This window comes from Melozone crissalis, unplaced genomic scaffold, assembly GCF_028551555.1.
Source record: "Melozone crissalis strain CALT ecotype California unplaced genomic scaffold, PUWL_Pcris_2 ptg000004l_1, whole genome shotgun sequence".
Lineage (NCBI taxonomy): Eukaryota > Metazoa > Chordata > Aves > Passeriformes > Passerellidae > Melozone > Melozone crissalis.
In genome coordinates this window covers 4,765,967-5,342,682 of record NW_026535782.1, presented here as the reverse complement: position 1 = coordinate 5,342,682, position 576,716 = coordinate 4,765,967, and the positions used below count along the sequence as shown (strand labels likewise).

Sequence of the window (576,716 nt, the reverse complement as noted above, 5' to 3'; positions counted from 1 at the left end):
TCAGTCAGGAGAAGAGATAGGCATCACCATCTTAGATTATGCAACACATAACAACAACAACAACAACAAAACAGGAAAGAGAAATCATTTCCCTAGGAAAGGCATCTTTTCATTGTTTAGTATGTACTACTGCATTTCCAGATTCATCTGGTAAATAATGATAATGAGTTCCCTGGACTACTTGTACTGACAAGAGTTTACCTGACAGGAGTTATTTACCTGACTACCTGACAAGAGTTGGGTTTTTTTAGTAGTAACTAATGTGGCATATAAATGAATAATTTCCATAGGATCATCCCAAAGAAAATCACAGTTTAACTGTAAATATCATAAAATTCTGGATGCAAAAATTTCTGTTCCTTAAAATGCAAAATGCCAATGCAGATGGTGAGAGAAGATCTGGAAGCACAGACACCTCTTTGTGTGCTCTTGTTCAGGAAGATGCAAACATATTTCTGGCCTGAGCCTGGAGCCAGCCCTGTGCTGTGCCAGCATGGCACTGACCCAGGGCAGGTGCAACGCTCATGGCAGGATGTGTGTGGGGCTGAGCCTTACCTGAACCGTAGCTCTGCAGCTTCTTCTTGGACACAGATCAGCCCGACCTCTATCTACATGGTAGAGTTGCTGAGGGGCAGACAAGGAGCAGAGACAGATTTCCTGACCTGTGATCCACATTCCAACTGATAAATTATACTTTCTCTTCTATGAGGACTTTGGTCATGCTGTGAAAAATAAAAAAAAAAAACAAACCTGGGTTTTATTGTATTGGTTATGGAGGGACAATTGCTTTAAACCAGGGGTATATTATTCTACTGCGAGGCAATAGAACATTGAGTATGGAAAAAATGTATTATCATTTAAATAATTCCAAGACACTTGGATTCAGACAGTGAGAAGAGTTTTGAGAAGAAAATCAAGTTAAAAATTATAGAAATTCCACATCAGAGCAGGTAAGGAGAGATATTATTTCTTATAGTGACAAACCTTGTGTGCAGAGGTTACCTCTCCATTTGACTGCCTGATGCAGCTGCAAACAGAGACCAGCACCTTCAGGCAAAAGCCCTTTGGGTGGAATGAAAAGCAGACCCCTTTCACCCAGTTTTCTGCTGGTTTAATAGGATTTTACCATGCTGTGAAAGGCCCACCTTCCCTATATTTTTAAATCATCACATACACGACTTCTATTTAAACAATCCTTTTCTTGAATATTTTTCATCAAAGTCTATTGAATGCCAGTGAGGCCTTCTTAAACCTCAGACAATGGAGTCTCAACTTCTCAGCAGTCTCAGAAACAAGCAGATTCATTCAGTAGCAGGTCTTTGCAGTGAAGAAAGACTGAACAGCATTTTTTCTTCTACAGACTGAAAAACCCAACAAATGTTATGTCTTAATATTCCAGTCTGGATTACAGGGAAATTTTCATATTTCATACTCTGGTCTACCAGCAAAAAAAGGGAAAGAAAAGGTCTAAAGAATTCTTCTTTGAAGATGACTGTCCCTTTCTGGCTGCTGATTGTGTGTGAACCAAAGCTCTGTATTAGACCCACTAAGAGCCATGCAAACCAAGGTGTGAGGACATATACTGGACTGACAATTCAGTAAAGTGAAAAAAAAATTGGGGAAATACTGAGTTTCTTGCATGTCCTTCAGTAGCAAATAAGGGTGAGGCTCAAAACATCAAATTCCAGAGTTTCTGGATCAGCAGCTGTAGGTTAAAATGCTATTGCATTGGTGCACAAATGAACTAGTCTGCTGCAGCTCCAGTCCCAGCTGGCTGTACAACTCTAATGCTGCTGGGATGAATTTTTTCAAGTCTGCATGTATCTCTTGAAGATTTCACCAGTCAACATGTCTTTCTGATATGAGGAAATCTGGAAATTCCCTTGCAGGTAGGACTGCAGTTACTTCCCTGGCAAAAAAATCTCCAGAATGCATTTATATAAAAAATAAGACAAGATCAAGACCCATAGAAATGTTCTAAATGTTTCATGGATAAACAGTAAATAACTAGTACCTCCTGGAATTGCAACAGCTTTGAATTACTAAATGTGCCCCAGCAGTGATCAAAAGCCTCCTCCACTGATAATGCTGAATGGGCTGCTCTTCTAGAGGCTTAGGAACAACAGACTACTGTGCATCCTTTGTTTTTAAAATTAAATTTGGAGAAACTTTATTAGGGTTTTTTCATATTTAGCTGAAAACAGACTGAAATAAAAGTGAGGTGATCTTTACTGATACAGGAATCAAAATATCAAGAGTTAAGAGAATGGAAAGGCTGAAGTAAATGCTAATTTATGCGCTCAGCCAAATTTTATTCATGGATAGTATAGAAATAAAAAGTGATAAAAAAGGTTTACAGGCAAAAAACATTCTGCTACCTTCCCTGCAACTAGTGGGGAATGTATCTTGCTTAAAGGTTGTTTGATATTTTCTGAAGGTTTCTTCAGATTTTTCAGACTTTTTAAAAATCTCAGTGTGTTGAGGCCCCTCCAGCAGTGTTTGATGATGTAATGATGCTGAAACACAAAGCTTGTGGCATGGATTCTGTAAATTCAAGTACAGAGACTGGATTAAGGAGGACCTAAAATAATCATTAAAATGTCCTTAGTATACTCATCTGTTTGAGTCTCTGTTCATGCTGTGTGTGATGCTAACAATATATTCAAAAGACCAGGTTACTGCTGATCTGTGGCTGTTGCAGAGATCAGAGAATTACACACTGCTGAGCATTGCAGGAATTTTTGTGAGGATTCTTTTTGCAAAGAATAGAGTGAAAAGTAGTCATGGTGTTAGTTACAGAGATGATCTGGATGAGATGGTCTCTGTAAAAAATTGCTGAAGATATACCTTATCCCTGTGGTGACAAGAGAGCATATCTGCTGTCTGGTTCACTTGCTTTTTTGGGCACTCAGAGAAAGCTTCCTGCAATTGCAGAGACACGTGGGTGAGGACAGTTTCATTTTGGCTAAGTTGCCATAGGGATTCTGCAGCTGGAGCTGCAGGAGAGCAGGTTGTCACTTGCCATTAGCTTTGTTTTTATCCTGGGGGCCAGTGTGCATCTCAGATACTGCCTGGTTAACTCCTCTGCTGCCAATGTGGGAAGAACAGCACTAAGTTCATGCCACTGCTGGAGCTCACCTGGTCATTTGTGTCTTTTCAAAGATTCAAAGCAAGAAATGTTAAAGCTGCAGTAAGCATTAGTCAGTCAGTACACTTGAAATTAGGAATCTCAGCCAGATCTATGGCTTCCATGGCCAGGACCCACCTTCATTTAAGGCCATGCAGTGCACTGGAATAACATGTTATCACAAAGAGACCAGGGGATGATTAAAGTACTGTACTTGCTGTTCACATTATGAAAAATGCTGGTATCTCTTTATATTATTATATTAATAACTGCCCACTCTTAAGGTAGACTTGAAAAATGTCTCTTCTGGCTATGCTCCAAGGTATGTATCCTCCTATGACTGGTGAGAAGTATGCCCACATAATCTGGGACACAGATTTACAAGCTGCTGAACGAAACAGCTGCTGAAATTAAATGACAATGATTGGGCTTGCCTTTTACTTTACTCAGTTTATTTTAATAGTGGCTGACACTCAGTGTTTTGTGTGTTTCTCCGAGACAGGGATGGATGTACTGGACATAACACAGATAACAAAAGCTGGGACTGAGGAATTGCCTGTGTCACAGAGAAATCCAAAAGAAGAAGGATGAAATTACAAGTATCTTGTCATCAAGCTAATGATTTGTTAATTACTCTACTTGGATGGACTGTGAGCAGTCCAAGTCTATGTGGACAAACTAGTAAACCCAAAGAATGGCAAGGGATTTGGCATGCAGTGCACTGTTCTGAATGATATAAACAACACAATTTTCAGAGATCCTTCTTGTAGTAATGCTTGTGAAACAGTCCCCTCTTCTTCTAAGCCATTGCAAAAGGAGATAAAGCAAATGTAGGGCAGGAGCCTTGAGCAGCCTCCAGCCTAAACACAGGAGATGGAGAATCCAGTGCAGGCTTTTGGCTGAATGGAAAGAGAGAAGCGGCACTGATATTAATTAATGTTTTTAGTCTCTTGCAGAGTACATACTGGAAACATGAAGAGGACAGCTATTTCTCTTTAAAGACAGTTTTAACACTTAATGGAAACAGTCACACAAGCTCTGGTGAATTCAATGATTCAGAAAGACAGTGTGAAGCAGCCCCTCTTTTTCTGCTCCAGAAGAGAGTGCCCCCCAACACACACCTCCCATTTCAATTCTAATGAAAACTTGAATTTGCAGGGTGCTAGGCAGGAGTCCAAACTTAAGGCTCCTATTTTTCCCATCAGTAAGGGGCTGTATAAGCTTCTTTCAGAACCTTTACCTTTGGAGGAATGGCTGATATTAGTTACAGCCTGAGAGTGATACAGGAGAAATATGAACATCAGTCTTTCTCATGCTACACATACTTCCTGCTGGTTTCCTTCACATGAGGTTTAGCAACCAATACAGTACATTAAAAAATCAGATGGTTCCCCTTAGGGCTATCATGTTCAGTAATTAAATCAAACACACACAAGAGTCACACAGGGAATTTGACAATGCATTTGAAACCACTGTGCTTCAAATACAGGCTATTGCACATCAGTTCAGGCTGATCACTTTTTTTTTTCCTGTAGAAGTTTGTTCCAGGCATCCTGTTGGCATTTAAGCATATGCTTTACATTAGGAATGTGGAGTTCTGCTACAGGAACACCAAGCAGATGAGGCAGCAGATAGGAACAGCCTCATGCTCCAAAGTCCTTGCCCTCGTGGAGGATTTCAGCCACTCTGTCCAACCTGTAGCTGTTGGACAGACAACATGGCAGGGCCTGTGCTCCTTTGCTAGCCTGTAACCAGCAACACCTGGGTGAAGCCCCAGGAAAAGGAGAAAGGAGCAAGCAGCTTTTATGGCCCCTGAACAGGCTAAGCAGCATTCAAAGCAGAGGCAGATTTTACCCTCTGCACCCAGCTGGATCTTGGGTCAGGAGCAGGGCTCTGGCCATCCCCAAGTAGTGTGGCATGTGGCCTCCCATCCTGTCTGGGTTTGTAGTGGAGACTACAGCACAAACCATGAAATACTGAACAGTTGCCAAGTGAGCTACTGAGAACCTGACTGCAATGTAAATGATACAATAAAAACATTGGGGAGGTTCTTTCCTCACCCCACATAAATGCAACTCAAGTGAAATATTATAGTTTTAAAAAGCAACTTGCAAATATCTTTCTGCTTCAATATAATGCTTCAGAAGTGAAATATAGCTTTGGGGTAACAGTGGGAGTTCCTGCTCCCAAACAAATTTAATACCAAAGCAATATATCTGAATTTTGTTTCACAGATACACTAGAAAGCCAAAGTGCTTTCTTGAATGAAAATCTAGTTATGTGATAAAATTCATCTTCGCTTAGGAGAACACTGTAACAAAACTGAGCAAAGTTTCCTCACATTTTCTGAGCTGGAGCTGTAGATACATGTTCCTTGTATTACTGGTTAGACAGAATGGCATCGCTATCCCGCACATCCTGGAAGTTATCAGTTGTTCTGAAGGACATAGTGTGTGCTCATTTCCAAAAGGCTTTTAATCTCTGAAGTTATTTAGGAAGACACAAAGCCCAAACCAACAGTCTCCACCACAGGAGAATGGGAAAAGGGTTACAGACATGAGGAAACTTTATTTTCCTGTTCTGTCACCAGTGGTTCTGCTGGCTCTGTATAATGTGTGCTGAAATGAAGCTTAGCTGGGGGTGATGCACAGGGATGTTAGGATGCTCTTTAAACCTGTTTTGAATAATGCCATTTCCATTCTCCACCAGCACATTCTTGGCAGCTTGTAGACACCGCCAAGCCCTGCACAGCACTGGAGTAGGGGTCAGTAGCAGGAGACTTATGCTTACCCTAAACATACAGACTCCCTCATTATTTCTGCCTGCTCCCCCAAGGTTTCCTCAATGCTTGTGGAGTTTCAGTACAGAACTACTAGTAAGAAATTGACTCCACCTGGATCAGCTGCTGGCTACAGATTTCACTCCTACCTTGTGATCCATATTAATGAATATTTTGGCTAGCAGCAGCAGGCACAAAGCAGAATATCTTTTTCTTTTTAACCTTCTTGTATCTTCTGGGAAAATGCAGCTATTTATAATCATGACACATGTTCCAAGTGGGCTTTCTTGCAGCATGTATTCATCCTCCATCAATAACTTTGCATGCAGAGTGTGGGATCATCCCTGCAATTTGTACCAAATTTCCTTACTTCTTGATTTATCTCTTATTGTCATGGATTGAAATGTATCCTTTTAAGCCAGTGCTGCTCATGCAGTGACTATGAAGGACTGAAGGCTCAGGACTCCCAGTGCAGTAGCCCAGGGTGCCAAGAATCTAAACAGATTCTACAGCACCAGTCTGGCTCCACACAATTCTCACAACATTCTCAGGAAGGGAGGCAGTGCCTGCCTTCTGGAGTGTTCTGTGAACATGTGACAACCCATCAGGACTTACAGGGGTCTGCAGCATTTCTGCCATGCCTGGATCCAAGGATTCACTGATGCCATTGGGTTTTACCTGCTGGGGCAGTCTTGGTAACAATGACAATTTTAAAATTAACAACTTTGACATACGAGTTTCTTCATCAGGCTAAGCTGGAGCAGAGGTCAGCATTCTCTTTTGAGCCAAACTGTATTTTAATCATAACTCCTCCAACATCATTACTTGATTAATAAATAATTGATGTGGCTGTTACACTGTTTTGCCTTTGATCTTTTCAGAATGGAACATAATTCAAGACATGCAGTGTCTTGAGACATGTAAACAAATATAACTGAGGTATCAGCGAATACATATTGACAGAAAGATGGGGCTTGGCAGAATCAGTAGTTTTGCAGAGAAAACACTTACTGTAGTCTGGAAGTTTGAAATCATCAGTTGAAATGTCCTCAAATGAAAGCTCTTTTTACTCATAGTTGAAAGAATTTTTCTTGATAGAGCATCAGCAGACACCTTTTTTCTTTTAAATCTTCTAATCTTCTCTACTGAAAACAGATTTAGCTCCTACCTCTATTCTAGCTCAGCAATAACTCTCTCTTTTTAAGTCAGTCCTCTTTTGAACAAAAGTAAAAAATCACAGCCTCTTTTTCTCACATCAGTCCTCTGAGTCATGCTGAGTTTAAAGGGTCTAATCCAGAGTTCTTAACCTGCCTGAATACTCTTTCCTGATTTCCTGTGGGCAACATCTCCATTCTCCTGGTCACATGTAACCCAAGCATCATTTTGCATCTCTTCACTCTGAAATGTCTCATTCAGAGCAGGACTTTTGCATATATAACCCATTACCACACACCATATCCTCACTCTTTCACAGACAATGTGGCCTGCATCTCTGGTCAGTTCATGGTGGCAACTAGCATCGTCCTTCCAATTAACACCATCTACAGTTAAAAAGGCTTCTATACATCTGAAACCCCAGCAGAACTCTCTCTTTCCTGCTCCTTCCTTAATATTGTCCTTTCTATGATATATACCAAGGAAAAGAAGAAACAAAGCAGTAATTAAGCTTCTGCTATACTGTAATTATGGTTTACTCTGGTGATCAACCTGATGTCTCTCCAGTGTATGTGTTCCCAATTCTTTGAACTTCAACCTCACAGATCAGAACAGAATATACAGCTCATAATTATGAAGCATGTGATCATCCCTTGGAATGAAATAATATTATGCAAAGATCTTAGGGTATGGTGGGAAAGAGTCTTAGTAGTTGGGCAAAGTCTGAGGAGTGCTGACAGAGTAAATCACCCACGCTTACAACTTACCCATTTTGACTCAGGTGAATGGGCCACCGTCACTTAACCCAAAAAGGGGACATATACTTGTCATTTATATATATTTGTCACCTATATGGGCCAATAAACAGCCTGTAGATTGTGAACTTCTTATACAAACAGACAAATTAAGGGGCCACCAATTGCTGGAACCACAGATGGGGATATCAAACAGAAGACTGAAGGTGGAATATGATGGTCAGTAAATGAAATACTGCATGTGGCTTCTATGCTGACTTTTAAACACTCAATTTTGACTACTAAAAGAATAACAGGCAAAAATGCTGTTTGTATGTCACAAGCTCAGGGCTTACCTGACTATGAGACTGTACTAGAAGTAAAGAGCTGAAAAACAATTTCCAAGTGTAGAAGTTGTCAAAGGCAGAACAGATTTTTCTACAGATAAAAGCTGAGTAAAGGTTGTGTAAGTTAAGTGCTAGAGTGCTTTGAGAAAAACTACAGTTGTTATAAATATTGACAAAGTAGCTGAAAGACATGAAGAAGAAAGAGGTTGGTCCTACATGGTCCCTTACTGCTACCCAAAGGGTACTGTAAGAAAAAATGCCTTATCTACCAACGTTTGTATTGCTTTTCTCTCCAAATAATGCATTACTTATTGTAGTTGAAAGAAACCACAACACACTGGTGATAAATGCAATGAAAGATCTACCACCTGAAACTACCTTTCTTTTCTTTGCTTATCACTTACCAAACAGGCACTTTTTAATTGATATATTGCATAGAAATGGGAGATTAATACATTATCACTGTGAGTCTTAGTGGTTAATTGCATTCATTTTACAAGTAAATTAATTCAGCTCAGTGCAAACAGCAAATAATTTTTTTTGCTGTCACTAGAACTAATCAATGATTAATTAGGATTATTAAAAATTGTTAGTGTGGAATTTTTTTCCAATGCAGTTATCTAAATGCCAAATTTATTTTGCTGAGAGTTTGGCATAAGACTGAGGCAGTTATATGGAAAATAAGCTGAAGGAAAAGTTCAAGCTGAGAAGTAGATAGGATTCCTTACTAGCCTTAGTAAGTAGTCTATCTGAACACAGTGAAATTTAAATGCTTTTTACTTTTCCAGATTAAAAATGTGATATTAAAGTTTAGTCCACAAATCTGATGATTCAGTTGCTGCGTTCTGCTGCAGACTCAATATTTTGTTGATTTTCTTTTTAAATATTAAATTAACTTTCAATTCTATATTGACAAAAAACTGTTGTGCTCTATCTTTCATAATGTATTGGAAGCTAGCAAAAAAAAAATCCCACAGAAATGATATTGCTGTGAGTATGAAATAACTTAATCACTTTCAAAATAATATCAACCCCACATGAAAGAAAAGCATTTCACAATGAATGTATCCACAGTTACATGTCCAATTTAAGGAAAGCAAAACCCTCCCAAAAGACTATGCTCCTTGAGAATGTGAATCTTGCATCACAGATGATGTAATGAGAGATTAAAAAATCACTTTAAAATTGCTAGGATGTCATGTCCCAGTGATGGGGACTCTGTAAAGCTGGAAGCCAAAGCTGTCAGGCTCTGTTCAGGGGACCCCAGCACATGAACAAAGATAAATGTAGTGTAAGTTACTTTTTGGACTATGGGAAGTTCAGTACAGATGAAAACAAGCTCAGTTTTATTTCAATTCACACTGGGATCTACAAACAAATGTCAGTTATGAAAATTCATTGAGTCCAAATTCACATGTCTAACTAATCCAGTCTATGTTCAGGCATTAAGGCAAGTAAATCAAGACTTTCCTGGTGGAACTAACCTGAGCTAGAAATGGCATCACTCTGGCATGACTTTCATAATCTAAATATATAATGATAAGTAACAGGTATTGGTTACATACCTACAATGACATTCACCTTCCTTGGCCTTCTGATTTATAAAGAATATAAAATATCAAACCTCAGCAGTTTTGTATTCAAAACTGATACACTCCTGATAAATATTCTCTGTGAGGAATAAGTATATTCCTGCAATCCTCTATGTACCTTCTTAGAAAAATAACCATAGTAGTTAATACCATGACTTAACTGAGGATGTCAGTGGTAGAACATAATTTTCCCAGAAAAATAATTTGGAAAACAAACATGCCTAGAATTAATGGAAATATAACTAAAAACTAAGACATCTCCAGTATGAATTGACTTTGCTTATTGGCAGCTTGAGGAAAGGTATTTATTTTCTCTCCTTCACCTTCAACAGATTGCTTCCCTTGAGGCCTAAATTCTAAGTAAACTGTTATGATACTGTGCAATAGATTTGTCTAAGCAACCAGCTGAAATTTAGCAGTAATTGCCTATGGTGATATTTTTGTCAGATCTCATTTGGAGATCTCAAACTCTAGATCGCTCATCATATATTTCTGTCTGCAACATCCTCTGCATTAGATACTATGGGAGTATTTAATCCATAGAATTACTGTTTTTCATATTAATGAGTTATAAATGAGAGCTTAATTACTCCTAATTCCTTGAAAATCCACTGTTGGTGATTATAATCACTAACGATTAGATTGTTAAACATTCATCATTGTCTATCTTTAGCAAACTTAATGAGGAATTATGGATCAAATCTCCGTTTCTGATTCTGCTGCCAAATGCTGGTGGAAGAGAACCCCTGCTGGCTGTGAGCAGTGCCAGGTCACCACTGGCATCACCCCTTGGCACTGACATGGGATGACTGGGAGTCAGCAGAAGATGTGCAGGGAATACTCTGTGCTCCTGCCATTCATAGAACTGTCTCCAGAGACTATTTCTCCTGGTGTAACTCAAAGCCCTTTCATCCAAATCTGCTTTTACAAAGCCTAACTACCCCTGAACTTTCTTGTTTCGTTATCAGGACAATGAGGAGATAAGTCACTTGAGAAATTTCATCCATTTTGAAGAAAAATCACCCCATATATATTTTAAATAATCTTTACTTGGGAATTTAAGTGGATGATTTGTGTAGAGGTAGATAATGACATGATCCTTTCCACTTGCTCTGTTGAAAGAGCTGTATCATCCAACAGGGCAGGAAATGTGGTGGCAGTCATTTCTTAAACTACCTCAATGGTGCTTTCAAGTGAACATCTTTCCACAGTAATAATTTCTTCCTGCTCTTTGTCAAAGTGCTTTTCTGCACCTTTGTCAGCTGCAATTGACTTTTTGGAATAGGAAGAGGCTGCTAAAAAATAATCTGGATGCAGTCTCAATAGCACCCTACACAATGGCACCTCTGGTAAAATGTATCTTGGAAAGAAAGGGAGAAATAAAAAAAAAATACTACACATGTTCTATACACATAGTTCCCTCTGTATAGCTTTACATAAATACAGAACCTAGATAAATATGTATGTGTTCTATACATGGTTGCATTTATATATATAGAAAGTCATATATAAAGAACATAATCCTGTAATTCACTTAAATACATAAGTTCAAGAAATGAGGAATCCCAGTGATTTGCACCAAATGAGTGAGTATTCTATATTTAAAGTTTGCTGCTGAACTGGAACTGTGGATCCAAAAACCTGAATGAAAATTAATCATTACCTGTAATGATAAGCTTCACAAAGAAAAAAGTGTTAATATAAAATACCAGACCACAAATACAGTAAGAAAGGTCTATCTCCTACTCTGTTTCATGCAAGTTTCAAGCCTCAGTTTACTGCTTGCTACATTTTATATTTGGTATCTAAGCAACTCATAATCAAAATAAGATAAAAAGACATGTGACAGCTTAGTATAAATCAAGAAATAATTTAAAGCTCTTCAGAAATGCATATTGAGTGACATCAGTGAAAACTGTGTTGATGAAAGATCTAAACTGAAATTCATTATGCTGCACATAACCACCTATACTTAGGCATGAAATCTACTAAGTTTTGGCCTCTTGAATGAAAATAAAAGTCACACTTACTAAATTTAAGCAGTTTTTCTGGGAAGTAGAGACTTTCTGTAGGAATATATGGACACTGATGTGCCCAAGTAAATGGCAGAATTGTTCAATGGTCTACTGTGATAGTTTTTAATTTGCAGATGTAAGAGTCCAGGATTCTGTGGTATTTACTTCAGGTAAGTCCTACAAAAACATAGCATTATAGTCCCACCATTTCAATCAATAACAATATTCTCAATGAATTTAAACTATTAAAGCTATGCAGAAATTAATTTTTGAGTTTTATCTCATAGTAATAATGGTGGCTGTCTGGATTAATAAGCAGAATTGTTACTGGGTATTTTGTTTGAACTGCAGACTAGAAGATAAACAAGACAGAAGTGGAGGTCCCACCTAGTTGATAAGCCGGCTTTTGGAAGTGAGGCCCTAATCACTGAAGTATCTTTTGGGTTGATTTCAACTGGACTGGTTCCCTCAACAATCTCTCTTTATAAACCACCCAAATCCTAGGATCAGAAAATGAGTGGAAGTGGGGACAAGCAGGGAGAGTGAGACTCTCCTCTGTGAGGTAAAATGGATTTATGTTCTTTTCAAGTGACCTTGGGAGGCACCCCAGCCTGAACCATTGATTCTCCAACAGAACCACTGAATTGAAAACTACATGTTTAAAAACTGACCTCTTGTTTTAGGATTCTTGCTCAACTCCAAACCAAATTTCAGATTTGGTCAGTAGTCATCCATAGAAGATACAAGTTCCAAACATCACTAAGAACTGCTTCCAAAGTATTTAATTTAATCTCCCACATAACTATACAAATGTGGACTCACTGAGACTTCTTTCAGTTATTATATTTGGGATTTTTTCTGAAACACGGTCCATCTGTATGCAGAGCAATCTGCCCCAAGAGATTCCATGGTTTCAAAAGCTAGAAAAAAAAGTATTTCACTCTGTTGGGAAGCATAGAACAGGCTAAGCACTTTAAAACATATCTATTGTTCCAAATAAAGATTTTATCACAAATCAAGAAGTGGACTGAACTAGTAATACAATGACTTTTGTTCACATATATGCAAATTCAGTAGCAGTAACAATAATTTCACCATATTATTGTGCTTTATCAAAACAGTGATAAATAGTAAGCCATTCAAAAAGAACAACCAAAACCCAAGACTTTACACAAATATGGTATAGATACATGGTACCTATACCATGGTATAGATATTATTATCTATATGTTAGAGATAACCATAAATCAGTTAGGGTTATTTTTCCTTCTCTTTATGTAATTCCATTCAGGTTGGTTTCAGTCTATAAATTTACAACATATATCTAAAGATCTGAACTACTGCTCAGGCCAAGCCAAGATGATTGTGCGTGTACATGCATATTTACAAAAAAACCTGACTGCTAAAAATAAGCCATGCTTGATTCACATGTCTTATTTACTTATTTAACATTGCACCCAACTCTGAGTACAGAAGTAGTTTATCACTTGAGTTTTCATAACCCAGCATGCAGCTGTCACATTTATCCCTCTAATACAGCATGCACTGCTTATACATAATAGAACTTCAGCTGTAATTTGAACCTATGGTTATGTATTTTCAGAGCATGACTGGAGCAGACGCTCCAGAGACCTGGCTTTAAGCAGTTTTGTGTAGGAATAGATGTAAGTTATGTGCACTTTATATGTGTAAGCCAGGCTACAGTCGTCCACAAAAATCAGATTTGTTACCTGGCATGCAACAAGCCAATAATTATACACTCAAGAGAGACATTGATTATTTATTTCTGAGTTGCACAAGCCTGGGCACTTGGTGATATTCCAGAGATCAAACACCCCAACTATCAAAAGTTTTTACTATTTATGCATTTTAACAAAATTAGTGTTCATTTCCTACAAGTTATAGAGTTCTGTTATTAATTAGTATTCATTAGCTAATAATTCTTTCGCTTCTCATGCTAATTAGTCTGCATGCTCAAACTTTCTCTTCTTTTGGATCTGGGGTTTCTTGGGTCCATGGTTACCATCTGCCCCTGCCGGAATTACTTTTTACCCAGCCAGGGGTGATTTAGCACAGTTGGCTTTTAAAGTTGTTTGCTTATCTCGGGTGTTCTGCCAACTGTCCTCGAGGCCCGTAAATGCTGCATCCTCTGTGTCCATTACAATCCTTCTTCCCAGCCTTGTTAACCTCCCCGAGGTCTGAGATCATTGGAACACGGCCAGCCTCGGACCTTAACACAGCAATTCTACCAAGTAACTTCTCTTTCTAACATCTGCTCACCACTCAGAGCTTGCTAGCCTTTCACGGATTGATTCTCCCTTCTTGTTGATTGGATTTCAAAGTATGCAAAGATCAAACATCATCCCTTCTTAAGAAAAGTTTACATGTTGCAACACCCTCAAGCCTGTCCCTGTGGGAGAAATGGCTCAGCCCTGGGGCTCCCGTAGCGGCAGAGTGCCCGGGCGCCTCTCCCACTGGGATAACCCTGGAGATCCTGTGGGACACCCGGCTGGGTGAGCGACAGAGTGCCCCGGCGGGATAACACAAGGCAATCCCGTGGGATACCCAGCTGGGTATAGGGCAGAGTGCCCCAGCGGCTCTCCCAGTGGGATAACACAGGATATCCTGTGAGACACCCAGAGCGGCAGAGTGCCCCGGTGGCTCTCCCAGAGCCTGTGGGATAACCGGCTGGGTGAGCAGCAGAGTGCCCCAGCGGCCCTCCCAGTTATCCCGTGGGATACCGGGCTGGGTAAGGGACAGAGAGCCCCACAGCCTCTCCCAGCGGGATAACACAGGATAACCCACGGGCTACCCGGCGGGGAAAGCGGCAGACTCCCTCACGGCCGCCCCGCCCAGGCGGACCCGCCGTTGTCACGGCGCATGCGCGCAGGTCGAGGAGGCGGGACAACGGCGCGCGCGCGGCGGCGGCGGCGGCGGGAGCGGGTGAGGAGCCGGGGCGGGAAGGAAGGAAGGACGGAGGGTAGTGAGGAATAGAAGGGGCAGACCGGCTTCTGCTCCGCTTTCTCGGTAGGAATCGGTGCGGGAGCGAAACCCGCCGCGGGCTGAGCTGCCCCCTACGCCAGGAGCACCCGCAGGCTCACTCACGCGTGGCTGAAGGAGCCCTTAAGGCGCGCTCCATGGAGGCCGGGGGTCGTCGTTCCCCCTCAGCCAAAGCACGCCCGTGCCGGCCAGGGGGCTTGTAGAGCCTGAGGGGACGGAGAACCGTGCTAATCTCTTAAATTCAGCTATTTTTTATGCTAGAGTGTGGAAAGCCTGCCAGCTGTAGGTATTTTGGAACCAGTGAGAAGTCCGAGTAAATAATGAGGTCCCGCCATGAAGTTTAACTTGTGCTCTGAGCAGCCTTACTCGGTCTCAGCTGAAAAGTGATTTTGGCACCTTCCTGGTCTGGCTGGACGCGCACGTACAACTTTCCCTGGACTGAAACATCCTGAATTCAAGCTTTGGCTGATACTTACCTTTTGTTATCATTGCCATTTAATCTAAATGAATTGTTTTGTGAATACGTTGCTCTAGGCATCCTTTCTCTTGTGAGCTCGTGAATGGGCTTGGAGATTAAGACACCTGCGTATAACCAGTAGAGATGCAGGTTTCCATCCTGAAATAAAAGCTGAAAATGGGCTGAGATGTGTGACATGTTCGGTGAAATTTGCCGTTTGCAGGGGTGTGAGAAGCAGATAGCCTGCAGCCAGCAGGCGATTTGTGCTTCCCCAGGGAAGTTTGCCTGGAAGTGGCCTGGGAAAGCTGAAGTGCTTTATGGCTTTAGATGCATTTGGGACACAGTCAAGCCCTGTTCTCATGTAGCCAGTGGAGCAAAAGGGCTGGTTTTTTTTTTTCCTTAAATTTACACAAGTTTTTCAGCCTTTTCTAGAACTTTTCCCCCCACTTTTTTTGTCCTTGCTTTTAGAAGCTCCTGTCATAATTTTTTTCTTTTTGTCCTTGAAATATCTAGCTAATTTTTAGGTAGCAACCTTAATCAAGCTATTTCGTTTTTTGTGTCTTCATTCCATTTTGAATAGATGCAGTGGAGAGATGCACAGGCCCATTCAAAGCTGATAAAATAGACCAAGGCTCATTGTGTGATTCTGTGTATAGGAAATAGTTTGCCTGATACATATGATTATGGTTTGGGGTTTTTTTGCCCCTGACAGCAGCATTACTTTGATTTCCAATACTTAATATGTGATTGATTTATAAATAAACTTATTTTTCAAGTTACTTCTTAGTTTCTTGATATCTAATTGTAGTCCTTGTTATGTGTGATGGGATTACTTTCAATACTTACTGAATTACTTATGTCATCAGAGATATCCTTTTTTTTTCTCATTAATTCCACTTATTTTTCTGTTGATTCTACAATCCCAGCTTTTACCTTAGAAGACACTGAAGGCAAAGTGCAAAAACAAAAGAAACAATATTTTCTCAAATCTATTTATGGAAATAGAGACCAGAGATTGGTCCCAAAGGAACTTTATTTTGAGGTATTTCCATAAAAACATTTATATTTACAAACCTCCTTGTACCCCAGTAGCTCTCCTGTTAGTGCAGTCCACTACTGCATTTTTCTTTCAGAATAGTTTTTTTCCCTTTACCTTGCTTACCCTTCTGCTAACCTAGTATTTTTTTCCTGTGCTGTTGTACTTATAACCAGCATAATGGATTTGTCTGTAAATACTTACGCTTAAAACAATTGGGAGTGCTTTGTTTATTACCTTTGTCTTGATAACATGAAGATAATCCTGTCAGTTGATATCTTTATTGCCTTAGTGAAATTTCCAAACTTTGTTTTTGATTGTCACGTGTTTGGCAAAGTCAGAATGCAGCTGTTGGGGTCATTTCAGTTCTCTCTGCACGTTGTCTGCACCACAACAGGTAAAGGTACCATCTTTTGGAAGTGCAGACAAAGAATATCTTTGATGTGTTTTTCTATATTGTGTCACTAAAATCCAGCCTTCCCAGTGTTACACAAACAAGACCTTTGCTTTTCCTTATCTAATCCTTGTCTAAAAGGTAGATTGGCATTACTGTTAGTTTTATGTAACTGGTCTGGACTCCTATTATTTTTAAGGAGTATTTCCAGTCTTTACTATCAATTGGATTTTCCTCACATGCCTGTGCCCCTTTCAAGAGTGGGTTGGCATTCCTGTTAGCAGCCAGAGATCTATTACTGTGTCATCCTTATCTTTCCTTCTGTCCTACCTCTTTCTGTTGTTTGTAAATCCTTGTTTATTGACTGTTCAGGGAGATGGTGGTCTGTGACTAATCTACTTTACTCATTTTTATTCTCTTGCTAGTTTTAAATGTATATAAAACCAGAATTGAATGTGTAATTCCTCAGTTAACTAAACTAGGATAATTCTTTCTTGTATTTATTTGTTCATATCCTGTATACGTTTCCAGTTTGAGTTGCTTTTTTGGGTTTTGTCTGGCGTAGAAATGTCTGTGTGATGCCTTACATAGTTAAGTCCAGTTTTACCAAAATCTTTTAAGTCTGTCATAGTCACACCTTTATCTTGAGCTAGAATGTCTGTTTAGATTTTCTGTCAGTTCCCATTCCTTTTCCTTTTATGCGTATGGAAGCAGATGATAATGGAAACTTTTTCTTTTCCAGATCACTTTATTTCTTGTCTCTGCACCTCAGAAGGGACGTGCATGTGTAGGTGCCCAACTGCAGGAACATCAGAATGCCCAATCTGGAGCACCCAGCGTACCCAGCAGCTGACCTGCTCCACTTGGAGGGTTTGGTGCCCTGCCGGGAGTCCCAGGTGTCCACATTGCTGTCCATATTTGGCGAGGTAGTGCCCTTGTGTTCTGTGTCTGACTACAGCAAAGGCCTTCTGCTGTCTCAGGGGGAGAACAGAAATTTAAGGGTGCTTTTGTGATGTCACTGTGAGCATGCTTTGGTTGCCTCTTTGTTGAAATTTTATTTTTTGTTACCGTCTTTAACATTAGTGTTGGAAGGTTGAAAGATGTGTTGCAGCTGGAAGGACCTAAACAAACTTAGAGCTATTTGTGTCTCTGTCTCTCTGAATTCTGATTTTGCCACAACTCTCCTCTGTCTTTGCCAGTTATTACCAGGCAGTGAGTCTCTTCCTCCTAGACCTAAAGTTCTGGGGTAATTTTTTTCAATGTCAATGTAGAAATTCTGTTTGGTTTTGACCTCTTAATCTAATCGAAATTAATTCTAAGTACACTAAATTGTTCTGATTCTTAGTAGTTTTGAGGCTGGTTGTAAGAGTTAGAAACCACTGGCTTGTTAAATGATTCTGTTACTGCTTCACAAAGCTGTGGTAAAAAGTAATGGGGATTTTTATCTGCAAGTTTATAAGCAGTTTGCTTGCAGAATGTCTGCTTGCATTCAATAACAAACTGGAAATTAGTATCTGTTTTCTGTCTTTAATTATGGATACTAATAATAGTAACATCAAATTACAGTATTCAAGTTTTATGTATGCTACAAGCATAGTGGCAACAACTCTTCTTAAAAATAGATCAATTCTTGATCAATGTGCAGATACTCAAACCTGCATGTCTTGCACAAGAGTGTTTCATCTTGCCTAAATTGACTATTATTTTTCATTAAAAGTGTCAGTTTTATTTTTGTATTCATTTTTAAGTCAATATACTTATATTCTTAGAAATTAAAACAAAAACTTGTGTTTTCATTTTCACCTGTGTGAAAACCTGTCAGATTTTCTCTTCAGAATGGAGAAAAATAATAATTCCATTATTTCCCTGCATCTTAAGAAAATGACATGAAATTAACAGCATCAGGACCATTAAATAAATAGATACATCAAATATTACCTTGTGAAAGAAGAGCAAGGTTTACCATCTCCTCCTTCACACCATTTAATTATTTTCTGTTTGGTCCTAATGAAAAGAGAGGCCATTTGACATGTTTGCAGAAGCTAGGGGAATGTATGGCTTGCAGTTTGTGCTTGCCAAGGTTTTGTTTCAGTTGACTAATTTGAATGAAAAGCCCACTGTGTGTGTGTGTTTTTGTTCTTTGTTGGAGCAGTTTCATTGGCAGTTATGTGATACTTGATTCTTGCAACTTACCCCCCAGCATTTCAGTAAAGATCTAACATAAAACTTGATCTTGCTGATTCTATAATAATTGCTGTATTTTGTATTTAATGACTCAATTTAGGAGATAACCTTTCAGGGGGAAAGTTCATTGTTAAATCTTTTATCTGTTGAATGAAAAGAAGAAGAATTGAAACAACAACAACTTTTTTTTTCTTTCCCCTTAGCGTCAGCAGTTTAGTTTTCCATCCATCTTTATCTATGGACACACATCTAGTGGAAAAACTTATGTGATGAAAACTCTTCTAACTACCTTACAGGTAAGAATGGTCACGAAGGATATTGAATTTACACTTTATAACCATGGTTCCTCAAAATAGCCTCTACTTTCTCAAAAGGGTTTGTTTCCTCAGCCATTTCTGCCTTCCTGATTCTTCTCCTCCACTTACTGTGTCATGAGTGCATCACTCTGCTCAGTAGGCCCACTTAGGATAAAATGAAACTGTGCATACTGAGACATAATATAAATTATAAGAACTTTTTTAAGGAAGTTTAGAAATGATAAGGAAGGAGGCAAATATTGTTCATCTTGTCACCATGACTTAGCCTGAAGTAGCTCCATTGAGTCCTTGTTTTAATTTTTTCCAAATATGTTTTAAAGTCATCCTAAGTTCAAGGGTGTCATTGCAGAAATTTCTGTCTAGATCTGTTAATATCTCTGTCTTTGTCAGATATGAAATTCAGGGATTTAAATCCAGTGACAGGTACTCATTTAATGCCAAAACCATTAATTTCTACTGGTGTGTTTCTATAGCTCTGATATTATCAGCTTGTCCAGAGTGAGCTTATCACTTTATCTACAGGTTTTATGCAGAAACCCCCTTGATTAACAGTTCTGCAGAGGGAGAGCAGTGGAAGGCAGGGGTTTATGATCCTCTTGCATGAGGTTGCCTACTGAGCTGACCTCTTGTAGCACACCCAAAGGTGTGGCCAGGCCCTGGGAAGTGCCGGTCTGAGCAGCTCTCTCTGCAGAACTTCTTGTGCCACGTGTGGCTGTCTCCTGTGTACTGTGGTGGTGTGAGTCACATCTGAGGCACCCAGCTTTCCTGCTGCTGTGGAGGTGCAGCACTTGGAATAGCTGCTTTTTGTTTTTTGGTGATGAAGCCCTTTCCTTTTAATGGTGCTCAAAATAATGGGAAAGCTTTTTATTACATGCTGTGTGAGTGGATTGCCAGCGTGTACCCACACTTCCCCACAGCTGCTGAATCATATTGTATTTTCAGTAGGAAGAATGGAATGAAGTTATAGACAACCACATTCCTGCATCCCAGTGACTAATGTTTTCCAGAGGTTTTAATGCTCAGTGTGAAAAAGAGCATCTGCCTTACCAGAGATTATGGAGTTCTGCAGATAATTTTCTAGCAACCCTATTTTTAAGACATAGCTTATTTTTTTTTGCCATAGGTAGGTTTGACCATAGGTAGGTTTGGCCATTGATATTTTATGGGTTATAGTGCCTTCTATTTAAAGACAAATGACTGTAGATTTTCAATTTTACTGAAGTTATGTGTATAATATATCTCATACTCTGTTTTCTTTACTCAGTGTTTGGTTGGAAAGATCTGGTTTTCTGAAAATGTTCTGCACAATCATGCTGATGACATGAGTTTGATACAGAAGCTTACACTTTATCATTTGTCTGCATTGAATCCAAAAACATTCACAGTAGTTCTGGGGAGTGTGCTGGGGAGCTTACTTCTTCTGAGATGTCTGTGTTTTCTAGACACTGTAATTCATAATAAACCATTTTATGATACTGTTATGTCTTACAGTTGTCCAAATTTCTTTGATCTAAATGCTGTTTGGTTTTCTTTTTGTGTATTGCTCACAATTTTTCAACATAGTTAAAGGATGCATTGTGCTTCAGTGTTTAAAAATAGTTAGAAGGTATGCTTCCATTTGAAGATTCATCAGCTCTCTCTTCAGTTTGTGATACATAATATTTTGACTAGGTACATAATTGATCTTTTTTAACAAGTTATTTTGGTACTTGCTTGCACTATATTCTGTTGGCAGGGCATGGTTTCTTTGGTTCTCTCATATAGAAGAGAAAACTCTTCCTGGAGTATTTACACTGAAAAAGCCAAACAGTTGTATAATTTTTCTTGTTCTCTTCAGCTTCCTCACGTGTTTGTGAACTGTGTGGAATACTTTACATCACGACTTCTGCTAGAAGAAATTCTCACCCAGCTGCAGAGCTGTCCATCTGGCACAGAGCAGACCTCTCCTGTGCGTTGTGACACTTTGAATGACTTTGTTCGTCTCTTTAAACAAGTTCTGGCCAGTCAGGAGCTTCAAGATCAAACATTATACATTGTAAGTCATCTCATTTTCATGTCCAGTCCCATTCTGCCAAGAGGGTGTGGGTGATGGCTATTGATAATTTGTATGTGCAATGTGTGTTTTATAGAGCAGTTTGCACTAAATTTCTCACTAGAGCTCTTTCAGAACCTGCTGACAGATTCTTTCTGTTGGCTTACAGGCTTTAGGTGAGGTTCTGTTCTCCTCCTGGTTTTAGATTTTTTCCTACACACAAACTGTATAGCATAACTGATAATGAACATAAATTATGCCACACATTTAAATTGGGGATGTAATAGTGTTACAAAGTCTTTAAATATAGAGAGCTTATATTTTTTTTTGTTATAGTAACTCATACTTATCTGTTTCCTTGTGAAAATAGCATCAGAAATGAGAAAGCAGAGGTGGAGAATAGGGCAGAAGGGAACATGGAGAATGCAAATGACAAGGCTTGGTGTGCTAGAATAGAACTTAAGGATAATAGTAAGGAATTAAAATGCATAACTTCCTCTGTAAAAATGCTTTTGAGATCTTACCTCTTCAGCTACACTTGTGGCCTTCAGAGACAGGACTTATAGTTTTAAAATTAAGATGGAAAAAAGGACTGCAGTGAAAAAGTTATTGATATGCTCAAGTGGAATGAATAGCAGATTGCATAAAATAATCAGAATTTAGGCTGCAGGAACAATTGAATCAGTGTAATACTAGAACACTAGAATTTGGTTTAGGTCTTCAGAGTTTTTTACTGTGATAATCTTAACTACATAAAGGATTCAAGATTTGCAGACTATAACAGCATTTACTGTGCTGAGAGATGAACATGGAAACAAATTTCAGTCATACAAGAAGTCTGATGGAAGGAGAGTATGAAAGCTGTAGCATTAGTGATGTGTAAATGTGTATATATAGTGTGAACCTGCAGAATATTCAGACTGAAATTTTAGGCCAGAAGTAGGAATTAAGGTTTTTTAAAAAGAGTTGAAATTGATTATTTAAGAAAACAAGAACACGGGTAAGATTGATTGCTGTAAGAAACACGCAGTGTGATTACCCAGGGTCGTTAAGCTGTCAGTGTGCCCATACTGCTTTGGGGTGCTTTTGCAGTCAAACAAGAAATTCATAATTATACTGAACATTCTTCATTCTGTCTCACAGGCTATAGTTAAATGTGTTTTATTCCCATTTAAAAATACTTTGCCCCTGAGTTAAATAACTTCATGTCATGTTCAGTGGAAACAGTACTATCTCATGGTTTCCTATAGGTCACAAGGTTAATAAATTTGTCATACTTCTTAGAAATGGAATGAAGAAAATAATGTACCAATGCTTAAAAGAGATAAAAAGTTATAAATAGAAGTAGTTCAGCTTACTGTCACAAAAGTGATACTGACATTCTTCAGCAATTCCATAAACACAAAATTTATCTCTCTAATAACATTCAGTGTATTTCACATATTTCAAAATACTTCTTGCAGTAAAGTCTTTCTTTCAGATTAGTATTTGGATTAAAAACTATTTTACATCAGTAAAGAATTCTTAATGTATTTTATGAAAATTGGCATCACACAGAAAATTAGAAAGTTCTTGAACAATGGTTGTAGAAAGTAAAGCATTAAAATAACTACAAAGCTTCAGTTGAATCATGAAAATAGTTGTTGCCTCAGAAGAGTTAAATATTAAATTAGTATTTCAGTTGCATTCTGCATGGGAACAGACAGGAATGGGAGAAATCAATTCGTGTTTATTAACCTATGTCATCTGGATTTATTTTAGAGTGGTTTAAATTGAGACTGATGGAAGACCAGCATGCTGGTAACATAAACTGGCAATGCTGACTTATTTCATTTCAGGAGTAAATAATGTAATATTTCAGCTCAATTAACTCAGAGTAACTCAAGATAAATGTTTACTTTCAAGCAAAGGATTCTAAATGTTTCTCTTAACCCAAGCATAGGTGCTGAATGCTTGTGATTACTCAAGAAAAATGAATTTATTCATTTTAACTACCTGAAAAATTGCAGTAGGTATAACTTGTTGCCATTCATAGATTTACAATATGCACTTTACAGAAGTATCAAGCTACTTTTTAAATGTAAGTGAGCAGCCAGTTTTAGAAAGTATAGGCTTTTTTAAAAAATTGTAGAGTGGCAAGTCTGTATGGACACCAAAGAATATCACGTAGATTTATAGACCTGGGGGAAGGCTGTTTGTGTGAACCACTGGACATTTTCCTGTAAGTAGGAACTGTAGTGTCCCATGTAACTAAAAAATATTTTATGCTTAGATCAAGACCTTAAAGCTTTGTGTTTGGTAGCTACAAGTCACTGGGCCCAATAAGCAGTGTTTTATTAGTAAAAATGCATAGCCACTCTTTGGTCTGTAGTGTAAAGCAGTCTTCATTCCTGAAGCCACTTATTACATGAACCAAATGCAGATCTCAATATAAAATCATATATTGTATTTTTTAATAAATTCACAAAGTGTGAGATATTGATGCAGAGATAGTTCTTTCAGATTTGTGTGGTGGGATTCTGAAGTAATATTTTCAGAAAATGCTTGGTTGTTCACATAAAGTTCTTTTCCTTATTGTGGGCAACAGAAATGATACATGTTGTAAGATTTTCATGGCAAGAAGATACGTAATAGGATAGAAAATATAGTTTTCTGCAGACCTATAGTTTATATCTCAAGAGCAATAATTCTAAAGAAGTAATGAGCTTCAGAATTTAGATTTATATTGCAAGTAGTAAATAAGCCACAAAAGAAATGTATTTATATTCTCTTTTTTCATTTCTGTCAAGATTTTAGGTGTGCTGGAAATACACATTTTTTTTGCCAAAGTGTAACCATGGATGTCTTCATGCTTCTGTTTTAATTCTTCAGACTCTAAAATTTTATTTGCATAAGATGTTTCTTGTTTAAGCTGTACATATGCTACATCTGTTACTGCTATGTGAGGTTTCATACAATAAATCCTGTAAATTCCTAGGCTGCAAATGATGGCAAGAAAAGTTTCTCTCAAAATTCAGAATACCAGCTTTTATTTGTTTCTGAAAAATCACAAAATGGTAGGAAAAGACAACTCTCCTGGTGTAAGCACATAGTTACAGTGCTACTGTACTACATGAAAATTTTAAACATGAGAAGAATTTTGGGAAAAAATGGAGGTTTCAGTGGTTGTTAAGGATATCCTTGACTTTGTTGTGATATTCCTAACTGGACTTAAATAGTAATTCTTCCTGCCATAAGGCATGAGAATGTTGCTTGTCTAGGGACTGTATGCTTTTTTTAGATGCAGAGCTGCTTGGGCTTCCTGGAAGCACATTTGAAGCAGTAATCTCTCCAATTCAGTTCCCAGCAGCTAAGAATTCATTTTAAGTTTATGTGAGAGTGGGAGTTGAGTTTGTCTATATAATATCATTGTTTTGTTAAAAGGTTCTGGATAGAGCAGAACAGCTGAGGGAAATGGAAGCAAACATCCTGCCAGCATTCCTCAGGCTTCAAGAGTTGGTGAGTGTTTGGAAAGAAATTATGGTATGTGTCTTGCCTGTTGAAAGTAACTGAACATGTGCCTGTACATCCAGGGTCACAGATCAAGATAAATGATTCTTTAGATGAGAAAAGTTGAAAAATTAAGCCCCACTCCCTCAAAACAGTGGTCAAAACTAGAAACCAAACTAGAATTTAAACATTGGGAGGTTTTTATTAGCCCCTTTGGTTTTTTTTTAAAGCTGTGGTTAATGGTATGTTATTTACAATGTTTGATGTATAGAATCTTTGAAGGCTTGTGTCAGATATATAGAGCTGTCTTTTCTAGGTTGTCTTTTTAAGAATGAGATTTTCAGGAGACTACCAGCTGTTTCATTTGCCTGGTGCTGCACAGCTCAGCAGCTGTGAATGTGCTTTGACTTGCTAGAGAGTTTTCTCACACTTCTCCTGGAATTGTGCCTCAGTAAGTTTCTGATTGGAGTAAACCACAGTGTGCTTTCCTTTCTTGCTTCTGAGGCATCAAAACTTTTGCCTTGAAATAAGCAAAAATGGTTCATTCCCTGAAAAGAAACTGAAGACAAAACCGTAAGATGCTGGTACTTTGAAATATCTGAACATGTAAATAGCTGAAATTATGCTTGTTATCTCAAGCTTTTGTGTGGTGCTCTTAATCTTCTGGTCACATTGATTTCTCTACTGAATGAAGACTGATTCACAGCTGTGTTCTTAATCCTGACAGCTGGTGCTTTTTCTGTCTCTTTTTGTCTGTTCTGCCCATGTTCTGGACTAGGCTGCTCTTGAAGCAGAAACAACCTGTTCTGCAGGGAAGGGAGGCAAACTTGGGTCTGTAATTGCTGTTCAGGGATCAAAACCCCATAGACTAAGATTTATATATGCCAGAGGAACACTCCCAGATTCAAAACTAACCTCCAGACAAGTCTGTTGTCTTCAATGCTGATATTCCAGTTGCTTAAATTCTGGATTCTGGACTGAGGCTTTCTAAAACAGTTGTGCAGCCAGTGTTGCAGAGCAATGTTGTAGGAGCAAATCTCTTGCATCTCTTCCTTTCCTGGAATGAAAGGAGACCAGGAACACCTGCAGTAGTAGTGAAGGATACAATGGGACTGGCAGGTCAGTGCTGAAGAATAGGTCACGGATGCTAGATTTCTCTGAGGACTGTGGTGACAAGTACTGAAGTTCTTCTTACTGGATGATCAGTCAGGGAGTGAGCTGAATGTATCTTAGCACTTCTGTCAGCTGAAACATTAGGAGTTCTGGGAGAGGAAACCAGCTGAAAGAAGTGCAGAAAGGTACTTGTTGAAAGTGAGGAAAATATTTATCTTCCATAAAAACGAAGAAGAAACAGTAAAGAATATGGGTGGGTGCCACTTCACCAAGAAGTGGAAAAGTAAGTAAAAAAGAAGATTTTCATTACATTTCAGGGAAGGGAATAGCATTTAAATGTCTTTCAAGTCATTCACAGCACTGTCAATTCAATCAGGTCCCTTCCTTTTGTTTTGTGGAGGTGCCTTAGTAGTTTTCAAATGTCTTTCTTGAAGAACCATATTTAAAAGCATCTTTTGTTAGGCAGAATTTTTAGTATGGTTGCAAAAACCTTGCAAAGAGGGAAAATGACACATCATCTTCACAGGTAGTTTTAGCTTCATATTAAGTAGCTAATATTTTGAAGAGTCACCAAAATAAAACAATATCATTTTTAATATGAAGCATTTTGTTACCTATTGATCAAAACATCCAATCTGAGGCAGGCATTTTGTCAATAAAAACTTAATTACAAAAATATATTACTAAGAACAACTCCATTGTTGTTAACCACTAAAACAGTTGGGAGAGTAAACAGGTAATATTACATTTTTGGTTTGGGATGTCTGTGTGTTTGTCTTTAAAGACCAGATTGCCTTTAAAATAAAGTACAAGATATCTTGGTTCCAGAGATATCTTGGTTTTTACTTTGTAACTTTTTCTGTTTGCTCTGAAGATCTGTGATTAATTACTAAAGTAAAATGTTCTCTTAATTTTGGAGTGGAATCTACTTGGTATTCTATCACCCCAGAAAGCTTACATGTCAGTGAAATGGCAGGGGTTGGAGAGAAATATGATATAATTATAAAGATTTGCAAATGTATGATCTGCTTGATTAGGCTAGCTGAAGCTTTAATGCAAATTACTAGTAGAGAAATAAACTGTAAATTTAATGATTTTGTGAAACAGAAAAGTCACAATAAGAAGTTTTTGATTGATGCTCTAACATGCACTGGATTTTTTGTTATTTCCCTGCCTGTCACTCTCTCATTTGGTTTTTCTTTCCCTGTGTAGACTGACAGAAATGTGACAGTCATTCTGCTCAGTGAAATAGTGTGGGAACTCTTCCGTCCAAACATTGGCTGCTTTGAGCCATTCACCATGTATTTTCCAGACTACAGCATAGGTAAACTCATTTTTTAATCTGCTTTTTGGGAATTATATGACACTTTTCCGAAGGACATTCAAAAGTTTTTCCAGCTTTATCAGTGCCTTTTACAGAACCCAGAATATGTAATAGCTACTGGAATGTACAAGTCTGTATTCACACAGCCTGTAAAGATCTTGTCTTTTTCCACTTTCCAGAACATCTCAAAGGGATGTTTTGATTCCATTACATATGATGGTTCTTCAAATCAGCGTAGGTTTTGGTGGATTTTGTTGGGTTTTTTTTTTAGTGATGTTTATTGTTTTTTTTTTTCCAGAAATGTGGTTGATTTATTAAGTTGGCTTGAAAACAGCAAAATTTATTTTTGTTTAAACAGGACATCTGCAGAAGATCTTGTCTCAGAATCATCCCCCAGAATATTCTGCAGATTTCTATGCTGCATATATCAATATTTTGCTTGGTGTCTTCTACATGGTCTGTAGGGACCTGAAGGAACTTCGGCATCTGGTGAGATGAGCTTCTTGAGAGTTGCTGTTTTGTTTTGTGATGTTTTTTCCAAATGAAAGTCTAGATTTATTGTTGAATATAGACAAAGGGAAAATTAGAGATTGTAGAATGGTTTGGGTGGGAAAGGACCTTAAAGGTCAAGTTCCAACTCCCCTGCCATGGGCAGGGACACCTTCTGCAGGTTGATCAAAGCCTCATCCAGCCTGGCCTTCAAAACTTCCAGGGCTGGGGCATCCACAGCTTCTCTGGCAGCCTGTTTCAGTGTCTCACCACCTTCATAGTAAAAAAGTCTTTCTTATATCTGGTGTAAATTTGCCCTCCTGAGAATGTGCTGGCTTAAAATGTAGCTGCCTTTAAAATCCATAACAAAGGTTGCAGTTGTTTTGTGGCTGTAAAGGGCTTCCAGTGTTGTGTAGTTTTCTGGTAATAAATTGAAAGTATTTGGAAAAAGGCGTTTTAACCACATAATGTAATAGTAAACAAACTTAACAGAAGAGAATCAAGTTACTTGATGGTGACATTTGTACAAGCTTATTAACAATTACCAACATTATGTTAATCCAATTATTTAATTACCTGTACAAGGAAATTTTACAAGTTTGATGTTATCAGTGAAGAAATCAGTGCTCCACAGATGATCTGAATGTTCTGCATGTGTTTCCCTCAGGAACATGCTGCTAAATTTCAGCTGAACTTATCTGTTCATATAAAACCATACAGGTTTTATATGTAAATGAGATTGCTGGAGACAGAAATGGAAACCAGGGTCACAGTTCTTGCAGACATGTACTTGAGGGCTCTGCTTATGAGAGTTTCATTAGGTTTAGATGCACTATTTGATTGTGCAACACTATGAAAATACTCATGTGATTGGACCCTAAATACTTGGTAGTTGGCAAGTCTCTTCCATAGAAGATAGTGACAGACACAACTGAATGCAGGCTTCTGACCTCCTTAGTGTCTAATACAGACTCTAAATGTGTGTGCTGTTATGTGTGATTATTAATAATACATTCTGGAATTTTATTAGATTTATATATGGAAGTTACACTTTGAGTTTTGTATATTAGCACAGAGATTTATGAAAGTGCAGTAGGACAAAAAGATAATCTTTTTCTGAAGGTTGGTATTTTACCAATCTGAGGATTGGTATTTTACAAAATTCTATGTGATATTGATTTAAACATTTTAGAAGAAAGTCTTGCTTATAGTGTTCTCAAAAATCTCTTAATCTTACTTTAGACAAAAGGAGTTAATTTGCATATGGAATATGCTAGCATGTTTTTAAAGAAATAATTTTTGAAAAAATAAATCATTTCTGCTTGTGTTAAAATGTGCTGAACTTCTCCTGGAATGGAAAGTTTTATCTGAAAATGAAGGGAGAAAGAAAAGTTCATTGTAACATTTTTATTGCATTTATAATGATAAATTATTATGTTAGTTAAAAAAAATGCAACCTCTGAGTATGATAAACAGATCTTGCTGAGCTCAAAGCCATGTAACCTGTGACAGATTACTTCTGTTTGTATTTTATAGTACAAAAATGTTGCCATTTGTGACAGTATAATGTTTGTAAGCAAGCGGCATAATTATTGACTTCAAAGGATTTGTTGGCTTTGCAAAGGAGATAATTACCCTGCTGGTCATATTCTGTAGCTGGATCAGATGGATTGTACTTTAATGTGTTCCATTTCTGCTTTCTGTAGGCAGCGCTCAATTTTGCCAAATACTGTGAGCCAGTGGTCAGAGGGGAAGGTAAGGCTGTGTCTTTAATGTGGGAGGTGTGTGAGAGAGCAGGTGCTGTTCTGTGGGTTTTGGTGAAGACTTTGCTCTGATCTTTGTGCTGTGGTGGCACAGTGGTGTCTCAGGTCACAGCAGCAGTGCTCACTCCACTTGTTCCCAGTCATTAGCACTTGCAGCAGAAGCAGTACCTGGTATTTGGTGGTGGTGTTTTAGGAAACAAAGGTGGAAATACCCTGAAAATTTTCCTGCTTCCTATTAGTCTTTCTCCTCACTCAACCATCATGACATCGTATTTGACAAAGTAATGGGATAAGTTATTTCTTTGTCAAGCTAAGAGAAGAAAGAAACCAAGAGGAGAGGTTTTGTCAAGCTGATAATCTTGAGATTATCTCAGAACAGTCACAGAGAAACAGCCTCGTGTGGCAGCATGTGCTTGCTGGATGGATGGTGACGGTGTCAGAGTCAGGCTGTTAGACTGTGTTGTGCCTGTGACTGTTCAGGTGTCAGGGATGAGTTTTAGTGTTGCATGAGTTAAAGGTTAACAGAGTTGATTCTGGCTTGCTGCAGCCAATGAACGCGACACCCGCAAACTGTGGAAGAACATTGAACCTCATCTGAAGAAGGCAATGCAGACTGTTTATCTCCGGGAAATATCCAGGTAATTTGGAGGGCATAGGCTTGTTTGCTTTGTTGGAGTTGCTGTTTTTAACTACCTTCCTCTCACTGTGTTTCATGGCTAATGTTTCTTTTTTGCTAGATGTAATCTTTTTTCTTTAATGTGCATTTCTTTCTTGCCATACACTGTTAGAAATAGCATATCTCAGGAGGAGATTTAAACAAAATGGTATTTGTAGAATATAAAAGATTCAATAGGTAAAGCAGTGGCAGCAGGTTTTGTTCTCCTTTACAGTGATGCTGGATCCATTTTCTGTAATGTATGAAACTACCAAGCATGGGAATCCATCACCAGAATATACAGGCACAGTTTAAAACACACTGCTGTGTGTTAGCTTTCCAGACACTCAGTGTACCAAGGATGTGTCTAAGCCTCAAAATTCTTGAGACATTACAGATTTTGAGTATCTGTGTTTCTTAGCTTTGTTTGATAGAGCCAGGTTTGTTTGCTGACTGTGCCTTCTGACCCCTTATTTTCTTCTCCAAGGGCAATTTTTTTCTTACATGGAATTGCCACTTTGGACAGCATTAAAATCTGGTTTCCTATTAATGGCTATTGTTCTTGATATTGTTTTAGATTCCTTGTTTATTTCGTAAGCTGCCAGATGGCTAGAAAAAAGGATGGTGGTATTTATTCACAGTGGTAATAACTGGCTTAGGTTTAATGTTCTCTCCACCCTTAAGATGAGTGATTCTGATGTTACACTATGTGAAGAGAGATCATCCAGTCTTGCTTGGTTTCTTTATCTTGGTAAAAACATACTGACTTTGTTCCTTTAAATGTCATTGAGGCTATAGAATATTCTGGTCACAACCTGAGTGTGTAGTAGAAGTCTTTGCTAAAATTCTAGAGATGTGATCATTCCTTCAAAAAGAGAATTGATTTTGCTTTTTTCAAGCCAGACTTCACTGTATGCACTGTAGCATGCAGCATTTTACTGTTTAGCTCAAATATTTATTTATAGTCAATATTGATCTTCATTACACAGTCTACTCGGGATCTTCCTGACTTTTTATATTGTGTAATTGCCTACTCTAATTAGGTTGTAATAAAAGATTATGGTACAAAATAGCTTGTGAATTGTTTCCAAATAAGTAATTTCCCTCTACAGTGTTCTTTGATTATAAATTTGAGCTTGACTTGATTTTTATTAGAGATTCTAGCTTTCTGTTTAACAGTTCTAGGATTTAAGTAAGTACTTGAGGAATTAAAATCACTATACGTGTTTTTCTGGCCACAGAACTGTGCTTACTCTGTTTTTTTTCTTGGACATGTAATTTATAGTGCTAGAACTTTGCTATCAGCTTTTGTGCTACCTGAACTGAAAGGAAAATTAACCTTTTTCCTGCCTGTAAAATAGACATTGGGTAAAACCTTAACTCACTGATGAGTTGTTTTGTCATTCATTGTAATTTAAATATTACCTGAGCTCCCATTACACTGCTTTTATAAGTTTTATGGCTTAGGGCTGATAAACTCTGTTCTTGAGGAACTTTAAAAAACAAGCCAAAATAGGTTTGTTGAAGGAGCTGTCTTTTTGTAATCCCCTTGTGGTGTACAAAATGATCCAAAATATGAAATTGCTAGCAATGTCATTCCTTTAAGGGAGTTTTAAAGTGAATTTTTTTGCTGTTGTTTAGGAAAACACCAAACTACTTGAGGGCATTTTTCAGTGACAGAATAATCCATCTTGATGACTTCCATTGACTTGAAAATTACATTATGAAGTAATTATAGTATTCTTCTCACAAATATAGACAGTTATTAAGCAGATTAAAAAGAATCAGAGCTATCAGTGTTTTTACTTTTTATGCAATTCTGCATTATTCTTGAAACTTGGAAAGCTTACTGCTGTGGATGTTTGCTTACTCATAGTAGTTGGATGGAAGGAAATAGGTATTTTAAAATTAGATCCCTTATGCCTTAATCTAACATTATTTTTTGCCTTTTTTTTAAATCAAATACGTAGTCTGCAGATTATTAACATTTACATGCGAGACAGTGAGACCATGTATTTTAAATTATTCTCTCACTAGCTGTATCCTAGCCAGTGTCACAAAATTAGAATATATCAAGCAAGTAGCTTTCTCTAAAAGACTGTCAAATACTGTTCAAATCTTTATGTATTTGCATTGTCTGTCTTTCAGCTCACAGTGGGAGCGTTTGCAGCAAGATGGGGGAGAGCCTGGGCAACTGAAAGGTATCAAACACAGTAACTGTGGAGGGGTGTGTGATGTGAAATGTGCTTTTTGCTTCCACTTGGTCATTGTCACCTGAGAACACGTTAATGAAACCACACAGACAAAGCTACCTGTTGGTATTCACTTACAATTCAGGGTGATTATTGTTCTTTGAGGTGTTCTACAAAGAAATGTTTCTTCCCTATCATATATATTGGGAGTAACCTTTCCTAATATCCTTTGCAGGTAAAAGCAGTCTTCTTTACATCAGTATTTTATATGTCAGAATGGGTGAGGAATGGCCTGAACCCTGTTGGTCAAACCTCTGTGTGCCAACTGGCAGAATTGTCTAAGTGGGGAGAAGAGAATGTTGTACCTGCTGTATTGCACTGAATTAGCACATTCCTAAACAAAACACCTGTCCTGGTCCAGATTTCTTGCAAATAGAAGTGTCAGAAATGCAAGTGTTCTTTCTGTATGTTCTTTCCTTGGACAAGTAGACCTTTGTTGGTTTTACACTTTAGGCAGGCTGGAAAGTCGAATCTTAATATATTTGTCAGCCTTCATTTACAATTTAGGAGGAATACTGAAACATTTTGCAGGTGATGTCAGTTGGTCATGGTCTTTTGACCAGTTTTTATATAGGGACCATTTTTTGTATTATTTGTCATGACAATTCCTTGAGATAAATGCAGTCATCAGACTGTTTGCTATGTTTGGTTTAGGATTGGTGAATTTTCAACATTTTTGACCAAAGGAGTTTGATTCAAAGTGTCCTTAATAAACTCTCTCCCAGATGATCATGAAATATTTTGCACCTGACAACCCCATAAAGGGAAACTTCATTTTAAATGCATTTTTATTAGTGTATGTAGTAGGCAAAAATTTCATATTGTTAAAACAGCATTTGATAGCAATATGCTTGAGAAGTTGTTCTAATTAATAAAATTCTAACTCTAATAAAGATGTAAATCATCAAATAGTTCAGTGTGTGCTGCAATATTGGCTGACCAGAAGAATGGAGAAAAAACAGATGTTTTTGTGTTAAACTAAGTTGTCTGTCTGCAAGAGTTTATTTGGTGTTGCATGTTATCAATAGCATGCAGTACAAGAGAATCTCTTAATTATGAGTGAAACTGAAACCGCTGTTCTTTTATGCTTATGTGAGAGGAAATGACTACTAGCAGTCATTTGGGATGCTTTTCCCTATGCTGTGGGCCCTGAATCATAACTTTTAACTTGTTTAATTCTTTAATCTTTATTTGCTGATATTTGTGGATTAAAGCATAAGGATACAGGTGCTTCACAGAACAAGAAACTGTTGAAGTAAAAAGTGTAAGCAGAGGGCACAAGAGAGACCCTTTAATGGTTTCTGTAATTAGCCAGCTGATGAAGGGTGGTTTGATGATCCTATTCTTATACATAAGCATGTGAAACAAGAGCAAGGGACTGTAAGGATAAAAATTACAAGGTAAAAGTACTTTGAGTTCCCCTCAAAAAGAGGGGAAGCAGATATTCACTAGACTGTAGTTTTTGTGGATTTTAATATCTGTGTTTAATCTTAGTAGGTATACATGGATACAAGGAGGCAGAGTCAACTGGTTGAAGTTTAAAATTTTTAAAACATTTTCAATAGGAAATGGAACAATTGCTAAAAATTATTTATCACAGATGAGCTATTTATCAGAAGTGCAGCACTGCTGCTTTCTTCACCGTGCCAGCCTTGTTCCTGGACAAGCTGTTTGATGGTCTAGAGGAGCCTAAAGGTTGCATCTTGAAAAAACTTACAGTTGTATATAAAGGTATCACTTCATCTGCCTTGTTTGTCAGGAGGATTCCCTTAAAAGAAAGTAGCCTGGAATTATTTATATATTTTTTTTTCCAGAAGGTTTATGAATCCCTGATGCTCCAAGTACAGTTGCTGAGAGTCTGAAAGGTTGCAGAATATTAGCTTTGTGCCATGCTCCTTGGCCCTTCCCTGAGTTTGCATCTGTTATAATGGGGCTGAGAAAGTCATACTTATTTAGTTATGGCACTAGAGCAGGAGAGAAGGAAAAGAAAATTAATGCAGGGAAGTTTAATTTGAAGTTTGTGGATGTTCAGGCTGGGTTTTGGTTGACTCATGAACTGTTTGTTTATTTTATAGGACTTTCTGCACATACCCATGTGGAACTGCCTTATTACTCCAAATTTCTTCTAATAGCTGCTTACCTTGCCTCCTACAATCCTGTTAGGACAGATAAGAGATTCTTTCTTAAGGTAACAAAATTCATGTCTTAGTGCTGTTAACTGGATTCCTGCATACTGAGTTTCATGGTTTAAAACTCTTCAGCTGTTTGTTTTGAGCTCTGTTTCTGTGTGCACTTCATTTGATTTGATGAGCAGCTTTACTGTAGAACATATACTGTGATTGGTGATGATCACTGAGTGATTTAAATGTCTTAATAAATCCAAATTTTTCGTGTCAAATTATGCATAAAGCTGTTACAGCATGAGCACTGTGCTTTGCTTTTCTGAGTTGATACAGCTTTGTTTTGACAAGATTTTAGTGGAGTGACCACAGTGTCCTTAGATACAAGTTACACTTAAATTTCCAGAGTGAGGTACAAACCAAAACTGCCTTGACCTTTAATGAGATAAAATGACTTAGAGCAGTGTTAGGTTTTTTATGGAGTTCTGAGTTTTTGGAACAGAAACATACAAGCAGTTGCTTTTCCAGGAGGTGTGGTTACATTAGCTGGTATGTGTTGTGTTAAAATGGAGGTAATGCATGTTTTAGGATGGATGTGTTAATTGTTACTACCAGCTCCTGGGCTAAAGATAATTTTCTGTTAGTTCTTGCCATGTAGATGTTGATGGATTTTTTCTTCTTTTTTTTCTTCCTTTTTTTCCTGTGAGCTAAGTTGTGGTCATACTGCAGACAGGTGCTGTGGTGCCGTGAGTTGTTTTTTTATGTCTCTTCCTGACCCAGGCTCTTCAAGCTCCTCAAGCCTGCCTCATTGCCTCATTTTGAGCTATTTGACAAAATGTAGGTGGGAAGACAGGTATCAGAAAAGTGATCAGGCAGTTGGGCCTTCTATGCATTGTACCAACTATTACAGTACATATTGATACATGCCTGTGTGTATAAATACATGGCATTTGTGATGGATAGGTGTAAGCAATTAAAGAAAATGAGGGCAGGACAAATTTGTAAAAAATATTACTCCCTCTTCAAAAAAAAAACCCTCATAGATACACATTTTGAGAAGTTACTGCAGTTTCTAGTGATGAAATGTTAGTATGTTTCCAGTTTAAACTCTGGTATGATCTTCCTGAAAGCTATAGGTGTGTCACCCTTCTGTTGAGTCCTTTCCAGAGTGAAGGGTTACTTGTAGTAAGTGTAGATAGGCAAATTTTCTTTATGGGCAAGCCTTGTTCTTTGCACTTGGCTGGAGCATTTTCTTTGTTAGAGATTTTTTTTGCTGAAGAAATGTTTCTACACAGAAACAGGAGAGCATGCAAGAGTCAAGTCTGTAGAACATGTACAAAAAAGTGCCACATCTTCCTTGTGTTCTCTGAACAACCTTTTCCACTTAGGCTTTTTCCTTTCTCCTTTGTAGTATCTCTGCATGAGTTTCCACTCTTACACGTGAACTGTATTAAAGTTTTGTACAATAAACATGAATTTCTAAGGTTTTTGAAGCAGGGGTCAGGAACGTATTTCTATCAGGTATTTTTTTCCAAAGAACTGGTGAAGCAAAAGTCACCATTTTCCTTCATGTGTTGCATATCAGTTAGCCCTTCATCAGGTCTAAAATTGAACTTCAGAAATAGCTGCATCTCAAAGCCCAACAAAACCAACACTTTTGAGGGGGTTTCAAGCTTAGTATTTGTATGACTGATGTGAACAGTGGAAGTAGAATATGATTTTTATCAGGTTTGTAATGAGATTCAGAATAGATGACAGAAAAGTATCTTCTGGAGTGATTTCACTAAGGACTAAAAGAAGCAAAAGGAATGCAAACAAAAGGATGGTCACTGAGTTGCTCATCTGCACTACTCTATAGATGCTAGGCTACACTACAGCTAAAATAAAGTCACAGTTTGGGGCAGCCTGGAGTGCTAACAGCCCAGCAGAGTAGGAAAGTGATAGTTGGCACCATTCCTTTGGTTATGTGAAAATTCAAGAGCTTTGCAGTAGATGGAGAGAAAAAAACAAAGCTGGTTTGGAACTCTTTAAAACAGGAAAGAATAGGAGTATGTATCTAGGAAGTTCTTATAGAAAACAGCATTAAAAGCTAATTGAAAATTAGCTCTGAATTACGTGGGGTTTTGTGCTTGAACAGAAACATGATACCATATTTAACATATGGAGATCCCAGCATAGCCTGTCAAATGCACGAATGCAGTTTGTTGTGCTCCATCCAAAGCATTCTGTGTAACCTCAGGCTTGATCACTTACCTCTCTAAAAGGTCATGGTTAGCACTGCAGTCAATTTTTCAAAGGCATGATTAAATGATTGCTTTGCTGTCTCTAATTGTGTTTGATATGTATTAGCTGAATTAGCTAATTTTTTAATCAGATAAATCATGTGAATTGAACCTAAGCCCTGTCTGCTGTTTAGCTCTGCAGAAGTCATTCAAGTAAAGCCACATCTACTAAGATAATTTTGATGTGGCTGAGTATTGATGGCCACAAATACTAAGTATAAGATTTTAAACATTTAAATGAAAAAATAATTCCTTTATTTGAGTTTTTTTCCCTGATTCATTGAGCATGCTTATAAGGTCTATTAATAAGGTATACTTCTCAGGGCTGTGGAAGAAGGAAGAACTCATCAGGTGATATTTTGAGAAATAGCACTTAACTATGTTTAACAATTATTGCTCCTCTTCAGTCATTTTACATCACTTACACCTCATCCTTCATGTCTCTTGGATTATTTTTTTTAATCCATCCATTCATTTATAACATTGTTTACAATACTTCTGCCCTTGTCTTGCCCTCACATTTTTAGTTGAGATCCAGGAGCACTTGGCTATTTTCTTTCAGTAGTCCTTCCTTTTTAAAGACAATTTTTAAAATGTGCAGCTTTAAATTACATTGCATTTCTTCAACACCCTTCCCTACCCCTCACCCTCCCCTATTCCTTCCTTTTGTCATTTAGCTCAAGAGCCTTGAACTACCTTTGTATTGTATTGATTAAATTCCTGGTTGTCATTCTGCCAACTTTTGTAGCATCCAAATTCTGAAATGAGGTCAATAAAAGGTGAAAATTTTGGTAGATTTATACATGGATACATTTTTAAAATCATGATAGTCATCATCTGTCTTTTTTTATTAGATGATTGAGGGTATGAGGAGGATGGTAGTGTGAAGTCATATTACAAACCAGTTTTTACTACCTCATCAGTTCCTGAGTAAATTAAAAAAAAAAAAAACTTATGCATTTCACCAAAAAATATTAGCATGTTGTGCTTTGGCTTTGCCCCACTTGGGACAGGGTGAAGCAAGAAGCTGGGCAAGTGTAATTTTAGGGCTTATAGTAAGAATGTTTGGTAGTGACATCAAAGGCAAATACTGGAAGTTTAGTAAAGAAGTAGATCTAGAGTAACATACTACTATTTGTAGTGTATACATTATTTATTAACTCTTTTAATTATCTTTGCTCTTGTCTGTTGTTTGCAGCATCATGGGAAAATTAGAAAGAACAACTTCATGAAGAAGCATGAGAAGGTATGTATTTTATCCTGCTAAGCTGAGCTTGGCAGCAAGTATTTTCTTTCCACTGTACTTGTGGGTCTGTATTACATTTTGTGTTATTGATTACTGTAGAAACATCAGAACTGCAGAAGTAACAATTTTTGGTGCACTTGTTTTGTATGCTACAAATTTCTGTGAGATACAGACATTTTATTAAAACTGTAACAAAATTTTCTCCTATAGCCATATTTTTGTGTGCAGCAAAGTGTGTTTAATAAAGCTAGTTAAAGGACATAATAAGTGGAGCTGCCAAGAATCAGCATTTCTCTCAAAAATATTTTTATATTCTTTAAAGAATTTTCATACAAAGATTTCTATAATGGGGGAAATTGAAATATAGGGATAAACAATTACAGATGTGGTGTTATAAATAGACTCATTTGCTTCAGTTGGTGTGACAGTTTATGTCAATAAACCTTTGCCCAGAGAAGCTTGTCTGAAGACTGATTTACAGATCAGATTCACCTAACTCTAGTGGGTGCCTGCATCTAAAACAGTTTATAGCCCATGCAGAGTCAGTCAATGCAGTCATTGGAGTGAGGGGTGTGATTTGGCTCTTACTGAAGCAGATTCTATGTTCAGGCAGATGAATTGCACCACAAATTGTATTGATTAGATTTCTACTGGCTATACTCGGAGCTGCAGAAACTGGTTTGGCTGTCTGTACCTGCTTGGCAGGAAGCTGACATTAGATGAAATAAATCCATCCTTAAAAGTTTAGGAATAGCAAGACTAAAAATCTGTTTTGTGATTCATAATTGTGTCAGTCCAGAGGCTGTGGGGTTTTTTTTACTAGAAAAAAAAAGAATCTTGTGAACTGGGGGAAGAAACTGACTTACTATTCTATTAATTGCCCTGTTGCTGATAAAAGCAGAATTTGCTTGGTTTCTTTGCATGGTTGGCCTGGAATGATGCTTTTCCAGTGGTAAGTGAGAGATCTTTCTGGTGAATCTATTTTTGGCCATGTGTTTCCATGATTTTTCACACTGCTTGCTTTGTTAGCCAAGAGGTAGCTTTGGGGACACCTCCTGGATTTGAAAACTTAAAACATGTGTTGGAAATAACATTTGATTTTGCTGAAGAAATGAGTGGTTGTGGCTTACTGATGGCTAATGCCACAGAGGTGCTGGTGGTATATTTGAGATGTTCTTTCCCAGAAGCATTTTGAAACAAACTTTCTGTTGAAAATCCTATTTAATCTTGGCTGCTCTGCTAGTAAGAATAAATCAATGTACTCTACAAAACAGGCAACTGGATGGCAAAGTAGAGAGAATTAAACACAAACTTAAAATGAAACAAGTATTTCCTTGTAAGAACTTTTGGAAGTGTGGGTCATGAATCTCTGTAGTCCTAACTGTACTGCCTGAGTTGGAATACTGCCCAGTTCTGCCTTATAAACAGTACATTTCCTTTTTGCAGAATTGGTTCTTTTGAAAATGCTTAGCATTGAACAATCAGGACTTGGTATTTCTTTGAATTGAAGTGAATGCAATGTTACTACATACAATAATCCATAATGCCTGAAATGGCCATCAGTGTCAGCTGAGGTGTGGGGTGTGCATGATGCACAAGAGCTCTGTGATGTGAGGCTGAGCAAATCTGCTGTGTTCTGATAGCACAGTTGCCTTGGGCTCAGGCATCTGAACTCTTTGTTTTAACCAGCTGAACCTGTGGGAGGTGTGTGCACTGTGAGTGTTACCCACACTCTTTGCCTTGCCTCTGGAATACTCTGACCAGTTTTGTTCTCCTTCTTTGGAAGAAATTTTTTAAGCTCCCTACCAACACAAGCCATTCTGTGATTCTTTGAATGCCATAAAAAAAACATAGCCTTTCCTCTTCATTCCTTAAACTGGTCAAGATCATTAAACAAAAGTAAGTGTATAAATCTGCTCACAGGAAATTTGGCATAAAATCCTCTGTTACAGCTCAAAAATGTTCCTTTTTATTTTGCAGTTTGAACACTTGCCACGTTAAATAGATCTTTCTATATCTTGATCAATAAATATGTATTCAGTGTTTTCCATAATGTGTAAGTAGGCTGTATGAAACACTACTGAATCATAGTGCCTCCCTAGAGGCCAAAGGAATAACATTATGTAATACTCCAGGGAATTAAGAAGTGCATTAAAAAGTGTTGTTTCTGTTGCAGACCAGCAATCACCTACTTGGGCCAAAGCCATTTCCCCTGGACAGATTGTTAGCAATATTATATAGTATTGTGGACAACAGAGTTGCTCCAACTGCAAATATATTTTCCCAGGTGAGTGTGTACTTACTTTTTAATTTTTTTTTTAGAGTCTGGAATTCACCAAATTTTCAATGTTTTTTGTAAGTCATAATTCTAATTAAATGAAATGAAAAAACAACCACAACAGGTGATTTTAATCTAAGGTTCAGAGTAATATTTATCTATATTAGTAGCTGTGAATCCAGTACTTTATCTGTCTAATGGTCTGAAATCTGCTAATAGATAACTTTTCCCTGGTGCTGGACTGTGGTCTGTACCGAGTTCCTTGGTTTTTCCCTGAAGTCTGTAAGCCTGTTTGCATTTCTGGTTAGGTGTTTAAATGTTCACTGTCCCATAGCCAAAATCAGTCACATTGTTGCACACATTGCTACAAAAATGTAGTGGTGAAGAAGCAGCAGAGGGAATAAGGTGCTTACAGGTGAACAGTGTTTGCTGTGGTACATGTACCTGCTGTTCTCCGTTTGGACAAAATATAAGTCTTGCAGAGAAGAGTGAGGATCCCGTTTCACTAGATGGCAGCATAGCTATAGAAGTGAGTGGAATTAAGTAAATCCAGTGGTTTCTCAAGACCTCTGGGTTTGTCAAGTGTATATTGACCAATTCTGTGTAAGTAAAGATGATTTTCTACTATCAATTTGATTCTTGGATATCATTTCCACCTTAGAAATTCTCAATTTCTTCCTTCTTTCCAGTTGTAATTTGCTTACTGAAATATTTCCTACCTTTCCCTGTTAGCTATCAAACTTAACCAAGTAATATTTCAGTTTATTTTATGCATTCATGTAAAATTCTTGGAACATAAGTGTTTATTTTTTAGGATGTTAGCTTTGTATTCTCTTATTTTTGGCTATCAAAAGCATTTTGATACACACTAAATGTGAATGTATTATATAACAGTATTTTACAGTATATTTTCTAAATTAGTGTAGCTGCATATTTTACAGTTATTCCAGGTAAGAGAACTAAAGTCAGTATTCCAATGTACAGTTAAGTAGTACTGAAGCCACAATTTGTACATGTTATAGTTCCACCTTAGGCTAAATTACAGAATTTACAAGTTCAATGAAATGCTTTGTTCTGATTTAGAGTTTGCACTAGATGGCAGTGTTATCAAAGAATAGTTGTAATTCTTTATTTTCTGAATATCTGGCGATTAAGCTATACTGATATTAAAAAATTGTATATAATCTTAACCATGTTAAGACAAAGAACTTGCAATAAAATATGTTTACACAATAACTCAATTTTATAAATTATTTAAGAGTATTTTTAGTTATAAAGCAATATTACATTAAATTTTAATTAAAAATATTGAAGTGTCCACTGCAAAGTAATAAAAATGCAACAGAATTTAAAATAGGTTTGGAAAGTAGTTTAAACTAGGCATAATATTTAATTGCTTTTCTTTCTTGAATAGTTAAAAACAATTTGTATTTCAGTGATCTTTGTCATTGGTTATTCTGTAAATATATTTTTCAAAGAAAATATTTAGGACCTGGCTTATCCTTATCAGTACTGATACATTTTACTGTTAAATAACACAATCTTAAATTTTTTGTTCGTATGATCAGCATGGAAATAATAATAAGATCATACAGAAGTTTAAAATGTTTATGTCAAATATTTGGCTTCTTAACTGACTCATGATTAATTTTATGTGCTCTTTAATTTATAAACTCAAAGGCTGTACATGAACCAAATGCATATTAATTCTCCCCATGTACTATCAGAAAACAGCATGCCTTAGCTTTAAAGTTGGTCAACAATCACAGTCAAGATTCAAGAAGGACTGGCAGCTGCTTTAAGATCTCTCACTTGCTGATTTCGTGCTATTTCTTATTGCTTCTTGTTTTTCTGTATAGTTTCTATTCACATGAAAATTTTGGTTATTAGCTTTTCAAAAGTGAAACTTCCGTGCTAATGAGCAGCAAAATTTCATTTTTCCTCTTAATGGTAGGTTTTATTGAAAATGTTTAGTTTTTCTAAATAGATTTTCAACCTAAAATTTGAATCTTAATCTTTTGCCTTTAAATATCATAGTCTTTAAAATGGTCTCATACCTTTTTTCAAATCAAGTCTTAGCATGTTTGTTTTGCAAGTGTGATCATTGCAACCAATACAAAACCAAACAACTTCTGCTGTAACTTCTTGCTGTAAGTAGGTTACAGGAGATAGAATTGGGCCCATTCATTTTTGGTCTTCCTCACTTATATAACAGTATTTTACAATATTTTGGTCTTCCTCACTAACTAGTACAAAAGAATAGCAGAGAGTGTTAAGGGAAGCAATTTTCCACTTCTGCAAATGATAATTTTTTAGTTGCTCCCTTAAAAGTTGTAATTTCTCTTGGATTTGTGCTCTTTTTAATCAAACTTTGCACACATCCAGTAAGGTTTTGTGAGACAAAGTTAATGGAAGGTTTGGAGGTTTTAATTATAGGATCTTCATTTCAGTACGTACATGAATTGTTTGTATTCGTTTAAGATGTTCCCAGTGTTCATTTTTATCCAGAAAATTCAGTTTTCTTTAGTATTTTGTCACAATACTATTTTTTTAGCACATTGTGTATTAGTTTAACAGGTTACTGAATGTAAGTTTATTTGCTTCAAGAAGATGGAGGTTAGAAAACTTGATTTCTGGAGGCATTTGAGAGGACAAGTTCTTAAAATGTTTGTCTTCAGACACAATTTTGTGTAATATTTAACAGATTGAAGATGATATTGCAGTCACCAATGGGCAGTACATTCTGTGCTGACAGAACTTGCACAGTGGATGGTTTCTGGCTGAGTATGGGGCTGAAGTGTTTTAAAAGGTAAAATACGGAGAAAATGGTGAAAGGATGAAAGTGCACTTTCACACAGTGCTGAAAGCTGTGTGACTCTGGGTGTGCAGTCTGCATCCTACAACAACAGAGGAGTCTTAGAGGTTCCTTGCTTGGTACAGCAGGAACAACCAGGAGTATTATTTCTGTCTCCATATGGGTCCAATGTGCAGAGTAGGAAATATTCATTGTGTCCAAGGGCAATTACAGCAGAATGGAGGGATACAAAGAAACTTTGTAAAGCTTGCTGAAAGTGCATTCTGCAAAGGTTCTGAGAATCTATTCAGTATTAGAGTAGTATTTCGTTTTAGGTTTCCCACAGAAAATAGACAGAAATACAACATAATGCTCTTCATAAAAACATGCCTTAGTATAGGACACAAATGAATTTATGCACAAAACATTGGGCAAGAATTATCAGCACCAATTTAATTTAAATGAGGTCATTTTACACTGAAGAGGGTAAGAGTTGTTCATATCACAATCAATGAGGAAGTAGATCTTGTTGTTATGGTTTACAAGCCAAAATTAACCAATGTTTTTTCCTCTACCAAAGTCATTCAGTAATTGCTTCTTCAAGTCAATTCAGTTCTCCTGGCCATTTTTCATTTTCGAGGCATTTTATCTTGCTTTTTCTTTCTTGTGAAATAGCTTTTCATAAAGAGGATTGATTAGATCTACTTGTAGTTTTGAGCTATGATGTTATCTAAGGTAAAATGGAACAAAGCCCTTTATCTTGCATACTTTTGCATATTTTATTTCTGGTAGTACATCCCTGAATATTTGGTAAAACACCTAAGATAACTTCACAGAGTATATCATAGCTGAAAATTACCAAATAGGTAACTAATCAGTAACTTCAGTTTTGTTTACATTTTCATTCTAATGCACTAAAGTTAGGTCATCCCAGGTTTGGTTTTAATGTTACTCTTTATATTTGGCAAATATTTTCAGATAGTTGTATAGTTAGGATTTACTTCTGACTCTAGTGCATTTGCAGTCAGAGATTTCTAGGAAGGGTGTTTATGAGTACATGGAGACACATCAGGTTTCTTACACATAGTCTGTATTTCATTTATGGGACATTTCTTATCTCTTTGATGCTGGATCTAAGAAAACCATTTGAATTTTCTTAAGAGCGTCACAGATTTATAGAACTAACTAGTTGTAAATGTGTAAGAATTTGGAATGAAGGGTAACAAACCTAAAATTTTTCAATCTGTTGTAAAGATAAATAGCATTGCAAATTGTTGTCTAAAGAGTAAGAACTTTTCATCTGAAGTTAAAATAAATGCAATAGTGTGCCTACTCAGTAAATTGAGTAGTGTGTTAAGTGGTTTGTGTGTTTCTCAAAGACCCCAATATGATCTGGGTCTATGAGAAACATACAAACCACTGATGTACATAACATAATTCCAGCTGGAGGGAGCCAGAGGAATATAGTTTTCTGTAATTAAGAGAGGAAAAAAAGTGCCCTTTCTTGGAATGTAAGAATTTGGAGATATTTGTTTTCTATTTTCTTGCTTTCTTGTCTGCCTTACATGAATAGAATAGGGAATAGCTAATATTCTTTATACAAACTGCAACAGTATGAGGCGATTTACCTGAAAAATTTCTTTGTCCTGTTGTGTTGGAAGCATGCTTTATGCCTTTCTTTTTCAGATGGTAATTTAATGTTTAAACTGCCCTTTATTTGTAAATTGACAGCCATGGTAAAATTTCAATTGCAAGATTGGAAAGATGCCTGATTTTGTTCTCTACTTACTTGATTTGCATTATGGCCTGCGGATGTCACAGCCTTTCTGGACACCATATATCCACATTCTGATTATAGTTCTAACTCTGTTACTGCATTATGTTAGGTTCCCTTGATGTAGCAATTTGATAAAGAGGAATTTGATTCTATGATTCTGTAGTTCTGTGATTCAATTCTGTCAGTATTGTCAACTTAACGGGGTTTTTTTTCAAATGGAAAGCACTCTTAATCGCTTCTGCAAGCTCTGATTGTATTAATGTTTAAAAATAAGAAGTTTTTCATTCCACATTTGACAACTCTTGACAGAATAAGAATTACTCATTTTTTGCTAGATCAGCTGTATTGTGTTCCAGCTTTCATTGCTGTTGGAGGGACTGCTCATAGCAACATTTTGCATCTGGTTTTAACACTATTATTTAAGACTAATAGAATACTCTCCATTTAAAAAGTGAGCAGGTGGGTGAATTTCTACAGAAAAAGGTCTGGTTTAAAATGTGTGTTGTTCTCCAGTGTTCCCTAAGAGGCCTTATTATGAAAAAGAACAAAGATAAGTGGAGCCATTTTTATTTTAGAGTATGCAAGAAATACAGAGCATATTCTTGTACTGTCAGTACAAGATGTTATATGTCAGTAAGTAGATTAATTTTTAATTTTTTAAAAATAAATGAAATGCTGGAAAAATGAAAGTTCCTGCTGATTCTATTAAACCACCTTCCTTTGCTTTCCTATTACTCTGAGATTCCACAAATGTTGTGCTTGTTCTATTTTTGCATGAATGGATAGAGGAATTGCTAAAATTTTACCTGAAATAATGGAGAAATTCATAGCAGACATTAGCTACCTCAGTGTGGGGGGTGACTTTGGAAGAATATATTTCTATCCTGTTCTCAAATGAACTTAACATTTATTATTTACTTAACAAAGTTCATAATGCAGGGAGATTTCTTGTTGTCTGGTTGAATGTTTAAAAAAAATCCTTTCTATCTATCTAATAGATAATATTGCAAATTGGTTCAAGACTAAATTGAAGCATATCACACATCTGATTGTGGAGAGTGCCTTTGCTTTATATATCCATTAGGTGCTGCTGAGATTTGGGAGACTTGAACAGTTGTGTACAAAAATATCTAAATGTTTGAATAATTATTTTATACATTGTTGAAAGGTGGAATCATTAAGTAGTGAATATTCAGAAGGAAGATGATTGTAGAAGTTACATTTCTCTTGGAGTTGACTGTGTATGTAGATTTTCTTGAATTTTGTTTTTGGAATATAAGCAAATATATTCTCATGTATTTCCCTATTTTTATCACTTCTTGAGTTCTAAAATTACAAGAGAGGATGTGATCAGCCTCTGCTTCTGTCCTATTGATTTAACCTGAAAATGACTGCATTTCACTGTCCTCTTGCTTCAGAGGAAGGTACATAAAATTGCACAGCTTAATCCATTCTGACCACAGGAGGTGTCATCTCTGGAGTGATCCTTCTATACTTCCATGCAGGGGGAAACATTTATTTTTACAAAAAAATGAACTGTATGGAAAAAGCTCTTAAAAGCTTATGTTTTAATTTTGTTTTTTTTTCATGAGAACTATTTAGAATTACTGTATTTCTCTCTATCTGGTCAGTCAGAAGATCTTTAGAGCTTTCCAGTGACAGGAATGAGCAAATATAAACTGTAGACTCTGGGCTTATCTCATTCTCATTACTGGTCTAAATAAACTTCCCCTCCTCTTTCAGAGTGCAGTGAAGATAACTAAGGCACATCTTGCCAGCACAAAATATCTGTTAGTCTTCTGTAACATCCTATGTCTCACACAGCATTCATATATAATCTGTATATCCCCACATGTTTATTGTCCAAGTGGGTTTGTAGTACAGCCTTTTGATCCTGTGACTTCATGGTTGCCCTTACCTAAAAGATTATTTTTGTATTGTTAGAACATCTTTTTTAGCAGTTGTCAGTTTGCAGCTGTGGTTGTTTTTTTTTTTTTAGACAATTTTATATTCTTACTGTTGTATTTGAACCTAACTGGTTTTGATCCTGTATCCTTTTATAGGTATATTATGCATCTGACAGACTTTGTTTTCCTGGATCTGCCTATTGGTTAGAAAGTGTAGTAATCTATTGATCTCATTGTACTGAATTGTATTGATCTCAGTACTCTGTTGATTTTCTGTAGGTTTGGGAAGATGGTGATAAGAGGTAATAAATAACTCCCATTTTCTCATTTTCTGTTATTGGTTACTGGACTAATCTGGCAGAAATTCATGATCTGAAATGGGAACTTAATGTGATGCACAGCATGGTGACATAGTTAGCACTTTAGCACTGACTATGGCAGCTTGAGAGAGCCTGCTGTTAAGCAAAAAGAAAGGAGAAAACATTACTTTTAACCAAATAGCTGACTCTATTTTTTTCCAACTCTGAGCATATCTGTGAAAAAAAATAAAAGTATTCTTACTTCAAGTAGTACTTTCTAATTAAAATTCTGAAGAGACTGATGTGCTTGATTCCTTCTAATTTTAATTGATGCAGAAAAGATATTTTAGAAAAGCTAATAGTGTTTTACCTATAATGTTGTTTTGATCTCATTCTCATTTTTGGAGGTATATTGATAATACAGCTTTATGATTTCTTAGGAAGCTTTCTTAATCAAATCCTATTCTGTTTTGTATGAGTTCTTTCTTTACAGTAATTTAAAGTAGAAAACTTACCTTATTTCTGTGAAGAGCTTATATGTTTCAAACCTTACTCTATGGCTTAAAAACAGTGTATTTAGGAAAACAAATCATTGTGAATTACTGGAAACTAGTTTTATGGAAGAAATTTTGGTTATGACAAGGGATAGACTATTGAGAGGGAATGAGGAGTGAGGACTTCAGATGAGATGAAGTTTTTCAGGAAGATAAAGTGAATTCCTAAATATCTTATCTAGAACAGTTTACTGATTTCTAAACTTCCTTGCTTTTTGATCTTAGTTTTTTTATTTGTGTAGCCTGTCCCTAAGCATTTGCTGACCAGGAAGTAGCTGTATTTAAGGCTTTGTGAAATTGATTTATGATAAATTTGTACTTTTTTGATTTACTTTAAATTTAGTGTATAAATGACTTTAATTTCAGTATATAATCTGTTCATAACTTTCACAAAGTATTCTTGTGGCCCTGTGAACATATTATATATTCCCTTGTGCCTTTCACATGTCTTAGATGGCATGGTATATAATATAGGGAATGTGTTGTATCAACCAACAGTTTCTTTAACTTCTGTTCTCTCTGCACATTATTTGTAAACAGTATTTGAAGCTTCCAATCTTAACTTATCTATGAAAATGTGTTAGTGTATCAAAGAAGTAAATATGAATACATGAAAGACAAAATAGAGTTTTCCTCCTTCCAAACTCTTTCCTTTCCATCTCTTTCTCTACACACTTACTTAGAAATTGGTTTCATGTACTTACTGGTAGGAACATCGTTTAATACTCCAGGAACAAATTTGTGCTGTGTTTACATCAAGCAGTTGCAGCTGAGGCTTGTTAGTGATTGCCTCCCCAATTAAAAAAAATTCTTCACTGTGGTACATGAACTCCTATTGTTTGGAGATAAATAATCAGCTCATCCCCTCTTTAGGGAAGAACAAAGAACATAATAGTACATCTGGTTCATGTGTTAAGACAGCAAAGATTAATTAAGCAAGTACTGCACAACCTCTCTTGATAACATATATATCTAAAAACAGCCTGTATATTATAAGTTTTTTAATCACTTTGCTTTAACCATTTAGTGTATGCAGAAAGTCTCTTTCAGAATCACCAGCTATTCATGGAAATAAGATAGGACACAATACTGAGATAAAGCAAATTAGAGCATTAAGATAGAATTCATTAGTTCTCTCTCAAATCTCTTGTTTTAAGCTTATATGCCTAGAAAGATATGATTAAATACTAAAAAGAACCTTTCAAGCCCCCAGGTGACATCATTAATACTCTTTTATAAATTCTATCTTTCTTAGAGGTGATTTGGCTGTTTTCTCTCACCATTTGGAGTATGACCTGTTTGGGACAAGGAACCATTTCCTTATTGAGCATTTGTGTAGAATCTAGTTATTTAAAATACAATTTCAAAACTAGGACTAGGTCTGGAGATTAAATAGTTACATTGCATGCCCTGTTTCTTCACATTCCTGGTGGCTGGAACTAAAGTCTCATTCCAGCTGAAAGGCTACTGAGGGCCAGTTTTACCTGCTGTACTTTTTGCTGTCATTGTCTTTCGGCCAAAACAGCTTTACCAGCTCCTTCACACAGTTCACATCAGTGAGTTGGAGGGATGCAGATATCTTGTCAAGATCTTCATTTGACAATCCTTTGCTTATTTAATATCTTTTACTTCACTGCACGTACAGTAATGGATGCAATTGCAATTTCAGTAGTGGCAAGAAAGATTGTTCAGAATCACTGGTTGAAGGGTTGGCTGTAATGTTGCATTCTTTTTATTGATGTGCTCCTTGGACTGCTTGTTATATAGTCCCATGTCCTCCTGCCCCTTCCTAATGCACTTTTACATCTCCCTACCTACACTTTGTTCTCCTTTGGTAATTACACCTCAGCTGTCACTTCAATACAAATTATTTTGCTGTATCACATGTGAAATTAAATTTGTAGAATTGTATCTGTACCGTTCTGTCTTTAGCTTCCATTTCCTAATGAGGTTGAAAAGTCCTGAGACTGTGCCCATGAACAATGTTAGAGCATAAGGTAGCAAAATGGTACATTAAAGAATATGTTGGATCACTTTGGTGAATGCTTGTACTGTTTCTGCCCTGCCAGCTGCAGTCAGTTCTAGCTACTGACTTTGTGCTTGACACCCCTCCTCCCCTAAAGACCCTTTGCTGCTGGCTGTGCTCATTTGATAGCAGATAGTGGGGCTTGCCACAGTATCTTGGACAAAAGAAGCAGCTGCATTGAAAGAGAGGATTTCAGAATATGAAGCTTATTCACAAAAGAATGCCTCTTGGTAGATGAGGAATAGTTAGGAATTTACATAATCTCTCTTCTCCATCTATGGAAATAAAAACTGGAAAATATTTGGGGGGAGCAATGTGGAAAATTGATAGCACGATGTAAGTAAATCTCATTTATGGAAGGTTTATATTCTTATTCTTATATTCTGCAAATATCATTCATTTAAAATATGGAGAGTGACAAAACAAGGTGAGACAAATCCTACAGTAGCTTAGACTTGGAAAAGCTGATATAATGATGATGACAATGATGATTATTATGGGTGAAAATGGTTCTGTGTATCTGAAGTTGCATAGGTGCTGCAAAAAGTTTGTCCTTACCACTGTATGATTTAATTTCTCAGGTTAGATGGAGGAGAGTGGATGATACTAGAAATAATGTGATTATTTTAGGCAAGATTGGGTCTACCTATGTATGTGTCTGAACAGTAAAAGTACATATGAGGTAGTCAGTGGGCTTTTCTAGTTAATGGAGAGAAACAGACATGCACCCTGATGCAGACATGAGCATCTAAACCCACTCTGTTAGTGAAAAGTTTTAAATCTGTACTAGGGTTCAGTGAACTGTGTCCTGTGCACTGACTCCTCCATCCTCTAGAAATGGAATCAAGACAGCCTCAGATGCAAGCATTTACATTATAGCTGTGTAAAGCTATTCTTTCCTGAAGGACTAAGAAGTGTTTTCTCAGTCATTATTCTGGGTTTCTTACAAAACAAATGGAAAAGCCACCATCAAATATCCCTGCTTGGATGTCATATTCCTTGTCAAAATGTTTGCAGGCTGGGGGCAGTGATTGATTTGTACACCTTCCCACTCATTCTTCCTGCAAATTAAGTTGGGCTGTCACTCTGCAGTGAGTACTTGGGCAGAGCCTGCCCAGGGCTGCATTGCACGGCTGGCAGGCTGGTGTTGGCCTTCTCATCCTTTTTTTGCTGGACTGCTTTTGACTTATTCCTAAGGACAAGGTGCTGAAACTCATCTCTTTCTGATAGAAACTTGTTTTGCAGAATTCTGTGGTGATGACCTGTCATTTTACGTTCTTGAACTTGCAGTCTGAACCCTACAGCTTTGAACTGTATTTCAGTTAGAGCAACTATAGACTAGCTCAGTGTCTTCTGGAAACTGCTCTGAAAGTGATATTTTTCAATGTGAGAATGCTGAATATGTCAGGAAGGGATCTTCTGTCTTTGTTTTGTGAAGTATGAAATGAAAAGAGGTTAGATATAACCTCTGCAAGTGCAAGTCATAGAAGATTTACCAAAAAAATGAAAGACTTAGAAGTTATTTAAATTTCAGGAAGTGCTTCAGAGGTAAAATTTAAAAATTGAGATTCCATACTGACATTCAGTGTGGATTTTTGGCACAGTTGAACTGAAACTAAAATTGAAATGTTTGAAGACAGATCTAGTTCATTTACAGATTTAACTTCATTCAGATGAACATTCATTACCTTGCTGTTACCCATGTAGGGAAAGGTGTTTAAAAAAAAGAAAACAAACATGAACAACAACTCAAAACCAAACCCCAGATAAACAGACAAAAATCTCCGTTTCAAAAATTATGTACTTTCAAACTATTTTTAGGTTATTCTCTTATTTTCTAATTGGTAGTTATTTATGAATGTGATTAAATTTATGTATGTTGCCATTTCTAACAGGACCTGAGTCTAGTCTCCATAGCAGTTCTCATAGAATATTGAGAGATATCTTTCTGTGTGCATGGTTTTACATACTTTTTTTTTCTGCTTGCTCACCTTCCATAAATGTTTCCTGAAATAGAATACAGATGAACTGTGGGAGCTTCATCATCCTATTGTGAACATTGTAAAACATTCCACTATGAGAAATAGAATATACAGGCAATATGTCTATGTCTTCTGAAACGTTTTGAATTCAGACTCTGGTTAGTAATCAGTTTGAAAAAACATAGGAGATGTGGTAGCTAGGATATTTTTTGAAAGGCATAGCTAGAGAATATGAAGATCCAGGTTTGTCTATTTTAATAATTGAAGAGTGCTGGATGTGTTGCTGACCATCTGTGACCTACATAGAATGAACTAGTGGGTGTTCCATGTTCTAGATATCTGTGCAAGAAATATGGAAGACAACGTCAGAAGAGAAAGTAATGAATTATATACAAAACCCACAAACCCTGGTGTAGTAGATACAGACAGTAAACAGATTGACTCAAGAGATTACCACACAGACATGAGAAGAAAACTGAAGATTGTTGTTATAAAATGATCTTTTTCAGCCTTTTTTATTTATTACTAGCATATGGCCTAGGAAGACTTTTTGCAACAGATATCTTCTAGTGTGGAATGGCCTCTAATGGATGTATGACACTGATGGTGTAGAGAAAAGCTTTTTAATAATTGGTGTGACTGTAGTGCTTGTGAAAGATGCTAGACTGACAGTCTAGAAGACTGGGAGCCTGAAGTAATCTGTTCTGATTCACTGAACAGGTACGGCAGAGGCATCAATGGCACAAAATCTCTGCATTGCTTTTTAATTGTAGCCTGAAATATCTACCTTTTGTTTTGAGCTGGCTGCCTCTTAGTTAATAGTGACAGAGAGTTGCTGTTCATCCTAGTACTTAGCTCTCACAAATGGGCTTTTGACGTAGAGAAGCTTTCTGTTTAGCTTAACAACTTCTGTCACAAATTGTGATGGGCTTCCAGTGGAGGTAGAAGGGGGAAGGATGGCTAGCAGGGAGCACATGGTGGCTGGAGCTGTTGCACAGGAGGCTGGACTGCTGGGCATCATGTCCTGAGCCTGCCTTTTCTCTTCCCTCCTAGACAAATCATTGACACCTCACTGGTTTTAACCTTGTAGTAGGCATTTTGTGGGACTAGCCTGTGGAATGCTGTTTGACCAGTTGATTTAACATGTTTTCCATGCAGTTGTGACCAGAACCAGAGCATCTCTTGATGACTGGGAGAAATGAAAAGGTACAGGTGGAGATTTGACATGGCAGAATCTCCATAGCAGTAAAGAAACCTGCTTTTATCCATGATTAGATAAACATTCAAACCAACATCTTCTTCTCCTCTCCCATTTCAAAAATAGCCCAAATTTTAATTCTACTCAGCATCTGGAATTCCCTAGAGTGAACCAGACTCCAGTGCAGTTTGTGGTCTCCATCTGGCTCAGGTGAAGCTTTTTTAACTTTACATTATGCTGGGGCACAGGGAATAGCTCGTTGTGTTAGAGTGATGAGGAAGAAAGATAGCAAATATGATAGGGAGTCATCAGTGTGACAGGAGATAAAAAGTAATGCTTGAAGTCCTCATGTCATTTTCTTGTGACTGAAAGTATTTATGCAGATACTAAAAAAGACAAATGTGAAGAAAAAAGGTTAATTAACTGTACTCCAAAACTCAAACGTATTTCAGACTGATTGCCCAAAATAGATGGTGCCTAAAACCTGGATAAAGACCCAAAAATGAGTAATGTAAACAATTTATTAGGCACTTATATTGTATTTTAATAGCAGAAATGCTTGTGCAGGTAATTTCATTTTTTTCCGTGATAGTTTGACATGAACAGAGAAGAAATTTGAGTCTGATGTTTTATTAAAACAAACAAACCAAACAGAAAAACCTACACACATCAGTGAAAAGTCAATATAAAGTGGTAAACGCAAGCTGGCATGCATAAGTGGATATGACCTGGAATAAAGCTGTTCAGAGAAAGGAAAATAATTGCAAAGCAGTAACACTTAAAAGAAGATGTAGGCATGAAGACTGGCAAAAATTAAAGGCTAGAAGGGAATGACTTGTGAAGAAAGATTAAAGGAAATGAACACATGTAATTATTACTTATAGCTATCTGTGTGCTTGGTGATGTTCAGATGAAGAGAGATGATCCCTACACTAATTTGGCTAAATAACTACCAGGGGATGATGAAAATGTCTGAAGGTATTTATAGTCTTCAAGTGCCAAGAAAGGATTCATTTAGAAGAGTTCAAAAAAGGTCTAAGTAGGAGTAATGAAATAAGATGAGCTTTTTTAGCTTTGAATACTTTAAAAAAAGCCTTCTTTTGGAGATGGTAAAGTGTGTGATAGTCTCCCCTGAAGTTTTAGTGCAATGCCCCACTGCTTGAGCTATTGCAAATGACAGTAGGCAAAGCATTCAGATATAAACTTAAAAGAAGGGGACAGAATTTTGCATTGGTGGGAGGAGAGTGAAGATGACTTAATAGATATTTTCTATCTTTAATTTTGATGGTCTCACATGGTATAAATTAACAAAATAAGACTCATGGTGTACTACTGAAACATAATTTATGTAAATTTGCTTTAGAATAGGCATTAACCTTGATCCTTACTTCAATTCTGCATTAAGCCTTGCCTTTGATACAATAATCTTAATTAAAACTGAATATTTTATGATTTAACTCCCTCTGCCTCATGAGCAGAACAATACTCTTATCTGTGTTACCTATAAAAGTGCAATCCATATAGACTATCTATTGCATCAGATGATAGGTTTGCTTAAGGTCATTTTCATATGAATAAAAGTACTGACAAAGAGCAGTTTAATTTGTTTAAAAATTATTAACTCTTATTTTACAACCAAATGTTAAAAAGCTAGTTAAATGATTTTTCATGCATGGTGAATTAGGAAATGTTGACCTAATAAATACTATATTCTTTTGGAGAAAAAAAAAAACCAACCTGCATGAATGAGGAGAAAAGTAAGTATTGGCAGATGTGATGTGTGACAAGTGTGTCATCATGTAACTGTCAATCACTGTCATCTTCATAATACTTTTAACTGGATTAGGTGAGGTAGTAAGAGAAAAGCTGTTCGTTTTGATGTTAAATCCTAATATGTTCTAAAAGGAACAGGCAGGAATTTGAAATGGGCATGAAATTTTGCCCTTTTTTTTAAGTTTTGGAGGGCTTTTCGTTGTTGATGTTGGGGGTTTTGTTGTTTGTTTTATGTTTGTTTTGTCATGCTGTTAGAACAAATGAAGGCTGTTCTGGATCAGTATTGGAACTTGCCCTCCTCTCACATGACCATGTGCACACATGCAAGACACATCCTTAATCTGGGGGTGCTTTGTAGTTGCAGTCACTGATGCAGGACAGACACCTTCAGGTTGCTCACTGCTTATAAATGGAGACATTCGTAAAATGACTTTTTCTAACTTAAAAAGATGTGCAGGTGTTGTTTTAATTATTTTGTAATAATCTGCTGTAGAAGTTCAAGGAGAGAGGATGTAATATCAAGTGACAACACTTAATAAATTATATATGTATGTGTGTGTATATATATATATATAAAACTGAGCCCTAAAATGTAGAAGGCAGGCAAACCTTTGAGAATCCATCTGTACTGAAAAAGGCCATCTTTTTCTGAAATTCTTTAATTCTTTGTTGAATTTAAGGTGTCAGACTAAATACTTTGGATAAAAAAGCAGCTGTGATAAATCTTGGTATCTGGACTACTTCTTTACTGAGTAGCTGATTTTAGTAATAATTTCATATGTGTCACTGGAATCTTTGATTATGTCAGATATTTAGTGGACCCAGTGTAAGTCATCAGTCTTTTTCTTCCTTGGTTAAATAATATTTGCCAGTCACTTTCATCAGCATTTGAGATATTTTTCTCTCATTGTTCTAGTTTTTTCTTGCCTCTAAGTATCAAGTTGCAGCTGTGGTACATTGGACATCCACAAACTTTACGTAAATACGGATACCTTTACTTCCCATTCAGAGCAAAAGAAACATAGCAGTGTGCATTTATTGTGAGCAATTGTCATATAAATGAATTGACAGTGTATTTTTGGGCACAGCAGCCTTCTCATCAGTTCATTAGCTTATTGGATTCAACACTTACAGAGAACCCACAGAACAAATTTGTGAAGTTGAATACATTTATTTGCTGAAGGATAAAAATAGAAAGTGAATAGTTGTTAATATAATTTTTACATTTCTAGTCATCCATTAGATCTTTACAGGAGAATGTAACACCTGATCACACTGAAAAAAATGAAACTCTTTGCTTTAGTAGCACCATTTCCCTGCTTTTTAGCCTATGGCATTCTCAAGTGCAGCTTTTAATGGCCACAAAGAACACAGGAGCTGTGGGTTCTGTGTGGGTCCCTGGCACCAAAGGATGTTGTGTGGCTGGTTCCAGGGAGCCCAAAGGGTTAAATGCAGTTAAGCTTTTCCTCAGCTTTCTGGGAACCTGGCAGTGGCTTTCTTTCAGTTGCTTTGTAACAGGAGGAACAATACCTGAATTCAGCCTTGGGTTGTGTTGGAGAGGGGGAAGGATTCAGGTTATAGTGTCAGAGGCAGCAGTTGCACTCGGGCAGCACCAGCAAGTGCTTCACCCTCTGGCTGAAAAAAGGGGAATGTTAACAAGGCAAGTCTCAGATAAGACCATATGTATGTAGGGTTTTGTTGTTATTTAATCCATTTCTCTCTGCTTGTGGTTTTCTTTTTAGCTAAATTAATCATGCTGTTTTGAATAGGCTGCATTCTGCCACTGGGAACTGTAACTCAGGCTCTGGCTGGTGATGAGCCAGCCTAAAAACAGGGGGACACAGTCTTTTTGTGGCTTGCACTCAGGCAGGAGTTCAAGAGTCTTGTCACTTGGAAGAAAATAAGCATTTAGAAACTGAAAGTTGAGCCTCAAGCCTAGATAATGATGATGAAAAATAACCTCTGCAAATTCTTATAGTAAGATATCATTCTGTTAGTAAACTGAATGGAAATTGTGTTTCTGAATTAATGTTTAACAGTTTATTTGTGAAGGAGGTGAACACATTTATGGCTGCTGACTGTATTTCAACCATGATTTCTTCAATGAGCTACTGTTATTAAAGAGCACCAAGATGGTTTGGTCAGAGGAGGCTGCATGGGGATTTCATGATTGTTTCGATTTTCTAATTTCTTTTGGAGAGGGATTTGGGTTACATTCCAAGAAACAAACAAACAAAAAATATCCTACCAAGAAACCAACCTGCCATAAGGATAAACATGTCAGTGTTTGGTTTCTGAGTTACACATTTCTCCACATCCAAACATTGTTTTTTCTGGAGCAGGAAGATGCAACAGTAGTAATTGAGGAGAGAGAGCCCTGTTAAAGCTGCCCCACCCGAGTGCTAATACGTTTGAAAGTGATGGTCCAGGCACAGGGTGTGGAGCATCTTAGGCTGAGAAGGGGGGAAGCAGGGGGAGCAGGAGGCTTGTAGAGGATAAGGGGATATAATGAGCCACAGCCAGGAGCTGCAGCTCTACTCCAAGGCAATGGGCACAAACTGAAACACAGCCGGAGCATCAGGAAGTGCTTCTTACTGTGAGGGTGACCTGAGTGCTGCCACAGGTTGCCCAGAATGGTGGTGAAATCTCCATCCTCAGAGATGCTCAAAAGCTGTCTGGGCATGGTTCTGGGCAGCCTGGTTGAGATGGCCCTGCTTGAGCAGGAGGTTGGACCAGATGGCCTCCAGAGATCCCTGCCACCTCAGCCATGCTGTGATTCTGGGTTGTGAGGGACATGGAAAAGCTGAGGTTGTAAGGGACATGAACAGAGGATGTTTGAGATTTTTGCACGGGGAAAGGCTTATGAAAGAAGTCTTTATCACAAACAAATTTCATATTTTAGTATATTAAAGATTAAAGATTTTATCACATATGTTTAATTAAGCTAAACAGTTTTACAATACTGAACTTTTGTACACTGAAATACACAGTTTTTTAATAAAACAAGATTCATGGAAGGCTCTGAGGAGGGCTTCTGGCCAGAGAGGGTCTTATGTCAGGTACTGTCTCAATTGATAATGTATATTTCTTTGTAACTTGCTATTGCTTTTGAGAACTTGAAACAAGTCCAGTCATAAGGCTTTCAGAACACACCATTACAGAAAAATGTTGCTTTAGCAAAGTTTAGCAGAAGCATTTAGCAATGTTTCTGTTTTTAAAAGCTTTAGTTTTTCATTAAGTAGTAACTTTTATCATGCATTTTAGGCAAAAATTGTGATTTCAGGATACAGTACTGCAATTATCATTATTCATTTGAAATACAACAAGCTTTAAATAAAACATTTCAACTAACATGTGTGAACTGACACTTCATGTACAGGAAGAATAATCAGCAGCATGATGGCTTATATTGGCAGAATTTGTCCTAATCATTAAGTGGCTTGTTTAATACTTTATATGTCCAGCTAATTCCAAAATTTGGTCACTTTTTCTTCTTTAACAAAAAACAAACAAAAAATTTCTCCACTGCATCTGTATGATTTGTACTCGAACTGGAAAAAGAAAGGTTTTCCATACAAAAACTACTGGCAAGTGCAAAATCTAAATTATTGTAAAAGGAGACATTATTTATATCACTTCTGCTGTTGTAAGACTCTTGGGATTTAACTGTTCAACTGCTGTATGGGAAACATACATCTCCAGTAGTATTTGGTTTAGGAACTGAAATCTTGGTATGATTGTTAAGGGCTTTAGGGGAAGGGAGAAGGCACCTAAGAGCAGCCTTCTTTATATGAAATTCTAGGTTTTACCAGTTCAATTACTGGAATTATATTTATATATTTTTATATATTAGGGTTTTTATGTTTGAGCTTCATAGGGAGGTATTAAATAGTAGAATAGGGGGGTGTGTGTGTGTGTGTTTATGAAGGACATGGCATTGAAGCCTATGTTTCAGAAAGAATTCTCTGCCAAGATAAGCTATTTTTGGATGATTTGGAGAGTTCCAGTTCCATGAAGAAGACAGCTTAGTGACTTAAGATTTTGCACAGCATGTATTGTGTGTGTGCATTAATGTGTATACACATAAATTGCTTCTAGTACCTGAAAATATCTTCTAAGAGATAGCCAAAATTAGCTGCACTCTTCATTGCTGAAATTGGTTGAGTGTAGTTTTGTTTCTACACTTAAACTCTCTAAGTTGTTTAGGATTGTAAATAAACAAAAAAAAAAAAAGTGAGGAAGGTGGTGACAACATCGTCTTTCTAAACAGCACTTCTAAGTCACTTCTTTAAAGTGATCTTTTAAAAATGTGAATTTTATGCATCCCAAACGCATCCTCCAACTGTGAACACTAGATTAAATTCATTCTTTAACATTTCATATGAGACAGGCAGATGCACTGCAAATGAAATAAAAAGATCAAAACTGGAGGTAAAATAAGAATAATTTATCCAACTAATATGTACATGTGATTAGTTTTATCTCATAGGCTGCAGGATAATACTGTTATTTTTGTAAAATAAGAGTTTTGTGGAAATCCTTGCCTGCTTTCCTAAGAATGTGATTTTCTTAACAGAATCCCATAAATGTTTGTTGATATTTTTAAGTATCTACATGGTATTTTATTTCTGAGAAAACTAAGTTTTGTATAATACATATTCACTCCTTGAAAAACCTCCCCCACTCCTTCTAAAATGTCAAAGCTGAGAACAGGGATTTAGCCATACAAGTTCTATTGAGATTAATTGGATTTGTATGGCTAAATCCATGCAGGTCTTAAGAAAATATTGCTGTCCCTTGTATATAAAATATAAATATATGTTTACAAATACAATATCACAAGAAATATTTAGACAGAGCAGTAAAATCAGGTTTAATTTATGTTTGGAGATGAATAAGGTTTGGTTTTCTATAAACTAAGGGTTCCTGTTTAAGTATACTGAGTGAATACTAAGCATGTGCTGTGCTTGCCTTAGGGCTTCATTTTTTTTAAATGCATGAAGCATTTACATAGGAGTCTTCTGTACTTCACTCAGGAGGGGGAAGAGCATTTCTGATTCATTAATCCCTTTTTCTTTTTCTAAGTAAGTGGGTCCTTCACATCATGCACTCAAGAGGTGTAAAATATACAAAGAAGTGGGAGGGACAGGCAAAATGATGCCTGGCTTGCTATAAGGTATAAATTTAAAATCTGTTTCTCTTTGCCAGAAGAAAAATAGCGAGGGGAAAAAAGGGCAGCACTAAATCTACTGCATGTGCTTGCATGATATGCAGGTTTGGGATAATTATTTTCTCTCTTGTTCAATAAAGTGAGTTGTTACCATGGTAACATTTATATTGCACAATTTCTCTGTTATAAAATAAATGAGAACAGTTTTAGAGTCAGAAAAGTCTTTGTATGGAACCTTTTTCTTTTCTGTATTTTTAAGTGCAGAATTGTGTCTTAAAATTTTCTTGAGATGACCAAGTTTTGGTGCACTTTCCAGATAAAATTAGTCAGCTTTTAACAGTATGTAGTGCTTCTGCAGGACAAGATGTGCAAGATCTGACAGTAAAATTGAACTCAGCCATCAGGCAGATGCAGACTGCCCAGCAGCTCAGAGGAATGGTCTGTGTGTCCTAATGCACTAACCAGCTCCTGGCAGTGACACCTTGCCTGTGCTGCTGTGTCACCTTGGACAAGATGTGCTGAGAACTTCATAAAAAGTGGGTTTGGGCCTTCAGTGGCAGAGGGGCAGGTGCCCAGAGTGAGTGTTTAGAACCAGAGCATACCGTGGATAATATTTTGGTCTCTGCTGCTTGTGCTTCTCTTACTGAGGAGTAGCAGACTGATAGCACCCCTTCCTGACCAGCTGCTTCTTTGATGGGGTGGGTTTTTAATGTTTACTGATTGCAACACAGATTCTGCAATGGACATTTTAAAATATCCTTGAGCACTACTCTGTCTCTGCTTTCTGAAGAGACTCCAGAGGATAACCATGGGAGCTACTTGCCCATTATGTAAAGCTTATGTGCAAGGCTTCCAAGAGGTGGGAAAATGTTTGGATAGAACAGTTGATTGGAATGACAGGTTGCTTTTCATCAGACCCTAATAGTGTCTTTGGCAATCATAACTGCTTCTCTTTGTTCAGTTTTGTTTTTCTCCCATATTTTCTCACTACAGCATTTTAGTATGAGGTGACTTTTTAATCTGTTGAGATCAAAAGACTTCATTGCTTGCTTGATTCTGTCCTGTTTTTTCACACCTTTCTGTTGATCTCTTGTATGGATTTTTCAGTTTGGTGATCAGTATACTATTTTTGAGGGATTAAGCCATTTTAAACTGATTTAATATTCAAAAAGTCAGATTTATAATTACTGAGTATTGTTGAAAAGTCTTGACACAATGATTATTCACAAAATAGAGTGGCTATCACAACTGTCAGCTCCAGAAAGAAATAATTTCGTTAGTCATGGGAACAACTGTTTCTTGACTACACTGTATTCCACTGAGACTTACATAGGATATCTTGTGGAGGTTCTTTTATGCTTTTCAAATCACAGATTCTTTAAACTTGGAAAAGACCTCCAAGCTCGTGAAGCCCAAGCTTTGACTGAACACACACTAAGTGCCATGTCCAGTCATTTCTTGAACACTTCCAGGGCTGGTGACTCAAACACCTCCCTGGCCAGCCTGTGCCAATGGCTGACCACCTTTTCAGTGAAGAAATTATTCTTGATGTCCAGCCTGAACCGCCCCCCTGGTGCAATGTGAGACCATTTGCTCTTGTCCTCTCCCTGGCTGCCTGGGAGAAGAAGTCAATCCCCACATGGCTTCACACTCCTTTCTGGCAGTTGTAGGGAGTGAAAATGTCCCCACTGAGACTGAGCAGCCAGGAAGGTGGCTGCACTCTCCTACACATCTGCCTACAGGGAATGCTGTACAAACTGCCCTGCCACATCCTGTCTGCCCTGTTTGCCCACACTTCTCACTGTGCTCCTGGTCACTTGTGCTCCCTAGAGCTCTTCAAATCTCCCTGAGGTGCTCTGGCATCACCCTTCCCATGCTAGCCTCCCTCACAAAAGCTGCCAGCTCCTGCTGGATCTCTCTGGTCTCTCTTGGGTTTCCCTGACTCTGGGAAGTCCCTGCTGAACTCCTTGTAGTGTTTTCTGCCCCAGAAATTGCTGTAGCCGCCAACCATGTAGGTGCTGTCACCACATACCTTCCCCACTCCACTCCTGAGTGATGTGGAAATTGCTTTGTGCAGCATGTCACTATTTTACACTCCACCCCATAAATGATTTGCAGTTATGTAGGAGCAGTATAGTCAATGTTTGCTAACTACACAAATTTTAACACATTGTGTATATAGCAAGATGTTTTCAGGACTCTTAGGAGTGGTTGTGTCTTTGAATGTTTCTGTCTATCTAAATAGACAGAATTATCCTTGATTGCTATAAAGGTAGAAGAAATATTAAGTGACTTCATACTGTTACTAAGAAATGTTTTCCTTTAGCAGTTATTCCCTTCCCACATATCCTTTGTCTAATCCATTGGCCAGCCTTGTTGATGGCTGTGGCAGCACACTGGTTCACTAGTTCATTGGTTGCCTTGGTTGGCTTTTTACCCAGCACATGTGCTTGCCAGACAGGAGTGTCAGAAACTGGGTTTTTTCCAGGTTAAAAAAGCTAAGTGCTACATGGCATAACTAGCAGAATTTCACAGTTGCATTAAAGGGTGACAGAAACTGCATAAAAAACTAGTGTTGTGTTGGAAGAACATGGTTTTTTGATTTACAGTTAATTGCTGACAGATGATGTTTCATGCTGACAGTTGATATTTCATGCTCTTCATCTGATAAAACCAAGTATAACTGAATAAGAGCTGGAAAACTGGTAGTTTTGACCACTTTGTATGTTATCTGTGCAAGGAATAAAAGGATATTTATATCTTTTGAAGTTGCATCCAACCTTTTTAATGGGTCATTGAACCTAGATTTTAAATATTTTATGACTTTTCAATTCATGGTTGGCTGAAAGCTTTGCTTTCTCTAGAAATGGATGTTATGAATTTATAGCCTCTATTGTAGCACATCTAAACTTACACATTTCTTTAATGAAAACAACACTTCTCACTGTAGATTACAACCATCACTATCTGCTGTTACAATAGGCCTTGTTTTATTTGTTTTCAAGCATCTGGAGGGCTTCTTGAGTGACAGTCTTCATCCTGGCCTTTCTCTTCCTTCTGGTGGGAACCAAATGCTTTAGATATACTGATTAAGAGTAGAAGATTCTCCATGAGGCCATTTCGTTTCCTGGCAAGCTCAGAGAGGGAGATCCATTTCCTACCAGCACAGAGTGACTTTCAGGAGTCCTCTCTTCCCTTGTGCTGCATGGTGACACTTGGCCAGCCTGGAACTGAAACTTCCATTCATCCTTGGTGCTTAGTCTGTTCTCCTTAAGGGTAACCAAAGGTACAGGAATATGTTAGGCTTAAATGTCCTGGTTTTGTTAGGGAGGTGTTACAAACAGAAGTGTTCCTCTCAGTTGCTGTTGTACAAGAACTTTGTAACTCTTGGTTCACTAGGCTCTGACATCCCTTACCAAATAAAATTCTAATTACTGGTTTTTATAAAAGTAAATCAGGTGTTTGGAGTTTTTTCTTTTCCTCTGTTGGATGGCATAAAACCTAATATGACTCACTGCCATATATTGCTGAGAGCTAGGCAGTTTTGTTATTTCTAATCTCTTGACATGCAGCCTTATAATAAATTTCTCCTCAATGTGTTGATGAGTGCATTAATGTTTCAAGTCAGCAATCTTCTTAGCTCCAGTTTGACAATACAAGAGTAGCATAAAATTGCATGTTTCAACAGGTCAGATCCCTAAGTGTGAACAATTTTATACCTAATTACTGAAGTCTCTGAAGTTAAGAACACTAGGACTCAGTATATCAGGAAATTTTTCTTCCTTACAATTTTATTACACATTTCCCTGAGCATCCTTTGCTGGTACTTTCAAGAGGCAGCAGATTGGGCCAGGGAGAATCTTTGTTTTGTACCAATATGCTGTACTTACACTCTTAAGCAATTGATACAAGTTGTTTCTATTTTTTTGTTTTTGTTACTATTTTTTCCTGTTACAGAACCACTAAAATTTGCAGTTAATCTAGTCACAGTGAATATAAATGTGAAGTTGATGGCAGTCTTCTGCAATGCATCTTGTGAGTAGTTGAGAAGCAGAGTGCTGCTGTGCAGTGTCTCTAAAGATCTGTTTTCACAATCTCAAGATTTAAAATCAGTGTATTTTTAAATTGTTATTTTTCAGAGCAAACTCCCATTTGGGACTACAATGTATTTTACCATTTTTCTGTTCTTGTGATTAAAATGCCTGAGATCTGTATTTCAGAAGTATTTGGGTCAAATATTCCTGGAGTGGTTATTTTAAATAAAGAATTCTTAATATCCTGTTTCTTTATATAATATTTGGATCAATACTCTTTAAACACTTAATTATCATAATAATCCAAAAATATACTGTAGTTAAGACACACTGAATATCTTTTTTTTCTTGCAGAAAGCAAGGTAATTTACTCAAGAGATACTCCCAAATGTCTGATTCTGAGCAATCTCTTTTAATTTCATTATTTCTGCTCTTGCCAAATACAAAAGACTGATTTCTATCCTCAGGACAGGTTTGAAATTCTAATTGCTTGAATCATTTTTTAATACAAAATTGTATTTACAAACACAACTTCTTCATATAGCAGTAAAAGGGTGGTAACTGTGTGCACAGTTCTATAATTTACTGAAGTAGCATTAAAAATTTAGACGCCTTCTGTAAATATATCAAGTCCTATCAGTATCACAGGGACTGGGTAGTATTTCTAACATTACTGCTTTCCTGGTCTTAATAGAATTTGACTGGCAATATCTAGAAATGTGGCCATTGTGGGGCAGATGCAATAAATGAAGGAGGAGGGCAGGCAAAATTTTCTACATTTGGGGAATTAAAATTGGATGGTCAGCGGCACCAAGATTTGCTTCTGGAAAACAGTCTTTATGTTGCTTTCCTTATCTTGTAAAAAAGCCTGCCTGGAACCTGAGACCTCTGATGCAAAAGTGAATGAAGGTATGGCAGAGGGATACTTCTGTTGGCTATTGCCTCTGCCTTGAAAAATAGCCAGCCTTGGTCTAATGTCCACTTTGTGAGGCTACCTGGCTTAAGTAATCAAATTAACTGTAAAAATCATTCCCCAAGTGCTCCTTTGACCATCTGTTACCATCTTTGGTTTCTTAGATTTTGGAAGTATGAACTAGAAAGGGGAGTGCTTTTGAATTAGCTGTCTCCAACTTTTGTCTGTAGTCCTTTTACTTAGCAGTTGTGTTTCCTGGTTGTTACGGAGTAAATTAGATGTACACATCTTCAACAGATTGCAGATGCATTCAGATCTTGGGTTTGAGTATCAAAATTAACTCCTGTCATCACTTCCAAGGATCTTAACAAAATTCGGAAAATATTTCCAAATAATCCTCAGGTACAGAAAATAATTTGGTCCTTTCAGAAATTACCACATTAAGCAAATTTCTAGCATGCTTTTCATGCCTTTGTGAAGTACTTTAATTGATCCTCAAAGTGATGGAACTGACTCAGAAATACTGATTTATCCATGTATCTCTCTGTAGAGTTTTTATATTTCTTTTTAAAGTTGATGAGCAGAGCAAGGCAAAGAGTGTTGTGAACTGCCTTTTATTTTCCTTCTTATTAGGCAAATTGATTAATGCTAAAGTAAATGTGCTGAGAGAAAAAAAAAGGAGCTTTTTCTTAATTTCTATATTGAATAAAAATAATGAAGAGAAAGCAAATTCATTAACACGTTGATAGATTCCTCTAATATTCGGTCCCAAATGAATAAATTATTGAACTGCTTTTAAAAAGTGATGTTACTGTAACAATGAGTGGGCAAGGCTAATCTGTGCAAATGCTTTTGAGGTATTGGGAAGGTTTTCAGGAGATGGCGGGGGAAGCTGGATTTTCATCAAGTGGGGTTTTTTGTTTTCACAAAGACTGCAAGGTTTGGGGAGAATACAGTACCTCATAGTGAGAGAGCCCTTGCAGAGGCCCAAGAGAAGGTTAAAGAGTGGTAGGATATAGAAGATGCAGATGATGTCCTTTATCTTTGATGAATGCATCACAGCAGGCACATCAAGTCAGACCCAAAATGGGCTTACCCACTGTTTTACTTCTTATTCTGTAAAACTGCCTGACTACTTCTAAGTAATATCAAATGAGCAGGGAAAATTTAAGACTAGAAAGCAGAGGATGAGCATAGTCTGTGTGTGTTACAACTTCTTATTACCTGGGGCTTAAAGGCCTGCCACAGAGGTGATATTTACATTCAGCAGCCCATGGTTTAATTTGCTTCCATGATTGTGCTCAGTGGCTTTCTAAACTCCTCAAAACTCTCTACCACTGTACTGACTTTGCAGAGGCAAAGTGTGTTACAGATTAACTACAATTTTGGATGAAGAATACTTCCTTCTGGATTTCTTGTTTACTTTTTTAAATTGCCTTTTTGGTTTGCTGGAATAATTCCTGGATCTTGATTCAGTGTCCCCATTTTAGAAAATCGATGGTATTTTTAGAAAAAATATTGTATGTTTTGTTTCTGTTTCTTTAAATAGCAGTTTTGGGAAGATAATATGTGAGGTGTAGAAATAATGGGAAAGTACAGAGAAGAGTTGAAAGGAAGCTGTACTGATGAGTCAAGATTTGCAGCTAGTCAGAGTCACTAAACAAACCCTAGAAGACAGACTGCTAATTGAAGAGAAAGTATTCATATAAAATATGAATAGAGCCAAGGGTAGGAAGTGTCTTCTCAAAATAGAAAAATACATTTGCTTCTCTTGAGATTGAAGGGAAAGCCACAAGGGAGGCCAGTTACATGAGAATGGTCTAGAGAGAAGGCAGCTTCTAGTGTGCAGAAAGGTGCTCTGTGGTCTGAAAGAAGAGAGTGGAGTGGTACAGAAAGAGGAGGAGGAAAGGAAAAAGGCAAAATATGTGTTTATCCCTTGATTAAGTGTATGAAATTGGCACTGTTTCTTGTCAAGCATCATTTTGTGTAAATGGGATACAAAAGGTAAGGCCAAGTAGAAATAAGGAGGAGGTGGTAAGCAGTGATTATACAGTGGAGAAAATATCATAAGAAAATGGTTCTAATGACCTATAGAATAAAAACCAGAAGAATTTTCTAGTAAAATTCAATGTTATATGCCTTGGGCTTAATAAACATTTCTGTTCTGAAGAGACACAAGAAAAGTTTTAGGTGGTGAGTATGATACAAACTGAGTTGGTTTAACAGCAAGAACTTCAAGGTCATGTACTTGAGGGTAAATAAACACTTCTTGTGGATTGTGTAAAGGAAGTTTTGGCTGTCTTAACAAATGACTGAATCGCTGATATGATGAAGCTTTGAAAAAGCAAATGGAGTCACTTGTTTAAATCTGTAAATCACCTAGATTTGCCTTGAGTGAAATGAAATCAAGGTCCTGGAGACTCAACACAAAATAATGAGGTAATACTTCTGTGACAGCAACATAAAGACCCAAATTAATCTGGGACAAAGAAAGACATCAAATGCAAACATTCATAAAAGAAACTGCAGAGCAGGCTGGGTCAGTGTGTTTGCCCCATCCCATCGTGCACAGCCACCTGTGTGTATCACCAAAGGGAGGGGCACAGGGCCCTGTCTGTGGAGCAGCACTTGGGCTGAGGCTGGGTCTGTTGTTGCCTCTGTTAATGTCAGAAACCTTTTGACTGTGTTCACAATGTAGTTTAAAAATAGCGTTGGATTGCTTTAAGCTGAGATAAAGGTAAAATACCTAGCTGAAGCATGTCATAATAAATTTTTAACTGCAAGCTTGAAGGCTCCAGGTAATCTTTAAGGGTGTCCCTCCTGTTGTATTTTTTTATGCATTAAAAGCCTCACACAAAATGTAATTCAGTATCAAAACTGATTGTTTTGTACAAGCATTCAGAAAAATGTTGATTTATTTTTAATAATAAAAATAATTTTTATCAAGTACTGTCTTAAATACATATAGTTGTAATGTTCTATGGTTATCTTTCTGTGCAAGTTTTTCAAACAATGCTGACATTTGAGCACACTCTGGCTATAATTTTCATTAAAATAATTTTGAGCAGGTTTTTTTATGCTCACATAATTTGTACTAGGGTCATTGAATTTAACTCCAGAAGAGTTTTGCACAGTCATTGTGACTGAAATGTGTTTTGTAAATGGTATTGGGTGTTCCAAGTGCCATGTGCCTAGCAGAGGGTTTTCCATGTGCCTGAATGTGACTGCTGGCAGGGGTAGGTTTTGATTAAGTGCACAGGCTTTGAGAGCTGTGGGATGATGGTGCTGCAAAGCATCATTCATGTGACTGTGAAAGAATGTAGTGCCTTTGTCTGACAGAGCTGAATACGGAAAGTTCTTCATTTCTTGACGTGTTTGACGTTCAGAATTTGTGTGTGACAGTAAGCCAGACTGAAGAGTTAGAATTAATTTTACATCTTGGGCAAGATAATTGAATATTATAAACTGTAGAGATGAAAAAAAACCACATAGATAATTTAGTATACTTCTGCCAGTATGAAATTGTTCCTCCTTTCGTTAATATTTTTCCAGTCCAGTTTAAAATGTGCACTTCATGAGATTTCAATCACATCTCTCAGGAAGCAGCTTCCCCTCCATCCAAACAGCATCATTTTCTTTTTAGTTTTATCCTATGGATTTGAGATATGTCCCACTGTTGGTCCAGACCCTTTCCTAGATAGTCTGTCATTGCTTACCCTAGCTAACCATGCGTTTCCCTGTGTCGTGGGTTCTAATTCTGCTCATGTTTTGCACCCCAGTGAATATTTTCTGGCTTCTTGTGGTGTCCTCGGAAGGAGCCCGGCCTTTCTCAGCAGACAGCCCTTCCTTCTGGAATCCTTCTCACTTCCACACAGGCATGTGCTCACAAAGCCAGTCTTTGTGTCTGCTTGGGGAATGATGCAAGGCCCATCTGTTAGTCCGGGCTGACAGGAAAAAAGCTGCCTTGAAGGATGACTTGTGGGTTGTTTGTTTTTTCCAGAGGTTTCAATGTCCATATTGGACCAGTGAATCTCCAGAAGCAATCTGAGTGGTCATTTCCTCCTGGGAACAATTATCTGCTGTGCTTTTATGATTATTCTCACCTTGGATCCAAGATTTCAGAAGCAGGTTTCTCACACAAATGCATTTCAAAGCAAGTTCCATCATCACTTATTTTAAACATACTGGTAAAACCCATTTCTCTACATCTTTCAGATCAGAAAGGGGTTTTTTTCAGATTCTCTTGTTATTCCTGTAGAAGATTTCATTTAATTGGTAATTTTTGCTAGTATTAAATCATCACCAATTTAAGTAATTTTACAAATAACTCTACAATTTTTCTTCCAACTATAATTTCTTTTGTTCTGAAGATTCTCAATAAATATTCTTTCTTATATCACCCACACAGTTTTTCTGGCTTGTTTCTGGTCTGTTCTTGCCAGATGTTTCTTCTCAAGCTTTTGTGATAATGAAATGGAGCCACTGTACCCACGATATTTAAAAAAAAAAACCTTAAAAAATATTTCAAAAGCAGTGGTGTATTTTTGGCTAAGTGCAATTAGTTTGGCACTGCATTCATATTTTTCCCATCTGTGTTTCAAACTTTTGATGTGTATTAATTTAAGAACATATTGCCTCCAAAGTTTTATAGTACCTGAACTTTTGAAGTAGTAATTGTTTTTCAGTGCTTAAGTTATAGGTGATACCTGGAACTGAAGTGCTGACAAGACATGAATATTGGTGAATTTTAAAATTATGCTACAAATACACTGTCTTAAACCCAGTTCATTCCACTGTATCCTGCTTTACCAGGTGCATGCCCTGGGTAGGCCCAGAGAGATTGCAATTTTATGCAAAATAGTTCAGCTTCAGAAGCAGACTGCAAGAGAGGTCTGGTGAAGGTTTAATACCATACATGGCTTTTTCTTTTTCTTCTTCCTTCCTTTGCTCCCACCCCAGTTATTTGTCAGACATTCAGCAGAGGTGCTCAAGTCTCTTGTGTCAGAAGGGATTTGGACCTTGTGTGTCCCGGAAGACTTCTGAACTATTTGGTGAGGACAGTCATCTTTTATTTATTTGGTCTAGATTCAGCACAGAATATTAGAGAAACTTAATAATTCCACTTCTACCACAATCCAGTCTTTTCTATCAATTTATTGCACAAAATAGGTGTCTTGTCCATTTCTGTGGCTGACAGCTACAGAACACTCCTGCTATATTGTATAAAGCAAGAAAAAATCAGAAGTCATTGCTTTTTGAGCTCCATTGCTGGTTTTGATTCTCCCTGAATCCCCTGAAAAAGCTGTGCAAGCAAAGCTCCAGGCTGCTGTCCCCTCAGCAGGCAGGCTTTTGTCCTTAGGAGATCTCTGCCTTTCTCCATGCACAGCCCAGGCGTCTGTAAATACTGCATGTTGAATTCTAATCTAAAGTCTAACAAGTTAGGCATTTTAGCTCCTAACATTTGGCTGTCTGTAGGATAGCTGGTCCCTACTCACCCTCCCTAGATATATGTTCTTTCCCTTTGCCTCTACTGAGCCTCTTTGGAGATAAAACTGTTTCTTGCCTGCATGAATTGAAAATGGCAGTTTTCTCTACAGCTGTCTTTTTTAAGTGGTCTCTGAGTCAGGACTTACTGTTTCTGCACTTGCTTCCCTGTGATGACATTTATTAAGTGTTGTGAAAGAAATAAGTAAAAGGTTGCAGTTTCCTAAGTAAGTTCTTTACTCTGATCATAAAGAGTAACACTACTCTTTATTTATCTTGTAATATTGTATATTAGCTTTATTTATCTTGTAATATTGTATATTGAGTCTTTGAGTTAATTTCTAAAGTCAAGAACATTAATGAAACTTAGTGTCCAGGTTGTTAGTTCAGATTTCTTGAGTCAGCCTTTAGTAAGGAGTTTTGCATTCCTGACCTCGTGTTACTCGCAGAGCATTTGGTGCTAGTTAGAAAAGAAAATATAGAATTTGTTGAAGTATTGCTGGAGCATTTGTAATACAGCAGCAAGGTCACTTTTACATCTCACATAAAACTGAGATGGATCTCCAGACTGTGCAGACTTTTTCTCTGGTCATAAGGACCTTCCAGGGACCCTCCTGCTGTTCCTTCGCTGGTGATTTCTGAATGTGAGACCAGCTGCAAGTGCCGTGCAGAAGTGATTTGCCAGTATTGATGCACGTGGGTGCAACTGTTACAGCAAATTCCTGCAAAATGAATATGGATTTTGTTGAATGGAGAATGGAGAAAAATGTACTCTCATGAGTATTTTAAGAGTATAAAACCTAACAAGTTTGAGGTTTATCCCAATCCAGTGATACATGCAAAGTAATTAATGCTCTAGAATCTGAGCCATTTGCCATATACTGAATTCAATTTTCTTTAATTTTGTCAATGCTGAAATTTGATAAACCATGTAATTCATGGATCTGAATTAAGTAAATGGAATTTGTCTTTGTGACTATGTTTAGACCAGCATTCCTTAAACAAACTCCAAAGACTTTTCAGAATTTTGGCATCCAAACTACTGTTGTCTCATGCCATATGAAAGAAAGTTAAGTGCAGGCTGTTAAAAAATTACTTCATTCTTGAGTACCATATTTTTTTCTATTCTCTATAGGTAGGTATCATTTTTTTCTATTATATTATTCCTGCCTCCTACAAGCACTGTCACAAATTTGAAAACCAAGTGTACTTCCAGCAAAAGAGCAGGGTTATTACTGAGTTAGGAGTATTTTTTTTATTGTTACAACTTGCTGAGGCTTTTTATAGCATTGTGCTTCCTTGAACATTTGAACTGACACTTTCTTTCCTGAAATACATTATTCTTGAGGAATTCCTTACTGTCCTATTATCATTACTCAGAAGTAGGTCATGGTTGGCTGGGTTTTTAAAAATGAAAACTGTAGCCAAGATAGCATTTTGTCACAGAATATAACCTCATTGCCCTGAATTGTCTGTGGTATCTATTGCAAAGGCCAAGGAAAAACCCAAACCTTCTTTTGGAAAAAGCTTCTTTTCTGCTTTTACTTCTTTCTTTCCATGGTATCTGGGAGGAGATGGGGAGACAATGGAATCACTACAGTGTCTCTTCCTAACTGAGTCAGAATGGGATGGCTGTTTCCAGTGGTGACACCCCATGACTTCACTTTAGTGGTGCCACAGCCATCACTGGAGGAACAAAGTGAAAAAGTATGCTGGTACATTGCTATTTTGGTAAAATAATCAGTGGCTCTGTCAAGACACTGTATGTGTGTTTGTAGGCAAATTTCTCTCAACTCAGGCCCTGCTCTTTTTAACATACAATCTTCCAGCCTTTTCTTTCCAACCTTCAAATTCCTTTTTATCTGGAGTAGAGTGAAACATCCATCTGTTCAAAATGTGATATGATCTGGCACAGGAATACCCAACATTGAGTGGAAAAGTTCAAAAGGAGGTCTTCAGGGATAAAGCAAAGAAAATCCTAGTCCTTCCTGATTGTCAGGCAGAGATTTGGAAAATGCTCAGCTCATGCCTATTATTCCTGTTCCTCTGTTCAAAACTCCAGGATAACTTTTGATATGAAGGATGGAGGGTTTAGTCTTTGTCTATCACTGCTGGTGCTGAAATGTAATGGCAAGATGTATGTAGATTCCTGGGTTTTCTAGCTGCAGAGCTATGTGGAAGTGAACAATGAGCAAGTGAAAGTGACTTTCCAGAGAAAAATGGAAATTATGCCAAATGGAAAAAAAACCAAAAACAAACACAACAATAAATTGGCCACTGCTATTCATGTTAACAGAAATGACTAACCTTACTTGTGTCTCTTGTCCATAGATCACCTCTCTTGTGACCCTGCAGCTGTTATCCATGGTTGGCCAGAATGACCAGCTCGATGGACCACGATACAAGTGCACTGTGTCTCTGGACTTCATCAGAGCTATTGCCCGGTGAGCCTGCTAAGAGTTCTTTTACTGTTGCATGTGCTGACTTGAAAGAGACTTCAAACCAGGTATTTGCTCAGTCTATAGCTCTTTGCAGAACAGAATAGAAAACCTCAGGATGTTTTCTAAGAATGACTGAATAAGTCATGTTATTTATGAGAAATGTTGTACCCAAGGTAAGTATAGTCCATTCCTGTTTTGAAAATGATTTATGTTACAGTGACACTATGTGTTACAGTAACATACTGTCTTTGTGCTTAGTAAAGGTCAGGGACTTCATGTGAAAATACTGCTCTGAAATGTCAGTCCATTTCATCACCAAAAAGCACATTATGGTATTTGAATCTGAAATTATATTTGGTTCTTAACAGTGTTGTGCATATGATATAAAAACTACATAGGTTATAGGAATTCTTGCACATAGACTCTCTTGTGTGATCTGTTATTGATACAAGCTAATTCAGTTAGTGGATGTAAGGACATCATCATCTTTGTTTATCCAGACCCTTCAGTTGTGAAGTCTGAGAAGAGTCTGATATCCATCAGGAGAGATGGCAATAATTTGCAGACAGAAATACATGCAATACAAAGGCAGCAATCAGGCCTATGTCTCCTATTTTATCTGTTGCTGCCACCTTATTAACAAGTCTTGGATAAACAGTCTATAATCAGAACAGAGCCCAGAAATGACATGTGTCAAAAGGGAGCAATGTTCTCACAGCCAGCTCTTCTCTCTAATGTGGAACTAAGGAGGAACCTGAGGTGTTGGGTGTATTCCATAACCTCAGTGCACATGTTACTCTCCTGAGCTATTAAATGCCCAGGTGCCTTGTCAGTAAATGCAACACATACACTTATTTCAGTTTTCAGTTGGACAGGCTGCAGAATGAAACTTTGTCTGGCTCAGGTCTGGCTGGACCACAGTGCCAGGACCTCCACAGCTTTGCAATGTCAGTTTGCTATTCCCAGCAGTAAAGCCACTTGGTGAGTGATGCCCTGAAAAAGCTCCCCCTGGAACCAAGCACAGCAGACCATCTGCTCAGCAGCATGGATCACTGTGTGTTCAGTTCTACATTGGGATTTATCCTTGAATTGGGATACTTTGACAGCCCTTTCCTTGCAACTTTGACATCCTCAGAAGTTTCAACGATTATGTTAAAGTTGCTGGAAGGTAGAGACAGCCAGAAAACCAAAACTTGTGCCATGCAGCTCATCCTTACTGGAGAAAGTGCTTGTCAGAGACACTCACTTCAAACCTCAGTGCATGGTAGTGTTTTAGCTTGCTTTCCTTTAGGTCTGATATATGTGTATGTGTTTATATGTATGTATATAAACTGACTTTTCCTACGTGTTATGAGAAAGAAAGCAGTTCTTTTTTTCTCCAAAAGTAGCTTGCAGGTCTTTATTTGCTGCCTAGATAGGGCTATTTAAATTAGATAGATAGATAGATAGATAGATAGATAGATAGATAGATAGATAGATTGATTTTAAAGTTGGCCTGTTCTGATTTTCTCCTGTTTCTCCCTTTTTTAAAATCTTGTTTTTTCCTTTGTTACAGTGTATTGTAATTTTCATTACGATAAACTTCTCAGACCACAGTATTTATTAAATCTTAGAGGATGATCTGTAAGAAGACAAGGTTTCATGAACTCATTAGAAATGAGCTTCTGTCCTCCCTGGGTGAGGCTACTAGCTATAGGATGAAGGCCTGATCTTCTGTGCTTTAAGAAATTTCATTTTCTATCTGTGCAATAGTTTTGATTGTATTTGTCACAGAGAAGGAACTACTTTGAAATCTCAGCCAAAATACATATCAAGTAAACAGCCCATACAGCCCATCTTCTGATTCTTCTTTCTCCGTTATTGCAATAGTACTAAAATAAATTTATTAGTCACTAAAATCTTCAGATTTTAGTTACCATCTCAGCCTTTTTACTTCAGCATATTTCCTAATGGATGGCTGAGGTGTGCCATCCATTGATGGAAAGAAAGGGACAGAAAGAAAGAATGGGACAGAAAAGGATGCTCCCTCCCCACCCCCATTCAAGCTGTTCCAATTGTCATTTCATTTTCTGTGTTTTTTAAGCAAAAGTGAAGTTTGCACTAAAAAAAAAAAACCAAACAGAAAACCAAAAAAATCCACCTGTTTTTGGAAAAGAGGAAAACACTTGTGTCTCTTCCTGGTGGCTTTGAACATGGTAACTGCTGAAGTGCACAATCTCTTATTTACCATGGAACCTCACATCTGGCTTATTCTGTGGCATATACTCAGTCTTTGTGGAAACATCTCTGTGCTTTACCACATAGTAGTTAAACATTTAGCTGAAGGCAGAGTTAGATGTTTCTTTGTTAGAAATAATTTCTCTTTTAAGAATTTCAAACCTAAGTTCATAAATTTTCTGTAGCTGAAGTAGGGCTCTCGTAGTGTTTATTGAAATAATGGATCTTTTCAGAGAGTCTGTAATAAACCCAGTTGTTATGACAGGACAATTCTGTTTAATTTAGTTGATAAGGTCAGCATTTGTTGGTGTGTATGATCTTGTTTCTGTGGAAAGCCTTATAATTAAAGCACTTGTTTTTGTGTGACACAATGTCGTGTAAGTCTAACAGTGGCAGTTAATGCCTTTAAATTTGTCACTTGCTCCAGTGACAATGTTGTGTAAGTCTAACAGTGGCAGTTAATGTCTTTAAATTTGTCACTGACTCCAACAGACTATTTCCTGTTACGTATCTTGGAGATTTCTAAACTTTTTCTCTGTCCAAAATGATGTCTTATAAAAACTTTTTGAAAAGTGGGTTACAGGCTGATGCATGAACAGAGACTGTTAAATGATTGTAATCCGACAAATAAGAATTCAGCTAGCTAATCTCACTGAGTATTGTTAGCAGCTATTTTTGCATCATTGAATACTTTTTTTAAAAAACCCTTTTAATTTTATACTTGTCATTTTATGCAGTAATTTGCATTATTTATTCAAACAGTAAACCCTAAAGTCTGAGTGTTAGATTGTATAGAATAATGAGTTTAGAGACAAAAAAAATAATTATATGTTTTATTCTACTGCTGTTTCATTTTGCCTACCATTAAAGTACAAAAGTGTACATTAAAATCTTCTATCCCATTGATTGGCATTCTTGGATTTTTCAAATTTAGCTATGAACATGGGTCAACTACTGTCAAGACTGAAAGAACACAGGCTCCAAATGAGTACAGATGAAGGAGTACATGCTAAAACAGGTGGTTTAGGAGATGAACAAAACATTCAATAGGATAAAAGGTTGTTGCTTTGCATCACCAACTGGAACATCAAGTTTGCCATACGAAAATATGATCTTATTAATATATTTTTTTGTTTCATTATTGAAATTAGAGTCTTCTTTTCTTTACTAGGAAGTTGCTAGATTTCTTTTCTAGAATTTTACAAAGTTGAAATAATCAGAAGAGGGGTATTGTAAATAATGAGAGAAATTAAGAAATCATTAATCTTCGCTTATATTTCTTTTGGGGAGTTGCTTGATTTTGATTGTGCAGAATGTCCTGCATGTGCTGTCTCCAAACAGGTTAAAGTCTTAGCACTGTTAAGATGATTGCTCTAATATACTGTGTTTTTGTTTATAGGACCGTGAACTTCGACATAATAAAGTACTTGTACGATTTCTTGTGAAAACAAGCTTCACAGCCATATGGACACTGTGACAATGACTAAGGCAAGCTGTGTTCATCTCTCTACTTAGCTGGCCAAAAAGAAGAGTATTTTGGCTCTTTTGGATTTGTCCAAACAGGTGCTGGCCCAGCATGGAACCTGATGAAAATACTCTGATTGGTCTGGGTGGATCTGAGCAGAGGACTGTTTACCAGGGACCCTGGAGTATTTGGAAGCAATGTGTTAATTATAAACAGCAGGGTTTGAGCACAATCTGTTCTAGTCTTAATGATGTTATCTTAACACTGAAATTGCCTGAAACCCATTTACTTAGGACTGCATTTTGCTCTATGAACTCTCCCCAGTGCTTTGAACATGGCAGCAGCCGTTGTTTGTATGCCCAGTCTTTTCACTTCCTCTCCACAGGAATCTTTGCAATTGCCTGCCAAAGCAGCTTTTCCTGAGGCCACCATTTTAGGAGAGTGGAGTAGCAAAGTATAATAAACATAAGAACATATTTAAAAATCAAGCTGGTACAAATTCTTCTTTCTCTTCAGCAGTATGTAGGCAGACTGTTACCCTGTCATATGGAGATCACGATGGTAGGAAACTCCCAGTTAGTCACCATATTGTCTTAATCAGACCATTCATAAATGTTGGCAATGAATGTATTTTTATGAAGCTCTGTTTTAAAAAAATAATTGATTTTTAAACTTCTATCCCTATGTCAAACTTGAAATGTTTTATTTTTGCTTCAAAATTCTGTAGTCCTTTCATGCTCATCCAGTTACAGGAAGTGTTAATTATAGTGCCATGTGGAATGAACCTACTTTTAACAGACACACCACATAATGGCTTTTGTAACAGCCTCTGTCCTGTAGAGGAGGATGGGTCAGCTGCCTTTTCATCAGGAAGGGAGGAATTCAACAGGTGACAGTCTTTCTGCAGCAATTCCCCAAAAGTGGTGGTAAATAGCTAAAGTTTTATATTACAATACATGATGGAATACACTACAATTGCAGCTTACTCGTAGAAGGTACACAATTTATGGAGTATGAAAATTCCCTAGTCCAGTTGGAGGTAATTGTCTTCATGAATCTGAAGATTTCAGTAGCCCTCTTGAAAATTCCAGATCCCACAGCCTGTTACTCTGATGTTTTACTTTGAGCGAGTAAAACTCACAGAGGTGAGTGCTCACCTTTGACAGTTTGACATGACCATGCCAGGTTCTAATTTGAACATTATGGGCTTTTTTCAGGGAAAAATCATCAGTTTTCCCCCCTTGCTTCTGTATTAGAAATGGTCAAATACTCTGAACATATATGTAGTCTTTATTGTTTCTTTTTTTGTTCTTTCTTTCTTAGTTTTTGTTTTCTTTTTTGTTGTTTTCTTTTTTTCCCCAATTGTGGATGCGTAGCCATGCTTCTGGATTGAGACCCAAGTGACAAAAGCATCCTTCTGGCCAAGCTCTGGCTTCCTCCCCCAGGGGAGTGTGAAAGGGCAGCAATGACTCATCTCCGTGATCTGTTTCCCTTCCTACCGCTGAGCTGGATCCAACCCTGCACCTGTCCATGAGGTGGCAACATTTGTCACACTTACTGAAGTGCTTGGATGGGAATACATAGCCTGTTTCAAAAATGTTTACTGCCTGCTTTTGTTTTTGTTTATAAAAATGTCCATAACGTGAACTTTGGGCTTTACAGTGCCTTTCTATCTTAGAGCTAGTGCTGGGCTGAGTTTGGCTTCTGTGGATCTCCTGTATGACTGCCTAGGGCTGCAGTTTGTAGTGGAAAGAAGTTTTGAGGTATTCATTTGTCAGCTAGTCCATATAAAACAGTAGCAATAGATCATAGGAATTTGTTTACGATCTGGATTAGAATTTGATATATGAAACATGATGGGACAGATACTGATTTGTTAAGTGCTACAAAACTTGAGTCACAAAATTTCATTTTCAGTAATCCCAGTCATTCCCACCAAATAGACCAGACCCTCAAAACTCTTCAGCTCCAAATTTGAAGCACAAATTAGAACTAAAATAAAGGTCTTAGAAATTAAGCAGTGAGAAAACTTGGTGCTGCTGATATTTTTTTCAGTCTAATTTCTGCTATATTAGTCTTATGGGTATTGGTGATTATTTCCAGTGTAAATCCAAAGGATAAGGATACTAATTTTTGTGGAATGTAGTTAATTTGACTGAAATGAGGTTAACTAGAGAAGGAGTAGTAACTGAGAATTCATTAGACAGAACAACTCTCCTTACATTGAAGGCACTTTTTTGACCTTTGTGAAAGACTCCTATCAGTGAAATAAAATTTAAAGCTGAATCAGCAGAGTATGAGAATGAACAAGGTGACTGAAGTGCAAATGATTGATGTAGGCTATAACTAGGCTGATGATGAATAGTAGGATTTATTCTGACAAACTAGAAATATTTCTATATAGCCATGTCAATGAGTTTATAAATTACTGCTGAGTTTCTTACTAGATACCTTAGCAATATTCTGTTCTGAGACCCCATTTTCATGCATGAGGCCTCTTTTTGCCTCCTCTGGGCCAGGATTCCACCTCTTCTACAGGTGGTTTTGATTGAGAACTGTGCAAACAATGTAGAGCAAGATAGGTTCTGAAGGTTTTCTGATTAGTTAGACTTAGTGCTGCAGTATGTATTTTAAAATAGCAAATTATTTTTGTAATTCCTGAGTCACAAAGCATTGGAATACTGAAAAAAATTACAGACTTACAGTGCTTTTCTCCAGTGGCTGATCCAGATATTAACAGGAGGTGGGACTTGTCCTTACAAGGATAAAGTAATGGAAAAAGAAATGCAGCTGTTATCAGTTGTGAAGAGATTAGCACCCTTGAATAGCTCTGGCTTCATCAACAGCTGCATTTTCATGCACATAACATGGAGATTTTATTTGTTAAGAAGGCTTGCAAGGCTGCATCAACATGTAATGAGTTGATTCATTTTCTTTGGACAGTGATTTGCCTTACTTGGGTTATTCCAGAACCTGCTGTTTCTACTGTAACGATTCCTGTAGCCATTGACTCTTTTGGGGTGAGATAAAGAAATACATTGTTTATTTCAGTACCTTCTGAGTTCTGATGCTTCTGTACACCATGTAAAACCATATTCATTCTTGCCATTGGTGAAATTTTTCCAGTATCCACTAAATACCATTTTGACAAGGCCCATCAGGCACTGTGTTTTCTTCTGATAACTGGAACATCCAGCAATGTCAGGAGAATGGTGTGAAGGACAGGATTTCCAGCAAGAAGACAGGAGATATTACATGTCTGTGACCTGTGGGAAAAATGTACCCAGTTAAGTATCTCAGGATTAGGGTGTTCCCTCTGCACTTGTACTGGCAGAGATAGCAGGGAACAGTGAGAAATGGCAGGAAAGAGTGAGAAATGGCAGGTTCTTGAGGACTGCCTGGAGGTTGGTGTACTGTGTGTTCTGCTCAGTCCAGAAAGTTGAGGAACAGAAGATGTACTCCATCCAGAAGTAAATCCTACCAGAGGTGAATAACTTCTCCAGTTTTCTCAATGACAGAATGGCATAACTTACAAAAGAGCTTCATCATTGCTGGTAAATATGCATTGGGATAAAGATACAGCTTGATTAGCAAGTCTAATCATAGACAATACAAAATTTTTATGTGTTTGTAGATATTGGAATAGCTCCACTAGAAAATTGAATGGGAGATTAATAGCAAAACCGTGTGCTTTTTATCTCAGCCTCATTGTGAGATCTTAAGCTGTGAACAGGCTGATTCAAATGAACTGTACAATACTCAGATAAGGGTAACTTTTTGATTTTTTATTTTTGTTCATGTTTATTAAAAACATTTAAAGAAAAAATCTGAAAACAATACAGGAACTGTTTGTGTATGCCAGCAGAGTTGAAACTGCAGAAGTATAATCCTTATAATGACCATATTCATGTTTTCATGAAAACTTATGTCTTTAAAAAGCCACAGCTCAATGGCAGATGCAAAACAAAAACCAGAAAAATACCATACTGCTTGTTATTGGACATGAGCAGTATATCAGCCATGTATTTGAATAACCAAGTATCCACTCAGGTGTCTGATATCAAGGAGCTCAGAAGGATGATATGAAAGTAGGACCAACACTGGGCAGTCAAGCAGCCCCTGGATGGAGGTGTTTCCATGCTGTTGAACAAGTGAATGTCTGACTGTAAGCAGGGAGTCTTGGAGTGGGAACATGATGTCCAAAGTACCACCAGTAGACTTAATATTTGAAATGTTGTAGTGTGTTGTACTTAGTTCTTAGAGCCCCTTCTCCTCTGCCAGTGACCAATACTCCATTTTTCCAAAGCAGGAGAAATATCCCTAACTCTTCTTTCATTTGCTAAGAAATCATTTCCACTGGTTTGTTGCAGTTGCCAAAAAGGATTTGCTGTACAGCTCTTCCAAGGGAGTTGCCACCAACAGGCCGCGAAGTACTAAAAGAAAATACCCTCCTGTTTGGGTAGGCAGCTGGGCTCTTTTTCCAGGAGGGAAACAGGCTGGGCTTTCCTCTGAGATGAACTTGCCTTTTTGACAGCTTTGATGTTCTGAAGTATCCAGAACTCTACCAGACTTTTGTATTCCTCTCTGTTTCTTCCTGTACCCTCCCGCTGCAATTCTGTGATTTTGCAATGGTTCTTACAGAGATCTGCACCAGAAGCACAGCGAGCTCCTGGGCTTGACATCCCACAGGGAATGCTGCTGTGGGCTGTCTCTCCCCCTGTGGTGCAAGTGTGCATTGTTCAACTAACCTGTTGTCACGTGCTGCCTTCTGTCCTGCCAACACCTGTCTGGGTATTTGGAGAGGATTTGGATTTGGCTTCAGCAAGGTCCTTTTCCAAAACCTAGTGCACTATGTTGAACCATTAATGCTGTACTGGTGCTCATGTTTCATATTTGTTCAATTTTGATTAAATACTGATGAAAAGCCCATGTCAGTCTCAGACTGATGGATTAAATGTGATTTTTCTTAAGCAGCACAGCAAAGGTGCAGCTTTGCCTAAATTCATTCAGCACATATGTTCCATTTTCCTGGCACATAGATTTTTCTACTGAACGGGATTTCTAATATGCAAATAGTTTCTTTTCTGTATTCAATTTTTGTTCAGGGGAATATGTGCTGCACATTATTTCATGTACCTTCTTCAAATAGTTGAGTTCAGAGGCATATAAGAGGGATGGGAGGGCTGGGAAATTGAGCCTTGCTAGCAGGCTTTTCTGGAGCCTATTCATTGGAACTTCAGCAGCTGAGCACTTCTTGTGCTCACATAGGTAATGAGGGTTTTCACATAGGCACCTCCTAAATCCCAAGTCAGAGAATAGTTGTGAAGAGAGAATAGCCAAGAGTGGCATAAGTAACCTCTCATTAAAACAGCCTTGCCAGATGAGGGAGCATGTTTCTACAAAATCCAGCAAAAGAAGAGTGTACCTGAGAGATGCTGATGGAGAACAAAGTTGTTTACCACTCTGTTGGCAAAAGCCTTGATTATATTCTCACTGTTTGCATAATTTCCCCTTTTTTTACTGTATTTATGATGGTGCTGTTTCTCCCTCTACCCTTTTTCCATCAGTACAATCCTAGCTGTGTTTTTTTCTTTCTCTGCCACTGCATCCAGTGCACTGAGAGTTCCCACCTGGGCCAGCAGTTTGTGTGGGGAAGTGAGTGCCCTGCTCTGTGCCACCCTGGATGCCAGCCCTGGTGTTGCCATCCTAGAGCAACTCAACATCTCAGGCTTGGGATGGCAACAGCAGAGAGTGGTTGTTTTGTCTTGCAGGGTAGAGGAACTTCAGCAACATCCCTGAAAAAGAAAGACGTGATTGGAATAAGTAAAGACATCTACAAGGGAGGCAAATTATGTTACTCGTGTGCAATTACAGCAGTTCCTGAATTCCAGCTGCATGGCTGAATGAATACCCCTCCCATTTCCTCACATTTACATTTTTATGCTGTTTTTGATTATTTCTTAAGGATGCAAATCATTAGGAAACAGCAAATAACTGGGAGTTCTGCTCAAACTTTCTGAGAACAGTGTCATGTTGAGATTTGGGGATTTCAGAGAAAATGAGAAGAACAACCAAAGACAAGTACACAATTTCTCCACCGATGTAAACAAACCTGTAGCTCCTGCCTCCCAGGGAGGGGAGCTTCTTCTCTGTCAGCACAGGCTCTTTCACTTGACTGAGCCTGGGGCTGGGGCATGTGCAGGAACCTTAAGTAACTTCTTCAGTGCTGCTCTTCACTTCAAGCAAGATAGAACATGTCTGGAGCTATCAGTAAAGAGATGTGTTCATGTATCCTGAGTGGGTTGCTTTTCAATGGCTTAGAATCCTTTACAAAAATCTTATCTAATGTCAGGAGTGTGGGAGGGGTCTCTTTGGCTGATTATAGGAAAAGCAAATATGATGGTTGTTCAAATAGTCACAGTTACTTTCTGCAAAGTAATTTATCCTCAGCAATGCCTCTGTTCACCATCCCCTGAAGAGACTGAAGCTGATCCCTCTGATCCATTTGGGATGTATTTGCAGAAATAAATAATCTCATTCCTAAAATATGGGGAAGCAGGGGATTAGACTGAAAATTCAAGCTGCTCTATATGGGCTAGCCCTCATACTACAGGATTCAGAAGTCCTGATTTCAGAATGCTACATAAATATGTGTCTGGTTTATATTTTCTTCAGATGGTACAGCTTCATGAATTTTTGGTGTTGAAGGCAATTAGATGTGTGACCAGGGGCAGCTGTTTTCCATCGGTAGCTAAAGAATAGCTCATCCATCAGGAGAGACAGTACTGCTTTGCATGTTCACAGCTGAAGAGATAGAGATAGTGGAGGAGTTCAGGTGGTGCTGCTGTTTCCTTCTCAATCTCCCTTCCTGGGGAGGTGAGGATGGTGAAAGAGCACAGTAAGATCATGAATATCAAATGATACTCTCAGTAAGACATGGATCACCACAGGTTTCTGATGATCCAGGGTCTGTGACTATGGGCTGCCTTTAGAGCAGTTGGATTCTCTTAGGAGGTGTCATCTTTGATGCTCCTCAAACTACTGAACCGGTCAGAGGAGAGAGAGAGAGGGGACACCTTTTCCTGCCTTAGTGCCAAGCTGCTGCTGTTGGGCTTTTCAACTGAGAAGGATGCAAAGTTTGGGGCACCTGGGAACATGTGTTTGGACCCAGAGGTCTAGAATGGTTACATGGATCACTGTGGAACAGATCTCCTCATTCAGCTTGTTGAAATCACAGAAGAGAACCAGTCTCAACAGGGATTGGGCTAATCCTTTTTCCTGTTTGTGTCAAACAGTCCTTGCTCATTAAAAACTGGAATTTCTTTTTGCTTGAAACAAGTAAGTCGGCATGGGCTGCTTACCCAGTTCCAACTCTGACTGCTGAGAAAGTCATTATTTATTTTTAGCAGGTTAAGAAACATCATTTATGCTAACCCTTTTTTCTTTTGAATTCTTTTCTACAGATGCCTTCCAGAAATCTTTGGATGTTTGACATGTTACTATAGATATATAGTAAAATTTTGACAGCTTTCCTATTGCTCAAAACCTGAGGTTCCCTACAGAGACCTTTTCTTCACTGTGGCCTTTTTGCCAAGTTGTCAGAGCATTAATTAAACTAGAAGAATAAGGCATTGCATGTAATTTCCTATACTGGATGCCTTCATGTCAGGGACATATCTCCATGGTAAGAACCTGTATATAAACAAAAAATAAGCCTGGCAATGCTACAAAAGCTCATACAGGCTTTTAAATGAGAAACATGGCAAAAGAAAATACAGAGTTTAAAGCAAAGTATTTCTTGGGAAAATGAAGACTGCTGAATACTGCAGTCATTAAGAACAAATGTGATAATTTTCTTTGGCTGTTTGGTGTATTCCTATGCTACTTTTAATCTCCATATTTTAGGTATTTTTTGGCTCAAATCTAAAAAGTTTTCTTACTCTAAACCACCCCTCATTTATTATAGGTAGCCTTACTGTTCCTTAGTGGGATTATGGATTCTCTGTACAAGCACATAAAATAATGTATACTAAAACTTTATTCCTTATAAACTGCTAATAATTTGCATACTTTTCATTTTGCTTCATGGATCAAAATGTCTTCATATACTATACAGCACATCTCAATTTGATATGCATTTACTCTGCTGTTTAGAAGTCAAAAATACAGCCCACATGTTGATGTTTTTCCTGCAATAAAATGAATAGATGCTCAGACTATAATTGCAATCCACTCTTTGCTAAACCTGGAGGCAGAGCCAGAGCACTACAGAAAAAGGAGTATTTTTCATTTTTTTCCTTACATTTTCAGAGTTGTGTGTTTTTGTGACTCTTCAGAAAATAAATTTGATCATTTGCTGCCTAACTGAAAGAAAAAAATATTTTCAAGAACTGAAAGGAGAAAATTGTGCTTTAGGAATTACAAAATGAAGGGGATAAAACTGTCTGGAGGGTAAAACTGCTGTGGGTACACAGGGTCTTCCCTTTCTTCTTGCCGTGTTCAGAGCAGTTCCTGGGGGGTTGCATACAAAGACTCTCCCTGAAGGGGAGCCCTGCAGCTGTTTGTACCTGGCTGTGCCCCTGAGAATTGGGGCCAGCAGAGGGACATCCATCACTTACAGGCCTGGTTCTGGTTCTGGGCCTGGCCGGGAGCACAGGAGTGAAACCTTCTGTGCCACTGAAAAGGGACTTGGAGAGCACTGGTAGTGTCTTGTCAGCCAGACACAAGAGCACTGGCAGGCTCTCAACATGTTATTTGAAACATTTTCAGGCTTGCAAAGTCCTTGTTCTTGTGAGGAAGCTCAGCTCCATGCATGTGTTTCTGGGCTGGAGCTGTGTGGCTGCTCCATGCCAGCCTTCACTCCTCCTCCAGGAGCTCCATGTCCAAGGTGGGCAGTGTAGCCAGAGGTCTCCAGGTGTCTCTGGGGTGACTGTATTGTTGACAGGTAGGTGGAGTGGCTGTGCTGCCAGGAGCTGCCTGTAGCACCATATGTAGTATGTTCCTCTTGGTGTCTTTGTAGAATCACAGACTGTGCTGAGTTGGAAGGGGCCCATCAGGATCCTTGAGGCCAACTTCTTGCACAGCCCTGCACAGTCACACCCTGTGCCTGAGAGCATTGTCCAAACACTTCTTGAAATCTGTCAGGCTTGGAGCTGTGACCACTGCCCTGGGGAGCCTGTTCAGTGCCCAGCCACCCTCTTTGGTGAAAAACTTTTTCCTGTTAACCAGCCTAAACCTCCCCCAACACAACTTCAGGCCATTCCTGTGAGTCCTGTCACTGTCGCCACAGAGCAGAGATCAGGGTCTGTCCCTCCTGCTCCCCTCGTGAGGGAGCTGTAACTGCAGTGAGGTCTCCCCTCAGTCTCCTCCAGGCTGAACAGACCCAGTGACCTCAGCCACTCCTCACAGAGCTTGCCCTTCTTGCTGCCTGTCCCTGGTGTTCTGGGTGGGTGTGCAGCAGCACAATGTGGGTGCCAGTCTCTGAGCTACTCTTCAGCAGAGCAGTTTCACTATTTGCTGCTCTCATCCTGCACAAACCCTTCCCAGTAAATCCTGTAAGACACCTGGCTGGCTGTTGGCTGGGGAGTCCATGCCCAGGTATTTTACATCTCAAGCAGCCTATGAAGCTGTACTGGGAGCCCAACAGCGACTCAAGCACACCCTGAGGGTTTGGGGCCAGCCCTTCAGGGGTGGGTGAGAGGTCTCCTCCTTCAGCTTGAAGTGACACCCCTTCAGACACTCTGGGGTAGTCAGGAGCTCAATTTAGTGCTGGGCACCCCAGGCACAAGCAGAGAGAGTTAAAGTTCTACAGTGCTGGGCCATTCTCACCACCTCCTCTGAAGTGTGAGAGTAAGAGCATGAGCCTCCTGTGTAGAAGAAGCAGATTTTCAGCACAGCTTCTGCCACGGGATAAGTTTCCCTGTGCCTGTCCTCAGAGCTGTGTCTGCCAGCAGGATTCACAGGGCCTTGTGTTCCTCTACACAGGGCCTGGCCACTACGAGGCTCCGTGTCCTCCCTGGCTCCTGCCCTGCCATCCCCTCTGCTAAAGCATCCCCAACATGACTCAAGCACTTGGATTCCTTCTCTTCAAAAAACAGTCTTTAAAAATTATTCTTTAAATTTTCTGGTAAATAGAGTTAATGCCCTAAGAGAGGAACACTTTAGGTTGCTTAGCTGAGAGTATCTTTTATTCATGAGCTGCATACACTATACATTCACCCCCTCACTCAAGTCTCAAGCATTATTTCAGGCAGAAGAAAGCACATCTTTAGCATTGTAGGCTTTTGAACAATCTGAAAATGTGTAATGAAGTGGCAACACATCTCAGAGGCAATAATGTGCTGAAACATTATAAGCCTGTATAGTTAGTGGGCATTTTAAAGCCCTAATTTGTAACAAACAGAACTTTGTTATTAAATACTTTTTTGTACACAGAACTTTTCTCCTTCTCCCTATGTGTATTGAGTGAATCCTAAATGATAAACTGCATCAGTGCTTTTTCTCATAAACTGCTTGGTTTTTAACTTACAAGGTCCTTAACATAATTTTCTCTAGTACATCCAGTAATTCCCTTTCTTTTCTGAGTGTCCCAAAGTAAGGCATACAAGAGTTCAGAAATCTAGTGCAAACTTATAGCCTGCTGTTTCCCCTCTCAGAATTATTTTTTAAAACACAGGTGAAATATAAAGCCTGGGGAGTGCAAAGGTTGGTCTCTTCATTAATTTAACACTTGTCTTTATGGGAAAATAAAGCACAGATGAAAAGTCTGTAGGAAGACCTGCTGGTTCAGTCCAGGGTTTGGCTACTAAGCGTATTTGGTTATCAGAAGGATTAGTTCATTGTTGCTGAAATTTTAGCTTTGATCTCTCATTATAAGTTTTTTAAATTCTGAGGATTAATTGCGTTTGAGGGGAAGATCCAAAGAATTTTTCTGACTCCAGTGGGTTTTGAAGGAGGCCACCTGAGGTAAATGATAGAAAAGCCCACCTCTGCATCTTGATCCCTGGAAATGGAATTGACCTTTTCACAGCTCAATTACGGATCAGTTTGTATAAATATATCTTAATGTTTGACCCCAATCTCCTTTGTGTGCCCTGGTGCAGTTGGCCTGTGAATACTGTGGTCTCCTGTCAGCAAAAGGAGACAAGATATTTGCTCAGATGTTCAGAGTCAACAGCCCAGCAGAGATGGCCCCAGCTGAGGCTCTAACTCGGGCAGGTTGAAAAGCTTGGACCAGCTGTGGGGAGCTGAGCAAAGCTTTCTGCTTGTCCCCTTTGGTACTCAGCTGCCAGTAGTCCAAGTTTTGCATTAGCAGTACTTCATACCTCTATGGAATTTGAAGGTGGCGTTTCTCTTCCAGCTGTAGTTTCTTCGTCATAGATAAGGCAGCCTCCTGTGCCCAACATGCAGTTTTTACTCCTGCTCGGGGAGGAACACAAGGGCTCAAATGAGATCTGTGCTACAAATACGCAGTGCCTGGGGCAATCCCGCTCGTGTTCAGCACCCCTGATCCTCATGGGCTGTGTGAGGCTGGAGAGCAAAGCCCCAGCTGAGCATCTCTGAGTCTTCCCCGTTACCCACAGGAAAAGGGCTCAGTCCCACAAACTCAGAGAGCTGTCTCCCCTTGTCAGTGGGTCTGGTCCTGACTCCCCTCAGCCCTCAGCCCTGTGCCCTGTACTCCTGTTTGCTTTGTGCCTGTTCTGGAGCTGATCTCACTCCACTGAGACCCTAAAACCAACTCAGCCAAAAACTGGAAAGCTTTCTGCCATGTCTCAGAGATGGATGAGAAGGAACAGGGAAGGATGTGCTTTGGTAGCCACAAGCCAATAGGATCAGCTCAGCTGCCCCAAAATCAAACCTTAAATATGTACATCCCCTCCTGTTTCCCTCTACATGGATGATCCTTGCCCTTGGCCAGTGGCTATAGATAGAGATTCTGGAGTTCAGAAATACTATTTAGAATTAATTATCCCCTTAGTCTTCCAAACGGAGGACTGTGTACTCATGTTTGGAGTATCTTCTTGAGGAGTTGTGGACAAGCTTATGCTGCCCACATGCTGTATATACGAGACTACTAAACAGACAACACTAAGGCTCTTAAACCCGCCCTTTTCATGAGCTTCAAATTCATTGGCAACATTTATTTTAAATCACACTCTAATCTTTCAGAGAACAGAGCTTCTGCTTAAGATGCTGCTCCAAGGAGAACCAGCCACCATACAAGGTGTCCTCTTGATCTATAGCTGCAGCAGCCTAAATTTCATATAACATGATAATATCCTATAAAGTCTCAGAGCTCTACACTGAGTCCTGCACAGATAACTGGTTGAGCAGTACACACAGACAGGATGTGATAATAATGTCTTCAGCATGAAATGATGCTATTTGGGATGCCATCCTTCTTGGATGTGGGAGCCATAATCCTATTATCAGTCATCAACAATAAACGACCCCATTGTAGATATCCATTTGCTGGAGGTGATAAAGAAGCAGCCTAGCCAGCATGCTGAGGTTTCACCTGCTATTTCCTTGCAGATTTTCTCTGCAGATTTCTGCCCATCTGCAGATTTATTTTTTTTAATCACTGTGAGTAAGAGGACATTTACTTCACTGGTGATTATTTCAAGCCACCGGTTGTATTTCAGCATTGATTTGGGGAATTCTGTTCCAGGCTTTGGAGCTGTGTCCCACAGCATTCTCCTGTGAGAGACTCTCCAGGTGCAGAAAGCAGGATGGTTTGTGGATATGTTAATGTCTGCACCTACGGGGATGGGTAACAAAGAATAGCAGTGAAATCTGCCATAAATTGCCTGAGAGATCTCAGGAAAGGTGTACAGGTAACAGCCAAGTGACAGTGCCAAGCAAACAGATGAGTTTTCATCATCTTCATGCCTAGCCCATCCTTTCCAGCTATGGCATACTTTTTGATTACACTATGTTATTTTACAACTAGTATGAAATATTTAGGGCTTTACATTTACATAGTCATAAGACACCATTTTGCAGTACATCTTAGAATTCGAATACAGGAGCTGTATAATTACATCCTTCCACAAAATTTTATTAGTGGAGAAAATATAATTTTATTCCAGCACATTGTTGGAAATTATTTCTATAATGAAATCATAGGAAAAATTTCTTTAGTTAAGTAGAAGTGTAAATGAACGAATTAGGTTATCCCTCTTAGACTTTATGTGCTGGGGTTGCAGCTGTGCTCAGACTGGCTATTTGCCTTCCTGTGCTTCAAGCAGCCCAGTGCAGCAAGGCACACTGGGAGGGAAGATGTGTCAGTGCTGCTGCTCACTGTGCTGCTCATCAGGGGCAGATTTATGCACACCCAGTTGCTTTGGTCCTTTCTTAGCAATAAGGAGCTGCTGCCAGGATACAGCTGTTCATTGCCCTCTCAGCATTTCTTGGCCATCTGCAGGACTCATAACTGTCCACAGTCCAGGGCACAAGGAAGCACTTCACAGGCACAGCCTCACTGTGTGACTGAGAAGGTTATAATTTCAAAAGTTCTGTACCTTCTTACTGATTTCTCATGGTCAACTCCTCGCAGCACTGCCTCCTTCATCACAGCATAGCCAACAAACTCCAACTCTCTCCTCACCGAGCTAACCCGCTCTTTTGTAGCACTCATGTCCTTATTGGACACAGCTGTGGCCTGTTAAGGGCAGGCCTCTTCCTAATCTTTGGTGATAGTACAGCTGCAGCTCCTCAGGTGTGAGATTGCCCTCTGAACTATTCTCTTACATTCTATCCCTCCACAATTCACTTTTCTCCTGGGGATGTTGCTACACTGCAAGCACGAGCTTTCCCTGTGACAGGCTGGTGCAGGGGGCTCCCTTCCCATCCACACCTCTGATGCTGGGTGCTTTTAACCCATTTGCAGTAAGAGATTCACCTGAACTCACCCAAATTTACTTCTCCTCTAGTTTCTTTCTTCCCTAACTGCTTATTTTCCCCCAAATTTCCCTACCTTCACATATGTACAGATACAAACCTCCAGCCCCTAATCTGGTCACAGAGGATGCTTTTGGGTCAGTGCCTAAGACACGTGCTAGTGCCCATCCCACAGGTTTCCACCTCTTTCACTGGGCACTTGCTCATGCAGGAAGGGATGTGGCAAAGGAAAGTGGACAGTGTTTGTCCTGCATGAAGCTGACCTTGGAGAAGACCACAGAGGGAAGAGGCTTAGACAATCTTCCCATGACTAAAGGGAGAGATGGAAAAAGAATTTCGAATAGAGAGAGAGGTCCTGCTGCATTTCTACACTGCACATTTTTAGCTTTTTACACATCCACTCTTTCCCTGGCCACAGTCACATTTATTGCTAATCAGTGGCACAGATGTCAGTGAATTGCTTTCTCATTTGAAAGATGAACATTTCACACTCCCCTTGGCTGGGAATCAGCTCCTTGCACAGCACCCCATGCCAGCACCTTTGCTACAGGCTAGTTTACTTTGCTAAGCCTTGCACTGGACACTTTACATGTTGACACAATGAATTCCTATACAGAATGGCTTTTCAAAATGACATTTCTGTAAAATCAACTGTTACCCATCGTTTAAAAACACACACGGGATCAAAGTTCTGTTTATCCCAGGTTTAATAATTACCTTAGCAATGCAAAGCTGAGCCCAGTGGCACAATAAAACTTCCTGTCCACTTTGACATCTTGTGTGTTGATGTTGACTCGTGACTTAGTCACTGTTTACAAATATTGGCCTGGGAGGTCCTTATGGATCAAAATAAATTATATTATCAGGAAAGTGAAAATGGACAGACCCTACAAAACTGGCCTTAATCTGATGAAAATACCCTTTAAATTCACGAGGTGGTGGAGCTAAGCATCTTCCCCAGGATTTTGCTCCCCTGTGATCTATCAAGGGACAGATTTACATTTATTGGAGCCTAAGGATTCATTATGGTAGAGTTTTTAAATGCAACCTACAGAGCACTAACAAGAGGTGAAACCAGGGTCACTCTTTAACTCATGGATCAATAAATCTTTTCCATCCTTGAACTGTAATGTCAAATGCCATTGCCTAAAAATTCCTCAACCAACACACCAATCTATATCCATTACAGCTATATTTTCATTTTAGGGTACAAAGAGTGTGCACATCATCTCAGCTACACTTCCCAGCTGTTTGTGCAAGTTATTTTACTTGCAGGCTAAAGCATATTCTATTTTCAACATCTATAAATAAATAAATATGTTCTGATTCATATTAAACATCCATAAGTTTCACATTGACAAGGCAGTAATTATTCTCCAACTCTTCCATTTCTTAATAAGAATAAAACCTTTGCCTAAACTCCATATTCACAGTGGCAACACAACGTTAACATCTTTGTAGTTCAGATAAGCGAGATCTTCTTTAAGAAATTCAGGGGGAAAATATGCAACCTGACAGAACAGCATGAAGCTTCCACATGAGAATCCTGGGAGAAAGTGTCTACATATTTCAGAGTAAAATCAAAGGAAGCCATTAAAAAAGAGCACATTGTCTAAAATGTGTTGAAATGAGACATGTATTTATTCTCTCCCTGAGGTAAAAACCTGTACAACTTTGGGTTAACAATCCATAAATTATCAAGTCATTTCTCACTTGTGGAATAAATAGCATCCAAGAGTGTCTGCATCCACACATCAGCTGAAGCTGGAGAAAGCTGAATTTACAAAACATTGAATCGGGAGGTATGTGAGACTCAGTAAACAGCACAAAATCGAGTGACTACAACAAGGAATATTACAGCTAATCATCAAGTTTTCAGCTTTTCAAGAGTTTCTGGGGTGCTCAGGACCTCTCTGCAGAGCTTGACAGAAGAGCAGGCAAAACCAGGGAGGCAGGTAGGTGTAGAGGATGGAGGGGCCAAACTGGCAAGACCCAGCCTGGGCAGCAGCTCTTGGTTCAGCCATGTGTAGTGATGGTATTTTGGGGCCACTGATGAGGTTGGGATGGTCACAGGTGGTTGATGTTATTTGAATTCCTGGCTGAGCTGTGCCTTTCCCTCCCAGAGCCCAGCCCCATCCTGCTGGCTGTCCCATGTGGATGTATTTCTGATTCAGAAAAGATCAGCAGAGCTGGAGCTCTGCCAGCTCCACTCAGCGGTGAGGAGGGTGCCCACCTTCTGCAGAGTCCCAGGCTTAGAAGCCTTGATGGTAAAAGCACAAACCCAAGTGTTTCAGCACAGGGTGTCCAGGAGCCTCAGCCCACGTCCCTTCCAGGCCCTGCCCTCTCTGGGTGCATTGCTGGAGCAGAGATTCCTGTTTTGGAATGAGTGCCCTATCTGCCAGCCTGCAGAGCACAGAGGAGAGGGTTTGTGACCACCACGGTGCTGCAGTCCACATTCAAATGGCAGGTCACAGCACCTCACAGGAGGTGTCTGGCTGCTGCAGAAGCCTGGCCCAGTACACAGTGCCCTGGAGCAGGACTGAGATGCTGCCAGGATAGACCCTGCACCTGGGAGTGCTCTGACAGCACAGCTGCAGCATCACATGTGGACCAGCCCTGAATTTCAGAGCATGTCAGCAGTTACCTTCTGCCTTCTGATGAATCAACTCCTGGTCTCATTACATATTTTTAAGGGCAGGTATCCAGAGGCTGGATCACACAGTGTAGGTCCTGGTGGTGAAGAAGTGCCCATGTTGGCAGGCTCTGGAGGAATCACAAGACATTTGCCTGTGGAGGACTAAACCGGACCTCATCCTGCAGCACTCAGAGGGTGAGTGCTGGGCCTCTGAGGAGACATGGACTGGGCCAAGAGCATCAGTGCTAGAGATAAACACGAGTAAACACAGGCAAACAAATTACAGAGGGGAACAAGAAACCGACAAAGATGAATGTGGCAAATGAAATGTAAGAAAGTGTGTTAATGTGGGTCAGACAAAGACTTAAAAAATCTTGTACTCAGGATATTAAAATTGCACTCCCTGTTGTGTACCTGCCTGCACCTCTCTCCTAAACATTATTTCTGCTACATTTGCCTTGAATTAAGAAAGAGGTTTTTCATCTTCGAAGCAGTCAGACCTGCAATTACACCGACCCAAGTTTTGCATGAGGTAATATTTTTTCCTGCCTTAAACACAATTTGTACTCAAAATGAACTTGTTAAATAGTCTGTCATCTTGCATTTCCTTCTGTAAAGAGCAGACAACACCTGAATAGTTAATGAACTGCTGTGCAGTTTAATAAGAGTGGGAAAAATACTATTTCAAACAAAGAACAAAGTCATCCCCTCCAGTTTATCCCACTGCCTCCAGCTTCCTGCAATGGTCACTGGGTTGCACATGATGTCCTTTGAGCATGTCCCGAGCCAACAGGCCTGAGCCCCAAGGGTGCACACACATTCTGGGAGCTGATGCTCCCCATCACCTTGCTTCGCAAGCAGCTGTTTAGGCCAAGGTGAGGTGAAAATGCCAAGGCAGTGTGCCCCAAGTCATGGACCAGCAACCCCAGCTCTGTTCAGGCAGTGCAGTCCCAGTGTTTCAGCCTACAAAGAGGCATAAAAAGGCTGGATGCCTTATTCACCCAGTATGTAATTTACTGTGACATGTTCATACCAGTATACAAGAGCATTGATGTGCCTCCAGTCGTAGTGCTGAACCCAGAAATGTTGCTCAGAGGAGTCATAACCTGCAGTAGGAAAGAGCTCTGGAGCTGCACACTGGAGTGCATGTTGCAGGGCTCTGCCAAATGTGATATTACCAAAATAGCTTTTGTTCCAATACATTGGGCACATAGAAGGGAAAATATTACCTATTGTCTGGGTTGTAAGTTCCCCTTTGTATAAAATATGAATAACATTTCTTAAGTGCGTTTGCGAAATGCTTTGTCCCTGGGCACAGAATCTATACACAGCCACAGCATTGCCCTTATTTATGGCTTTCCTTAAGCACTGGGAGTTATGAAGATGTACTTTCACTTTGATCCTTCACAGACCCGGTAGCCTGCAGGAAGAATACAATTCATCAATGGTTTTGTTATGTGTGTCACTGTAACGGAGGGCAGGAATGAGATCCAGCATTCCTCTGCCACCTGGGAGCATCTGCTACCCAGCAGCACGGAGGTGGATGGGCAACATCCTCATAGCAGGTGAACTGCGTGAAAACACAAAGAAATAAAGTGGTGATTGTGGCTGGGAAGTGGCCGTTAAGGAAATTTAATTCAGCTGACTGTGATGAGTAAAGAGGCCATCAATAGTTCCCGCTATTGGCCACTGAGTTATTGGATACGTGATTTCCACAATCTAACTCCCTCAGCACATTGCTATATTAAATCTTTTGTTGCTTTTGTTGTTTTATCCCTAAAGAATATGAGAGAGGTGAATTGCTGACTTTCCACAGCTTGCTTTGGCTGCAAATGGAGCTTCAGCTCCTCAGGGCTTTGGCTCATGGGCAGTGAAGCAAACAGCGACGGCAGGTGAAGATGGAGCTGTCTCCCACCTGCCTGCCAGAGGTTAGTGCTGCTCTAATGGTGTCAGCAGCAGAAAATATCTGCCCAAGTCAGCTCAAGCTGGGGCACAAGGGTGGAGCAGCAGAGATGTAGGTGCTGAATCAGCTCTGTTTTGGAGAACAGAGGGATGTCAGCAGCAGCGCAGGGGCGGGGCAGGGCAGGGGCCACAGCAGGACTTGTTTAAGCAGCTATGCCAAAGCCCACAAGCATGTTTTGCACTTTTTTCCCCAGGATTATGTTCTGTTGGCCAATAATCTTCAAAAGAGACAGAAACCCAATATTGTAACCTCGCTGTTACCCACATTAAAGGTCATAACAATCTGAACCTCATGTTAATTTTATTAGCGATTGGGCTGGGCTTTAGTAAGCACAAAATAATACTAACTCAAACAAATGCATGTTGCTTACAACTCACTATTATATTCAAAAGAAATAAAATTGCAAAAACTGAATGAAAAATAGTACAAGGAGTACCAGGAGTAAACTGCAATCCCTCTGATTCTGTCTGTGCATTTTTGGTGTGGGGAGAAGAAAATATAATAGACAATAGGGTGCTGTGGGACAGAATAACACAGCCAGGCTGGGTCCCCATGACTCATACCCAGAAGATCTTTCCTCAGGAGTGGGAGTCATTATGATCCACAACAAACTATTGTAACCTGCTAAATGTCTCAAGTGTCTCTGAAGCCACATTAACTTCCCGCAGCGATGATTTTTCTAAATACGTGACATCGTGCTTTGTTCTGCTCCCTGCCAAACACATTTAAAGGCACTACCTTGACTCCCCTTTGAGAGGTCTGTCTGCAGCACTCATTTCTCTTTGTCTCTCCCTCATCCCCCTCCCCAGTGCTGGGTGATGCTCTCTTCACTTCCAGGAGAAATGACAGCAGCATTCTGCTTCTTGGAACAATGTTCTGGTTTATCTCCAGGAGTCAACAGTAGGTGGTTTACTTTCTGCCATTTCTGTCTCTTTTTTGTTACTTTGCTAGGCCATTTGCCAAAGGGAAAAAAACCCTCGAATACTATGCTTTGCATTTTTACATCTTCTTCCATTCAAGGCTTCTCGAGTATTTAACAAGCACCCTTTAATTCTGAGCTGGCTGCTGGCAGGTGGATGCAGCCGCTCTGGCTTCACCAAGGCAATGCTTCCCTGGGTGGGACATGGGTGCTCAGCTGCAGGAGAGCTGCAGATGTGCAGCCATAACAGGGTCAAGGCATGGGCAGCTGCAGGCTGAGATGAGTTTTTCCCCTCCTCCTGCAAACCAGAGCTGTGCTCATTTCACACTTGGACACCGTGGTGGTGGTGGTAGCTGTGCAGTAAAATCCTGCTGGGAGTCTCCAGGTGAGATGGCCACTGGTCTCTCAGTGAGGAGGGTGGCAGAGTGGACAGGCAGATCTGGTCACAGAGCAGAGACCGCCAGCAGCTCTGGGACAGGGCTGCTTCTGCAGCTGCACCTGCAGCAGGGTGGGAGTGACACCCATGCCTGGAAACACAGGATTTCCAGATCTGCGGTGAGGAATTAAGTCTGTGTGCACAGCTAGTAAAGATAACTCCTTTCCGCTTATCTCACTGGAAGAGGGAGCAAGAGAAAGGCCAAGAAATTGGCCAGATAGTGTTGCCAGGAGCAGTGCTCTGAGCCCCCCGTGACAGCTGATAAAGGCTGTTGTGGCCATGAAGCAGCAGAGACAATGCTGTGCCCCCAGCCCTGCCTGAGAGCAAGAGGGGAGGATATGCGAGTTAGCAAGTCTCCCCTGGTCACTTTGGAGACATCACCTGCCTCCTTCTTAGGGACACAAGCTGGTGTCATGTGCTCTTGTGTCACATGTCCTTTTAGAAAGAATTTTGGAGACAAAATAGTCCACACTCCTGAGAATTCTTCCAAGTTACACGAGTGTCTCAGAGGGAAGGTCGTGGCACAGCAGCCACCTTGACAGCTCAGTTGCATGGACCAGGGGCAGGACAGGGATGTAGGGAATAGAGGCACTCAGGCTGACCATGGATTTTATTGAAGAATGAGCGGCTATGACTGGCAGAAGTTCATATGTGATGTATGAAGTTGAGCAATGGGGCTGCACTGAAGTTACCGAGGTCCTCTGTGAGGGGCTGGGACATCCTGGGGGACTTCAGATGAACTTTGAGAAAACAGAATAAATATCAAGATAAGCAGGGATCTATGGGTACACCCTAGGATTTGTTCCAACCCCATAGACACCCATCAGAAATCTTCAAACATGTTATAAGTCAACACACAAGGACCCAGCAGTGTATTTTAAGACACCACTTTCACAGGTTCATCCCCTCCCCTAAGGGGCAGCTCTCCAAGAACCTGATCAGTTTCATGAGCATTGTGTGTCTTCACACTGTTGTGCCTGTGTTGTACATGGAATAGAGGGACCCACCTCTGCTGGGGATGCTGCTCTCTGAGAAGTGCTTCTTGAGGGGTTACCAAGGTGTGGGAGAGTGAGCAGGGAGCTCACTGGACTTAGAGAGCTTGAGCTGCTCAGCTTATCAAAGAGACAGATAAGAGGAGACCTCTTATCTGAGAGAGCAATAGAGTTTTTGGCCCTGATCTGGAGCTGAGTGTCCCTGGCAGAGCCCTGTGATCCCCCTCCCCATGCGCTGGAAGGATGTCAGGAGCACCCTTGCCCTCCAGAGTTGTGGAAGCAGACTCCAACACACACCAGTTCATATCAGTGTAGTAAAGGGAGCTGGTAGCACTGCCCCCGGTATCTAACCAGGCACACCCTGAGCCTGCTGCCTGTCCTGGGCCCGCTGATACAGCCCCACGGTGAAACTGGAGGAACAGATTTCCCCAGGAGAAGCTCAGGGCAGGGATGGGAGCCTGGCAGTTTTCTCACAATGGCTGGATCACTCCTTGGGAGTATAACCACGGTTCCTCTTGGGGATAAAAGTGCTATGGCCTCTTTTATACTTTACAAGGTACAATATATTTTCATCGACAATCACTCTGAGCAGATTCTCAGTGACCTTCTTAAAGGGAGCTGGGAGGTATATTTGACTCATAAGTGATGAAATTTAAACTTCTTGTGGAGGATTTGGAATAATGAAGAATATCTGCTTATTCCATAATATTCTGTCTTATCTTAATACTTCGCTTTGCTGCTAATAAGAATTAAGATTATTTTAAATTAACCTATGAATCTGATTTTCCATCCAGTCTTACTTTGGTTGAAAAAGTCATCTTGTTCTCAAAACTGAAGTGGAAGTTCCATTCCCAACTTTCTTACTGCATTCACATCATCACTGTATGTTGGCCCTGTGTTCTAATTTTGTGATGTATTTCCTGGATAGTACTTGCTCTGAAAAACAGCTAATTTTACAGCTTGCAAGCAGATAAAATTAAATAAAAGCAGTCTGACTGTGCAGTTCTGGGGGTGCAAGGCTCTGATGAGATATTTTCAATCAAATAATTTGTGCTGGGAAAAAGAAAGGAGTTACCCAGTGTTTGTTTTCTGCTCCCATGTTTTCCCATGGCATCATCCATTTCACACTACCCATTCCACAACACCCATGTGTGTTATCCACAGGCTTGGGCCCACTCCTGGGTGGCTCCAAGGGCTCCTGGAGCTCACGCAGAGGTGGGTGCACAGTGTCACCTCCACTGGACAGGCTGGCTGCTCATGACACCCGAGTGCTCCTTGAACGGGGCAAGGAAACTGCTGAGCACCAGGGGAGCACACACTCACACTCTCACACACATATTCGCAGTCACACACACACTCACACACTCTCACACACACTGACAGTCTCAGACACACACTGTCACACACACACACACACACACACACACACACACACACACATACACTCACACACACTCAAAGGCACTCACTCTCACACAGTTGTACTCACACACATATTCACACACACACCCACACTCACACACACACTCATCTACACACACTCGCACACACCCACATTCATACACACAGTCTGACACACTCACACACGTGTTCACACAGTCTCACACTCACACACACACTCACATACTCTCACACATACTCACACACTCATACTCATTCACACACACACTTACACAGACACACAGTCACACACACACTCACACTCACACACACTCACACACACACTCACACAGTCACACAGTCACACACACTCACACACACTCACACACACTCTCACACACTCACTCAGTCACACAGTCACACAGTCACACACACTCACACACACTCACACACACTCACACACACTCTCACACACTCACTCACTCAGTCACACACGCTCACCCACACATTCACACACTCACACTCACACTCACACTCGGTCCCTGTGCCCCCGTTGTTCCGAGCACAGCCCCATCCCTCACCCCGTGTTCCCGTCCCGGCGCTCCGCAGCCGCGGCTCCGCTGTGGGGAGCGCGTTCGTGCCGGGAGCCGGAGCCGGGCTCCCACTCCCACCTCACAACATCCTCTTTCAATACAAAAAAAAGAAAAAAAAAGGAAAAAAGGACGTTTAGTTCAGTGCACAACGTGCAGCCACTCAGTCGCTGAGGGCGGCAGCGCATTAACCCCTGTGTCGGGGCTGCAGAGCAAACCTGGGAATGCCGTGGCCCTGTGACCGGCTCTCACATAAGTTACCAGAGAGCGCTGACATCCGTCCGTCTGTCCGTCCGTCTGTCCGTCTGTCCGTCTGTCCGTCCGTCCGTCCGTCTGTCCGTCTGCCCGTCCGTCTGTCCGTCTGTCCGTCTGTCCCGCCCTGCGCCGCCCGGGAGCTCCATCCTCCCGCACGGCCCCGCTCATCCCCACTCGAGGGTTGCCACATTCCTGGGGGTTTAAACAGCTCCGATGCAGCCACCATGCAGCTTCTGCCCGAACTGCATCAAACAAAACATACCCTGCAAAATGGTCCCACAGTCTGCAGCTGTGTGCCTTAGGTAAAAGTGCTGAATCCTGTGTCTCCACACTCAGGTCCGCTGACGTGCACTCACACAAACTGCGTGTTTTAAATACATTTTAAATACAGATAGGATAAACTTGCAGTAAAATGCATTTCCAGCTCTCTGCAAGTTTAGAGATTGCTGAATGAAAGAGAAGGGATACCTTTTCTGAGGCTCTTGAAGTTTAGTGATCATTAAATAAAGCAAAAGGAATATCTTTTATGGACTTCCACATCCCACTTTTCCTCACAGAGTAAACTGTTCAAACTGTCCTGGCCTGTTAGCCCTGTGTACCTTGGGTCCCCGGGGTTACTGAAGTTAGAATAGCAAAGGGGAGAGATAAATTAGGCTGTAAAATGGACTAAGAGTTTCCTTTGTGGCCACTGACATTTTAAAAATTCTTCAGATAAAGGCTACCCACGATAAATATTTGCAAGTTAATGAAAGCCTTGGAAACTTCAGCATGCAGATGCAACATGGTTAAATACCCAGCATTTCTTCATGGACAGCCAGACCAGCCAGTGGACAGGAATAGTGGTTGTGGGAGATACCTCTTTATGTAAGATGTGTGTATTTAATGTACACTCAAAATCAGATTTGCAAAACAAAGCCAAACGTTAGAATTGTAAATAACCAGCCCCAAGTTGAATTCCCCTAAATATACTTAGGATGCTCCTCACCCAGTGTTAATAGAGCACAGCAGCACCATGGAACAGAAACAGGCAAAAGTATATTCTTGTGCCTGTATTGCATCCAAAACAGTACATTAAGGGAAGCATAATTCAAATTAGGAAAATATAAAAGCAAGAACCATAATGAATGTTGTGTATTTGTCTTCAGCAATTTTTATTTTTATTCATAATAGATAATGAGATTAATTTTAAGCTCTGAGTCCCACCCACTACCTACTTTTCTAATCATGAGCAGAGAGTTAAATCTCTAGATTTACATCTCTAAAGAAATTCCATAAAATATATAAGATATTGAACAAAAAACTTTCTACTCTTTGAAAGTATTCACCCTTAAATGCTATTATTAAGCCAGACAATAGGAAGTTTTAAATACTTGTTCCCCAGTATGGAGTTATTTTTAAATCCTGTATTCTTTTTAATGGCTACAAGATCAATAATAAATGTAAGGGTTTAGGCTCACCTATTTGATAGCATCAATAGTGTTTTTAAAGCAATGCCTTTCTGAAAAAGAAAAGCCTTTTAATATTCTCTTTTATATTCATACCTCAATAAAGTTAATAAGCAATATAGAAATACAAGTTTAAACCCATTTGAATGAAATGCACTAAAAGAGAGAGAGAGAGAAATGTCTAAAGTTAAATTCTCTATTTCCAGATGAAATCATGAGATGTGAGTTTACAGATGGTGCATATTGCAGCAGCCCACTGGAAAATGGAGCAGCCAAACAGCTGCTATTGTTCCTACCCCAGAAAAAATGAAGATCTCGTAATAACATAGGCATGGAAGTTGCCTATAATTTCACATTTAGGCCTTTGTTTAGAAATGGCTTGGGCTCTGCTTAAGAGCAAAGTTCATGAAACTGGCAAGGCAAGACTGCTTTATTATCTGACTGTGACAAGTCCTGTGCACAAAAAAGGGATTCATCCCCAAGGCTTATTTGGCATGGCCAAGGCAACTCCAGAGTGCCAGGCCTCTCTGTAAATCCCTGCAGAAAGAGGAGAAGAAAACAAGGAGGCTGCATGAACTGAAGACATTGTTTTGGATGAAAAAGCGAGATCAGTTAGCTATTAATTACTTTTAACTTCCCTGTCCAGCATTCACAGGTCAGAGGTTCCCACTTTGCTGAAGCCAAACTTTACTTACACTGAAGCTTCAACTTCACTGATAGACACAAGAGAGAGGGTCCATCTTACTTTGGCATGGTCAGACCCATCCTCCCCATTTCTTTCCTTGTCTGGGATTATGAATAAACCCCACACACCCAGGGATGACTGAGGGAGGGTTTCCAGCCTGCAGGAGATGTGCATGGATGGATTGAGAGCCCACCTGCTGCATGGGCAGGAGAGGTCCCTCTCAGCAATTTGTGTGCACATCTGAGTGTCAAGACATACCAAGACAACACTGAGTGCTTGTATGGATGAATAGAAAATAAGTACTTGGGGGAAAAATCTGGCTCTGGGAAGTCCAATTTATAGTGTGAGAAAACCAAAACTGCCTCAGCTTGCTGTCCTGCTTTCAGATGTTACATGCTGTACCACAATGGATAAATGATACATGCAGTTTGGTGCTCCATGTCTCTTTCTCATTTGCAGCTGATTATGTAGGAATGCTAGGCAGTTTCTTTAATTTTTGTCACAGAAAGCTGCTGAAAGCAGGGGACAAGATTTGCATCAGGACTCTCCACATGGTGACAGTGACAAAAGTGATTTTCTACATTCTTCTATCAAAGCCTTAGCCTTGACCCAAGGAGCTTGGACAAAGCCCCTTATTGCTCCATGTTACTTAACAGCTCCCCAACCTGCCCATGTCCTTTCAGAATTATCTGCTGTGGCCATGTTAATAGAGCAGCCACTTGCCTGCTAATGTTTCTCAATTCTGCTTTTGGGGTGTGAGCTCGCTCCCTGAATGAAGTGAGCAGCTCTGCTGCCTGAATAATCACTTCCTTAAATTAATATGGACTGCAGCCACGTCCATCTGTGCTGTGATTTCCCACCACCACCCATGCTTGAAAGAGGCCTGTACCTCCTAAGTAATTATTTACATTCCACCTATTGCATTCTCCATTGCAGACAACAGTCTTTACTCAGTTCTCATCTCAATTTATTCCTCGTTGTTTTCTGTGTTTAAAAACACACTTCATGGGGGGTGAAAGCTCATGGTAACCTCCATCCTGCATGTATTAGGTGGGCCCTGCCTTTAACAAGGAATAGTTGTAACTTACACAAAGATCTTGGATCAGACAAGAGAGAAAATAAAGATAATTAGGATTTTTACAAGATTTTATTCCTATTCCAGGAGGGTTGGTCTTGGACCCTCTTAAATACTTGTTTTGATGTTATTAATTGTAATATCTTAGCCTTGCTGTCAATGGGAGAGGCATGAAAAATTCTGGCCAAAGTGGTTTCATAAACCCCTTGCCTTCAAAAATCAGGTGCTGTATTTACTCAGAGCAGTGAGGGGCTGTGAAGCAAAGCAATGAGCCCCCTGGGACAGGGCTGGCCCTGTGAGAGCGTGGGGACAGCCTGATGGAGGCTCCCCCCATGCCCAGCCCTGCTGAGGCTGCTCAGGGCAGGGGCTGAGCAGGTGTGCTGGTGCTCCAGGATGCAGGAAAATCTTTCACATCAATAAGGATTTGGGGTGATTTATGGGTAAATCATGCTTGTATCAGTCAGATTGCGCTGGAGCTGGGGCTAGGAATGAATGTTCCTTTAGGGAAAGACTGGCAGAGTATGGAAGCTCCTTTTTCTTCCTTCCCCCAATGCACAGGGCTTGGTCACAGCTTTGGCTCCCTGCAAATGTCTCAGCAAATGTCTCCCTGCTTTTGTAGGGACATGGTAAAGTCATGGGGTCTGTGGGTTCTGCAGTATCCTGGTTTTTGATAAAGGCTGGTACTAACATCACTCTCCTAAGCAAAGATGAGCCTGAAATGTGTGAGAGAGTTTTGGGAAGCACTTTTTCATCTATATGTGTAGAGTCAGAGAAGGCAGGTGTCTTGCCTGAACTGAAGGTCTGTTACATAATTTCTGGAGGGTGCAGGAAATGGGGTTTGAGGTCCCAGACAGCCCCTTTGAATATCCCTGTGTCCTTGAATATTAGTGCTCTGGGGTGGCTGCTGGATTCCCCACCAACAGAGCATGACTTTGGGGCTTCCCCATTCTGCCCAGTGAAGAAGAGGTCAGGGATCTTGTGAAAGTGTAAGAAACAAAGGAGAAAGGAGAGAGGAAGCCATAACATAAAGAAATGGAGGATGGAGGTTACCAAGAAGAGGCACAAGTGGAGTTGTTACATTTTCACCTTTTTTACTGACTGTCCCCCTTGATAAGTGACACACACCTCCTAGAAGAAAGAGATGTGCTGGCTGCACTAACAGTCCTGGCTGCTCTGGATACTAAGCAGCCGGCAACAAAGAAAATTGTGTAAAATTCACCAGCACGGACCCTATACAAATCCCAGTGACCTCAGGGAGTGCTAATCTGAGCCCCAAAATCTGTTGGCAGGTTAGCTGTCCCATGGTCCCAAGGTTATTTAGGGAATTAGCTCTTGAAAACACGAATGAAAAGGCTTTGCTGGAAACGGGTACAGTAGCATCCTGTTAGAGGAGGATGGCATCCCCTCCTGCCACAGCAGTGGGACCCCATCACCCCCTTTCCCTATCCCTTCTTTATTTTACAAGACAGGCCACAGGCTCCTCCACAATGCCAATTTCCATGGCTGTGGGCAGAGCAGGCACGAGTCAGGGTGTGTTTGCTCAGCTGAAGCCCCTCTGGCATGGCCTGGCCTCGCTGGCAAGCCCTTGCTGGAGGCAAGCAGGAGTGCACAAGGGAGAACACATCCTGTTGGCAGTGGATTCACCAGAGAGCCCACACAGCTTTTGCCTGCATGAGATTTTGGCATGAGGAAATGATATTATTAGTCTGTCACTTTTACAAGCGTTGAAATAAATGGAGGAGGCACAGATGTTAAAAAATATCCACCAAAGCAAACAAATACCCAAAGTTGAAAAACAAATAAACCACCCAAAAAGGAAGCCTCAGAGCCAAACTGACTCCTCACCAGCTGCTGTCAGGCCCAGCTTCCACAGCAGAGGCCAGGGACACCCCAAGCCAGTGGTGGGACAGGAGTTCCATCCCCTGCATGTGCACCACTGGTGACTTTTGTCCTTCCAGCAAAGGCAGCACATTTCTCCATCCAAGCTGAGGGGGGACATCCTCAGGGACATCCTCAGGGGCATCCTCAGGAGCATCCTCTGGGCCATCACCTCACTCCATCCCTAGTGAGGCACACCCCAGCAAGACAGGAACCACGGCAAAGTTCTGCTGCTGGTGCTGAACTGAGGCTCAGTGCAGAGCCAGCAGAGGAGGCAGGCTGGGCAGATGGCAAGGATGTCCCCTGCCCACGGGGTGTCCATCAGCTGGCTGGGAGGGAAGCAGCCTGCATGGACGTGGGGCAGCTGCTGGTGCCATCCCTGTGGATTGTGTCTCCGTGGAGGGAACCTTTCCCTCTGGCACTGAAACCAGTCCAGGAGGGAGCCCCTGCCCCGTGCCAGTTTTGCACTTCAGCAATGCTGGCAGGTAGGCTCTCCTTTCCAATTTCAGCATGTCACTGCCGCTCACCCCGGCTGGCTCTGGCCTTGGGGCAGGATCCAGCAGCAGCATGGTGGATGCTCTAAACCCTTGTGGATTTGCTCCCATCTCCTGATGGCCTCTGTCAGTCCTGCTTTGTTAAAAATGTATGGTTTTATGAATCATTCGACTTGCCAGTGTATGTTCAGTTTCTCATTTCCCCTCTGGTCTCCACTGGATTTGCCCTTCTTGCTGGGATAAAGGGCCTGGGCACACACTCTCAGGGACCTGCACTCCCCAGGACTCACACACTGGCCCCCTCCAGAGCTGCCCGACCCTCCTCTGGGGATGCATGTCCATGTGCATCACTTTGAAATGGCAGTGGAGAAGGTTTCAGTAAAAATCTCACTTTCCCCCAACAGTGGGTGCAGATACAGCAGAGGCTGTGGCTGGGACGTGGACAGGGGCAGCAGGGCAGGAATTGGAGCTGAGGCAAAGGGACAGGGACTGGGGCAGAAGAATAAGGGTAAAAAGATAGGAGATGGGGCAGGTGTACAGGGGCAGAGACAGAGGAACAAGGACATGGACAGGTCTAAAGGACAGGGGACAGAGCAGAGGGACAAAAGGATGGATAAAGGGACAGAAGAAGAGACATTTGTGTTGAGGCTGAGAGACAGGGACAAGGAAACGAGGAGGAAGCAGGATCAGGGGCTCAGGTGTCAGGGTTGGGAGTAAGGGCTGGGACAGGGGCAGGGGCAGAGGCAGAGACCGAGGCAAGGGCAGGATCAGAGCCAGGAGCAGAAGTCGGGTCGTGGACGGAAGGGCAGGGACAGGGCAGGGGCAGGGCAGGGGCAGGGACCCGCGGCAGACAAAGGGCGGGCAGCAGAGCCCGGCTCGCAGCCCCGTGCCCGCGGCGGCAGCACCGCACACCGGCGCGCAGAGCGAGGAGCAGGAGGAGCGGGCGGCGGCGACGGCGGAGGAGGAGGAGGAGGAGGAGGGGAGGGACCTTCCCCTCCCTCCCGCCCCGGCACCGGGGGAAATAAATTATTCCCAGCCCTCGCGCTCCCAGCTCCGTGCCCCGCACCCGGCAGCGGCAGGCGGGGACGGCGCAGCCTTGTTGGGGCGCGCAGGGGCCGCCCCTGCCCTGGCCGAGCTCCGCTCCGCGCAGCGCCGCGCCGGGGGGCAGCGCCCGCCCCGTCCGCCCCGTCCCGCCCCGTCCCGCGCGGTGCGGAGCGGAGCGGCGCCGGCCCCGCCGTGCCCTGGATGCCCCAGCGGCGCCGGCGGCAGCAGCATGGAGCGGCGGCGGGGCGTCCCCGGGGGCTGGCCCTGCCTGCTGGCCGCCCTGGGTGCCCTGCTGGCGGCGGGCCGGGCGGCTGCGCCCCGCGCCCGCTTCTCGCCCTTCTTCTTCCTCTGCACCCACCACGGCGAGCTCGAGGGCGACGGCGAGCAGGGCGAGGTGCTGATCGCCCTGCACATCGCGGGCAACCCCTCCGCCTACGTGCCTGGCCAGGAGTACCACGGTAGGTGGTGTTGCCCGCCGCGCTCGGCGCTGCTCGTCCCGGGCGGTCCCGGGGCGTCCCGCGGGGAGGAGGGCGGTGGGGGAGAGCGGGAGCCCTGGGCGGGTTCGTGTGCCGTGCCCAGGGCAGCCCCGGTGCGGAGCGCCCCTTCCGTCCGTGCGGGGCCGCGCTCACCTGCCCCGCGCTCCGGCACCGCCGCCCGCGCCCCGTCCCGGCCCCGGCGCGGCTCCCGCCAGGCGCAGCCGGAGCAGAGGAAACCCCGAGTCCCCGCTCCTCCGCCGGGCCTGGGCCGCGTCCAGAGCCTCGCAAGTTGCTGGCGGTCTGTGCCTTTCCCACTTTCGGAGGCATTCGGAGCGCCGAGCGCATCCCGCTCTCCCGGGGCGCCGCGCGGTGCCGCAGCTGGCGCTGCCACCGGGTCCCCGCCGTGTGTCACCGCGGTGTGCGCAGTCCGCCCGCCTGTTGCTCCCTTGCAGGGGCCGGGGGCGACAGCCGGGGGTCAGGCACTCACAGGTAGCTTGGAGATGGAAGGTCGTGCCCAGAATTAATAAAAACCCCCTGCTTTTCCTAAGCGGCCAGGCGGAGGAGAGTGAACAAGACAGAAAAGGCGGAGTTGTGCACGAAGTAGTGTCTCTGTTTGGGGGCTGTACGGGCAGAGGGGCACAGCCCCGGGCTGAGTGGGGCCTCGCAGGTGGGTACATTGCTGTGGGAAGCTGCTCCCGGCTGCAGAGTGCCCCTGGAAACCAGCACCGTGCGGCGCAAAATCTCCACTCCTCTGTGTGGAAAACTTCCATGGTGGAAACATCTTTTAATTCATAACGGTGGGAGACTGCTTAAGGCTACATTCGCTAATCCTTCTCTCTTTGTGTCTGTTTGGAGTTTGCAATGCTACAGAATAGTAACAACTAATTCTGCAGCAGGCAATTGGAGTTCAGAGAAAACGACAATAAAGGTTTATTTCAAACACATTGCTCAAAAGCAGATACTGTGTGACAGTCCCTGGCTAAAGATGGAATTAAACTTCTGACTTTGATATGTTCCAGCTCAAAATTTAAGTTTCAGGTAAAATATTGAATAGTTGAGTTATGTGAAAATTCTAATTGAAATTGTTACTGTAAAGACATAAACCCCAAACACATCAAATACTCATTTTCACACAGTATAAGGCATCCTGACGTTTTTGTCTATGTGTAAGCTTTAACAGTACAGTTTTGCCAGATTCATAGGAAACTTTTGATTTTGAAATACTACTGACCTTTCTGAAAATCCACCAGACTCCACCAGATAATTTTTTTCCTTAGAACCTTAGATCTTACTGCCCATAATACACACTCGGGTTAGGTAAATTGCATTCAACCTGCTGAACCACAGATGTGCAGAGGGAAAAAAGAAGGTGGGATTTCCATTTTGCACTATTTTAAATGCTGGGTTTTTGAAATTGTATTTCAACCACATAAATGACCGAATCACCCCTTTTCTCTCTGCTGCCTTTTCCCCCCAAGCCTTCAGCCCGTGTTTGAGCCTTTGCTGGTTCAGGGATAGGGGACTGTGGCGGGCAGGGCTGTCCGGCTGTCCTGCATGGTGAGGAGCAGGACAGAGCTCGTTTCTTCGGGATGCTCTTCTGCATCTCACCCTTTGACAAGGGATTTCGAATTTTGAAGCGCCAGCTTGTGGAGCAGCGCCCCAGCTGCGCGCCAGACCTTTCAGGTGGCCTAGGGTGGCTTTCCCGTCGCTGTTTTGCGTCTGACCGAGCAAAATGCGGCATCTTTAAATCCACATCTGCACCCCGCGGGATTTCTCCCGGTCCGCTCTCAGGTTTTGCGGAGCTGCTGCCTCTGCCCCGCCCGGCCCGCCCGGGGAGCATCTCCGGGGCTCCAGCCGCGCTCCCGGGCTCAAGGAGCGGCTGCGGGGCTCCTGCAGCGGCTCCGGGGCTCCAGTACAGCTCCGGGGCTCCAGCACAGCTCCGGGGCTCAAGGAGCGGCTCCGGGGCTCCTGCAGCGGCTCCGGGGCTCCAGCAGAGCTCCGGGGCTCCAGCAGAGCTCCGGGGGCGATGCCGGGAGCCCCGGAGCTCTGCTGGAGCCCCTGAGCTCTGCTGGAGCCCCGGAGCTCTGCTGGAGCTCGAGAGCAGCTGCTGGAGCCCCTGAGCTCTGCTGGAGCTCGAGAGCAGCTGCTGGAGCCCCTGAGCTCTGCTGGAGCCGCTGCTGGAGCCCCTGAGCTCTGCTGGAGCCGCTGCTGGAGCCCCGGAGCCGCTGCTGGAGCCCCGGCAGAGCCGCGCTCCCGGTGCGCGCTCCCGTTCTCAGCCGCGCTGCCGGCGCTGCCCCGGTACCCGCGGGGTGATGCCCCGAGCTCTGCGATGTTCGCGGGGTGCAGCCCAAACATTCCGGGTGTCTTTAAAGCCACCGTGCTCAGCAAGTGTGAAGAAATCGGCCGCGTTCAAAGCATGAACACAGAGGGAAATCCGCAAGGCGAACTTGCAAAACTAACTTGTGTGCACAGTGCAGGGTGCGAGCCTGACTCCTAATTTATGTCAAACTTGCAATGGTGATTTCTTTTCAAATCCGTGCATTGATAAAAACCTACCCATGCCAAACCATATCAAGAGCACTGTCTATTTACTATGCACAGTGCAGCAGACATATTCTTGAGCTAAGCACACCTAATTGCTTAGATATTTTGAAATATGTGAGTATTTTAAAACATTACAATTATCTATGTTAAATATAGCACAGGAAAAATCAATCCCAGAGTATACAATCTGAAGAAATAATTTGAAGCAACTTGGAATCTTAAACAATACAGTTTAATGATGCTGAAAATGCCAATCTATACTGGTTGAGAATTTATCATTTAAAAATAAGACTTTAAAGGTGGTCTTGCTGGGACACAGAGCAAGGTTTTTGATATGCTGCACAGAAGCACGGGACAAAGGGAGACTTACATATGTACAGTGAAATCTCACCTGCTCAGAGAGTATTAAAATGCTCTGAATCTTTGCAAGTTCCAGTGAGGCCCTGCTTCAGTGCCCCTTCATTCTGCAGGAACAGGTGCCAGCAGCATCCAAGAACACCAAGTTCAAAGAGGAGGGAATTGGATGAAACCATATGCCAAGGGCTGGATGAGAAAAATTTCTGATTAAAAAAATCAGCCACCGACTTTCTGCTAATTTGTTTGGACATTTCCTTGGGCACTCAGAGGGGGAGTCAGAGCACTGTGCAGCCAGGGGAGCTGTGGCAGGGGCTCTCGGCCCTGTGCCCACCTGTCCCTCTGCTGCCCAGCGCCACGGGAGAGGAGCAGCATGTGCTGCACGAGTCACTTGCCTGGGCAGCACAAGAGCTTCTGCAAAAGGCTTCTCTGGCACCCCAAATCTGCCATTTTATTTCCCTGTGCCTCTGAATTTCATAAGTAAAACAAAGGCAATAATATTCCCTAGTTTGCATAGTTAAATTGGATACATTAGGATTTAGCACTTCTCCCCAAATATTTAAAATTACTCAGATTTGGCCCTATTCCTGCAAACAGTATTTAATCACTGACTGAATAGGACCAGACCCACGCTGCATATAAATACACTCTTTTATATAAGAGGACTGACTTGATACATCAGCAAACAATTTTATTACTTTTGGCAGACTTTTATTCCTTGATTTAGCTTATTTCAAATGTAATTAAGTCCTTGAGCTGGCAAGGCACTTATGGGCTTGCTCAAATGCAAACTGACAAAGTGTGCACTGGTTTAATGTAGGCACCTGCTCAGCTTCCTCTCAGCCAAGGGGTGGCTGCGTGTTCAGGGAGCAGCATCAGGGCTCGCCTGGCTTGCTTGCAGCTTTCCTGGTAGATAGGGATGATCCTCTTTTGGTTTTTTCCTCTATAATATGCAGAATAGAATATAATTTCTTTAAAAAAAATCAAGCCAATACCAGTACAATTTGAAAATTTTTATACAACTCTGTTTGGATTTATTTGCAATCTGCAGTTGGTTTTTTAAATCTATGTCAATGTACCTTTAGTGCTGAGAGCATGTACCATGATTTACAGGCAGATAAGTACATTGGAACTGTATAAAGAAATAAGGATAAACTTGACTGAACATTGAGTCTTTACTGACCTTAATCACAGAAAGCTCAAAATGAACAGTCAGATTTGTAGTGTTTAGAAAATACAAACGGATTATCTTTATACTGTATTTGTTCTTATCCCTTAAGACTTTTTTTGCTGTCACTGCAAACAGTTCCTTTTTCCCAAGGTTTCAAATTTAGATATTTTAAGAAAAACTTTGAACTGTTTTCCCATGATTGATGCTAAAACTCATCATTCTGCCCTTAAAATAGTTTTCTTTAATGGGACTTGAGTTTCTATTTCACTCTCCATTGTTCCTTTTTTTTCAAGAACGGATTAACCTTCAGTCCCTAAATGTTATCAGTTTCCATCTATGACTGCTACTATTCTTAGATATACTGTATATTGTCTAGAATGGTTGCTGTGATAGATTGTAAAAAACAGTTTTCAACTATTTTAAGTGGTATTTGTACACTCTTTCAGCACTGATAAAAAGTTGTTTAAAGTCTGTCCAATTCCACCTTTGTTACTAACCACTGCATTTTAGAAATACAGATTGTGACTTAGTACCTAATTTCATTAGGATCACTTACATTTCTGATGGACATTTTCATTGTAAATTCTTGTTGTTCAGATCATTATTGAATAAAAACATGTTTGAGTTTGACATGAAGGAAGGGAAGGAAAAGAAAGACCGGAATGTATGTAGTGATGCTGCTTGAGGTATAATCAGGGTTGTAACTGAGTGGCAGAAACTCAGGCATGGATACTTTCTGTACCAGTTATGCTGAAGTGTAGGAAGCTTTTAGTGAGTCAGTAGAAGTGAATAATGCACAGGAAGTGAAGTTAATGCCGTGGTAAGAGAAGAGCAAATTTGTGTCTCTGTTTTCCAGCATCAGCCCAAGAACCAGGTCAGCTTCTTGAGTCTTTTGCAGGCTATTCCCTCAAAACCTTTCATCTCATCCACTTACACCCTCCTCTGATCTCTGGAAGAATGGAGACTTCCATCAGTGTCTGTTTAAAATTAAAGTGTGGAAAAATTTTTGCTCATGACAGTCCAGTTATCTCCAGGGATTATTTTAGAAATCTTCTCTTAGGGACCCTTTCATTAAAAACCTGTGTCTGGCAATAGGTAGCAATGGAGAGGGAGTTATTAGCAATGGGGAAGACCCTTGATCTTCCAGTCTCTCCTTTCCTCTAAGGAGGAATAGCAATATCCCTAGCAATATCTTGCAGCTGCATGAGGGTTTCATAGCATGTAAAAATTTCACCTTGGGTCAGCATTTGCTAAAAATGCCTTCACCCAGCAGAGCCTCCAGAGCACACCCTGACTCTGCTCTGCTGTATTTAGGGTTTTCTTGCATAAAGTGAGCTTTGCAAAGTGAAGACTGATTATGAGTACTGTGGACTGTTTGAATATCTCAGATCTGAGCCTTACTTAGGATGCTGTTGAGGCAATATGAGTTTCTAGGTCTTGATGTTGACAAGCGCATTGTCTATATTTCTAAATCTCTTGTCTGGCCCCAAGGTTCATGTGGTGTGGGTTTGCAAATTTTAAAGAGTTGTGATTTTAGGACCTCATGACCAGAAACTGATGAACAGTGCCAACCTTAAAAGAGAAAGGTAGACAAGTTTGCAGTTGACAGCCTCTTACAGACTGTGTTTTGCTAGGGAAGATGTTAAATTTCAACGGTTTTGGCTGTCATCACTAATTTGTGGGCATCATAAGCACCAGCAGATGGCCCAGCCAAAGATGAAGTCAGGCAGGGATTGATGAAAGGAGGTAGAAGGTCCACAAAGGCCTAAATGAGCCTTTCTTGCAAATTTGCAGAGGAGATGTAATCTCCAGTTAAATCCTTTCTCCCCTCATCAGGGGGCTGCTCCCCCCTGCAAAGGAGCCTTGATTGCCCCAAATAACAGAAATCAAAGCCAGCATGGCGTGCTGGCCTGACCCACATTTGTGAGGTGACATCTGACTGTGGGACAGACAGGACATTGTTGGTATTGTGGGTCTGTGTGGGGCAGACTGGGCTGGGCTGGGCTGGGGACGTGAAAAAATGATCTCTGCTTCAGCAAATTCACTGTCCTCAGCCTGGGGCTGCTGGGGGAGCTGGCATCTGTGAGTGAACCTTTCTTATGGCATTCACCCAGCACTGGTTTAAAGGAATTAAAGAAACCTTTAAATGGCTAAAGGGTGCAAAAATATTGTTTCAGTGAGAGTGTTGCACATATTTGCTGATTTTTGTGTCCAGAGATATTTTCTAATATGTATAATTTATCTGTAGAATTCATTGTCAAAATCTGTCCATGTAAACTGCTTTTAAGCAGAAATTTCTAGCAGGTATTTGTCTTATAAATAATTAATATTTGTAATTGTGTATAAATAGGTGTATATATATAAATGTGTATATATATATATATATATATATATATGTGTTGTGTATAATAATATAATTATATATATGTATATAATATTGTGTATATATAACATATACACAATATTATAGTGTATATATATAAAAAGAGATATACTTTCAAGACCAAAGGCGACCAGTTGCATCACCACACCTATTATCAGATTGAAAATCATACTTCAACCAGTCAATGTGCAAATACTGTAGTATTGCACCATCATGAAAAGCTATAGAATTTCAAAAGTGGTCTCCAAAATCCAGATCAAGGTAATAATAGGGAAAATGAGACATGACACCAACAAACCAAAATGATTTATAAGTCGGTACTTGGGCATGGTGGTGTGTAGGACATTTCTCCATTTCCCACACTGATTATTCCACCAAAAATTTGTTTGTTCTTTAGGTAGAACAGGGCAAGACTGTCAGGCCGGCGTCATGTCCAATTTTCCTTATTATTGCTTTGATCTGGATTTTGGAGACCACTTCTTTTGAAATTCTATAGCTTTTTATGATGGTGCAATACTACAGTATTTGCATATTGACTAGTTGAAGTATGATTTCAATCTGATAATAGCTGTGGTGATGCAGCTGGGATGGATTCAGAGGCAACCTCTATTTGCATTGTGTGTCTCATGCCCCACAGCTGTGGTTTAGATTTGCCATGAGTGTTTGCTGCATGGAGAGGGAAGGAAATGGCACTGTCTTACCTCTGAGAATAAGCAACCTTTCATAGCAGCCCTTGTTATGAGAATTTCAATGGTCTCTGATGAAAGGTTCAGTCTTTCTAACATGCTTCCTTTCTTTGTCTTAACATTTCCTGCCTTTTCATTGGGCATGAAAGGTGCACAGAGTGCAATGTGTCTGGAATGTTTGTGTAATTCCCACCTTTTTTTCCCCCACCAGCTGGGACTCACCTCTGGGATAAACATAGGACAAACCCTGTAAGTGCAATCTTTGACATCTGTCAGAGCTCACTAGCAGGCTCCATGGGGAAAGACTTTCCTAGGCTGTCAGGATGATGCCTTTTTGTTAGGCTGGTAGTCTTCCTCCATTCCTCCTTCCCTTAGGTCAGTCCTGGAAACTGGAAGCCATGGCATGTGTCACTCAATTGCTGCTGGGCTCTGCCAGTGGACAGTGGCACCAAGGAGACAGAGATCTGTCAGGTCCATGCCCATGGGACCTTCTCCAGGTCCCTTCAGTGCTCAGATGTGTTCCACAGCTTCACATTTTACTCTTTTCCTAAAAGGAGAAGGGTCAAGGAAGTGGGTTTTTTGGAAGAATTTGTTTTGTTTTAATGTATCTCTCACTAAACCTTTGCCTTAAATAAGACCATGCTGGAGGTGTGTATACCCTCATGGAGAGGAGTACTGGGGTTTGTGGGCGCATTAGGGTTTGTACCTGTTTATTCTAGCCCAGGATCAGGCATTGCTCCGTCCTTCTGCATCTGGAGAGGTCCTGGCTGGGGCTGGAGATGGCACCCAGTGCCAGGCACAGAGCCACAGGCTCCTGGCCACTGTCTCCTGCAGCCATCTGGAGTGGCTGCTGCCTCTGTGGCACCAGTATTTCCTGGGCAGCTGGGCTCAGCTCAGCTCCAGGCTGAGGCACTGTGGGCTTGGTCTGTGTCTCACCAAGCTCACCTGCGTCACTCTGGGCTCCCTGCACTGTGGTTGTTGGCTCCTCATCCTCACCCTGCCGCTGTCAGCACAGCTTTCTCTTTGGGCATGCTGTGTGCTGATGTGGTTTCTGCTGGTTGAGATGTCCCCAAGGCTCCTCTCTGTCCACCTGAGGGGGATCCTTGGTCTTCCCAGGGAATCAGGACACCACTGACTGCTACCTTGTAGTGTTTGCTCATGACCTATTGTGAACAATGTCTTTTATGTGAGCATCTCAGTCCAGAAAGCAGGATGTGTCCTGGGGGACTGGGCATGAGTGACTGTGAAAGTTGCTGGGGAGCAGGAAGGGATTTCAGGCACTTTCCCAAAGGCTTTTATACCAAAGTGAAGATTGTTGCAGTCTTTATAACATCCCTCTTGCCATATTTTTCCATCCTGGGAACAAAACAGAAGTGGCTGTTCCCTGCTCCTCTCTAGCACTTTGATGTTAATGTTGGTTGTGAGAGTTTCACAAGCATCTCCTTGGGAAGGGAAATCAATGGCACTTTTCCAGACTGTGTCTATTGAAGTTCAACCTGCAGGAGCCCTGAGTGACAGCAGACAAGGAATCCATCTCCCTTCAGGTCCAAGCTTTACCTTACACTACTCTGTCTTACATCCTGCCTCTCCTCACTTTCTTTCAAACTTCTGCACTGACCTTCTGAAAATTTTGTGTGCTGTGTAAGTGCTTCAGCGCATGCCCAAGGTCTGTCCCAGTTTCCCATGTTCTGGGGTGACAAACATCCCAGTGTGTGTCCAGCCCTGCAGTGGGACCAGCAGTCTCCATAAAGCCTCTGAGGGGATGCCTTGCTCCTCTGCCAGGAGGGAGGTGATGTGCCTGCCTGTCCCCAGCTCCTTGCTGAAGGTGCCATCAGGGGAGCATCAGATGGATGATGGCCCTGCATGCCTTCACCCCCATCACCTCCTCCCCTCCTCCTTTCTGCCTGCTCAGAGGGAGCAGCTCCAAGGCTGAGTATTTGACTGAGATGCCCAGAGTAAAAATGGATTTAGCTTTGCTAGATGAGAAGCTTTATTAGTAAGATCAGCCTTCTGGGTGTTGGGGTTGTCTGGGTGTTGGACACATTTGTGAGGCCAGGTGTAAAACTACTGCTGTGTCTGTCCTGGAGCAGAAGCCTTGGGGTGTGCAGCCATGCAGGGTGGTTGCTGGTTTCTCTCTTTGCTTTTGCAAGGTACAGCAGAGGGGGACCTGGAGTGCCCTTGGTCTTCTGCAGCAGAAGAGCATTTTAATAGTCAGAGATGGGGCTGAAGCTGTCTGTGTGTTTCCCAGAATGGCTTCTACTCACACCTATGGGTTTGTGACTGCCCACATATGGGTTTGTGACTGCCTGTGAGCACAGGAGACAGGACTGTGCTCACTGGCCTGAGGAACTGAGCTATAACCCAGACGGGTGAAATGCTAAGAGCTCTTGCACCGTGCTTAGCAAAATTCTGATTGCCTCAGATTAGACAGTTATTTATTCCTCCCCATGTCTGCTTGAAGGGTAGATTGTAAATAAACAGGTATGACCCAAGAGCGCTGAGGCTGGAAAAGGGTCTGCCTGCCAGCCCTGGCTCCAGCTGTGTCTGTGTCTCCTACTGTCTCCTACTGTCCCCTTCACCATTCCTTGCTGCCATGGATGGCTGGGTGCTGGCACCCATCCCATGTCCCCTTCCAGAGCCTGGCTGCCATGTGGCTGTACACTGAGTGGTCCAGCTGGTGAAAAGCACACAGAATAAGGGACCTCACTGTTTTTCTCTTTCTATCTCTCCTGTGTAATTTTCAAGAGTGCAGTTAGATAATCAAAAGTTGGCAAAGAAAAAAAACTCTATGCAGGGAAATCCATCAAGCAAGCTCCCTTGCATACACAGGCAGCATGAAGCAAATGCTGCTTTCCCCTCCTCATCCTGCTGCATCCCATCTGCAGGCAGCTCCTGCCCCATCTTGAATTGGAAGGGATTTTCATATTGGTTATCCACAAGTGGCATATTTAAGTTGCTCCTTGGGAATGTATGGGGGAATAGTGAAAGCTGACTGTCTGTCTGTGTGCATGTGATGGTGAAGAGGAGGGAAGGAATGGGAAAAGAGAAAGGACACAGCACTCTCTGCCCAGAAAGCTTGAAATCCGAGAATATATTTTTCTCTATGGCTGAGAGGTAGTTTGTGGTCATATCATTCCACAGTTCTGGTAGAAGATTCATAAATGAGATAGCCAGGATGCAGAAAATCAGCTTTCCTGGGCAGGAGGCCTGTGTTCTGGCAGAGAAATACTTAATGGAAGAGCTGTGTGTTCCTGTGTGGATCCTGCATGGGGGAGCTCTTCCTGTGCTAGAAATGTAAGTGATGGGAGGGTGATGAGCCTTTTTAACATCTGAAAACAACAGCGTGACCCTCTGTGGCCTCTCTTCACGTCAGGCCTTGGGATGTGAGAAGTCATTCATCACATCACGGGGCTTGGCAAGGTCTCTGCCTTTGCCTTCCACTGTTCCCACTGCTCTCAGGACAATACAATGCAAAGGAAAGAACGAGAAATATAGATAATATTTATCTTTCTGGCTAAACAAGCTGTGGTTTCCAGCACACAATAACCTTCCAGTGTTCCTATCTCACAGGGGAAATGCATTGCTAGAAAAAAACAACGCTCCTTCCAGAATTAGACACATTCATCTGGACATTGGATGAAATTATTATTATAGCAAGAACTGCAGAGAGAAACAAAACAGCCAAACTGGCAAAGGCAAAGATCCTGGTTTAACAAACTGTTGTCCAGCCTTGCAGTGCAGCAATTTGTGGAGATGCCAGGTGTCAAAATCAAATAATCAGTATTTAAAAGTGCTTAAAAAATTAGTTCCTAGATGTTTGGAAAAAAGAATCCCTGGCTGAAGTTCAGTGTTAAACATTTTTTTACAGCAATTCTTCTGACTCTGGCCCAAAACAAGTGTAGTCTTCAGAACCTCATTCAGATGATTACAAAGATCAAAAACTTCTGGCAAATATTTTCATGCTTTCTAAGTATTATAGTTCATCTACTGGTGGCTGATACCCTGTCACATAGTTTTTCAAATTGATACTCCTCCTGCATGAGGAATTCCAAGCACAAACAGGCTGGGTGGAGAATGCATTGGGAGCAGCCCTGAGGAGGAGGACTTGGGGGTGCTGGTGGGTGAGAAGCTGGATGTGAGCTGGCCATGAGTTCTCACAGCCCAGAAAGCCAAACATGCCCCGGGCTGCATCCAAAGCAGCGTGGTCAGCAGGGAGAGGGAGGGGATTCTGCCCCTCTGCTCACCCTCACAAGATCCCACCTGGAGTTCTGTATCCACATCTGGGGTTCACAACACAGGAAGGACTTGGACCTGTTGCAGTGAGGGCAGAGAGGTCCATGGAGATGATCAGGGGGTTGGAGCACCTCTCCTGGGAAGACAGGCTGAGAAAAAGGGGATTGTTCAGCCCAGGCTCTGAGGAGACCTTAGAGCACCTTTCTGGTGACCAAAGGTGCCCAACGAGAGCTGGAGAGGGATTTTTACAAGGGCATGTGGGGCCAGAGAAGGTGGAATGGCTTCAAACTGAAAGAGTGCAGGTTTAGATTAGAAGTAATTAGAAGGTTTAGATTAAGTAATTCTTTGCTGTGAAGGTGGTGAAACACCGGAAAAGGTTGCCCATGGAAGTTGTGGATGTCCCATCCCTAGAAGCATTCAAGGCTGGGTTGGATGGGGCTTTGAGCAGTCTGGTCTAGTGGAACATGCCCATGGCAGGGGGATTGAAACCAGATGATATGTAAGGTCCCTTCCAAGCAAAACTATTCTATGATTCTCTGAATTTATTTAGTTGGAACTTCCGTGTTCATAGGGAATTAATTCGTCATCTGACTTTTGTCAAAGACAAAAATTGATAATGTACTGGAATAGGATTTGGTAAAAGTTTTAATGGAAAATGGGGAGAAGTTAAATATTTGAAATACATTACTGTTATTTTCAAATCATAGTTCTTATTTTTGTTTTGGGAAAGTATCTTAATTGTGAAACTGACTGAAAAAAAAGAAGTTACATGCATAATCAGAAAATGGAATGAGACTTTTCTGCTTGAACAAAAGTCTTTATCTAATTTTTTTGGGTTCATTGAAGATTTCCATATTGACCTAACTGATATTTTAATTTATTTTTTTGTGCCAGATCCCACAGTATTTCTTTTATGGTGGCCCAAGCTGATCTCTTTTCCATTCTTTTTCTTTTCATTTTGATCACTGAACCAAAAATCAAACAGTTCTACTTCTGACAAGTTGACCATTTAATTTCCGGCCACTGCACTGATCTGATTCAGACCACTTTACTTGTGTTTGTTCCCAAAATAAATTGCACAATCATAATTCACTCTTTAAGGTAGAGAAGGGCAGCTGGTAACAATACTAACATTTCCAAGGTAACAAAATCATGCTTTCTGTAATGGTGCCTGTGGTTGCTGTGTGGCTACTAATGTGTAAGCTGACCACATTTTCCTTTACATCGAGTCCTCTTTCAGTTTTCTTTTTCAGCAGAAATATTTTCTGAGTTGCAGTATTTGGTAAAAAAGGCTCAGAGAAGATCTCTCACTTGCTTTCTTCTGCAGCAGTGTAATGTCTTACAGTTAAAGGGTACTTCTGCTTCTGATCTTGAAAACCTGTTACAGGGCATCTGCAGAATTGTGGCTCATTGAACTAGACAAAGAGACATTCATGTCTTTAAAATGATCTCTTTTCTTCACACAATAATATTTACAGGTTGTCCACCTCAAACAGAAATGCACGGCTGAGAGCAGATGTAGAAAATGCATTTGAGAGACGCAGGTTTATTTCCTTCAGGGAAGTGATCCCTGTGTTCTTTATTGCCTGCTTTTCCTTCAACATGTAGTTAATGCAGTTGTGAAGCACAAAGGAGTTTCAGCAGAGCCGTGATGTTTGCAGAATTTGCCTCAACCAGCAGAGATGACAGGTGTGGGTTTGGCTGGAGCTGGCAGCACCGGTCCCTCCCCAGCCTCAGCCTGGATCACTCTGTGGACCTTTCCACTCAAAGGGATGTAAGTTTTGTTTCCTCAAGTGGTAGCAGATGTTAGAGAGCCTTTATGCTACTCATCACTGACAGAGCACCAGTGCTGTGGCATCTGGCTGTTTTCTTTGTACAAATGGTGTTTTTAAACTCTAAACTGTCTTTGAGCAGTGCTAGTGGTGCATTACACGCTGACTACTCTTCTTCTGGGAGCTGGCCCAAAACCCCAATGAACAACTCCCCACCAAGTGCCTTTTGCCCAATTAGTGAGATTACAGTAGAGAGCAAATCCTCCTTCTAATTGCAATATTTTCCATTTGAGAAAGCACATTGTAAAATTAATAACATTACAATATTTCTTTCAATTGCATTTCACTAAGTGCTAAGAAACACTAGTGAGTGACTTGCACTGTAACTAGTGACCTTGCATTCCAGACTTACAAAGCCTGCACTTTTTGCAGTTACTAAGTATTTTCTTCATAAAAACAGTAAGAAACAATAAACCTTTTTGTCCTAATTAATGTATTTTATCTAGAGCATGTAGATTTTTCATGAGGTGCAGAACTCATACAGCTGCTAGTAAGCACAGTACCTCAAATCTTCAGAATGGTCAAATTGTTGACAAACCAAAATTGCTTGTTCTGTCTTGGAGTGTGCCAGCTTTTAGCACTTCAGGGAGGTGAGGACTGTCATCACCATGGAAGCGGATCAGTGCCAGCAAAGCCCACAGCTCCTTGATGCATTGGTGATATAAGTGATGCATCATGAAATCTTTGGACAGGGGGACAAGATTTAACCCTGCTCTCTTCTTGAAAATTTTTCTAATTTACTCCTTGTGGAGAACATCTGGATGGCAGTTTCCATCCCTCTTGGGGCAGTGCTGCACTGGGGCAAGGCTGACTGTGGCATTCAGGTGCAGGCAGGTGAGGCAGAAGAGATGACCACATGTGAGGGAGCAGCCAGATTTTCAGTTTACCCAATTTTCCCCCCTCTTCTCTCCTTTTTAACAGTGCTGGGCTCATTGCTCAGAGATTTAGCATCCACAGCTTCCATGAAGTGACTTCTCCCCACATTGCTGGGCAGATATGTCAGTGGGAACAGCACAGATATGTCAGTGGGAAAAGCATTCCCTGGTCAGATGATCTGGAAGAGGTTCCAGCTGCATGCCAGTTCAGTTCTCATGCCTTCTGCTGAATTTAACATGTGTTTGTTATGGTTAGCATGCAGAGTGGTTGTAATTTGTTTGAATTAGAGGGGAATCATCCTCTTTGTGCTTTTTTTACATGAAGAACACTATGCTCTGGTATAAAGAGAGATTGATGCCTTTGTAATTAGCTAGGCCAGAACTTGATAGACCTTTTAATTTTGGGTTTTACTTATGAGTATCTTATATAGATATTTACCTTTAAGACAAATTGAGAATCAGTGATAATAACACGTTGCATTTTCTCCATTAGTTTTGATTAATTTGGAAATTTTTAGGTATAATTATATAATAGATTTCTTTTAATTATACACATAAGAGCATGTTCCATGATATTCTTTGTTAATGCCTGTCTGTTTAACTCTTTTCTGAGCTTTTTTGTTGCAGGCAATCAGGCTGCTGCTAGGATGAATAGTTACATCTTGGGTGGCTAAACATTTAATGTGCTCTTCAGAATCAGAGGAGGTGCCACAAGGAAATATATGTGAGAGACCTGAATAAGTATTTCGGGGAGCTGGGTCTATAGCAGCTATTTATTATGTTTAATGTATGCATCATGGCAGCCTAATGCAATGCCTGTCATGTGCCAAAAGATAGCTCTGCTGTCTGGGGTTTTATAATCCCCCTGTAATATCTCCCAGAAAGACCACATTTCAGTGGCTTAGATCTGGCTCAGGTTTTGTGTTGGTGGGGGCACTTTTTATGTGCTACAAAGCTGGTAGCATATTGGGCAGGAATTAGGAATTACTAGGAAATCTTCCTGCTCTAATGAAAGAACAGAAAAAAAACCCCAAAAAACAACCCCCCCCCCAAAAAAACAACAAAAAAACCAAATTTAAAAAAAAAAAGGCAAAAAAACCCAACCCCAAACCAAAAAAACCCCAAAAACTCCCAACGTGTCCCGTTTAAATGCGAACTTCCTTAAATTTGTACCTAGGGGCTTAGGCTCATTTTTGCTTTCCAAGAACACAAAACTTTAGAAGGATGCAAATATAGTTGAAGTTTTTGTGAACTATTCACTGTAGGAATACCTTTTGTTGAATTTGTAACCTGTGTTACTTAAAAAGCTACAAACTGGAACATTTTCCTATGAGAAATAGAAGCAGAAAGAAACATTTCTCGAACTTAAAGCAGGATTTTTACATATTAACTATAAATATATTGCAACTGAATGCTTTTAAATTAAATAAAGCCTCTTGCTGTCTCTGCAGAAATGAATTGGGCAAAGGGATTTATCCAGGGTATTTCAGTCAGATGAATGGAGAGATATGTCCATCACCACTAACATGATGGTTATTCTTTCTAAATATAAACTGATAATATTCTATATTAAAGGCTTGATTATACCGTTAAGAAGATTAGTACATTTAAACAGAAAATAAGGGCTTATGTGCCCTAAATGTGAAACTAAAAGGAGAGGGTTTTATATATGGCACTATCACAATATTCAGTACTTTTGAACAAGGTGTTTGCCCCTTGGAAATACCTGTAAGGAATAATCACTGCCTCTGGGAATAGATGGGATGCCTTAAGTCTAATCTCTTTCAAAGTGGTAATTTGAATATATGCAGGTATTAATCTTGGCCTGTTTGTGGGTATTTATTGGAGTAAGCATAATGAAAGCATGTGATCCACAAGGTTAGTTTTCTGTCTCATCTCTTTTCTGTAAGTGTTTGGGATATCTTTTAATTGCAGAAACTGTGGCATAGCTATAAAAAATGTGTGTCAGAAGGGAAAAAGGATTGATGATGCCTCTGTGATATTTCTCTGAATCAGATCTATGAATTTAAAATATTTAACACATATTAAAGATTTCAGTGTCTTTTAATATTGTGCTTGACTTACATGGCACTGTCTCTAAGGACATTGTATCTGAATCTTCTGACGGTATTGAATTTATGACATTGAATTTAAGACTTTTGTGCTCATGTCATGAAACTTGTTAGGTAGTGTTTAACATGTCTTCTTTTTAATTTTTATGTTTTTTAAATTCTTGTTCTTTATAATGTAGTAGTTCTTCTCAGTGAAAGATTTATAGTGATGATGGGGCAAGGCTTGTAGTTATCTCCTGATAGATAGCACTCCTTGATTTCTTTTTATACTTCTCTCAAATTAGATATTCTGCACCTTAATCACAACATCATCTTGGTTACTTTATCTTTTAAGACTAAAAGCCCTGAAATTATAAATTAGCTTAGAAATATCATCAGATCCTCTGCCTGGGGGCTTGTCTTTGTTTCTGACTCAAGCACTGCTCCACGGTCAAGTCCTGTCCAGAGACAAAAGCTGCTGGATTGAACCCGGTGGGGGCTGCAGTTTGAATGGGCTGCTCTGTCTGGAGGCAGAGCTGGAGCTGCTGTTCTCCACATCCCTGTTTCCCTGGCACTGGACACAGCCCCTGGCTGTAGAGGGCTGCCAGGGAACGTGCAGGCACCCAAGGTGCTGTGTGGGTCAAGGTTAAATGCTTGCACTTCAGAGGGCAAATCATGGAGTTATGGACTGCCAGGTACTGTTGGCCTCTAGGTCTGTGGTTTTCCCCCCTGTTTGTTGCTCAGGTCCCCATGGAGCAGTGCCAGCCCCCCTGAGCCCCTCTGGCTGCTGGCAGCACATCCCCTGCCCAGCGCTGGCAGAGTTTGCACTGGAAGGGGATGTCAGGTCTGGCCTGGGCTGAGATCCTTGGAATTTTCTGCCCTATTTCCCCATGAGAGGACCAGTGCCAAGGGGAAGGGCTGCCTGGCCCCTCCTGTCTTTTGGGATGAGCTGGGGACACAGCTTTGCCCGTCATTTTTGAGGCTGGGGGTGAGCACAGAACCTGGCCCTTCCTGGGGCTGTATATGCTTCTTGCACTGCCCTTTGGAACTCTTCAAATCCATATCCTCTGAAATACTAAAATCCCCATAACTTCCATAGCTCTTACATGCCTGCAAGAGCTGCCATCCTTTAAACACCTAAACTTCCCTTTACTCCCAGTGGTTGTTAGTACCATTGCATAGTAATGTCCCAAATATCCAAATGTCCCTGTATGCCTCTGTTGATTTGGTGCTGTTACTGTTGACATAACAAGACACTGTAGACCAATATGCTAAATAAATATTCTTTACACTGCTGTGGTGTGGTTGCCTTTTCTGCATGCTTCTGCTTGCAAATCAACATATTTTTCCCTGAAGAAAATTTATGGGCACACTCCTAGGGTACTGTCAGGACACTGTCTGTCCTCCTCCCTTTGGAATATATTGGTTAACACTGGTTAGTCAAATGTAACAAGGATATAGGTCTCAAAGATGCGAAAGACATGAAAACTTGATGGCAATTGGTAGCCAGCAGAGCAAAAGGACCCAGGGTCATGCCATCACTAAAACTGAAGGCAGTCAGGTGAGCTCAGCGATTTATTAGCCCTAGGAAAACACAGAGAGAGAGGTGGGGGCCCTGCAGATGCCCCAGGCACAGAAACTGTTTAGTAAGACTCTGCTGTACCCTACAGACACTGGGGAATGCCACCATGGGGCACTGATCCCCACTGAGAACAGTTTTCATTTTGCTGCTGAAAACAAAAACCACTCTGTAGCCACAGGGTGCTGGGCACCAGGGCTGTCCTGGGGCTGGCTCCACCATGGCCTGGAGACCCTGTGGCCCTGTCCTGGGAGAGCAGAGGGTGGCACTGATGGGGACAGAGGCCTCTCCCCTGGGTGGGCATGGGTGGGGGCACCCAGGGTAGCAGGGTGTGGAGGGATAGAATGTAAGAAAATAGTGCAGAAGGCAGTCTCACCCCTGAGGAGCTGCAGCTGTACTGATCACCAAAGATTAGGAGCAGGCCTGCCCTTAACAGGCCACAGCTCTGTCCAATAAGAAGAAGAGTGCTACAAAAGAGTGGCTTAGCGGGGTGAGGAGACAGCTGGAGTCTGTTGGTTGTGCTGTGAAGAAGAAGGTGTCAGTGCTGTGAGATGTCCATGAGAAATTGCTGAGAAGGTATGGAACTTTTGCAATGTGATGACAACAGCAGGGGTGCCTCAGCTCCTTCTGTGGCACTTGGGAGCAGTAGTGGGATTTGGGTTTTTAGTCATACACAGAAGATAATTTGCTGTCCTGGATGCATAACCAGTTCTTCTGGTGGTCAGCAGAGGTCAGGGGCTTTTAAGCCAAAGGTTGAGCTAGTCCCTGAGGTTTTTTCCATCTCCTGAAAAGATGGAGCTTTCTGTAAAGGGCAACTGCAAAGAAAGAGCATAGGGATCCCTGTGGGAATAAATCCTCAGAAGAAACAGGAGGAAGGCAATAATCCAGAGCCTTTGAAGACCTGCAGTGGTGTGAGCTGGGTGGAAGGTGGCTCAGGGCACTTGTTTGTCCCCTCGCCTGAAGCTTGCCTTGGGGCAAACCCTTTCTGAGGCACCAGCCCTGGCAGAGACCAGTTCAGGGCCAGAGTGAGAACCTCAGCCATAAACAGCCTTCTTTGTTACCCTCAATGAGATTTTTTTTGTCATTAGGAAAGCTCTTCCCATGAGATCTTAACTTTTGTGCTGTGCACTATGCAAGTGTGTTTAAATATTAGATGATTTATTTCTGTATTTTCACTTGTCCTCCATGGGAATGACAAGGATTTTAATGTAGTACAGAAAATCCTTTGAGATCTTCAAATTAGAAGAGCTCTAATGGAAAAGAGTCCTTTTTTTTTAAGCATAAAATGATGTGTTTGTGATTATAATTGATGATATCCTCATGAATCCCATGAGTTAAATAAAGTGAATCAGGTAAACAAAGTATTTTGTCTTGCTCAAATGCATGGTTGCAAAAACATGAATAAAACACATCTGTAACATAATTAATTTGAATGTGTTTCACCAAAAAGAAACATTTTTATGGAAATGGCAATATTTTAATTTTGTGCATCATCATGGGATCACTTTAAATTTAATTTCATTTAGTTTAATTTAATTTCTGTATGATATTTGAATTTGGGTCATGTTCTGTGGAAATGAGATCATTATTCCACTGGGTGAAATGTTACCAAAATGGTCCTGGTGAGTGGAGAACTTGGCCTTGAATTCCTTCTAATGCAATCATAACAGAATATTTTTAGGTAAAAGCAGGGATGCCAGAGAAACATGCCAGCTTAGGTAATATTTAATACTTGAAGTCCAATGCTGATCAAGACACCACTTTCCAATTTCCCTTCCTGCAATCTGCCTGCCCTCTACCAAGCACTGGTGTGTGATTAATTGACTGACACCAAGTCTGTTATTTACATTGCAGATATATTGTAAGTAGACTCCAGGTGAAGCTCCCAGCATGCTGCATATTTACTGCCATATGTTCAGGAGGTTGTGAACAGAAAAAAGTAAGTCTAAAGCCAGAGGAGGTATTAGAGGACACAATAGAAAAGCTAATTATAAAAGCCTTCAAAAGCAGTCCCTGCTTCACCATTTGATGTCCCAATATGTAATTACAGAGAACTAGGAAATAAGGGAAGATAAAAAAGGGAAGATATAAAAACCAGGGCATGCTAGTTTGTGAGAGAAGAGGAAAACAGAGCTCCCCATGCATTTCTCCTTTAGCTGTGGGAAATGAGGGAGGGTTGTGAAAGGGAGATGGAGGGGCAGGTGCCCATGGACAGGGGAGGTGTGAGCTCAGGGGGAGTGGGCAAACTTTGTCAGTGCTGCTTTTGGGTATAAACTGGTGCTCCACCCTCCTGAGGGGGCTTTGTACCAGGTGGGATGGCCAGACAGGGAGTGCTGGGCTGGCAGCTGCATCATACCTATTGGCAAGCAGTAATTTGTTCCCTTTAAGCAAGGACAGCATGGGAGGAAATCACCCCACAGGATGCTGCCCCTGTTTAAAGCCCATTATGGGCTGCCTGTGCAAGTAGAAAATCTCAGTCTGCATCTGTTACTGTGTCCCCTACTAATGTATGTATTTTCCTTGCTATTTACATCACTTCTCTGTTAGGCTTCCACTATGAGGGTCATAGGGTGTCTCCTATTGTTTCACAGAGTGGCTGGTAAGGGTTATAAATTTTGATAAAATGGAAGAAAAATGTGTGTCTGAATCCTAGCTTTGAATCTCCATGTATATAGTAGTATATCAGTATTTCTTAGGAAAACAGAGGTGCTGCCCTGCATTTCTGTGAGCCACACATGTAGTGGGAGCTGGGGGTCAGGACACTTTTGGGCACATGAAGCAGTTTCTGGCTGGCTGGTGCAGGAAGGTGCAGGCAATATGGGGGGCTGGAAATGACAGCTCTAATTTTGCTCTGGGGCTTGAGGGAGAATGTCTTCAGTGAGGCCTCAAAGGGCCTCCCCAGCACATAGCTCAATTATTTGGATGGTAAGCTGATTAGAGGATTTGAAAGCAATCATCCAAAAATGGTTGATGCCAGCCTCCAACTGACACATTGACTTACTCTCCGGTGAGGGCAGAGGGGAGACACATTTCAAATAGTGATTTTTAGAAGGGTTTCAAACACCTTCAGAAGGAGTGTTGTAGTGAGCAGGGACAGCAGGCGGCAAGTGGCTCTCTAACTTTCCTTTGTGCCTCTTCTGGTTGGCACTGGAGGTTTGTGTGATGCCAAGTGGTGCCCGTGTGTTGCACCAGCTCCCCAAGGTTCCATCCTGGTATCCCAGCTGGGCTCTGGGGCCACAGGGCTCCCCAGAGCTGCATTCCTGTAGGGGGATAGAATATAAGAAAATAAAGATAGTGTAGAAAGCAATCTCACCCCTAAGGAGTTGCAGCTGGGCCAATTATCAAAGATTAGGAGCAAGCCTGACTTTAACAGGCCACAGCTGTAAGCAATGAAAAGAAGATGCTATAAAAGAGTGGGGTGGCTGGTTGAGAAGGGAACTGGGGTCATTTGGCTGCTTTGTGAAGAAGGGTCAGTGCTCTGAGGAGCTGTCCATGAGAAAACACCAAGAAGGTATGGAACTTTTGTGATATAGGGGACAGCAGTGTGGAACCCCTGCAATAAGATGATCACACATCCTGGCATCCAAGCTGGGCTGTGGGGCACAGGGGTCCCCAAAGCTGCCTCTTCTTGGAAGGCAGGAAAAGCGTTTGCTCAGGAAGAGAAAATGGGAAAAGAAAACTGTGTTGGCTCAATAAGAGGACAAGGTGCCAAGAAGATTAGATGCTTAAAGTATCAACTCTTTGTTCTCCTTTAAAAAAAAACCCAAAATTTTCTAAGTAAAAATTTCCAAATTCCCTCTTTGCAAAATTTCCGTTTCTTAGCAGATTTGCAACCTGGCTTTACCACAATGATTTACACAAGTAAGCCTGCAGATTTGATGGGAGCAGTAAGGTTTACACATGAACAGAAATCCAGAGAACGTGAACCATAAAAATTATGGGTTTTTTTAATAGTATTTCACTATGAATCATTGTTGGATGATTCCATGTATATTTTTCCATGGTCTGTGGGCAATTTAGTGTTTAAGACATATTTTCTTACTTTTACAATTGTGTTCTGAATTGCAAATTTGCATTGGTAAAATCTTGTTTTAAATATATCCCAAATTGTTTAGATGAATGTATGCATTATTATATTTGTTGCACGTTAAATTTCAAAAGGCATTTTACAACTGTTGAGTAAAAATGAGCTAGAAAAAGCCCATGAAATGTGAAAGGTGACAAAGAGACCAGCCCAGTCATGGAAGTGATTGGTTGGGGACAGAAAGCTCTCTTGCTCAGTGCTTGCACAGTGCTGAGCACTGCTGTCTTTAGTTATCCTTTTCTGCTTTAACCTTGCTCAAAGCTGTGGTTCAGTTTCCTCCTCTGTTCCTACAGGGACTGCTCTGAGTTCCCAAGATGTCAGGGTTGATGTGGAGTGCCTCAGATTCTAAATACCTATTGCATGTGCTGATGAGGTATTCAAGGGTTTCCAGCACATGTGAATGCAGAAGAATTTAATGAGAATCCTGGTGCTCAAATCTTTGCAAAATTCAGATTTTAGATATTTCTATACGAATGCTCAAAGACTTAGAGCCTTGGAGTGACCAAACAGGGAGGGGAATGAAGAGGTACCATTCTCAGGTACCGATTTTTCAGAGGATTTAGAGAAGCAGTAGTTTCCAGGTGTTTAGCTGAAATCAGCTGGTGAGATCAACAGTTAGTGAGAGACATGTTGGGGAAACACATTTGTGATTCTGTAATGCTGTTTTCCATATGGAAATGAGACTTACCCAAATGTTCCTTGCTGGACTGCTTTCTCTTAAATGAGAGAAAGCAGAAAATGAGTGAAAAAAACCTCATGTTCAGATTTAAAAGGAAGCTACAAAAGCAGGTACGTAGAATTGCAGGTTTCAAAGTGAGTCTGTTCTGATGGAACACACAGAAAGCAAAGGTGGGACAAGGAAAGTGGAAGATTTGTGTTATCTACAAATTACCTTGAAGCCAACAATACAGAAAAAGTGAGATTAAAGAAAATTTCTGTCCAAAAGTGTGACAGTTTTACTTGTGTATCTCATTGGGGGACACTGACATAATTTGTTTATATTTTAAAGTATTTTGTTGCCTGGTGAGATTAAATGGAAGAGCAAGGTCACCCCAATCAAATTGCCATGAAAATTTGAGGGTGCAGATAGAAAATCTACCTTCCTCATCCTTCACCATGATGACTAATAAAAAGAAATAATAATATTTTACTCAGCTGCCAAATGGGCCTGGGCAAGTGGCTGAGTAGAGTTTTACAGGCCCAGGTGAGGAGTACTGAGGAGGAGCAGCTTTTTCATGTAAGAAGCAAGATTACAACCGCTGAGGCAGGAGGAGAGAGAGGATGAGAACTTGACCACATATAATGGCTGTATATATTTAAATGTGTTCACTGAGATTCCTGGGTGCCTGTAGTGGCATGGATATATCTAGTAATAAAAATGTGGTTGTGATAGTTTTCCTTCATAGAATAGTGTCTGAGCTACCTGGTGTATTAAAATCTGTTGAGGCTGTTTTTAGGGCACTTTTTTCACATCTTGTAAAAACCATTTTTTAAACACTTGTACCAAAGTGCAGATAATTCCCCAACCACTTGAAACACTCTTTCAGTATGAAACTTTGGCAAGGCAGTTTGGTTTAAGCACTAACTTGCCTGATTTTGAAAGACATTTCATCCTTGCAAGTAGTTATACCAGTAAACCAGTTAACTGCAGGTGGTTACATTTGCTAATCAGATGGCTAATTATTATACATTGGTAAAAGACAGCTGCAATTGCTACAGACGATTGTTAGGAGTTTTTTAGCAAAACAATGAACTGCAGCACCTGCCTTCCCAATATATGTTACAATTTTCCTAATGGTATTATTTCCTAGACCCACCATGGCACAGAAGGATCTACACGGTGCTCTAGCTGAAACTTGAAGACATTTTCATTTCAAATGCGTTGTTACATTTGCTTATAACTTTCCAACAACCTCACCTTTTAGATTAATGTTTATTAAAAGTTTGCTTTCATTAAAATGGTGCACAAATGTTTGGCAGATGTATGTATTGCTTAATAGCTGGCCAATTTGAAAAAGAAAGGAAAAAACCCAAAAAATCAGGTTTCAGAACAGTACCTTAAACTTGTGTGGTTCTGTGTATGTGTAACTCAGAGACTGCCTGCTGGGACCTACAGGCTTCCTCCACTTTATGATGAGATCTGTGGCAAGTTTGAAGGAATTTGTTTTGCAAGCAAGAGACTTAGTTATGCATAAATCATTGGAATAGCTTAGGTCTGTCTCTGCTGTGCTATGTATTTTGTATTAATGTCAATATTTGTCTTTTGTATATATATAAGTCCCATTAGTCACTTTCCATTCTCATTTAATTTCTGCCAGCCCCTGCCTTAAGATATCCCCTAGATACAGCAATCTGGCCAGGGAAGACTGCTCATTTCACCCCTCACACAAAAAGCAACATCCACCAGTGTAAATTGGTGAGGATTAGTGTATTTGATAAAGCTGTGCTTTCATTGCCACCTGGATCTGCTTCTGCTGGCTGCCTACCGTGCTTCAGGTCAGTTTGGGAAGAGCACAATGAACCTGCTGTAACATCTATAGTGCTTACCCATGATAAAAGGTAATAAGTCTTTAAAATATCTCTGTTTAGCTCTCTGCATTGCACAGAAAGCAGATTCTCCAAACTTCTCTACAGCTCCACACCATGTGGTGTGATCCATTGCAGTATAATTTCTTATTTATAATTCTTGGTTTGGGGAGGGAATCCTAATGCTTGCAAAGAAGAATTTGCTGCTCCTTGCTTAAATGTAAAATCACTGAGCAGAGACTCTCCTTTGTCCTTTCAGCTTTTCCACACTTACATCACATACATCTCACGTTTGACCTTTACAACCACAGCTCCCATCTTTACTTTCATTATTATCTTTATTATCTGTAGCTTTTTAGAAACAGTTTGCAAATGGATGGACTGCTGTCTCAAATGCACTGAAATTTTAGCAGCCAAGATTCCCCTGAGATCTGGGGCCTCTGGAGGGGTGAGAGTGACTCTTTGTCCTTTCTTGCTGCCTTTGTATTCCTGCACAGGGGGGCATGAGAGCACCACTGGCAGTGGCCGGGACCTCGAGAAGCTACATCTCAATGCACCTAATTTTTAATATATTACAATGTTGTTGTCTTATAAGGGTTTGGTGGGGGTTTTTCCATTCTTAAATCTGAAGAAGGCAGCCGATTGTGTAATTCCTTAATTGTCTGAATTGCTTTCTCAAATTTCCATCACTTTCCATCAAAATCTGTTTTCTTACATTTCAATGGGACAAGTTATCTCCCCAGCCTTGTCAGCAACATACACAGGCAATTGCAGGTTCACCTCTTTGCTTTTTCCTACATCTGCTGAAAAATTAGTGATGTCCAAACCGGTATCCACTACCCTTTCATTTGTAGTCCATGTTACATACTGGAACACTTACTTTCTCTGGTATTGTTCTGCAAGTCCAGTTCACTTGTGTTGTTCTATAGTAATTTGGGCTTTGTTTTTTTTTTCGGTAGTTCTTTAATCTCTTTCCCAATGTGATTGCTAATTTGTTCAGGCCTGTGTTAGAGTTTCTCTTTCTTAGCACATTTCAAATTAGTCCAAATTTTCCCTTCTCCTATTTCTGGGAGAAACTTAGTCTGTGCAGTCAGGTCAGGGTGGTTAATTAATTCTGACCCAGAAAATCCCCCAGGTCTGCCATAGCTGTCTCAGTAAGAACCCCATCTATTTGCAAGGGACTCTCTGACATTTTTGGCAAAATTCAAAAGTTTCTAGAAATTATACTATGCCAGCTTTTGTTCATCATTTTGGTTTGGTTTTAAATGCTTTCTGAACTCTTGGTCGAGGGTCACTTGCATGTCTTGTGACTTGTCTATTACTTGTACCTTTTTGATTCAATGGTTGCAATGCCTGTCCATTGATGGTAGATCCAACTGAGATTTCTCAGGATTGTATGAATCACTTGCAGTAAGAGAAGAAATTGGTAACTCCCAGTTTTTTCTTTATCTCCTCCTTATTCTGAAGAAGTCTTGTTTCCTTAAATGTACTGGGACATGAGATGATCTCTAAGTGATTTTCTTGAGCAACATGAGTCTTTTTGTCCATCACAGGGCCTTCAGATCAGCTGAGTGAGGGTTTTGATCTCACAGATGTGACATTGTGTCCTTACAGTTTCTTTCATGCCTTTTCTCTTAACTTCCCCATATCTTCCTCTGTTTTTTATAGAAACACGACCCTTCACAAAGAAATTACCTGCAATAGTTTCATGAGTCTGTTTGCTCTTGGACAATGATGTTCAGCACTGGGAATGCAGGGCCCACTTTTGGTTTAACAGGTTATGTAAAGGACTCTGGCTGCTGCTTATGAGCATCTCACTAGGGTACAGAATTACTGCCAGTTCTTGAGTTTACTTCCAGTGATTTTGTGAAGTCAGCCAAGGATGATCTCTGGGGCAGGGCTTTGGGCATGTGGAAGTTTTGGTTGTTTGAGGCCTCTGGGAATGAGTGTGGGTTAGCAGGACCACAGAGTGGTGCAAGGACTGAACTGGGGCATCTCTGCTCCTTTTGCTATGTGTGAGCATTTGTGGCAGATTTGGTTACTAAAAAGGTAATGGTGTTAAAGGATGGGGCTTATGTTTCCTCAAAAATAAATGGAGAATAAAGATTTGAGACCTTGTCCTGATTTTTGTGTTGTTGTTGTTTGGGGGGAGGTGTGCCAATCACATGTCTTCTGAACAGAGAGAGGCATAGTTCTACCAGGGTTCTCTTGGGAAGCTGTGAGAAAGCTCAGAGAAAGAATTAAAACAATTATTACCTCAATCTCTGCACCTGGCAGGCAATCTCTGTCAAAGATGTTTACATTATGTCAAAGGAGTTGTCCCTTCTTGACCAATAGGTGAGAAAAGATCCCTAAAGGCCAATCAAGTCTTGGGTCCACCATTGCTTCTATAACAACAGTGCACTTCTAATAATAAAGTGCTTTTTCATGCCTTCTGATGACAGAGTCTCTGTATCACCTTTGTCTGGCCCTGATACCCCTTCAGTGATAGGGAGGTTTTGTTGAATTTGTTGTTTTTAAAAATAACTCACACGAGAGCCAGGCTGTGTCTTGGCTAACAACCTACATATACTGATTTTTATGTTCAATTATAATTGCTATGGTTCTCTTTGAAATTGCCCTGCTATAAACTTAATACCACTGGTAAATTCAGTTTTGTCGTCTGCAATGATAATTCAGGCAAAATCATGCAGAATGAGAGCAATTTATTGAATTTAGACTGAATGACAAGGGGCAAAGAGATGGACAGGAGTTCAGGTGTTGCAGGGTCTGAACTCCAGACTGTCAGAGAGATATGGAAATGAGCACATGTTCATAACAGAGGCTTTATGCCATTTTTTGTTGTCTTACAATTTCCATCAAACCGCAACAGTTTTGTAGTTTGTTGTTGTGCTTTATCTAGGAATTTTCAAAGTATTTTTTACTGAATTTAGAGGTGATAAAGCACGGAATCTCAGAAATATGTTTACAATCAAAGCAAGCTTTTTAATATGTGACTCGCTGTCTTCTAAAGAAGGTCTTCATGTTCTCATTTTCAACTTTAATATGCTTTTAAACATTATGTTTTAAAACTACTCATACATTAGTATACAGTTCTTGTATTTAAATTTACCATCTTTGGCAGGGCCAAAAATATTTGAGTGCTTGTTTTTTAGAGTAAAGGAATTTGTGGGCAGCTAAATATCTCTATCTATATATATTTTTTGCTTGCCACAGCTGGTGTTTTGGAGAAGATTTACTTTGCTAACACACTAACATTAATATTCTGCAATGTCTAAAATGCCTTTAGCATGCCATTTACACTCATCTGAGAGATTTCAGGAAAGTATGATATTATAAGCCTTCATGAGTAATCCATCATGCCTAGGAGACTTAATCAGATTGGACATGTACTTACCCCTGGCTTAATAATTGTTACTTGTGTTATTACTGCCCTTATTTCTGTTTCATCTGTGGTAAAAATGTTCAGAATTTCAGCTGTAGTTCAACACATTATAATCGTGGTTCTCCACTAAATGCAGCACAGCACAAAACCTACAGCCACAATTCAGATTTTATGTGCAGTAAAATGTCTTGCTATCCCTTACAAAGGACTATAAAAAGTTTAATATTTCTTCAGGACTGTTGAGGTAGCAGCATTAAATATTAAAACATTTAAATGTGCGGAACTGATTAATTCAGAATATATCAGAGCTGCTCATAAATGTTTAATATCTGTATTTTGCCTGATTGGATATAATTTAAGCTATGTGCTTCTTCCTGCATTCTAGGACCAGGTACTCATCTTTTATTTCTAGGATAATGGTTTAAACATCATTCCTTTTATTACAGGTTAATATTAATGCCTCAACCTTTGGCTGTTATTGTTCATTCTTTTATAGAACCTACTTCAAAATTAATCACCCAAAGTCTGAGAGCAGCTGTTAAAGTTCTTTTTAAGTGTACCTTTCAAAAAAAAATATGGTTCAGTTAAAATTTGTACAACTTCTGTAGGATGAAAGCTGAAATTTTGTCTTTGTAATATTTATGCATTTCCTTAGAAAAGCAGAAATATCTGGGGGGAGTATTGGGACTGTGAAGTGCTGGATCTAGTCTGAGGTTAAACTTGGACCAGGTTGTAGCTGTATTGGTTCACAATGAACAAATTACACTAAACAGCTGAAGAATGAGTGTCAGTATTTGGGGGCAGAAGGGCTGGTCCTGACTGGCATATTGGCAGTGGCTGCTGAACCACAAATTGATCAAAACACCCAATGCAGTGGTGAGACAGCCTCGTGTGTTTACTGGTGGCGTATGAAGCATAGAGATCTGTATGGAAGCATATAGATCTGTTTGAGACTTCGCTCCAAGCCTGGTCTTATGCCCAAATGCGAATGTCATTTATCTTCATTAATTTACAACACTAGTGCTGTTAAAATTCTCAACAAACAAATCAGCAAATCCTATACAGACGAATTCTTTTTGTTCCCCAAAAGCTACTCACTGCAACAGCACTCTTGACTGGGAGTGTTTCCTGCCCTAGAATTGGTACGATGAGGAGGAAGGGATGGACCTCATCTTTCAGCTGCTCATTCTGCTGTGACACTGCAAGGCCCCACTGGGCTGGAAGGGAAACAAAAACTCTGTAGGAGCTCCTGTCCCAGAGTGGATATGGTTTTGCAGCACTCCCCAGGAAGCACGCTTAGCATACAGCGTTAGCAGAGCTCCGCACTAGTTCATTTCCTTGCCGAACATGCTTTAAATTATCTTCACTGCATTTAGTGCTTTATCCTCATCCCTCTGAAGTTAATGGCTGAAGCACCATTGCTTGTAATGAGGCCCAGCTGCCTGAGAATGCCTTGAATATAATAAAAGGACTGCCAAGCAATTTGCTGTTGTCCAAGGTAGAAATCTTGCTTTGATGCAGTGCTTTTCCCTTTTGAAAAGTGCTTCTCCACAGTATGAAGCAGAATTCTGGTTCCTGCAAAAAGCAAACTTGATGTTTAACAGAGAAGAGGATGAGCTCAACAATGGTACAGGTTAACACCCTGTTGTGCATCCAAAAATATCTATTCCAAGAGGGTTTTCTTGACTTAAATGGCTTGGTTTTTTTGCTGTCTGACTTTCTGAGGTAGGTGGATGTAATATATCTCTGTAGCATGGATTTCTCCTTGTCCTTGGAGACCTGTGGGAATGTAAAGGAGAGGTAGCACACTCTGCGTCATTGCAAAGATGTGGGACATGGAAGTTGTCCCTGAGTGAGAAACTGGAAGTCTAAAACTAGCATAAATTATATAATATCTATAATGTGACCTTTTTTCTGAGGGATTATTGAGGTAGATCTCATTTTGATCTCTGAGACAAGTCCTGCAGCTCAGAGAGGCTGCCCAATGATAACTTGGTTTCTTTTTGACTTTGTTCTTCAAGACTTGAGGAACTGCCAAGTTCTCCCTGTTTTTGACAGGATAATATAAACAGAAAAATGAATACATTGCCCAAACTACTTTTGTATGTGAGCTCACAGGAAAACTGTGTTTAGTCATGTTTATTTTAGGTTAGCAATAAGGAAAAATATGTCAGATGTGAAAGAGGAAAAAATAAGTTATAAGAAGGCATTTCAATACATTCAAGTAGAGGCAAAGTGCCCCTTTGCTCTCTAGGAAATGGAATAAGACCAGTTCAGCAGGAATGATTTATAATAGAAAATACAGCTTTTGCAGAATGAAAACCTTACTTGGAAAATGACTACCATTTTTCTTGACTTTTTTTAAATTTGGAAAAAAGATTTGGAAAAGGGGGGTTTGACTCAATTAAATGGGGGGTTTTGTACTTTTGCTGTCATGTTCATTGAATTGAATATAAAATTCACATTTTTCTTTGTCACCTCAAGATTAAATTGTATTTTTCTTGGTATGTAGTATCACAAATTCTGTGATTAGGATCTTACTGCTTTTTACTCTATTGGAAGGTTGGATGTGTTAACTAGATAGTAAAAGCTGGAGCATAGTGAACTGCCTCCCTGAGGTGGAGGGACCACCTGGCACAAAGTGTTTGGAAAGGACATTAAAATCTTGATTTAGACTAAAATAGGTTTTGGGGTTTTTTTCAGTTCAGTTTAACAAAATGAACTGAAATATTCAATTTCAAACTGAAATGACACTGGAGGAGATCAAAGTATTTGGTTTTCATTGAAAATGGCACAATAAAAGTACTGTATCATTTATGAGTTTGTAAGCCTCCTAAAAGCTGATCATAATTCCCTCTTTTCATATTCAAAGTAAAAATAAATGTTCAAATACTATTGGCACTGCACTATTTCTATTATTTATTGAGGAGGCTTATTTAGCAAAATTGCAAATTCAAAGTTTCTTAGGTTTTTAGGTGGGAGAATTCATTTGCCTCTGAACTGAGGTGGTGAAAAGTGTACAGAGTGGATTTCTAAAACACTCTTTGTGTGGATTTTTAAATGTATTTCACTCCATGCTTGCTGACTGCTGCCTATTCTGTGTTTTGAAAGTTCAGTGTACAGTGTATTCCAGCTGATGCACAGACCCCACTCAGATCCAGATCCATCTTTCTGTACTCTGCTTATCTGATTCTTCCTACTCATTCTGAGTGTGCAAAACTGAGGGGGTTAGACAGATGTCAGAGTCATTCTTTGAATCAACTGTGGGATTTAAATACAGAAGTGGAAGACATTATTGAATGTGGTTCAAAAGACAAAATTGAATGTATTTATGAATACATGACTCCACAGAAGCATGCTACTTATATTTATTTATGCCTAATTTCTTCATAGCTAGATCTGTATGAAGTGGCATGACTACTTGTATTTATGTCTGGCCATTTCTCTGTGCTTTAATTACTGAATTAGAGGGAGACATTGAGGGTGAACCAGAGACTTCTGCCATTTTTTTTCTCAGAATGTTTGACTTCTTGGAGAGTCTAACTTCAAACAGCTGCAGTAAAACAAATGTAGAGTCTTCTATGCAGAAAGTTTCTCTTATTTTCTCTTATTCAAGCATTGCAGGTTAACAGTGATGTTACTTGTTGAGCCAGGAGCTGGAATAGAATGTTAGATGTTCCTCTTCCATATTTAGGCACATGTTTCTTTTCACAGGTTGGTCAGAATTTTTTTTGCAAGTGTAGACACCTGCTGATGCAAATACCTGAAGTATTTTCTCCTCCTGGTTATTCTGTGGGAAAGGATGTTGAGGTTTATGCCCAGCACAACATACTGGTGTCACTTCTGCCTTGACCTTAGTAACTCCTGAGAGGAATCTGATAGAAGTGTCTGTCCAATTTGGGACTGGAACAGGGGGCTGAAAGAAGAACTTCACCATTTAGGTAAGGTGTTGACCAGCTGGTACAGTTGCACTAATGGCCTATGTTATTGTAGGTGCCTGCTGTTACTGGGGGTTTATTTGGTGACAATATTCATTCACTGATGTAAAGACATGCCACAGAACAGGAGACAGAAGGACCAACAGAGCTCTATGGATTTAACTGTGTTCCCAGTGATATATTTTGCCTTGTCCAGTCAGTGGTGTTTGGATTAGGTAGACTTGATTAACTTTGCCACTTGTTTTCTTAATTTGGTTTATTGGGGGTTTTTCCAGGGGGGCTAGTTTCTAGTTTAGTCTCTTTGTTTCACTCTTAAAATTTGCATTGGAAAACTGATGAAGAAATGCTAGGAAGATAAAAAACCTCTTCACTGGTTTTTTTTTTTTTTGATTCCAGGTAGAGATCTGCTACTTATCATGCTTCTTGCTGAGGACACCAATACAAGCTATTCTGGAAATTAGTTTAGTTCTTCCTACTGCTGCTGATCTCTTGCCTAGGAGAGAGTGGCTGTGCTATTTGCACAGCTTAGCTTGCCAGGTGACTGACTTTCCCACAGAGTAACTGTGCTTTTTGAGCCTTTATAAATATACTTACCATTTTAGCCCTTTCCCCCTGCTATAATAATATGCAGAACCTCACCTATTCTGGAGGTAATTCTTAGTAATTGTCTCCTGTGGGACGTGAAGACCTCTGTGACACAGCAGTGCACGAGCCAGGGAGCTGCAGGCTCACAGCAAGCCAAGGCAGGCGACTGTGGGATTTATTTTCCAGAGAGCCAAGTGCCTCTTTTTGTTCTAACAAGATATGAGTCATAGCAGGGACATGGCTGTGAATACTTATAGCTTTCACTGGGAAGTGCAGAGCAGAAGGAATTGCAGTATGGAAAGAGGACATGAAGTGATTTGTTAAAAATCCCTTATTTGCTGGGGGATTTGTACTGGTGTTATCTGGGATAGTTAGGCACACCAGGGACAAGAACCATGCTTTTCCTCTATTTATTTATTTAAGAACAGAAAGTGGCCACTTGGGAATTTGCTGCATTTATAAAGTATTTAACAAGCAACTAACCGATAATGACAAGTTCAATACAAGTCACTGTGCTGCAGTTGTATGTTTGTGTGTGTGCATGGTTTGGCTGGTTGCCAAATCAGAATGTTGGACTCGGACTTTCTTGTGAACATTTAGGGGTGGTAAAGTATCTGTTACCTGTCCAGAAACAGGAGTCTGGAAGGAACCTGTTTTTATGTTCAGATCCAACCCTTAGCCCAAGCAAAATAGAGAGAAAAATTCACTTTGAGGATTTTCCCCCAGAGTCCTGTCAAATATTTCATAATCACAACCTGCCACTGGGCTAGTGTTCCAGCCCTCTCCTTTCTTGTTCAGTAGCTGACCATTATAACAAACCCAACACAAAGAGACAACAGCTCTTGCTAAAGTCATGTACCAGGAGCCATTCCCTTCCTGAGGGAGCTGCCAGGCACTTGGGATGCTCAGCCTTGACAAATCACACTGCGAGGAATTACACTGTAAAGAATAAGCATATGTATTGTCTGACTGTCCCCATCTCTGCCTCTGACCCATTTAGCCACATAACCATAAAGATGAAACAAACAGATGCCACTGAGTTTTAATATTGATCTTGCTTTAGGAATTTTATTTCTTAAGCACGTCATTTTCATTCGACTCAATTTTCATTAGGTGTTTATGTATGTCAGAGGACTAGTGAATGTTTTTCTTATTTTTTCAGATTCTTTTCCATGTTGTTCTGATTTGAACCATTAGAAACCTGTATTTTTTATTGATTTGAACTTGCAGTATGTATGGTCAAAGGATTGCATTAACATTTATTACAGCCCTGCCATTCATATGCCGAATTCAGTATCACAGAATCACTAGCTTGGAAGAGACTTTTAAAATCATAAAGTCCAACCCAGCCCCAACACTTAACCATGGTGTGCCATGGAGTGTCACATCCAGTCTCTTTTTAAAGACATCCAGGGATGGTGACTCCACCACCTCCTTGGATAGACCATTCCAGAACTTTATCCCTTTTTCTGTAAAAAGCATTTGCCTAATATCCAGCCTATATTTCCCTTGGCACAGCTTAAGACTGTGTCCTCTGGTTCTGTCAGTGCTGCCTGGAGAAAGAGACCAACCCCACCTGACTGCAACAACCTTTCAGGAAGTTGTAGAGAGTGATAAGGTCACCTCTGAGTCTCCTTTTCTCCAGGCTAAACACCCCCAGCTCCCTCAGTCGTTCCTCACAGGGTTTGTGTTCCCAGCCCCTCTCCAGCCTCGTTGCCTCCTCTGCACGTGCTCCAGCATCTCAACATCCTTCCCAAACTGAGGGGCCAGAGCTGGACGCAGCACTCAGGGTGTGGCCTCACCAGTGCTGAGTACAGGGCAAGAATGACCTCCCTGCTCCTGCTGGCCACACTGCTCCTGATACAGGCCAGGATGCCCTTGGCCTTCTTGGCCAGCAGGGCACACTGCTGGCTCATGTCCAGCCAGCTGTCACCAGTGCCCCCAGGTCCCTTTCTGCCTGGGCACTGTCCAGCCACACCCTGCCCAGCCTATAATGCTGCAAGGGGTTATTGTGGCCAAAATGCAGCACTTGGACTTATTAAACTTCATCCTGTTAGACTCAGCCCATCCATCCAACGATTCCAGGTCTCTCTGCAGAGCCCACCTACTTTCCAACAGATCAACACACGCTCACAGTTTAGTGTCTGCAGATTTACTAATGGAAGACTCGATCCCCTCATCCATGCCATCAATAAAAATATTGAACAGAGCTGGCCCCAGCACAGAGCCCTGAGGGACATCCCTGGTGGCTGGCCCCAGCTGGATGCGGCACCATTCACCACCACTCTCTGGCCCGGCCATCCAGCCAGTTCTCAATGCAGCAACGAGTGCTCCTATCCAAGCCGTGGGCTGCCAGTGCAAATACTGCTTTATATTTAATATAAACCCATATATTTAACCCAATTTAATATTTTTCCCATATAAATCCTCATTTGATCCATTCTTTAACTTAAAATGTCAATCTCTAGGCTATTTAGTATTATTGTTCCAGTTTATAGATGGAGGTTCTGTAGCTTTTTTTAATAGCATTCTGCACCAACTAAATGAGGGACTGTACTTAGGCAGAATTATTTTGTTGCATGAATCATACATACAAAATTAAATCATATTTTTGAACTCGTATCTGTTCCCATAATAATTCCCATAATAATAAGTATGATGTATTTTGGGCCTCTTCCTTCTGTTCATGGTTCTCATCAACTTTCAGGGCATTTAAGTCTTCACTTTTCCACCCTAATTTTCTTTATTTTCTCCCTTCTAATTAGGACACTTGTGCACTCCTACCCCCTTGCTCCCCAGAGTCTACAGCCAACTCTCCTAGAGCCTGACTTGGTGAAATCTTTGGGTCTGGACAGGCTGCAACTCACTCTGCTGGCTGTGCTGGGTACATCTGTTGTGCAGAAGGGACTCTGAGATGAGCAGTTTGGGTGAGGAGGATGATTTTCTGCACACTCACACCCAGGCAGATGAATCCCAAGTCTGGTATTAAAAAAATACCTGTGTGTCCCTTGGACAGCTGCTATATTGCTTGCCCAACATATTTAGACTGCAAAGCACCAGGTTATTTAAGGTCTCTTATTTCTGCAGCCCATTAAGCAATCTTGTTAAGCTCTGGTTTAATGAAGACAAGCACAAATATATTAAAGATAAATGGAGTCAGAAACTCTATAGCTCACTCTTGTTCATGAGTTAACTATAAGACAGTGCCAGCTTTCATTTGAATTATATCACACAAGGAATCCACTCTGAGGAGGGAGGACTGTGGCTGATAAGGAAGTGTCATTGTCATGTCTTGATGCCTGAACTTAAAAGTGGTGAACATCATAATGGGAACTTATTAGGAAGGTAACAGCATCATATATTATGCTGCTCAAAGTAGTAAAATTTAAGGCTGGATTACTGAAAAATAAAGGTGGTAGTCAGGAACAGAGGCAAAAATAATGCAGACTTTTGGAACAGGGAATTGGAAGTGAGTTTCAAAACATATCATCTTGATGCTAAGCATGAGTAAAGAAAAAAAATCAACACATTGAGCCTTAGGAATTATGAGGGAAGGAGTGAAGACTGAAACAACTTTTACCACTGGGTGTGCATTACAACATCATACCCAGATTTCTGTGTCATGGATGCATCTGGTTGCCTCTGCTTCCAAAAATATAGTAGAACTATATTCTTTAAAACTAGCTGATGATGATAGAGAGAACATCTTCCTGTGTAATAGGAAGCTAAAGTAAGTTTCCTTAATTTTAGAAAAAGGATAGTTGAGAGGGTTGTGAAAGTTTTCTATAAATGTTGAGTTCTGTTGATAAAGCAAACGCTTCACTGAAAATACAATAATTCAGAGAAAAGAGAACTTAAAAATAAGGAAAAGCATTTTCATGCGTTATATAAATAAATTGTAGAGCTCCTTGTCACTGAAGCTGTAAAAGCATAAACTGACTGTGGGTTCATTCAATCCCCTTCCCGTGGTCATTGATAAGGGTATTAAAAAGGAGTGGTCCCAATGCTGGGCCAGGGGAGCACCACTTGCACTGGCCACCACTCTTTGGGCTCAGCCACCCAGTGTTTCAGCCAGTGAACAGTGCAGCTTTCCAAGCCATGGGCAGCCAGATGCTTCCAGCATCTCTTGAACTCCTGCATTTCATGATATTTGCTCATCACAATTCATGTGTCTGTAAGAGGATTTGTGCTACTTTAGCCCGAGGTAAACACGGTCAAGAATCTGGTTTTAGAGGGTGTGCTTCCTTAGCTAGAGTTAAACAAAAGATCTTGCAAATGTTTAGATATTACTGAGCTATAATAAATTCCTAGTGGATAATTCCTAGTGGATAATTACTCTCTTTTCAAGCCAGCCTTCATTTTCTCCTTTAATGCTATTGTTAATTGTGTATTGAGAGGTTGTTTGCGTTTTGAGGACAGCAGAATAAAAGGATTTACCAAATTCTTCTGAAAATCTGCACTGTGCAGAAATATTCAAACCTTCTAAATAATTTATTGAGAGCAGAGCCAACAATATGAAATTTTCATGTATGGGTATCAAACAGGCAACCTCACATAAACTTGAAAGGCATGAAAAATAAGGTTAGACTTCAAAACGGGGGGTCAATATTCTCAGACTTAGAGTGATAAAAAAGTAATCACAATAACGTTTAATCTGTTTTTAAGAAAAATTTGATGTTGATGCTTTTCATAGAAGCATGACAGCATTTGTCTTCAAAACTTAATAAAGGAGAATGGTGATTGCTGAATAAAGACACAAAACAGTTCCAACATACACCAGTAACCAGGATTGTTTCGTGCCCTATGTAGCTGGTGAGGTCTGGGAATGATCATCAGCTCTTCCATCTTCTCCTGGGACTTTGGATAAGAGAAATAATAACTACCACTGACAAAGGAGGTTTCACAATCATTTGAGTCTAACCATCATGTGCATGCTGTTAAAGCACATTTTATTGGCTTTTATGTCATGTTAGGTAACTCTCACGTTTACAGTATTTGTTGCCTGGAGGTGCATTTCAATAAATGATATGATTGGTTTGTGTTTTTTAAGCTAAGGCTATAAATAACTGTCCTCTCCAATCATTACAGGAAATGGCATTTTGATGATTATTCTTGCTTTGGCTATGGCACACAATTCAGTGGTTAAATTTTTAGAGACATAGCTGAGGTACATTTCAGTGAAACACATTTTGTTTGATATGCAGGTTATTGTGTTTACTGCTTAAACTCCATTAATACTATTCAGGCCTCTGTGAATTATCCAGTGGAATAATAGGCATTTCTGATACCCTTTGGAGTGTTTTGGTACTGCAAGGGCTTGCTAAGTTGCTAAGCACTAGTGATATGTTTGGCATAACACAAGAAAGAATATAAAGATAGTCATTGTCTCTGATGTCCCTGGGTGAGCTCTGGGTTCTGGGATGCTTAATTCCTGCTCAGTTCCCTCTGATGTGGGCAATAGTTGGACATTTTAATAGAAATTGGATAATTAAGTTACTCTGTGTGAATGGCTCTTGGTGGGAATAATCTCAGTTTAGCCATCTTCAGGGTTGACATCTACAGCTGAGCTTTACAGTCTGGGCTCCCTTTATAGTCAGTGAAGAGAATCAGACATTTCTGGAGTGTGATTCATCTGGTCTGTTTTAAACATCAACATTAGGGTGAGATTTACAGCCTAAATGGGGTGACATAAATAGATGTGATGTTCTCTGGAGATTTATATAGCAGTAGCACAAATTCACTGGGCCACTGACTGAAACCTCCATCTCTCCTTCCAAGAAGGCTGCTCCAAAAAAGAGAGGATGTGCCTCTCCCTATGCCAGCTGATACTCCCTTTTTCCCACATAAAATGCAATGCCTGCAGCTAAGGGGCAGTGGTTAGGCAACACAGGCACTGGAGTTTAAAATATTTTAAACCAACATTTTGTTGGGAAATTCAGATTTGAATCCTCTTACCCAGGTGAGAGCCTTGATTGCCCATCTGTTGGTTATAAGCAGGCAGCCAGTCTTACATCTCCTCTGTCAGGTCTCTGGGCTGTGCCAACACGTTTGGTGATGCCAGCTGGAATAAAGCACCTCTCTGCTCAATGTGGCCAAGTTTCTGGTGGCTTTGAATATGGTCAGAAATGTATTTAAGTTTGGGATTTTGATAGATAGGAAGTCTGTTCGCAGGTTTAACCATGGAACTCTTCACTTTTAGTGAGATGGCAGCTCTGAAGCATCTTGGACCATGTAAACAAACGTGACCAATTCCTTATAGTTTAGGAATACAAGAATGAACACTTTTTATATTGCTACTGATGTCATTGTCACTGTCTTGTTATGAACTTTCAAAAATATAAGTAATGTCTCTGCAAATAGTGCTTTCACAAGGCTGATAGGCTACTCTTTGCATCAATGACAAATGATGTCTCTAGATATCATGTTACAGACAGCTTGCCACACATCTGCAATCTATTTTCAGTTCTCTGTTGCTCATTACCAATTTAGGAAAGGATTTGAAAAGCTATAAAGACACAGAGATTTGATGGAGCATGGGGCAGAAGAACTGAAACTATACTGTAACACAAAGCAAGGCCAAATCAGATTTTTGAACTGTCTAGCACAAAGCTCAAAACTTGTGGATTTTTCTCCCCTCCGTTTGAGGGTATTTGCTAACTGGAATAACTGGTGAGGGCATCACAGATTAGAGATGGTGCTGTTCTGTGCAAGAACTTCAAGGTCACTGATGTTTTATTGTGAATTAAGTGCTTTGGTTGTGGGCTTCAAAAAACCCACAATACACCTAAGTGAGAACGCTTGCAGTTGTAAGACTGCACGTCTGTTTACTTAACCATGCTGAAATGCCTTTTCTCTGCTTTCTTCCACCTACTTGGGGAAAATCAAAACAAGTATGAGTAAGAATCCTGTGGGCTTTCCGCTTTTGTTGCTGAATGATGTGTAGACCTGTGATTCATACTGTTCTTGCATGTCTGTCTGGTGCTCATATTTGAAATAACTGTATAATTATGAATTTCTCGATTTTGTTTTCTTTTGAAAGCAAAGTACGTCTGCGAGCCATAAAAATTAGTTTGATGTCAACATGCAATTCACTAGTCTTTTAAAAATTTCTTTTTCAGTAATAAGGCTCTGAGTTCAATTCAGTATATACACTTTCTGGATTCTTGTAGTGATATATTCTCCACTATTCTCTTACAAGTACACTTTTCAGCACACTCTTTGGAAAGCATACCTGTAAAACTCTACCTGAGTATTTATAGATTTATAATCAGTGTGGTGTCTTAACAGTTGCCTTTAAATAAGGCAGCAGGGTTTATTCTCCTCTTACTAGCAATTTAAGTTGTAGCTGGCATTTCAGGAGCAGTCTGGTATTTTAAGGATTTGGACTTGGTATTATCTGTGTCTGGATGGGTCACCTGTGTTTAGCATTGCATGAGGGTGGCAGAAAGGTTCCGTTGCCTAAAAAAGACAACAAACTTGGGAAGGGACAAAGAACATCTTCCCGATGTTGAGGAGACTGAGGGGAGACATAGCAGCCTACAATTTCCTCTCGAGGGGCAACAGAGGGACAGACCCTGATCTCTTCCCTGTGGTGACCAGGGACAGGACCTAAGGGAGTGGCCTGAAGTTGTGCTGGGGAGGTTTAGGTTCAATATTAGAAAAAGATTCTTCCCCCAGAGGGTGGCTGGGCTCTGAACAGACTCCCCAGGGCACTGGTCACAGCACCAGCCTGACACAGCTCAAGAAGCACTTGGACAATGCTCTTGGGGAGTGGTGTGACTCTTGGAATGGTGCTGTGCAGAGCCAGGAGCTGGAATTTGATGATCCTGATGGGTCCCTTTCAATTCAGCATACCCTGTGAATGTAGTGTGGCATTTTCAGTCTTCGCTGTAGTGATGTTGGTCTCCATTCCTTTGCAGGATGCTGCACCACAGTGAAGGGACAGAGCCCTCTCTGAACAGGGCCATTGCATACCTGACTCGTAGATTTTGTTAGGAGTGAAGCAAAAAAAACCCCCAAAAGCTTCACTTTAGTATAAATAATTTATTTCCTAAGAGGATGGTTTGCAGCCATGACTCAGGTGTGTGATGATGCAATATTACAGTGTTATAGGGAACTGGCTTTGACCTTGAGAAGAGCCTTAAAAAGTGTCTGTCATTGCTTTGATGCAAGAAAGCTTCATTTCAGGAAGTCCACTGTCTGTGGTGATTCCATTTCACATACCAGAATTATTTTCTGTTTTGTCTGTGGTATGCAGAGGTGCAGTTTTACACTGTGGCTATGCCTTGACTCACTTAAGATGTGTGTGGGCATCAAAGATCTTTGCCTTTATAAATTCCTTATTGTACTCTGTGATTGTCATCAACAGCAGCTGCAAATTCTGTGGAATTTCTGTATCTTTTAGCCCTGTTAGTGGCATTCAGCTGGTGCTGAAGAGCAGCCAAAATAGGTAAGACCTGTCAGTGGCAGCTGTCTCCTGAAATCATCCCCTTCCTCCACCTGGCGCCTTTTCTACTTTTACAGTTTAGATGCATTGGCTGTATTTTGAGTCTTTTGAATATCAGTCAAAATACAGCCTTTTTGGAGAGTAGATCAGTCCCTTGAGAGAATTTAAGACAAATTTTATGCAATTACTTACATGGATTAATAGATTTCTATAATCGTATGCAGTATGTGTGGCATACAGCACCAGAAAACTGAAAATTATGTTTATAAGAACAGAATTAATTTCTTAAAATTATTTGACTATAACTACAGTTTAAACTCCACTTGTTCTTTCCTGTTATGCTGCTACCTCCACCTGTGGTATAATTTCAGCAGCATCTTTGCCAGCCTCCTCCTTCCTGACCCTCTTCCTCCTCGAGACATGTCAGCTCCTGGCACTGCCAGAGGCTCTGCTGTCCCATGTCCCACGGGAAGCACCAGGGCTCTCACAGAATCTTGTCATGCAAAATGAAAGGCTGCTCCAGCAAAGGCTGCTGCATCCCCTCTCTTCCCAAGGAAACAGCACCAAAGCTTCCCAGGGATGGTGGCCTGGCCAGCCTGGGTGCCTGCCCAGCCAGCCTTGCTGGCACCAAGCACAGCAGCAGGGATGGGCTGGGTGTGCAGGAGCTGCAGGCAGCAACTCCCCATGATTTTTGGTGGAAAACTGAGCTGAGGGCCTCATGATTCTGAGAAACACATTTTGTGACTGCAGTCCTTGTACAGAAACAGAGGTAGGGCAAAACAGCACCAGAGGATACTTCCATGGTATTTTCCAGCCCCAGTATTTCTTTTTCATGGAGCCACTTCCTAGACTTTTGCAAAATAAACTGGAGTTATTCACTAATCCATGCATTCCTATCCATGTGTTTTGTGGACAGGAATGTTTCATATCCATCATGCAAACACTGTTCACTTGATTTAGGAGGTGGACTAAGAGTAGACAGTGAACATCTTTCCTGGCTGTTGACCAGCACATGAGGCTGACCCACACTTTCCTGCTGGGTTTTACACCTGGTCTCTCTTCCCAGTTATTGTGTAAGTCCCTCATACTGAACTTTTCCATGATTTCCAGGCTGCAGGTGCAGAGCCCACCTGCTTTTCATCACCTTCTCTTGGCTACTTTCTCCCCCCACCCCATCGCTCCCCATTTTTTCTCAAAAAATTTCTCTATTCCCTGTTCTGGTTCCAGTCACCACCTCTTCCATCCTAGTCCACTTTTGCCCTCAGGTCTACTTTTCTGTCTCCTAAGTTTAAGATATTGGTGATGGTATTGGTCAAACTTTTGGAACAACTTTGTGACATTTTGCACATTTCTCAACGTTTTGAGAAGTGGGATTTTGATGAATTGAGTTTTCTCACAGAAGGCTTAGACTTTTGATAAAGATCACTCTCTTTCTCCTTTCTCTCCAGCCAGCAGATATGACTGCCTACTTTAAAACACTGAGTGAGAAACTTTCCACATCAAAACATCATCAAAAATTATATCTTCACAAAGCACTTCTGCTCCAACAAAGCAGTATGGCTGGACTGAAATATTTTTCATGGGACTTTTTTCAGTGAGCTTTTGTTAGTCAGAGAGTGCTCTAAGAGTACTAAGTGAGGACAGAGTTTGAAGAAATATTTAGATACTAAAAATGAAAATGTCTCTGTTGAGCATATGTGAACTCTGATTTTTTTTAAATGTATATATATAAAATATAATTTGTCCAAACTTGGAGAAACACTGTCATACTTGAGAGCAGAAGAGTTGATGGAAGCAAAGGACAGTGGAATTTTTCATCCATGACAACATGTTCTCCTCTAACCTCACCTCAGAAATGAAATATTTTGACTGAACTTCAAGTAGCCCAAGGGGATAAATACTGGCAAATATCTCAGGAACTGAAAATAGAAGGAAGTGTTGAGCAACTCTTCAAGTAGTTAGCACCTTTGCCTCTAAAATTTGCAGTGTGATATTGTTTGATCAGTATGTTCCAAAATGCGTTTTTTGGGAAGATGTTCTCAGTCCCTCCTGCTGGACCATTTCAAAACAGTTGAGGGCTTCCTGCCTTCTCTCTGAGGGGTGCAGGGTCCAGCACACCCCTGCCCAGCCACCCACCCATCCCTCCTCGCTGCTTCACCCACCAAATTCTCCTCCCAAAGAAGGGTCTTGTGGGGGATGGAGCAGTGCCTCCTTGGGCTTGTAGATGGGACCTGCTGCTGCTGTCCTGTCCCTTGTGTGCCATGGGGCAGCACTGGGGCAGTGCCAGAGCCCCCCTTGCCTGCCCAGCCCTACCAGCTCTGTGTCCTTCCAGATGTTTCCCAAAGTCTCAGTGGGTCATGGCATTGGTCCTTGCTTCTCTAGTGCCAGATATTTGACATCAACTGCACATGGCATGAGCCAGTGTAACAGGCACAAACAAAGCCTGGTGGAGGGAAATCCTTGTTCTTTTGGAAGAGGAATTTAGGACCCCACAGTAACAAGCCCTAGCCCCTATATAAAATCACAGTCCTATTGCTGGGCTGTGCATTAGCACAGCTTTCCTGTTCTTGGTCATTATCACTTGGCATACTGTGTGTTTTCTTTTATTTTAGGGGAATTTGATGTGTTTCAACAGTGGGCAGGAAAAAAAAATCATCACTGAGAATGTCGTGATTAATTTTTTTCTCTTGAAGAACTATGGAATTATTCTGAAATGTATGACACGTGTGTAATAACAGCCTAGTGCTCTGTTTTTAAAAAATGTGCTAGAGGCCTTGTGCAGTTTCCCAGAGGCTTAATGAGGGAGCCATACTGTGTTGGAAATTTTTCAACAATAAAAATTGACCTATTACATGCTTATGTAAAATGAGGGTTGACAATCACACAAATATGTCCAAAGTCAAATACAGGCATTGTGAAATATCACTTCTTTCCCACAGAGAAACTGGTCACCTGTTCACAGTAGGCTTTTGCATTATATCCTATCCAGTAAAGAATAAGATGCTTCCCTACAGGGAAACAAAATGGCAGCAAAGTACTGGCCCAGTGCCCTTCTATCAGTGCTTTTCACTGACTCTTTTGCCAAGTCTTCAAAAATAACACATAGGCATACTTTTCAACATATGTTTTGCCTCTCTGTAGGTTTAAAGGCATAAAGGGAAGAAAAGGTCATGTGTTTATTCACCACTTCATCATCAAATGCAGAAAAAAATCATTGTTTGCTTGTTTGATTTTATTTTACTCTCTCTAATACGTCTTTTATTTTTAAAGAATCTAGTCTTTCTTTTGCTGTTCTTTTAACATGTATCAGAAGTAGCCTGTTCTTTAAAAATGAACATATGGCTCTGAACCTGCATCTGAATTCAGGGAAGTGTCTATAGCAAAACACTGAAATTTGGAGTCATGGGAGCAGAAAAGTTGGATTCAGGGTTTATTCAGTGTAGTATTGAATAATCAAAGAAAAGAAGATAAATACAAAGAGTTGAAGAATAAATTAAACATGGTAAATACTGCTCCTCTGCTCAAAGTAAATTAGGCTACTGACAACATTTTTATGTTTTTTAAAATACTAAACACTAATTTTAAGCCACCTGTGTATAACAGAGGAAACACTGACTTTTAGGATTTAAGAAACCCATCAGTTTCTCTGTTGAATCTGTATCACCAATGAATGTCCTAGCAGTCACCTTGGAGTACCTTGCTTCAGTTTCCTGGCCAGTCACTGGCTTATGATGTACCCAGCCAAAAAAGGAAATACAAGGAGGTAGAATGTGATTTAGGAGTGATCAGAGTTCATCAGCAGTCCCTGACAAGCACTGATCTCTCCAAGTTAAGGGAATAAAAAGGATTGAGGTATGAAGCAGAATGAGTGTGGTAACTGAGGTCTGGAAGCATCTTCAGTGTAAGAGGCTATAAGTCATAAGACTCTTCTTCAGCAGAGAGAGCTTTTTGTTGTTTTATTGATCTTCATATGGTTGGTGACTGCTCAGCCCTCTGATTTGGCAAGGTCTCTCTGCATTTGAAGGAGTCAACAGCTCCTCCCTGGTTTTGTATTGTCTCTGCACTCGCTCAGTATCCCTTCAGTCCTGTGCCCAAATCATTTATGAAGATATGGAAGGGCACAGGGCCTGGAGAGCACGGGATGGAACCCTGTGGAACCCCACCAGTGACAGGTCCCCATTCTGATGTCACCCATTCACTGTAACCCTTTGTGCCCAACCTGTGAGCCACTGATATGTTTATCCAGCCGTGTGCTGGACGTTCTGTGCAGAAGGATCCTGTGAGAGACAGTGTCAAAAGCTTTGCTGAAATCCAAAAAGGGCACATCAACTGGCTTCCCTGGTGTGCTTACCTTGTCAAACACACCAAAGTAAAAATATGAAAATTAGTGTGTACAAGAATTGAATAAATATTGCAATAATTGTCAATTCTAATAAAGAATGTATAGATTCCAATATTATTTGTATTTTTCATTTGGATATTTTCTGCTATTACTTAAGAATCTCTTAAAAATGCCTTCCTGAGCTGTTTAAATACACACAATCTGTAATGTTTCAGATGCCCATATAACTTAAATGTATAGTACTATAATAAGCATGATAACTGTAACTTGGGACTCTATTTAGATTCAGAAAGAACAGTACCGTAATCCTGGTTATTTCATTGTTTTTACTACAGTTTAATGTCTGGACAATTGCTTACAAGCCATATATTCCAGTGTGTTATTTTCCAACTCATTGTGCATTTCATGAATACCATAGTTTATCCTCCTGGCAAAGGCAACTTCCCAAGCACCAACTGAAAGTTAAAGTAGCAAAAATATTGGGGAAATTCAGATGGATTCACTGGACTGCTGCTCCCACATGGTGGGATCTCATTCAAGAGCAAGAGCCTGCTCACAGAAAATGTATAGGAACTTAACCAGAATATTTACACTTATTTTATTCCTCTCATTTCAGTGACTATTTCAACAAGTACCTTCTTTGATGGCTTACTGGTAACTGGGCTCTACACATCCACCAGTGTTCAGGCTTCCCAGAGTGTTGGTGGTTCCAGTGCTTTTGGATTTGGTAAGTCCAGTGCAATTTACCTTCTGCAACCCAGGGTAATGAGCACTTGCTTGTACAGAGGACATCAGTAGCAAGACAATTCCTGGAACAGGTTAATTTAGACTGAGTAATCAATAATACATGGAAGTCAGTGGGAGTCAATGAGATAAAACAGTGGCAGCTTTTAGGCAGCTTTTATTGCTTCTTGTACCATCTTCACCTTTGCTCAGCCCTGGTATTAGTATGCTGAATAATATAAATTTTAAGAAAGAAAAGCCTCAGCAGATAAATTGTTTAAAGCAGCCATTTCTAAATTGTGTGACATTTTGTGTAAACTAAAGAATTTAGCCCAAAGCCCCTAAGTATTTCTTGGTCTAAAAACCTTTTCCTTTAAGCTTATGTCAACCTACTTTTCCATTCAGTTAATAGCATCTTCCTTAAAACCAGAATGCTGGTCAAGATATCTCATACAACCAATTATTTACCATGTCCAAAAAGCAGAATTGTAGTAAAAGGCTTTGCAAAATTATCATGTATTTCAGGTTCTGCTGTAGCCCTCAGCAGTAGCAGCTGTGCTAAGGACTAATATTTTTTAAATAATCATTTCTAAATTTGTGCAAGTAATTGACAGCTATACCTTCTGCAGTTTATTATTTGGTAGCATTTTTATATCCTTACAAATAATAGTCGGAATTGCATTCCTCGAATTGGAGGAACTCAGTGGCCCTATTAAGCACTCTGTGGTGAAGGTACAAAAAAAGGTACCAGTCATATGGGACACAACTTCACTTGCAGCAGCATGTTTAAATGTTTTAATTTTAATGTTAATTTGTCTGCTTGGGCCAGAATTCAGTACTTTCTTCATAATAACCTCTCATGGTACTTACTTTTGTTATAAAGTGTGTAGAGCATGAGTGGTCTGGGCATTTGAGTGTCATCCAGCAGGCATACATTTGCTTGTGAATTAAAGAATGCAATGTAAATAGCACATTATTTAAAACTGCACTGAGGGATAATTTGGGAAGGGCTTTGTTCTGTGGATAACACCAGAGTTCAACCTCAGACATTCTGCTCAGCTTTTCAAAGGGAAGAACATGGCTGGCACAAGTATTTCATGCCTTGTTCAAAAGGCACTGAAAGATTCTCTTTTCTAGAAGAATTTGTACTGCTCTTTCTCCTTTCCCACTGTACTGTTTACAGAATGAATAGAATCTGATGGAGTGAGCAAGACAGAAAGAACTTACCAATGTGAAATTTCTGGGATGGTCAAGTCACTGGCAAGATGTTACCTTGCTGTGAATTAAGTGTTTGTGTCATTGGGAGATCATGGCAAACTCACTGGGCAAAGTACACAGGTCATGTTTAATTACAACTAAGTATTTGAGAATAACAATTAAGCAAAATTTTAAGAATCTAAATGCACCTCTGTGCATTTTCAAAGAATCTCTGTATTCTTCCTTAAATTTGTATCTTCATTTGTAGAATAAGGCTATTGCAGATGATGTTTCATTGAGACAGATGTTAAAGTAACATGTGATGTATTGACAGAAAAAACAACGTGGCCTTCTTTAACTTGCCAAAGGTCATTCTCTAGCTCCTGATGTGTTACTTTAACCATTCTGTCACTGTAAGATAACCAACAATTAAACTGGTGACATGTGTGCTCTGTATGCAAAAGAAACTCCAAGCCTAGAAGCTGGAAAAATGCAAAAGCCAAAGTGATGCAAAAACAGTCATGCAGAGTTGGAGTTACTTCATTTTGCTCATCAATACAAATTCTCAAATATCATTCCTGGGGAGATCTGATGCTCTGTCTTGAGCACACCTCCATCTATGTTAGAGAAAAATTGCTGCCCTCTCTGAATTTCATATTTTAAATTTAGTTTTCTGTGGGTAAACTGCAGGGTCAGTTGTGTTACAGTGTTAGTTAAAATTATTTTAAATAAAAGTCTTAATTTTCTAATTTTATTTGCTGTTTTCTAAGCTTGTATGTATATTGGAAAAAGAAAAAAAAATCTGAATATTTCATAACAGATGATACTCTTGTGCAGTGTCTTTGAAGACACAGTAAAAAATCAACAGTGAAGGAAAAATGGCCATGGCTTTCAAATGCAATTTTATGTGAATCCTTAATCTGTGATGTACTGATGGCTCCCAGGACTCTGAGCTACATCAGCTTTTCCTATCTCGACTTTGCAGTGAGAGATGAGAAAGCTGGACTCTTCCAAAAGGTGTTTGGCATGTAAATGATATGCTTTTAAAAATTATTTGGTAGTTTTAAAAAGTGACAATATTTTAAAATTTACCATTTTCAGTAGAAAAATAGAGCAGTCTCCACAGTATGTAATATGTTGTTTAGTAAAATAGTGGGTGAGAGTGACAATGTTTGGCTTTCTGAAGAAAACACAAAGCAGTTTCTCTAGAAACCCCAGATCCATCTGTTGTGTCATCATTTTCAATCAGCAAGGAGCAGTTTCTCCTTTGAGGCAAGTGATTGTGATATTCAGGTTTAGCTTGCTGGAAATTATTTTTTTTTTAATGTTGAGGACTAGTCAGGTTCAGAGACCTCAATTCAAAGATTCATGTGGTTTATCACAGATTAGATGGGGGAGGAGAGGCAAATCTGGGCCTTTAAAACCTGAAGATAGTAATATTCTGAAATTGGGTTGATAGTGGTTGCTTATGGTACAGGGAAGAATATTTTTTCTTCTTCGCAATATTACCATTGAAATGGTCTTGTCTGTCTCACACAGGAGGTCACACTGGATTATCATAATCTTCCAGACTGCCAAACAATTTGAAGCCTCCTTAACACACATGTATTGTCTCTTCTGTGCTATGAGCCACTGTGTTGTGACTACAATTATCTTTTACCAGTTTAGGAAGTTACTTGATGGAGACACAATCATTAAGATAATTCAAGTGTCATTACATTATATCTGGTGATTGCTATATGTCAGTTATAACAGTTAACCACGTAAAGGAGCTTAGAAAAAAAAAGATAAAATATTTTAATTCTTAAGGTTATGGTTTTTTCCTTCTTCAGTACATATTGTATAGGAAAATATGTGGTTTCTGGTTTCCACAGACATGAAGCTTGTTGAAATTTTTATTTGGGAAACCTTCAAACGATTTCTTGGGGAGAAATGTGTGAGTTTTTGGGTATAAAAATTATTAGTAGTTTTCTCCCAGGTGAACCATTTTCTGCGTTCAGATTAAGGTAAAACTAAAATTGTAAAGCTAGAATTAGAACTTGGACCAAACACAAATGTGTTGAAACGTCCCTAAACCAGGCTGGGGAAGTCCTTAAGGCAGAGAAATTATCTTTAAAAGCAGCTTTTCAGAAGAGGGTTTCTTTTTTCAATAGACCCTCTGATACAGCAGATACTCTCAGCTGCATCTCTTCAGTGTCATTTCCACTCTCCCTTCCTGATCAGCGTGGTGTGCACATGGAAATGTTCCCACATCTTTCAGCATTGATGGCTGACGGGCAATCCCACTCTTTGTCTCCTCCTTTCACGTGCCACACTGGTAGCCCTCAGTTTGTTCACACCCTGTCTGTCTCTGGAGACACGTTTTGGACTTCTGTGGGATCTCTTTATCCATCAGTGCTTTTTGTTTCTTCTGCTTTTGTCCCTGAGGATTCTTGTTGGTGTTTGGCTGTTTCTTGACTGCTTGGGTCATCTGGCTGTGCTCTGGGGTTTATCAGCCCACCAAGACTAATCTCCCATGCCATCATTTAGGGGCTCTTACTGCTTGGATTCGTCCAAATATAAAAGAGGAAAGTGAGAGACAGAAGCACTAAAAAAATTAGAAAGCTACAAATGTGGTGGTGGGTCTGATGGGAATGATTGCTTTCAAATGAGAGTGAGGATAAATGTTTTGGAACTGGGCAAAGCATCCTTAAAAGGAGAACCCCAGAAGCAGCCCTGGTACATGTGCAGTGGTGAGAGCACTGGGCATGGAAGGAAGATGTCACGATGGCAAAATGTTCTCTGGGCTGTGCCACGTGTGACATGGAAACACAAGAGGTCTCAACTGTGTTTCCAGGGGAAGCCTATGGCACAAGAGGGACTCCTCTCTTCTTGATGAACTGGGAATTGATTATCTAAAGGGTGGTGATGGACTGAGAGTTGGTGATCTGAGGGGTGGAAAACTGGATTGAGAATCCAAGGTTTTGTCTCACTGTGATGTATTGGAAATTTGGTGGGAGGAGGAGGAATGTTTTGGAAAGTTTTCATTCTGTGCGTTTCTTTTACATATTGTAAGTTAATCAAGTTTTTTTCCTTTATTCCTAAATTGGAGCCTGCTTTGCCCTGTTCCTGGTCACATCTCACAGCAGACACTAAGGAGAATATATTTTCATGGGGGCACTGGCATTGCACCAGTGTCAAACCATGACAGTGGGTGATAGGGGAACCCCTCTGCAGCTTGGCAGAAGCACCAAAACGCCCCGTGGCTCCTGCAAAGCCGTGTGCTCTGGAAAGCAGGAGCAGGGAGCAGGGTATCACTGCTACAATTACAGGAGCAGATTACAGGCTAATCCCTCGGCAGAGATAAGGAGCGCCGGGAGCTGAGGACCCGAATCTGTCTCATTACACAGGATGATCCTGGTGACAGCCTGGCTGAGCAGCCAGATGTGCTGGGCTGTGCACATCAAAGCGTGCCTTTGACCTGCCACTCACACTGCATCTTCATCCATTCCTACTCTTCCCAAGGCTTTCTGGCTCCCTGGTAGCTTTTCACTTGATGAATACATGACAAATTATATTTAAGTTTGGTGTAATTAGTTTCTTACAAACTGCAGTGGGAAACATGAGCCTTCCTAGTTAAGCCACCCGAACCCTTGATTTTATGCAAAATCATAATGACTACACTGATGTTTACCTTTTAGTAAATGTGGAATTAACAAGTAATTTCCTGATAACATTTACGAATGCATTAACCTTCCAATCTAAATTGCAAAGGTACTCTTGGAAGTCTGTAGGCTCTATTGAGGTTGAGATAGTGGACTCCAAGCTCTGATTACACTGGAAAGTGTTGCCATAGGCCTAATTGGATAACAGAACATTTTTGTTTATATTCTGTGTAGGTTTAAACAACTTGTAATTTGCAATCTTTTAAAACAGATAACTCCTCCTACTGTGAGGTCATAAACTCCTCATTAAATTTTGGTTTTGTTTAACTGTGTGGGCTACTTTATAAGAAACTAGCAGGGTGATTTTACCTGGAAACCTTTTTATGCCTGAAATTGCATCGTCTAGAAAACAAAAAACAGAAGGTGAAAGATGATGTTGCAGTCTTTTCTCTTTTGCAACTCTTTGTTCCTATACCATGAAGGTGATCATACATATTTTAAGTAATATATTGACTCTCTGGGATTCAAAAGAATGAATAGTTACAAATAATCTTTGAAATATGGTGAATAATACATTTCCTAGAGGAAATCCTGGAAAGAGCAATCGCCAGATATAATGTAATAATGACACTGAAATTATCTTATACTCTTTGCTTTTTACTATTCTATTGCCTTTCGACAGGATTAAAGCAGCCCTCACATAATCCTTCACTGAGTATTTTGTTTACATATGTGACTGCCAAGCAAAACCCCCTCTCAGTTTATAGAGGAAGGGTCATTTTGATCTGGTTCTGTATGGGTTGGGAAGTGGGGAAGATGAAAAGAGTGGTTTCCAGGTCCTGTATTGTATTTTCTGGGACCCCTGATGAAGGGAGGAAATGATGAATCTGACTCCATGTTCTTAGAAGGCCAATTTATTATTTTATGATCTATATTATATTAAAGAATGGTATACTAAGCTGTATCAAAGAATAGAGAAAAGATACAGACACAAGGCTAGAAAGATACTAATGAACTCGTGACTCCCTCTTCAGAGTCCCACACATCTTGGCCATGACTGGCCATTAACTCAAAACAATTCACAGCAGAAACCAAGGAAACAATCACATGTTAGTAAACAATCTCCAACCACATTCCAAAGCAGCAAAACACAGGAGAAGCAAATGACATAATTATTGTTTTCATTTTTCTCTGAGGCTTCTCATCTTCCCAGGGGAAAAATCCTGGGCAAAGAGATTTTTCGGGAAATATGACGGTGACACCGTATGCCTTTTGGCTCTAGCAGCCTTAGGGCAGGGCTGCTGTGGGTGATGCTGCCTGGTGCAGGTTTCACCTCCAGAGGATGAAGCAAAGAGGGTGCCTGGGTGGCTGAGGGACACCCCCAGTGTCATCTCCAAGGAGGTACCACAGACAGTGCACCCCAACTCTGTCAGCACATGGGTCTGGACCATGCACTGGAGGCATCCAAGGCTCCTCCTGATCCTGAATGGGATTTGTGGTTTTGAGCTGTCAGAGGCTTGGTTTTGGCATCAGTTTAAACACTGATGCTTCTGGGACAATGTTTTGCTTTCAGATTTTGACATATAGGAAGGAAAGGGAAGGAAAGGAAAATATCCCCCACTAACATTGTGAGATGGAAAAAGGCCAACTGTTGCATTTTCTTGTTAGGTGAGCCTATAAAATCAATCCCCCCTGCTCAGTCTGTCTCTCTGTGCTTGCTCACCACTCTAAAAAGTAAGGAATAGTTGATAAATGACAGCTCGTAAAAAAAGTTTTCAGTTAGGTATATGCTACTGATCTTGAAGTGCAGTTTTTTACTGAAATTGCTGCAGATCCCTGGTTTATTTTGTGACAAGCCAAATGGGCTCCAGGACCCTCCCTTCACACCAGAGATATTTGCCAGAAACCAAACAGATGGTAAACTAGGAAGAAATGACCCTCGGCATTCTCATTAGAACAGTTGGGGAAATTTTAATAGGCCCCCATTTGCCTTGTGCTGTATCTAATACCCTTTGAACTGCCACTTTTTTTTCCTTTTTTTTTTTTCTTTGTTACAAGTCAACTACAGCCATATATATTTTAATAGGGATTATCAAATACAATTTACCCAGAAGATGTAACAGCCCTCCGCTGCTAATTAGCAAAGTTTAAATAGTCACTGAGTTCTGGAATAATTGGAAAGAAACAGTGATTTTTCTGCCAATGTATAATTACCAATTAACAGGAAGATAAAGTATCTGTATAGCAGTCATATCTTGAGGAATTTGTTAACAGTCAATTAAGTAGTCAGTTGATGCCAAACTGACATTGGTCAAGAAAATTTACGTTTGAGTTTTAAAATACTTCCACCTACAAATGGTATGTAAGAAAACTATAATGATGATAAAATTTTGAAAGTCTCTGTGTCATGATGTTTAATTACTACTTAATTGTCTTCATGGCCAAAAGTTGACCATTTCTGCAAGTGATTGACTGTCATATGTGCCTTGTGGACAGGGTTTTAGCTTTATTAATACAACATATATTCATTATCATGGCATAGGCAGTAATTACCCATGCTTTCCTGGCAAGGAACTGCTGAAGTATTTTAACTGCTGAGGAAGAAAATTCCCCATGCATAGTTGGATAAGCAATGCCCCAAAGGTTGGAGGAAAAAGCTAACTGGAGAGGGAGCCTACACAGAAAATACTTAAGTTGGCCTTGTTTGAGTCTAGTTTCACCCAGTCCAGTCACCTGAACACCTTAATTCTTTCTGCAGCTACTCTTGGACGTGTCAGGTTTGTCTAACTCCAGCCATGGTAGCAGCAGCGGCTACCATGGACATCAAAATCCAATTGGACATCAAAATCCAATTTTGCCTAATCTATTGAGAAGTTCTGAGTTAGTCCACAATTTATTTCAAATATCTTTGTAGCATTGTGAAAATGACATTAAAATACTTCAAGCTTTTAACATTTTAAATATACCTGCAGCTCCTACTAGCATTTCTGTGGTGAAGGCTGAAAAGGAGAATGAACCTCCTTAGAGGTTGGCACATGTAACATTGCTTGCATTTGTGAGCTCTGAATGGTGATGCAGGTGAGTGTTTGATTCTACAGGCAACACTTAAGGCTTTGCAGATGAGATTGGGGTGATGACTGCACTGGAGACACTGAGGAGCATTTTCCGTGTGCCAGTGCTTACAAAGAGACCCCTGGAGTTTTTAAACTAGAAATGCCTTTAGAAATACTTTTACACAGCCAAAACTAGAATGCTAATTGAAGTGTTGGGGCCAATTTTGGTCCAATTTAGCAAGTACATTTATTCAGTAGTGATGTTTTTTTCAAGTCTTATATAAATCCTTTTTTTTTTTCCCTGAGTGACCAAAAAATGGTATGGGGAAAAGCTAGAGAATAATTGAATTTTAATGTGAATATTTCAGTTGCATCTTAATTTTTTATAAAATGCATGTAGTAAAAAAACTGGTGTAAAAGTTTTTGATCTGATCAGTGGTTTTGCTATACTTCACACTTCTGAGAATATTCCTGATTCCAATAAGGTAAAGATTTAATTCAAAATATATTAAGACATTAAATATTCATTGTGACAGGTTGGTGATTTTTATTTATACCAATATTTATTGAAAGTAATTTGAAACAATTTTTGAACGGTGCAAATTGCAGGTTCTTTTAATAATAGAAAATAATACATAAATAGGTCACACCCCCTGTCTATGAAGACATATGTATTTATTCCTCACTCTCCTTTTCTTATCCTGATTTCGAGTTCCATGTTCAACCAGTGCTCTTTACTGTCACAAACAGTAACTCTTCGTAACAGTTCTGTTGACAAACATATTCCAAATTTTCATTTTTTGTAAAAAAATTGATGGAAAAGGATCTGGGAGTGCTAGTCCACAATCAGCTGACCATGATCAGTGTGTGCCCAGGTGGCCAAGAAGGCCAAAGGCACCTGGGTTTTACAAACAGCAGTGTGGCCACAGCACCAGGGCAGGGATTGTCCCCCTGTGCTCGGCACTGGTGAGGCCACAGCTCAATCCTGTGCTCAGTTTGGGCCCCTCAGTACAAGAAGGACATTGAGGGGCTGGAGAGAGTCCAGAGAAGGGAACAGAGCTGGGGAAGGGTCTGAGCACAAGTCTCATGGGGAGCAGCTGGGGGTGTTCAGCCTGGAGAAAAGAAGGCTCAGGACTGTGACCTTATCACTCCCTACAGCTGCCTGACGGAGGCTGTGGCCAGGTCAGAGTCAGTCTCTTCTCCCAGGCAACAACTAACAGGAAAAGCAGAAATGTCTTCAGGTTGCACCAGGGGATGTTTAGACTGGGTATTAGGAAATTTTTTTTTCACCTAATAGGTGGTTAAGCATTGAAAAAGTCTCCCCAAGGAAGTGATGGAGTTACTATTCCTGGAAGTGTTTAAGAATTATTAGATGTGTCACTTTGTAGGCATGTTTTAGTGGGCATGTTAGTATTTGGTTAAAAGTTGGACTTGATTTTAGAGGTGTTTTCTAACCTTAATGATTTTATGATTCTAAATCTTGCCTTAAAATCCATCTTCTCTGCTTTTTAATGAGTAAATCACTCTTGTTTGCTATTGATTAGAGAAATGTCAATGTATGACAAATTCTTTTTTGTTACTGTTTTATTTTCTTAGCAATAACATTTGGCCTATTGTTCACCAGCTAGACTGTGTTCTCAAAAGCAAGGACTTTCTTCTTTATTTTTCTGTACAGACATGCTGGCGCAATACAGCCCAATCTTTACTGCTCATGACTGTTATTATAATACAGATAATAGTGCAGAAAAGTCAAGGAGAAATTAATTAAGCCTTCATTGACTGCAATAACAGTAAAAAAATACTTTTTTCTCCAAAAGATGTTGTCATTGTGCTTTGAGAGCTACATTCAGCAGGATTGACAGGCTGGAGTTGCATGGTAACTTGTAGTAACAGAGGGATATCTTTAATAAAGTAGGCGGAAAAGGCCATCATCTAGAAATTTAGGGCCATCTTAAAACTGCATTCTGTGTGTGTGTATGCCACAAGAATAGATCAAGCGATTGTTCCTATGGCTGCATGAACTTCACAGTGCCAGTGTGCCTGCCTGCATTGCTTCTTGTCCAGAGCCTGGCTCAGTGATGCCTCATTGTCATCTGTTGTGCTGTGACAGTCAGAGCCCCTTCTCCTGACTTCCTGGCTGTGCCAGGCCTATTTTCCTTGCATCTTGTGTTTGTCACAAAATGCAAGGATCTGATAGCATATTCAAGCAAAACTTACTGAGCTCTTGGACTTCATCAATTAAGACTCATTGAAGCCTCTTGCAAATGTGAAACGGTAATGGAAATTGTTTTTGTCACAATTTTGAAGACAAGTTTGTAAACTAATTTCTGGCATATTATGACAAACAAATGTCATCAGACTGCTTCCCCTTTATCTGCCAATTTGCCACATTTTGAAGTGGAGTTGATTATATGTGGTGAAAAATCAGGCTTAGAGGAAAATGGAGCCCTCTGTTAAATCCTGATCATCACCTGTCCTACCAGCTGAATTCACTGTTTGCTTGTCTCTTGTAAGTGTTGTGACTGATAATCATTTGTGTGTTTTCAGAGATGGTTCACAAGAAAAATCTGCTCCAAATCTGCTAAAAGGAATATCCCAATTTTCAAGACTATGCCAGTGCAAGGTGATTGCTGTTTGTAGGGAGTGAATGGTAGGGTTGCATTTATTGGGTGCTAAAAGACGTGAACTAGAGAAGGAGGTTCCCAGGTTCCTGCTGGCAGTGGGAGCAGGGCCAGCTCCTGTTGGGGCACAGGAGGGAAGGGCAGAGTCCCCCCGTGCTGCTCCTGCTCAGCCATCACCAGCTCTGCTGGCAGCTGGAGAGGAGGGACTCTGCCTTTGCATGGGCAAGGTCATTCTCACAGCTGGTGCCACAGCTAAAAGGGGTATTTGCTGACTACCGAGCTTAGAAAATTCAGGGTTGTTTTGATGCGAAATTTGTGAAGTATCTAAAACGCACTTGCTTGTAAGTGAACATCACCTCACAGGAGCCTGTCAGTCCAGCCTTTCTTGCTATAAAATCCACAGGAAGAAAAAGTGCAGATCTTCAAATGAAATCCTTGCTCTTTGGAGTAGGATTGTTCTGCCATTCTGCTCTGCTGGATTTTATCACTGAATGAAGTCCGTAATTCCAGGGTGGTGATGTCAGTCTGGGCGTGGCTTTGCACCTTACTTAAAGGTTTCAAAAGAGAGGGAGAAAAAAAGATTTTTATAAGTTTCTTTAACAAAATATGTGTATAATACTTTAATAGTTCATCTGCTGCTTGAGCTTCGTTATTTTTGGTGACATATTAGACATAGTGTCATTTGAACACTGACTTTTGCTTCTGAAAAGAAAGAAAATGTGTCTTTTAGGTCAAAATGATGACTTCAAGATATTGAAAGCCTTAAGCAAGGATTTATTTAAATTTATTAAATGAGTCAAGCTACTGTACTTCTTGCCTCATTTCAACCTTTAAGAAAAATAATGCAATTTATTAAAATAGATGCTGTTTGGAACCAAAGAAGTTGCATCTTCATAAGGCTTAGCTTAAGCTGTTAGAGTGCTTGAAGGAAAACAACCTTTAGAAGAAATCCAGTAGATACATAAATAGTCAGTGTAGGAAAGTAAAGATACTTTGCAGCTGTATGAGAAGGTTGGGGGTTTTTTTCAGTTAACATCAAGTTAAATAGCTGAATGTTGAATACCTTGTAGTGTTTTGGGAAGATGTGATGTTGTTCAAAGCACTTTCACAGAGCTCTGGCTTGTTTAAATAAAACTATTTAAATAATTACTTGACAGGGCTATTTTGGCAGCATCACAGCAAGTGATGAAACATTTTACATAGCAGTTCATTAATAAAGTCAGTATTTTTCTTCTCTATCACTCTGACATTTGCTATATGTCTGTTTCTGGATAAACTAGTGACACAAATATTTTGTGACACTGGACTCATACTCCAGTCATATGCCATCATAGTCACCTTGACAGTCTCTGACATGCTGGAAGGATGATGTAGTTATTAGAAGGCTGAATCAATAAATGCTGACAGCATCAGCTCTTAAGATGAAGAATATGAACATTTAAAAAGTCTAGATTAAAAAAAAACTTTAAGAACTGTTTCATCCTGCAAGTTTTAATTTTTAGAAGGATTAAGTTTAAATTTTTAATTTTGATATGAATAGTGAATCTCCTGAAATATACCATCTGCTTGCTCAGCACATGTATACATTAAGTTTATAATTTTCTCCCTGTAAGTGTAATTTTCCTATTTTTAGATACCATAATGAAGGTCTTGGTAGAGATTTCTTCTTGTTATCTACTGATTTAAATTTATCACTGAACATGTAATAATTAATATCACAGGCAGTAGTGACCACCCAGTAGTCATAATTCACTCCAACAGGCAGCTTTGTGATAACCTTTGCTTAAGGAGGGCAAAGATGTAATGAACTCTTTTAAAAACCTTCAGTCATAATCTGCCAAGAGCTCAACCAAATAAACTGGAATGTGCTTTAGCAACAATTTTCCCTGAGACTATCAAAGAGGTGTATTCTAGCTTCTGATGAAAGTTTGGGTAAAGATTGAGCATGAGTATGGAATTCAGATTTGCCCTGAAGAATTTATCACATATATGTGATAATCTAAAGGACTCTTTCTTAGCATGGGACAAATAAATGTTTATTTTTTCTCTCAGTTTAAATATGCTGAGCAGGATATGTAAAATTCAGTAACATTCTCTATCCTGGAAACATTTATGAGGAGTTTAGTTACTGATTTTTTTTTTGTTTTGTTTTTAAAACCAGGAAAGTTTAGGGTTTTTTTCTGTGCTTTACTCCTAGTTGTATCTCCTCAGCCTGTTTCTGAGCATCCTTCCATTAGGGACTTCATTTTTGCTGTGTGTAGCTTGGGGACCTTGGCTGTCTGGCTCAGGCACTCACATACAGCCCTGCCTTCAGGTGCCCTGCTTTCCAAGGATGATTGAAATGCAAAGTATTTCAGGAGATGCAATTTTCTGATGCTCACTGCAGTTCATCCAGAGGAGTTTTGAAAGACATCTGTCACATTCAGTTATTGCAGGGTGTTATGGTGAGCACTTTACACAAAAAAACCCCTCTAGATTCAAGGAATTCACGGGGATGGGACAGATTGGCTCATGGAGACTGAAGTACTTTGTAAACTAGAATATTTCATTATGTAGGATTTTGATTTAATAGCATATGAAGCATTTTAAATTTAATTGATTGGGATGTTCCCTAGAAATCTAGCTTTTAAGGTCTAAGCTTTCATAAGAGATATATAAAGTTTGTTAGAAGTCTGCAATAGTCCATGAGAAAAAAGCCATCTACTTCAAGTATCTTATGAGACTATTAAAAGTTTAATACAAAGAAGTTGTTGGCATGGTATCTCTGGCCCAAAGCAGAGGCCATCCATCTGGTAAATCTATGATTATAAAATCATTGTAGAATGGCATGGTTTGGAAGGGATCCTAAAGATCCAACTGCTCTTCCCATGGGCACGGACAACTTCCACTAGACCTAATTGCTCAAAGCCCCAGGCAACCTGGCCATGGCCATTTCCACGGGCTGGGAATCCTGTCCTAGTGTCTTGCCACTTTTAACAGTAAAGAATTCCTTCCTAATGTCTAAACTAAACCAACTCTAAGTTTGAAGCCATTCACCTTTGTCTTGTCACTACATGCTTTTGTAAATATTTTCTCTCCATCCTCCATGTAAGCTCCCTTCAGGTATTGGAAGGCCTCCATCAGAACTCCCTGGAGCCTTCTCTTCTCCAGGCTGAACAGCACCAATTCTCTCAGCAGGGCTTCATAGGAGCAGTGCTCCAACCCTCTGACCTTTATTTATGTGTCTCCTGGGGACTTGCTCCAACAGGTTGATGTCCATCCTGTGCTGAAAGCCCCCAGGCTGGCTGCAGCACCACAGGTGGGGTCTCAGCAGAGCAGAGGGACAGAATGCCCTCCCTGCCCTGCTGCCCACACTGCTGGGGTGGCAGCCCAGGACGTGTTTGCCTTTCTGGGCTGCAAGTGCACATTGCTGTCATGTCCAGATTTCTCCCTTCCACCCCCACAAGTGCTTCTTGGCAGGGCTGCTCTCCATCTGTTCATCCCCCAGCCTGCACTGACACAGGAGGCTGATTAATTACTTTAGTTAATATCCAAAGCATAAACTCACAAATCGCTCAGAAGGAACGGACCTCGGTGCTTGCCCTTTAAGTGAAATTCTAATAAAACTGGATAAGAGCCCTTCCTGCCCCTTCCCCACAGATGGGTAAGGTCAGCCTGCAAGTGGGTAATTTTCTTTGGCTGGTGGCACATGGAGATTTGGGGTGGACACGTGTCCCATGCCACGGTGTGAGGGGAGCCAAGACTCGTCACTCATGCGCAGGCACGTCCGCATTGTCTGCCTGGGGCTGAGTCCCACCCTGGCCCTGCTCCTTCTGAGACTCAGGGCATTGTCTGGCTTTGCTAACAAACAGCTTCACTTCAGCTTTGGGAATAGCTAAAGTGCAGTATCCTTTAAACACAGCTTTGAAATTACATGGAGCTACTTCTATTTTTATGTAGTAAGTGAGTTGATTTAAGTGAAATCATATTTAATGTCACCCTGTTGGCACAGGGTGAGAAAAAAGAGGAAAGGTTACTGTTAACACGATCTGGTTTTATGCTGGCTGCGGAATTTGTGCTGCTGCAAACCCTCTGAAGTACTTTCTAAAAAGCTGGTGTAGGAGCGTCTCGCCAGGACAAGTGGCTTTTCATGCATTGTTTTATTGACTCACATTTGATGGGTTCTCATGTGTATTTAAAGGCTGAATTCCAGTCTCTAGGGAATGACTCAGAAAGCATTTAATTTTGAACTGAATTCATTTGCAATTTCCAACAGAGGCATCTGCTGACCATTTATGAGAGGGTCTTGGTTCTTCAGCACTACCAGTTGTAATCTTGTGGCACTCTTTATTTTGAGTCTCCTGGGCTTATGCTAGGTTTTTTATTATAAATGAAATATAAATATCTTCAAAAGCAATGCCAATAATTCTCAAGATTTCCCCCAAATATGAAAAGATGTTTACAACTCACTCAAGTAGTGCTCACTTTCTTGAATCATAGTCTAATAAAATGTAGTAGAGGTCCTGTTTTGTGTTTATTTTCATTGTCTTTTTTAATTGAAGAAATATTCCTCCTTGTTTTATTAAGAAAGGAAAATACATCATATTCCTACTACTTTATTTGTAGAAGTACAAGTACTTGCACCAGAGGAAAAAAACATGAACTCAGGAGCATTTAAAAATGGGATATAGTCAAGTGGATATTTTCAGTGGAAATAATTGCAGATATGCTTTTCTGGGTTACATAAACCACATAAACAAGAAATGTTGCTCATGTGAATAATAATAATTATTCTTATTAATATATTGAATTATATTATTGTTATTAAATTAAAACTGAATTCATTCAACTTAGTAATAATTCTAAACATGAGGAAACTTGCACTTTAAATCCCCATCCATCTTATTTGCAGTTTGTTTCTTGAGGTGTTTGGTTGGTTTTTTTTTTAAATGCAGTCATACAGATTTCAGAATAACAAAGTAAGAAGTTGTCAATCTAATTAGAGCAGGCATTCAAGAAGCAGTAGGAAGATATTAGTAGTTTAAAAATTATTCTAATAGAAGCGGAAATAGCTTAGAGTCTTCATAAGATTTTCTATTTCTATGCCCTGAAGACAAATAATAAATCTGAAGGGTTTCAGGAAACCAGTGCAATGAAATGACCTTTTATTATAAACAGAAGGAGTTTGGAAAACAATATATGACCACAGCACAGCTAGATTGCTATTAAAGCACTGTTTCATCACTCCACATGCAACAAGAAGGGTACTTTAAGCAGGAGTTATTTAAACAAGGCAGACAACATTAAACTGAACCACTGTTAGTCAATGCTAACCTGATTGTGGCTGAAGCAATGCTTCCTACTCACATAAAGTACAAGAGAAACAGTGAAAATCCTTTTTTATCCAGGCAATTCTTATTTTTGTCAGCATGATCTAAATACTGCCTTTTTGTATATGAACCTTGGTACATGTCTGCTTAACTATGGCATTTTCAGTGTAATTTGAGCTTTGCTTTGGGAAAAATAAACAAGTGATTAGTTTTTAAAAGTAGATTTCTGACATTAACAGAAAACCTGGAAACAGGGCTGCTTGTAGGTAGATATAACTTTCTGGTTTTTAAGAGGAGGCAAGTTATTAAGGTAACCTCAGGGCTTGGTCACAATTTAAGCATGATATTGGTTTCAGCAGACCCTGCATTTTGGGGTGGTTTGGCCATTTTGGCACATGAATCCTGTGGTGCCAGGGAGCCATCCCCAGGAGGGAACCTTTCACTTTGGCTCTGGGCCCTGGAGCTGCAGGAGCTGTGACAATTCTGCTGTAGCTTTAATGTGTGTGGATTTAAGCTCCATCTTAAAGCTGGTTATAGTCATTTATCTCCTAAATTCCTATTGCAAAATTGTTTCAATGCTTCATTTGCCTAGTAATTAAAAAGGATCTAAATTAGAGTAAATTTATTCAAGTCCAGTTTCAACCCTTTGTTCTTATACCATGGTTGTCTTTTGGCTTAAACAGCTCCTTTGCAGCCCTGTGATATTTAGTGATAGCAGTCATCCTCTTTCTAAACAAGCTCTTTCTGCCTCCTTTTGTGACATATTTTACATTCTTCTCATCATCCTAGCAGTCCTTCTCTGCAGCTGCTCCAGCCTAAGTTAATCTTTTTTGAACACAAGCGTTCATAATTGCACACAATAATTGAAGTGATGTCTTAGCAGTACTTTACCAGCCCCGTACTAATACTTCCCCCGTCGTTACTAGAAATAATTGAGCTGATGAATTCTAGGGCAGTGTTTGTCTTTTTTCACACTGGTAGCTTATTTTCAAACAGTGGTTGACTAATGTGAACAGAGCTTTCTCCTCCTCAGTAATTTCTAGCTTATAGCTGAACGTATTCTTGTTATTATCTAAAGTGCATGACCTTACATGTTCTACAAGAAGTAAAGAATCCACTTTGTGTACTTCTTTTCCCATTCATTAATCATACTCTGTTTAAAAATATGCCTAATTTCTAATTTTAATGTTTCTCCTTTGAACTTCCAGGAGCTGTTTCTTGCTGTGTCTTTGGCAGTGTATCTAAAAGTCCTTTATTAGGGGGTATTTTCTTTATGTTAGGGTAACTTATCCACTGAAATCAAATCACTTTTAAAATTTGATAAATAATTTATAACCTATAGACATTGAACACTGACTTTTTGGTGTAAGGAAAAATTTTTATATCTAAGCAGAAGGAATAAGACAGATTAGCTTTTTTTCCCAGACTTTGGCAATCTTCAGCTTCCTTCTAAAATTGGGAACCCCAGCAATTTGTGTTCTTGTAGCCCCAGTTCATAGAATCATAGAATGGTTTGGATTGGAAGAAACCTTAAAGATCAGCTGGTTCCAAACCCCTGCCTTGGGCAGGGAGACCTTCCACCAGACCAGGTTGTTCAAAATCCATCCATGGCCTTGAACTCTTTAAAGGGATGGGGCAGCCACAGCTTCTCTGGACAAGCCCTTTTAGTGCCTCATCACCTCAGAGCAAAGAATTTCTTCCTAATATCTAATCAAAACCTACTCTCTTTCTGTTTGATGCCATTCCCCCTTGTCCCACCACTACATGCCCTTGTGAAAAAATTCCTCTCCATCTCTCTGTAGGCCCCTGTGAGGTTTTGGAGGGCCACTATAAAGTCTCCCTGGAGCCTCTTCTCCAGGCTGAACAATCCTAATTGTGTTTCATGCCTCTAATTAATCATTTTTGTGGCACTCCTCTGGACTCTCTCCAGCAGGTCCATGTTGTTCTTTTGTTGTGAGCCCAGATGTGGGTGCAGCTCTGCAGGTGGGGTCTCACCAGAGCGGAGCAGAGGGGCAGGATCCCCTCCCTTGCCCTGCTGCCCACATTCCTGTTGGTGCAGCCCAGGATACATTTGGCATTCTGGGCTGCCTGTGCACATTGCTGGGTCATGCTCAGCCTCTCATCCAGCAGCACCCCCAAGTCTTTCTGCCCAGGGCTGCTCTCAGTCCACTCTCTGCCCAGCCTGTGTTTGTGCTTGGAATTGTTCCAATGCAGGTGCAGGATCTTGCACTTGATCTTGTTGAACATCATGAGCAACTGCATCCTCCAGTTTCCTTAGGACCCCTGGATGCATTTCATCAGGTCCCACAGACTTGTGCACTTTCAGGTTCCCTAGAGGGTCTCTCACCTGACTTTCTCCAGCAGCAGGTGGATATTTGTTCTGCCAGTCCCTGCCTTTGCCTTCTGCACTTGGGTTGTGCGGCTGGAGCACTTGCTGGTGAGGACCAAGGCTGTGGCAGCAGTCCTGTAACCATCTCTTGGTTCACCAGAGGGACAGAGTGTGTCAGGTTGGCACAGGGTGCCTCTATCTCTCAGAGCAGAGTTGCCTGCTGGTGTCACCTGCCACCTTTTCTTACTGCTCTGGTTGTTGCACAGGGAGCAGAAGGGGCTGCCCTGCTCAGTTCCAGCATCAGTCCTGATGTGATGGGTCCTTCCTCTTCAGTACTGCAGGGCAGGGAGGTTGTTCTGCATGGGAACCCCAGCCTTAGGTGAAATCTCTTCCTCCTGCAGGTCCTTGCTCTTGCAAGTTTCCTTGTTCCTACAGGACTGGGGAAGGAGGTGGATGTGAGATTGTTTTGCTGTTTTTAAGGTTGGCTTGGTTTACCAAATAATCCGTTTACCATGTTCCATGTGCCTGACTGAAAATTTCTTCCCACCTGGCCAATGCTTATATCATAAAAAGCTGTCACACTTGGTGATTTCAGATCTTCCAGATTTCTGATGAAAATCCTGACTAACATTTCATGACAATAGTAATGAAAGTGCTATTTAGTGATGATTTATAAGGGACAGCTGGCCTAAGGGATTCAAATGCTTAATGCCATGAATTTTGTTATTGTTTGGGGCCACTTTTGAGTATAGGGATATTGTATTTTTAATTGAAGTGCCTCAGGAAAGACTAAAAATTGAATTTTGGAACGAAATGAATCAAAGTTAAACATTAAAATAAAAGTTTCAGAATATTCTGGACACAAAAGTATTATTTCAGTGAAAACAGATTCTATTATTTTCAACTCTGCTAATTAACAATGGAGAAGAATACTTATTGTGTGAAAGTCCATCAGTTAAACAAGAATTCACTTGATTAATACATGCAGAATAATACATGTTAGTCAAATACTGTTTTCCTCTGAGATCCCATTAAAAACTTAATGAAAGTTTAATTACAACATAGGCCAGTTATGTTTAGATGACACTGGAAACAACAAGCCCTTCAAATAATGGGGATGACACAAAGAGAATCAACAATTGTCATGAGCCAAACTGGAATTCTGCAGATTTCAGCCAAATGGCTGAACAACACAGGGAAAGGTGCTCTTTTGGTGATGGCATGTTGTCATGAAATTACATTTTTCATTCTTTGTGGGTAATTTTATTTCCAGAAGTCACCTGAGGATTTGAAAGATTTGTACATAAGTTTTGGATTTTATGAGAAAATTGATGACAGAAAAACTCTGACCAATACATGCTGCATTTTGTGAACACTGAAGGTTTGCCTTGGAATTAGCTGTTTGATATTTACTTATCTCCCCTTTTCCTCAAGAAAGAAGATGGAGATAGCTCTGTTCTGCAGCCCTGTCATGGGGACTGTCATTTGAGAGCTGCTTGAGGACAGGGACATTTGGGGTCTGAGGACAGTGTGGAAGCAGAGTAGACAGAATGGGATGGTGGAGAGGTTGAGGGGAGGATGTTTGCTGGAGCAATGGGAGTGAGGGAGAAGTAAGCATGAGACCAGAGCAATTACCTGTTCAAATGAAGCTATTTAAATCAATGTGTGAAAAATTAACCCAAGAACTCAGATGCTAAGTTTGGTTTGAGTTTTTACAAAGTGCATAAAAAGTTTGTAAGTCAGCCTTCAACTCACAGACAACACTTTTGGAATGTACTGCAATGTGTGGCATAGCTGCATTTTTTAATTGAATGTAACACAATCCATTGGTGGCCCTTCAGAAAGGAGTGAAGAATAGGATGTTCTTTCTTTGAGTGGTTATAAGGGAGAGCTGCATGACCATGCACATCAGAGCTCAGTGAAGATCCATGGGAAAAGCATAAGCCTCAAAGCAAAAGTACTGCTATTCCTGCTTAGACCATCTGACCAAAGAAAGGCTTTCCTTCAGGAAATATCCTCTGGACAGAAGGCTCAGAAGTTCTAAAATAAGATTTTTCTATGGTATATTGGATTTTAAGAGGTATTTTATGCACAGAAAATAAGTACTGATGGAACAACAGGAGCTCCAGGAAGGAAGCTGTGATCAAACTGGTATATTCTCCAGCAGAGATCCAATTCTAACAGGATAAAGATATCAGATACTGTAGTAGCTGATTCATTTTTCCTGTAAGAAGACCTCTACTGGTGTGGAGCACACTTCTATCTACAGCCATACTTGTACAGATGTAGTCATTTACCTGTTAGTTTCTTGTCCAAATGCTCTGCCACATTTCAGGCTCAGCTTTGAATATAGCCATACATTCATTTTTTATTAATAAAATATCACATTGAAATGATCCCTTCAGCGGCAAAGATTTGTCTTAAAGGTTATTTTCAAATTTTCTGTACTAATATAGCATCTTTTTGTTACCTTCACTATTTCAAAGCACACCAGAGAGCACCAAAACCAACCTGCCTCACCCACTACTATTCAGAGATCTATCATGGCCTCTCTTCAATTCAGCCTTTCTGTTATTAATGTTCTTCTCCATTTTCCAGCAAATCTTCTCTTTTTTCCCACTTTGAAAGTAAATTAAATTTACTGAGATAGCTATCCCTAATGGCATGTTTCTCCTGAAGTAATCCACATATTACATGTCATTGAAAATTGCACAGAGTGAGTAGAATTAGGTATAAAAAGATTTAAAATTCTGATTGCTACATCTGCAGTGAATATTGGGAATTTGTTTCAGCTCACAGCTGTTATCTCCATCAAGAGTCCTTTCTTTGCTAGTACAATAAAAGCTGCCTGCTAGCAAGAAAAAGATTTCTTTCCTTCATTTTTTTGGAAATAGTTGTATTGGAGGGCTGACCATGGGGATCACAATCTTTTTGTTGCATACATTACATTTTTGCTCTCTGTAATCCTTATTATCGAGGAATTCTTGAAAACTGAATGGGACATATGTTATAGGTAGTTTCTGTGGAGCCCATCCCAAGCACCCATCTCTCCATGTTGTTTATAACAGGACTGCAACCATTTGCTGTGTGAGGACTGCCTCATTATGCATTTAAAGTTCAAGTGGTCTGGACCCTTCCCGTGGGAGTTATCAGGGGCTCAAGAGTTTACTCAGTTTTTATATAAGTTTTACAATTTAATATGTTCCTATCAGTAGCTGATGTAAACTAAAATTAGCTGAAAGCTAATTTGGAGCTGCTCACAGGAGTGTAATTATTCAGAAAAGTGACTTCAGCATAACCAAACTTAACTATTTTAAGATAGGTAGTTCAAGTGGTAAAAGTTGTTGATATGAGTAGGGCAGATCTCTGCTTATGTCATGAAGTTTTTGCGTGTGATAAAATGCTTTATTTCCTTAATGTGGTATTTTAAAGGATCTCTTACATGTATCATTTAAGAATGAACAAGGCAAAAAGAAGCATTCAAAAGCTGGAAGGTCATACTGCATGATTTTGGTCTTTCCATCATCTCTAAGTCTCTATGGCCATCAAATTGAAGCTTAGATGTCATTTCCAAAGAGCTGTCTGTGCTTTGTACCACACTGCATCCACCTGTGTAAGGAATACTAAAACTGTAATTGTCACCCCAGAAAAATAATGCACCCTCCTGCACAGTACTGGCAGCCCTGGAGCTTTTAACATATTGCCAGGACAACCTTGAGCTCCAGTTGGGCAGTGCTCGTTTTCAAAACACTTAAATGAAAAATAGGTGTTATTTCAAAGTGAAGTACAGATTTGTTGCAATAAATTGCAAAATAAAGACCAGGCAGTGTTAGAAGTGTGGAGTACATAAATTTATTACAGCCACAATTAGTGATCACAAATATTCTACTATGAATATTTTTTGGGGGAGCAGGACACAGACATTCCCCAATCCTCCATGTCTTTGTGAACTTGTAGCCACCCAGCCTCCCTCTGGAATGGCTCTGTCACCCTTTGGATTCACTTGTATGACATGGCTTCAATCTATCCAAAAAGCAGTTTAAGCAATGCAATATCCTTCCTCAAGGATGATTTGGACACTGCACTAAAAAATGCTCTGTTAGTCAGCTTTAGGATGCCACATTCTTCCAGATCAAACTCTTTGGCATATTTAGGCCATAGTTGTAGATCAATTGGAAACTCCCTAATCTATGCAAATTTGGTAAGCATTTATTTACCAGAAATACCCTTTTGTATACTATTTTATCAATGAGCAACAAGATCCAGCAGCACTCTCTCCATTCATAAATCAATAGATGCCATCCAAGAAAATCAGTGCCAGGTTAGAGAACATGGACATGTGGAGAAGGACTGATATCAGTGAGAGCTGATGTTGCAGTGTGCAACAGCAAAGTCACAATTGCAAAGTGGCTGGAAGTCTCAGAAGAAAGCACCTCAATTAGCATGCGTGGCAGGGCTGAGATTAATGTAATTTAGGAAACCTTCTCATTTCCGAACTGCTAATCTGCCTTGAACAAGAAAAAATATATTTGAGACCTTGAGATGTAAAGTTAAATTTCTCCCTGAGTGAAACACACGCTTTTTTTGTTGCAAAACAATAATGAAGGGGAGAACTTCCCAGCAGACCTGCAGCTCTTCAAGGTATTTTTCTTGTTAAGGGCAGATTAGCACGTCAAAAAGCAGAGCCATGTTTTATCTTTACATTTTTAGCCTTCTATTTATACATTAATGGGACTGCAGCTCTCTAGTGTAAGTCCCTTGGGTGTTACTTTGACTTAGCATATTCTTTAAACCCTTTTTAAATCCACAGTAAAATCTTGGAACATTTATCCTACTAGAGCCACAGTGGGGGGCATCAGCTGGGAGAGGCGAGCTTTCAGCTGTGTTCATTCATGGAACTGAGGCAAGCAAGGTTTCAGATTAAATTCAAGCATCTAGCTGATGCAGTAGGAGCACCTGGGATGCTCTGCTCACACTCACATCCCACATCTGGAGTCCAAATGTATTTTTCCATTTCCATCCCAAATTCTAAAATGCAGCTCTGACCTTCTTACACATGATCTTTAGTTTGGTGGTGTCCTCATATTTACACAGGATGGGATAAAGTTTTCTTTTTTTTAGCAAAACCATGAGTTGATTTGTAGGTCATGTGGTAGAGGGCTCTGCACCCTGTTTCTGTAGCACCCTTAATTTTAATGCATGTTGTTACGTTGGCTGCTATCACATGAACCTTGATTAGGCTTCAGAGGTGAATATTTTATTCTGTTTTAATTTTGTTTTCCATGAGCGCATAGGACACCAAGCACAGCAAGGGCTGCAGATCTATCAGGGGTGTGGAGCAGTCAGTGCCATTCTGGGGACACTGCCCTGCCTCTGGGCCAGCCCAATGCCAGCCCAATGCAGCACCCCCAGGAATACATTTTAGGATCCTTTATTGAGCATGAAATGACTGCAGGAGATCAGCATTGACCCTTTAGTCATAAAGTGCTCTTCTGAGGACACAGACTCCAGTAACTGCAGATTTTTTTCCTGCACTATTTTTTCCCCAGGAGTTTTGGTTAACATTGACTGATAGTTTATAAGGGGGTTACTGTTCTTGGTAGATTGCTTTTATTTTCCTGTTTTATATCTGATCTGGAAGTGCTTTTGCATGTTGAGGATTGATGATGTTTTGTCTAGAAGTAAGTTTCAGGCAAAGGAATGAAATGCAGTCTTTGCCTTTCAGGCAAAGGAATGAAATGCTTTCTTTCTCTGCATTCTTGTGATTCTTGACTGACTCTATGTGTTGTCAGATAGAAACAAAACTGCAGTATTACAATTTTTGTCTATGGTATACCTGTCTAAATATATACCACATGGCAAGGGACAATACATTAGACTTTTTTTTCATGGGTGATTTTTTGTCACTAGAGTAAAAACAAATAAATAATCCAAATAATTCACTCCCAAATAAGTAATGTGGGAGTGAATTAGTAAAATAATTTACTCTCCTTCTGAGCTTGCTGGCAGTGATTATTTTTGCTTCTTTTGGTGTGTAAATATTTGTATTTATATTTTGTTTCCTTAAATATTTTGCTGCTGTTCATGTTCATTAGCTTGCAATATATTTTTTGAGTTTTCTTATGGGTGCCATTCTGCCTTCAGTGGACAGAAATTCAGCCTGCTGACTATGCTGCCCTTCCCTTTAATACTCTCAACATTGTGGTCCACTCTGACCATAGGGGAGAGGCATTATGAAAATGCAAAGAATTGGATCATTGCACTATTTAGGATAAACCAGGAGGCAAAATAAATTACTGCACATTTTACAAGTGACAGGGAACAATTTTTAGACTTTTTGTTTTGTCCTGTAAATTGCAAAAAGAAATGTTAAATATGCATAGAGAATTAAAGCAAATTTGTGTGTGTTTGTAGAAAAGGAATTTTTCATTTTCTTTTTTAAATTTTTTTTCCAAAAGTACCATGAAAGTCTGCAAATCACAGTTCATATTTCTGTTCTGATGATGAAAAAAAGCATGAGCAATGTGTATGAGGGAAACAGTTTGATTTTCACACTCCAGCTTTGCTGAGTACCTAAATGTCAAAACTTCTGCCTTTACTGCCCCTGTCTCTGGTGGGATCTGAGATGACCCTGTTGGGGTCAGCCAGGTGCTGGTGAGGGATGAGGGCTCAGCCAGGCTGTCCCTTTGGGCTGCCACATCCTGCTGCTGGTACCCAGCACACAGAGCACACACTCGCCCTCCCAGGAATGCTTCAGCCCAGACCTAATGCCTTATAAAAGCTATCATAGATTTGGGGCCTCAGAGGAGGAAAATCAGTCAGGTTTTTTCCTGATACATCCAAATATCTGTGGACCATACAGGTGGTGTACAGGACTCTGCTTTCTTCCACACTGGTTTGATCTGGACAGAGATACTGGTGGGTTTCAGCCAGCAGCACTGAATTTCAGCATGATTTCAAAAAAGAACTCCTGGAGATTGACAATTTTATTTGAAATTCCTCCATTCAATCCATAATACCATTTTTCTAGCCCCACCTCTCCCTTACCTCTCCCACCAATCTGGTCAGTGATTCCTCTGCTCTCTTCACCCCTTTGCAGAGGCCGAGAATGGCCATGGTGCCCATTATGCAACTTTACTCTTCTGGATTTTGTATTTATGAATTCTAAGGAATTTGTGGCAAACCAGCACTAATGTGTCATGGGTTTCAGCTGCTGAAAAAGGCAAACATCCTGACTCCTGATCACAGCGTTACACACACTGTAGGGACAAATGGCACATGTGTTAGTGGTTGGCCATGTATAAATATATGAAGATAAAATCACAATCTGTCATTACCTCAGCTGGCTTTTCCCTCACATATGCATCTCTCCTGCCTGCATGCCATCTTTCCAGAGCAGAGAGGCTTTTGTGAGGCTCACATATCCCCAAAAGTCTCCCAGAGACTGTGGGACTGGCTGTGTCACAGGTCACTTCAGTGTCCCAGCAAGGGCCCCTGGGGCTGCAGGCAGCCTTACATAGGTCACCCTAGTGTAGGTATTGCTGAGGATGCTGTAAGCCCAGCTGTGGCAAGGAGGATCATGAGACCTGTAGCACCTCCAGAACTGCTCCAATGAATGGAAAGTGCCCCTTGTCTCCAGCTCTGTGGAGATGTTGCAGTTGGTACTGGTGAGGAACAAACCTGTCTTCTGTACACATTATAGTTTTACCCCAGACTCCAACTGCATTGAGCCACTCACTCAATTTCCAACTCTCTCCACTTCCTGGGATGGGGAAGAGAATCAGAAAAAGGTAAAACTCATGGGTTGAGATCAGAGCAGTTTAATAATTGAAATAAAGTAAAATGTAATATTAATAAAAATGAAAAAGCGAGAGAGGGATAAAACTCAAGGGGAAAACCAAATAGTGCCAATACAATTGCTCACCACCTGCTGACCAATGTTCCTCCCATCCCTGAGCAGAAATTGGCAACTTCTGGCCAAGTCCTCCTGTTTATAGACTGGGCATGGCACCCTGTGGCATGGAATATCCCTTTGTCATCTGGGTCAGCTGTCCTGGCCATGCTCCTCCTGGTTTCTGGTGCACCTGCTCATGGCACAGCACGAGACACTTGGCTTGACACTTGACACTGAAAGTCCTTGACTTAGGGGTCAGCACTACTGAGCAACAAGTGAAAAATCAGCTTGTTATCAATGTTATTCTCATGTTTAATCCAAACCACAACACTAGGAAGAAAACCAGCTCTATCCCAGCTAACCCAGACAACACAATATGATTTCAAGTTGACTTTCAGATCATCCGAGATAAGGAAATGGGGGATAAAACAGGATAGCTTCCATAACAACATCACTCCAAAACAGGAGGAGACGTCTGCAGATGATAAATACTCCATCTGGAAAGATTTATATGGAAGTCCCTCTGGTTTCATTATGTAGTTATCCTTATTGATTGGTTTGACTGACTTAATTTGCCTTGGAGGAAACTATCAATTTGAAACCATCAGAGCTCACCAGCACTGTTGATAACAGAGGTATAAAGAGTAATTAGGACAGTGCAAGTGCAACCAGGATAGGAGGTGCTGAGTGGCTCCTGGGGTGACTGAGGCAGTGACAGCAATGAGGGCAAACACAAAACACGGTTGCAGGCGAAGGATCAAAACAGAGGAAATGCCTTACAAGGCAGACTGCTGCCAGAAACCATTAACTTAATTTGGAATAAATTAAAGAGAGATTTAGGCTTTTGTAGGTAAAGCCATTATTCTAATTAGTCATGCTAGGCTATAGAAGAGCAAACAAGATACCAAGAAGCGTTACCAGCAACCACATAGACAAGAGAGGATGCTGTCACTGCAAACCACTCAGACCAGCTCAGCTGAGTCTAGGATGAAGACTATCTATTATTTTATTTAAAAAACCCAACTTGGTGCTTTCTAAGTGCATTATAGATCCAATCAGGATGTCTGTGTTTATAGATGAGTGCTGGGCAGTTACATTTTTAGTGACTGTGTGGTGAATTTCTCGTTATTGCTCAGCAATGTTTCGTTTGATGTCCCTTGCTCTGGTCAGCAGGGAGGTTTGGTTGGGTCATGGCTCTGTTTAAATGAGTGGGTCAGGATGGTGTTGCCATTTAAGGCTGCTGGTTCACAGTTTCACCTCTACTGAAGCAAATTCAGGGCAATTCCAGGGGCTCCAGTGCTGCTTGGGTGAATTGTTGCTGCTGTAAGGAGAAGGATGTGGTTACTGCTGGCTCTGACAATGAGGCTGGTGGGAGCAGATGTCTGGTGTGATAACAAGGTGTCCCTTTGTCACATTTGTCACTGGTATAAGCTCTATCAAGCAGAGTGTCTCATGTTTGGCTCACAAGACTAAGATTTATGTTTGCAAATTGGAAAGATTCAGAACAAAGCTATATTTTTTGGAAGTTGCATGAGAGCTGCTCATGTGGATGAGGCACCAGTCAGTAACAATTTAAAATAAAAGTGGATGCAAACCAGGGACAGTTGCTTTCCTTCAACAGAATAAACTGGAATTTGGTGCTAAATAAACTAGATTTTGGTGCTAAAATAGAAACTGTGAAAAGTACAGAATGAAGGTATCAGCCTAACAGGTCTATAAAGAAATATATATAAGTTGCTTATTATAAAACATGCTGGGACTATTAGGAAAACATTTAAAATAGATTTTGGCTCAAGCTTTTGGAAATAGATTTTTTTCTTCTTCTATATTTCAGCAACACAGTAATTTATTAGCATTTTCTATTTATATTACTGCTGGTCCCTGTTTACTGTTACTAAATCTACTTGCCTTGGAGCACTTAGTGCTGTGCTGCTCTCTATGGAGCACTTAGATCTCAGCAGTAAATTGTCTTCTCATCCTTCTGACAATGGCCTGAAACCACCAAAAGGCTGCAGACCAGGGCCTCACCAACCCATTCCCTTGAGTCATGCAGCCAAATCACACATTACACAAGGGACTCACTCAGTGAGGGGATATTCTTCACAATTCCACATTTCCACAATTCTCACCATTCTCCACAATTTCCATATGTGTGGATCCTGTTAGGTTTAATGAGACCAGTACTCATAAATCCCTGAGATTAAATTATAACCCTAAGTGGGTTCTAACAGAAAGTGCTCAAGAGTTTTGATTAACAATCCCATTAAAGAACATTAAAAGTGAGATTAAGCAAAATATATAGTCTCCCTTTCACAGCAAATGTTCAAAAATCTGTTCATTAGTGGTTCATTCCTGCAAACCTCTGTTTCTAGCGAAGGGCTTGGTTCAGGAAATATTCACAAATGTGGATATAAAGGAATTCTCCTGTAAGCACCTAAAAGCCCTAAACTGAACTGTTTCCCTGAATCCCAGTTTGTGAATGTAATTCAAATGTGAACTTGTAATAAATTATTATTTTTAGAACTATAAAGAAAATATATTTACATTTCATGTATGGGGGAAAAAAGGTTATAAAACCCATTATTATTATCTGAAGTGTGAGTCACATCAGCACTGTGGTACCCTCTGAAGAATCAGGTTGCTGTATTCAGGCTCTGGTTTTCTCCTGACCACAGAAGGAATTATGGATTTTAGAGGCAGACTTTATTAAGCTGTTTTACACATATCTGGTTTTTTCCTGGTGTTCTGATTAACATGTGGATGGTATTTTCCCCCCAGCACTGCAGATAGTGAAAAGATTTATTATTTAATAGTGAAGCAGTAGCAATAATAATAATAATGAAACAAACACCTGACTTCAAGAAAGATAAAAATAACATATTGCTAGGTGGGAGAATGTATCTGTTGGTTGCTGGTCTTTTCTTTCTTCATACTCTTTAATAATTTATCAAACCATCCTGACCCTTAATTGATCACAAGGCTACCAAGTGCTTTAGCAGTCTGATACACTCTGTCAAATGAGATGTGTTTTTTCCTGTGAAGCAGAATGAAATCTCCCCCAGAAATCAATTGGCAACAGCAAATTTCAGCAGGGTGGGTGCAGTTCACTTAGGGCCACATTCTGCACTTTTACTCCAGCTGAAAGGAACTTGCATGTGCAATTTAGAAACCTTTAGCTGGCTACTTGCTTGGGTAAAAACTGCATGAGCTCACAACTGTACATTTGTGTTCATCCTTTAGAAATTATAGTTATCAGCTCCAGATATTTCTTTACCCCCAATGGTCCTTTTTAACATGGATTATTGATGTTTTCCTTAAACATTTTGGTGGGACTTTTTTTAAAGACAAAACCCACCAAAAAACAGAGAGCAATTTGATTTTCTTCCTATCACTAGTTCTAAAATTTTAAGACTACATTGCAGGGTTCTGAGAGGGGTTCATAACTGTTTAAGGATGTTGTTCAAATATTCTTCCAATAACTGAAACTATGGCATTATTTCACTCTTTGTAGCATTCAGTGAAAACATAAATTTCAGTTTTACATATATTTACAGGTGAGTCTCAAAAAGGTCCTTTAAAACATCTGAAGATACACAGGACAAAGGGAGGTTCCTACCTCTGAAAGTGTGGTCTGAAAGCTGCAGCTTGAGCAGCTGTAAATAGCACTTCATGTCTATGTACATTGAGATTTTATCCTAAATTGTTCCTTAAGGTCTCCACTTGGCTTTCTGTGAGTTCAGGTCTTGGCAGCCACCAGTGCAGCTGCGCTGGGGCCTCTGCTGCACCTCAGATAATGTGGATAACATGGATAACATCAGACAACATGGCTTCCCCTGAACTTGCAGAGGACCTTGGTTCTGCAGAGGAGCCCTGTTCTACAGGGGTTTTACTGAGGAACCAGGCTCCTTGTTAACAGCCACAGAATTGTCGCTTGTCCCAGCACTCCTGCATCTCAGCGGTGTGCTCTTCCATGTGACAGGAGAGTGGGGGCACCCCTGCATATTTGATCCTCAATTTCTTAGAGAGGATGTGATTCTGGAAAGTGGAGACTGTGGGCATAAGCTCCCTGCCAAAGTGATTACTTTAATTGAAAATATTAAAAAAAGGCTACAATCATCTTTCCATTTTGAAAAAATCCCCCTCAGAACAAGTCCCTGGTGCTGCATGGGGAAAACAAGTAGCAAGCCCTGGTTTGGCCACTTGTGCATGAGATTCAGCACAGGAGGTGTTTTCAGGCACAGTCACTTTTTCATAATTTTTGCTTTTTTACACCAGACAGAACTGTGCTTACCTTGTGGGTTTGTGGATCATCCTTTGAGATGCCAGAGCCTGGATGGAGAACAGAGCCCTCAGCTCTGCTTCCCAAGGGAAGAGATGGTTCCTAGGGCTAGGTACTTTATTTTTGCATAACGCAAAATGTAATTTGAAAATGTCAGTTTCTGACTCAAATTTTATATCTCCTAATCAGGAATTATTGCTTTCTCAAAGATGCCAGAGTTATTTTGTTACTTGGAGCTTTTTTTTCTTGGAATTTCATCAATATTTTATGTATGGCATTTTGCTCTCACTTACACATATCTGTGAAAATGGAAGCATGAAGCAGATAATCAGTTTAGAAGCAGCAAATCCAAAATGTGGTGATTCATTTTACACCTGCATTTAACATTCACTCTCTTGTTTAATATCATACTCAAATAATGTAGTAAATAGGAAATGGTATCTAGCTGCCATCTGGTTCATCACTGGAAATTCTGTTTCTTTTATAAGATTAAAGTTGAGCCTTAGCTATAAGGAAGGGTTTACCAAGGACCTTGACATGCACATGAGCTCCTTGTATGAAATTCTGGTTTAGAAAACTGTTTTCTAAGGAGGATATGTCATGTTGTAATACAGAATATTATGTAGTCACATAACGCAGGGTGAAAGTCAGAGCTGTTGCAGATCCATGTTTCTCAGACTTGCAAAGCGGAGAAAGATGTGACTCTTTCCTGCATTTATCTGTACCATTAGATGCTTCCCAAGCTCTATCACTAGAAAAGTGATAGAAAAGGTCTTTCAGGGGCCCACACGGGAGAATGGCTGCTGTAATCTATGGTTCTCCGTTTTGGAGAAGCTGCACAACTAGGTGAAAGTAATAATGAGTTCAGGGTCAGCACCTGAATCTGGGCATTTGTGGACCACCATTTTCCCATCTCACACACCTTTGTTTGTGCCATCTTATAAAAGAAACAAAATATTTCCCTGCATTAGCTGTTACAGCCCTACTAGGGGCTCTGATTATCAATTAAATAATTTTAAACATTTAAAGACTGAAGTTATGTATTTATCACTGGACTTTACCTAAGCTTTTCCTTCCAATATTTTTCTCTATCCCTGCATTTCTTGTATTAATTTTATCCCTTGAAATCTACCTCTTCAAATAGAAGTTCTTTGATTGACTATAGATAGTGTATTGAATAGAGCTAAACACATTTTGTTTGAAGTTTACACAATAAAAACAGCTGCTGAGTTCCCTCTTGAGAAGGACTGAGAATGTCTCATTTCTGTCCTGGCAGTGCTGTTGACAGGTACAAAGCTTGTCTGGGATTTGAGTGGTTGTAATGGTTATTCTGATCATACTGAGACTGCTAACGCCTCAGAAATTTTAGGGGATGGAGAATCTAGAAAGAAGTCTGCAGCCGGTCATTATGAGAGTGCACACTGTAAAAACCAAGGCAAAAGGAGTTCAGAGAGATGCTGACAGCCTCTTTGCATGCAGCATGTTTTGGAGCTGTGGATGGGTACCTCTCACAAAACTCTGAGCATTTCAGTACTCATTAAGTCACATGGAAACACTTGATTTTTTTGCTAAAGTATTTCTAGAGTTTTATACAGGATGATCTTAAAATTTCACCTAAAGATTATTAGTTTTGTGAGACTTGTGAGACTTTGTGAGACTAGACTTGAATGTATGTAGTGGCACTGGTCACCAGGGTGTGAGAGAGATACCTACACACAATATTGACCTGAGCCACTCTGAAGCTGTCAGAGGTACATACAGGATCCAGTTTTGTTCTTAGAGCTGCTGTATAATCAGGCTTGTCTCATAATCATTTAAACTTTTTGTAGCAGAATGTGTTTTCACTTTTGTACTTTGATTTGCTATGGGGCAAACACACAGTCTGAGAAGCAGCTTACCAGTTTGGAGAGGGGCTGGAGGAGAAGGGTGGAGTTGCCTTCCATAATAAGGAACTACAAAAAGACTGGAAACAAAAGGGTGGAATAATATTATTTGCCCTTAATTTAGCAAGTTCTTAGTACCAATTCAATTTTCAATTGTTTTTTGCATTTTTAATCATTTTTATGTTCAACCTTCAATGGGAAACCTTGGAATTTAAGCATCAAAAAGTTTTTTTAATATTGCTGTCCTTCACTGAAGTTTCATTATTTAATTGTTGTTAAATGTTCTAAAGGTTCTGAACTCCTAAATGGAGTTGATGTGTTCAGTAAAGGTCCAGGAGATGGGGAGAGTTGTTTTTATTGTAATAATCTAACAATCAATTATTAATAAAATATAAAGATAACATGGTGATAGAATTATAAGATTGGGATTTGAATGATTGCTGTACTATTCATTGACTTTTTTCCTGAAAAAAATATTGAATTACTTGGTTTTTTTCCTTGTTTAGAATTTATTCTAGTAACTGCAAAATTGTTCTTTTTTTAAACTGTAAATCAAAGGAAAAAGAAATTCTCCACAGATGTTGTATGTGTTTGATGTATTAGGCACATTTTTGCAGTACACTGCCTGAAACCTAGGGAATTCATTAACTCACAAGTTGCTGCCAAGGAGGGAAGCAGTCACATTCCCCAAGCTGCTCTGGCTGTCCCCTGGCTGGGGGATGTGTTAGGGCAGGCTTTGTCCTCCCTTGCATTTGGCTGGCTCTGGAGAAAGGGGAATTTCTTCAAACTGCAGGGCTGTTCCTGCTTCTCCCCTGACAGCATCTGTTATTTAATTACCCTGATAGTCTGAGCCTGGCTGTTTCCCACTGCACAGCCAGGGATGGTGAGAGATGAGAGCTGCAGCAGCCCCCAGACTCAGCCCACAGTGCTGGAGCCACTGGCTTTAGCACAGCTTCAGGGAGAGGGACAGGCTTTGGGAGCAAATCAGAGTTACCACCTGGCACCCTGGGTGAAGCAGAGCAGTTGCCCAAATAGCATTTGCTCTGTGAGGGACCTCTCTGGGCATAGTTTTGGGCATATCTGTCCCAGCAGAGCCCTGCTGCAGGACTCCAGCAGTGAGAGCAGGGCAGTGAGCCTGGGCACCAGGCAAGAGGGATTCCTTGAGGATGTTACTGCCACCCCTCTCAATTAGCCAAGAATGGCAAATAAAACAATACAGCATGGCAAGAAGTGGCCAGACCTCATCTGCATCTAGTCTCTTGCAATAAAGAAGAGTCAGTAAAATACCATCTCTCTGGATTTCCCTACTACTGATCTCCAGAAAAGAGGCTCCATTCAGGGGAGCTTGAGCCTTCTCTGTGACTACCCTGACACAATGAGCTGCAGCTTCATTTGGGGATTTGAGCTGTGACTGTGTGAATGACAGAAAATCTCATGTGGATTTTCAGTGGGGAACTGAAAAACCCTGAATGAGGAGGTTGTGGTTGTTTGCAAAAGACACAGGCATCACTACCATCACCTGCTGCCTGCTGTCACTCCTGGGATGGATCACTTAAATTCACTGTGGCTCATTTCTCCCGCCCAAAAACTGAAGCTGGTGTAGAATTTCATAGCCCTGAGGATAAATAACATCCATAACCTTGAGCTATAGTCTGTCATACTCACCAGTACCTGACCAGGATTTCAGACATTGCCTTTTGTCTGTAAAATGTGAAATGTTTTGCTTGTGAGACAGCCCCCACTCCATGCAAAGTGCTGCTGGCATCCAGTCCCTGGGGGTACCCAGTGGAGCAGTGTGCTTGCATTAGGAAGGATTTATCCCCTCCTTGATGTAAAACTCTCACTTGCAAACTCCTTCCACATCTGGATCTGTGGGGGCTTACAAAAAATTGCTACATTCACATTACAGGAGAATTCCCAAAAAAACAGTAATAAAGGATTCTGATACTCAGAGATTGTAGGCACACAGTTTGTGGTGATTGGGGTGGGGATGTGGCTGAGCTCCATCCCCAGTGGGCACAGCTGTGAGCAGCAGGTGAGCAGCACTGACAGCAATGAGCCATGGAGTGCCCAGGGGCACTGAGCAACCACCCAGGGGAACAGAGGGCACGCAGGGGCAGTGCATCAACATGAGACAATAAAAGGTTGGGCTAAAGAGCAAGGAGGGCAGATGCTTGAAGTGATGATAGAAGGACAGTCTTCTGAAGTGATGTTGCTCTGTATGGGCAGACACCTGAAGCATTCTGAAATGGTATGGTGTTACTCTGTATGGGTTGAAGCTTTCTGAAATTGTATGGTGATGCTCTGAGTACTGTGCCTGTCTCAGCTGTGGCATGTGCTGTGGTGTACACTACGACAAGACACGGGCTTTATTTCTCTATTATTGTTTGAATTGCAACAAGCAAATTTGAGAAATACCAGCCACTATAAACTTTGAGATGCAATCACCAAATAGCTGACAGTGACCTTTTTGAGCACAGTAGTGCCTGCTCCCATTGCCTTTTCCTTTTGATCCTGTTATTAGCAATGTTTCAGCCCATGTCACTGTTTTCTGAAATGAAGGTTCAATATTTGAAGTAACTTGGAACAAGGCATTCTTTCTGATAATTGTGTTTAAAAGAATAGTTTTATCATTTACTCTTTCATATAGTAGCAGTGATCCATTCTGGTAATATTGTCTTCCTTTAAGCCGAAGGGTGTCAAACAAGCAACAAAGTTTGTACTACTTTGTAAGAAACTACAAAGGGGGTCCAAGGGGAGAAAAATTGCTGTCAGACATTTTTTTTACATTAAAAATACAGTTATTTTGTTTAATGTTGAACTACACTGAATTCCAGAGGGAGGGATTAATAGATGACATAGGGAGGGATTAATAGATGACATTTGCATTCATTCATGCATTAAAAGCACACATGAGAAAGAAATAAAAGAAAAATCAAAAGAACATGTACTGGTAGAACTGTGGAAGGTTGTTGCTTTTACTTCAGATCAGAAGAGCTTGTGATTCCTGGGTTCATCTGGTTTTCCCAAATAGATATATTTTAGAGCTTCATTTTTCTGACTAAAATAGAACTTTTTTTTTTTTTTCTTCAGATGTTATTTTCTTTTAGATATGTAATGAGTGTAAATGAGGTAATGGAATAACTGATTTACAGCGTCTGTGATCGAGCTCCTTCCAAAATGCAAATACTTCCTCTGGCATTGGCCTCATGAAGACTAATAGCAGAAAATATTTGGAGCCTTGCAGTGAATGCAAAGCCTTGGCTCAGGCAAAGGCCAACTCCAGCATTTTCATTGGCATTAATTCTAATTATTTGATGGCACGCCCCTGGGGTTTTTTCCTTCCGTGTTGCCATGATGAAACACATGGCAGACGCATTTCTCAGTCTGTTAGCACCTTGCAACGAGCCATTAACACTTGTTACTGTTTCCTTCCTCTGTCTCTTTCTCCCAGGAATTATGTCTGACCACCAGTTCGGAAACCAGTTCATGTGCAGCGTGGTTGCATCCCATGTGAGCCATCTCCCAACCACCAACCTCAGCTTTGTTTGGATCGCTCCGCCTGCAGGGACGGGCTGTGTCAACTTCATGTACGTATGGGCACAGAGCCATGGGCAGACACTCACTCTGGAGATAATGGAACCACCCAGCCTGCTCACACTGACTGAGTAAAACAGTCAGAGTACACTGACAGGTGCAGACTGTAATTTGAAGTGAGAATATTGAGTTCTTTCTGGCTGAAGCGTTTCTGTGCATATTGGGACTTCTTATTTTCAAAGCATGAGGAAGTCTCGCATTTAAAAGAAATTAATTCTTCTAATTAATCATATCATTGATCCTTTAAGTATATGGCCCATTTGCAGTGACACAGTCTTGTGATTATTGCATTTAATATGAGTTAGAACATCACACAAATATATTATTCATATTGTAAGAATCAATACAAAATGCAAGTATTTGAGTGTAGCTATACTCAAGTATTTACTGTTCCTAATTTTAAACACTCTGAACTTCCAATGAATCAAGAATGACCAAGAGGGTTTTTTTGGTAATTTGTTTTATAGACATAAGTTATCATTTAATGTTTTAGCACCAAATAAAGTTCTAACAAAATAGCTTATCTTCAATCATTAGTGTATATATTACTAACTTTTACCTTCAAGTAATTTCTAATTATTTTTCCCAGAATTTTATAGAACAGATTTGAGAGAGAAAATACACTGAGAATGCTGTCAAAAGTAGAAAGTGTTTCGAGTTTGACATTTTCAAGAAAAAAAGGCAGACAGTTAGTTCCCTAATTCAATAAGTGAATAATTGCATAATTTCAGAGACATATTTCTGTGTTTTCTGTTGTCAAAACAAGTTTTCTGAGTATTATTCCCTTTCAATCTATTCTGGGAAGCAGCAGGTAAGTGCCCCATATAATCAAATTTTTTGACTTTTGTAAAAAATAACAACGAACAGCTGACTTTGACTACATAAGTTGCTGATGGTGAGCACAGTACCTGTGGATTGATTTGCCTGTGAATTTGATATTTCCCCTTACCCACATAATGCACTTTTTTGCCTATACTGTCAGGATACATTATTTATTAGCTGTGATGACAATGTCAAGACATTTTTATTTCTGGCTCTCTCTTCTTCTAAACATGTAACAGTAAATTGGGAAATAATAGTTTTGATGGTTGATAGCTAAATTGTGAGAGTGTATTTATTGAATATACAACAGTTGTATATACCTTGAGGAAATCTGTCAGCTGTGGGGTTTATACAACCTTTAACTTCTTTCTAAAAATGATTTCTTTTTTTGATAAAGAAGCAGCTAAAGTTTGTTTGAGCTGCCTGTACATCTTCTCTGTTTCACTCTTGCTTACTCCCTTTTTTTCTTGAATTATTTTGTTTTCCTGCTATTCAAGAAATATTTGTTGAAGTTTTGGTCCCAACTTGCAGAGTGACTGTGAATGTATTTTTTATGAAATATGACCCTCCATTGTGAGTTTTGAGGTCAATTTCTAACCAGTCATTCATTTTCCTGTGGGTGACTTTTTCCATGGTTTTGTATTGGGTTTTTTGTTCATGTTTGCCATTGTTGAAGAAGACCTGACAAATAACTCTGCAGAAATACAAATTCTATTATGAATGCTGACTCTCATTTAAGTGAAATTAAAGGAATATTTTTCTAAGGCAGTGAATGCTTGTCTATCTTGAAATCCATGGAAGGTTCAGCCCTGGCTTCAGTGGTAACAGAGTTAGATCAGCACTGAACAGTTTTGGAAATCAAACCTGTAATTTCCTGTTTAAGTCATAATTCTCCTCTTTGCCATTAGCACCCCTTGAACAAAGGTGGTGTTCCCACTGTGTTAGGGAAGTCCTTAGCCATGCATAGCAGAAATCTGAATTTATTGTTGGCTGGGTAGTTTGCAGCATGGATGTAAACCTAAATCTGGCAGGGCTGAGAGGTCTGATCCTGCAAGGTCCCTGGGTCAGTCTTGGTGGCTTTTCTGAACGTCTCCCATGAGGCAAAATGATGCTACGTGGGTGATACTGTTTTGTCTTTGAGGAGGAGCAAAATGATGCATTATAACAGTTTGCTTTCCCTTAGCACAAATTCAGACCAGAGTGGAAAGGCTCAGCTTCTCTGGAGTTGGTGTTTACTCCAGGATCACACTTGTCTGCAGGAATACTGGGTAAACATGATCATCAGTTGAAGGAAATGTAGAGAGGGGAAATATGTTTTACCTCTAATCCGCCTCCTCAATTTTTCTTCAGCTGCCCACACTTTCTTGCCTCAGCTGGTGTTTCTCCTGCTTACTAAATCACACATTGCAGTAAACAAAGCTATTTTTGGGGTACAGTGTTAGTCTGCCTACCTTACCCAGTTCCCTGAATACAAGAGTTCCAGAGGACTCTATCTTATTTGTCTCCTTTTGTGCCTTTATAGCAAATAATAAGTTTTCTTAACACTTTCAATTGAATATAAAGTTTAAATTTAATATAGATTACATTTAATATATAAATTTAATTAATTTTTGTTTAACTTAGTATAAATTGGAAGTGCTTAGAAGAGACACATGAATTTATAGACTCTGACTATAGTTCAGTATAGGTAAGAGCTTCCTATACTGTGTGTTGCCAATTTGTCTGTGATTCAGATCAGCTCATTAGTCTTTGACCTCTCGGGAGATGGATAATAAGGTTATTAATTAGCATTGGCTTTGACATGCGATTTTTGAGTGTTGATTCCTCTCCCTGGACAATTCTCAGGAGGAGCTGAACAAAGGTCACCATGCAAATCTCTCACAGGCCAGGCAGTCTTGGCTGTAGATGCACAGATAGCTTTTATTAACTGCACACACAGTTCTGGCTTCCACCGAAGCAGTGGAATTCTGTGGATGTGACACAAAGCCACAACCCTGTAGCCATCATGGCCAAAATTCCCTTTCACTTCATCTGGGCTTTTTGGTGTGCTCTTCTAGAGCTCAGTCCTGAAAGACAGGAGCCCTAAGACACGAGATTTGTGCAGTGATGCTGCCAGCCTGTTCTTCCTTTTAGCTCTTGTATCCATTGGCAAGCAAACAAACGTGATAAAGGGATTGAGATATTAAGATACTAAATTTCATAAAAATTGGTGTCCTGGCAGACCATTTATACCTGTAAATTGGGGAATTCCCAACAACAACTCCCTGCTACAATGTGATTTGTTTATAAACTGCCAGAAATATTCCTGCTGTCAGTGTGTCAGTTCCCAGTTCCCAGCCCTTGCATTTCCCAATCATGGTGCAGGAGGATGGCTCCTGGCCACACTCAGGTTATTGACACAGCCAGTGAGGGATACACAAGAGTATTGCTCTGCTGTAGGGAGGGATGTAGGGCACAGCTCTGTAAGGAAAATGGTATTATTTCTCTGTGTGTGAGATGCAGGGGCACAGCAATTGGGGTTCACAACAGCTTGCTAGCACAGCACTCAGTTTCTTTCCAACCCCACTGGAATATTTCTAATCTCTGCAGTTTGATGTAGCCCAGTTATTCCCATTGCACACAGTGCTGTGCCACTGCTAAATGTAATGTTAGCTGATGGAGATTTGCATCTTTCCTTGGCTCAGTGTTTCACTCAATAAGCCTTCTCCCCAATTTCACCAGGAAAAGGGGTAGTGTAGAGAGCCCTGTGCTCCATGGGGAAAGGTGGCTGGATCCAACCTGTTTCTGTGCAAAATGAGGCAATAGCCATTTTTTTACACTAGTTGTGTGCAAGTTTATTTTAACTCTGTTAGGTTTTTTCCTTGTTATTTCACCTTATTATGGCTATTGAATGAATATTAAAAATACCTTTCTATGAAATACACTTCTAAGAGAAACACAGACTGTTGTTGGTGTTCCTGTAGTACATCTTAGTGTGACCCTTGAGTGTGTTTTCACCATAGATACTGCCAGCTGAGTTGAGGAAATGAAAGCTAAAATGTATCATTTATTACAGAATAGTTTTCTTAGCAATAACTTAGGGCTATGTTAAACAGGTATTGAGCACAGGGCCTCCCAAACAAATTGCCAGGATCTGTAAATGCTCTTTGCCACCACAAAATAGTAGGTCCTCCTTTAAGCTAACAAGTAATTTCTCTGATTGTGTGCAAATTTGTAAAACATTATCTTCATAATCCTTCAGCTAGGTTTGGTGGTTTGTAATTTCTGCTCTAAGCTCACACTAACCTAGTTAAAGCTCAGCCTGACAGCAGGGATAATAATGGCTGTTAAGCAGGGTGGCATGCTGGGCAGCATCTTAGGATGTTAAGCCTGTTGTTTTATAGATGGCTTAACTTACTAGTTTGCAAAAGTGATAAAGCTGACCTAAATAGCAAAAGCATATTTTGTTTTGGCCACCAGCAGGGTTTATTGCAGAAGTTCCAGCTATTGTATTAAATAGAATTGCAGGCTGTAGAATGTACCTAGAAGAATAAGTGTTTTTCTTGTGTAACCATTTGTGTTAGTCACTGAACAGGTGTTTAATAATTATGATTGTGTCTATATATCCACTATAGCTTCTATTAATGGAAGACTGGACTTCTGTAAAGATATCTGCTCAAGTCTGTAGGCAGAGTCTAATAAGCTAGTAAGTGTTAAAATCACATATTTTGTGACACTTTACACAGCCTATGGTGCAAATGGCTCAATAGGAATGGGAATAGCTGTGGTGGTCCCTCTCTGTGAGCACAGAGGCAGGAGAGCAGTGGTGGCTGAGGCAGGGCCCTGGCACATCACTTCTGTTGACGCAGGAGAAACTGATTCTCAGCACAGCTCCTGGAAAAAGTCTGGGGCTGAATGCTGAGGCAGACAGCTGAACTGTTGGAAGACATTTTCAAGAAAGGAGATGTGTTTTTCACTAAGAATATGCCTCTTCCCATAATCACTTAAAGTTACAACTCCTTTCTGGGAAGTTTGAAGCACCCTGTTCCAGAACTGGTCTTTTCATGCCCATGTGTTTAAGCCTGTTTCAAGAACTGGCAATGGTGTTAATTATGAACTCAAAATACCATGCTGTACAAACACTACAGAGCATGAAGTCTGTGATTGAGAGACTTGGTTACCTATTTAAAGCATTTATAGAAAACCTATGATAATAATTATAGAAATATTGAATAAACAGCCAAGAAGATTACATGCTTTACTATATTAGTTCTCTAGCCAGGGTGGGAAAGATCTCTATTATCTGAAGGAACCACATTCCCCTGGTGAACCACTTAGCTAAACTGCCATTTAAGACACTGTTTACTGTGGTTTTTTCAATTGTTTTAAAGAAGTACAAAGGATAATCTTAAAGATTAAGTACCCAATTATGTTTGTACACAATGATAATACACGCAAATAATAACATAAAGTAAACAGAAAACAGCATCTATCAGAAGTGAGGTCCTTTAAGATCCTTGTATTTATGTATCATCAACTCTCAATTATATGGTCGTGCATGATTTTCTCCCTCACATTCTTATGATGCCACAGAATTGTACACTGAAATACACTGTTGTTCACAGCATTCTAGTTGCTGCTATATTTGAAATCTCTGCACTCAGTTGAGGATTGCACCATAACACATATGAAAACCTTAATGTACAGATAGCCTTGACTTTGGGGTTTTGTAAAGAAGCAGCTCCCTGCTTCAGTGAGTGCTGTATTTCTCTTCCTACTCTTTACTGCAACAAAAGGGTGAAGGAGGATATTTCATAGCACTCTTTGTGATATTGTTGTGGACTCTGAGTCAGGGATTGCATGGGCAGCATCAAATAAGAACCAGTTGCTGCTTACAGTCAGTTCCAACATTTAGCCCAGTGTTGCAGTTATTTTTATTTTTCCATACTGCTTATAACTTATGCCTTGTAGAAAAAAAATCATCAATAATTGTTCCTTGCTGGTGTGTCAGTCTAGTGGAACTATGAAGAAAAATTACTCTCTTGCTTGGTTTTCCACTTCCCTGGGTAGAGGCATTGTTGTGCCGTCAATCAACATTATGTGTAATATTCTGAAAATCACGAGCCAATATTTGATTCCTATCTTGGCTCTGCTCTCATGTCCCATTTTGATGTGGTGCCCAGATTACCTCCTTCATCTTCTGTGTTTGTTAATTTCCAGGGAAATGCAAGCTCTGTGCATGGAACCATTGTGGCTCCTCTATGACCCCAAACAGCAAAGGCTCATCCAACTATGTGGAATTAGATTTAACTTGTCTGTTAGCTCTGTCTCAGTTTTATCATTTTTGTGTAAAGCAGACTGAGGTGACTAATGAGAAATTGTGGGTGTTTTCAGAAACTTTTTTTAACAGAAGATAGTAACACAAAGGGTACTGTGTAGGTGAGTTCTCAAAAATGTTCAGAGCAAAGCAAGAAAATCATGAGAGAGGGTGAAAGCTGGTTGCACCTAATTTTCCACTCCCGAAAAGGGGTTTTCAGATGTTTCAACTGGGTATGGGATATGTGCGTATCTCCAGGGAGGTGTTTATATGGGCTGTGTGTCTGTAATTCCCCTGAGGGTTAATGGAAATGCAATCTGGTTCCATAGACATCCAGGCCTGACATCCAGCTCTACATCTAGGGAGAGGTACCTGCAGGAATACAAGGTCCCTAGTAGCTTCCTGAGGATGTTTCAAATTATTTTACTACTTCTAGGCAGCAGAATTAAGATCTAGATCTCCACTGACAAAAATGGATCTCTAGCTACATAGCTTGCTTGTGGACCTTTACAAAGGCATGCATTTTAAGATTTTTTAAATGTGAATTGGAATCCCACCCAGACTCAGCTGCCTAAACATAAGCATCCTGTACCAAGTCATAAAAATGAATTTGCATCCCCACCACCCTCAGCAGTAACTAACTTTGTGTCAAGAACTTTCCAATGAGTGGGCTGCTCAACAGTTGAAATTTGCTGAAGGGTATGAATAAAAATGGCAACTGTGTAAAGTTCATAAAATCTTGCAATTTTTTTCCTTTTTCCCTGTAGGTCAAATCTGTTGTCTATTATCTCAGATGACTGATATTCCTACTAAAAGCCCAATTTAATGAGAGGACTACTCTATTTTTAAGCTTATCTCTAAGTGTGCAGACAACTGGCCATTTGTGATTTTAGACTCCTCACAATGTGCTGTAGGTATAAGAAAAGCAGAACCAACAAAGCCAGAAAAAATGGTTATGTGAGCATGTATTTAAAGTAAAAGCAGATGAAAATTCTATTGGTGTTAGTTGAACTTAAATCCAAAGATGTATAAGAAGCATAAAATGCTACTTCTGTCAATGTTGTGTAATGGCAGAGTAGAAACTGCAATGTTATGCTGTATTAGGATGATTTCTTTTCTTTGTGTGATGCAAATTTATTATATCACATACTTGTATGATAGCAGAAGGAAGCTCAGTATAGCCTTTGGCTTCTCTGTAAAGATCTTGTTGTGGCTTCATATAGGACTCTGGCACCTCCTGCATGAAATGAAATTAAATTTAGTTATTTTCTACTAGTATTAGCTGAATAATAAAATAGTCATGGTGAGAATTGCTTCCCTTACAAATGTTCATTTAGCCATTCTAGAAGGAGAGATTAGATTTTACTTTCTTCCTTTTCTGCACAACATTCACATTATTTTTGTGCACGAGGCCATCAATGCACAATCACTGAATCAGTTATGAGTAACTGTGTTTAAGATTCTCTCTTGAATTTTGATAAAAATATCTCTGAAATTGAACCTCAGGGTGATTTTTCAGAATGCATTTTAGTTCATCAACAGCATAAACCTTTGTTTCATTCAAAGCATTGCTTTATCTTCCACTTTTCTCAAAATGGCTTAATTTTGTAAGCATGACTGGAGTACAGAACATATTGCACACACTCCAAACACTGTTTCCACTAATAGATTTTCCTCTGTATCACAGCAGTTGAATGAAATATCTCTTGCCTAATAATAATTCACCAATAACAAACCTTTCAAAATTACATCCTAGAAGAAATATGCCATATAAAATAGCCACTGACCAGTTTGGGGGAGTTCTTTTGGAAATGTTAGCTATAGAAAGAGTGAACACTAACCATACCTGGAACTACTGTCTACAGGTAGACATGCAGTGCATAAAACATGAGTGCAGGCAAAGGCAGAGGACAATTGTAAAAGATGTGTTAGGAGGATGAATTTCAGTCCTGCAGACGAGCCTGTACAACTAAATTCCATGTCTGCATGGAAGTCCCTGGTACCTCTGGAATGTCTCCTGGTGGGCTGTTGGAGCCTGATCATTTCAATGCCATCTCTGAAGCAGATAAAATGTCCAGTGCATGAATGGAGTCAAGTGCATTGTCTTGGTTTTGGGGAGTCCTTGACTTCTTGCAAGGGAACTATTGCCAAATGACTTGGTGAAGAGCTTGATCCTACAGGGGGCTGAACACTGCCCTTGGTCCAGCAGAGCAATCAGGTGTGTTCATGCTGTCATCAAAGGCACAGGCAACACCTTCCCATTCTTTTAAAATTCATGCCTTCACAATATTTTTTTAAATTTTTCTTCGTTTGTGTACACAGGTAAGGGCATATAAGGATGTTCTGACCATAATTTCAGTTCTTACAAATTAACTTTTCTCACCTTGTTTGTTTGGAGGATCTTTAATAGAGTGATCTACAAAATATTATGTAGACACACAGTAATATTCAGCAAGGAAGAAATTCTCCCTTTGTCTGTATAACAATGTTCTCCTCATGCTGAATTTTAGCAAGAGTTTAAAAACAAGGAAGAAAGAACACCTAAGCTTGAAGACAACAAAAACATTTGATCAGCTTTTGCTGCCCTCCTGCTGGAAAAACTTGATTTTGAGTATTCAGAATGACTGTGATCTGTACAACAGAGTTATCTGTTGTACAGCAGAGTTACCAGCTAAAAGACTTGAAGATGCTACACCAATTCAAATGATACATTTTTATTTAAAAGCATATTATTGAAGTATTTCCCATACTGTTTTGTGGCTCTTGTTGGTGATTAATGGCTATTTTCATTACCTTGGCACTGTAACATTATGTTTTAAGGTTGATGGTGTTGTTTTCTTTATTGTTTTGGAGTGGCTTGAATCTTTTTAGTTATTACTAGAAGTGTAACAAATACATTTTCTCTTATAACCTTCCAAATATCCCTCTTAGATCAACATAAGCTGTTTAGCTCAAGTAGTAATGTACATTTGCTTGAGCCATTTTCTGTGAAAAATGCATTTTTGAAGTCTTAAAGAATAAGAAGCTCTCCAGCAATCTCTGTGATTTCCCACCCAAATAGGGAAGAGTTTAAAATAACAATTTTAAAGAAATGAATAATGGAAGAAAGTAATTCTTTCTTTATTTTCAGTACTTCAGTAGTCCGAGGTCAAATTTTGCCCACATTGAACACATTGCTGCAGTCAGGAACTGAAAACATGTTCCTCAAATTCAGCCAGCTCCTATCACCATCAGTGTTTATGCAAAGCATTATAACTGATAGGAACAAATTACTTTGCAGAACCTACTTACACATTCAAAGAGCAATGTCCTAAACATCCTAAAATGCAAATAATAAATAGTAGAAACACTCCCAATCAGTATCACAGACAGTTTGGCAATGCAGTGAAGATGTCAGGGCCATAATTTGAACGATGGCTTTAACACACAAATGGAGAGAGAATATGTATGGTAAGTTAAGCTGCATAAAGCCTTTCTTCTAAATCCAGATGTAGGCATTAACTCGCATATTTGAGATGGCATGCTTATTTGCTAAGTGCAAAGATGGCTAGAAAAAGGCTTTCCTGACTGATGATAAAAGCTGGAGTACTCTTTAATTTTGGTTACTGCCAAGCTTATTTCAACAACCACAATAGTTATTTGGCTTCATACCAAAAGTGGCAATACAGTACTTACATGTCTTTGGATCAAAATTAGATGAAAAATTGCTGTTTCTCATCTCCAAAGCTATTTGCCACACATTTTATGGGCCTCAAGATGCCTTTTGTAATATGTGATAACAGAGCCAACTGAAGCATCTGCCTGGGAAGAGATTACTTTAATTATGGACTCAATGTCCTATTTTCTGCAAGTGTTCCCCAGAGAATTTCTTACTGCTGGATGAGAGGTGTTATGATGCACATTAAAACCTACAAGTCAAACAAAAGAGGTTGTAAAAGTGAGACAAGGACACCCATAGAGACCCCAGTCTTGTATTCAGTGCCTAAAAAAATAACCCTGAATTCTGTGATGATAACTTTTTCATTAATCTAATACCTGTTAAAATAAATTTCCAAAATGTATGTACGTAAAAAAAGAGTGATAGAAAAGCTTATCATTTTTTTCCTTATCCTATTATGTTTTGTAAAATTGATTGATATGTAGAAGTCTTTAAAATGTTCATATTTTCCTTTTCATTTTTCCAGTACAGTAGTTACTAATGATGTAATGTGAAAAATGCAGCAAGGAGATTTCTTGTTAGCTTCTATTTTTATTGCACGCGAAGTTTCTTGTCATTAAGGATTCGTTTGCCTTCTGCTGTAGTATCATTGATCACAATTAACTCATTTGATATTAAAGTGGATGTGCTGTATGCTCCTATAGAAATTCTGGGTAAATCACCATTGATTTAGCACAGCTTAATGGATACTTAAAATATTTGTCATTCTCTCCTCATCAATTAGAAGAATGCCTAGAAATCTTCATTAGCAGCTGCTGCAATGATGAGCTGAAAGTTTTTCTTTACACAAAATACGATGGAAGAGCTGTAAAGATGGCTTGAAGATGCTGTGACAGCATGTGAAGTGCTGGGAAACTTCCTTAGAATTTGGAAAATTTCCAACATTTAAAGGGAAAATGACATCTCTAGAAGATACTGAACTTTAAAAACAAAGCAACAATAACAACAAACCAAATACGCCAAAAACTATTTGAAGTTTTTTTAAAACAAAGGGCTGTATCTTCCTCTTTGATTTTGTACAATTATTAGAAAGGTTTATTCTCATAAAACATTAGAGTGAAAGCAATGCTCATCCTTTATAAATATTATCAACTAATGTTAGGGATTTTGCAGTTTGCTAATTTTATAGTAACTATGTCTTCAGTGAAGTAGAACCAAGTCTGAAAAGAATGCTAAATGGTCAGTACTTCTCTGGTCTGGGGGAAAGTAGTATGGGGGTTTCATAGCACAGCAAATGAAAACAATTAGCTACCCCTGCAGCATCCAGCCCCACGAGGAGCTTGCCAGGTAGTGGTCATCACATATCTCTTCTTCATGTTTTCCAACACCATTTCAGGTGCTTGGGGAATGCTTGCTCCAAGCTTGGTCTCTGCTGCTGTATAGGCTGAGTTTGTAAACCCAGTCACAGCACGATGTGCTGGGGGCTCAGAGATACCTGACCCTCATCTGCAGGGTTGAATTTGGGTTTGGATGTGGTGGCATCTGTTCTGTCTGGGCTGTGGGTATGCTCATGATGTAAGCTTTAGGAAGTGGATGGAAAAAGCTGAAATACTGTAGGTGGCTTTGCCTGGAGCCATTCTGGGTTAGGAGGAGAGGGAGCTCAGCTGTCTGCTGTGTACAATATGGTAGGACTCAGAGATACATGGTCTCTGGCCCCATGGAAGGATTAAGGATTAAATATTAGATCCCTTTTCTATTTTCTAGGCTGTAGTTGTTGAGGGGTTATTTTCTGACTTCATCTGGCTGTAAGAAGCTACACAGTGCCAGGGTTAAATGGAAGGTTTTAGCTTGTACATAAATGGGAAAAGCCCTGTTCTGTGAGAGGAGATCCTTGGACCAGCCTTGGACCAAGTTGGGAACTGAGTCAATATCAGCTGTTTCCAGGCTCAGTGCTTTGCCTTTTGGTTTATTACTGACAGGACGGAGAAAAGGGTCATGAATATACATGGCTTAATGAAGTGACTGAGGCTACTTTTCCTTGATTCAGGACACACAGACATGTGGGATCATGGCTGGTCAGTTACTGGTGTCCCTTCTGAGATTTTGGGAGAGACCCTCTCTCCCTTCATCAGCTATGAAAACTACATGTGCCTGAATCCCTGTGACTGGGAAACATCCAGTGAGGCACCCATGTACATCCAGAGCTGGGCTTTCTCAGCTGCTGTCCCAGGCTCACATGCCCTGCATACCTTGGGGCACTGGAATCATGCTGAAAGTCATGTAAAATTTCAACTGTGATTTCTGCAAGGGCACACATTTCAGCTGTGATGTTTTACCTTGCCAGAAGCCATGAAATCTGTTCAGATATTTTCCTGCTTGCCAGGGAGAGCTGACCTTTCCTTCGGGTGAGGTGTCCAGCTTTTGAGCTACTGTTCTTGGAGCTGGCACTGTTTTGTGGGTCTCCAGTGTTCCTAGCCAGAACTTTTTAAATAGTATGGGCAATTAGGTCATCATTCTAATTATTTATGTGCAAATTGTTGTTTTTTTTTGTTTCAAAAAACATTCCAAAAGGCTGGAGCTCTGCTGTTACTTAACATGATGAAATGTCATTTCTTAAGAATGGTGTGTCTCCCAGCATCTTTGAGCACTGGGTTTCTTATTCTGTGGAGCTTTTAAATTCTTATAGACCTTTTTTTTCTGATTGTTCTCAGCATCCAGCATCAAGAGTCCCAGAGTCAGGCCAGTGAAGGGTTGGAAAAGACAACTCTCTGTTTGAGCTGTTCCTTTTACTGTCAGCTGATGTCTGTAGCCCACATCTCTCTCCTGTTTAACGTGGCTGTGACTGTAGCTGCTGGCAGGTCTGTGCTCATCTGGGTTGGAGGCAACAACTGCTCTGTGGTGGCTCCAGACTCTTCCACAGAAGGGATCTGCCTCTTGGATTCCATGGGAAGAGGAGCACATCCAACTCTCCTCTCTCTTTCAAAGCCACGTGAGGTGCCCCTTGCCTGGAAACCACTAGTTTATATCACTGTGAGCCATTGTCCATGCTGATGGATGAGGAATGTCAGCTTTACTTCTCATGGGGGAAGAGCAAACAGATCTGGAATCCATGATACTCTCCTTGTTCTGAAGTACACCAAGGATACATCAGATTTCATCTAGCCTCTGCAAGGATTTCAGTGTCTTTTATTTGGGAATATGAAATGTGGTCTCACAAATATTTGTCCTTGTTGGCATTTTCTCTGACATAACAGTTTATCTTTTTCTTTTGTTTTTGCAACCCCTCTCCAATATTGCACAGAACATCCATTGCAAGTGTTTTCTTCTCCTTATGAGGTTCATTCTTAGCTCTCCTGTGACAGCCACATACCCATTAATAGTGAAAAATTCATAATCCTGGCAGAGCACTATGGTCTCCATGAGTCACCATTCAGAAAACTGAAAATTATTTAATGTTAAATTTCTAAAAATCATTTAATTCCTCATGTATTAGTGCACTTGTTTGTGCCTTTAAAGACAACCATTGTGACACTGAAATCACATCTAAATCTAACTTTGCATTGCCATATGGCACAACCTGTAGACACTAAGACTCTGGGAATTCATGTATTAGGTTGCCAGACTGATGTGGTGGATAAGTAGATTGTCATAAAAGTAATTAGTTTCAGTGTATGTAGATTGCACTTGGCCTTTTTTGTTGTTAAGCTTTTAAGGATTGATCTTTTAATGCTTTGCTTTGATACAAAAACAAAGCATCTCACAGGAGGACAACTTGCAGTTAAAAATTTTTACTACATGTCTACTGAATGAAATAAAAATAAAATAGATCTCACTCTTGCTAGTGTTTAGGATATGTCAGGAATATTTACTTGTATTTGTAAGGATATTTCTGCTGTTGATTTTTAACCCACCAGGATCTAATTAATAGCTAGGTTTGCTGGTTGTGACTATGTTCAGAGCTCTGGAATACTTTTGGCTAGAAGCCCTGTGGACTAGGAGAAGGAATAAAAAACAAATTTAAAAAATCTGAGATTGACTGATGATGTGCAATGTGATATGGATGACTATTGGATGCCTATTACGGTGGTCAGTAAAGGCAGTCATGTTGCAGTAGTTTAATTTGGTAATGGTAATTATTTTGCATCAGCAATTCACCACTCTTGATGCTGATCCATCTCACAGGTAGTCAGGCTGGATTTCAAGGCTGGGTTTCTGCCTCACTTTTGTCAACAGGGATTTTCAGTTGCAGAATGTGACTTGGGATGTGAATTCCCAGCTGGAGCTGCCAGGGAGTGCCAAAGCCAGGGCAGAGCAGTTATTGGTCCCTGTGACCCGAGAGCCCTGGATCTCCAGAGGCTGCAGCACACCTGGGGGCTCTCAGCTGCCTGGAGCTCCGTGTGTGAGGCTGGAAGGTTCAGCAGCACTGAACACCCAGTGACAGAGAGAAAGGGAGGGATACAAACCTCAGCCAAAACAGAGATATTAGCCAAGTTTATTAAGTTTTCATGAATTTAATTAGATTTCCAGACAGTAACAACATTATGGAGTAAGTGAAGCTCAGTGTTCACAAGTGCTGGAAGCTTTGCAGTGCTCTGTTCAGCAATGCTTTAATAGTGTCTTTAAATTTGCAAGCTATGTTTGAAAAATTAAAAAATAGAATTTTAATAAACCCTCTTTCTCTTCCCCCCCCCCCCCCCCCTTTAAATTGGCAAAATCAAGTCATTGGGTCTCATTCAGTCTGTGAAAGTGTGAGTACAGAATACATTTCATGGTTGATTTATGAGCTCCTTGAAAATATGGTTTATAATGAAATTCCGACAGGCCCTTAACAAAATTAACATAACAAATAGCAATGTAATAATACCTTTCATGTCTGTGCATTCCTGCAGATTCACTGTCAGTGAGCACTTGCCAAACACCAGAGCATTTCCAGCCAGGGCTGGGCAGCACATGCAGACAATGCACCCCCAGAAATTGACTGCCTGCTGTATGGATGTGGAGTTATGGATTCAGAGAGTCTGCATGGGCAAAGTTAAATCAGCAGTGATTCTAGCAAAATAATATCAAATTAAGAATAGCTGTCTTCAGCTACAGAGTTATTACTGTTATTGCTAGTTGCTTAGTTATTACTAAGGCAAAATGTGAGAAGTGTAACTTTTACTTCTGGCAGTACTTAATTTCAGGGTTTTGTGAGAATTAGGAAATACAGCTAGCAGACCAGTAATGGCTTGGGCTGTCATTGTCCATATAGAAAGTCTGTGTTTATACTTTAGAACTTTATTTTGATGAATTTTACATTTGAGCCTGGTCTCTACGGATTGGCATCCTGATGCTTTGCCTGTGTCTAGCATTTGCAATATATGAGTTTCTGCCAGCCTGTGTCTAATGTAGCAATATATGAGTTTCTCCTAATGTGCTTCTTTGAAACATTTTTTTTAATAGGTTTTTTTAAACCTGGGCCAGCGCTGGATAACTGGGTCAGAGTCAGTGTATTTTTATGTAGAAAAGTCTGGGCTGTGGGCATCTCAAATTTTATGTCCATAACACAAGTGGTTTGCCCCTTGGAATTTCGAGGGCATTATACTGACCTCAATCTGCTCACACAATCACTGAAACAATTTAAAGAGCAAAAGTACTATGCAGCTGTTAGTATGCAAAGGGAAATACAAAGCAAGAGAAAGACAGTGAGCAGCATAATCTTTGGTCTCCCAGCAACTGATGCACAGTTATGGATAGATGAAGCTAAATTTTAGCATTGAGGTTCACATATGCAGAGTATAATTACATTTGTATTCTAAAAATGTCGTTAAAGCAATGTTAGACTCAGTGGTTTCTTTTCAAAGGAAAAGTTAAAATGGGAGATATAATTCCAGATGAGATAGTTAGAAAGAACTGTTTACTGTGTTTCTCATTGGCATATTATTTTGGGAAATACAGAAATGGCTGGGGACACAAAAATGCAGTCTGGGAAACAGAAAGGAGCAGAGAGCTTTTGGTGAGACAGCAAAGCTCATAGGGGTGCAGGTTAAGCCAGGCCTGGGAAGACTTCGTGCAGAAAGTCAGCACCTTGCCTACAGAAATTTGGGAAAAGTAAAATCCCTTGAGAGACAGCTTTGTTATTCATATAGAGCTGTTTTGTTTAGTTTTAGTGACATGTCTGTGCCTGTGGCAATCCTCAAATTTCCACTATCAAAATGTCAGGTTAGGAGGTGACTCAGTACTGGAGATTACTGTTTTATGGGGAGAGGAGCAGAGATTGAGGAGACAAAAGTTTGGGGAAACCCAAACCAAGGCTTGACATTGTCATAATAATTCAAGCAGTTTTATTTCTTTTACTTAAACACTGTTGGGTAACTAAGGTAAAAAGGGATCATGAAAAGGTTTTATCTTCATTTATATGAAACGGGGACAGTATCCATCTCCTGCACTCAGCCTTCAGCTTTCTCACTGTCATTTTTCATATGAGAATTTGCCCTTTTTGTTAATAGATTAATGGAGGAATAAAACAGCCACCCTAAGTTCAGTAGCATAGAAATTGTCAGCCTGCTTTTTCCCCTGCTTTTTGACTTAGCCAGGCTAAGTATCCTGAAAGATTTGGGCTTCAGTCAGCATGGTGAGTGCATGGTCCATTAATCAGATTCCTTAGGTTTACAGTCTTACTCTTTCTAGCACAATTACTTTTTTCTCATTGTGTCCCTTGTACCCCTTAGCAGATCCAACAAGGAGGGAGAGAGATGATTCCCAGGGAATCAAACTGCTTCTTTTATGGCCGTTACATTCATGGCATTGCTCATGACAAGAGGGTCGTAATCCAGCTCTACAGTTGTTACCTCATGAATTGTAGACCATAGGAATTTGGGTCTCTAAAGGATTCAAAAGCTTTTAACCAGTAAATATAATTGGAGGTTGCTTTACCATTTCTTAGATACAGACAAAAAGATACTCAGCTCATGCTGAGTAATTGCAGAAAAGCCAACACTTGAAATATAATTTCCTCAAATGCTACAAAGTAGACCATAAGAAATAAATTATCTGGTTTCTCTGCCAAAGACTCTCAACCATAACAACTCTTAACAGTCATCAGCATCAGATGATGTGTAAATCAATAATTCATTGCTCTCCAATTTCAATTTTCTCAAGGAAGATGTTTCCTAATCTCATTTAGACCAGATTATGCTGTTTTAAGTACCATGCAGAGGATGGTGTTGGGTGGGTAGTGTGAGTTTTGGTTACACACAGGACATGAGAGCTTCCCCTGTGATATGGAGCTGATAACTCACTGTGCAAAGACTCCCAGGTCCTGGGGCTTCATATTCAGCTGAGGAGCTGCAGCAGCACCAGGATTTGTTGGGAGAGGTGTCTGTGTGGTCAGGAACTTGAGAATCACACCAATGAAATGCAGGTGCTGAAGTGGTTTGAGACATTGGTGTCTTGAACTACCTTGAGGGTGACTGAACTGCTGTGTTGTTTTTGCAATCTGTGTCTTGTTTTAAAGAAAGGACGTCTAATACAAACCCACTCAATTTGAAGTCAGATATGTATGTAGTGATTTGATAAAATTCCTTGGTCAGAAGTTTCACATTTTTATTAGAAATGGCAGGTATTTATAATTTGCTGCACAAGTAGTTTTCATGTTTTAGCATAATTTAGAGTGAATTAATGGCTTGTTATTTATTGCCTAATGCTCTGTAGGAGTGATTTATAAAGCCACACTCTGCACTGCTTGTTACTTTGTATTCTCTGCATTAGGTGTATCATCAATATCATTAAATGAATTCACAGTGACATTGCTCTGGAACTATGGGTTTTGATACAAGGGTAACAGAACATAAATCAAGAATTATGTTTAATTCATAAGAGGCACCAACCTCTCATTTAAGTGTAGGCTGGGCTAGATGGTGTCAAAAATATGCTTTACAATACCTCTTCTGATTGCATTTCAGACCCTCTCTATACACCCTTATGCTCTCCATGAGAATAATAGATAGCAATACAGTGCAGTTTGTCAAGTGAATAGCATTTCTGGCTTTATATATTTGGGTGCAAATGCTATCATTATTTTTACCACAAGCCAAAAAGGAATATATTTACATGTATATACTTAAAACTATTGTTAAGGGAATCTATAAATTTAAAGACAAATCTTGCCTATTCTCTGCAATAAATACAATTGTTAACGATGTAAATTACACTTTAAAAATCCAATATTTTGTAGTAGTTCTAACTGTTCTGTTATTTTTACTCCTAAGCAGAAATATAAATAAACTTTTATTTTAGTCTTTCTTTTTTAACTCTTTTCTCTTGAATTAGTACATTAAAATCCAGAGCATTGAAAAACCTGTCAGAATATTTAACTAGTATCTGGTTACTTTTTTACAAATTTTATGAAAATAATTATTTTCTCTTTGGCTTTTGTAAAAAATTACTCTTAAGAAGCCTAAATTTAGGATTGGCACTGACTTGAAAATGCACTTTCACCTCACTATTACTCCAAGTGCATATGAACTCTTGACAGTATCATTCATATATAATGGCAAATTTTAAGCAAGAAGCTTAGGATGCAATTTATTGGAAGTGTTAATTATGCAGGAGCCAGGGCTGTCATTTGCTAGAAGTTTTCTCATCACTTTGCTGCAGGAAGCAGGATATGTTCTCTTTGACACTTCTTGGAGTTAACAAAATAGTCAGCATGCATTTGAAATGGCTGGAAGGAATTACATTCATGGGAGAATACTAATGTTTACACATAAATCAAAACTAGAAAAATGTTTTAGGAAAATTAAGAAATTCATTTTTTCAGTATTGTAAATATTTGTTCTCAGTGGGAACAAAGGACAGTAGAACAAATAGCATATCTCTGGAGAAGGAGAGAAATCAGACTACAGGGCCTTTTGGTCCCAGCTTTCATGCCATATCCTGTGTGCACTTTCTTTAATATTTTCTAGCATTTGTTAGAACAAGAGAAAAAAATCAATTTAAATATATGATGAAGTTTTTTACACAAAGCTGGAAGAGATTGTTGGGATTTTTTTTAATTTTCACTTAAAATTAAGTTGGAATAGGACACTTGTAATGGATAATTTTATTCAGTTTGTAAACAAAACTTAGATATTGTTCCATAAAAAAAGGCATCTATATGTGAAAATTAGAAATTCTCATTAGTGTTTTACCCAAATCTTCCAAAAATGTTTCATCCTGCCAGCTGACATCAAGCAGCCCTCCTGCCCATTGTTGTGCTGGGTGATGTTAATGTGAGTTAGGGGAAGGTGTGTGGGCCCTGAGGGATCCCTTGGTCTCAGGGGGTTGTGGCCCAGAGATTTCCAGGTCTTCCACCTCTCCCAGCTCTGCTGGCAGCCATGCCCAAGCTGCAGCAGGGTAGTTTGGAACACCTTCTGCTCAGCTGTGCAAAGGAAATGGAGATCTGGTTGGTTATGGCATCCTTAGGCTGGGCAAAAGGGGCTCAGCCCAGAGCTGTCATGTCCCCACTTAATGTCAATAATGTGCTCCAGAGCACAGAGCTCGTTCAGGATCAGAGGTTAATGGTGCAAGAATTAACTGCAAGCTCACTTCATTTACCTGTACTTCTGAAATAACAGTGAGTGAGGTGATTTTTCTTCATTATGTTGTGTGTTCTTTGCTTAGGAGGGTGCTGGTCTAAAATGAGTGACTGCTGTACATGGTGACACAGTACAGACCCATTTCCTGGGCAGCTGTCCAGTTTCCAGTCACTAATATTAAAATCTTCTGTCACCAGCATTAAAATGTGCCTGTGTCAGTTAAAAACAGAGAGACAAAACATGCAGGGAAATTCAATTTAATGTAGCATAGGATGTATTTATGGAGGGGAAATGCTGCTTGTCCATCCCTCTTTCTCCTTGCATTAATTATTTCTGAACTTGTAGGTCCATTCCAATGAAAGCTGACAATAACTTAGGTGTCTTTAATAATGTTATCTTGGATGCCTGAATATAGAGGACCATAGTGGGTAGGATTATTGTATACAAATGAAGAATTTGAGGAAGCTCAGGCTTGGCAAGAAGCCCCAGCTGAGTGTGTGTCTTAGCAAACTCCTCCTCAGCTGGGAGGGGATGGAGTTGGGAGACCAAGAGAAAGATGGTACCAGTGTTGCTGCAAGTGATGAGCTTTCTGGGGCTTAGAAATCACTTCTCCTTCCCGCAGGTGTGGAATGACTGTGCACACACTCCTGCTGCATGGAGGGACACAGGGAAATACACAAAGTTAAACCAGTACCAAATAAACTCATACTTGTCATGAAGCAGCATCAGCCAACATACCTGACACCAGGAATGCAGACACGGATTCCTGAGTTCAGGAATGCAAGGATTTAAACAGGATACTTTTAAAGTATGTCCCCAGAAATTAAAATGGCTTTATAAAATTTATTTTGATACAAGTTTTGGAAGTGTTAATTGGTAAAAAATGTTTTTTCAAACCATGCATACTATTTTAGAGACTATTAAGAAATGTAGGTGTGGTTCATTTAAATCCCATTCAATAGGACAAATCTTAGCATTTGAAAAGCAAAGATTTTCTGAAATTTAATGTATTTTGTTGCGCATAATGAAGCAGATGAAATAGCCTGGAAACAAAAAAAAGCAGTTTCATTCTTGCTTCCTAAAACCAACAGGGCAAAGTTCTTTACTGTGTTCCTATAATAAACTCCTCAAAAGACCACGTGTCAGCATGAGAAGTATTGAATAACAATTTTCCACACTACTGACATCTGCAAAAAAGGAAGGTATTTCCCTGCAGCAAGACAACATGTAAATTTTTGTGGTAAGCACAGATCAAAAGATTTGTGAATGGAACCTCAGAAAATACTCCTGTTTTGGTTTACTAAAAGTATCTAAAATATTTATAATGTTTCCTGTAGCTCTTAGTTGAGGAATCATTAACTCAATAATGCAGTCAGAACAATGGTGAAATGGAATACATATTGAAAGATAGAAGTAAATAGACCATTTGAAATTCTTAAGCTAAAAGGTACATGTTCACATGTCTCCCCTGGGTATTATTAATACGTAAACCCAAGTCTTTAGTTTAAATGCAAGAGATTGGCCTCAGGTCAATAAAATTTTAAAAATGTATAATTTTTTTTAAAAGGGAAGCAATATTATGTGTCGCAGACATTTTTCACAGAAATCCTTTCTTTCAGATTTCTGCATCTTCTGGGAAGCAGAGGCCCCAGAGGAGAATGTAAACAATCGTTATCAGCTGCTGTGAAATGCAATAGGATGCACCTGTGATTGGTTCATGTTCCCATGTTTATAATTAAGAGCCAATCACAGGAGCAAGCTGGGGACAGAGTCCCTCGACACAGAATTTTGATATAGATTCTTTTCTATTCTTAGCTTAGCTTAGCAGCTCTGCAACTTCTCTCTTTATTCCTATTAGTATAGTAATAATGTATTATATAGCATATATCAATAAATTCAGCCTTCTGATCAAGAAACAAGATTCTTGTCTTTCTCTCACCCCAGCGATCACCTCAGGACACTGTAATAATTATGCAAGGAATCCAAAGTTACTGTGATCTCTTTGATTGAGGGATCCTCAGAGATGGATGTACCTGGAAGCTAAAAGTCACTAGCTGTATTTTAAAATATTTTATTTGTTATTTGCAATATACTGTTTTTAACAGTCTTTGTGTGGAAATAACATAGAGTTATCCTTGCCAGTGGATGAAGTCTGCCTGTTGTCTTAGCATGTGCCAAACAAGCGGTACAGCATAATTAGTGCTGCTATTTTTACAGCATTGTTTTGGATGCTGTTCTCAAATATGTCTTATTTTCTCCTGATTTTATAATTGAATCTCTGTCATCCACACACCTTTACCAGCAAACAGTTGTTCCATCCCTCTGAGGGGTCTTGCTTCAATTCTTTTGACTCACTGCCACATCCATCCCATTCACAGCAACAAAGTGCCTTCTAGCTTATGTTGTATTGTGTTTCCATTGTAATTTTTCAAGGTTTCAGCCATTCTCTGTGCAGATGTGGGAATTATTTTTCCCTGAGATCAGCAGATTCCTGATGATCATTCAAAACAGGAAATTGCTAATTGCACTTGTAGCACCTTTATGTAACTTTTCATGAAATCTAGTGTCTGTTACGAATCCATCCTTAGTCTGGTCAGTTTTACTTGGACTGCACTGGGAAGATTTATGTCACATATGGGATGTCACTGCTTCCCATTCCAGGGGACTCTGTCTGAAGCCAATACTTTGGATAATTTTGACTAAGAGAATTCTCAGAAAACCAAGGTTTTATAAAACCTGTTCAATTTATCACTTGTGAATTTATCTCAGGCAGCTCATGGGAAGTGTCCCTTCCATAAGGATGGAGAGAAGTGGACTAAATGCAACAGTCAACCTAGTACCCAAAGTTGAAAAGGAGAGATTTGCAAGAGCAAACCCATATTTTTTTGGTTTTGTTTATTTGATGCAGTATTTTCACAAAATCTCAAAAACTGTATCACTCTGAATACCCCATTAGAATATCAGTTGTGAGAAGAGATCCTCTTTTATCGTTAAGTGTTAGCTTGAGTTTGATGTTCTATTAATCAACCATAAACTTCTTAGCTACACAAATTACAGATGAATTTCTCTAATTTCCAGCACCACTCTGTTGTGTACAGCAGCAGATGTGCACGTCTCCAATGAATGGCTTCATCTGTAGTACTTGGAATTTGGGATTCCAGACAGGGGAATTTGAGCTCCCAAGCAATATTTCATGTAAAAAGCAATCATTATTTGTGTGTATTTGAAAAGTTCACCTTCCTGGAAACTTTACTGAATTGAATTCCCAGTGTATTAATTTTGATAGGAAACTGTCATTAGCAAATAAATGAAGAGTTGAAGTCTGGTTGTGTTTCACCCAGTATGGCCATTTCTTTGTTCACCAGGGGCAGAGGGAATCCAGTGTTGGTGCTAAAGAGTCTCAGAGCATCAACAGGATATTTCCCTACAAAGATCCATTCTAGTGCCAGAGTCTTCTGAAAACAAATTTGTGCTCAGGAAAAATTAGTCAGTAATAAAAAGCAAGAGCAACCATCTATCCTGGAGGTACTTACATTGTTCCTTAGATTCTCTGTTACTCTGGTTTCTTTCGAGGCCAGGGTTATAAATCTCTTCATTATTACTTTACCCTAAGAGAAAGGTTTTAGACTTCAATGTCTTTTTTAATAATGGGTTTAAAGAATTATTATCCACAGCGTATCTAAAGGAGATATTATAGCAGTGTAGTTTAGCAGGTAATTTGTTTCTGAGTAAGACAAATCATGGATTGTTTCCTAGTGAGAAACATGGTTTCAAACCTATTATTTTGGAACAGTATATTATATGGGAGGCTGCTGTCCAAATAAGTTGTAAGTCCAGTGTATTAATGCCTGTGTCAAGTGACTGACCAATTGAAGGTGAAGCTCAGATGTTGTCAAACGCAATTTTTGATAATCCTATTATTACTTTATTATGCAAAAGCATTCACAAATACCAGAACTGGGAGCCTTGATGTGCTGTTTGGCAATGTGGTAGAACGTATAGCAAAGCTGTTTGTGTTTTATTGTGTTTTATAGTGTAGTTGACCCTGCGTTGGCCAGGGGGTTGGTCTGGACACCTCCCAAGGTCCCTTCCAGACTGGATTTTCTTGTGATCCTCTCTGGGGCGTGACAGTGAGGGGCAGGCCATGGTTTCCTGGATAGATAAAGAAAAAAACTGCAAATAACCCAAAAGCAGCTGAATGAAACCATTCTGGAGGTGGCAGCAGGGGCAGAGGGTGGGTCCTGGGCCCAGCTGTGGCTCACAGAGCTCCCACCTGCAGCACCAAGGGGTGCTGAGCTATTGCAATACCCTGCAAGGGGAGCTCAGGGGCTCTGCTCAGCCCAAGGAGCTGCTAAAAGTTGCTGGTTTGGAAAGCAGGCCTGGAGGACAGGACTTGTTGTGGAAGGACACAGAGAACAGATTAAATTTGAAATTCGATCTCTCTGGTTGGGGTGGGAAAGGCTGGATGTGATTTAGGCATCCATGTGTCTGATTGTCTCTTAATCCCAACCCTAAACCAGCCCTCTCATGGGCATCTCTGAAAAAAGTCTGTGCTGAGGAAAGGCCAAACTATACTGTGAGCAGCAGGATCCATGAATCCAAGTTTCCTTTGTCTTTGGACTGTAAACCCCAATAGCACCCATACCACAGCACTTCCAGGGCCTCACACTACACCTCAGTCTTGCCTTCAACACCTCTAGGGTCCCCAAATAACCTCCTACCCTCCTCTAGCACAGCCAGCTCCTGCCAGGGCTCCCCACCATGGTCTCTCCAGTTTATGCCGTGTACATGATGCCATTCCACCTGCTCCTTTTGTCTGGAGTTCTGTGATACTTCACAGTTTTGTTTTTTTTTGGTTTTTTTTTTTTGTTTTTTTTTTTTTTTTTGGTGGCTGATGGAATTAATTATTGTCCTAAGGCAATATTTCACCTGCCTATTTCTATTTGTAAGCTGGTATGGTCTTTAGGGATTTGTACTTTCTTCCAACTCATAAATCTGAATGAAAATTAAAAACCATGCCGGAGAAATAACTGTCCTTTGTATGATTAGTGACCCTGCTTTTTTTTTTTTTTCAGAGGTTCACCACATTCACAGCAAGAATAACAATTCTTCACTAACAGCTGTATTAAGTTCTCTCTTAGTTTGATTTTGATCTGTCTGTGAAAGACTTGTGTTCATGTTTCATTTGTTTTTCAGTCCTCTGAAAACATTTAGATTGGTGAGAAGGCTGCAAAGAAACATTAGACAAGGAGTGCAATATTTCAGAGTTTGGTGAAGCTTTAGGAAGGGAAACCTGCCCCATGTGCTGTGGGGTGCAGTCTGTGGAAATTTTGATTTTTACTGTATTATTTTTCTAGCATTAGGCTAAAGAGGCAGGTTTTATCCTTCCCTTGTGAGCTGACTCACAGACTGTGGATGCACCAGTTACATATCTGTAATTAATGCTGAAATTAGTTGTTTTTAAGAAAGGGAATTAATTTGGCTATTGAAGATTTCTTTGTGAGGGTTGTAAAGCAAATACAGGGGATAAGGTTCCAGATTTTTATGTAGTCCAGCACACCCACAGCTAGTGGGAATGTCCTTTGGGAGCATGGGCAGCTAATCAGGATAGAGCAGACTGGGGAAATGTTAACTAGGAAATGGATAGTGAGTGCAGATGGCATGAGAGCAGTGAAATGAAAAGGTGGCATTAATATCATTCTTTTCCCCATTATTTAGGATCTTTTAAAACTAATGTTGTTTTCATCCCAGAATCTCATATGCTATTTCATATTTTTCTTTTTAATTTTAAATGTTTTTAAGTTTTCTCTGTGTTAGCTGAGTGTGCTATTTATTACAAGCTTTCATTTAAAAATGTACCACATCAGAAAACCCCAAAGCATCAAGTACCTCTAAACTCCTGGTTTTCTGGGACCATGTAAAACCTTTGGCACTCTGAGATATCCCCCAAGATTAGGGAGAATCAATATCAATATTCATGCAAAGTGTCCAACATAATGAACTGGTTAATTCTTCTGTTCTGTGAAAATCAGTTCTCAAGTGATGTTTAATCTGATTAGATGCAAAGCTTGCTTTCATTTCTTTGCTTTTGCCAGATATACAGAACATTAGAATGATGGTTCTGCAGTTAAATATAGACTGGAAGGGATCTCAGGGTCCCTTTTAGTCCAAAATCCTGCTCTAAGGAGGGCCAGACCAGGTTGCTCAGGACTTTAATCCAGTCTGGTTTTAAGATACAACCGTGATGGAGAGGAACTGCACAAGTTCCTTTGGTGGCTGCTGCCGAGTCCCCCCAAAATCACCTCTTCTGCAGGCTCAATGAGCCCTGCTCCCTCAGCTTCTCCTCACAGGGGGTGTGCTCCAGCCCAGCCCATCCCTGTGCTCCAGCCCAGATCATCCCTGTGCTCCAGCCCAGCCCATCCCTGTGCTCCAGTCCAGATCATCCCTGTGCTCCAGCCCAGCCCATCCCTGTGCTCCAGCCCAGCCCATCCTTGTGCTCCAGCCCAGCCCATCCCTGTGCTCCAGCCCAGATCATCCCTGTGCTCCAGCCCAGCCCATCCCTGTGCTCCAGCCCAGCCCATCCTTGTGCTCCAGCCCAGATCATCCCTGTGCTCCAGCCCAGCCCATCCTTGTGCTCCAGCCCAGCCCATCCTTGTGCTCCAGCCCAGCCCATCCCTGTGCTCCAGCCCAGATCATCCCTGTGCTCCAGCCCAGCCCATCCCTGTGCTCCAGCCCAGCCCATCCTTGTGCTCCAGCCCAGCCCATCCCTGTGCTCCAGCCCAGCCCATCCCTGTGCTCCAGCCCAGCCCATCCCTGTGCTCCAGCCCAGCCCACCCTTGTGCTCCAGCCCAGATCATCCCTGTGCTCCAGCCCAGATCATCCTTGTGCTCCAGCCCAGATCATCCCTGTGCTCCAGCCCAGCCCATCCCTGTGCTCCAGCCCAGCCCATCCTTCTGCTCCAGCCCAGCCCATCCCTGTGCTCCAGCCCAGCCCATCCCTGTGCTCCAGCCCAGCCCACCCTTGTGCTCCAGCCCAGATCATCCCTGTGCTCCAGCCCAGCCCATCCCTGTGCTCCAGCCCAGCCCACCCTTGTGCTCCAGCCCAGATCATCCCTGTGCTCCAGCCCAGATCATCCCTGTGCTCCAGCCCAGATCATCCTTGTGCTCCAGCCCAGATCATCCCTGTGCTCCAGCCCAGCCCATCCCTGTGCTCCAGCCCAGATCATCCTTCTGCTCCAGCCCAGCCCATCCCTGTGCTCCAGCCCAGATCATCCTTGTGCTCCAGCCCAGATCATCCCTGTGCTCCAGCCCAGATCATCTCTGTGCTCCAGCCCAGCCCATCCCTGTGCTCCAGCCCAGCCCACCCTTGTGCTCCAGCCCAGATCATCCCTGTGCTCCAGCCCAGATCATCCCTGTGCTCCAGCCCAGATCATCCTTGTGCTCCAGCCCAGATCATCCCTGTGCTCCAGCCCAGCCCATCCTTGTGCTCCAGCCCAGATCATCCCTGTGCTCCAGCCCAGCCCATCCCTGTGCTCCAGCCCAGATCATCCTTCTGCTCCAGCCCAGCCCATCCCTGTGCTCCAGCCCAGATCATCCTTGTGCTCCAGCCCAGATCATCCCTGTGCTCCAGCCCAGATCATCCCTGTGCTCCAGCCCAGCCCACCCTTGTGCTCCAGCCCAGATCATCCCTGTGCTCCAGCCCAGCCCATCCCTGTGCTCCAGCCCAGATCATCCCTGTGCTCCAGCCCAGCCCACCCTTGTGCTCCAGCCCAGATCATCCCTGTGCTCCAGCCCAGATCATCCCTGTGCTCCAGCCCAGCCCATCCTTGTGCTCCAGCCCAGATCATCCCTGTGCTCCAGCCCAGCCCATCCTTGTGCTCCAGCCCAGCCCACCCTTGTGCTCCATCCTTGTGCACAAGGATGTCTAAAAGGTCTAAAACCATCTCCGTGTTCATTTAGGTATTTCAAGAATTTTAAAATCCACAGTAACTGCAACATTTCTTCTTTTCATACCGGAAAAGACAAATGTTGTTCTTCTTCAAGGATAATTTAGGTGATTGAATAATATCTTCATTGAATATAGGCTTCAAAAGACTACATAAGCAAAATTTAGGAAAAGTAGTATCTTTCATACAAAAAAATGCAGTATATTCATTAGCTTTGGGTTAAATATAGATTTCAAATAGTTAAAAATATTCAATGCATTAAAAATCCAAAATTCATCCAACTGATGTTTCACTAAATTATAAAGTAAAATAGATTGTAAAGCCTAAAAAAAGGACAGAGTCTTCTCCCAAAGACTGGAAAAGGTAGAAAACAGGGACCTAGTTGCTGGCACTGTGTCAGTAGAGAGACAATGGATGCTTGTTCTATTATTTATATGAGCTCTCTGCTTGGCAGATGCCACTGCAATAACCCTTTATTTCAAGTATAGAAAAAATAGAATTTGCTTTCCTTTATAATCACACAATGCAAAGTACTAATGAAAATGTTGGATTTCCTGTAGCTGGGAAGAAAGTATTGTCCTAATCTGCTTTCAGTTAGCAAGAACCTCTAAACATTCCAGTCCCATAAAACAAGACAGAATTTTTAAAAACCCCACATCTTTTTATTCTCTGAAATTGAAGAGAAAGGACAATGAAAGTGTTTTATATACAATTTAAAACGGTAAGTCTAACTTTTTCACCTCTTTTCTAAGGTGTATACATTGTTATGTTGTCTCCATCTTTTGTACATGCACCTTGCAACCAAACAAAAGTTTGGTGTTCTTTAGGACAACAAAAAAGGGTTCTTAAAAATTGTAATGTGTAGGGGCTGGAGGTGCCTGTGCGCCCCTCTGTTTCCAGTGTTGTAGTCTTACATTCATCTTCCAAAATAACTATAATTATTTTTAATTATAATTATAAAATCTAGAATAGAATCACAGAATGGCCTGCCTGTTCCAGTGCCTCACCACTCTCACAGTAAAGATTCTTTTTCCTAATATCTGTTTTGAACCTGCCCTCTTTTCAGTGTGAAGTCACTCCCCCTTCTCCTATCACCACATCCCTTGCAAGAAGTCCTTCTCCATCTTTCCCTTCCCAGTATCTACTGGAACAAAATTTCTGTAGGCCCTCCTCATTTATTTTCTATTTGAGAATTTGTTATTCAAATCTTGTTAAAAGAAAGTTCTTAAATCATTATTAAATCAGTCTTTAGTCAACGTTTGCGTCCTTTTCCCACATGTGCAGTCCCCAGAGATAAACTCAGTGACAAAAGACAAAGCCTGGTGGCCCTTGTTCCTCTTGCATTTATCCTATGTGAAGGCTCACCCATGAAGTAAGTTATTAATTGTAATTTGTTATTTACATAATTTATTCATGTGAACCACAAACTTCAGCAGACAGTTGCCCCAAATGAAATTTTTGTTCTTGGCCCGCTAGCACACACTCTGGCTTTTGCTGACCATTTTAGTCCTTTCCCCAGAAGAATTTTCACCTCTGACTGAGGTTTTTAGAGCAAGTGTGCCAATTCCAATCTCCTGAACAAATTTCTACATAAGTAATTGCATCTTACTTGCCAAATTTCCCTGACAATTTCAGCTGAATATGGTCAGGACAGATGACTTCCTCTATAACATATCAGTGAGGGAACCATTGGGGACAGAGAGAGAAAAGCAGAGTCAAAATGTGTATTTCAGAACACAGAGATCTCATTTCTGCTGCTTTAATTAGACTGAACTTGCATGTCAAGTGGAAACTGAAATAACAGCTTGGAGGCATTTAACCAGTGGATGGAAGCCTCCCACCCAAGTGCCTTTGCATCAGCAGCCACCAGGGCTGTGTGCATTTTCCCTGCTGGCCCCAGCGCCATCTCCCAGTCAGGCTTGACATTCAGTCTGGCTGCTCTTGAAGAAATTGTCACTGAAGCTTCCAGCCCTGTAGGAAACACAATCCAAAATGCACCCCAGCCTGACCTCACCTCATAGCACACAGAAAATGGTCAATAAACCACCTTGGCAGGGCACTGGAAGAAAGTGGTTCACACTCCCAGCATGAAAGGCTGTGCACAACACAGCCCCATGTTCTTGAAGGCCTCTTCTCCATCATGCTTTTAAGTTATTTTATTCAGAGATCCCTTAATTAGGCAGTATTGGAGGAGAATGTATTTTTTAAAGATCGTGGGTTAAACAAGACAACCCTACAGAGATGATCATGCAAATTTCACAATGCATTAAAAATCAATCCATTTATTTGCATAAGCAGGGCAGCTATCCACCTCTGGGCATGTGGCTGTGTGTCCTTTGCACAGGTGGGGCTGGCAGAGCAGGGCAGCAGAGGCAGCACATGAGGGTCAGTCTCATGTAGGCTCCTGCCTGTGCTCTCCTGAGCCAAAACACTCTCTCCAAAATGCAAGAGCATGTTAGCAATCCATGTAAAAAGGCCAGTGTGAATTATGAGATATTTCAACACAAAATGCCAACAACAATCATTGGCTGTGCATTATTATTATTTTCTGCTCCAGCCCAGGCTCATTACTTTCCTAGCATCCCCTGTGTCCCCCACAGTGGTGGGGAAGCAACAAAGTCTGTGTGGCTTCAGACCTGATTTCAAGGGGCATCACTGTGGGGCTGGGGAAGACCAATCTCAGCTTCCTACAGTCACTCTCTGATTTTTCTGGAGCCAGGGTTGTGGGTGTCACCCTGAATTTCCTCAAGCAGAAGCAGCCACTAACCATTAGTAGGTGACACAAGGTTAAACTCTGCTAGTGCGGGTAAGAAATAACCTCCTTTTCTTTGATCCTGCAGAAAACCCTCTTTGGTCCACCATGAGATGAGGTGTTTTACTGTAGGGAACCTCGGGCTTTTTGAAACTCCCTCTCACATGAATTTGTCCCAGTGCCTTCCCTCACCAGGGAAAGGTGCAGATCTGTGTAAGGGCAGAACAAGCACCAAGCATCCTTATTGGCATCTGATTTTAACTCAAATAGTTGTGGTTTAGGGAGGAAAATTCTTTTAAAAGCTGCTGTAATTGATGTATGGGGTTAGCAATGCCTTGAGCTGCCAGTGAACTTTGGCACCTGATGTAGTCTTTTTGTGTTGAGAACTCTATTCCTCTGTAAGCAGTTCATCCCCTCTTGCACAGCCCCAGGCACACAAATAGATCTAGGCTAATGGAAGAGTGAGGTTAATACAAAGAGGAACCTTATTACCTCTAAGTTGTTTTTCTTTCAAAACTCTCACTTACCACGTCAGGATGTTCCTCTTCTGGGAACAGGATGGGATGTCTCCCATTTTTCTTGTAATTCTCATCCCTTTGGAAAGATTAATTCCTACTTGAAATTTTCTCTGGGGACATATGGAACATGCATCTTGCCTTTTGGCTGACTGACACATTAGGTCTGATTAGTCACTTGCCCTGTAGCTGGGAATAAATAGTAGACAATGTCAGAGTGGAACTATAGACTGGTGTGGAGTAACACCAAATAGTAGTTAGGAAGTGCCCTTCCTCTAAGCAATATTTAACTACAGTTAAGACAGCACAGAAACTTTTCAAAAAAGCATAACATTCAGTTACATAACTGCATATATATATATATATATATATAATAGTTACATATATATGTCACAAAAGCAAAACCCGAGTTAAGAGTTGAACAATTTTCTTTAGTAGAGTCTCTTTCAAGCATTGCCAGTATTATTTTTGTAATAATTATTATAAATATTATGTAGTCTTCATATGAGTGTGAATATAGGAATTGAAATGAGTTTGGATATGTTACATGTCTTTATAAGAAAAGAATCCAAATTCATGATCCTGTTCTGATTATGTTACCTGTCAGGTAAGAACATCACCAACAAAGAAAGTTCAATACAGAAAAAGTATATTTTGAACTTCTTTCTAGAAATAGCTCAGTTCCTGCATAATTATGCTGCATTATTTTCATTTGCTCCATTAATAAAGCACAAATCCAGAGAAAAAGGACCAGATAATACTGGTGAAGTGGCAGTAGCAGCACCCTCAGCAAGTCTCCATGGCACGACAAACGTTCCAGGAGCTCAGGCTGCAGCAAGCAGTGCCCCTCCTGCCCTGCTCCCCTGGCCCCAGGGTGCAGATCTCTCCTGCTATGGAACAGCAGCACTTGGCTCCTGGTCTGCATTGTCAAGCAAGGGATGACAGGCACAGAAAGATGCTGATCATTCAGCTGGGTGCTGGCTCTCTGCCCAATCCCCTTTTTCTCACACGCACGCAGAGATCCAGTCAACAGTGCAGGGTTTGGTATTATTGGTATTACTTGGTGTTTGTGTGCATTCAGACACATGCTTGAGCTCTCCTCTGCATGAGGTCTGTGTTCCAAGGGTTTGCTCTTCTCTGCCTCATAAAGGAATGCTCTGGTTGCCATCATTGTTGTGTACATCCTGAATTGTTTCCTGGGCTGTTGCATAAACAGCATCTCTGAAGTCCTGGTACACTGCTAACAAAAGTTTTCTTTCCCACTGTCTGCAAAGAGTCCTCTCTTCCACCCTGACAGCTTGGGGGATAGAACTGTTGTACAAAATACTTCTGTGCCTTAGGTGTGCCTTTTTCTTGCATGTTAAGCTAGGGAAGCTCAATGCATAAAATTTCCACACTGAAACACATCTGAAAAACCTGTCTCTTGTTGCTGCATTGGTCACAAAGCTGGCTGTGGGATGCCCTGCCATTTCAGCTACCTGAGGAAGACACCATATCTGGTCCTTCTAAAGAAATCTGGGCACATGTTTGATTTTGGAGACTGTTTGGTCCAATTCTGACTTGCATGACTGAGTACACCTATGTGGTAAATTGCAGAAATGCATGTAGTGATCATATATTTTCATTCATATTCATCACAACAGAGCTTAAATAAATTATTTAATTCATAGTTTTAAATGAGGCTTAATGCCTCAGCTCTCTTGCCTTTATGGGCTGGAGCAGTGTATTTGTTTTTATTTTACTCTGTACTTAGCATGGTCACTGGTCTTATCAGCAGATATAGAAATGCTAATGTAGAACTATAGCATGAAGTTCTGCTGTATTTTATGAAAGTACTGAAAATCCTAAAAGAGTTGCAATAGGGGACATGGTAGGGAGTGCAGCCAAAACCTCACGCTGGTGATGTGATCCTGGGACTGTGGCCAAAATACTGGCACTGCCAGGTGAGGCAAGGCTCCAGCTTTACATCTGCCTCTGAAAGTCCAAGGTGGAAAAAACCAGCACAGCTCTCCTTCCTCAGGCAGAGGAAGAGTGTCTAAAAGCCCTAGGAGCATCAGGTCAGCACAGTTTGCATTTCAGGACACACATATTGGTGTAAACAGAGCTTTCCTACACGTACAGAAAGCAAAGTAGATCCCAGAGAAGCTTTCTTTTACTCCTATTTGTATTCTGACAGTTCGAAGATGAGTTCACCCCGGGTATCCACTCTACCTGAAAAATTTAGTATTAGATATGTTAATTTTATTCATCCTTTTCAGGGTAACTGGCCTAGTAGCCAAGTAAAATAGAATGTATTTTGATTTTCATTTTCACACCATTCCTTTCTGATCTTTTCTGACATTTCATAAGCCAGCTAGGCATGATCCATTAGAGAGGGCACACTGCTGGCTGAGAAACTGCACTCATAAAGGAGCTTTCTACATCTTACTGTTCAACCATTTCAATACCTTCACATGGATCTGTACTGAGCCCATTAATACTAGTTAGAGAAAGGTTAAAGAACATGTATGAAGAGTGTATATGAGTTTAGACAGATATTGGAGGAACTTTGGCTAAGAGAAATCAGACTTCAGATACAATGCTTGCAAATACTGAAGGTTTTGAAATGTCTGAGATAAAACTGATGTTGTGAAGTATTGTACTTGGAAAAGAGGGGTTAAATGAGCAACTGGAAAGAAACTAAAACAATTGCTCCTAACATGAGAGCTCTGTAAGAGAAAAACAAATCACATTGCATTATATTTCTACCTGATCATGAGGAAGCAATGACAAGTTTTGTGGTACATTACATGTCTTCTAGCTGTGGGTCACTAATGGGAATTAATTATTCTTTAGACAAAACTTTTGAGGCCTCAAATATAGAAACTCTATGTGCAGCTACAGATACATGTCAAAGACATTCTTCATTACATGCCAGTGATTTTTATTACCAACCAAACAATTTTGGTTTAGGAATTTTCTTTTGCTATGCACAAAACAATCACTGCAAATTATTCTATAAATTTAGAAGACTGCAAAAAAGTAGAACACAGAAAGAAAGCAGAATGGGACTTCTGGTTTGATTAGTCATGCATAAAGATATACATATACATGTATAAATAAGTTTATATTATTTATTGTTGTCTTTTTTGTGTTCACAGGGCTACAGCTACTCATAGGGGCCAAGTTATATTCAAGGATGCCTTAGCACAACAGCTGTGTGAACAGGGAGGTAAGAGTCACCATAATTCTAAAAATATCTGGCAAATGTGGTTTTCCATTGTACCTGCATGTCAGCGTTACTCTTCATGAAAGCTATTCTGTAGAAAACCTTGAATCAGGATCATATTTACATTCCTGAAACTGAGTTTCTTTGGCTTCATACTTCCCATTGTCTATCCAGGAATCCCACTTTTCCTCTCTGCTAAGTGTTGGGGAATATGCGAAACTTTAAGTAGCATTATGCACATGCCTGAAATCAGCCTGTAATAGCTAACATTTCTTTTCTGTCAGAACCACGAGCTGAGTTTTAACCCTCACTGTATTAACTTTAAGCAATATGGCTGCAGCAAAAGCTTTGTTTACTATCCACCTCACACATGTACATGTAAAAAATATGCCTTCCCTTTTTGTTAAAGTAGGCCATTGAATTTTTGCCTGTCACATCCAACATTTGATCATTTTTATAGCTAAGCAAAATGTTTGACTTACACAAACTTTCAAAATCTAATTGTTTTCACAGCTTACCCTTTCAATGAATAACCTAAAAAGTAAATGTCCTGTTGTCATCTGTTGTCTACAAACAGTACTTTGCTTTGAACCTGCTTCTTTAAGTGAGAAGTAGAGATGGTGTCCATCATTTTTGGTACAGGACAGAAAGGAATTTCCATTTATATCAGCAAAATTCCAGTGATATTTCCATGTGAAAAGAAACAATGAAACATGGGCCAAATTATTTAAAATAAAGATTTTAAAATGGGAAATGTGTTGTGATATTAACCCACAAGAGAAAATCCCATAAAACCCATCTCTTGGGGGCATTGGAACTATAAGGTTGGGGTTTTTTCCTATGACTGGAAATATGGTTTTTGCAATAAAAAGCTGTTGAATATAATTTCAGGAGCATAACCTGGGTTATTCATATAAGGTATCAATGGTAGCTCTGTGATAATGAGGGAAAAATATTTCAACTTTCAACTTCAAGTTTTCACTTTTGTTGTAGCTCAATGGAAGTAAAAGAGGGATTCAGAGAGGTGAAAAAATATCATGAAGTTCATTGTACTTTGGAGGAAACAGAAATATGTAACACAGTGCTGGCAATGAGAAGGGAGTGTCATGGTGATCTGGATGGAAAGTGATTGGGCCAGCCATGTGTTTTGCTGTGGGGAAGGAAGAACATTTGGAGAAATTAAGATGAAGTTAATTAACAGGAGGTTGTGCACCTGTAATGGGAGTGTAGAAGTGCAGTGTTTCAGTGACTGGTGTGTGGGGACCCGGAACAGAAGTGTTGGCAGGATCATCATTTGGATGTACTGAGGAGGATGGGGAGGGTATCTCACACAGGCTGCTTGCTGGATGGATGTGGGTCAGGAGTGGAAAAGTGGATATGCAATCAGCATAAAGTGACAAAAAACAGAAGAGAAACAGATTAAATTCTCCAAGGCATAACTGCAGAGTGAGCAACCCACAACCCAAGGCAGTCTGGGGCAGCCAGAACAGGTAAGGAAGGGAGAGGGCAGTGGGAGTCATGTTGATGGCAGTGACCAAGAGCTGGCAGTGACCAGGATGGTGACAGCTGTGCAAAAGCAAGCTGAATGGAAATACATGACTGTCGGTGTCAGAACTGGCAACATGGTCCAGGAGAATATGGCCAAAGCAACAGGATTTCTCCCTGCTAAAAGAAAATACCTTGGTAAGCAGAGACAAGCTGGTAGATATTCATCTATACAGACCTGACAATCCTTCTTCAGACATTCTGTTCACTGAGATTTTAGTGGGAGAGCTGACAAAAGAAATTTTTATTCTTTCACCCTTCTCTGCTTTACAGTTCTGCAGTTTTGGAGCATAACCTAACCTCAGATCAACATTTTAGCAGCACTTATGTTGGTTAGAACAGTAAGTCCTTATGTTACTGTTTGCTGTCCCTGAGTTCACAGGAGCTCTGCAGAACAAGGAGAAAATAGAATTGTGGTATTGGTTGTATTCAGAGTATAAAGGATGCTGAGATGTCCCAGTGGCTGCTCAGCTGTGAAAATCCCTTTGCTGCCTCCTCCTCCTCCCATCCATAGCCATGTCCTGCCCCAGCTCCCTGGAAGGGCCTTCAGCTTCCCTGCCTTGCCACAGTCTCCACACCCTTATAACATTTTTGTTTCCCATGGTTTTCCCAGCAATTCCCTTTTCTCCGTACACAGTCACTCCAGAGACATCCCTGCAGTGTGTGCTGTCACTGCAGTGCCTCTGCAGCCCCTGGGTTTGGCTTAGCCAGGATCACCCAGAGGTGCTGCTCTGTGAGCATGGGCAGCGTGTGACAGCTGTAGCAGTGATCAGAGTTCCCTGCAGCACTGATGTGCAAGATCCTCAGTTTTTCTCTTGGCTCTTCTCCCACATTTTTATCCTCACCATGGCTTCTCCCCCTTGGTTTCCCAGCTCAGACAGTTTCCTTCACTTGGATATTCAACCACTGCATTGCCCATTACCCTTGCTCCCACCCCTTCCAGGCTCTCCTCTGCCTTTTTGTTCTTATTTCTTGAGCACAGTGTGCATTGCATTAATCTCTAACCACTGCATACTATTATCATCCTTATACTATTAGAATTAATTTTCCTATTCAAAGAAAAGAGGCTTTCTTTGAAGTAGACCTTACTTCATTTATTCAATTTTCATCAACACCACTCGTGTAAACAAAGGATTCTTTCAGGAAGAATTAGTGAATTTATTTAGATGCAAATATCATATTAATATATATGCAAAACAGCAAAGTAGATTGACATAAATGAGGTTTTATAGTCTGTTTCTAGCTCTAAACATTACTATACTCAAATCATGCCCAGAATGATGTGACATATTAAATAAAGAAAAATAAAACCACAGGGCAACTTCATAGATTTATTACAGGACATGTTCTTAATAAGCATGTACTAGAGGTGGTATCAGACTTCCTAATGTTTAGTAAAAAGGATATACAGGAAGATGTGAAAGTAGCAAGGAATCTCAAAAATTATGTTTACTGTGGTTGTCCACCCTCAGATGTACATTAATAAATCCTGATAGAGTTAATGGAACTTGTGCAGTAAAAGGAAAGTGATTTTTTGTATTTTGAAGAGAATTAGAGGATGATAAAGGGTGGTGTTAAGGGATGGCAATGCCATATGTATAATGTAAATGTAGTAAGAAATGATGCTATAGGGCAAGACACCAAAGAAAGTAAAATAATTGCTTAAAAACTCTATGTTCAGAATATAATACATATTTTAGGAAGCTAGGGAGAGCTGATGTTTGAGAGCTGATGTAAGCTTTAAATTTTATGAGAATTAGACTGAAGAAAGGAGACATAAAAATTATCATAGAAAAAGTTCATCTAGAATAAACAGGAAAACCCCAACAGAAATAAAAACTATATAAAAGAATCTGGAAAGGGTAGCTGTCTTGTCAATGCTTTTAAGGATAAATAAGGATCATAATGAGTGGTGATATTCTTGCCAGTAAAAATATGTTTAATAAACCATATATTTAACTCATTGTAATAGTTAAATAAATAGAAAATAAGGTAAGCTTAGTATTGTGCATGTTGATTCATATTTATTTCTGAGAATATCCTGAGAATTGGCCCAGGATTGACTCTCTTTTATTTGAGAACTTTTGCCTGAATGTTTGTGCAAGACCCTTTAGGTGCATTTTGTACCTTGTAAAATTTAGGAACACTTTGGAAAAAAAATGCATATCAGATTTCAGGATCTCAGGTTTGTATTTCACAATGTCTCAGAGCAATATTTGACAGAGCAGAGGAGTGGAGAGTAGAGCTGGTGTGAACCTCCTCAGTTCATGTTTTAGCAAGAATAACCCAGCCCTTGGGCACCTCACTGACTCTCCCTGGGGATGCTCAGCCTCCATCATTCAATAGCAACTTGGTTTACCAGTAGAGAAAAAGTATTGGAGGGAGTCTAAATAAAAGCATTTATTTCTCTTTTTATCTTCATCTGGCTGCTAATGACAAGGAGATTAGAGTTCATAATCTGCAAACAGAAGACACCTCTCTGCACACCTCATTTGTCATGAACTGATGAGCAACAGCTGATGGCCCCTGACTGTAGAACTCTGAAGAGTGTTTGTCTGGGAGCATGCCGGCATTTGTGTCACTGTATTTCACTTGCCCTTCATATTAAAAAACCCACAAAGTTCAGGGTTCTGAGAAAAAAAAAATATTTTTAGTGGGTTTTAAGAATATTTTCTTATGCTGGATTTTCTATCTATACCTATACATAGTCTTGACCCCAGAACTCTATGGAATTTGACTGTCAATAGAACAGATGGATGTTTCTGTGTTTAATTTCCTTATGCTTGCTCTTTTTAAATCTGAATGGGGACTAATGTTACTTAACAGTTGACTATTACCATGTTTAATGATTTTGTTTCTTATTTTTTCACTGACAACAAGGCCACCAACAAATAATTTCTTTCCTCCTCACATTCCAGTTTCTAGAAGATGACATTCCCTTCTCACTTGTTTAATATTTCCCTTCCTTCCAGTTTAACCAAAAAGGGGCATATTTAAATTGGCTTAACCTTTCAGCAGCCTTATTTCATCCACAGAAAAATTTAACCTTTTACTCCAAAACATTCCTCCACTCTGCCTCATCCCAGTGACACAGAGCCCCACAATGTCCCCATTGACTTTTGAATTCCCCATTAGCTTCCTCAAGATTCTCATGCTTTCCGTTTGGCTGTGGCCTTTCTCTCTCTGAATTTGTATTGCATCTTTTCTTCTCTGCTTTTCCTTGCCAAAGGGACTGTCTTGTAAGACAAGGCAAGCACTCTACATTTCCTCACATTTTCTCATATTGTATTTGCTGATATCTCTTAGATTGTGACCTCAGTTGAGCTCTGCTTCCATTCTTTGCTCAGAACAATTCATCTCTTGTAAAGCTCTGTATATACCCACGGTGCTGGTTGAAAATCAAATAATAAATTCATTTACTTTACTTTTTAAAAAGGTACAACATTCTCATTCAAGCTAAGATGCATTTTGGAGCCACACAAATACTGGGTTTAAATTTAAAACCATCCAACTATGTGCCTAAGGAGCATCTTACAAAGTGAATAATGGTTTAAAATATGAAGTGAGATGGTCTTTCTTTTTCCCTCTCAGTCTGAAGTATTGTATAATTCCTTTTAAATTATAAATTTATATCTTTGCACTCTATAGCTACTCTGCACTGTAGTATTCCTTTTATCTTTGTCATATTGTACAAAAAACTTCATTTGACTTGAGCCACACTGTATGGCTTATGTAAAAATCCATGTTATTTTAAAGAAAATAGTTCTATACATTGATTAGAAAGGTAGATCTGAAAATATTTGAAAACAACTACTATTTTTACAACTAATGTTTAAGAAACTATTATTAGTGTTGTGTTGTGTTTTCAATTTCTATTATTCGTGGGCCTTAAATACAACACTTGAAGATCATCCCAGTGCTGTTTTGCAATTAAATATAAAATGAAATACAGAAATTATTTATAGAGAGAATAAAGTCTATTTTTATCACTCATTGAATGGTACCCTCACAGTCTTTTGTCATATTCAGCTCAGGAATTTGAATTACAATCAGAACCTGAGGCAAAAATACTTGGGCTTCTTAGATCCTGTAAAGATACAGGAAACCTCTCCCCAGCATAAAGTCTATACTTGTAACAACAACCTTTTTGTCTAACATGAGATGTTTGCTTAGTTCCACCTCTAATTTTTAAATGATTGATCAGTAGCATTAGTATGGACCTGGACCATTTCCTTCCTTTCATTCTGTTGGTGAGCAGTTTTGGTGTGCAACATGCTATGCATATGGTGGAAGAGCCATTTCAGGAAAAAATCTCAGATCCCAAGTCTGTATTTTTGAATCACATAAACAGCCAGTTTTATTAAATAATGATGAAGTCAAAAGAGTTTTCAAATGTAAAGATGCCAAGTTTGTGCTATACCTGTGCCTTTTTGCTGAATGCTGGAGTTTTGCATCATTTCATTCATGACTCTGTGTATCCTTGGCTGGAGCCCTTTCCACAGAGAGCCTCTTTCAAAAAGCCATGCCAAACAGCCTGGGGTGAATGATAACACAGCCCTTTCTTCTCATTTGGAGGTCTGAACTGCTCTCCTTGGAGAAGGTGGTCTCTTTCATCTGAGTTACTTTCAAAGGCCAATGAAATTTGCTTGGGCAATTGGTGATGTGTCCTGACCATGCTCCTCATAGGTGAGACTGGCAGGATGGCTCTCAGCCACCCCCGTGCTCACTGCAGATCACCCCTCAGTACTGCCCTGGAACTAAGACTGAGAAGGGAACATCAGGGATAGTGATTTTACTTTATACCTAGTCTCTTGGAACAGGAGTATTACAGGAGTATTACAAATCCCATGCCATAATGTGCTTCTTTTCCTGCAGGCAAAATACAGAACAGTTTGTGTTGCTCAATCTGGGAAATAATTCAGTTAGTCCAGTTTGATCCATTTATTTGTGCAAATAATTTTTAAAAGCTTTCTGGTGAAATCTACACATTCCCATGGAGAAACACAATACCTGGGGTTCCAAGGGAAAAATGCAGTTTTCACTGTAAGATTCAGCAGTGCAGTCCAGCACTATTCTGGAGACTGTGCCAAGCTTAACTTGCAATAGTTGTATTTCTCCAGATTTTGTACCAGCATGATGAGAGGTCTTGGACATTGCTAGACTCATTATTGGCATTTCTGCTAGGGAAGACAAAGCAGCATGGGTGACTTTCTTGTATAAAAATGGAGCAAGTTAGCCATGAAAAGGAAAAAATATTTCAGATTTCTGAACAGCAACAGACTCTTAAGAAGTTGTTTTCTCTCAGCTGCAGTAAAGTTTTCTGTGGAGGTTTTCAGTTTTTGTGTATATATAAATGCATACATACATACCTATATATGCCTATGTATATATGTGTGTGTATGTATACATACATATGAATATATGTACATAAGGTTAGGGGAGAGATATCTACACACAAAAATGTCTATATTTATATGGTTGGTGGATGGTGTAAAACATGTCACTCCTCTAATTGGTAAGTCTGTTCAATGGAAGTTTTCTGTGTAAGGTAAATCCAGATTGCTTTTCTGGTCTGCAGATACCTCATTTGTTGACTGTTCAGTCTTCTCCATCACCCACTTCTCCATGAAGTGTTGCAGTTTCATTAGAGAATGGCATGGCTCCTTGCAAATCCAGTATTTAAGGACTAAGCAGGAAGAGAAAAACAAAATTCATGAGATTTGTATTGGACTTTCTATTCAGATAACTATGTGTGAGAGCTGTACACAGATTGCTGCATTCATTTTTATGTTTATTTTGAATCTATTTTTAACTTGTCAGATGTTATGACAGAAATTGCAGTAATTCAGTATTTTTTTGCAAATATGCTGAAGAAATCAGGAGTACTGTTAAAATTTAGGTCAGCACCCAACAAAAAAACCACAGAATCATCAAATGAATCCTGGCTTCAAAAATTCTCTTTTTTTTTGGTGGTTTTATTTTACCAAAGTCCAAAAGACAGCTGGAAATGCAGATCCATGGCTGAGGTACTGATGGACAATTAGGTAGCTGCTTCCCAGGAGCTTGGGTATATGCACCCCTTGGCCTTCATGCAAGAGATGTAACCTACTTTGGATTTAAGATCCAGCAAGGCTGTGGGTGTGGTAGCTGCCATGGAGTATCCTACACACTGTGTATCCAGCTTCTAGACCTCCCCACATACTTTTATGTAGCTGTGCCCTTTCAGATGCGGCCTGGTTCCATTTGTGTGGTGCTACACCATGACTCCTGTTGCAAAGTGTTGGTAGAAGGTCACTCAGCAAAGTTGTGCCATTTCACATACCCCCCATGCAGTGTCTTTACAACATTCTGGTGTTTCTTGGGAGGCAGAGACCTACTGGGGAATTGCCTGCAAAAACATGCTTTGATATAAGTGTTTCATATTGTGATTTGCAGAGTTTATCTGTTACTTATTGCCCTAGGAATATTTGGATTACTTCTCCCAATTATATGCCCAGTAAAATGTTGTTCAGTGTAGTATAAAAGATCAAAAATGGCAATTTTTACCTCTCCTAGACTATTTCTGTTGTTAAGCCTAATTTCCACTTTGTCAGCCCTTAAGCTATTAAATCTTAATCCAAATTATTTTTAACAATATCTCATCATTCTAGACTTTAATTGATCTTTTTTACTATACTGTAAAACCAACACCGACTTTCATTTGTTTCAATGCTTATTTTAATTAAGAGAACAATTATTTTTGTTTTCCTGTTATATTTTTTGTAACTTTTGGGGTCTGTCATATTTTTCACAATTAAACTACTGGGATAGCTGATTTAGGAGAGAATATACTGTACAATTTGTTTTAAGCTGAATTGATATTTAATGCTGCAGTTGAGCCCTGTTGATAGAAGATATTCATGCACTGTGTGTCTTTGTTTTCCACAGCCCCGACAGAAGCTCCCTTACATCCTCACCTAGGTAGGTGATTTGTCATTCTTACTACTTAAACTCAGAATCATTGACTTTATTACATTAAAAAATCTGTAAAGTCACATTAAACTAGGTTTGGGGAATTCAAATAAGAATGAGATTCATATAAAATGGAATTAATTATATCTAATTCTGATTAGTTGTTTCTTCATTGTGATTTTTATTGCTCTTTATTGTCTTTGACTCCTTGCAGTGTGAGTGTATCGTGCTGCAGATACACCTTTTGGTCCTGGTTATGTATTAGAGTCCTAGTTATGTATTAAAGTCCTAGTTATGTATTAGAGAGTTATGTGTTTGCAAGAGAGTCAGGACTGGAGCACCCCTGCTATGAAGACAGGCTGGAAGAGTTGGGATTGTTCTGCCTGGAGAAGGGAAGGCTTCAGTGAGACATTAGAGCACCCTTAAAGGGGCTGCAAGAAAGCTGGAGAGGAGTTTTTTCAAGTGCTTGTTGTAATACAACAAAGGGGAATAAAGGACTTTAATTTTAAAGAGGTTAGCTATCAGGTTGGTTAGACACTGGAAGAGGTTTCCAGAGAAGCTGTGGATGCTCCATCCCTGGAAGTGTTCAAGGCCAGGTTGGATGTGATTTTGAGCACTCTGGCATAGTGGGAGGTGTCCCTGCCCATGCCAGAGGTGTTGGGATTAGATGATCTTTAAGGTCCCTTTCAACCCAAACCATTCTCTGATTCTGTGCCCCATAACCTTCAGTGTGGGATAGCACCTCACACCAGGGCAGGGTTGCTCTGAGGAAGGTTTTGTGCCAGTGCACCTCCCAGGTGGACCCTGGAGCAAGGCACTGCTGCTGCCTGCATCCACCAACCCTTGTGCTGCAATTGGATTTTTCCAGGACAGATTCTGGCATTCTTCCTCAGGTTAAATAGCAGACCACAGTTACTTCGTTCATTTTGTGGAAGTATTTTTAGAGAAGGATCTGTCTAACACAATCACAGGTGCCAAAGTGTGGGGATTTTAAGTGAGTTTATTGGTCATCATACATAAATGAGACAGTAAATCTAGGTGTAATATTGGAGTCCAAAGTTTGCAGAACAGCAGTAAGAAATATTTGCATAACATAGCTCACAGTTTATGTTCCTTAGATGAGTTGACCTTTACTGCCAGATCTGCTGATAGCAGCAGAGAAATTCCAATGAGCTCATGGATTTTTGCTTATGAGTTGTCAAAATGTATCCCCTGACTGCAAGATCTGTAATTCACTCATTAGGACTTCTCATCCATTCTTGTGCCCATGTTTGCAGAATCTTGATTTGGAAGGATTTTTTTCTAAGTATTCAGAAAACCAACAATTCAGAACAAAACTTCTTAAAAGATTTAGTGTATACTTGATGACTCCATCTTTCCATAGCCAGCACACTTTGATGATGAGGGCACTTATTCATTTTTTGTGGTACTATGATCCATAGTAAGGAAAAAGCTATGTAACTAAGAAAACCTGGCTTTTATAAATAGCTTAACCTGAAAAACAGATTTTTAGAAATATAAAATGTATTTTACCATGACTTTCTTTAGGTAAGACAACACTTAGAAAGCATGGGATGATTGCACTGGATTTTTTCCCTGTACTGCTTTGTTTTCTTTGCAGCTGAAATGCACAGTGACAGCATTATCCTGCGAGATGACTTTGACTCTTACCATCAGCAAGAATTGAATCCTACCATGTGGTGAGTTTCTGCACTCCTTTAGAAGTATTTGAGCAAATGAAAACATTTATGAATGAATGAAATGAAGTATAAACTAAAGTGTGGGTTTGCTTCATTAGGACCTAAATATTTTGGTTAATTAATTAATTCATTAATGAGTGACTGAGAAATTCTAAGCACATTGAAGTGGGTGACAAATTCTTGTTGATTTCAAATTTTTAAATAATCCAAAAATAGAAGGACTAGAGCTGAGCTCAGTGAATATTTGTGAATGAAGATTTTATGTTTCCTGAAAACACAGATTTTCATCAAAAAGGAGAAGAATTTCAATAATTAAACTTTGTTGTTTCATTTTTTATTTTAATTTCATGTTGCACATGCTTTTGGTGAAGCTAACTATAGCAATAATTCCTTCCAAACTGAAATGAAGTGTTTCCAAATGGTTTAAAAAAATCATAAGATAACCCCCCCCGAAAACCCCAACTGGAATTAAATACCTCTGTCTAACATTCATGTGATGAAAATGTTTGAGGTTGAATTTCTTTTTCCTTTTTTTTTTTTTTTTTTTTTTTTGTGGAAGACACACTTTTTCAGGATTTTTGTATTGTATTGTATTTGTATTGTATTAGAAGGAAAACACTTCTCTGTTCTATACAGCAGCTTTGAATTGCTAGGGTTTGGGGGGTTTTGGGATCCCTGACTTTGGTCATTCACATTATCACAATCTGTGCCTGAAACAGCCAGCACAAGATGTTATCATTCTTTAACCAGTGGAAGCTATGGGAGAATCTCAACCTTCCCATGCATAACAAGGCAGGTACAGCTTGGGGCAGGTCAGGCAGCAGCTTTATGAACTGTGAGCACAATGAGAGAGCTCTCAGACACCGTCTCTCCCTCTGCTCCCCCATTCTCACTCAGCCAAGGGACTGCAGAGCCCCAGCCCCTGCACTGGTTCAGAAAACAAGGAAGAGTTGAGGAAAAAACAATCATTTCACTGTTAATAAAGTCAAATATCAATCCCTCGGAGGGATGGGCTCCTTAAGTCACTGCCATAGTCCTGAATTGCCCATCAGTAAATAACAGGACAATATGGAACAATAACTGTTGGAGGAGCCTACAGGAGCAATCCCCCAGTGCTCCCTCAGCTCCAAAGATGGGAGCTGGAAACAGTGGCAGACTGTTGGCTTTTAGTCAAAAGGAGTGTTCTTTTAGCAAAGATGACTCTTAAACAGACTTCTGAATCTTAAATATTAATAATTTTACCACCACAGTGATCATAGACAACCATTTAATATTATATTTGTGTACAATGTCCCAGAAGAGGAAGTTTTAAATCTCTCTTACTACAAAACTAATTCTGTTCTTCATACTGAGTGTACAAACAGTATAAAATACCCAGATAAACACATCTCTTGGTCTTCATATGAAGTTATGAAGGTTGGAGCTTCCTTTTTTAATATAAGATTTTTTTCTGAGTTTTCTGTTTCTTTCAATCCTATTTCATAAATATAATTAATTTATTGTTTTAATTCATACAAGACATAGAAATATATTACTGGGTTAGTTTATCTTGTTCAAATAAATCCTTGATGAGAATTTTAGCGCTTACCTGCATTTGTTAGTTAATACATTCATTCTGTGACATTTGACTTCATTTTCCTTTTTATTAAGGACTGTCACAATTTTCCATCTGTGCAGATCTTTCATAGATTTACCATCCTATGTAAAAATGCTGTAGTTTAGAGAATTTTGCAGATATTTTTATTTTGTACATGCTCATTTTAACAGGTTTAAATGTGTGCCTACAATTTTTGCTCCTCTTTTTCCTTTTGTATCAGCTCTTTAAATGTTTTTTCTGGACTAGAGGCATTAAGGACATGTGATACTATAACAAAAAAACCCCGTCTTTCTTTATGGTATGGACAGATCAAGGACTCTTAATGGGTTGTAGAATAGCTGCCAAGGTAGATAGCTTTAGCAGCAGTGTGTTAAATGGACTTGAGTGGAAAGAAATGAGGAGAGGCATTATTTCCCTGCAGATGCCTCATAATTCACACAGGACTTGTCTGTTGGGAGCCTCCATAATTTATTTATCCATTGCTCTCAACTTTAAATTCATCCTTGCTTATAGAAGTCTCAACAGAAAAATATCAGATTAAAAGAGCCCCCAGTCTTCTGCTCCTTTTGTTCCCAGGATGTGGATTTGGTCTCCCTGGAATTAACTTCACCACCTTGCTTGGTGAGTCAGTGCAGAGAGGTGGGTGCTAGGAGAGAGTCCAAAAACTCACCACAATCCTGAGGCAGATTTTCCTGTAATAGCACAAAGCCAGCATTTTCAGCAATGCTAAACAGTGGAGCAGAAATAAAAGAAAACCATAGTGATGTATCATGAGCTTTTCAGCACAAAGAATTTCTGCAGTAGCTCTGCCTCCAGTGAAGGCCCACTTAGCAGCAGAAAGCTCATTCTCATTTGATTGTCTAGTGGGAGTAAAATCAGGGATTATTAACAGTTGTTGCCATCCACACTAAAATTGCGGGTTTTTTCCCCTGGCAGCTGCTAAAATCCCATCTTTTCCACAAGCAATTGCAGTGAGTGCTGGAGCAGCATTTCCAGCTCTGCTCAGGCTGCTCTGTGTGGAGCAGCTGCCTCGTGTGCCCCACAGGGCCGTGCCATGGGGCCACTTACACCCAGCCACTCCAATTGTTTCTGAAGCCATTATTTGTGTACAGATGAAAAGAGAACTGCTTGTATTTTCCTCCAATCTTTCCTTCCCAAATCCTACATAACACTGGCTTGGAAGTGATTAATTGTCGCAGACATTTTTTCATAGAAATCCTTTCTTTCAGATTTGTCCATCTTCTGGGAAGCTGAGGCCCCAGAAAGAGAATGTAAACAATGATTATCAGCTGCTGTGAAATGCAATAGTATGCACCTGTGATTGGTTCATGTTCCATGTGTACAATTAAGGGCCAATCACAGGGCAAGCTCTCTGGAATACAGTGACAGAGAACTCTCTTGTTTTTGGATTCTTTTCTATGCTATTCTTAGCTTAGCAGCCTCTGCAACTTCTCTCCTTATTCTTTTTAGTATAGTTATAATGTATAATATATCATATATCAATAAATCCAGCCTTCTGATCATCAACTAAGATTCTCATCCTTCTCTCACCCCAGCGACCTCATCAGGTCACTGTAATAATTAATATTTTTCCACTCCTCCTGCTTCCCCTTTTGGCATGTGCAGCTCTGGCAGAGATGTACCATCCAAGTGCACCAGACAAGCAGTTTCATGTCCCCTCTATGTGTCCAATTTTATGAGTCCCAGCAGAGCCTGTGTGTCTCCATTGCTGGGAGAGCCCTCACATCAAATAACTATTTTGCACAAGGGCACTGTATGATTTTGAGAGTGACTGCCTGCTCTTTCAAATGCATTGTAAGACACATCCTACCCAGCAGCCATCTGTTTCTTTGGAGGCTCAGAAACAGGGAAGGAGTGGATGCAAATGTTTTTGGAGCTGCAGAAGGAAGAGAAAGGAAAGAAAAGTCACAGCACCACAGTTCCTTACCTAAAACAAAAATTTGATGACTGAAAGAAAACAGGAGGAATTGCTAAAGTGGGAAAGGGACAGGGAGAGAGGAGGCAACAGGAGAGGACACATCCTTGTGTGAACATAGATGAAACACAGAACAAAGAAGGAGGATTTCTCTGCTGAGAATGCAGGAATGGGAGCATTTTGTCATTTTTTGGGGAAACCACCCAGTATGAGAATCTTCTTATGTGGTACGTCCAACTAATGTTTATAATCTTTTCTTGCAGTGTCCAGTCATGTCAGAATAGGGTCATTCCCAAAGTCCCCAACCCATAGGCAAAAGCCTGCTTACCTAAGCAAAGATTTCCCATTTCTTGGGTTTTATTGGCCACCAACCTTACAAAGAGCTCTTGTCTTGTGAAAAATATGTTTCACACAATCATAAGTGTCCAATGTCTTATGTATCTGGCATGTACCAGCTGTGGAAGTTAAGGTGGGTAAGATGTTCTCACGTCATCATAAATGCAGCACCAATGTCCATGCTCAGCCACTGCTGACTTGTTGAACTAACCAGAAGTATTTAGTACATTTGTCAATTAGAAAATTGGAATAATACAAGGGATTCATGTCCATGAGACTTTCTGAAAACTGACAGGACACTGTTAAATCAGAAAGCTCAGGAATGAAGGAATTGACTGATTTCTTCAGTAGGGAAAGGGAATCTGCACCAGTACCACTTGCCAGGGAATGCCTGGATGAGTAGAGGTTCAGTATGTGTAGTATGAAGAAGACTGTCTAGGTCATTGAGCATCTATTCCTGTGACCATCTTGCCTCCATGTAACCTCATACACTGCAGTGGAGAGCATAAAAAAGGTGCTAGATAAGAACTAAACCAGGCTAAACGAGAACAAATATTTTTTAAATTCTGTTTAATCCTATGATAAATAATCTAATGTTAAGAAATGCATAAATTAGTAAAGAATAAATGTTGGCATTAATGCATGTTTCCTGTATAAAACAGTTTTAATAGTAGGACTGGAGAAAGCAGGGAATTCAGTACATTTAAAGGAGAAAGAGACAGTACAGAAGTGTTTTGTTGGCTAAACTCTCCTTCCCAATTTGATGTCATGTTTCATCTCAAAGCCTATCAGCACACCAAGCAGCAGTCATTTACAGAAGGCACACTTGTCAAAGATGACATGAAGAATAGTTGAGCATGTAAAATCAATCAATAAGAAACAGAGATTCTCTTGGTCATCACTTCTTCATGGCATATGAGAAATGTACAGGTACAGTGATATTTCCAGTGGCAAAGAGGTTGAGGAAAGCTTTGTGACAGGAGAGAGAGGTCCTAAAGTGGTTTCCAAATTGCACTAAAACTGTGGGATTAAACTTCAGAAAGATTTATGTTTAAAAATCTCTTGGCAGTTTGAGATGTTTATCTTCTTTATGGTTCCGACATCACAAAATACATCAGTCAATATAATATCCACATACTCAGGTATTGTAGAGGGAAAAGAAATGACAAATAGGGGTGAGGAAACAGCAGATGTTTCCCCCTCAGCAAAGTGAAGAACAATAGCAGAGAGAAGTGGGACTGTCTAAGGCAGGGATGAGAGAGATGGCAGGTCTGTGGAGAAGTCATCTCGATAAATGCGACACATGTCAGCAGCGGCAGCGAGGACCAACTGTGAAGAGAAAGCTGAAGTGATTTTAATGTGCTAAGATTTTAGACCAGGAAGGTGAGAAAGATAATGTAGAAAGCTGCACCCAGCCAGGGCAATTAATACTCTCTTCTGTTTGTATAAATAGAAAAGAAATTAACCTTCCTGTCTGCACCAGGAGAGGAGCAAATTGGATCGTTTCTAAACACGTAGTACTATGACGATGATCTGAGGAGCAGCAGATCAATTATCTTGCTCTTCATGCATTCTTGTCAAGCTAATGAGCAGTTTATTGTCAAAGGTAATGCACTTCAAAGATAGCACAAAGATTTGAATCAGGATTACCAACAGCCATCCAATCTTGTATGAGAGGAGTCATCCTAGAAAAGACAACCGATGATGAAACTGCTGTATTAGCAGGACAGTGTTGCTGGATTTCCAGACAATATTTCATAGACTCCATTACAGAAGTAAAACAGATTAATAACTTTTTATCTGTTGAAATATGAGAATTAGAGAATTAAAATATCCCTTGGATTATGTAGCCTGACCTTTCAGGAAGGACTAACTGGTCCCTACAAAGTATTCAGGGCAAAGTTTTCCTGCCATATCTGTCTCTTTGCATGTATCAGGAGTCCAGGTAGATGCTCCACTATAAAATTCAAAAATGTAGGGGCATACAATGAAAATAATTTTTTTAACAGCCAGAATCCTACAGAATCCCAGAAATTTTTCTAGTTCCTGTCCCTCTGCTCTTCAGTTTTTGAAACTTCGGGATCAAGTGAAATTCAGATAGCAACAGAACATGTTCCCTGTGAACTCTGCTTCTATGCTTTCTCTAAAAGTACCACTTTATTCACTCATATGCTCTCTTCTTGCCTTTTATTGAGAAATAAAATTATTTGCTGACTGTGACTTCTGTAAGTCAATATTAATTCACTGATGCTGATTTGAACTATACTACTTTATTAGAACATTTTATTTTGCTGCTTAAATTCAAAATCCTGAATGCTATCAGTGTGACTTGCTGAATTACTTCACTGGCATGCTCATAGAGGGAAAACAACTCAAACATTTTTATGTCTGATGTTTTTTCTGGAGTGTTTCCCTGGAGGTTTCATGTTGAAGTTGAGCTTTGGATGCCCAAAGGCAATGTTGGCCAGCACCTTTGCAGGCAGCTTGTTGGGGACCAGGAGTATATCCAAAGTTTTTTTTGAAAATGTGAACCTCATGCCAAGATCTGATACTCTAATTCTGGAAGGTGGAGGAGGCAGCCCTTTCCCTACATTCTGAGTCAGGCTGCCCACAAAGTCCTTCAGATTAAATTAACATTTATCAGGACAGGTGTAATTATTTATCTCTGCAGCACTTACAAGCCTCTCTGAGATTTTCTTCATAGTTTTTCCCCTAAAAGGTGAGCAGAGAGGCAACTCTGTTACTAGGAACATGGAATATGACAAATACAAATAGAAGTAACAGCAAATGCCATGTTACACTGCAGCCTCAAGCCTGGCCTTTGGGGAAATAACCCTGCCAGCAGGAGGGGGGATGATCCCAGCCACTTGTCCTCAGCTGTTCTCTACGGTAACTCCATGATGGTGGATTTACTTATGGTAAATCAAATGTTCACAAGAATTTTGTAAGAAGAGTAGCTTCAGGGTATATGATAAATGTAAGATTTCAACTTGTTTTCCCATGGTGAGATGCTTTGCATTCAATGTGCAGGGACACCCCACTTTAGAAGAGGGGCAGTCTGCAGAGAGGCAGCACTGAATCACCAGGGCCTTTCACACGAGGCAGCTCTGTGATGGTGTTCACAGGGGACCCAGGATGAGGGAAGAGATGAGGATCTGACTCCATGTTTCAGAAGGCTTGATTTATTATTTTATAATATATATTATATCAAAACTATATTAAAAGAATAGAAGAAAGGATTTCCTCAGAAGGCTGGCTAAGAATAGAAAAAGAAAGAATGAATAACAAAGGCTTGTGTCTCGGACAGAAAGTCCAAGCCTGCTGACTGGGATTGGCCATTAATTAGAAACAACCACATGAGACCAATCACAGATGCACCTGTTGCATTCCACAGCAGCAGATAATCATTGTTTACATTTTGTTCCTGAGGCCTTTCAGCTTCTCAGGAGGAAAAATCCTAAGGAAAGCATTTTTCATAAAAGATGTCTGTGACACAGCTCCAGTGGATCATATTCACAGCTGCCCTACCTTTGTGTTCAGCACCACGATAACAAACAGCCCAATCTGAGCACCAAGACACAGCAGCCTGATTTTAAAGTTTACACAGTCTCAAACAGCCAGTCTCTGCTTTCCCTTCTGACCACGGTGTGCTCTCCCTGCAGGTCTGAGTGCAGTAACTGCGAGGTTGGGGGGCACTGTGGAGTGATAATGCACGGCAACGCCGCCACCTTCTGCGACCCATACGGCCCCAGAGAGCTGGTAAGTGAAGGCTGCCCCTCTGCCAGGGCTGGGGCAGGCTGGGGAGCTGTGCCAGCTGCAGGGATGTTGGTATTTGAATCAGGATTGCCAACAGCCAGAATGTTTGGGATTTAGCAGAGATGCTCTTGAGCAAGGTGATCGGTCCATACAGGTACACCCAGAAACATCCCAGTGTTTTAAACAATAGATGCTAACCAAAGGTTATTGCAATAGTTGCAATATTATGTTATTGCAATAGTTGCAATAACCTTTGTCCCTTTGCACGGGACAGTCTCTTGATCCAGCAAGTATCCAAGTCATTTAAAGTTTCTCTGAAATACTGAAAAGTCAAGGATGTAGAACTGTGTTTTCAAACTGGTATAATTCTCTTTTTATATCCAACAATTAAATAGAGACAGGGTTCATTTTTCTTTTATTATTTTATTAGTCTTGTCCCGTTTTTTCTTGTCCCTGTTGACAAATGTTAATTTGGTTGTAAAACACCACTTGTGAACAATGCATCCTACAGACTTAAATGCAGCCTGGAGCAAGCACCTGCCAGTCTCAGGGAAGTGTATGTAACAGATTGAGTCATGATGAATGGGACAGAATTCATTTTGTTGGGGGTAGTTTGGTCATAAAATTGCTGTAAGAAACAAGTGCAATTTGCATTAACTTGAGGTCATCTGGGTGTGGAAAATGAATTGCAATACATAAAGCAATGGCCACATGCTGATGCTGAGCAGCTAGCTGCAATGATGTACATATAAGGGGAGCTTTGGAAAGAACTGAAAAATTAAAAGGCCAGATCAAAGCCCATGTAATGCAGAATTAGTTTTCATGTTTTCAACAGTCTTCTGAATGGAGAGAGAGGCTGATTAGAGCTATTTGAAGAGCAAACATGGAAGAGGGCCATAAAACAGAAGTGGTTTTGGCCAGGCATCTTCCCTTCATTTCAGACACTGACAATTCTTTTCACAGGGTTAACTGGGAACAGAATGACACAAATGCAATGTAGATATTGCTGATGTGGTGCATAAAAGTCATTAACACATATAAAACTAATTTAGAGATTGTACAGATAAAAAAGGATTTCCCTTGCAGCCAGCTCCAGCCAGGGAATCCTGTCAGGGATGTTAAATGGCCTCTCTGCTACTTTGCATCCTGTTTAAATGTGCTGTGCTAACTGCCTTGAGAATGCCTGCATTGGTTTATGTCCTATGCAAAAGGGAAGTCACACCACTGGGGTATTTTTCCCACTTTTTACATTCATTTTTAGCTGTAGTGCTGAGTATAGGTAACACTACTTGGAAAAATCTATTTATGACATTTAACAAACCCAGGGTTCCAGCTCTGAGGGTTTTGAACTGTCATTCATTAGCTGTCTTCTCTCTGCTATATACAATTAAGACTACCCTTAGTAATCAGGAATTGGCTTCAAAATCCAGTCTTGGACTGCATTTGTCATATTGGTGTGTGGTAAAGTAGCACTACCACGGCATCAGGAATTTGGAAAACATTTGTTATGCTACCAAAGTGGTGTGATTAAATAATGATCTGAAAGAAATCATCATGCTTATAAACAGTTACCAGACTAAAAATGAAGTATTTCTAAATATTATGGCAGTGCTGCAGAAAAAATCAAACCCTTGTGCAGGAGCATGCTAATGGCTTAACACCATGGATGAGCACAGGAGTGCTCAGGCCAGAGGTGTGATCTAGTTCTGTTTTTGAGTATGGACATACATTTAAATGCCTACTGTCTTAGAGCCAACCTGTTTCTCATTTGTAGTTGTTTTGGCAATTTCACAACATACCTCTTTCTGCCACAAATTTTAATACCTGTTTCATTTCTCCATGACTTTTATAAATCCTATTCTGACCCTGCTTGAAACAGATCATGAAATCTCTGCTCCTGCTAATGGCTCCTGGTACTTGAATTACTGCTTTAAAATACTTAGTCAAGAAAAGTTGAATTTGCAAAATATTTTCCATCAGCAGCTCTAACAGCTGCAGATTTGCTACCTTGACCTCCTTCTTTCCTCCTGACTTCCAACAGCCACCTGTTACTGCAGGCAGAGGGGTTTTAATACCAACTGTCTCTCTCTGTGGGTGAGAATTTACTGCTGGCAAAATCCTGAAAGGTGTATAGCATCAGAGATGCTGCAAGCAAAGGAAAATATCTGCTAAAGGCTCCCTACCATACTCTCTGCAGTGTCTGAACTAAGCAGTCCCATGCAGAATTTTGCAAAAACGTTTAGTAAGTCTAGTGCTTTTTCCCAAAGCATTGCTGAAATGATTCACAGCACAGTCTAAATCTGCATGAATGTTTCTTCTGTGATAACTGATATGTTTAATTTCTTGGTGATATGAGCTACTGAACCTCAATAAAGGTTTTGTTTTCAAACTATAACTTGCACAACATAATTAATTGAATGAAAGCTAATATAATAGGTGCTCTTAACTCAAATCAGAAAGTAATTTATCATTTGGCAGGGGGTGATACCTAATACTGAATCAATCCTGGCAGAATGACTTAAATGGGAATGTAACTTTATTTTTAAAGTGAACGCATGTAAATGCAGCTTTCCTATTCTTGCTTAAAAATTAAAATTATCTGTTAAAACATGTAATTTTTTATCAGCTAATCTTCAATGCATTTCAGTGAACATGCCATTCCTTTATATTTATAAGAAACTCTTTTCTGTATGTAATGTGTATGTAGAAAAGAAACAAATCACACCAAAACCTCACACCAACTCATGCAGATCTCCATCCATTATTTTCAAAGGCATCATTTAATGAATAGCTCAACTAGGTTGAGCTGGCACTGGAAGAACTCCAGTCCCTTTTGTTCTTGGATGCCTTGCTTGTTAAGTGGCAGTATTGTTAAATTCAACTTTCAAAATAAATTGAAGACAATTAGGTGTCCTTCACAACACACTAGGGCTTTTTATTTTATAGCATTTTCAGGAGAACCATTCTAATTTGAACTACTGAAATATGGAGGCATTCAAAGAAGGGGGAAAGAGAGGCCTCAGAGGAGGGTGGTTTGCTGAGTACAGGGTGAGCTGCTGGTGTTTCTCTTTCTTTTTTCTCCATCTCACTTGATGTCAGCAGTGGGCAGATTCTGCTACAACACTGTACATACCATGTAGTATCACCAAGTGTTTTTGTTTCCTTTGGTGTGGAATACTTAAGTTCCATTGTTTCCTGTTAATAGTTCATTATTTTAGGGTTAATAAATGATATTTTTAGTATTTATTTATGATCATTTTTAGTCCTTGCTCTGTGCTGGGAAAAGCGAGAACTGTTCCATATATATAGATTTACACTAAGCTGACTACAAACCACAGAGTTCATCCTTTCAATCTTCTAAAGAGAGATCAAGCGACCCTGCTGAACATAAATGTGATTATTTTTTTTAATTTTTTTTGGTAGAAATTATTATGGTGAAAAAAATTCTGGCTTTGACATATGATGACCTTTCAATAACCAAAATGACATATCGAAAATATCCACGATCACTCAGTCTAAAAGGGTTGGTGATTAACAGTCCTATGCACTGGAGATGTGGGTGTCTAGAGATTTTCCATGCTTTAAAGATAAACAAGTGATGAATGTCTTGTTTTGCTCATCTAACAAAAACATTTGCTTCTCTTCCCATAGACCACCACTGGCCTTAACACAACTACTGCATCCGTGCTTCAATTTTCCCTTGGTAAGTTTAGATTACCCTTTCACCCAAGAAAGTGCAAAAAGTCCTTTCTGCAAAGGAAAATGGCCCTAAAGTTCAGGGTTACCTTTGTGGTTGATGTTAGACTCAACACAAGGGATTTAAAAAATCTTTTAAAAACTGCAGTGTATTTATTCATCTCCTGACATGGAGCTACTGTTTTAAATTTTGGAAATTAAAAGCTTCAGTGGATACTCTGATGAGCCATGTTTGAGTTCTGCTTTTTTCTCCTGTTTTATAGCTTGATGATGTTTAGCATTATAATTTCTTGCTCTTTCGCTGAAGTGTGATTATTGTTTCTAAAAAAAAAAAAAAAAAAGAAAAAAAGAAGGGTTTTGTTAATTAACTCCCCAATATATTCCAAGTTACACCAAGGTAGTGCTGTTTTTAACATATTTCTACAAAGAGAATAGGTAGGGCAGATGAAGACTAAATGCTATTAAGTCCATATTATCAACAGCATGGTTGCATGCTGTATTACTTAGGATACTGTGAGTTATTGCACATTTCACTGTGCATTTGTGGCTATAAATTATGATGGAGGCTGTGGTTGAGGGCAACTTTGGAACACATCTAATTTGTTAACTCATTTCTCAGTGTTGAAAATATGAAGGAAAAATATTCTAGTGATATAAATGGTTCAGTAAAAAAGCAAGCAGGAAATGTAGCCTGTTTTCTCTGTAGACCCCTGGATATGTGTTTCCAAATCATATTCCTATTTTTAAAAAAGTAATTCTCCAAACCTATCTCAGGAGATGTGTGATTAAACTCTGGAAATCTCAGTTGAAAATAAGAACAATCATGTAGCTTGGAAAACAGCTTGGTTTTTTAATGGATTGGAAATAAAAATCCTAGAAGGCTCAGAAATACATCATTTAAATTTGTTTTTTACCTGAAGTTGTTCATTTGGGTATTGGAAGCCATCAGTACCTACTTCTGACTGCAGTGTTAATATATCTAAGGACTGGTATCTATCCTTTATTTTGAATTACTGTTTTTAAAAAAACAGAAAAAAATATCTCCAATCCTCAACTGAATCAGTGCATAAATATTGGGTACCTGAGATGAAAACCAGCCTGCTGCTGCCCTGCAGTTTCATTCAGACAGTGGAAGGGCAGCAGCTCACTTGATCCTCTGGGATGTGTTGCTCACTGACAGAAGCACAAGGAGATGTGACTTCTATAAAGCTGCAAGATTGCAATGATGGAGGAATGTCACTTTTCATGAAAATTGCAAAAATCTATTTTGGATTATTCTAGCAGAGACCCAAGGTGGTTAACAGCAGGGCAAGGGGAATGGGCTGGCAGGTGTGTGTTTGCTGTCACAGCCCAGTGCCTGGTGCCTGCTGCAGGTGAGCTGCAGAGCAGTGCAGGCTCCCAGAATGTTCAAAACGAGATTTGATATTTCACTAGGAGCATTTGTGCCTGTCAGATGGGAAAGATCAAATAAAAAAGGGGTAAGAAAAGGCTGAGCAGGAAATACTCTGTATGACAGGATTTTCATGACTATACCTTAAGAATGCCTGAGTCCATACCAGTAGGAACCAGTAAAATCCTCAGTATGATGGAGCAGAGAGGAGTGGATGCACATCCGAGTAAACCAAATTTCAGCCTCCAGTTGAAAATGTATCATGTTTCCCCATGTGCCTGTGATGAGTTTGAAATACAATGCAGATTGGTTTTGTAACTGATAGAAGCCAGCAGGAGCCAGGGGACTGCTGCTGAGCTCAGCAATACTTGGCTTTAGAATCCAGTTTCCAGCTTATTCCCCAATGTCCGATTTAATCATAACCCTATTTAGGGATTGATCCAAGGGAATTGCTTTTTATTTTAAAGAATGTTTACCACTTTCTATCAGCCATGGAATAGCTTAAGCTGTAGTCTTTTGGGGGTGTCTTTATGTTAAATTTGTCACATAGCTTTAGCTTTAATAAAGAGTGCACATTTTAATTTCTCTTGCCACTAATTATCAGATGGAATTTTGTCTTTGCAGTTATATAGGCAGTAGAGAACTAGGAAATGAAGCTAAAAATTCTGAAGCTAAATTCTGGTTTCACCATGAATTCCAGATCCTTTTAAACTCTGTGGTCAGGGAGGGTAACAGACTGGTGAATTTTTCATTAGTTGATATTCTGTGTGGTTTCCTTCATGCATCATGTATTTGGTAGTTTTGCTCTTTAAAGGCCAAGGCAGTTGGAAAGGTGCACTTAATAAGAAAGCTTAATTAGAATGAAAAGGTAATTAGGAAGGCATTTGCAGCACACAGGACAACATTAATGTGCATTTTCTTTTCTGAATGAGAGGAACTTGTCTGTCATGCAGCATCCACTCAGAGCTGGTCCAGGGCTGGGGTGATGTTTACACTCATGCACTCTGTGCCCAAGTGTGCAGAAAATTTTGATTACTGCAACTGTCTTAATCACCTATCACTATATTTCTCCAAGACCCAGCACTGACACATCTAGCAGTTTCCTTAATGTTCAGTGGGATTGTTAATTGAGATATTTAAAGCAATGCCTTTGGGCTCTCTCAGGCCAGAACATCTGATTCAACAGCTTGGGAATTGCAGGATATTGCACAAAAGCCTCTGGACTCAGCTGCCACACAACATTAGTAGCTGAAATATTCTCTATCTCCAAATCTGAGCCTTTCCCCCTCAGCTGCATCCCTGGGCTTCCCCAGGGCTGAATGTGCTCTGTCATTCACATAGGCCACTGTGGTGGAAGGTGATTCTTTGTGCTGAGAGACAGCAACTGAGCTAAATACAGGCAGAAAGAGACACCAAATCCCATGGGGAGAAGAAGAAAGGCTTTCAGGAAGCAATGGCAAGGTGTGAGGTGTGCAGGTTGTTGTGCTGTGTTGTTCCTTGGGTGTTCTCCCCAGCAGGTGCTCTGGAGGCAGAGTGGGCTCTGCATGGACATTTCAGCATGGGCAGGTGCTTCCCATCCCTCCCTCCTCTGCAGCCGGAGATGCTGTGATGAGCATCAACACCCAGCCTGGCCTCCAGGGAGGTGCTCCTTGGAGCCATGTGTGAAATAATGTGAAAATTGTTAATGGAAAATAATGTCTTGAAAAACTTGGTTCCATGGCTCTCTCCTTATGTCTTAGTATTACAAGATCATTTCTGGCTGTTTAGCAGTATTTGAAAATGAGAATAACTTGGTAGGGAAACCTCCCACTTTTCAGCTTTGCTATGAAAATTCCTTCACATCCCTCTGAAAACAGGATGACTTTGTCAGTATCATTTACTGGGTAAATACTTAATGTTTATAAAGCACAGTCCTACCTTAAAATTGCTTTCCCTTCAACTTTCATGTCATTGTCACAGAGATCCTCTGTCATTACTAGAGCAAATTAGCAACTCTTCTTCCCCCCTAATTTTCAAAAAGAAATCTAACCTTCCTATTATTTTACATTAAACCAAAATTGGTTTCTGGGGGAAAGCATTTTTTATCTTCTGAGAAGGAATACACCTTCAAATATAAGAAACTTTTGGCAGTTCAGCTCTGTGTCTCGAGGATCAAGCCATTAGTCTTGCAAACAAAGAAATAGACACAGGTTCAAAAGCTTTTTGCTTTATTTGGAGATAAAGCTTGGATTTGGCCTCTCCCTTCCAAAATATTATTACAACACACTTTTGCAAAAGTTGGGTTCCCTAATCTGTCAGGATTTACTTTGAATCAACCATTAATCCTTATTTTCAGTACCCTTCAAAGCTACCTTTTTATGGCAAATAGGTCACCTGCAGGATTTAAAAGCTGTTTGCAATCATAAACCATCTTTCCCTAATTGATTATGAGTGATCTGAGTTATGGTCACTTCATATGTGTAATATTGGTGTATATGCTTATCTTGACAAATGGAACCTCTTACAAGACTCTCAATATGATGCAAAATACTTTTCCTGCAAAAAAGAAAATAATAAAACCCGTCCCTACACTTTTGGTGGACCCTGAGAATACCACAGAGCTGGCAAGGAAGGGTTTCTCTCTGAGATCATTATTTGGCATTAACAGGAGGACTTGGAGATGCATGGGCACAGGTGATCTCCAGTGCCTGAAGGCTGCCAGGCTTTGGCACTGGAAATTCTTTAGGCATTTTCACTGCATGGATCATATGCTTAATGCCTTAGCTATTGCTAAAGAAAAGACTTGACATGAATAAAATCTAGCACATCAACCTTCAGCAAAAACAGTTTTCAGTGAGGTTTTAGCATCAGGCTTTAATCTGTGAGAGTGCTTTGTGGTTTTGCCAGATGGACTCTGTTTGTCCTCTCAGGAAAATCCCAGTAGATATTATCGAAGATGGGTCACTCGTGGTGATTTGCTCACTGGTCTGGAACCACAAGTATTTGGATCTTACTTGTAGATTAAGAATGGCCATTTTTTCCCTGTGCTTGTGGGATAGAATAGAATAGGACCATTTCAGTTGGAAGGGACTGACAATGAGCAGCCACTCAACTATTTCAGGGCTGACCAAGAGTTACAGTTTGTTGTTAGCTTTAACATCATCCAGTCACTTCTCTGACATCTATTGCGCCTTCCATTGTTCCAAATTATTTGACCAAATTAATTGTTGCTTAAGCATTTGACAAGTATTCCATAAAGGTTTCCACATGTATTAAATTAATCTATTACAATCACCAACAATACCTGCCAGAAATTTATCAATGTCCCTTAATAGCTTTCTAATGGAACCCTATAGTAAGGGCAAATGTGTATGTCTATTGGTTTTAATATGGTTAACATATTATTTAGAAATATTACTATTGGTATTCAACTATTCAGGACTTTTTAGTAATTCAGGGTGCAAAGATGTTGCTAGGGGTGATTTTCATTCTATAGTACCCACTTTTCCCCCATTTTCTATCTTCCTCCAAAGGAAATAAAATGCCAAACTCTCTGCTTTTACGTACATAAATATTTCATTGGCAATCTTGCAGTATAATCACTTAAACCAGTAACAGAAGTAATAATTTCCCCAATCTTGTTCAACACACTTTCTACTCTTGCAACTTTATTTTCTGGTTGAGTAATCACCCCTGTCTTCACTTCAAATTTCCTGAGCTTTTAAAACCCATCAGACCATCAGTTGTACTTAACTGCAGAGTAATTGTATTACCTGTGGTGCCTTTACATTTATACTGTCGTGTTTTTTAAGTGGTGAGGTGGATGTGCAATACACATTTCTATGTGGCTTAGTTTATTTACAGTCTGTTTTTAATGCTGCTGATTTCACAGTCCTCTGTGACTGTAATTCAGAAAACTATTTAAAATCTGCTATTGATTGCTTATAATTAGTTTATGAGTAAGGGTCACTGATTTGGATGCAGATCTTTGACATAATGATTCCTAAAGGATTTCCATGTCATGTGCTGCTTCACCCTAAGACATCAGGTTAGTGAATCATTAGCAGCAGACTTTATTTCTCTCCCTGAATTACCAAGGTCACAAGGATCTATGTGAAAACTGTTTTACTCAGAAAAATCCATGGCCTAATGGTCTTGGTGATGGTTGTTGAAGACAAAGCATGGATAGTGTTCATCACCTTTACAATGTGAAATGCAATTTTTTCAGGCTTATTTATTCCATTTATCATTTGTAGCAGCAATTTGCCTTTGTTACCAGTGTAGTCTTGCAGAATTAAACTATACAATTTATTTTATTATGTAGATAATGGAAACACTATTTTACCTTGATGTGTGCTCAATCTACAGATTATCATTATTACTGTTATTATTATTATATCACCAGCATCATCATTAGAATTGTTGAATATGCCCTTTGGATTAGTCCTTACCTGATAGGATTCTGTGCTTCAGAACTCACATTTACTTCTCTATTAACCTCAGCAAATAGAAGATCATGATGAGCAAAAAATAATCATGCAAAAATAGTGCAGCTGATTCACTGAGCTCCATGTCTTTCTGTGGAGCAAACAGCAGTTTCTCACTGCTAGGGCTGTCCCCTAGAGCAGCATCTGGAGGACTCTGCAGAGATCTGCATGGGGTGATGATCCCTTCTGCTTCCCACCAGAAATACCCCAATTCCACTTTGGCTCAGCCATGAGGACAATGATGATTACATTTGGCCTCATGTGACAGTCTGGAGACATTTATCATTTATGTTCTTATCATGTTTTAATTCAGATCTGGTGGCAGCTGCTATATTGACAGTAGTGTTTTTATGGTGTTTATCCTCTGCTTGAATTCAGACCCCTCAACAGAACATTTCCAAACATGTTTTGCTATGTAGGTCTCAGCTTTGGCTGAAAGGAACCACTGCTTATCATTTTCTCTTAATTTCCATTTCTGTTTAGTCAGTTTTATAATTAGCAGAAGCTATTGGATGACTGACAAATGCCATAACAGCATTTTGTGGGACAGCCTCAGTATAACTGGATAGAGATTTCCTTCAGATTTGCTAGGAAAATTCACTCACACATCTCTAGAGAAATACCGCAGTGAAAAATAAATCCCTTCTGAATTTAGCATGGAGGAGCACTAGATTGTGTAAATTCATCACTCTTGTTAGCTGAACACCAAAAAACCTCATAGAGCAAGCTGTGGTCCCAAATGTTTCAGGTATGTTGAGCCACCTTCCTTGCTTCAGTCACCTGCATGGAGGATTTCCCTCAGTCACACAAATTTCTTTCTCCAGTGCCTTCCAGGTTTCCTGTGCAGACATGGCACATCCACAGCTGTGTTCATAGTGGTACCAGCAGGGAGGGGCAGTTCTGCTGGCCACAGATTCATTGTTACTGGAGTTAGATTCTGTCCCTTCTGAGCAACAAGAGCACAGCATTAAAAATATTTGAACCCCCAGGTTGTTTTGTCCTAATTTCTTTCCTATACATGTTGGAAAAGCTTGAGAATTTAATATAGCATAACTCAATACCGAAATTGGTGTCATTCACCATTCTGCATTTCTTCCGCTTGCTTCATTTCCCATTCTCTCCCAATAAAACAATGTGGCTATTTTTTTGAGGGTTTTTTTTTGTTTTGTTTTGTTTTGTTTTTTGCTTGGCTACCCAAATTGCCATTTGCTAATGTCTGACATGAAACCTACTAATTTCCCTTTTCTGGTGGAAAAGTTGTTTGTACTGAATGCATAGGTTATACATTACATCTGATGTGAAAGAATAAGACAGGTAAGTAATATCATCAAGTACTCCTCACATAGCAGGTGGAAATGTTCGGTGGTGTTTATTTATTTCACTGAGTTTTACAAGAGGGGCTGCCTAGGTAATATCTAGATTGAAACCAGGGTTTAAAGTTGATGCTGTATTTGAAAGACATTTTAATGGCCTTGGGGCAAAATGATTTGTGTTGTTTTGGCTAGCCGAAGGTTACAATGAAATATTGTCTTTATTACTTCTGTACCAGGGTTTCTCAGCCACTGTTGGGAATTAAAATGTGAGTGTTAAAGATTTACTACCTGGAGGAAAGCAGGAAAGATGAAGAGCATCAGGATTCAGATCCAGGGCAGGTGGCTGTGCCACCATCTTGCAGCCAAACGTGGGCCATTATGGAATTGGTCACTGCAGATAATAAATGCTGGATTACAGACAGACTCATCTTAATCCTGCTTATATTATTGTACACAGATAACACTGTTGTATGATTAAAAAGGTCCATTTTTTAATTAAACAACAAAGCATCTGTAGTTCCCAGGGTGGGGGGGGACTGAGAAGCCCCCAGCTCAGCAAAACAGCCCTGGCTGTTCCTCCAGTGGGTGAGGGACTGAAAAATAAAAGCAGACAAAAATAGAAAAGCCCACCAGGAATTGTGAAAAACAGTTTTTGCCAAGCTAATTATTTTCCACCTGCATAGGTAAAGGCAGGCATTTAAAGGCATTTAAAGGCAGGCAATCTGTTTACCAGTTTTCAGAAAAGAGAGACACCTCAGTGCAGAGCTGTCTTGAGAAAAATTATTTCACAGATTTTCTTGGTGCCAGAGAATTTCCCTAAAGCAGCCAAGGAAAGGACTTTCATATCTGTATATTTAAGACAGCTCCTTTTACATTGGTTCTTGGGACCAGTGTGTTTTCCACTGCCTCTAGACTGGACTGGCTGTAGGGATCTAAATAAAACTTCATGTATTTTCCTGCAGTATTTTAATACCTTTACCAACACCTTATGGTGCTCATTTGCTTGATTATTGACCTTCATAGCTGGCTGTTAAACACAGTTACACAAAGCATCTCTTTCTATTTAGTGATATGTGTAAGTGTGCTACTGAGCTACTTTCACATATTATCATTTATATTTTGCCCAGCTCCATTGAGAGGTCACCCTCTTTTAAGGGATCTCCACATAATGCGACATTAACTCTTTAATGGCAATAATGCTGAATGGTAGAATGTGGGTACCCCAGTAGAAAATGCTCCCTGAACACGGGGGTTACTATTTTGTCAGATATCCAAGAGCAACTGCAAGTGTTTTGGGAGCATTAATGATGCTGCTGTTTCAGTAGCTGCAGTTCCTGGGTGTCCATTTCAGCCAGGTCTGAGCAAGTTTGCTCACTTTGCCTTCAGCAAGGTGTTTTGTTATGTGATGTTGGTGCACTTAAAAGCATGATTAAACTTAGCATCGTGTAATTATTTCTTTGGCAACAGGCTTATTACCCAAGCACATACCTGCTGGCTGTATCTCAGAAAGAGACACTATAAATAGCTTTACATCAGAATAAATTGGACACTGGCATGAGGGAAATACAGCTTTCTGTTTGGCTTATTTTTCTCTCAATGTTCTCAGCACAAAAACCAATATGAATTGTGATCTGAGCTTGTTCATTAAAAGAGAACAAATTTGTGTGAGTGCAGGAAGCACATCAGATCTCTGAATATAAATAGACTAGGAGGAAGTTGAACCAGATAAGTATTTCCTCAGACTTCTCATCTACAGGAAATTAGCTGCATTAATTCATGAAAAGCACATTTGCTGTTATTGGGAATCCTGGCAGGAGGTGGATGGGAAGGGACCTGTGGGTGATCACCTGCTCCATGCTCCCACCAGGATCACACCTGGGCAAGGACTGCCTGCTCAGAGGCCCATCCTCCTCGGGTTTAGCCTCGGATTACCTTTTAGGACTTCATTTAGGAAGTTATTCTGGTTGATTTTCTCAAGTGTATTTACTAATTATTCTTCTCCTCATCTTTTTACAATTTTACAGTGGTGGCTTTTAGCCTGCTCGTCAATCCTTTAGTTTTATTTAGATGTAAATAACTACCCAGCATTTCTGAAATTGAACAACAGCCTAAATCTGCTAGTGGAACAAAAATTAGCTGCTCTCAGAAACCTGCAGAAAATATATAGCTGAGACTTTATATTACCAAAGTCGTTATTCTCACTAACACTAAAGTAGATGTGATTTTTATGAAAGGCAAGCACCATTGGCATTTGTTTCCTAGTGCCAGATATTTGTTTCAAATTGTTTATCAGAACACATACAAAACTACAGACAGTCAAAATCCTTTTCCCACAGGGGAAAGAAAAGCAGCCAGCTATAAAATTATTTGTTTCCATGAACAGATAGACAATGATTACAAAATACAATGCAGTTCTTACAGTTTTTAATTTGAATATTTTTTACACTCAAAATACCTCTTTGTATTCTGAATTCACTCTACAAATAAGGAAAAGCTGTTTAAAAAGTCTAAAGATCTAAAATGTCATCGTTAAAAATCGTGTTCATAACTAAATTCAAAGTTGTGACTTCAAAGAAAAAGAAAAGTGCTCTTGTGACCTTCTCTTGAGAAAATTTTCAGAAACAGAATGGAATGAACAGTGCATTGCATATTTTTGTATCAGTGCATCTTGTATATCCAGCACTAAATATTCTGTATTTTAAAATGGTATAAACCATCTTCTTCTTGATCAAAAACACACACCTAAAATTATCAGAACCCATGGACCATTCATTATACCTAACTGTATGGTTGATTACTTTGAAAAAAACTATTAGCAAGCCAGCCAGATCTGACCACTAGTCATTTATATTATCCAGTTTGGCTTAATTCAAGTGATATCACAAATTATAATCCTTAGCAAACACTAATCATTATTCATCCCGTTAACAAAATTAATAAATGTAATCTTGTAGCATTAGATAGAAGGAATTCTTCCCAGTGCCCTTTTGTTTTTCAGGAGTCTGAATGCAGTTGAACCCTTCTGAATTTGAACCCTTCTGCACAATTTTTTTATGAATCTTTCCTTTGCAGTCCCCATTAGACTGATTCTCCTCAAAGCCAGCATTGGATATCTCATCTGCTTATCCACGGAAGCACTCACAGGAGCTATCAAGGAGTTGTCAAGAGGCAAAGGACATCACACTCTATAAGGAGTAAAATATTGCTTCCCTTGCAGATGGCACCCAGTTTTATCTCAGCAAAACACCAGCTCTGATCAATGTTGTTAAGAAATCCTAGAAACCAACAGCTGCATGAGTTGGGTTTCTGTAAATCTGACACAGTTGGAGGCAAAGCCGTAGTGAGAATTAATTTTGCCTGCCATTGTCAGCCTGGATACAAATAACTGAATATCTGGATACAAACAGCTGATATGTGGTGCCTTCATAACATCTCTCCTGAAATACTGCACTCTCAGAACTGCTACCTACATGGCATTTAAAAAATAAGGTAGTTAAAATATTAACCAGTACTTTAGATGGCCAAAATCACCTTAAGAAGACCTATAGTTAAAAAATACAAAAATCCCATGACTGTTTCAGTTGGATATGCTGAGAGTGGTCAGTGCTTGTCAGGTCCTGGCTATGGGTTACCTGTCCTGTGAAACAAGAAGCAAAACAATTGAGAAACATCTTTTTGTTTCACTGTTCTATTCTTTCCTGTTTAGCTAAGCAGAAATAACAAAGCAGTTGTCAGGATATGTTTAGCAATCCCATACTCTGACAGTCAAAACCCTCTCCTATTAGCATCAGTGCCTGGACTGAACTTTAAGAAAATTTTGTTTTATTGAAATTTGGCTTGGGAAAAAATCCAAACATGTGAAGCAGCAGCCAAATAAATTAGTTCAAAATATTTCTGTGTATGGAAATGGCTGGGTTTTATAACGGAAGCTGCTCATAGTTTTTGATAACAGACAAAATTGCTGTTTGAGCTTCAAATGTATCATTTAAAATTAAATCCATGAAGGTTGTCTCTACTCTAGCTTTTCTCTGAAAGTTTTGGAAGTCTGTGAACATCAGATTAAAGTCTATCAAAAGGAGTAAAATAACTCCAAAGGAAGAAAACACTTTGTTCCTGAAACACAAGGACAATCTTGCCTTGTATATATGTGAAGAAAAAATTTGACGATTTATTGGAGGATTGTTTGGGGTGCCCCCTGTTCCCAATAGGTAATTACACATGCAAGTCCTTAACATTGAAAGTATAATCCTAACTCTTAGCCAGATTTATCTTGCAATAACCTCACCAAGGCATCAATCTTGCTGTGACATACTCATCTTAAGGAATAAACAGCATTTTTTCTCTAATGCAGTAGCTTACTAACACAGACTTGTTTACTGTAATCATCGTGCAGGTTTTGCTACTCATTTTCAGGGCTAATTCAAATCCTGGGCTTTCCTGATTGAAAGTAAACCAAACCTAATCTCCTTCAAAAGGTTTTATGTACAACTTTTCCTTCAGAGGACAGGAAGGTGTGAATATTTATGGCATGATATCCTGCTCCTGTTTCTGTGCTCAGAGCTGACAAACTGTTTATCGCCATCTCTGGGAGCTGTGAGAAGGACACCTCCCTCCTGAGCTGAATTGGCCCCAATTCTTGTGATGTTATTACTTGAGTCCTGATCATATTTTTGTTCAGAAAGTCAGAATACAGCTTTGCTGGTCGAGGTAGAGGCAAGCATCCAAAAATCAGATTTCTATTTTAAATAATCCTAGTTTAGGATTACTGAAACAACAGTGATATGGACTAACAGCCATAGCACTAAGTAATAGTAATATTGAAAATTATATTGAAAATTATATTGAAAAGCAGGACTCACAAGACCATCTCAGTAAACCCTGTCCTGTAGTGCAATTGCATGTTCACCCTCCTCCCTTTTCTTGGGGAGAAATTCCTAATGTAAACTAGGATGTGTATCAGTTTTGTAAAAGATTCTAGTACCAGATCAATAATTTTTAATTTTTTGTCAGTTTGAGTTTTGCAGAATTAGATAGGTGCATGAAAAATAATCTCAATGTCTTATTATTTTGAGTCAAGAACATACAAAAAGAGGCTTTAAACACTGATAAAAACACATTTGTCTTCACAGCCAGTAATTGCTGCTTGAGGACTTTCCCAAACTATCTTTAATCTTAATACAATCCACCTTGATGGTTAAAATAATAATAAACCCAGCATTTGTCTCTCTTTTTTTTATTGTCTCCACCACTCTTTTTCCAGTATCAAAAGTGAAATACCTACCTTCCAAAGCCATTTCTGAGTGACCCCATTTCTTTTAAGCAACAGCTTTGGTCCTCATTGCATAGTTGAAGGTGCTCAGATGTAGCTGACAACATTTTTCATGTTGATTGTGCAGCAAATCTGGCCCTTTCCCATTTTTAAGCAGCACATTTCAACTTCACTTTGTTAAGAGCACTGTACCAAAAGTTGATTGTAATACTAACTGGAATGGCACATGTTATAAAGTCTATATTGCTGCTTATTTTTACTGTTTATGTTATTTTAATTTCTGCTGACATAAAACTCAGTATGTTGCTGTTTTACCTCTCAGCCTCTGACTGGCCAAAGACATCAATCTGGCTGTAGTTCCCTGATTTTTGAACTGGATTCCTCTAAAATAAAATGAACAAATGTGATTAAGGGTTGGAACTCCTAAATTCCACAGAAGTAGGAAGTGGCAGCAGATGTTGCTCAGTAAAGTAGACCATCCCAGCAGATGGGCAAATATGAAACGCAAAGGCTTTTCCTGACATCATTTGGTTTTAATATGATAGAAATAAAATGCCTTGTCAGTAAAATATAACCAGACAGTTGCTTTGTAGTCATTTTGGATACATGGCTGGTAATTCAAAGTCCTGCTGCCTTTGCAATATTAATTATTCTGTGCCTCTTTACAGCAAGAATACGTGTCAGACCAGCTGAACACGCCACATGCAGCTGTAGTGGCTCGGAAGTATCTGTTACTCTATTTTCAATTTAACATTAGTGAAAGACACAGGAAAACAACTTGGATAATTCCCAGGAATCTAGTTGATGTATCAGAGAAAATTTTAGACACAGGACTTCACCCCATGTTTTGGAATAGTTTTTCCCCTGTAGAGGTTTGTGATGTGTGTCTCAGAGTAGAAAAGCAGTTCTGTAGGGCTGAGAGCTGTGAATGTGAACTGCCTCAGGGGAGTTGGGGCTGCAAGCTTTGTGCTTAATGACATATGTTCCCATTAAAATGTGTAAGTTGTTCTCTTGTACAAGTGGTTAACACCTTTTTAATCAGGCCATTTATTTCTTTTACAAAAATAAGCACCCCGGGTTGGAAAATGATACTATTTTACTGTCAGCAGCGTGTATATACATTTATACATATATTAAAATATGTATTTACACAACTTTCAGTGTGATTGAATGAATCTGAGACACACATTAGCATAACATACTACTTGTGGCACATATAATATGTATTTGTAGTGTGAGCAAAGCTGTGGTACTCACTCAGTAGTATCCTAATGGCATCAGAGATGCTGTTTAATTGAGAGCTGCTTCTCTTAAACATGGCAAGTACATGATGTCTGCTGCTTTCAATCTCACCTGCTTATGACATTGTGTCTTTGGAGCAAAGGCTAGGATGTGTCTGTTTCACTGAGCATCACATTTTCTGAGATGGATGAATTATCTGGTGTCTGAGGAAAAATAGCATTTTTAGTGTGTTTAATTACAGCCCAGGTTGTTTATCTTGTTTTCTGGGATGAACTTCTCAATCTTGTTTTCATCTTATTTTGACTGCCCCATGTATTAACTGTTAAGCTCATCTTTTGTGACAACACCCAGAAGGCACACTTTTATAAATCAAAAGAAAATATATTACCCTACCTTGCAGGGGCGCCATAAGGCTTAATTAGTTCATTTTTGTAAAGTGTTCTGAGATTCCCAGATCAGCATCAAGTGTTTGTTATTAATTATAGGATCTAGGGAGTATATTGGATGATTTCTTAATTTAATTTCCTTCAGGCAACCTTAAAAAAACTAATTTTGTAATATCTTTGTTCTTTTAAATTCCTAAATCACATTTGCTCTGGGCTCAAGCAATTCTGTATATATTTTCCTCTCACTGTATTTTTATTTCTAGACTTTATTTATACAGTAATATGAAAAACAGTCTTTTACTATTTTCCCTGTGAATTCTGCTATGTGGATTATTCTCGATTAAGAAGGTTTTGTTTAAACATTAGCTGGTGGGTTTTTTCCTGCAGTTGGGGGTGTTAAGTAATTTACTTGGCTTCCCCTGGGAAATTTGCAGAGATTACATGGCACTGCTGTGATTTATCATTTCTACTTTATTTCTGACTCATAAAGCATGCATTATTTTGTGTTTACTTTCAGCAACAGATCACAGGAAATTTCATCATCAATCAAAGCACTTTAAAACGGGCAGAAGTGATAAGGTGACAAAGGCACAGTCAGCAACTGTGGTTATTGGAGAATCATTTCTGCTTCATTGTGTGCTAACACTCCTCATTTCATTGCTTCCCCAGGATCGGGCTCGTGTCGCTTCAGTTACTCAGATCCCAGCATCACGGTGTCCTACAGCAAGAACAGCTCTGCAGATTGGACTCAGCTGGAGAAAATTAGGTTTGTTACAGCTCTTTAATAATTTTCATGTTTTCCAGCTGAGCAGGTGGTGTTTAAACCTGGCTCTTTCAAAACTTGTTTTATTTGTTAACTTTTCAGTTCTCCTTGTTCATACAAAAGATGAGGGGAGAAATTCCTGGCTAATTGCAGAACTGCCACCAGGTTTGGTAAATCACAAATTCATCCATTGACTACGTGGGAAGTGAGGAAGAGAATCATTTCACACTTAAAATCCAACTCCAATAACCAGCAGGATCAAGTGCCTGAAAAAACAAAACTTTGATGACTTTTTGCATTTTAGCACCATTTTTAATATCAGCAAGGGACATATTTTATAATATTTCAAGTTTCTACTTTGGTAGATTAAAATGTTCAATAAAAACATTTTATAGTTTGATATGAACATTTGGCTCTTAACACTCTTGTGATAACAAGATTATGACAAATAGTGCCTTGCTTTTAAACCAACTGGCATATATGAAAATGCAAAGGATTACGAATGGAAAATTTAAATCTTTTTATCACAATATGCACACCTTTAAAGAGAGCCAGTGTCAAAGATGGATTTTTCTAAGACAGCATATTTTATTAAGTAATAGTAGGAAAGGCATTTTGTGCAACAGCATAAAAACATAATTATGCTACTGGGGAAGAAAAAGCTGTTATTTATATATAATGTACTCATAGCATCTCAGTGTGCCTTCCTGCATCCCTTCAGTGTCACTGCTGTACAAGTGACTTGCTTGAGCCTGTTTTCAGTCCTTTGAGGCAAATTGCAGAGCAAAAGGGTCCTTAATTTCTGATGAAGAAGCAAAACTCTAGCTGGAAGGTTGTGTATTTCAATTTCACTATCTCATCCTCCCAACTCCTTGTAGGAGTGGAACTGCAATTTCATTGAAAAAAATCCATAAATTTTAGTAAAACAAGTGGTGCTAATTCTTATCTCAGAAAAATATAAAGCAAGAGTCATTCACTGGAGGCACTGGAGTTGCCTCAGAGTAACCACACAACACATTCAATTTTTCTCACATTGATGCAAAATTACACACCTAGTCCATAACATCAGCTCAGTTGCTCTCATAGCTCTGCAAGCCAGCAAACTTGAGAGTTGTGAGGATGCAAACAGAAACCCTTGAGACCAAAGTTTTTTTTTTTTGAAGTTAATGTGCATGCAGTTTGACCTCCCTTTCCTCAACTTTGTTCCCGGAGCCAGCAGTAGAAAATAGGTCAATAGAGCAATGTCGTGCGAAGGGGAGAGGATGAATTATGGAAGGATGCTCGTTGCTCCTGCGCTCCCTGTGAATTGCAGTGTTATTTGAATGTGCCTCAGCAGATTTCACATGCAGCTCCAGGGAACACTGGGAGAACTGGGAGGAGATGGTGCAGGAGAATGAAGGGGAGGTGTTGTATTTTGTGGGTGGGATGTCAGCTCTGGGCTCCTGGGAGGGAGGGCAGAGATCCCTGGGGAGGGCAGTGCTGTGTGTGGGCTCTGGGAGCAAGGACAGCACCTCAGAGCAGCGCTGCACTGCAGGGTGACAGACACGATGTTCAGCAAGGGCAGGGAGATCTGTGAGGGCACAGTCTGGGTGTGAATATGGGACAAATACAGTTGCATTTCAGCATTTTGCTTTGCTTTCAAAAGAGGAGTTCCTCTATTTTCTGCTACAAAAGGAAGCTATTGGTATCCTTTTTCCCTGAAAGCTTGGGATTGTCTCTGACAAACTATTCACCCTTGAAAACATCACTGCCAAGGCAAATAGAACATTGACTAGCTGACATCTTGCAAACCTCATGTTTGTAACTCCTTGCAGCCTGAGGTTTGAATAGAGCTGATTCACGTGCTGGGTGGTTGTTGAGGTTTAACCCCACCCAGCAGCCAAGACCCACACAGATTCTCTCTCACTCCCCTACCAGCAGGACTGGAAAGAGAACTGGAGTGCTAAGAAACAGAATTCATGGATTGAGATAGAGACACTTTAATAGGGAAAGCAAAAGATGTGCAGACAAGCAAAGCAAAGCAAGGAATCAGTTCACTGCTTCCCATGGGCAGGCAGGAGTTCAGCCACCTCCAGGAGAGCAGGGCCCCATCACATGTGATGGTGACCTGGGGGACAAACAACATCACTCAAAACATTCCCCCTCCCTCCTTCTTTCCCCACTTTATACACTGAGCATGGTGTCACATGGTCTGGAATATCCCTGTGGCCAGTTGAGGTCACCTCCCCCAGCCTCTCATCATCCCCAACTTCTTCTGGGTGAACCTCAATCCTTTCACTGCTCTCTGAAGAGCTCAAGGCCTTAATCATTGCCCAATAGTAATGCTCCAGGTCTGACTCTCCACCCCTCATTCTGTATTTTCAGCAACAAGACAGAGGACAAATGGATCGTTTCTTCTGTATTGTTCTTGAAGCAGAACATGGAAAGAAGGACAACCTGGCCCTCCCCATGCACAGAATTATCCTGACAGCAAGGGTGTGGGTTTGGAAGGATGTGTTTGTCAGAGAAAATTCCTAGCTTTTCTCTCCAGCCATTCTGCTCCATGCAAATCTTAAGAGACTGAGACATCAGAAGTCATCAGATTCTTTTGATGAAGCAAAAAATCAAATTTTGTGAGACCAGTTTTTCTAATGAACTTCCTTAACATTTCCTTTTGGCCATACCTGGAAAATATCTGACAATACCCAGTCACCATCTGCAACCAGCACTGAGCATGGATGTGGTCCTGCTCTATCCTATCCTCCTGCTATCCCAACACCTGCACTGATCTGTGGTTTATTGCCATAGCTTGCACTCTCTCTGAAGCCAGGCTGCCTGTTTGGGCTGGATGTGTCCTGCCTGGCACAGTGGGACTCTGCCTCAGGGCAGGTATTTTCTGATCTCCACAGAAGCTTTATTAGCATACCAGGGATGTTAGCACAAGCATGTCACACCTAGAAAATGTGTTAATTGAGGGAAAAGTGTTCCTGACTATGGCTTAAAATTGGTCTAATTTCCTATCCTTGTTTTTCAGTGCCCCTTCCAACATCAGCACAATCATCCACATCTTGTACCTTCCTGAAGATGCTAAAGGGGAGAACGTCCATTTTCAGTGGAAACAGGATTATGTTCTTGCTGGTGATGTGTATGAAGCCTGTTGGGCATTGGACAACGTCCTGATCATAAATGCTGCTCACAGAAAAGTTGTGTTAGAAGATAATCTGGATCCTGTGGATACAGGCAACTGGCTTTTCTTTCCTGGGGCCACAGTTAAGGTTAGTCTGATTTTCCATGGCTTAATGTTATTATTACTCTTGTAAGTAGAAGACAGTAACACGTAACCAAACTGTGATCATAAGAGTGTTCAGGCAACTCCATCTGCTTCTAGCACTGGGCTTCTTTTAGCTTTGTTTTTACCTTTTCTCTATCCCATTGGGGCTCTCCAAAACAATGCAACTTTTCTGCCATAACCAAAACCAAATGGCATTTATACTATCATGTCAAAGATCATGTAACAGAAAATGGGAAACAGCTTCCTTTCAGCAAAACAGTGCAGTATTTTTGAAACAAATTCAATTTTTTCTGTTAGATATTTTAAATACCTGCTTTTTAACTTGGTCTTGTTCAGCTACAACTACTCACTTCACAAATCATCCCTAAAAATGTAAGGCTTCCCCCATTTTCTATCTGTGAATATCCCATCTCCATTGCAGCACAAATTCAGGTGGTGGCTGCTCCTTAAGATTCTCTTTTTTAGTATGATCCTGTTTTGCTATGTGAGATACAGCAAGACCAAGATCCAAGATCCATTCTACCTTGAAAAAAACTCTAAGGAGCCCAACAAGATCCCTGTGCACAGAGTACCTTCATATGCAGATTTGTTCAATATTTGTATAACAGTTGGATCCTTGCTGTCGTTGTTTCAAAGCAGACAGAAGTTCAACAGCTGATGACTTTCTGGTTTCATCCTATTTTCATTCACAAAAGCAGTTTTGATGTCAGGGTTCATTTATGATGCTGTTAATGGTTTTGGCAATTGCACAGGAAACAGATGTTGAATACTGAGGGCAGTAAGAGTTTGGTTTTGGCCTCGTCCTTTTCCCACAGAACCTGATACAAATGGCTTCAAATTAACAGTTTAAGACATAAATATTCCCACTAATCTACTAATCATAGTGCCGTCTTATTAACTCTTTTTTTTACTTCAGCAGGGTCATTTAAACTACATTGGCAAAGTTTTTACACAAGGTTTTAGAATCAAATAACATCCAATCGCATAGTATTTAATGAATATTATGTGATTGGTTAACACTTGTTGTTTTGCCAGTCTTATCTCTGGATTTTGAAATCCAGCCCACATATGTGAAGGTGTGAAAGAAAAGCAAGGGTTAATGTACGACGGGCACTGTTACTTTTCTCAGTTGTCCAAGCCTAAACACTGCTTGCTCTTTCTGAAACATGTGTGAACAATCTCTAAATTTCAACAAATAACTCCTTTTTTTTTTTTGTTACTGTTTATATGATTTGTTGTTGTTGTTGTTGGTTGTGGAGGTTATTTTGGGGTTTGTTTAGTTAAACCCAGCTAGTTTGTGCCAATACACAGCTAGGCATTTATGAAAGACAAAGGACCTAAACCTGGAGATCACTGAGAGTTTCTAGGCAGAAATCCCATCAAGGTCAAGCCTTTTGTGTGACATGAGTGAGGTTTCACCAACCTGACATTCCTCCAAGTTCATCTTCTCTTTCAGGTACAAGTGAAATGTGCAAATGCCTGTTTCCAGCTGACCTCTGACTCTGTGTAGCCACTTACACCAGGCTGAGGCTATGTGTGTGTAGGCACCCTGGATTAAGGCTATGTTTGAGGCAGGCCTTTAATTCTTCATGGGACCCTGCAGTGTGTCTGTATTGTCACCAGAGCACTCCTTCACTCTTTTCATTTTTAGCTCTTGCTGCAGTCTTCCTCAGATTTTCAGGAACAATCTTGCCAAATATAATTTGAACAGATTTTGCAATGTGAATTTCATGTTATGTCAAATGTAAGACTATAAATTGGGTCAAGATTTACATCAGATCAGCATAAAACCTGTCGTAGCATTCTAACACCAAGAACAAATTTTTTGACTTTTTTTTTTTGCTTTTCATATTTGGAATATTATATAAGTTTTACAAAATCTTTCATTGTTTTCTTTAAAACACCTCTAATCTCAGTTCATCACAAACATAATATTTTATATAAGTAGAAAGGTAAGAATCTTTGTAGATTGTGCTAATGACATTAAGTATGGCATAGAGGAAGGCTATAGGAGATTTCTCTGTCATAGCCAAAGTCACTGGCATACAGAATAATATTTGAGAAACCCTAACACTGTTGCAGGGGTAGCTTCCATCACAGTTAATTCTAGTTCCCTTTTTCCTACAAGTCTTTTTGCTTCCCAGACAACAGGAACCTGCTAAATAGTCCTGATCTTTGTTCACAAAGTCTGTACAGCAATTTAAATTTTTTCTATACATTTTTACTGAGGGATCAGCAAAGTGTGGTCTCATAGCTGCCTGCAGCTTCCCCAAGGAAGCAGAGGGGCAGGCACAAATCTCCTCTCTGGTGGCCAGGGATAAGGTCTGAGGGAATGACAAGAAGCAGTGTCAGGGGAGATGTAGGCTGGCTCTGAGGAGAAGGTTCTTCCCCCAGAGGGTGTTTGGGCTCTGAAGAGGCTCCCCAGGGCAGTGGTCACAGCACCAGCCTGACAGAGCTCAAGTGCTTGAACTATACTCTCAGGCATGTGGTGAAATCCTTGGGATGTCCTGGGCAGGCCAAGAGTCGGACTCTGATAATCTCAGTGAGCACCATACAACTCAGGATATTCTGTGATTCTATGAATTTTCATTGCTGCCTCCTGCCACCTTTTCTAACTCTCACCTATATGCCTAAAGTCCCCACACTCACTGTCAAAATGCTGAACTTCATTCCAGTCTCACAAGACCTTTTCTCTGATACCCAAGCCTGTTTGTGCCATACAAGTTTCAATTCGTGTCCTCCCATTCTCTCTCAGTTGATATTTTGGAAAAACTAGCCTTAAAAATATTTCTTGAGGATCTAACATGTAAGATAAGGCCATTAGACCCTCTCTGTCCTTGACAGCACATGACCCAGCAGAGTGTGCGTCCACAGGCAGATGCTCTCCTCCTGGAGAAGCGGTGTCATCCTTGCTGCCTGCTGAGTCCCTGGCTCATCTCTGAGGGTACATCCCTTGAAGATAACACCATTGGAGTGGACAGTGAGAGTATTACTGAGAAATTTGCAGCAATGTGTTCACTCACTCCAGTCTGGTGGGTTTGGATGCTGTGTTCTCAATAAACACTGTGGGAACTTTGCTGTGCCCAGCTTGGGAAGCAGTTTCTCCTCCTCTCCCAGTCTGCCTGAGCTTGGCCCAGGGATTTCCTTGAATTTCCTGCTGCCCTCAGGAGCAGTTGCTGCTCCTTTGGAAGCACATGGCTGGTTGCAGACACAGCTGGACCTGGCTACTGAGACAGGATGCAAGCTGAGAGATAATCCATTGAGCTTGTGTGTCTTGGTTCCAAAGAAGACAGCAAAAGGCAAGAGAGAGGCTGTTAGCAAGGCCAAGCAACCCTTAGGAGATTAATTGGATCCACTGGACGTGTTTATCTGTGTCGGGCTCTGTGGAAGGGTGTTGAACAGGATAAATTCCTGACTGGGCTTCAAGATTTCCAGTGACAGCCCTGAGCATGAGCATGGCCTCACAACTGAGCACAGTCAGGATGATGCTCTGGTGGTTGAGATTGCTGAAATGAGTGGAAGAATGCTGTACTTCTGTCAATAATGCTCCTTGGAGCTCTACTCCTGTGTAACAGAAAACAAATTTCAGCTTTCATTGGGCACCTCATAGATATTGCATATTTGACCAGAAATTGCTGAGCTTTGAGGTACAACATTTGGAAATTCTCTTGTTTTCTCTGATTGTTCTAGTTCAAAATTGGTCCTTCAAACTCTAAAACTAATTTTGAGAAGGGAGACCACCTCAGTAGCCTTAGAGTTTTTGTTTCTGCAGTGTTTAATTGCACAACAATAACATTGAGACCAAACCACCTGTCTCTGGAATGTTTCCACATTGGGAAAAAGCAGTATGGATCATTACAGACATCAGAGGAACAATGTATTTGGTCATGGTGTGTTAAGCCAGTGACACTTCATCTTTGAGAAGAGTCAAATTACTGAATTGCTGACTCTCAGTATTTGCAGCCACTCTTCCTTTGGGGGCTGGAGGTTTCCATCCAGCTGGACAGCTTGGTTTGTTTGGTCTGCAGGGTTTGGGGGCTGCACCTGAGGCTGATTGTTGGTGCTGAGCTCTGTGTGTGCAGCCTGGCTTGGGACGGGGCAATGGGGGCAGGTGTGTGCCAGCCTCACTGAGCAGGTTGGGTTTAGCACTAGGGAATGGTAACCAATCTGTGTTATTTACTACTGTGGGCATGACAAATAAACCCTGAAAATATTCCAATCCCAGTGTCCTGATTCAGTAGGCCCTTTAAATAACAGGTCATCACCATTCAGCTCATTTTCATTTCCCAGATATGCATGCCAGTGCAGCAGAAGGGAAACTTGCATAAGAAAAGAGTCACTCACACTCAGAAAAATATGCTGAAAATACGTGTAAAACACTGTGACCTTTTACCACGCCCTGAGCAGAGCAGGGCTGTGCACATCCCTGACCTGCAAGTCCTTCCTGAACCTGCATTGTTGTGTACTGCTGAGCAGAGAAGACATGCACACAGCCCTGGGAATTTGGCAAAAAGAAAGGCTGATTTAGCTATTTGATCCTCCCTCATTCCAGAGTAGATTTACAAATGTCTGAATACTCTGTTAATTAATGGAATGGCTTTGGATAGTCTTCTTCTTAAACAAACATCCTGATCCATATATATATCTTTTGGGTTTGTTTGTGCTAAAATAAACAAGATTTTTTTTTCCTTTCCTTTTCCTTTTAAATTCTTGCTTTAAAAAGTGTTCAGGTATCCATTTTCTGAATCAGTTTGAATGGATTTGTTTGAACGAGGAGAGATGATATTCCATATATGCCAGTTTGAAAATGTCAGATTGAAATTGCTATGACCTTATATTGGTCAAAATTACAAAGAGATAGATTCTTCTGACAAGATTCCTTTGTTTTTTGAATGAGATATATCAAGGCAGCATTTGTTCTGTGGGCCAAACCCAGCCTTCTAGCCAGCTGCTTTGCCTCGCAGGAGCCCTTATCCACCACATCTTCCTGGGAAGAGATGGGCAGACTTCCTGCTGCACCTCATCTGAGACACGTTCCTGCTTCTCTGTGGGTGGGAGGAGGAGTGTGAGAGGGGAGGACAGTTGAAGAAAGCAGTGCAGGGTGCACAAAACCTGTCTACCAGCTGCCTTTAGATTGTGGCCATTCTGAGCTGTGCCCATGAGGAGGCATTTGTGTCCCAGCCCATGGATGGAATTGCTCTTGCCTTTTTTTAATTCCCTAATAAACAGACTTGTAATCAAAATAAGAATACTTAGATACAATGCCTAGGAGTTCATTAGAGCTGGCAGGTGGTTGGCTGTAGTGCTGTGAGTCATTTGGGCAGCTGAGAGTTGATGTTGGGCAGCAATGCTGAACCCACACCTTTCTCCATGCCAGTTCCCCGTGGCTTAGAAGTGTTGGGAGGGATGGCAGGGAGCCAGCATCAGCTCTGAGCTGGTGTCCAAGCACAGGGGGTCTTCCTGCCTCCTTGAAGGAAAGAATTTGATCTTCACAGGTCACTGTGAGATGCACGTCAATAAAAATAACAAGAATTGACCCATTAGATGCCAAAGAGTAGAAACCACTTTGCTTGATTCTTTCTCACTCTGATTTTACAGTGGTCTAAATGCACACCATTGCTTTCAGAAGAGCAGATAATGCTCAGGGCAGAGTGCTCCAAACATCAGTAGTTCCCAGGGCATGGAGGAATAGCTCAGATCATGCCAGTTAAATGACTCATTAACGAAACCAGTCATTGCCGGAGCAATTGGTGTTGTACAAACATCATGAAATGTCCTAGAAAACCAAGAACCACACAAATCATATGAATCACTCATAAACAGGCAAAGTGTTTGGAGCATTAGCCTTTGAATAACAATCTATAATCGGAAATGATGAGTGCAAACACACTTTATGAAATGTTTCTTGCTGCATCACAGGACGAGTTTCATCCCATTGTTTTGGAAAAGGAAGGTGCACTATAACCCTCTGTGCTCCTGGCCTGCTTGTGCAGCCAAGGTTTTTGTTCCATAGCCTACATTAAATGATGTAAAAATGTAGTACATGGGAAAGACTAAAGCTATGGTTTTCTCATGGGAATGTATTCTAATCACATTGTGTTCTTTACTTTGGTCAAAGAAGGAATTTCAGGCCAGGAGCATAAGCAGCAAAATTCACAGAATTTAGAATTTGAAGTTGTCCCTAAATTCTGTAACTGCGTCTTTGCTGACTGACACATTGCATACAAAGTGTGATTTTATCAGGACTTAATCTAGCCTTGTACCTGCTATCGTGTCAAAATTTTAAAATTTCTAAAACCTGCATGACTCATTTCCAGAAAGACACAATATCTAATTTACAGCTCCATTGACAATGCTGCTTCAATTAATTTTCTTCATCTTTCTTCTTGTTCCTCTGCTTCTCATATCTCATCTGTTTGCATTGCCTAGATTTTAATTAAAAAACCTCTCCTCTCTAAGGAGCAATCTGAAGTGGCAAAAATAATCACTTAAAATATTGCAGTCATTAAAAAATTGGCTGCGGTCAACGCCGCGCATTTTCAATTTGCCGACAAACGATATTTTCGTTTCTTTTTAAAGTGCATTTTGTATTTGAACAGCATACGCCAGCCAGCCTGGCTATCAGAGATGCTCCTCCAGCTGGGTGGGCTGCGTGACAACTCCTTAATGGGGGAAATTGATGGCCCTCTGCTTGTGTAGAGGTGAAGGCATACTGGGCAGATTTCTTTCCATCTGCCGTCAGCCCTTTGCAAGCTGGCACTGCCCAAATGCCCAACACATTCATTCCAATGCAAGAAATGTCGCCAAAAAATAAATTGTGAGGCTACAGCTGTCTGAAAGAATCATCAGGGCCATTAGGCCCAGGGGAGATAATATGAAGAAGAGCATTGGTGTTCGTCACTGATAAAAAGCTAATTAAATGATGGTAAAGATGACTGTGAATGCTTTAAAGGCATAGAGGTGAACAACATTTTCATGGGAGCACAGGAATGAACCTCGGAAGATGATATGCAAGACCTCAGCCAAAAATCTGTTGCACTGAGGAATTTCACACTAGTGTTTCCTGTTGATGCTTTGCCGAATGGCACAGTTGTATCATTTAGTTGCCCTCTGTTCCACTCTCCAAGTAAAGAAATTCCATACTGTAAAGCCAAGAGGTATTTATTGATTCACAAGTTTGACTTGAACAACAGGGACAGAAGCTGGCTAGGAAGAACTTCAGTGCTTCTGTTTACATTCCTAATATTTGTCTTTTGAGTTTCTAAAAATCTTCAGGCCTGTGTGCTTAGCTGCAGCTGTGGCCGAGGCTGATCTGGTTGAGGCTTGTGCTGTTCCCATTTCAGGGTGGACTGGAGATCTCCAGATCCTCCTGGCCAAGAGGTCACACTGAGGGTAGCTGATGTCTCCTTACGTGGTGCTTGCATGCAAGTCTTTAGAGAAATGGAGATTGTTCAGACTTGTTACATGATGTAGGATCCCAGATCTCACCTCAGGCCCTTATTTTCTTATGAAACCTTAAAGAGATTCAGTTGTAAAGGGCCTACTTCACCAAATCTGACTTTCCTGCTTTTGCTGACCGATGGTTTTGAGCAGTCGTAATTTAAACAATTCTGCATCTCATGTGATCAAGAGGCTTTCCTAAAAGAGCATAAAATCTAAGAAGTGTCTAAGCACCTAAAGCCATGCATTGGTCTCTCTCCCATTAACTAATGTCTTCATAATGTGTTGTAGAAATCTCATATGAATTAGTAAAACTTGCAGGGTCTTGTAGACAATTTGGCTAAGAACTGTACTGATAAACTGGAAATATTCACAGACAACAGCAATTTTAGAGTGAAAATGTATTTTTTGTAGTTGTGATACCAATGTAGCATCAAAGATTCCTTATCAAGGAATGTACCACTGCTGCCTCTCCAGCCACAAAGCCAAAAGATAGCCTGTGTCCCAGGACATTGCCATCCATTTATAAAATAGGGAATAAGCTGGGGATGGGAATCAGTGGGAGTAAAAGGAAATGCTGCAGGAGGGGAGAATGCTCATCCTGGTCATCAGTGCACTCTTCAGAGTAATCATTGATAAGGCTTGCTGAAGAGAGCACTAAGCAAATGTCTGAAGGAAATCATGTGGGCATTTAACAAGAGCAGTGGGGAGAATGGGCAAGGGCCTGCAAGTTTGGTTGTCTCACCAGCACATGTAGTGACAATCATTGATAGCCAAGGAAAAGAAAAGATGGGACATATGGGAAATGGTGGAGGCAGGTGAGGATGAGCCATGCAGGGCCTTGAAAATGGGGAAAAACCAGTGATTCCATAACTATCCAGTAGAAAAACTTCAGAAGCACAGCAAATTCAGAGTGAAGATTAGATTGAAAGTAAATTCAAGAATGCTGAGATTCAGGAATACATCCAGCCAATTTTCATTTTGCCCTATTCTTGCAGAGCAATAGCTTAACAATTACAGCTAGTGAATAAGGTAGTGCCAGACTAAATTAAAATATTTGTTGGTTTTTTGGGTTTTGTTCTCTTGGGATCACCACAGTCCCTGAACAGAACCTGGCTTCTTTCCATTTGGCAACAGGCAGGGCTTGTTTATTTAGGAATACAGCAGTTTACTTATGTCAGTCCCATTCCAGTTGCAAACAATGGGCAACAGCAACTGTTGTGAAGAGGCTTCATTCAAGTGCCTGTGTCTTATGTTCTATTATGTAGGTGATCTGGGAGTAAACTTTGTTAAATTCTGTTTATCAGATTTGTCAAAGAACTTATTCTCTAAGTTAACTTTTCTTTACAAATTAGTTGAATGTTTCAGTGTTGCATAGCAAGTTAACTTCCTCTTATTTTATAGATTATTTAAATGTAAATTAAAATTAAACAGAGAACAAATTTAATCTGGAATTCATAAAAGAGCAATTACATAATCCAGAGGATCTCCAGTTTAGGGAGAGCTTAATCCAGATAGTTTAAAAACTCATTATGTGTACATTCTACATTTTTACCTTTTGGGAATAACAAAATAAATACTTGTGAAATTCAGTTCTTAATACTGGAAGTATGTAGCCTTCCACCACAAGTGTAAAGCCTTTAATTTGGGAAAGAGATAACACAATATGTAAATTGTACTTAAGGGGTTTTTTTCTAAAGACTTGAATTCAAATGTTGGGTTGAACCCAAGAGAAAATGAGTCTGATGGTTTCAATTCTGTCTTTAATCTGTTCAAGCACTCTGCAAACCCACAAAATAATCCAACATATTCAGCAGCCTCCTGGATGCTGAACAAGACTGACAAGGTAGCTGGGGCAATGCTGGTGAAGGACCATCTCCTGCAGAGCTTCCTTTGCTCCTGGAAAATTTAGCTGAGTGCTCTTTGACATTTTTCTTCCCTCAGCAGCCCATCAGGTAAAAAAAAAAGAGCAGTAAAAGCAGTGACAGATAGTGACTGCTTGGGAAGATAAAAGAAAAAACCTGAGGGTGATGGTTATACAGGCAGGTGGGAGAGAATGAGACCATGAGTGGAGGAGCCCCCTGGCCCTTGCTTGGCCAGCTCAGCTCATGGAGCTCATCCCCATCTGCTTCCCCCAGGGGCGGGTGTGCCCCAGGTCCTGCATGGTGGCACTGGGACAAAACCATACAAGAAAATGGTGGCACTCCCTCAGAACTTCTGTAAAATCCACACCTGTGTTTAGAGCATGTTTTTCCTTCTCACTCTTTTTTAAGGTCATGAGCTCCTATTACATATTTCACAGGTATTTAGAATAACAGGGGAGTTAAACCCCAGACTGAACTTCTCTTCTGTGTAGCTGTTTCACAGGAGCCAAGGCTGACAGGAGCAGATTGTGATTTGAGCCATACGTTGTGTGGTTCGTTAACACATAAAATATGCATAAAATACATATTCATAGATACTATGGAGCATTTCTGTATAAGTGCAGAAATATAGCTTTATAGAACTAATTAAATAAATTATGATTTTGAGCTTTCCTAAAGTGTTCATTATACACCACTATATAATTATTTATACCCCCTTGCCAAACTGCCCATTTATTTATCTTGACAGCCTAAATGAAAACTCCATTCAATAAATATTCTGCTAGACAGCAGAAGGATGTACAAATATTAAAAGATAATTAGGTTGTATGTGATTTGTGTTTATTTTAATAGATGGTTTTAATCAGGCAAGAGATTACTAATTACATACCCACTATCAAATGCGTACTTACATATAACTTAGCACCTGAGATATAAGTTGCTCTTATAGAAGATATTCCAATGCTTGTATGTAATTCTAATATCTGCCTCAGTAAGATCTATTTAGCTGTTTGTTTCCCGAGATGAAGATTTATGTATAAATTTGAATAAAGTTTTAGCCTGAATATTAATTTTTAGTGTATTTATTTGACTGCCTGCAGATAATGAGAGTTTTGTGGCAGATTGATTGACAGATAAAGGATACTTGATTTGTCTTCAGCAAATGAAGAAATCTGTAAATCAAGAATCACAACAAAGAAATTATTCTTAAAATTCTGATGTTAGCAATACTGATGAGTGTGAAGGTTAAAATCAGTAAACAAAAGCAATTTCTCAGTCCATTATAAATAACTGCATAGTACAACTGCTGTTTTTCAAAGAGAAGACATAAAACTGTCTCATTAATTTCTGCTAGTTATAATATATTTGATGTGTAAATTATTCTGCCTTTTCAGTGGCATATATGGTGTACTGTGTGTATGCTGCATTAACAGACCAAGGAGAAAGGAGACTTGTGACAAAATCTATTTAATATCTGTGATAAGTTATCAACACTTCAGGATCTTTCTATTGCTTTGACCTTTCTTTGGGAAAAAAACACTTTAACAGCAATTAGTTTATTTTAGCAGTTGAAACAGTCTTTAGGTTTTTACAATGTGTTATATTTTTATGTGATATTTATTCTGTGTTAATAAACATAGAGCTGTTGTCATTCAAGTACAGAATAGGAACTCTCTGTACAAAAATCAGACTTCAAGTACTCACAGTTCTTTTCTAACAATGTGTAGACACCTCCAGAAATATAAAAATTATGTTCCTTTATATAAATTAATTGCAGAGGTATTGAGAACCATACTTGAAAATCATCAATAAAAGAATTTCAATTATGTGACTTTATTGATAAAGTGTTATAGAATATGACAAAATGTGTTATTTTGTACTTTGCTCATAAAAACCCATAGACTAAGATGTAGTGAGCAGTTTTCATTTCTTGCCCCACCTTTTTCTTTGTTAAAAATCTAATTATTCCCTTATGTGACACTCCCATGACCTTTTTAAGTGCAGAAGATGTGATTGTCATATTTTCCCTTGGCGCATTATGAAGGGGTTCAGAGAAAAGAGGGCACTGCACAGACAATACTGAAAAGGTCAATGCAATTTGGCATTATTGTATCTCTTTTTTAAATACTGAGATGTTGTAGGAATGCAGAATTATTCTAATTAATAGTTTCTTAATTCAGCTTCCTGTCTTAAGGAGCAAGATCTCACCTACACACATACACATACATACATATGCATGAATAAAAGAAGTCTTTGAGAGAATTATTCATTTTGTCAGTACTTTTTGTAATATGAAGAATTCAAAAAACTGCAAAGTGCTCTGTTTGCATTAAGACAAGGTAGATCTTTTTTAGAAAATTCTAGTACCTGTTTCTGCCTCACAGATGTGGCAGACTGCTTTTTTATCTGACACACAAGAAAATAAAAAAAGTAGGATGGAAGAAAAAATAAAATTTATGCTGTGACCCTCTTGTGCCCCTCAGAGGCAGCTCCTTCCAGGCCAACACTCCTGGGGAGTTCTGGTGGTCGTGGCATGTTGGAGGAGACACAATGCACCATTTGATGTTGCTGAGGCAGTGTGTGCAGAAATGCAGTAGGAAAAGCAGACACTGGGTTTGGGAGCAGCCTCAGGACCCCTGGGATTGCTCTATCACAAGAGCTTGTGGCCTCCAGAGCTATTTGTTATGCAATAGCATTTGCTAAATACAGCAAATACAGCCTTTTCAGCCATACACTTGGGGCCCAAAGTTTACTGTATGGCAATGCATAGCAATTTTACACACAAATACCTCTTTTGGCAAAAATTCAAACCCAGAGATCTGACATGTTTCACAGCACAAAACTCTTACGCCTACAAAATCTCTGTAGCAATATTTGAAATACTACTGAAGTTATTTGCAGACAGAGTTGTGTGTGGGCCAGACGTAAGGAAGATGCTTTAAAATAAAAATAAACACCCAGAGATGTGGTACATGACTTCTCAATGCAAACACAGTTTTACCATGGTCTGTAGTGGGTTTGTAGGGAAGCAGGTACAAGATTAGGATGCAATAATTGTTGGGGCAGGACAAGATCCAAGATAACCATCTGTTTTTTATTTAGTTTCAGGCATCAGTGTGTCCTTAGATAAGTACAGCTCACGCTGAGCTCTGACAATGTGTGAACACTGCACAAACCCAGCCTAACCTCAGCTCCCCTGTGCTCCTTGTGCCCACAGCACAGCTGCCAGTCCGACGGGAATTCCATCTACTTCCACGGCACCGAGGGCAGCGAGTTCAACTTCGCCACCACCCGCGACGTGGACCTCTCCATGGAGGATGCCCAGGAGCAGTGGGCAGAGGAGTTTGAGAGCCAGCCCAAAGGGTGAGTGTCCCCAGCCAGAGCAGGGCCCTGCACAGCCCAGCAGCAGCACTCCAGGGAGGAGGAAACGGGATAAACAGGGAATTGCTTCTTACCTTTGCTGTGTAGTCAGTGATGAGGATAAATAGCAATACTGTTAATAGCACATGGTTGCAGATTTTAGGAAGAAACAAGTCCAAGAAGTCCAGGAGGATAAGTTTGTCTCTGGACCATCCTGTCATCACTGTTTTTAATGAAAAAATGGCGTTTGTGAGTAATGTAACCATTCCAATGAAACACATGATGGTGATCTGTTTTGTTAATTCACACCAGAGTGTTGTTAGCAAGCTCATGTCCATGTGATATCAAATTCCTTGAGAAATTCATCTCCTCTGGATCACTGGTGTGAGCCTCACTTTACTGAGAGAGAGCTCCTGCTTGTACAAATGCCTGTAGGTGCTGGAGGAGGAAGAGGAGGAGAAGGTGGAGGCAGGAAAGCTGAAGCAGCAGTCTGTTCTCATCTGGCATCACCAAAAGCACAGCCATACCTGCTGGGCAAGAGCTCAGGGTCTGGCTGATAATTTACTATTTCTATTTTGAATATATACTTTGTGATTCAGAGGGTCCCTATAAAGCCACATCCAGCAGGAACTGCTGCAAGGATGCAGAAAATAAACAAAAATGTGTAGGACAGCAATATTACTGCTTTTACCAAAACATGAGTGAACTTTAAAAAATATGTCCTGGTATAAAGAAGTTTCATTTTATATACCTCATTGTATAAATTCTGACAAAAAGAAAATAGCCTCAGTAGTGTCTTGATTCTTTTCTATTAAAAAAAAAAAAAAAAACCATTAGTGGCTGTTACCCCAGGGCAGTGAGAAACATACACTGCTAATTTATGGGTCTCCACTGAATGTTGATTTTAACCTACAAAGTACTTCAGATCATTAGCAACTGATTCAAATTCTGCCTATGCTGTGCTGGTGGAAAGCACCTTTTAAAAAATACATGCTAATATGTCCTGTGGACACATACATATATTTGGGGTTTACAGAAAAAATATTCACTGTGGACTCTGTCCCAGTTCAAATAATCAGCCAATGGCAGCAGGTGCTGCTTCAGACAAAGAGAAGAAAATGAGTTCATGTGTGTTGTGTTCTATGTGACCATGTGGGACACCTTTGAGATGTGCTCTCCATCCTTTTTCCATCCTGAAAAAACCAGGATGGGAGTGCTGTCTGTGGATATCTGCCCTGTTGGTAGAGCTTCTCTACACAAGTGGGTGCTTAGTTAAGTTGGGCAACTTGCAGCCCAGGTTAGCAAATGTACAGTTCCTTCTGGATTGGGCAAATGTCACTTTTCCTGTCACAGGGTGCCTGGTTCCAGCTGCAGGTGACAAGGGAGGGTGCAGCCCTCCTTTGATTCTGTCATTCTGTGTCCCAGCAACCAGGTCCTAATCTGCCCCCACTCTGCCAGCCCAAGGCCTCATAACCTTTTTCCTATTTTTTCTTTGGAAATTTTACTCTATATTAGAAACTTCCTTCTTTCTATTGTTCTATAAGAATGGAGATTTAAATTGCATGCTGCCATAAATAAACACCAAACTTGGGTGATTACATCCTAATCATATAAAATTGCCACCACTACTGTTCCTCTTTTCAACATTTCTCTGGAATTTGTTTTGGGAGCTGTACCTAAATGCAAATACATTTGAGTGCGTTTCCTTAATCACTTCTTAGAGAAATATGCTATTAAATGCTATTTAAACTATGTATGAAATACAGAACACTGTATACCTGAGAGAGAGCTTGCAGGAGGTTCTCAGGCACTGCTTTGTCACATCAGCTGGAGCCTGCCAGCTCTCAAGGGGAAGGCAAAAGCATCCCTCATAAGGGAGAGCAAAAGGAAGCTCAGGTGTAGGGGTCACCACCACTTTCCTCTGCACCAAATGCTCTTGGAGATGAGGGCAGAGGGAATCATCACTGTTTTTAATAAGCAGCTGGTTGGTATTTTTTGCATGTTCCACCTAAAGTGGGAGGCTATGTGGGTAGGGCTTGCTGTTGTAAGTACCACACATATTTCCACTGTCGTTCTGCTTCTCTTTACTTTTGTGAATTAGAGCCTGATCCTAAAAGTGAGCAGATCCCCACATCAGGCTGCCTAGCAGGCCCACTCTTGCTTTGGACCTCCATGTTCAGCTGGTCTAGTTTTGGTCCATAAATCACATGTTTTATAAATAAGAATTCCAAGAGTCATGTGAAGGATAAATTAGTTCAAATATAAATGTTAAATCATGCCATCACCGAGGATCCTTCTCCATTTTCTTTACTGGCAGTGTCTTGATGTACTCCTGTTCAAGTGCTTTAAAAAAAAAATGCAGAATTCTCTAGTTTTCCTTTCTGATGCTGCCTAAAAGGAAACATCCCTAGAAACATCCATGATCTGCATCATTCATGACCCCGAGCTGTTTTGTGGGTCACTACAGAGTGTTTTAATTGAGCTAAATAGAGCATACAAAAGATCAATGGAGCATTGTGAGATTTTTTTTGTGTAAGTTGAGGTAGGCACAACTGTTTAATTCTGTACTGCCTTCAGCCCGGGAGACCCATTTTCAAAATTGTGTTTTTATATTGCACATTATATTGCACATTTGCTTTAAAAAAATCTGCACAATAGAATTAGGGTTAGATTAAACTGTGCTTCCATTAAAATATTTCTATTTATATCATAAAGCTTTTCAGTGATGTTAAGCTCACTAATTCCTGTGTAAATGACTGACAGGTTTAAAGCAGGATTTCCAAACAGGTATGTCACCAGTCTGTCACAGCTTAGGTCCATGGGGAAACTGGCAGCTTTTAAGAGGATCCCAGAAATGCATTTTGAAATCATTGGAATGGTTAAACTAATAAATACACTGTTTAGTTCTTTAATGGCAGTTTTTGAAATTGTGATATGGCACATACCTGCTAGAGATTGTCTCTGGTGGAATGAGACAGGAAAAGACTTTGCCTCCCACAAAGGTTTCTGAACTTCCATGTTTTCTCATTCCTCCTGAATCATGCTGGATAGTTAAATGTTTGGATTATCAGGATTTAGTGATTCTAAATAATTTCATTGTTTCATCAGCCTTATAATTCTTAAATACTTAATTATGAATTAAGACTTCAACATGAATAATAATAATATATCAGACCAAAATAATGCACAAGATTTCAACACTTTCTAGTATTTCAAAACATTTTGATGGAGTTTTGAAGTAACCATCACTTTCATGATGAAAATGTATTTTCAATGTAAAATACTTAATTGGAAAATTCTGCAACAGCCCTTTTAATTATCACTGAATAAAAATAAGATAAAATGCTGCACAGAAAAACTGAGAAAGATCATATCATCACATATTAGAAACACAGCAGTCTTTATTCATACTCTGTTCATGTGTTAGTTAAAAACTGTTACCCTAAATGCTCAAAAAGATGAAAAGAGAGCATTTTCAGTTATTACCTACATATTTAATATTTGTATAGCAGATATGGTGGACATGTGCCTTTTCAAGTTTCATTGATCTCTAAATCTTTTATTATGCAAAATTAATCAGAATGCATTTATTTTTTAAACATTTCAGCACCAGAAAAAAAAATAATGAAGATGGTAGAACAATACAACACTACATAGTTGGTAGCAGCATTCACTAAAAGCCTCATTTTTTTATTAATTCATGCATTTCTACCAAATTCTTTTAAATATTGACATTAACTTTGCATTAGTTGAGTCAACTGAGTTTAAAAGCTAATGTTGAATATGAAAGTAATGGTATAGGGATGACATTTGAAACACTGCGGGATTTTCCCTCTATAAGAGTAGAATAAGCTAATTTCATGAATACCAGTGAACCCCTATGGCATGTTTTGTATGAGTTTATCAGTGGTGTGCTGCTGCACCTTCTCCACCTACTGTTGGCCTCTGCAGGTGGGACATCTTTGGAGCTGTCATTGGTACTGAGTGTGGAACCCTGGAATCTGGCTCAGCTATGGTATTTCTCAGAGATGGAGAAAGAAAAATATGTACTCCATACATGGACACCACAGGTTACGGGAACTTGAGATTTTATTTCAGTATGGGTGAGTATGAATTCCTGATGTAGTACAAGATGTGAAGCCTGTGAGATTTGCATTATGCAGTGCTGCACAGCTGAACAATTCTCATGTGGAGAAGCATCTTCTTGTCTTGTATACACTAATTTCACTCAGTGCCCCTTAATCCATACTAAGAGATGGTCATATCTTTGTCATCTTTAGAGGTTTTACAGGTTCCTCTCATATCCTCCTGTGGTCAGTTCCATGCAGACCCTGGTGCTAATCCATCAGAGGCCAGAGAGTTGCACACGAGGATAAGATGGGAGTAGCGTAGAGGTGGGGCAACCTTCCCTGATGAACCCATGGAATAGTTTCACCTCAAAAGCTCTTACTCCATTCTTAAAGTCCTAAATCTGTTAAAATGTTGTCCCAGGGTGAGATTCACACAGAGAGTGCTGTGGTCTGGGAGGAGATGTGTTCTACATGTGGCACCCCTCATGAAAAGCACTGCTGTGGTGTTAGCATCCTCTGTGGACCTTCCTTACTGTGGCAAAATTCAACATTAGCCATTTCCCAGGGCTCAGGAAGCAGCCAGGAGCCAGGCTGTCCTGTCACTTCTCTCTGCTGGTGCTGTCACTGCACAAGTTTGATGTTGCAGCAGAGCAGAATCCCCATGAACATGGTAGTTCATGCTCACAGTATTTTTCCAGAGCTTTTATTTTGCACATAAAGGAAGTTCCATGAGGTTATTCTCTCAACACCATGTTTAGAGAAAGTGAGGATTTTTGCTTAAAAGAGAATAATAGAATAATAAAGGAGGAAGCAGAGAATAAACCTGTGACCTTCACAAGCAACCTTCTGTATCAACAAGAAAAAAACACACTTTAATGAGGGGAAGACCTCATGTTGTTTTCCTAAATTGTTGCACATCTCCTCTGTGTTACATGAATTATGGATAAAGCACAGGAAAATGAGGATGCTTTTTCTCATTTCTTCCAAGCATTACAACACCTGCAAGAGAAACAGGAAAGAAATTTTGTCAACCTTCTGAACTTAGGGGAGAAGTTGTCAGCAGATGCAGACACAGAGGACAGCAGAATATTGTTTGAAAAATGTATTCTCTGTGTATTTTTAAATTAAATAAATAATTGTTTGAGCATTCAGGCAAGGAGAATATTTGAAAAGACAAATGGATGTTCTTTATTACAATGTAAAACACATTAGAGGTGCACATGTTATCCAGTTCTCTGAACTGCTTCTCCCAGTTTATTTACGAGAACTGGATGGCTGTAGCAAAAAAACAAAAACAAAAAAGCAGAGAAAGTGTTCCAATATGTGCAATCTTTCTACTCTGCAGTCTTTTCAAAGAAACTTCCTCATTCTGTTTTTATTTCTATTTTAGGATTTTATTTTTTTTAATACCTGCAGTAACCATACTATACAGGGGAATAATTAATTAATAATTCCTGTTTCAAATACAGAAACTTTGTTTTAAAATCTTCTTTTCCACAATACTAAAGTTGTGTGATGATGTTCATCTTGTAACTATAATGCAGAAAGTCATGCTCATATTTGCCAATACCTCTGCTCTTTCACAGAAGCTTAGTGAATATTTTGGGTTCTACTGATAGGAAGATATTTCAAATGCTGCCCTGTTCCAGTTGGGCAAGCACACCACACATGCTTTGTGGGGTACAATAGATTCCAGCCAGCCAGCCATCCCTTTTAGGATGTGGTGTAGACAGTAGAAGGAGCAGCACAAATAAGGTACACAGCAGTCTTTCTCACTTCCTACTTAGAAGAAGTTCTCAGCTGCCAAACTATCAGCTGAGAAGTGTTTAAGATGCTGTTATGTACCTACCTACATGTGTGACTGCATGAAGTGTGAGCAGTAAATAGCAGTTTACTGATGAGAACTCAACAGCAGAGCATTTCTATGTAAATAGGATTTAAAGCCCACAGATAGAAGTATTGCTTGAGGCACAGCATTTTCTATTTAAATTGTTTTGATAAGCTGATTAAAAGAGGTTCTTGAGGTTTTCATATTCGTCAGCCCCCTTGATCTCTGCCACGGTGCATCTGATCAAACAGTTCCTATACACTGTGTCCTTAGGGATGGTGTTCTTTTGTTTCAGATCCCAAGTTAAATAGCATCTGACTGTAATTATTTTCATAATTAAGGCTGCATATATGATTCCACTTTCCAATAACAAGGGCTTCAATTAATGTTTTTCTCACTCAAATATGTGTTGTGCAGGGGGAACTTGTGATTCTGGAGAATCCCATGAAAATGATGTCATACTGTATGCCAAGATTGAAGGCAGGAGGGAGCACATACCTCTTGATACCCTGACCTACGCTGCTTACAAGGTAAATTGTCTTAAACAAAGCAGGTGGTTGGGAATGGACAGATCATTCCCTTTTCAAGCCATCACAGGAATATTGTGTGGTGAATTCCACAGGGACACTCAAACGTGGCCTTCCCAAACACATAAATCATGTGCAGACCTGGGAGCAGTCAGGCACCTTTGCAGCACAGCTCTGCAGCTCCTGGTGGTCACCCCAGCCCCATGCAGGATTTGTAGGGTTGGCTGGAGCTGGGAAAACAGGCAGGAAAGCAATGGGCATAAATGGTTAGTTATTAGCTGAAAACTTCAGTGATAACATCTCCTGACAAATGATTACTCCTGTTTCCACTCAAGCTCGTTCTAGGCACAGTGTGATGCTGAGGAGCAGGGTCCTTAGAGGGTCATTCCTGGTGGGATCAGGGGCTGGGAGAGGGTCTGCAGTGAGAGGGCACAGACTCAGCCATGGGAGGCAGCTGCTGGCAGGGTGCACAGGCAGCATCTCCTCTGCCCAAAGTGCAGCTGCCTCCCAGCCACATCCACCACCCCCAGCAGGACAGTAAGGACCTTGAACTTGTATTCAGGATCCTTCCTGTCTAGGGCAAAGAAGCACTTAGACCATGTCTACCCTGAATTATCTGAGGTCTCCTTATTCTACTACTGTAAAACAGGCAGAATTTGGTATTTCATACAAGGGCACATAGATGAGCTAGATATTGAAATGCAGTGTGCTTACATAGTCTGAGGGAAGTTTGATGGTAAAGATGCTGCTGATTTCAAGCACAGATCTGTGTGAATTTTGTCTGTAACTTTAGCACTTAGAAACCAAATGTTTACAATAGTGTTTGGCCTGAGTTTGGTTGAGTCATTTGCATTGTTTCATTGTGCATGGCTTCCCTCCTCGCCTACTTCTGTGTGAAAGACAGGGCAGAACTTTTGTAAAACTAAGGAAGCTGTAATTGTAAAATAATAAAATATTAATTAGGGAACTTGGGGAGAGATAGGATCTGAAATTACATGGAATTCATTGTGGAGGTTTTTTAAAACAAGCAGTTTTAAAGCTGACATCCTCTTTTGACATAATAAAGTTCTAATTACATTGCTTTAGGACAAAGGCTAAGCTTTGTGAGGCAGAGCTTTCATTTATTTCAGCAGCATAACATCCTCCCCAGTTATTCCTGTGAACTCCTGCTGCTCCCCCATTCTCACGTATCCAGAGCAGACATCCACCACCCTGCCTCAGCTTCTGTGAGCTGTGGGGCTCCAGGACAAACATCACCTTCCCCTCCCAGCTGAAAATGACAGCATAAACTTGCCCCTCTCAGAACACAGAAGGTGCAAACTTTTCTTCTGTGCCTTTATAACCAAACCATGCCATCCCTCTGAGGTGATAAGCATCACTGGTACCCAGGTCACTAATAAATACCTATCCACATAGGTATTATGTAAAAGGTTTTATTTGGGATTGTGTGTGGAAAAAAAGTGGCTAAAAAAGGTGGCAAAATGAATCAAGGAGAGAGAACAGCACTTTTGGTTCAGCACAATTAGAGTTGTTTTTTTATTTTAAATGGTACGTTGTGACCTTTTTAACTTATTTAAGCCTTTTTAAATTTCTTTTGAAGGTGCCATCTTTGGTTTCTGTTGTCATTAGCCCAGACCTGCAGACTCCAGCAACCAAATTTTGCCTGAAGCAAAAGAGCCACCAAGGCCACAACAGGAATGTCTGGGCTGTGGATTACTTCCACGTCCTCCCAGTGCTCCCTTCCTCAGTGACTCACATGATCCAGTTCTCCATCAATTTGGGATGTGGAACTTACCAACCTGGTAACAGGTAAAACTGGAGAGATCATTCTTTTGGGCATCAGCATTCTAGTATATTTTGATCTATAAAATCTATATAAGGATTTGTAAATCTTTTTTCAGAAGAAGGGATCCCATTGATAAAGACAAATATAAGCTGCTCAAAAGCTAATGTTTCTCCTGATCTTTACAGGCCCAGATTTATGTGTCTCATGTGCAATAAAGAGTCATTTGATAGCTTTCCAGGTCAAAACTTGCTTTTCTTAGCCCATTATTCTGAAATACACTCATGATTTCAGATTGACTTTTGCTTCAGTTTATAATGGGTATGAGATTTACTTCTTAATACTGTGTAAGGAGGAAAACATTAAAGGCAGCAGCAGAAACCTGCCCTGCTGGCCTCTCTGAGATTACTGATGCCACAAGCATATCTAATTCTAGTAAGACTGGTGATAAATGACCCTCATCTAAATGACCATCAGTGTGAGGAGCTCACTGTCTGTTGGCTGATCACAGAACACTTTTTCTGGCTTTACTTCTTTTGGACATTCAGTGTGAATTTTTCCATGAGGAAAGGGAGAGAAGGGAGTCATTTTAGGCTCCATGTTTTATAGAACCATAGAAATGTTGGTTTGAAGGGACCTATACAGGTCCCTTTATCTGGTGACACCTGCTGCTGCAGGATGGATGGTCACTGGGCAGGTCAGACATGGCTCTGCCCATCCATGACTTGAAAAATCATCATGGATGGACACTGTGCTTCCTCACCTGCTCAAGTGAAAAAGTGTTTCCTAATGCACACTACAAAACTATGAAACCATGTCTTTATATTATTGTCCTTTGTAATGTTCCTGACACTACTGAGGAGAGTTTGACTCTGGTTTCCTTGTGAGTGCCCTCTGCACCACCACAGGATGCTACAGCTCACCTTGCTCCTCAGCCCATCCCAGCTTGCTGCTCAAAGCCATCTTGCCCATCCTTTACTCTGCTCTCAAAATTCTTAATATGCTTCTTCAAATGGAGAACACAAAACCAAACTGCCCACTGTTCCTCCTCCATTATATGCATATGAGAATATTTATATTGATATTTTATGAGGATTAAGTTACTTTATATTTCGTAGAGTTGAGAGTTTAAAGTAAGAGACTATGAGAGCTTTTATCTGTGTCCCATGGCATCTACTTCCAGCTGGAAAGAGCTGCATTAACACTGACAGTTCTTGTAGCCATGCAGGGTAGCAGAATTCAAGGGGAAGTAGAAATCAAGGCATTGCACTTAAGATAGGAAGAGAAGGCAGCAGCATTTTCCTACATGAAAAGTGAGAACTTTGCCTATAAACACTCCTGGGCAGTAAACATGTTATATAAAGTCTCTGCCTCAATCTGTTTTCTGATGGAGATTAGTATATATTTTGAAAGATCAATATTCTTCCTTCTTTTACTGAACTAGAAGTGAGCTTCTCCATAACCAAAGAAGCATTAGGTCACCATTTTTCCTATTTGTATTTCCCAAATACTGCAGCATTTCACATCTCCCAGTCTGCAGCATTATTAATAATGCTTTCATTACTGCAAATGTGAGAGACTCGTGCTGGATATAAGCAGTAAATATGACCCTCTAAGGTATCTCTACATCTAAACCTGAAATAAATTAGTCAAAACCTCCATAAACTGTTTTAATAGACACAATATCACAGTGATGGTACATTTAAATAAAGTAATATTGTCAGCAAATTATCATAAAAATAAAAATTCAGAATCCAATAATTTAATATTGAGGAGATAAATTATGACTTCTATAATGTTCCATTACTTAAAATAAAACAGAATATTATGAGCTAATCATATGGAGGAAATTACAAGAATAATTCAGTAAAATACTAAATCTGTAGTAAGTCAAGCAATTTCTCTATTAGTTTTTCAAGGTCATTAGAGTGTAGGGCATCTAAGGATTTCCTTATAGGTTGTAAACAATTTGGGGTTTTTTTAACTCAGGAAAGAGACAGCCATGCATGAGCAGCTAGTGGTCTTTTGCCACCTTTTGCTGATGTCATAGTTAGCAGCTGGCAGTTATAGGTGTCCTGTACTCACACAATGCTGTTTAGCTCTGATTAACCCAAGGTTTCTCCTCATATCTGAAGCTATTTCAATATGAAATATTAAATACAAAAGTAATGCAGTTCTTCTAAAAGCAGCAGCATACAAACACTGGCTAGATGGTGGCCCAACCAGAACTCTGTGTTCAGGCAATCCTCAGTCTAAAAACCTTTGAGGTTTTAAACATTTGTGCTGGTGTTCACAGGGGTCCCAGGATGTGAGAAGAGAGGAGGATCTGACTCCATGTTTCAGAAAGCTAATTTATTATTTTATTATATATATTCTATTAAAACTATACTAAAACTATACTAAAAGAATAGAAGAAAGAATTTCATCAGAAAGCTTGCAAGGAAAGAAATTGAAATGGAATGATAATAAAATCCTGTGTCTGACCGAGAGTCCGAGACAGCTGGACTGTGATTGGCCATTAATTAGAAATAATCAACATGGACCAATCACAGATGCACCTGTTGCATTCCACAGCAGCAGATAATCATTGTTTACATTTTGTTCCTGAGGCCTCTCAGCTTCTCAGGAGAAAATATCCTAAGGAAAGGATTTTTCATAAAACATATCTGTGACAAACACTCATGAAACTTTGTCTCATGTTTGCATTGGCAGGAATTTTTGTATTCAAATTCTGCTTAAAATTCTTTCTTGTTTCCTCATCAGTTATGAGAAATAGCAGATTTGGTGATTTCTCCCTGTTGGTACTTCTACATTGAGATCTATGCCAGGTACCCTCATGGTGTCTTTCTCCTTTCTCTCCTTCCACATGTTACCAGTGTCAGCTTGGAGTTCTCAACCAACCACGGGCGCTCGTGGTCGCTGCTGCACATGGAGTGTTTGCCTGAGATTTGTGCAGGGCCCCACCTGCCCCACAGCACCATCTATGCCTCTGAAAACTACAGCGGGTGAGAGAGCTCTCTGAAAATGCAAAATGCACAGCACTACAGATAGGAGCTGGAGGGGGCAGGAGAAAGCAGCAAAGCACACAGCTCTGGGTCATCATTCCTTTTTACTACCTGGGGACAGCAAGGAAGGAGTGTTCTGAGCTCCCTGGCTACCCAGTCATGAAAGCTGAAGTGTATGGGGCTGCTTCTGTGGAATAATAATCATTTTTGATGCTAAAGAGAAATTACAAAAAAACCCACTTGTGGACAGCATATTGATAAGAAGAAAAAGGAAACTTTTACCTTGTCAAAGCCACAAAAGTTTTCTTCTTGTTCAGAAAAAACACTACTGAAAGCTGTGTTTACATCCTCAGACACATTTACTCATGTGGAATCCCAGTACTGGGTTTCAGTGAAGCACATTCTCCATACTTCTTCAATGCAGATGGTTATTAGTGTCACTTTCTTGTATCAGTCCTTCTCAGCATTAAGTCTCTTCTCCACTGTTCTCACTGAAAAATGAGCTGTGGCATTTTTCTGCATAGCACAAAATCCCTTGGTGTCCCAACTTCCACAACACTTACAAAAAGAAAGTTGAAGCATTGCTATGATCTGATGGCACACAGCCCCTAGTCCCATACAATTTTCATAGGAGCCATTACTCCTGGTGTGTGCAGAAGTGCAGCCTCTGTGGATGATAGAGAATGATGGCCCAGACTGCAGCATGCCAAACTCTCTGCACCACTCCTCACCCTCTGAGGGTTTTCACCAAACAGAGTTCAGTCTTAGGAGATATTCATGGGGATGGGGAAGCTGCTGCAGCAAAGGAGCTTATGGTCTTTGCCATAAGCTGTGTGTATTCCTACAGGGGGAAAATGGCTGGGTTTTACAAGACAATAACTAGTATTCATGTACTGTATAATATATGGACTTCTTATTTTTAATTTGTATTTTCCAAAGCTGCTGTAAATTTATGCTTCATTTGAGCAGATTTTAAAATTAAGCTTCTTACAAAGCTTCCAGAATACATAAACATATCTGCAAAATATACTGTTGCATAATAACTGTCAGTGTAAAATGTCTGTGTTATATGTATTTCAGGTGGAACAGAATAACCATTCCCCTTCCCAACGCTGCTCTCACCAGTGACACCAGGATTCGGTGGAGACAAACAGGACCAATCCTTGGAAATATGTGGGCAATCGATAACAGTCAGTATTCTTACCCCTGATCGTGACACAGCAGAAAAGTAAATTTTGTATGCTGCTCCAAGTAAACATATTTTCCACCATCACAAGTCAATGAATTTACAGTTTGTTAAATTCCTGTTCTGCTTAGTTGCATTAGGTAACAGGTGCATTGTGAAACTAGAGAGAGACTCTGCCATTACAAAAGACAATAATCTAATTTTTTTTTTCTGTTTAATTGAATGCTTTCCAGGAAAAAATATTAGTGACAGGATTTAATATAGCATTTCCTAAGTCTACTTAGTCCTAATTACATAAATAGGTTTCACACTGGCTGTTGAGGACATGGACTGCAGCAGCCAAAGCAACAGGAGCAGCATCTGGGCCTTATTTTGCTTCTGGACATAGAAGACAAGCAACGCTGCTAACAAAATACTAAAATAACCTTACATTGTTTACCATATCTTCAGGGGAAAGTGCCATCTGTTTCAGAGAACTGTTCTTCCCTTTGAAAATTATTTTTCACTTATACCTTTTTTTTAAATGGATTTGAAGAACTGGGAGAAGTTTATGTTGATAAATATTTAAATTACTTATTACAGAGGAAAACCAGGACCAGAATTATCAAGGAATACTTTAAAGGGCAGTAAAAAGTATTTAGGAACACAGGATTAAATGTATGAAATGCAGAAATAAGTATGATTGAAAGGGTTAACAAAGAGTAAGTGAAAATTTTTTAGTTTGCTTGTTAGCCTTAAGTGATTTGGAAGTAAATAAGCTACATTCAGAATTTGTTTGGTTAGATGCGTGAAATACATAATTTAGAGATTTATACTGATGTACAATAGCTTGTGAAATTTTGCAGTGATTCCCAGTAAGGCTTGATATGGTGCCTAGGAATGGTAAATATTTACATTTTGCAGAATTCTTAAAATATATTGAGGCCTAGTATTGACAAGAAAATCTTGAAGCTGCTAAGGTAATATCATTAAGGAAATTTTGTCACTACAAGTAATGAACATTGTTATCTTAATCATAGCTGGAAGTAGCATCATCTTGACATTCTGGGTATAGTATTAATGCTTCTCTTTAGGGATGTTATATACATCAAAAAGTAAAATTAAGGGGAAAGATGGGTATTTAAAATGAAAAGATTTCTACGTGTATCTGAAAAGATGAGTTGCTATCTTAAAAAATGCTGACTCTAAGTGTTGGAGACACTCATGAGAGGTTCACAGAAACCACAGCAAGGTGAAATCAATCCAAAGATACAAATTCCTTACAACAGAACAAAACAAGATTTTGAAAATCATTTGACAATTCATTTATCTGCACAACCTTTGCTTATAAAACAAAATACAGCTCCATGAAAGGATGCTGCATGCTCCTGTGTGCACAATCTCAAGAAAAGGTTTACCAACCATCTGCCTAGAAGGTGCTTGCTGTGAATTTGAGGTGCAGAACCATGACACAGGAATCGAGTCTTAAAGACAAATTTCTGAGGTTTTGAATGCTTCCTTTATTAAATACTAAAGTTTTACACTGTATTGTAGGAAAAAACTCGTAACTATTGGCAATCCACCGAAATTCTTGAAGAGAGGAAGATTTTCAAAGATTCATCACTCTGACTTTTAGCTTCACGACTGTTTCCTATGCGAATCAAGTTTTAAATGAAATCTGGAAGCTGGCCATCTTTCAGAAACTCTGGAAAAATGCCAATTTCTGTAAAGTTTTTTTTATTTTGAATGACACCATTACATCTTTAACCCTTCTACTTTTACCACCCCCTCAAAAAGACCTCAAAAGACACAAAAATCAAACAGACAGAACATAATTTTTTGCACCCTGAGAAGTGAGAAAACCTAGAAATCACATGAAATCTGATGAGGACTTAGTTATAGGGGGTAGCTAAGAGGGATTTAGAGTGTGTGTGCTAGGGAGAGCTGACGGCCTGCAGTGATGGGCAACATTATAAAACTAGGAAAAGGAAGAAATACTGCTTCTTATAGATTATTTTCAAATTAGTGGCTGTTTCTTCCAAATGTTTTAATACAAGTGGGTAACTCCAATTCTTCAACAGAAAAGATGCCACTATTCATGGTTAAGGCCTTTTAGCATTTTGCCCACAAGTTATAACTTTTCTTTCTTATAGTGCAAGAGATTATACTGAGATTTTCTCATCTTTCCATCTTCCATATTTTTCACAAATATTAACACTGTCAATGAGGAGTCATTGGAGGAAGATGAAGCAAAAGAGTAAAAAAAATCTGGTGTATTTTTGATCACTGAGGATGTGGAATTTTGTTCCATTTAAAAGAATCAGTGAAAGAGTATGAAAATTAATAGTTACTTAAGACATATCAGGGCAGGTTCTTATACCCCTAAATCCAGTCAAGTATGTAGATTTCAATGAAAGAAGCCATGACATGTTTTTTAAATCTACAAGACTGCTACTGGAACGTACCAATATATAGATTGGATTATATCTCCAAACTAAGATGAAAGGAATGCCAATGACAAATTTTTAAAAAGGTCAATGCCTACCAAATTATCTGATCTCATTCACAGACAGTAATTAAAACAGTACTAGTGGCCACAGTACTGTCTTTAGCCACAGATGGACATGACACATTAAATAATAAATTATCCCTGACTATCCTTGACACAGCCAAATTATTTATATCCTTTCATAGACCTTTTCCAGGTAGTGGGATTAAAATAAATACAATAATTGTATGATCAGGTCTGTACACTTTCTTGTATTCATCATATTCTCTTTACCACATAGCATAACCTCCCATTTAATTGATTTCTCTCTCTGCAGTTTATATTGGTCCATCCTGCCTGAAATTCTGCTCAGGGCGAGGACAGTGTACCAGAAATGGCTGCAAGTAAGTGTTATATTCAGCACTCATGTTCAATTTCTGTCACTGAGTTCACTTGGTAGTGTGAAAGTTGAAGTGATTTTCATTTCAGTCCTTGCTCTTTTAGATGACTAAATATAAAACTAGCACAACCCTCAGAATTCATAAAGCTCACTGGAAAGCTAAAGATCAATCTTTCCAAACAGCAGCATGTTTAATATTTTTTTTATTATTTTCTTCAGGTATAGTGTCTAACTTCCAGTTCATCTTAAAATGTGCTACAGAGCACACCGAAATGTCATATATACTGGTTATAGAGATGATTTGTGACTTTATCACTTTTGTATTAAATGTTGGGAAAGAATTACAATTTTAATAATTCTAATATCCCATAACCTAACCTACCTCAAGGACAGAAGATCAGCGCTTCACTTTCTTCTGATAGTCTGGCTTGTTAAAAGGATTCCACTCTAAAAAATAAAAAGGCACTTACTCAAAACCAGCAAGCACATCCTTAATGTTGGTGTAACTACATTTAGGTATTAACTAGAGTATGACCCACAGGCCATTCTCTTTTTTAACTTGTGGTATTTTTGGGGTCTCCCATCATGGGGAGGAAAGATGAATCTGACTCCATGTTCTTAAAAGGATATGATATGATATATGATATGATATGATATGATAGTATAATGCTATACTAAAACTATACTAAAGAATAGAGAAAGGATACTTACAGAAGGCTTAACAAGATACTAATGAAAACTTTTGACTCTCCAGAGTCCCAACACAGCCTGCCCGTGATTGGTCATTACATCAAAACAATTCACATATCGGATAAACAATCTCCAACCACATTCCAATGCAGCAAAACACAGGAGAAGCAAATGAGATAATATTGTTTTCCTTTTTCTCTCAGGCTTCTCAGCTTCCCAGGAGAGAAATCCTGGGCAAAGAGGATTTTTCAGAAAATATGACAGTGACGATAACTTAATTTCTAGTAACCACATCTAGTGTGCTACAGATAAAAGCAAATTTGTCATTTTACATATGAACAACTGTAATTATGTCAGCAGGGGTTTTGTTCCAAAAATAATAATAAATTTATTTTAATAATTTTATTTTTATTAAAAATATTAATTAAAAATATGTATGTACTGTGTTATGTGTAGATTCATGGGGTGTTCATAAATACATATTTTTTAAATTCGAAAAGTAAACACTAGCTAACAGAAATCATTTGCTGTGCTCTTTACCTAAGTAAAGTTCAAAGAGGTTCTTGGGCCTCAGACTTGAGAGGGAGCTGGTGGGTTTGCTCAGCCCATGAACAGCTGCAGCCACGCTGTTTGCTGACAAGCAGCCACACCAAGATGGGTCACCAGTCGTGCTCTCCCCTTCCTCCCCGCAGGTGTGACCCCGGTTTCTCGGGGCCGGCATGCGAGACGGCGTCGCAGACCTTCCCCATGTTCATCTCCGAGAGCTTCTCCAGCTCCCGCCTCTCCTCCTACCACAGCTTCTACTCCATCCGCGGGGCCGAGGTCAGCTTCGGCTGTGGGGTGCTGGCCAGCGGCAAGGCCCTGGTCTTCAACAAGGACGGCAGGCGCCAGCTCATCACCTCCTTCCTGGACAGCTCCCAGTCCAGGTGAGAGGGAAGGAGGAGCAAAGAAATGGGGGAGCTCCTCCCTCTCCAGCTTGTCTGTTATTAAACCAGTTTTTGTTTTAAAAAACTCCTAGGTCCATGTTTTAATGGTGATTTCATAGCCTTGCCTTTTTTCGCTCCTGCTTTGTAAACAACAGAGCCCAAAACAGACTGGAGGGAAGTTATTGTACAGCTCGGATGGAAAATATGAAATGTTAATATCAAACCTGAGTGTCAAAGCCAAGTGCTAATTAATTATTTATAAGATTGTGTTTATTTGACAGCTTGTGGCAGCTGATTAGATCCATTCACTATCTCTCCCTCCCCTTCAGTGCCTAATAAATAATTAAATGCAGTAATGATTGGCATTTTTTTAACTATATGCACCACAATGCATTGCTTGACAATAAAAACAAATCACAAGTACAAAACCCCATAACCGATATTTATGAAAATTTGCCTAGATTGAGAAGATCTGAAAACAACCTGGTTAGGGGAAAAACAAAACCAAACCAAACCCAAATAAACCACAAAATAAAACAAAAAAAAAAACCAACAAAAAAGAAAAACCACTGTGGAAAGGATACCCAGCAAACATTTGTGTGGTTCTGATGCAGGTTCCTGCAGTTCACACTGCGCCTGGGCAGCAAGTCAGTGCTGAGCACCTGCAAAGCGCCCGACCAGCCCGGGGAAGGAGTGCTGCTGCACTACTCCTACGACAACGGCATCACCTGGAAACTGCTGGAGCACTACTCTTACCTCAACTACCACGAGCCAAGGTACGTGCACACACATCACCAAGAGTTATTTGCATGCAGTTATGCTGACTCTGGTGGTCACTGCAATGTGGAGACTGAGTAGGTGGTGCAAGAGGGAATGAAGAGGCTTTATTGCCCACTGAAGTTACCACCTTCCTTTAAAATGTTGCAGCTGTTCTAGGCACTTCTCTCTATAAAAATGAACACATCCATTTAATGGCTTTCAAGTCTAAGGTGATACAACAGAACAAGCTGAGGCAGTACAGGAGGAGGGAGAGGAATGTACTTGTGGGAAATAGGGGCATGACTCTTCCCCTGGAAGCAGCGACTTGTAAGGAAAAATTAACATAAATTATTTGTAGCTTTGAAGCCATAGATACCCTTACTACACCAGCCTCTGGGATTAGGAGTTTGCAGGCAGCACAGGACAGCTGGGACAGAATCTGATTGTGAGGATCTCTGCAGGATTGTGAGGATCTCTGAGGTTGGCAGGAAAACTCACCTGCTCCCACTCTCAAGGCAATTGCATGTCTGTGCCTCTGCCCTGGGCTGGGCTTGGTGCCCTGGGAGAACCTGCTGCTGACTGTGCCTGGGACTTGCACAAATAAAAAAGAAGTTGAATAAAGAGCTCATTTCATCTAGCAATGCCTATGTTTGGTGTCAGATTGGAGAGGAATACATCTCTTGTATTTAGAGAAGGTGTTCCTTACTGATACCTTTGGTGACACCATCCACCAAATTTAGTAGAGCAATACAAAATCAGGAGTCTCCATGAAGTACCAAAATCCTGGAATAGTCTGGTCTGGATCTATGCAAACCCTCTCAAACCTGGCAGCAGCCACCTTCATGGGGTGCTGCAGCAGAGCCAATAAAAGCCAGTTTAATCTCCAGTTAAAGGAGATGCTTTGCAAAGAGCCCAGAAGAGGCAGAACTGGCATTGGCATCACTGGACTCATTCCAGCACGTCCATTTCCTGCCCACGGGTAGCTTTGACCTGGGTATTGCCCTGTGTCTTCTTCTCTACTGAGTTCAAGGAAAACATCTTAGTCAGCCCCAGGGGTGGGACTGGAAATAGCCTGCAAGTCACTTTAGCTACACATAACTTTCATTATTTATATTTATTGAGCTCAGATGAGTGCTTTTTTAAAAACAAAACAAAAAAAATAGATTTCCACATCTTGTTAATAGCTCAGTACAAAATTGCAATATTCAAAGTGTGATTAAGAATGTTATAATTGAAAAAAAATCCCTCATAACATTTAAATTATTTCCTGGGAGCTATAAGAAATACTTTAAAATGTGAGAGGAGGACTGTATTTTGTAGCAATACATTGTAGACTTCAATTTCTGAAGTTCTAAATGTTTCCAAAGGAAAGATGCTACAGACTGAAAGACTTAAAAATCTTCTTCAAAGTTTAGTTTGCCTACCTTTGTTATAGTCACACATATATTTTATATGACCCTGCTTCTTAATCTTAGATTCAAAACTACATCTGTAGGAATTATATTTCCCTAAAGGTTTTTAATATATAGCACTATGAAATTTTTATAACAAAAAGCAAAAAACATATTCTGGTGACTGATTTTAATCAAGTTTAAGATGTAAATGTAATAAATTACACAGATGCCAGAGATTTATTTTTCTTTTTAAGGTTAGGTATGAAACACAATTTCTGTTGTTCTGACAAGGTACAGAGCAAAGAACATTATACACAAGCTAGAGAGATTTTGCCATGGGAGGTGGGTGAATGGATGGATGGATGGATGGATGGATGGATGGATGGATGGATGGATGGAAGGAAAGATAGATAGATAGATAGATAGATAGATAGATAGATAGATAGATAGATAGATAGATGATAGATAGATAGATAGATAGATAGATAGATAGATAGATAATTCAGTCCACTCTGGGTAGATAAAAAAATGACATAGATACGAACCTGAAGCTAATGCTGGCAATAATTATGAACACAGCTTCACCTTTTCATATTATGTTGTCTGAAAATATCAGCATTTTCAGTAATATAGATGGACTGCTGCAAAGTTTGGCAATCAGTCTGTATCCACGAATTTAATTAATCTTCAGTCATACAAAAAATAATTACACATTTAATGTTCTCCTGAAAAGGTGCATTTAATCTGCTAACATTTGACAGCTGCATTTTTCTTCTGGGCAGAACAGCGGTGGCTTTTCAATATTAGGTATGCGCATAGCTTGAAAGAATGAGATCAGAGCAAAGGTCTCCCAGCTGGTTTTTAACAAATTTAATGGTGGCTGGTAATGTAAGTAGGAACACTTTTCTTCTCTGCAGCAGAAAAGTCATTAGCAGGAATCCCCCTCCCTCTCCATCTATCTCCAACAAATCAAAGCCAGACAGGAGAAGTTGTTACAACTGGAGGTGTAGTCAGGTTCTGCATGCTAAGATATGTGCCATACGTGGTGGTTTACACCTACATTTTTAAATTGTGTTAGCTTAATCCCCTGGGATGGGGAATTTATTTTAACATGTGTTAAATATTTCAGCATCTGATATGTGTATCAGTGGTGCATGTCATGATTTAGGATTTTCTGTATATTACTGTCTGTGAGAATTAGTGTCCACGTGGGCAAGTTTATGAGAGTTAAGAGTGAAAGGGAAGATACAGGCATCAGAGGCAGCCACCAGCAGAGAATATGCCCTGGATTATGTCAGAGCATTAGCTCACACAAGTGCCAGGTGCTTCACATTGCCCACTGGATACAGTGCTCTCCTTACCAGGGTGCCAGCTTTCCTCAGGATAACACCCCTGAATCATGGCAGAAAAAAAATATGGTTCTTTTTAGCATCAGTAGCAATTTCTTGTCATTTGTGCCTTTAAAAAATTAACCCAAAAGGTTATAAAGTTGCTTCTTATGAGGGAATCCTTAGTAGAAAAGAAGCCAGGGTCTGAAGTTGTTCAAACATGTTTATTTGAGTGTAAAGGAAATGTATCCACCGTACATAAAGTGTGTACTGTGCTGGTCTCATGCCACAGAGTCATGGCCATGTCACCTCTGGCTGTCCCTCTGCACTTCTCTCTCCAGTCGATGGATGGCAAAAAGCAGCTCCTAGAAAAGCCAGGCAGGACTTTCTGAGTGCTTCCCACCTGTTTAGCCCAGCTATTTGGTATTTTCTGGTTAATGGATTAATGTATTCTTCTTTAAAATGAATGTGGCACTAAGCAACAGTATTATAAATCTACTCCCTACAAGGATGGTGTAGCAAGTCATTTTTAAGAGTGTGGTTTTTGCACTAAGATTGCCACAGGCACAAGACTCTTTCATATGCAGAGAACAAAACATTATAACAGGCAGCTCAGAAAGACTTGAGTATGAAAAGAGTTTGGTGCTGAAGTATAAAAAAGATGCTTTTATTTACCTGATATTTCATTTTATCCATATTTCCTCTAACAGAGAAAGAAAAATCACAGCTACATGATGAGCTGGCTGAAAACCCTTTAGCCAGCAAGTAATTGTACCCCAATGGAGACAAATGTCCCTGTTGCCAGTCTGTCTCACAGCTGATGTGGCTGTGTGGGGTACCATGGTCTCAGTGATTTATGGGGCTTTCAAGAAGGTGTCATTGCTGTGGCAATTAATGTATACTCCCTCCTGCAGTGTATGAAAATTGCTCCTGGAAATCAGATAATACTCTTAATTTTCTTTGCAGTTTTTCATTTCTAGGTGTGTTGACACAGCTGCCATGACAAATCAGGTGACCTTGCATACCAGAAGCACCTGGGACTCACCTCCAGTTGCATCTCTATGCAGCTACAGAAAAGGAGTATCTGCCCAAAAGGACTACCCATAATCACACTGTCTGACAAGATGAACCTTTTCCACTTGACTGTGGCAATTTACAGGGGTGGATTCTTCTAGGACAAGAGCACCAATAGAATGATATCAATGCTATGTGGGGAATGCAGATGTTTACAAGATGCAGATCTTCAGGATAAAACCCACTGCGTCTGACAAAGGGGAATTGGAATCCTTAAATCCTTGTCAGCTCATCATTCCTTTGCTAATTTACACCTTTAAATTTACTGAGAGGTCCTCAATGGAAGCAAAAATTACAGATTTGGTAGAAACTCTTTCTGGTGGCTTTTGGACATGCCTGGGTTTCAGTAAATGAACTGATTACCAAGAGAACTAACAATTCCCCTGTTCCTGTCGCTGGTAGCAGCTATACCAGCTGATGCTATGGTATTTGTGGGTTAAATTTACTCCATGACTTTTAGGGTCAGTAAGGAAAAGTTACCAAAAATACATCCCCATGGAATTATTACAAACCAGGAAAAACTGGCAATAACGACTTTGTTTTGTTTTCCAGAATAATTTCAGTGGAGCTGCCTGAAGATGCAAGGCAGGTTGGCATTCAGTTCAGGTGGTGGCAGCCATATCACTCTTCTCAAGGCGAAGACGTGTGGGCAATCGATGAAATCATCATGACCTCTGTGCTTTTCAACAGCATCAGCCTGGACTTCACCAACCTGGTTGAAGTCACACAGTCTCTGGGCTTCTACCTGGGGAATGTTCAGCCCTACTGTGGCCATGACTGGACTCTCTGGTGAGAAACATGTATTCTTTCCTGTTCTGCTTTTGTTTTCCTTGTCTATTCATCCTGCTAAGGATCAAGTGACTGCTGAAAATGCATTTTTCTGGCAGCTTTTCAGAGTAATAATGTGTCTTATCCTTGAATTGTGGACAAAATACAGTCACTAATCTCATTGCAATTAGCAGTAAGTTTTTCACTTCATTGCACAGATTTATGTTTGGTGGGAACATTGAATGTGGCATTCTTTTTCCATGAAGTATTTAAAGAATACACTAATAGAAAAAAATTCAGAAATGTTTAATAATCTTCACTTCAAATCCAGGCAGGTTAATATGGATATGCAGGTAATGAAATAATAGGTTAAGTAAAGACTGAATATTTTGTAAGTGATGTTCAGATCTATGTACATAGCCATTCTATTGTAATCCAGAAAGCAAAAGGCAGCAGAATATAGGCATTATCCATTTGTAGTTGCTTTCTCTGGTATTACATACACTTAGACTTCTGCACTGTGATCAGCATTATGACATATTGCAATTAGGTCTCAAATATGCTGTGTATTTAGAAACAAAAGCAAGAAAACATCAAGCCCTCAAAGGAAATAGAGGCAAGAGAAGCAAAAGAAGGGAAGAGCAAAATAAAAAAAAATTGTTAGGATTGCATAAAAATATGCTTTTTAAACTAAAACATTGACATGCTTCACAAAAAAAAATCTGGAGCATTTGAATGTAACATTTGGAATTAATACAAGGGAAGCTCAATTTAATCTGTGTGTTTTGATTAAAACCAAATAACAGTTTTGTGCTAGTCTCATCAACCTATAAACCCAGTATAGTTTTAATTGGCATAGATATATTTCTTTGGAGAAAGTACAATCACAGTAATTATAGAAAACCTGAAGAAAATAAAATAATTTTAGCATCCCCATGGACACTCAGAGAAACACTGTTGGAATTTTATTAACAAGTATCTCTGAGCAATCTGATTTGACTTTCTGATCATCTGTCAGACTAAAAGGAGTTGGCTTAGCAGTAGGAACAACACCAAATGTGTCCTAGCACTGATAATGAGGCAGTAGAAGCACCATTAACCACTTTAATAAGGACAAGGAAGGTACTCGCTGCTCATTAAAATGAAACAACATGTTAGGGCTCAAACTGTTTGCATCTTCCTTATCAAAGAGTTGGAATGAAAGCCTTTTAATGACATTGTTTTCCCTCTGTACTTTTAAGACCAGTTTATCATGGGAAGGAGGGCAGATAAGATAGCAGAGGTTCCTCTCTTTTCCTCCCACGACTTTAAATCAGAATCAAAATAATAAACACTAAGAAAAATTCTCCATCCCATATGGAGAAGGACTGGGTTTGTACTGCTCAGTCATAGTAGAAACATTGAAGTTTCCATGCATCAAATATAGAATCAAAACCTTCCTCACTGTTTGTGTCTAAGTATTTTTCATTATCACTGGAAAACATGAACTCTATCCTTCACTGACCTTGCTCCTCTCATGGGAAATTTTTAAACTTACACAAAGTCTGTACAAATGGTTGCTAGTTAAATTAATTATTGTTGGGTTTTCCCAGCTGTGAGTCCATTTGGTTCTCATTTTCTAACTCATGAGTTTCTAACTCACGAGCAGATCTTGCAGTAGCACTGACACCATCCTCCTGAGAACAGTCTGACAACAGCTTTTTCATTAGAACAACTATGGGAAATACACTATCAATCATTTTACAGGGTGGCATCCCCAGGCCCATTTTCACAGAATTGCTTTTAATTGTCTATTAGGTCTCCATTTCTGCCTTAGAACCTGTAAACATGAAACATTTATCCTTAACATTGGAAAAAACTGAGGAGGGAGATTTTTAAAATTTTTATTAAGAGGTAGGCTGTTCTTTTCCATACATGGCTTCATTTTAAAATAGAAGTTTGTTGATAAACATATGTTTTGATCAAAGGTGATTCTTGAGTATTTTCATGGTCTATATCTGAACAGTCATTTTATTTGATAGCCGCCATCACCATTTGGTTTCAGAATGGATCCTTAACTTTATTACATCATGTGTATTGGTTGTAGTGAAAGGACTCTGGAACACTTTAAAATGAAGTGCTTGATGATGTACATTAATTCATCCCTTCTCCAAAATGCTCATATTCAGGCAAAATTTTGAACCAAATGTCTCTGGAGTATTATAGGCTATATACAGCGACTGGCTGCAATTCATTTAAATATTGATAAGGAGATATATATATATATATATATATATATATATATAAATCCCTTTATTTTTATATATATATGTATATATATGTATTCATCTGGATACAAATAAAATAGCTTTATTTAAATATATATATGTATTCATCTGGACACAAATGAAATAGCTTTATATAAATAAATTGTCTCCAGTCAGATGACAGCATTATGATTTAGCTCAGTGTAGCAAACAATAGAGTGTCCCACTGCCCCTGGAGAAGCCTAGAAGAAGACTGTAAAGCTGTCTTGTCATGAGCTATGTTTATGGAGCAATATCATACAGTGGTCTTACATCAGCTTGGTAGTTTGTCTTAAATGTTTTGTTGTTTAGAGTAATTGTTACTCTGTGACATGCAGAAAGTTTCTTTCAGGTAATTGACTTAATTCTATTAATAATGTTAATACATTTAGGAATTATTTAGCAAAGCAGGTGTGATGCAGAAAGGCCAAACATCCCTGCTTTTGATGGGAGCAAAGCTGCGTCTGGTGCGAGCGCTGGGCCTCCGTGTCAATATTTTCAGTCAACGCAGATTTACAAAACAAGCTGCATCCATGTGGCTTTTCAGCATTCCTAAAAGTCCCAGCCTTGAAAAGATGGTAACTCTGGGGATCTCAGAGCAGTTTGGAGCAATGCAGGTTGGCTGACATTGGCTGTGATACCATTCCCAGAAGTACCAATTAGCTGGCAGTGCTTGGAGGGAGAGTGATTGTTCTGAGGGCACCTATGGGTATTGTTCCTGTGCCTCTGCAGGTCTAATTACACACGTGCCAGAAACCCACTCACAGCAACAAATTTATACAAAAATGAGGCCTCTGCATTCTCGTTTCTGAAGATTTTTTAGTTAATTATTATGACGCTGGGGACATGACTTCATCTTTTACAAATTCTGGAAAGGTATTCCAGCTGTGTGGCTGCCAGAACAAAGAAAACATTTGGTATTCCAGCAAAAGAACATACCCCTAACCACAACATGAGAGATCTGGAGAGCAAAGAAGGGACAAGGTAGAGCCCACAACTTTAATGCTACTTGTGTTCAGCTGGAGGCAAAATGTGGATGATAAAGGACTTTGTGTACCTGTAATGTGATTTCCTTCCCTCAAAAGAGCTTCTTATAGAGCACCACATATTGTCTGCATCTCAATACTATCTTCCTTTTCCACATTTCTTTAATATGCATTTTAAAGAGCTGATTTGACTTTTTAACTTACTTAATATACTTACTTAATCTATTGTGTACAATATCCAGTGACTAAGCTATTAAATTAAAATGAATACTAAATTTAAAATATTTTAATCATTACCTGAATGCCACCAGAAAGAATATATTAGAGTTTAAGACTTCTTTTTTTCTCATTTTATTTAGTAGCATTGAATAAAAGGAATTTTTGTGAAGACAAGAGCAAAATGTTACATTTAATTCTTTGCCCTTTTTTTTTTTTCACTAGAAGTCCTTTACTTGTCTTCTGTTACTTTGGTAAGACAACTTCTGGGCAGATGTTTCATCAAATAATTGTTGAGTTTCAACTCCTTTATTCTGTTCAGATAAGCTTCAGGTAGCTGTGATGTGCTGCTATGCCCGGGTTTTTGTGTGCAGTGCCAAATCCTCTTCCAAAGCAGTGCTACACATAACTGTCAGCAGATTACACTGCACATGTTTGGCTGACACCTGAAGAGCCTGGTTGTATTGGCACAGATTTCCCAACACAGCCTGTGTCAGATCAAATGAGCTTTAGCTTTTAAATTTGAGGATTTTTGTCATTTTACAAAATACAAGATAAAATTTAGAAGAAAAGGAGATTCAGGCATTAACCAGACAAGCTCTTCTGAGGTGCATTCAGATCTAACCATGAAGCCACAAACCACAGGGAGATGTACTGCTGATGAGTGCACATTATATCCTCTTCTTAACTTAAAATTATCATTCCTATTGAGAAGAAAAACACTAACACCAACTGAAAGGGCAAACAGTTCAGATACAGTTTTCCAAGATAACTTCCTGCCTTCCAGTCCAGCTGTCGATGGCTGTGCCCTTGTGCCCTGGCAGTGAAGGGAGTGCCCATCCACAGTCACTCTGGGCTGCTGAGTGACAAGACAAAGTGAAAATTTTCATATAATATCATGACCTGGACCATCTTTAGGAAATCAAGTCGCAGAAGTAAGGCCAGAGAGTAGAAAGCAGACAGGATCTTAACTTATGCCAAGTAACAGAAATTTGATAATGACAAAACTAATGTCAGCTTTCAGTAATTTCTCCTAAAGCTTTAAGCTAGGATGCTGACATGTATGGCATAAGTGCTCTCTCTGGAAAGGACTCTGTAGGAAACAATGTAGGTCAGTGAATTAATTCAAAAGAGTCCTAAGTGACACTGACTTGTATTCCTTGTCCTCACACTCACTTTGCCATGACCTTGAATTTTACAGGAGTAGAAGCTAATATGTTTTTCTGTATTGTATTTAAAGATTATGACTTCTTATGTAAGATAATAAACTGTAGCTTACTCAATCATAAGAGCAACCTTGAACTAGATTATTCTCTTCATCACCCCTGTACTGAATGTAGCTTTTTTCTTTTCCATGATGATTTGCAGTGATTTTCTTTAAAAAGAGCCAATCCCTTTTCTAAATTGTTTGCATTTAAGAATAGTCTTAGCAAATATTGAAGCTGAAAGGACTACAGTATTTCTGAAGACACTAAGTAAACATCTCAAACTAAGCAGAGGGAGGCAATTTTCATTCTATGTGAACTTTCATTAAATACTCTTGTTTTGATGGCTAGTGAGCAAGATTCAATGTTTAAGTTGTTATTACTTCCTTCTTATGCTTCTGTTGTATTTGAGGTTTTGAATTTGGTTGTTTCCTTTTTCTTTTGAGTAGTGCATAGAAGAAAAACCTGCATTTGAAGTGAAATATCTTGGAATTTCAGACTATAAACTTTATTACTATATATATGATAACTGGGTACCTTGCGAAATATATGTGTAGCATTACTATTGTTCTCCAATCCACTGGAAAATATAACTCTTACATCAGTGCACTCTATGGAAAAGAAGCTGAGAATAGAAGAATAATTCTGAAAAACAGTCAAGTGAATGAATTGCACAAGTCAGTGAATGAATTGCATATAGGAAAATCAATGAAGTTAACAGTGTAGATAATAAGAGTATTTTAAATTAGATTCAGAATATCTTAACTGTCCAGTATTAGAATGAAATTACAGTTCTGACTGTGGCATGACCTTAGGCAATGGACACCCAGGGGAATGAACTTTCTTTATGTTGTTTTTTCCTTATGTTGCCCTTTGCCAGATCCTAACTTGATCCTTAATACAAAAAGCATAAAACAGGATAATTCAGTGTTTCACATTCTGGCATACATCAAGACCTTCCTGGTAATTTGCAGAAGTACCAGCAGAAAGATTCTTCTGTGGTCTCATCCCACATGCCAGTCTACAGAATAAAGAAGCACAACTGTATTTAACCCAGAGCCATAATGTTCTTTTTTGAATGATTTTGGGGATCCATCCTAATTGTTTCCTTGCATCTCTCAGTTTTACAGGAGATTCAAAGCTGGCCTCTAGCATGCGCTACGTGGAGACCCAGTCCATGCAGATTGGAGCTTCCTATATGATACAGTTCAACCTGGTGATGGGCTGTGGTCAGGCCTTCACCCCTCACATGGACAACCAGGTGAAACTGGAGTACTCCACCAACCATGGCCTCACGTGGCATCTTGTTCAGGAGGTGAGGCTGGCAGCGAGGACGTTTGTCTTCCATAAACTCTGCTTTATACAGAGATAGTCTGAAATACACTTTTGGCATTGAACAAAGAAAGATGTTTTCCTTTTTCACCTTTCAGTAAATAAATTCTCTGTTGTGATCTGTCAAAATTACTAATAGAGGTATTTAGACTGTTCCTCATAACATTTGGAAGAAAGGTGTCTGAAAGCCTGAAACAAAATAGTGACAGGAATGGACAAAGGCTGAGAAAAAAATTGGGCCACAGTTAGAGCTACAGGGTAATGGCTGAGATCTTTCCTGTGCTATTGCTTTGTTTTTCTAAGCAAAATGCATCTACTGTTTCCTGGAATTTAAATGGATAGACATTCTTTCTGCCCTTGTGCACAGCCATTTGGTAAATGGAAGCACATTACTTCAGGGGATTGTAATGCAGAGCTTTCATCTCCCAGCCCTGGTTCAGGCTCAGTCCAGGCTGGAGTGACCGACCCTGTTCCCCCACTCTGCTGCAAGTGCAAACAGCAGCCCTGGCTGCTCTTCCCCCGGGTGCCTCCGTGCTGCCTCAGCACAAATGTGAGCAGCACGGAGTTCATGCTCTGGTTTTCCCTCTCAGATGAAAAGCTGGACTTTCCCCGGACTCGGGGTGAACTGACCAAGGTCCTTTGGCTGCCTCTGAGCAGGTTCAGAGGGTGTCAGGGAACTTGTCCTGCTGCCTTTCCACTGCCTGCTCTGCAGGCTCACCACAGGATTTGTATGCAAAGTTCCACACCTTCCGTGAGCAATTAAAGCTTTGCCTGGTTACCCTTGCCATGCTGTGTTTTGCCACATTTACTTTGGTGGGCATAATTAAGAAACCTCAATAAGTGAATTTTTAAACTTTGAAAATCCAAATAATGATTTCGTATCTTAAACAGAATCCAGACAAAAGCTATAAATCATATCTTTCAAACCCTGTTCATGTCTTGTATACCTAGCAAGCATCATCATCTTGGTGTCCAAGAATAGTTCCTAGCAGTGGGTGTTTGGGGTTTGTGCTTGGCATCCATGGAAGATAAGTTAGCTTCAGATTTTAGTGCTCCTTTCCTTGCTCAGTAGAGCAGAAATCAGGGAGAACATGCAGCCAAATCATTTTTCTCACACCACCCATGTTGCTGTGATAAAAGAGTATTTGTAGTATATTTCAAGGACATAACCTGGCAAATAAACAAAACACTAATTAATTAAAATGTTTGAAAATTTTGTTTGCTTTGTGATCACTGATCTTTATTAGATCCAGTTTTCTATTATCTTTTAGGGGAGATGAATCATGGAAAAATGTTTGAAAATTGCTGGAAAGGAAACTACGCCTTTAGAAAATCTACTAAAACAAAAAAAAAAAAACAGAATAAGGTCTCAGATCTTCATTTAATACTCTAAGATGTTTGAGCAATAAATTTATCTGTAAAATAATATATTCTGCCCTTCTTCATATTTAATACATAACTATTACTGTATAATTTAACTATATAAATATTCTTAATTGCCATAACTTCTGTAGAGCGTCACTGCTTTATTATTAGTTTTAGAACAGTCAGACTAGGCTACTTGCATGAGCAGGTGTCTGTTCTCTTGCCTTCATTGGGGTGAGCACAGCAGTGACCAGTGAAATACTCTTGGGCACCTAGGGATGGTCAGGAGAAGGGGCAGAAGGGACTCTGAACTGGTAGCTAGGAGAGGATCATGTAGGTTGGTAGTAACTTCCAAGCACTTTATTCATACCTCATATGTCAATTTTTTGTTCTGGCAAAGAGAAAATAAATTAATGGAATATTGCAAAAAATGAAATAACATTGGAAGGGCAATGCTATATATAATGTACTTCATTTATATTTAATATTAAAAAGATGCGATCATTAAAATGATCATATTTTCTGAATTTGAAAAAATAGAATTTGGGAAACAGACCTCAACAGGAATCTGAGTTAAATGCAGAAATAGTCCTGGAAGCAGGAGGGAACAATTTACAGCACTTGCTGCAGGTGTCAAAGCTGCAGAGCTTGGGATGGGCCCAAGGACACAACTTCAGCAGGCTGTGGCTGGGCCCTCTGGTGTGTGTCTGTCTGCTCCTACTGCTGCTGCCCACTGCAGATGGAGGGTGTGGGGCCAGTCAGCATGCCCAGGAAAAGCCTCACAATAGGTCTCTAAAATGACCTTTATGATAGTCTGGAGGTCACTTTCATAGTGATCTTGTATCCTCACTTCATAGTCCATGGTGGATGCTGGGGTGAAGATAGTAAAAACCAGAGAGATAGACATTCCTCATGGAGGAAAGCAAAACATTGCCAGTCATGAATGCTAAACTCTTTAAATAGATTCATATGGCTTTCTTCCATCCTCAATTGTACTACTGGTTTTCTGAGAAATTTCTCCACTTCATGCCAGGATTTTTCTCTTTTGTGTCTTTCACTCCAACATCTGGACCCAGACAAGCTCCTGGTTCTGTGACTGTTTGACCCTTGTTTCTGTTCCCAATTATTCCTCAACATTAAATCTAGTTTTGAAATGTTTTATTTTAAGGAATGCCTTCCCAGTATGCCAAGCTGTCAGGAGTTTACATCAGCAAGTATTTACCACTCCAGTGAATTCACTCAGTGGAGGAGAATCACTGTTCTTTTACCACAGAAGACTTGGTAAGCATTTATTTCCTATCTTTAAACACTTTTTTTTGTGGGGAAGAAGGGCAGGGGGATGTTGTGCAGACAATTTGTCACATCAATTGCTGTGAAAAATATCAAGTCATCTGCAGGTCATACTCAAGCCAATAGGTAGAGTCCCAGGGCTGACCCAGTCTCAGGTATTTCCCATAAAATACATTCCTTACATAATTAGAGAATAAAAGTTGGTGAAGTCAACAGAAACTATTGTTTAGGATTGTTTTTAATACATACTCTGACTCTCCTAATAAAGTTCAGACTTTTCAAAAATAGTGGCACTTGTCTATAAATGCCCTATTGGAGGAAGGCTTTATTTGGATTGTTAATTTTTATTTTATACATTCCTTATTGTTTACATCTTCAGACCAAAGCCCTGTATAAACAATAACTAATGATTCATTTCTGGGAATTTTTTAACTCTTGTTTCTTTTTATAGCATGTCTTAAAAAATAACATTCTCTCATGCAAAAAAAAGAGAAACAAAAATTATCAGAAAGCCTATTCATCTTGTTGTAATCAAACTTGATTTGCCTCCCCTAAAATTTTTTAATCACTAAATTGTCTCTTTCATTGTTTATTTTTAAATCTTTATTGTACCATACAAATAAAAATGTTGTCATAAATCCCAAAAATCTTCAGGGCATCCTTCATTTGAGAATTTAATTATTGCAATTAGAGTTACATTTTGATTACGTTTGACCTGAATCCATCATAGCAATTGCAATGAGAGCTTGCTCAGATTAAGTCATCATTGTATTTCCCCATCCTTCATCATTATTTTTTTTGCACTCTGCATGGCCTCAGCACAGCCTGTTTCCATCAATCACACCACGATACCTTCTTTCAACACACTGGACCTTTCTGCTGTACAGCCAATATTCAGAATTTCCTATTTCTAGGCAAAACATCAAAGGCAAATATTGCATCCTTAGAACATATCATATCAGATAATACCAAATGGTGCAAGTAAGTCTACAAATAACTGCTTTGTAGTTAGATTATAATATACTGAATCTTACATGTCATTTTGTGCCACCATACACAAAATCTGTGGGTCACATATGCACTCAGGAGTTTAAAAAGCATCTACAATTTTTTGGGTTACACTCCAAAGTAGGCTGTTATTCCTAATTTATAAAACATATAATGTACTCAAAGTAATTATGCCCTGTGTATTTGATAATGTTACTGATGTTGTAGCCCTCTTTTTCTTTAGGATCTACTAATTTTTCTCAGCATATGAGGTGACAGAAGCATATAACTCTATTTTAATTTAGGAGACTGTGGGGAGAAGTTATGATGAAGTAATAGCCGGCTTCCTGTTCTATGCTGTGCACAAATCATAAATATTTTACACTCTGTCTTGTATCTGAAGGGATCCCCGTCTGTTAGCAGAGTTTTGTTTATAATTAAGGTACAAATTACCACTGAAAATTTCTTTGTTCTTCATAGAAGCCATTTTCTGAGTTGTGCTGTGCTGTGGTGTTATCAGGGTGAAGAGGAAGGGTGGCTGCCTGTTCCCCATCAAATGCAATCCAGCACACCACACATCTCTTTCTAACATTCCTTTCCAGTGGCAAAAGCAGGTTAAAGGCTAAACACCTCCTTTGGGTTGAGATTGAGAGGGGATTTTTTACAGCTTTTTAGAGCAGGCTTGTGAGCAGAGAGCAAGTTTCTGCCTTTCCAAAACCTGGGCATTATTGGTGACAATTTGATGAGCAGCTCTCCTCTGCCAGCCCAGCCACATAGAGAGCATTGTTCCAGGTGGCTGGTGGTGCAGGGCTCCTCTTTGGGGTGCCCTCCCTCCTCCTCCTATCCCTTCCCCACCTGCAACCACCCCACAGAGGCAAAACCTTAGTGATGGAAGAACAGTGCAGAGGCAGAGCCAGGTGTTCTGCCTTCCCAAAGCTGGGGTGAGGGGGAGACATCTCTGGACCTTTCGTCTGTTTTACCCACACGAGGCAAAGGCTGCCACACACCCAGCCTGCCCTGTGCTTACTGCACAGGGAAACCAAGCACCCAAAGGAGGTCTCAGGAATGTCTCATTAGCCTTGTGCTGGCCCTTGCTGGCCTCAGCATGCCCTCACACCCCTGCACAGTGATTGCTGGAGCTTTTACCCCTGGATGCACAGCTCCCAGCTGAGGGTTTGCACCTTGGGCGTGTGGGAAGCGTCAGGCTGTGGCACTGTGCTCATGCAGCTGGAAAATTGTTCAGAACAGCACCTATTTCTCTTGTAAACTTTCTGGGTGTGCTGGTATTTCTGCAGATCTGTAGATGTTCTGCATCCAGCAAGCATGAGCTTACAAGGTCCCCATGTTATGTGAGATTTTGGGTTAGGAAACCTGCTGCAAGAATGAGACTTGAATTGAAGAAATTAAATGCAAGCACCTGCTTGCTGAAATTGTATTGTACTTGAACTGAACATTTCTAACACTGATGAAAATTAATTTCAGTTTTATGCAAGGTATTTACATATGAACAGGCTTTAATGAGATACAAGCAGCTGTCAGTTGCTGACTTCATAAACAAATCAACACCTAATGACTGAATGAGACCTTCAGGATAATTGGGTAAATGTAATTATGGTAACTCAGAAGGTAGCAAATATAATTTTACCAGCCACAAATTTGCATTAAATCATTAAGGCTTTTAATATCAGGAGAGAAGGCAGTGATTTTATTTTAACTCACGTATCAGAAAAATTTTATAACAGAGCATCATTTCACTGGCAGTACTTCTGGGACATGATTTCCTTGTGCTTATGTAAAATGTCACACAACAAAAATGACTTTTATTTGACATCAACCTGAGTTAGATATAATGTCATTAGAGAGCCAGATTGCTTTTTAGTAGCATTAAAAACAAATGGAGAAACTATGAGGAACTAGGGAAGTTTATTTGGCTTGTAAGAAATGCTTTCATAGCTCCTCAGTGCAGCATCTCCCATTTCAATAGATGTCCAAACAGTGACTGCCCAGAAAAGCAGTGTTTTATCACTGAGGATGCAGCTGACGCTCATCTCCTTATTCTCTTTTCTTAATTAACATGGCTTTTTTAAATGGTTGATTACCATTTTTAACAGCATAATCCTCTTTAGCTGTTGTTACCTTGAGATGCAGAGCAGCCTTGGAAAGCTCTCAAAAGCAGCGAGCAAGACGGGTTTTTCAGCAGCATTGCTTCTGCAATTGTCACTTCAGCCTAACATGCATTATCCCTGCCCAGGGAGGACTCTGAATCCATAGAGCTGTCCCTGCCCACAGCCCTGGGACAGCGGCATTGCTTCCCACAGGAGCCCTGGCAGAGGCTGGGTGGGAAGGGGAGGGCGCCCCTTGTCCTTTGCAGTTTGGGGCAGTGGGATTCCCATGGTGGCAAAGCTGTCCCCAGGGGAGAGCTGTCTGTCTGCAGGTAAAAAAAACTCCTCCCTGCTGGCATGCGGCTGCCTGGGGACTGTCCCCAGCCCCCAGCTGCTGCACATGCCTCCATTTGGGCAACATGTTCATCTCCAGGTGGTAATGAACCTGTCCCTTCTTCCCCTCCCCTCAAATGAGAGAATCACTTCATTGGGCTGGGGCAGCCTCTGAGTAACGAGTGGAGCTGAGTGCACCCTTAGCTTGATGTGCAGCCAACATCTGGAACCCGAGGAGGCAGATGGAGCTCTGCACCTGGCAGGGTGGCAGCAGGAATGGGACAGTGAGACTCTCCCGGGAAACATTTTGGTCAGGTGAAACAGATATGATCCCCAGCAAAGGGCAGGAGCAGCTCTGTGCACACCCAGCCCTGGGAACAGCCCCATGGCAGAGCTGCACAGGGTTCTTCTCAGCTGGGGCTCCGGGTGCTGTGCTCCCCTGGGCACAGAGGTGTCCTCTGTCACTGCACAGGGCTGGGCTCTCCCCACTGAGGGTGTAGGTCAGGAGTGAGCCTTGAGCCCAGAGCCAGCCCTGATGCACTGCACAGCCCTGATGCACCTGAACCAGTCCTGATGCACCTGAACCAGCCCATATGTACCTGCACAGCCCTGATGCACCTGAACCAGCCCTGATGTACCTGAACCAGCCCTGATGCACTGCACAGCCCTGATGCACCTGAACCAGCCCTGATGTACCTGCACAGCCCTGATGCACCTGAACCAGCTCTGATGCACCTGAACCAGCCCTGATCCATCTGCACAGCCCTGATCCATCTGCACAGCCCTGATGCACCTGAACCAGCCCTGATGTACCTGAACCAGCCATGATGCACTGCACAGCCCTGATGCACCTGAACCAGCCCATATGTACCTGCACAGCCCTGATGCACCTGAACCAGCCCTGATGTACCTGAACCAGCCCTGATGCACTGCACAGCCCTGATGCACCTGAACCAGCCCTGATGTACCTGCACAGCCCTGATACACCTGAGCCAGCCCTGATGCACTGCACAGCCCTGATGCACCTGAACCAGCCCTGAGGCACTGCACAGCCCTGATGCACCTGCACAGCTCTGATGCACCTGAACCAGCCCTCATGCACCTGCACAGCTCTGATGCACCTGCACATTTGCCCTTCCAGGCCATGTGCACCTGGCAGCAGCCAGCGAGCAGCCAAGGCAATGCCATCAACGCCACACCAAGCTCATTTTAGGGGGCACCACCACTTGTTGGGCACCACGAGACTTCCATGGCACAGTGAAATAGCCTCTGCATCACTGTAAATCTCCCCTGGTTTGCTGTAACACCCCAGGGCTGCAGGGTGTCACACTCCAACTCCACCCATACACCCTCCTTGATGAAAAACAGGGATGCCCAAACACAGTGCTCTCCCTCCTGCTACTCGGGAAAATAAGATGACATAGTTTTACTGTGCTGGGAGTTCACAGGGGATGTGTTTGCCTGCTCGAACACCATTCTTTGGTTTCAGTATTGTCATTTTCCTCAGCACACATTAGAGTTAACACCAGTCATTACAGCTCCTTCCAGAGCCTACAGCCTCTGTCAGGGCTCTCTGTGGTGCCATTGATGCGAACATGAACCTCACACCAAAGTGATGTGCTGACTTCAGAGCACTCCAGAAATAAACAGTAAATAATTGCAGTCAATATTGACTGCCCATTGTGCCTTCACAAGCTTGGGAAGTCCTTTGTGTGCTGATTACTGGGATTGCACACTTTTAATGGATAATTCATAGCTCTTGTAATGTAACCCATCAATACATTACATCCTGAGGGAGTATTTAATCAGCAGATTTGCCCCTGCAGATTAACTCTGAGTGCTGTAAAAATGCTTACAGTATTTGCAATATCAAACAGACACTTAAAACAGGCAACAAGGGTCATTTCAATTAAAAATCAAGCCCTTGGGCAGCTTCACATGTTTTTAAAAGAAATTTGTAACTGGTACTTTAAAAATTTATCCATACATGTAGCAGTCTTCTCATATGTGCCAGAGTGGCTAATTGCTCTGCCACTCTGTCCTCTTCAGCTGCACAGGCCTGCTCCCTTCATTTCTTCACTTCCATACGTGTGAGCAGGTGGCTCAGCCACCTTTACAGTATTCATTTTAATAAGTCTTATTCTACATAAATTATTGGGGGTGGGGAAAGGCCTTTGTATCTCCAAGCAGAGTAACAGCATTTTATCCTGTGCCATCGTAAAGTAACCATATGGCTCAGAAACAAGCTAGAAAAGCTTCTAATAGGAGCTGCCTGCTTCTCATCCTCAGCACCCCCAACCAGCCATTGGCCAGACACAGGCATATCCCATTTAAAACTGGATTTTTAGTTCTCTTCAGTCAGCCTTGCTTTCCCTGTCCTACCCCTCCACACCAACGCAATCCAGCCTCAGTGCCCACATTGCCACCACCACCCCTTTTTACCCAGACCTGTTATGCAGCCAGCACAGCCCCTTTTGCTCCATCATGATGAACAATTTCCCATCTTTGTTTCACTTCACATGCAAGGTATTTTTCTTAATCTCATTCTGACACAAGCATGGAGTGTAGAATCTTTGTATCCCCTATTTGGGAGTGGCCACCAGCCAGTGTCTGTAACCTGTTGGATGTGCACAGTTTGGCAGGGCAGCTTGAGAAGGCTTGATGATGACAGAGATTGCTTTTCTCATGATTCACTTTCTTCTCCAGCCTTGGTTTTTGAGGGTGGTGGGTGTCAGGCTGGGTTTGGCTAGCAGCCGTCACTCCCATGGAAAATGTCAATGTTGAATTGGACAGTCTCCTAAAGGGCCAACACTGAGCATTTTTAATGGGTAATATTAGCTAACTTCACTATTGTAAAGAAAAAAAAGCTGTTGAAGATAAAACTATTTAGAATGGAGAAGCTAGAGCAAGATTTTGTGCTTGAAGAATATTACAAATATCCAGAGATTAGTTAGGCAAGGAATTTAATTTGATGATCCCCCACCACAAACCTTGGATGTTACAGATTTTGGGTTGTTGGCCAAGAGCAAGCTATTTACAGTGTAGGAAAAAATAGATGCAATGAAACAGGATCTTTGTCAAAAAGTTGTGCTGTCAATGTCAGCAGTGAGATGTGAGCAAAATCTGGTTTAGAACCATCCTGACCAAAAAAAAAAAAAATTATACCCAAAAAAAAGTCAACTGTTGTTGAATGGAAATAGTTGGTATTCACTTACATTCAAAAACTTTAATAATTGTTTAAATAATAAATATCAGGACGGTTTATGACCTGTTAACTGTGACCAAAAATATAAAAAATGAAGTCATGCCCTAGATACACCTTTCCAATTTTGCAACCATAGCACAATAAAAATCCAGTAATATTCATAGCTAGGCTTACCTTAAAATAATTCTCAAAATCCCTACAATGTGCTCTTCCTCAGAAATGTCATCAGTCATGGAAAGTTCATTATATAGCCCTGTGCAGTGAGTGGTATCATCTAGAAAGTTAATTTGCAAGAATCTGTCCTTGATTGTGCCAGCCTTTGCACCCCAGGCTGGGATTGGGATACTATGGGGTACTAACTTCATTTTTTTTGTTTACATTTACCTCTTTTCCTGCCATTTTGTAAAGCATCAAACACTGATGCATTGTTATTGATTTTAAGGTCCAGTGCCACACGTTTCCGCTGGAGCCAGTGCTACTACACAGCCCAGGATGAGTGGGCCCTGGACAACATCTACATTGGCCAGCAGTGCCCCAGCATGTGCAGTGGGCATGGCTGGTGTGACCACGGGGTTTGCAGGTATGAGGCATTTGTCAGACCCTCCTAGCAATGCTCTCCTGATACTTCAGGCACCCTACTGTTTTCCATACTTTACTTTTCTTGGCTGTTGTTATTTTTGTGTTAAAAATTAAAAAACAAAAGCACTCTGGGTTTGACAATTTAAGCAGCATTAGCAGTAGTTGCTCCCCACCAGCCTGTCCAAGGAGCTGTACCCTTGGCAGATCCAAGCACTGGAAGAGCTTTCACCTGCTCCAGGTGTCCTGGTGGGCACTCCAGCCCTTTTCACAGGAGCCCCAGCTCAGGGCCAGAGCTGCTTTGCTGAGTCAGAAGGATGCCAGGGACCAGCTGAGCTCTGCTTGGCAGCCACTGTCAGAATGGGTGCTACACCAAGGACAGACTGCTACTCCCTGACAGCCTCAAACTTTCTGGAGACCACAGGGGTTTGGGTTTTTTTTATAAAAAAATCTTCCAATTTTCCATTTTCCAGTTATTCTCATTTGTTTCCACAACACAAAACCAAAATACAATTCCAGAATGATTTTTTTTATTCAATTATGGCTGTCCACATCAAATTTTATAAAGTCAGTGCACTACCTTAACTAATTGCCAGTATCTAATAAAGTCCTTAAAACTTGTTATGTTTACACTTCCCTCCAGGTGTGATTCAGGGTTTCAGGGTACTGAATGTCAGCCTGAAAATCCCCTTTCTTCAACCATCATGTCTGATTTTGAGAACCCAGACACCCTGAAGACGGAGTGGCAGGAAATTATTGGGGGAGAGGTCGTCAAGCCCGAGGAGGGCTGTGGGGTCATCTCATCTGGCTCCTCACTCTACTTCAACAAGGTAGGGCTGGGGCACTGATAAAGGCACGCACTGCAGGTTTCTGTGGAGCATCATGTGGCTGTGAGGCAAAGAAATGGGAGGTGGCAGAAAGAAGCCGCACGTGATATCAGACATATGTTAAACAGCCCAGCTGTGCTCTGCAGGTAAAAAACAAAGCAATCAAAAGACATAGGGAAAGACACATGCACTGTGTAGCCAAGAAATAGCAGCTGTAATGAAAGGTAGTAAATTGCCAGTGTGCTGGGAAGTGTGTATATTCACAATGTCTTATTTGGACATTTTCTTTTTTTAAGATTCAGTTTGCAGGATCCAGCAGCTCCCATTTGTTTCTTCTGTACTGTCCTGGCTAAGAGATGGGGAAAGGTTGGCTTTCCAGGACATAAGCAGCTTAATTTGAGGTCACCGGAACAAAACTATTGAAAAAACCCATTTTTTCAGGCTTTTAGAAAATGTTTAACCTGAAGGAGAATATTCTTTTGTATAACTTGGATACTTTGCAGACAAAAAAATAATAGAACAGGAAGGAGATATGGGGAATTCTGCTAATTAGTAGCAATTATAGCTAAAATAAAAAGAGATCTTTATGACCAAATGTAAGATTATGCATTGTAATCACTGATTTATTTTTGTATTGCTGCTCCTCAGGTCTATTACTAAGGTTTGTTTTGTTCTTAATTGAAAGGAAGAGTGTAAATGCAGCTATGTGCTTCTCCTTTAAAGGTTTGATCAAACTGCCACTGCTGTCATGAGAGCCAGATTAATCCCAGTAGAATAACCCAATATGCAATGCTGTGCAATTGTGTGTTGTTTACCTCATTACAAAAATCTAACCCATGAAATAATTTTCAGCACTCCTACATAGTCTCACATCCAGCTCCCCTGGAAATAGAGCTCTGCACTGAAAATTTCGTAATAGCCCAATCAGTATAACTAGCTAATTGTGATAATTGGATTTTTATACATAATTGTCTTCCCTGTTAGATGTTTTTCCTTCTGGCTTGGTTCCTTATGCCAAGTTTCTCAAAAGTAGTTTGCTAAATTAGAATTAACCTGCTATGATCTTTCTTCTGATTCCTGCTAAGGAGGAGTGAAAAACTCATTTAGAAATTCTTGGCTTCTTTCTATTGATCTCTAAGGGTTATGTTATCACTCATTTCTTGAGTAGTAGCAGTCTGTGTGCTGTCAACAGAAGGTGGTTTATTTAATTTCTGTTTAGATCTTTCTCAAACTGTCTAGGGGCCATACTGGTGCATAATAAAAAATTATTTTTATAGTTGCCAAACATTCTGTATTGTTTTGGGGAGCTCATATTCACATTTCTTTTCATTTGCTCAAACAGCCACTTTTTATTTGAATGTCTAATGTTTGCTGCCATAATCAATTACTGCTGCCAGAATTAATGTTGGCTTTGTTCTGACAACCCTCTAGCTTTTGTTTTACAACTCATTTCAATCAGTTGTAGGTGCGTTCACAATTCAGAGCTCTTTCAATTAGCAATTCCCTGAGGCTTTATGTCACTCATGCCCCCTCTCAGTTTACCTGGGTCTGTGATTACCCCTTCGGCAGGCACACCTGCTGTGGGGTGTAGATGTGGAAAACTCACCTGGAACAGTTTTAGGGCCAGAGCTTGGCCCACTGCAGGTCAGGACACACAGCCCATGGGAAAGCAAGGGTGTTTGCATCCTTAGTACCCGTTACTGGCTTCATTTGATGGTGACAGTTTCAAATTCCAGTGTCTCCAATGAAGCTGTGGAAGCAAACCACCCAGAGGTTATCAGTGTCACCTTGGCCAGCATTAGCCACCTGGGGCTGCACCCAGGAACTCAGGGCTGCATCCAATGATGAGTTCTTCTCACTCTCATGGCACCATCCAGGAGGGAATTGCAGTCTTAGCTGGGAATAAACAATGAAATAAACCAAATCAAGAACAATTCCAGACTAAATTGGTATAGTTGTATCCTGTATGAGCTTTTTGAGAGTCAAAGGATTCTTCACAGGTTTTGCTGCCTTGTCATCAGTGGTACAAGCCAACAAAACTTCAGACCCAATGAATTCAGCTTCCAGCAGTCAGTCCCACAGTGCAAGGTGCCCTATTTGGTGTGGTCCACAAATGAGATCAGCATCCAGGCTGTTACACCAGCCAAGCAAAGACAGAGAAAGAAAGCAGTAAACTTTTATCTCTGCTGGGTTTACCCTCAGCTGTGTAGAACAAAGAAAGAGATGTGAATGGAACAGGATTTAAATTCATCTGTCACCTTATTAAAAACCACAGATGATATTTTAAATCTCAGCTCCTAAATCTTGTTACATGTGTCCAGCTAGATGATGTCACTTGCTTATCTCAAGTTTATTTGGAAACTTGTCATAAGGATCCCAAATGTACAAGTGACATTACTTAAAACACAGGCATCATAACTTAACCTTGGTTTTCCTTTTTAAATCTTTTTATGCTTGGAGATGGACAGAAACACACTTTTTTAAGGGAATTGTAAAGAATAGGCAGGATGACAGTTCTGGTCCTTTTTGGGGGATGGTGCCAGGTTGAAGCTGCTTTAATAAATGCAGAAATACAATCCCTGCATCATTTCTCCATCTGTACACAAATGGCTTTGCCCTACCTCTAAAGCTGTGGCAGCCTGATGCTGTGCTGGGGCTGTTCAGATGCAGGGCATGCAGGTCACCTCTCTGGGGACACTGCTCTCATCCTGTGTCCTGCCTTCTCACAGCCAGCTTCATATCCCATGCCAGCCTCTTGTAGGTTTGGTGATGTGGAAGTCCACAAATTCAGCCTCAAGCCCCAGGGCACAAAGGGAAGAGGATTATGGGATAATTTCAGTTACAATAAAAGGCTCTTAAACCTTAAAGCTTTTTTTCTATGAACATGCTCTGTCTTCTGAACACACACAGAGTGACCACATTGACCTCTTAAGTTCAAAAGCGTACTTGGAAAAGCTGTTCACTCAGTTTTACAAGGCTCCCTGTTTCTCTTAGCTGTGCTTAGGTAAACTTGAAACTAAATCCACAGGTTTTAGTTGAGACACTCCTGATTTACAACACTTATTAGGAAAAGAATATCGTTTTGTGTAGGAACAAATTTTATTCAGCTAAAGCATGAAGAGAAAATGCCAATCCCTGGTTCTTGCGTAGAAGATGGACCTTGAGGAAGGTATTAGAGGAGCCAATTTCAGGTGCTTGGGTAACCTTGTACAGTGCAAGATTTGACCAGGGAAAAAGGACTAGAGAAAAGGACTTTTTACTGCTCCATGCATTATCAATAGAAAGCTGAAGACTTAAAAATTTAGCCTGGGTTGATTCAGGACATCCAGCACCTGCTCTTTGTCCTCTGAAGTCACATGGGACCATGAGATTAAATTCTTGTGTGGAAATTGTGTTGTGAATTTTCATTGTGTATTGAAATCGAATAATAAAGTTCTTGTGGGATCAAATCAGGGTGACATAAAGGATGGCCAAGCAGAATAATTGAAAGACAGAAAAAGCCAAGTTGATACAGAAATCAATGTCCTCCATGTTGTGTAATTTTGTGTGCAATATTCATCTGTAATGGACTTTAAATATGCCTATTCATCGTGAAGGTGCCATAATTAAAATTATTATTGTCCCTCTCTTCCTTGTATTGTAGGCTGGAAAAAGACAGTTGGTAAGCTGGGATTTGGACACAACATGGGTGGATTTTGTACAGTTTTACATCCAGATTGGAGGAGAAACTTCTTCATGCAATAAACCCGACAGCAGAGAAGAAGGTGTGCTGCTGCAGTACAGCAATAACGGCGGCATCAATTGGCAGCTACTAGCAGAAATGTATTTCTCTGACTTCAGCAAACCCAGGTATAAATTTGATCTAAATTAAGTAATCCACATCTGCATCAGCTTTTAAAAATATATATTTCTCAACTTATGAAAACATGAATCATAATTCAAATTTATAATGCTTAGAAGTCATCATTACTTTTTCTGACTGGCACAGTAAACTCCTGTCACTGGGAATGAAAAACGTAATGAAAGTAGGCCCTACAATCTTAAGTAAAATATAAAATTTCCTATCACCTTCTATGACTAAACATGACTAAAATGCTAATATCTGCAAAACATTAGCAAGCAAATACAGAACTTGCTTAAAAGAGGTGCAGAAATCTTCCATTTCCTCTGACTCTGATTTCAGACCTAATGAACATGTAATAATGTCATAGGAAGCAAAACTCCTTTAAATAAATATTTAGGGAGGAAAAGAAATCATGTTCAGCCAGTCAAACTTGGTGTCAGATACCTTGTCAGTGAAAATTTAAATTGTATTTGTCTACATGGGTGTTAACATGATTTCTATTACCTGTAGACCATGTTTTTCAGCATACAAAAGATCTGTATAGGAGGCCTGAAATATTTTACCCAAAGAAAACTGCTACATAATCTATTCCATTGTAACAGAAGGATGCCTTTGTCTACAAATAGGACCAATCAGCAGAAGAGAATGAGAAATTAATTTTGGTAGCATATATCACTATTACTTCCTGGCATCAGAACATGGATCAGCTGAACAGTTTAATTCAAAGCTAGAGAGCTCAAATCAGTTCCTTATTGTGTTTGGCAATATAGTAATAGAGAAGAAAAAACATACATTGTCTTTAAGAGTTTACAAGAAGAACAAAGAAGGCTAGTTGATATGCAGTGCATAAATAGGGATCTAGATATATGGGAAAATAGAATAACAGCATCACAGAATCCTTAAAGTTGGAAAAGGTCTCCAAGATCATGAAATCCTGCCTTTGACCCAACATCACCATATCAACTAAATTACAGCACTAAGTGCCATATCCAGGGTTTTTTTGGACAATTTCAGGGATGGTGACTCCTCCAGCTCCCTGGGCAGCCCAAGGAACCCCAGTGCCTGACTACCTTTTAGTGGAGAAACTCTGCCTGTTGTCCTACCCCAACCGATGTAGCCACATTTCTCTTCACAGAGAAAAGCAAGGCACAATTGTTCCCAAGAATATTTCTGAGATTCACATTCTCTGAACCACAGAGGAAGGAAAAACAACTCTTATCATTTGCTGTGCCTGTGTTTGTGCAAAAGTATTGTGCAATATGGAGATTGTTTACCCAAAGTGATGGTGTTTTGTTTCCTTGGCCTATCAGGATCAAGTATGTGTGTATGTGTGTGTGTGTGTGTTTGTTGGGACTGTCGGCTCACAGTTATGAGATTCAGTGTAGTGTGTGCAGAGTGAGTGCTTGGCACATTCAGTTTAGATGTAATGTAATATAGTATAATAAAGTAATTAATTAGCCTTCTGATATCAATGGAGTCCTCACCATCATTCTCTGCAAAGTCAATAAACTTCCTCTGGCAGAGTTTGAGGCAATGCACTCATATCCCTGGTTGCCTGGGGGAAGAGGCTGATTCCCCCATCTTACTACACCCTCCTTTCAGGCAGTTGTAGGGAGCAATGAGGACTCTGCTGAGCAACCTTTCCTCCAGACTAAGCAACCCAAACTTCCTCAGCTGCACCTCATATGAGTTACTCTCTTAGACCCTTCCCCAGCTTTGCTGCCCTTCTCTGGACACACAAATTACTGAGGACTTTTACAGATAAGATAGATGCTTTCCTGTGTCTTTTCCCTGTTTAGTGATACACTTCTCTACAAACTGTGCTCTCTGAGGTTCGGCTCTGTTTGTGTTCCTCAGGTTTGTGTATCTGGAGCTGCCAGCTGCAGCCAAGACCCCCTGCACCAGGTTTCGCTGGTGGCAGCCAGTGTTCTCAGGGGAAGGGTACGACCAGTGGGCCATCGACGACATCATCATCCTGTCAGAGAAGCAGAAGCACATCATCCCTGTCGTCAATCCCACCTTGCCACAGGTAATAAGCAAGAGCCAGCTGTGGGCATCCCCAGGAAACAGGAATTATCCTGTTAGGAGACTTATTTGAATATAGCTTTCTTTGAAAATACTGGGTTTATTTAAAGAGACAGCTGCAGTGCTTGCAGCTGCGTCTCTGTGTGGGAATAACCTGGGTCTTTGCAAAAATCATCAGGCTTCTAAGCTTTGTGTCAGAGGATGTAATGATGTATGTCTGCAAAAAGTCAAGACTAAAGTTTTGGCAATAAAAATTGCAAAATTTGAAAGTTCATCATTTTGGGAATTATTCTGAAGTCACAGCACGAGGGGATAATACCTCTGGCTTTTATTTTCATTTCTAACAGAACTTTTATGAAAAGCCAGCATTTGATTACCCTATGAACCAGATGAGTGTATGGTTGATGCTGGCCAACGAAGGGATGACCAAAAATGAAAGTTTCTGCTCTGCCACCCCCTCTGCCATGCTGTTCGGTAAATCGGATGGAGACCGGTTTGCAGTGACTCGAGATTTAACCCTGAAGCCTGGATATGTCCTGCAGTTCAAGGTATTCCTTAAACATAAATCTGTGCAAGAATATCAGTAAAACTGCCCTTAGCCAATATTTGCAAGGTGCCACTGGGGCCACAGCTCAAACAAAGGTGATAAAATAGACAATTGTGTAAAAAGACGTGAAAAGCACAAGTATGAACCCATACAGAATAAAATGCCATCCTGCTTTCTAGAATAGCCAAAACCTTGGTGCTTGAAATCATTTTTGCTCCTCTGGAGAAGTTTTAAAGGTTTTTGTTCTTCAGCACATTTCAGAAGTGGCTTGAAGTACATGTCATTATATTCAAGTCAGTACTAGGAAATGCTACTGCACTGTCAAGCCCAAAAGGATTTACCCTGTCTGGGGCTCTGTGAGTACAAAAGCTCCAATGTGGTTTGGGTTCATTTTTTGTATCTTAAACTATTTAAGGACTTACAAGCTGCTCTGTACTCCAGTGTGTGTTTTTCATATAATTTACTTTTATTGTGTCAATGAATATAGGCTCCAATTAGCATTTTCTTCTTTAAAGAGCTTACAAAAATTTCAGTGGTCTGACAATACATCAGAATATGGGCTCCAAAGAAAGTGTATTTGCTTTGACAAGCTCTTGTTTCTGAACCCTAATCAAAATTTTATTGAGTTTATAATGAAATCCCATTGGTGAATTCTGGAAGTTGGTTGCAATGCAATTTTAATGAGCTCCCCACAAATACATGGTCCTTACATAATTGGTGGATACAGACACTGAATAATTTACAAGTGGAATTATTAAAAAGATCAGATGTTTACAGGCAGCTTTTCAAATATAATTCCCACAGTTCTATAAATAGGAAAGTTCATTAGAAATACTGGGATTTGTAAAATAATCTAATTTCAACTAAAATATATGCTAATAAGATGCTATACAAACTGAGGGATTTCAGTACAATTTTCTTGTGAGTATTGCATGTAGTTTTATATTTTAAACTGTTTAAAACCTAAGGATATCTCAATACATAAATACCATTTAGGCAGGAAAAGGGTTATGCTATTTGCCTCTTCATCACCTTCCTGTACTTCAGTGACTAAGTGTCCATTCTCTAGGTTTGATGATCAACAGCAATTAAGAAATTGTCTGGGTTTAAAAAAAGCAACAATACTTAAAATGTTTTGTACACCTTCCATCACTGAAGCACTTGACAATGTAACATAATTGTACAAAACATGAGAATGTGTCACAGAACAGTGAGTTCTTCTTTATAAAGTCTATTATTTAAGGACTGAATTTATACTTTTTTGGAAAGATTTTCAGCCTGCACATAAATGTGTTAGTCCTATTTGCATGCTTTCATGAGTGTGTGAAATTTCCATTTTAAATATCAGACTGGAATAATTTTGCATTGATAAGCTCAAAGACAGTAATTTGTTAGAATTATTTCATTTTACATGAATGATTTTGTTTTACATTTTGCCTTCTACAACTCAAGTAGAATTTCTGCAATAAACTAAGGAAAACTAATATTTTTCTGATAGCTTGAAGAATGAAACTGAAACTTCAAATCAGCAGTTGATTTTGGTCTTGGCTGCATTCTCATTTCACATTTTAATACACATTTTTTCTTCTTAATCCAAATGTTACTCTGTTTTGGGGGCCCAAGCTGCAGTGCCAGCTCCCAGACATCATTCCTGCAAGGCAGTGACACGGCTGTGGTTAGGGCTAACCTGGGAGTCAGGCTGATCCTCTGGGCACAGTGTGCTGCACATGGGATGCATCCCAGAGGATACAGCTCTTTCCACTCCTGGGCACGCAGGTGCCTGCACAGAGTTTGCTGTTTGGGGCTTGCTATGCACAGGGACCCTTGGAAAGTTCTTTGCACCTCTTTGTGTGCTGAACTCAGCAACCTTAATGAAGGAAGGTGGGAATTTTAACCAAGAAATGTCATTTTTCGATGTAGGAAGCAGACTCCAAGCAGTCTGCCAGCAGGGTTCAGAGCCAGTACTCAGAGCATTAAACCTCCCAGCACAAAAGGTCAAAGGTGGTTTGCAGCCAATAAATACTAATAGCAGTGCAGTTTCTTCTTCTCTGTTAGGCAAATTAATCCACAAACACCAGAGGTTTATGTCCAAAACGGAGAGAGAGGAGTCCCTTTACTTTATTCCAATAAAGGGAGAGGCCATGGGGCATTCCCCTGGGATCTCTCAAATTTTTGGAAGATGCAGCCTCCCTTTTTATCCCAATTTCCCAGCTGCATTTCCCTCTCTCTTTCCCCATTGGCTGAGGTACTTGAGAGGTACAGACTCCCCAAAACACCTGATCCCAAAGATTTCCCTCTAGTGTTTAACCTTCCCTTTTAATTTTTAATTCTTATCTAATTTAGGTGTTCTTCTTCCCCATTATTTCTTTCATCTTTCAATGTCTAATTTCATTTATCACCAAACCTAAAGTTGATTTGTAAAACCAAATATCTTTTTTCCATTCATCAATCAGTGGAATCCTACCCATTGTTTCTTTTATCTCCCAGTGCTAGCTTTATCCACCAGCAGACCCATAGCTTGTTTGTAAAGACAAACCTGCTATTTCCCTCATCTCTGGCTCTCTGCTTCTTTGCAGCTGAACATTGGCTGCACCAGCCAGTACAGCAGCTCTGCCCCCGTGCTGCTGCAGTACTCACACGACGCTGGGCTCTTCTGGTCGCTGGTGAAGGAGGGCTGCTACCCCGCGTCCCCCGGCACCAAGGGCTGCGAGGGCAGCTCCCGGGAGCTCAGCGAGCCCTCCGTGTACCACACCGGCGACTTTGAGGACTGGACAAGAGTCACCATTGTTATCCCCAGGTCGCTCGCAGCCAGGTACGGTGCGTTGTGAACCAGCGATGCCAGTGGGACACGGGGATTCGCTGATTTAGCTGCTTCTGGAATGGTACATCCAAGTAGCAAAGCTGTGTTGTGTTGCACTACAGAGTTTGTTTAGTTGTTGTTTTGCATTGGGTTATTAGAGAATACCCCCTAGTGGTCTATTCCTTGGTCAGTCCCTCCCCTTGCCCCTCCCTACTGGTATCCCATTGGCCATGCTCCTCCTCCTCCACCCCCCATTCCCCAGGTATAAAACTCTCCTGCCATGACCCATCAGGCCTCTTCCCACACGGGTTTTTCCATCTGCTGGTTCTCAATTAACAGAGGGCGTTTGTCCCCACGTGGAGAAGAGCACTTCTTGTTTTTTGCTTTGGTCTGTGTAAGATCACACCCTCCTGTGTGGGCTGAGGGTCCATAGCCAGCTGGGTTGGACCCAAGCAGCCCAGACCTGGTCTTACAGGTGCTCCCAGAGCTCAGCGAGCCCTCTGTGTACCACAGAGGAGACTTTGAGTTACTCTTGTTATCCCCAGGTTGCTCACAGCCAGGTACGGTGCATTGTAAACCAGTGATGCCAGTGGGACACGGGGATTCGCTGATTTAGCTGTTTCCAGAATGGTACATTAGGGAAAAGTTGCAAAGCTGTGAATAAAAGCAGTGTTAAAATGTGGCAGAGCTGGGAGAAATATACCATGCTGCCCCAAGCAGTGTGAATTTTCCATTTTAAAGGTGTCAGATTGGTCTGTAATAGATAATTAAATTAAAAAGCAGCAAGAAACCCAGCACTTTTTAATTTGACACCAATCCTTTCATTGTCTTTATCCATGTCAGCTAGGTCAAAGGCACCAGCAAGAGAGTAGTAAGTCACATGAATTAAATAAGCCATTTGAACAGGATTAATTTTAGTTACCACTAGGCAAAGAAACCTTAGCAAGGTATTTGAGCTGATGCATAACGTGCTGTGTCACTGAAGGCAGCCAGAACAGCCAGAGGCAAAGGAGGGAAGAATGGTGGTTGTGCACATCTGCAAGCACAACCTCAGCCCCAGATTAATACAAGCGAGAAAACATCAGATGGTGGAAGACACAAGCCTTGAAATCAGGAGGGTTTTCTGGTTCTTCACCCAAATCTTATCTGGATTTGGGTGAAGTTCTTCACTCCCCTTACTCTGTCTTACTCCATCAGTAAAATACCCCGATCTGATTTGTTGGATGCACCAAGCACTGCCAGCACAACCACCCCACCAGGCCCTTGGCCATGTCCCCCTGCCTCTCACCCTCCCAGCAGCTTCTCTAGTGCTGCCTCTGGGTTTCTGACCCATCCTTCTCCCTCATCCTCAATCCCATTTCAGTGTGTGGCATATTTTGTAGCAGGGGAGCTGGTGCCTCTGCTGCAAGGACTTGAAATAGCAGGACTTGTACCAAAACAAGTTTGTCTTTTCTTCAGTAATTAGCCAATAAAAGCAGGTGCCAAGTTGCACAGATCTGACACCAGCTGATTTGATTTACCCAAAACAAGCAGGGCAGAATCAATAGCAGCAATCTGTTTGGCATTATGTGCAGTAATGTGATCAGGAATAGGGAGCTCATGCTAATACATTGAAAATGTAAGTATTGTGACTGCAATGAGTGTCTTGGCATGTTGAGACCTGAGTTTGTTGTGGGCCACTTAGGAAATCATGGTTCATGGGTTAACCAGAGAGCATCCCATTTCATTATTTGCTACCAAGCATGAGCATGATCTACCAAATCCCAGTGCTCAGCAAAAAAAGAAAAAGCAATAAGTTTATTATTTTTTAGGCAGAGCAGCAAGGAGTATATTAGTTAACCCATTATATTGGCAAAGAGATTTTAAATCCATTCCTCTCTCTGGAGCACATGTAACATGATCAGTATCATAAAAGTTAAAGACTGGAAATTAATTACCAAAATATTTTTTCTTCAACAAACTTCCTATGCAGTGAGTCAGATTTGTGGGCAGAGTAGGATGTTCTGATGAAGTTTTTTAAGGAAGCCCTCCCACTGAGTCATGAGGTCAAGAAAGAATCCCACTGCTTTCTTAACTCCTTCTCAGAGGGGAGCCTGGGTGCAGCTGGATCCAATCTTAGCCCTGGACTTTGTCAGTGGTTTATGTCTAAAGGGTTATACAGGTGTAAATTAACCTTTACACAAGGTTGTCCTTCAGGATTAAGGATGGCAAACTAGATATATTTATATAAACATGTTTATTTATGATTTATTATGGTAACAATTAGACAAGAAGATCTTAATCAGAATTATTTACTACACAGTATTAGAGCCATAACAACTATTATAATATAGTGCTCTATGAAGCAACATTGAAGCAACTGTATCAAAGCAATTGTATTAAAGCTAGCAAAAATTATTATTTAGTAGAGACAGATGTTACTCACCCATACAATGACTGTGGGCAAATTTTTTGCTCAGTCTCAAAGATTGACCTTTAGTTATTGTATCCCCACTCAATGGAGGAATCTGCAGCCACTCCAAGAAGGGATATGTCAGAAAACCCTGCCATTAAAATTTGGGACTAGATTTTTAGAGTATGAACTGATGGACTGTCAATCATATGTCTCTGGGCCAGCTGTGTCAGCTCAGCAGCCTTAGAAAAGTTCTTAGTGATATTGTTTGTTCCTTCATCCGTGTTTTACCAGGTCTACTGCATCTCCATCTCACTGTCAGGATGTTTAACTTTGAGATTGATGAGTCAGACTTGTTACTTCTGTTTAGAGAGTGACTTTTTTTCTTGTATCCAAATAACGTAAATGTTTTTTACTCAAAAGTGCACAATCCTATCATAAACTCTGCATTGCTGCTATCATGGAGCTCCTTTCAAAAATACTCTAAGAAATTAAGTTCAGGGATTTTGGTATGTAATTAGCACTTCAGGCTGGACTGATTAGTAAAAAGCATCTTCAAAGTCACGTTAATCATTCACTGTTGTTGATAAAACCATGTATTTGTTCTTTGCTTCTCACTGATGGATATGGGCCAGAGAAACACAGGGAGTCAAAATGCAGCCAAAAAGTCTGAAAGAAATATCCTTAAGCAATGTTGCACAAATGCAGCATGACAGAAATCCAAGCATCCTATTTGCAAATGGCTGTTTTGGGAAAAGGTCCTTTTAATCTCATGGAAGGAGCAGTAGCTATTGAAGCCAGGAGCAGCAATAGGAGCGAGGGTGGGTGGGATGGTCGGGACAGATGAGGTGAGAGATCTCTGAAGCCAGGTTGTGGAATTTTAGTGCAGGGCCCTGCTTGGAGCAGGGCTCCAAGAGGAGCTCCAAAGAGTTTGAAAGAGAGAGAGAAAGTGAGAGAGAGCAAGAGGAAAAGAGAGAGGATGAAAGAGTAAAAGAGGATGAAGTTCTCGTTACAATACTATAAATCTTCTTCTGTGCTGAATATTCTTATTTTCACTAGCTAATTTAGTACAAGATACAAATCCTATAGCATTTACATACAGCCTATAAGAATCATTGCATTACTATACTATGTTACGATATTGTGTTTTAACCCCTAAAAACTACTCTTTGGGCCCCTTCTGCTAAGCTACTAGGGTCTGCTCTGACACTTGGACCTGTCTGCAAACAGAGGGTATTGACTAATCAAAAGGAGATGACTTTCAGCCAGCCGTACCGTTGTTTTCCAGTTGTTCTGTAACTGAAATGAAGTTCAGGGATTTTGATATGTAATTAGCACTTCAGGTTGGACAGAGTAGTAAAAAGCATCTTCAGAGTCACGTTAATCATTCACTGTTGTTGATAAAACCATGTATTTGTTCTTTGCTTCTCACTGATGGGTATGGGCCAGAGAAAGGCTTAGTATCTCAAATCTTGCTTTCATTTCAATCTCACTTATAGTTTCCATATTCTCAAAATCTCTCGCCAGGCAATCATACTCATAAGGCTTTCCCATTTCATCTTCCCCAGCATAGCAGTGCTGTTGTTTTTTTCTCTGCAGCAAGACGCGATTCCGCTGGATCCAGGAGAGCAGCTCCCACAAGAGCGTGCCTCCCTTCGGCCTGGATGGCGTCTACATCTCGGAGCCCTGCCCCAGCTACTGCAGCGGCCACGGCGACTGCGTCTCGGGGGTCTGCTTCTGCGACCTGGGCTACACAGGTAGCGCAGCCCTCCTCAGGGGCATTGCAGCCAGCACTGGCTGAGTTCAACCTGTGAACTGACAGCTTGCTTTTCCTCTCCGATATCCGGAAAAATATACGATGACATATATTGCATGGGCTGCCAAGAGGAATCTTTCTTGTTTTGTTAAATTAAATTCGGCACAGGCAAAGCAGAGCAGCTGAAGGCAACGGACACCGTTGATGTTTCTGGCAAGCACAATCTTTGAATATCACCATCTGTATGAATGGGAAGGGACTAGCAATAAAAGAGAAAACAAAATAAAATATTATAAACTGAAAAGTCTGCTTAAAAGCCTTTGGATCATCTTCAAAAGAATTGTTGCCATTTTTGAGTCCCCTGGCCATCAGATGGCATGGGACCAGGAGGGAACATATGTTCTGACAGGCCCTTCTGTGGAAAATTCTGCTCACTTGTGGTTTCAGGGGCTTTCATGCTGAAATAGGGAAAAAAACCCAAAATGCAAACCCTGTGAAAAAAAAAAGATTGACACAACCGGTTGCACGCTGCAGTCTTTACAACCCTCAACCAACAAAGCAATAAGCTAACATCTTTTGCTCGATTTTTTTAAAATTAATAGAAGGATAATATTTTTCTGTTTGCAAAAAATGCCTTATCAACATAAAGCTTGGCTGTTTTTTACCTAGTGAAATAAGCCATCTTAGACTTTAGAGGAATAGGGCTTATTCTTCCTACAGAAATTTGTAAAGTGGGTTTAAAAAGGTACAATCCAGTCATCAGGGTATTTTCTTAGAAAAGCCTGGTGCTTTGTCACACATAGATGCAACAGAACCATGTGCCAGTGCACTGTATCTGACCCTTACTCTGTCCAACACAGTTTCACCAAAGCATCTCCTTTTTTTTTTTCCTTTTTTCTTAAAGCATCACATGGAACCTGTGTGTCTAATGTGCCTAATCACAGTGAGATGTTCGACAGGTTTGAGAGGAAGCTGAGCCCTCTCTGGTACAAGATAACAGGAGGTCAGGTTGGGACAGGCTGTGGTGTGCTCAGTGATGGAAAATCTCTGTACTTCAATGGACCTGGCAAAAGGGAGGCGAGGACTGTTCCCCTGGACACCACAAATATCAGGTCAGTGCTGCTTCTCAAAATTACCTGTGTATTCATGTTCTCTGTTCTGCCCTGTTGAAAGTGTGGCTATGAGAAGGTGGAAATGTTGGTTTTTTTTTATGGTAGTCATAACCTGTACAAGAACTCTGAAAGATAGAAAAAAATACTTTTTTGTTCATTCTGGTGCACTACTTCCTTTTTTTGAAAGATAATACTTAGGTTAGAGACAGTGGAATAGCAGCATAAAATAAAACATTAACTCACTATCTTTCTGAGAAGATAGTTTGCGTTGTATCCTAAGGCAGAAGACAGGATCCTGAGAATGCGCAAAAGCTAAGACTCTGCCCATAGCTGGGGAGAAAAGCTCCTTTTCCTCTGACTGTGTTGAATTGCAGGCATGAGGATGGCATAGCAAGGAGCTGTTGTTAGTTTGCCAGATGTTGTGAATTACTCCACTTGTCAGAAGTGCAAAGGAATGGAATGTGAATTGTTTCTGCGTAGCCAAGAGGCTAACAAGCCTTCACCTCTTTCCCTGCTGCCACTGAATCCTGCTACATTGGTAGCAATTATCCTCTTCTCTCAAATTGCCTAGCTGATTAATGTAATTAGGATGAACAAAGGGCTGTTAATTCTAACCACTATTTAGCTTGGAGTTTGCTGCAGCTTTGTCCACTCTCATGAGAGATTAGGCACCTGAAACCTTGAGCACTCTACAATTTTGGCAGTTAGCTTAATAAAAAACATTTCTCCTGACAAATACTGCTCTGAGAGTAATAATGCCATGATTTGCTCCATAATTGAATTTGTGGGATCACTCAGCACAGACTGGCCAGAGGTTACTGTGATCGCTCCAGCTCAGGCAAGCAGGGCTCTGTGGTGTGGGGGCTGCTGGCTTGGGGAAGTCCTCAGCTGCTCCCTGGTACTGCACAGCACTGCACCAGCCACCTTCCTTCTGTCCCCTGCATGTCTGACAAATGCATGTCATAGTTATGTAATTATGTAAATTAGTTACTAATTAAACTAATTAATTGTTTGACAAATATGCTTTGTACAAGTACATGTTTGCCCTGGAACTCTGGGAAGATGTGAGCACTTCTATTCCACTGTCTTCAAATCCTGTTATTCATCCTGGGAAGCAATATAATGGAAGTAGTCTAGACTACTTCCTCAAGAAGTCTGTATTCAAAACTCAAAAATAGAGTTATTCCTTCTTTCATGAAGAAATCTTTTGTAATGCCAAGTATTCCCTTTAGTTTTACAATTACTTTTAAACCACTTTTTATGCCAAATATTCATATTTATAGCTTTCCATTTTTGCAAAGTTTGAACCATTTTAAAAGCCAAAAGACATTTTAAAATTCTGAGCAATGCTCTTCCTTGATGTTTTTAATATACCACTGGTTGTGTTTTGCACAAGAATATGGTTATTTTGTGTCTTAAATCTGTCCCAAAAACATAAATGGCCAGAGAAACACTTGGTAAGAGCAACTACAATCTCTCTTCTGACCATGTACTCACAGTGTGAGCTGCTCTCCTGCTGGAACTGATTGTTATGTCAAAATAAATCAGCATTTTATTTTTTTGTAAGCATCACAGTGAGCAGCTTAACTCCCTTGAACAATTCAAGCTGGAAGCCACATCCCTGGGCTGTTTGCTAGACAGAACATAGTGGTCATCTCATACACAAATGGGACTAACATGGATTTTTTGCCTTCTTCATTGTGTGCTCAGAGGTAGTAGCCACCTGATGCTGCTTGACCAGAACATGAACTTTTTAGGCTACAGCAATTACCCCAGGCTGCTTTTGTGTTCAGAGGAGAGAATAGCTGCTTCAAATGAGCAACACAACTCATCCTAAAAGAGCAGCTAGCAGAAGCCAGTGCTTTGTCTTCTGCAAACACCTATTTATTTCTTTCTTTCATTAACTGTAAGACAGCCTGAGTTTGGTCGTGTATAACTCAGACATTCAGCCACAGACCCCTTGTTCTGAACAGATGCATCCCACTTAAATGTATGAGGCCGCCTGTAACATTAACTCTGTCTTTTTTTCTAGTACATGAAGTTTGTGAGAGTGTGAAGGGTTAACTGAAAGGCCCATACACTAAAAAGAAAATAATTCCTCAGCCTAGAATTTTTTTTTCATTATTGGAGCTAAAATTAATGTCACTTGAAAGGGGAGATTAAAGGGAAGTACTTTTCCCATTTTGGTATTACTTTTTGCATTCAGTAATGCCTTGCATAGAATTCAGTTATCTTATTAGGGATCATCTTAGCCCCTGCATAGTTATCTTTTATTTTTGCAAGGGTTTTTTGATTGGGGGTTTTGGTGACTGAGTAAACAGCAGGAAAACATGCCTTGAAAGACATACTGTTAGATATGTGGATTGAGGGTTGTGAATAGGAAGGCTGAAACTCCTGCAGTAGATTTTTAAGCTGCTTATTTTTAAGGTTAATAGTGTTTTCCCAGACCATTTAAGATCTTGTTTTGTTAAATCATGCATGGAAGAGCCTGATAGAAAATTGACAAATATTACAGGACACTAAATTTTTATTTTCATTCTGCATTCCTGATCTACCTATCTATGCATGTTCCATATCATCAGTTACAGCTTTTTGAATGTGAAGTGTAAATTTTATGTAAGGAATACATTGACTTTTTTTTCCTTTTTTTTCTTTTTTTTTAAGTACAAAGGCCCTTTTCCCTTTCACCCTTCTCTCCCCAGCACAGCATGGTCCATGGGGTTGAGATTTGCCTGCCTGAGGTGTGGGATGCTGCTCAGGGGAGCAGCCCAACAGGGTGCTGCCGCACCCAGGTGTCACACTAAAAGCATTTCAAACTAAAGCTTGTGCCTGGGAACCAATGACCATAAAAAACTACTCAAATTTTAGTATATACAATAAGTGGTCTTGTAATCTTAGCTTTGTTTGTCCTATTGCCTCCTTATTCCTTCATATGATTGACTACACCATTTTTTCCCCAGATATTGGGAGAATGTCACATAGCACTAAGAGAGCTGTAAGTGTCAAAGTTCATTTCACCCAGACAAATTTTTTTGCCCTACACTTCAGAAACCCTCTGGAGTCTCTCCATTCCTTCCCTTTTGCATGTCCCAACACACTAAGGGCACAATTTCACAATTTCACTGCAGTATTCCCACCCTTCTGACTGACAGTGTGATACATAGACGCATTTTGGTTGCTGATGAGCTGCTGCCTCCCATTTTGATGTCCTGTCCCTTATGACACCCTTAACTATCTGTTCAGTGGGAGTATTTTGCACACAGTTCCTACCTGGCATCTAGATAAAAACCATGGAATATACAAATATTTTTTCCAAGTGGTGACATCTGGCTTGTTAGCTGACTTGGCTCCCATCTGCTTTACAGCCTCCGTTGCTAATGATTGTGCAACCATCCCAGGGAGCTGTTCTGGGTCAGACACTTGGAGATCAGATGGGCTGATTCACCCTTCTGCAGAAAGGGTTTTTTGCTCCTTGGTTTTGCTTTGTAACGATCTTCACATTTGGCAAGAATAAAAGAATTTTTCACAGGACTGTAAATCTCTTCACCTCTGATGCTTCTGTCTAGAGTTTTACTGCCTGAATACTGTCTCTGACAACAGAGCTGCAGCAAAAAATAGAATTTACCTGGCTAAATGGAGTGGTACTGTGAGCCTGACTGTCTAGAGCTGTCTGTGGCGTTATCTTAGCAATGAGATTGATGAGGATATTCTGCCTTGTCCTAGACCCTATGGGTATACAAAACATCTCAGACAATAGACACAGATTTTGGTAACAGAACTGGAATGCAGCTGGATTTAGAATCTGGATTTAGAGGAGGATTATGATATTGTGTATGTAACAGTGGATGAGGGAAACTGGAGTCCTGTCTGCATTTTACTGGCTCTGGCTGTAGTGATGTAGCTTGTCTGTGATTTTACCATAATTACTGCAAATTAGAACAAAATCCTCTAAAGCAAAAAGAGTTATTCTTGCAGAGAATTATTTGCATGGCAAAAATGCACTTCAAAATTTATGTTTTAAATAAAGACTTTATCTATGTCAATAGAATTAACGAGGCCTGATTTTCTATCATCCTAATTTAAAAATTGGCCAGGAAGCAAGGAGGAGAATGCCATTGCCAACTTTCAGCATGCAATATCCCATCGTGGGGTTGAGTCCAGTTTCTCTGCTCTGCTCAGGTGCTGTTTTTGGTGTGCAATGGAAACAACCTGTGAAGAATGTGTAGATTAGGGGGTGATGGCATTCTGAGTCATCTCAATGCTCTTTACCTCAGTTATGACCTAGAATGCCTGAGACATGCAATGAAATCTGGGGAGTGAGCAGCAGGACATTAATTGAAATTAATTGTTGTTTATATATAGCATAATAGTGTGTATCTAGGAGAAAATGTAAACTACTCTAAAACCACAGAGTCATAACAATAAACACAATCTCAGCAGGGATACCATGGCATTACTGCAGACTGGGGGGAAAAAAAAACAACCTAACAATATTTTGGAGCACAAGGATGGAATAGTACTTTATTCAAATATTGCTAAACAGGGATGCTCCAGACTAATCCAGAGTTCTGTCAGTAAAACCAGCAATCCTGTCTCAAGGAGTTTTGTGGCATTAGAGGGGTTGCTGAAAGTAGCTTTGGGAAAAATTGAAGACATGGAAATGTGTTCATGCAGAGACTCAGATGCAGTAGTTGCCATGGTTTACAGTAGAAAGGAATAAGAGAAGGTAGGGAAGTGACAAAAACACAGGGCAGGTTGCGAGAAAGCAGCCCAGGAACATTTTTCTTCACCACTTCATGATGTGAGAACAAGAGAATATTCCATGAAATCATTATGTATAGGTTCAAAATCAAAGGGTTTGCTTCAAAAATGCTCAGTGAACTCACTACACTGAAAACTATTTACATCAAGAATTTAAGGATATAAAAAGGATTGCTGATTAAGGAGGATATAATAATTTTATTACAACCTAATGCTGTATTTTAAATCTTCCCCTAATTTCTGGTTACAATAGGCCAAGGTAAGATCTGATGTAAGGAACAGCTTTGCCTGCTATGGAGATTTTGCAACTTTTGTGGGAGATGGAACTGCTAACTTCTCACACTCACTCTGAAACACATTTATTAGGCACAAGATTAATAAACCACATCACTTTCTTCTGTCTTTCAGTATTTACCATGCCCATGTTTGGCTTCTCTGGGAATATTGCTTTATCAATAAGCCTGGAATAGGGACCTAACTGAAAATGCCATTAGCTAAGAGGTGCAAATTATCCTGACTGATCTTGTGCTATCAGAAGATGATTACATTTCTTTTTTATCCTGTGTTTTTTTAAAAGGCTAGTTCAATTTTATGTACAACTTGGAAGCAAGAGTGTTGGTAACTCCTGCAACAGACCAAGAGCCAGGAATGAAGGTAAAGCCCATTTTCTTTATTATAAGCCTTTTACATTTTGCATCTTCTGCAGTGTTTTTGCATTTACAAAATCAAGAAGATTTTTTTTTCATATAAATCAATTGCCTCCTCAGTTTTCATAAATGTTGAAGAAAGTTATTTACTTTTGATGGACTTTTCTAGTTATAATTAGTTACACCAAACCTACTGGTGATCCATCTGTAGGAGTGACTGTGGGAGCTGTGATGGTCTAAGAAAGACAACATTTACAAAGCAAGCTGTAATAGCTTGTATTAAACTACTTTATAGTGTTGGAAAACAGGTGAATTTACAAGTCCATAGGACTTTTCATAAGGTCTGAAATAAAAAGAATGAAATTCAAGTTCAGGATAAAGTGGGCACACTCCATTTCTGACCTGAAGTAGAATTGTGTACCTGAGAACTTGTTCATCTTCTCAACTACACCAGTGGGTCTAATAAAAAATTGCCTTCCAAAACAAACTTATGCATGTTTTACCCAAAACACAAGATGATAAAGTTGCAGCTGAAAATTTATTTAGTCTGAATAAATTCATTTCTCCCAGATGTCTCCTCTCTTATTTGATCCACATGCTTAAAATTACGGTGGTGAAGGACTGATACTTGTGTTTGGGAAGGATCAGCATTCTGGGAGCAGATTCCCATGTAAAGTGGTCTAGTTGCATGAAGTCAGACCACTGGCATGAGAGATGAGAAAATTTAATTTTCCTCTCAGTATAAAGTATTTAACATCAGTGGATTGTTTCCTGATAATTGGCATTTACATTGACTCACTCCCTGATGAAAGCTGTCATTTTGCAGCACAGATTACACCAAGGGTTTGATTGTTCACTCATTTGCATCAAATGAGACACCAAATAAGATACTAAAAAAAAAATCCGTTGTCTTGGAGCATGCATCAATATAAGAGTTTTAAGAGAAGAAATATACACAGATGCTTCTTTCTTGTATTACCCCTTTTGATGAGCTCTGCTGGGCTTCTGTTGTGTCCTAGTATGTGCCATACTGTATGCATGATACAAAGACTATCTTAAATTTTCTAAATATTGTGATAATTAATTTCCAAGGATGCTGTGAGCTTGCATACATAGCAGGAGGATTGTAATCCCAGCTATCAGAATTATAACTTAATCTTTCACACAAAGTGCAAGGACACCCAACATGAAATAAATACTATGCTTAAGAAAATCACATTATTCCTATCATTTCTGTGGTACGATCATTCATTTCCCTGAGGGTGTAAAAGATTTGATCCTTCGAATTTGGTGAAAACAGCCATGATGGCATGTGGCAGCTGGTGACCCAGGTCACCTTTGTGTTGGGACCCAGGACATTTCTCTGGCTGCCCTGGGTGATTCAAAACCCTGGCAGAGGGTTCAGAGACCTTGACGTGGAGTCAGAAATACCTGTGCCTTCGATTTTAGACCATGGAAACAATTACCAACTTTGTGTGAAGAGTTACAAGCCACAAGAGTTTGAGTAGAATGATAGTCAATTTGTCACAAGGTGAAAAAGTAGAATTTTGGGGTTTTAGAATGGGGATTCAAGAGGCAAGCTGGAGGAATCTGGGTGTGTCCTGTCCTTCTTCTCCTTCTTCTTCTCCTCCATCTTCTGCTGGGATGGTGACACTTTTTGATTGGTTTAGAATAAAGACAGACTGTCTGACATAGGTGATAGGTATTGGAAAAATAATTGTAAATAAAGTACACATAGTTCTTAGTATAAAAAGTTAACACCACCCCAAGGACAGTCACTGTGCCATAACCCAACCTGCTGGACAGAGAAAGAATGTAACAGATAAGAGAAAACAAACAACCTTGAAAAACAGAACTGATGAATCTCGACTTATTCTGTTGCAGGGCTGGGAAAAAAAAGCCTTTCTAATACCTCAGGGGTCATCTCAGCCAGAGAAACCAGAGGCCTTTGCAGTAGAACTTTGTGCACAAAATCTCCTGGGCCAGGAGCTGGACAAAGAGTGGGGCACACGTCACATGCCTGGGTGTTGAGTGGGAGTTGGCAGCTCCAGAGCACAGGGTGAGCTGCTCCCTCCCTCTTTGCTGTGCACAGTCTCACTCACTGCTCTTGCTCATTTTAAATGCAGGACTGGTTGTTCAGTACACCAATGACAATGGCATCACCTGGAGCTTGCTGCGGGAGCTGGACTTCATGTCGTACCTGGAGCCCCAGGTGGTCTCCATCGACCTACCCCGGGAGGCCAAGACCCCTGCCACCGCCTTCCGCTGGTGGCAGCCACAGCATGGTAAGCAGGGACAGCCCAAAAACTCATTGAGCAGCTCTACACATCCCACATGTCAGGGCTGCTCAGTATAAACATGTGGAGAAACCTCAGCTCGTGAAAAACACAGTGTTTTGAGTAGTTGGATGTCGTAAGAGCATATTTGGGCTTTCCTGAGTCTCACTATGGCCATGATTTTCTTTTGTAGCACCAAACTGATAAGTGGGCTTAAGAGTAAAATTGTTTAAGAGCTAAGTTTAAACCAAAGATGCTGAGATGGCAGGAGGGAGGAGTGTTACAGGGCTTGCAAGGGTTTTTCAGGGTGAACAGAGAGACGAGAATCTTGACCTCATGTTCAGAAGGCTTGATTTATTATTTTATTATATATATTACATTATTACTATGCTAAAAGAAATAGAAGGAAAAATTCTCAGAATGCTAGCTAAGCTAAGAATAGAAAAGGAATGAATAATAAAGGAGCTCTCTCTGATTCTGTCCCAGAGAGAGCTCGGTCTTTGATTGGCCCTTAATTGTACACATCCAACATGGGCCAATCACAGGTGCACCTGTTGCATTTCACAGCAGCAGATAACCATTGTTTACATTCTTTTTCTGGGGCCTCAGCTTCCCAGAAGGAAAAATCCTAAAGAAAGGATTTTTATGAAAAGATGTCTGTGACAGAGGAGGAGGAAAAAAAATTACATTTTAAAAAAGCCTAAATAAGACCAAAGTTTTTATCTGAGTGTAGAGTGACCTGGAATGCCAAATGGCTTACACTGTCTCATTTTTTCCTCTGTTTTGGAAGAGTGGGCATAACTTGGCCTTGAATCTGCCCACCTACTGGCTCCCATCTCACTATTTTAATATCTCCACACTACAGAACAGGACCCCCTCCTCTCACCATTTCTGGTGTTCCAGAGCCCAGCTCCCCTGCCCCTGCAAAACCTCTCAGCCACTTCCCAAATCCTCACCTGAAGGTTAAACCCTGGTCCTGACAGATTCCTACAGCCAGCCTGAGAGCTCCCACCTCACATGGGGACACATTACCACTACTAAAAGAATCCAGATTAAGTCTGACCTTTGCACAAGGCAGCAGCCCCTGGATCTGCAGGAAATATAAGGCAATATTCAGAAATATAGCAAAGTACATTTCAATAGCAATTCCTTGGGGAGCAAAGCACATAGCTTACATTCAGGTAATTATGGTGTGCAGCTTCTCAGACATCATTTATCATTTTGATGGCTGATTTTATTCATACACTTTCTTGTATGTGCTGGACTTAATTGTCCTTACTAGGTAAGAGAATAGACAAGACAAGAGGGATATGATTTAGTTAAGAAGACAGTTCCTTTGCTAAGCAATTACTGGTGCACCACGGAGCATCACTCTGTGATGATCATTTGCATTGGTGAGTGGTGCAATGTCCAGCCTGTTGCTCCCTATATTTGCCTTGGTGGCACCTGGATGACATCTGTCCCTGCTGAGGGTCGTCACTCTTAAGACCACTGATATCAGCCCTGTGGCTCCCAGTATAAACAAGGTTTTATGACTGGAAGCTGAAATATCACCTTCCACACTGGCACCTACACCAGACAACCACTTCTGGTCAGACATGTTAGTTCCTTCATGGACTATCCTCTGTCTGCCATTCCTCTGTGCAGAGTGGCCCTGTCAGCCATGACCCACGTTCCTCTTGGTGGCAAGGCAAGAGTCCTGGAACATTGCTGCAAGCTCACAATTTATTGTAAAGGCTTTCCTTGCTGTCCTGTGAGGGCAGCAGATGTGCAGTAAGATGTTCTTTTCAGCATGCCAGTAGAGAGGTAAATTGAAATGAAGGCCAAAGAAATGGGCTGGAGACGATCAAAGTGAAATGCCTGTAGGCTGGAGAGCATGAGGAGAGAGATTTCCAGGAAGGAGAACAGCCCTTCTCTAAATATTATCTATATGCAGAGCCTTCAGCATTTTTCTTCATGTTCTATTTGCTTTCATACAAAAGCTATTTTGGGAAATAGACAGAGGCCTTTCCAGTTTAGCTGTGGAGAATAGCAGGAAGGTTGTGACCCATAAAATTAAAATCCCCAATCTAGGGGCTCAGGGACCAAACAGAGGGAGAGCATATGATGGCAAAGGCACTGAAGCTAAAGAAATGAAGAGGGAAATACCTGTGTTTTTCTGTAATAGAAACATGCTCTAGTGTCCAGGTGCATCCTTGAGCAATGTTTTAGTCTTGTTTAACAGCACTCAGTCTGTGTGATTGAGCACTGCTCACTGAGTGAACACAGCATATGGGCATTAAAAACAACTTGCAGGGACTCCACTAACCTGTCTCCTCTGGTTTTTGTAGGGAAGCATTCAGCTCAGTGGGCTCTGGATGATGTGCTCATAGGGATGAATGACAGCTCTCAGACCGGCTTCCAGGATAAATTTGATGGAACTGTGGATATACAAGCAAGCTGGTACAGAATACAAGGAGGTCAAGTAGACATTGACTGCCTGTCTATGGATACAGCTCTGATGTTCAGTGAAAACATTGGTATGTGTCATCAAACATGACTACATTTTGTATGAGTCTATTTTATAAATTACATAAAGATTGAGTTTTACAAGATGGGAGGTATAGACAAATCCAGGTATTTAGAAATCTGTAGGGAAAAGAAGGCTGGAAAAAGGTGAAGATAGAGGTAATAAATTTGAATGACAGTATTGAAAGCATATGCTGAAGGTACACTTTGTTGTTATTGTTGTATCTGTTGCTGTTATTATATTGTTGTTATTTTTGTATTTGTTGTTATTGTTGTATTTGTTGTTATTGTCATATTTGTTGTTATTGTTGTATTTGTTGTTATTGTTGTATTTGTGGTTTTTCTCTCTTTGCTCAGGAAAACCTCGTTATGCTGAGACTTGGGACTTCCACGTGTCAGCCTCCACATTCTTGCAGTTTGAGCTGAGCATGGGTTGCAGCAAGCCCTACAGCAATTCCCACAGTGTCCACCTGCAGTATTCCCTAAACAATGGGAGGGACTGGCACCTGGTGACAGAGGAGTGTGTCCCCCCAACCATCGGCTGTCAGCAGTACACCGAGAGCTCCATCTACACTTCAGAGAGATTCCAAAACTGGAAGAGAGTTACTGTCTACCTCCCACCCTCCACCAAGTGAGCTCTGCTCTTCTGGCTATTTAGCATGACAAAGATTTTGCTGATCTAATTAGAACAAACATCCTCCAGCTTGGGAATGTTCTGCATGTCTTTTAAATTTTTAAATGTGTATTGTCACGCCACCAGAATTTTACATTTCACTTCAAAATATTTCATCAGCTATAATGTGAAGTGTAGGGACTTAAGGAAGTTACAATGTTGATGACTGAATTCTTAAGTCTTCCCTATAATTTCTGACAGCAAGAACAAGAATGCTAAACCAGCTTTTCTAACATTTATGCAATAAGAAGCAAGAATAAATCCCCTGATCCATCCTTTCCTACATTAGTGTTTTCTGTTATCGCACATTAAGTTGTCACCCAACATTCAGGCACATCAGTCACAGCACTGAGCAAGTCAGAACATGTCACTGGATGTGCCACCTTCACCCTTTTGACCAGGAGGAGAGTTCTGCCAAGCTCCTCAGGATATCACAGGGCTGTAAATGGATGTGGCAGATGTGCTGGCATCCATCTCTCTAAATAAAACCATGCTCTAGTTTAGGAACAGCAGGTAATGATGACACTGCTTACCATTGTTCTGAGTAGTTGTGTAATTCTTCAGAGCATATTCTGTACACATTACCTCTGTACATTTCATCACCCAGAAAATACAGTCGTAAAAATGGGCACACAGCAAATGAACTGGGCATGGAGTTCACATCTTGGTTTCCAATTCTACAGCTCACTCCAGAGGGCCATGCATCATCTTACAAAGAATGTTTTTTCTCCAAAACACTTTCCTCATAACAAGGCAGTCAGCAGTGACAGCATTGTGTATGCATGTACATATTTGTACATAAATATTCATACATTCTTATATATGCATATATATATGAACATATATAACCATTGTTTTTCTCTTTACACAACACTTAGTATAAATGAACTTTTATAACTTCTTACTTTACTGATGCATTTTACTGTTTCCATTCTGCTAGCAACACATAGAGCTGTCAAATGCTAATGGAACTGCTAATTTCTGCTCAACCACTTTGTTGATCAGCAAGTGTCTCAGCAATGTTCTTTCTTGATCATCACTTTGGGCACCTTTCTTTAGAATATGCTGGAATTTTGCCTGAAAGACTAACCTGAGAAATTTAAACTTCCAGTGTCCACTAGAATATTAATCTTTCAAAATAAGTGGGCCATGCTTATTAATCTGCTTTTCTTCAGAAGTCTGTGGGATTTTCTTTAGTGGATCTTTGTGGATCAGAATTTTGAATCCTGAGATAGATTTCCTTTGTTTTTAACAGCTCTCCCAGAACACGGTTCAGATGGATTCAGTACAACTACGCCTCTGGAGTAGATTCTTGGGCCATTGATAATGTGGTCCTGGCTACAGGATGCCCCTGGATGTGCTCAGGGCACGGCATCTGTGACTCAGGCCATTGCATGTGAGTAGGAAACTGCTTAAGCTGCTTCATAGAGAGGATGTGTTTTATCCAGGCCAGATGGATAATACCTTTTCTTCCCAATGTGTTGCTAGGTGTGACAGAGGGTTTGGAGGTCCTTACTGTGTCCCTGTCCTTCCTCTGCCATCTGTCCTGAAGGATGATTTCAATGGTAACTTGCATCCAGACCTTTGGCCTGAAGTCTACGGTGCTGAGAGGGGAAACCTGAACGGTGACACCATCAAGTCTGGAACAGCTCTCATTTTTAAAGGGGTCAGAGATTACTCACATTTTAAAAAAAATTTATGAAAACCAGTAGAGTCAAAAACAGAAAGTAAATTTTCTCTTGTTAGCCCCATGTGTTGATTTTGAAGTCTTTTGGCTAGAATTTAACATTTTGATTTTGCTTGTCTTTTCCTACCCTAAACATGTGCCATGTTTTCCACAGTTGTTTTTTTATGAACAAATGGGTTTCATCTCTTCGTTGTTTATTATTTTGTTTGTGGTATAAACTCTTCATTGACCACCAGAGGAAAAGAATGAAATTCTACACTGAGATTCTTGAGGTGAACCATTTGGAAATATGGCACACAATACGATTGTCTTCAAGTTTCCTGATTGGCTCTTTAGTATTTTGAATAATACAAATTAGTCAGGGTGTAGTCTGTGTCATCAATGTTTATGTAGTTTGCCTGTATTTTACTCAATTTTACCATTTTGATGTCTTCTAGTTCTTTAAAGACTTATTTTTGTTGACTGCAGATTTCAAAAGGCCAGGAAATATATTTTCTGAATTTTTCTGTTCTTAACAAAATGAATAATAGACTTTTGTTCACAAGCACACAAATTATCAGCTCACACAAGCCTTCATTTGACACTGTGAACTCAGGTGCCACCAAAAAAGAGAAGTTAAATAATGTTTGGTGTACAAATTAATTCTTTGAAGTATTTATTTGCAAAAGCTTGACTCCAGTTCAACCTCTTTAGATTATTTAAATCCCAAATCACAAAATGTGAGTTTTCTAAAATTTGCATTGCTTGTTCCTTTAGATTGTTCCCCTGGGGGAATGGGTTTGAGAAAGAGGGAAGCTCTGAGAGTTGGTTTTTACCAGATCTCTGCAGAACAGGGACTGGCTCTGGCCCCAGGATCCACACAGCAGTGAGCTCATCAGTCGAGCTGGACAGGGACTCTGGATCCCTCTGAGGTTTCCTGTGTGCTCCCTTTCCTTACAGGTTGCCCCAGAAGAGGATATTTGTACAAAATATGTTTTGAGATATAGAAAATAACTCCTAGAGAGGACTGTCCCTGCCTGGAAATTAGGGTGCCTGGCAACTGTACAGTTTGCACAACAAACGAGTGCAGTAGCTTGGACTCAATGTCAGAGTCAGTGCTGGCAGATCCAGGGGTTCAGAGCATGAACTGACTGAGCTGTAACTGTGCCTGTACCTGCCCATGTAGTTGTGCCTCTGTCAGATCTTGGCTCACTTTGCCAAGGCTGTCACTGTCCCCATTTTCTGCCTGGGAAAAGGAGTGGAACAGAGAACTTCCCCTCTTGCTGCTGCCAGCAGGCAGAAGCAGACAACAGCCCAGCACAATAAGCTGCAGAACACACTCAGTAATGAGAACTTACATTGCATATTCTGCATTTGCAGGAAGGACTGAGAATGCTTGTGTCAAGAGATCTAGACTGCACTAATACAGTGTACATCCAGTTTTCATTCAAATTTATTGCCAAAGGTAAGATCCTCATTGATTTACTATCACTTCTCTAGCTTTGTTCCTACATAGTAGCAACACAGAAAAGGATACAGATTGATATTTTCCACTTTAGTGTATGGTAGGGATCAACAGTTTATGGTGGATTACATGGGAGCTTGTTTGAAATTCTGCATCACCCCTACCTTGCTCCCAGCCTACATGGCTGGCTGTGTAGTTCCTAAGAAAAAAGTGAACTGTAGTATCACCAAAAATAGCACAGCTAGTAAAGTCTTAGGCAGAAAAGAAACAAAGGAGCTCAAGGTTTTGTAGAGATTTTCCATTATATTGGGAAAAAATTATTTGTCCAATTTTTTTATGTAATAAAATTGTGCCTACAGTAAATTACTTAAGGGACTAATAGTAAACTACAGTGGTTTTCATTTTCTAGTTTCAGTACACTGCATTAAAATCTCTTACCATTTGACTGCCTAGCAGGTAGCTTAGAGATAACTGAAACTCCATAATTCTATTTAATTGATATGAAGAATAGTCAGACTTTGCAAGAGAAGTTTTACACATTGTTGTAAATAACCAGTGACAGTTCCTCCAGTACAAGGACTTTTAAGCCAATTATTCAGTCTTACCCTGCTCCAAGGCCCTGTCATCCTTGGCTTTAAAAAATAATTATATCCAAGTCTGGAGTGACATGATGGAGAACCACTAAACTGCTTGAAGGTTTGAGCCACTCCCATGCAATTTCAGAACTTTTCCCCAAATTTGCTGATAGAATTGGCACTTCCAGGCTGAACTCTGAATGCTGAAAAACTCCTCTCACTCTGGTGTAAGGAAGATGTCCATAGTTTCTGTGGTAAGCTCAGTGCTCTGGGACTGGACCCTAATTGATTCAACATTTACCAACAGCTTGAAAATAGTTTGGAACCCCCTCTTTCTTCCTAAATAAGTATATTAGCCAAATCTGTGTATGGATGAGTGAAAATATAGCTCTTTGTGAATTATTATTGATTTTCTTTAATGGGCATTTAATAATACATATTGGGCTATTTATTACTGGGCTTAGTACTTTATCAAAAACATAACATCCCCCAAAATGATAACATGCCAAATATTTCATGTTTATAAGCAAAGTCTTTGTGAAGACTTCTTTTACAAAATTATGCTCTGGTAATATTTCTTCATATGATCCTTGAAAAAAATATTTAAAAATAAAGTGAGTAAAAATATTGCTCTGAAGGCAGGAGTAGCCAAAGGCTCAAGCCTGGATTTTGACACTTGACCCAGAAGTAAGACCAAGAAACCCCAGGAGAAATTGCTCCTTATTGAATCTGTATTACTTGTTAGCCCTACTGCTGGGTCCAGGACTCAGTCCCAGCAAGCTCCCTCATGTTGAATACAAGTTGATATAGCTGGGCATATCTCTCAGGTGTGAGTGTTAAAAGCAGTGTGTTGTTTACTGTTAATTGCCACAGATAAGCTGAAATCAGCTCCTGGCTGCAAACAGCTCCTCCCTGCTCTGCTCCACAGCAGTTGAATACTTAGCACTGGAGCAGAGGGGAGCAGGAGCATCTGCACCAGGCACTTTGGTTTCAGCAAATGTGGCTCATTTAACATGAGAAACATGGGAAAAGCTTGCACAGCAACACACAGTGAGTCAGGGATGAAGAAGCTGTCCCTCAGTCCTTTCCTTCTGCTGGTTCCTGACTGAGTTTTTGGGGACATGCCATCACTGTGCCACATCAAGAAGGGAGCAGAGAGTGTAAATTTGTCTGAGTGAGACCTCAGTTCAGAGATGCCATCCCTTGGACACTGGTATTCCTGGACAGCAAGTTAGGCACAGGCCAAGTACAGGCCGGGGGCTGAGCTTTGTATGGCAACCAGCATCAAAAATGAGTGCTGGGCTCTAATTAGCATGTGTTAATAACTAGGGATGAAAAGAGCTTTTGTTTTTTACTCTTTAAAGCTCTAAGTAAAAAAAAATAGGAGGAGCTGGTAGTTAGAAAATGCAAATTTTACTGTCAGTTCTGCTGACTTTTAGGCCTAGTTTAAAACACAGAATATTGCTTTGTTGTTGTTAAAATATGCTAATAAATATCCTCAGTGCTCTCCATCAATCATGTTATTTCTGGGCATGAATATCCAGGTCCCAGTGTCTGCAGTGAGAGCCATAGGCTCATAAATTTATGAGAATAGGGACTGAGTCTTTATCCTGGATGCTACAGATGGTGATGATAATGTCTTGTAGCTGGACAAAACAAGCAAATAAATACTGTATTACTGGAATATGTTTGTAGTAGGAAGAGCTGGTATGTTCTAATCTCAAAAAATGTAATGCTGAGATAGCTTCTTATGTAAGTAATTAACTATGATCGTTTGTATCATGAACAGTAGTGTAAATTTAGGCCCTATTTCATTTGCATTTTGCAGACAAACAAGCAAAAGAAAGCACAGAAAGTCATATGTGTACAATCTGTATATAACATCTCAATAGCTTAAGGTGTTGTTAAAGTAAGCCCATACTTTGTAGTGGGTGTCAGAGCACCATAATTTCATTTATACTTCCTTGAACTTACTGGATTTCAATGAACATAAATCCATGTCCTTTCTGCTCCAGGCACCCCTGAGAGGTCTCATTCCATCCTGCTGCAATATTCTGTCAATGGTGGCATCACCTGGCACCTGATAGATGAGTTTTACTTCACCCAGACTACAGACGTGCTCTTCATCAACGTCCCTCTGCCCTACGCAGCCCAGAGCAACGCAACGCGCTTCAGGCTCTGGCAGCCCTACAACAATGGTGAGCAAAAGACACACCCTGGGAGGCCAGGTCCATGCTGGCGCTGCTCAGCATCTCTAAGAGAGTGCATTTTCTTGAACTGAACAATTAGAGAGACTCTTAAATCATGGGGGGTTTGTGTTTGAACTCCTGCAATTAGAATTACTGCAGGATTATGTTTGCAGGAGTTCTTAAAAAGCAGTTGAATGCTTTAAAGTGAAGTACCTTCACCTGATGTTCCTGCGCTGTGTGCAGAAAAGCATCAGCTTTGGCCCTGGAGGGAGTGGGAGATCAAGAAACACCAATAAAGTTAACTTCACTCAGGTTCTTCTCATTATTTTTAATGGGCATGATTCTCACTCACACTGAGGCCCCATTAGGATGCTCCAATTATACAAAAGTGTCCCAAGTGTAAGTGGGAACTGGGCCTACCTTTCTCAGAATTAACTAGGCATTAAAAACCCATTTAGAAAGAGTATGTAGTGAGCAGTTAATCTTTTGATTAAATTGTAAAGGACTGGAAAACCACAAGAGGAACACAGTTCCTTCCTCCTGATTGCAGGAGATGTGCCAGCTGAAGGAAGCTCTTCTCTGCTCTCAGTTACTCTGAGCACAGTTCCAAGCAGAAACTGACATTAATAACTCTAAAGAATCCCAGCAATCATTTAGACATGTTGATTCAGCAACAGTTTATTCCATGTAGGCAAATTCCTAGCACACCCCTAATGAAAAAAACCCAAATTCAAATCTGGTCCTGACAATCCCATTTCAGCTCGTTCTTCTGACGTGTCCTGCCTAAAACAATTATCTAAACTTTTCTCTGATGAACTCAAACACTTTTAGATAAATGAAAAAATGCTACACAGAAGATCTGTCAATTTAATCCTTCCTCTTCAGTCTGAGAATACCAATTTTCTGACGTATATGAATACATAATCCATTGGAGAGAAGGAGTTTCAGAGTTTCCTTCCCTATGAAAGAACTCTTCCCAGGCAGACACAAGCTGCTGAATGCAACGATGTAGAATGAAATTGCACTTTCAGCCTGCTTTGACTGTGTAGCAACTACTCATTTAGATGATTCTTAATTGAAGAAGACAATGACAGAATTTCAAAGTAAATATGATTTAAATAGATTATAATTATTCAACATCCATTGCTTTTCACTCTTTGTTTTGCTGTGCCTTCTATAAATTTTAGGGAATAAAAGTTAATCCCATAAGTTCAAGCTGGAAAACAGTATTGAAACTATTTTCATGGAAAGTGAAAATAGTGATCCCACACTTTTAGCACCCACCTCTTCACATAATCCATAAATACTGGCTGCTGTCCTGCTCTCTAATAATATTAGTGTTAGGTCTCAATAGGAATATTTCCATTCTCTTTGTAGGCAAAAAAGAAGAAATCTGGATTATTGATGACTTCATTATTGATGGAAATAACCTGAAGAATCCCATTATCCTTTTGGATACCTTTGACTTCGGCCCTAAAGAGGACAACTGGTTTTTCTATCCTGGTGGAAACATTGGGCTTTATTGCCCATATTCATCTAAAAGAGCTCCGTAAGATTCCCTTAGCAATACAATAGAAAGAAGTGACTTTGTAAAGTGAGTCTAAAGCACTTCTCTCCTTGATTTTCAGGGAAGAAGATTCAGCTATGGTGTTTGTTTCAAATGAAGTTGGAGAGCACTCCATTACCACAAGGGACCTGAGTGTCAATGAAAATACTATCATCCAATTTGAGGTACTTGTCCTCAGAAAGTTATTTTGCCTTTTGCTTCATGTTCTTCTATATTCTGCCCTGGTGAATTTGCCCAGCTGTTCTGATTGCCGAATAGAGAAACCTGTCCAATTTCCCCTCTAATTGATTTGACATTACCCTCCCTCATGTGTATGTATCACGATGCTTTTAATGCACAGATAAGGGAAATTTCTGCCTCAAAGTCTTCTACTTTCTTGCCTAAATTACTACTTTGTCCATGCCTATATACTTGCACTGATAGCAATAAAGTCCATGTGCTGTGCATTGGAGAGTCACAACTGCAGGCAGGAGGACGAGCAAAATATGGTGAGAGTCCAAATTGCCACTTCACAGCCTGCTCCAGGTAAGAGTGCAGCACTTCCACAAGCTCACCAGTGCAGAGCTACAGCTTCATCTGTGATAGTAAAAAATAATTTTTCCTGCCTTGCTGGCTTAACTGCACTATTGTACTTTCTCAAAGACAAGCTTCTGCTTTCCTTTTCCTTCTGCCCACATCATAGCTGGTCTAGATGAAGCTGGGTTTTTGGCTATTGTGGCCTGAAGTCATCCTATTTTCTTTTTTAAAGAAAGTTCATTAATAAGGCGCATATTTTTGTGCTTCATTCTCTCAGTGGAAACAGGTACCCCAGTGACAACACAGAGTCTAAACTAAACTGTGTTTCTGACTTATCCTAGAATCTAAACTGTGCATTGCCTGGGGCAGCTATTGATGGGAGTAACCAGTTAGTATTTATTAGTTTAGAGAGGTCATTATATTGTCATTAAGAAACTGGAAAATAATCTGGCACGTAAATTGCCATGTCACAGTTACCAGGCTGCTTTTAACAACTATGTGGCATGTTGTTGCATTAATATGAGCTACATAATAATCAGCAAATGATAGGAGTTTATAAAAATTACTGAAATGATACTAAGGGCTTTCCAAGAAAATTAGGTTTAGCTGTGTACTCATGCACTCTTCAATCTGTCATGCAACTAATTCATAAATTATTGAAGGCAAACCATTTCCTCTTTTAAAATATAGATTACAGCCTGTAGAACAAAAATGTTTGAGGTGACTTCAAGATATTCATAAGCCTTGATAGCATTCACTCATAAAATCTACATGTTTACTTCCATATGTGATAAGAACATCATTTTCAGCTCATGTTTTTGAGAACATTAGTGTAAATGAAGGAGTTATGCATAATGCAGTAGTTTCTCTCTGTGTCTCAAGAGTCAAAACCTATATTGGGTCAAGCATCTCTCTAAGCTTCCAGATGAGTAGACAACCCTTCTAGTCAAATGAAGGTTTATGGGACTCATGTGCACTGAAGAGTGATGAAGGAAATTCGATGTAGGATACGCTTTCAACATTCATGCACAGTTCTAAGCACTACTGTGTTTTAGAAACAAATAGATTTTCTTAACAGAATAGAATGCTACAAAGACACTTTTTTTTTGCTAAAAAGATATAAAAATATTAAAATGTTACATAGTTTTAATGCAGGCTTTGTAATCAGTACATCTTATTTTATATGACAGTCATTCTGTAAAGAACTAATTTGTCTTCTTTTACAAAAGCAATCTGAAATGATAAGAAGATCTAAATATCAGTGTAACAGGAAAACTAACTTGCACTGTCTCAGATTCTGTATTAAACAGTCTGTATTTTTTCAGTAGTAGAACTGGTTTTCATGTTCTGCCTTTTCTACTGTTCTTTTATATGAGGAATCTTGTGAGCATACCCTGAGAGGTCTGACACTGCCAAACTAAGACATTGCATCTAAATGCAGTCCAGCTATGATGCTCTAGGGCTTTGCCATTATACATGAACAAATAGGTAGTGAGCATGAAAGCTGAATATATTGAGGTGATAAGCTTTGGGGTTTTTATTTTTTTATATGTAACATAAAAGAGGATCATAGTGTAGCTCAGCAATTAACAGCTCAACATTAAAAAAAAGTTAATGTTTCACTTTTTGTTTGAATATTTCTTCATTTAATAATGCACATTTTCTTGATGCTGTGATTACTTCAGCACCTGCCAGAGGACTGCAAGAGCTGGTGCATTTACTCCAGCAATGTTAGCAGCTATCCTTTTTAACTTTGGTTTTCTCTAGGTAGAAGTTATTGGGGAATTCTTATCACATTCATTTTATCATAACCCATGGTGTGATATACTCGTGGACAGGACAGCAATGTGCAAGAGTTCCTGTCCATGTGCATGTCCTGAGTGCACCATCCCTGTTGTTAAATGGGTTCCCAAATCACCATCTTCCTGAACTAAACAAACACCATACCCAATGGGGGAGGTTGAAGAATGACTGGGAGTGCCACGGTCTGCCCTGTGTCACCTTCTGTGTTTGGCCACCAGATCAATATTGGCTGCACCACTGACAGCTCCTCTGCTGACCCAGTGAAGCTGGAGTTCTCACGGGACCTGGGGGCCACCTGGCACCTGCTGCTGCCCCTGTGCTACAGCAGCAGCAGCCACCTCAGCTCCCTCTGCTCCACCGAGCATCACCCCAGCAGCACTTACTACGCAGGCACCACCCAGGGCTGGAGGAGGGAGGTGATTCACTTTGGAAAGCTGCACCTCTGTGGGTAAGTGTCCAGCTCCTGTTCCTGCCCAGCTGCTCGCTGCTTTGCTTTTATTTCTGTTTTTCACCCAGCACAAGGGTGGTGCATAAGAACTGCAGCACTAGAGCAGAAAAAATGACCAATTTTTCTCAGCTTTTTGCCCTGAATGTTAGCTAGTGTTCAGGTGATTCCCCAAATCATCTTGTGCCTAATGTTGATGTAGAATAATCACAGGCAACTTCCTATTACCTATATATTTAATTAGTGATAATTTAATAGAAGGGAGTTGCTTGTTGAAATAAACACAAAACTGACTGTTCTTAGCATGCTCTGAGTGTTCTTTGCAGAACTGCATCAGCCATTTCAATTCACTGATGATATTCTTGCATTAAATTTGAGCTTCATAAGAAAAATGCAGTAAAATATGAGCTAGTATAAGCTTGATTCCACTTCAGCATGAAGAAATGGTCTGATCTAAATAATGTCTCAGTCAATCAGGCTGGATGATAACACAGCATAGAAAAACAATATGTGCTAGCAGGCACAGTAATATGTAACTTTTCAAAGTAAAAACACTACTGTTTACTTTTTCAGGAATAACTGTCATCCAGCATCAACTCACTTTATGTAAAAGCTCACACCATTAATGATTAAACTGTAGCACGTATGAATGAAAATGAGCTATGCAACTATGAGACTTCATGAGTCTGTGCACCTATGAGACTGAGTATTTATGAAACTACTGCAGTCAATGGGTCCTCCACTAAATAAATGACTCCATATGTGCTCTGAAAGTATGAAAAGACCTATATAAGGAATAAGAATCACATTTTGAAAGACTGATTGTTTAATAATTTAAGGAAATGTTTAAATTTTAAACCTGAGTTTTCTGGTTTATGACAGTTAACATTTCAAGCATGCAATAGGTAACCATCTCTTTCAGCAACTCACTTGTACTTCCTGGTTTTGTGCAAAAGAATTATTTTGCCCTTTAGCCAACCATCAATGCATCCCTCCAAATAAAAATTTTGACTGTGCAGACTCCTAACTCATTTAAACCTTCCAGGATTTTGATTTAGTCCCCTGTTCCTGAGTATTTCTATCCTGTTTTCCTACCTTCCTTCCTTCCTATTCCTTCCCCAACACACCAGGCCAGGAGTCCATGGCTGACAGCCAGCCAAGCCCAGCAGTGCAGAGTAATTTACATTCTGTGCATTAAATCACGGGGCCAGAGGGCTGAAGGGGGATTTCTCCACCAGAATCTACTGGAATAACAAGAAAAAAATCCAAACCTTTCTCATTGTGTAATTCTAAAAAAACCCCCCAGCCTTTCCGTCCCCCAAGTGCCGAGTGGTTATATTTTAACTGAGGATGAAGACATTTTAAGTTATTTACACTACATAGGTAATTTTAGAAATGAATATATGTTCTCAGCAGACAGCTGTCAGTAATAATTAGTATTCCAGTTATGTCCTCAAGGAAAGGTCCAGGGCCTGTTGAGCCAGAGAAGAAATCCCAAATAAGCAGTGGTTCACTCTCTGCTCCAGACACAAGTCATGGTTCGCCCTTGCCAGGAGGGCCCCTGAAAGGAGGAGCTGGCTTGTCTCAGGGAAAAAAATCCAACCTGTGGGACAGAGGTCTGCTCTCAAGAGGAGCTTACAGCACCTCTAGCCTCACACTTGTGTCCCTCCCCTTAGGGCACACTAAAGTCAATGATTTTGACTTCCAGCAGAACTCTGGTTCTTGGGCATCTTTCTTGTGACACTTAGTAATGTCCCCACCCATCAATTATTGGTTGTTACCTAAATCCCTTCACAAAAATTTCTTTCTAGCAAATCAAGGAAAAAAATTTGTCAGCTACAATTACCTATGGAATTGATTTGCCTGCTGAATTTAGATGTCTTTAACAAGACACATTAAACACGCAAGGCAATTAAGTGCTTCTCCCTTCTCAATCTTCTGATTTCCTTCCTCCCTTAAAACGTTTTCTCAACTGGGAATAAAATTAGTCTCTCAAGTATTTTCCTCATCTCAATTTGTTTTCCCTTCTTCCCCAGTTGGTTCCTTTTTATATGCAGCATTGATGCAAGTAGCACTTAGGAGATGAATTAAAAATGACAGGACAGCACCCAAAGGAGAACATAGTTTAAATTAACAACTTGCAATATCAGCCTGGTTTAAGATTAAGCTGCCCGAAAGCAAGCTGAATACCTGGTGACATGACAGATCATGTTTTCTTTCTGGGTAATTGAGGGTGAGATCCTCCCACTCCACCCTACAGGTGGTCTCCCTGGGGGCACAGTAGAAGCATGAATTAGAATCTCACTCTCCAGGAGAGGGTGAAAGTGGCTGGGTCTGACCCACACACTGTACACCAAAGCAGAAGGGAATCCACCAGACCATGGCCATTCATCTTCCCCATGAATGATGGAGTTAAGAGTAGGTGGGTTTTAAATTTTGGAAATCATGCCTGTCATTCAGTTTTGAGATTACAGCTAATGAATAGTGTTATTTTTATTTCTGTCAGTACTTGGGTTGAACGTCAGCATAAAGACGCATGAGGTACTGAAGGAATTAGATCTAGCAGTCAGTTTCTAGAATTAACCTATTTATCAAGCCAGTTCTGACAGAAAGAATAATATATATGTGCGTATAATGGTACATGTATGGAATACAAAAAAAAAAGATGGAACTATAATTTAAAATAAGTACACTTTATGCCATTTTCAGACTGGCGAGGTTCAGGTGGTACCAAGGGTTTTATCCTGCTGGGTCCCAGCCTGTGACCTGGGCCATTGACAACGTGTACATTGGTCCCCAGTGTGAGGAGATGTGCAACGGGCACGGCAGCTGCGTCAACGGCACCCGGTGCATCTGCGACCCCGGCTACTCGGGGCCCACCTGCAAAATCAGCACCAGGAACGCTGACTTCCTCAAGGATGACTTCGAAGGTATCTCTCTTGGGAGGGGGCATCTGAATGCTGCCTGTCCATCTCAGTGCAACCCAGGGTTCAAGGGGTTAAACAGCAAAGCCTTGCTCACCCCTTCGTGCTTCTGGTTAGAATTTGTGCCATGGGGGTATTCCCATGAACCAGGTAGTGCAGATGCCATTTGCAAGTGTGGTTTGTGAATGCCTGATGATGTAATTTGGATTACAAAATCTTCATTGAAACAGAACTTCCTGAAACTTTACATGTAGAAAATAATCTTGGAAATAAATAATGTTTTGATGGTAGTTTTGATGGTAGCACAGACAGAGCATTTGCAAGTGAGGCAGACAGCAGAGGGCTTTAAGGTCGTGTCATTTTTCACCACAAGGGAAATCTGACCCCCTGTACTACAGCAATCATGGTTTCAGAGCAGACCAAGTGTCTCAGTAGTGGGAGCCACTGCTCAGCAGCCACAGCAGACCCCAAGAGAGGGAAGGCAGAGGGGAGCTCCAAGCCTCACGCATGCCTGGGTGCACACAGCTTCCCTGCACACAACTCTGGAACCCCTCTGAGGCTTCCCCCGCTAGCAAGCACGGCAAGAGGAGCATGTTTTCATAAAGCAGCACCTGTGAACCAAACTCATCCCTTCACAGCTGTTCATTTTCAATTTTTCCAGCCCTTGCTTGCATGCTACCACTTCGAACCCAAAGTTTCTTTATAGACCCAAGTACGTTGTTGTTACCTTAAGATAAATGATGAAAGGTTGAAAACCTTGTGAATAACTGGAAACAAAGGTCCCAGATCTCACAGTTCTGGGTTTATTTTGTTTATTTTGCTTTGGTTTGTGTCAGCTTTCTAGAATACATGGCATTGGAAACACTGAATATTTCTCAGTCAGCGTGGGATTTTTAATTTATGTCTCTTCCTCTGGAAGTAGCACTCTTGCAGCAGGAGCGCTTCAGAGTAAATCATAAATATGTATTCACTGTGTATTCAGGTCAGCTGGAGTCGGATAGATTCCTCCTTGTGAGTGGTGGAAAGCCATCAAGGAAATGTGGTATCATGTCTGGAGGAAACAACCTTTTCTTTAATGAGGAAGGTTTACGTATGCTGATGACTCGAGACCTAGATTTGTCACAAGCCAGGTAACACCTTTCAAAAGTTCTTTCAGGATTTCATTGAGGAAATGCCATACTGAAGAATGATACATATGTGATATTTCTCTAGCAAAAGCAAGCTAACATATTCTGTGGTCCTCATACTAGCAAATGCTCCATTTTCACCACTGCCACCATGATAAATTCAATTGAAATTGAACTTTAATTGAATTAACCATTTAAATGTTGCTTTTTTTTTTTCCTTAAATAGGAAGTCTGGAAACTGATGCCACACTTTCAGTAGTTCATGCAAGCTTTTGTTTCCTAAATCCATAACATGATAAATGCTCTGCTTTTCTTACAGTCTGCTGTATTATGAGCCATTGCTGAAACAGGAGTATCTGCTGAAAGTATAATTCTTACATTTGTCGTCTCATAATTCTTTCATTTCTGAAGCTTGTTTTTTTTCTTATTGTGCACATTTGTTTCCAATAATTCACTGAGAAATTCCCATCAAGCTGTCACCAGCTATTGAAAGCCAAATATTTTAGTGCATTTACAGTTTACGGTGTATCTTTACAGCCTGCAAGGAGACATGTGATGAGTGAGACATGCTAAGCAAGCCACATTAAAAAAAAATTACACTAATATGAATTAAACTCCATCCCAATTGTGAGCATGCTAATAAATAGGCATTGTTTTCTATTTGTTCTGTATTTTAGCTGATATTCTTGTATTATTGCTTTGGAGAGACTGCATTTTCTCCAAGACTTTTTTTCACTGATCTCTTATAAACACCCTACTCCTTTCTTATGTTCTGTGGGAAACATTTTAACAGGCATTTTATCTACTTTTTACCTGTCAGCATTGGTATTGAAGATTTAAATAATGGTTTCATTGTAAAGACTCGTGGTCAGTAGAAAGGCCTAATATCTAACCATTGTAGTTTTTAGATCAGCACTTAGCAAAACCTCATTGATGTGTAATATTAAGGACCCTTGTAATTTGTAAGATTCCTCACAGCAAACTTTTTTCAGAGTTTGATAAAAACACACCCCAGTACTCAGCACTGATTCCTAGATGATTCTGAAATTAGAAGATTGTTTAACAAAGGATACTAAAAGTCTTGTAAGTTGCTTCATAATTTAACTAAATTTTGTTTTCCTTATTGCTCATGTTCAAAGAACCTTAATTTATTTATCTCTTTTCCATGATGGTCTGTAGCTGGATTTGCAAATATTGACCTCAAGGTGTTATATGGAGATAAATTACTTGTCTTAGGAAAACAAAGCTGAACACTCAATTTCTTGTATATATAGTTATGAAAAATAACAGTTATCAAGCAATAACTGTATGTTCTCTTCTGAACAGCAAGGCACACTGCAGTGGTATTGCTGGGAGCTGCTCCTTTGCCACCTAAAGTAATTATAGTGGGATTTTCTACATTTTACAGACTGATTTTCTCAACCACCTGCAAAGCACAACAGATCTGTCTTTGACATAGATGTGCCATGTTCTGCACAGGATTTGGGGAGAGGTTTCAATTTATGCCAGGAGTGATGAGAAGAACTATTTTTTTAAGGGTGCTGGACTCAGTAGTCACATTAAAATTCCCCTTTCCTTATGAGATCCCCTGAAGAGCACAGACAAGCAGCTGTGTCTGTCAGTGCTGCAAGGCACACTCAGCACCTGGGCATTGAAATCAAGTGGACTCTGCAATCCACTGCCATCACATCTGTGCCTTAAAGAATTTAATCCAGGAACAGTGTATCACCATCATGGTGATAGTGGTAGCTGAAACTGCACCGCATTAGTAAGAAGAGAATATTTTAGGTATCACAGCTGATCAATTCCCTTTCAATTCTGAATTACTAGAAGAACATCCTCACATTTGAGTGTTACTAGATTTACAGAAAACACTTTGCTTTTCCGTTTCAAAATATGCAGAGCCTTTGCAAAATATCTTTGGGATAAGAAGAGAGATATTTAAAATTATTTTTTATATGCTAGACATTGTTACCTATATTTTGGTGGGTTATTACTACATTAGTAAAATCTGAGATGTAAGAACAGCAATGCAAAGAAATCAGATGCCACAGAGACAAAGTCACCCGGGTTTATTTCCTTTGAATTATGTGGCCAATGTTGGAGTAAATCTGAGAAGGCAGAAAGACTTGCCAGCAGTGAAGCAAATCCATTACATTTGATATGTTGATCCATGAGGGTACCCAGTGCTCCTTTACAGCACAAGCAATATGTTATGTCTGGGACATGGAGGTGGATATAATCTATAGCAAAAGCAGCTCTATCTAGTAGCAAGAGAAACTGTGAGTCGCAGTGAGGACTAGAATTAATTGACTTGCAAGTCTGGCATTTTATTGGAGCTTTGTCTGCCCAGCATCTCTGCAGCCTCCACTCCCAGCAGATCTACCTGCAGAGCAAACCAGAACGAGATTTTTGATATAAAACTTCTTTTGCGCCATTTTATTTAACCGTGAGCCAGGCAGCACTAATGCAATAATAATTAGTACAGATAAAACACTCCAAAGCTGTGCAAAAGCTGTGCAAACATGAATTAATACTTGTAATATCCCTGCAAGTCCAGTAAGTAAATATCATTACAGCATGGCTCCCCCCACTCCAAGAGCACAGTGGAGCTATTTGTGAGCCTCAGCTGACGGGAGGGATTTCGCAGTTTGATACAAGTCCATTGTGCAGCTTTGGAGAAGCCAATTAACTGGGGGATGAAAGCACTGCTGTCCCTGGGTGGCTGGGGCTGGCTTCAGGGAAGCACATTTAAACGCTGTAATTTAGACAAATTTCCCAGGCTGACAAAATGGACAAAATGATCCCTGAAAGTGAAATGTGCTTTGTTCTCCTGTCCAGATTTTCTCTGGTTTATGCCAATGGAAAACTGGGATGCTTATTTTGAATTTAAGCATTTCAGCAAATTCGTAGCAAATTATGATCTACTTAGAGCACAGTTGCTTTCCTGCCACTAAAATCTGTACTCATGGGATACAGGGATAAAAATTTCACCCAGGATTATGTTTCTGATACTTGCAACACCATCTGCTGTGCAGACAAAAGCTGAAAACATAAATGACCAGCTTTGTTCAGCCTCTTAGGGCTGGCAAACTACCACACAGGCAAAATGAATTTTTGTCATACCACCTGTCTGTCTAGTTATATTCTAGAAGCTTTGGAAAGGAAATCATAAGATCTCCTAAAGATGGCTCTTAAATAGAGCTAGAAAACACAGGGCTAGTCAGTAGACAAACTCCAAGGCTCTCTGGTCCGCTGTGTAGGATGTTGTTTGAAAATAGATCTTTCTGGTAAGTGGCAAGATTTTTCCTGTTAGGTTTGTGCAGTTCTTCATGAGACTGGGATGTGGCAAGGGGGTGCCTGACCCCAGGAGCCAGCCTGTGCTGCTGCAGTACTCACTCAACGGGGGCCTCACGTGGAGCCTTCTCCAGGAGTTCCTCTTCAGCAACTCCAGCAACGTGGGACGCTACATTGCCCTGGAGGTTCCCCTGAAGGCTCGCTCCAGCTCCACCCGGCTTCGCTGGTGGCAGCCCTCCGAGAATGGGCATTTCTACAGCCCCTGGGTCATCGACCAGGTGAGCAATCCCTGTGGGTGTTGCTTCTTTTAACACAGTCTTAGACTGGATTCAGTCCTAATGTTTCCCTTTTTCTGGCATGTATCATTTCACTGGAGCAAGCAAAAATGCTTAGTAGAAAGATATTTAGAGCACAATTGCTGTTTGATGAACTCATGGTTTTAATGCACCATTTTCATGGACCACTGATTCCCCCATGAATTTCCTAGAATTTTAATTCTAGGAAAGTATTTTACATGTGTGTAGGGCCTCGGGTTCACATTGCAGGAGGCCTTACAACACAAAACGCAAGTCTGATTTCAAACTTCAAAAACCTTCATTTAAAATGTATCCAAATGTGTAATTGGCTTGGTATTATGTAATAGAAAAAGCCTGTAGAAAAATATCAATCTTGTGAATATCAATATCAATTTTATGAAAATAAAGTTTAATATTTGGGATTTTCTGCTATAGAGATTAATATATTACTTTGTATGATTTAGTATAAATCACAAATTATTTATCTCTAAAATTATTATGCTCTAAGTAGTGTCATTGGGTTGTCCAAGTACAATTTGCTTTAATATTTATTACTTTTTTTTAAGAAGTAAGTTCAGATTGTTAAGAGAAGCCTAACCAGCCATTTAAATGTTGTGGTTACAAAATTTTACTTCCCATCCCTATGTTTAGAAGTTAAAAACACTCATTTTTTTAAATATCTTCATTGAATGTAGTTATATTTGTTCAGAACAATCAGAAACTGAATTCAGAATAACAAATGAAAAATAATTGTACCTTGCTTGCTGTTGAAGAGTAAAACGATTATGTTTTAGTCAGTGACAAAATAGAGGCTATTTCCCCACTTCTATCAGCAGACACAATCTGATAGCAGTGCACCAGATAACAGAAGAGCAGAACAGTCACTGGGAAAGTGCAATAATTTTGTTTCTACTAACACTTTTTTTGCGAGCAGTTTTACTTCACTGAGATTGGAGCTCACCTCCCTGAATTTTACATTTGTACAGCTGAGCCAGTCTCTTTCCTTTACAGGAAAGAGATACTCCCCTTTCTCAAGGCCTAAATGCTCTACTCAGTGATGTTGTCAGTTTTGGACGAGCAGAATAAATACGCATAGTCTGGTACAGCTCTTCCTCCCTCAGGTTGCTACATCACTTGTATGCTTGCGAAGACTCCTAGACATTTCTCCTTTTCAAGAAAAGTTTCTTTCCTAATGTTTCAGATTCTTATAGGAGGAAACATCTCTGGCAACACAGTACTGGAAGATGATTTCACCACCCTGGACAGCAGGAAGTGGCTGCTGCACCCCGGCGGTACGAAGATGCCGGTGTGCGGCTCCGCGGGCGACGCGCTGGTGTTCATCGAGAAAGCCAGCACCCGCTACGTCGTCACCACCGACATCGTGGTCAATGAAGACTCTTTCTTGCAAATCGATTTTGCAGCTTCCTGCTCTGTCACAGATTCCTGTTATGGTAATGGCTTCTTAGTAATCCCTGCCATTCCTCTGCCTCTACTGCAGGGAAAGTTCACTTATTTTCTGGTTGCATTATTCATCGTAACAAGAAGTGAGAAACAAAAGAAAGCTGCATGTTTCTGTTAGAAATGGTAACATCAGCTTTTTTATTCCAGGCATCTGAAGCCTAAGATAAACTGAAGTAAATCATTCCCTGTGAGCATCTAAGTTGCAGTTCAATCAATCTCAGAAAAAGACTAACAGCTGCCTTACTCAAAAAATCCATTTAGTAGATAATGTCCACTGCTTGGGGTGGTGCTGTAATAATAAGCAGCTGGGTGTTCCAGCATATGTTTCTTGCTATGTGATTTTGCATTTTCAGTGTAGTCTCAGTTCTGATCTCACTTGTACCTATATATCTAAGAAATCATTTTTACCAGCACACGTCTGACACTTGCTAAAGCAGCATCAACTGCAAAAATTCATATTGTCCATATGAAATATGTGTAGACCTATATATTTCCATGTACAAATGTGTGCACACATACCATGCACGTGTGTATACATCTGTTTATGTATACATAATGATGCAATTTTTAATTACCGAGCTTCCTCTTTTCAAATGGTGTCTATTGAGTGCACACAGCTTTTATATGTGTATATACACATATATACATATATATATAAATGAATAAAAACATGTTCTCTACTCATCATATCAAATATATATCACATGGAAATTAAAAATTATGTGAATTTCAAGGCACATGAGAAATAGGTTTTTCTTAAAAACATGCTTTTTTAACGCTTGTTTTACACATCCTCTTAGAGTAGGGTTTCAAGGTATAGATGTTTTTAATGAGGACAAGGATACAATACAGTGCATCATGTGATATGTGTTAGTGAATGTGGGTTGCTGAATTTTCCTCTACAATTCTGTATAAAAATGGAAAAAGATTTTACATGAAGACCCAGATTTAGCTTCTCTGATTTTGCTAATCTGAAGCTGCTTACATGCTTCAAAATTTTTCTTTCTTTTGTTATTAAGAATACTGCAGTATCCTGAGATGATCTCAGCTAAGTTTAGATGCATTTTGGTGACTGAGCCATATACTGGCAAAGAAACAGATCCTTATTTTGTTGGGGGGGCTTTGTTTATTTTTTTGTCTATAACCCTTATCTTAACTTCGTATTAAATTAGGCAGGACACTACCTTATCATGCTTCCAGTCATGATGAGAAAAGCATTTCTTTTGGTGAGGGAAATTTAACACTAAAAACTCACTTACTCTTGTTTGTATCTACTTGTCCTTGCATTTCTATAGCACTGTCCTTTGTGCTGAAACATCAAGTAGGACTGATTGGGTGATTAAGGGTCATTCCCTGTGCATGAGGGTAGAAGAAATGGGTCTGTTAGTAATCAAAAGAAGATCACAGATTTATCACCCCTATCACTGCAATCACGCTCCATGTTTTATGCAGCCAGCTCAGCCAGAGTACCTGGCAGCTGGAACATTTACTTCAAGTACCAGCTCTGCACCTATTATTATTTACATTTTCATGGCTGCATGAAAGTTTGACTTGAAGTATTTAGTGAGCTTGACTAACCTTTAATTTTTGTAATAAAAGCTTATAAGCCGTAAACATCAAAACAGTGAAATTTCTGATTTTCACTGAGAAATGAATACATTAGTTTAATGTGGCTAGACTGTGTTTGAATGGAAACGAGCTCACTGACTAACAAACTCAAATTAAAATTGTGCTGAATAATTAAATGAGCTGGTCTGCAGGAAGGGTGGAAGGCTGACTAAGCCATCTTGTGACCCAGACAAAAGTTTGAATTTGAGTGTTGCTCTGCTTTACACAGCAATCACATCCAGCTGAATCTCACTCTTCAAGCCCAAAAAACAAAGTTTGGTGGTCATGGTGCTGCCATACCATTTTTTTGCATGCTGCAGCTACAGACATTGTCTTGACTTAATCCTGGCAACTTTATGTGGGCTCTCTCTTTTCATCTGTGGTGCCTTGAGTTAGGTGGCAGATGTGGAGATGTGTTGCAGACCCCAGCTGAGTTATACCTGCTCAGCAACATGTAACACACCCTCCTGCACTGCCATCAAGGGAGGTAGCTTTGTGCTTCTGACACAAGGGTTTGAAAAGTTCTGGGTGGTTATTTTGTCAGTTCAGACTTGTGATACTGTCTGGGGCTTGCACATTATTATAGGCCTATGGATATAAGTCTCTAAATCAAATAACTAACGACCTCTCCACCCTTAGCTATTGAATTGGAATATTCAGTGGACCTTGGGCTGACCTGGCACCCAATTTTGAAAGACTGTCTTCCCACTAATGTGGAATGCAACAAGTACCATCTCCAGAGGATTCTCATTTCAGACACTTTCAACAAGTGGACCCGGGTTACTTTGCCTCTGCCTCCCTATACCAGGTAACTCCCTCTGGATTTCTGCAGAATAAATCTAAAGACATAACTAGGTATTTATAATGTCATAATGCATTATGGAGTTTAAGTAATTGTAACATGCCCTTTTTGTTTGGTCCATGTAAATAGCAACAAATAAGTATTAGAAGCTCTATCCTATAGAAATTGCAAACACAGGTGGCAAGGGCAGCAGGCTCTCAGTGACTCCACAGCTTTGCTCCTCCTGCTGAGCCTTGACTCCTCACATAGACTTAGGCTGAGCTAACTGCTGGCTCAGAAGTATCAAAGCACAGGTAGAGCCTTGAGATTGTTGTCATGAAAGATGCCATCAAAGGCACATACAGGTTTGGAAACAGAGACCTTTTTATTTTAGCAATTGTACTGAAAATGCCTATACAGTTGCCACATGTTTTGACTTTAGTAATGAAAAATTCTGTGTTCTGTTACTAATCATTTGGGGCATCTGGACTCTTCCCTATCTTCTGTGCAGTTACATCAAGTAATAGCACTTTTTTAGGACTCCTTCCCAGCATTAATTTTCTGTGCTTCCTCTTTGGTGCAGCTTTGCTACATGTCATCTGTAAAAATCCATTACCCTGTCAGTTCTTTTATAAAGACTGTAAATTTGTGTTCAGAGTAGCCTTTCTGGGGTTGAATGGGAAAAATCAGGGCTAGGATTGATGTTCTAAACCAATTGAATTTGGACCTGAAAGGAAGCTACCACCTGAGATAAACTCAAGTTTATAAATAACTGTGATTTTAAGACTGAAGAGTTTCTTGAGCAGTATATGTCACAAGAAGTCTGATGCCCTACTGAGGCAAAAATTGTACTTCTGTTCAATCCCATAATTGTATTTTTTGGCTCAAGTAATACAATTTTCCAAAGTTATTAAGACAGGCATTCCATGAGAGAGGTTATTACAACCTTATCTCACAAGCAAGAGAGATGTTGAGCTTTAGGATAAGAGCAGTGTCGCTAGTAGGCCTTTTAGTCTAGATGCAATATAATTTTTATGCTGCTTTATTATTTCAAGCTCTGTAATAGCAGGTGAGTGTCTCCAGTTGTTTATGCCTGTATGTTTTAGGCACATGCAGGCTGTGTCATCAGTAGCTTGGCTGGTGCTCACCGCCCATGTCTGTGCAGCCTCTTAGGGCTCCTGTACTCCAGAGTGCTACCGCACCTCTGGCCTCAAAATGCAATGGACACTCACTTTTAACTTGGAGCTGACTTTAAAATGTAAATACAAATACAAAGCTTCCCACAGGAGCATCAGCTCCATGAATTGTTAGTGATGTGCCCAGCCAAAGCATGCAGTGTAAGACAGAGGTGCTTGTCTTTATTCTGAAAGGACTTCCTCACAATTTTTATGCTTATTTTTAAAATGCTGCTTGGTGAACAGCTGAGATGAGCACAGAGCAGTAGGTTTCTCTTTGGATAAACAAGTTATTTATTCAGCTCATGCAACATTTTCATAAAGAAATAATTCATGGGAGAATAATGACCTTATCATATGACATCCTTTTTTACACTGAATAGTTTTTGGGGGTTTTTTGGGTGGGGTTTTTTTTCTGGTGGGGTTTTTTGGTTTTTTGTGTGTGTGTTTATAATAATTTTGATTTCTCTTTGAGATTCAAAAGAAAACAGACTATGAAAAGTTCAATGCTGCCATCTAGTGCTGTACCACAAAACAGGGATTAGGTTGAATTCATAGTTCCAGAAATTCATCTACTCATGGCCCTTGACTCACAGTCTACAGCCCCATGAGCTGAATAACTATTTGGTGTCCCTGGTTGTTTTGGAAAGATTTTCATCATCTTTCTTGGGAGCTGAGACACTTAATTCACATATAGGGAGTTAAGCCCATTTTAATCAACAAAATGAATATAACTTACTGAGTAGAGCCAGGATCACGCTGCAGATAATTTCTTGACATTTTCAGCCAAGCCCTGGGTGGAGAGGAGGGAAGAAACTGCAGAGCCAGGGTCATGCTGCAAGCCCTGCATGGGCCTTCTCACCTGTCCCCAAACCCACTTCCTAGAACTGCTCTTAACCTAAGTGTGGTTGGGAAAATTCCTAGAGAAAAGGTCAGGTAAATTTGTTGCCTTGGACTTATTTACTGGCTCAGGATGAAACTTGGAGGCTTTGGATTATTCTGGCTTGATCCAGCTCCTAGCTATCCCTCAGGTTTGGATCTGTGCTGGGACATGGTTATGACTGGCCTGAGCTTCCAACTGGGAGCACCACCTTCTTCCTACCTCCCCCCCACTGCACCTTTGGCCTGCTTGCTTTGCTCTCACCAGTGATCCACTTCCTACCTCCCACACTCTCAGCTGATACCAAGCACCCATGCTTTGTTCTGTTCTCAAAATCTGGGCACCCTCTTCTTGGAGGGATGTTGTCATTGTCAGAAACCAGCCCTGGGTATCCAACAAATCTCCCAAGAGCAGGCTAACCTCAAGACTAACATTTCCTTTCAATCAAAATAAAGATTACCTCAGCTAGAAAATACAGAATTCTGGTTTTCTTTCTTTCCCAAGGTCTCAAGCTACTCGTTTCCGCTGGCACCAGCCTGCTCCCTTTGACAAGCAGCAAACGTGGGCAATCGATAACGTCTACATCGGGGACGGCTGCATAGACATGTGCAGTGGCCATGGGAAATGCACACAAGACAACTGTGTGTGAGTGCCCTGTGTTCCCTGTCCTGACCAAGGCTGTAGCATTTCAATCTCCCTCTGCAAATCTGATGAATTTTCAGGAAAAACTGTGATATAATTCTACAAAGGAAGGTGGATTTTGCTGTTAAAACTGAGCAGGGTACTGTGTCCGCTTGGGAATGGAAATAACAAGTGGAAAGGGAACTGCAGGGGTTGGCCCTGCCAGAGCTCTGACTGTCCATGCTCCATGGCCAAAGCAGACAGTCCTTTCCTCAGTGGCAGTGCATCACCTCTGCCCTTGCCTCAGCTGCATCAATTCCCCTCCCACCAGGTAGGGAGAGGGTACCCCTGGAATTTTCATAGCCCTCTAGGGACATACAGTCCTGGAGCAAGTGGATAGGAAAAAAACCATTCCTCCACATAAAAGTCACTTCATGTGAGTAGATGCACAATGACCTATCCTCTGCTTAGACTAAGGAAGTCCTTTATCCTCCATCTGTTGATTTTCCATATTGGTTTTATGGATGCTGCCAACTTTGTCCCTGAGCTTTTTGGAGTGGGTAATTCAATGGAGCTAATTACAATGATAATTAAACCAAAATAATGGTGTCTGTTTTATCACTTATATCAGCACAAGTTAGAAAGAGAATCACTTCTTCTTTTATATTGTTAATGTAAATTCAACCAATGCTCTCATTTCACATTTAAAAAAAAAGACACAAGCCCAAGCATACACCATAACATCTCTATTAATACAAATTAGCATTGGTTCTGAGCTTAATTTACTCCATTTGAGATGATTAGATATAACTGCAGAACAATTAAGGATTGACTCCTATTCCCAAGGGATTTCACACCATGTCCCTGTGCTCTTAACCTGGTGCAGATTGAAGAGAACCTGGGCTGGAGGTGGGACATATCCACTAAGCAGGACGTAAGGCCAAATTTTGCTTTTTGACTGGTGTTATCTTGATGGTCTGTTGACTCTGCTCCATGGTAGGGTTTGCCAGGAGAGGCAGACTGGCTTGATCCTCAAACTGTTTGCATAACAATCCACACAGAGTCCTGCAGAGCTAGCAAACAAAAACCCCCAGATTTGCCTGTCTTGGCAACAGAGAAATACCTTCCAGAAGGATGTATTGGTTTTTTTCCAGCCACAAATGGCAGCAGAAATGGGAGAATGGTTGTATAATTGCACTGTGACTGTATTTCTTAGAAATATATTTCACTGCAGAATAGACATATTATTGTGTTCTCCTCTATCCTGACAACACTGAGGTACCAAGACACAATATCCCTGGTGAAATCTCATTGTAGCAGAACACAGTTCCAAGCTGTTATCCAGTCTTTGACACATTATAAAAATGTTTTTCAGAGAAAAAAAAAAAAAAAAGGAGAACTATATAAAGATAAGAAAGCATCCATATACTAAAATTTTACAGAGACTTGAACCTTAACATTAGCAGGACATTTTTAGGCTTGGCACATTCTCTTGGTTTGTTTATCCAAGCACAATGTATTTCACTGCTTTTACTATGTTTGGGAATGGATCCTGTAATAGAACCTTGAATTATACACAATACCAAGCCTTCAAAAAAGTCATTTTTATTTCATATTAGCTACAAAACGCCAGATGTTTGAAACCCCCACACACCAGTTGTGCACGAGTAAATGATGCCCCTCTGCAGAATGAGATGGTACCTTAATAACATGCAGAGCCTTTGCCAGCTGATCTGTGCATTTGTTTTTCTCTTTGCAGCTGTGATGAGCACTGGGGTGGGCTGTACTGCGACGAGCCAGAGACCCCCCTTCCCACACAGCTGAAGGACAACTTCAACCGCTCCCCCTCGGCCCAGAACTGGCTGACCGTGAACGGGGGCAAGCTCAGCACCGTCTGCGGGGCTGTGGCCTCGGGGATGGCGCTGCACTTCAGCGGGGTGCGTGTCCAGCTCGCTGCATTTCACACTATAAGTGGGACTGATCTTAAAAGTTAAATAGCAAAGCATTTAAAAAATAACAGCATGACATATCAGGCATATAAAATATTTTTAAAAATTAAATCCTTAGCCTGGATGAAGGTCAAAGTCAAACAGGTCCTACAGACTAGGGTCAGCCAGAAACACTCCAGGAAAGCTGACACCATGCTGCTTGATATGCTGCAGCCAGGAGATTGAGATATAGTGTCTGTGGGTCCTGTAGAGCGGCCTTTGAAAGTGGAGCTGGTAGGTTAAAGAACAGTATAAATATGTAGACTTTGAATTTTCCTCTTAAGACTCTCCTCATAGCACTTTAAACTTGCTGTCATTATATTGCAAAGGTTTCATATTGTTGTCTCCAAGAGTTTCAAACCTCCTTGATGTTTCTCATAGGCAGCTCCTCCAAGCACTGATTCTTTTTCTCACAGCAGCCAACTGACTCCAATTCCCCTCAACCAACCAACCCACTATTTTATAACCCTCTTCTTCTTCTTGGCTACATCTGTGGCCTGTTAAAGTCCGGTCTGCTCCTAATCTTTAATAATTAGCCCAGCCGCAACTCTTTAGGGGGTAAGATTACTTTCTATACTGCCTTTACTTATATTCTATCCCCCTACAAAAACTTTCAGACCAGAGTTTGGTGTGGCTTCTAATCAGACCGCAGAGGTAAATTAATAACAAGCTATTTGTACTTGTGTGACTTGCACATGGTCCACGACAATACAGAGCCACAGAAACACAGAATGGGCTGGGTTGGAAGGGGCCATGGTGGGTAATCTGGTCCAGCCTCCCTGCCCAAGCAGGGCCACCCTTAAGCACATTGCATCCATGTGTAGCCTCATCTTTCAAATGCCCCACAGGTGGAGTTTTCAGAGTCAGCTCACAGTAAAATTTCCTAGGTTAGCTACATATGTAGGTGTATAACCCTGACTGCTGCTGAACTGTAGTTTGCTAACGTATAACCTCAGGATTATAAAAATGATGATTTAGTATTTTAGAAACACATACAATTTACGTCTGTAGATCTCTTCTGTCAAATTTATAAGTTCAAACTGACAAAAGTTTTCTTAAATAAACTAAAAAAAAATTACATTTCCACTTCATTACAGTAGGAATAAGTAGACACCCACTAACAGACTAAGCAATGTGAAATATATAAGGTATTGTGGAAAACACACATACTAAAGCTGCTTTACCATTTGATGGTTTGCGTAAGTTGAGTCATTAGGACATGATCAGTGATTCATTAATTCTGCATGGAAAACTTCATGATTTACAGCAGAGGTGTGGATTTCTGCAACTTTTGTATTCAGAAGAAAGGTGAATACCTGAATGTTGTAAAACTGAAGGTACAAGTAGCAACATACACAACAGAAATTTTAAGAATGAAACATGACTGACATTATGTCTTCAGGGAAAACATATATATACATATTGTTCTGTTGTAGCTTTAACTTTGAAATAATTAATAAAATTTTGTACAACCTTAAAATTTTTGCAGCATGAATCCACATTAATAGTGACTGCATAATCTAACACTTTTTATGAACATAAGTTTTGCCAGACAACACCAGCCAACATATTTTTTCTTTGCTTTTAAGGGCTGCAGCCGTATGTTAGTTACAGTGGATTTGAACCTCACCAGTGCAGAATTCATCCAGTTTTATTTCATGTATGGATGTCTGATAACTCCAAATAACCGCAACCAAGGAGTGCTGCTGGAGTATTCTGTGAATGGTGGAATCACCTGGAGCCTCTTAATGGAAATTTTCTATGATCAATTCAGCAAGCCTGGGTTTGTAGATACCTTATTTCTGCCTGTGTAGATTTCTCTGCTAAAGTCAGGTGGTCTTGAATGTTTCACCAGAACCTGTGAATATATTAGTGCTGTGGTTTGGTGTCAGGTTGGGATGTATGAGTTCAACTTGTACAGTCCTAGAGGTGTTTATTAATGGCCTTGGTGCATGTATTGAGAGCATCAGCATTTGTGCAGCTGCTAGGCCAGAAATACAAGAATACCTAGGAGCCTGTAGATTTGCAAGTGGTTGCAGGAAGAGAAATTAACAGCTGTAGTGATGTCCATCCTGTTCTTAAAGCTGCTAACATTTGCAATCTATTTCTTTATTGGCAAGATCAAAAATCACTCATTGATATAAGTTAGTTTCAAAATGGTGTGGCTAGGAGAAACTGCATTTCTGTAGTTATCCATCAAAAGGATGGATACACTCAAGCCCTACTTTCAGACGTTTGTGAAATTCAAATCATGCATATATGTGAGCTGACCATTTTCTCACTGACCAATTTAAAAGATTCACAGAAAATGGGGATGTGACAGACCCATTATTTGTTACTTTATTCAAGTACATCAAGAATAACTAGCACTTTAATTGGACATGAGATTTCAGTGTACTATTTTCTACTGTTGCAACAGAACAGATAAAACTGTACTGGAACATTGCTATCTGCTGAATGGCTCCAGCAATCTTTATTTCACTTGCACAGTCTCCTTCCTAACACTTCCCTGAATAAGAGCCTTATGGCCAAACCCTGCTGGTCCAGACGATCACATTCAGTCCCATAAGGACACCTGGAGCAAGTGAGGTTGTTCAAACCATGCCGCAGTTGGGTGCTGACCCTTTCCACCTCTCTCTGAGCCCCTGACATTGAGAGTGATCAGAAAGATTTTTGTTTCAGAAATATCTCCTAAAGGAATATAGGTTAGACTGGTCTTTTTCTTCTTTCCCAAATTCCACGTATTCCAGGAAACATCAGGAGTGGACTTGGTCAAAGCACCCAGCACAGAGCATAGCAAAGTGTCCTCCTCCCACAGCTTTCCTACAACTAATCCCCAGCTTTTATTCCAGCTTTGTGAACATCCTCCTTCCCTACGATGCCAAAACCATCGGGACCCGCTTCCGCTGGTGGCAGCCCAAGCACGACGGGCTGGACCAGAACGACTGGGCCATCGACAACGTGCTGATCTCGGGCTCGGCCGACCAGCGCACGGTGATGCTGGACACCTTCAGCAGCGCCCCGCTGCCGCAGCACGAGCGCGCCCCGGCCGACGCGGGGCCTGCCGGCAGCACCGCCTTCGACGTGGCCCTGCAGGACAAAACCACTGGTAAAACTCCAACCTGTGTCCCTGCTAGGGAGCAAGGAGCCAGTGCAGTGATGCGCAGGTTTGGCTGAGCCTCTGACTCTGTGTCACTGTGATGGCGACTGTTGAGCAGATTTCCCGGCTGTGGCTAAAATGAGGCCTAGCAGGGGTAGTGTAGGAGTTTGGGAGCAGTGGGAAGTTGTTGGATTTCTAAGGTGTTTGTGGCGGAGGCCAGTCATGCTATGCAGAGGATAAGTCTGATGTCCACAGTGCGGTTGTAAAGTACGGCTCGAGGGGCAGCAGTATTGGCTTCTGCCCGTCCACGTCATCAGCTGATTGGTAGGAAGGATGTGATTCCGACTCCTTCTCAGCCAATGAATAAGACAATTCCGTTGCTGTAGAGGCCCTGGCTTTTGATTTTTGCTTGCAAAAAGCAAAATGAAAATATGTAATGGAGGTTTTTTACTGCATGAATTTATTTAGAAGGCTTCCTTTCTATTTCCTTCCTATTTCCTTTATTTTAAAAGGAAAAAAGAGTAATTTAAAAGTGACAGGTAATTCTAAGCAACTTTCTTATCATGAGTGTCTGTTCCCTATTTACTAACTTTTTAAAATTTTCTTTAAGGAATTTAAGTTACATTTTACAACTAAATGTTGTTGTTATAGTGTAAGAGGTCTATTGTCATTACATTGCAAGGGTTCCATATTGCTAGAGTTTCGTACCTCCTTGATGTTTCTTGTAGGCAGCTCCTCCAAGCACTAACTCTTCCTTGTCCTCACAGTAGCCAACTGACTCCAGTTCTTCCCTCAGCCAACCAATCCATTCTTTTATAACACTCTTCTTATTGGCTACAGGTGTGGCCTGTTAAAATCAGGCCTGCTCCTAATCTTTAATAATTAACCCAGCTGCAACTCTTTAGGGGGTAAGATTACATTCTATACTACCTTTATTTGCCTATATTCTATTCCCCTACAACTAAATTTTGTAGAAGATGCATTTTTGTATGTTTATAAGGCTTAACAGCTACCAGTCTGTTAAGCACTTTGTGCAGACATGTAGGCAACACCCATTAAAAGGCTCTCCCAAAATGTTCAGTGCAATAGAAGTTCATATTTTAAGTAAGTCTCAGATCCTTACTTCTTTAATATTAAAAAATAATGCTGTAATGCTTGTCTAAGTGAGCAAGCTCATTAGTAAGCTTTCAACAAGTAAGCTGTAAGCTTACTTACTTACTTACTCAAGTAAAGAGTGCTTTCAGCAATAAATGTGATAGATGTAATACATATTTACATGGGAACAACGGGGTACCGACATTCTCAGGAGCAATATAAATAACTCTCATGTAGGCTGAAAAATAAAGCTGTGAATCACCTTTTGTGGTTAACACTACTCCCTGTTTAATTTATATTGTCACTGTATATTACTGACCTTGCCATTTATTTTCAAGTGAATGAACACTGGTTATTCCACGATGATTGCTCAATTGAGAGATTTTGTGATTCTCCTGACGGTGTCATGATCTGTGGGAGCCACGATGGCAGAGAGGTCTATGCAGTCACCCACGACCTGACTCCTACAGAAGGCTGGATTATGCAGTTCAAGGTAAAATCTGTCTGCAGTAAACTTATTCAAAACCACATTTTGTTCCAGGTCTAAGTAGATCTTTCAGGAGGAAGGATGCTGTATAGGCATACACAGGAGCAATTCCCTGCTGGGAAAAATGTTGTTATTAGGCCATCCTCATTTTTCTCACTTACTCTGTGTTGGTTTATACCACAGGCTTTTCTCAGAGGTGGCACATTCTTCTCTTCCAGCACTGCAGTTCTATGGACATTGTGTAATAAGGATATTGCACATCTACAAGGTGCCTATTTTGTTACACCTGCTGGTGAGGGAAAAGCAGTTCCACAGTAGTTCACTCTGCTCCTGGGTTGTCATGCACTCATATCAAACCTGCACCCAAACTGGCCGTCATACACCCATTTACCTAAACTAAGGAAATAACCGAGAAATATATGGAAATTTCAAGAACCCTTTGCACATCCATCCATAAACGTGGTCTCCCTAATCTGTGGCCTTCCCTGAAATATTCAAATCTCATGTTGTGTGGGAGGAGATATTAACTTTATTTGTTTTATGGCACTGGGGTCTAAGGCATGAGTGTCAACATCTGGAAATCCAGAAATGTGAACTATCTAGAAAAAAACAAAATGCACAATATGGTGTCTGTTCTCAGTCTTGAGAATATCAAAGAGATCTGCAGGTGACTGGTACCATACAGGCACTGTCGCTGCCATCATTTCAAGCAAAATTCTGCAGTCTGTTTTCAGGTTCAAACACATTTTTAAACTCCCCACCACAATTAATTCTTAATTACTGATGATCTCTTCTTTATTAGGTTTCTGTTGGATGTAAACCCTCAGAAAAACTTGCACAAAATCAGGTCCATGTGCAGTACTCCACTGACTTTGGTGTTAGCTGGAGTTACTTAGTACCTCAGTGCTTACCAGCTGATCCAAAATGTTCTGGGAGTGTCTCACAGCCATCTGTCTTCTTTCCCACAAAAGGATGGAAAAGAGTAACTTACACACTGCCTGAAAGCCTTCTGGGCAAGTAAGTATGAATTTGTTACTCATTTTGTCTTGGATTGAGTACCATCCTGGAAACACAACAGGACATCTGCCTATTCATTTTCTTTCTAGGAAATTGCAAATAGCAGTGTTCATGTTCATTACATTAGGGATACCTAAAAAAATCCATTTCAATAGGTACTTCCACTACTTGTGGAAGCTCAGAAGATAGTACAGTCATGATTATGTTGTGTTTAATCACCTTTTTTCAATTGAGCAAAGTTGGTTTATGCCTTTGTCTGGTTCTCTTCATTCCTTTATGTCTAGTCCCGTGAGGTTTCGGTTCTACCAGAAATACTCAGATATGCAATGGGCCATTGATAATTTCTATCTGGGGCCTGGCTGTTTGGAAAACTGTAGAGGTCATGGAGACTGCCTGAATGAGCAATGCATCTGTGATCCTGGGTATTCAGGTCCAAACTGCTACCTGACCCAGACACTGAAGGTAATTTTATTGCATGTTTTTTTAAAAGAAATAATTTTGGCATATGTTTGACTGGGAAGGAGAGAGAGGAGAGATTGATCTCACTGGAAATTTAGCTTTGATTCCTGTCAGCCTGAAGACAGTCAAATGAATTTTCAGCCCTTCCATCAGTTTTTTAACAAAACTATTACTGCATTATTCAATAATGGGTTTGTTGCTTTGAAAATAACAATTAGCCTGAAAAAGCTGTGATAAAGTTCATTGTTCATCTTTTAATCATCATTATAGGATGAAAATCACCCTTGCATATGTGGTTGTATTTGAACAAAATAGATTGTCTTTACTGTGAGGGAGCTTACTGAAGAAGGGAATAAAGGAAAATGACAGAAAATTAGAAAATTAATTTACATGGCTGTTTGGCTCTTACTCATGTTACCCAATAACAATCAAGTGGACTCTAGTTAGACATTGCTAATTTAAAAGTTAAAAATAACTAACTAACTTGTCAGTTGTCATGTAATTTGAATTATTATAACCTTCTGGTTTTCCTCTGAAATACTAATTACATGAACAAATATCATTGTCTGTTTGCAATTTTTAATTAGTAAGGTATCCATCATATTAAGGACACTTGGGATAAAATGGTAGCAATTTTAGGGAAGTTTTACTGATAACTCCTTAATGCCAGGGTCTCTGGTTTTGCTGAGGAAAGATATAGAGTATTTTTCCTCCCATGCATACAAGAGTCCCCTACTGTTCCCCTGTGCCATCAGAACCTTGCCACACAAACCCAACATGTTCATTCATTTGTACGTACCAGTTTTAATTTGCTGCATTACCTCCTGAGTATGTTAAAATCCAGCCCTAATGTATTTTCACATTTAGCCAATTCAGTTCAAGTGGCTAAATATTCAGCCAGAATTGATTATGCTCAGTCACCCTGAGAAAAAATTTAGTGTTCTTGAGCCCTTCAAACATGTTTAGGTCAGTTCCAGCTGTGGTTGTTAAAAAGACTTAAAATCTTACTTACCTGTGCTTCATGTTAAATTCCTTACTTACAGACCTTCCTGAAAGAGCGTTTTGACAATGAGGAAATTAAACCAGATTTGTGGATGTCCTTAGAAGGTGGAAATACCTGTACTGAGTGTGGAATTCTGGCAGAAGACACAACCCTGTACTTTGGAGGTGCAACTGTGAGGCAGGCTGTCACTCAGGATCTGGACCTGCGGGGGGCAAAGTAGGTCATGGTTCTGTGTCATTGTCACAGGGAGCTGTGTCATACCCTGGCAAAGCAGCCGGCAGCACGGCTGGTAGCTCAAGGAATTCCTGGGCCACCCCATGAGCAGCACCACCTGAGGCAGGCACTTGTAGCAGCCACAGGGCCTCCCTGGTGGTCAGTTGCTCTTGGGATATCTGCTGGTCACAGTGACCCCGAGATAAGTTAGAAAGTCTCTTTTCCCAGCCTGGAGGTTGAAGAAGGCGTCAGAGCTCTTCAGTTCTCAGTCTCAAGGTCATTTATTTTATCTTATCTTTAAAATTCTTTCTCCTGTCCTGCCTGAGGTCTGCTCAGCAGGACAGTCAGAGGCACTCTGCCTGCCCCCGGGGTGGTGTTATCTTTTTATACTCAAAACTATGTGTACAATACTTACAATTACTTACCAATACCTATCACCTATGTTAGACAGTGAGCCTCTACTCTAAATCAACCTAAAAGTGCCAACATCACAGCAGAAGATGGAGGCCAAGGAGAAGAAGGAGAAAGGCTGGACACACCCAGATTCCTCCATCTTGTCCCCTGAACCCCCATTCTAAAAATCCCAAAATTCTATTTTTCACCCTGTGATGAATTCACTATCATTCTACTTAAACTGTCATGGCTTGCAGATCTTCATATAAGGTTGGTCATTTGCTCCGTGGGTCATAATCAAAACCACAAGTGTCTTGGGCTCTGTGCCAGGGTTTCTGAGCCCTCTGGCAGGGGTCTTTGCAATTCAGGACAGCCAGAGGGATGTCCTGAATTCCAACGAGTTGCCTAAGATAAGAAATGCCTAGACATGATGACTGGACCTGAGAAGCCCCTCTTCTGCCTTCAGACTCTTGTTATCTCTCTGTAAAACAATAAGTCACTTTCACCTCCACCCTTACTATTAGAATGTTATCCAAAACCCCTATACCCTACATAAACCCCCATTTCTGTGCTGTTCAGCAGAAGAGCTGTCACTGTCACCCTTTGTAGAAGCTGCCAATAAAGACACCTCTGTGGAACCTCATACAGCCTTCTCCTCTCTCTCCTGTGTCTGCCAAGGCACTTAGCAAGCAAAGAGCTGAAATCACTAAGAGCTGAATTCACCAAAGAGCTGATCTCACTTGAGAGGCTGAGCTGCTTGCTAGGATTGCCTGTGGCTGGGAGCCTGCCTGAGGGACCTGGACAGGTGGACTTAGCAAGACTTTGCTATCCAGACACCTGTAGTCAGAGAGACCCTGAGAACCCTCACCATAACAAAATAGACTCTGAGATTATGATTCCCAGGGTGCTGGGGCTATGATTCTTAAGGTGCTGACGCTTTCAAATGAGTCATAGAGATCAAGGCTCACCCCAGCACAGTGGAAAGGGTCTGACAAGTCCAGGTGAAGCAGCAGATCCCTTTGTCCAGAAATTTCCTGGAATCAGCAACTTCTGTCCTGCAAAGAGGCACCAGTCCTGGAGGCATCACTCCTGGAGGCACCAGCTGTGTCTCTCACTGAGTTCAGAGCAGTTCTGCTGGTTGTTCTCTCCTGGGTGCCCATACAAGATCCATTCCATTTCTATGCTGTTGGAAAGGATGACTTATCCAGAGAGCAATGGAACTCTCTCAGTTTAGACAGGCTAAGGACATGACATAGACAACTTCATTTCTCTTGATCATACTGCTTTAATGAAGCCAAACACTCTGACTTCTTAAATTTTGCAATTTGCTGAATTACAGGAAGGAAGGGGCCTCAGGGAGTCTCTAGTCCAACCTCATGCTCAAGGCCAGGTAACATGGAATTCAGGGCAGTTTGCCCAGGACTTTGTCCCCTTGGATCTTTAAAAACCTGCAAGAACAGAGATCCTACTGTCTGTCTGTACTGGAACACTTTTACTAATGTTCAGTTACTCTCAGAGTGATTATTTTTTTTTTTTCCCTGTTAAATCCATTTGGAACTTCCTATTTTTTCAGTGTATGACCTCTGGCTCTGAACTCTGGTTCCAACCTAGCCTCCGTTTATCAACTTTTTTATGTCCTTCATTGATACAAGGGCACCTTAACACATGGTGAGCTCCCATTCCACCAGGAATCTCAGGGAACTCTAAGCAAAGCAGCTCCTATCTAGTCTGTCCCTGGCTGGTACATTTGCAATGGGTTACTCCCAGGGGCAGTTCTTAGTTGAATTCCATGAGGTTCCCATGAAAATTTTTCCATGAAAACCTTTGCAGTACTTGTGTATCAGTGTGATTTGCTTAAAAATGTTGGCATTTGGAGCAATTTCAGCATGTCTGTTAACAGAAAGCAATCTCTGTTCATGCAAGTCTAACAGATGTGGTCATATACATTTACTCTTAGGTTTCTACAGTACTGGGGGAGAATTGGGAGTGAAAATAACATGACAACATGCCACAGACCAACTTGCAGAAAGGAAGGAGTGCTGCTAGACTACTCCATTGATGGAGGCAAGTACATACTGTATTTACAGCTCAGCTTCAGTCTGGTTCTGTATCTACCCACCATGAATACCTGACAAGTTGTCAGAGATCCAAAATAAAAAGCTAATTCTTAATTGCAAAGCTATTTTGGTCCATGTAAAGATTTTTTCCCATCTAAAAGTTCCATCTATTGCTCAGAAGTTTTCCATAATCTTCCTGCCTTATTTCAGTAATCAGTGGCTTCCACCCAAGCTGATTATTCCTTTTTACAATTGCAAGATTACTCTTGGAGTGAGTAACACTTGCCAACTATCCTTAGAAGTTAAGCTCTATCAGAAGACCACAGCTATTACTTTTTATTTCCTATTATCTTTAATCCTTTAGAAAATTCTACCATATGTTTGGTTTTATCACTAAAGCTGCATCTTTTCATTCTAGGGATATCCTGGACTTTGCTCCACGAGATGGATTACCAAAAGTACATCTCAGTGAGGCACGACTACATCCTGCTCCCCGAGCGCGCCCTGACCAACACGACGCGCCTGCGCTGGTGGCAGCCCTTCACCCTCAGCAGCGGCATCGTGGTGCCCGGCCCCGAGCGGGCCCAGTGGGCTCTGGACAACATCCTCATTGGGGGAGCTGAGATCAACCCCAGCCAGCTGGTGGACACCTTTGATGATGGTAAAATAGGCTGCCGCAGCTCGTCTGTGGTCTGGCGTTATCTATTCTTGTCTTACCTGAGCCCTGTGAGCTTGCAAGCAGATTTTATTTTATTTTAACTCTGCACATTTTTCACTTTGTAGACTAATGCTGTTTATATGCTATTCTTCATGCTATTCATAGAAGTGTGTAAATATATATATATATATGTGTATGTGTACATATATATGTGTGTGTGTGTGTGTGTGTGTATGCACACAATATGTATATTCTGATGTATATGTGTGCACATGTCTGCACACATAAAAAAATTTCTTTCATTCCAACTAATTTCATTTAAATTTCTGGTATTATGCTCTTATCTCATCATATTTTTTTTTAAAAGTACTGTTATTTAAATGCTATAATTACCTCTCTGGCGATGAATGTCTTTATTATGTCTCTCTCTTTGTAGCTTACTGTGTGTCATTACAGATAGCATAAATGCAGTGTCCATATCACTAAAGTACTCTGTCAAGTGATTCTGTGGATTCATTTCTAAGCCTTGATGTTTACCAAGACAATGTAGTAATTTTATTTAACTCATCTTAATAGAAGGCACCTCTCATGAAGAAAATTGGAGCTTTTACCCTAATGCAGTCAGAACTGCAGGGTTCTGTGGAAATCCATCATTCCATCTCTACTGGCCAAATAAGAAAAAGGATAAAACACACAACATCCTGTCCTCCAGGGAGCTCATTATACAGCCAGGATACATGATGCAGTTTAAAGTAAGAAATGTTCTCTCTCTCCAAAGTAAAGAACACAATGAAAATTCATCTAATGTGTCTCCAGAAATTATTGTTCTTCCAACTAGGATGCTCAATTGGATGAATAATTAATAGTGACTTTTTACTAGAAATTAAAGGAAAATATGAAGTGTAGGTAATGAGAACCAGAAGGGCTGCATGAATGTAAAATGTCAAAATATTCTGACTGTCTGTAAGCTGTTGGGGTTAGTCAGAGGAATTAGAAGTCTAATACCTTTTTCCTGAAATGATTGGATCATCAGATACAGTAGGAATTATTTTCTAAGGTGAGAATAGATGCCATGCAGAATAAGTTATTTTCCCCTAATTTGTGAAGGAACAGAAAAAGTAAGGGAGAAGGCTGGAGAAGAGCATCATATGGAAAATGGAAGTGTGTTCAAGTAGAGGTGCTCCTTCTACTTCCTTATGTCATGGCAAATTACCTAAACCATCAGAGAAACATTTCTGAGTACTTTAATTTGATTTAAGGTAGAATTCCACCCAGGGCCAAAGGCAACAAGTAGTTGTTTTCCAGAAATGTTCTTGGCCATTCCCCAAGTACCCTGTCTTAAACTAGGAACTAACATGAAAGTAGGGTTATCAAAATACTAATCCATTTTCTTATTATGGTTTTTTTCTTGCTCTTCTGTTTAACAAGATAGTTACAGAATTTACCATCTTCCACTGCTCAATATTTTCACCTTTTCTCAATGTCACTGCCTATTTCATATTTACTGTCTAATATAATCCCTAAAGCACTGCTTCCCCACTCAGCATGCCAAAAAAATTATATATGAGAGGAATCTCTGAAGTTTTTTACTACTGAATGTCAAGACTGCCTCCAAGATGCTTATTTTACCCAGCCTATCATCTTTTTCCTCTATTTTAAGACCAAAATTAGGATAACCCATCAGCATTTAATAGTTTATATTACTAAACTCTTACTGCAGAGTTTTTCTTTCCTGACCTTCTCCCCATTTTTCTTCACTGCTCACAGCAAAGATTTTATTTCTAAACTAAGAACTCAGCTGTAGCATGGCTTCTGTTTGGTTTTGAAATTTAGCAATGTAATGTACACTGGGTAGTGTAATCTTTCCACTGTAATATGGAACAAATATGTCTATTGTTTTAAATATTCAGAATAATTCTGTTTCTAAATTGGACTGATTTAAAGTTTATATCCACATGTTTATCATTATTAATTTTAAATTTCATAGATGCTTCACTTTTGGAAATGCCAAGGAACTACCATATATTTTGTTTCAGAAGAAATGTTTGTTTAGATATTTAATTTGGACTTTAGAAACGAAATGTTAGGATTCTGTTAGGAAATAACAGTAGCAAGGAAGTAAAATTCTTTAAGTAAAAACAGTATCTGAAGTACTGTGTCTTTTGTTTTCCATCCACTTTTGATGGATTTTACCCAAGTTGACAATCCCTCATACACCTAATAAAGAAACAAAAAAGGAGAACATAACTTGATTATATATCACTTTAAATGCCTACCTGACTTGTTATAGCAGCTGATTTTATTTGTCCTATAGATCGTGGTTGGCTGTGAGGCAAATTCTTGTGGGGACCTCCACTCAGTGATGCTGGAGTATACAAAGGATGCCAGGTAAATGACAGCAGAATACACAGACCTGAAAAAAAAATAGTATGACATTAAAAATGTAGAGAGCTTCTATTTATTAAAGCTTTGCTTTGCTATTCATGTTGTTACATGAATTATTGTAATATGCTTCGCTATTCATGTTGTAACAGAATCTGAACAAAGCCCATGTGCAAGCACTGGGATTTGTCTACATAACTCCCATAAATTCTCTTTATATTTTATCCCAGATGTTGACAGGTTCATGGTGTTGAGCTTGTAGTTACAATCATGTTCCTGTTAAAAATGTGCTCCCAGGAAAACACATTTGCAGGAAATTATTTAGTAGGATACAGGACCAAGCTGTCATGAATTGGGAGTTACTGAACTCCAAATTGGTCTTTAACTAGCTAACAATAGCACTGCCTCATGAGCTGTAGAATAGCAGCATGTTACAATTTGTGAAAATGAAGGTATATTCTGTGCTCAAAAACCTGTGGGTGAAAATGTAGCAAATTCTATTGGGACCCTTATGAACACTGTAAGAAAGAGACTAAGGAGCTGCCTCCTAAATAAATCCTGTCAGGCAGCCCAGAGCAGCTGTATGTACCACACTGCTGGGAGTACCACCACCAAGGGCTCCACAACACTCAGACATCCCCCTGGCTGCACCTGTGCTTTGACCTCTCACCTCTTGTTTATTTGTGGCTCCAGAGCATGGAAACTATTGCTGACAATCTCTTGTTTCTTTAGTAAGACAGGCAATGTCATGACCCTTAGAAAGAATCTGTTTTCCTTTCATTATTTTTTCAGTTGTTCTAAAACATTTTTCTCTTTTTTGTTTTTGCTTCCTACAGGACAGACTCATGGCAACTTGTCCAGACACACTGCCTTCCTTCCTCATCTAATAGCATTGGCTGCTCCCCATTTCAATTCCATGAAGCTACCATCTATAACTCTGTTAACAGCTCCATGTGGAGAAGAATAACTATCCAGCTGCCTGACCATGTCTCATCCAGGTAGGTTCACCAAAGGTCAGCTCACTGTGGACCTATAAAACAACAGCTGCCTTGCTGGCATGGCTTACTAGGAACAATTGGTGAATTAAAAATTATTCCTTATTGTGGATTTAGATTTGATACTTTAGTAATTGTGGCATTCACATTCTCTGAAAAATCCCTTTGCCCAGGATTTTTCTCCTGGGAAGCTGAGGAGCTTCAGAGAAAAGGAAAACAATTCTTATCTCATTTGCTTCTCCTGTGTTGTTCTCATGTGGAATGTGTTTGGAGATTGTTTACCCACAGGTGATTGTTTCATTGGATTCTGGTGTGAGTTGTTCTGACTCTTTGGCAAATCAGGGCCAAACTGTGTTGAGACTCTGGAAAGAGTCACAAGTTTTCATTATTCTCTTTTTAGCATTAAGTATCCTTTCTGTATTCTTTGGTATAGTTTAGTAAAGTATTCTTTAACATAATATAGTATTATAAAGTAATAAATTAGCCTTCTGAGAACATGGAGTCAGATTCATCATTCCTTCCTACCACAAAGGTCCCTGCAAATACAATAATTAATGTTCTTCAAGAAGATTTTTGTTAATAGAAGTCACTACTGCCAATGATGTAGCAGGATGGGTCTTTCCAGTTATTGAAGTCACAGCCCCCTCATGTGACATTTTTGGTTACATTTGCTGCTGGTGTATTAGAACATCACTGTACAGATGTGTTTAATTGCTATGCATCCTAACACAGTGTTTGGATGTTGATATTTGCAGTGCAACCCAGTTCAGGTGGATTCAGAAGGGAGAAGAGCTGGAGAAGCAGAGCTGGGCAATCGATCACGTGTACATTGGGGAAGCGTGCCCAAAGCTCTGCAGTGGCCACGGGTACTGCACGACTGGAGCCATCTGCATCTGTGATGAAGGATTCCAAGGTTCCATTTCTTCATTTCTCTCTGTACATCCACTACAGTCTAGTCTAGCTCAAAATTAAACAAAAAGACTAAGTGAGGTATCATGTCCAAATTCGTCACTGGAATGTCTGAGTAACAAATCCAAAATTAATAATTTGTCAGGGCTCCAAATTACAGCTTTTCCCCCTCCTTACTCTTTCTACATTGAGCCAGCAGTCTCTCCCACCTGGCATTGTATGGAAAGTCCACCCATCCCTCATTGAAGGCAGAACATGGCTGCTCGATTACCCAGAATTGGCTTCCACCCCACATTCCTTCCAAGGGTGCATCCCAGAGGATGTGCAAATGGGATCCAGATGTTGGTGACTGGCATCTGTAAGGGACTCTGTGCCCCATCAGGACAGAGTGTTCTGCTCTAAGCCCTCAGTGCAGCTAAGCACATGCCTAATGGTACCTGAGTGCCCTTGGTAAGCTCTAAGTGCTTTATGGGAGTGGAGCCAGTGTTTAATGTCTTCCAGGAGAGCCTCATAACTGTATAAGATCAGATCCCTTCTGAGTTTTTAGACATTTTTGCCTTCAACCCACAATTTGAGGTTTCTTCTATTGGCATCAGTGCAAAACAGGAGAAACTGTATTGCAGTTATTGAAGTTATACTGCTGTAAAAATTAGACTCACAGCCTCAATTTTGTAAAAATGACTGCTGTATATCAATGTGCACATTGTTAATGAATCTGCTGAAATATATTCAGGCTGTCCTCACACTGAATATTGAGTCACAACCTTGAAAAGAATTACAATGACCTGTAACTCAATTTTCTCCATTCTTTCTATTTTTTGCATGTTTTACAACTTCATTGTGTCATTTTTAGGTGATGACTGCTCTGTTTTTAGCCATGATCTGCCAAGTTATATTAAAGATAATTTTGAGTCTGAAAGAGTCACTGAAATAAACTGGGAAACCATTCAGGGGGGAGTGATAGGGAATGGATGTGGACAGCTGGCACCCTATGCCCATGGAGATTCACTCTACTTTAACGGATGTCAAGTAAGACAAGCTGTGACCAAGCCTCTGGATCTCACCCGAGCAAGGTAATAGTTGAGCCTAAACAGCTCTTCTAACAATTCATGACAAAGGAAACTCTTCACATGTATGTGCAGCCATGTGGCCAGTACAGATGAGGATGGACTGACCTGGCTGTGCCATGCAGTTGGATGTGGCTGGCAGAAAACATTGGGGTTGGCAAAATGCTTTGTGATTTTGATTTGGGAGATGGAGAGTGAGGATGTCAGATGAAAAGGTCAGATGTTTTCATCATGCCAAACAGAGCACTGTCTATGTAAGCCAACACTGACAATGAAGCTGTTGGCACAGACTGGACACCAGACTGCCTGGACCAGGGCCTGATCTGATAAGACAAATCCCATGTTTGTATGTGCCTCCACAATGGTTATGACTAAAGATGTTATTTAGTAATTACAGGGTCATTTTCTCATTTCAGTTGTCAAATAGAATTATATTCACCTGGCAATGAACGGGAGTAGGTTTTTCATCTATTGAGCCTCTTTGGCCATGGAAAAACAAATGTAAACAGCCTGTGCTGGCTTTTAGCAGAGTGACAGCTTTCAGGACTGGTTTATCTTGTCCAAAGCAAGATTAGAAACAGGATGAATTGGCCAATGGGCCAGATATAATCAGGCTCTTCTCTTCTTACTTGAACACCTGGGTAGAATATTATATACATATATATTTAGGCACTTTCTTATATTCAACCTTTATTTGTCCTTTTTAAACTTCTCATGCACTCATTTACATGTTTGCATTTTTATCCATCTCAGTTTTGTGCAGATATATTGCAAAATTGGATCTTGCCTTCAACAATATATTATACATAGTAAACTATTATTTTGAAAGGGGAGCTGTGTTTTAAAGATGTAAGAACAGTTTATTTTGCATGTTAAAGTAATGATTCTTTAAAATACTACAAGTTTGGATAAGGTAACTACAGTAAACCTAAAAATGCTATTGTTCCCATTTGAATAATCTTGCATATTGAAAATACTTTTTCTCTCTGTGTTTTACAGCAAAATCATGTTTGTTTTGCAAATTGGAAGTATTTCACAAACAGACAGTTGCAATACCAATCTGAGTGATCCTAACACTGTAGATAAGGCAGTGCTCCTCCAATACAGTGTAAATAATGGAATTACATGGCAAGTAATTGCACAGCATCAGCCAAAGGACTTTATACAAGCCCAAAGAGTGTCTTATAACGTTCCCTTGTGAGTACCCAGTCACATTTCATTACCTCTAAGTGCACATTTCTGCTAAAACGTAACCTATCTTTGCATCACAGTTGAAGAAAATAGGTTGATGAGAGGGTAAACAAAGAAGACTTAAGAGGAAGGTTGATTAAGAAATTCCAGGCTAGTGTTTATCAATGCACTTAAAAGAAAAACAGAAAGAATACTTGTTTTGAAGATAATGGGAAAAAATTCTCCCTACCTGTGTGTATTTTTAAATATTAGTGTGTTTTATATGTACAGTATGTTGATGTTCAGTGACATAGAAATAATTTGACTTTTCTCTCAGCTCTTGTTGGGGGATAGATGGGGAAATGCAGAGCACCAATAGTCTGGAGCTCTGACAGGCTCTGTGTTTGTGTGACAGGGAGGCGCGAATGAAAGGAGTCTTACTGCGCTGGTGGCAGCCCCGTCACAACGGAACAGGTCACGATCAGTGGGCTTTGGACCACGTAGAAGTCGTCCTGTGAGTATCAGCCTCACCTCATCCCACCCCACCTCAGAAAGCACTGAACTTTCTCCAGCATGACATGAGTATTAAGCTCATTAAGAACCATTGTGGCCCAGGGTAATCCTTTCTCAAAGGGAAACCTTTAAAATCCTATCTTTCCTGATGCTCTGCCCTGACTGCAACAGTCAGTAGTTAAGATGGACACAAAGTAAGTGTCACAGCAGGGGGGTGTGTGGAAAAAATCATGGAAAAATGCAGGAGGGAAAGTGGGGCTTTATCACCTCCAAGTATTGCTGTGGTCCTGTAATGCAGCAATGACTATTAAAAAATTATTGTGCTGGGACATAAGAAAGGATATCCTGTTCAACACTGTGCTGCCATTTAAGGCTGATCTATATCCTTTCAAAGATAAAAAAGATTCTTCTGTATTGTTCATTGCACAAAGTAATGTTGTTGTGCCTCTTAAAAATCTGTGTTAGCAACTAATGCCTTATTCATTTCCTTTTTTTAGTAAGAAGGATACTGTTCAGAAACAGGGTTCACTATATCAGGTTCCTATGGTCCGAGCTCTATATTCATCCCCTTGTCAAGATTTTACCAAGTCTGCACCCTCCTGATTCTCCCATTCTTGAGATGGGTTTCGCTGGCAGCTAACCCGTTTTTCCTGTGCTGCACCACGAAGAGATGACCTGCTTTTTCTCTAACAATTTAGTTCCAGTAGAAGTGAAGTGCTAGTGGCTTCCCGGGCAGGAACTCATCGCTGGCAATGGTTGGCAAAGAGAGGCGAGCCCGCTCCATAGATAGGTTCAAACATTCTTTTTATTGAACATTTTAAAAACAAGCAATGGAGAAATTAGGCTTAGATAACCTCCAGACTGTGTAATTATAGCTATGAGGTTTCTGAATTAGCAGAGGCACTGCAAGTAATGTTTTTCAACAGTAGAAAAGTGAATTGTCTGATTGCTAGTTAGTCCTGTTCTCCTTTCCACCAAGAAGCACCAGCTTGCATGGCACTCATATCAACCCCAAACCAAACTGGTCCCAACACTGAGTAACTGTACACCCTCCACTGCTTTTACACACCTTGCTGGGCTCTGCTTCCATAACATTAAGCTTAAAACTGGAAGAACAGAGGAGAGAGATTGATATAATTCCTGGTTTAGTCAATCAATGGCTGTATGATGCTGCATCAGGAAAGATATGGAAGAGTATGAGCCTGCAGGAAGGTCACCATGTTTAGGAAACCATTGAAAGGGGAACTGGTCATTCTGAAATATTCACGAGTCTTTCTACCTTGCAATTAAAAATAAAATTAATGGAAAAAGCATGAAAGAGAAAAATAAATATAATGTTACCCATCAATCCAAGCACTGAATGAGTGGCCATAAGTAGGAATAAAATAGATCTTTAAAAAGTTATTCTGAGGCTGAAATGAGGAGAACTTCTCTGACAATGAGATCTGCCAGGCTGTAGACTAAACACACAAGTTGAGTGGTAACAACAAGTCATGTGAGATATGTTATACTGGAATGGCCATAGCAAGTAACCATATCTTGCCAAGAGAAGGAACCAGGTGGGCACACAGGCCTCCTCCATTTTATTATTTTAGTCCTGTTAAAGAGCTTTAAGAGCTTCTGAAAATTGCCCTAAATATCAGGCTAGAAGCAGAGGGTTTCCGCCCTGTTCAAGTGAGATCTGGTACAATCCACAGAGAAAGACAGACCAAACTGCACTGATTTCTCCCTTACCAAGTCCTGTGAAACACAATGCCATGGCATCTTATTTCCCAAAGGCCAGATGTAGAGTTCCAATCCCTGCTAACTACAACACATGAGACATGCTGCTCTGAGGAGGGCAGAATTCCATGCCATGGTGCATCTGATTCCTATACTGGCATGTGCTCAGACCTGACAGCTGCATTTAACTCCTCTGATTTGCTTGAGTTCTATCTGCACATTGTAATTCATCAAAATAATCTTTAGGTGTCCTCAAATTTATTTGCAAGTAAGCTGCAACTTCCTTATCAAGAAATACTCTCACCTGGGTTTTTCTGTAGCTCTGCTATTTCACTTGGTCACCTCACACTGATCACTTTACCCCCAGCACTTCAGTTTCTTCACCTGTTAAATGATGAAGACACTCAGTCACCTCCATAAAGTGCCTCAGGGTATCAGCAGGGAGCCTGGATCTGTTGGTACTTACCCTAGATGATCCTGCACACACCAGGGCTACCAGGAATCACACTGTGAGTACTAGGGATAGGACTTGGCTTCCATTCTTAATATTCCTTCATTTTCCAAGGAAGGGGACAGAAGCACTGCCTGCTTCTGGGAAGAACAAGCCCCCTTTCCCAGGCACCTCTCCAGCAAGAGGGGAGGAGGCAGAGTCCTCTGGGTGCTCTCCCTTCCCACAAGAGCTCTGTGGGCAATAGCCACCCCAGGGCTGTAGAGAGGCACAGCCTGACCTCGAGCCATTCACCAGGGTTTGCCTCTTCCCATTAATTCTATAGGGAGTCATTGGGGAGTCAGCAGGCTTATTCATCCCAAAGCTGGGATACTTTAGAAAACACCTGTGCCTCCTAAATTGGAAGTAATTTCTGTTGGAACTCTGGCCAAAATTGGAAGTAATTTCTGTTGGAACTCTGGCCTGGTCTCAGAAGGCCATGGACATCTCTAGACAAGAACCCATTTATGGCCCACATCCAACACAGTCTGTATTCAGTCCTCTTACAACCCTGGATGAGACCCCATACACCTCTCCAGAACCATCAAAATTATCCTCACTGGCTCTGGTTTCAGTCCTAGACTCTCAAGTTTGTGATCTGTGTACCCACATTGATGCAACAGGCAAGCCTCAGCCTGTGAGGTGTTGGAGCAAGGAGCCAACCTACACTAGGTTTGGGACATAAATAAATTCCTGCCTTTCCACACATCTCTTCTTGTGTTTTCTTCCTTATCCTGTGGGGTGATAGAGGTCTGATTTTCCCAGCCTGTGTGTTGGCCTGGCTGCCTGCACCCCCAGGTGCACACCCAGGTGCTGTGCCAGCCTTTCCTCAGCCCCCAGGCAAGTGAGCCATGCTCTCCTTGAGCAGGTTCCAGGTGCACACCCAGGTGCTGTGCCAGCCTTTCCTCAGCCCCCAGGCAAGTGAGCCATGCTCTCCTTGAGCAGGTTCCAGGTGCACACCCAGGTGCTGTGCCAGCCTTTCCTCAGCCCTCAGGCAAGTGAGCCATGCTCTCCTTGAGCAGGCTAAGGGCTGCAGGGAAAGCACCTCCAGCAGGCAGAGCTGATCTGTAGGAAGGCAAAGAAAGTAAGGATTTTCTTGATTTTCTTTCCCATCCAAAACAGGGGATGTCTCTGCTCCTCCCTAGAGTGCTCACGCCAGGGGCATGTCTGTGAATATCTGCTTCCATGGCCCAACTCTTCTCAGCAATCCAAAGGCTTGCAGTCAGTTCTGTCCCTAGCTGCCAAGTCATAGTGCAGATACTGCTACAGCTGAAGCACAGCCAGGATCATGACACTGTTCAGTTCAACCAGTTTCTGACTCAAGGGCCACCATCCTCTTACCAGCAAACATGCCTTCAGGATGCCATTTCTTTGATTCCTTTTTGCCCCCCAAAAAATTGCTGTGGGGTAAAAGATCAACCTGCAGATTATACATGGATGCAAAATACCTGGCAATGATAAAAAAGGCCAAAGATGGATGCTTTTGTATCTTACTTAAAATCATTCCACTTATGAATGAACTCTTTGAATCACTCAATAAAAAGCAATATTTTTAAGATTGTGATGCAGCTGCAAATGGTGCTTAAATTGAGCACCTCTTTTAAACAGGTGAAACCAAATACCTGTGTTGACAATGTTATACATTAAATTGAACTTTCCAATTTAACAACAGTCAGTGTCTGTCCTGTTGTGGGGAGAGGAGGCAAGTTGTTAAGTTGTCCAGTCCCTTTTATAATCCAGTGCTGATTATTCCTCATTAGTGCAGCGATTTTTCTCTCCATTTGTAAAGAAAGCTTTGGGCCCAACTCTCATGTGTTCCATGTGGCTCTTCTTAGGATAAAAAAGTATTTTATCCCAGGCTTAAGAAGGAGTGTTTTTCTGTGTCCCTGTACTTCTGCCCTAAGAAGAGCCCATGTCCAATCCTGCATTTCATTTGCACATTGTTTTTCTCTGGAAGCACAGCTCTCAGCCTGACCCCTGCACACACACCTCACACCTCCTTGCATGTGCATCACACAACTGCCATTTCTTTGTGTATAGGGCAGGCCCTTAGGGACATCTCATTAACTTAATTAAATGGCATAGGTACTGAGAAATAAAGGATAGTTATAAGATGAACACTAAGGGTCTGATATTGTTTTCTTTACCCCAAAACTTGTAATGTGATCCAAAGGAATATAAGTTCTGCAAGGAATGCAAGAAATGTTATCCCCTCCTACTATTTTATGGTTAACTGATAGATAACAGAATGAATCCCTTCATAGCCATCACTTCATGCTCTTCATTGTTGAGATATTCTCACATTTTTGGCACAAATGATTTAGTGAGAAGTTAAGTTGCATTTGGTGCAAAGAATGTTTATCTGTATTTTGGAATAATTAAATACAAATTGCATATTCTAGATTTAACAAGAAGTGCTCATGTGGAAAAGCATTTTCATCAGCTTCCTTTTTTTAGTAAAAAGCAAAGATTTGAAAAATGCATTTAAATTAAGTATTAACAAATTTATGATGAACATGAGTAGTTCAAACATTAGGTGACTATCTGAATATTCACAACATTTATGCCAAATTTAAAATGATGCGGTTTGTGCTTCTATTACATTTCTATTATGTTTCTAAAAAGTGCATGCTGAATTTTATAGAAAATAAAAATCTAAACATTGATTTGAAAGCTGAGGAAATAATTTGTTCAATTTTTATTTTCAAAAGAGACGAAAAGTCCTATATTGCCTCTAAACCTCATCAGGGTTTTATGACTAATCACAGTGCTGCATGCATTGAAAGGCATTTTCTAACTTGTGTTGTATTTCATTGTTTGCTGTCATTGGTTTTACACTAGAATAAGGTAAGTACTTTCCCTGAATCAGTATTAAATGTATGTTTCTGTTACAGCTACAGCTCTTTCACAAAGTTTTGTCAATGATGGGTTGGTGGAAAATCATTTATACTCTGAGATGTGCCACATAGCTCTTGAGGGCCCTGATCCTGCACTGCTTCCTCAGGGAGCATTGGGGAAGTTAAATTTAGCAGAAATTGCTCAGTAGACTGTGCCAGTGGGAATAATGTGCAGTGGGAATTTCACCAAGGCTGCAATGGGACTTCTCCACCTGCTTCAGACAGGGTACAGTGAGATCTACCAATGGAGGGCCCCCAGAGCACTGTATGGGCAGCCAAGGGGCAATTCCCACTTTTTTCTGTAATAAATGACCACAGAGATGCAGCCACAGTCAGGCAGTGTATGCCAGTCAATCTGCCATGGCCACACCTGCCCCTTGGACACAGAACCAGAGTCCCCAGGCAGTGCTTACATTCCATGTAACCCAGCTGCTTTGTGCTGCTGCAGATAATGGATACCACTAGCCAGGATAGCTACTGAGCTCAGGGTTCAAGTGTTGTCTCCACCAAAGCCAAAGAATATTTGCCATTGATATGAGCCCTCAGTCAGAGCATGTGACTTTTTCCATTACAGTACCTGCCTAACAAAGCATTTGTAATTCAGCATCAAAATTTACTCCAAACCTAGTCTTAAGGGACATACTTCTGCTGTGTTCTAAGGCTTTTTTCATGTTTAATTTTGTTATTCAAATGTTTTTGTTTCTATTTTGTTCCTGTTTTGTGCCCCATCAATTAAAAACACACAAATAAGGAAAGACATGAGTATTTACTGGGGTTATGTACTGCATATTTTTCACTCAGTTTGGCTTTGTGCCATTTTCATAAACTTTAAATTGCAGCCTTGTAGTTCAAATTGTGCTTTAGGAAACATGCAATAAACATAATGCTCTACTAAACACTAAGAGACTTTAGTCCAGAGAGACTCCTTCTCATAAATTGCTTTATTGTAGGTATTTTTTTGAACACAACCCAGATAGTTTTGTTTTTGCTTTTCTGCATTGGCTGCATATTGCTTTCATCCAACTAGCACAACTCTAGGTACTTCCTTGGAACATTTTTAGGGTTTCCTACCTAAAATCAAGCAGTATTATCTTTTGGTTATTTTTCAGTAGTGCACTCAAAACTGTCCAACAGTTTATACAGCAATCACTCCTGCTAATTGTTTTGGGGTTTTTTTGCTTTGTGCTCGATTGGTAATACACAGATAATTACTTTGGATCTGAACTTCTCTGACTGACTGATGGTTCAGTGAATGCACAGAAAAGACAGAAAGCTCAGCAGGTGCTGACCAGTGCATTACACACTCACAAAGCTGTCTTCAAGTTGCCACTGATTGTGAAAACCACACCTACTCTGATTTTGTGGTGCAATATGATACAATACTGTAATGCATAGGGTATACATATTTACCCATAGAAAGAGTGAAAATCACAGTATTTCTACAGCAGGCATCAAGGTTCTTCTGTGGCATCCAACCAGTAGTTGGATAGTCTGTCTCATGTCAGTGAGGATAACTTTGAACTACATTAATGCAAGTTAAAAAAAAAAACACACTGAGTTCCTGAGAATTTAGACTTCTCTTATTTTTCACACATTGCACTGCTATGGTGCTCAGTGTAAGACATGAATATATGCTTCTTTCTAACACCTTGATCATCGAACACAATTAATATTAATAAAAAATAAGTAGATCCCTTCTACATTACTAGGTAAGCATTTCTTTGTTCCTTTTTTTCAATTCTTTCTTTTCCTTTTTTTCTTTGTTCATTGTTTTAAACATCTTCATCATCCCTTTAAGGTCAGATACAAAATGGTTGGTTATTTGAAGTGAAATAGAGGCCAGGTGCACATAGCAGTGTCCAAAACCAGTCCTGAACATCTCTGCTGAACTTTTGCTGGACATAGGCAGACCAAAGACAAGACAGAAAAGGCTCCTGGGCCAAGGACTGCAGCACAGCACGTACCCCATCTGTCCAAGTCTTGTCCAAGCTGAGGATAGCAAAACCAAGCTCATTCCTAAATTTAACCAGGTCCAGAAATGCGATTTTTTCAGCCAAACACTTTGGCAGGCTCTGTTTGGTCCCATGTACCCAGAGCAAAGAGCAAAGCTGCTCAGAGTTGGGCTGTGCCTTCTCCCAGGCCCATCTGGTGTGCTTTGGCTGCAGAGCAGCCTTCTCCCAGCAGACAGGGGCTCTATCCTCACCTCATGCTCAGCATGCTCTCCTGAGAGGTGGGATGTGCCCGTGAAGGCTCTGGGTCTGAGGAGCCACCCACTTTCCAGGCAATGGGAATTAAAGGCAAGGGAAAATTAAGAACTTCTTCAAGCTTCATGACCAATGGCAGCCACTCAGGAGTGGGTTTGGCGTCATAATTTCCCTCCTGCCTTCATCAGTGAGACAGCTGGCACTGGAGCCAGGGTGACCTTCCACCCTGAGGACTTAAGGACCAGAATGAAAACTGATGTTCAGTCCTGCTTTGCACTTGAGCTACCAAGTGGCATTAAAGTTACATAAACTCACCACTATCAATCCCTCACACAAAACTTACAAATCAGCACAGACCTTTCCTTTTTACTTGAATAAGTCAACATTAACCCCTCTCTCAATTGCCAGATGATCTAGAGCTCTGCCTTACTGTGACAGTGCCAAAAGTTGAGCCAAGTGTACATCTGTTTTCTTTCATTGTCACCAGGAGCTGGTCTTTATTTCATTCTTATATGTACATTCCAGTGTAAAAAAAATTTAAAATTGCACAGCTTGGAAAACTAGTCAGGAAATTACTTGGATTTACTAAGAGGTTTATAATCTAGATTTTGACATGACAACCATTAATAAATTTAGTCAATTGGGTACAAGATTAGTTAATGAAAAGGGCATAATTTTGTTAGACACATTTTTTTAGGTTAAATTAGCATACTACAGCAAAGGTTGGTTGTGGTTGTGGAAAACCAGGTATTTTGCAAAGCATACAATTACTCCTTTTTCCTAAGGGCCATATTCACTAAAAATAAGCTTATGCACTAAAGAGGAAAGTATGACTTACTGCATTATGAGTATTCACTTACTCACAGACAAAACTCACTTTTGAAAACACTCCTTGAAGCCACAAATGGGAGGTTTGTTGACTGCAGGTCTTCACAGATCTGCCCTCTCATGGTTCCTTCTTCCCTCAGTGAGAGAAGTAGAAACCTGCATTAGGTGGGATGGGCCTTGTACTCCAGGTAGGTCTTCCAAACAAGTGTGCCTTCTTAAATTCAGCTGCAGTTGGGCTCTCTTGCTTGGTTTCCTGCCAGACAAGGCATAAGTATCATAAGATTATGCTTATTGCCCAGACCTTCCTTTTGGAAGAGGGTGCATAGGGGAAGGAAACATTAATCTGAATAAAAGTATTGTACTTCACTTTCTATAAGGTAAAAGAAGAAGAAGAAGATAAAGCTTTTCCTCTATTCTCAAGCAGTTAATGATCAAAGAGAGAAGGATAACTGGAGTATAAAACCCCCACAGAGAAATGTTATGAAGTGAAGTTTTAGTGAATCTGGCCCTAGGCTGCACCAGTTTTCATTAGCTGAAAGCTCTTAACCTTTCCCTAAGATAATTTACTGTAAATGAAAGCCAAGTGGGACAGATTCTCAATTGCCTTGTACCTTTGCAGTTAAAGGTGTGCTTCACACCAGTTTGCACAGACTTGAAAAGTCCTGCAAGGACAAAGAATCAGTCCCACTAGCTCACTGCTACAAAAGAATTTACATTACATGTGAAAGAAACTGACACTCTTCTCTTCTTTCACTCTTTGACAGCACTCGCAAACAAAATTACATGATGAATTTTTCACGGCAACATGGGCTCAGGCATTTCTACAACAGAAGACGAAGGTCACTTAGACGATATCCATGAAAAAACGAGAAATTTATTTTTTTTTCCTCCCAACATGTGATGTGTTGCTTTCCATTCTTTAAATCTAGCACTGCATCTGGTATCAGGACTTTTCTGCAACTGGCTTGATGAATAACTGAAAGCCTTTTTCAAGACAGAGTATACACCACTTTTTCGCACTGTGAACTAATGAGAAGTGACTTATTTTCTCATAGGTAAATGTTTTAATGTTAATGTGTCTGTGAAAATTGTGATCTGTTGTAATATCCGTTACAGTGGCAGTATTGGAAGTAAGCAACTAATTCTGTTTAACAGGAAAAAAATGTTTAAGCACAAAGACTTTTCAGATTTTATGTTTATAAAAACCTACATACTAAGTACAGAATTTAACATTCTTTGTCACATAGTTATTTAAGTGCACTGTATTTCAGCTCTGTGTCATTTTATATGATTAAGTTATCATTGTTTGTCCTCTTTGTATTCTCTTCTACAACACGACACATTGGCACTGTATTTACTTGTTTTGTTGTTGTAATATTTTTGCTGCTGATTTTTTGGCTATTTACCTTCTTACAAAATGTATTTAAAAAATCATCTAAGTACCTAATCCAGAAGATAATTGCAAAAGTAGTTGTAAAGGCGTTGATATCCTTCGGTCTTATTCTTTGATATGTCTGTTGGTTAGCATTGTTTTGTGGATAAAAAAAAAGAATGCTTGACATTAAACTTTTTTCTACTACGGATTTGTGGATTAAACCCCAAACAGAAATTCCCAATTCCCTGTCTAAATGTAGTCAGTTCTCTGAAACTGATTTACTTACAGTAACTGCCATTTGGTGTCTGTAGTAATGAAGTGATTTGTAAGCAGTGAATGTTTCATTGTGTTCTCTTTGGTGTTTGTTTCTATTGCGGGTCATGTTTGTATCTTCTGATAAAGTTGTATCTACACCAGCAACGTTATAATGCCCCTATAGCCCTGAACTGTCTATTATCATAAATCAAATGCTTCACTTTATGGTGAACCAAGCTAAAGATCCATGCTTCAATAAAGATAATGTCAACAAAGAATTCTGATGTTAGACTTTTCAAGCCATGTGGGCTTTACATGAAATCATAAACCAAATTCTTCCACTAAATACCTAGATTCCAAAGCAAACATTAATGTTATTTTTAATATTTGGCACATCACACTTAATAGCACTTTGCACAAACAAACAAGTAACACAAACTAAGAGATCTCCCCATCCCACCTATGGGGATAACGCAGCCCTTGGAACAGGTCCTGGTGCAATGAGTGAAACAGGACCACAGAGCAATACGCACTCTCACTTTATCTGCAAACCAAAAAATGCAAACCACCGTTCCCAAGCTCTGAGAACAAGAGTGTGGCACATGAGGAACCTTGCTCCAAACAGACCGAGCTGGCAATTCTTAGAATCACATGAACCATTAAGGTTGGAAAAGACCTTTAACATCAATCCAACTGTTAACCCAGCACTGCCAAGCCCACCACTAAACCATGTCTCTAAGCACATCTACACATCCTTCTAATACCTCCAGGGATGGGGACTCAGCCACTTCTCTGGGCAGCCTGTGCCATGCCTGACAACCCTTTCAGTGAAGAACCTTTTCATTATATATGATCTAAACCTCACCTGGTGCAGCCTGAGGCCATTTCCTCTTGTCCTGTACTTTGCTACTTGAGAGAAGAGACTGCTGCCCACCTCACCACAGCCTTCCTTCAGGTAGTTGTAGAGAGCAATAAAGTCCTGCCTGGGCTTCCTTTTCTTCAGGCTAAACAATCCCAGGTACCAGAGCTTGTCCTCATCAGAGAGAAGTATCATATACACCTGCTGTGCTCTTACACCTTGCACATCTGCTTCTGGCACTATACCTGTCTGAACCAGAATGATGATCCATGTTCAGCTGAACCATGTGTTTAATTTGTAGGAGGTTTTTGACCACAGGTACCTGAGCAGTGCAGAAAAAAAAAAAAGGAAAAAGAAGTTGTTCAGTGACCAACTAGTCAACTCCTTGGCTTGATCAAAATCATGACAGACCTTTGGATGATCTGGAAACTTGCTGCAACATCCAGCCTCCTGCAAACTCACTGTACTGGAGTGCTTTGTGTACTTTCAATTCCTGAAAAAAGATAATGGTTCTTTTCAGAGAAGTAGCAGGAAGACAAAACATGAGGGTAATAAGAATATAACAATTGAATGTTTGGGCAAGTGATTTTAAAATATTGTTATAAGATTTTTGCCCATTGAACAAACAAAACCACAAGATCTAAACATTCCTATTTTTAAGATAACTTTAATTGCTTTAATACGTCAATAGAAGGGTGGTAGTTCAATCTAAAATGCATGTGCAGCTAATGTGCTTCCAGGAAATCAATTTATTTTAAAGATTTAGATACAATGAGGCACTTTGCCTGATTTTTTAGGCAAGAGATCAGCATAGCCAGAGAAGCTGCTTTTCACAGTTGTATTTATTTCCTCTGAAAAATGTAAGCAATCACAACCACAGAGGAATACCACAAAGCATTTTACCCAAACTCTCCACAAACTCTGCACTGGCTTTTCTCTTCCTCACTGGAAGATTCCCAAGTGGTATTATCATCTGCCCTTTCCAGACTCCAGGAAGTTCTTCCTTAGATTTTCTCCAGTCCTACAACATCCCACATAGCATACACAAATGGTACACTTATGTGGGTTTTCATATTTTTCCTCCCATATGGCTGAAAGCAATGAATCATCTGACATTCAACAGCTGTTAAAATAGAAAGGGTGGCACAAAGGATAATCAATATGCTATCAATATGCTAAATCAATCAATAAATATGCTATAAAATGTACTCATAAGTTCATACACTGGTGTAAAACTTTTGCAGACATAACTATGAAAACTGATTTTTAGTACTTTTAGCATGCCTTATAGTCTTCCTTATTTCTCCTATCAGCTGACTAAGCCATGCTCCAGTAGAATAAGGAGAACTTAAGAGAAATGAAACAAAAGTACAGAAAAATGCAACTGACCCACTGGATTTCCTGAAATACACAAAACGTGAAGCTCTCATAATTTTGCCTAAATGTTTTTCTCTCAAGCTTTCCTCATCCAAAGATGATAACATTTTCTTAATGGGAGGAAATGTGCAGAGCACCAATATTTTTGAAGAACCAAATCCAGCTTTGCAAGATCTTGACAATATACAGAAAAGGGTAGTAATTAAATAACACAACAAATACCCTCAAGGACAAGACACTGTCAAAGAACAAGGTACCAGCACACAAATTGGGTAAATACCAGACTAGCCAACAAAACTATAGAAGCAGAATCAACAGCATAAAGCAGTTTTTAAAAATGCCATTTTGCATTGCATCAGGAGAAGTGTTCATGACAAAACACAATAAATATAACTACGTCTGCCAGTGCTGGTAAACTAGACAGCAGTTGGCAGCTGTTGAGCCCTTCACTTAAATGCAGATATAAACAAGTTAGAGAGATTGCAAAGTACTGCAGCAGAAACAAGACCCTTGAACCCATGAGCTTCCAAGTAGAGAGAGTTGTTTAGTCTAAAAAGGAAAACATTTGGAAAGAGATATGACAACATCCATAAACATGGTTCTATGCTTTATTTACTTGCTAACCCTTTAGGGCAAATGTTCCTGGGTGGAAATGCTGCCACAACATCACCTCATCATTTATCTACTACTAGTCAATGGGATTGGTTATTATCAAAGCAGGAAGGCAGTGTGAGGCCCCAGATAAAATCCACTCAGATCAGCTCTGTGACGTTTAACTAGTGACTCAACACAGGAGGAACAGGAACAAGCCAGCTGCAGAGGGGAGCTACCTCCACCCTGAGCTGGCAAGGGAGCCTCAGAATGGAACAAGGCCAGAAAAGAGCTTGCCCATATTCAGCATGGCCCTAAAGAGCTGATTAGGGCTGCTAGCAACCCAGAGCAGCTGAGGCCATGCAACCACTTGCAGTGCTTCTGTGAAGGAGCAGATAAAGCATTCACCACCCAGAGGTGGTGGTTCCTTTGCTGGAAAAAACGAGCATGAGGTAGGAACATTCAAGCATTGTACAGGTGACGTGGATTGATTGTCCAGTGCTCTCTGTTGCTAATGTTTTCTGACTGTTGCCTTTTCTTCCCCATGTTATTCCTGGTTCAGCCAAAGGGCCTGAGCTGGCAGTAAGCCTAAAGATTTAGCTACTGTGTGGCTTATTACAGCAGAGCCTGATGGGGAGAGTTTAGCTGGCACGCAGCAAGGCGAGGCCAAGCAAACACGCCGTTCCAGGAATGGAAGGATACCATACTGGAGGATGATGATAATGCTAGGTTTATAGACAAGCAAATTTCTTAAGCTTCTTTAAAAAAAGAAGAGAATGTGGTTGTGCTTTTGAGCTCTGCTGCTCAGGGGAGGTTTGTGCAAGTTAGAACAAGCAATTCAGAAGTGCAAGTTAGTGGCAAAGAAGCAATGTCAGAAGGCTCAGCTGTTTCCCTGATGGCATGCAGGCCAAAGGCAGAACTCAGGGAGGTACTGGGAAGTCACAGGTTTGACACTTCTGCATTAGGATGATTTTGCTGATACCATGAAGTTGGCTGATAGCCCCAGGTCCCCTTTTCCCTGCACACAGATCATGTGCATACAGGCAGCCCTCTGCTGATACCCTACAGCTCCAGGTGGGCTGGAAACAGCACATGCAAAGCCATCCAACAGGTTTATACTCACAACTGGACACCCAGCTCAGCTGGTTTAAAATCACACCCTTCTCAGGGGAAATTTTAAATTACTTGAGTTCAGCCACTTTCAAGGAACTTCAGTGCAATGAAAGGAAAATGTCCCAATGTTTGGGCCTCTGCTAGAACAACTGTGGTATTATGGATAATAACAAAGCTTGACATGAGTTATGTGTCTGTATAGGATGTGTGTAGCAACTAATTAACAGCAGCAGTTTGAGAACCAAGCCTACTGGCACTGAAATCAGTGGGAAAATTCCTGTTCATCAAATGTGTTTCACTTTACATGGAAATGTTCACCTCAGCCTAACTAATTCTGGTTTGACCTGTCCTAGCACCTGTGTAAGACTCCAATACACAGGGATTTTTCTGCCTTAGAGAGTTGTCTCATTCTCAGGAGACACATGAGGGTAGTTAGGGTGTGGTGGGGAGTGAGCCAGTTGATGGAGCCCCTCTGACCCATTTGGAATGTTTCCTGTGGGAAGTGCATGCCAGTGACCCAGTGGGAAGGGTCAGAACTCTGCCCTCAGCCACCTCCCCTGCCCATAGCCACCACCAGTGGCTGCTGGAGGAAGTTGAGAAATAACCAGCCCAACAGCTGGAGCCCCACTCCAGGCAGTGTGAGTTCTGGATCTGGCCTCTGACAGCACCCCACAGCTTTCCTTATGCCCCTGGAGAGCTGTGGTTCCTGCTGCTCCATCCCCTGGGAGCCAGCTGAGCCCCCAAAGCTCACACTGAGCCCTCTGTCATCACACAGCTCCAGTGCTGTGGATGCACCCTTAACTAATATTCCACAATTACCCTCCACATGAGTGTTTTTACTCTCCTCAATTGTCTATATTGTTTATTCTGTATTAATTTTCCCTCCTTTTTCTTGTCTTGGCCAAAAATCCTCTTTTCATCTTGCTGCTACTGAGTTTAGCACTTCATTAATCCCTGTCCTTGTCCCAGAGCTGAAGAACCACAGCATCTTTTACCATTTTACACAGTGCTGGAAAGAAGCAATAAAAATAATTATTAACTTTTGAGTGCAACATACTAAAATGCACACAAGAAATTAAAACCAGCTTGTATTTAAATGCAGTCATTGACACAATTATTGAACATAATCCTCAGGATTACTGGAACATTCAAGATGCTTTATACCTGAGGGGACTTTTCTAGCAGGAAATCTGTTAATCTGTATTCATTTGAGGATTTCTCTTCTCCTTTCTCCTTGTGCAGGTCTTTCTGTGGTATGTTACTACAATGTGTATTTTACTGGCAACAAAGCACGTCAGAACTCACTACCAGGCCACACCCTCTTAAGTGAATTACACCTGCATTCTAACACAGGCTACAGATTTCCAAGTTCAGGAAATAATTAGCTTTTGGATAAATGCCTGAATCAACAAACATGCTTTACCCAAAGTATCTCCACTTACCCCGTTCTGTGTAAAAATGGCATCCGACATCAGTCCAAATGAAGTCTGATGTATGTGGCATTATCTATTACTGCAATTTTCCAACTAAATGCCTTTCTGTTACAGCCTGTTTTGAGTAAACAAACCTCATATTTAAAAGGAACTTTAGAAATGTTTTGACCTTGAAATTTCTCAGTTTGACAATACTGAAATTTAAAGCACTGTATTTCACCTTGAATCCATTATCCATTTAAATTTTATTTAAGTTACTCTTACATTCTTACAAGGGCTACCATGTCAAGGAACTTCAGTGACAGTAAAAAAATAATTTTAAGATTTTCAAAGAATACTGTCCTGTACACATCAGTTTCACAAATTTTGTCATGCTCTCAGTGCATAAGTTTCAAAGTTGGAAAAAAACCCCAAACTTCTACAAACTCTGTGTACAAACCCAAATCTAGGAAGAGGGAAAACATTTTTGTCTTGGGTGAGAGCAAGCTATCATGATAGAAAACATGATAAACCAAGGAGTTGGAGATGAGATCTATGAAGGCATTTTACTACTAATTCCTGCATATTCACAATGAAATTCAAATGTATGTATTCTTTGCGGCCCTGAAGAAATGAAAAACCACACCCAGATGTATATTTGGAAAAAATTTGAGCAGTTCGGCTGGTCAGACACGGGAATAGATGGCCCAGGGAGGTGGAGTCACCATCCCTGGAGGGCTTCAAAAGCCCTCAGGATCCGGCGCTGGGTGATGCGCTTTCGGGGTTACGGGGGCAGGGCTGGGTTGATGGTTGCATTCGGTGATGTTGAAGGACTCGGTGATGTTGAGGGACTCTTCCAACCCTGCTGGCCCCACGGCTCCAGGTCTCCGTTATCCCCTCCGAGCGAGGGGGCCCAGCCGGGGAACGGCCAAGGCCGCGCCGCCGGGAGCGCGCACGGCCCCGCGGCACCCTGGGACTCGTAGGCGGCGGCGGGGACGCGCTCGGCCGGGGCTGCGGGGGAACTACGAGTCCCAGGCGCGCCCGCGGCCGCAGGGTGGGAGGGGCGGGAGCCGGCAGGGGCTGGCGGCCGCCCGCGCCCCCGGGCTCCTCACCTTGGAGCGAGCGGCGGCGGCGGCTGCGGCGCTGGAGGAAGGCGGAGGGCGCTGAGCGGAGCGCGGCCGGCCGGCCGGGCGGGGGTGAGCACGGGGTCAGTGGCGGAGGGGATCTCTCCCCTTGAGCGGATCTCCCGTGAGGGGAGCGAGCCTCGCCGCGAAGAGCGTCGGTTGGGGTCGGGCTGTCCCCACGCCTGTGGCTCCCGCTCGGTCACCCCGGGCCGGAGGTACCGTGGGGGTCTCGCTCCGTGACGTCCCCTCTCCCTTCGCTCCCCGCCGGCCCCGGCGGAGCTGCCGGAGCACCGCGAGCGGCAGATGTGATGTGGGGGCAGAGCTGTGCCGGGGCAGCGCCGGGCTCCGGGGGCAGCGCCGTGCAGGGACAGCGCCGTGCCGGGGCAGCGGCGGCACCCGCGGTGCTCCGTGCTGTAAAACACTCTCAGCACCCACGGGGAAGCCCAAGGGAGGGTGAGAGATCAGTCATTTCCTCGTGTTGCGGCTGCAGCCCTCCGACTATAAGCTGGGTTAGGTCGCAGCGGCTCTCCCAAGAAGTAACAACAAAAGCTACCTGCTCTGCGCTTCAGTACTAGCTTTAACCCAAAGACCTTCAAAACCTTTCCAAAACCTCGATTAAACTATTCACCCCCCCCAACCCCTTCATGCCCTTCCGCTTTTCAGGCAAAGAAGAGGAATTTGCCTTTCCTATGTCAGTATTTTTCAGCTTCACGAGCTGTGGGAACGTTTTGAACTCCTTACAAGGGATCAGTGAAAGCAACTAGGAGAAGCCAGCCAGAAAAGTAAGTAGGCTTAAATTTGCTGTGCTCGCGCCCATGCTGCTATTGCAAAATTTCTGGTTGTCTGGAAATTGAAATATGGTTGAAAGCTGGTTTTGGGATGCTTTGAAATTTCAGAGGACCCAAGTGGCTGTTGCAGCAGGCATATAGGGTTAATCCAGTAGTAAGGAAAAGAAAAAACATTAGATTGCTGCCATTATTTCTGCTGATGAATCAGCAGAATATGCATTCATAATTCTTCATATCTGTCACAGGAATACAGTTGTACAGCATTGGCTTTATGTCAATGACTGACAGCAAGAGTCTGGGCACAGAATATTTTGGCTGAAGGTTTCCCAAACTAAGACTAAAATCTGCAAGCGAACTTTTAAAATGTCTCTTACTAAAAGTGCAGTAACAGGTATTTTGGGCTAACAGGTGTCTTGGTTTATATTACAGAAGTTTCATGAGTAGGATGCTACTTTACTGCTGCTGTAGAAATAGAAAAACTAAGGTAATTTGCTGTTTCAGAAACAAACACGTGCAGGTGGCTTGCACTGAATTAACTCTGTGGGGATCACCTCTTGCCTTCCTCAAGGGACAGTAATCACACTTTGAAGCACTTGGTTTCTGACAGTCCCAAGCCTTCCTAAGACAGGACAGATGTTTCAGTTCTGCATTCAGCAGTATTTCCAGACTGAAGTGTTTTGTTAATAGTCTTGCACTGTATTGTGAAACATCTCTGACATGTAGTGTGGGAAACGTATAGGAAGAGAATGGAGTTTCACACGTGCAGAGCTGCTGTTGGTAGCTGATAAAACATTTTAATTTGCCATAGCATTTACTCCCTTGTAGAGACTTGAGAGTATTTAACTCATCAGTCTCATTCTAAAAGCTTCAATGCATTTAAAGGTTTATTTATGGGGGGAATTGGGGCAATATTGAGTTATATTCACAGTCAGATTTCAATGAAGGAAAGCTCTAAGTTCAGTAAGAAACAAGCCTGCTGCTGCATCCATGTTCTAAACTAAACTTTATTTCCTCTCAGTATCATGTCCAGAGCTGATATGCTTTTATTGCTCATGCTGTACAAATTCTGTGTGCAGGGTAACAGTTTTCTTAAAGGCTGATATAATTTTAAAAAGTACAGATAATTGAGCAATCTAGGTGGAAGGCCTAGGAAATTGTGATGTTTTTAGCCTCTGGCATAAAGTGAGCCCTGTTTTCTAAGCTGAATACTTACTAAAATGCTCTGTTGGATTCAGCCATCAGATCTTACAACTTGGAGCACTGAACAGTCATTGCATCTTGCCTTTTGTTTGGAATTTCCAGTCCATTACTGTGGTTCAAATCATATCTTCAGCACACAGTTTTTCATGGTTATAATAGTCTGTCCCCAAAAATTCAATGTTTTTAGAACTTAAATATTCCAAAACCACATGGAAAGATGTTATTACTATATTAGTTGATGCTAAAATAATGGAAAACAGGCACAGATTTAGCACATGGCTGTCACACTGTTGCTCTTTTGCTAATAACTTAAGAAAGAAGAGCTGAATGTATGTTTATCTGCTTTGACTGTTATAGTAGAGACACACCAGTATTGTCTTGAACTACTACTAATTTGAATTGCAGCTGTAGCCTCTGTAAATGTAACCAAGACTTTTGTGCATCCACTGAGCTGCCTAGAAGAGCACAGTCCTTTGAGCTCCTCTGCCTCTCCTGGTCTCTGCCCAATGAACTGGTCACTGCTATTTTTTCTTCTATTTTATTGCTGATGTATTTTTCTGTAAGATCTGGTTTTCTAAAGCTTTCTTTTCTGATTTTTTTCTATCTGATTGTTTCATAGCCTGTAACTTTTAGCACAAGAAACCCATGCTGAATCTAAAACTCTTGAGCTCTAATTAGCCTATTGATTTCCCAGTTATTTTTAATGAATTAAACACCATCATTATTCAGATGTTTCTTTCCCTAGAACTGTTAATCAGCAGACTGTTGTCTTGCTAGCCAGTGTTTCTTGATAGTCTTTCTGATAATAATTCTTCACATGGCTACAAGACCTGCCATTGCTGTTATTTTATAACCAGTTGTCTATCTAAAGCTTTTTGCTCTTTAGAAGTACAAGCAGCAGCAAAGTGCAGGTCTTGTTGCTATTTGCTGTGTGCCCAGGTAATGGGAAATCTATGCACAAACAGACAATGTCAAACATTTCCATGGCTTTGAAGATATGGCTGTACATTTGTGCAGGCACTTGAATGAGTTTTGCAAATCAGTTGCATTGATAGGATTTAGATTTTTATTTATAATTATAAGAGTACATATATGAATCACTGGCCTGTCAGGAACTTGGACCACTCTTCTCAAAATGTTGCATTAACTATTTATTTTATTTTGTGCAGTAGCAAGGCAGGAAAACCTTCCATGTGACAAAGAATAGTGTGATTGCCTTCCTGGGAGATTTTTAAAATCTGTATTTTTACTGCCTGGGTAGAATCTTTTTTTCTCCAGCCTTCTTTGAAAACTTACTGGTTTTGCCCAGGCAGGGGATCAAGTTTTACTGCTCTGCTTTGACAGTTGCTTACCATTTTGTATGTCCAGTTCTGTTTGTGTTCTCATACTGTTGTGGTTATTGGGGAGGGTGTGTGTTAGCTAATTAATAGATTTTAATCTGTTAATTGAAAATCTGAGATTCTGACACATAGGCTGGGCTAGAGCAAAGATCAAATTGCTCCTTTTAATTTATTTTATGGAAATTAGGTTCTGAAGCAGGGCTGAGATTGGAGAACTCCTCAGAAAGCCTCTCATCCCATGCTGGGTGGGGCTTTGAGCAACCTGGTCTAATGGAAGATGTCCCTACCCAGAGCAGGGGTCTGGAACTGGGTGGTCTTGAAGGCTCCTTCCACCATTCTGTGATCCTAAGGCACAGAGAGAATTTTCCAATCCAAATCAAAGATTGCTGAGTCTGTTGTTTGAAACATCCTTGTTGGAGTTCAGTCTAGTAGGGACAGATCAATTAAGCTCAGTTAAGGATTGACCTGATTAAGGATTACAAAATTACAAAATTTCTACCTGGTTTTTATGGAATGGAATTTAAAAAGCTATAGCCCATGCAGGACAAAACTTGGATTGCTGCTCAGAGGTGCTCACAGGGAACTGCCTGTTCCTGTTCTCACAGAGCTCTGCTAACCTCAGGCAAATCTGAAGGGTCACATAAGGAACAAAACTACAGATCTATCACAGATACAGGCAAATGTAATGTCTTCTCTAAATACAGAAGTTTTGCTGCTGCTACCTTACCTTTATAGCATAACATGGTTCAAGTCCTTTCCCAGAGACATCTATACCTGAATTCATTTACCACTTCAGCATCTAACCCTGCATATCCTGCTTTACCAGGATCCTGCCCCAGCTTCAGGGTTTTGACATAACATTGTTTTCTAAGCCCTTCCAATTTCTTTCAGGTTTACTGTTTCATTACCTACTGTCTTTGGTTCATTGCATTTTTCTTTTTGAAATTTTGCACTGTACTTGTTTGCTTGTTTTCAGTTCCGTGTTATATGATTCCAGTTTTATTTCTTTGCCAGTTTCATGCAAATCAACATATATGATCTCTTTTTGGTGCTTCATTGAAGTCCATATAGCTGAACAGGTGACCTGAGTCTAACTAACTGCAGTGTAGTGAGTGTGGGTTTTTTTTTTTTTCCCTGTTTTCTGGTGACATTTGTTTCTTTTGCATATGTGTTCCTTAGAAGGAAGGAAAGGTTCTTGCAAGAAGAAATCATCAGAAAATTACTCAGTGAACCTTTCTTCATTTCATTTGATGATCCTCAGCCCAGATACCCTTCCTGCTCTTCCAGTTCCTTCATCAAGACACCCTGTTCTAGTGTAGCTGTTGCAGGGATCCATTCATGCAGGGTTGTTCTGCCAAATACACTTAGAGGGTCATTTGGAGAAAAGTTCAGCTCCATGAGGGCTGATCTTTTTGTTTGCGCAGTTAAGAGCAGACATGGGGCTGTCTCACTTTAAAAATTTCATTAGCCACAGAAGAAATATATATATATATATACACTCTAATACTTTGAGAAATTTCTCTACATGTTCTTTGCTTACAGTGCATTTTAAAATATTTCAAGCAAAAGCAGTGTTGGCCTGTGTTTGCTGTGCACTCATGGCCTTTAGGTGTAATCTTGGCATCAAAACATTGAGGAAGGTTATTCCCACTGTCTGGCATTCACCTTCAGATCGTGAAGCAACACTCAAGTACATAAGAGACAGGAGAATGTATTGTTTAGATAACATCTTAACCAAGCAACAGTTGCATAAATGGGGACAGGATCTATGATATGTCATGTTCTGCTTACTGCTCACGTGGGATTCGGTTTCATACCTAATGCAGAAAAAAACCACAGAAAATGTGTGTTATGAAGTAGCTTCCAAGAATGAACTGTTTGCAGATCCTAACATGGATAGGGAAGTTCTCAGAGCTATCAGGAGAAGAGTTGCAGGTTTGAGAAATAGTTAGTCATGCTGCCTTCCCAAGGAGTGGCTGCCCTGTGCTGAAGTTCTGTGTTGCCTTTCAGAAGCATCAGTTCTTCAGGAGTTTCTTCAAGCATGGCAGTGGTTGTAGCCTGTTTTACAGAGGAGCAGATCCTTTCAGAACATGTTAGAAAGAGTGCCTTGTAGAGGATCCTTGAAGACTTTTCAAAACCTCATGTTACTCAAGTAATGGTAGTTACTTTATGCCATGTTTGCAGCAGTGCAACTGGAATATAAATTTTAATCCCATTCTAAACCCTCTCTTCCTCCCTCTCTGCACCCCAGTCATTTCTTCCTCTGACCACACTGTTTTACTATCCTTCAGTTTTCTCTAACTTGAGAGGTTTGCACTGTAAACATGACTGAAATGATTTTGTTATAAATAACAGCCTTCTATTTTTCATTGTTTATTTTTAACTTGATGCAGCACTTAAGAGGGTAGTGATCTGTGTAAAGAGTTGATGAAGCAGATAGGGGAGAATTCTTCTGGTGGCTTTTCTACAGAAGGAAGTGTAGCACAGAATGAAGTCATCTCTTTCTGCACAGACACTTGTTTACTGTCTGCATGTTCCACTATGCCTGAAAAAAATGAACCAGTTGCTGGAGGTCCACTGAGATCACAAGAAGTAAAGAAATTATTCTGGCTTAGCTTGGTTTGTATTCATTATCTTGATTTATGTTATCTCCTCTGACCAGCTGGAGCTTTATGAAGAAAACTGCTCCACCAAAGTTTTTGGCAGTGGATTTTCTCTGGAGATGAAGCTGGCTAATGATTACCTGTCTCTGAAGTGGTGCATGTCCTTATCAGTTGGCTTAACAAAGCATAATTAAGGGGTCATCAGCCATGCTACTGTTCTGATCAACTTACTGATTCCACTGTCACTAGCAACTGCTTTTGGCAAAGGGAAGGAGGATGGCAGACTAGGATCCAAGGTCACTGAAGCTGCAAAAAGCAGAAATAAGAATGATCATATTGCCATGGATTCTCATGGTCATCAATGTGTTTACACTGGAAACAGAAGCCATCTCTTATCTTAGTCTCAGAGGGAAGGAGACCAATGTTCTGCTGCTCAAAGTGCTCCAGCTGTTTGTCTTATGTGGAATGGATTAAACAGCTCAATCATTATAACAGGTCCTAAAACATTCTGTTTTACATAAGATTGCTGGTTGATAAGAGATATGCCTAAGACACTAATGAATTCATCAGTCCATGCAGTAAACTTTGGGGCCTTAAGTATTTTTTGGCAAGGAGCATGAAATATAAATTACCTCTTACCAGTTACATCATAATTTTATTTTAAAATATATATATGTCTTATTTGTTACCATTTTGAGAGAAGGATCTTTATGCTCAATGTTATTATTATGATGTTTTCAGTGGCTAAGAAAGGAAAATATACTGAATTCAACAGCCTGAGGAAGATGGGGCTGCTGCTGCTGCTCCATATCCCCAGATCCAACCAGTACCAGGGCTGAAGATGTGTTTCCCATAAGCACACACACACACACAATGTACTTAGATCTGTGCATGGCAAGTCATGCATATCAGAGAGGCAACAGCTTCATCCCCTCTGCTCTCTAGCCAAGCAGGATGGAGGTGCAGTGCTGAGAGTGTATGTGCACATGTAGCGATACATCACACATCTGCAGGGTGGACCCCTCCAGCACACAGGCTCACACAATCTGCCTAGGAGCTCCTTCATCCCAATTTCCCCAGCTGAGCTGGACAAATGAGCCCCAAGGTGATAGCCCCACTCCAGCTGTTGGTACAGACCATCCCATGTGCACATGTGTGACTGGCCAGGACTTCCCAGGACCCCTTTGCTGTCCCTGAGTGCTCTTACTCTTAGAGATGGGCAGATGCTTTTCACACTGAGAACTGGCAGGGACTTCTAGGGTCCCATGGGTGACCCTTGTGTACCACTCTGGATTGGTGGTGATGAGCTTTTGATAGGCTGATGGCTCATGTGGTGGCCTTGGCAGTAGCCCACCAGGGTGTTATCCAGGTTTTCCATCCTGCTGTTGTTCTGAGTAACATTAGAGGTGTGTGGAGAAGCTTTAATCACACAACCAAACACAGTTTATGTAATCATCTTACCTATCTAATCATTAGAGTGGACATTTTACCTGTCTAAAAGCTGCATAGAAATTTAAGGTCTTGATTTATTTTTTTCCCAAAGGTTCACTCCTGGAGTGCATTTCTTAGATTAGGACCTATACAAGGAAAATTTTGTTTGTTTCACAAGTTACCCCTAAATTTATGAAATTTTACTTAAAGCCTTCAGGTTTAAAAAATCTAGTTGTTAGTAGATTTAATGGGAGGAGTGGAGGAGGAAAGAGAATGATGAGAACAGTCCAATAAAATCAGGAGAACACATTCCTTATGACCCCACCCAGTCATTTTACACCTTTGTGCTTATTTGAAAAACAACTTTGTAGTTGTCATTGAGGGCGAAAAGTGGAAGGGCACTGGGGAATGAGGCCAGAGAGAAAAGAAAGAAATGAGCCATTATGTGCTTCCTAAAATCACCTGGGTTTGTGTCTTGCCTCTTCAGACAGTAGGAGCAGACCTTGCAGTAACTGTGCTTTTCAGGGTGCATGTGGGAGAAGATGTTTTACATAGAGTGGCAGTGTTTCCACCAGCCCTTTGGCTGATGGCTGTCACCTGCCTTTGTAAGCTTGAAGACGCAAAATATTTCATAGACTTTTTAGCTCATGATCAAACATGGAAGTCTCTAGCAGAGGACATACTGTAACACAGTACTAGTACTGTCCACCTGTGGTTTTCTGCCACTTAAAGGAATTTGTGTTTCCAAAAGAAAGGGGTTTTGCCCTTGTAAAACAGGCAAGACAATGGATTTGCTGCTGACTCGCCGATTTCCTTAGGTAGCTTAGACACATTCAGGTTAGATACACGTTAGGAGAAAAAGTGCCTATTAAAGCTGTAAGAGTCACGTGGTACACCATTCTTAATGTCTCCACCTTCTTGCTTTTTTCTCCCCATAGTTGTATGTTGAATCCAAGGAACAGCAGCCAAATCTCTGTTCCTATAAATTTTATGGTTGCACTTTGATTCACGTGATTTGGATCAAAAATTATTGTCCTCTGTAAGAATCAGTGCAGATGGCTTGACAGACCTCCTTTATCAGCTAAGACTGGGAAGAGAAAGTGCTAATTTATTACTGATAGTGTTATAAGTTCATGTTTGCTTCACTTTTTTTTTTCTTTAACACCTTCAATTTGATAATAGCAGGAAAGATATAAGACAGGCCTTTATCAGTCAGATAAAGAATTGCCAACTCTTAAGTCTTCTGCATACAGGTTTTACCTACTTCTACTCAACTCTTATCTGGCTGATAAGATTAATGACAGTGTTTCTTACAGCTTTTTAACTTTATTCTTGCCATGAAGTTCAAAGGTTGTTGAAAAGCAGTATTCCACTATCCACCATTGCCTTTCTCTTCCTCTGCATAAAGGTCTGTGAGTTTTCAGAAGTCATTGCACTAAGCTTTCTTTTCATGAAAATGGCAGTTCCTTGCTTTTGCTCTTCAGTCATTCTGAGAGTGAAGGACAAGACTCAATTTCTTAGCCTTGGAAAACTGTGTTGCCAGTTTGTGGTGCAGCAAACACTTGGAGAGACATTTGAACCAGTCATGAAATGTTACTATTTTGCTACTCAATAGACAATGTGTATCATCTCTCATAAAGACAAGCATCTCACTCGTGCTCTCTGTGTGCTTTTGCAAAAGAGAGGGATGATATTAAAGACTTTAATTGTTACTGTGCTATCTACAGTGTAGTATTTTAGGTTGCCATCAAGGAACATGCTTATGCAGGGCTCTTAAGATGAAGGTGGTGAAATGACATGGAAAAGAAAGAGTGTGATATATCCAACAGTAGTTTTAGGTAGATATAGGATCTCTTAACTACAGGTGATTTGTTTTCCATGTTCTTGTGTCCACTGTGAAGGTAAAGACAAGATCCTGTCATATCCTCCCTCAAGTTACTTTTGTTTTAGCTGTTTCTCATGATTCAGTGCAGTGTAACTTCCTTACTCTAACAGAATCAGAAACATTCAATCTACAGTTTAAAAACCTTCAGATTGAGTGATGGTGAAACTTGGCTTGTGACCTCTGGCATTATTCCAAACTAACTCTTGCCATGATCTGAATAACTGATTTAGAGTTGGACCTTGTTCAGTTAGTCAAATACAGCATTTGTATAATTTATTTTACCATGAAAACCAGAGGCAGGATGGAACTTCTGTTGTTCTGTATATGCTCATAGTACCTGGAAGAGTTGGAGCTTGTGTACAGAATTGGAGACCTCCAGACCTCTCCAGATCTAGATTTATGTTACAATCTCATGTGGCTCTTCTATATATTAACCAATCTACCTGAAGCTGAACAAACTCAAAGGTGGAAATTCAGGACCTGAATTGTTTGAGGTTAGCAGGGCACTGTCTTGTGTTGATGTCCTTTGTAGCAGAAAGAAGGCAGGGTGTGTGTTTTTAAAACCATGGCTAAAAATGTATTGATACTGCATTCTCATTTTATTGGAGAAGTTTGGCCAAAACCAAGTCATTTAGCTGATTTGGTCTGTGTCTTTTGCATGCAGTTGCAGATTTTGTTCGGATTTGAGTGTATTTTCTGTTTAGGACTGATTAAAATTGCTTCTTAATTTGTGGATAAGGCCAATGTTGCCAGAACACCTCAATTAATTACTGGAGAAGATGGATTCTATGTGACTAATGACATAAAGGACCATTATGGAATCCCAGAATGGTTGAGGCTTTAGGGGACTTCTGAGGATCACAGATTACAACCTCCCTGCTCAAGAAGGATTGCCTTTATTTCATACAATAAAGCTGGAGTCAATTTAGAGTGTGCAGTAAATGAAAAATTACAATTTTAGTAAAAATATCCTTTTGTGGCTGACAGCATAGGGAAAGTATTGCTTATGAAATAGTGAGAACTGAAGAGATGCTAAGCTGTGTCAGTTCTAGGAAAGATTACCAAGATCTGAGTGGAAAATTCCAGCACTTTGATCAGAGTGAAGACATAGATAGCAATATTGATATTTTGCTGATGGTCTGACTGTATTTGCTGAATCGGAATGTTGGACCAATCATGGTTGGCTTTGTCTGAGTGCTTAGGTAGCAATTTGTTTAATTTCTGCGTGGTAACCCTTTCCCAGAAAAGTATTGATGTACAGCTAAAACCAGAGCACCCCTGGGTTAGCAGCCTTGGTTGAAGGCAAACACATGCTTAAGTGACTTGCTGGGCTTGAGCCCAAGGCCTTGCTCACAGTGATGGCTCTGTTTCCCACTGCACTCCGGTTCTGTCATCGAGTGTGGCACTAGCCAGCATCTCAGCCTAACAGCATAGCAGTCCTGTCACTTTGCTCACAATTGGGAGTGTCATTCTTGCCCAGGATTTCTGAAAGCAGCAAACATGGGGCAGTGGAATTAGCAGAGTGTCTTTTAAACATGTTAAGATTTTTGTGGCACTGAATCAGACAGACAAATAGATCTTTACAAACCTTCTGGCTAGTTTTAAAACTGGGCACATCTCCCGATACCTGTTTTAGTCTGTGCAGATTGAGAATAGCAGTAAGTGGCACATTCATTGAAATGATAACTGTTTGAAAGTAGTGAATTGTGTATCCTCGAGATGCTGTTTGGAAAAAGAAGCTTCTGAAATAGAGAGGAAGGCAGATGAATGGATGCAGGATGCAACTGACAATCTGGAAGAAAGAAGTGGGTTTCTCAGTGTTAGAGTTCTGTCTTTTGAAAATGGACATGCCAGGTTGTGACTAAGGAAGTAACTCAGCAATAAAGGAATCTCCCTCCTACAGTGGTATATTCTTTAAAAACTGAGAAAAAATCCAGATAAACATGAATACAACCTTCCAGGTTAGTTTCATCTCTTATTTACAAAGAAAATAATGTAAAAGCTTTCATTATACAAGAGAAGCATAAATTAATAGCTTTCATATACTGAAGACTGAGTGTGATTTATTTTCTTCCTGCTGTTACAGACTATTTAATTAGACTGCAATCACAGTTCTTGCCTCTAGCTTGTTAAAATACATTATTTGAAAGGAAATGTCAAATCTGAGGTTAAAAAGGAAACCAAACTTATTTTGTCTGCATGCAGATTTTTTGGTGGAGTTCGTGGAACTGTTCCTCCTTCACTGCTGGTCTGTGAGATCAACTATGGAACATGCTCAAGAAGAAGAAGTGGGTCTTGAGCAAAGCCAGATGTATTGTGTGCAGAGACCAATATACAACCAGGAGCTCCTGCAAGGACAGCTGCACAGGCGACAGAGAACCCGTCAGACTTTAGGGCAGAGGATTGCACATTCTTGTCGGTAGGGTTTTTGTCTTATCTTTGTTTTATTGATTGGAAATATTCTAATTCTTAATTCATGCACTTAGCTGGTAATCTCATCAAAGAAACCTAAAAGATAAAACCACTAATTCTACTTTGACCATTCAGCAAGACTGGGAAGAAGCTGTGTATGTGCTTTTAATGTTAATGTAGAACTAGATTAGAAAATGTTGGATAAATTAGTTGAATTGCCTTCATCAAAGTGCAAAAGGAAAATACACAACATGGGAATGTGAAGTATTAGTCAGATCACGTGACACGAATTCATAAGACCCAGAAAATATCTGTCCTTCTTATGTGGAAATACTTATGGGCAAATTTGTGCTTCACATGATCCTTTCACAGAAGAATGGAGATGTGTGATAGCTGTGTAGAAATCTAAATATTGGTCTAATAAGAACTTACTAAAGGCATTCTCTAGATTTTAATTAACTGCCTTGGCATATAAGTATCATCTGGTTAGATGTGAAATGTCTTTAACTGTGCTTCTCTTGCTCCATGGTACCAGGGGATTTAAGGTCTCATTAGCTTTATATTTATCCATGCTTCCTTTGCAGAGTTTTTTTTCCATTTCTTTCTCAAACCTTGTTCTGCAGGACAACCGAATTGCTTTTCTATAAAATATTCCTGTTTACATGGTTTGACATTTGGAGATTAGCTTTGGTTTATGGAATGACTTCAATGGTAAAGACACTTAATTCTATCTCAGAAAACTTGTCTGTCCTGAATTAAAAGAAAGTGGATCAAAATCCTCCTTTTTGTGATACAGTCTACCTAACCATGGAGAAGTGTGGATGACTCTCACTTTTAGCAACACACTTCTTCACTGTGCAATTCAGAAATGCTGACAAATCCATGCAATTCTCTTGCAATTCCCCTACACAGGAAAGCATTTCTGTGTTGCATTTTTAGCCAAGGTTAAACTTACCACAGTACAATCAGGCAGTACTGGACAGAGATATGTATTTCCTGGCTCTGTTCATTTGTCATGAGTCAGGGTTTCAAAAGGTTAATAGCTCTGCTGAGAGTCCCAAGGGTCAGTGCTGCTGGCCTCAGTGCCTTTCCTTTCTGGGTGAGGAAGGGTTATGCTCTCAAATGGCCTGAAAGTGGGGCTGTCAGTAGTGGCAGGGATAGTAATAAGTACTGGTTAAATTAATAGATTTGCCATGTTTAAAGATTAGGAATATACAATATTATGATCAAAAAAGTATACAGCATACAAACAGTAAATGGGAAAAAGCACTGCAGAGTATTCTGATGAGTGAAAACCACTATCAGGAAGCAAGATTGTTACTAGGAACAATCCCCTGAGAATAATTTGCTTCCTTATAGTGGTCTTCCCTTACTTCCCGTGACCTCCAGTGGGAAGCAAAACTGTTCCAGTCCATGCACATTGAGCTTTGTGCTCCAGTTTTGTTCTCTTCTCTAGTTCTGTAAGGTTTGTCAACAGCACTAACACATGATTAAGGGCTAAATTAACTGGAGGCATAGTTGTTTGTGCTTAAGCATGTCCAGAAATTACTGTCATCAGGAGTCTGAGCCTGCCTGTAAAGGAACTGTTTTCCTGTATAGGGATGAAAGACAATTTTTACAGCCTGTTTGTCCTCTGCTATTGTCTAACTTTCTTTCTGCTTTGTAATTCCAGTTGTACTTCTAAGAAAGCCAAGTCTCATCTTTACAGTTTCTTACCAATTTTAAAATGGCTGCCTCATTACCCAGTGAGGAGATACTTATTTGGAGACATTATCTCAGGTATTAGCACTGGGGTCATGCAGCTTCCTCAAGGTGAGTGTACCTGTGGATTTAATTATCTCTTCCTTACTTTTCCTGTGTGTGCCTTTATGGCAGTTGTTGACATCCTGAAACAGGTGCTCCTGAGAACAGGATGTGTATCTCAGGGCTCTCTGTGGATATCAACATGGATTCTGCAGACCAGCCCAGAATGATGATTCCCTTAAAACTGCAAGTAGTGATATGCACCAAACCCTGAAAGAAGCTCCCTCTCTAATCAGTATCCACAGCTCTCAATGGCAGACCAACCTTTCACAGTTTAAGTGCATGTCCAAACTTTTCCTGAATGCACCATATTATTTACTGATCTCATTGTTCTGAAAGTCGTGGCTTATTTCCTGCAGAGGGTAGCAGACATATAGACATTATGTTTCAGGGAGCAACTGAGGCAAAGTAACCAAACTAAATTTAACCAGAGAAGAACACGCAGGAATTCAAAGACTGATCCCTAAGGCTAGAAGTCACCACTTTACACTGGAACCATAGTAGCAGGCAGCAATTTATGTGGTGGAAATAAATCAAAAGCATCATCTCTAACAGGACTGAAAATCTGTAGAAATTTCTAGTAAATTCTTGGAAGTGTCAGCCTAAGTGGAGCCCAGTCCTGGAGCAGGAGCAGGTTCTGGGAAGACAGAGAAATCCAGTGTTCACTATTCTGTGTCCATTCCAGCTCTTGGTAAATGGACCAGTAGAATCTTTTGTTTAGCCCAGCATTTACTATTAGCAGTTTCAGAAGTTTAAGGAGTTTAGAAAGCAACAGACTTCTACAGCAATATCATTATGGGGTGCCCACTGCTCTGGGAATGGCAGCTTCACAGTAGCTGCCACAGTCTCAGTAGATTTTTCCACAATGTCTTGGGATCAAGGAAATTCTCTGATTGGTGCAGAGCCTTGTCCAGAGGGTCTTATAATTAAGCATAAATAAGTTTACTTCTGTGTTGATTTATTTCATATTTGCACTTCACTTAGGCTGAGGCAGGTCTGAAAATGTCATCTGTAAATCCAAGATTTTAATGGGTGGTAAACAGTTAAAATAATTAAATACCCTAACTTAGGCTCTGCAGATAATTTCTTTATTTCTGTATCTTCCTGGTTTTGTTTAAGTTTTATGATTAAGGTTATTTTTATTTCCACACAGGGAAGCATAAACTTATCTTCAACTGATAGCTAATGTGGTTAACTCTCAGGCATATCTGTCATATTCTAGACACAAACATTGTCAGTTGTATACTGAAACATAATTTATGTCATGACCTGAAAGAACACTGAAATGTAAGTGGTCAGCAGTGAACTTTGTACTTAATTTTGTGATTCTTGTTAAAAGTAAACATTATTCATTTGGCGCCTGTAGACATGCCCTTAAACTGCTCCTAATCTTTCCCTTTCTAAAAACACAAAAGTTGAACTTTCAATTTTCTGGAATGAAAGTAATTATAGCAAGCATGGCTTCAAAGAAGCCTGGGAATCATTCCAGGCAGAACTACAATGACCACGGTGTTTAAGCCATGGCCTCCTATCAGGTCAATATCTCTTTATTTCCTTGGCACTGACAGTCTCTAAAAATGCCAGTACAAATGAAAGGGAATAAAAGGGTATTCAGATCAGGAACTTCACACAGATCCACCCTCCCAGTTTTGAACACTGATTTTCAGTTCGGGTTACTTGTACTGTTAAGTTCATCATCATGTTAAAGGCCAGACTGTTACAGTACAGGGTGTTTGCTGATGTCAGGAGAGGTACCCCTTGGGTGAGAGAAGATAGATGGGAGGAGTTTCACAAGTACTTAATGAAATGCTCATTTGAGCAAGAGAATCGATGATACCATCAGTCCACTTTTAGTGAGAATCTGAATTTTTGGTAAGGACTCAGGTATTGCTTAGGGCTAGAACAAGGCCCTGTGACTTACTACACTGCACAAGAGCACTTGGATGGCACAGATCCATTTGGTTTAGCTCTTTTTTTTGTAATGTGATGCTTTGTCTCCCAATTTAAATCATTAGGGAGAGGTGTTTTTGAGTATCATTGGATCTCCATGATGGGTGAACCATTGCTCCTGTTTGGAATTTGCACTAACCCACAGGTGTTACCAGCCTGCACTTGTGAGAGTGCAGAACCAAGCCAAGCCAGGATGCAGTGTTTTCTCCTTGAAACCCATTTGTTCTGTTCTGGTGTCAGTTCTCATTAACACAAGCTATGTAGAGCTATTGTTTTGGCTGGAACTGCTTGGGACAGTTGTGTGCCACATCACATGATGTACACCACTTGCTTGTGAGCCTGATCCCATGATAAGCACACCCTGAGTCACACAGAGGGTGGGAGATGTTCTTCCCTGGTGTCCCTTTGAGCTGTTCCCCCCACAGCTCCAGCTTGCCAGCCCCCACTACAGATAGGAATGATGTGGATTGCATTCCACTGCATGGGACTGGACAGGGCTTAATGACAAAAAGGACTTTGTTTTTGGGAAGGATACCAGGCTGTATAAGCTCTGTGACCTTACAGATTGTCAGAAGTTCTCTGCTTATTTTACATTTTGAAGCATGTTTTGTGGAAACATAAACTGTTATGTTATCCCAGTCATTCTGGGGTGAGGGAGGAGGAAAGTGTTTGGTCAGTTAGGGGTTGTTATGAACACCATGTCTGATGGGGAAAAAAAGAAAAAGTCAAATATGTCCCACTTATGAGAGTTTGGGTGTTTCTATCTAGATTCTTCTGCAGATGAAAACAAAAGCAACAAAAATCATTTGCTGGCCATTAAGGAGTGTTTGCACCCACAAAGGCAAAACAGATGCACACGTGTACACACAAACACACCTGCGGTGCCTGTAATTAGACTTTGGTTTCCTGACTCAACCCATCATGTTTCTAGGCACTGCCCTAGAGTATTACACATTTAAAGACTATTCACTGAAAGATGTCCTACTTTTTAAACCTGGGACAAGTCTCTAGATTTCCTGTTAGGTGTGTTCAGTTGTAGTAGACTTAAATCACTTTGCTTCAGATGTTTTATTTTTGTTGTTAACTTATCATACATATTTGTATCTGTTTTCTAGGTTTAGCCTATGCTTTGCTGGCAGCTGTTCCCCCAGTATTTGGCCTATATTCTTCATTTTATCCTGTTTTGCTGTATACTTTTTTTGGAACCTCCAAGCACATATCAATAGGTATATCTGTATGGATAACTGAAACTCTGTCTGTATGTGTGTATGTGTGTATTTTTAATAAAGCTGTAAAAAATAAAATTAGAGAAGTAGAAAGTGTAGCTGTTTTCCATAAATTAAAATTTAAGTGCATAGGAGAAATGCAAATGTGTGGAACATAAGCAGTACTTTTTATTGTTAGCTTATACATTTTACATAGGAAGCAGTAGAAGATGCTCTTCTACATCTTGTATCAGATTAGATCTAAAAATGTGTCTTGCAAACTCCTGAACTATGATTTCATTGGTGTGGCTAGGATGAATCTTTAAAGTGCAAAATAGAAACTGAGATCTAAAAAAAATGATGGTGTTTACCTACTGCAAAGATGATGTTCACCATCTAATGGTGCTGAGTACTGGAGCAGATATGGGGACTAAAGAATACATTATTAAGGTAGAAAACTCTTATTTTAGTTTAATTCTACATATCTCAATAAGAACCACTCCTAAAAAAAAAAAAACTTGCCAAGATTTTAAGCAATTATTTTCCTCTCCCTCTCATTTCAGGTACCTTTGCTGTGGTTAGCATGATGGTTGGTAGTGTTGCTGTGAGAGAAGTGCCTGATGAAATGATTTGCCCAGACTCTAATACTACAAATACTACAGATATCCTTGAATTTTACAGTGCTAGGGATGCCAAGAGGGTGCAGGTAGCTGTGGCTCTCGCCTTTCTTTCAGGACTTATCCAGGTATGTGCTCACCGTTTTCTGTAGGAGCAGCTGCTGCTGCTGCTGGATTTGCAGGGGGTGCTGAGGGACAGTGGGTCACCTGTAACCAGACTTGTGCTTCTGCACTGCTCTGTGTGGGACACAGGCTGCTTTATGGCAGTCTCATCACAGAAATGGGGATGTATTGGAATATGAATCCCAATATTACCAGGTAGATTGTGCCTGGGCTATTCTGTCCCTTGCTGCTGGGCCAAAGGTGGCAACTGTGGTGTTTCACCCCAGAGACACCTTTGGATGGCTGGAGGTTGCAGCAGGCACTGAAACAAACCCAGGCTTGTTAGGAACTCTGTTTACCTCAGGAGGGAAGGCTTCAGGCTATGGTGAGGAGGAAGGAGACAGATTCTGTCAGAGGGTTAATATCCAGAGGTTTATCCCATGGTCACAGAGGTCTGAATCTTGGTAACAGCTCCAACAGAATCCTGACCGCATGGCCTGATTGACCTTTTAAGCACCGGGTGGAGGGGGAGGGAAGGGACAGGTGAGCCACCAACCAGGTGGGAGGGGCAGGGTCTCAGGGGAGGATGACACCTAGACAGGCCAATGACCTCTGGGCATAGGGGCATCTTTTGAACTTGGCCAACCACAGGATGACCTTCCTGGAATGTTAAACCTGATTGACAGAACTCACTCAGCAAGGGGGCGAGGGGGAAGGGAGAGAGGTATTGGCACACCTGGGGAAGGGACCCGGAAGTTTAAAACAGGATATTACAACACACTGCAACAGGGATGGATGCATTGGAGGCAGGGCTTTATTGGCATCTTAGCTGGATTGGAAAAAACCAAAATTTTTCCCCTTTTCATTTTTTCCTATCCCATCAGAAAAACTCAACTGACATTCTCTAATCTGTCCATAAATGCACACAAACAGTGCATAGATACACACATACCCATATCTCACACTGGACCTGCCAGTGGCATGGAAGATGGGGTGCATTGATGGCAGCTTACTTTAGAAAAGCCAAGTTCAGGTTTGCCTGATCTGGCTTGGGCATTGAGGAGAGGAGAGGGGGTGTGTGTATGCTATACCCAGACTATAGTGGGATTCACGTGGTTGACCCTTCTCTTTTTCATTAGTTGTGTTTAGGTTTCCTTCGGTTTGGATTTCTGGCCATCTACCTGACGGAGCCTCTGGTGCGAGGGTTCACCACTGCAGCTGCAGTCCATGTCTTCACTTCCCAGCTGAAATATCTCCTTGGCATCAAGACTAACCGCTACAGTGGGCCCCTCTCTGTTGTATATGTGAGCAGCTGCACTTACTGAGCATGCAAATCCTGCATCTAGTTCCTAAGCTTTTCTGCCTGTTTTTATGTACTATTTGGCATTAAGTAGAATAATATTCAGTATTAAACACAGGTCATTAAGTGCCATAGTAATATATCAATATCTCAAAGTGCAGCCCAAGAGTGACTTGATAGATTCACAAGGTCTGAGATTGTGATGGTGTTCCAAGGGGTCCCAGGATAAGGGAAGAGATGAGAATGTTGACTCCATGTTTCAGAAGGCTTGATTTCTTATTTTATGATATATATTATATTAAAAGTATACTAAAAGAATAAAAGAAAGGATTTCATCAGAAGGCTGGCTAAGAATAGAAAAGAGTGATAACAAAGGCTTGTGACTGACCGAGACAGTCTGGACAGCTGGACTGTGATTGGCCATTAATTAGAAACAACCACATGACACCAATCACAGATCCACGTGTTGCATTCCACAGCAGCAGATAACTATTGCTTACATTTTGTTCCTGAGACCTCTCCGCTTCTCAGGAGGAAAAATCCTAAGGAAAGGATTTTTCATAAAACATGTCTGTGACACGAGATGGGCAGATTTTGGGATTCTGCTTAATGCAGTTTCATAATATGAAGGAATATTGTTCATTGAAGCAAATCTCTTGTGCCTTGGAGGGAAATGTGCTCCTGAAATGCTTCACTGTAAATCAGGCATGTTCTGCAAAGCTAGGAAATTTTACTCTCAGAATCTTTCCACTCTTAAATGGAAGAAAAGGGGAGATCTCAGATGTCTGTGTAAGGGAGGATCTCAGATATCTGCGAAAACCTAAGCTTTTGAGCAGATTGATGGCTCAGCAATAATGAAGCTTCAGGATTTCATCTACATGTAGGTTGCAGAAAATCCTTTGTGGGAATCTTTTTGTATGTTTGTGCAGATAAAACAAACCTTTTGCAAACAAGTCTGCTTTAATGATTAATTCCAAAATTTGCTGTTCAGTTCACAAAACTGGGAACCAGTCATACTAATTGCCAAACAAATAGAAGGGAAGTTATAAATTCAAGATGCATACTACCTGGACATCTTGAATGTATAACATCCTGACAGTTGTAGCAATTTTCAATCTGCATAAGGAAGAGTATGTTTGCCTTCTTTCAAAGACCTCTCCAGAGGTTATTTATTTATTTTAATGCAGTGGAAGAAGGAGGAATAATCAGTATGGGCAATTATTTACCCTCTAGCAATTTGTGTATTCCAGCAGGTTTTTTTTCTAACACCCTTTTAGAAAGCATTTTCAATTAAAAGGTATTTGGAATAATGGCCTGTTCAGCAGCATTGCAGGATCGTGGTTATTTAACCATATTGTTATGGCAACCTCAATGGTTCTATCAGCAGCTTTACTGTTTTAGAATAGTTTATGCAGCTCTAAGTAAATGTGACTTGCCAAAGAATATTTGAAGGTATTAGAAGGAGTTTGCATTTATTACTTTCAGGTAGCTGCCACTGAAGAATATGTGTGAAAATGTTAAGGATAAGAGACATGGTTTAGTTTAGGTTTTTTACCCCATTAAAGTTTTTTCTCCAAATTTTTTCCCCCTTTAAGGAACACTGATATTGTAAATGATTCAAGTGCATTTCTCTCACTGAGATACTCTAGTCTTCTGTAATGGGTATTTTGGTGAGGCCTTCATTCACTGTGGTTATAAATTTACAATGAAACCACAGCTGAAAAGCAATGTATAATTTGCTCTTCTGTGGCAAATCTCCATGAAGATTCCATTTTCTTAAGAATAATTATGATGCTTCTGGTATGTTACAGAGCATGGTTGCCGTGTTTTCAAATATAACAACCACCAATATTGCTACAATGATTGTTGGGTTAACGTGCATTGTTCTATTGCTGATTGGCAAGGAGATCAATTTCCGCTTTCAGAAGAAGCTCCCAGTTCCTATTCCTATGGAGATCATCGTGGTAAGCCAGTTGGGAAATTCGATGGCTAAATTATGTAGCTGTTCTAAAGCTGTAGAAACTGTCTCATGTTCTGTCTCCTATCTGAGCCTGAGAGTAACTTGCATTGAATATAATTCATTTGAGCCTTGATCCAATTGAAGGTTTGGATTCTCTTAAAATTAAGAACTGGAATGCCCATATGGAGAGCATGAAGTCACAAAGAAGAGTTGAAAAACAAATAAAACACCCCCAGTCCCCTATAGCAACGGGTAGATACAAAACCCTCCCTGTCCAGGAGTTTGGGCTCCTGACTGATTCCCTGCAAGACAATGCAGAGTGTCTGAAGTGGCATTTCCTACTTGGAGTCCAAGAGTGCCATTTCCCCCATGGAGTCTAAGACCTCTGAACCCTTTCCTGAAGGAAGGTGCTTACAGATGCCTGTGAGATGCCTGCAGAGGTTCTGCAGGGCTTGCTTGCTTTTTTAAATGCAGTAGCAGAAAGAAAAGCAGGAACCATCAGGACTTAATACTTTTTCCTTTCTCTGTTTCTGAGACTGATAACTGGCTGCAGCACTGATTCTCTTTCAAACAACTATTCTAAAATACCTCTGTAAAACAGACTGTCATAATACACACAAAGCCTACAGCTCAGACAAGCTTTTTTCTTTAAAAGTGATTTGATTTAAAAATGAGTTCTCAGATTACTACAGATCTCAAAAAACCTGCACATAATGGAGTCAAGAAAGGAGATAATTGAAGGTATGGGCACAATCTAGATAGAAGGAATAAAGAAAAGGGATGCTTGTGAGAGATGAGAGAGATGTGTAATAGGGTATTTTTGATAGGCAATAGCAAAACAATGTTCCTTTCTTTGCTGTTGCATCAATTCTCTTTACAGGTAACAGGCTATGCACATGCAAATAAGCCAGTGCACACAGGCAGGAGTGTCCTTGCATTTGATTTTTCCAATACACTCATTTGCCTGAGCTTGGCTTAGGCAAAGGGAATTTGAGTGATTCATATCATACCATAGCATGTTCCATTTAACTTTTTACAAAAAACTATAAAATCAGGATGAGTTGGACATGATGAAGGGAAAATCATGATCCTTCCTCCTTTTTGTCTGCTTTTTTAGCCTCTAACTCATAGAAAACTGACTGACAGTAAGTGTAACCCCTTGTGTTTATTAATTGTAATCAGCCAACCTTTATATCTCTTCAAGTGGCTTTATCTCTTTTTAGATAATGTTTACAAATGTGTTTGTGGATTTTTAGGTCATTATTGGCACAGGAGTTTCAGCTGGAATGCATCTGCATGACTCATACAAAGTGGATGTTGTTGGGAATATTCCTCAAGGGTAGGGATGATACATTCTTATTAAGACTGTGTCTTTTCTGTATTGCTCATAGTTCTTACCATATTAATTTATAAATCTTAATTTCATCTCCAAGGTTACGTGCACCAGCAGTTCCTGACATTGGGCTAATCCCAACGATATTTGTGGATGCAGTGGCAATTGCAATAGTTGGATTTTCAATGGCTGTATCAATGGCCAAGATCTTTGCCCTTAAACATGGTTACACCATCGATGGGAATCAGGTAAAAGTAGCAGAGTTGATTTATTGAAAATTCTCAGTAGCACCTTTGTTATATCATTAAAGTAGGGTGTGATATTGACAAAAATGAGGATTTCTTCAATAGTGGAATCGAGCCAGATTTTTGACAGCCTACACATTTAAAGGCCAGGAATTAATGTAAGTTCTTCTTCTGGTTGTGTTTAAAAAAACCAGTTTCACTTTTAGCTTCATTTTGGGAAACCTGCTTCTGCTATACTTGGACATATGCATGGCTATTAATTTTTGGGACAGGCATAACTTGGCCATACTGTCCTGATGAGCAGCTGCATTTTCTCTGCTTTCTGTAATAGAGCAAAGCACAGAGGTCCCATATGATAAATACAGTACCTTGTGTGTCAAAGAACTCTTGTTCTAGCGTTTAAAAATTCCAATTATGTTTTATATTTTCTTTTTATTCGCAGCCATTGCAAATGGGCAATGTTTTCTGGGGCAGCAATTGGCCCTGTCTGTACTTGGCATTCTGAGTATGATTTGAGTGATAAGGACTGTGTTTAGGACTCTCTAAAAATAAAATAGGTGTCCTCCTCACCTACTCTGGCCTTCCTGTGCAGTTTAGAATCAATACTTCAATTGGATTATTGGTCTGTATCATTGTGGTGTCAAGGGAGGCAGAGCTTCCCTTGACACCACAAGGGAATCTCATCCTTCATGTCATTGTTACCCACAGAGAGAAGAGGACAAATCTGTAGCTGCATGAATGTAATTGGCTCTATTTATCTTAAACATAATCATTGCTGCCCTGAGTTAAGCATCTAAATCTTTTCCTCAGGAGGTGCCAGATTGTACTTCACCTGGGTGTTAAACTGTAGCACTCCTTGTCACAGTAGCAGTGCATGCCAAGTGTTTAAATGAATCCAAAAAGGATTGTACAAATGCAAAGAGAAAAATCTCATTGAGGGCTGTTGGAAATGTGTGACTCAAATCACTCAGTTACAAATAACAAGATGCAGAGTAGTCTGGGGAGGCTTCATTAAAAGCAAATCATTTCTTAGGCATCAGAAATGCAGTACTGAGGTAGATGGAGCTCCTGGCCTCACCCATGGGAGCAGTTCTCATGTGGGATCTTCCTGAGGAAGCAGCAGACACTCATTGGTTTTTCCATGCACAGCAAAGGATTACCACTCATGGAAGCACATGCAGGGCTGCTCATGGTTTTAAACACACAGAGTGGGAAGCAAAGAAAGGTGTTTGCATGAGAAAACTTTTTTAATGTATATTCAGCGTTAAAATTCAAATTATCCCCAAGATGAAGAAATCCTTAAAGCAAGCAATGCTGTTTTTATTTTCAGTCTGATTAATTATTCGTTTTTATTTTCAGTCTGATTAATTCTTGTAACATTTTGGGATAGGAAATGTCTCCAGCATTTCATCAGAGACTCTATTTAACAGATGTCTACATGCATCAGCTTGTGCTTGTGTGAGAACTACAAGTATAAGCTACAATTAGGTTGCTTATGCTCTACAATGAGGTTGCTAGAAAGAAATGTAAATAAGATGTGGTTGTTAATGTCTGTGGATAGTTCCAGCTTGGTACCACTGCTAAGTATAAGTGTATATTTGGCTTTCTTTGCTCTATTGTTTAACACAGGAACTTATTGCCTTGGGAATATGCAACTCTGTGGGGTCATTTTTCCAAACCATTGCAATCACATGCTCAATGTCTCGGAGTCTTGTCCAGGAAAGCACTGGTGGAAAAACTCAGGTATGTAGAATACCCAAATCCTGAGCCAAATGGAGTTGACTCTTTGGAGCTCCAAAACTCAAGTCTGAAGCTTATCTAGGTGGCTATATTTCTCTGCCTGAGCCAGAAGAATTAACTGGAGTTTCCCATGTTTCAAATCCAGACTGGGCCAGGATAGAAAGTGGCATGATGGGCAAAATGGGTGAACTGAATGGAAGGAATCAAAAGTCATTTGTACAACCAGCCTTGTTGAAAGCACAAAGGGTTAGCTAATCAGTAATATTTCCCCTTGGGAACACTTCTGAATAATCTCTGGCTTTTATTTTGTTCAGATTGCAGGTGCACTCTCTGCAGTTATGGTTCTGTTGGTGATTGTGGCTATTGGATACCTTTTTGAACCACTTCCACAGGTAAGGGACTTTTGCATATTAGGCATTGCATTGACTGTATACAGAGGCCCATGAGTATTGCTAAAACTTGAAATTGTGGGAGAGTTAGTAAACTACAGTTAGGCTTTGATCCAGAAACCTTTAAATTTTGTATGCATTTTTGCTGTAAATTAGCCTAGAAATAAATAGTGTTTTGAACAATTCAGCATGATTTTTGTTGTTGTTTTTAGTATTGGATATCCTGGACTCTGTCTTTAGAACATAAGAATACCTTCAAGCAATTCCCCTTTAGAACTGTCTAGGTTGGAAAAGCCCTTTAGGATCATTGAGTTCAGCTGTTAGCTCAGCACTGAATCATGCCCCTAAGTGCCACATCTACTTGCCTTAAATGTCTCCAGGGATGGTGACTCAACCACCTCCTGGGTAGCCTGTTCCAATTCTTGACAAACACTTCCATGAAGAAACTTTTCTTCATATCCAATCTAAACTTCCCCTGGCACAACTTGAGGGATTTCCTGTCATTCTGTCACATTTTATTTTGCAAGAAGAGTCCAATCCTCACCTGGCCGCAACCTCCTCTCAGACACAGGGAGTGATTACGTCTCCTCTGAGCCCCCTTTCCTCCAGGCTGAACACCCCCAGCTGCTCCCCATCAGACTTGTGCTCCAGACCCTTCCCCAGCTCTGTTCCCTTCTCTGGACTCTCTCCAGCCCCTCAATGTCCTTCTTTTAGTGAGGGGCCCAAAACTGAACAGAGGATTTGTGATGTGGCTTCACCAGTGCCGAGTACAGGGGTACAATCCCTGCCCTGGTCCTGCTGGCCACATTGGATTGCAGCATAGGAATTCTGGGTTGAAGTTTAAAAGTTAAAAGAAAGTCACAGCTTGGCCAGTAGAAGGCTGGGGCTGGATAATGGCTCAGCATAATGAGTTGTGTTTGCTGCTGTTTATACTTATTTGTATAAAAATATATTTATGTGAAAAAGTATATTTCTAACTTTAAAAAAAAATCTGTTTCTGGTGATATGCAAAGGATGATACACAGTTCCTGTTTCTTGTTATAGGAGTTGGACCTTGGGTTACAACCATATGACTATTGCAGGAATTGTTTCAGTATGTTGTAGAGAAACATGAATTTGAGATTATAGTCTACTGCTTCAGGCACTGTAAGTGTAGCAGCATGAAGTGTAGGAGCATGTGATTTCTCTTGCTAGGAAAGAGTAAATCAAACTGAACTGAACTGGTGTGCCCATTCTGCAGCTGCAGTAAAAGCACATGTCCACTGAACTACCTGAAAAGTTGTGGGGTTTTGAATAGAACATCTATTCAGTGGACTTATATCAGTTGTAAAGCACAGAAGTAGTTATTTGTGATCCTTTGTAGTTCTTATTTGGCATTGGGTTTATTTTGCTTCTGAAAATTGCATTTTTGTAATGTTCTTAGACAGTGCTAGCTGCAATTGTCATGGTGAACCTGAAGGGAATGTTTAAACAGTTTGCAGATGTCATGCACTTCTGGAGAACCAGTAAGATCGAGCTGGTGAGTATTGCACAGCTCAGTGCTTATATTTTACTCTACCAAATTTGTTGCTATCCCCAAAATGGTGTAGAAACTTACCAAGGAATTATAAATTAGTGTTGTATTGCAGGTGCACATAAGTCAGGGAGCTGTAAGTACCCTTGGAGTACTGTTGGAGACAAGAATATTTTTGTTGTTGCTCAACAATCTTATAACTCAGTCAGAAGTAGTTTGGTTGTGGTAAAAGCAAAAGCTCTGGCAGTTTTGCTATAGAAACTGCCCTAAAGGCTGTGGGACTGTCTGAGAAGAATTTGAAAACAGAATAACAGAGAAAACCGCGTGAAGGTATTTGCCATCTTTTAAGACAAACCAAAAACCTGGCTGGAGTGGACCAGAGCTAAGAGTGTATTGGAGGGAACATTTTGGTGGCATTTCTGTCCTGGATGAACTGGCTGGTGGAGCTGAGTTAGAGCTACTTGCAAGCCTTGAATATTTTTTTTATCTTAAGATTTTTGGAGTCTGATGATGGTAGAACAAGAATCCTTGGAGAAGAGGACTTAAGGCATTAATTAATATGTGACAGTTTGTCAAATGTTAGAGTGCCTTGAGCTTTTATGCCCTTCTGAAAGGTTGAGGCAATTCCCATCTGGCATCATGACGGGTTGCATTAGAGCCTGTTCCTGGTCAGAAGTGATTCATAGATTTTGTGGTTGGGTTCTGCTGTTGTTTTTGTTGTTAACAGGAAAGAGGATGCATAATAATTCACACCTTTTTTTGTTTTAGGCCATCTGGGTGGCAGCTTTTGTGGCTTCTCTTTTGCTGGGACTAGACTATGGTTTGCTTAGTGCAGTTACATTTGCAATGATCACCGTTATTTACAGAACACAAAGGTCAGATTTCTTCTTTATCAAAATTAATGTTTGCTGATCTTCTATGTGGTTTTGTTTGCTTAAGGGATGCAAATAAACAGAAGTCCATCCCACCCTCTTCAACTGCATGCTGAATGGAATTTCCTTCCTAATATAGGTCATGCCCTTTGGCTCTGATCCAGGGTTCACATTTTCTTTTTCTGAGAACAAAATTTTTAGAGAGCATGAACTTGTACTCTCAGTAATAAACAGAAGATTTTTCATTTCACATAGTGGTTAATCTTCTTGTTTATTTCTTTTAATGCTTAGAGTTTAGAACTTTAAATCTTCTTTCTGCCAGTTTCAGTATGATCATGTTTTGTGTGCACTAATTGTCACAGACAAGCTGAGGTTGTGTCAGGTTATCCTAGGATGAATGCTTAGGTATTTTAAAGGAAAGTTGTAATTTGTAAAATACAGTGGCTGTTCTAGTGTTCAAGTCACTTCTCCCCATTCAAAGTGACAAAGCTGTTATTGTGAAGCTTTCCAGGTCTACAGTGAAGTGATTTCTTGCATGTGTGGATAGGACTGGCATGTGAGGTTTCTGGGCTCAGGGTCTGGGACAGGTGGAAACTGTGTAAAAGTCTTGGTTCTGTCTGCACTGGAGTGAAAGCAAATTGTGAAATTTTCACTCTGCATAAATAAGAGTATTTTTCTGCTATCTCTATAAAGTTTTATTCTTGCAAACAGAACAGTCATGTACTTTGCTGTCACAGTTCTTGTGAGTTGGGAATATTCATCTGCTTAGACATTGTCCTGGGAGCAGAGTAGCTCTTCGAAATTGCAGCATGTTTGCTGTCAGTGTGAGCTTGCATATTTGCAGGACAGTCAATAGAGTTGCACCAGTTGGTGCTTGTCCTGGGGTGACAGAGAATTTCCTTTGTCCTTTTGTATGTTCTGACTCGTGCTTTTCAGAAAATGATAACATTTCAGCACTAAGCTTATAAATTGATTTTGCACTGACAGAAACAACTTTCTTTTAATTGTATTCTGCCATAAACTGCTCACTGCATTTAACCATGTTTAGAAAGTCCTGTACCAGACAGGCTCTGCAGAATGACCATTTAAAATAAGTTTCAGTCTGTGTTAAACACTCACTTTTCCACTTTGTAAGTGATAATACAGAAATACTTGTTTCCTTTCTCTCTAGACCTAAATACAGAATCCTTGGTCAGATTCCTAACACTGACATCTACTGTGATGTGGAAGAGTATGAAGAGGTAGGAACGGGTTCTTCTGCATTGAGGAGTTTCATTCAGTGGAGCAAAGACAGCTGTGGCAATTTGCTGCTTTGTCCTACCACACTGCACATGCAGTGCTGGCTGCTGAGCATTCACCTGTGTTGAAAGGAAATAAACAGATTTGGGTTTAGTAGTAAAAGTTGCTTTGTTCAAAGCTCTTTGTACTGCACGTACATTTCACCAGGCAGTGACCAAAAGTACTTTTACACTGGTTCCATTGTCCCAGTGTTTAGGAATAGCACTGCTAAACCTGCTATGTAAACAAGTGCATACCAGGCCACCTTCTTTATTTGTGTGGCAGTACTGCATGGAATCCATGGAACCCAGGATCCAAACTTGTATGTTCTTCAGAATTGCACAAACTGTTCAAAACAGCATCCCACCCATCCCCTGCTCATTAAATATATGTGATTAATGGCACAATTGCTCATCATGCACTTAGCTTCTCATAAATGCCATTTTGTTCAACCAAAAGTTGATGAAAGCATTTCATTTTTCAGTGCAGTGGATATAAACATGCTGTATTTATTCCCAAACAACAGCTACAATTTTCTGCACTCCCTGCTCTGTTCTCAGAGATGCTGCTATGAAAGTTACATCACCCTTTACTGAGGAACCAGTCTGTAAAAACCTATGGAAAAAGATAGTTCTGCTTTAAATATGATGCAAAGCAGGAGTATGAGTGCTCACATTTAGATCTGCATGCAAAGGAGAGCAGACTGCCTTTCTGTTACACTGAATGCAGTCAGCATTTCCTCCTGGTGAAGGTGGGGCTGGCAGCATATGGCAGGCTGGGTCTGTGCTGCTGGCCAGGTCATTTGCATGCAAAATGTCACAGTCCAGCCTGTTTAGTTAGAGATGACTGCATTTAAAGGAGGGGAGAGAAGTGAGTATCAAGACCTGTCTGAAGGTCTGGATAAAACCACAGATTTGAAAGGTTCATTTTTTTGGTACCTGGGGAGTCAAGAAAGAAAAAGAGAGAAAGAGGGAAATGAGTTATTATGCTTGTTGAAAGGGAGGCTAAAAGGAAGCAATTCTAGGAGTGCATGATTTCCTCATGGTAATATCAGCTGCAAATAGCAACATGAAAGAACTGCAAATATTTAATTTTTACGGCTGTACATTTTGGTGTAATATAGAAGGAGAAATGTTACCAGGCATTGATAGTGTGCAGTAGTACACTGGGAGAGGGGGAGGTTCTGATCTCCTGGTTGCCTTTGCTCACAACAGTGCCAACCTTCTTTATCTGGCACATGCTGAGAGCCATCCAGGGTTGGCTGTTGCACTGCTGCATGTTCATGTGTCTTGTGATTACACAGGGGCCTTTATTCTGTTTAACTGTTCACATCCAATATTTTCCTTAGGTTAAAGAATATCCTGGCATCAAAATATTTCAAGCTAATACATCTCTTTATTTTGCTAATAGTGAGTCATATGCAAGGGCGCTGATAAAAAAGGTGAGTAAAGTAAATTCTTTAATGTCTGTGTCCTAAAAATTCAAACTGGCTTCTGAAACTTGCTTGTCTTTGAGCTCCTTTAGTGTAGCCCTTAGCACAGTGTTTCTCAGCCTGCAGCCCCTGGTGATCTGTACAATATGAGAAGGTTATCCTCCAGCCAGCTACAAATTATCTTAGGAAGCAACAACATGGTGGGAGGGAATAAACAGTGTGGCCTCATACTGACTGCTCATGAATGGAAAGTGGTGGGTGCAGAACTGGTCAAACACAAACTGGTCAGACCTTTTTTTTCAACAGGAAAATAGTTGCTGAGCTGAAAACAAAATGGGAATAAAAGTTTCCTTGTTAGGTAACCAACTTTACTGGGGTGTAAGACGTGGAATCCTGTGGGCATTTAGTGCCTCCCATGGGCAGCAGATGAGCTGCAGGCAGGGTGTGCCTCACTGCCTGTGTCACCCCTGCTGTCACTGGGTGGCAGTGGCAACAGCAGAGCCCCTGACCCGGTGACAACTGTGCCTGGACTAACTTCTGAAACATTTTTCTGTAGCTGCCATGGCGAGTCTTATGCAAACCAGGTGGGTGGTACTTGGCCTCACAAAGCAAGAGATATTGGTGATTATTGCCCAAGTGCACTCTCTCCCCTTTGCTCTCTGCACTCCAATCAGCATTTGGTGGAAACACGACACTCTCTGATTTCAAGAAAAGAATGAGATGCATCTTTCCCTCATCTTGTTAACACAGTGCTTGCCAAGATGATTCCTTCTTTACACTGTTCTCACCCCCACCAAGGGAAGCTGGAAAATGCAGGCTTCTTGTTTAAATTTATGGCAGTGATTAATTCAGTGCAAATTGATACTCCAGTGCCATCCTAACAAGCTGAGTCTCCTCTGATCATACTTTCTTCTCCTGACAGACTGGAGTGGACCCTGCTGCCTTATTAAAAGCAAGGAAAAAAGCCCAGAAGCGCCATGCCAGGGAGATAAAGGCAGCAAATGAACAGAGAAAGAAAGCTGTGCTGAAGCTGGTGAGCTCTTCTGTAAATATTTACCTCTGCTTTATCAGCTTGCAGGCTGCTCTCAGGTGTTACCACTCTTGTGTTTTGTACAAGGTGTGCTGCTTAGGGAGGAAGTGCTGTGCAGTGGGGACAGGTGGCTGAAGGAACAGTGTAAGGATCAGAGGCTCACTGCTGTATTGGATAATTATGTTGGACCTTGATTGCATTCAGGTAGCACAGAAACTCTCCACAGTCATGCTGTCTCACCAGCAGTGGTGTTGGCAGAAATCAAAGGGACTCTGCCCCTCCACACACACTTGGAATAATAATGTAGGAGTAATATAGAATAAAATTAATTCTAATTAGCAGCCCCTGTAACAAGAAGGTGCCATCCCCTCTGCTAATCCTGGCAGGGCCCAGATACACTGAGAAGGGTTATTTGGGACATGCTTGTACTTTTATGCATATATAAATTCACCACCATGGCGGGAGACAGTGTGTGATTTTACCATGGGAAACCTAAAAAAGGCCTAACTTCAGAGCCCAATTGCTGTTCTTTATTTTTAATATATAGGTCTTGATGGGATAAGGCAAGGAAATGGAGTACAAATGTGGCAGTAAAGTTGAACAGGTGTCAGTGTTTGAAGGAAAAGGGTAATTCAGTCCTGAGATAACAGCTTTGAGCTGCTTGTGTGTGACTATTAAAAGGCCGGGCATGAGAGAACAAACCTTGATATACACAAGATATGGAAGTGTGTGTGCCTGTCAAGCCAGTTTCTGTAATGACCAGCAGCTTCTCAACTTTTAAAGGCTTAAAGACCACCAGTGAGGGGAGCAAAGGGATTTACATTGAAAAAGCATTGATTGCCTTTAAGCTTTGTTCATCTTCTCTCCCAGACGAACGACGTAGAAGCAGGTGTAAAACATGAGATAGCCAGCGATGACTTACCTGTGAATGGAAAATTTGCAGATTCTAGTGTACATGACATGTCTCCTGAGGAGCATGAACATTTTGTGGAGCCCAAATCAGATATTCACTCTTTAATCCTGGATTTCACCCCGGTGAACTTTGTGGATTCAGTTGGAGTAAAAGCACTAAAATCAGTAAGTAGGGGGGTTTTTTTTCCCCAGAAAAACCCACAGAAAACTTTTCAGATACCTAATAAGGAGCCTGTCAGCATGAGACATAACTGCCTGCTCAAATACAATCCAGTATCTCACCTAATCACTGGTTTAATTTTGTAAGTTTTAGCTGAATACTGGGGAATGTGTTCTCTGCAGCTTTCACAGTATTTGGCTTCCAGAACTGTGTGTGATGTGTATGATGATGTATTATCTGCATTTAACTTCAGCTTAACTCTGTTGTAGATTATAAAAGAACACAACAAAGTTGATATAAATGTCTGCATTGCCGGCTGTAGTGGTGAGTTGATTTTTTGTTTTTGTGAGCTTTATGGGAGAGATTGTGTTTTAACTCCTTCCCTCTGCTCCCCAATTTCCTGCTGCCAGTAGTGCCTCAGTAGTATCAGCACTTCACATAAAATTGGATTTGAGGAAAAGCAAGAGCCTTAACTTCAGTGAAAGTAGAGCACCAATGAAATGAGCTTTGTGAGGAGGGGATCCTGCTCCCATTTCTTCCAGCTGGCAAGTTGTGAATGCCACACTTAACTTAGTATCTTGAAATTGTAGTGGTAATGTAATGAGGAGAAAAACCTGAAATGTTCCAATATCCAATATTTGGGATTGTAACATCTTCTGCCAAGAATAGGCCTCTATCTATGTCTGCATAGGCACTGCTTGGAGTAAAAGTAGCATGTGATGCACTTGACTATTTCAATTTTTTTAGTAACAAAAAGTAAGAGAACAAGTTCTCATCTTCCTGATATGCCATTGTCTTCCATCCTTGTACTTAAGTGTATGTGCTGATGCCATGTTTGGGTTTTGTTTTGTAGGCCCTGTTATGAATGAGCTGACAAGACTGAATTTTTTTGATAAAAGTGTAACAAGAGAGTTGCTGTTTCACAGTGTTCACGATGCTGTCCTTGCCTGCCGAATGAAAGATGGGTCTGCTGCACAGGCTGGCTCTGACCTTTGAAGAGTGGCACTGAGCAGAATGGGAGCCAGGTCTATGCTGATGGAGATTCTTTCTGAATATTTAATTTGCACAGTTTGAAGAGAGCCTGAGGCTGTTTCCACCTATGGGTATGGGATGGTGTTTGTTTTTTGTAGGAAAAGTAGAAAAGGAAACAGAAGCCTTCATGCTCTTGAATTTTTTCCTTTGATCAGGGTATAGCCTTCCAATAATAAATAAGCACAAAATTATGCAAGAAAAGAAAATTCAGTGTATTTTGCTGCAGTCAGAATCTGGTGGACAAGGTGACATTCCTATTCCTGTTGAGAAAATGGGCACTTTAACTCACTACACGTGGGATCTTGCAGGAGGTAACTGTTCTGCAAGTGCAATACACTGTACCAGTGTCTTTAAGTAACTTTCTTAGATGACTTTTAAAGCCTGATGTCAACATCTGCATACAACAGATTGGTACAATTTATAATACTCTGCCAGCTGGATTAATGAATTCACACTGGTGGCATTTAGCTGCTGCTGTTTTTAAACCTGGATGGTAGAGTTGTCATTTTTTTTTAAATACCTAACCTGTCTCAGCTATACCCAAATTCTTCATTTCTGCTCTAAGTGAACTTGAAGTCAGAAACTCATTGTTTAATTATTCCATTATCAGTACAGTACTTGCACTGCCAAAACTTGGTTAGGCTTTCTAGGAAACACAGCTGATTTTAATCTAAACTTAATTTATCTTCAGAGTTTAAAGACAAAATTGGTTTAAGACAGGAATGAAGCCTATTTAAGTTAAGAACTGATGCCCTATATGCAGTCTCTTAAGCTGGAATGAAAATTTAGGCAAGGTCTCAATGGTTAAAAAAAAAAAAAGGTATTTTTCTGTTGCCTATCTTCCTCCCAGTAGTGCTGCTTCTGCCACAGCTTTTAAGTGCTTTGAAAAATAGAGTTCAATAGAACTCAAAAATGGTGCATGTTTGGGTTTTTAAAAGAAACAGTAGCGTGGGATTTCTTTTTCTATTGTCAGCCTGGCCACTGCAGTACTGTCTCACTTCAGGTGTGAGGTGGAAACCATGGAAATCATGCAAAAGAAATCTTCAATGCTCCTGTTTCTCTCACAGCAGTCACTGTGAAGCTCAGCAGAGGCAGAAAACTAAAAGTGTTTCTCTGTAGGTTATTTTGACAGCACAGGGCAAGTGAGGCATCAGTGACATTTCACTCAGCACCCTCAAATCACAGGTCCAGTGCATAAGGAATTCAGACACCTTCCTCACCTCTGGTCACAGAATGTAATAATCTTGTTTTATTTCAGGCTCTTACACTTAGGGTTTACTTCAGGTAAACATTTAGGGCTTGCTTCAGGTAAACTGTTTCCAGGGACCAGGGGAGTTGGGGAAGATACTTTATTTCCTCAGACTCCCCTGCCCATAAGGATGGGAAGCTTTCTGCATCAGAAATTGCTGCTTAGCTGGAGTTCCAAGGATGAAGTGCATGCATGTGAAGACATTGTGTGTGCTTATTTAAACAACTTTTGGTACATTTTATAATGTTAACTAGTTCAACAAGCCTTTGTATCTACATACAGTATATTTTTCTACTTTCAGCTTGTTGCAGCTTCAGTTTTTAACTCTCTAGTCTCTTCAGTTCACATTGAAATCCTGTCAAGTTCCAAAATAAAGTGTTGTCACTTGTCAAAATTTTCCACTTTGTCTTGGTGAGACTCGGTCTGAGGGACAGGCTGAGAGCCCCAGATACAAGTGTCTGATGCCAGGAGAGGTTTCCACCTCCAGGCAGTGTTCCCTGCTCTGCTGCTTCCTGCTCCTCACTCCTCCAACCCCAATGAAGCCCTCTCCATTTCAGGCCTCACAGGGATACACAGCTAGAGCTGGATCTCCCACTGTGGCAGAAACAGATGCACTTCCCAGGGAGCTGCTGAAATGCTGGACTGAAAACCTTTGCCCAAGAAAGTCCCACATCCCAGACCATGCAGAACAAGTGCTCCTGGCAGCAACCCCCCAGCAATGCCAGTAACTCATCCATAGAACAAAATGAGCTTTTGCTCATCTCTTCCTGTGTTTTGCTGCCAGCAGCTGAAGCACTGCCTCCCCCTGGCAGCCCGAGCCAGCCCCTAAAAAGGGAACCTATTTCCTCTTCCCTGCACTGATTAACAGACCACTATCCAAAAGTGAAATCCTATCTAAATCCTATCTTAGCTTGTCAGTGCCAGAATAAACAACCACAGTTGTCTGCAGGGACAGGGGAGTGCTTCCCCCCTCTGCTGAAGCCCCACCACAGCAGATGGCACTGGATGGCCTAAATGTGGCTGGTACCTTGTAAAAATCAGGGTCATGTTCCTTTCCCCTCCTTTTTTTGCAAAAGCACTGATGATAATTCAGGACACCCGGTAAGATCCAAACTCTCTCTCCGTACTTCACTTACCCTTCTCAAATAAAAGCTACACTTGATTTCAAGTGCTGCTCCTGGTAAACAGAGATGCTGTCAGTGCTGCTTTCTGAAAATGAGAAACATTCTGTCCCACCAATAAACTTGCATCCCTCCCCAAAACGTTCTTCCTGAAATGACACACAAATATTGAGACTGCCCAGGTTTCCATATCAAGATACTGACACCAGCCAGAACCCTAGCCCAGTCCATGGCTGCATACTCTCCTTATTGCACACATTTCCTATTAAAAAAAAAATAGAAGGCTTCATAATTTAAGCTTGATAAATTGATGGGTCTCATTTTGATACAACTGACAATAAAACTTCTCCCACTTCCAAGACAAAGCAGTTCCCAAAAGCATTTTTTCCCCTCAGGTATTTCTTCAAGCTCTTACAGCTCTTCCCCTGAAACCACTTTAATGCAACACTGGAAAGAAAAGGAAAATGGAAGGCTGTTGTTTTTTGTTGAGCACACCCAGCTCTACAGGACCTTGTCAGACAGATGAGGATTAACCTTTCAGGGCTGCCTGTGTGGCCAACAACTCCAGCCACTGCTCAGCTCTGGAGCCTGTCTCGGTCATCCTGTGTGCAGCAGCAGCAGCATCTCAGACAAGTCACACAATGTATCAAAGTGCTCCCTACCAGACTGATATCAAACTTCACAGCAGGAGCAGGGAAAAGGAATTTTCCATCCCACAGCACTGAGAAATTACACCTTCCTCCTCCTTGACCCATTTACTATTTTGTAAGACACAAAAAGGAATCTCAGTAAAAGGGATAGAAAAAACACTGAAGATTTAAAAAAAACAAGCTGTGATGGTACCAGAGCATTCACCAAAGGAGGGATAGAATGTGCCCTTCGTGTTTTCCCTTAGCTGGGCAATGACTCAGACCATCACAAGTGCCTTCCCATGACAGCTCCTGTTTTCGTGGGACACACAAGCACTTCTCAGCACACCCAGAAACACTGGAGTCACTCAGGGGTCTTCCAGCAACTCTATGGCTCAAATTCAAGCTTTGGGGTGTAGATGGTGACCAGACATCTAAACTTGGGATGTCTGACATTGCCCTGGTATCTGATTTAAAATTAGCCATGCTGCAGTAACCTCACTAAGATCTTTTCCCAACAGCAGCAACAGTCCACTGGAGTAGAATACTCACAATGAACACACCCCTACTGTTTGGAACACTCCATTTATTTCTAACTTCCAAGAACAAAACACAAATCACTACACTTGGATTTTTGTTCCACAGAAAGTTTTGGGGGAACAGGAAGAGCCTTCCCAGGTGTCAGTTGTAGGTCATGTAGCGGGGGGTAGCGCTGAACTTGGCGTAGGATTTGATGACTTTGTTCACCGCCTCCAGGAAATCCTTCTCGGTGGCGATCTTGCGGCGCGCTCGGATAGCGAACATCCCCGCCTCCGTGCACACACTGCGGATCTCAGCGCCTGGGAGACAGACAGACAGGGATAACAGCTCAGCACTGACTGCCAGGGGACACACACGCAGCTGTCCCAGTAAAGGAATAAACACACGCAGCTTACCCGTGCTGTTGGGACACAGCCGAGCCAGCAGCTCAAACCTGATGTCCCTCTCCACACTCATGGAACGAGCGTGGATCTTGAAGATGTGAGTTCGGCCCTGAGGGAAAGGGAGGAGGACAGAGGTGTTCATGGCATGAAAGAGGTGATGACTCCAGCCTGCAGCTGGCTGCCTCCACAGCACAGGCAAATGGAAAATACATCTTGTATTTGCTGCCCAACTATGGTTTCCCATGTCTGGTCTGGAATGTCTAAGTATTCATGACACTAAAGTAAGAAAATAACTCTGAAAAGGGCTTTCATTATAGAAGTACCTCAAGAAATCTCTCTCAGAAGAGCCAACCACATTCCAGCTTCTGAAGTAAATTTTGGATCTGGTTAAAGGATTTTTTCTCTGTTGAGGCAGGAACATAGTGATTACAGCTGCCTACCCTGGCTTCTTGGCCATGATGGAATCTGTGCATTGTGGAAAAACTTCTGGCACATCTTTAATCCCCCACATTTCCGTGTAGTTTCACATAATTTAAGACTGCTGCATTTGCTGATTCTCATAAACTTCCAGACAATGATGCCCTAACTTAAGAAACACTCTGCTATCAGAACACACTTGGCAGTGAAATAGAGAGTTCTCACCTCAAGATCAGGCAGGCTGAACTCTATCTTCCTGTCCAGCCTGCCAGGCCTCATCAGAGCTGGGTCCAGAGTGTCAGGCCTGTTTGTGGCCATGAGCACTTTGATGTTGCCCCGGGGGTCAAAGCCATCCAGCTGGTTGATGAGCTCCAGCATGGTGCGCTGCACCTCGTTGTCCCCGCCGGCGCCGTCATCGAAACGAGCACCTGCACAGGAGACACACGGGGAGAGGCAGCTCCAGGCCATGCACACAGAGTGTCACAGGGGCTGCAACACTGTGGGACACCTGGGGAAATGACTTTAAAGTGCATACAAGTAATTGTGCAGAGTTAAAAAGGTCCTGAGTACAAAAGGGCCTCTGTCTCCCTACCTAACAACTGGCCAAGATGCTGGAATTTACCCATGTGGTTTTGTTTGTTTTGCCCTTCCCTCAACCAAAATCATCCTTATCCCCTACCTATGTAAGAACTGTTCTACTTTCAAAGGACTTCTCTTCTGAGAAAAATAATAATGTTCAGGAAGTAACAAAGATGTTGAGTGTACTCCAGAAGCTGAAGGGGGTTTAAGTTAACAATACTTTTCTGCAAACAAAATACAGAGGTTCTTCACTAAAGTTCAAATAATCTGAGTGTCCCAAATGTGCAAAAATGGCTTTCCATCTGGGCTATATAAACCACTTCCTGACAGCTTCCTGGACACAGGGTATGCTGGGAGTAGTTTTGCTAACTCAGTATTTACAAGCACTTTTCTTGAAATGCAGCAATCCAGATACAGAACTAAAGAAAACCTGGAAGCTCTCACAGGAGATTAGAACTGTAGCTACTACAAACATACCTCCAATGGCATCAATCTCATCAAAGAATATAAGGCAAGCTTTCTTAGTTCTGGCCATTTCAAAGAGTTCACGAACCATTCGGGCTCCCTGAAAGCAAAAAAAAAATCAAGATCTTGTTAGAGATTTTAGGCATATTAAAGGAAAACTATCAAAACCAAACTTTTCACGCTTCCAAATACTTCTAAGTTTCCAATGTGAAAACTCTTTTTATTTGTTCACATATATACTGGGAGAAGTATAAAGCTTAAAGCAATTTTTAAAGGAGATAAAAAATTACTGCTCTTAAACTGAGAAGTACAGATTAAGTAATTTACCTCAGGGCCAACTGAAAAACAAGTGGCAGAGTTGGGAGCAAAATATTAATTCCAGAATCTTCCTGAACTTTGCAGATTGAACTCTGTACTGCAAAATCCCTCTCATAAGTGACAGCAAAGCTGAGGTCATGTCACCACTGCCTGACCTGCAGTGATTTGTCTGACAGCTCCTGCCCCCTGCAGCTTCCAAGTACCTCCATCCCTCACCCCCCCTGTGGTGTCTGGTACCCACAAGGGAGATCTGCAAACCCCTCCAGACTCCTTTAAGTACCTGCTCTTACCTCCCCCACGTATTTCTGCACCAGCTCAGATCCAATGACTCTGATGAAGCAGGCATCAGTCCTGTTAGCCACAGCACGGGCACAGAGCGTTTTGCCTGTGCCAGGTGGCCCAAACAAAAGCACTCCTTTGGGAGGCTCAATTCCCAGGTTCACAAATCTCTCAGGCTGTAACAAAGGGAGCCAGAAGGCAAAGTTATGTGCAAATTAAAGACTATGTGCATCAAAGCATATATGCAAATCAATGAAATCATTAATGAAGAGCAAGGTAAATGAGGCCGGGCTGGATTTCACATGGTAAAACCTGACTTCCTTTCATTAAACTGTTTACACTCAGTAACATTGTCTTTTCTTGCTTTTTCAGATGTTCACAGATGGCCAGAATACTTCCAAAATAATAGAGGCTTCAATCTGGAGGTTACTTACATGAAGCAGAGGGGTTTCCACCACCTCTCTCAGCTTTTCAATCTGCTCTTTACAGCCACCAACATCACTGTAAGTGACATCAGGTTTTTCTTCTACCTGCACAACAAAGAGGTGAGTGAGCAGTCACCAGCCTGGTGCAACACATCTCCACAGGCTTTCAACAGCCCACAACAAAATCACAATTACAAGATAAAGCCACGTCAAAATAAGTAAAGGCAACTCTCACTTGCATCATGGTGACTGTGGGATCAATCTTTGGAGGCAAGGGGATGTGGATTTGGTACTTGTTTCTGTCCACCCTGGTGAGGAAGCACAAAGACTATTATTGTAACACTGGTTAAGTAAAGTGTTTTGTAGAAACAAATCTGTAAACGAGAGGCTGAATTCTTGAGCTGTTCTTTTCTCTGGCATCAAGACAGCCCAGCCCTGAAAGTTAACAGTCAGCTAGGCCAGATACTGGAATTCTTTCTGTAGAAAATTTTAAGGTTTCCACAACAATTAATTCCAAAGTATTTTGAAAATTAAATTTCAAAACATCCCACAGAGCAAACTGGCAAAATACTGACTCTTAAAGTAACAGGTTTTACATCCTCAGTGAACATTTCCTGGCTGCTTAAAGTGTAACCTCAGAGTACCAAAGAAGGGTCCTACACAGGCTCCCTGAAAGCTGGCACTGCTGGGGCCTGAACTGAAAGGTTTCTGTCAATGACACATGGGTTTTGTCAATTTTTGTCAAAATAACATCAAAACAAGATTCCAGCAGAGCATGCAGGTGAGTTACTGTCATCCAAGAGAAAGACAGCAGTGGTGTAATTTCAACCACTGCAAAAACTGGAAATGAAGGCTTGCTGACCTGTCAAACTACAACATGAGATAACTCAGAGAAAGCTTCAGTCTGCAGGAAGATTCACAAGAACAAAAACACTTTGCATACCCAACTCTCATGCCTTCTTCTATGTCAGTAGGTGCCACCTGGTCACTGAGATCCACCACAAACTTGGCAAATTGCTTGACATTGATAATGTACTTGGGATCCTCGGAGTCTGCATTGATGATCTTTGTGCACCTAACACACAAACACAACTGACCCTCCAGGCACACAAACTGTTTCTAAGCATGAGCATCAAGAGAGTCACATTTTCCAAATACACCAGAATCCCTGCTGTACTTGTGATTACACCATTACAGCCTCATACAACAACTGCACAAGTAAGTACAAGTATGAAATGCATCACACATAATCACAGTGGTAAAAAGCACTTTCAATATGCACAACATGGACTTCATTTTTTTAAAGAAGTCCACACATAATCCAAATAAATCAGATTTTTAACACTATGGAGCTCTACTGGAAGGGTAAGGGTGCTCCCACCTTGCAACTTGCAATGGTTGCTCACTTTGCAGAGTTTGTTTATCTGCAGCCAGATCCCAAAGGGCAGGAGGAGCCAGGCCAGTGTCAGATTCCTTGATTCCTGTGTGCAGCACAAACAAGCTGAGGAGGAAACATCTAACTGGGATGTCAGCCATCCTTCCCACAGCAAAACTCAGAAATAACCTTGCAGGAAGCTTTTTGAGAGACCTCCAAAACAACACACACACGTATCTTTGATGGATTTCCTAAGAAACAAGTTTCCTAAGGGACGAGCCTACGTGACCATGCCAGCTGAACACACAAATCCCAGCCTGGCCACCCTCCCAGCCAATTTTGCAAAGTGGGGATGATTACTGCAGGACAGAGCATTGATACTGGATATCTACATTTCACTAAAGGAGTGAAACTCTTGAGTGTTTTCACTGAGCTCCAGTGCAAAGTGTCAGAAACTAAGGGATTCACACAGATGAAAAACCCCCAAATCTTCCAAAACATGAATGTAGCAAGTAACATCTCCATGATGGATTTAAAAGAATCAAGATTATTTTACAAGAGAAATTTTGGCACAACTCAGAGCCACTGCAGGATTAGCAGCAGAGCAAAAAACACACACCAGTGAAAGAAAAATTAGGAAACAAATTAATTGTTACTGTTATCACTACTTCATTATCTGGTGTCAGAAAGGGGCATTTGTTTCATGCCACCACTATATATAAAAACCACAGTTTTGATTAAAAATGTGTTAAAGTACAAAATTACAAAATCAGATGTACAGATTAGCCCTGCCCAGTTGAAAAAAAACTCACCCTAACAAGCAAAAGTCTCATGCTACCAAATACAGAACTGTGTTCTTTGGAGAAAAATAACAACTAAAAATCAATGCAGAAGTTGTTGGAAATCAACTTCTTACAACACTTGTTTTGGTACCTGTGGCTTCTCTACTGGAAGCTTTCTACAACACAAACATACCAGTGAGCTCATTGATTTTCTTAAGCAGTTGTTGAATATCATCTTCTACTTGCTTGATCTGCCTTGAGTACGTGCTCTGGCCCTGGAAAGGAATAGCAGGGAGATTTCCTAAACCAAATTATCTCATGTTTAGGAAAAAGTGACAAGAGGTGCTGCCCATCAACAGACTGTCTTGGTGTAACAGCCAACCATTGATGGCAGCCAAAAATGACAGAATTAACCTCCAGTAACAATATTTCTGTTTGCAAAAGTGAAGTGCAGCTACACACAACTGAACAGCTGGGAAGGTGGAAATTTTCCATGTTTGTAAACTTTAATAATTTGTTTTTCTTTTAAATCTGTTCAGCCTTACTTTTCCAAACTATTTCTTCTATAGTTTAAAAAATGCTTAGTGAAATGATCTATACAGAGAGTTCAGAACACACTTTCTGAAACCATCTGTACAAGTGCTATAACTGCCTTACCCAACCTTTCCATCATCCACAGAGGCCAGCAGAAGGATCAAGGGGCAAATCAGAATTCTTGCTTGTGATAAAATGCTTTTTTTGATCCAGATCTGCCTAACACAGGCAAATTCAGACCTGGATTTGCTGTACAAAATCTCCTTTGTAGACCACTGGCAACAAAATAAGAAGCTGCAGTGGGTACCTGCTGTATTTCAGAGCTTTGTAAAGGAGTATTGGTGTCAACAAAATTCAGATTTCTGCCAAACATACCTAAGTTGCAAGTTTCATCTTTCAAGAGTTCTTTTGCAGACCAAGTGTACTTGCCAGTGAAAAGGGTGGATTGGCATTTTAAGCCTTAGTGTCTGTGAAAAGTGCCTCCCAACATTATGTTCTTTTAACAAGATGGCTAAAAGCAAGTCAATTTGGTGGTAGGAGTGGGGGTGGTCTTAAAATTATTTTTTGTATAAACTAAGAAAACTGTGGGAAAAAGTGAAAAAGCTCTAGTAAAGCCCTGGCTGTTAGAGCCCTGTGACAATCAGCAATGAGATACAAAACAAAACAAGAGAAACAAACCCTCAATTACTTCCAAGTTAACAAACCCAGGATTATTTTCAGTGTTGCAGGCTGCGTCTCATTGGAAGGTGAAAAGGGAGGGAAGATTTTGGCAGGAGAGCAAAGCACCAGGAGAAGCAGAGTCACTCTCCACCCCTCCCCTCCTGCACTTATTCCCCCCAGAACTGCTCTGTGCCTTTCACACCCCCACAGCTGTGTGCTACTTACATATGTTTTCAGCAAGGCAATATCTCCTTCATCAAGAGCTGAAACAAGACAAGAGAGACTTAGTTTCCAGTTCTGAAAACAAAGCCAGCAGTGTTAATTCTGCCTCTAAAGGATCAAAACATGGATTTTGGAGAGATTCTTTTGAGTTTCCACTTTTCACTGAAACAAAGTGGAACAAAAATACATCAGATATACAAGAAAAATGAACCAGGGTCTCCAGCTACTCTATCAGTCCAAACACCTGCAGCACTCAGAGTCACAGCAAGCAAGCCACTTCAACTCTGCTTCTCTCAGAGTCTCCCAGCCTGTGACTGTTCAAAAGAGGGACTGAAGATATCACAACTTCATCTTTTCAACTTTTTGTTTCTAGATGTTCAAGAAAGCATCAATGAAAAACTGGCACCACTCCCCACTAGAGATGTCTCTGCACAGAGGTAGCTCCAGTGACCCTTCTCCATTAACTAAGAAAAATATTCCTCTGCTAGTGCCACTCTGCCACACCACTCACATCACTTGCCATTTAACAGACTTTCAATACCTTTCCCATCCCTGTTTCCTCTCCTGTCTAATTCCACTCTTTTTGAGACAGATGGAGCCCAAACCACACAGAATTGGTGGATGTGGCACTTGGTGCTATGGTCTAGTTGAGGTGTTAGGGCACAGGTTGGACTCCATGAGCTCAGAGGTCTCCTCCAACCTCATTATTCTGTGGTGATCTGGGAGCAGCATGTGTTATACAGCATTCTGAAGATCTTCTATGTTGATCTGTACTTCTTTCCTGACTATTTGTAGCACCCCATTGATTGTTTTTTATAGCTGCTGAACACTCTGTTGCTATAATTTAGAAATCTTTCTTGAATGGGAACGGTTCAAAGTCCATCACTAATTACGTTTTGCACTGCTTGTGCTTCCAGATGCTTTATTAAATATTTACTAACACGAAATAAAAAGCCACAATAACTTAAAACATGAGGGGCAACCAGGCAACTTTCACACGGTGCCAGTATCCTCGGAAACCTCGGCCCCCTTCCCTCTCCTGCTTGCCGGGACTCCGAACGACAGCGGCAGCACAGGGCAGCTCTGGGGCGCTCCCCCCGGCAAGAGAAAGAAACTTTCACGGAATCATCAAGGCTGGGAGAGACTTTCATGATCATCAAGGCCAATGGACCATCATGATCATCAAGGCCAACCATCAGCCCAGCCCTGCCCCTGTGACCCCGACAGCACATCACCCAGCGACAGATCCAGACGATCCGGAACTCCTGCAGGGATGGTGACTCCACCTCCCTGGGAAATCTATCACGGTGCCTGACCACCCGAACTGCGAATTTTTTTTTTTCTAATATCTAATGTGAGTCTCCCTTCTCACCTTTAAGCCATTTTCTCAATTTCTCTCCCTGCGGGCACGGCAAAAGAGATCGGCCCTCACCTCACCACAGCCTCCTCCAAGGAGGCGTAACATTACCGTATCACGTTTTGCTGGGCATGTAAAGTCTGGAAATAACTATTAAACCACAAAAGGCATTTTTCCTATCGCGATAAGGAAATTCGACATTTTAGAAAGCTTTTGTAAAAGAACAAGACTTAAAAGGCGGATGGTCCATTCCTCCTCCGGGCAGCTCCAGGCGGTGCTCGCTCCGCACCCTGGGCCGGGCAGGGGCAGCCCCGAGAGCCGGGCCGGCCCCGCTCAGCCCTCACAGCCCGGTCCCCGTGAGCCCCGGCCCCGCTCAGCCCTCACAGCCCGGTCCCCGTGAGTCTCGGCCCAGCTCAGCCCTCACAGCCCGGTCCCCGTGAGTCTCGGCCCAGCTCAGCCCTCACAGCCCGGTCCCCGTGAGGCCCGGCAAGCTGCGCTTCCTTCCCCGCCAGCCGCGGCACCGCCCGGGCCCGGGCTGCGGGTCGGGATGGGGAGCACTCCCGGAGCGCCAAACCGCACATTGCAGACATTTTTTAATCCTTTTTAGTCCCTTTCCCCCCACCGCTCCTCCAGCCCCGCCGCTCCTGGCACGGACATGGCCGCCGGCGGCGCCGCCCCACTCCCGCCCCGGGCGCTGCTCGGAGAGCGTCCTCGCCGTCCGTGGGCCCTCACCGCGGATGGGTTTGTCCTCCTTCTCCTCCTCCTTGGTTTTCCTCTGGTCGGCTCCCAGGTAATCCGGCATCGCGCCCGCCCGCCTTACGCAGCACAGCACCGCTTCCGCCCGGAACACAAACCAGGGTGCACCGCGGCCCGCGCGCGGCCAACTCCTTCCCCCCGGCGCCGCGGCCGCCGCCGGGAGTTCCGCGCGGCGCCGCCTGTTCACCCCTCGGCCCGAGGCAGCGCCGCCGGTACCGCCCCGCGGGAGCCGCTCCGGCCGCGGGGGCGCTGCGGGGGCGGCGGGGACGCGGCGAGGCCCGCGGGACCCGGGCAGGGCCGGCCGGGCCGCTTATGGCGCCGCACGCCGCCGCCGCCCCGGAAGCGCTGCGGGCGCCCCACGCGCCGGTGCCGCGGCAGGCGCAGGCCGCGGCCATGGCGCTGCTGCGCGGCCCCGCGGCGGACGGACAGCGCTCGGCCGTCAGCAGGCCGCTCTCCGCCGGTACGTACCGCGGGCTCGGGACGGGAAACGCCGCCCTGGAGCGCCCGGCCGGGCGCAGGGCCGGGAAATCGGCCGGGCTGGAGAAGTTTGGTGTTGGTTTGAGTTTGATTGTCTCCGTGTGCCGTGCGCTGCCCCCGCCGGGATCGTTGGTGCCCCCGTGCCAGCAACAAGTCTGGGTGCCCCCGAGGGAGGGGCCTGGGACCAGGACCGCGGGGAACATCCATCCCAATCCAGTATCGCTGCCCGGGTGCCTCCTCCGCCGCCGGTACCGAATTTAACATCCATTGACACGTGTGTCCCTTTAACTCGAAATCACCTTTGCAGGTGTGGGAGCGCGGAGCGTTGGGAGCTCCCGTCTGATGGGCACGAGTGCTGGTTCCTGCACTCTGCTGTGTGCGGAGCCAAAGAAAACACTTAGAGATCTGTGATGCTGTGCTTGTGGGGGTTTTGATGGGGTTTAGTTTAAAAAAAACAAAAGTAAACCACAGAAGGTGAAGTTGCTTTTATGTTTTTGCTTATAGCGTCAGTACTCTGTCAAGTGGAACCTGTGGGAAGATGGTTTGAAGCATTTATTAAGAGGAGAAACATAAATGTTTCTGCCTCTTTCCAGGAGCTAGAAGATGAGAAGGAACTTTCTGAGGAATCGGGGGATGAAGAACTGCAGCTTGAGGAGTATCCTATGTTAAAAACCCTCGACCCAAAGGACTGGAAGGTATTCAGTCAATATGTGTTACTGTCACCTCATTTGGCCCCTCAGGGTTATATGCCATGCCCAGGTGCTAAAGATCTCCTTCCTCCTCCCCTCCTACACCCATGTGAATCAGTTCATGTCCCTTATCTTAATATCTGGTGTGTGAAGGCAAACACCTCAGAATAAGATCTTAGCTTTGAGCTGCAGCTTTTTATTTTACTGCCTGAAAGTATTAAGTGTCTCATCTCCTTTATTCTGGAGTTACATACTCTTAATATTAACAACAGCAATTCAGTTTTCCAATAACTGAATTTTCTAGTGCTTTAATCCAATTTAGATTAAGCTACTTGAATTTCTATGGAAGTGGCTTAATTTATTGATATTCAGTTATTCAGTAATTATTCAATGATTTATGACAGTTGTTCCTATAGTGTTTTCCCAATATTTATTGGGAGAGGGAAGAATTCTCCCTCTTGCCTTTAAGAGATGGGAAAGAGAACTTGTTTTCTGCATGTGTTGTGGTGGTTTAGGTTGTATTTATGAGTGTTTATTAGGGTTTGTGGTTCTTTTCTCTCAGAATCAAGACCATTATGCAGTTCTTGGACTGGGAAATATCCGATACAGGGCTACTCAGAAACAAATCAAAGCAGCTCGTGAGTACCTGTCCCTCATAAGCAAAACCTTTTTTCAGATGTGCACAGCTGGTTTCCAGTGAGAATACCTGCATGTTGTGAACAAGGTTTTTACTGTTTCCCAGGCCTAAAAGTTTGATTTGTGTTGTTTACCAGCATCTTAAATTTATATCATAGTTCTGAAATCCAGAAGCCTAAATGTAGGGGAGTAAAAAAATTCACAAAGCCTAAATGTAGGGAATTAAAAAATTTCACATCTCTGTATCTGGGAAGTGCAGCAGCATTCATAGGCTGTAGCTTTCCTGCTAAATTTCACTTCGGATCGTGTTCAAAACTTCAGTAAAGGGATAGAATGCAATTTTTGTTTTATCTGAACTATTTTGTTTTTCATTAGAAATAACAACTAAAATTACATTAATTATTTTTGTTTCTTTCAATTTTGAAGCTAACTGTACACTTACAGATACTAAAGCACATTGCTAGGTATAATAGTAGAGTAAGTCTCAGACTTTTTCAGATATTGAGGTGGAATAGAAAATATAGTTTCTGAGTTGTGGTTATTTTATGTCCCAGCAAAGATGAAATAATGTTAATTCTAACTATAGTATTAAATCAAAGAAAATTCATTAACTTCTGTTTTCTGCCAGATCTCACTGTTTGGTTTGTATTTTTATTTAAGTTTTGAATGAGAGAAATGCCAGTTGGAGTTACTGTGTGACTTTGTAGTTTGAAACTGTTTCTGCTGAAGCATTTCTAACTGTAATGCATTTATTTGTTAGATAAATCCATGGTTCTGAAACATCATCCAGACAAGCGAAAAGCTGCAGGGGAGCAGATAGGAGAGGGTGATAATGATTATTTTACTTGCATAACTAAAGGTAAGCAATTGATCTCCTTTGTTGGATACTCTCTCAATCTACTTGATCATCAGAAACATATTTGTTGGCTTCATTAGGATTTTAAGGAATTGCCAATGAGTAAACAGCTGGAGAAGTTCTTTTTCCATTGTAGAAAACTGCATCAATAAATCACATGAGGTGTAACTTCCCAGTGGGCAGAAGCAGGAAGGGAATGCAGCTGACAGATGTTTGGCTGCTGTGGCAGCTGGTGACAAAATGTGACACTTGCAGCAGTGCACACACAGATGAACCTCTGGAGGTGGCCCCATACCTGGGATGAGCTAGTGAGCCATGGAGCAATTCCCCACAGCACCAGCAGCAGTTGGAAAATCTGAATTCTAATGTGCTTGCTCTGACAATAGGACGTGTGTTGATTTGATCCAGGTCATCAGTTTCTTCAGCTGCTCATTTGTGCCCACAGATAAGCAAGTGAACTCAATTTAATAACATTTCCTTCTTGCCTGAGTGGGGGACTCAGCAGTGCAGGATTAATGGCTGCACTCTGGTTTTAGAAGTCTTGCCCAACTTTAGTGGTTCTGTGACCCAGAACACCACTGCTGGCCAATTCCAAACCCACAGGGGCTGCTCTAGGTGTATGACTTGCATCTCCAGGAATGCTTGAAAGCTTGGCTTTTTCGTTTATTTTAAACAAATTTCACTCAGTAAGGTTGAAGCAGGAGGAAATCTTGGAATTTGTGTTTCTAAACTTCCTTCTCTGAATGTTTGTCTAAAATATCTCTAATACTAGTTAGAGATATTTTAGACAAACTAATATTTTCAGCCTCCTTTGGAGTTATCAGAAGGAGAAAGGTTGCTAAGGAAATAGTTTTTCTGTTGCAGTCCTGTCAGGAAATGTCAGATATCTATGATGAGATACCTGCACATGAGTTCAGGAAAATGCTCTGTGTTCTACATGCAAGGAGCAAAATATCATAGAACCTCCCCTCTTAACTGCTTGCAATCCAAGTTTGGGGCTAAACAGAAAGCAAGGCACAAAATAGCAAAGAAAAGGAATAATGCTTCCAGGCAGCATTCTAAAATGCAATAGTAGGAAAGGGGGACCTGGAGTAGGAACAAACAGTAATGAAACAGGGAGGAGAAACTTGGAAAGGTGGGAGAACATAAGTTGGACTCAGAAACTGGTCTGACAAAGAAATGTGTGGGAGATACAGAGCTGGGGGAGCTGAGTGTGTGAGAGTAGAGCTGGGGATCTGTGAGTGGAAGGGACATCTCCTAAATGGAAGAGGAACCAATGGATGTGCACAGAATTTCCTGCACCAGGAAAATGGTGTGAGGGTTACTGAGGCAGGATAATTGGGGTCATTTGGAGTGTTGGTGGAGGGAAGTCCTTTCCCAGAGGGAAAGGGCAGACTGGCAGGCAGCAGCTCACTGGTGGCCACTGTCATTCCTTGCAGTGAGATCAGCTTGCAGCCCTGCAGAGCACCAAGGTCTCCTCCAGGTTATCACCTCCCACATCCAACCTTCATGGGCCAGTGTCCTCTGGCAGGGGTGCAGGCACACAAGTCCATGAATGATTGCAGTACAAATTTGATTCTTTTGACTTTTCATTCTCACTGAAAAATAGTGGTCATTGTAAAACTCCACACTTGTAGAGGTAAGAGTACTGAAGCTGTAGTTTTTGTGATTTACAGAATATAAAATTAGTAATGTGATGCTCCCCAGCTGTAGGGATCCAAGAAGAGGAAAACTTGGACTGTTTGCATGTTTTGGAGAGTTTGTGTGGAGTTCTGTATTCTATCCAAGACTCAGTACAACTTCATCATCACCTGCAAAAATTCTAAGGAACAGTTCCTGTTCTTGCCCATTCTGACAACACATGAACTCAGGGATTGCCTTTGCTCTATGCCCTAGTGAACCATTTTGTCAATTTATCTGCAGGGATCCCGTGTAGGATAAAAGTCTGAAGATGTCATGCCCAAACTCCCAGTGTCTGAACAAAATTTACTGCTATAAAGTTAAATATTGTCTCTTTTGTTACATCTTAATGGTTAAATGTGTCCTTTTTCATAAATGTTTTCCTCCTACTTAGTTTAGCAGGAACAGACAGTAATGCTTTTTGGTGTCACTAAAATAATGAAATATCAAGCTGTACAAGAACACTACAGATAGATCAAACACAGATCTGAGAACATCTTTTTAAACATTTACAACCTTATGTCTGGTAACTTTCAGCTTATGAAATATTATCTGATCCTGTGAAACGACGAGCATTTAACAGCATAGACCCAACTTTTGATAACTCTGTACCTTCCAAAAGTGAAGCAAAAGAAAACTTCTTCGAAGTTTTCTCACCAGTTTTTGAAAGAAATGCCAGGTAAGCTGTGTCTGACTGCCTCTGCTGTTGCTGGAGAATCAGCATTTGCAAAATCTTTTGACATTGTGTTTGTAACAAGAGATGTATTAATTTCTAGAAATGTAATATAACTAAAATAGTTGCAATTATTTTTTATTTCATTTTAAAATAATCTGAACTGGCAGCTGATGGCATTGAGTTTGACCCATGCCATTTTAAAAAACTTCTCAGCTTCCCATTTCCTACTGCCCTTTTTGCACAACTCATTGTTTCGTCTTAAAATTACTTACAATACCAAATATGTGCTGCTGACTAAAACTTCCTTTTTAAAATTATTTTCTTCTGAGAGTGAGGCATCAACAGAAGACAGTAGTTACAGTCATGAGCTGGTTAAAAGAGAAGAAAATTGTAGCTGTCAATATTTGGTGGTTCTCTCTTACATTGTGTGACTTCTTTTCTTCGTTTGATTCATGGTTGACAATTAGCTTGGTATTAAGGTTGTCACAATAGAAACCTGCCAACTTTTCCCTGTATAAAAGGGCTTAATTACATGAGGCACTTTACAACATTCTGAACAATCATGGTTTAAACTACTCTCACTGAATCTTATTCCATAGACTTCAGACCTGGATCTGTGGTTGTCAGATGAGGTTTTTCCCTTTTCTGCAGTGAGAGTTAATGCTGTGTCATGGAACAACCAATTCTAGAGCCTGTGGAAGATTTCCCTAGAAAAAAATGCAGTGGAGGCAAAGTATGCATTATTGTATTATTCCCTTGTGCTCCAGTAGGATGTGTGGGAGACTTCCTGTACCCTGCCAGAGAGCTGAGTTATTCACAGAGCACTTTGTGGCCACTTTCTGTAGGCTCTCTGCCAGAAGAATGTGTATGGAAAATGGAGTATCTACAAAGATAGCTTGTGCTCCATCAGGTCTTCTTGAGGCACAAAGCAGGAGGCACTCAGGCAGAAGAAGGTTGCTTTTTTGGGGAAACTCACCCAAAAAATGCCCAATCTGGAGGATACTTATGAGGAACTCTCCTGTTCTTTTCCTCTTTCCTGGTGCCCTCTCTGTGTGGGTGGGAGAGAATCTCGGGTTTTGATTCTGTGCTTAACAAATGCCATGTTATGAAGATTGTTTATATTGTTTCTTGAATATATCCTTGTATTTTCAGGTGGTCAAATAAGAAAAATGTACCTAAACTTGGGGACATGAACTCCTCATTTGAGGAGGTAGATGCATTCTATTCCTTTTGGTAAGTCAGCTGGTGCCTCTGTTTCTATTCAAGACATGCAGTGTAAAGGACTTGCAGACCCTTTGGTGTGTGGGCTGTCCCAGCCTCCTGATGTCACAAAATTGCCCCACAGCTGTTTGTGCCTTCCACAAACTGAGCCAGCTTTCTCCTGGCTAATCCATGCACTTGTGAATTTACAGTTGCAGTGGGAATTTCTGACCATGGTGGCTGAGAACTGAGCTGACCCACAGACTGGAAGTCAGGTTTATCTCATCTAACCTGTGTTTTTAGTGGAGACATCGTAGGAGTTTAAGCTCCCCTAGCAAAGGGAGGTGTGTTTAGTCCAAAAAAGTCAGTCATGTTTTTGGCATGCCTTATCTGCTAAATATGGGTGCTCAGATAAAGATTTATTTCTGTCTGAACTCTACTGACTGCACTGCATTTCCACTGCCTGTGACAGACACATAGACAGCTGTAGACATTTAGAGTAGGCAAGACCAATGCCATCCTGAAGTAGGCTGTCCCACAGTACAGAGAGGTGTAAATCATATCCTGCATATTGACTTAACACAGTGGAGTCACTGTAGGTGCAGTATAATTGTAAATTATGTGTTATAAATTGTAAACAGCAGTACAATTGCCTATAAACACATAACAGTAAAAAAGTAACTGATGTTTAACAGGTTTGCTCTTTTTTCATTCACTTTTTTTTCCTTCAATTTCCTTTAGGTATAATTTTGATTCCTGGAGAGAGTTTTCCTATTTAGATGAAGAGGAAAAAGAAAAAGCAGAATGGTATGTAAGTAAAAATAATTTTGACAGGAGACTGAGAGGTTGATACAGCAAGATTTTCCAACTTTCTCTTAGACTCTAAGTCATAGGAAGAAAGGCAGCTGAGCCAAGTCTGAATTCCACTCTCCCAGCTTAGGGGTCAGTCATGGATTGAACTGAACTTACTGTGGGCTTCTTCATGTAATTGAAGTAGTTCCTGCTTGCCTCACAGAGGTCTGTCTGAGGTGCTTTGAAATGTGTGTTCATTTAAGTCCAGGCTTTCAATTCCTGCCAGTCCCAAGCACAGGTGGAGCCAGGACAGAGTGGATGAGCATGCTGGTATCATTTCTCTCTTTAACTTGTACTGAGAAAATGATACTTTCTAGAGTTTGGAGAGGTGAGTTCTGATGGCTTGATGCTAAAAATTATGTATTAGTTGATGTAGTGATAGTTGCTGAATTACTCAGACCACGTTGCATTGGAAAATACATTGTGGTTTTATCCTTCCTACAGTTATAAACAGAGAGTGTTCAAGCTGGAGCTTTAGTCTAACACACATTTCACAGGACACAACCTCACTTAGTAATCCTTGTGAGACCATAATTTACATCGTATGCGTCTCTTCTTCCCAGTTTGGCTAGAAATCAGTTTTGTATTTAGATTCAGTGGTGGCTTTCTTTGTGCTGGAAACTGCCATATTTAGGCTGTAGCTGGGCATTTCTTCTCTTGTGCCTCTTCCTGCTCCTGGATTTCCTGGGCCTCAGCAGACCCACTGTTCTCTCTCCTGTGAAGGTTCTGTGAGGGCACTGTAATCAGTTCCTGTCACTTGTACTTGTGGTACTTCACACAGATGAACCTCGAGGCTTCTCATTGGAACAGTCTTGAATTATTTGCATAGCTCTTTTTTCTGCTCATTCCTGTCATTAGTGTCCTTCTCAAAGATATTTAGACAAATGGTACCTAGTGTGCTGTACTTATGAGAGAGAACTGCATTACAGCTGCTCTTCAGATGGTCATGATTCTTGCTACCCCTTCTTGCCAAAGGTGATGTTGCTCATGTTTTAAAGCTTCAATCTATTCATATTAGTCTCCTCCTCAGTTATGGGGATTTTTTTCTTGGTTCTGAGGTAGAGTGGTTTGGGTTGGAAGGAGCTTTAAATACCTCATAGTTCCAACTTCCCTGCCCCCTCTGTTGTTCTCTATGTGGCTGTGTGGATGAGGCTATAGACCCCCATTAAAATTTGCCTCTTTCTTGACAGCACTGGTAAATATTTCAGATTATTTAGTCAGCCCATCAATTACCTGAGCTGTATTTCAGTGGAGTGAATCTGGCATGACTTTACCCAGAGTATCATGCTACTTCATAGAGTGTTGTTCCTGTGTAGATGGGTTTATGTGACATGACTAAATTCTGCAAAACGAGCTAACTGTGGCATTGTTTATACTGCTGTCCTTTAATTAAACCTTATGCTAGCATTTCTGTTGTTTATCTTGAGTTTAATGTTAGGTAAGCAAGTGGATTGCATTTTGAAAATAAAGTCCATGATCTCATTCCCTACAAGGACAGATAAGCAGCTTGCTTTGTCAGGTTTATATAACTATGTAAACACTTAGCATTTTGTACATGAGCTCAGAGCCTGGAACTTAATTTTTTGAAGTCTATTTTTGAAGTACTCCCAGAAGAACATCTGTGTGGGGGGAACTGTTTAAGAAGCTTGTTGATGAATTTCTAGCAGTGGCACTGTAAAGCATTAGCACTGAACTATGCTTTCCCTTTTAGTCGAGATGAAAGGAGGTGGATTGAAAAGCAGAACAGAGCTGCCAGAGCATTGAGAAAAAAAGAAGAAATGAACAGAATTAGGACTCTTGTTGGTGAGCACACGAACTGCTGTTCTTTAAAGTGAGATTCATTAACTAACTGTGGAAGTCTCCTGCTTTTCTTCTATACATGATGCTTCCTTTCTTCTGCCAGACAATGCATACAGCTGTGATCCCAGAATAAAGAAATTTAAGGAGGAAGAAAAGGCAAAGAAGGAAGCAGAGAAGAAAGCCAAGGTAGAAGCAAAACGAAAAGAACAGGAGGCAAAAGAAAAAGTAAGTGAAGTACTTTATTTGGCTTGAAAAACTCTGCTTCATTCACACCTGCTGCTTCAGGTTCTAGATTTGTCAGAAGACTACTGACAGAATTACCCTGGGGTTCAAAAATGTGTTGTGTTTGATGCCTGTGCAGCAGGCAGTGTAAGGCTGGCAGTCTTCTTAGAATGAGATGGAAACAGGGAATGCAGATCTGAAACAAAACACCTTTGAAAACTGAGTTCTTCTGTTGCATACACTTCCTCTGGTTTCAAGGCAAGCATTAAGTGCATAAAATGGGTATGTCTGCTTGCCTTGGGCATGTGGTTTGTGAATGGTTGGTTGGTATGAAATGTTCTGAGGTAACAGAACATACTTGATAAATATGAACAGTTTGGAGAAGATGGCTCTGAAAGTACAGGAATGAAAGGGAACTGTAAGGTGCAAAAAAGTAACTAAAGACATTAGAACACTGCAAAATATGTCAGTAATGGTGCAGGAGAATTACTGGACTATGAAGTTTATACTCCTGAGGCAGGAGTAGGAAATTATGCACAGTTTTGTATCTTTGTTGTAGAGGAAGTCAGGATTTATAAACTGAGAGTACTCACAGGGAGTACTTGACTCAATGCCACATGGTATGTGTCATCATCTCCCTCAACATTCTTGGAAAACCAAACATTAAAGTATGCATTTTAAACCCCCAAACATACAAACAAACCTCCAGCCAAACCAGAAAAAACACATTTTGATATTGGATGACTGAATGGCCCTGTAACAATGTTACTTGGATGATTTTTTTACTTGCATTTTTTTTCTTTTGATTGCAGCAAAGACAAGCAGAATTAGAAGCAGCACGGTTAGCAAAAGAAAAGGAGGAGGAAGAAGTTAGGCAGCAAGCATTAGTGGCAAAAAAGGAAAAAGAGATACAGAAGAAAGCAATCAAGAAAGAAAGGCAAAAACTCAGAACAACATGCAAGGTATTTAACTATTATTACAATGAAGTACAGGTTACATCAGACAAATTACTGTCTTTGCTTAGATCAGACTGTATCACATGTTTGCCTGTTCTTAGCGCTGGAGACGGGTATGGAAAGTGGGTTTACTAAAAAAACAAAATACTAAAACACATACTTACATGCATATGAGTTATGAGTAAAGCTGACCCAATAGGTCCTAACACAGCAGTGGCTGAAGAATGCTGTGTGTTAAGCCTTTGTCTGAAGGAATAGGACAGTAAAGTTCAAGAACTTTGTAGAACATGTATTTCTGCTTCCAGAACTGGAATTACTTTTCTGATAATGAGGCAGATTGTGTTAAAATGATGGAGGAGGTGGAAAAGCTTTGTGATCGTCTTGAGCTAGCAAGGTAAGTCTTCCTGCTGCTGCTTTCTGCTCCTTTTGATACCCATCTTTCTACTAGCTCTCCATTGTAACTGAATAATTTATTTTTAGTCTGCAATGCTTGAATGAAGCACTTACATCCACAACAAGGGAAGGAGGAAAGGCGGCTGTAGTAAAACAGGTAATTATGCTGAGTGTCAAATCAAATAACAGAATAACTTGTGAAATCAACCTGTCTGCACTGAAGTAAGATGCAGCAGAGCTGCTGTGGAATCGTGCTTGGTAAAACACAAAGACTTGATTTTCAGAGTCCACAGGCAGAGGGATCTCTGCTTCATTTTACATTGTGCACTTCATGGCTGGTCAAAGTAACAGGGCCAGCCAAGAAAAAAATACACATTTTTACCTGTAAAGAACATAAAACCTACCTCTTGTATGGTATACAGAAACAGAAGAGGAATTTTATTTTGCCCAACAATGTTTTGCCCTCCTTGACGAAGGAGGGCAGTTTCTTCTTCTTAGGCAAGAAAAATCCATGTCTAGTATCTGTGACTTGGGGATAGATCCACAAAAGGACTAAAATGTGCTGCAGGCTGTAGGCACTAGAAGGGCTGGTAGGTTGGATATCAAGGAATAGGAAATGCAAGACACAAGGAATCAAAATTTACCAAAACTCAGCAAGGATCTGCCTATATTTGCCATCAGGGAAAAGCCATTTGAATTAAAAGCTAAACCTACATACTGCAGAAAGAGGAAGGTGCTTTCTCTCATCCACGGTGAATACACAGATGTGAATGTTCTTCCTTGGTGGGAAATATGATCTGCCCCCATCCTAGGGTCAGATTTGCTCATCAGACAATTTAAAACTGAAATGCCTCTTATTCTACAGGAGACTGAATTCAATATTCCATTCTCAAGGAAGGTGTTCTAAATGCAGGAGAGTCCTCTTTCTATCTGTTAAAACCATTCCACTAAAAATTATCTATCAGTTAACTTTCCTTTTGCCAGGAAGGTTTTATGAAATGGTTTCTTGTTCTTGCCATTGGGCATCCTGCCAACAGCCATAAGTGCACAGCTCTTCCAATAGTGCCAGGATTGGGCTGGGCCCACTCACAAGCAGATGATTAAGGATGTGTCACACCACAGTCTTGAGATGTGATTGCAGATCACAAAAATATGCAGTGGGTAAACTTAAGTAGTTTTTAGCTTGCTAAATGGCCATCTAACCCTGAGTACACACTTAGTAACTAAAATCTGGAGCTCATTCTAATGTAAAAGTTCTCTGTTGCTATGGCTGTACAGATATAATCAGGCTTAGATATCAGTTAGGCTGGAAGGTTTGAGAGTCAGCGTATTCAACATGGAGGTTTAATTGCCCTCACTGGTCTTAATACTTTTGTGGATCTGTCCCTCTAAGTCAAGTGTTAGCCTAGACATTCATGCAAGGTTGAAAACTTTTGCTTTGATTCTGGGGGTATTAATTTAATTTCCTAGTGAACCTGTGATGGATTTCTGCTATTAACTCCTAATCTTTAAATCCTAAAAATATACACATGGAATGAAGGGAAATAATACTGGAACAGATAAGCTTCTCTGTTTCCTTACATATAACATACAGAACAAAAACAAAGCAAAATCCAAGGTTCAAAGGAAGTCCAGAGAGGGGGTTGTGTCACTGTAAAATGTAACAATAATTCAGTAAATAATGCTTATTTACAATCTTTAGATAGAAGAAATAAATGAACAAATAAGGCGAGAGAAAGAAGAGGCAGAAGCTCGTATGCGCCAAGCAACAAAGAGCTCAGAAAAGGCAACCACTGGCGGTGGAGGGGGAAGCAAAAACTGGCCAGAGGATGACTTACAGTTGTTAATTAAAGCTGTGAACCTCTTTCCAGCAGGGACTAACTCAAGGTACTTCTCGGGTTTGGTGCTAAAAGCCCTTGCTAACAATTTTAAATTTAATCACAAGCATAATAAAATATTTTCAGATCATCACAAGTACTTTGTCAGTATAAGGACTCCTAAAAATCTTCCTTTTCCTTGACTCAAAAGCAGCTAGAGTTTTCCTGGGTACCATGCTGTGTGTGTCACTGGAGTTAGCTCTGGCCCTGTATCTTGTTTCCCCCCAGATTTGGGCCTCAGTCCATTACCAGGATGGTGCTGAGGTGCCTGTTTGCACAGGGCTCACTCCATGGTAGGCTCCACTCCTTAAAGTGGAGAACAAAACCACACCAGTGACTGGGGTGCAGCTGGGTAGGAATACAAGTGTGTAAGCCACTTCCAGGGGCTCCACAATGAATGTGAGGCTGATCTCTACATGGTAGGAGGAAAATATTCCAAAATAAGAGTTAAGTGCACCAGCTTTCTTCAGGGGACAGCCAGAGGAAAAAGGAAGGGCTGAGATTTACAGAAATCAGCACTGGCACTCAGCTTACTGCTAAGCAAGAACAGGAGCACACTTTAAATGCTTTTTTCCCAGGAATGAAATGCCTTCTTCCATTTAGGATTACAAAGATTTCAAACATCCATTACAAAATTTGGATGCTTACTGAAAAAAGCCATACTGCATGGAGATGATACCAGTGCCTGCTTCTGCAAGGCTCCTGTCTGAGCAGCAGTACATACTGCCTTCCATTTTCTAAGAATCCACTAGGAATAATCCTGGGACTAGGGCTGTTCCAGCTCTCTCCTGTTTAAGCCCTTTTACCTGATGTTTAGTTATACTTCTGGGGGCAGTGGACATAGTTAGTAACTACTTAGCCCTTCAGTGCAGCCTGCAGTATTTAATGCCAGAGGTGCTTTAGGGAATTCAGGATAACAGCAATTTATCAGAATTTTGATTAGAGGTTTGCACTTACCTACATTGTACCCCATCCTTTTTCTGTATTGGGAACTGAGGAGTTCACCCAAGCTGATTGAATCCTTCAGTTAGTGACTGAAAGCTTTCCAGAACAGCTACTCTGGGATTTTGCACGTTTTTAAATATGTCTGAACTTACTCAGGAGTTTATAAAAATGTGTACAGGAGCTTGACCATAGCTTATATGAAGATAAGGTATTATGTAATGTGCTGGTTTATTATTTCTGTTCTTGCTGTAGGTGGGAAGTTATTGCCAATTACATGAACTTGCACTCTACTACTGGAATAAAACGAACAGCAAAAGATGTCATCAATAAAGCAAAGAGTCTCCAAAAGCTTGGTATCTATATTACCTTATTTTTGTAACACATGGTCTGCCTGCTTCTGTACAGCTGAGTTTTCTGTGACTGGAGCTGTGTTTCTTAAGAAAATCCTCTGTACAGCCCCAAAAGAAATGTAGTTCAGATGGAGGATTTAGAGGAGCATTTATGTGATTCAGTGTTTTCATCCTAATGGCTCTTTTGTAAGTCAGCACCTCACAAGCAGCTCTCAGAAACTCTCTTAATGTAGCTTGATGCTCTGATGTCTGGGGCACATGAAATAATAGGGCTCAAAGAGAGATAAATGGGCCTCTCAGAAAGCTCCCTACAAAGGAAGGCATCTAAAATAAATGGAACCGATGAAGCTCTAGATATACTTTAAAAAAATTAATGGAATTCAACACCAGAGTAAGACACCTAAATGAATGTTTTGAAGAGGCTCATCTCCTCTCCAAAAATGAATATAAAAATGAAAAATTGAGCATAGAGAGCTCTGGAATAAGGTCACAAGGAAATTACACATTTCACTACTAATTTTTCAAGAGGTTTCTGCATTATAAACCACAGAGGGGCACAAGGAGCCACCTGGATTTTCCTGCCTCTCTGACATGGTCATACCCTGGGCAATGCATGAGTTTTGTGCCACAGCCCTTGAGAGAATAATCCCTCTTAATTTTGGGGAAGTTGCAGATTCAGGTTTAAGATTATATGGAACAATTATTCCTCTGAGCACTATAAAGCAGGATAAGGGTTGGAAAATCTGACACTCTGAGAAAAATTTATTGGACCCTGAATGATTTTTTTTAATCTACCAACATCATTATAGTCATTTTAAAGTAAGTAGAAATTGGGGTTTACGATTTTGTGATTATTGGAATTAATCTGCTACAGAATGTTGTTATTATTATTACATCTGGCTTTAATATTCTTGCAATAATTATTCTCTTTAATGTCTGTTGCTCACAGACCCTCATCAAAAAGATGACATAAACAAGAAAGCATTTGACAAATTTAAAAAAGAACACGGTGTGGTGCCTCAGATGGACAGTGCTGCCCCCTCAGAACGATTTGAAGGTAAAGGTGAAAAGGGAGCCCTTCTTGTGCACTTCTCTCCCCTGGGTCTCTTGGGGTGAAAGTAACCCAGAACTTTCTCAAGATTTGCCTACAAACTTTGATAGCAAGTAAGTGGTCCAGGCTCTGGTGCCAGATTTGAGGGTTTCTGGTACACACAATACACCCCAAAACTTCAGGGATTTAAAATAAACTATAACATGTTTTACAATATTTTCTAGACTCTTTTAAAAATATCTATTCTTGCTGTCATTTCTGCATTTAAAAACAGGATCACCTCTAGATTCATCCCCTTGGACTACAGAAGAACAAAAACTTTTAGAACAAGCATTGAAGACTTATCCAGTAAATACTCCTGAAAGATGGGAGAAAATAGCAGCAGCTGTTCCAGGCCGGTCAAAAAAAGACTGCATGAAACGATATAAGGTGAGGTCCCTCAGCTCCTCCTGGGACTGCACCAGGCCAGGCCTGGAGAGAATCCTTTGCTTTTATTCCATGAGATACTGCCCCAGAGACAGTATCTGACACAGGCAAAATGATGGAACCTTAGAAGAAACTTTTTATTTTTGGTAACTTAACCCCAAAAGAGCAGTTCCTCAGTGAAAATAGTGCCTCTGGAAGCTGGCTAGGAAAGTCTGTGTCAGGAAATTTGTTTTATAGTTTGACAGCAAGCTCTCACAGATGAAGTCCTATCCCTAGCCTCCTGTAGGTGAAGTTCCTAGTACAGGAGCATTGACCTTCCATTAATTGATTTGTTTCTAAGGGAAATTGCTCGACAACATTAAACTATGTAGATTTCTCAGTATGATGAGAAGTAGAGTGTTTCACAGTGAATAGATGTAGTGTTCAAACCTACAGCATTGGTCACAAGTTCTGTGTTCAGTTAAATTTCTTTTTTTCCCCACCTTCTCTTCAGGAACTCGTGGAAATGGTCAAGGCAAAGAAAGCTGCTCAAGAACAAGTGATGAATGCTACTAAAGTCAAGAAATGACTCTTACTGACAATCCTTGTTTTATAATAAAAATGCAAATACTGTACATGTTTCCATTCCTTTCTTCATTATACAGAAACACAGGAGGGGCTGGTTCTTGAGTTTTAATCTTCTCAAAAGCAACTCCAAAGTTTTAAAAGGTTGTAGTTGATTCATTGGGTGTTTTTTGTTGTTTTCCTGGTTTTTTAAAGCTAAAATATGCTGAAGTTCTTGTCATTCACTACTCACGACGCCAATACATGCCACTGCAGATTTTGCTATACTCTGGAAGTTGTTCAATTGGACCTGGAAGTTAAAGAAAGTTGGCCATGACACATGTTCAGCTCACAGCAAGTGGTCTGGAGGGGTAATGGGAGGATAGGGAAACTTGTATCACATACCCACGGCAGCAACTGCAGGATGCTTATCATAGATGTACTTTGTGCAGATTTCTCTAATAGTCTGGGCATCTATAGCCTAAAAGGGGTAAAAGAGGCATCTCTGTTACAATCCCATCTTAAAACCGTTTCTGATCTTAATTTTGTATAATCCAAGGGAGCAGGAAGCAAAACCCTTGGAAGTTTTCTCAGTTGGAAATGTTTTCTCAGCTGAAAAAGAAATACAATTTCTATATTGTTACTTTCTGTAGCAAGTTATTTTCTTGATGGCCTTTTAAAAGTTGCAACATGAGTGCCACTTACTTCAATTCTTGCCTCAAGTTCTGGAATTGGGATTCGGCGCTTGTAACACAGCATTTGTCTTCCGATGTCTTCACAGATTGGTGTGGACCCTGCAACAGGAAAAAATCCTTCAGTTATCAGCCTATGGCTCCACAGAGAATAGAAAGTTCTCATAAGTCTCACCATCAAGTTGTAGCAGCATATTTGTCTTTAGAAGATTTTTTGCTCGAGCTACTTCATTTTCTGTAACGCTTGTGCAAAGTCTTATCCTGAAAAACAGTTTCAGTCCAAAGGCATTAAATAATGGCAGGCTGTAGCACACAAGATTGCCTGTGATAAGGAGCAGAGGCATTGCTGCACCTACCACGCACCACTCTTCTGTAGACAAAGCTGGTAAGACAGCTTGGAAAACTAGCCATGGATACAAAACAGCAGCCTCAAAGTAGGGGTTTTGGATGCATATCAAGATACCCAAGAGCAAGCTCTTTCTCTTAGAAGAGGTGTATTTCATTTTATTACATACTTGGAGGCAAGTGCACTCTGTACTTGTTGTCTTGAGAATGGAGGTTGCTAGGAAAGTAGAGCCAAGCAACTGGGTAACAGGCTTAGGGTAATTAGCTAGAAGGCAATCCAGCTTCCTGGCTCCTCTTGGTGAGACAATGACTTGCCACACTGCCTATGGAACATTTTGTGAGGAGAGGAGGATGCATTAAATAGCTTAACACTAAATTCTTGTCCCAGGAATTGTCTGTATCTTCCCTAGTGCTAAGCTGCAGCAGAGTCACAGTGATAACCTTTTTCTCCACCACTGAACAGGGATTTCATAGAATAATGGTATATAAGAAGTGATTTATGTGATTAAGGAAACTCCTCATTTTCAAGACTTGTTTCAACTTCACCCACTTTAAATCAAGTGCTTTTAAGTAACATGCATGTGTTTTTAATAGCATCTGCAGTTCAAGCTTTACAGTCATCATGGTCTTCAAAACATCATCCTTCAAAACAGATTTAAGCCTCAGATGAATGAATATTGTCTAGAATCATAGGTTTCAAATTTCCATATGTAACAGCTCAACTTTCCCTATGCATTCACTAGAGCTAGCAGCAGCACATGATACATCAACTGCAGCAACTGCAGACTAAAACTGTTTGGTACATTCATTATTCTCATCCACAAATATTTGCTCTTTCAGTGGTGGCACTTGCAGCTCACAAGCTGCACAGTGACTGAGTAGCATAATAAAAGGCCTGACAGTTTCATGACTTCTGTCATTTCCCAGTCAAAAAAAAGTCCCTGCTGTGTTTTCTCGTGCAAGAAACAAAACCTACATCTTAAGCTATTCACTCCAAATAATGGTGCCAAAAACTGGGTGCTGGGACTTGGCTTTGGGTGCCAAAGTTCAGAATTTGATGCATTTGTTGTTCCCAAGCAAGCCCAACCAGAGAAAAATATTCTCTTTATTTTTAAATTGTATTCCTCCACTAAAAAACAATCTTTCCAGAGAAACAGTTGGTAGCTTACCATTCTTTCTGAACAAAGTGCACCATGTCCTGAATAGTGGATGGCTCACAGACCATATAGAGTCCCCACAGCCCTGTGTCAGTGTAGCAGGTGTTGAAGGACTGGAAGCTGTGACACAGGTTACCTTGGCAGGCAATCTGAGCAAGTTTACTGGACAAATTCTGCCGAGGCAAAAGAAAAAGATATTACTTCATGAAGTTTTTTGAAAGCTTACTAGTCACCTCCACATTTCCCATTTTCATTTCAATGATGACTGAACATGCAGCAGTAGCTACAAGGTTAATTATCAGCTCTTCATTTCAACCCTTTCTTTCCTTGCATGTAATATCACATTTCAAAATAACACCCCAGATTTGAGCCAAAATCACAAAGACACTTAGGTTCAAGAAAGAGGCAGTTAATTACTGATATCCAGAAGTGTGGCATTCACATTCTCTGAACATGATTCCTTCACCCAGGGTTTTTCTCCTGGGAAGCTGGAAGGCAGTGAGAGGCCTCAGAGAAAAGGAAAACAATTCTTATCTCATTGCTTCTCCTGTGTTGTGCTCAACTGGAATGTGTTTGGAGATTGTTCCATTGGATTCTGGTGAGTTCTTTTGACTCATTGGCCAATTGGGGACAAGCTGTGTCAGGACTCTGGAAAGAGTCACAAGTTTTCATTATTATCTTTTTAGCATTCAGTAAGTATCCTTTCTGTATTCTTTAGTATAGTATAGTATTCTTTAATATAAAATAGTATAATAGAGTAATAAATTGGCCTTCTGACAACATGGAATCAGATGAATCATTCCTTCCCTTTGTTGGTGGTCCTGCATTTATAATATAGAGGTTCAGATGACATACAGGTATAAAACATCCTACATTCCATGAGGGCTGGCAAACCTGAAGTTTCCTCAGACTGGAGGTGGAGGAGGAAGTGGTTTAGAACCACTTCCTAAGATTCTCCTACATCCTGGGTAACAAACCCTCTGAGGCTCACAGCTGGATGCCCTTTTCTGTCCTGGCAGTACCCAAGTCAGGGATTCCCACCAACCTCAGTGAGAGCAGGAAGGTGCCTGCAGGCTCACTCACCACCCCTCCTCCAAAGGAGCGATCCCAGTTCCCTATCAGGGTGTTGGCCACCATGAGGGGGATGGTGTCAGGGTCAGACCAGCCGGCTGCTTCCACGGCGATGGCCAGGTGTGCCAGGGGCATCTTGTCATCCCTTATCCGGATCTGCAACACAGCACAGCAGCTCCAGAGCAACCTGCACACGCTCAGGCACAGGGCAAGGTAAACAACAGCAATCACACTTTGCCACTACAGCTGGATTACAAAACATGCACTAAAATTCAAGTATATGGAGATTAATTTAACATCAGCCTTAGCTGGCGTCCCCTGGGGCAATTTCAGATCACTTTGCAAACGTACACAGGGAAGCATTACATATCATTTTACAACTACCAGCAGCAAGGAAATCTGATGACTTTGTAAAATCTGAGAAGAGATGGGAATAGAACATGGATGCCTCCATTCTCTGCCACATCCTTTAAATGAGTGATTCTCAATAAGTGGAAATGCTCCAGTAAGAGGATAAAAGGCAAGCAGGAGCAGGGATAAGGAAGGTATTCCTCTAGGAAGTGATGAAGAATAAAAACTGGTGGCAATGAGGCTTGTCCAAGAAAGAATGGGAAGTATTGCTTTGGAAAGCAGCTATTCCATTGCCACCACTGGGGGCAAGAAACCTTTCCATGTGCTGAGTCTGTGGCAGAGCAGCCCTCTCTCCTCACCAGAGAGCACATGTCAGGGGATGTAAGGCCAGCCCAAAAAGCCACCCAGCAGCTTACCTCACTGCCTGTGAAGCTACAAGGGGGCAGGGGTGGCAGTCCTCCTTCTGGAGCAGATGGCAAGTTCCCAAAATGGCACTTTGCCAGGTCAAGTAGTTCATCATGAGAGACCCCTGGACAAAGGTATTTCACATGCTTTGTGATGTTACTCTGTGAACAGTTAATTTAAATTGCTGCACAGTTTAAAGACCCAACCAAGTACTAATTTTTTGTGCCCCTGCTTTAATACCCCACCTTTGGATTCTTCACATATTCCCTCTACAGAGAGCAAGATCATCATGATTCCTCCTTCCTGGTTCTCTAACAGCCTTCTATTAAAACTACATCAAATCAAGCTCTTTGCTCTTTCAAGCCTCAGTGTTACATCTTTCTCTCTGCATTCCTTGCTATTCCCCTCTTCACACCTCCTAGGACCCTTTTTTCCTGCCCACATAGAAGAATGACTTTGGTCTCCAATTCACTTCTTGTTCCTGATTTAAGGCCTCTGGAATATTACTGACAGGAAAAGGGAACAAAAGCTCAAAGGGTTTGAATGCACAAAACACACAGGGCTACAGAGGGCCAACAACAAACAGGACCTTCTGAACAATGGGTGATTCACCATGTGGTTCCCACAGACTCAGGCCATGGTTTCAAGCACAGTTTCATGTGATCAAGGGTGAGTATCCCATACTGACCTCCAGCAGCAGCCAAGACCATTCTGGGTCCTTTGTAATGTGTTGTTATGTACTCCACCAAGTCATTACGATTTATGGATCTAGAAATGGGAGACAGCATTACTGTGTCAGTAAAGTTTAGAGTAAAAAGAGATAAATGTATAGAACAAAACAATTGTCCAAACAATTAAAAGTGCTGCCACTGTTCAGAGCAGAAGCAGAAAGCTAAAATAAGGCTGACTTTCTAAAAAGCAAATAGGAACTGTATAAAAAGCTCTTCTAGCTTCCTGAGGAGGAGTGAGAATTCCAACTCAGGCAGGTGGAGACAGGATGCACTATTGATCTCCTTTCCTTTGAAAGCAGCACATTTAGCAGCCCTCTGATCTGCACTGGTCTAAACAAATGCTGAAAGAGCAGTGCAAACACTGTGTGCTTACAATAATGCCTGACATGTGACCTATAGGAAAAAGAAGTAATTCCAATTTTGTGCCAGGTGCACTTATAAGAAACCACAGAAAAATATGGCAAAAAAACCCCAAGCCATGCAGAGAACATCTGAAGTTCACATACCCTTTGATGCCTGCCTACAAGGAAACAAAGGCAATACAGGGGGGTTCTATTACAACTATATTCAGTGCAATTTCAGCTGCCCTCCAGTGTAAAAATGAAACCTGACACTGTTTTTCTACATTTTTAGGTAAATCTCTATTTATAAAAGTTATCACACAATTAAAGACAGAGGTACTTTTGGACATACTTGATATTTTCAGTGGGTCCCAAAATGGTGCGTCCCAGGGCTGTGTTCTGGTAGGCTGTGGCATGCAGGTAATCAAAGACAACTTCCTGCAGGTTGGTTTCAACCTCCTGCATCTCCCGCAGGATCACTCCTCGCTCCCGCTCAATCTCCGCCTCTCCCAGGGTGCTGTTCTGAATTATGTCAGCAAGAATTTCCACAGCTGATTGCAAACAAAGATGGAAATGAAAAAAGTATTTTCAGGCTACTAGAAAAATCTGGTTCCAAAAGTGAAATCCACCTCAAAGAGCCATAAAACTAGCAAGGGGACAGATCTTATCTAGGGACTCTGAAGAGAAAAATATTTCAAATAAGCTTCCCTGCTGGCTCCTCTCTAAACCCATATTCTCACGTTCTTGTGAGGTTCAAGAACAGACTTTTCACCAGGCAAGGAAGGGACTGTGACACTGCAAAAGCACCATTCTGTGTCATCTCACTGGAGGCTGGATAAGCATGTTGTTCTCTGCAGCTTTTCTGATGAAGGACAGCAATTACCTCTTGGTAAGTCTTTTGAAAAAGCCTTTGCATAGTACACAGTTTGTTCCCTGGATGTGTAGGCGTTCAGATGAGCCCCCATGTTCTCAATCTCTAGCTCAAGGTCTAACTGAGATCTCTTCTTTGTTCCCTGAAATAGAACAATAACAAAATCACATTAGATCTTTCAATTCATCTACTCATCATTACTACTTCTTGCCTGGAAAAGTTATGATCAAGAGAAAGAAGATGTGTTCTGGAAATAAACCAGGCATACTAATCTCTCCAAGCTTGAAAGTCAGATATAAATCCTACTGTGCTCCCAAATGAAAATAAACTGGCTAAAGGGTGACTGTGTCTTCTAAGACTACTATAAGAAGGTAAAAGTGAGTTAAAAAATAGATCTGTGTAATCCATAGTTGTGTAACACACAGAACTAGAATTTCAGCTTCATTTTCTAATGGAAACCAAAATCCTGGTTGTCCATGTTATTTTTCTCATTTCATTTTGGAAAAGTTATTTATACAATTCTGACAAAGTTTTTATTGTTGATCTTTAGAGATAAATAGCATAAAAATTCATTGCAAATGTCTACATCAATCTTCACACTCACCTTGAAAGCCATATGCTCAAGAAAGTGAGCAGTTCCATTGTTCTTCTCATTTTCATATCTGCTTCCAGCATCAATCCAAAGTCCAACCTCAGTGAAGAAAAAAAAAAAAAAAAAGTCATTTTCCCAGCTAAAAGCTTTGCTATGGCTTTTTCCTTAAACAGAGCAGGTTTCCAAGAAAAAGAAAATTTTGATCTCCACAAAAAATTTAATTACAAATCGACAAAAACTTTAAGATTTCTATGCCTTGGCTTAAGTTCTAGGAACAGTTGTTAATTAATATTGAAATGCAAATGAAATTTAGTTCCACAAGGAAATGAACACACAGGAACAGATACAAAACCCCTTCCTTTTGTAAGTTACTTACTGTGCACGTTGAAAGTCCAGAGTCCTCAGAAGCTACTTGCAAGCCATTTTCCAAAGGACTCACCCTAGTTTCAGGGACATTTAAGATTACTTCTGTTGCTGCTTTGGAAACTGTGCACCTCCCTGTTCCAACATGCACACCCTGGAAAGGAAAATCATCAGTCACCTCCGATTGTTTAGTTATATCCAAGGATGCTCTTCTGAAAAATGTATTGTTGAACTCAAGCATCAAGTCCATGGATCCTTCTTGAAGCATGCATTTCTAAGGGAGAGCATTAAGGACTGCTATTCACCCCTGCTTCACACAAGGAAAGCAGGAACCTGAATGAGAAACAAATCCTGAAGATAACCACAAGTGAGGAGATGCAGCTGCTGCTCCAGTCTGACACAGGAGCTGATACTCCCATCAGCCAGACACCCTTGTTCTCCACTGCTGCCAGCAAGAGCCTGCAGGACCTTTACCACCAGGAATTCTCCTGGGAACCTGATTTCTAAAGTGAACTGAGATGCAGCCCAAGGGCCTGTGCCAGGACTGCAAATCCATCAGCCATGGATCAGAACAGCACAATCAGGGGGCAGTTAAAGCACATTAAATGAGAGCAGGGTAGAAAAGAAGGGAAGCTTACTGCAATTTTTCAATAACAAGAAATGTAAATATGTATCCCAAATTCAAGCAAACAGCTATCTTGAAAACTGCGATTTCAAATGTTTCAAATAAACCAAGATTTTTCTCCCCATATAACTGCCCTAAACATGAAAGTACAAAATCCAGCTCTCAACCCCTCTCCTCCTAGAATACGTTAGATCTAGAACTCACTTATTTTGGAATCACAGCACAATTCCAGTTTGAAGAGACCTCTGGAGGTCTGTAGCCCAACTTTCTGCTCCAAGCAGGACCAACTTGGTCAGAGCACTTTGTCAGGACTTTTTGCACCTGAGCACTGACAATCTCCAATGGTGAGAAACTGCACAGCTCTGTGACAGCCTGCTCCACTGCCTGACTGCCACATATCCAGGTTCTCCTCTCTTGTTTCAACTTACACCCATTGTCTCTCATCCCACCACTATGACAGGCCTGGTTTTATAAACAACCTTCTCCTAGGTGCCGGCACAGATACTTCTCACAGGTCCAGCTGAAGCCATGGCTTCTCCAGCCTGAACAAGGTCCGGGCCCTCAGCCTCTCCTCACATGGCGCATGTTCCAGCCCAGTTCATCCCTGCTGAGCATCTCCGGTTCCTTGACATCCCCCTCACACTGCGGAGCCCCGGACCTGCCGCACACAAACCTGAGCACCGATCGCTCACTACACCTCCCGCCGAGCACCGCGCCGCGACTACAACTCCCAGCATGCACCGCGCCGCACAGCCTCCAGCTCCCCGCGTCCCCTCAGCGGCGGCCCGGGCACCAGCGCTCGGAGCCGCCGCGGCGCCCACGCTCCCCGTGCCTCCCTCCCTCCGCTCCGTTCCGTTCCGTTCCCTTCCCCACCGCCTCACCCGCTGCGCCGCGCCGGGCGCTCGCACCAGGCGGGCGGACCAGGGCAAGAGAAGCCGCCGGGCCGCTGAGCGTGCTGCAGACGCCGCCATCTTGACATTGTGGTGGGCGGGGCGGAGCGGCGGCCTTTGGGGGCGCGCAGGCGCGGGGCAGTTCCAGCCGCCGCCGCCGGGGGGCGCAGGGGGGCAGCGCAAACCGCAGTGCCGCGTCCCGGGGTAGGTGGGGATCGGGAATGTCCCGGGTGGGAGGGGACCCGCGGGGACCCACAGGGCCCCACAGGGATCATCGAATCCAACTGCTCGCCCTGCACAGGACCAGCCCAGCGATCCCACCGTCCTTCTGGGAGCGTTATCCAAGCGCTCCTGGAGCTCTGGCAGGCTTGGGGCTTGGTTTTAATGGTCCCGTTCTCCTCAGTGCCCCAGAGCAGGCAGGTGCGGAAAGCATTTTCCAGCCGATATCCCACTGTGGCCACGTTCAGCAAGCACAGAGCGCTGCCTTCACCTGCCCCGGGAGCTGCGTGCCGCGGCTCCTGCGACAGGGCTGCCTGAGAGCAATGCGCTCCTGCGGGACACACCCGCTCTGACTGGGAAATCCCGCGGCTGGAATAACCTGGAGTCTTTTTTTGGGAAGTGTGTGTAACGGAGCTGAGACACTTGTCATGGATAGCAGGGTTTCGTGCAAGCAGTAAATGCAGCGCCCAGCCCAGCCTGTGCCGGCGCTGGTGACAGCTCCAGACCCAGGACTCCAAATTCCCGGAATGGTCCCTCCCAGCTGCCCCCGGCCGGGAAGGGCTGGTGACAATGCTGCTTGACAAGAGCCACATTTGGGCTGGGAAAAGCTCTGGAAGTGTAACAGTGGAAGCAATTTCAGTGCCGAAGATTGTTCCTGAGCGCGTTTGGAATGTATGGCCGTGGATAAATAGGTACAGACATGCAAGAAGCAGTGCTTGGTTTTGACTTCGTAGTTAATTTTTTTAGGAACTTTTCATTTGGCTAATCAAGAATTATCTCAAAAATGAAGGAGAACCAGGGTGAAATTCTATTACTTGTCCCACAGTATGTTAAATGACACAGTGCAAACAAACAAAATACTACCTAAAAATAGAATTCTGTACTACTTATGCTGCAGGAAGCAGTGTTTCTAGGTACCATTTTCCTAACCCATTCAGGGTTAATAAAATGCTTCAGATACCATCCGACACAGTACTTCTGACACCCTCTGTACAGATACTACAAACCTTCCCCATCTTGCCAGCTCTAAGAGGAAGAAAGCTCAGCTCTGGGCACAGGATCAGGAGGAAGAGGTTGATAAGATGCGGATGTTTCTGATCAACAGGAAGAGGTTGAGAATGGTGGGAACTGAGGATGCTCCTGCTCAGGATGAACTTCTCCTGCCACTCCCAAGGTCCTGTTTCTCAGAGATGATTCCTGAGAGCTGTCACAAGTGTTGCTCCCTTCCCCCTGAAGCGTTATCAGTCACATGCAGATTTTAGGTGACAAAATCTACCGTGACTCTTCAAGGACACTGGGGATTGTTGGCAGTTCCTGGGCTGGCTCAGATGCTGAAGTGTGAGAAGGCTCTGAGAGTTAGCTTCTCAAACTCCAAAACATGGACCAGTTTCAGAAAAATCGACTGTATTTTAAGTGTATAACTTTTGGGGGTATTTTGTGTATATAGGCAATTTCTTACTCCCTTGGCAGTTCAGCATGAAATTGCAGTGACTGCCCTAAAATGTTTGCACTGCCAGTTTGTAAGCTCTGTGCTTAAACAGCAGCTCAGTCCTGCAGCTGAGCTTGTCCAGTTTCTGTCACAAGGACTGTAATTGCATAAAAATAGTAAACCCCTGTCGCAGACATCTTTTCATGAAATCCTTTCCTTAGGATTTTTTCCTCCTGAGAAGCTGAGAGGCCTCAGGAACAAAATGTAAATAATGGTTATCTGCTGCTGTGGAATGCAACAGGTGCATCTGTGATTGGTCTCATGTGGATGTTTGGAATTAATGGCCAATCACAGCCAGCTGGCTTGGACTGTCTGTCCAAGTCAGAAACCTTTGTTATTCATTCCTTTCTATTCTTAGCTTAGCTAGTCTTCTGAGATGAAACCTTTTCTTCTATTCTTTTAGTATAGTTTTAATGTAAGATATATCATAAAATAATAAATCAAGCCTTCTGAAATATGGAGTCAGATCTACAGCTCTTCCCTCATCCTAAGACCCCTGTGAACACGGTCACAAACCCCCAAAACATGATATATTGCACACAACTAAAAATGAAAGTGACACTGTTAACACAAAGGTTAAAATATGAACCTAAAGAAACCAGATGCTTCCTAATTTCACAATGATGCCTTGACCTCATTTGGAACTGTAGATCTCCTACTGAAATTGTTACTCTTGCTTTGCCTGTACTATTTCAGTGCCCACATAGCCTGTGTAATAAGGATCTTGTAGCTGCAAAGCATGCACATCCTTTCACCAGAGGATTTACATTGAAGTCAAATTCGTTTCCATGGAATAGAAAATCTACCTTTACATGAAACTAGCTACTTTTCTTTAGTTTTGTTTCTCCCATTTAGTTAATGCATATTCAAAAGATTCATCCAGTTCCTGCATTTTTTAAATTTCAGATAGAGCTCTGTCAAGTTGTAAAAGAAAAAAAGTAAAGCACCAAGCTGTGCAAATGAAAATTAAAATTAAGCTTCTGTTCCATTTTACAGCTAGATCTAACTGATCTCATATGCTGGGATTTATCTCAAAGATGCTTTACCAGATTTTACTAACCCATTATACATCCTAGAAATTTGAATCCTTGCTAGACATAGAATTACAGCTTAAGATAAACTGATTATGCCCATAACATGTCTCCTACTTAACAAAATAGGAGTGTCTCATATGTAAATGTAATCTAAAATTTAGCATCCAGCAAAGGTCATTAGAGAGATGCAACTCTAAATTAAGAAATCTTATTAACCAGCTAAAAATGCAATAAAATAAAACAAATACTGGTGTTCTAACAGTAGAAGCTGAATATGTAAATATTCACCACTAAACTTTAATAAAACACTAGTTTTTAAATGGTTTTAACAATTTTATTACAAAAGATTATTTAGAAATGAACTACTATAACAAGGAATGCTCACAATATCCCTCTAGTTTAGGTAGTATTATCTTCAGCTTCCAGATGGAGAAAATTAGACCTTTTTTCATAGTGCTTGTGTGTCCAGTTTCAAGCAACAATGGAATAGAAAGGCCAAGGCTGAAAGAAGAAATTTCTGTATAAATTATGTCCTTGTCATCAGTATATCAGGCAGATAAATAGTTGCCTGCTAATTCCAAGATGCCACAGAGCCTCTGAGTGGATTATGTAGGTGAGGGTCTCAAGATGAAAATCTGGTTCTTTGAAATCCAGATTCCAGATTTCACCCTAAGTATGGGAGCTTTTATTTCACACTAAGCAGTTATTTTAGATCAGCATCCCTCCTAAAGAGGTGCCTGGAAAAGGACCAAATGGCACTTTTGGTTTTTAAGCTTAAAACTTGTCAAGAGCTCCATTGAAACCAGTAGTAATGCACAGTCTGAATTATGCAGTTCCAATTGGTTTTCTGAGGAAATAAGGTTTCCATGTTCATTACTGTGCAACACCAACCAAATGACACACATCTCAAAGAAAAGGAGATTCCAGGAACCACCAGCTGAGGAGGTGCTGTCAGCTCACTGTCAGCTCACACATGGGAGAGACTCCACCCCATAGGAAAAAGATTCAGCGGGTGCTGGTGCCAGCACTCACAGATCTAACTTGCTGCTTCTAGAGTAACATTTCTACTTTCTAAAACAATTCCATGTGGTAGCAGTGATATAAATGACAAATCTGTTTGTGCACACCTGATGTGTGTATAACCACATGCCAGCACTGGGGCTGAACACAACACTGTGAAGCCAACACTTCTATAACTGTGAACTAGGATGACAATCTTGGTATGAGCAAAGAAACATGATCTTGAAAGGTTTTTCTTTCAATTGTGTATATATAAGTATTTCTTCTGAAGTAAAGAAAAAGTTCATATCAGCAAGACACACTATTATGATCAGCTGATTACAGAAGTGCTTGGGAAGAACTGCCCTGTTACAGGCTGATCCAGCCCCAGAGCAAGAGGGCACAGGAGCTCAGCATTAGAACAGCACTGCTCAGGAAAAAGACCTTCAGAATTGCTGAAACCTTCCCACAGTAAACATTAACAATTGAAATTGCCTTTGGCTAAACTGCTGCTTAGTGCTGTGTTAGCTTTTTGTAGAGTCATCATGTTCACTGTTTATTTACAATCTACTACCTTTTTAAAGCAATGATACAGTATTGCCTTTAATGAATATGCTGAAATCCAGCTGCCAGGAATTGCCTTGATCTCAGCCAAGCAAGCAGAATTCAAACAAGCCTAAAAACATGGGCTCAAGAAACAATACATTGTTTTGTAGAGGGGTGGGCTGGGGGGCTTTTTGGGAATAAAGCTGTTTTGAGAATACAAATCAAACTTTTCAGACATTATGTTGTCTGATTTTCATGCCAGCTGTTCACTGGCCTCTAGCTGATTATTTTATCAGTATTACCTAGAAATTACTCTTCAGCTAATTAAATTGCAATAGCTTTTCTTTCCCATGGTTAACCACTGGGCAGCAACTGCAAAGGCCTGCAGGCCACTGACACTGGTCTTTTGTGCTCTCAAGCTGCAAGGAAGACTGACTAAATTAAACATAGAGGCTGTTGGCTGAATTTATAACATTTCAGTTGCTCATTAACAGAGCACTCTTTTGAAGCTGTTGATTAAAAGCTTTCTTCAGGGAATATTACAGTATTCTGTCTGCATGCAGTTCTCTTTTTTCTCGTAAGTATTTATGCAGTGAAATAAGTCTGTAAGTGCCAGACATCCCACTACCTGACAGCTGAGAGCTTTTATCAGAAAGATAAATGGAAGGACTTTGGATAGCTCAGAACAACAATTTTTCAAGAATAACATGCCAAATAAATGATTCTGCCTGATGCAGTAACTCAACAGGAAATCCTGTGGGTAAATTCATCTGATCTAGCTAAACAGATAGATTTTTTTCTTGCCCTTGAGCAGACTCACTGCAGATTAAGGATCAGTCCTTTTTTATTGCTTTTGTTGGCATTGTACACAAGTGTCATTTCCATCCTTCCACATACAGGTTCCCTGTTTTAGAGCATTATTCTGATTTGATAGTGGATGAGTTTCCAAAATTTCCAACATTTATTTCAACCTTTTTCTTATTTTAAGAAAGAATCACTTCAGACAATATTTTTTCTCCAGAAAACAATTAGGAAGTCACCTGAGTCTCTGGTATGATCAGCTGAAACTAACACACTGAAAACTGAAATTAATGCAGTTACTGAAATTATTAGAATTTGGCACCTGTTCAGGCATCCAGGGCAGCCACTATTCTTTGATTCTCTGATTCATTCCTCCTCTGTTCAGAATTCTTCAGGTAGCCATGCTGTGGGCATTTTTCAGCAATCTGTGGAAGGAAAGAAGATTTTCCATTACCCAAAAATGCTGCTAATGCTACTCATCACAGTTTATAATACAGTAAATATACACTTACTTGCTATTGTAATATCCAGATAACTGAGTTTTCTCTTTTATTTCCTCTCTTAAAACCTGCTTTCTCACTCTTTAATTCCTATATTCTTACTAATTCTTATGTTAGCTAACACAAACTACAGACCATGCAGTTTTATACTGACAATAATACAGTGTGGTTACAGAGTTCCCCAAAACAGTCATTGATCCAGGGCAGGTTTTGTTTAGCTATCAAGCTCCCTGTTGGGCTCTAACTGTGGAAACAACATGTATGAGCATTCTGCTTTACAGCTCTATCCAACTTCCTGCTAGATTTCCCAGCCTGATTGATTGCCATCATGTTGTGGACTCTCAGGGCTCATCACATTATTGCATGCTGGCCAAATTTGTGTCCCAAAACTCATCTCTCTGTGCTCTAGAGCCTCCCTTGTGCTCATGTACAAAAGCTGCATCACTCACACCTCAGCTGCATGAAACCAGTCCTCTGTGCTCTTCCAACAGGCAGTGGAGGGAAGCAGGCACCTCGACTTTTGGGTTATCCTTTGTACTCTGGACACCTCTCTAAGGGTGGTTACCTAGAAATGTCTCCTCATGGTGCCTCCCTCCCTCAGTGACTGTAGCACAGTGAATTTCTAGTTCATCAGACTCAAACACCCAACTTCCAGGCACCTACCCTCAGGCAAAGCAAACCTTATCCCGAACTTCAGGCTAGGAGCTCACAGCATGTGTCTAAATATCCCTTATCTAAAGATCAGATCCATATATTTTAATATATTAGAGGATATTATACAGATTATAAATGCATTTTCTCAAGGGCACAACAAGTTGAACATATATTTAGTAAGGACCTAAGCACTTCAATGCAGGAGGCTGGAAATTTTGCAGCATCTTTACGTAGTTTTAAATACTGAGTGCTTGCCATTAATTAAATATAAATACAGTAATCACATGAGTATTCTTTGAGTTATTTATTTTATATTACAATAAGTTTATTTTTTTTATGCATGCACATATTCAAGGTTCAAGACTCTGCAGTAACTGGATTTTGTGCTGATTTTAGTGTGATGAACAACCACAATGTAGAAGTTCCCAAGGGAAAAGCTAGGAGTGTTGACAGATGGTTTGGAAAGAGAAAGTTGGAGATTTTATAAACTGAGAAGCTGTCAGGAGTTTGGAAATGGGGAATATCATTGGTCAGATATTTCTGCTCACAAAAGAGGCTAACTTCTTAGAGCTCATACTCAAACTTTTAAATTTCAAGTTAATACTCTGATTGCACTGAGTTTAGTCATGCATTTCATAAATATCCTTTTTTTCAGACTGATTTCAGATTCACTGGCTTTTTTTAGAGCCCTTTGAAGGAAAAAAAAATTCTGAAGTTTCTTAAACCCACTGTGCTCTATGTCCCAGATTGATGCCTTTCTCAAATCCTACTATAGCCCAGAATGGCAGACTACCATTTTTTTATGGGACACAGCTGCTTTTGCTAGTCATTTTCTTCCCTGCCACTTTTCTACACTTTTCTTCTGACTTCCAGATGTTTGGCAGCCAGTGCAGTGCAGTAATTCCAAAAAAGCTTCCAAATATCTACTGAACCCAGACAGTGTGCATGCACAGGTTTTCTCTGTAGCTGATGTGCACTGTGATGGTTTTCCCTCACAAAAGCCTTTCAACTCAAGGCTTGTATGCTCAGAAAATCACCAGGTTTGCAGGGTGAGAATTTCAGTGCATGTGTGTTAGTCAGTTGCTTTGTAAACAAGCTGTTCGTTTGCAATGTCCAGAAGACAAACAAATTGACACACACACATAGAGATCCAGTATACCTTAAATACTTGTGCTTCCACATTTGCCTTTGAACTTCAGATGCTGACTGTGAGGCATGAGAGTACCTGTGTGCCACTGAAATAATTTTTTTTTTTATTTGGAGATTGCATTTAAGTATGTAAGAACTGGGTTAATATGAGAGGCTTAAGAGATCCACCTAAGAGGCATTTTCAAACATGACACGGTCTTCATAGCAGATGAGCTATAGTATGTCACAGGAAATAAGGTCTGGAATAGGAATCCAAGTCATTGCTGCTAAGCAGATCCAGCAGAATGAGGGGATGGGCAGTTACTCTGTAGCTGATTGCAGTCACTGCATTGATAGTAATGCATTGGGGTTGCACTAATTCAAGCATTAGCCATAATCTCGTGTGGTTCTGACTGTGCCTATCAGTCATCCTGCTGCTCTATTAATGCTGCCAGATCTACTTTTGTATTATGTAATGGATTTATTTTATCCTGAAACATTCTTCCCGGTAAAAAATAAACCCAGAAAGCTTCAGAACTTGCTTCCAGCTGCACCGTGCACAAATTTCACAGCTATTCCTTTTGTCTTTTCCACCTTCTTTTTGCCGTATGATAAACCTGTATTTTCCAGTCTTGGCTTTCTAGCAGTGAAATAATCTACTTCTCAATCTTTTCTTTTAGAATTATAAGTGAAGCATTAGGAGTAATTTTTAGTATAATTATATATATATAATAAATATAAGTATAATTTGATCATAAAGGATTTATTGAGAAATACTTAACACCCTAAATCTTCTTGGAGCTATTTGGTTCCACTATTTTCCAAAGTTTTCAGTAGCCTGTGGAAAAACAAATGAAAAAATGTGGCATTCTGATTTTTATTTCATCCATATAAAGTACTCATGCATTTCTCAGAAATTTATGGATTGACCCTCTCTGTGTCTACATAAAATCTACCCCAGAGAGGTTGTGGACTCCCTTTCCCTGTATGTTTGTATGACCAGGCTGGATGGGACTCTGAGCAACCTGGTCTAGTGTGTACCCACTAGTGTGTACCCAGAAGGGTTGGAAGCAGATGATCTTTAGGGTCCTTTCCAACCCAAACCATTCTATGATTTCTCCCCCAGTCATGTATATTTGAATAAAGACAGCATATCTACACAGTCTACATTAAAGTACTAGGAACTATGTGCATAGTTGAGATTTGCTATCTGATCTTTACAGCCATAGACTCTAAAGTACCAAATCAAAGTTCAGCACAGTCAATGAGACCGTCAACTTAATTCAAAGTACTTGCTTTTAAACAGATTACTTGACTTGTATATAATGGTGGCTGACAAAATGAGAACATGAAATGGAATATTTCAGTTGGAAGGGACCAACAATGGCCATGCAGTCCAACTGCTTGACCCATTCAGGGCTGACTGAAAGTTTAAGTGTGTTGTTAAAGGCATTGTCCAAATGCCCCTTAAACACTGTCAGGCCTGGGGACTGACCATCTCTCCATGAAGCCTGTTCCAGCATTTGGAGAGATACAAAAATTCTTCATGTCCATTGATATGGTAAGAAGTAAAAGCCTTAAATTGCAACTTGAAGATTTCAGTTATAGTTTACAAAAAGCTTTTGAACTGTAAAAAATGTCACACAGTAGCTGACTGGAGAGATCTGAAGAATCAGCATAACTGCAAATTTTCAAGGTCAGATTGAGCAAATATCTGTCAGGAGCTGATTACATAGAGTGGATTTTTCTCTGAAGCAATAGGATGAACTGGAAAACCCTTTCAGATCTCTTTTTTAATCATGTCTTAAGAAGCAACTCCATTGTCTTCATTACTAAATTGGCATGAAAAAAATGAAAAAGTGTACCAGTGTCACTTTTCCAAGTTTTCCTAAATTCTGCCAAGTATTTTTTTTTCTACTTGTTAAACCCCTCCTTCCTTCTCTCTCCCCAGCTGTGCTGAGCATGATGCCATATGGTACAAAATATCCCTTTGGTCAGTTGGGGTTGAATGTCCAGGTTGTGCCCCATTTCTAATTTCCTGTGCACCTCCAGCCCATTTGCTGGTGGGGTGAGGTGAGAAACAGAAAAGGCTTTGACTTTGTATAAGCACTGCTTAGCAAAATCAAAAACATCCCTGAATTAGCAACACTGTTTCCAGCACAAATCCAACATTTAGCCCATACCAGCTACTATGAAGAAAATTACCCTTTTCCAGCCAAGACCAGCACACTTAGTGACAGGTACACAGACACAGAAGCCTTTCTGCAAGGCTTGAAAACACATTCTTGATCTGGTTCATTTCACAGCATCACAGAATACCCTGGGTTGGAAGAGACCTTAAAGATCACCAAGTTCCAACATCACTTCCATAGGCAGGGACACCTTCCACTAGTCCAGGTTACTCAAAACTCTATCCAGTCTGGCCTTGAACACTTCCAGGGATGGGAATCTATGACTTCCCTGGGCAAACTGTTCCAGTGCCTCAACACCCTTGAAATAAAGAATTTCTTCCAAATACCTAATTTAAACCTATTGTCTTTCAGTTTGAAACTGTTCCTCCTTATCCTGTCACCACACACCCTCATAAAAAATCTCTCTCCAGCTTTCCTGTTGGTCCCCTCCAGGTACTGGAAGGTGCCTTCTCTTTTCCAGGCTGAACAGCTCCAGCTCCCTGAGTCTGTCTTCATAGGAGAGATGCTCCAACCATCTGATCACCTTCTCTGGACTCACTTTAAAAGGATCACATCCTTCTTATGCTGGGGAGCCCAGACCTGGATGCAGAACTCCAGGTGCAGTCTCACCTCTGACCTGCTGGCCATGTTGCTTTGGATGCAGCCCAGGATACATTTCCCTTTCTGGGCTGGGAGCATGTACACCCAGGTCATGTTGTGCTTGTCATTTATGGACACCTCCAAGTCATTTTCCCCTGGGCTGGCTCCTCTTGGTCCATCCCCTGCCCAACCTGCACTTTGCCTGGGATTTCCCTGGCCCATGTGCAGGACCTTGTATGTGGCCTCACTGAACTTCATGAGGTTCACAGCTCATGCAAGTCACACTGGTAGTGAAGAATGCTGAGACCAGCCTGACTTAGCAATCCCAAAATTGAACTTTCAGAGGAAGAACAATGTGTCCCAGCAGAAACTGGCACCTCTGAGGAAGTGGCAGAGTTCCTGGTAAAGGAGCCAACAAGTGATAGCACTGATAATGCAGCCTGGAGACATGTGACTCATAGTCAATCACTTTGTACTCTAAAAGCTCAGTCCCTCTTTTGAATGGCAGGGTTTTCCAACAAACCCCTTCTGACTGTGTGGGGAGACTCCTCCCTTGGGTGGGGACACCCCTCAAGGTTAATCCTTGAGGCTGAGCAAGACATTTGCCCACAGGCATTGTGTGAGTAACATCAATTTCCATAATTATTTGCTAGCTTTAATATCATTGTTTCAATATTGCTTCAATACATAGTGTACTATACTATGTAGTAGTAGCTACCTATACTGGGCAGTAAATAATTCAGGTTAAGGTCTTTTAGTCTTTTCAACATCATAATAAATTTAAATTCTTATCTACTTTATTAATATAAATATATTTGGTTTGCCATCTTTAATCTTGTGGGACAAAGTTGTAAAAAGGCTCAATTACACCATATAATACTTTAGAGATAAACCATTGGAAGTCTGGGACTGGGACTGGATCCAGCTCCACCCAGACTCCTGTTTGAGAAGGATTTTAGAAAGCAAGAGGGTCCTTTCTGCACTTTGTGGCTCAACAGGGCAGGGGGGTCTCCCCAGTAAACCTTGTCTGAAGTTCCCATTCTGCCCCTGACACTCTTAAAACAATTACCTTTTATCAAATAACACAATTATTTTGTTATCTGACTCTAAAAGCATTTTTCTATGGAAGAAGCTTATCAGTGTGTAGCATTGCAATGTAAATGACTCAGCATAAATACCTGAGTCATTTGTCATTATTAATTTTTTTTAAGAAGCAATCTATACCAGAATACTTAGAGAAGCATCCATCCTTTTCCAAGTTTTAAATAACATATGTGATATTTACATTCCTTTTAGAAAAGACAATGGCACTTTCTCACCTTTGTTACCTTCAGAGAGTTTCATTATCAAGAACTCACTATCAGCAATTACTTTTGCATTTTAAGTTTTGCATTTCTGGTCCAGTTTTGCCAAAAGTGAGAGACTCAGTTCAGATGCATCTGTTTTCCAGTGACATCTATGATTGCTTTCTTTCATTTATTCAGTGAACCAGCTGTGTTGACTGATGTCTGAGAAATCAAGTTCAGTCACAGAACAATTCCATTGTAGTCAATTTAGTTGCAGCAAAGAGCAATTTGACCCATGGAGCTCTGTATATTGTAAAAGGTCATGCAGCCTGTCAGTAGTTCAGACAGGATTTAAATAGAGGATCCTCCTGAATCCCAATTCAAATGAGACTCTTTTGACATCATCACAGTGTCTACATATTCAGACTGACATTTTGTCACTCAGAGCACTGCTTATCTGTTGCCACACCAAAAAGTGACTGTCATGGCTTCAGCCACATGCCCCCATTCTTTATTTCCATTTATTTATAACTCCCTCCTCTATTCAGGGGCAGCTGTTAAAACCAATGTGGATTTCCTTTCTCTCTCCCTCCTGGGATCTGTGGATGAAGAAGAGGTTTCAGAGACATTTCAGGAGGGCAGTAGCAGGGTACTGACCTCAGCCTGGGAACCCAGCAGTTTCATTAGTGCCAGAGCAGCAGCTTGGCAGCTGAAAGCAGCTCCATGTAGCACAGAGCATGCCTGCAAGGGGTGCTGACAGTCACAATAATACTCCAATTATGAAAGACCCTCACTGAATGTAGTGGTTTGGATAATGTGATTTATTGAATCCCCTTCTAGTCCTGTATTTGTATGACGCTTGTACGATAGAGCTAAAAAATGTTTTATGGAGGCAAGGAAAGGATAGTCATCATTGTTAATATGTACAAGCAATCACAAGGAAGCTCTGACTTACCTCATTGCTATACAATTTCCTTATTTATTATTATTTCCCTACAGTAACTTTATATGACTTAAAAAGTAATTACTTTTTCTTGTTTTCCTTTTTCCCAATGTATTTTTCATTGTAATATAAACCCTAACTTATTTGAAATTATTCATGTCTGTTACAATGTCATCATTATATTTCACATAAAACAAAACAAAATATGCTTTTGAGCATTACCTGTAACTCAGAAGTTCCTTCTCTACAGTCCCCAAATTTGTCAAATTCTTTATTGTGTAAGAGATTTAGATTCGTAATTGTAAACATAACATTTACAGTAATTTCATTATTATATATTTATTATATATAAATTTTGTACATAGTTCAATTTAATGTTTTGATTAATCAGTACTGTGAAGCATTTTGAACCTATGTGGGTGTATATACATATATATATATAAGCTGGTTGTGTAACACTCTTTCATTGGGCACCATAACATCCAACATGATTTGAAATTCTGCTTGCCTCTGTCTGCAACAGGTGCCAAGTAAATTTTCCCCCTTAAGTTCCCTCCTGAAGAGGGTGGATACCATAAGGGTGGTTACCATAAGGGTGCAAATGGTAATTAGAAGGGAAGGTTAGGCTTTCTGGTTATGTCCCAATATGGGCCAGTTTTGCCAGAGAGACTTTTACTAGCTCAGTAGAATTTCTTTTGGTGCTAAATTTCTATGCTAGTAAAAATTCCTGTATAGCCAATATTAGAGTGGTGAATTTTTTTTTCTAAGACAGTTGATTTCACTCAATATCCAGCACAAACTGTTCCAGCAAATGTGGGGTTTTTTCTGCAATAAACTGCATCTGCACTATAACAGTAAACATTGCCCAATATATAGCAAATCTCAGCCAAAAGGGATTTTGAACTATGACTTGATATTCTAGGATGGAGTGAGAGATGGCACAACATTTTTACTCTGTCATCAAGGAAGATTTTCAATTAAGTTCAGATAAAATGTTATAGCTTTATAACTGAACTAACTGTAAGAATTTCTATTTTTTTCTTGCTTTAGATTGTTCTTCAGTTACTGGCCAAGACAATGAGTACCTTGCTCTGACACATCTCATGTCAACCAACTAAATTAGACTTTGTGAAAAAGACACTAACACTACACTTGAGAGATCAAAACAAAATACTGATACGCTTCAGTTGTGAAGAAGGTTAAACCTTTCATCAGGAGCAATTTTGTAATCAAGTTAGTCAAGCTGTCCTGGCCATGATTAATGCTCTATCTCTAAGGGAAAGACTCCCCTGCAGATAAAATTCATGAAGTACTAACTGTGTGATTCTAATTAAGATACAGGTTGTTGCATTTAGCAAATTAAGCTAGTTTAAGGAACTTACCCTTCCAAGGAGTTAATGAAATGGTATATCCCAAAAATTTCAATAAAAATCATTCTGTTTAAGCTGTTAAATTTCATTGTGAGGAAAAAAGAAATGCACTGACCCCTAAATAACCCCACTCTCCTATCCCTTGGTATTTGTGCCTCTCTGCAGTACAAAGAAGCTCTCATAACTTTTCTACTTTCATAAACAGACAACAATATATAGGGTCAGTCTGAGTAGTAAAAGTGCATGAGTAGTCAGGAGTACATGCCACTGATGGAAATAAAATTATTAAATCTCCATTTCTTAAGACGAGATGCCAAGCAAAAACTCTTACCTCATGCACAGATGGCTGGAACCTTTCCATCTGTTAGTAACTTCTGACTTCCAACCCCTGCAGGATCCTAACAACACTCCTCTAGGCACATTAGCATGTCTGGGGAGTATTAGGAGTCAGAGAGATCCCTGTTCTGGCTTTACACAACTACTGCAGCCCAGATACTCCCTTGGGACTTTTCCTCAGCCTAGATGTGTTTGTGGGTATAAGACATTGAAAAATCAAAACCCACCAAAGAAGCCATACTAGACTGAGATCTCAACTGGCTCCAGGGAATACTGAAGCAGGAAAGTAGTTTAAACCCTGGTTCTGTTGAGCAGCATCTCTGGAGTGGAATTTTCTCATGTTGTGCATGCTGGTGTGGCACAGTAAGTAATACACTGATATACTCCTAGCAGTGTCAGATATTACTTGAACAACAAAATTGTATCATTCTTCACAGGGCATGTTTCCTTTTAAGCTGAAAATTGCATGCTGCACAGATACCAGGTGTCTTTACTCCTTGACATCTGTATTTGTAGTACAGAAAAAATGCATTTACTAAAGCAGAGCCTCCCAAGCTGAGGTTTTTGTATCACTGGTGATACACAAACTACTTCCACACCACATGTGGAGCCAGGGCTGCCTGCTAGGAGATACTCAGCTGAAGTGTAGGATGAGCATCCCAAATCTGCTACTGTTGGCAATCAGCTACCACCAGCCTGGGGGGACTTACCTAGTGGCTTACACAGATTTCTATGCATAGGCAGTAATTATTACTGTTAATGGTCATTGATCAGAACAGCTTTATTATCAAAATCATTCAGGAGATCTTAGTCTCCACAAAGTAACAGTAGAAATAACTTCAATCAATATAGATTTGTGTTCAATAATTATGAGTAGAAGTCATTGCTACAAGGCCAGCTTAGCATTAGATATAGTGATAGATGAAATGATCAGGAAATATCAGGAAAGAAGGAGCACAAGTAAGAAATAAATTAGGAATTTCCATCTGGCAAAGGTCAGCAAATGTTCCTGACCATAAGCAACCAATATATAGCTGTATCACTATGTAAAGAACATAGAAAACCGATAACTCACACAGAACAAGGCAGTTTGATAGTTTAATGATTCCTTTACCTTAAGGAAACTAAGAGAATGACAGATAACAGAAGAGTAAGGCCCATATTTCTAGTTTCCCAAGACATGCACTGAGAACTTTGGCCTTGAACACAGGTAGATTTCTTTACCAATGAACCATACATCCAGTCCCAAGCTTCAAGATAAACATGTTATCAGAGCTCCAGATATTCTTAGATGTCATACCACTGCTAGATAATATGGGGTGTTTTTCACATCACACCTGCATAGCTTTGCTCTTTGCCATCCACTGTCCTTAAGGAAATATTTTAAAGATATGCATTAATTTCTGAGAACCCAAATCCTCTGGGTTGGGTGCCTCAAAATGCCTCAATTCCCAGCCCATAGTCTGCAAACTTCTGTCAGACGTGAGCAGGGTGTGAGGGGATGATTGTAACCCAGTACGTGGATTGACTTGGACACGAGTTTTACCTTCTCAGGGCCGAAGGGATACAGGTGCATTCAGGTGCCTGCAGGATGGGCTGTCCTGCCCGGACAACGCATCCTCCGTGAGTACCGGCTCCCCGGGGATGGCGGCACTGCCCCGGCCTGCCGAGACAACCGAGCCCAGGAAACTTTTCACCGCAGCACCTGCTGGTGGGAGCATGTTCGTGCTCCCAAGCGGGACTGCAGGCAGCGCTTACCGCCCATGGGAGCCGGCCAGGAGCACAGCTGAGTGCTTCCCTTGTGCCGGGGCCAAGGAGCAGCCCGGCCTCCAGGGGCAGAACGTGCCGGCAGCTCTGACACTGTCCCGCCATGGCTCCGGGACTCCCCCGGTCCCTCACACACGGCCCCCAGCCGCCATCTTGCTAACGGCGCCGCTCCCCGGTGCGGGACCGGGCCGTCTGCTGCCCTCTGGCCGCCACGGTGAGACACCGGGCCGTGTGGTGCCCTCTGCCCGCTACGGTGAGGGGCCGGGCCGTGTAGTGCCCTCTGCCCGCCACGGTGAGACACCGGGCCGTGTGGTGCCCTCTGCCCGCCACGGTGAGGGGCCGGGCCGTGTGGTGCCCTCTGCCCGCCACGGTGAGACGCTGGGCCGTGTGGTGCCCTCTGCTCGCCACGGTGATGGGCCGGGCTGTGTGGTGCCCTTTGCCCGGCACGGTGAGGGGCCGGGCGTCACGGAGCCCCGGCTCGTCATGGCGGGGCGCCGGGCGCTGTGGAGCTATTCCGTGCAGGTCGTGGCGCTGCCCTCAGCGGCGGGCTGGTCAGGTGGAACGCCGCAGCCGTTTAACAGCTCCTACCGGAGACCTACAGAGCCGCCGCCGTGGAAGGGGTGGAGCGGCACCATGGAGGAGGAGGAGAAGGGGGACGAGACTCTTCAGGGGCGGCAGCAGCAGGCTTGGAGGTGAGCAGCGCTCCAGCGGCAGCAGCGCTCTGGGGCCGGGGGCGTCTCTGCCCCCGCGCCTTCCTGTGAGCAGGGGGCAAGCCGAGCGGCGGCTCCCGCCCCGTGCCCGTCCGGAGGGCAGGCACTGCCCGGGCTGCCGCCGTCAGAGCTCGGCTGGCGGCTGGAGGAGCGGAACACCTGCTCCGAGCTCGGCAGTGGCTCTCCAGACACACACGGTAGCGGGGCCCCGCCGGTGAATGTGGGGGGAGCGGGCTGAGCCGCTGCGGGAGCGGTGGGGCCGGTGAGTGCGGGGGGACCGGGCTGAGCCGCTGCGGGAGCGGGGAAGAGCGGGCGCGGGCACCCGCTTGGAAAAGTTCGTGGATGGGCGGGCGAGGTGCGTGGGGCAGGCGAGCCCGGCTCCCGACCGGGGAAAGCGGCACAGCCCGGCTGCCCACGGAGCTCGGCGTGTGGGGCCGGGGAGAGCGGCACAGCCCGGCTGCCCGCGGAGCTCGGCTCCCCGCCGGGGAGAAGCGGCACAGCCCGGCTGCCCACGGAGCTCGGCTCCCGGCCGGGGAGAAGCGGCGCAGCCTGGCTGCCCACGGAGCTCGGCTCCCGGCCGGGGAGAGCGGCACAGCCTGGCTGCCCACGGAGCTCGGTGTGTGGGGCAGGGGAGAGCGGCACAGCCCGGCTGCCCGCGGAACTCGGCGTGTTTCCCTGCCCCGCTCCCTGCCTGCCGCCCCGGTTGGGCACAGAGCCTGACGGGCTCCAAAACCAGCTGCGACCGGGGGATCCTTTCGCACCGGCGAAAGAAACCCTGCAAGGAATAAAGTCCTGCTTTCGCTCCCAGCGCAAGGCTTTCGTTTCTGTCAATTGACAGTAAAACATGCTGCAGCAGCGCTGGGAAAGAAACAAGTTATATAATCGCAAAAAAAAAAAAAAATCAATCCGCTTCATAGTGTCGGCGGCTTGGAGAATGTTTTCTTTTGAAGAGGAGGCACGAACTGATGTTTCTGTTCGCATTGTATAGCGCGAAGCGGAGGATGTTAAGGAGGTCATTTAATGTAATTAGTGCAGTCAAATAATCTCAATGATCGTCAATTATCTCTAGCCAGCAAGGGCTTGGGGAAAGTGTTTGTTGACTGCATGCAGTAAAATTAATGAACCTATGCAGAAATGTTTTTTCTGGTGACGGCTGATTTCTTCCATTTGCTAAATGGTGATTATGTAGCAAGTTTTTAGTTGTAAAGGCAAGTACTATTTGTACTTAAGTATTTTTTTCTTTCATTCTCAAACTGCCTCGACTAAAAGGGCATCAAAATTAAAGACAATAACAGGAAAATCACTTCCGTTTTCTTGCAAAAAAACCTTTGAAAAGAGTATTTTTTTTATTCATAGTAGCAGCTATATCAGTTAAGAGAGTAGGAAGCTTATCTTACTTTGTAGGAAGTACTTCCTTACATTTTGAGGAAGACAAGAATATTATTCTTATTAATTCAAGAGTTATTGCAACAGTGGCTTTCAAAATACCCCAAATTATCTCAAAGTGAAATGCCTATTATAAAAAACAATGGGAATTTTTAGTACCTGGAGGTTGGAAAGCCCTGTTTGATTCAGTTATGGATGATGGAGAGTTGTTTTTGGGAGAGGAAGGAAGTAAGGGGTGACAGTGAAACTGTTCAAATATAAATAACAGTTATTCAGCTTCTGCTTGGCTTCAAATCAAAAGAGATGTGAAGCCTTTTTAAGAGGAAGCAATCCACTGTTATAATTTTATTCACTTGCATTATCTAAGTAGATTTGAGGAATAACCAGGTGAAAAATGCTATTTCATCAGCCTTTATAAGCTCAAGATTGAACCAAAACTGTTAATTCTTCATTCAGAAATAGCTTTTAAGTTCTTTTCAGCAAAAAGGAAGGCAATTATTTTGTCTGCAATGAGAAAAACAGAAATACTGCTATATTAATTAGTGTCTTTATATGAACACCTGCAGTGAAATTAGTTTTGCTTTTTGTCACATCTATGAATCTTTTCCTGATCTCCCTTTAATTTTTTTCAGTCTATTGCCTGAACTTTATAGTTTGCAGTGTGAGCCCTACTTCTAATACATTCAGAGCCAGGACCATGGAAAATCACTTGATTGCCTTGTGCGTGAAGTTTCGAGCAAAAAGGATTTTTCTGTAAACTAAACATTGCACTTAGTTGGAATATTGTTAGAAAATCTAGGAAAGAAGGTATGTGTTGTATACTCTTGGCATGTGACATCTTGGTGTTTAGCAGCTGTGCAAGGAAGGGATGGTTTGGGTTTGAACAGCCTGCAACTGTGCCCAAGCAGATAAACCTGGCAAAGCTGTTCAGGAGAGAGTGCTGGGCATTGCCAGCTGACACTGTGAAACCACTGCTGCCATCATACCCCTGCTGTGGAAAGCAAAGTTTCATAAGAGGTGTGAGTGAAAAATTGGGTGTTAAAGAATCTCTGCCAAGAGTTACTTCTTCTGTAAGACCTGTAACTGTGCTTGGAGCTGGAAGTGCTACTGCCTGCTGAGTAAGGCTTATGATATGACAACAGGTTTTATGGCTTAAAATACTTGGGAATATTTTTGTCGTGCTTTGGACTGGTTTTTGTAGGAAGGTTTCATTCAACTGTTTCTGATAAGAATGTGGCAGTAGCAAGGTGTTTGTGTGTCTGTTCAGATGTGTTCACATGAAACACTTTGTCTCCTTAAAACACCTGTGTATTTAGGATGGTGCCTTGAAAATGAGTAGAAGGCTCAGATGTTTGTGTTGGAAGGATGCCTTGACTCTCTCATAAGAAGAAAAACCCAAACCACACAACTTCTAGCATTAACACTTCTGTTGTTGACTTACAAGCAAAGCACTTTGCATTTTGTTTAGGGTGTGTTTAGGGTGTGTTTCAGTTAAAGAACTATAAGGGTGTTGTGTTGGATGTGGTTTCTGGCTTTCTGGTATCAAGTTTGGATGTTCAAAACTTTTGTAATTTGGAAAGGCTGGTGCCCTTTTGGCTTAACTAATTTTAAAATTGGCCTTTGAACAGGTGCATTGAAGAAAAGCATCTATTTCAATTAAAAAAAATAAATTTCACTTCCTTATCTTACCCAACCTGGTAATTATTCAATTGGATTTCAATAAATTTGAATTCAAATGTTATAAATAGTTCTGTAAAATCCATATATGTATGGGGTGTATGTAAATATATAGAGGGAGAGAAAGAATGTTGTTAGGACAAGCAAAAGTTGATTTTATATTGAAAATCAAGAACAGAAGGAATTTAGGGAAGTATTTTCACGTTGCAGAGAAATTACACTGGACCAAATGTACCTGGATCTTGAACTGAAAAGAGGGAATCAAAACAGACAAGCCTTTAAATATGAATATAAACAAAATTTTATGACTGTCTATTAACTTAAAAATAAAATGGAGTTCTTGGGTATTGCTGCACTTCCTGGACAACTGAGCTTTTATAGAGTTGTAAAGGATTATTCTTGGTGTGAGTCTAGAGGAAGTTTGCATAGGTGTTGGTTCCTTTCTGGCACAGGGAGACAAGGAAAAAGAAAATTAAAAGGCTTAGTAAATGAGGTGGAGATAGCAATTGCACACATAAAAATTCTGGAGTTCATGGTAAATGAACTTTAGATCCTGCTTTGCCATGTGGATCCCATGCAGCAAAGCTTGAACATGATTTCTGTTTGTTTTTATGGAAACAGTTCTTCCATTGCCTCTCTAAGCACATGCTGCAAAGGACATCAGTTTTCTCCCCCAGCATGTTGAAGTGGAGCCTTAATTTCATTCCATGTAATAGCATTTGGGTTTAGTCATATCTAATTGACATTAAGATGTTAGATGGAAAACCTTTGCCCTTAGGATGGAGCGTGAGCTTGTAATATTTTAAAACTTTTTTTTTAGTTAAGAAAAACATATGCTAACAGCTTCAATGGCATCATAACTTAAAATGCAAACTCCAAGATGCAGAGGCTGTTAACACACAGGAGTGGCTAAAGTGTTTTTAAATGCTCAACTTCAAAGTTTGACAACCTTTTCTAACAGTAAACCCCATCCTGGCAAGGTGTGCCTCTGTCATTACCTGGAGTCACATCAGTGACCAGCTGAAACTCATGAACAGAAATAGTTACAGTTTGCAGAAATAGTTACACCAGTGCAGCTGCTGCCAGAACGTTAGAGCTGGGCTCTGGATCCCAGAGCTGGCTTGCTACAACTTTCATGTTTGCTCTTTTGGAAAAGCTTTATTGAAATCTAAGTATGAAGGGCCATCCATGGAGATTGTAGTTGCTGTTGGAATGCACAACCTACCTGTACAGCTGTGTGCATATGCCATCTACAGTTATTTTGCTGTTGATTTAAAAATTGTCTGCACCTGATTTGTGACCTGGGTATTGTCTTGTGTGCCATAACACAGCTGTAATGCACAAACCCTGCTCCTGTGTGTCAGCCTCAGCCCTGCAGAGCAGGTAAGAAAACTTTGATTCCATCTCTTGTTCTTTCAACATCCTTCCCTATAAATTAACTAGTCTTATGAAACTGGTTGTTTAGGGAGAGCAAAGGAAAGCAATTTCCTTTCTGGTGTAGGGAGATTTGACTCCAGCTTCCCTTTGGTGACTGCTTCAGCAATAGCACAGAATTACACTGCTCTTGTGCTTAATCATAATGATAGTCTAGGCTGCTCTTTCAGATGTGATGGCCACAAGCCAACTCTTGGCTTCTTTTATTCAAGACTGCAGTAAAAGATGAGGGTAGAGAGGAAAAGAATTTATTTTAAAGGCCTGTAACACTAAAGAAATGGACTCTTGGGTCTGTCATCTCTGTTCTGCTGCACGTCCCCTGTGGACAGCTGCTGTCATATCAGGGATCACAACCTAACTAAACTGGGTATAAATGTGACAAAAATCTTCTCTCATATTATCTACAGATCATAGACATGTTTGGGGACTACAGAATGCTCACAGGGACAGTCAGCTGGGGCACCTGGAAACAAAGGGAAAATAGTTCTGCATTGTCCCAGATCCAGGGTCTTTATTCAGCTGACACAGTGCCTGCAGCTGGTCAGATTTAACTCAGCCTTTAGAAATTATTGGCTCCAGGGACTCCTGATGGGCCTGACTCTAAAGCCTATTTGAATTTGCATCCAGAGGCATGTAAAGGTGTAGCTGATAGGCATGAATAACTTTCTGTTGGTTTAGTTCCCCTAATGAATGCCAGCAAAATAGAGGTGGAATGTGCAGTAATGGGAGTGGGCTGCCCTGTGGGTGGTAGGTAGCTGTTGAATGTGCTTGGTTATAATATGGAACGTTACTGTCTAAGGAGGTAAATGGAGAGAGGCAGCATCATCAGTGCTAAGTGTAAATGAAACCTTGAAGAGAATAGATTGAAAATGAAAGGGTAGGAGGAATTGTTGAACCTAACTTGGTGGTATGTGTAACTGAGCCACACAGTGAATTCTAAATAGAGGGTATTTAATTAATTATTTTTTCTAGGCCAGTGCTGGCATAAGTAGTTTTTGTTTACAGCAATATATTCCTGTTCTCACCCTTCCCTGTCCTAACCAGTTTGTTGGTATAAACACTTGCATGCTTGCTCCATGATGCAGGTGTAAATTAAGTGCTTCTCTAGGGATGGGAAGGTAAGAAGTGACTATCAGCTAGATTGGTTTCTTAAACAAGTTCACCATGTGGACAAAAGTATTTGTTTTGGCAAGCTCAGGTGAGCAGTGAGGACAGAAATGGATTGGCTCATGGTAGTAGCTGCTTAAGTAATACAGCTGCTAAAGACTAAGCCTAACAACAGATGTCTGTGGGTAGATGTCTCAACTTTTTTTATTTGTAATCTTATTTTTCTCTATGATGTCTAAATAAAACTTTGCTTTGTTTTACTGTTGATCCTCAAAGCTAGATAAGAATGATAACGGGCTTATTCTCATTCCATGAGGCTGTTTATGGAGAGAGCTATTCCTTTTTCTGTTATCAACTCTTTTATTAATCTTTCTTGAATAGTACACGAGGACAGTGTAGAATCAGGATACTTAGAGATATGTTGAATGAAAATTTTGACAGCACTTTTTGTTACTAAGGATTTTTAATGTGATTCAAACAATAGAAGTATTCACAGATCAGCTAATGCAAGCTTGAAGGATCTTTGTGTGAAATCCTAATAACAAGAGCATTTGGAATAATTGCTGGTGCAACTGCTGTGCAGTGCTAAAAAATAGGTATAGTGAAAGAAAACTTCAAGATGTGTAGGAGTATACAGTTCACAGAAAGCTCAGGTTCTTGTTCTGGTGAGTCTACAATGGTAAGATGGAACAACTTGAAGTACTGCACAATAAAAGTTTAAATGCATTCAGAATTTTCCAGTCTCAAACTGTTCATTAATTAAAGCAGCCAATTTCAGAGCTGAAGGGAAAATGAAAGCAGAGCCAAAACTTAGCTGGCAGGCATTTGATAGTAAAGCTTGTGGGAGCCAATTACTTACATGGTCCCTAGAGTTTGCAAATACCTTTCCTTCTAACTGAAGCAATTTTTTGTTTTATTTCAAGCCAAAATGCTTGGGTTTTTGCAGTCATTAAAATATGTATAATGAAAGAAAACTTCAGAGTTGTGTAGCTGTATATGGAGAAAGTTCAGTTTCTTGTTTTGGTAAGGCTGCAGTGGTGTGAGTTTGCTGGGAATTATGTGCTGTCTCTCCTAGGTGATCATTAGTGCAGCCTAGTTCTGGATGCAGTTTACACAGAGAGACAGTAATTAAAAATGAACCAAACCCTTTACTTCAAAAAAAGCAGAGAAATTCAAGGTATTTGTGAGGCTATGGAATGTTTACCAGGCAATTGTCAAGTTTTGGGGAAGTTGTTGTGTTCTGGTAAACCATAGCCTGATAGTAATTCTTAAACTGTCAGGCCTGTGGATCTGTTACACAAGGACCACATTTCTGTGTACAAATGAGGGGTAAGTGTTTTGGCTTGATGCTTTGTAGCATGTTGTGCATGGCTCTCGGATTAGTAGGGGAACTACATCCCTTGCATTTATGGAGCAGCAGATCTTAGCAGAGACTGGGTGGACAAGGTGAAGACAAGAGATTTTATGGCTATGTTCATGTAATTTGTTTAAAAGACCATTTAAAAAGAAAAACTATAATGGCAGAGTGCTTCTTGTAATGTTGTTGTATCCTTATTTTGAAACAGAGCATTAAAATATTTAGCTAAATTTTTGTTATTTTCCTAAATAAACACAAGGCTCAAAGCCAAAATATTTGTATCCAAGTCTTCAGTTATATAAGCAATGCTAAAAGAAACCATTTACCCAAAACCTGTTGTCCTAAGGGCCATATCCTGTTGTAAGCCAGTTTAGTGGGATGTCAGACATGGATCTTCCATGCCATGTCTTGCCAGATCTGCAACTTCGCTCTTCCTTTGTGGATTATGAGGGATGCCTCAGTATTTGATGTTGGAAAACCTGATCTGTGAGCTCAGCATTTTGATTCATGTTAACCTTTGTCTTATTCATCAGCCTGTTCTGTGTTCTTTCCCTCTGTCTAGAACACCTTCTGGCTTCGTGGATTTGGATGACCAATGGTCTTCTTTAGGAGTTTGTATGTTCTTGGTTCATTTCCTCTCCTGAATTCAGTTGAAAGAGCAAAGCACCTCTGAGGACAGAGAGAGAGGGGGTGATTGCCTTGTGTCTGTCCTGAGCCCCTCTTACAAATATTGTCAATGCACTTGCCCTCAGCTGGGGTAAGTTGCCTCATCCTGAAGGATGGGTTCCATTTGCCAGGAAAGCTGTTAAATGGTTTTAAGTAGAATAGTAGTTCTTCTTTATGTTTAAAAGTATAAAAATATTTTATGTAGAACTTTATATAACAATAAACATTCACCAGGGATGTGATCCCTTCCCTCTGTCCCTCCTAAGTGAACAGAACTCTGTATTTCTATAGCTCATAATTTTTGCTGCCATTCAAGTAGTTTTTCAAGTGCCAAACTATTATTTTTGGGTAGGAAGAATTTAGGAAAGCTGGCAGAAAAACCAACTGATTTCTGATTGGGTTTTTTCTAGTATTTAATATATACCTGCTAAATCTCCTTATCTGTAGAGGCTTTCTTTTGCAAAAGCATAAGAATCTCCTTGGGCTTATAATTGGTTGGGTTTTATTTTAAGCTAATGATTTCTGGCTTTCAAGAAATTATCATCTTGCTCTTCCATATAAGAAAATTATGTCATGAATATTGTAGGGTATATTTAATAAATTTAAGTGGAACAGAAACTATCTGGCAAGACTGATACTTCAAAGGAACCTACAGTTCATCAGGAATATTTTAACTGATTGTAAATCTGTCCCCTTCTTATGCATGTAAAAGGTTTAAAGTATTCTGTGAGCACTGAGGTCTTTTATCCCTTCAGTTGCTTATGGAATACTAATGAAAGTAATGTATGTGCATCATGTGGAAAATATGTTGGCAGACAGAGAGATACCTGCAGTGCCTTCAATGCTTTGGCATTGTCTCTGTTTAATCAGCACAGTCGATCCCTGCTTCCCTTAGGGGTTTATACTTTCAGCAAAAGATCAAAGGTTTATATGAAAGTTTAAGCAAAAGTAAAATTCACCTATTTTAGAGATGAATGAATAGATAAAGAGAAGCTTAAAAATAAAACTTTAGGCACCCTAGTCTCTAATATAAAATGTCTTGTAGGAGCAATAATTATGGTAGTTATATACACTTTAAAAATCAGATGTCTGAGATGTTAAGAGAATCATTTCCTGGAATTAAGTACCTATCTGATTAAACTTTTGTGATCTGTTTTCATGCTGCTTTCTAAAAGAGTAGCTCTTTTATGCTGTGTCTGTGCTTTGCTAAATTAATAAACTGACTTGGCATTGAAAATGCTCTTTGAGGAATGTAAAAGACAACCCAAACCCAACTCTTAAGTTGAAGTAACAGTTAAAATATTCAGTGCCATTTTTTGGGTATTCTGTCTGCCTTTCTGTGGCACTGATTCCTTGTGTTACCATTTACATCTGCTTAAAATCCTATAGAGCAAATTGAGTGTTTCATTGAAGGCTGATTCTGGGAAATGTTTAGTGGAATAGAGGAAAAAAGGCCTGGAAATAGCAACAGTTAAATTGAAACTGATGCAGATATGGTATCCTAATGCTAAACAGGAAATATGTTAGTGGAGTGCTTTCAGTAAAACTGCAGGGAAACAGGAGTACAAAGCAATTACATAAAATAAGATTGTGACCAGGGGTAAAAAAAAATTCTATCAGCCATGTTTTCTGAATGCTGTTCATGCTTTTTTATTAGAAATGAATTTTGATGTGTTAGTGTTTTATCTCTACTGCATAGCACAATAATGGTTATTTTGTTAGGAAAATTTCACAATATTTATCAATTGTCATATTATTTGCAGCTGATACCATACTTAGTGTTTCGTCATCAGCTGCTGCTGAAATAGCAGAAATGGGCTCTGCATTTGAAGCTGGAGCATCATCACCAGATGCATTGGGTTCAGTTTGCTGACACATATGTGTAATATCTTAGCTGAAATGGTGCAGTGAACAATATATTTAATTTTCTCTGTGACTGAGCTTATGGGGGCAGAGTGAGTTATGAGATTTCTAGGAAAAGTGTGAGCTTCAGTTCTGTTCTCTGACAATGTTGTTGCAGGGACTGCCTTGCCTACATCAGCCCAGTGCTCCTGAGTGTACAGCTGGAATCTGAGTATTTGAGTTAGTGAAACATTAGGGAGGACAAAACTGTCCATCTACTAGATGTGGTGGAGAATTTTCCACAGGATGAACTTCACAATTTGTTATTAAAAACTATTCCTGCACCTAGCTGTAACTAGTGCTGTCTGTTTATTACTAGTTGTCTTCCAGTTTTAATTAGGTAGAATTTGTAAATGCCAGAAAGTTATGCACTCATTAAAACAGTAACCATTTTTTTAAGCTAACAGAGCAGTGTATTTACTTTCAACATTTCAGTTGAAAGTAAACATAGCAATTGTAGTATTTAGATTCAATTGAATTGCTTTGACAACTTCTGAAATAAAATAGGGATATTTGGTTTTTCTGCCTTGGGTAGAATTCAATTATATTTGTAAAGTCTGCAGCACCCAAGTTCAGTTTGGAATAAGATACTCTGACTACTGAGTTGTAGTTTTCTAAGAAATGTACCAGAATCATGACTTCATAGAAATAAGTTTTTCTCAGTTATTTTCTCACTTTTCTATATTTCACAATGGCATTAAGAGCGAATGTTGCAGCTGTGATTTAAAATATTTCAATTTCCTGTGGCCTTTCACCAGTCAGTTCAGTTCAATGTGTATCAAAATTGTATTTGAAACAGTTATTTACCTTGATTATAATAAACTTCTTGTTTGCTTTAGACAAAATATGAAACAGTACCAAATATCTTTTGTGTTCTGAGTTTCCTGCATGTGTGTTGGTGTAAGTGTTAGTAATGCCGCACAAGACTGTAGTTTTTACTACAAAACCAAGGCATTATATAGGCAAATCCTAAGGTTCCAGTGCCTCTTGCACAGACTTGCAGGATTGTGTTACATCAGGCACCAAATGTCATAAGTTTCAGGAGGAATGACTATTCTTCCAAAATGTAAATTAAGGAACCCTTCCCCCTCACTTTTGCAGTTGGTAGATAATAGTGTTAGTATCTGAAACTGTGCATTCCAGGGAGTAAAATTCAGCCTGAACTACAAAGAGCTCTCATGTCTGCTTGTCACAGCATGTTTTGGAAGTCTTTTGTGTAACAGTGACTGTTTTAAAAGCATATTTTGTTGATTTAAAAAATCCAGTAGATCATAAAACAGGAAAGGCGGGCTTGTTCCTAATGTGTGTGAGAACACTCAGTCTTATGAATGCTTATGCTAGACCAAGAAAATATTGATTAATTTAAAATTTGATTTAGCTCTCCTGAAAAAGGCATGGATAAGAACACAGATGAGGAGCAGCCTTCAACTTCCTGTAACCAGTACCCCAAGGAAGCAGTGAAGAGACGGCAGAACTCGGGTCGAGGTTCCGGGGGCAGTGATCTTTCCAGAACCTTCAGGAAAAGCTTCAGGCTGGACTACAGATTAGAAGAGGATGTCACTAAATCAAAGAGGGGCAAAGATGGGAGATTTGTCAACCCGTGGCCAACATGGAAATCACCAACCTTACCCAACATTTTGAAATGGTCCTTCATGGAAAAAAATAACAGCAATGTGCCACGCTCAAAGCAGGTGAATGCTTCCACGTTTTACTTTTGTGATTAAGACTGCTTTTACCTCTGCTCTAATCAATAAAATAGCACAGTTTCTAACTTAATACTCATTAGACATCTTCTGGAGACTTTTCTAAGTCTTACTTTTCTGATTTTATTGACATTTTATTCTTTTCAAAAGGTAGGTTAATACTTTCTACCTCTTTAATTTTTATCTCCTTGGCAGTTCCACATGCTTTAATTTATACAGCTCAGTTTATATTTATAAAAACAAAAAAAAATTGACCCCCTCAGTCATAAACTAGTTACAGCCATTCCTTTTTAATAGGTGTTGCCTTATGAAGCATACTATTAACTTAATTTGTGTTGCATGAAATAGCTTATTTCATGACATACCCAATTTTTAAAATTTTGCCTTTTTTTCTAGATGGCAATTTAATACGTATGTTGCATCTCTTGCATGAAAATGTCATAGTTTCTGTCACCTACTTATGAAAATACTTACAAATTTGGTTTTTTATGTTTCAGTACACCAGGAGAAAAAATTGCATGTGTTAAAACTAACCTGAGCAAGTATTTGTACTGAAACACTTGTACAGTGCCAGTTTACTGGGCAACACTGTTATTTGTTGGTGGTGAAATGCTTTTGTCAGGTAAAGAAGGAGACAGGAGAAGCTTCTTTCCCATGAAGAGTAATGGGTACTGGAAAGCCATGGGTTATCTTTATGGGCACAGGAGGTATGAAGATGACTGGGTTTTGACAGAATTACTTCTCAGGGCATTTCTGATGTTGACTGTATTCAGAAAAGCTGTGCTGAAGGGTGCACAACCAAGGACACTATTTGTTAACAAGCAGGTGTTAATAATGCTTTTAAGCATGCAGGAAGGTATGCACAAGCTATAAATCTCACAGCCAGTATCTAGCAAAGAGCTTTCCATTTTGTCTTACCTGAACTACCTGTGAAGGAAGGAATTCTATCAGTTTTATGGGCAGGAAAGCCACGTTAGGCATTAATGCATGATGGTTTGGGGATGTTTAAGGAACAAATAAATTGGCTGTAATATAATAATAATTAAATTGACTTAGAAGAACAGCAAACTTGTGTCAGTCTTGAGATCCTGTCCAACAAATTTGGTGTCTTCCTTGTGGTGACAATGGTGGCATCAGTGTGTACAGCTTTCTAGACAGTGTGCTGCCCACATTCCATGAAATGCACACCTGGAAGTTTTCAGTTGCCTTTGACTGCTGCCCTCCTTGGTTTGTGTAGAACAGGCTTCATGTCTTCCCAGTGCCAGTGAGAAACCTGGGCAGTGACTGAGGTCCCTTGAAGGCAGTGCTGAGGTGCACTGTGGAGTGCAGAGCTGCAGCACTCCCCTTTAATTTACAGTTTGTCCCTACAATAAAGGATGATCACAAAGAAATCTACAAGGCACCAGTTGAAAAGCCAAAAAGCCATCTCTCTGACCCATCTGGGATTAATCATGGGCCAATTTTAGTTTTTGCATAGGAGATCTTTTAATTAGGTGCCTGCAATTATTCACAAGTTTGGTGAAGTAAACCAGAAACAGAAAAACCCAGATAGGGGTTAATGAAATGCTCTTCTAGAGTCTTCAGCCATTTTGATGCTTGTTTCCACCAGTTTTCTTCCACCCCTACATCAGCCTGTGAAGTGCATCTGAGCTTGTTTAAAATTCAAACTAAGGGCTCCATACTTTATTTATCACTGCTGGATGGCACATCCTCTGAGCCAGATTCCTGCTTCAGTTTCCACACTGAGTGAGCCTGGTGATGCCCTGCTATGCTGGGCAGGTTCAGTTTATCTGTACCAAGTGCTTTGTGTATGTAACAAGGAGCACATTATCCAGGATCTGTGCTTGTTCTTCACTGTGGAAAAGCTATATGTATTATAATCATGCCTACACAACGAGCCTGGATCATCATCCAGAATGCATGCACTTCTTGTATTTTCATTACAGGCTTTATTAGAAACTTTGTTCAGTGCTGTTGGAGGATCTTTCATTATTAGTTGTTGGATCAGCAGTTTAGATTGTTCTCATTTCTGTAAATCCTGTGGTATTCCAGTATGCACTAAGCACCAAAAATCCCAAGCTAATCAGCTAGTCTTACCAAAGCCTGTCATGTGTTTTTTCTTGCTGTGCATTAGGAGGGCACGAAGAAAGGGGAGGGGGAAGGGACATAGCAGGAGGAATTTTTTGTATTACTTGAGTAATGAAGACAAGACAGTATTAAGCACATTTTACTTCTGTTGGTAGCTGATTTGACATAATTGCTGTATTTAAAAAATCTGTTATAATTCTTCTAGTTTTAATATATTTCTGGTTAGTCTGACAGAACAAAATGTATTATAGCCAGATAAAAGTTCCATAAGATACATATTTAATTCATTATATTGCTTTATCCTGTTGTGTGAGTTTTAAGTATTTCATGTGAAGTATGCTGTTAATAGAATTTGTGTTTTAGTTTGAAATCTTATGAGTTGAGTATTTCTTATTGCTTTAAGGGGATTTTAGTGTGCTTTTGTAAAATAATAAAAAAAAACCCAACTAAACAACCCCAAACATAAATCATGTGCACTGAGAAGTAATGTTTTGGTGTGATTTACCATGATAGCTCAACAACATGCCTGGTTTGTGCTCTCATCCTCTGAGGAATCATTGCTTGGATCAGAAGCCTGTGTATCAGAAACCTGGAGAGCACAAGCTCTGTACAGGTTACACTGCCTTTGTGGTCTTGGTTTGTCTTGAACTTTTGTTCACAGAATTTCATTTAAATAGGTCAGGACAACTATTGTTTGCACTGTGCTCTTCTCTATCAATCTTCCTGTCTGTGTGACTTTCACAAATGCCTTTTATAGTGATTAGTTCTACCTTTAAATCAACTATTCTAAGTACTTGATGGCATCAATCCCACTGACATCCCTGTAAAGCCTTTATTAATAGTGCAGATGTGTTGTGGCTTTAGGCAGCCAAGTTCCAGTCAGCTGCTTGCTTCCACCCTCCACTGCTTCCTCCCCAGTGGATTGAAAGGGGAAAAATCAAGTGACTTGTGGGTTGAGATAAGGACAGTTCAATAGGTAAAGCAAAAACTGCATGCACAAGCCAACTAAGAAATTTATTCTCTTTGCATGGGCAGGCAGGTGTGAGCCATCCCCAGGAAGGCAGGGCTGCCTGCCTTGTGAGTTACTTGGGAAGATAAACACCATCCACTCTGAGTGTCCCCCACCTCCTCCTCTTACCCCAGATATTACTGCTAGCTGCCATGTCATGTGGTATGGGAGATCTCTGATGGATTGGGGTCAGCTGTCCCAACTGAGTCCCTCCCAGCTTCTTGTGTGTCCCAGTCAGCTGGCTGAGATGCTGTGGAAGCACTGCTCAGCAGTAGCTAAAACACCAGTCTGCTGTCAGCACTGATTTCAGCACAAATCCAAAACATAGTAGGTGCTGCTGGGAAGAAAATTAACTCTACCCCTGATAAAACTTCATAGAATATGTCTGAGTCCCACTTAAGAACTGATTTTTCACATCTGCCAATTGGCCAGTTCCTCATCCATTTAATATTGTTTATTAATATTGCATAATGCTAATTTTATAAACTAATTTGTGCCAAATGTCAGCAAAAATAAGTGAATTAATTTAGTTTTGAGAAAATTCGGAGTCTGACTCTAAAGCCAGCTACTTAAAAAGAACATTTTCCATTAAAAATGTACTAATTGACCTAAATTGCATTATGACAATTCATTAAGTTCCATATCTGAGTTTTATTTCTTTGATGTAATCTGATTTGTTGACTTAACCATATGTAATTTGTTGGTTTGTCCTAATTTCCATTTTTGAGTACTATGTTAGTTTTGTGTATATTTTTTTCAAGTTGAAATATCACAGTATAACACTTCTGTAGTTCAGATTTCTGTGGCCAATGTTGTTCCCATGTACTTAGAATGAAATAGAGATAAGAAAAGGATGGCTTCTTTCTTGGTGAAGCAGCCATTTATCTCAGTCTAAGATTCCTACTTTTCCTGTATGAACTAAGGGGATGAATTGTACTAACCTTATGTTCAGCTTTATAGAAGGTTATCTATTTCTCATTCCTGGAGACAGTAATGAAACTTCTTCAGTAAACATGTCTTGTCCATTAGCTCTCAGAAAAAGCAATTTCATGAATATTTTATTATTTACAGCAGAATTGCAGGGGGATGGAGATGTGCATGCTTTGTTTTTCCCAACATATGCCTTCCAAATCAATAAAATATTGTGGAGAAAGTAACTTCCCTGAAGCTGTCAGGAGTGGTTTAGCAAGGCAGCTCCTGGAATCCTGAACTGTCACAGCATCAGCTGGACTTGTAAAGGAGCACAAGGTCAGCTCTGTATAAACTCACAGATAGTGCTAATCTGTGCTGGGCTGAGAGAATGAGAGCAGCAGCCATGGCAGGCAGAACTTGACTTGGAACCAGAAGTGCTGGGACGTTTGTGATTGTGAGGGAGAGGAGGAGTCTAAAAGCTGCCCTAGCACATGAAAATTCTTCTAAAGCAAAGTGAGGGGTTCAGACCCTAAGTGTTTGGGAGGAGAGCCTTAGCTACATTGTGGCTAAGCTGGAGATGGTCAGGAATTCTGAGAAGACTGTTTGTTTGTTTGTTTTTAATAGGAAAGCTCTTATTTATTACATATAAAACTTCTGCATTAGCACTTTAACCCACCTGCAGTGAAGAGCATAACTCTGGTTCAAAATGAGAGAATGAGTGGTGGTTGGGCAGTGAGTTTCAGTAGGTAATGTGCAGTCATGGCCTCCTTTGTGCCAGCTTGAGGATACTCACAGAGTCAAATTGGAGCCAATCAAAATGAGAGCTGTGTATTTTTTACCTCTGGATTAAGTTCAGTCACATCAGTTTTCTGACCTGTCGTGCTCAAGTAGGGACTGCAAAACTTGTCAAGCTGGAATAAGGGAGGAGGTGGTGGAACCTTTTCATAACCAAGCATATCTATGTACCTTAAGGTTTATTTTAAGTTATTTTGTTTTTTATGAATGTTCCTTATATTCTTCGCAGGGTGGGAAGGCAGAATTGTAATAGCTAACATTAGCCAAGTGAGGTTAACCTTTGTGTGCTACTTCTAGATGTAATGAGGATTGGCAGAGAGAGGGCCTGACAAAAGCTAGCAGAGCTTTAGTGGAGTGTGGCTGGAGAACATGGCATTTTCTTTCCTCTGTGACTTACTTGTGCTAGGACTTAAGAGGATGCATCATTGAGTTGCATAAGCTAAACTTGAGTATTTGTTAAGTAACACTCTGTGTGTGTGTATGTATACATGTTCTTTTTCAGGTGGAGGAGTCCCTTCCTGAGATGCTGTTAGTCTGGGGGCATTGCAGTGAAAGCACTGCAAGGCACTATCAGGTCTCCTGGCCTGATGGGATACTCTCTTTACTCTCTTAGAGAAGTGTAAATGTAGTAAAAACCTAAAATTAAATGAGGAGGAAGTAGCTGGGAAAATGGACATTAAAAAGGCATCTGGTGTGTGCTGCAGTTCTCTGCATAAAAGCATAAACAAAGTACAAAATTTGACTGTATGGCTTTGTGCCTCGTATGCAGTTTTTGTTCCATGGCCAAGAACATTCCGAAATCTCTGATGCATATTGTGTTCTTTTTTGCCAGGAACTCGACAAAGAGCTCCCAGTGTTACAACCTTACTTCGTTCGAACCCCAGAAGATGCTGGGCAGACAGGAGCTGGAATGCGAGTCACGTGGCTGGGACACGCCACCGTTCTGGTGGAAATGGATGAACTCGTGTTTCTCACTGACCCGATCTTCAGCCAGAGAGCTTCCCCCATTCAGCTCCTGGGCCCCAAGCGCTTCCGAGGCCCTCCGTGCACGGTGGCGCAGCTGCCCAGGATAGACGCGGTGCTGATCAGCCACACCCACTACGATCACCTGGACTACAACAGCGTGGCCAGCCTCAACGAGCGCTTCGGGAGCGAGCTGCGCTGGTTCGTGCCCCTGGGGCTCCTGCCCTGGATGCAGAGGTGTGGCTGCGAGAATGTCATCGAACTGGATTGGTGGGAGGAGAACTGTGTCCCTGGTCACGATGCGGTCACTTTTGTCTTCACTCCTTCCCAGCATTGGTGCAAAAGGACTGTGACAGATGATAACAAGGTTCTCTGGGGCAGCTGGTCTGTCTTGGGACCTTGGAACAGGTTTTTCTTCGCAGGAGATACTGGATATTGTTTTGCTTTTGAACAAATAGGTAAAAGGTTTGGACCTTTTGATCTTGCAGCCATCCCCATTGGAGCTTATGAGCCAAGGTAAGAAAATCAGAGTTTGAGCAGTATACGTAAATGAAATGACGTACTCATGACAAAAATACACCCAGAAGTTAAAACTATAGCTGTACTTTTAATAAAGTTTTTGGAGAGTTTTTTCTTCAGACTTAAGGACAGTAAGGATGAATCAGCAGTCATTCTTCCCTTAAAAATGTTGAGTAAAAATCTGGAATTACTCTGTGCCTTTTTTTCTGAAACAGCATCATTTTATCCCGGCCATTCCAGTTTATGTCATTTGCTGCATTTTTCTCTTGCTTCAGTGTTTACCCTGGTTTTGCAACTTATCTGGAGACAAGGATGACTTGCTTATAGAGTGTGAAAAATCTGTTTGCTCAGGAGAGATAACTTTTCTCCTTTTGGAGAAAACATTTAGATGGTACTACTCATATGATGCTGGAAGGAAAGAATGTATGGACTGAGAAAAAAAGATGGGAATCTAAATAGCATGGTAAAAAATTCTGTATCTTTCAAGAATTGCCAAGTTCTCTCTTCTACTTTGCCTATTCCCGTGGGCTATCTCTGAAGCACACACTTTTTGGTGTGCACTGCTAGCACCAAATTTTTTCAGAGATGGATTTCAATTTTTGGCCCTAATGCCTCATATGTCCTTAACCTATTGAAAATAGTGATAAGAAAATATCCTTCAAAAAGAGAGTACAATAAATGAACTGCTGTTTGATGTTATGTTGGTATATGTTAGTTTCCTGATCTTGAGTGTTCTGTATGTTGTCCAGGTGTACAGGCTTATGATTTTTTTTGATTAGGTGAGCACATATTTCTTTTTGTACTTTGCAATGGCAGTAAAGGAGAAATCTTGCACTGGATTAGGTGACACAAAAAAGTGCTTCTTTGTTTTGGTAGGTGGTTTATGAAATACCAGCATGTGGATCCTGAAGAAGCAGTAAGAATCCATATTGATGTTCAAGCAAAGAAGTCTGTAGCAATTCATTGGGGGACCTTTGCTTTAGCAAATGAGGTAAATTGCAACAATAAGCATGAGTTGAGATTTCCAAGGACTAGGCAGTCATTAGTGAAGCTTTGCTTGTGCAGTTTAACCTGCATATCTGTAAATGTAAACTTAAAATGTGAACTTTGTATAAGTGAAAATTGTTACTCTATATACTGCTGTTCAAAGCAATGCTTAGCTTTTCATAGCCAATTACATAAAATATTTCCATGGTTAAGAGAGTACAGAGTTATTGAAACAAATGTGGAGGATTTCTGATATCCAGATGCTGAGGAACATAACAGATGAGGAGACATGCAGTATTTTGCAGTGTTATGCATTATGTTATGCAGTAATAAAAACAAACTGAGTGGTGCATCACTTGGAGATAGTAAGAACTGCATGCCAGTAGGTCAAACAGTATTTATTAATTATATCTGTTTAGCAAATATATACAGTATTTTTAATAGTTGATTCAAAGTTAAAACCAGAAAGGATATGAAAAAATTGAGTTATTCTGAATTTTTGATTTTTTTAAGATGTTTTATTCCCCTCTACACCCCCCCTAAGTCCACAGATCTAATACAAAGGTTACCCAGATACTTTCATAGAAACTGAAAGTGCAGTGAATATGAAGTAGCTACATTTGTTTTGATACTGTCTGGTAGCTGTTTTTCAACTTTGTTTTTGCATCAGTTGCACCACTTTATCTCCTAATTCATTCCTGATAGTGTGATTACCTTATCAAAAGTTGTCCCGTCTAAGCTCGGTCCCTGCTGCTCGTGCAGCTCCGTGGCAGAGCGTGGAGGGAACGCAGGATGCGATGGGTGCATAGAACATTTCCTGTCCGCAGTGTTCCCAATAAACTCTGTTACTATGCCCGCAGTACAAGAGTTCCTGTGTATTTAGGAGCACAAATACAGAGGATTACTCCGTGGCGGTGCCTTTGGGCAATGTAACAAACACACGGCGGTAACGAGGGGGGAGCGTTCGGCCGGGAGCGCGGGGTGCGGAGCGGGCAAAGCGCCGGCTGCTGGCGGCAGCGCTTCCAACGGAGGGATCTATGGCTGCCTTGAGGCACCGAGTGCGGGCTCACAAGTTGAGCCTTGCTACTTACTCTGCAGCTGTAAATCAGCGTTCTTATATTCCAAAAATCTAAAATGAACCCAAACATTTTAACTTGATAAATATCCTTCTCCTCCCCCCGTTTTTTAGAGACTTTTTTCCCTTCAAAAAAATGTTGCAGTGGTATCTTTTCCCTCATATTATTCTCATTTTTTTTCAGTATTACTTGGATCCTCCAGTTAAATTGAATGAAGCTCTTGAAAGATATGGCTTGAAAAAAGATGACTTCTTTATCTTACGCCATGGAGAGTCGCGGAATTTGAATACAAATGACCGCTTTGAAAACTGAAACAGTGTCAGTCCTTGTAAGCCCTGTTTGATTTGAACCAATGGAACAATACTAACAGAATGTACACAATAGATTTTTGAGATTGAATTGGATTTCTAAATGCCAGGTTTCTCAGTTTCAGAACTAAAGCTTGCATACCAATTTCATGACAAACTTTATTAGTTATTTGTTTATAAATTTAGAGAGGTGATCCAAAAGTGATTTATATATTAAGTGTTGTCTGGGAATAACTTGCTCTGATGTACACCACTGATAAAAAATTTATTTTTAAACTCTTCATTTCACCTGCTGCAGCAATAATAACTTCAGCACAGAACATATTCTTAGGATTAATGGCTGACTTGAATTATTCATTGTTAGACTGTCCTCTCCCACTTGTTAGTCTTCAGGTTATGCCCTGTACCTTGATGTACTAGCTTCATACAGCTTCACTGTATGTTTTGTGGGGTGAAGTCTTCCAATACAGCTGTGTTGTTTAAGCACAAGCATGGTAAAATTGTTTCACTCTTCATTTCCATCTATTAATGAACCACAAAAGCTGAATTTTACATCAAAGAAATGTGCCTTTTAAAGAAAGAGAGAATTTAATATTGCATCACGGATGTGTAAAACTAACTGCTGGCCAGAATACCTGCACACTTTTATTGTTTTGTCTATGTTTTTATGTTAGGTCTGAATGTGTCATTTGCAGCACATGAAGTGGAAAAACCTCTTGATGTCGCTTGTCCTTGCATTAACTCAGCCTTTTTCTAAGTACCCTTTTTTTTTTCTCCCCAGTAGAAAATCTTAAGCAAGGGCTGTGGTATTTTTCTAATAGCTTCCCTATAATTTTAAAGTTGAATGAGATTACAACGTTGTTCAGTGTTATAAAACTTGGCCAAATGTGTCTGTATCAAATTGTCTTGCTCATTTACAGAATTAAAGCCTATTGTTGCCAATAAAAAGGGTTGTTATTCTCCTTCATAATTTCACTGGCAAATCGTGTTTTGTTTATGATTTCTTTTGGTCTCTGGGATATGTGGATTGGTTTGGGTGGGTTTTTTTTTTGCTATTGCTGTACATTTTATTTTCATATCCCACAAAGATAAATATATATAAAAAGGACATATTATTTAAAGGCATGAACTTCTGGCAACTAATTACAACCAGTTAATGAGATTTCATAGTAGGAACAACTGAGGTAATCTTTTAACTATAGACAGTTATCAAAACTGGTTTAAAACTATCCTGTTATTCAGTGTTGGGGGTGTTTCAGCTTCAATCACAACTTGAGTGAAACAATGTATATTACCTGTTTGTAATTTTGTGGAGGACACCAAGCTGCAAGAAGTTTTGAGTACTTTGAAGGACAAGTTTAGGATTAAGGTTGTTAAGAAAACAGTGTGGGTTGGTTTTGTTTCCTGTTTGTATAATCATCAATAGGTTATTCTCTAAAATTATGTACTTCAGAAAGAGTGAAACTAAAATACAGAACACCTAGCTAAGCAGCCACAGAGCAGAGATACACTGAATTACATGGATCAGAAACTAAATGTCAGTAATGACATGTTTTGTTTTGGATCTGTTAATTCACACCATTTGTACCTAGAATGCTGACTGTTATGTTCTGCTGGGTGCTGATAAGATTCCACCAAGGGTGTGAGGTAGGTGATAAAAAATGAGACATCTTTGCATAAAGGCACATTGGAAAGTTTTGCATGATTTCAAACATCTCAGCAGCATTGTTCTATGAAGAAAGCATTTAAAAATAGTTCTTTCCAGATCAGAAAAAGAAAACTGAGACAACACTGTAACAAGTTCTTGTGTATTTTTAGAAAAGGTCACATGTTTGTGTCAGGTGTTAAAGCAACGGCTAAGAGATCAACTCTGTCAAAAAAAGATGATACTGGAAAAACTTATTTTTAGTTTGGAGAACACCTAAAGGGACATCTAGACATCTCTGTTGTTGAGCTTAGGAAACCATGTATCAGCTATACCTAGAACAGACTGGTCCTAATGTCTTGTCAGGAGAGGAGAGTGGGTAAATTCTTAGTGTCTGGCATAGTCTTTTCTTAGTCAAATTCAGTAGCAGAAAACATTAAATCTACAAAAAGTTGCAAAACATTAAGTGATTGTAATGTAACTTGCTTATTACAAACTGTACAGTGTTTTAGGAGCAGTGGGAAGGAGAAAAGGAAGTTCACTGTCAATGCAGCAATTGTCAAGTTTCTGACTGGGAGTGATGCCAACTTCTATTTCTGCCTGAACTCTGTTCCTGGTGAGTTAAAACTACCTACGTGGATAAATTAGATATGTGTAGCTTTACCCCTCTATTGATCAGGGCTTGGGTGTGTCACAGTTTCAAGGTCATGTTTTTCTTGCAGTTTTAGCTATTTGCAAAGTGACCTTCTGAAAACAAGTATCTATTGTAGTACAGAAAGAGAAGATAGTAATGTTTTCTAAGAGCAGTGAGTATGCTAAATTAGAAAGATGAAGCACTTGGTAACAGTTTAGGTGATACAGTCCTCTTAAAAATGGAACAAAGTGGAAAACTTTCCTAGCCTTTACATCTGACACTTTTTTTAGTTTCTCTGTAGTGGAAGGTTTTTGGTAGTTTGGTTTTAGAAGTATTTTCCAGTATGTTTTCTGTTCATCAAGGAAACTGTTCAGGTTCTTTTACAGTGATGTTTGTATGGATTCCACTTCATTTTGAAGTAATGCTGGGTTGATGACTAAAACTTTATGGGGGCTAATTCTGCAGAAGCACTCATTCCAGTGATGCTCCAGATGCAGAAGAAAAAAGGAGTAAAGATATCCAAGGAAAGGAAGCCCAAGGACTGCTACAGAATTGGAAGCTTTTGTAAAAATGTGTATGATACTGCTCCTGTAGACTTTTTTAAAATAAGAATGAGAATACTGAATTACAGTTGCAGATAATCCTTGACTCCTAATAAAATACTTTAAAAAATATGTCTGCTTTCCCTAAAGTGACAATTTTAAAGCAATATAAAATCCTTTCAGTTTTTCTTCAAGTGTAGAAACCTTTCACAGTTGTGGTTAATTGCACTGCAGTTTGGCTAAATGGGGTGGATTTACTAAGCATGCAAAAATGGAGTTTAAGAATAAATTCCATACAGGTACAACAAAAAAAAACTAGGTTTGGTGACTTTAGTATGCAGCTTTCATTGAAGATACTAATTCTGTAGGAAGCCAATGATAGTTTGGCATTGTTTTTATTTAATATTATTTTGTAAGATTCAGCTGTACCATTTTCATAGGTAGACTAATAAAATATAAATGCCTAATCTCCAATTACTAAATCTTTAATGCACAATTGTAATGAATTGTGAATAAATACAATTGTTGAATAAATACTTATTCAACAGCTGTAAATACTTAAATTATAAAAAAAAAAAGGTCTTTGACATTGCAAGGGATACTTTCATTCACTTCACTCATTCATTTTATATATAAATGTTTTCATGTTTTAAACTGTTTGCCTCCATTGCATAAATGTAGCAACTGTGCAGTGGTTTATCAGTAATAATTAAGCTGTTGCTTTTCTCTTGCTTGTAAAAAATATCTGATAGTATTTAGGGCTTTTTTTTATTCCATCATTGTTGTATTGTTTACTTGCTGCAGGCTTTCTTAGCCTAGCATTGCCAAGATTAGATATTTTCACCAGGTCAGTCTGTATAAGAAAACAACACTATTGTGTTAATATTCTCACAACTTGTTCTTTCACTTCTGTGTCAGGGTGATGCAGCAAAGATGCCAGTCTCTGAGCAAATGGGGCAGAGTCCCTGCAGAGTGTGAAGAAAATGGAGTCTTCACTGTATTCCTCAATCTTGGTGCCTTCTTCATCCTTCATGTTCTTTTTCAAGTTGGCTGCAAACGCCAGGGCTCGAACCAGAATATCTCTGTTTACACAGTTGTCAAAAAGTGACACCAATGATGGCACCTAGGAAATTGAAGAAATAGTCCATACTTAATCACCAGCAGTAAGTACATGGAACTAAATCAAACTTATGAAAATGGAAAAAAAAGTGCACCTAAACCATCTAAGGCAGAAATTGTATGAAATCCCAGTATGCTGTGAGCTCCTGTCAGAAACTTGCACAGTGTGCATATCTTCTCTCTAGAAAAGACTGGCCTGTGCATCAATGGGCTAATAAATGCTTTGTATTTTCAATCTCCAAAATGTGGCTGTCTGGAAAATTCCCATTTGAAAGACAGGGTCTGCTTTTCTTCTCAGCCACATTGACTTTGCCCTGAATGTTTTTGTTAGCATATCTGATGAATGAAAAGTGATACACTTAACAGAGAATTGAATAGTTAGCTACTCTAACTTTGTTTGAATAATGAAAAGACAGCATTATCGAGACTATCTGCTCATGGCAGATAGCTCACAAATAAATGCCATTGCACATTTTATGAAAGTTACTTTGGGGAGGGGGATGAGGATGCTGCCCCTGACTATGTTTTGGTGTGAAGAATTTGGTGTCAGTTCAAAAGAAACCTGTGTGCCAAGGCGAACACAGCACTGTCACACAAATTTCTCCATGAAGAAATAAGTAAATGCACAGGGAAATTCACTTAGAGGCAACAGTTTTTATGGCTGCATTTGAATAAAGGGATGTGGATTCCAGTGGAATTTGTTGGGTTTGGCTCAGTACATTGGCTATGGAAACAGCAGTTGAGAACTTACAGAACTAGTACTATTTGATAGTTTTCAATTTATATACTGACTGTGTGTCTGAAAATAAAGTTTTGGGTTCCTTTTACAAAATACAAACTGAAGTTCATGGTCTTACCCCTTTGGTGGAAAGGGAAGGTTAGATCAGGCTTCTGCAAGTTATTGATTATTTTGAATGTTACACAGGAATACAACCACACAGTGTCTCCAAGGGCACAGGCCCTGTGCCTCTCCCTCTCTTTGTACAGCATCTGTATTACACTGCCCTCTGCAATAAATCCTGCCCATGAAAGAATGTGCACTTAGCTACTGATTTTAACCAAGCAGTGTCTAGAATTGATTATGGAATTGCATATATATTTCTAATACCTTAAAATTCTTCTAGTGCATGCAATATTTTAACTGATACACATGTATATATGCCAAAACTAAAATGAAGCAGCAAGAATCTTACTTGAGCTCTGAGAAGATGTCTTGTCATGGCTGGGTTTGCAGATAAGTTCACAAGTACTTTCAAAACTTGAATCTGAAGTGAGGAATGTTCAGTTTCATTAAAAGCTCCAAAACAGTAAGTAAAGCTGTAATGGGTATCAATAATGTCAAAGGTGACTTGGGGAGGAAAAGGCAAAATGGGTTAACCAATATTGAGTATTTTGGTACAGGGAAAACCAAGGTATAGACATGTTAGAAGCAAATTCAGATTGACTTAAACATCAAAATAAGGCAAGAGCCATAAATGAATCCTAGGCCAAATGCAGAATATGTTTACAATACAAAGATGTTTAAGTACTGCATTTAAAATGATCCAAAGTATATATAAATACACCTTTGTGCTTTCTTGGACCTTGTGAAGCTAGTCTTTAAACACTAGGAAAAGGCCATATTACTTCTGTACTTAAGTACAATAGGTGTGTTTAGTGGAAATGAGTTCTTTGGAAAACTGGTTTTGATCTGATAGAGCAACTGCATACACTGAAGGTACTACAACATCTTGCATAAAGCTGACTTTGGTCCCTAACTGAAGCTCATTTCAGTATTACAACAAATAAGCAGGATTTCCACTTGCAGTCACTAAGGTTGCCAGAGGTGTCATAAGCACAACAGAACTAAAGTCCATAGCTTAGTATCACTGCTTGGCATGTTTCCCTGCAGAGATTCATGCATCAATGAAGCCTTTCCCATGCAGGTTCTCCTTGCTCTGGGATGCAGTAGCAATGTTTAGAGCAGAAGAGAATTCTGAAGTTGCAATGGCAAAGGTACAGTTGCAATGGTAAAGGCACCCTGCACTGCTTTGGTAGAGCTGTAGCCTGATGGCTTCATTACCAAGATTCCCTTCCCTCCCCTGTTTTTGAATTTATTTTGTGAAACTAATACAGATCCATATTTTAGGGCATAAAATCTGTTATAATGAATGAATATTTGGGTTTTCTTAGCACAGTTTAAACCATTTTACCAAAATGTTAAGAAACAAGGCAAGCAAAGCAGCTTCATAAACAGCTTGTAAAAATAACACTACCCAGTACCTGTGTCCTTTCAGTTCCTTCTGAAAGCAAATGAAGAAAGCATGGAATGGAGTTTATCATCTTTTGGTGGTAGTCATTGGTAACAGACATATTTGTCAACAGCCTGAGTCCAGCTAGCTGCACATCAGAGTTCAGGGGAGCTGACTCAACAGTCCCACAAACTTGTGTAATAAATACCTGGGGAAAGGGGGGAGGAAATAAAGAGAGAATAGTCTTTAATAAAAGCATATCTTCTGTCACAAATAGTATCAATGGCCTAGCTACAGTAACATAAATACCTCCTGAACATTGCTGGCTGAATGGTGAAGGATCTTGGAAACAAGTGCATTTTTGTTTTGAATATTTCAAACATTCTAGTGGCATGACAGAAGCAGACCATTCAGCATTATGCTCACTAATCTTCCTGAAACATAACTTGCCCTGAAAACTTAAATTGCTTTGCCTCCATCTCAGAAGTGACACAGCTGCCTTAGGGAGTTGTTTTAAAAATCACTTATAAATAACTAACATCTTAAATATTGAAAACAAGCTAAGGACAAGCTCTGAAATGAAATAGTTTCTCCCAGCCATGTGGTGCATTTACTGGAGCACACTGCAGGAACAGCAATAACAACTGACATTAACTACTATTTTTACCAATTTTTCTTCTGGATGACAGTATACAATGAATCTTGGAGTCCTAACAGAGGGAAAAAAGTAATTTACCCTTACCAAAGGAATTATTTCCTACTTATACACCTAGACAAATATGGACAAGCACTACTTAATAAAAATTGCCTGTTGCTAAAGGTGCTGCAAACTACCACATGCAGTCACACTATCTTTTTATCAAGCTACTGAAACAAACTAATACAAGTCTTCAAATCTGCCTCAACTCACCACTTGGACACTTCTTGATCTATTGATTAATCAGATGGATTACTTTTTTCTTGATGTTTAGTCCTTTCATATCCATAGCATGTACTGTATTCACCAGTGGAACTTATTATAATTTATACATGCTTTTCCTTTTAAGTGGAAGTATCACCTGAAAAATTGGTCTTGTACAAACCCAGGGGCTCAATTACTCTTTTCTTCTCCCTCACCTAAGGAGTCCTAGCAAGTTCAACCTGCAATCCATTCTGTTAAACAGCCACTGCTGATGTTGTAGGCATGTTTGGAAATCATCTTACCTCACATAATTTTACTGTAATCTTGGTAGAACAATCTCTCTTTAATAGTATTTTGTGAAAGCTGGACACAAACTGCATAGGTTCCTGTCTTTTATTTTAAAAGTAAATGCCAGTGAAGCAATGCACTTCTAAGTTATCTTTTCAGTCATCCAGATCTGCTGACTTATATCTCTATCATCAAAGTATTTTGGCATCCTGGCTTGTATTTAACAAATATATTGAAGGACCTATACTATCCCTTTCCCTTGGTTACTTTGGTTTTTCCCATTAGAAAAGAATCTTACCTGTATCTCTTCCTGATTTTTAATATTCATACTCAAGTTATTAAGTGCATTCAGTGCTTTTTCTTTAACTTTGGGAACGCAGTTGGAGAGCATCCCTCCAATAACAGAAAGACCATCCAAATTTCGGATTATATCCTGAAATATAGAAGATATTTAAGAAGATTTTTTAAAATTCAATTTAAATGCTGAAGCATTCCCTCAATTCTCCATATTGACAAAAATGAAGTATGTGAATGAAGAATTCAGAACTGACTGCTCTGTTTAAAGAGAGTGTTAGCAGATACTGCTTTATTGCTTTACTGAAACTAAGAAGGGTTCTGCTTAGGAATAGAAGTGTTCATTGCTATTATTTGACAACAGTACATCACCTTTGCTTTTAAAATCTGGTCTGCAAAGCATGCTTAAAACATTTTACATTATAAAGAATAAAAGGAAATTACTTGATAATGAGAACAGCTGAGCCAGATTGCAGTACCTAAAAGTCCTGCCTGAACAGGAGAAAATTTCAAGATGTAGCTTCATATTATTAGAGGTTCTGAAACTTTCCATTACACTTGTTTTTATCACTGTTTTTAATCCTTCTCACTTAGACTTTAACTGTCTTTTTAAAAAAACCTGCTCTTAAAAAAATTAAATGGTCTAATGAGCTTTATGCTTCAGTTGCATTCTAAGAGATTTATATTAAGAAAGGCATTTTGAGAAGCCAGAATAGATGGCAATCATAAGTAGCAAAAAGGGTGGTACCTTGAAGGTTAAACTGGTAAAAAGGTATGAAAATTGGCATCCAGCTCAAAGTTTTTCTGCATTCTATGTCAGAATGATTTGGAGATGCCTCGATAGCTGTAAAATTGCTAATGTGCAAACAGCACACAACTTCGTGAGGGACAAAAAGTATAGTTTATCTCACTAAAGTTTAGATCTGAACCAGAAAGTATTTAACCTAGTATTCAACCCTTTCATTAACATTACATAATTGTAAGCAACAAAAGATACATTTACAGCACTTTTGAAGTTCAGGACTTTAAGTGGTCCAAACATTATAATTCAATAAATTCTGTGAAGCTGGTGAATTATATTATTTGAGCCAGCAGAAATTAAGGCAAGACATTAAATAGATTTTAGAGCACAAGCTGTCCTAGCTTTCAGTCCTGTGTCACTCTTTAGCAAAACAGCAGCTCTCCTCTGCCAGACTGGCTGGCATTGGACACTGTTGTTTTCTACAGAACAATACTCACTTGATTTACAGAGAAGGCAGCACTGTTGCTGAGAGTGATTAAAGCTTGCTCTTGAATTAATGGATCATCTGTGGCCTGGAGCAAATGAATAAGTTTCTGTAGAGCATCCACATCCATGGTATGGGTTGACACTGGAGGACTGCTGTCTGTCAACATTTAGAAATGAAATACTTGATACTAAGTTTGAGACATTTCACTTAGTTGCTACTTAATGATTTTTACAAAGCTGAAATTTAGCTCTCAGTTGTAGGACATATTGTTCTAATGTTGTGCCCAATCATCATATCATGGTAAAAAGATTTTTATGACACTAAGATTTCCATCCTTTTCCTGAGTCCTCTAATTACCTTTTTGAAGGGGGAGAATAAAAGGAACACACAATTAGAGGTTGCAGTGAGTTACTTCCTGGTTAACCAATATTAAATCTCTCCTGCAAAATTATTAGGAATATTCACCAAACATGGCTTGGTTTTTTTTGTTTTTTTTTTTTTTTTTTTTTTGTTTTGTTTTGGTTTTTTTTTTTTTTTGGTTTTTTTTTTGGTTTTGTTTTTGTTTTTGTTTTTTTTTTGTTTCCCCAAAATGAAATGTGGAAATCTGGCTGGGCACTGTAGGAAACAAAACTTCCAGTTTGCAGACTACTACTTCCAGAAATTACAATGACACTTTGGTAGTATGCTGAGATCCTTTGACAAAGTAACAGCCAGGATGTTAGGAACTCTGCTGATCATGGCACCGCTCAAAACAAGGAGGAAGGCTGCTTCTGAGTCAGGATGATGTAATGGAGTACCTGACCTTTATAAAAGGGCAACAAATGTTATCAGAGGCCATTTCAGCCAGGTTGGAGGCACAACTATTTAGGCAGGCGAAGAGCCATGAAACCTGATCTCTGACTGCTGGACTAGTCATAGCTCATAGCTTACTCGAGATGACTTCTGAGAAGCTAAGAGTGCTTTAAATTCCACAGCTTTACATCAGCATTTGGCCAGGCAAACACCATAGTATTCTTTCAGGGTTAAAAAAAATAGAGATCAAAGTTAATTATGATGATTCAATAGCTCACTTCAAACACAAAATCGTTTTTCATCCTCGTCTAAACACATTCCGCTTAGCTTTGAATTATAGGGGAAACACAAATAACTGCAATAACAAGAGTAAACACAATGATCAGACGTACGCTTTGGGGGACTAATAAAAAAAATAAATAGGCTTTTCTAAAAATAAACCACACTCCACAGCGCCCCAGATTGCCACATGGCTATGGAGGGCCGGGACTCAGGGCTGTGGCACCGCCTCTGGCAGGGCGCGGAGCCACCTCCGGGCCCCGAGCCGCGCTGCAGGGCCGCGGGCTGGGAACCCCTCGGGCCCGGGGAGGCTCCCCCGGCCCCGCCGCACACCGGAGGGGCGAGGCCCGCCCTGCCCGGCCCTGCCCCGGCCCTCACCTGCCGGCGGGCCCCGCTCGGCCGCTGCTCGCCGCCCCCGCCGCCCGCCCGCCGCCAGCCGCCACAGGCAGTAGCAGGCGCCGGCCCCGAGCAGCAGGGCCGCCGCCGCCGCCCTCACCGCCGCGCCCCGCGGCTCCCACATCGACCCGGCCGCGGCTGCGTGGCCCGCGGAAGCCACCGCCCCATCCGGTGCGGCTCGGCCGCGGCTCTGCCCTTCCTTCGGGGCTCGGGTGCAGGGGCTGCGCCCGAGGTGCCCCAGGGATGCCGAGCCCACAGCTCCGTGTGCAGGCGCGGGAGAGGCTCCGCCGCTGCGTGACAGCGACGCGCTGCGGTTTCTGTTCTACAGGAAGGGATCACCCGCGCTCCGGACCGGCCTGGTCCCGCAGCGCCTTCCCAAACACGCTGCCTCTCGGGAGGCCGCCAGCCGGAGGGAAGGCGCTCCTGCGCCATGGCAGCCCTGGCGGGGGCAGGCACATCATCCCCAAAGTTCGGGACCCCCGTCTCCGCCGCCCCTGGCCCTCCGCCACCACCTGGGTGTCCAGGCGATCGGCAGCCGGGTCCCACTGGAGCCGGTGGGACCACAAACTCCCCTGGTAACATCTATGGCAGGGAGCCACCGCCACCCTCCCTCACCAAGGGTCCCCCCCGGCCCTCAGCAGAGCCCTGGGCCCGGCTCGTTGCTCCCCTCAGCGTTGGCCGGGCCATCTCGCATCCCTCCCGCTGCTCTCTGCTGCCTGGGGCATGGTTTTATTCTGCTCGTTTTGTCACTAGCATGCTTCAAACGATTTATGAAAACTTTTGGAGCAGTAACAAGATGGAACAAAGCAATTCTGCTTTATAAACTATGTTAAAACGGGGATATAAATGAAGACGAACCCGGTGAACTGCATTGGCACTTTCCCTGTTACGTTTAACTTCTTCTCTGTTAATTACAGAAGAACCTCTAGATTCCAGCCAGGTAATTCCTTCCTCATGAGTGCAGTGGCTGCAATCCATGTTTTCTAGTGGTCTGTCAGTCACAAATATGACACTGGATGCTTCATATATGCTGGTGGATTAGGTATTCTTGTTGGCATAGGAGAAATAGACTTCATAAAATATCAGAGAGTAAAACTGGCATGAAGGACTGTGGGGGAAACAGGGTCGGTAGGTTTGCCCTTAGAATTTGCAAGAATTTTGTGATTCTCTGCGTTTCTATATTTTCCTCCCTGTTTGTCGTGTTCACCTCTGCTTGTTACCAAATCGGCAGCAGCTGTTTTTCCGTTTCCTTCAAACAAAAAAAAAAAAAAGGCCCAATGCACAAATGCAAATTTAAGAGATAGAGATAGCCTGATATATTTAAGCTGCCAAAATAGACCCCATTTGCAATCGGCTATTACAGCAGGATTTCCATAGAAACACTAATAAAGAAATCTTGGGCCAATTACAATAATTACAGAGCAGTGCTGCCATGTAGACTGAGTACTTATCCTGGGAGTCTGTCTCTAGGTCATTTTTGCTTTCTAAGCACAAAACCCCAAAATATAAGATGTATCACCATGAGGTGTCTTTCTTGATTCAGCACTTTAAAAATTGGCTCATATTTTTCCAAGCAAAAGTTATAGCATTATAGCAGCAGTGAAATTAAGTTAATGGACTAAAAATGAAAGAATTAAGGATAAGATTAAAGGAGGACTCTTTTTAAAAGAACCAGTTAAAAATTACCCTGTGTGAGATATTTTTATCCTTGTTTTTCTTGTTTCTTAGATGTTGCTTGTTGATATCTAGCCATATTTCTTATTTAATTTTCTTATATTTTAATTTCTTTATGGAGTTACAGGATGCTTGGTGTGAAGATAAATGAGATGATACTGGTCCTTTTATTAAGGAACATCAAAGCTGAGACCTATTAACATTTATACACATAGTCTCAAAGTTAAGGATATAGAGTTCTAAAATGGACATTTACTTAAGTCTTTTTGTGATGAGGTTGTGGTTTGGACATGATCCAAACAAGCTGAAGTCCAAGTAATCTTGTCCAGATAATTTAGGATTCCCTGCTGGATCTGAGAATTTCCTTCCTGTCTGATTTGTCTGTTCTCATCCAGATTTACTTTTAAACAGTATTCATTAAAAGTCAGGCAAAGACAGTAATCCTGCAAACACTCTTGTGTATGACAACTTCACTGTAGTTGGTAGCTGTAGTCTTGCAATGTTAGAAGTAAATATAGATGAAGATCTGGCCTAAGATTTTTCTGCTCTGGGACCCAAATTAATTTTGCCATGAAGGGTAAATGGCTAAAGAGTTGTTAAGAAGAAAGGGTGAAAACATTGGTGATGTTCCAGATTGCTGAGAGACTTGCAGAAGTCGAATAGAAACAGCCAGACTTGCACAAACCTAATTGCTTGGCATGATTGATATAACTGTTTCCTGTTTTACACCTGGTCCAAGCATTATTGAAGAGTATTTGAATGAGGATTGCAAGACAAGGTGTTACAATTCCTTTCTTATTTAATTAATATTTTCAAATGTTAAACAGAGGCATTGCATTCCAGTGTATCTCTGGATAGACTTGATTTCTTGTTTTGTAGAACTTTCAGAACACCTAAAGGAGAAGTAGGTGTCTGATTCTTTGAAAAAGGGATGGGGGGAAAGGCAAACAATACTCGAAATAAAATATGGCAGTCACATACTGGTTTATCCAGCAGAGGGAGTAGTTTACCAATGTTGGGAATGGCTTTGGGAATCTGCCCATAGGAAAATTTGTGATAAAAAAACCATTTAGGTGTTTATTATTTAAAATATTGCATGCTGTGAGTTACAATGATAAGTGATACATTTCTATTTTTTTAAGATTGTCAATGGTCAGCCACACCTTGCCAATTACATTTCTGTTAAAAGGATTGAAAAGATGCTAAGGTTGGAATTGGTATGTTGGCTAGTTAGTAAATTTTCAGGTGTCTAAACTGAAGACAGTGGCCTTTAATTTTGTCTTCACCTTTTCATTTTGGTCTTGACTTAGATTCATGGAAACACAGAAGAGTTTGGGTTGGAAGGAACCTTCAAAGAACATTTAATGCAACCACCCTGCCATGAGCAGGGACACCTTTCTTACCCTTGATCAGCTTGCTCAAAATACTGCCTGGCTCTGAACACTTCCAATAATGGGGCATCCCAACAGCTTCTGTTCAACTGCCTTCAGAGGCCCCTTCCAATTTACATTATTGTCTGCTCTGTCCCTTCACATGGACTGATTAGAGCATGGATGGCCTGTTGGGCTGTTCCCTCTACCTGCCTGCCCTGCTCTCTGCCCCTGCAGGGCAAGGGGCAGCTTGACAGCAACTTGCCTTTTTTGCCTCTGTGCCATCCGTGGCTTTTCCTCTCTGTCCACAGCATGGCTTTGATTTAGAGCCTTCCTCTTTTTCTTTGTCCTCTCACCATGCTTCCTGAAAAGAATTCAAGCACAAACTCTCCATTAATTTAACAACAGCAAGAGGCCATATCTTGAAAGTAATATTGCATGCCATGTTTTGACACTTTTACCAGGCACAAGAACTTTTTGTTTATCATTTCCAATAAATATTCACTTAAATAACTGCAATTTGCCCATATACGTTAATATACTTTGAATGTTGTTGCTGTATGTGAGCTGAAAGTCCAAAAGTAAATGATCCATGTCCTTTAGCTGATTGCTAAAGATAGCTGAAGGACAAATGAGAAAAAATGGTTCATTGGTTATTGTGCATTGTTACTAAAAGATAATGTAAAATTGTATAAGAAAACAATCCTGAAAAGCAAATATTTTTAGCTGCATTTTGTTTTCAGTGTTAGTTACAAGATCAATTTTTGCCCATTCAACATATTCTTTACCTCATAGTATTAAATTTGCTTTAGATTGCATTTCTTATTAAGTAAATAAAATTATCCAATCTTATATACATTCTTTAAAATGCACATTAAAAACAATTAAATTCTTTGTAGGAATGGCTAAAGAAATGCCACTTATTTTACTATCCTAAACTAAGTTCTTAGAAGTCTACCAATGGAATTATGCTGGTACATGCAATATTACCTTTAAAAATTGAATGAAAGGGAACTGATAAAAAGACATGCCTCTATTTTGCATTGCTTTAAAAGATTCTGGTAAACTGTTGTTTATTTTAACAGCTTCATAACTAGATGGTACTTTGCTGTAAATACAAGGAATTAATTTGCAGTTTCTTTTTGCAGGTGCTGCTCTGTGGTGTATTTATTGTTCATCCAGAAGATCCACTGACATTTTTAGAAGAAAAGCTCAGAGAAATAAAGGCAAAGGGATTAGATACTTTCTTATGATACATAAGATACTTTCTTATGATACATACTGAATTATTCTCTCTCTGTGTGTGTGTGTGTGTGTGCTATGTGGTTTATAATATTGCACTTGGACTTTTAAAATATGCTAATGATACAGCATCTTCTATGTAGACTGCAACTTAAATAAGAATACTGCCTTTTTCAAATATTGATGGCATATGACATTGCAAAAACAGTAAGATAATATCTCTAAAAATATAGAATACATTTTATTTTTATATCCACGGGTTTGGGGAGTGTTTGGGGTTTTTGTTTGTGGGTATTTTTGTCTATGGAATACTTAATGAATATAGCCTCCACTTAATGCTCCTCTTTGATTAGTTGATATATTAAACCTTTACTTTTTTGGTAATCAAAACTGAGGTGATGGTAAATGTTTTAACTTCATTGCTGTCCACAGCACATTTACCTGTATGAACCAAGGATGTGTCTTTCAAGCACTGCAACATTAAGTGAGGTATTTCTCCTTTTTTTCTGTTCTCTGTGGGTTCTTTCACCTTGTGAAATGAAGACAGCATAGCATGAGATTAAAAAAAAAAAGGATTTAGTTTTGTTTATACGGCAATCTTAGAAAATAATGTGATATTTCTTGCTTTAATATTCTCTGCAATTTTCTGATTGAAGTTTTCAACGGTGTGTGAGTAATAAATCCCTAATCTTTAGATCCACTCACTAAACAATTGAGTCAGTAAGCTGGCATGCAGTGTGACTGGGTTTTTCTCTTGGTTATCTCTGTATAACTGTGCTCAGTTTTGTCTTCTGCTAGTACATCTGTCCTGAGTTCACAGCAATTACATTTCAGCTGTTTCCTCTTTTGCTGACTATTCAGTTGGAATTCAGATCAGTCCAGAAGTGGAATGCTTGATTTATACAGTACACATATACAAATACAAACTTGTTGCTGTCACATCCTCTCATAGATTTTCTTAGGAGTAAGAGCAATACCTGAGATAAACCCCAGTATTTTCTGAGGCCCATTGCTTTTTGTGCTTTCAAAGGATCATGTTTTCTTTTACAGTGATATTTTTAGTCCATAGTCTTACACAGTTTTGGTTTTGTAGAAATTCAGACAGGTTTATTAAAATACCAGTTAGAATCGTGGTAAATAGCTGACATAACAATGGGTCATGAAACAATTTTAGCAAAGAGTAACTCAAATATTTAGTATGTTAAATAGCTGAATAAAACTGATTAATAAAAGAGTGGACATGAGGGATGAAAGCCTGAATTTCAGTTATTGAGCTTTCCTTTGAGCACAGAAATTAGTTCTGGTATGCATGGTAATTTTACTTTTTCTTTAACTTCTCTGTGTGAAAACAGTAGTATCATTTGGTAGTGAAGTACTTCTAACTATACACAGAAAATTATATTTGAATGTTCATCACTTCAGATTAGATCCTTTAATTTGCATCAACATGGAAAAGACAAGATTTGATTTTTTTGTGTGACTCAAAACATTTATAAAACACCATTACTTTGTGTACTGCCATAAATTATTTTTTAGATGACTAAAGAATTGTGTCACTTTTACAGCAGCAACTTCATGAAGCTTTATTTTGGGTAATTATATGTATTTTCACATACTTCAGGAACATCATAGGAAAAAATTTTTGCCAAAGTATTAATGTTGCTCCTTTGTGTGAGGAAAAAGTTTTCATGTTAAAACAACATAAAGTGAAATTACAAACTTAGATTTGGCATTAATTTCCTCTGATGTTATTCTGTGTTAAAACTACTCAGTTCTGACTTTACTCCTGTTCCAAACCTGACTCTTCTGTACTTTAATCAGCTCTGTTTGTGAGATATATGGTGGTACACCCAGAAATAAAAGGACAATTTTCATTTAGTGTGAAAGTAAACAATCTGTGTTCTCTTACACTCTTTCTTTGGTTTTCTGTGCTTGGGATTAGGATGATCACACTTTATGTAATCCAAATTTTCCTTTGAAAAATGGGGATAATACCTAGATATGTTTTAAAATATGACAATCACAATAAATAAGCACATCCACTGGTTTCTTTGTTATGTGTACAAAATTTCATGATCCTCCATTTAGAATTAGGTAAGGTGGGTTATTTTGTTTTGAAAAGCATTCAGTGCTTATTATATAGGAGGTACAACTGTGCTAGGAACACTGGTGTAAATCCTTGCTAAGAACCACAGAATGACAGAATTGGCAGGGAGGTGAATGTTTTCAAGCTGTGCTGTGGTTAACCTTGGTGCAGATTTGTCCAGGGTGTTTTTAGTAATTTTAAATATCACAGGTGTTGGCGACACAACAATCTCAGCAGGCAGTGTATTCCAGTACTTCACAATCCTTTCTACTACGAATATTTTTCTAACACAGTAGCCCTTCTCAAAAAAAAAAAAACCACCAAAAACCCCAAACCCTCCACCTTTTTTTTTTTTTTTAATCTTATTGTCTTGTACAATAGGGACATGGAAGGTTATTCATTTTTCCTTCAGTGCAGCCTGTCTAAGATTGTCTCAGCCTAGAGTTCTGTTAATTATCACATACATTGGACTGGAACAGAACATGTTCCATTTATAATCTCTCCCAAGAATTTTTTTTTTTTTTTAATATGATACAAGGGAGGTTTTGGCAAATCAATGTAGCCATGGAAAGTCTTATTCATTCAGCAAGCCAGATACAGAGAGATACTGAATTTTAATATATCAGTGATATATGACTCATTTGAAATACATTTTTGTTCTGAATCTAATTATTTCTTATTGCTTAGCCTGGGAGGAAAATGGGACTTCTACCAAAGGTTAAAATTGGTAAGATATAAATTGAATTTGCATTCTGTTACACTGGGGTTTTTTGTATTGCCAAGGAGATATGAATAACATCTAAGTAAATGCATGTATCTAGCACTTTTAAATTATTTTCTATTACCACTCAAATGTCCTCCCATAAATACAGATCTGTACTGTAGTGAAGTACAGATGACAGTAACAGGACTTTATGGCAGTGGAAGCAAGCAAATTTTTATTGCTTAATACTTCAGAAAATTACAAACAAGTAGAAATTTGATTAAAATGAGTGGATGAATTGCTACTGAAAAATATCATCAATGTGTATTTTATTTAAATTATAAATAATAAACATCAGTTATCTTCAGAAGTTGATATTGTTGAGCTTGACTGCTTTGAATTTTACAGCAAATTGCAGAGTGTTGTGGATTTTACTTCAGTTCAGAAACTGTAATAAATTACTCATTCTGTTTTACAGTTCAGAAGATGGATAAAATAAAATTTGCTGGAAAGGAATGAGAAAAAAGCCAGTGGAAGCTGGCTCTACAATAAATCCATTATAATATCTAAATATTAAAAGTTGTTATTATACAGAAGTGGAACATGTGTGTGGAGACCAACAAGGAAAAAAAGACATGTAAGTCTAGGTAGCTGGTCTGCATAGGAGAAGAAACACGTAATATATAATCTGAAGTTATGCTGTGTAAATTAAATGTTCTTGGTCCAACAATTTACCTATCTGTCTTTTTGCAGGTTGGGCTGTGACAACTTGATGCCATGAGTGCCTGGAGAGTCAGGTCCCTGTGTCCTGTGCTAGGACAGGTGGTGCTGGTTCCCTTCTCCCCAGACTGAGCAGTGATGCTGGCTGGGAGTTATTAGGGAAATGAGATGTATGTCAGAAGTACAGGTGGAAAGACTTGGGATGCTTTTCTGGGAGGTGAAGAGTGCAGTGATAGGGTTAAAACAGGAGGGATCACAGACTTGGAGTCTTAGCTTTGATTAGATGGAATGCATGATGAGAAGTGAGCATGGTGGGAAAATCGAATTAAGAAAGTCAGAAGACAAACTGGTATCTTAAAATACTTAAAATTTTAGTCTGACTAGATTGGGCTGGCTAAAGATGTCCTGTTTCTGGAATGTATCAGGGCATTCTCAGGGAATAATAGTCTCAAAATCTGTCCATTCTTAATAGCAGTTGCACTGATTGGTTTTCCATGATTAAGTTAGAATGCGTATAACTGAGTAATTTTTTAATTGTGTACATTTATATTGTGTACCCTTTTGTAGACATTTTGGATCAACTAAGTCACCTAAATGCACATTTCTGGTACAATTCAGCATGCCCTGGGATGTGTGCTGGGAACTAGGGCTGTGGAACTTTGGCACAAGCTACAAAACTACAAAATAATGGCTTTATTTATGTGTAAAGTGCAGAGGGAGCAAAAATTATTACAGAAAAGCAGAAAGCCTACCAAAATGCTTCCATTTTTTATTTAAAATATTGCAGCTCCCTTGATCCAGAGAGAATTGCAAATCTGTGTGGTTGTCACCTGTGTGCTTTCTTTTTCTTGTCACTATTTTATTCAGGATGGGAAATGCAGAAAGACCTCTTCTCTTTAGAAGACAGAGCAGAGGTTTGCTCTGGCTGAGTGCCTGACCATTTGCTGCAGAAAGGCAGAGCTCTTTCCCTCTTCCTTTGTCCCTCTGTGAATCCTCATGTTCTCTTTTGTGTGGACCCAGAATGCAGATACAGTCTCCTTCAACAGGAGATCATCATTGGGTGTTGTCTCCTCCAGGCCAAATGTGTTTGCTCTGAGCATTCACAGACTGTGGAAAATAAAACATGCCTGGACTTTTCCAAGTTCTGGAACTTATGATTAGTGGCCTTTATTGTCTCTGGCACTGTAGATGATGTTTGGTGATGGATCATTTCAAAATTACAGGGCCTTCAGTAAATACAATTATTAGCACACTATCATTTATTGCAGCTTTCTGTTCTGCTCCTGTGCCAAAAAAATTTGTGAGTTTTTACTTATGGCTGGACAAAGTCTGTCCTCAGGGCCAGCTGGGAACCATTTACTTTGTAAATTACAGTTTCCTAAAAAAGGCCCGTGGTACCACAGTATCCTGATGTTGAGTTATTGACAGAAAATTATTGCTATGTTTTAAAGGTGGCTGCTGTGGTCTTGATACTTAGTTTTAAATTAGGTGGAGTTTTGAAGTCAAGGAAGTCATCCACATGTCCAAATTAAACAGGCTTTTGGTTACAGAAGCCCATGATGGATCCAACTATATTTATCATGGATGCAGGTCTTTGAAAAGATGCACAAGAAGAATTTGTTATTAAAAAAGCCTACACATTTTTATACCTAAAAAAATCTTTGTAAACAGCAACTGCATTCTGAACCAGCTAAAAATCTTTAAAATGAGTGTGGCTATAGCAAGTTCCAAAAATTCTGTGATAAGAACGTAAAGCCAGAAAACCTGGAAGAAGTAAAGAGAGACGGCTTGTTGAACATACTTTGAGGAGCAGGCAAATTACCTGAATTGTATTACCAAAGCAATTAAATGCTGGTGGGAAAAGCCACATTATCAGTAATTTTCCTACTGATTTTTCCATTTCTATCTAATGAATTTATCATCTATGGATAGTTGTGTAGCTAAAATGAAAATACCTTCTATGAACCACAGTGGCATCTTTGCTGTTTTCATGCTGATATCTTACTATCAACTTACATATCTTAAATGCAAATTTCTTTGGAAATGTTTAAGAAAAAATTCTCTTCAGTGACAGGATATGGTATAAAATCAGAAAGTGTTTTTTTATTTTTGTTATCAGCCAATTACCATATCAAGTTTAAACTGCTGCCATTGGTGTATTATTGTGCAGTTATAATAGTAATTACACTAGAAGCATGAAGTTTTTCTCATATAAAAGCTGATAATGAAGGATTTTATTAAGTGGATTCCTTTCTGGTTTCTTTTTCACAGTTAGAATTGCAGATTTTAAGTTTTGCATATCAGATATTTCAGCATGTGATGGTGTAATTCAGTACTGCAAATGGTTGTGAATATGCAACATTTTAGCATGTAAACATAAAATATTATGCAGAAGTGACATCCATGTGTATTATGTTTGAATCTTTGAGGTTGCTGTTCTTTTCATTGGCCTAGCTTTAAGGTACCAGTAAATGCTACCTTGCTAGGAGCCCCCTGGGCCTTCTCCAAATGGGCAGTCACAGGTCTCAGCCTTACTAACAGGGAATATGCTCCAGTTCCTTAGCTATCTTTTTGCCCATTGTTGGACTCTCTCCAGTGTACTGGAAAGCCCAGAACTGGACACAGTACTCCAGGTGTGGCCTGACTTGTGCTGAAGGGAAAAATCACCTTTCTGGATCTCCTGGCAGCACTCATGATGCAGCCCAAGATACCACTCATCTCCTTTTGGCAAGGGCACATCACAGGTTTGACCTGGTGTTTAGCAGGACATCCAGATCCTGTTCTGACAGCCTGTGTTCAAGCTGGGCTGCCCCCAAAGTATTCTGGTGCCTTAAGTTGTCCCTTCCCAGATGCCAAAACTTGCACTTCTTGAACTTCCTGTCAGCCCCTTTCTCCAGCCTGTCAAGGCCCCTCAATGGCAGCATGACCCTCTGGTCTATCAGACAGACACCTGCTCCAAGTTCAGTGTCTTCTGCAGCCCTGCTGAGAGTACACTCTGTCTCATTGTCCAGGTCATTAATGAAGATATTAAATAGGACTTGGCCCAATACTGACCCCTGGGCTATACTCTTAGTTACTGGCCTCCAACAAGAGGCTCACCAACAAAAAAAACCTAAAACAAACCCAAATAAAACAACAACATCAACAACAACAAACAAGCTAACCTCCCCCCTCCAAACTGTGGTCCTAGGTTAATGTTGGTCTTCACAAATAATCAGTACTTGATTCTATTGCCAAATCAAGGTCCTTCTAGATGTAAAAAAGCATCAAAGTTCTTCCTCATTCTGTGCATGTAAGTGCATGTGACTGAGGGTTTGGAGGTTAATTCCATTTGTGACGGCATTTTGCAATAGTTTCAGGTCGGTAATATCTTTCTCAATATGGTTGTGTGCTCCACTAAGCAGAGAAGTGGGCAGGAAAACTAAAAAGCCTTTGTGATCAGTGTGAGAGGTTTAGTCCTAGTGTGAAAGTGTACTTGATTTGTCAGAAATCATCTGCATCCCAACTGTTACTCATCTATCTTATCACCAAGAGTCTGAAAACATCTTGGAAGTGTTTTCATGAGCAAAAAACCTCCTCTGCTACAACTAGGCAAGACCCCAAACCTTTTTGATTCCTGGCACACTATTTCTGAAGCAGGAGAATGTTACTGATTGACTCTTTTCTAGCCTACACTTTAACTGAATTCAAATGCAAAAAAGGAAAGGAAAATGTTTTTTATTTTCAAAATAAAAAAGGGGGTTTTTATGTTTTAAGACTATAATGGATTTATTATTTAATCAGATAATACATTATTGAAATGGTTGATGCAGCCTATAGCAATTTGAGTGTTTCTTTTGCCTTAGAAAATGACTGTAGTTATGGGTGAGAACAATTTTGTCCCTAGATTGGTGATGAAGAAGAAAATTGGGTAAGAATAAAAAGCATTTTGGTCATGGTTTTGGCTTTTATATCACAGGATAAAATAACATTCTCAATGATATCAGCATGCAAATTTTTTAGTGACAGAATTATCATCGTGAATTTTAGGAGGTATTAGAGCAATGCAAAATAAACCATACACAGACACATCACCTCCTTTATAGGTGTTGTACTTAAAAACATTAAATCCTTCTGTGATTGTTTTCCTTATGTATTTGGGTACAAAACTGAAATCGTTGTAAGGTTTCTTGCATCCAGAGCTTAAAAAAAAAGTAAAGAACAGTTGTGATAGAATTACATTTTGTATACAAACGGCCTTCACTATCACATTATTTAACTGATTCATATCTAGTGTTGATTATATCTGTTGGAGTGTCAGTATGTTGATTGCCACCCATTTTCATTTATCTTACTAAATTCAATTCTTGTCTCTACAAATCTTGCATTTTCCATTTTTGTAGATAATTAATGTTTTCTGTAGGCTCCAAATCAAACATTTTGTCTATTTACATCTACTGAGTGCTATTTTAAACTGGTTGTGATGAATCATATATGACAGTCTTCAGGGGCTTTTAGAAAACATTGATTTTTTAAAGCTGTTTCTTCTAGCTTTGAAGATACCCAATAGTTTTTTTGAGCATGAAATTCATTTAAATCAGTATGCTAATGATATGTAGATCAACTACATATGTTTTTATGTTGAAACTCACTGACTAGCTATATTTATTGTATTGCCTACTTGTGCCATTCTTTTTAAGTTCTTGTGGATGGTTTAATGTTGCTGCAAAACTATTTTCTTTTAAAGATTGAAAATCATATTGAGATTCTTTTCCTTTGACATTTTTTCAGCTAACAAACTGGGTTGAGCTGTCTGTTCAGTTATAGGCTACCTTTCCATTTGAAATTATTCAAGCTACAGCTCTGATCTCATCTTTCCAAATAAATCCAAGATTACACAGATTTTGGCAACATGCCTTTATTGTTAATGTTATAAGAGCAATTATTTTAACTGTAGGTTAGGTCTGTTTGTCTGACTAAACATGTTTGTGGGATTTTCTTGATAAATTAATTTAAAAAATTGGCTTTGTGTACTCTTTACTTTGGCCTGTGATGCTTTCATAAAATAAAAGTCTTTGTCTAATATCTGCATGTGAATGTTAATATGATTCCAGCTCAGACTGTCTTTGGCAAATCAGTGTGTTACTGTGCCAGAGAATATGAGTGTATGAGATGCATGGGTTATGGCTCAGCTGTTTGTGGTATTCCTCCACCTACTCAGAGATTGTGGAGAATCATTTGTCTTCCATGTGTGACTGGGAACTGCCTTTAAATGCTGCCATTAGTATTCATAGTGCAGGAGCTAAAATTTCCTCAGAAGCTTTTGAAGTGTTTTATTTCCAGTATTGACAGACATATCTATTTTTCCTGTGTTCTGTCATGGAAAACATGGCACAAAATGATCTTTTCTGTGTTTCATGTGGCTGTGTAGAGAGAGGGGCACTGCCTCAGTAGAGCACTGTAGTTCATCCCTTAAGGCAGCACTGCATGCCAGGAAGACAAGGCAATTGTCTTCATGCAATTGTATCATGCAATTATTTCCTGGCTATGGAGAGAGAAGGAAGGGAAATCAAGAGAGAAATTACTGAAAGAAGAGACCTAAAGAGCTTATAAAGGAAGAGGCCCATTATTTTCTTTCAGAAATGGAAGCTCTTCTGGGACCTTTTTGATTAACAGTACAGAAACATAGAGATGTCAAGATTAAATTGTGTTTTGTGGCTGTGGTGTTTGATGGAGGTTGTACTTTACAACACATTTTTGAGAAGCTCAGAGAAATAGCAATTAATCCTTCAATGCTGAAGTTTTTATCAATTGTTAGTCATTTCCCCCATATGTATGTCTTTCAGATATATTATTATCTTTTTTCTTGTGCTACCTCCTTCTGCACTACCTTCATAACTCCTGTATGCTTTTTCTGTTCATAGTCTTCTCTCAAAGAATATGAGTCACTGTCAGGAGATCATGCTAACCTATATTATCCTTGCCCCAAACTCCTATTTCTATTGTTGTGTTCTTACATTATTTGTAGTTGCAATTACTGCAATTATTGTTGTCTATTCTGCCACATCCTCAGTGGGGGTGTCTCTGTGGGAATCTCCAGGGCCTTTGAACAAGAGCAGTTAGGCCACTGCATGTGGCCTCAGTCTTATCCCACTGCTCTTTCAACTGGTACTTTTGCTGACCTGAGAGGTCAGAGACTACTCACACAGATTTTCTGTCTTATAGTTTTCTTTTTTCTTAAATACTTCTCCAGGATTGTCTTTTCTACCCAGACTTAGCCTGCCTTAAGCTAGTATTTTATCCCAGCACTGACTCTTTGCAGAAATTAACATAACGTGGTCTATAAATGCATATTTTCCTACTCACCATTGTCTGTGCTGCCAATAACAAATGTTCTGCTGTGGTTTTATTGCCTGTCCTTTTCAATCATACCCAGTGGTTCTGTATTGAGATAATTCTCCAGAATTTGAGAGGAGGAGGACAACATTACTTAATATTTGCTGCTATTTGTGGAAGACTTTTTTTTTTTTTACTTTCAGCACTTTTAAGTTTCCAGAATATGCCCTATTTAGGGTTACTGGCAACTAGGATTTTCCTCTCTGTTCTTATCTGTCTTATCAGGATTAACCTTTAACAGTGAAGGTAATGCTTAAGATATTTCTAGGAACAGGGATGAGTCAGATACTGTTTTTGGAGGATATTGTGGAAGAAATGGCTAAATTACCCAGTTTGTCAGCAAAGCACCATTAAATATATTCATATCTGAATAATGGAGGACATAATAGAATGCAAATAATAATGGAATGTGTTTGCTTTGAGATTCTTCGGCATTCCTACCACCCTTAACATCTCCTGAGTTTTTTCCTTTATGTTGTTCTTTTATTTCATGGTAGCACTAAAGCACTGAGTGCTTTGTCTTGTAGAACAAAATGAGCCACCTTTGGGACTTGTGGTTAAAGCACCAGAGGAATGCAAAAATACCATAGTTTTTTGGTATTATCTTTAAATTATCTTTAAAGGAGGAAAGTTTCTCCATGGAGTCTCCCAGAACTTCTTCCCTGACAGTCAAGAGAAATTTAAAGTTTTGGCCCTGAATTTCTACTCTGCACGTACACATTTCTTAGTGATCTAAGTATATTATGCAGCAAGGAATTTTATCTTTAGAGATCTCATCTATTTAGCTGAGGCACTTGTACTCCCCTGTTACTGTAGTGTTAGAATGATCACAAGTTTTAATCAATATGCACTCACATAGATAGCTGTTTGACAGGAGGTGCTATAACGTGCATTTTAAAAATGAGCTGAAAGAGTGAACTCAGAGAATATCCCACACTTCTGAGCTATCAAAGGCATACTTGCCTTCAGTTTGGGTGGGCACTGATGTGCTGGATGCAGAGCACAGCATCCTTCATGTGATCTTCATCACCTAGAAGTGATGGCATGTAATCTGTGTCAAAATGATACAACAACCTAAAATTCATCCTAGAAAGATTTCAGCTTGCCTCAAAACCCAAACAAGGCAATTATGAGTATGTGGAGCTGGATCTTGGGAACCAACCATAAACTGGCTACTTTTCTTTCAGGGCACTCAGGTATGGAAGAGGCAGAGGCTGAGTTATTCATTCAAGACTGAGGAGGAACACTGGGAAATCAGCAAGTGAAATCCACCTTCTGTGTTTGAATCCTAATTAGTATAACAGCTGCTGTTCTTTTTCTAGAATTGTATTTAAGGTTAGTCTTAAGTTTGGTTTTTTGGTCTACAATAAAACAACAGGAAGTCAATATAAAAATCTTAGAAACGTTTTCTGGGAATATTTCAGGAAACTGATAGATACAAAGAACTGTCAATACGTTCAAGGAAAATGGGTCTTGGTCACAATCCTGCAGTTACTTCTGTGTGAACATAAACTGTGTTCATACATAAGACAACTTCTTCCAACCATATTATGTACATTTGTGTCTATCAATTAGTTTCAAATATTTGCCAAAGTATTTCACAAGAGTGTCCAGAACAAATTGTCAAAAACAATTATTAGATGAAGGATGCTGTTGAACTAATGTCATTCTGTAGTTATTTTTGGCAATATACAGACATCTTTGTAGGCAGACAGTCCTACAAACCAACAGAACAATTAGAACAAATGTAAACAGCATGTTTTTCTTTCTCAAAGTATCAGATATTTAAACCTGCTAAGGGAAAGTTTTCCCTTACTAGCCTATCACAGTGACAATTACACCATGCTTCTTTACTGTCTGAACTGTTTGTTCCTTGTGTCGTTCCCATTCCTCATCTTCTTTGTCCAGATCAAAAGTTTCTGGATAAACAGGAAGCTTGTCTTTTGGGCATTCCTCATAATAACTTCGAACATATTTTCCAACAGACCATCCTTTGTATTCCTCAGGCATTTTGCATTCTAGGCCATTGTAGTGAACATTGTAGTGATGCTTCAGCCAGTAGAAAAGATAATGTATGTTGTAATCACATCTCCAAGGATTCTCTCTCAGCCACAGTATTTTCAGAAAGTAAAGATCTTCCAGTACTCCATATTCAAAATTCTGCAAGCTGTTGTTTGATAGATCCAGCTCTTCTAAGTTATTGAGGCCTGAAAAAGCAGCTAATAAATAGAAAATATGAAGTTAACTTAGAAAAAAAACATTCATATCTGTGACAGGAAAAACATTCATATCTAGAAGAGGAAAAACATTTTATAATCTTTCAGCTACTGAGTTTTTGGTTTTATTTTGGCTAGAGGCTATAAAAGGATTCATCAAACATTGAATTTTAAAATATGGCTCATGCCTTCAGAAGTGAAATATTAGGGGAGTTGCATTGCTGGCAAAGCTATAAAACTTCATGACACTTCATGAGTCTGCCTGAGTGTAGAATAGAGACAGTGGAGGTTTGTGAATGCCTGATTTGCTCATTGAATCTTTCTGTCATAATACAGAAGTAGGAATATGGAAACTTATTATCAGACAATGTGCAAGGCCAGAGGTTTGTGTGTGTGTATAGGTATTTGTGTGCATGTATAGAACCTTCAAATTAATGTTTTAAGATTTGGAATGGAGTAAACAAGGGGCTTCATAATAATGCTTGTGAGTTACATTTCAGAGAGCAGTTTATGCTTTTTGCATGGATACTGTTTCATTTAATAGCAAAAGTCTTAATTTAAATAAATCAACTGTGTAATGTTAAACCTCACAAATACCATTTTACTGTTATTAACATTTCTGATGCTGTTTAATTGGCATGATGGTACTAGATAAGGCCCTTTTTGCTTGATACATTTCCTCTCTCTTTCTCTTACCCAGTTTCATAATTAAATCCAAATGAACATAGGTTATAAGCAAATTGCCAGTAAGGATACTTGAGTCCTAATAAAGTATAACTTAAAAGCAATACTATGTAGTGATTTTTAACCAAAAAGTGTTTAAATTCTTTAGGTTTGTCTGTTATTTTATCATACAATATAATTGAAAAGTAGCCTCCTGTAATGTTTTCTTAGATGTGGCAAAGATATTTTTAAAATCATTGAACTACTTAGCATTTTGGAAAACTGTTAGCCTTCAGGTTCCAGAACTACCTTTTGCACTTGGTGAGTTTAGTATTTAGAAAGAGCAACTTAAATGTGTCTTTCTCTATTGATTTTCATGATGAATATATTTCAGTGCAAACCTTTACTCTATGAATTGAAATGTACAAAATGTAAAATTTGCACCAACCTCTAGATTTTTATATCTTTCCCCCCTCCATCCAGTTTATATCTGGTAGAGACAGTATTTAATAAGAGAGAAATAATTTTAAATGAGTATTTAAAATTATTCTTACCAGGATCAATGTATGCTAGTCCATTACTGTTTAGATTTAATATCTTCAGTTCACTGACATCTTCAAACTCCTTGGCTCGTAGCTGTCTAATTTTGTTGTTGGACAAATCAAGTTTAGCTATATCTGGAGGTATGTTGCCTGGAACTTTCTTTAAATCTTAAAAAATGAAAAAGACACAACTTGTATCAGCTGTAGATTATTCTTACTGCTTAGGTATTACAGTTGCCAGACTGTATACAGTTGCCAGTATGCCAGACAGAGTATTGTCAGTCTAAAATTTTTTTTTGTTTTCTTTCCCTTTTATCCCCTCTAATTGTGTCACCATGTTTTTTCAACTTCTGAATTTCATTCTTTCTTTACTTGTATCTTTACATTTCATGTGAAGATTTTTCTCTTCATTAGTGCTTTTAGTAAAACCTCTGTGGTTTATATTTTTATTTTAATAGAACTAGACCATTCACATAGGAATAGGGTAAGTAGTATCCTATTTTATACTAATATATTACTATATATTTATATTTTATACTAATATAAAAGAAAATGTGTGAAGGGCTTGATTGCTTAAAAAAAAAGAAACCAGAGTAACTATATGAAAAACCACCCAGGCAGCAGAGTGGCATTTTGTCTGCTTCTCTCTCCTACTTCTATCACTGGCAGTTCCAAAGTAGCTGAGGACATCTCAGTCATTGGTGTCCATATCCTTACAGTGTTTTTTGCAAAAGAACTCCAGAAAGAGCAGCTCCTGCTCCAGTAGTAAGGGCCCATGCTTGAGAAGTGCAGCCTGTGGTTTGAACCCTCTCAGGGTAATGTTAACAAACCCAATCTCCAGGATTATTATATTTGCTCAATGAGTGTTCTAATCCTGCGCTGTCATAACAAGAAAATGAGCAGTGTCTCTTGTTTGACCATCTTTGAATGAAAGCAAGTAGTTTCTGGATCTGTGCTGGGCTCTGTGTGGTACTTCTGAACTTCTGAAGATATCTAATGACTCAGGTATTTTTGAGACGAGACTACAGCAACATACCAGAGTCTTCCTGCCTTATATCTGATTATGAGCAGAGCTGTGGTATTATAAATACATAAATATTATAACTACTCCAGCCTGCTGTGGTTGGATTGCTTCCTGCTTCTGCAGATGTCAAAGTTTCAGGGCCTATTTATCACCAAATGAATGCAAATAATGCTTGAATTTAGAAACTTGGAGAGTTTGGAGGTACTAGAAAGCAGACTCTTTTTTCAACTGTCCTTGAAAATCCAAGTTCTTTGTAGAAATGCAAACAAACTGCTTTTGCTTTTTTTGTTTTTGTTTTTGGCAAAACAGAATCAAGGGCATAGAGTATTTCATTCTGGAGTCCCACAAGGTCTGGCATATCACTGGTCTGATGAGATATAAGCAAATTATTTTTTAAAAAAGGGAACATACACATGGGTAAATATATTTTTAAGATGTTTCTTTCATGAGGTTTCTGGCATTAATTGAAAGTTCCTGACCTGTTGTGCTACCACTTTAGACATAGTAGTGGTAGAGCAAGTGCTTGTCATTCCATTCCTTCCATTGTAAAGGAATAATGGATTGCAGCTTTTCATCTCATCTTACTGGTTTGTTAACTGATGCACTATTTTTTTCTATTCTGAATTCTTGTCCACAGAGATTTAGAGACATTTTTCTGTCTTCCCTGGATTTTGTGTGCATTACACTCCTATTTCTGATGAAAATTCCAGTGAAATTGTGCATCTGCTGTACAATATTCACATACAAAGACAGTAAGTACAATGCTTTCATCAAAGATTGCCATATGTTCAGAAATACCAAATATCCATGGAATATCTGCATCCAGCTGTCAAACATATGCACAGTAGATCTAGTACTTCCAAAAAGTATTGAAACATACTCCGTGTGTCCATGCAAGGCATGCAGGAAGTTCTGGATTGACATAATTAGTTCTTGACCTGAAGAAGGGAGTCCCTGTATCCTCTAGTACTATTGTGTAAATGGTAAAATAACTTTATTCCTCCATTATTAATATTAAAGACAATAAACCATGCTTTCAAATACCATCAACCCCTTTGAAACTCCCATGAAGATCAGATCACATTGAATGTTTCTATGAACTTAGAGAAAAACGTAAATTTTTTTTCCTCAGAAGTTTTTGGGTATATTTGTGTATTCAGCTCATCTCTTTGATACCACTAAGAGGGGAGAGCTGTGAAGTCTTTGCTTATAATAGAATTGTAATTTATGCCTGGGCTTTGATCAATAACAGTTTACTGAATACTAAGAGTGATATGAATTAAGATTCTACGAAGGATAATTAAGATAACAATCTATAATCTAATAGTTAAGATCTTATCTACAAGGAAAGGTAAGATAGGTGAATATTAAAAAATAATAAAAGCAGCACAAATAATTAATTAAAAGATGTAGTAGCTTCATGGTAAAAGAAAGAGAAAATTGAGCCAGATAGACAAGAAAAGAATTTACAGGGTGAAGTAAAAGTAAAGAACACAGACCATTTTTATGACATACATAGTAGATAAGCCATGTAATCAAATACTGAAATCATTAATCCTTGATATTTAGATATTATCTCCTTATACTGAATTCTGAGCTTTTCTCTGGCATAAAGGTACAAGAGTAAGGGCACACTGAGGTTTTTACATAAAATCAAGTTACTCTTCAAGCTAATAGAAGTTCAGCTGAATAAAATATGCAGGCTAAGCTGTGCTAAAATTGGGGGAAAGGTCTCACAATGTTGGCTGCTTCAAGCAATGCTTCTTCTTTCAGAATTGTTATGTTAAAGAATTATTCTCCTCTGAATTTTTTTTTTTTGTTTGCTTTGTTTTGTCGTGGGATAAAATATGGGAAATATAAAGGACAAATAAATGTGCATTTTTGTGTTGATATATACCCCATCTGGTTTACCCTTAGGGCTTAACTGTGGCTCTTAGGGGCCTGAGAAAGATTTAGAGATGGAATGGATCCAAGTGTCTGAAAAACATTTCTTGAAGTCCCTTCAACTTTGAATTGTTTGCTGGGTGCTGGGAGGAAGAACACAGAGGAGGTATTTCTTTATGAAAAAAAACCACACAATTTTTTCCCTTAGTAGAAGAAATCTTGTGCAGCAAATGTGAGGATGCAAAGGCTTTCCTTTGCAATCAGGTTCCTCTGGGCATTGAAAACACAGCTGGCTGCTCCAGTCCTGCTTCACAGCTCCCTTCTGTCAAAGTTATTGCTATCTTTGTGTTTGTACAATGGAAGGAAGAAAATACACTCTGTTTTTCTGTATCAGTTCAACAGTTTCAGCAGAGTTGTTATCTGACTGATTAGTATGTTTATAGTTGTACACTCAGACTAGTTACTTAAGTAATATGCTTTTATCCCTGTTGATTTCTGTTAGATGCATTACAGCACTAAGGAATATCTGTGGAATTTGGGCTGCAGAGCAGAGAGAAAATGAAGGAAGAATTCCTGCTTATTGCTGATAATTATAAGAGAAAAACAATAAACTATTTCAGTTTAAGCAAAGGGAGTACTATACTGAGGTCATTTGCAATAAATAATGTGCAAATGAATGTAGAATGGATTAAATAAATAGAATATTAAAATCATTCATTCAGTTATAATGACAGATACAAACCTTTTCTTCTGCAGTTCAGAGTTGTCACAGGAAACACATACATGTGGCACAAAGAGGAATCAAATTCTGGTTTGGCAGGTTCAGGCTTCTCCCGTTTTATGTTTTTGGGATCCTGCCTGTCCTCTTCACTACATAGCTGATCAGCTTTTACCTGCTTTAACTTCTGATTTTTCAGTTCTATTGGGTGCACACACTTGGCATAATTTCCCAAATTCCTGTTTGTTGGAACCTGTAGCATTGTAACAAGAGTTTCTAGTTCACAACTGCAATGCCAGGGATTGTCATAGAGACGAAGGTAGTTTAGATTGGGTGTATAAATAAAAATCTCCTCAGATAAAATCTTAATTTGGTTATGCTGAAGTAAGAGCGTGGTAAGTTTATCCAAACCATAAAAAGCCTCGCTCTCAATTTTTGATATGTCATTCTGTTGTAAATCCAGACTTTTCAGCACTTTATACTTAGAAAACATATTATTCTTTAGTTTACGAATTCTGTTTCTTGCTAGCAGCATGTGTTTTATATCTTCTGGCCAATCAGGTGCCACAAAAAACAATTTTCTTTCCTGACAGTCTAAGTATTTCTCATGAAGATAAGTGTAAATATCACATGTTAGGTCTCGGGCATTGCGCTTAACAGTGCTAGATGCTCTCCTTAAAATGTTTTCCCTTTCATTGTTTCTCAAACTCCTATTCCTTGTCCTCCTACAGTCAGATGCCTTACAAAGAAGAAGTAGTAATATAATAGTAACTACTTGCATCCTGACATTCAGCTGCCCCCAGTTCTTTTCTGACAGCTGGAAAACTTGAAATTTTTGGATAGTGCGAATCAGTGTTGTACAGATCTGAGGAGGCACAGCTGGGGTGTGTGGGATCCCTGTGTTGGAAGAAAAGTAAAGCATTAGAACAGATGAAATGGGCATTTCCATGGAAGATTATATAGGTCAAGTACTCGATCATCACACTACTTGGAACTTCACAATTACTTTGAAGATTCCATGTTCTATCTCTTTTTGTTTGTTAGTTAGTTTTTACTGACTCTGGTCTACTGTTTTTCATTATGATTAAACATGGGAAACTATATGGACCAATTTCTCACTGATTTTGTTAAGAGATTCTCATGTGTTTAGGAAACACCATCCTTGGGTGGACCTTTCTGCATTTAAGTTAATCTTGGAAAATGAGCTCAAACAAGGAGTTTGAAGCTGGTCATTTCCAACTTCCTGAGTTCTGAACAACTGGAACACATGCAGAGTCAAACCAGGGAAAGCCATCAGACTGCCAGTTTTAGTTTGTGCTCAAGGATGTGCTTGTTTTCAAGTCATTTTCTCAGGATTGTTTACCCCAATTTTTGGGGTTTTGTGCTTTCATCTCAGTAATGTGCTGTGACCATGGTTCAGGATATGGGCCCAGATAGATTGAATCTATATGAGGAATTCTTACATTTAGGTCATACACTGAGGATTTGAACTGTTCACCTTTAATATGAGAGTTTTTTGGCTTAGTTGGGTTTGGGTTTTTTTGGTTGTTTGGTTTTTTGGGTTTTTTGTTTGTTTGTTTTTTGTTTTTGTTTTTAATTTTGTTTCAGGTTTAGAGTTTGTTGTTTCATTTTGGGTGTTTTAGGTGAATTAAAAATTTTGCAAGACTTAAATATCTGTGAATGCCAGGGATTAAATATAAAAACTACAAACTCTTTCTACAAACTCTAATTTATACCAAGAAGAAAGATTTTTTTCAATTGTTGTGGCTATTTGGATTACAAATCTTCCTGATAAAAAGTAGAGACTTGTGTTCTTAAGTACTTTAAAAATGGAGTTTAGTAGGATTCAGAGATAATCCGTGAAATTCTCACTGGTTTTCTACACTACCAGTGCAAAATTATATATTCAATCTCAATTAATTTTGATAAACAGGCTTCAAAACTTCACCAGGAGGAGGGTTTTGTTGTTATTGTAAGCTTGGAGTTGTCAACACTACATTTTAATCCTGTATTGTTTACAACTTCCTTTATTCCTTCAGTAGCCACTTGGGCTCTACAAATGTCTCACTAAATTCTTGATATTTTTAAGAGGTTTAATTTTAAATGTGTCTAAGAATGCAATCACCATTGTGTATTTGTCCATTTTTTTCTCAGTTTAACATTTTACATTTTAGCTTGCTTCCATTAATTTTCTTAATGTTTTTTCATTGCTTTTCCTTTATGGAAAAACAATGTTTGACTTTGCTTTAATTAATAATTTCTTAGAAAAGGCATTGTTATAGGCAAATTTTTCTTGTAATAAATTAATCTAAGAATGACATTAATATATTGTTCAGAAATTATGTTTCTTAATATATTCATGAATTTATAGGCTATTTCTAGTGTAAAGTATGTAAAAGAAATATTTTGTATAATTTGTCACTTTTTAGTGAAGTGTATATCCAGTGTTCTAGCCCAGAAACACCAATATTTTCACACAAGCTTTTGAAAATTACCATAGGTAAAATACAGCTTAAGAACTTCAAACAAAATTGTTTAGGATAGTTAAGTTAGTGATGCAAGGGCTGCTTTTCTCCCCTTATTAATAGCTCTAGTAATTTCATCATAGAAAACTCTCAAATTAGTGAGGAATGCTTTGCCCTTGATAGACTCATGCTGGCTGTTTGCTGTCATTTTTTTATACTTTGTGTGCTTGGACAGAGCTTCATGGAGGATTTGCTACATAATATCCCAGGGCCTCAAGTGGAGCTGACTGGCCTGTAGTTTCTTGGAGCTTCTTCCACTTCCTGAAAATGGAAGTGACATTTCCTATCTTCCAGTCATTAGGAATCTCCTCTGACTGTCATGACCTTTCAAAAGTGAGCGAGGCCTCTCAATGACAAGAGACAGCTTTCTTCCTCTTGGATGCACCCTGTCTCATCCCATTTCCTCAGGTGCTCCCTGACATTAACTTCTTCTACAATGGGTATTGCTTCACTCTCACAGACTCTGCTCACAGGCTCCAGCCAGGCACCTGGGAAGCCTTCAGACAGGCCTTAGCTGTAAAAACTGAGGCTAAAAAGTAATGGAGTAGCTTGTCTTTGAAGATTAACCAGTTCTCCTGGGCCCCTTTGCCCTCCAGGACTCTCTACTGTGAGATCCTGTTAAACAGATCCCTAAACTAGCCAAAATCTACTAACAAGTTCAGAGTTTTTTCTTCTACAGTTTGTCCAGTTTTCTTCTGTCTGGATTTTGAACTTCTCATTTTCTCATTTCCATGGCTTCAGTAACCAAAGCCATTCAAGTTCATTCAAGCTGACAATCTCTCAAACTCACATTCCTTCACCTGTTGAAAAACACATTCCCTAGACCACTTGTCAGCCAGCTGGATCAAGAAATTGTCTTCAACATAGTCTAGAAGTCTCCTGGATTGTTCATGCCCAGCCATATTTTCTGGCAGCATATGGGAGTGGCTGAAGTCTCTCATGAGTAACCAGGATAGGCAAGAGTAAAGCTTCCTTCAGCTGCCCAAAGGTTTCATCCACCATCTCATCTTGATCAAGCACTCTGCAGCAGATCCCTACCACAATATTTCAATGCAAAGCCCACGCATGATTTTGCATATGTGCAGCCCATCCTCAGCTTTCAGTTGCATGTGCTATCTGTGTGCATCTCTGGAGTCCCAGAGAAATCACAGCTCTGTATCAGTGCATGGATTTTGGTCCCTGCTGGTTGATTCCCATGCTACAAGTGTTTGTGTTCAGACACTTAAAACCGACCCCTTTGTGCTGCTTTTGCATGCAAGGTTTCAGAGATTTTCCTCATCACTATTTCCCCCAGTTTTCTCACCACTCCTTGTGCCTTCACTCCTTACAGGTTGTGGTTATCTTCCATCTACATACCTGTTTTTACTGATATATCTCCTCTCTCAAATCCTTTGTTGCATAAATAGATTTCAAAAGTACAAACTTTCCTCTTTAGGATTGGCTGGTGTTGAATTTCAGTTATCTGGATGGTCCTTTTGCCTGATAACTGAAATAGGGAAAAGGTGATCACAACATGGAAAAAGACACAGTTTCAACTATTACATTTTCATGTACAAGTACTGACTTTTTGTCTTTGCATTATATTGACATTCATTGTGAAACATTTATCATACTAGGAGATTTGGTCCCATTATATAAGAATGGAACAATATGAGTAGTACCTGTTCTGCAGGTCAATAAAATATGGAAGCCTTATAATTGCTCAAGTTTAATGTTCCAGAAGGTAGAACTAAACAGGAAGCATTGTGTAAATAATATTCTATTAAATTCTATTACTGGTTAGAGAAATATACCAGAATTCATTGAGAAAATTCACCAATGATTTTAGATACCAGGATTGGCTAACAGTAATCTTTGTTTAGCAAAATGTGTTAACATATGCTAACCTTCAATCAAGTGATAAGTCCCTTGTGCTCTGTAGGACCGCATAGTGTAGGTATCCTTTAAAATTATAAAATGACCATACTTCAAGGTAATAACAGTAGCATCACATCTGTCAGTATTCTACTTTGGGGTCTTCAAAGAAAATGGCTGAGATGTACAGAAATTATTATGATGATTTAAAGATACTTACTCAGGTTTTTTTCCCTTATAGATATGCATATACACACAAATATCATTTTAATATACTTCTGGCTATTTTTATTATTCAGTCAGTTTAAGTCTGGCTGAATCTGTTGTATAGAGATAGTACTATTTAAATAAAATCTGTTGTATAGAGATAATACTATTTAAATAAAATCTGTTGTAGAGAGTACTAAAGGAACTCTACGATTATTGACAAAGTAAATTACAAAGAAATATGAAACTGTTTGCTTTAATTTTGCAGGAAATTTAGAGGCATGTGTAATAGAAATACTCTTTTTCAGTTATTTGTAGGATTCTGTCTGCTATACAAAATGAAATAAATGCCCCACAGATTTAATTTATATAGCAGATCTTTTATCTTTTTAATATGTCTAAAAATATATGCTATATTCTCTTATGTATTGCACAGTTTCACAAAACTTTTAAAAGAAAATGCTATCCAAAAATTTCATGTGCATGTCCAGTTCCTCATGATGATGCAAGGAGTGTGGAAGTTAGATATGTTGATAAAAATTTATCTTTGAAAGAGAGGATTGTGGCTAGGTGCATTGTGTGAGCCAAGGCCTTGTGTGACAATTGCAAAATAAAGAGTTATTCCAAACTGATATTTGGAAGCTCAGTGAGCTGAAGGCAGAGAACTCAACAGTCTTTAAAAACTCTGCCATTCTTCTTTCAGAGGTGTCCCTAGAGACTCAAGGTCTGCCTGCCAGGTAGAATTGCTGGATTAAAAGCTGCCATGGAAGAAATGAGGTGAGTTGTTCACAAGAGCAGTCATCACAAAGATGTACGTGGGTTTGAAAAATAGCTGTACATTATTTCTTTTTCCTGTGAGGAAAAAGAAATCTATGTCTTTCAATAACATCCTCATGAAGTTCAGAAACATGTTTTTCTTTGGCATTTGCATAATACATTTAGACTTTTGTTTTTCTTTGTCTGAAATGCCATATACTCACATAATTAACATTTGTTTTGGCAAAGTTTTGCATTAGTGTCTCCAATTCTACCACTCATCTCATCAGTATTACTTTTATTATAATCTATGTTTTTCCATGTTGGCTGATATTTTGTGTTTTTAGATTTCCATATGTTTATGCTGAAAATTGGAACATAATTTTTTTGAAGTGCAGATAGCAAAGAAAAATTCTCCACTGACAAAAGACCTTTTGCAGTTATCTTGTACCTTGTTACTATGAAATTTTCCATTCACACATTGTTTCTGATTAAAAACCATGAGATTGCACTCTTTGTATTGATAATTTTGAGACAAAAAGCAAAGCTCATTGTTTCTGAGATTATGGGGATGTAGAAAAAGCTGCTGTCCTGTGAAGAATTTGATGGCAGACAGATTTTACGAACATTTCACATGGCAATCCTAAAAGCATTAGCTCAGCACAGGTTCTGTGTACTGTGGTAACTAACACAAAGTGCTTAGAGGTGGCAGTATTGCATTTCATAATGCTGCATGTGAAGTTTGCTGTGGTGAATCAGACATCCTTTATTGGAACAAGGAGCTGGGGAAGTGTAGGGGTCATTTTTTATTCTCTCATAGTATTCCATACAAGTATTTTAGCCTCCATATTGCACAAAAGAGATAGTCAGTTAAAATTTCCCTCTGAAAACTTCTGTCACATAGGGTAGACATGAGGAATAAATGTCAGGAGGTGAGTTTGTCAGATTGCTTTAAAACAATGATCCTGAGACTGCAAATGTCAAAATTAATTGAAAAACTGGTATGACAGAATTCCTGCAGAATTTGGCTGTAACACAAAACAGGGATTTTTGGCAGTTTGTGTGCTCCTTGAGTTTAAGGAGGATGTCACTTTAAAAATGAAAAAAGAAGGCATGTGTTAAAATTCTCAGATCATTAAAAATTGGTCATATGACCAGTAAAGGAAATCAGTATCTCTTCAAGGTTTTTGTGAGGTTTTGACCACAGTCTTCAAAATACAGCAAGAAATGCTTACCTGTATCTTAAATTGTGCAGCCTTGCAGCAACATGTACATTAAAAAGACTGAGAGCTACCAGAGTGTTTACCCCAGTCTCTCAATTTATTATTTATTTTATCAGGTATATTTGGGAGTATACTCTCCAAATGAGTATCCCACTCATTTCTGTGGGATATCACACTAAAATGCAAAATAGCTCTGCCTTCTACAAAGAAGGATACTTTTACTTTTCTACTTAATATGAATTAAGCATTTCCATTTTAAAAAAAGGCACCACAAATAACACATGCCTTTATACTCTAATATCTGGGTCTAATGCACATTGTTGGGTTTTTTTTCATGAAAAGTAATCTTATTTTTTTAATATTTTTGTATTTTTTTTTTACAAGGGCATTCTTTTTATACTTCCTCTTTGCATTTGTGTTCAGCATGTATTGAAAGCATAAAGTCAATTCCAAAAGTCAGTGTGCCAGTCCTTAGGCAGTCAGCTCCTCAGTGGGAGTTCCCATCTTCTTCAAAATGCCTAATGTTGCTGACTTGCAGAACTGCATGACTACGACTAAATGTCTACCAGAGCAGAAGGTCCTAATTCTAGGTTTTGGTTTTCTGTATGCTTTCATTTGTGGTGCTTGTGGTAATTGTTATTTTTTCCAGTTGGGAATATCATTCAGTCAAATGAATAGTTTTCAGTAGGATATAAACCTGCAGCTGGAAATTTAAGTAATTTCAGAGTATAGATTCTTGATTTTACAGAGTGCTGTTGATTAACATTGTCCACTTAGACTATTTGCTTTCTCTTAACTAATGTTTAGTATAAAGAAATGTTTTCCAAAACAACTGATCAAAACCTAAAATTACATTACTCACTTTTTTAACTGTAACTCTTTCAATTTTTCAGATTCTTTTAATAGTACTCTTCTAAATAATTATACTACTTGAGAAGTTTAAACTACACATTTCTGCTCTTAGTATCTTTTGATAGAGGTCTGGTTTTCATTTCCAGCAGGCAGTGCTTGTAAAATCAATTGCAAAAGCAGTCCAACAAACTTACACTGAAAAGTCATACTCGAAAAATATGCACAAAGTTCCAACTGCTTTTGCCATTGCTTAAGATAATTTTACAATGTTACTGGATTCATATGGTGAAATATCTTGCATGATAGTGCTATTCCCCACTAATCTGCAATACAAGAGCAGAGAAAAACTGCAGCAGAAGAAATGGACTTTCAAACTTCAGCAAGTAGATAATTCTATTTCATGTTGAACATCTTTTCTTTACAGTAATTTTCAGAAAACTTTAACTATGACATTTTGTGTTCTTTTGATTCTGTAGCATGCACTTGTAACAAATTGCTCTGTTGTTTTTTTGGTGGGTTTTTTTGCAAAGCTTCCCCAGTTTACAGTAAAATAGTTTGGCTCACTGCAGAAAATTCACAGACAAAGGTTTACCATACCTGCACTCTTGCAGAGGCTGTCACAAGATCATCTGTTTGGAAATTCCAGGTTGCATTCAGGTTTGTAGTTCACGTCTTTCTTTCATAATGTGAAGCAGAGGATCCTTTATATGACTGGCAGCATCCTGCATTCATGGTATACTGAGGTTGAGCAAGCACTGCAGCAGCCTTCCAGGGTTTTGAATTACATGACTACAGCTGTTTAAGTTTTACTAAGGAATAATAGCACTATAGGTTTGGATCACTTCCAGTAAACTGTCACATCTATAAACAGCTAGTACTTACTGCATAATGAGAACAAGGCTTGCTTTTTGTAGCCATAAATAGACTAATTTTATGTCATGATTAGTTGGGGGTTTATATCTGGAGCTTTAAAAATGCAGTTTTTACTAAGATATTAAAAAAAAAACAAACAAACCACCCTGTGCTGGAAAAAAATACAAATTTACAGTTGATTTCCTGAGAAGGAAGTTAATTAAAAAGTTAACTTTTGTTGCAGTTTTACATTGGTTTAGTATATAAATTGAAGTCATATTTATTACTGCAATCTAAAAATAGTTTTGTTTTGGATTACTTTAGTATCCTACTAAACTTGTAAAGAAAACAAAGGTTTTAGAATACAGTACTATTTTAGAAACTTTCAAATATATACTGTATCTTGAAATATATTCCAAAAGCAATATGAAATGCCAAATTGTAAGAAAATTAAATTCTCCTAATGCTTAAGTAAAGACTCACACATTAATTTCTTTATAAATTGAGAAGATTCTCCATATAATAAAATACATGTGAAATAGCAGAGATGGAGTCTGAGGAATATGACAGTTTAACTTTCCATCTAACAAAACTTTTTCAGAACAAAGGATGAGGCAGATGGGGCAACAGTCTTGTTCTGATTACTCTTTACCAGGCGTCTGTTTCTTGTTCATGAGAATCATGCTGAGATTGTTGTGCAATGACAGGGTGAAATTTGAAATGAGGGCTGAGATTAGAGGAAAGTTAAGAACTACCTACCTCTGAGTAACTTTTTCAAAATGCCAGTAATTTGCTCTGTTTTCTGAAAGCATCATTCCTGCTTGCTTAGAAGTGTCATCATGAGCTGTAGGGATGTGCCTCTAGAAAGCATGATCTAATAGTGCTCAGGGAGAAGAGATCAGCATCAAACAGGGAAAACCACAATCCTCCCCACCAAAGGACAGTGGGTTTGCTTGCCAGTGCATTTGAGAGCCCTGAAAGGAATTCCACAGCTTTCTCCATTTTTGGATTCTGGAACAGTGCTTAATGGTTATGACCAAGTACTTAAGTGAACAGTTAAAACCAAAACAAAAATCACATTGCATCACAGTTGGATAAAGGATTTTCAAAATTTTTTTCCACCTCACTGGATGAATGAAACCAAAGGGAAATTTTGTAAGGCTAACATTTCAGAAGTAGTTGAAAAACTGTAGAGGAGTTGTACTATTACCATGGAAATTATGCTTAAAATATTCTATAGAATGTGTATTTTTTTTTAATTTTCTTGGGTTTTTTCTTTCATTTTAACATAACAGTTCTTTTTATATGAATTGTTTTATTTCCACTACTTCTGTAGGATTTGAATGGTTAATTAGAAAGCCCAACTGTAAAATGTGTGATAATGTTAAGGATTGTGTGAGTAGCAACTTAAAGACCAAGGCATTTAATTAGCTCGCTAAAAAGAGGGGCAGAAAAGTGAGAATTAAGCAGACATTTTCTAGTCCATTGCTACAAAACAAGGCAATCTTTTCTTTGGCTATTATGTTCATATATGGCAATAATACCGGATAAACTGTAGGCATGAGGGGTTTTACATAAAGTCATTGTAATTAAAGTTTTATCCATATGGCATAGGCAGTAAATGTTTTTGTTAATGAGCTTCAACGTATTTTCCTAAAAATATAGATTCTTTTGTGTCTTGTTCAAAAGGTACCCCATAATACCATTGACATTCTCAGAGCCCCACCTAGAAAGCATAAGATCTGTTTGTTCTCCTTCTGAAGCTGAACAGTGTTGGTGGAAAATTTTCTGCTATTAGACACAAAACTGGAAAGACCTGAGGGTATAAAGCAATTGCATGTCATGCCCAAAATGTGTCACAGCAGTCTGTCACTTGCTGTAAGGTACCACAGCTGGACAAGAGAACACAAGCCACTGGGAAAAATTAATTTGTCCCTTTCGTTACTTGACATCTGCTTTGCAGGGGTGTTGGAGAAGCCTACATGTAGACTTCACCAGTTTTTAACATCTGTTTTCCCTCTGCTCCAGCTTCATTGGGAGAATTCTCATTTTGGCAAATTCTGGCTTTTTCAGATGTATCAAGGAAAGAAAAAGGGGCCATCACTTGGGGAGCACATCTGAGCTATGTTCTTTATTTATTGAAGGAGAGAATGATTGTTTACATTTCCTGAATACAAACTTGTGTAACTGAAGGATACTGTAAGTTACAAATGCTCTGTTATTTATTTTAGGAAAATGCTAATTCAGGAATATGTTAATATAAGTGCTTTTTTTTTGGACAGTGGAAAACTAAAAGAAAAATAACATGTGGAGTCAAGCCATCAATGTAATGTGCCAAACATCTGAAACGATGTCACAATTCATTTTATGAATCTTGACAGGATGAAAAAAAGATAGTCCCATGTGCCCCAGAGAGTACTTCCTCAATTCTAAATGTTGATTTTCAAATTTCTACCCTCAGTGTATTGCCAATACTGGAATCACAAAAGTGTTTCTTAAAAATCCTTTCAGTGCTGCAGACAGAGTCCTGTCTTGAAAGCTGGATTCCACAAATCAAATCAGTTCTGGGAGAAAGACAGAATTGTAAAGTAGTGTATGTGTAGCAAAAAAGCCAAACCTGAATAAAAACCCTGTGTACCCCTATTCTTCAGGATAAGAAACTATAGAAAGGTTAAATTAAATGAACTTTGATATTCTTATAAACATTTCATCATTTCACTGCAATTATTTTCTAAATCCCTGGGGACAGATCTTTAGCTGTGGTTTGCTCCATGTTTCTTTTTTGTTGTACTTTCATTTCAGATCATAGTATACTATTATGCAATCAAGATAAAAGCCCAAGACAGTAATTTACACATTAGACTGAAAACTCCTACAGACAATGAATTGTATTTTACTTCTTTACCTAATTTTATTTACATTTATATTTTATTTTTGCATTCACTTCTGATCTGTATATGCAAGAACAATAAGACATTATAGAATGATTTTACTGAGTCATGCAGAAAAAGTCTGTTTTGCAGAATTTTGTGGGACCTAAGATTCAATAACCTCAATATTCTTCATCACAATTGATTTGGTAGATGAGGTTTAAGTGGGATTTTACTTATCTGGGGTGAGGAATACAGTATTAAACTCCATATGTATCCTAGCATTAATTCTCAAGCCAAGCTGTTCACTCTTGAGGCAATCTATTAAACACAGAAATTCCAAGTGAGCTGAGAAAGCAATTATTTTACTAAAATGTGCAAGAAATCTCACATTTCTGTACCTTATCTTTGAGAGTGCCTGAAGTTTCACAGAGAATCCACAGGGGACATAGGAAAGAAATTTAATATTTTATTGTTCTAGAAATAAAGGAAAGAGACATATATATTATTGCAGTAAGATTTAAATGTTAATTAATTTTATTTAATCTTATCTGAATGCATATCTCACACTGGAACTTTCTCAACCTGATGCCTGAGATCCATTGTCCATTTTTAAGTAAAAAACCAGTTCAAATGAGAAAGAAATTAGAAACAATCTGTGCAGTGGTATTATTATTAACTGCTTCCCTATAATTTGGTTTGGCTTGAATGGAGGAAAGCCCTAGATTTCTGCTGTTTCTGGTATCAAATGTCTATGTTAAGCAAACAGTGGTTTTCCAGATAGAGATTAAAAGTCCTTTAGACTGCATTTAACATTATGCAGTCCTTACTGAATTCCAGAAAAAGTCATGCTATGTCTGTCAGGATTGCTGAGTTTGATCTGATTACCTGCTACCTACCATCTCTCCCTTTGAGAATGGGAATTTCACTTTATTTTAGGCATCTAAGATAAGGTAGTGACTAGAAAATCAACTTCATATATTTATATGGAAATTAGAGAGTGGGAGAGGTCTCCAGAGGTGATTCAGACCTGTCTTGGGATTTTTGTTGCTCTTTTGCTATACAGAGATCCCAGGATTCATATTTTTCTGTTGCTGTGCTGCTCAAGAGCCAACAACCAAGAGGCCTGTTGCAGAGTTAGGTAAACTCTTGCTTTAATGACTTGGTCATGCCATGTTAAAGCAACTGGTGCTTCTTGACCAGCAGAAAGTACAGATTTCCCAATTCATCCCTCAGATATTCACCATTAAGTTACTCCCTTTCATACATACTGAATATTTTGGGGTATGGAAACAAGACAGGATTATGTCTCATTGCATATACCAATAGTGAGTACAAAACTGGAATCTGGAAAACTGAATTTCATATTCTGTCCTGACAATTAGCACACATCTGACCCTTCTGACATTTATCTTCTGATGATCACTACCAGTAGAAAAGAGGACTGATTGCCTTTGCCACAGTAGCCCTACACTGTACCTTGTTCTTTTGTAATCATTTGTAGTGGGCAAACCCACTCTATCCATGCTGGTGGTGAGGTCTGCAGTACTATCTGCAGATCCTCACTGATGTGTTGCCCACATTCTCAAAGTCACAGTGTCCTTTTGTCCAACAGACACATCTCAGTTTGACATGGTATGAGAGCCTGGAGTGCACCAACAGGCAGTACATGCTCTGACCAGCTTGTGGTTATGAGATGGTTCTTTCTTTATAAACCCTCTCTGCCACCTCTCCTGCAGCCTCAGAACAAGATTCTGCTCTTTTTCCTTCTTCATCTGCTTCTTAGAGTACAGCTGTTCCTGGAGAAGCCTGATCCAGGATAACACAGCTGCACCACATCAGACCCCACCTTGAACAAAGCCAGCTGTCAGAGGGATGGGACTTGATGGGATTTATATCACCATGCATGACCAGTAAAATATTTCCTCCATTTATTTCGATGGTAGGGTTTTCATTCTGTCATTTGCAGGCTGTTACAGAGCCACTGTAGAAAAACAAATATGTTACACTTGTCCTGAACTCACAACATTTGCATCCACAGTGCTAAAAGTGCCAGTGTGTGTTATGAGCCACACCATATTGTCTGTCTGTCTGTCTGTCTGTATGTGAGATCTGCACACTTTAAGTCTAAGAATACATTTGACAGACATGAAGCCAGTTTCCCTCTGGGCTGGTATCCCTTTGCACAAAGGAAAATGTGCAAAGAGTGCCACAGTCCTTTAAGAAACAATATTTAACATCAAAGCATTTAAAACAATTGACAAAGAATCTGTTTTAAAGACCACTTCAGCCTGAAAATAAAGAGCAAGCCAACCTGGGCATAAGTTAAAAGATGAGGCCAGAAAAGAAAAGACAGTCTGCCTTGATTATAACTTAAAGTCATTTTCTCTATTAAAAAACATCTCACATGCAAGAGGAACCCAAATGCTAAATTTTCATAAAGAGGAGCCAGAAATCCAAGGTGTGAATCTCCTCACTCAATGTAAGATAGAAGTAAAGCAGGCTTGATTCTACTTTCCACTGATAAGTAGTAGTGGGGACCAGTCATGTGCTACAAATGCTGGAGACTAGAAGTGCAAGAACTGGGAGCATGTCCTCATAAAGCCATGGTAATTAAAGTTTTATCCATATGGCACAGTTTGAATTAAAGTTTTTCCATATGACACAACAATCCACCAATGTCCTGGTGGATTGTTACCATGCTGAGGTGGGATGGGTGACCAGCTGCTGCTCAGTTTCTGGCTTGCTTTTCTGTGACATCTCCTGTCTGCTAGTGGTGTCAGACAACATTCATCCCTGAGCAAAGCCTGTGCCTTACACTGCTGCTCCCAGCCTGAGCAAAGCCTGTGCCTTACACTGCTGCTCCCCTCAGGCAAGGTAGCCAAGCACCTCATGCTTCTGCTGCAGCTGGAGAGGTGGGGCACAACAAAAATCTCCCTCAGTCTATTTATATTACAAGATTCCTTCTTTGGATTCTTCTCTCCACAGGCCTTATTTGGTACCCAGGAGGACTTGCCAGACTACTTTTTTTTTTTTTTTCTGTGGATGTTTTGCAAATGAATTCCTGGGGCTGTAGTCTGAGCTGCACAGAGTTACTATAAAATCATACAATCATTAAGGTTGGAAAAGATCTCTAAGATCCCCAAGTTCAACCATCAACTGTTATACTACACACCTTCAAAATCCTGGAAACAGTGAGATCTCTACATGCAAATATCAGGGGGACTACTTCATGGGGAGGAATCGTTCACATCTATGCTTTCTGTAGAAGCTGAAAAGAAACTGTCATTTGCACAGCATTTATATGTGAAAAGAAACACTTTGTATGCCCAAGACTGAATGGACATCTATTGAATTTAAGCAGTTAAATAATTGTCTCCCTGGAGTGATAAAAGGAATAAACTGAATTGACAGATACATCAGTCCATTTGTGATTTCATTGAATATTGCACTGTTGGAGTAGGCAGAGCTGTTGTTGTGGTCCTGCATGAAGGATTCTGTAGAAGAGCTCAATATTATTGTGACTGCAGAGGACCTTTCCTTGTACCCCCTCTGAATCTAACACACATTTTACTGTGGATCTGGAAAGAAATAATGAAGATATTTTATTACATTCAGAACTTGCTTCAAAGTGAATTTCAACATCTACCATAGGTACGTAAATCGTAAGGTTGGGCAAACAAAGGCAGAATAATGAGACAGTAACATTCATTGCCACTTCCATAAATGGTTCAGCTGTACAAAATGTTGAACCTGACTCTTGCTTGGTTAGAGGGCACATTTTTTAACAGATCCCTTAGATTATGTTTACATTTTAGAGCAATATGTATCTGTTTTTCTTCTAGTGAGATAAATGCATTTCTTGATTTAGTGAGCATCCATGTGCCTAGGTAAGATGTTAAAGCATTGAGAAGATCTCAAGCTTTTCCTGTACTGTTTTTGTTAGGCTTGCTAAGACATAAACATTTAATTTCTTGTGTAAATTTGAGCTGATGTCTTCAAAAATACTGCCAATGGCTGCAATTGGATTCAAGATTTGCTAATCAGCAAAATGTTAACTCTTACAGACAGATGTATTTTTTAGAAACTGAAAATAAACTGTACTTTTTGAGAAAATTTATGATGTTGGAACTGAGCTATCCTCTCAAATGACTTCAAAGAAGTAAGAATCAATTCAAGAGGAGAAGTTCTAAGCAAAAGATTTTTTTACTATTGTTGAATTTGCTTATAAATCTTGCTCACTTGCGTTCACTGTCAGAAAACTTCAATTGTCTTGTCTTCTTTTTTCATTGGTATGTTTAAATTATGGTCTTCCAGTTTATAAACAAGAGCATTTCATTCCTTTCAGTGGTTAAGCAACTATAACATGTGGGAACAGCATTCTGCTACTGATTTTGCCCATCAAAAAAGAACTTCCAGGCTTCTGCAAAAGTGATTGTTCACTATATCACTGTCTCTGGGGTCTGCTATACTTCATGTCTCCAGGTACTTGCTTCTTTTCCTTGTGTTTCCAAACATAATAACCATATGGAGAATTCCAGTGGTTTATGTGCCACTCACTCTCTGGAAGCTACTGTTACATGGATTATAACTATTTGTTTGAAATTGTAACTTTCTGATATTATATGGAGAATATTTGCTGATCTTTTTTCCCTACATGACAGCATGAACATATGAATGTTTAATTCCACCTTTTTTCTTCGAAAGCTCTGGTTGAAAAATGTCAACAGGTAATGTCTGTTGTCTTTCTTGACTCTCCAACACTTTCTGACACAACTTTTAAAGCCCTTGCAGAATGTAAACTTTTGAAGGTCAGCATTGAAGGTTAGTATAATGATAAAAAAATTATTATGATTATGTATTTTTGCAATTCATTCAGATAATTTGAAATAACTCTTTCAGCTGATTTCAGTGGGTATTTGGATCATGCTCTTAATGTATGTCAGATGTGTAATTTGCTTCTTAAATATTTCAACAGGGAATAACCAAAATGATGATTTAAGTTTCAAGCTGATGAGTAAATGCTGCCCCTACATGAGGCACATTCATGTGGCTGATTGCCAGTGGATTACAGAGGCTGGTGCTAAGATGATTTCACCATTGAAGCATATTCTTGTACTGAATATGGCAGACTTCACAAGGTACTAGATCACATCAGATTTCTGTAACCATTGCAAAGGGATTGTACCAAAGTTAATTTTACTTTTAATAAGTCCTGTTAGCACATCTTTCAGTTTTAAAAATAAATTCTTAGAATTGAAGTATAGATATCTTAATATTTTGAAAAATATTTTATACATATAGTTTTGTTCCTGTATGTTTTCAAAATTCCATTCATTGTTACTCCAATTCAAGCAAAAAAAAAAATTAACTGTTGATGTAGTGTCACTCAATAGCCATGGCATATTATAGTGCTGGAATATGGCTATGAAAAAGAATATGATAACCAAAGACAATTGTCACAATTCCATTGTCACAATTCTCTTGAAACTTGGATATTAATTTTGTGAATAATGAAGTAATACTTTATTACTGTCTAATAATAAGAAATAAATAAAATTGACAAATTTTTATAATTATCAAGAAAAGATGGTAATGAATATAGAGAAAGAATATATTTTCTAGAAGCAAAGACAAGTGGAAGGAGTTCCAAAGCTGGATATTTGATCCCTGTTTTGTGGTACAGTGTTAGAGTCAAAGGTGAGAGAGAATGGGGAAGGCAAAGTTTATAAACATTTCAAAATTAAAAGACCTATAAAATAGTACAAAGAAGTTGGAATTGCTTTTGTACCTGAAGTTTCTGACACCCTGGGTAGTTTTAGGGATTCTGCTTTGAAGTGTAACAAAAGCTTTTTTTGTGCCTGTTGGCATATAAAAATCTGATAATATTGCCTGGAGGAGCAAGTGAAAAGTGCTGGAGCAGTAATACCACATTATTCTGTTGGTGGTTTAGCTGGGCAGGTGGGACAGCTGCCTGTATTTTCTGGTTTAACATTTAGCAGGCTGGGTTTTCCAGTCTGTCAGCCAAATCATGGGCTCTGAGTGTGCTTGCACGTGTCTATTGCTTCTACTGCTAAAGAATGGCTGGATTATCCTGACAAAATTTTTTAAGCACTAGTAAGGGTATTGTAGAAATCCACTCATTTTATTGCTTTTCCAGGCACTTTCAAATGTGTCAGCATTAGCAAAGTAACAGATTTTATGTCTAAACTCATTGGTGTGTTGACCCTGGGCTCCAGGTACCCACCAAAGCTGCTTTACCACTTCAGTGGACAGGACAAAGAAAATACAGCAGAGTTTGTGGGTCAGGGTAAGGACAGGGAGAGATCAGTCACCTGGTACTGCCACAGGGAAACCAGACTTGACCCAGAGGAAGAAATTAATTTATTGCCCATCAAAGCAGAGTAGGGCAATGAGAAATAAAACCAATCTTAAAACACCTTCACCCCACCCATTCCTACTTCCTGGGCTGAGCTTCACCCTTGGATTCTCTGTCCCCTCCCCTTAGTGGCCCAGAGGGATGGAGAATGGGAATTTTGAATCTACCAAATCAGAATTCCTAAATTATAGGAAATCACTATGTGTGAAAACTGAAGAAAGAAAATTAATAGGTCATGATTTTTAGAATTAAGAGATGTGAATAAAAACATGTCTAAAAATGGACACAGGCAATGTAGTGGCTCATCTCCCTGGCACATAATTCCAGTTTAGGAATGATGGCATTCTTGTCCTCATGTATGATAAAGCAGTGTATGGCTTGTGTTGTCACATAGTTGATCAGCTGTGTATCCTTGCCTTGACGATTTAAAAAGTTATAATGTGGCCATTTCAGCTCTCAATCTCAGTGTGGTTACAGAATATTAACCTTTCAAATTCAGTTGGCTTTGTTGCCAGGCTCAGCATTCTTTATGGACTTTATAAAAGTTGGCTATTCTGAAGTTGCATTTCTTAAATTTATCTGTCCTCTTGAATGAAAACCAACTGCACTGTGAAATAACACCCAAACTGTCACAGTGGTTGAATTATTGCAGGGTGACTTTATGAATTCTAGCTTCTACTGTATTTTGTGGTTACACAATGAGGCCCTGTTCAGGTTATCAGTTCATTAGTAGCACTGGGACTTTGGGATTTGCAGTGATTCTTTGTGCTGCAACAAACTATACAAGCCAAAATATGATTCTATCCTACAGAATTCTGGGATTAAGTTTTTATTCATCAGGGAACACAAAAGAAATTCTAGGAATGCATTGAAAAGCTAATTGTACAGTAATGTTAAACATACCAGAGATCTGAACTGTATTGAAACATCTGTAGTTTTGAAAGACCTGTAGTCAGGTCTACAAATCTCTCAATTTGGTTGAAAGCTTTTCTATCTACTTCATTTTTATAACCTCTGTGTGTAAGTTAGCTATGTGCAAGATATGCAACTGATTAAGTGAAACACTCTGAGGAAGGACTCAGGTTAACTCTTCATGCAGGGTACAGAACTGCTATTGCACACAAATGCTGCTGGTGACTCTTGCTGCTGCTGTGCTAGAAGATCATTTCTCCTTAAAGTTATTTCAGTTCCTTAAATTAAAAAAGTATATTAGTGCAAATGAAATGTTTAAACAGGTTCTGAGTCTTTCTAGATTTGTTTCCCAAGCTCTGTCACTTGGAGTGGTGATGATTTCTGAGTGCTGGAGCTAATGGAAATTCTCATTATCTCCAACAGACTTTTTTTCAGAAAGCTCAGTTTTTCAGCCATTCCAAAGAGCAGCATCTTTCTAATTAAGCAATTAGTTATTCTGAGTCTTTGGGGGTTCCAAGGTCTGGTTTAAAAATGCCATCATTAATTTTTGCTTACCTTCAATGTTGGCTGCTGAATTCAAATTGCATACTGACTTGTACAGATTAGGAAAAGCAGTGATTATAAATATTGCCTACATTTCTCTTTTGGGATCAGTGATGGAGTGTAAGTGTAAGGCCGTTTGTACAAGGTTCTTCAGGAGTTAAGCTAAGAGAGCTGAGTGTTAGCTCCAACAGAGGCACTGCTCTCCATTGTGGTCTAGAAAACAATTGCCAATGAAAGAATTACTAACAAGTACCTTCAATATGGCAAGCTGCTAAAACTGGAAAGAAATGAGAGCACTGAGGGGAGTCAGGTTAAACATTGGCATGTCCTGCCTTGTGAAAGATGTTACTTTTACTTTTGGGACAAACTCTTTGAACCAAACACAGAAATCTAAGAGTCCTTGTCAAGAAAACTTTCCATAGAGACTACTCACTCAGTCACTGTCCAGACACAATTCTTACTAAGAACTTCATTATTTGGCTGTAACACAAAGTTTGTGCAAAAAAAAATTAAAATGTGAAAAAAAAATTATAATGCCTGTGTCTTTTATGGAGGCCAGAAAGTGAAAAAAACTTAAACTAAATAAAGAGGGTTAGGGAATCCAAGAAGACTTCACTTAATGTGCTCATTTAAAATATCACAAAATTATATCTGAATGAAATTTATGCTGCCTTGAATTTAGTCCCACAGTGTTACAACAAAAATGGTTTTTTTCTCTTTGTTTGCCACAGCAAGCCTTTTAAAATGCTGTGTTTCTTCTTACTCTAGTTTTTACATAGCACAACCCATGACCTTGGCAACAAACCAAGCTTTTTTGCTTACACTGTGTTGCTAAGGCTTGCAGTTTTTTCTCTCCCACAAGACAGATAAATTGAGCATTTTAATTTTTGTAATTTCTAAGAGTTATAGTAGGAAAAAACGGTGCTTTTAGCTGTTTGCTGTATTTAGGCATGTAAAATTCATGCACATATAAAATAAATACATTAAATGTTAAACACATTTCCTAGTGTTAAAACTTTACTTGATAAAAGGAAACCTATCGGTCTCCTTTATAACAAGCTACTATTTGTATGCTTTGGGTTTATATTATACATTTTATTAGCCTATAGAGGAAGTCATACTGTGATCTCTGTCAGCTTAGGCTAAGTGCTGGTTTGAAAATGCAACAGAGAGGACAGTGTTTCATGTACAGTAATCAACACCCATATAATGTGTTAAATAAAGAAAAACTGTAAAGCTCATGTGCTTTCCAGCAGTCTATGCTGTGGATCTCTCTTGCTTTTCCTGTCTTGCTGTTTAGTGTTGTAAACTTAGAAGGTGCAACTTAGATTTGCACTACAAAAGAGAATTTTCCTTTCTGATTTTTCAAATGGCAGCAGAATCCTTCTGCCCTTCAAAGCAGAGCAGAATTTCTTGCAGTAGGGATTGACACATACTTAAGGGAACACAGTGGAGAAAAGATACAATAGAGCCATATTTTCTGATATATTTGTGTCTCAGGTATGACTTACTTAATCAAAATGGAAGTTTTTCCCTCAGTGTTGATGCCTTTCTCTTCTGTTGCTTCTTCAAACACAGATATTAAAAGTCTTATGTTTGGAGGAGTTTATTATACTTAACCTGAGCCTACTTCTCAACTGAAAATTGGAAATTGAATAAAAGTAATCAGTGAGTAGTCTCTATGGAAAGTTTTCTGCATATGTTCAGATTTTGATATTGCATAAGAAGTTGTACATTTTGCATGAAAAAATCTGCCTAGGGAAACTTGTGAATACTAGGTATAAAAAGGGAATTAATTCATGTCATGTTCAAGTTGCATGTTGCTTAAGCATCTTGCTAAATAAGACCATTCATTAACAAAACCAAATATGCAATGAAAAGGAAGTGAACTTCAAGCATATGAGGAATTGGTGGTATAATGCAATTTCTGTACTTTTTTCATTAGGGCTTTGACTATATTGCTCTTACTCTCAGAAAATACATAGCATTACATTAAAACCCCACACAATTACATTTTAAATACTATTTTTTTCACTCTTTAATTTTAGCATTCATCCTTTTACATTTCAGAAAATATTTCCTTTATTCAAAATTTTTTAAACAACACACTTTGTAAGTCTCAATAATATTTTTTCATCGTAGAACGACATCTGGTTTTGTCACTCTTGAAGTACTCAAGATTAGTTTCTTAGAATTATAGAAAATTTAAAAGAATCTTAGAAATGAAAATGTTATACAAAGATTTTAAGTTCTTTGAAAGAAAAATAGTTTAAAATCCTTGTGAAGATTCTCTTTTTTCTAGCTATGCTTCCATCCTTCATTGTTTTGCTTCATGTTTTGCTCCTCTAAACTCCTTGCAATAGGGACTATGGTGTTTTAAATTGTGAGTATGGCGAATGTGTCCTTGAATGCAGAAAAAACATTACAAAAATTTTAGATAAAACTCTAAAATTATTTGCAATATATGCAAGGGATGTGAGCTTCTAGTACAGTGATGGTAACATCAGCACTTAGGACCAAAATCTGTCTTGGGAAAGCAGAGTCACTGGAACTGCTTCCATGGGTTAGAGAAGCAGTTCTAGTCACAAATTTTATTCTTACACTCTCCGTATGTTTGTTAGAATGCCTTGATTTCTCCCCAGTGTCTACATGACAAGGTTCTGGCAGCTTTGCTCCCAGGGTGATTTTGAGAACGTGCAGCTGCCCCTCTTCCCTCCTTCCAACACAAGCTGCTGATGCATATGGCCTGGACCACCCATATTCCTGGGACATTAGAAAAGTAATTTGGTATAAAAGTATTAGGACATTTGAAGAAAATGTCTTTAATCAAGCAGGATTTAGACAGAAAAACATAGCAAAGAATAATAAAATAAGCTTACTTGACTCCTGAGTTACATAAAGCATCCAGGAACAAAAACAGCCCTGACATAGGCTGAGGCAAGCTTAATGGAGGAGCTTAATATCAGGGGTGAGTTATATGCAGTGTAATAATGAGAAAGAAAAAAATAGCCTGAAACATAAAAAGTAAGTACAATACTTTGAATACAATACTAGGAAAAATTCTGAATACAATACAATACTAAGAAAATTTCTGAATCACTTCTGAAATCAAGGATAAAAGGATGTATAAAGAACACAGAGAAATATTCTCTGCTTCTCTCTATTCTTCTGCAGTGACTGTCATTTAGGTGCAGTTTGTGGTGATTGGGGTGGGGCTGTGGTTGAGCCCCATCCCCAGTGGGCACAGCTGTGAGCAGCAGGTGAGCAGCACTGACAGCAATGAGCCATGGAGTGCCCGGGGGCACTGAGCAACCACCAAAGGGAGCAGAGGGCACACAGGTGTAAAGCCTGTAAGATGAAGAATAGAAAAAGGTTGAGCTAAAGAATGAGAAAAGCAGATGCTTGAAGCCTTCTGAAATGGTGTTGCACTGCATGGGCTGATGCTTGAAGCTTTCTGATATTGTATGGTGATGCTCTGTGTGTTGTGGCTGCCTCAACTGCAGCATGTGCTGTGACACTCTCATGCATGAAGTTTTCTGCTGTAATTATTTAAGGCCCCATTCTCTCTGGATGAGTTGCTGGTGTGTGCTGTTTAAAGCTGGGCATGCTTTGCAATCACTGGGTACTCCAGAGCAGAGGTTATATGAATGAGTAAGCTCTTAGCTTCATTTTCCCTTCTCATGTGTTAATGATCTTCAAATCCTGACTGGTCCTGAAGGCCAGGCTGCAACACAAATATTTAATAATATTTTAATAATAAGTTTCTAAATAGGGGAAGAAAACCCTGCCCAAACAAAAATGGAATTTTGACTTTCCACAATAATCTAGAGGAATTTTTTAGCACTCTTAGCACTCTTAGTGGGATTCTGAATCTGCAGTGACTCGAACCCATAGTCTGGCTTTGCTTTTTAGTCTGTTAGAAAGTTAGGCCATTAAGACTGAGGAATAGCCTTGTAACAGTTAAGAAAAAGATATCATTGGGTCTAATAGATATAACCAGCTACAGAGTGCAAATTAATTAATTGCACTTGATTTCCAAAGGAAAGGATGTGACAAATCCCACACATTCCCAAGGCAGGGAAAAGAAAAGTTAAAGTATATTTAAGTGGGCTCCAAATTTCAACTTGTTTAGGAGACAGGAGAAAGACAGCAGTTAATCTGGAGACTCAGAAACTTAATGCTACAAAAAATAGGAAATACTAAAACAGAGTCATTGTGATCAATGCCAGATGTGGCAGCACCTGGAGTCCCAATTGCAAATCAGCTGCAATTAAAAGTACTCAGCAATGTGGAAAATCAGGCTTGATGTTGTTACAGGATATTTTGTCACAATGGAATCCCTGTCATCTGGACTGTCTCAAGAAACACTGGCAATCATAGCTTGTAAACTATGACCTGGCCTAACCACAAATGGTGTTAGGTATGGAAATTGAATTTTATGGCATGTGTTATACAGAGGGATTTCTACACTGCAAGAGAAAAATGTTCCTGCAGCTCCTGAAAACAGGTCTGGCCCACCATCACATGAGCTCAGGTATTAGAAACAATACAGCTACATTTGCTTACCCATGTCCCAGAGGTTTTTACTACGTGAATCTCAACTTTGTCCTGACACATATGAATTTTTAATAGCAAAATGAATCTGCATGGTAGGAATTGCTTTTTTCTCTTCTAGTGTTCAATCCATGACACTGGTGACTGTGGCTAATCTGTGCAAAAAATCTGAGCATTTTAGAGGATAAATTAAGTAATTGAATAGTAAAAGGCTCAGGCATAGATGGTGGGAGACACCTCTTAAGAGCTGTCCAAGGCCTGGAGTCACATTGGAGTCATCTGTTTGGTTTGGAGTATGAACAGGAAGCAACATCTGTATATCTGTGGAACAAAGATACATTACAGATGCTGACCTTGAAGGTTGCAAAGAGATATGTGGACAGAAATCTCAGAAGTTGGAAATATCCTAGCACACAGTTGTTGTTAGAGAGAGACAATACATTCATTGTAGTCTGCAGTAGAAAGGCAGAGACTTTCAGCATGAGAATATAAATAATGAGGAGTTATTCCTTGCTATGTCATGGCCTCAGGTGGTTTTTGTCTCTAGCAAGTGAGGACCCTCACCAACTGGTACAGTCAATAGTTATTTTCTTACCCACAGAAACCATGGTGAAATAATAATAAATGGATGTTCTGCAAATGTCTGTAGGCCTTATGGTATAAAATAACTGAAAAAGAACAAAAATGTAAAAATTACTTGAAAAAAGTAGCTGTTACAGAGGTTTAAGAAGTTTCTTTTTTAAATTGTTTTCAAAATGGAAATGACAATATGCTATAGAAGAGATGCTGGACAAAGTCTTCCCTTTCTCCATAGCAATGGAATGTGCATCCAAGATAATACAGGAGTAATTTATTGACACTAAAGGAGAAATAGGAGAGCTTTTGGAGAGTGGATGATCTTAGTCTGTGTGTTGCACAGTATTTGTTTTGCCAGAATCTGTTTCCAGGAGTTCCAATATGATAGCTCCAACCATATCTTCCATAAATACGAGGAGATGTAGTATAGAAGATGGAATTTTCCAGAAATATGTCAATATCCTGGATGGAGATCCCTGACATTTATCAGGGAATAAATCAGGAAGTCTAATAAAATTAGTGCTAATTGATGCCTTTGTATGTATGTTAGATACAAAAATAATAGTTAAAAATTTCATATAGATTAAGCTTTCTGCATAGACATTGTTTGAAGAGGTTTCTTTTTGGAAAAATGAAAGTTTCATAGTTTTTTATGTAATGTCCTAATGACATTCCTTTTTTAATGAATGTCCCAATGACATTCCTTGTCATTCAAGTCTTCACTCTTTTTCTTAAATTTGTAATTGTTAACAAAATGCCTCAATGTATTGATTTTCATTTATAAAAATAGATTTTCTGTGATTTAATGTCACTTTAGTAATATAAAATTATTATAAATTAACTTTGAAGTGATAGCAGAATTGATTGTCATGTGGCAAAAAACCTCCTTATTATATTCTTTAGTTTTTCATTAGCAATTAAAGTGGTGCCACTTTTGATAAAGAAAAATCCAAGAACAAATTATGTCCTTGAGATCACACCTATTAGACCATGAGTCTTTGCTGTAAGAAATTGAAGTTCTGGCATAAACCCATTTTAGGTTTAAGCACATAACTATTTTATTGTCTTGAATAGGAGTACTCTGGTCAACAAAAATTTGAAATCTGTGGATTTTCACGAAGCTGTTGAAAGTAGTTTTCACCAGACAACTGCGTCTGCTGAGAAAAATGCAAAGTTTTGTGTTTTCCTAAGTAGCCAGGATTGGAAACTTCTTTCATTGTTCCATTTTTTGTATCTATCCAGCTTGTGAGATTTCAGGAATCTGCAAAATTTGAACTCCAGCCACACTCTTCCAGCATTATCATTACAGTGTCCACATCTGGGTCCCAGACACTATCTGCATGTGCCTGTTTTTTCAGGATGATACTTCCTCTCTGCCTGCAATTAGGCAGTGCTGTTCACAGCCTAATTGTAGATAACTTATTAACCATATGGAATAAAGGGATAACTTTTTTTTCCAGTAAAGTTTACTTTATTGATATGAACTACAGAGATATTCTGCTGTGATTATAAAAAATAGTTTTACAAAATCAACACTTAATTTTCCTTTACATTAGAGCGCTTAGGATCAGAACATTGCCCAGTTTCCTGGTGTAGAAGAAGTAAAAATCACAAAGCATCTTTAGATCCTCTTGCAGTCCTAATAAAAGTCCTTACTGTCTTGAATGAGGGGGCTGTTCATACATTTTTGAGTGTGACAGCACTATTTCAAATATTGTCTTGTAGCCATAAAGCCCTTAATGGTAAGGCAGCAATTTTAAGACATTTGGTCTTATTGAGTAGTATTTTGTTCCAACAAAAAAACCTAAATAAACCAAACCAAACAAACAACACAACTCCTCCCAAAAAACATTTGCAAAAAGTTCTTCCACCCCAAATTGTGGAGATACATAAATGTGTTTTGGTTGAAGTACTTCACATCACATTACCTTTCTTCAGTTTCTTTGTTTCACAGGAGGTAGGAAAACTGATTTTTTTCCCCTTTCTCTATTAATTTTTCCAGATTTTTTTAGGGTTTGAGACCTCTTGGTTGCCATGGAAAAATATTGGAACTTTCTATATCACAATGTAAAAACTTCAGTGACAATGGGATTCAGGTAAAAACTTTGCCTTTTTCTTGGTGTTCCTTGGAAGAACCCCTATTTCATTAAATTAACCATATCCAAAATTGATCTTTTGTTCTGCATGACATTCTTCATAACACCATACTACATCAAAAATTCCCCCCTTTCATTCCTACAATGCCATATGCCTGAGATCTTGAGATCTGTTCAATTTTGCCTTGAAAAGGGTGAAGAGGGGACAGTTTTTTGCTGTTTACTTCCATGCAGAACCTAGTGGGCAGGAAATCAACTTGGTTTGAAAATTCAGTATGAAGAGGAAATTACTGTTTCCCAAATGTATGGTTAAACTGTGAAATACCTCATCCTTATCACAGGTTGCTTGAAGTTTACCAAAATCCTTTTGGAGATTTGACAAACACAATATGATTGCATAGATTTACTTTGTTTTTGTATTTTACTTTGTATTTCCAAACAGTATGAGAAAGAAACACTAGAGGGTAACTTTACAGTAGTAGAAAGAACATCTATCTTGTTAGGAATTGACATCCAAATAAGAGCACTTGCTTTTGTAACTGAAATTGTTCCTAACGATATATAACAGAAATGCTTAAATAATCGATTTTTAATGGTATTGATTTCATGCCCATAAACAGTTGCAGATCATAAGGCTGCAGGTACAGGCAATGCCATCACATAATCCCAGCCCTCAGCTTCTACAGTTTTTCCATTACAAATCTTCAACATCCACCATTTTATAGCCATATATTGTAAAAATGAGTCAGTTGTTGTACCACAAGAGCTACATCTGGATTGAATCTTGTTGCTCAATGTGCACGTCAGGCCATTTGCTTCTCTAGGAATAATTCTGACTTGTCTTTCATGAATGTTCTGTGCAAAGTTCCATGTTTTTACCAATGGCCAAGTATGTGCATCTTGTGTACCTCATGGAAAGTCGTGTGGTGCCAGTGCTGCTGCTCTCAGAGGAGAATATTCACTGCTCTGCTGTGCCATGCTCATGGCCAAGAAGCTATTTCAAGTGTCTCATTACACAGAAGAAATTTAAAAAAAGGCTATTAAAAAGAAGTGTTTCTGCTTTCCCTGTGTGCCAAATGAATTTGAATTTTTTGAGGAAAAAAACAGCAGCAGGGAGCACATGTGGGAGTTGCAGAAGCCCTGTTTTCATGGATCTAGGGAAGGCAGGAGAAAGAAGAGGAGATTCAGAGTAACTCAAAACAAAATGACAAGTCATTTTTGGAAATTGAATCCAAGGATATGATTTTATGGAAAATTTGCAGAGGGTAATCCCACTGCATGTTCCTCGGTACTATAACAGAATGTAAACACTTATGAGATCCCATATTTTGAAAACAGGATCCTTTTTCATTCATAATTCAGATTATGCTCACTTAATGAACAGCAATTTAGTATTTGACCTTTTCATTGATGTTTGTGTGTGTCCTTAGGCCTTATTTATGCACAATTAAAATTGTGCAATTAAGTTGGAAAATTATGTTTTCTTCATATGACATTTGACTTTTTATAGTGACTAAATGTCTTGCAAACATAATTTATCCTCACAGCCTCATCTGTTATTTTCTCTATAGATATATAACCAGGGACACAGAGATGAAGTGAGCAAACAGAGCTCCATCTCTTTTGATTGCAAATATAATTTGAATGTTATTTGCAAAAGCATGTAGGGGTAGACTTAAAGTTAAGAGTAAATTCAGAACCTAACTTTCAAGGATATTTTAAATAAGCATGTAGACAAGCTATGCTAGTAAAAACAAGATAAACACATATAACAGGCATTGAAATCTTGGCTTCACCTTGTGTTACATACCCTAGCTGAGAATGTAGTGATTGAGTCATCACATCTGAGGCCTAATTCTGAAAGGATTGCAGTTTCTCTTGCATATGGATGAAAAATATTTAGTTGCTAGGTGTAGAATGTTTCTGTATTACAGGTGAAAAACAGACCATAAATCCAAAATTGAAATAGGAAGGGTAGAGAAGCCAATTAATATAAATTCTGAATATTCTACTTTAACCTATCCTAGATTCAAACATTGACACTTCCAATATTTTGTAAAATAAAACAAGCACCCAAAGCCTGAGAAAGCTGCCTTGATATAGCTGTACCAACAGACAAAAAGAAAATTAAACCAAAGTGAAGATATAGACAAAAATCTTAAAAGTATAGTCTATGAAACAAATTGCAGATCTGATAAGTTTCTTTGCATCTATTTAGGTAACACTTATGAAAATCACACAAATATATAATCTTTTGTCATAATAAAAATAATATTTTCTAGTGATCAACCCTGTGTTATTGGGTGAGTTCCTATGTAACATAAGGAAAAATTAGCTGTGTGTTAGTACTGGTTAATGCAGAGGTAATTTTGTCAGAATATATATAAATATAAATATATAATATTTGTGCATAAAAAATGCATGCATTTTTGTGTGTGCTCACACATTTTATTTATCCATGTGGTGCTTAGTCCTTTTACCTCAGGACTAATTCTTGAAAGCTTTGAAAAGCTTCATGCAACCAGTGGTTTTTATTCAATCCACTATGTGTTCTTCCTTGTTCTCCCTGTAGAGGTAGAATTGCTATTCCAGGAAATGATAAATTACTCTGGCCTTAGGCCAGGATTAGCAGGCTGGAACCCAGCTCAGTGACACATTGAAGGCTTCTCACCAGGGTTTGAGGCTGGACATGACAGAAGAGGAGAGATTCTGACTGAAGCTAAACCTCTGGTAGAGCTGCAGGGTGTCCTGTGTTCCTTATGACATGGAAGTGAAGAAATGTGATTTTAGGCAACTGTTTTCAAGAGGTTTCCAGAGAAGGTTTCAGTAGAAGGTCTAACTTCTCTTTGTAAGCCTAGAAGTGATGTTTTTCAGGCTTGGAAAAGATTCAGGCTGAAAAGTAAAAAAAAGTTTCAGAGTGCAAAGGAGAAAAGTCTATTTTAAGAATCTAAGTGACCTTTCACAGGAGTTCCATTATTATTTTCCAAGACTGTCTGCTTTACAGAATACATGAAAAAGCTAGTATTTGAGTTATAAAGGTGCTGGAATTGGAGTCAGTATTATCTGCAAATGTTTATTCATTCTGAAAACTAGGATAGAACTTGTAGTCAATCAGTATCGCAGTTAACTGTCCTGAGCTCCACAGAGCAAACCAGAGCCCAGAACTCTTGAGTGACAGTCCTGAGGTTCTTACCATTCCCTTCGAAAAAAAAAAAAAAGTGATTTATTCAGATACAGCTTTCTGTTCATTTAAAAGAGAAGAAGTTGTTATGAACAAAACTGGGCATTTGCAGAGAGCAGTAGAATGAATTTATCTGGGCCTGTTTCTCTAAGCACAACATTTTAGCTACTGGGTTGTGCTAAATTTAAAGAACCCAAATTCAACATGGTTTAATGTATACAGTAGAATTTACATAAATGTTAATCTAATGAACCCACAGTATAACACACAAACAATTGAAAATAGGCCCTTAATGCATTTCTTCTTTTTCTAGAAGTCAATGGCAGAATGACTTCACTTCTAATGAAAGGTACCTAGAGAACTGAAGTGTGGGAAGTGGATCAAAGGATTGGTGTACAAGCATTGTAATTGAGTTCTGCAAGGGCACAGAATACCTGGAACACTGCCTTGTCTCTTACTGCCCTCAGCTGACAGATGAAGCTGTGAAAACATTGGCATTTCACTGCCACAGACTGACATCTGTCAACACAGGAGGCTGCCCAAAGGTATGCACAAGAAATAGGGTGATAGTTCTGGGATTGTTACTGTAAAGAATTACTTACTATTTCATCCAGAAATTTGACCTGCTGGCATCATTCAGCTGCTTTTCTGTGAGTTTTAAGATTTGAGACTTGGCTCTTGGGAGTATTTGGCATTCTTCTAATGGTTGCAGGTACAGTATAAAGGTGTCCACACTGTGTCAGCTAAAAGTTTTTCTCTCCAGGACTTGATGTCTAAATAAGGGTGAAGAGAGAAGAGCTTTCACATTATGTATCACTTCCTGCAAATACTCTCCCATGGTTCTGGTGTTTTGGGTGCCTTGGAAGGATTGTAGCTTTGTTTTAATTAGTCTTGATATTTTCATGCTTTTTTTTTCCCCAGATCTTTTTCTGAACCCAGGTAAAGCCTAAATTGGGGCATTAGAATTTAATATCTGTTAAGTATGCCTTTACATGGCAAGGCAGTGGATCCTTTGAAATAAAAGAGGTGCCTAAAAGCTGAAGCCCTCAGGGTTGAAATTAAATTATTTAGATTAAGATTCATCTGTAGTGAAACTTAGTTTTTCTTTATCTTGAACTTCTATTACAGCACTTTTGCTTCTTGTATTTTCTGTATAATTTCTTTCTGGCTGAAGTCTGGCATCCCATTCATCTTTTTGTTGTATCTGAATGTGTGTTCTCTTTTGAAATTCTGCTGTTATGAAAGCCTATATCTCTTGCCTGTACTTTCTGACTTAATGGCTCTGGCTTTTGTGCATTTAATTACTTAGGCAGTTTTAATTTTTTTTGACAGCAAAACAAAATACTTGCTTCATTTTGAAAATAAGCATACAAACAAATCAGTTTTTAAAACGCTGATTAGTTTTTTGTTTAAATTTCTTGGGAAAAGTTGCAATTTTGCTTCTGTCACTATCACATGGCAATGAACAAGTTTATTACTACTCTTGGAAATGTTAATCTTGAACTATCCTTTAAAATGTTGCCACTCAATGAACCAGTTTTCCTCATTTTTTCCCCATTGAAATGCCCATGTCCTATTTCCTTCCACAGTAAGTCTGCAGCCATCACTGGTCCCTGATCCCTCCTCACCAAGACCCATCTCCATAACCCCTGACTATCCTCCACACATCCCCTCATTCCCTGCAGTGGCTGAACACAGCCCCTGCACAACTAATTTGAGATTATTTGACCGACTAATTAGCCAGCCCTAAATTTAGATATTCTCTGATCAAGTTGTTTGCCTTCCAAATGTACAGAGGTTTCTCAGCCTCTAGGCCAAAGCTCAGTGGCTGTGTTTCAGATCTGGGAGGCCACTCTCTATCTCTATCTTACACTAGCCCTTGGTTTATATCTTACAGATATTTCTGTACACCATTAATTATTATTTACATGGGTCCTAATCTCCTCTGTCCTTTGGGTTTAGATAGGTATTCAGCTATTTTTCCACAATGACAGTGGTAATAGAGGTTCTGCAGAGGTCTTCCCAAAGCAGTTGAAGTATGTAGTGCTGCCATCAGTCCTGTCTCCCCAGCACATGACATACCAATGCAGGAAAACAAAACAAAACAAAACAAACACCATAAAATGTCAGCAAACACCTTTAGGCTGGCAACTGGGAGATTTTTTTTGTTATCACAGCAGGGAGTTATGAAAGAGCTTTCTGGGAAGGGAGATGGGGCAAACTGTCATGGAATGTTAGTATGGCTCTTGGTAAGGGAATGGACTGGTCACATTTTGCAATTCCTGCAAATGGGAAAAATGAGTCAACTCAGTGACCCAGTAATCCCCTTCCAACACTTTGTTCCTAGATGGTATCTTTTCTTTAAACACTTATAAAGCCAATCTGTTAAATGCTAATACCCTACTATTTTCAGAAGAGAACATTGAGACTCTTCCACATAAACCTACCCATAAGCTTACAAGTCTTTGTTTGACTTGAATCCAGCTTGCAGCTCCATAAAATGAGATGGGTACACCTGTGCATATTAAAGCTAATGGGTCTTACAAATCCTTTGGCAAACTCTAGTGTAAATTGAGGGTATCCAGCTGCTAAGTAAAGAAATATTTTCCACTCAGAAACTGTTAAAAAATGGTCAGGAGATGAAAGTCGGAATGAACCTGTTCCAAAGGATATATGTTAATGTGACCTGCAACATCAGGTATCTTATTTTTAAGAAAAAGAAATTTAAAATTAATATAGAAATATTAATATACAATATTAAAATATTAAGTTAATATAGAAATATATGTGCATTAAGGATATTTTGAATGTGCTATGCATGTTACTCAAAAATTAGAAGAGCTTATAACTTTAATCCTATATTCTGAGGCAAATCAATCATCTTTCAACAAACTCCAGTGACTTCAGTGGAGGTGCTCTGAGTCTCCATGCCATGGTTCTGTATGCCTTGGGCAGGTACAAGTCGTTTTTCAAATGCTGATTGTATAAAATATTCAGCAGTTTTGTTCTGAGCCTTCAGGGAGTGAACCTGATTCAAGGGTCATTCTTATTTCATAGGAAAAAAATGAAGTTGCTGTGGGAAATATTCTACACATGAAAAAATACAGCAAGAGATGAAAATAAATCTCTGGTTAAATGAATTGGCCTTTTAAATAGCTAAATTCTGAAGATACAATAGAATGAACAACAAATTCTGTCATTCAGTCCTCTAAAGGGAATAGGATTCAGGGTATGACAAATGTAGACTTTTCTAAATGCATCTGATACCAGTTACCGGCTTCAGAGTCAGCAACTTTTTTAAAAATAAGAATATGAATCTCCTTAAAAATATTTTAATCCATTTATTAATCTATTGCAGATCTTAATACTAAGCATATAAATAGATCTGGAATAAGCAAAGCACATGTACATTGCTCCACATATCAGGAAGACTGTCACACACTGTTCCACAACCCCAGGCCCCAGCTTTATCTTGCTGCCTTGTCTCTTATAGATTCTCATGAGATTGGCTGTTTGATACAAGTGAAATCCTCATCTCTCTTTCTACCACCCCACTCCAGTGATTTCACTCAAATGTCTTTGATTAAAGACAATCTCTTGATTTTTGGTCCTGAATGAACAAGGTAATTAAAGTATGTGCATAATGTATTCTTGACTGTTCCCATTGAGGTCAGTGGAGCAATTATTAGCTTGCATGGCTGCTTATGTACCTTGAAGATTGCGTGTCATGTTTTTCTCAAATGCAACTTCCAGCATTAATGACAATGAGTATCAGTTCCTGAAAAATGGACTTGTGAGGTGAAACTAAGGACCTGTGCTTCAGAGCTAAAAAAACCAACCACACATTAAAATATCTTGGTGTGAGACACTCATTTGTAACAGAGAACTAAGTATAAAAAGTCATACAAGTGCATCCTTGTAATTTAGAGAGAGCAATGCAATTGCACAAATACTAAAGGCTTCTATGTGCTGCATGCACATATATGGGTGGGAAAGTTAGACCATTCTCAGTAGGTGAAAAAACCCCACAATATTTAAAACTAGACTGCAATCACAGTTAACTAATATCTAATATTAGAAAGTGACAGTTTCTGTGGAGCCTCTTGCAGAGATTCAGAATTCTGCTGTGCCGGAAACCTTACTTCAGTTTTAAAACATACTTTTTCTACCAGTCAGACACTAAAGTTGTGCTCTGGGAATTCTTTTTTTTTCATCTATTCAATAATCTTCTAAATTCTGCATGTTTTGTTGGTTCATTTACAGATGATTGATACACATATCCAATACTTGGCTGCAGCCTGCCATTATCTCCCCTGCTTGGACTCAGGTCTCAGGTTGCATTCATCTTACTGACAATACCTGAAATATCTTTGGAAAGCCTGTGAGCAACTCCAGATTCTCACGACACTGTTCTGTAGAAAAATTACCAAGAAAATATTTCCTAATCTTACTTCAGAGGAGGTTGTAAACCCCAAAACATGAGGTTCTTTTCTTCACTGGCATCATGGTGCCATGCTGGGTATCTGGCTTAACCAAGTCAAGCTATGGTACTGTGACCACCTTCCCAGGTTGGTTTTTACTGACCAGCCTCTAAGAACCTTCTCTTAAAGTTCAGTCTGAACTTCCCCTGACACAGCTTGTGCTTTGTCATTGGTCAGCACTTCCCCCTCATCCTTCTCTTCTCCAAGCTGAACAAGCCAAGTGACATAAGCTGCTCCTTGTAGTTCTTGTGCTCAAGATATTTCACCATCTTGGTCACCTTTCTCTGGATGGTCCCTAATAGTTTCATGTCTTTCTTACATTGTGGTGCCCCAAACTGTCCCCAGCACTGGGAGTTAGGCTGCCCCAGTGCAGAGCAGAGCAGGACAATCCCCTCCATTGCCCAGCTGGTGATGCTGTGCCTGATGTCACCAGGACACAGGTGGCCCTCCTGGCTGCCAGGGCACTGCTGGCTCCTGTTCAACCTTCCATAGAACCAGAGTCCCAGATTCCTTTCTGCAGGGCTTTTTCTCCAGCCTTTCATCTCCCAGTGGTTATGTGTAACCAAGTTTACCCCATCCCAGGTGAGGAATTGACTATTTGCTCTTGTTCAGTTTCATGCAGCTGGCAATTGCCCAGCTCTTCAGTCTGTCCTGATCTCTCTGTAGCTCCTTTCTACCCTGCAGGGAGTCTTGTTTAGTATCATTGGCACACTTTGCATTTAATTCCTGCATCCAGATCATTTATAAAAAGATTACAAATTAAGCACTGGTGTCTGGCCACTAACCTGATGTAACCGCATTTACTGTAACCCTTTGAGCCAGTTGCTCGCTCAGTGTATTATGGACTGTGCTGGACAGTTTATCCAGGATACTTTTGGAGACAGTACCAAAAGCTCTGCTAAAATCCAAACCCACCATATCTACTGGCCTACTTTGGTCAGCTAGGTGGATGACCTTGTCATAAAAGAAAATAAAGTTGGTTAAGCAGGACTTCCCCCTCTGTGAACCTATGCTGGCTGTGCCCAGTGACTGCATTGTCTCTCAAATATTTCTCAGTTACTCTCAGAATAAGTTTCTCTATAATTTCACCAGGCACTGAAGTGAGATTGGAAGGCCTGTAATTGCTGAAGCCTTCCTTCTTTACCCTTCTTAAAAACTGGGAGAACTAAGTTGAGTCTTGTGAGTCTCAAAAGATGTGGATTCAATTCCCACCACCCTTCCATGGGGATTAAGAGTATTACAGACCAGGCCCTGTGTACCCAGAACAGCACAGTGGCCAGACATGCCCAGGGCCTGAAACTGGAAAGGAACTGAAGTTTAGACATGGTTGATCTATCTGAATAGATAACTTAATAAAATTTTATGAGAGTAAGAAATATAAAATACCATTCTATATAGACAGCCTGTACTAGGAGAGCTCTAATAGTACTTTAACAGTTCCTCTGTAAGTACTGTACTTCCTGCTGAGCCATTCCAGGGTTAAATAGCTGCTTTAGAGACCACAAGACCAATACTTAATAACTCAAAAGGTATTTCCAGTGTGCTTCACACTTTCCAAATCGTCCTCTACTATTTCCCTGTCTTACCACAAACAATTCTGCTGTCACTGGTCTTATTTTCTTCACTTCTCTCAGATGTAGTTCTCTCAATGTCATCTCAGAACTTTCTCCTTAAAATCTCTACTTCTAATTAAACACTTGTTAGATACAGAAAGTGCTTTGAAGGATTGGTAGGCAACAGTAGTAATTGAAAAAAAAAATTCAGATTCATTTAATCTCTTCATAATTTTATGATTTACAGTTTTTCTCATCTTAAGCCTCAAGGGTTTTTCTTTTATCCTCAGATTACTGTTGTTGACTTGTTTATTCTGTGACTTCATATCTCTGTTTAGAGTAGCAACAGTGTGTCAGCCCTTTCTGATTCTGCCTGCTGATCCGTCTTCCTGTAGAAGTGAGATGAAATGGGAACAGAAACTTGTGCAAATTCCAAGTTGTGCTGGGTGAGCCATCACCAAGGAGCTGACATGACTTCTCAGAAACCCATTTGCATTATTCTGGCCTGGGATGACCCAAGATTTTGCCTCTGCCTAAGAGTCCCACATGCAATAGGTTCTCCAAAGGTCTTGATTAAACTCTTCTGACCCAGCCAAGGAATTTCTCAACCAGTTATTTTTACTCTGAAGATAACCCTGGAGAGTTACACATCTTTGCAAAACAAAAAGGCAACCATGAGACACATGTCTCCACCCAGTGTTATCTTTGCCCTTTTTGTGATGTTCAGAACTAGATAAACTTTGCCAACTTTATTTTCTTGAGTCTCATTTTCTGGACAGTGGATGGTTTTTTTCCTTGCCAGCCTCAGTCTCTAACCCTTCACACCACATATTCAGTGACAGGAAACTCCTGTCCTGCACCATCTGAGTCTGGGACAACACTTACTAGGTGGACTGATATGCAGAATAATGCAGTCCCAAGCATTTTTAACTTGTTCTTTCCAACAAGTCCAAAGAAATCCCGCTCTAGACTTTGCCAGGCCACAGAATATACTGGGAATGACATTCAGAAGATAAAAGTGAGTTCACAGTGAGATTCTGATATGTTCCACATCCTGCATGTTTCCCACTTTAGGAAAATCTTTTTTTTTTAATTGCAGTTTAAGGTCAATATGGCAATGATGATAAAAATTTTATCTTCTGCCAATAACTACATCAAAAGCACAGTAAAATATGGCATGATTCTAGAGTTAGTTATCTTGCAGTAGCTTTTCAGCAACATCAACAGCAATGACAGTATTGTCACTGTCACATATTTCTATAAAACTGCGTTTCTTTTACAACCTGTATGTTTTTAGTAATGAATGACAAGCAACAGATTGTCAAAAAACTAAATCAAGCCTTAATTCTCCATTTTCAGCTAACTCGTAAAACCATATTCAGCTTAGATTTTCACAGAAGGTAAAGGCTGGTTTCAGGTGTAAGTTATGTTCAGAGGGTGTGAAACTGACATTGTAGAGAAATTTCATTCTCTGTTTAAGGAGATGGAAGAGGTCATCTATGTAAAAATTACATTCATCTGGAGAATTAAACATGCTAGTGGCTTAGGTTCTAAATAAGCAATAGAAGAAATATGTTTTTAGTTTAAAGTTGCCTTAAAATATCTGTGGCATAAAATGCTACTTCATTGTTCCAAAGGAATTCCCCATTATTTATTGTTAAACACTAACCAGTCCTAGCAGACATTTCTTAACAGACTAAACCTTGCAAGTATTGAGTCATATCTCTTGTATTGTGCACATTGTTTTTCTTTTTTTATTTTTACTGTTTTGATAGATTAAAATAGAAAACATGTGGAGCCACAAAGTTCTCCAAGTTTCAGTCCAAAGCAGCTTCATAGGAAACAGTTATGGGCCTTCAATTGATCATTCTTTCCAAAATAAGGTAGATTTTGAGATTATATTTGCCAACATACTGCCCTGCTTCCAGGTTTAATAAATGTTAGAAGGAAGAAAAGGTTTGTGGCCTGGTATCCTGCTGCATATTTCTGTATCCAGAGGCTAATGACCTTTCAGTTAATCCAGTTTCTAAATGGCAGAAAGAATCATGGATAATCTAATGTGGAAGTACATAGTGCTGGTACAATTGATTTCTTCTGCTAAAGGAAAAACAACCTAACTCTCTGCTTTCTAAAATGTAGGAAAAGGTGGTGTCAGCTTGATTTGCATAAGACTACTCCTTAAGACTACAGGAAATAACATACTGGCATCTTTAGAGAAACACTTCTGTTCCCTGTAAAACGTTCTGTGTTAACATTTCTAGATGCAAAATGAGAAAGGAAACATGTCATTGACAGAGAAGCCAGCTAGGCTTGTAATATCCCCAAACTACATCTCATCTGTAACAGTTTGGTTCCTTAAGATCTCCTTAAATTACTCCTTAAAAATTAGGTGCTTCCTTCTTTCTTGTCTGCACTAACATAAAACTGGTTACATTTCTCCTAAACTCATGACTACATTATTAACAAACTCATCAACAATTCCTCTTACAATTTTTGCCTTTTAAACAAAAATTACATCAGGTCTTAATAGTTACAATACATTTAACATTTGGAGAAGACTTTCATTTTTGTTTGGTTTTGTTGTTGTGTTTCCTAATGGCTGCTGTTGATTAGAAAGGAGAATGCAAGAACTCACAGAATTTCTTAGGTTTTATCCAAATATGCAAACAAACATGGAACTGGGAATGAAGACCTCCTACACACAATTTGGTAAAAGACCAACAGCAATTACTCCTAAGTCTTCTGTTAAACAAGAAACAGAAATACAGTACTGTCTTCACACTGACTGTAATTCTCTCTTTGGAAGTGACACAGAGGCTCCTGGAGTGCCATGTTTCAGCCACTAAATGCGTATGAACTGGATGCCATAAAATGATAAAACTATTGGACCTCAGAATACTTCAGGTCCTAGGTACTCTTACCACATTCTGTAACCTGGAGCATGCCTGCAGAATGCTTCCTGCTTTTCCCATTAGCTCCCTGCCTCCACTTGCCTAATTTCTCATGTACTTGCACTACAAACATTTCTCCCATGTTTGAGATTTTATTTTCCATTACTTTTTACTGATGATTGGTGTCTGTAACCTCAGCTCAATAAGTTTTTTTTCAGAATCTATGCTTTTTATTATGATGGACCCAGTCAAACAGGAACAGGGTCCCCAGGGCAGTGGTCACAGCACCACCCTGACAGAGTTCAAGTGTTTGGACAATGCTCTCAGGCACATGGGGTGACTCTTGGGAATAGTGCCATGCATGGCTGGGAGTTGGACTTGATGATCCTGGTGGGTTCCTTCCAACTCAGCACATTCTGTGATTCTGAAAAATTGCTGAATTTTGGAATGGCTCAGGATTCAGACCATTTTGCAGTACTGTATTTCCCAGTTATCCCCTCTCAGTAAAATGGATTCAAACTTTGGGTAAGGATTCAATTAGGTATTCCAATGCTGTTCAAGCCCTGTGTTTGGGCCAGTTCTTTTGTCTGACTTATACCAAGAGATAGCTGTTTTGCCAAAGATAACTGTAATTATTGGCTGAAATACTTTTATTCATCAACTGGCTCATTTAAGACAGTAAATAAATAAATAAATAAATAAATAAATAAAATAATCAGACTCTGTCATAGTACAGTATATCTTAAATAAACAATCTTTTCACCATGTGTTGGTGATTAATGAATGGCTGTTTCTGGCAAACCACTCAACTGTAGCTCCAGGCATGGGACATCATAACTTTCCAAAAAAGCAGTAACAGCTCCCCTTATACATGCTTCAGACAGCCACTATACATTGCAGTTTCCATGAAAAACAGGAATTTGGACTTGGATGAGTTGATTTTTTATAGGTCAGAGCTTATAGCTCATATAAATTGTGCACACATTCCTCAATGGCACAGGCCTCCCTAATATAAAAACAGATGCAGCCTTGTGTTCATGTGGTTCACAGAGTGTGTCAGTGTTGGACATTTTATAAAAAAAATATCCTGCAGTGGTTGCAAACAAACCCTTCTTGCTTCACTAATTCTGTCCCTTTTCCACTCCTGCCCACTTCCCTTTCCTGCTGTAGTGGTGCAGGCATCACAGCTGGGCACATCTGCCCCTTGTAACCACCTCCAGCATTTCCACTTTGGGAACTAAACACAAAAACACTGTAGCAGCATTACTGACAGATCACAGAGCACTTCAATTTGGACTTTTTTTCCAGTATTGTCTGGATGCTGTATATTATATTTTTCCAGAGCCTAGGAATTGGCCAGCAGGGAGAAAGACTGTCTTGCTGTGGCTGTGACACACCAGCTCAGGCTGAATCTCCTGGAGAGGATGGGAGCTGCAGAGTTGGCTCTTCCCCAGGAGCCCTGGAATATTCAGCACAGGGGGAGGCTGGGCAGGAGGGTGCTCTGCTCAGCAGGACCAGGCTGGCAGCCAGCTCACACAAGGCATGGAAAGAAAGAGACATTCACATTCACAGCAAGCGGTGGGCTCTGTTTCTTCAGCTTGGGAAGGTACTGAAAACTGCTGGATTGACACTGCCAAAAAAGAAGGGAGAGGTGCTCTTCTTTTGAGTGTCTCACTCAGGAGGCCTGATTTTCTCAAATTTTGATCGAGTTTTATGCTCTAGTTCTGCAAAAGAGCAGTGGCCACAAAATGCTTAGGGGGATCTGAGGGGTCATGGGTAGGTTTGGGCATCACAGACAACTCTCTTCTGGTTCATCTCTCACAGAAGCTGCAAAACAAAACAGCCTTGGGGCAGGTTCAGAGCCAGCACATGCAGGTAACCACAGGCTCCTGTAGCACTGCCTGTTGTGTACTCAATTCCATTTCTGAAACAATACATGTTAAAGGAGGTGGGTGACAGAAGATACCTACAGTAGAGAGGCTGCCCAAAATCAGGCAGAAGGTGAATGAGGAAAGGGTAAAATACTTGGAGGTGCTGCAGACACTGGTTCAAAAAGAAAAACAGAGGGACCTGCACAGTTACTACAGCCTTCCTTTAGAGCCATGAGAAAATAGCTTGGAGATGCTGTAATACCTTCAGGTGTAGCTGGTTTATTTGTCTTGCTTCGTTTTATATTTTCTTCCAAAGTGTGTTATTATTCCAGTGGCATCACACTCTCAGATCTGTGTTCAGGCAGATGCTGACACACTAGAGCAAGTGTGGATGAACCCATCAAGACCATTGAAGTGCTGGAGCATGTAACCTGTGAAGAACCTTCAGAGAATTGCTTTGCTACATCCCAGGAGAAGATTTGAGATGGAGGAGACCTTATTGCTGTCTCTAACTCTCATCAGAGCACAGAGAAGAGAAGACAGAGCCAGACCAGAGTCAAAGGTGCACTGATAGGACAAATGGCATATGGAAAATTCTGATTACATTCTGATTACAAGGAAAATTTAATTTTTTAACCAGGAAGCTGGCCAAACTCTTGAAGAATCCCAGAGACTGTGCAACCTTCATCCCTAAAGATATTCAGAACTCATCTGGTAAAGCCATGACTCACCTGGAATAGTTGGATACACTTAAAGCAACATCAGGTTAAAATACTCTCCAGAGACCTCTTCCAACATAATTCATTCTGTGACTCTATGACCTAACCAATTATCTTCTGGTTTACTTTCCTCAACACCCTTATAATATTGATAGCTTTAGTTAAAGCAAGGAACTTTTCCTCATTAAACTGCTTTTAGTGTTCTTTGTAAAAACAGCCTCTGAAAAATTTTGTCATTATTAAACTTTTGTTGCAGACAAGCTACTTTGAAATACACAGCTGAACTGGAGAAACAGGAACATAATGATGCTGACCATCCTTCCTGGCTCAGATATGACTGGGATGGTAACATAATCACCTTCACCAAAACATGCAGATCAGAGCCTGAAAAAACAAATTCTTCAAAATGAAATAAGAAGAAATTGTGCAGCATCTCTACAGTTCAAGGGTTTTTCTCTAGAGCATGAAAAGACCACTGTGTTATTTTTTCTTAAAACTAATCACACTTTAATAAAAGGCCATTTGTTGCATTAGTAAGGAAGCATAGCAAATCTTTCTCACAGGAGTATGAATGCCTTCAAGCAAGACAGCTGCACTCAGACAGCACTGCTAACTCTCAGATGTTGATTCAAGCTGTCTTCATCTTTCAGTAATGAAAGTTTTTGTAGTCCCGTGCAGAGTAAGCAAGGAATAAATCTGCATGTGTTGGAGGATTTGTTTGCCATGAAGGTCCTCTCCAGGACATAAACACTCTGACTCCCCAG

At 40.1% G+C, this 576,716-nt stretch overlaps 10 protein-coding genes and 1 long non-coding RNA gene across 18 annotated transcripts; 6 read left to right on the top strand and 5 right to left on the bottom strand.

Moving 5' to 3' along the window:
* Positions 1–17,403: 17,403 nt before the first annotated feature.
* ORC5 (origin recognition complex subunit 5) lies at positions 17,404–77,058 on the top strand. Its single transcript, XM_054274948.1, has 14 exons — positions 17,404–17,562; positions 19,024–19,116; positions 20,975–21,172; positions 24,593–24,667; positions 26,984–27,095; positions 27,454–27,584; positions 29,291–29,339; positions 29,895–29,985; positions 32,151–32,203; positions 34,330–34,442; positions 37,855–37,902; positions 40,079–40,189; positions 72,423–72,535; positions 76,149–77,058. Exons 1-14 carry the CDS (start codon positions 17,452–17,454, stop codon positions 76,192–76,194), a joined length of 1,344 nt encoding a protein of 447 aa, XP_054130923.1. The 5' UTR covers positions 17,404–17,451; the 3' UTR covers positions 76,195–77,058.
* A 29,078-nt stretch (positions 77,059–106,136) lies between these two features.
* On the top strand, positions 106,137–392,181 carry RELN (reelin). Of its 2 annotated transcripts, XM_054280902.1 has the most exons (65): positions 106,137–106,365; positions 152,014–152,124; positions 187,784–187,919; positions 221,612–221,682; positions 230,152–230,184; positions 231,797–231,875; positions 239,407–239,503; positions 243,152–243,203; positions 257,932–258,028; positions 261,039–261,279; positions 273,819–273,964; positions 277,913–278,064; positions 280,277–280,389; positions 281,987–282,195; positions 285,046–285,174; positions 286,255–286,364; positions 289,165–289,231; positions 290,610–290,843; positions 291,458–291,619; positions 295,951–296,187; positions 301,981–302,173; positions 304,724–304,836; positions 311,915–312,052; positions 312,692–312,878; positions 316,519–316,724; positions 318,577–318,748; positions 319,092–319,292; positions 321,868–322,103; positions 326,083–326,240; positions 327,144–327,351; positions 332,690–332,766; positions 334,886–335,044; positions 337,366–337,554; positions 337,901–338,174; positions 339,472–339,612; positions 339,705–339,882; positions 341,263–341,347; positions 343,938–344,120; positions 345,489–345,660; positions 345,740–345,842; positions 348,216–348,445; positions 351,152–351,372; positions 352,349–352,496; positions 355,810–356,068; positions 357,288–357,537; positions 359,795–359,963; positions 362,496–362,636; positions 364,372–364,549; positions 366,190–366,383; positions 367,453–367,709; positions 369,134–369,288; positions 370,085–370,299; positions 370,584–370,761; positions 371,802–371,977; positions 374,325–374,431; positions 374,843–375,085; positions 375,659–375,834; positions 377,397–377,470; positions 378,301–378,462; positions 379,215–379,372; positions 380,222–380,441; positions 381,435–381,632; positions 382,021–382,119; positions 387,039–387,174; positions 391,021–391,106. In XM_054280902.1, the coding sequence occupies exons 1-64, from the start codon at positions 106,137–106,139 to the stop codon at positions 387,166–387,168; spliced, it is 10,416 nt and encodes a 3,471-aa protein (XP_054136877.1). In that variant the 3' UTR covers positions 387,169–387,174; positions 391,021–391,106. The 2 variants fall into 2 exon arrangements, with proteins under 2 accessions (XP_054136877.1, XP_054136885.1); XM_054280910.1 differs by lacking the exon at positions 387,039–387,174 and having other exon boundaries at positions 391,021–392,181.
* Positions 392,182–398,347: 6,166 nt separating this feature from the next.
* SLC26A5 (solute carrier family 26 member 5) lies at positions 398,348–437,329 on the top strand. 3 transcript variants are annotated; one of them, XM_054271618.1, is made up of 21 exons: positions 398,348–398,434; positions 399,026–399,144; positions 409,815–410,028; positions 411,694–411,833; positions 414,890–415,000; positions 415,543–415,724; positions 416,838–417,002; positions 418,810–418,962; positions 420,215–420,297; positions 420,392–420,539; positions 422,166–422,279; positions 422,591–422,668; positions 424,089–424,184; positions 424,947–425,053; positions 426,222–426,291; positions 427,677–427,769; positions 428,683–428,793; positions 429,661–429,867; positions 430,132–430,186; positions 430,716–430,887; positions 437,247–437,329. In XM_054271618.1, the coding sequence occupies exons 3-20, from the start codon at positions 409,874–409,876 to the stop codon at positions 430,856–430,858; spliced, it is 2,211 nt and encodes a 736-aa protein (XP_054127593.1). In that variant the 5' UTR covers positions 398,348–398,434; positions 399,026–399,144; positions 409,815–409,873; the 3' UTR covers positions 430,859–430,887; positions 437,247–437,329. The 3 variants fall into 3 exon arrangements, with proteins under 3 accessions (XP_054127593.1, XP_054127576.1, XP_054127584.1); XM_054271601.1 differs by lacking the exon at positions 437,247–437,329 and having other exon boundaries at positions 430,716–432,875; XM_054271609.1 differs by lacking the exon at positions 437,247–437,329 and having other exon boundaries at positions 398,384–398,434; positions 399,059–399,144; positions 430,716–432,875.
* PSMC2 (proteasome 26S subunit, ATPase 2) lies at positions 434,446–443,092 on the bottom strand. Its single transcript, XM_054271630.1, has 12 exons — positions 442,962–443,092; positions 440,876–440,913; positions 439,650–439,731; positions 438,681–438,780; positions 438,243–438,374; positions 437,535–437,607; positions 437,309–437,404; positions 436,886–437,050; positions 436,290–436,377; positions 435,459–435,661; positions 434,829–434,925; positions 434,446–434,732 (listed from the first exon to the last, which is right to left on the bottom strand). Exons 1-12 carry the CDS (start codon positions 443,029–443,031, stop codon positions 434,575–434,577), a joined length of 1,302 nt encoding a protein of 433 aa, XP_054127605.1. The 5' UTR covers positions 443,032–443,092; the 3' UTR covers positions 434,446–434,574.
* Positions 443,093–443,364: 272 nt separating this feature from the next.
* DNAJC2 (DnaJ heat shock protein family (Hsp40) member C2) lies at positions 443,365–458,655 on the top strand. Of its 3 annotated transcripts, XM_054276311.1 has the most exons (17): positions 443,365–443,445; positions 443,967–444,157; positions 444,714–444,789; positions 445,548–445,646; positions 447,861–448,002; positions 449,152–449,232; positions 449,941–450,006; positions 451,763–451,854; positions 451,955–452,076; positions 452,886–453,035; positions 453,335–453,423; positions 453,510–453,579; positions 455,125–455,309; positions 456,497–456,597; positions 457,544–457,651; positions 457,920–458,074; positions 458,565–458,651. In XM_054276311.1, the coding sequence occupies exons 1-17, from the start codon at positions 443,379–443,381 to the stop codon at positions 458,637–458,639; spliced, it is 1,869 nt and encodes a 622-aa protein (XP_054132286.1). In that variant the 5' UTR covers positions 443,365–443,378; the 3' UTR covers positions 458,640–458,651. The 3 variants fall into 3 exon arrangements, with proteins under 3 accessions (XP_054132286.1, XP_054132280.1, XP_054132291.1); XM_054276305.1 differs by having other exon boundaries at positions 457,920–458,655; XM_054276316.1 differs by having other exon boundaries at positions 443,366–443,445; positions 444,056–444,157; positions 457,920–458,655.
* Positions 458,656–458,837: 182 nt separating this feature from the next.
* On the bottom strand, positions 458,838–467,139 carry PMPCB (peptidase, mitochondrial processing subunit beta). The gene is made up of 13 exons (XM_054276343.1): positions 467,040–467,139; positions 465,547–465,687; positions 465,183–465,269; positions 464,591–464,720; positions 464,060–464,258; positions 463,324–463,403; positions 462,647–462,759; positions 461,892–462,035; positions 460,821–460,981; positions 459,482–459,567; positions 459,320–459,408; positions 459,020–459,095; positions 458,838–458,924 (listed from the first exon to the last, which is right to left on the bottom strand). Exons 1-13 carry the CDS (start codon positions 467,127–467,129, stop codon positions 458,860–458,862), a joined length of 1,461 nt encoding a protein of 486 aa, XP_054132318.1. The 5' UTR covers positions 467,130–467,139; the 3' UTR covers positions 458,838–458,859.
* Positions 467,140–470,199: 3,060 nt separating this feature from the next.
* Positions 470,200–482,963, bottom strand: LOC128937055 (uncharacterized). The gene is made up of 3 exons (XR_008483024.1): positions 482,671–482,963; positions 472,459–472,561; positions 470,200–470,291 (listed from the first exon to the last, which is right to left on the bottom strand). It is a non-coding gene; the product is annotated as an uncharacterized LOC128937055 (long non-coding RNA).
* Positions 482,964–483,365: 402 nt separating this feature from the next.
* Positions 483,366–504,713, top strand: NAPEPLD (N-acyl phosphatidylethanolamine phospholipase D). 3 transcript variants are annotated; one of them, XM_054276362.1, is made up of 5 exons: positions 483,366–483,583; positions 494,509–494,821; positions 500,470–501,116; positions 501,996–502,110; positions 503,366–504,713. In XM_054276362.1, exons 1-5 carry the CDS (start codon positions 483,375–483,377, stop codon positions 503,492–503,494), a joined length of 1,413 nt encoding a protein of 470 aa, XP_054132337.1. In that variant the 5' UTR covers positions 483,366–483,374; the 3' UTR covers positions 503,495–504,713. The 3 variants fall into 3 exon arrangements, with proteins under 3 accessions (XP_054132337.1, XP_054132356.1, XP_054132346.1); XM_054276381.1 differs by lacking the exon at positions 483,366–483,583 and adding an exon at positions 483,695–483,798; XM_054276371.1 differs by lacking the exon at positions 483,366–483,583 and adding an exon at positions 491,268–491,319.
* Positions 504,714–506,880: 2,167 nt separating this feature from the next.
* Positions 506,881–513,964, bottom strand: ARMC10 (armadillo repeat containing 10). Its single transcript, XM_054276405.1, has 6 exons — positions 513,823–513,964; positions 512,384–512,529; positions 511,149–511,283; positions 509,693–509,869; positions 508,624–508,695; positions 506,881–507,434 (listed from the first exon to the last, which is right to left on the bottom strand). Exons 1-6 carry the CDS (start codon positions 513,962–513,964, stop codon positions 507,183–507,185), a joined length of 924 nt encoding a protein of 307 aa, XP_054132380.1. The 3' UTR covers positions 506,881–507,182.
* Positions 513,965–529,825: 15,861 nt separating this feature from the next.
* Positions 529,826–535,853, bottom strand: LRRC17 (leucine rich repeat containing 17). The gene is made up of 3 exons (XM_054276330.1): positions 535,082–535,853; positions 531,444–531,599; positions 529,826–530,229 (listed from the first exon to the last, which is right to left on the bottom strand). Exons 1-3 carry the CDS (start codon positions 535,836–535,838, stop codon positions 529,826–529,828), a joined length of 1,317 nt encoding a protein of 438 aa, XP_054132305.1. The 5' UTR covers positions 535,839–535,853.
* Positions 535,854–550,929: 15,076 nt separating this feature from the next.
* On the top strand, positions 550,930–576,436 carry FBXL13 (F-box and leucine rich repeat protein 13). Its single transcript, XM_054274134.1, is given in 7 exon segments — positions 550,930–551,020; positions 551,175–551,337; positions 564,805–564,982; positions 568,701–568,763; positions 568,765–568,792; positions 568,795–568,867; positions 576,209–576,436. Coding segments are annotated over 7 exon segments (750 nt in total). The 3' UTR covers positions 576,363–576,436.
* Positions 576,437–576,716: the final 280 nt, after the last annotated feature.

Bases quoted from the DNA above. Each gene is read 5' to 3' on its own strand.
- SLC26A5 (XM_054271618.1), top strand. From the start codon at position 409,874: ATGGAACATGCTCAAGAAGAAGAAGTGGGTCTTGAGCAAAGCCAGATG. The intron at 411,834-414,889 runs GTGAGTGTACCT...TCTGTTTTCTAG, and splicing joins GGTCATGCAGCTTCCTCAAG to GTTTAGCCTATGCTTTGCTG. The intron at 426,292-427,676 runs GTAGGAACGGGT...TATTTTCCTTAG, and splicing joins ATGTGGAAGAGTATGAAGAG to GTTAAAGAATATCCTGGCAT.
- DNAJC2 (XM_054276305.1), top strand. From the start codon at position 443,379: ATGGCGCTGCTGCGCGGCCCCGCGGCGGACGGACAGCGCTCGGCCGTC. The intron at 444,790-445,547 runs GTGAGTACCTGT...TTTATTTGTTAG, and splicing joins GAAACAAATCAAAGCAGCTC to ATAAATCCATGGTTCTGAAA. The intron at 457,652-457,919 runs GTAAAGGTGAAA...ATTTAAAAACAG, and splicing joins CCCCTCAGAACGATTTGAAG to GATCACCTCTAGATTCATCC.
- PSMC2 (XM_054271630.1), bottom strand. From the start codon at position 443,031: ATGCCGGATTACCTGGGAGCCGACCAGAGGAAAACCAAGGAGGAGGAG. The intron at 440,914-442,961 runs GTGAGGGCCCAC...GTCTTGTTTCAG, and splicing joins GGAGGACAAACCCATCCGCG to CTCTTGATGAAGGAGATATT. The intron at 434,733-434,828 runs GTAAGCTGCGTG...TCTGTCTCCCAG, and splicing joins GCTGTGTCCCAACAGCACGG to GCGCTGAGATCCGCAGTGTG.
- PMPCB (XM_054276343.1), bottom strand. From the start codon at position 467,129: ATGGCGGCGTCTGCAGCACGCTCAGCGGCCCGGCGGCTTCTCTTGCCC. The intron at 465,270-465,546 runs GTAAGTAACTTA...TTCTTCACTGAG, and splicing joins CTGGACTTTCAACGTGCACA to GTTGGACTTTGGATTGATGC. The intron at 464,259-464,590 runs GTAATTGCTGTC...GTTTGCAATCAG, and splicing joins TTCAAAAGACTTACCAAGAG to CTGTGGAAATTCTTGCTGAC.
- LRRC17 (XM_054276330.1), bottom strand. From the start codon at position 535,838: ATGCAAGTAGTTACTATTATATTACTACTTCTTCTTTGTAAGGCATCT. The intron at 531,600-535,081 runs GTTTGTATCTGT...TCATTTTTTAAG, and splicing joins TCTGAACTGCAGAAGAAAAG to ATTTAAAGAAAGTTCCAGGC. The intron at 530,230-531,443 runs GTAAGAATAATT...TCTATTTATTAG, and splicing joins ACTAGCATACATTGATCCTG to CTGCTTTTTCAGGCCTCAAT.
- RELN (XM_054280902.1), top strand. From the start codon at position 106,137: ATGGAGCGGCGGCGGGGCGTCCCCGGGGGCTGGCCCTGCCTGCTGGCC. The intron at 337,555-337,900 runs GTATGTGTCATC...CTCTTTGCTCAG, and splicing joins GATGTTCAGTGAAAACATTG to GAAAACCTCGTTATGCTGAG. The intron at 345,661-345,739 runs GTAAGATTCCCT...CTTGATTTTCAG, and splicing joins TATTCATCTAAAAGAGCTCC to GGAAGAAGATTCAGCTATGG.
- ORC5 (XM_054274948.1), top strand. From the start codon at position 17,452: ATGCCCAATCTGGAGCACCCAGCGTACCCAGCAGCTGACCTGCTCCAC. The intron at 29,986-32,150 runs GTAATTTGGAGG...TCTGTCTTTCAG, and splicing joins TATCTCCGGGAAATATCCAG to CTCACAGTGGGAGCGTTTGC. The intron at 40,190-72,422 runs GTGAGTGTGTAC...TCTTGTCCATAG, and splicing joins CTGCAAATATATTTTCCCAG to ATCACCTCTCTTGTGACCCT.
- NAPEPLD (XM_054276362.1), top strand. From the start codon at position 483,375: ATGGCGGGGCGCCGGGCGCTGTGGAGCTATTCCGTGCAGGTCGTGGCG. The intron at 501,117-501,995 runs GTAAGAAAATCA...TTGTTTTGGTAG, and splicing joins ATTGGAGCTTATGAGCCAAG to GTGGTTTATGAAATACCAGC. The intron at 502,111-503,365 runs GTAAATTGCAAC...ATTTTTTTTCAG, and splicing joins CCTTTGCTTTAGCAAATGAG to TATTACTTGGATCCTCCAGT.
- ARMC10 (XM_054276405.1), bottom strand. From the start codon at position 513,964: ATGTGGGAGCCGCGGGGCGCGGCGGTGAGGGCGGCGGCGGCGGCCCTG. The intron at 512,530-513,822 runs GTGAGGGCCGGG...AAATGTTGACAG, and splicing joins CGAGCGGGGCCCGCCGGCAG to ACAGCAGTCCTCCAGTGTCA. The intron at 511,284-512,383 runs GTGAGTATTGTT...TCTATATTTCAG, and splicing joins CTGCCTTCTCTGTAAATCAA to GATATAATCCGAAATTTGGA.